This window comes from Diorhabda sublineata, chromosome 7, assembly GCF_026230105.1.
Source record: "Diorhabda sublineata isolate icDioSubl1.1 chromosome 7, icDioSubl1.1, whole genome shotgun sequence".
In the NCBI taxonomy this organism is placed as follows: Eukaryota; Metazoa; Arthropoda; class Insecta; order Coleoptera; family Chrysomelidae; genus Diorhabda; species Diorhabda sublineata.
This window is the reverse complement of record NC_079480.1, coordinates 18177896-18713530: the sequence shown is the minus strand read 5'-3', so window position 1 is coordinate 18713530 and position 535635 is coordinate 18177896. Positions and strand designations below refer to the sequence as shown.

The 535635-nt window shown below is 32.3% G+C and overlaps 15 protein-coding genes and 1 long non-coding RNA gene across 29 annotated transcripts; 6 read left to right on the top strand and 10 right to left on the bottom strand.

Moving 5' to 3' along the window:
• Positions 1-303: 303 nt before the first annotated feature.
• Positions 304-6879, top strand: LOC130446280 (uncharacterized). Its single transcript, XM_056782418.1, has 6 exons — positions 304-475; positions 3344-3449; positions 3503-3718; positions 5292-5409; positions 5499-5702; positions 6660-6879. Exons 1-6 carry the CDS (start codon positions 403-405, stop codon positions 6831-6833), a joined length of 891 nt encoding a protein of 296 aa, XP_056638396.1. The 5' UTR covers positions 304-402; the 3' UTR covers positions 6834-6879.
• Positions 6880-29123: 22244 nt separating this feature from the next.
• LOC130446727 (TBC1 domain family member 15) lies at positions 29124-37515 on the top strand. 3 transcript variants are annotated; one of them, XM_056783121.1, is made up of 6 exons: positions 29124-29732; positions 29795-30435; positions 31615-31859; positions 32287-32703; positions 32787-33101; positions 35917-37515. In XM_056783121.1, exons 2-6 carry the CDS (start codon positions 29802-29804, stop codon positions 36202-36204), a joined length of 1899 nt encoding a protein of 632 aa, XP_056639099.1. In that variant the 5' UTR covers positions 29124-29732; positions 29795-29801; the 3' UTR covers positions 36205-37515. The 3 variants fall into 3 exon arrangements, with proteins under 3 accessions (XP_056639099.1, XP_056639097.1, XP_056639098.1); XM_056783119.1 differs by having other exon boundaries at positions 29125-29334; XM_056783120.1 differs by having other exon boundaries at positions 29125-29393.
• A 1239-nt stretch (positions 37516-38754) lies between these two features.
• On the bottom strand, positions 38755-44150 carry LOC130446468 (alpha-1,3-mannosyl-glycoprotein 2-beta-N-acetylglucosaminyltransferase). The gene is made up of 8 exons (XM_056782744.1): positions 43920-44150; positions 43191-43602; positions 42934-43138; positions 42363-42591; positions 40956-41060; positions 40812-40902; positions 40593-40763; positions 38755-39090 (listed from the first exon to the last, which is right to left on the bottom strand). The coding sequence occupies exons 2-8, from the start codon at positions 43569-43571 to the stop codon at positions 38977-38979; spliced, it is 1296 nt and encodes a 431-aa protein (XP_056638722.1). The 5' UTR covers positions 43572-43602; positions 43920-44150; the 3' UTR covers positions 38755-38976.
• A 574-nt stretch (positions 44151-44724) lies between these two features.
• Positions 44725-47481, top strand: LOC130446759 (high mobility group protein 20A-like). Its single transcript, XM_056783187.1, has 4 exons — positions 44725-45213; positions 45266-45549; positions 45616-45934; positions 46401-47481. Exons 1-4 carry the CDS (start codon positions 45036-45038, stop codon positions 46541-46543), a joined length of 924 nt encoding a protein of 307 aa, XP_056639165.1. The 5' UTR covers positions 44725-45035; the 3' UTR covers positions 46544-47481.
• A 111-nt stretch (positions 47482-47592) lies between these two features.
• On the bottom strand, positions 47593-48512 carry LOC130446760 (39S ribosomal protein L30, mitochondrial). The gene is made up of 3 exons (XM_056783188.1): positions 48279-48512; positions 47975-48101; positions 47593-47924 (listed from the first exon to the last, which is right to left on the bottom strand). Exons 1-3 carry the CDS (start codon positions 48392-48394, stop codon positions 47631-47633), a joined length of 537 nt encoding a protein of 178 aa, XP_056639166.1. The 5' UTR covers positions 48395-48512; the 3' UTR covers positions 47593-47630.
• Positions 48513-52555: 4043 nt separating this feature from the next.
• LOC130446594 (probable protein phosphatase CG10417) lies at positions 52556-62253 on the bottom strand. Its single transcript, XM_056782953.1, has 7 exons — positions 62027-62253; positions 59138-59455; positions 58614-58830; positions 58186-58551; positions 56944-57222; positions 56530-56882; positions 52556-55493 (listed from the first exon to the last, which is right to left on the bottom strand). Exons 1-7 carry the CDS (start codon positions 62135-62137, stop codon positions 55305-55307), a joined length of 1833 nt encoding a protein of 610 aa, XP_056638931.1. The 5' UTR covers positions 62138-62253; the 3' UTR covers positions 52556-55304.
• A 1261-nt stretch (positions 62254-63514) lies between these two features.
• Positions 63515-70463, top strand: LOC130446771 (probable basic-leucine zipper transcription factor E). 3 transcript variants are annotated; one of them, XM_056783217.1, is made up of 3 exons: positions 63524-63812; positions 63855-64529; positions 66105-70463. In XM_056783217.1, exons 1-2 carry the CDS (start codon positions 63714-63716, stop codon positions 64521-64523), a joined length of 768 nt encoding a protein of 255 aa, XP_056639195.1. In that variant the 5' UTR covers positions 63524-63713; the 3' UTR covers positions 64524-64529; positions 66105-70463. The 3 variants fall into 3 exon arrangements, with proteins under 3 accessions (XP_056639196.1, XP_056639195.1, XP_056639194.1); XM_056783218.1 differs by lacking the exon at positions 66105-70463 and having other exon boundaries at positions 63515-63812; positions 63870-66058; XM_056783216.1 differs by lacking the exon at positions 66105-70463 and having other exon boundaries at positions 63855-66058.
• A 2657-nt stretch (positions 70464-73120) lies between these two features.
• Positions 73121-96865, bottom strand: LOC130446636 (uncharacterized). The gene is made up of 13 exons (XM_056783003.1): positions 96385-96865; positions 88998-89355; positions 85163-85307; positions 83304-83562; positions 81818-81976; positions 79631-79725; positions 78440-78574; positions 77078-77355; positions 76268-76356; positions 74927-75039; positions 73552-73761; positions 73405-73483; positions 73121-73288 (listed from the first exon to the last, which is right to left on the bottom strand). Exons 1-13 carry the CDS (start codon positions 96443-96445, stop codon positions 73179-73181), a joined length of 2091 nt encoding a protein of 696 aa, XP_056638981.1. The 5' UTR covers positions 96446-96865; the 3' UTR covers positions 73121-73178.
• A 5100-nt stretch (positions 96866-101965) lies between these two features.
• On the bottom strand, positions 101966-141241 carry LOC130447074 (RING finger protein nhl-1). Of its 6 annotated transcripts, none has more exons than XM_056783727.1 (11): positions 141017-141203; positions 138652-138717; positions 136185-136292; positions 113574-113716; positions 108957-110381; positions 107891-108666; positions 107446-107679; positions 106859-107169; positions 105614-105933; positions 104409-104549; positions 101966-102477 (listed from the first exon to the last, which is right to left on the bottom strand). In XM_056783727.1, exons 4-11 carry the CDS (start codon positions 113706-113708, stop codon positions 102046-102048), a joined length of 3774 nt encoding a protein of 1257 aa, XP_056639705.1. In that variant the 5' UTR covers positions 113709-113716; positions 136185-136292; positions 138652-138717; positions 141017-141203; the 3' UTR covers positions 101966-102045. The 6 variants fall into 6 exon arrangements, with proteins under 6 accessions (XP_056639705.1, XP_056639708.1, XP_056639704.1 ...); XM_056783730.1 differs by having other exon boundaries at positions 107975-108666; XM_056783726.1 differs by lacking the exon at positions 138652-138717 and having other exon boundaries at positions 141017-141241.
• A 2393-nt stretch (positions 141242-143634) lies between these two features.
• On the bottom strand, positions 143635-153446 carry LOC130446844 (uncharacterized). The gene is made up of 6 exons (XM_056783336.1): positions 153270-153446; positions 152608-152780; positions 151560-151687; positions 151274-151504; positions 150867-151212; positions 143635-149168 (listed from the first exon to the last, which is right to left on the bottom strand). Exons 2-6 carry the CDS (start codon positions 152728-152730, stop codon positions 148980-148982), a joined length of 1017 nt encoding a protein of 338 aa, XP_056639314.1. The 5' UTR covers positions 152731-152780; positions 153270-153446; the 3' UTR covers positions 143635-148979.
• Positions 153447-154771: 1325 nt separating this feature from the next.
• Positions 154772-161959, bottom strand: LOC130446368 (borealin). 2 transcript variants are annotated; one of them, XM_056782588.1, is made up of 6 exons: positions 161744-161959; positions 161211-161307; positions 158980-159092; positions 158093-158228; positions 155365-155561; positions 154772-155310 (listed from the first exon to the last, which is right to left on the bottom strand). In XM_056782588.1, the coding sequence occupies exons 2-6, from the start codon at positions 161305-161307 to the stop codon at positions 155032-155034; spliced, it is 822 nt and encodes a 273-aa protein (XP_056638566.1). In that variant the 5' UTR covers positions 161744-161959; the 3' UTR covers positions 154772-155031. The 2 variants fall into 2 exon arrangements, with proteins under 2 accessions (XP_056638566.1, XP_056638567.1); XM_056782589.1 differs by having other exon boundaries at positions 155365-155531; positions 161744-161957.
• Positions 161960-164359: 2400 nt separating this feature from the next.
• Positions 164360-310365, bottom strand: LOC130446659 (protein TANC2). 4 transcript variants are annotated; one of them, XM_056783031.1, is made up of 15 exons: positions 310197-310365; positions 297465-297631; positions 190889-191083; positions 190027-190181; positions 187431-187650; positions 186395-186523; positions 181739-182065; positions 179475-179699; positions 176986-178228; positions 173934-174229; positions 172587-172970; positions 170430-170696; positions 169869-170220; positions 169619-169814; positions 164360-168794 (listed from the first exon to the last, which is right to left on the bottom strand). In XM_056783031.1, the coding sequence occupies exons 1-15, from the start codon at positions 310208-310210 to the stop codon at positions 168516-168518; spliced, it is 4449 nt and encodes a 1482-aa protein (XP_056639009.1). In that variant the 5' UTR covers positions 310211-310365; the 3' UTR covers positions 164360-168515. The 4 variants fall into 4 exon arrangements, with proteins under 4 accessions (XP_056639009.1, XP_056639011.1, XP_056639010.1 ...); XM_056783033.1 differs by lacking the exons at positions 297465-297631; positions 310197-310365 and adding exons at positions 218058-218361; positions 257292-257782; XM_056783032.1 differs by lacking the exon at positions 186395-186523.
• LOC130446660 (uncharacterized) lies at positions 235971-236824 on the bottom strand. The gene is made up of 2 exons (XR_008910174.1): positions 236453-236824; positions 235971-236136 (listed from the first exon to the last, which is right to left on the bottom strand). It is a non-coding gene; the product is annotated as an uncharacterized LOC130446660 (long non-coding RNA).
• Positions 310366-324457: 14092 nt separating the features above from the next.
• LOC130446658 (odorant receptor 22c-like) lies at positions 324458-339998 on the top strand. Its single transcript, XM_056783030.1, has 7 exons — positions 324458-324525; positions 327378-327769; positions 329436-329617; positions 334695-334794; positions 334845-334934; positions 339659-339814; positions 339869-339998. The coding sequence occupies exons 1-7, from the start codon at positions 324486-324488 to the stop codon at positions 339914-339916; spliced, it is 1008 nt and encodes a 335-aa protein (XP_056639008.1). The 5' UTR covers positions 324458-324485; the 3' UTR covers positions 339917-339998.
• A 1724-nt stretch (positions 339999-341722) lies between these two features.
• Positions 341723-382406, top strand: LOC130446478 (uncharacterized). The gene is made up of 8 exons (XM_056782763.1): positions 341723-341938; positions 359241-359655; positions 363078-363238; positions 365425-365557; positions 367470-367698; positions 369822-370036; positions 373363-373486; positions 377216-382406. Exons 2-8 carry the CDS (start codon positions 359381-359383, stop codon positions 377336-377338), a joined length of 1260 nt encoding a protein of 419 aa, XP_056638741.1. The 5' UTR covers positions 341723-341938; positions 359241-359380; the 3' UTR covers positions 377339-382406.
• A 3007-nt stretch (positions 382407-385413) lies between these two features.
• Positions 385414-511533, bottom strand: LOC130446439 (serine proteinase stubble-like). Its single transcript, XM_056782707.1, has 13 exons — positions 511327-511533; positions 488245-488406; positions 410215-410322; positions 407363-407458; positions 405554-405767; positions 402328-402441; positions 400505-400813; positions 399286-399419; positions 397874-397959; positions 397712-397818; positions 394792-395089; positions 391311-391460; positions 385414-390078 (listed from the first exon to the last, which is right to left on the bottom strand). The coding sequence occupies exons 2-13, from the start codon at positions 488300-488302 to the stop codon at positions 389944-389946; spliced, it is 1809 nt and encodes a 602-aa protein (XP_056638685.1). The 5' UTR covers positions 488303-488406; positions 511327-511533; the 3' UTR covers positions 385414-389943.
• Positions 511534-535635: the final 24102 nt, after the last annotated feature.

Here is a 535635-nt window from a genome sequence, read left to right as displayed (position 1 = left end):
AATTGCTCTAGGACGCTGAGCATGTGCAGCTGCACATCTCACTCGCTGGTAGTTATAAGTAGACTAAAAAGCGAGATTACGCGATTCCGGCTGTTCTTTAAGCTCCGTAACAGATCAGTCTAACATCCAGTGCAGCCACTTGGACGACACTAAATTTTTCGCGCAATTATTCAAAAATTCCTGTTTATATTTGAACCACCCTCGTATTTTATCGAAACAACTGTATCCAAATTGAAATATATGATAAAGTAGATTTTAGTAATTTCGTAAGATTCATTATTTTTAGATACTAATATAAAAATCATATCAACCTTTCACTCTTGAGATAACATGATAACAGATTCTTGGATAATATTCTGAGTGAAATATTAAAAAAAATCAATTCGTGATCATATAAAAAATATGGGTATTAAAATCATATTTTTTTCAGTTTTTGCCTTTTTATTAATAGAAAACTGTTCAAGTATATCTCCAAGTAAGTAAAAAATTTTGTTTCTGTTTGATATATTTGATATTATTATTTACAAAACTTTTCTATTTCACTTAATAATATTTTTGGATACCAGTTTACTAATCCAGTTTCAATTCTCTCTTTTTCATAGTTTCGAAAACGAAAAGTGATTTCAGTGAAGCTACTATACATTTAGAAGTAAAGTAATCCAGATAATATTCACCTTTCTTAAATCAGATTTGACATATTCACATGGGTGTTACTATAACTTAAAACTTAAGTAACAGCCCTCGTAACACAACATAACATAACTTAAGAAAAAGATAAGAAACTTTGTGTCATCTAAAAACGTATTTTAAATATGATCGTAACTGCAAGATTGGTCAAAGTATGTTTGTTTTTTTGGTAAATTCCATGAAAGACTTGAGGTTTTTCCTCCTGATTCCAAAAATACTATACATATTACCTTTTATCCTGAGCAGTTTCTAAAAAAAAACACCAAATACCATACGATAATTATAATGTGTTAAAAATAAATTTTATTATGTTATTTCTTTGTAGGAACGTCCTTAGTTTATGTCGTTTTTTGTTTATATTATTTTCGTTTATGTTATTTTTACTTTTTCTTATATTATTTCCTTCTGTATGAACCAATATAATAATAGTTTACAGATGCTGAATGTAAAAATATTATAATATTGTTCTCTATGTAGAGTGAAAAATCTTCAAAAGATATCTTGGTTAGGTTGCCAGCTTATGTGGGATTCTTACCCACTAAACTCTCCTTCCTTCACTTCAACAAACATTATAACGAAGCCACCAGAAGATATAACTTCATCATACTGCTTGGAGTCTTCTTTATCCCATTACTAGATCTTTTTGTTTTCGAGTTATCTTTGTCACCATACCAGATAGAGTTTCTCAAACTTTTTCGCTAGCAATCTTTCTATGAACATTATTTTATAGTGGTATAAAGCTTCTGATTTCTAGTATGATTAGTTTTACGGAAAAATTGTGCTCTCAAGTATCTTCTACTTTAACACAGTAATATCAATTTGGTAAGTCTGTAATTTAAAATCAGTAAAAATGAATGAAACACCCATGATTTATCCACATCCATTCTATTCCAAATTGATCTATTAGATCCAGCTACCTTTGTATGTTATACTAGCCAATCGTCTTTGATAGCTTTCCACGGATATCCTTCTCTCCTTTGCTTTAGTAACATTATCTTCACCATATTTCAAGCTTCTTAATCTTACCAATAAGTCTATTCTAATCAAAATAAGCTGCAGATTGTATCGAATAGTTCAACTTCTTTTTTGTTTAAATATATTGACTTCTGGAATCTGAATAGAAGTTTTCGCTTCACAAAAAATGCCTCATATTTTAGATAGAAGTTTATTCGTAAACATTTTCTGGTCTATGCGGACTCCAAGATAACTTACGATACGTGTGCTTTCCGCTTCTAATGTCACCTGCTTAACCATTAGGTACCACTTACTTCAGTGTCATATAAATCAAATGCATTTTCTCTTATAATTTTCAAATGTATTACCTATTTAACCACCAAAATATAAATATAGAATAGTGGCATCATAGAAAATGTCCCGAAATTTAAATATCTGGGGTGTTGGATTACAAAAGATATAGACCCAAATATAGAAGTAAGATCACGCATCGAGCAAGCAAGGAATGTCTTGTCTAAAAATGAGACAATTGTTTACATCGGAGGCTTGGACCTCTAAGGCGCTTTGAGAGTTTCGAAATGCGGATCTTTCAGAGGATACCGAGAATTCCCTGGACCTCGTATCTGGGGCACATATATTGAAATGGTAAATACAAACTTTTGCAATTTCTGATCGAAGAGAAAATCGCTGATAAGAGGGATCAGAGATAGAAATGACTTTACTGAGGTTATCGTCAACCTCGATTAGAATAGGGCACCCAAATAAGAAGATAAATGGAGCCTGCTAATCATATATTATGGCGCTCTATAATATCCAATGTATACCGGTATTTATTTAATACAGTGTAGACCAAAAATTCTTTGGCAATATCGATTAGATTTCAAGAAATTTCTATAGGAGACAATTTTTTGCGGTTATAGGTTAAAAAGATTTACTATAGCTCTTCGTGCAGCTCTAGATCTAGTAGTAACTCTACTTTCGATGTCAATTAAACCCGGGCACGGATACTTGTGGCTTCGTTATTTTCTGCTCCATAAAACCTGCCTCCATCGGTGTTTTTATGCTATTTTCCTCTTAATTTTGGGTGATTTAAATACCTCAAATCACTTTCAAACTCAAAACACCCACTTGAACTACGCATATCAACGCAATTCAATTTTCTATACACTCGTCGCGAGCCTTGGCCAGAATGGCATTCAATATATTAACAATTCACTTTTTATTGCTTCAATGAACTCGTGGTACAGTTTTTTGAGTTTCGAGTATAAGGAAAAATCACAGGGAGCCAAATGTCAAGAATACGGCGGCTACACGAAGACTCTAGTTTCGTGTTTGGTAAATTGGTACCTAGACTTCCCCAAACACTTTTGCAACATTCTTAAAAAATTATTCTAGAACTGTAGCTGATCAGAAAAAGTTCAAAACAATAAATTTGGATTCAGCTGTTCTACCTTTCTCACTCAGTTAAGATACTCAATGTTTAAAGTGATATACGATCAGTTATATGCAACCAGTTCCACTTAACAAAAAAGTTCCCTGTTCATCATATTCTGTTGAAATTTGTGTATCTGCATCCGTTATAGTCGCAGTCCCAATTTCCAATTGTTAACATTAATTCGCTGTTTCAAAATTGCACTACAATATTTTGTCCCATAGAAAGATTTACCAAAACATGTAAAATGTTGTAAAATATTCTTTTCAGCGATACTGAATATTGCTCTTAACTACTTCATATCTAAAATAAAAGGAGCGAATATAACTATTCCAAATGTACCTATCACGATTCCAGATCCTTTTCAGGATGTAATGTAAGTTAAATAATATTTCTCAAATAAATTTTTGCTCATTTATTTCTTTCTAGAGTTGGATACATTAATTTAACGAATCTTCACGTCTATGGTTTAGACACTCTAGACGCTAAACCGTATGTTGATGGACTGACAACTGATAGAGAAGGTTTCAATAAAAATAATATAACAGTCACAGGAATCTTTGATAATATCGGTATCAATACTGATTATAATCTTGATATGGGAATATTAGATCTAATACCGTTATACGGAGCTGGTACGCTGAAGTAGGTTATTAATATGTTATAATTCTACTAACCTTGTCTTAATAAAGTTTGAAAGCTATACAGGTATACTACTTTGTTTTGCCGCCATTTTGATAAAAATTAGTGTTGACAGTTGAGAACGTACTGCAAGATCCGCTGAAAACATTACTGCTGCTCAAGAAAGTGTTCAAAACAATCCATAACTTTAATTCGATGCCGTGCTCAGGTCTTCAAAGAACAACCACAATTTTGCACAAGGATTTACATTTAAGATTCAGTTGACACAAGAGCTACTTTCTGAAAACCATTTACGCCGCCGTACACATGCCAATAGGATGTTACAGCTCGCTCTTACACGACAACCCCGATGAAAAAATCATAATGAGTGTCGAGGCACATTTTCAATTGAATTTATATATGAAGAAACAGAATGAATAGTCGGTTCTGAGCGATGGGAAACCCTCAAATTATTCATCAGTCATCTTTGCATCCATTAAAAGTGACAATCTGGTGTGCAATTTGGTCAGGATGAATCATTGGATCCAACTTCTGTCAATTGGGAGCGATATCTGGATACGATTGAAAACTTTTTAACCCCACGACTGCAAGCTTTGGACCTGATTAACATATGGTATCAACAAGACGGTACCACATCGCATACAACCAGGATTCCAATGAAATTACTACAAGACCTCTTTCAACAACAACTTATTTCATGAAATGTTGATTGGCCTCCACGGTCGCCTGATTTGCCTATTCCGGATTTATTTTTGTGGGGATATCTGAAAAGCAAGGTTTATGCAAACAAACCAGAAACGCTGGAGCAGCTCAAAGGAAATATTCGTGATGAAATTAATGAAACACCGCGTGAAATATATGAGAATGTAATGAAAAATGTACTCAAAAGGGTTCGCATTTGTGAGGCTAACACAGTCGGATATTTATCTGATATAGTATTCCATACATAATTACGGACATTAAATAAAACATTTATAAATATAAGATCCATTTTCATTAATTTAATCAAAAATTATAAACAAACAAAGTAGTATACCTTCCCAGACAGACACCTGTTACTTTCATTCATATACAAAATTTTTTTAACGGAAAATAAATATCTTATGAATTAAAAAATGTTATTCAGAACATTTTTTTATTCTCTGTTATAGCTGGAGCACTTAATAAAAGCGTATTTTTCGGTTTATAACAAATAATAAATAACTGAGGACCATACATCTTTTCGGCCATAACACTTAAACCACTGAAAAATACGTGGACACGACAAACATTTTTTGGCAACTGCTACACTGATTCTATCTGATCTACAGACACAATAGACATCGCATTCGAAAGAATAGGCGCATGCGTACTGTTTTTATAGCAGCGCTAGTCTCGTGTCCTGTTACTTTATTGCTACACCCCGTATATACTGATATATTTTTGCTAATTTTGATTAGTAATGCGTTTTTTATAGGCGATAATCTTTTTAACGTTTTTCCCTAATTTCGGTCCTTATAAATATATTTAAAATTGAACAATTTCAAAAATTAAGAAATTATTTAAATCCGTACGTAAAGATTTTTTATTTTTACAGTTTGGGCTTCAAGAAATTCGATTTTAATGTTAATACAATACTATATGATTACCTGACATTACACAATGCAAGTTTGGTCAATTTAGATGTTGGATTTGCATTCCGAGATTCCAATAAAGTAAGTTAATAGTATAAAAAAAACATCAAAATCTAAACAGGAATGAATCGATTTCAGTGTAATTCAAAGTATCTTAAATTCTATTTCAGGTATCTATAACTGGATTTTGGAAAAACGAAGAAGTTAGTTCATTTTTGACTGAGTTATTCAAACTACTAGAAATAACATTTTGCATGTGGTACAACTACTATAAAGCTTGCATAGATTGTATTTTCAGTAACATCTTGGAAATCATATTAAATTTATTTCTAAATGCGGATGCGGAGTCTGGTATAGCTTGTGATTGTTTTGAGGTAAAATAACCCCAACACCCAGTACATATTATGTTTCATTTCATTCATTCAACTCTGGGTGAGATTGATCCAGAGTTTAAACTAGGCCGTAGAACCTGCAGAGACCAGCATCGTGGTGGTTAACTAAATGAGGTGACGACTCCAGAAATGTTGAAGAAAATCTACAAAACTGTACTAGAACATCGTCGACTGCAAGTGCGCGAGCTAGCAGAAAATATTGGGCATTTCAAAAAGTGTGGTACATTACATATAAACTGAAAATTTGGGCATGAGAAAGTTGTGTGCGAAATGGGTGATCAAAATGGAACAAAACCAGCGTCGTCAAGATGTTTCCATCAATTTTTCACAAAGTTAAAGCTTAATTTTTGCGCCGGTTCATAACCATGGACGAAGCATAGGTCCATCATTTCACATTCAAAACAAAAGAACATTCAAAATAATGGACTGAAAAGAGTGAACTAATTTCAAAGAAGACAAAGACCGTTCCATCTGCAGACAAGATAATGGCGTCGGTTTTTGAGATGCGTGTGATATAATTTTCATTGACCCTCTTGAAAAAGGAAAAACTATCAACGGTGAATATTATCTGAACTTATTGCAACGTTTGAGCGAAAAAATCAAGCAAAAATGGCCGCAGCTCACAAATCAGTTATTGCAACGGCCAAAATTAAAGAATTAAAGTTTAAATTGCTAACTCATGTATCCTTTTCGCCAAATTTGGCCCCCTCGAATTATTTTCTGTTTCCAGGCTTAAAAAATAGCTGGGTGATAAAAGATTTTCCAACAATGAAAATGTGATGTCGAGAGTTAATTTGACGTAAAAAAATTAATACATTTTTTCTAAAATTTTCATCCGTCACATAAAAATAATAATTATTTTATGCTCAATATCAAATCTTAATATATGTCGAAAACAGTTTATTAATCCGACTAAACTTATTTTTGATATTTTTCTAGGAGTTTACATTTCTACAAAATCTTAATATTAAGAATTTGACATTAGCCTGGATGATTGGAGATTACGAATATATGAAAGAAGAAATAACCACTAACCAAGCTTTTAAACAACTATATGAAGAAATTTCTAATATTATCGTTGTAATAATAAAAGAAAATAATTTAAAAGTATAATAAACAGGATTATTGAATTGTATTTTATTACATGTCAATAGCCGGACGTTTTTAATGCCAAAAACTTATTAATAATGGATTTGTTTTAGTTTTTACAGAGAAGGTTCAAGTACATAAATCTAATATTTTTAGGAAAAAGGTAACACACCAAAATAAATACAGAAAAGCACAAAAAATACAAAAAAAAGATCCTAGATTTCCGAGTCAACCCAAAGAGAAAACCCCTCGACACGTTAACTTCGTATTTCATAAGTAGACACCAAGTTTCACGTCAGGGAGATGAAAGACCTTTCGGTTTAAATATTTTCTTGGAGGGGTTGGAAAGGGTTTACCGGATGCAGCGAAAACTTATAAACGTTACGTCGACGAACCAAACATATAAACATATAACCACCGTGCTAGAAAAGAGAAGACCTCCTGAATCCCCTTTAGAACTTAGGGGAGAGGATCTACGCGCCATAATACGATTAGAACCTATTGGAATGCTAGGGGGTGATAGAATGTCCTGCCTGCATCCATCCGTGGATATATCCATGATTAATATGACATGAAATAAGATTCAGGATTATTTGTATTGAAGAGTCCTTAATAAGTAATTCCTCCAAGATTTGTAGGACATGAGATAAGATTCGGAAGAGACTTATTTATATTTACCTGACGTAGCTCTCCTAAGTTATAAGAAGATATTCATACCTTTAAAGAACTAACTCCTTCTACAAACTCAATACAAGTTTGAGATTTTGTATTACTCTAATTAAGTAATAGAAGGTCTAAATTGAAACTTCTTCTTTTTCTAATTTACGAGCCAGCTCTAATCTTTTGTAAAGTGAGCTACAAAAAATTTTGGCAAATGTAAGAAAAGCAGTTTCCGTCTTTATCTAGTGTTTTAACAAACTCATAATGCCCAGTTCCACATTTAAGGGTGGAAGGATCATTTTATCACGAACTACTTATGAATCCTGGATCATATTTTTCTTTCCAGACTCCATTTTTTTTCAATGGCAGGTTTGTTTAAATCAATGCTTTTGTTTGGCTCAACTACCCCAAATACGTATAAAATAGGTGTAAACACTTTGTGACCGAGAAGAATATTCACCCTTTCTTAAATCGACACAAATTTGCCACTCATGGTGCAATATCAATTGCAGAAGACAATTATGCGATGAACAATCAATATTTCATAAATACGAACGGCACTCATACCAAATTAAGGAATGAAAAATAATTTTTGATACACCCGTATAAAATTCGGTAAACATCTAAAAAACCATCAGTCCGCGTGGACTCATCATCTTCACTGTTTACTAATGAAAACATCGAATCGTAAATATAAATACATTTCTATCGACCAAAGCTGCGGAATGCGTATGTAAGCAATTATTTCGAAATATTCCTACCAAACAGTCTGCGAAAAGCAGTGGCGTGGGTGGGTGAGATTTATTTAATTCATAAATTTCTTTAATTAAATAGAAATATGGCGTTTTTTGGACCATGGGCGAATTGCGTAGTGTAGTGAGAATAAAGACAGTATGAATTTAAAAATGACATACAAACTCAATCAGTTCAAATACACTGGCGAGCAAAAAATTGAAATCACCTTGAAATTTTCATGTTCTTTGAAATTTTACGTTTTCAGAAAGTATTCGCAAACTGTATATCATTGCATGTGCTTTTGTAAGTTGAATGTGATGCTCTATACTAAAGAAAATTACATTTTTTTTCTTAGATTTAATGGTTTATTCTGAAAAAGCAACAAATTAACATTTTGGGCAAAATTTAACATTTTGTGGTTAGGGAAGATATGGAACGAACAAAATAAAAAATCTTGACACTAATAACGTGTATTCCCTCCTTTTGCATTGATGACTGCTTGAAGTCGACGCGGCATACTTTGAATTAAGTTGCGGATCACATTCTTGGTGCTGGTGTGTGTCTGCGGATCAATCGTCTGAACGCATTCCAGACATGTTCTATGGGATTCATTTCTGAGCTGCGGGCTGGCCAGTCAAATCGCTTAATTTCTACCTCATCCAAATACTCCCTCACAATTGCAGCTGTATGTGGTCCCGCATTATCTTGCATAAAAATGCCACGTTCCTCCATAGTCATTATGAAAGGCATAATATGGTCTTCTAGCACCTCCGTAACGTACCTGTGAAAGGTTAGGAAGCCATTTTCTATGAAGACCAACTCTGTACGAGCTTGTACAGTGATTCCCGCCCAAACCATAACTGACCCCCCGCCAAATGGAAGACGCTCGTCAATGCAAACTTCAGCATATCTTTCCTCAGGTCTTCTCCACACTCGTCGATGTCAATCTGATCTAGTGAGGCAAAAACGCGACTCATCTGAGAACAATACCTAGCTCCAATCATTATCATTCTAACGAACGTGATCTCTGGCAAATGACAATCTTTTGGTCCAATGCTGGCGTTGCAACGGAGGACCTGTAGCCATTCTTCTGCATGACATATATGTGCATATGTGCCAAACCTTATCATTCACATAGTCAACTTACTTTCATGCTTGCAATAACAATAAAACATAAAATTGATTCTAATTAGTAATAAGAGTAATTTTTTCAATTCCTTATTCTAATCGTGGGAAAGTATACCCCGTGCAACATCAAAGTGTGAATTAATCCCATAAGATATTAAAATTGCCAAACAAAAAGTATCCACGTACCAAACGAAATTATAAGCGAAACATAAATCATTATTTGACATCACAAATTTCAACCCTACACATATCCCCGCTACATCCAGTCCGGCATCTTTGGCGGTCAAATTGCGCTTATAAAGCAGCGTCGGGGATATTTTTTTTAAATCTCAATTGAAAATTGTTTTCTTAGAATAAACAGAAATAATGACACATGCGTTTTAATAACAAATAACAAAAATATAATGAGATATATATATATATATATATATATATATATATATATATATATATATATATATATATATATATATAATGGAAGAATTGATGAAAGAAAAGATCAAAAAATTAATACAGATAAGACGAAGTATAAGAAATGTGACAAAAAGAGAATAGAAAGAAGAGATAAAGTGAGCGTGAAGAAATTCGAGCACCAAGAGAAGATACTAACAGCGAATTGAATGTGATAAAAAAGAAAATGGCGCATATAAAAATACGAGGAGGTACCCAAAAGTAACCGGAATAGCATTGCCATGGGTAGAGCTTTTGTAGTACTGATTTATACCGCTAGGGCGTTCCTAGCGCAACTCGTCGCCAGTTCAGTGCCGCGCGGGCCGTTTACCTGCTGTTTCATTGCTGCTTCGTTTTTTTATGAAAATTTAAGTGAACTACGTGGCGCTGTGAAATTTTGTTTTCTACTCTGTAAAAACGTTGTTGGAATGCTATGGGGAAAACTCAAGTGTATGAGTGGTTTACTCGATTTAAAAATGGCGACAAACCTCGCTCTGAACGTCCATCAATTTCCCGAATCGATGAAAATGTTGGAATACTTCGTGGAATATCTTGAAGCTCGGTTCAGCAGTTTTGATTAAAAATAACATAGTTCCGCTGTCCCACGATGCACGTTACTCGCCTGACCTGGCTTCGTGCGACTTTTTCCTGTTTCCACGTATTGAAAGGGGTATGAAGAGACGGCGATTTGAAAACATTGAAGACATCAAAAAAGAACGAGACAGGAGCTTGCAGCCATCTCTAAAGATGAGTTCAAACAATGTTTCGAATTATGGAAGCACCGCTGGGACAAATAAATAAATATTTGTAATAGAGAGAATCTTGAAGGTGATAAGGTTGTTTTGTTATTTAAAAAATAATTCCGGATATTTTTAGATGAAACAGCAGATTCACCGTTACTGCTTTGTCTACGAAATTTCCAGATGGTTAGGTCTGTTCTGTAATCTGAAGTAGATATTGAAAAACTGGTCCACAGATGTCTCAATCTCTTCGGTGATTATTTCGAAAATTGTACCAATCTTTTGGTAATAAAATTATTGTTTTATATGAACTTGTCTTTTATCTATCGGAGGTTGATAAAAAACGGACCTCGTACAATAATTTGATTCTAGTTTCTACTAAACCACACCACTGTTCTTATTGGAATTGTTCTGAAGAGCTTTCGCGCCATATTGTCTAGCGATCCATCATGAGACTGTCAGTTGTTATTGTTACTGAAATCTATATAGTAGGCCGCGATTGTTATGTGTCGTAGAATTACAGTGTGATCATGCATAATTGCCTGAGTTTAAAATCACCAGGATCAAATTGGCTTTATGTTCCGAATGAATATTTTATTTGGAAGCAGCGTCATTTAAGGTGATGCCGAGTAATCATTAAAGTCTCATTTAAGATTAGTTATATTGAAAATTCGATTTAAATAGTTCTAATCTATATTTGTTTGTCCTTTTTCATTCAACAACATATTTTTTAATGTAACCAAAAATAATTTCTTTCAAGATTAATTTCATCTTTTAAGTATGGGCAGTTCGTGAAAATTGTAGCCGATATCAATGACTTACTGTCAATCATATCAACGAGGCGGTCCCAGATATACCTAAAGCAACAAAGAAAACACAAAAATTTCTTTTTCAACGCAATCTCCTTACAGCTTTATACTCTTTACCCAACGATGTTCTCAAAATAATTAACTCCCAAGTCATTTTTTCAAGTTTGGGAACAGAAAATAATCTGCGGGGGCTAAATCTGGTGAATAGAATGCAATTCAAAGTTTAATTCATTAATTTTGGCCATTGCAATAACGGATGTGTGAGCTGGTGTATTGTCTTGATGAAACAACACTTTCTTCTTGGCCAAATGCGACTGTTTTTGCTTGATTTCTTCGCTCAAACTTTGCAATAATTCGCCGTTGATAGAATAGAAGATAATCAATGAAAATTATCCTATGCATATCCCAAAAAACCGACTCCAAGGCGTTTCCTGCAGGTGGAAATGCCTTCTATCGCCAGTATTGTACTATTTAAATACATTAAAGCAATAAGTAGCAGCGTCACTCAAAAAAATGTCATTTTTGCATCACACGGTCGCAGATCATCGTCGACTAACTTCTAAAACCCAACTAAAGTATCCTAGTTAATTCCAATATAATCCCTATAAGTCAGGTTTTATCTCCAACCAAAAGAATATTTTATTTCCACAGAATATTCATTTATACCGACAAACTTGAATGCTTTCTCTGCAAACAGGGTGGACACACTGATGATTCATGCCCCAACACAAGATCCTTCTTCCAAATCAAACAATTGTCTTGTACTGACCTTACCACTTCCAATACTTCAGTATTACTGATAAAAACTGAGTCCTCGACATTATCTCAGTATTTACTCTTTCCCTTATTTCTAAACATTAGTACATTATTCCTGATACTGTGGAACTGCGATGGATTTTATTTTCGACTAGAATCCTCCAAGAAACCAACTTCAAAATTGATCATAATCTCAGTTTGAGAAACTTTAAAGGATATAATTACATCCGTACCAACTGCTTAAGAGCCAGTGGCGATACTTCAATATTTGTATCCAGCGGCATTAACTCCCATCAACAACAAACCTCGAAGTAGTAGCTGTCACAACTTGGTGCCCCAATAAACTTACCATTTGCAGTATATACATTCCACCGGACCACCCCCTTGATGAAAAAAAGTTAACAGACCTAATTCTTCAGCTTCCCAACCATTCATCCTTGTTGGAGACAGAAAATTCATTTTAATATATCCTCAGTTTCCTTCTCTGCTATTAACCTCAGCTTATGTGACCCTAAAACTCTTTCTTACCATTTGAAATAATCATGAATCCTCTAGCGTCCTTGTAGAAAAAGCATTCTTAGAAATTGTGCATAAAAATCCTTCGAACTAACTTTCTAAACGAGTACCTCCAAAGCTGAATCCGGTGTCGGTTGAGCAGTCACTACAAACCACAAACTTATATCTTTCCAGTTACCCTCGATGTGTGATATATCCTTTAAGCTTTCAAATTTATCTCTCCTCCTCATAAACATATCGCCATATGTACTGATTCTCTTTCATCCATACAGTCAATTACAACCATTTCCACCGACCATCCAATAGTTCAAATCATTTTATCAAACTCTCATTGCTCTTGATATAACAGTATCTTTCATCTGGCATCCATTACACACTGGAATTACTGGAAACGAATATGCAGATCGTCATGCCACAAGAAATCCTCTTGAAATCCCAGTTCAGCTTGCCGGTGATCTGAAGACTAACTTTAAAAACCTTATTAAAAAATCTTAACGCGATATATGGAGCAAGAGTACTATAGAATCACATAACATCTACTTCACAAACTTTTTGAATAGAAGAAAAGCTGTGACAATAAGAAGACTTCGCATCAACCACAAATTTGTCGTCCTGTCTACCAAAGTCATCACGTTTCTGTGCCTGTCAAACACATTCTTACCAACTGCAGAAGTTATTCTACCACATACCAGCAGTTTGATATGAAAACCAACCTCAAGGAGACACTTAACTCCCGATGGAAATGAAGAAAATCATAGAGTTTCTTAAAACCATCAAGCTGTATGAGAAAATATATTAATTTACGTATTTTAATAGATTTTTTAGTCGACGTCATCTGAAAGTTGTTCGTTTTTTATTCATTTACATACCGAAAGTCGCGTTTTGAGTATTCCATGTAGTGAAAGTGACAGTTCTGTAAACTTTCGGGACGCTCTGGAGTAGACTTTAACTTCTTTAAATGTGACTCTAGCCACTTCAATGTTGACAGTTGAGTGTTGACAATTTCACTTCGATGATTTTACATAACCTTAAATTTTTAATTTTCTGAAATCATTTGTTTTATCCGAAGTTTTGTCTAAATTAATGAATAACAAAACAATAACATTTATTTCGGGTCCCTTTCAAGGCAGCTCTTTTTCTAACCTTTCAAAGAAACTGACGTTGACGCAAGAGCTTTTATCTGCATTTACAGCCTCGGTAATCATCCGGATGCTCATTCGACTATCTGCACGCACAATTTGGTTGATTTTATTCACTGTTTCCGGATTTGAAACAATCATAGGACAACCTGGACGCTGCTGATCTACATTGTTTTCTTGGCGCATACCAAAGCGCTTACACTACTTAAAAACATGCACTCGAGATAGAAAATTTTATAGCACTCAGTAATAGTGTTTTTCAATTTGACGTTTGATGTTTTTCGGTACGAGAAAAAAACACGTTCGTTTCAAACCGCTACTGTACAAATACTATAATAGTGACGGAAACTTGTTATGGGACGTGCATAGACAAGTTATTTAGATACCCAACACACTATTCGTTTTTTACCCCGCCCGTCTAGAGCGCTCTCTAGGCGTGCAGTCTCGTTATTTAATAGCCAAACCTCGTATTATTGTTTTTGTGTACGAATGACCAGTTAAACTATAATAAAAAAAATGATAATTCGTAATTATTGTAAAAAATTGACTTCACGTGAAATGAAAACGATGCAGTAAATAAAAATTTTTAAAAATAATTCTCGTAAACCGAAAATTATAATTGGCGCAATCATTCGGATTAGTGCGGTCGCGATTTTTCACGCATACTGCGATAAAAAATTCGACTACGCACTAAATCTAAGTTTCAACGAGGGACAGGACTTCAGATAGCGATAAGTGCCAAGTCTCCTTATTTTTAATCCTTTTTTATATACCTCCTTATCGAACTTTTGAGTAAGGGTAATTTATTAATTTTGAATACTTAATTTTTATGAACGTTCTTTTGATAATTTATTGAATACATTCCGTAAATTAAACTTAAAAAATAATTCATATTCTAAAAAAATGGCAACTTCAAACACAAAAACCCTAAATTGAGAACTATTTGAACCGAAAATTATAATTCAGTGATTATTCCTTAATATTTTTCCAACATTTTAATCATCATTAAATTTTTCGCATCTTTATTTATTACACAATTTTTGATTATTACAAATTTCCCTTTAATTTTATAGTTACTATATATCTACATATATCAAAAGAGTTGTTATTCGGATGACATATTGGCGTTTCGTTGTGATAAAAGCCATCAGCTCTCGTTCATACAGCAATTTTGCTTCGAATCGAAAATTAATGATGTCCTACATTTTACAAATTTTATAATTGGTGTTTTCACGCTCAACCATTGTTCCATGGGTTTCTCATTAACGTAACACTGTCCATAGCTCAATCACGAGTGCGATTAGTATTTTTACGAATATAGGTAATTGTGTTGTCTATCCGACATTCTCCTATTGTTTATGGTGTGGCGGGTAATGTACGTTAGATAATAGAAGGGTTGATTCTGTTCGATTCATAATAGATGAATAAACAATTGATCCGACATGTTTGTGATTCCTTTATCGTTATTTCGATATGCGAATAATAATCCGTATGGAAGAAAATTTTACACTGGACGACAGGGCCGAGCCGTGTCGGGGGTGCGTGGCACCTGGGCGGCACTAACACAGAGGGCGGCAAAAGGCAAAATGTCTCTAAAAAAATAACAGAGCCCCATCATGCAAAAAATATTTAGTCACAAAGCGGCGTTTTTCCGAAATTTGATTTGATATTTAAAGTGATTTTTTTTAGTTTTTGTTTTTAATAGATGCGAGGCATTTTTATTAGATGTAAACTATAAATATTGTCAATATATACGATTCAAAAACGTGAAATTATTTTTTAATAAATATTAACCCTCTCGAAGACGACACTTCTCTAAACGCGAACGCAGATTTGTGAAAATTCAATAAATTTGGGGTGATCGCTGCCATTTCCCGGCGGATATTTTCCTTTAGCTCGGATTGTTGATTTAGACTTTATGTTTGAGGTGTACCCACAAAAAAAATCAAGAGGCGTCAAGTCAGAGCTACGTGAAAGCCAACTAAATCTTGTCAAAGTGATATATGAACGTAAGTAAGTACAAACTTGTAAGGAACGGACGTGTTTTTGTGGACTGTGATTGTTTATTTTATAAGCAGTATCTTCATAACAATAATTGGAACATTTTCATTATGGGTAGAAAAAGTGAAAAAAGCTGAAAATAAAGCCCTTGTGAATGCGATAACATTTAGTAAAGGAAATATCACTAATATTTGAGGTTTCTGAAGATATGACGCATAAAAAAAGAAATTATCTCAGAAGAAGAATTAAATCCAATAAAACTGATCAATGGATATTTCTTAAGTTAACGTGTTTATTTGGTTTCGTTTTCAAGTTAAAATAATCAAAGAATTTTTTCTTGCAGAAACTCATTGTATAATGCTTGTTTTCTTTTGAATCCAGGTCCATAATAAGAGAAAATTGAATAAAATTGTATTAGATTAAGCTAAACCATATATGAAATACTCCTATATGGAAAGTTTCTATAAATGGAAGCTGTTCCGACTAAGGAAGACAGAATGATAACTCTTTCTCTATCCTCCGAGGTTCTAGCTCGGTTCTGCGCATTCTCGAGCATGCGCAGTATGGATAAAGTGTCTCGAACGAACATCAAACATCGATACCAACATGATATTTGACCTATTGAGTAGAAACTACAGAAACTTGCTAAGGAATGGTATATGTGTACAGTTTTCGATATCGAAAGCTACATGTTCGTATGACACGTATATTGAAAACCACATAATGTCATAAAAAATCATCCAACGGAATCCTTTACGAGTAGTTTCCATTTTTGAACAAACTTGATTCTTGTAAACATTCATATCAACTCACTTAAAATATAATAATTTAAAGTACTTTTAGAACCAATTTCGAGTTAATGACACGCTTTAGAATTACAAAATTATGGTTTCAAGGTAAAATTAGTAAAACAGAAAAGCAGCCTCTCGAACTTTGTCATGTAAGTCGTGGTACTGTCACCTCAACAATTACCTGAAGATGTTAGACTTAGCAGATAATGCGAAATGCATTTTGTTGCACAGAGGGTGAAACCTATAGCCACATTCTTTTGAGGAACTCCAGAGCACTACACAAGGAAGCGTATTAAATAGAAGATGAAGATCTCTGGCAATTGAAGCCATTCCAATTCCTAGACTTTTTAAAAGGAATGGGATTGATGGATCAGCTGCAAACACTGGGTTTTCCAGTATGGCAGCAATAACTGGGGACATAATAGATCCTTTAGGTCGCAGTGTATGCGAGACCCCACATCCATACATACATACGTCATTTAAGACAAATAAAGAAAGTCAACAACTAGAATGGAGATAAATATTTAGGACTATCCAAAATAATGTCATACTGAATCGGAGCGTAAGAATTTTATATGTATATAGATATTTAGGCCCATTTCTCACCAAGCCAGTCTAGTCGATTCGCGTCCAGTCAAGTCGGGCGCTTTTGAATGAATTGGAAATATTAACTTACCATTAAAACAAATAGAATGTGTAAATTTAGTTTCATACTAAGCGCGTACCGTCAAGTCCCAACGCGTCAAGACTTGCCGGTCAAAATTTTAAGAATCCATCAGTCGTGACTGTTGCACGGAGAAAATGGATATAGAAACACTAATTGGATTAGTGCAAGCGAAAGAAGCAATATACGATATAAACTATATAAACACCCAAAGCAAAGAGATCAGGATTTTATTGCTGCTGCTTGGAGAAGCATAGCTGTAGAATTGAACACAACTGGTAAGTAACTAGGTTTTTATTACAGTATATTTTCGTAAAAAAAGGTACAGATTTGTCTACAAAACGTCGAGACATTTCTCGTTTTGCCATGGTACAGAACCTTCTGGTGACATGAATACTCTGTTAATTGTTCTCGGATCTGCACTGCTCTTTGGATACTTGTAGGTCTTAAGGATTGAAGTTGAAGATCGATTGAATTTTGTTCCAAAAACTCGGTTTCCAGAATCTTTTCCTTTTGAATTTTCGAACAAAATTGTGTAATACGCAAGCACTTTAAATTGAGTTTTCCGTTAATTGTACATCAGCTTCTATATTTTGAAATATGCCAAATTTTTTTGTTGATATGCCAAAGGCACACTTTTTAGTTCGCCTTGCTCTGGACAAACGATAATTAAATATTCTGCTGGGAAAATTTAACTGTCGACGAAGCAAATTTTGACGTGACTTGACTGAACGAATGCACTGGACTGGCTTCATGAGAAATGGGCTTTAGATTTTGTTTCTTCTCTATAAATAGATTATACAGTTTTTGGAAAATTCTTGAAACGTCGTGAAACGCAATAAATACCAAAGTTCATACAATTAAAAACCTACTTTGGCTTTTCTCAATGGAAATATTCTCGAAAAAATCTCCCTTTTTAAAAGTCGTAAAATGTCGTCATAAAAAATAAACCCGCTTACTAAACTTGATAATTCTTTCCATATCGGCTTGAGTTTGAAAAGCATATATTTCTATGGTGTTATACCCATGAGTAGAAGTGAAATACGTGATATATATACGACACATAAAAAGCATATTTTTATCACATAACCTACACGGTCATGATACAATTTTATATGACATATTACGTACTAAAATCGGTTTTGCGATGTGGAAAATAGGCAATAAGTGCCTGCAATGTGTATTTACGCATTCTAACTGTGATAAATCTACTTTCATACACCAGAGCTCTTTCATCGACTACCAAGGAGTTTGCATAAAATTCTAATATTTTATTATAAACATTTGCTGGGTTCGCCGACTAAGTACAATATTATTTACATAATATTTCGATTGATCGAAAATCACACAGTTACTTTGAAAAATGGAGTAAAATTATCTATTTAAATTATTTTTCAAATCTATGGAAACCATATCAATCGATGGAGTCCATTCGTGTACTTTTTCAAGCCTTATTATCAGATTATTCAACGATTCAACTTTAATTCAGTGGTGCTCTTAAAAAGAAATAAAAACAACCAATACAATAATACTTGTAATGACTTGATAAATAACTCAACTCAAGTCGACCAATTGAATAATCTACCTACTTGTATTGTTTCAGTATTATCATTGTATAAAGAATGCTTATACAATGGTATTATTATTCATCTGGGATTCGCAAACGTGTTATGCACGCTCTTTCTATGATCTTCGATGATTCAGTCCGGCACAACGCGTAATATAGAGGTTAGATGCCGAGTGAACAATTGTTTTTTGCTACTTTCTCGCTCTTTAGGACGATTTAACTAAATAAAATTACTGGAGTTGATACTTAACTTTTTAGATATGGCAACACTGGTGTGAATATGTCAAATTTGACGTTTTTAACGGTGAACGCACTCACACGAGTACTATTTGAATTGTTTCCAGATACTTGGTCAAAATATGAAATTTTCTATGACTTTCGACGTGGCTTAAAACAACAACAATGCTCCGATCAACTCGCTTCGACTTTTACTGATGAAGTAGCAATCCGAAATTCAGTGTTTCGCTGGTATTCCAAATGTAATCGTCATCTACAGGATGTATTTCGTGAAGGTCGTCCAATGTCATACGACATACCATGAGATTGAGGCATATTTGGGCATTTATTCCACTCGAATATATTCAATACCACATAAACATTTGATTGCCAAAAAGATTTGTTCGCATTGGATAGCTCAAAATTTGACAATCGCTCAAAAACAAGCTCGTGCCAATTGGTGCAAAGAAATTCAGAAAAAATGAAATTGTGATGTTTCAAAAGACTTTTATAACACTTCCTTAGGAAGTTTGGAAGATACTTTAGCAGCATATGACAGGAAAAGAGATTGTTGTGTTAACGATAGTGGTAGCTCGTTAGCTTCAACATTGACTCTAACAGCGGGGCTTGAGCTAAAGCCGCCAAAGCAGAAGTGAAGAGCAATGCTTCGTACAGAGTCAGTCTTAGAAATATAGATAAAACTACCATCTGTCAAAGTTTGAGCATATGAGAGCTATGTAAAGCAGTGGGAGTTTCCTTGAAGGTAGCTGAGGATTTTGATTATGTTCAACCTCTTTAGGCAAATGCCAACTTATGCCAACGCTATGAAATCCGGCCTTGGCAAACCAATAATTACCCAAGCCTGCTTGAAGTCTGGGTAACTTAGCCCCGGCCATCCCATATTCACCCAAGCCTGGCTAAACTCTGGGTAACCTGACCTCGGCGATGCAAAAATCAAATGTAATCAGAAAAGCTTAAATATTAAACATACTTTTAAAAGTTACCATTGCGTAACATCCCCTTTATTTTTAATAACAACCGTAATTCTTTGAGGCATGGTGTTTATTAACTTCTGGCAGTATTCGGGAGAAGAATCATCCCAAATTTCTTTCTTTTAATTCTATGACAGTTTTAGCTGGATTTGCACGCAACTGCTTTTTCATTTCATGCCAAAGTGTTTCTATTGGTGATAAATCTGGAATACTTGAAACCCACTCTAAAAGTGGAATATTGTTGTATGAGAACCGTTTTATGGCCTTTTTTGACTTATGGCATGCTGCTTCATCTTGCTGAAAAATAAAGGCTTGTTGCCAATAATGATTTTTTTAAAATATCCAGGTACTTTTCAGTATTGACATAGGTATCCGTTTATGAAATGCAGTTTTCCCACTCCTCTTACAGATATCGAGCCCCACACCATCACAGATGCCGGAAATTTTACTCTCCGCTTCAAACAATCTGGTTGAAAAGCTTCATTTTTTCGTCGAATAACTCTACGTCGATCGTCACCCACGCAAACTTCAAAACGAGACTCATCACTCCATTGTATACAGCTCCACTGTTCAAAATTCCAATTTTTATGCTCTTTGGCGAATTTAAGTCTATTTTCTTTTAGATTTGAGTCAATAGTGGCTTTTCCTTGGCCTATATAAAGAAAATTTAAATTTATAAAAATATGCATTAAACTAAGGTTTTTACAAAATTCACCTCGTATGTCCGAAATCCTAATTTTTGAGCCTCTTTGTGATATGTGGATATTGAAACCCACCCATACGTTGATCATACGTCTGTTTTGTTGAATTATTCTTTTTAACGCTCGTTTATCTTTGTCTGACAATTTCGATTTTATAACGTACCCGTATTTAGGAACAATCGAACCATTCGCTTTGTACAAGCGAACTATATTTCGAACACTGTATTTTGACATGTTTACGCGATTTCTGAGTTCTTTTTCCCATTTTTGAATAAGTTTATTATAATTAAACAAAATTTTTTCATCAATAACTTTTCCTCTACCCATTTTAAAAATTATAATCACCTTAAAAAATCTATCTGTCACTGCCACAAAAAAACATTTTGTGAAAATATGACTTACACGGCCTACTTTATTATTTGCGTATTTTAGACCTAATGAAACACAATTTTGGAAACAATGAACCCTCGTATATGCATAAAAAATTATTATCAACAAGACCTATCTATTTCCATCATATTAAATATCATTCAAAATATTTGACAATACTCATCCAAAACCTATTTTAGACGTAAAACTAAAAGTTTAAAACATTTTACTTTAAACTACTTTTTTAGTTTAATAATTTCGAATTTTGGAGTGGACCAACTGAAATGGGACGGGGCTCGTAGATAGTTTTGTATTTTCTAAAATACCAATAACGATTTGCTTTTTTTAAAAAAAAAGGTAGTTTCCAAGATTTTATGACGGTTTCTTTCTTGAAAATGACAGTGCTCAAAAACAATTGCAGTTTGCTTTTATGAAAGGCAGTCTCTAACGACAAATGGAGGGTTGGAAAAGACAGTTTTCAAAGTTAAATGCCTTTTTGATTTTTGAAGAAGATACTTTACATATGACGGTTTGCTAATTGGAACTAATAGTTTTTAAAAGCAATGAAAGTTTGTTTTTTCAAAATACACTCTCTAATTACAAATGACGGTTGGTTTTTTAAAAAATAGTTCTCAAAACAATGGAAGTTCGTTTTTTTAAAAAATAGTTCTAAAAGCAACGGCTCTTCGTTTTTTAAAAAAATAATTCTTAAAACAATGGCAGTTCGTTTTTTCAAAATAGTCTCTATTCACAAATGACGGTTGATTTTTTAGAAAAATAATTCTCAAAACAATGGAAGTTCGTTTTTTTCAAAAATTGTTCTCAAAACAATGGCAGTTTGTTTTTGTCATTTGTGATTAGAGAAATTTGAATTTGAGTGATTTGAACAATATAAGTATTAAAAATCTATTTTTACAAGCAACCAGCCTGGCCTGGGATGCAGACCAGTCTTGGGTTTATCTAGGCATCTAGGCCTGGTCCAAGCTTGCAAACTAAGCGAGGGACATGATCCCAGAGTCCCATCAAGTCTGGGCTAATAACGGCTTCCAAGCTAGGGCCAGAGTTGTACATACTTGGTCTATACTTGGGTCTATACTGGGCCCATCGTAAAAACCTGTACGGGATACTAATTAATCTACCATTGATCATTTTAATCACATTATTTTGTACCACAAGAACTTCCGTTGATACTCCAATAAAGAGTTTTTTGTATCCTAAAAATATATTTGTTTGACTAACATTAGTTAGTCTGATAAATCTTTGAACGCAGTCCTCGTATAGTACAGGGGGACTAGGAACATTGACGATGAGGTAAAATGTGAATATAATCAGATGGAAACGATTCCGGAATACAAAGTGTAAAATAGAGGAGAGAAATACACGATCTTTGAACTAATACACATCCGTGCAGGGCCATTAATCATTCCGATCGTGAGATATATTCTCTTTTACACACCCTGCTTCTGTCAGCGTCTGTTGCGTGTCTCGTTCTGATAACGCATAACTTCTAACTGGAAGATGTCTCGGTTATTTATGCAGTCATTCCGTTAGAAAACTGATGAAAATATTCAATTATATTTGTCATCGTTTTATACGAGAGATACGCGGTCGGATAGTTCTCAATTCGTAGATTGATTGATTATAATATTTTGGTTCCATAATTCACAAACTTAAGTTTCTCGTAGGTCGTTAATAACCATAAACTGTACAGAATAATAGTTTGGACAGGCTTAAAGCAAAGTATTTGCGAATTAAACCCGATTGAACTGGTTTGGACTCGGATAAAAGGAGGTTGAATAATGGAGCTACCTGGTACACAGACACTGATCTGCTATACAAGCCATAACGGATGAAAATGTGTGCACTAGACTATTGCTGGAGTGCAAGGAAGTCCTACAAAATCCTTTAAGTTTCAGCTCGTTTGGGTGCCCGGTCACCCGGACAACGATGAGGAGGACTCACTGGCCAGATTAGGATCGACGAACTCACCGATGGGCCCAGAACCCATCTTTGCGAGTAATTTTTTTGGAGCTCCATATAGCGCAAGAACAAAGCAGACTCCTAATATGTATAATGTGACTCTTAGAACTGCGATATCTCAGGAATGGTAACTCTTAAAAAAAATCATAGAAATCATTTTTGTAGAAGATTTTAAGATCTACAGCTTTGATTAAAGGTTTTTTTTTGATAAAACTCACCGTTTTTGAGAAAAATCAAAAAAACTTCAAATGTTGACCTTTGACCCCGAATAACTTTTGAAGTACACATAGAAATTTTTAAAACTTTATTTGTAATAGTGAACTCGGTAAACCCCATTATTTTTATGTCTAAATTCACCGGCTATACTTCTAATATTAAGGTTTCCATTTTTGTGTAATTATTTAATAAATAATATTGAAAAACGACATTATTTTTGAGATTTTGAGACACCCTCTGTATATTCATACATATACATTTATCTATCAATATTATAAAGAAAAACTATAATATTTTCAAAGGGGTGCGCCGCACGTATGATCCCTATTGTATTTTAAGATAATTTAGCAAATCCCTTATATAAACGAAAAAGGAAAAAGTAAAATAGTATAAGCGATTATACTCTAAATTTTTTTCCACATTTTGGCATCTTGATTAAAACACACTAAAATAGTTTTAGATAAATTTATGAAGTCTTAGATAACATTCCATTTTTCAAAAACAAAACCACTTTTCTCGGTATTACCCCAATCCGACAAAATTGATTTCGTGTAAACTATTTTTATACTTACTTCAAGGACTAAAAAAGGTATCAAAGGGTTCGCATTCATAATAACACGACAAAAGTAAAGAATTTTACTAATTTACGTATTCTTACTAACCCCTGTTCGGTTATATGAACATTTTTTAGGATAATTATAGGATTATGCTCATAGATTATCTTCATAGCTGCTTGAGTAAAAGGAGAAATTGTAAAAAAGTAAATTTCGGAATAGCACTTCGAAATGGTTGATTACCCGCCATATTTATCAGATCTCACCCCCAACGACCATTTATTGTTTCCTAACGTTGAAGTTAAACATAGAAAATCAGTGATTAGACTTTGGACAATTACCAGAAACCATCGGGGAGTAAGGGCGATTACAGTGGAAAGTCTTGTGTGTGTAATAGAATTATGAATAATCAATGTATTTCGAAATCAATGTCCAGGTACATATGATGAAGATGTATGAGGTTTATCGAAGTTATGTGGAAGATTCTTATCAGACGTGGACGATATCGCAAACTTAAACGCATATTTTGGTTCCGAATTCTATATTTTTCCCTATTTTAGATAATACGAATATTTAAATGCATTTATGTTGGCGCCATCTATCGCGCTATAAAGAAATTATATCGCATAATAATGTAAACAGTGAGAGAGGTATGCATAAAATATAATCAAATCACGTTTAATACTACACAAAAACACATTAAAAAACAATAATAATAATAATAATAATAATAATAATAAATACTTTATAAACATATTCTTCATGCTACGTTATTTATATTGTCGCCATTTAGTGTAAAATACAGAAGCTAAAAATTAGGATACGAACGAAACAGTCTGGATTTTAGATATTCCGCGTTTTAGAAATCCGGATTTAGGATGTTCAATTGTAATTATGAAAAGGAATGTCTAATTGAAAACTTTTTCGACTAAATTCCCAAAAACAGATTTAAAGAAAGATGAATATTAGTATTTAATCAAAATAATAAAATGAATATTGCTTAGAAGATTCCCGTGAAAAAAGAATTTATCCATATTACGTTTTAAATCTTTGGCGTAAATCTACACTATTAAACTTTAGAGTAGGCTCTTTGCCCCTATCAGTAAAGTTATTAGGTAAGTCTACCCTCAGTCTCCGAAGAAACGTGGGGGCCAGACCGTGCAATTGTAGTGTTTGTGTAGTGGTAGTTTAAATAGTGTGTTTAGTATGAATATCACCAACGGTTCCACAAATTCCAACTTAACAGTGTGGATATCACAGTGACATTAAGTAATGTCAAAATATAAACATTTGAAAAATAATTATAGCAAAACGATTCATCAATTAAAATATGTAAATGTTATATTTTAATAATTCATATTAAAATAGTTATTGAATTTTAGTTTCCATCTTGAATATAAGAAAATTTCAGTTTATAATCGATAACTAATATTCGTTTTATTTACTGGAATGTGTATTTTATTATAAGTTCATAACACGTAATTCATATTTTCGCTATAGTGCTTTGAAATCGAGTAGAGATTCCAGTTATTTACACATATAAAATTTCTGGAACCGTTGGTGATATTGATACTAAACACACTACAACACACTATGCAAATACCTACAATTAAATTGTCTGGTCCTTCGAGCCGAGTATGATAACCTCGAAGGACCAGATAGTGTAATTTATTAAGTTAATAACATTTTCAAGACTGCCCCCGTATTATTTTGTACTTAATTTTTCAAGAAATGGTTTAAAGTATATTGAAAGAAAAACAACACAAATATAATCATTTATCTACGATGAAAACAGACATAAAGCTACTTATATATCATTTTTTTCAATTTATTCATTTTTTCGGCGCATTTAAGTTAAAAATCGGTTTTAAAATCGAAATTTAAACACACAAAATAGAAATCATATTATGAAACGTATTATTACTTTCGTTAACAAGAAACAATTAATTAAATCAACATTGCAAAATAAGCATGAAGCATAGAGAAAGGAAATGCTAAAGGTGGTTCCACATCTGACATAAATTGCTGTGTGGTACGTCATAACGATGCGGTGCAAAAATGTCTGCCAGAAAACGAATAATGCTCAGTCTGTACGTCAAATATCTAATTGACCACATTATTTTTATCGAAAATAACCAGTGTCATCCAGGGATAACATATTTAGTAAATGGTTTCCACCATCCACCACTCTTCAACCAACAACGTCGCTTTTAATTAGCCTTCTTTTTGGTAATGATGCAGGGCCGGATTAAGCTAGAAACTTGAGGGGGCTACAGCCCCGGGCCCCAGGTCCAAGAAGGCCCCATCATTTAGAAAAAATTCTGTATTTTTTTATGTGTTATACCACAAAACGTATTGATATTATTTTTTTTTATTTTTCCGGGTTTGGTAATGATGATAACGGCATATTTTTTATTTAAATCTAATTCAGCCATTAGGTAGTACTGAAAACACAAAAAGAAGTACAGAGCAAGAAAGACCAAACTTGGAAATCTCATCGGACACAAGTAGATTTACTTTACGAATTTATGTGACGGCAATTTAGTCCATTTCTCAGAGACCAAAAAAAAGGGTTCACCTTACAATGATTACACCTTTTAATGATTATAAAGAGTGAAATATAAGAATTGTGACTAAATCTGAGCTTGGCACTACTTTTGGTAGCCGAAAAGCCTCGAAATTTTCGGATATATTTCGATTTTTTCGCAATATCTCGAAAAAGAGTGGTTCTAGCGAAAAATAATTTCTATACAAAGTTATTGAGCATCAAATTCCCTATACTCCACTTTTTGCTCTAGGATCAATAGGGAACGAGCTGCAGCATCTCAAAGATGAACCATTTTTCTCAAAATGGTAAAAAAGCCAAGTAAGTGTGTGTGTTATTACGACCCAAGCATTCTTTGATTCTATTTGTTACTTAGATTTGTTTAATAAAACTTTTTTCCATACACACATTTTCTCACTCTCTTGTCTCCTTTATTCCTTTAGTTAGTGATTAATTTTGTGATGGGGGGGGAGCTCACAGAAAAGTTATAGATCATTCTACTTCATTTTCATAACAATAACGCCTATTTCGAATTTTCTGCTTATCCCCATAGTTTTATTTCACTGTATTGACTTTAGTCCCTAATGAAGCTTTACAACAATGCGAAAGCTGGGTGAATAGGTTGAAGTGCTTTTTCTCACATTGCATTGGATTGTGAGGGTTTCCATATGCCTACTCATTCCTCGTCAGTTATCAATTTGGGAGCTTAACCGGCATAACCTAACATAATACAACTTAACCTAACCTTTAATTTTAAAAAAATTGCTTAAATTATATTCATTTTCTTCGAAAAAATCCCGACATTCTCCTAAATAATATTTTAAGTACATTTTCAGAGATAAATTGCCGATTTTATTGTTTTTAAATACAAAATGTAAAAATAATAATGAAAATATCAGTTTTTCAAATAATTATTAGTATTTTTATAATATAACGATTATCATAGTTTGTAATTCCTCATCAATTGAGTTAAATACTTTGATGAATAGTTTAACTCAACTAAAAGCTCCTGTGTTCTCTTGTAAACGTTTAAATACAATCTACGATATTTTAATTAAAAAAAAACTATGAAAAGCTATAACTCTAATAATGTAACAAATTGCGATAACTTCCCTGGCTACTATTTTTTCGAAGCACAAGCTACCACACTAAAAGGATGCTAAGTATACAGTATGTATATTATTATGAGGCGATAGAAAAGATTCGTATTCATGAGAGTAATCGATTAGTTCTTCTCAGCGAATACCGACGATTCGGTCTCTCTTATCGGCGACCAGCAGCAGTAAAGATTCGATTTGAACGTTTAAGTCAATATTCAAACTGAATAAAAAGCAGATGGAAAACGTTCTGAAATTGTGACCCTTTCTTGACTCCTTCGGAGAGATAAATATAAAATTTCGTTAACAAACTTAATAGCCCAGTGAATAACGACGATTTCTATTATTCATCCTTGTTTAGAAAGATAGTTCTAAACAACCGCATTGTTACGAGTTATACGTGCGATTGAGGTATCTAGCGCCATCTCTTGACGAGATGTGAAACTATTATTTTTTAGGTTAGACATTTTGTCATTATCAGTCTAGAGATTTGCTATTCTTGTAGTATAAATGATAAAGAAAAGGAGAAATATTCTTTTGGGAGAAAAATCTCCAGCTGTACACGATAATTAACAATTCACAAAACCTTCACGAATGGTGCTGGTATAGAGATGGGGTATTGTATCAATGTAACACAATTGTGAATGAATTGAAGTATACCGAGTTAAAACATTTGATATACTATTCAACTAAAGAAATTAATTATTAAATATCTCCACAAAATAATGTCGTAAATATAACCTAGCCCTGATTCTAATGTGGCGCTACTCTTATTCAACGCATTTCGACGCACATTTTTCATATACGCAGATTGTTCTGCCTCTCTTTACCCTCCATACCTTCTATCAATGTCTATTTTGAAAGGTACAACCGAAATCAATTGAATAATCTAACAAATTGTCATAAGTCAGCTGATGCCCATTTGAAAATACCCGCCGTGGGGTAAACAAATGCTTTTTCCGTAAGTTATTGTGTGATTTGTCGATTTTAGATTTATTATTTTATATTTTAGATTTATTATTTCCAATTTTATTGAGAATTTTTCTCTTGAAAACGTGGCTATATCGTTTTTTTTTTCGCTACGCAGTGTTTTGTTTAGTGTATAGACTAAATAAAAATGCAAAAATATTCATTTTCCGCTGTATTAATATCACAGAAAAGTATACAGCGTGGTCAAGTGTCTGTTATGAATTTATGGCGCAGGTGTATCAAAATGATCAGATTTTCACAAAAATTATATTAAAATACATTTTTCGTCCCAAAAAGTGGTTGTTATGCTAAAAGAAATAATATCAATATTTGATGTTTATAATTTTACGTTGAATTGGTAATTATGCGTCAAGTGGCAACGCTGTTCTGTTTTTTAGAGCTGATTGATGACAGCTGATTTGGTGCTTTTGGTCTCGAAATGATCATGTTATCCGGAGTTTTGCTCACAGATTACACAGTATTTTAAAATACAGCTTATTTTAATAGTGTTATTACAGATGAAACAAAATGTTGAACGTGTTTTGAAAAGATGGCCGCAATTGATACCTCTATGTTTTTTATCTCTCTATAGGCAAACAAATATGACATTCATAATTCATTATTTGTCAATATCAAACTTGCTTTTTCTAGTAACAACGTACATATTAAAATTATACAAAATGTTGAACGAAAAAAACACAATTAATATAATCAACTTATCGTAGAAATCATTCTTATAAGTATTTGGATAAGCCGACCACTATTGAAACCTCTATGTTTTGTATCTCTCTATAGCCAAACAAATATGACATCCATGATTCATTATTTGTCAATGTCCAATTTGTTTTTTTTTAGTAACAACGTACATATATTTGTAATAATAAAATAGAATAAGATTTAAATAATTCATTTATTCTTCAACTACAATAGGTAAATAGTTTAAGTTAAAATAAATAAAACATTTCACATCGCTTTATTTCAACGTCGTCGTGAGTAATTTGTTTATATTAATATTATTACCACTAAACAATAAAAAAAAATCATTTTCTACATTAAAAGTAATTTAGTTGAAAGCAAAGTTATAATATGATTTATTAATTTAGATCGTAATTTATTTGTATAACTTCTAAATATGAAAAATCTGTCATTTATCTTGTGAAAGTTTTTATTAACAATATATTCATTATTTCGTGAAGGCATTAAATGATTTACTAAGTCTATTTGATCAAATACAATTTTTGTATTAATCTAAAAATTTTTTATATGATATTTTCTAAACAAAACTAGTATTACCAATTTTATAGGGGATACGACTATTAAAAATTTGGGTGTGTCTAAAGTACATATTCTAATTCCACATTTTAATCAATATATAATTTTTTCATTGCAGTCATAAAATGGAAGATTGCCTTGAAGATTGTGAAGAAATTTTTTCCCAAGATGGAGTATTACTTAAACAAGCACCAGCAACACACATAACATTTGTAAATACAATAGGAACTTTATATTTATCACAATCTTTAAATTCTAATAACAAGAGATTCGTTGAATGGAAACCAAACGATATTACAGTTGATTCTGATATTCAAGATCAAGAATGGGCAGTTGTGAATACAATTCAAAAGAGAACTAGAACTTTAAGTGGTAATTACCCCGCAGATTATCAGAACAGAATCAAATGTATCAAATTCAGTTTTGAAGAAATCAAGAGCTTCAGAGTTGCCAGTAAAAACCGTCAAATTTCATTTTACGACGGAAAAGCGGATTGTTTGTATATATTTGGATTTCAACATGGGAATTGTGAGATGCTCCTGTCGATTTTGAAAAGGATGTTAAAAATTAGTGTATCAAAACGGGATAAACATCTGTATATAGTTTACGACGCTAATTTCGAGTTTCAACAGTTGGATAGGTCGTTTGCAGAACTCAACATCCAACATGATTCGAGGACTTTATGGAGTGTTTTTAAAAATTTGAAAGATCATCCTTATGAAGCTACTTTTGAGGCTTTTGCAAAGGTCACAGATTATGGTAAGTCATTAAATTAGAGTGTGAAGCTACTACATATTATAAAAAATGGTAAAAGTATATTTAAAGGGGCGTTGTATGACATAGCTTAATGAGACAAGTCGATTGATACCAATAAAAAGTTACAAACTTTTTTATTCTTGATGTAAAATCACTTACAAACTATAATTCTTGTTTTTTAAGATCTAACTTACTTAATCCTTATGCCTATCTACTCTTACAGGTGTAAGAGTGGGGTTCAGTTTCTTTTCTCATGGAGTCTTCCAAAATTCTTTCCATTTCCTTCAGTCTTTTATTTGTGATAATACTTGTATAGGTTCATCCTTCTGTTCTCAATTGCTTTGTTTATTTTGACCATCCAAACTTTCTTTGGTCTTCTTATTTATCATTTTTTATGTAAAAAGTAAGCACAAAAGGTTACTAAACCCTATTACACTCAAAGGGATGCCTGCCTTGTGAAGATGCCTTTGGATATTGATCTTAAATTTCTGTAGGTTGTAATGTTCTGGAACGACGTGCCTTAATAAGTGATCCACAGGCTTGCACTTCTCCAAAGAAAGAAGTCTCGATATATTGACATTCTGGACATCTGCAGGTGTTTATGAGCCAAGTTTACCTGTCAACTAGTTCTTTAAAATATTGCTCTAGATGGGATTATGTTGGATAGCATCTACAGAGGTAATAACAGTAAAGTCAGGTCAGCAGTTTTGGGTCAAATTTATTGGGGCGGCTGATTTGAACGATAACACAAATGCCTTGGATCGAGATAACAGTATGTACGATTTTTTTACCAAGATTTGATCGCTATTTTTGTTGTTGACCGCTCTAGGGCATTTTTATCAAACCATGGATTGTTGTCTGCAAAACCCTTGATGTATTGAAGAATATAGGTGTTTAAACCTGTCTTACTTCTGAAATCTCAATTGCATACACTGAAGAGTCATTAAAATTGAGGCCAACGTTCCAAGGCCACATGAAAAATAAATCCTTGACCGAGGTCTAGGTAGATTCTTAGTTTGGATTTGCCTCATGCTTCATGTTAATGATGTTTACTATAAAAAAAATATTTTACTTGGTTTTTGTGTTTATAATTGTAGCTTCATATGCTAATACTCATGCAAAATCGAATTGATTAAAATTTATTTTATATTGGACATTATTCATTTAACTATTATTATATAGTTTACAGAAGCCCGGAACAAAGAGAAATTGATGATAATGTTAAAGAAGACTTGAACAGGAGTTTATCGGAATATGAAAACACTATGACACATTCACAGGGTGATTATGAAGTAGTAGCGAAAATACCGGACAGAAAAGATTTTCCTAGATGCGATCCTCTTTCCGTTGAGCAATGGAGGAGTCATATGAATTCAGAAGGAATAATTGAAGACGTAGATAGTGTCAAAAATCTTATATTTCGAGGGGTGAGTAATATAACTGTTTCATTTGAGGTTTTCCCTTATTCTTTTGGTTGTATCAGTATTTATTTGACTTGTTTGTGTCTCTCTAATTTTTTTACATTTTTAAATATATTTTTAGATATGTTTTATAGCGTTTTACTAGGTTAGGCTAGGGTAGTGCAAACAACTTTGATTTAAATTGGTGGTGACATATTGTTTCACCCTTTTGTATTTTTTTTATTTTAACATTGTGGAAACGTTTAATTCGTCATTTTGTCATTTACATAGTCGTTTTTTGATAAACGAAACAGGTTTCTATAATAACAAATATTAATCTTTTACTGTTTTTCCAAAGTTATAAATATCAACCCTGAGGTGAGGCGAGGGTGACGACCTCGTAATGGAAATTCAATACCCTGTGTTTTTTTGGAATTATTTTTCTATTTTTTAGGGGGTTGTACCCTGTCTACGATCGGAAGTGTGGAAGTTCCTCCTAGATTACTACCCTTGGTCTAGTACTGAAACCGAAAGACAAAAAATATTGGCTATTAAAAGCGACGAATATTACAACATGAAATTGCAATGGAAACGAATGTCAAAAGTTCAAGAGGAAAATTTTTCCGATTACAGAGAAAGGAAAAGCTTGATAGAAAAAGATGTCAATAGAACAGACAGAAATTTAGTTTATTTCGCCGGAGAAGACAATCCAAATTTGCAAACTTTAAACGATATACTCATGACCTACATAATGTACAACTTCGATTTAGGTTACGTACAAGGGATGAGCGATTTATTGAGTCCGATACTGATGCTGCTAGATAACGAAGTCGATTCCTTTTGGTGTTTTGTAGGATTCATGAACAAAGTGGTGAGTAATAAAAATATTGATTATTATCGGAATTAATAGTTCCGGTCCATTTGATCCCAATAATTTCGCTTGTTATTTTTCAGAGTCGAAATTTCGATATCGATCAAGCTGGAATGAAGGATCAGCTCAACAATCTGCATACACTCCTCGCTTTCGTCAATCCTCAATTAGCCAATTATTTAGATACTCACGATTCGGGTAACATGTTTTTCTGCTTCAGATGGTTACTAGTTTGGTTCAAACGTGAACTTAGTTTGGAGGACGTGATGAGATTTTGGGAGGTTCTGTGGACAGGTTATCCCTGCGAGAATTTCCATTTGCTTGTCGGTGTAGCTATTTTGGAAACGGAAGCGCAAAATATTTTCCAAAATAATTATGGATTTACTGAGATATTAAAAGTGAGTTTTTATTGATAAATTTCAATATATCTTGTGATTTTTAAGATAGGTACTTAATCCTTAATTTTCTCCAATTCATTTTGTTTTCTTGTTGAAATATATCTGAAGTTACAGGATCTTACTGGAATTATTATTTAATATCAATTTAAACAAAAATTTAGTACACACTGTATTATGGTTAGTTCGAGTATATATAGGGTGTTTGATTAAAAATATTGTAAAGGAACTTATTTTGTCAAAAAAATGTCGAAGTCTTAATTCAATTTTATAAACATTGATTAACTCGAAGATTCTTCGTTTTTTGGAAAAAAAATTATATATAAAACTCGAAAATGTCATAATATACAGGGTTTTGCAATTTAAAAGTACTATTCTTGATATTAAATTCATATAAATGATTTAGGACCCCCTGTATTATACTAGATTTAAATTAGTACTTTTAATGGCTTGTCTTACATCTATGAATCAACTAGAAATCAAATTTATGGAAATATATAGGGTGTTTCTATTAAAAATATCATTTTAAAGGAACTTATTTTGTTAAAAAACTTCTTAAGTCCTAATTTACGATTTAATATTAAATACATTGGAAAGGATTCGTTGTTGAAAAAGAATTTGGCCTAAAATTGTATACATAACCGAAAAAATAAAAATATACAGGGTCTTTCATTTAAATCCATCAATATTTGACACTAAATTCGAGTAAATAATTCAGGACATCCTGTACATTGTTGGATTGAAATGACTTTTGATGGTATGTCTTACATCAGATCATGTCTCTAAAATTGAAAAATGCAAAAATATATAGGGTGTTTGGTTAAAAATTATACTTTAAATGAACATGTTTTGTACAAAAAACTCCAAAGTCATAATTCATGATTTGACACTGAATATATTGAAAAGATATTTGGCCTGAAATTGTCTACATAATTCGAAAATTTAAAAATATACAGGGTTTTTCATTCAAAAAAATTGATATTTGACATTCAATTGAAATAAACAACTCGGGAAACCCTGTATAGTACTAGATAAAAGTGAATACTTTTAAAGGCTTCTATTACATCAGTGCTTCGGCTCAAAACGAAAAATTCGAAAATACACAGGGTGTTTTGGTTAAAATAATTTTCTGTATAAATTTGTTTTGGTAAAAAAGTTATAATTTATGATTTTACATTGAATGAATTGAAAATAATTTGACGTGGAGAAGAAATTTGGCCTGAATTTGTCTGCAGGATACGAAAATATGAATATACAGGGTCTTTCATTTAAAAATATCGACTTTAGTATTAAACTGAAATGAATAATTCAGAGCACCCTGTATAGTGCTAGATTGAAATGCCTATTTTTTCAATAGCTTCTATTGCATTTGTGCTTCTGCCAAAAACAAAAAAATATCCAAATACACAGTGCGTTTCTATTAAAATAATATTTTTTGAATAACTTGGAAAATATTCCTTATTGGGAAGAAATTTTGCCTAAAATTATCTACAAAATCCAAGAATAGAAAAATATACAGGGTCATTATTAAATAAAATCAATATTTGTAACTGTTTATAAACAAATAATTTATGACCCCCTGTATAACGCTTTATTGGAATTAATAGTTTTCATAGCTTATTCTGTATTATTATTAGTTATTAGTACAAAACAAAAAAATTATAAATATACGATGCTACAGGGACAAAAAATACATTTGATATGAAAGAAATTAGAAAATTTTTTTCTCGCCCTCGTAATATTATATTTCGAAATCTAGCTGTGGAATATTAAAATGCAACATCAACTTTTTGAGAAATTTTATCAAGAATCCAATAAACAAAAAGTTTATTGGACATGTAACAAAATGGAATTTTTTTTTTCTCCCACCATAGATTCTTACTTCAATTTTTATTAATGAAATATATAAAAAAAATAACTCAGATGCCAAATTGCTGGTTTGTTTTTGGCTACCACAATTTTTCAAGACTAGAAAATAAAGAAACTTTGACTATTCACAAACATTTATTTTTTCTCAATTTAAATTACTTTGACAAAATTTTTATTATCTAGACCTAAACCTCTCAACTCTTATTACTCAATACTGATCGATTTTTATCCTAATAAAATTATGTAAAAATAGTGTACTAGAACAATTAAATACTTCAAATTCCCCTATATTTTTTACAACTAATTCAATTTACAAGAGCGAAACATTGTATTTAAAATTTTTCTCTTGAAAAGTTATACAAGGTGTCTTAGAGCAAAGTTCACCTTTATATTGCTTATTGCATGAAAGAAGCTATTAGGAGCTTGGCTCTTGGGAATGTATTCAGAAACTTGACTTTGAAACCAGATGATTGAGTGCTTTCCAACGTTTTCCAACATTTTGTTTTTGGATGAAGCTTATTTGCATCTTAATGGGTACGTCAACAAGCACTGGAGTGCAACCAATCCAAAACAGAAATATCAGACATGTCAGCGTAAAAAATGATAGGCCCTTACTTTGTTGAAGATAAATGAAGACGCGCAGTTACAGTGAATTCAGAGTTTTATGTACAGATGTCTACAATACTTTAATGGTTATAATCAAAGAACATGGTTTCAGCAAAAACCTCACACACTGCCACGATTTGAAATTTTTCCTGTCCTCCAGGAGAGGTGACATAGGCTGGCTTCCACGCAATCCCGATTTAGCACCTGTGGACTTTTACCTTTGGATTTATGTCAACTATAAAATTTACGCTACCTAAAACTGTTTTATTTTTTCAAATGTGAACTTTGCTTGTACATGAATGTTTTATACCTCATATTATTAACATTTAACTTTGTTTTGTAGCACATAAACGATTTAAATGGAAATCTAGATATGGCGACTATGCTCAACAAAGCCGAAGGTATATATTACCAGATCAAAGAATCCGACCATCTCACCGACAACATTCGAATCATTCTTGGACTTCCTCTGCTCCACAGCCAGACTTCTTATAGCAGCCACGAGCAATCGCCATTCGAAGACAGCGTCATTTCAAATAATGCATCCCAACCTCGATGTTCATTGGATAACATCAGAATCAGCCCCGATGAAGTTGCTTACGAAAGATCAATAAATTCGAGCTTTTTATAGTACCGATAAATGAAGACGAAAAACGAATTTTGTTAATTGCACGTGCGAAGATTTATTTTTTTATTGGTTAAATGTATTTAAAGAAAATGTCTAGTCGTGGCAGTTTTCTTTTTGTTTTTTTTTTCCTTTTGGTTAGTGTTTATTATCTCGCAAATGTGGTTTAACCAAATATTTAATTGGTTCGGGTTTTATATATCATTAAAATTATATTGAGAGATTTTTACAAGAAGTACAACAGGTGTTAGAGATCATGGCATGTGGCCATTAAGTTGTCCAGACTTGAATCCCATAGAAATATTACTGGAGAATCTTAAAAAATGTGTGGAAATGTTCTTTTACATCTCAGGAAGATTTGTGTAGAGAATTGTAAAACGAATGGCGGAGAATATGATTACGAGATCATTAGAAAAAGAAGAGGGAAAACTTTTGACAATCCTAATATCTCAAAATTTTCACCTAATAACAAAATAATAGAATAATTGAAAGAGAAAACTACGAAAGAAAAAACATAATCAATATACTATTGGAAAAAGTTTTTTTACAATGAAACAGAAGAATAAGAACATGACAAGGTCTCCACAGTTTCCAGATTTCAATACAATAGAAATCTTTCGAAATAATCTGTGAAAAGTATTGTACTACATCCCAAGAAGGCTTGTAAAGAAAACTTTAAAACGAATGGCAAAATATAATAAAGAAAACATTCGACAAAACATTTTTTTCAAAAAAAAAAAGAACAGGTGTTTTTAACCATGACAAGTTTCTGTTTCATACGTGAAGTTTTTACGAACTGATTTGTTTTCATTGTCCAAATTTGAAAGGGTTAAGAGGGCAAAAAAAATTGGCGCTTACCTCCATGATAGTAGATACCAGCTTCTTCTTCGAGTTTCTGTTTTTCCAAATTTGTGGCTGAATGCCAAATTTAATTTTTTATGGACAAAAAAGCCCAGCTCGTAATTCTCGTTTTATTATTAGGCTCCGTCCCGTGGAGAGTGAACCACCCTGTATAATCGATTTGATAATTTTTTGTTGAAAGATTTTAATACTGATTAGTGTTATGAGCTGATAGGTGATTGATATTCACTTTATTGTATCGCACATTTTTTAATAAAAAAAACTTTTTTCAAATTTTACGGCATATCCTAATACACCAATTATTAATTTTTTTCCCTCCTATTCAATTACTTTATAGAATTTTTATTAATAATCATGAAAACCATCAAATTAAATAATTAATTATAATCAATATTTTTTAATAAACTATTTGTTAAAGTTTGTAATATCAAATATATATAAATAAATATCCCCATTGCTTTTTTTTATTTATTCTATCCCAAAAAAAAATATTTACCAAATTATATTTATAAACCGGGTGATTGAAGGAAATATTGAGAGACGTGAATCTTACAATAATAGAGAAAATATTGTAGAAACCATCAAAAAATAAATACAAGGATAGAGTGATAGCCGGAGCGGATACGATTCTGACAGCGAATATAATAAAAGAAAAAAGAAGATAAATGATTTCAAAAGAAGAAATAAAATTGATTTAACTCCGATGAAGAACAAAGAGAAAACAAGTGAAAATGGATTAGGTAAATAGGAGGAATAAATAAGCGAACAAACAGAAAAGATGTAAAGAATTCTGGAAGAAAACGAGGAAATAGAAGAAAAAACTAAAAAGTTGAAACTATAGAGAGAGAAACGATTTGATTTTGTAGGATATGAACTACAAGCAAGTAATGTAATTGGGAAATTAAATAAAAATGTTTAACAACACCCGAATTTAATCTCGTAAACTATAATTTTGGAATAATTACACTTAAAATGGCCAATTTCAACTGTAAAAGGTCAGTTTTTGAGCAATGTAACCTTATAAAGTCAAATTTTTAGCTAAATATACTCTAAAACATACAATATTTATTCAAAATATACTTATGAAAGAAAATTGTTATTTTATAAACTGTGAAAGGCTAATTTTTGTGCAGTTCTATCTTGTAAAGTCCAATTTTCATTTAATTACACTTGAAAACGGCCAATTTAAATTATGATGATCAGTTTTTGAGCAATGTAATCTTATAAAGTCCAATATTCAACTAAATATATTTAAAAACAGCCAATTTTCATTAAGAATAAACTTAAGAAAGAGAAATGTTGTCTTAAAAACATTGAAAAGTCAATTTTTGAGCAAATTAATCTGTAAAGTGCAATTTTCAACTGAATACACTTAAAAACAACCAACTTAAACATTGAAAAACCAATTTTTGTACAATGTAATATTATATATAAAGAGCAATTTTCAAAGTATATTTGAACAGCCAATTTTCACTCAAAATCTACTTAAGATAGAGAGTTATTGTCTTAGAAACTCTCAAAAGCTACTGTTTGACCAAAATATTCTTCTTGTAGAGTCCAATTTTCATTGGACATTTTCACTGAATAAACTTGGAATCAGCTAAAATACAAAATCAAATTGATAAAAAATATTACCTCTAACACCTATAGTAGAAGAGGTTGCGGGTAAGTATAAACCAAATAAAACCCACTAATAATCACAACCATAATTTTAATTTGTCTTATTTACAAGAAGGGGCAGCATTTTATGTACAAAATATGTTCAACAACTTCCGAAAAGGAGTTTCCTTTCATAAGTAAAATATCACAAGTGAGAAATAAATAAATATATATATATATATATATATATATATATATATATATATATATATATGTTTCAACTTAATAACATAAAAAAAATGTCTAAAAATCCAAAAACTAACTCCATGTAACGTCATAACCTTTCCAATTTGCTGTCGGAGCTAAATGGACCATTCTTCCTTTGTAATGGAACGTTACAATACCTTTGTAAGCTGTTCGAGGAACGCCACTCTGAAATTTAAATTTATAAATTAGAAGTTTCCGCAACTCCAATGTAAGTTTTGGAACCGTTAGTGTTATTCACACTACACCAACAAACACACCTATGTTGACTTAATTTTGAAAATAATGTTAAGAAGTATATTTTTATTTATATATATTTCTTGAATCATTTTTTATCAATTTTTTACTACATCCCTTCAAGTTACTTTGATTGAGTGTGCTAGCTCATTGAGCATCTACAACCTCTAGTACTCCATACTAGGTCTACAGGACTTTGTTTCATTATTTTTGTGTCTTGGTCTCAACAATTTCTGTAGTAGTGGATTTGGGTGACCAGGTCAAAACAAAACAAGAACAACTAAGATGGTTTGGCCATGTTAGGAGAATGGGATTAATATGCACGAACAAAAAAAAAGGAAGACCGATGAGGAGCTGATAGAATAAATTAAGATGGCGGGAAATAAACCAAAACATAGGATAGAAAAGAATGGAACCTGCTGTGGAAAAGGAAGCCGATTTAATTACTGAACAGTGTTGGTGTAGGTCAAATCAACGAAAGTCAAACACTCCAAGTGTTAGTGTAGGTAAAATAAGCGAAAGTCATACACCCTAAGTGTTAGAGTAGGTCAAATAAATAAAAGTCAAATATTCCAAGTGTTGGTATAGGTCAAATAAACCGAAAGTCAAATAGTTTAAGTATTGTTGTAGGTCAATAAACGAAAGTCAAACAGTCCAAGTGTTGGTGTAGGTCAAATGTATTCAAGCTAGGCGGTGTAGATTATAAAAACACATGATTCTTGGTGTAGTTATAAAAATGCGAGTCAAACAGTGTAACTGTTGATGTAAGTCAATTATAAGGACCTCAAATATTATGAGTGTTGGTGTAATTATAAAACTAAGGGACAGGTAGTGTAAGTATAGACCAAATAAAAGGAAGTCAAATGTGTGTGAAGTGTAAGTGTAGTACAAATAAACGGAAATCAAACAGTTTAAGTCTTAGTGTAGGTCAATTATACTGAAGTTAAGCGGTGTAGATTATCAAACAGCATGATTGTTAGTGTAGTTTTAAACGTACAGTGTGTTGTTACAGTAATAAAAATGTAAGGCAAAGTATTGGTGTAGATCAATTAAAAATACTTCAGATGTCAGTGTAGGTCATATAAACGCACCATAAACAGTATAGTTGGGAACGTTTTGGTAGTAAAAGTAAATAGTGTGTAATTTGAAAAATATTTTTCAACTTATTAATTAGTACAAATTATACACAATGTAAACCACAATATGTGATAATGTTTCTTATCTCAATTCTTAGTCTCAATAAACTTGACATTTGAACAGGAAATGATACAATTGGAGGTTTTATTTCCTTAAATACCTGAAGATAAGAGATATTATGGAGTTTTTTCAACTTTACATGATATTTAAAATAAATAATTAGTTCCTTTTACCATACAGTTGATAAATTAACAATATATATGCTGAAAATTGTTTCGGTTATCGATAATACTAACTTTAAAATCGTCCATAAGTCCCAATTTTTTCGTAATCGTTTTATATTCGTCTTTAGTTTTATAAATAACTCTAACTGGAACGTCGTATTCGACTTTATCCATCCTGAGATCTTCGTATTTCACTACCGGACTTTGGTAAACTTTTTTGACGAAATCATTATCGTAATTATCCTGAAACGATCTATTAATAAAATTATCGAAAAATTATTAGAAACTTACTTTTATTAAATAAGTAAGATTCAATTTGGTAAAAGGCACAAACTCTTCATTCAATTTGATGAATTTCAAATGTTTTTCGAAGAACATTCCGCTAAAAAAATTTAATTGAAATAAAATATGAATAACACAATTTGATACATTTACTTGGAAACTCCAGTTTTGCCGAAAGTTCTCGTTCTCGAAAGTTCTGGCCTTATACAAGATCTTCCTTTTCTTTGTAAAGGATCTCGTATCCAATCGTCCCAATAACTGGAAACAATCAAGTTCTGAATTCAGATTCAAAACTAAGTTGTAATTTTTGAAACAGTTGGTGATATTCATACTAAACACACTGTTCATACTACTACAACACCAACACTCACAATTATACCGTCTGCCACTCATTTATTCAGACACCAAACTGTTTACCATAAAATAGTGTAAGTGTGAGCGTTAGTTCTTAGCACGCGTACCAGACAGAGGAGAAATGAGTGTCAGTTATTGAAACGTACTTAAAAGAGTGAGTGTTGGTTATTAAAACGATATTCAGACAGGTTAACTGTGATTATACATTATCGAAATGAGAATCAAACAGTGTAATTGTAATTATTAGTCAACAAAACAAATCTGACAATTTAACTGTGAGTGTTGGTTATAGAAATGCACATAAAATACTGTAAATGTGAGTTTTGTTTATTGAAATGCATATTAGACAGTGTTGAGTATCGAAACACTCAGAAAATAGTGTAACTGTAAGTTTTGGTTACCAAAACGCGAATCAAATATGAAAAATATGAGTGTTCGTTATGGAAACGTACTTAAAAGCGTGTAAGTGTTGGTTATCAAAACTTAGACAGTGTAAGAGTGAGTATAAGTGATGTGAGTTATCGTATAGAAACGCACTTAAAAGAGTGTAAGTGTGAGTGTTGGTTATCGCAAATGAATATCAGACCATCTATCTGTGAGTGTTTCTTATTGAAATACGCATAAAATAGTGAAAGTGTGAGTATTTGTACAGAATATATTAACAAACAGAAGAAGGATAAATGCATCATTGTTAGATAGATAAAGAATACCATAAAGTGGTATACAGACAGTTCAAAAACAGAAAAGTACAGGGAGAGAAGAAAAATTCGCACTATTTAGAAATGCGTCCAGTTGAATATAGAAGACAGGGGGAAATAATCATATTGAATAGACGAACAGCTATTGAAGCACTCAGTATTTATGAAATCAGTTATAAAATAAACAAATATATATTTAGACACACCTAATGAACTAAACAGAAAGAAATTAGTTGCATAGAGAAATCATTTACCTTTTATATGACGTGTAAATAAAATTTGACATGTTTTTTGGAACACCATGTATATTATAATATATAATATATAATAGAGACACAAATTCTATTTTGATAAAAAATAATTAAAATTTACTATAAACTTATTGTCTGAGTAAAATTCACTTTGTGTATGCTAGTATAGAATGCATTAGACATTAATTACAAAAAAAACAATATAAAATCATAAGTATAGAGAAGTTTTGAAGAACAATATTTTGAAAAAAACTTACGCCCGTGGCCATTTTTTATAGAGATCGAGCCAAACGTTTTTGGTTAGCATCCAGCCAAGTCCGGGGAAAAAATCAGTCCGATAGACTAAATCTGGTCTTTTTATATCAACTAGACCTTCTTTGCCATTATCGTTCCAAGCCGAAATACACCACAAAGAACTATCTTTTAATAAAATAGGATACATTCCAAGAAAATATTCAAAAAAATCTGGAGCAACATCTAAATCATCTAAAAACAAAATAAATAGACAAAAAATTCATTTGAAAGCAATTTTCTATGAAACTGATTTGCATTATTGTAAAAAAATAGAAATTTGACTTTTTAAATTGTAAAACTATACATTCGAATTGTAAGTAGCTAAAATTGATATTAAGACCTCAAACTTGATGACAATTTTTTTTCTATAAGTAGATTAATATTTTGCTTGAGCACCAAAAAAAAAATATTTTTTCAGAAATGAAACCCTAATATAGAATAGTTATATATGTTATAAATTAGCTCCAATTATTATTGAATCTCATCAGGATCTCAATTGAAAAGAGTTTATTGAATATAATAAATGTTACTCACCTTCAACGATAATGACAGTACTGAAATTAAAATTGAAAAACATTTGATTCAAAGCCCAACCATAATGTCTTGCTATTTTAAAATACCCTTTGAATTTCTTTTCCTTCGGAGGAACTTGGATATCTGATTGATCTGGCTGCTGAATCAGGGAAACTTGGTTGCCATATTTTTGTATGGCAGTTTTCGTTTCTTCGTGATCGCAATCCTAAAAAAATTTTATCAAATCTACTTTTATATTTGCATACAATATTATTTACCTGGCTGACTATAATTGGAAATTGGTCTGGATCAGGTCTATATTGAATAAGACTATCTAAGCATCTAGTTACTGTAATTCTATTACAAGCAAAAACTAGTACTGGAATCTTCACATTTTGCAATTCTTTTGGCAACAATTTATTTTGGCTTTGTTCCCTCTCCTTCTTGATTTCTAATATCTTTTGAGCATCTCTTATCATAACATTATTCTTCGCGAATTCTTCTGATATGCCTTGTTCCAAAATCACAATCTGTTTATTTAACTTATTTGGTATATCATTATTATTATGGGCGGGATAATGATAATAACTTAAATATAATATCGAAGACCATATTATAAATAATAAACCTAATATTAAGGTTGTGCGTTTAATTCGCATGTTATTCTTAAAATTGACATGAGTAAGGAAACTAAAAAACAAAAATATATTTCAATGTAATAATAGTCCAAACATACTTTTAGTAATTATCAATGAAAACGTTGACGTATTTGTACATTATAAATTCTATATTAAAAAAATATATTTTAATTCCAAACGTTGATATTTATATATACTTTAACATAAACTCATTATTTAATGACGTTTAAAATAAAATAAAAGAGGCGTTTTTACTAGAACTATCAAATATCAAAAGCAGTTTTATAATTAATGAAACATTTATAATTAATAGTTGAGAATAATCGTATATTACTGGTATTATCCGTAATAAATAAATAAATTACATACCCTCTCGAACCAACTTGCACGGTTTCAAAATTCACACATGAACTCGTCACGGTGTTATTGCTACATTGTTAACTTAACTGTTTTTCATTAACTATGAATCGACACGTCAAACATGCGTTGTTATCGCCTCTGATTAATTATATTTATCTTGGTGGAAATAGAGGACTTTACAACGGAATGAGTTGGATTATTACATTCCACTACCGCATTCGTATCCTGTTACCTGTCAGAATAAAAATACGTGACTTGGTTAAGTAGCTACTGTCACAACAAATATGACAATTTTTAATGAGGTCACAAGGCAAGGTTGGTAGAGGATAGGTTGCCCCATAGTTCACACCTTAATTGGGTATGCTCTGTGGGTAACGTTAGTGCGACAGACGAAATACTCTTTTGGGCGTTCCACACCGACAAAATTTGCGAAATTTTCAAAACTACAGTAACGCAAGATTATAACCATGAGGATCTATATCATTATTTGTTGCAATATAGGATATTATAAGTAGTTTTGAAGCTTTCTTGTGACGCACCACCAAATAATTCCCTATCGCCGCAGAATATATTTTGATTTTACTTTAATGTAAATCATTTAAGCATTGCTCTAAAAAATTCAATGACTTACAAATTAAAACATAACCTCTTAAAGCTTTTACTCTATTTTTTTCTGTTTTGCCATTCGTTAATACTTATCCCAACACTCAAAACGCCTCGTAAGCCATTCCATTAGGGTACACGACTATAACGCTCTATAACTCAGTCGTGAGCACTCAGTGGAATGAACCCCAAATGTGTGGACAGACACTTCGAACTTCCTCGAAATATGGAAGTGAGTGTAGTGGATCTAATACAGATTAGAAACGTTTTAGAAGATGACTCTTGAATATAAAAATATTCGACTAATCGATCTTTTTTATGGTTGCAACAGATAGTTCTATGAGTAAACAAAGATAACTATCCTGGATACTTAGACAAGGAGATCTTCTTTTCTTGTCTAAGCCTAGATATAACTTATCTCTATCTAATATATGTAAACGTGACGTGCATAGGAAAATAGGTTAAAAAAACTTGTAAACGTCAAATTTAATATTTTTGTTCGTTAATACCAAAATAAAAACTATGGAAGATACTTCTAATATAGTTGATGAAATAAAATCAGATTCAACAGAAACGTTAAATGTTTCTTTGGAAGTCAAATCATCGGACGTATCGGAATCTTCCCAAAAACCTAAAGCGTTAAAAGCTAAAAAACGTAAGAAGCCTAAGGATAGCACAGCGCCTAGAGTTCCGCTTACAGGTAAAATCAACGTTTTTGTTATTAAGTTGTATTATAGAACGAATTTTTTTAGGTTATGTAAGATACCTAAATGATCGAAGAGAAGCTGTTAGAAGCGCAAATCCAAACTTATCATTTGCAGATATAACAAAAATGTTGGCAAGCGAATGGAGTAACCTACCTGTAGATAAAAAACAACAATACTTGAATGCAGCAGAGCAAGATAGAGAACGTTATACTAAAGAATACAATGCCTACAAACAAACAGAAGCATACAAGTTATTCACGCAGCAACAGAGTGAAAAGAAATTGAAAGAAAATAAAGAAAAGGAAGAACCTGTTAAGGTACCTAATCCAGTAAGTAAAATCAAAGGAAACTCATAACGAGATATAAATTTTATTGTTTTGATTTTTTGTTTGTAGACTTTCCATAACCAATCGACCATTCACAAAGATCTGCAAGATATGGATTTTAGTAATTTCGATATTCCAATTTTCACTGAGGAATTTCTAGAACATAACAAAACTAGGGACGCCGAATTGAGGCAACTGAGAAAAGTAAATACTGATTACGAACAACAAAATGCTATTTTATCAAAACACATAGAAAATATGAAAGTGGCTATAACGAAATTGGAAACTGAAATCATGCAACAGGAAAAAAATAATTCGTCCCTTCAACAGCATCTGAATCATTTAAGGACTACACTGACAAATGGGTTTGGAGGAGTAAAATTACCAGGTTAGTTTGAAAGTACTCGATTGAGATAGTTTAATTGAAAATTTTTTACCTTTTTTGTAAAGAGAGAGTGATGAAGGTTTGTTGGAGTTGACCCTAATAAAGGAGTTGCTTCTCTGTAGGGCTAGGGTTTTGAAGGTTGCATAGGGTTGGGCTTGCAGTCCTGGCTGGAAAGGTGGCAAAGCGAACGACCACTGGCCAGAAGAAAACAATAAGTGACCAAATACGGATTTTCTTGATTTGAGGATATAATTTCTTTTGTTTTATAAAAAATTTTTCTTTTGTTACCCCGGAGAACTGATTGATGTTTGAATATTAAAAATGTAGTGGAGCAAGTTGTCACTTCTATTCTTGGTTTTTCTGAGATATAGATTTATCATTCCCCTGTAATTTGCAACCTCAACACTCAACAAGAGAATTTGTGGTGATGGTGATATGTTGAAAAAATTTTTGACTGTTTTTTTTCCAGGTATTAAAGAAGTAGCCACTCTCCAAAACATCGATAACTACATGACCAATCTACATTCTATATTATTAGAAAATAGTAGTCATGATACCAACCTCTTACAAACAGTAAGGGACATCGTAGGGAAGCTGGAATTCAATGGATGACAGCCATGTAGGGCTTCAAAGAGAAAAAGAATTATCAAGAAATTTTCGTAATTGTATTTCTTCTAATCAAAATAGCATTTACTTAGTTTTTCCAAGTAGTCAGTGCTAGATTTAAATATATTTATTTAATTGATTAACTTTTTGGAATATATGTGTGACCCTGTGTAAATAAATTACGTCCTTATTTTTTTTCAACTGTAATTTTAAAGAATTTGTATTGAATGGTGATTCTAATGTAATAAAAAAACATTTACATGTAGCTGTCGAATTGTGAATAAAGAATTTCCACAGAGTTTATTTAATGGGTATATTGTAGAAAGAAGAAGAAATAGATACCATTTTTTTCACTTATTCTGAGGCGTTTACCACCACTTTTTGGCCTTTTTGGAAAGTGTAACACCATTCAATCACTTGAGTCTTTGAGAGGCACTCATCCCCAAAATCCACGAGCGAGATTTAAATTTGAACAATTTATTTTATATATAACAGCCATAATCTATTGTAAATGTAAATAAAAACAATATAAAGAAATTGCCGCCGTAACTGAAAAATGTAAATGGTCCTTCTGTACAAGTATCAACATAATAGAACAGGCTTCACGATCTACGTTAGTTGACGAATTCGTAATATTTTGTTACTCATATAAATATAAATTGGAATTTTAAGAATTTTTCACTTCTAATATGGTTTTTCTAAGGTGTATAATTGAAAATGTGAAATTTTCCAGTTGTGGAACGAGCTAAAATACTCAGATGTTTGTTAGAATAAATTTATCTCCTTTTTCACATAAATAAAACTTTGCTTCTAAAAAAATGAATTTTCCCATATTTTTGCCCTCAGTCCTTGTCAAAAGCTTTTTCCATGTCAATAAATATAAATAATACGTGTATCTCGGCGGATTTATAGTTGTGATGGTAAATACTTGAACTTGTACAGTTTGTATAATTTACTCTAATTTCTACTTTTGTTATATAGTATTTTTTCGTACACTTAATCAATACCACATTTTTTAATGAAAATGTTTACTATTTTCAAAAAAAGAAATGAAAGACTATAAAATGGATCAATTATATTTACATCTATAGGTTTAAGGAGAATCCCAGCCACTTAACCATTTCAATCTACTTTGTCTTCTCAATGTATCACCATCCAAACGCTTAACATCGCTTCGGAAATTATCTGATATTTCCAATTTGTTTTCATGAACAGAATTAACTTTTTTTATAATCTTCAATTCTCCATTTTCTTGAAGGTAAGTTATATCATCTTCTTTTGGGAAACCGTCAGGGAAAGTTATAGGTGTAATTTTAATCATATGTTTAATTTTCCATAACCTTTGGTTATTTTCTGGTATATTCTTAACAATCACATAAGAATTTTTCTATAAAAAATTAGTTATTTACATATTAATTGTAACAAATACATATTTACCTTTCCATCAAGTTTGAATTCCTTCAAAATATGTTTTTCCCAGTAAGGTGCTCCTTTTAGTGGTTTGATTACTTCAACTCTAAATAATTTTGTTGGTTCGTAAGGAGGATCCTCAAAATCCGGGTATCTAAAAACGTTATAAATTTTTTTTTACTTTCTACATTTTTCCAATTTTTTTGTTTTATAAACCAGTAATCAAAAAATAGGTTGAAACATCAATTTTTATTTGTTTTTTAAACTAATTTTCTATCAAAACAGATTTTTCAAGAAAATAAAAAAATTATTTGAAATGACAGGTTCTTACCTAGGATAATATTTAAAACCAGGATATTGTATTCCTTCATTATACCAAATAAATTGTCGTTTGCTTATATTTCTGCATATTATTTTAACTGGGTTAAATATTTGTAGTAAGGGCATGTTAAGTCTACCAAATTTTTTATTTAAATCTTATAACCTAAAATTTCTTACAATTTATCTCGGAACATACCTTAGTGTGTTCTGTGTTGTCAACTGTCATAATGGCTTGCCTCCAACCATGTGGCCGTGTATCCATAGAGTTATGTAGATAAGGATATGAATTCTTATTGAGACAAACACAGGTTACGTAAGTACCACAACTATGGTGCTATTAGGTTTGTTCCAACCTGCTAGTCGGGACCGTTCTTGGAACGGTTATCGGAAGCGTTTATAGATATTTTCTGCGCAATCTCCAGCTATGCACGGTTCTTGTAACAGTACTTACCATCAACCAAGTACAGAAAAGACTGTCCCTGAAACGGTTCACAAACGATACTTAAGTTGGTTGGAAAGCAAAATAGAATTTTTCGTAAAACGGTAACCGCCTGGTTGGAACACATAATCTCTATTGCACAGAATCGTCACCGTACCAAGGACGGTTTTTTGATGGGTTGGAATAAACCTATATTCATACCAAACACACGTTTACATTATCATTACATCAATACTCACAATTACACTATTACGCGTTTCGAAATACGCGTCAGACAGTGTAATAGTGCAAGCATTGTGCTCGGTAGACGGTCTTACATACGAGAGTTATAGGATGCGTTCATTTCACGGACGCGTATTTATCTCTACTTTTAAAAGTAGTTTATATTGTATCCATCCCTAGATAGCAGCGCCGCGTCGTGGCTATTTCCAATGCCATTCTGTAGAAATTGGTCGCGGTTTCAATACCTGTACATAAAACAGTGGCTCTGTGTGACCACTGAAATTTCCATTCCACTAACGTAAAAAGGACAAACGATTGAACGCACTTTCGAACGTAGTAGTCTTACAATATGGCGTCTGAGTTAACAGGTGCAGTTATAATGAATATTTCGCGTATAAATCCATGAATTCATGATTGCATTTTGGGCAAAATTAAACGAATTTTTATTGCAGCGTCAATATATGGAAAATAAAAATTAACAATAAGGTTTACTTTGGCTTTAATTACGTTAGGTTTACTTTATACTTGTGTAAGTTTATTTAAGCTTCGATTAGGTGTTAGGTTTAAATTAGCTTCAATTGGGTTAGGTTTACTTTAGCCTTGATTTGTTTCACCTTTAATTAGGTTTACTATATACTTGATTTATTTCAGCTTCAGTTAGGTTTGCTTTAGCCTTGATTTGTTTCAGCTTTAAGTTAGGTTTACTATATACTTGATTTAGGTTTCCTTAACCTTCCGTCGGGCGCAACTGATCAAATTGATACTATCGTAATAAATTATTCCCAATAAAGCGAATGCGGACATTCTCCCGTTTGCCCCCTCCAGTAGCTTGGCATCTTGAGCTCGTCTACACGTGCATTGCCGTCAATCGTCGATTTAATGTGAAGGTGTGTCGTAATCTGATAAAATATCATTTTGATATCTCGCGCCCGACCACGCTCTTTTTTATAAAGTACCAATTTTGACAAAAAAAAGCTATAGGGTAAGTTTTCGGTGGGTTTTATTATCTAATTTGATCTATAAAATTGAGCTGCATTACTTCTTTTTTAGTCAATTGATATATTGCGCCCAAATTAGTTTATTTACCATTTCTCTTTTTTTATAGAAAGCAATGTCATTGGCTCGAAAACAATTTGACCTAAATAATCCTGCTGATGTTAGAGAGATTCACAAAATATTATATGAAGATTCACAGCCCATAGAAGATTTTGAAGACTATAGCGACACCAATGCAGAAGACTACACAGAAAGCCGTCAAGGGGGACTCGTAATCAGAACAGTCAGATTCAAGCAATGAAGATGTTATGGAAAATGAAATTTATTTTACTGGGAAAGATAAAGAAAAAAAATTGCGTATCATGCCCTCATCAAGAAGCACTCGCACGAAACCACATAACATTTTGAAAAAACTTCCTGGAGTCATTGGTAATGCAAAATATTCGCGTACTCCTTTAGAATGTTGGAGCCAACTGTTATCCGATAACATTCTAGAGATTATTGTTCGTTATACTAATCAATATATAGAAAGTATAAAATCAACTTTTTCACGGGAAAGGCTTGCGAGGCAAATCGACATGATAGAATTGAAAGCTTTTGTTGGGCTTCTATTTTTGGCCTGTATTTGGAGAAGTAATCGGCAAAGTTTGGAAGACCTTTGGGGAACCTGTAATGATGGCGTGGAAAAATTTCGAATGGTCATGAGTATAAAAAGAGATAGTTTAAAATGCGATGTCTAAGATTTGATGACAGATCCACACGTGAAGAGAGAAAAATAGAAGATAAACTTGCAGCAGTACGAGAAATATTTAGCATGTTTATAGAAAACTGCCAAAGATGTTATTCGTTAGGTGAAAATGTTACAATTGAAAAATTAGAAGGCTTTAGGGGCAGGTGCGGATGCAGGCAGTATATTCACAGTAAGCCTAATAAATATGGTATTAAAATATATGCTCTTGTCGATACCCAGGTATTTGATATATATAATTTGGAGATATATGCTGGGCAGCATCCAGAGGAACGAGTAAGCAACAAGCCTGATGATGTAGTTTTTAGGCTAGCCAAACCGATTTTTGGCTCTGGTCGAAATATAACTGTTGACAATTGGTTCAGCAGCATAAGCCTTGTAGAGAAGTTAATTGAGAAAAAGCTGTCATATGTTGGTATATTAAAGAAGAATAAGAGAGAAGTACCTCCTGAATTTTTGTCTAGTAAAAATCGAGAAGTCTTTAGTAGCCTTTGTGGATTCAAAAAAGATTATTCATTGGTTTCCTATGCCAAAAAAAAGGAAAGTGCATTATTTTAGTATCCTTACACAACGACAATGAAATAGATCCTGAGACATATGATCAGAAATAAACCCGCCATGATAACATTTTATAATAGCACAAAAGGAGGAGTAGATACAACTGATAAATTGTGTGCCAGTTATAATGTAGCAAGAAATATTCGTCGTTGGCCGATGGTAGTGTTTTTCGCCATTCTAAATATGAGTGGAATTAATGCGAGATTGATTCACATTGGGAACGATTAAGCAGTCACTAGAAGAAAAGTCTTTTGGAAAAAATTAGTACTTCCGCAATTATACAGGCGAAGCCAGAATACTGTAGGTATGCCCCTCGACCTGCAACGAAAATTGCAGCCATACAGACAGGATGAACGAAACCTTCCCAATGAAGAAGGTCAAGAAGCTACAGGTACGAAAAGAAGACGATGCCAGGATTGTCAAGGACCAGCTAACAAGAGGAGGCTTGCCAAATATGACTGCATCTTGTGTGAAATTGTTACTTGTATTGTTACTGTAACGAGTGTAACACCAATTTAAGACAAAATATTAATGCTTAATAATAATGGCAATCGTTTTCTTTTGCCAATTTAAATTTCTTTTTACCAGCTTTATTTGTTATTTTCGCCTTTTATTTTTTTACCACAGAAACTAGTATATAGTTTTAAATTACATTATATTTGAAATTCCTATATTATTTTGAATAAGAACAATGAAAATTTCTTTTGAGTACCTTGTCTATAACAAAAACATGTTTCATTTTATTTAAACCCTTTTAGGTAACTTATTTTCAATAGTGATCATCCTTATATATTGCGCCCGAAGGTTAAGCTTCGATTAAATTGGGTTAATTTTAGCTCCAATTAGGTTAACTTTATACTTGATTTATTTCAACTCCAGTTAGGTTAACTTTAGCTTAGACTAGGTTAGGTTTCATTTAGGCTGGGCTTACTTTCTACTTAATTAGGTTGGCTTATTTTAGTTTTTGTTAGGTTCACTTTAACTTCGATTAGGTCGGGTTATTTTAGGTTCAGTTTTGATAAAATTATATTTTAGTAGTGTTTTTAATTATCTTGTGACCTTTTGGGACATATTCATGCTGCACAACACATGTATAATCCCCATTTCCAGATAATTTCAATTTTGACATTTTTTTTGTTATGGCGTTTAAAAATCCTTCGACGTATAAAAAAATACATTTCGAATAAACATGAGTTAACTATACGTGCCAACGAGTTCGTGAAGACTTACAGGTGAAACCCACAGAGAAATTTTTGAAAGTAGGTTAGATATTTTTGGGATAAACCTTGTATAATATTTATCGACGATATAATAAAACGTTTAGTTAAAAAATCTCGCAAATTTTAATATAAACTACATAAAAATACAGTTATATTACAAAATGAAAATTGCCACGGGTTTTTACAACTGAAGGCACCTCTAACATGGCATACGTTCAACGAATTAAGAAAAAATCAAAAGAATACAAGATATTTAATTGTTTAAACAGTGACCTAAATACATTGAAATCATACAAATCTCTTAAATGTATTGTACACAACACACAACAAGGTTTAATTTAAATTTATACTGTTCCTGTTAATAAACATAAGGATTAAAGTAAAATAATTGGATATGAAGTTTCTGTAAAGTTTAGACCATCAAACTATTGTGTGTTATAAAAAAAAACAACAAAATAAAATTCCATTTATCGACAGTGCTTAAGGCCGAAACACGCGTGACGACCGCACAGGTCTGATGGAAATCGTGCGGTGAAAAACGTACCGTATCGACAGTCAGCTTTTAAACAAATAATAATTTTTTCACAGGATTTATCGAATGGTAAATATCGCTTTTCTGCAAGATTTTACCTATCAATTTTTTGAATTTTTACGTATAAAATTTGACATGGTATATATCACAATAATTAGTTGTTAAAGAAATGTCTTAAATCACCTCGTTCCGGAGTAAGTATCAACAGCTGTCAAACAATTGTAGCTTTTTTGCAATGTCTTCAATTGAAAAACTTTTGTGATACAATGGATAACAAAAACAATTCGAAGGAAAAGAAGGATATCAAAGTCGAATATATCCGGAAAATGAGTAATAGAAAAAGACCTTCGACACAAATAGAACCTGAAGAGAGAAAAATAAAAAAACTAAACAAAGTTTTGTTCCAACTAATAGAAAATGGCAAGTTAGTTGCGTCTTCTGAAGGTGGAGACTAACAAAGAGAAGAAACTATAATCGAAACCAAGTTAGATGTGAAGAAAGAGATTAAGGATGATAATTGTAGAAAAAATATGACTAAAGCTGCTAAAATCAACAAGAAACCAGGAGGATATAACAGTTTGATGATTAATATCAATTTCCACGATAATTAACAAAAAGGAAGAATAAAAAAAATGTCAGGATGCAAATAGAGAAGATGAGATTAAAAGAAAGCAATAAAACAGATCAAAATAGGTGAAAATACTCTAATACTAAACTGCACTGGATACAAATGTGGCTTAAAAGAACGTAAATTTAGCTTAAAAAGTTAGAGGAAACTATAAATCGGGAAGAATTTTAGATCAATTAGTAAAAAAAATAGCAACTCAATAAGTTTTCATCTATTGCATATGAAGACATTCAAAGAGAAGAAATCGAGAAAGAAAAAAGGACCGTCACCAACTTCGAGATAGACGACTTAAAATTATCTTTAAAACGAAAAGAAAGAAGATGAGCTAAAGATCTTGATGATCGAAAATGACCTTGAAATAAGTTTGAATCTTTTGAAGATGACAAAGAAGACTTAAAAAGAGACTTGTAGGGAGGATAAATCGATGAAGGAAAAAGATAAAACATCAGAATTGACCATAAAACAAAGAAAAATAAGATGGGCCGAAATCTACAGTTATATGATAAAAAATTTAAGAATAAGTAGTATAAAATGAGATCTTTTAATAGATGGTGAAAAATGAGAGAACGGGTCATAGCAAAAGGCTTCCGTACAAATAGAACTTAAAGACTTGAAGGAAACTATAAATCGGGAAGGATTTTAGTTCATGTTCTCAATTAGTAAAAAAAATCAAGTCAATTAGTTTTCCTTTTTTAAAGATGAAAAGAAATCGAGGAAAAAAAGGAACTTTCAATGAAATCATTTAAGATATCATTAAAATGGAAAGAAGATGGATTTAAGATCTATATGATCCTTCTACGCAAATAGATGCATGAAGAAATTATAAAGCTGAAAGAATTTTAGTAAAAGCTATTTATTGGTATGAAAAAAAACAAGCTACTTAGATTCTCTTCTGAAGATGAAGACCAGCTGAAGATCTGAAGATAGATGAAATACAATGAATAATAGAAAAACACCTTCAACAGAAATAAAACTTAAGAGTTAGGGAAAATTATAAATCGAGAAGAATTTGGTAGAAAAAATCGAATTATTCAAATTAGGCATTTTGGAAATGACTAGGAATATCATCATACTGATTGTAAATGATCCGGAAATGGAATACTTAGTATTATCAGGAAGAAAAGATAAAAAGGAGCAGAAAATTCGAGTTATAACATTTGGAAAACACAATAAAAACAAGTAGAATGAACAAAAAGAAAATACGACTTGGCAACTATACCCAACGAATTGCTCTGAAAAAATATTTTGTTTTGCCGTCCAAACTAATTATATTGAATTTTCAAAAAATCCATCTGTAAGTGAATTATATTGAATTTTCAAAAAATCAATGGGTAAGTGAAAAGCTTAAATAAAAAAAACAAGAAAATAAACATACAATTATCAAAACAAATCAAGTATTACCCGGTGGTGTTATTTACCAAAAGATTAACGTTTATACAAAATAAAATTGAAAATATTTTTTTTCTTTTTTTTAACGGTAGCCCTATTATAAATTACCGGTGTACTCTTGAACATTGATTCGACTATTACATTTTAGTCACCTTCAGTTGACAATGGAACCGTGTTAACAGCTAAAATCATATACAAATCTTGTTTTCCGGAAAATATTCCTCCAAAACTCGATTATTCATAACAGGCTGAACTAAAAAATTTAAGTTAATTTAAAAAAAAGAAAGTGTTTCATATTATTTTTTTATGCAGTGGTTGCGGTATCTGACCTAACAGTTTCTTCAGTCTTTGCCCTTTTTGAATTATCATTGTCAGCACGAGGAGACGCAGACCTTTTCATTATGTTTGTCTTAAATTGGACTATTATTGCTGTCATATTGTCACAACCAGTACCGTCACCTAACGTGTTTGGAGCAAGACAATGATCGAACATCTGCAAATAAAATAAAATATCAAATATATACAGTAGACTCTATAATGATGACTATTTCATTGTTGTAAAGAGAGAGTATTAACGAAACCGATTTACAACCCCGTAATGCAAATTTTTTAAAGCAACAGGTTGACTGCAAACTACAAAATAACTGATCATTTACCCACAGAGGAGATTTTTTCACATAATTCAATTAAGAAATGAAACTTTTTTCAAAAAAGCCTTCATTTTCTATACTTTTTAGTGACAACTTTGTATTCAAATTAATATTTTTAATGATTTAATGCAATTAAATTAAATTGTCTTCCATAGCAATGGCTTTACTTTATCTTGCATCCAGGAAATACTATCTGTTGCTACTGGATCATTTTCAAAGCGGGTAAAGAATTTTTTGAGGATCTAAGCTACATCTAAGGTCTGTTGAGAAGTTGGTAGTCGCTCTGGATCAATTTCCTCTTGTACACTCATCTTCTTTTACATAAGCAGCATTGAGTTTACCTCTTCAGCATCTGAAGACGATAACTTGGTTATCAAAACGCACGTCAGAGAGGGTAGTTGTAGTGTGTTCATTTTGGGTTTCTATTCCCACTATGTCTTTGTTGGAGCCATTCATGTATTATTTGATATCATTGTTAATATAGTGTTTTGATCCAATTTACTTCTACAGTTTAGTTTGAGCAGTCTGCCCCAGATTTGATTACTTTCTGAGGGAGGTTTTGGTTTATTCCTTGCAATTCCTCTTCTAAACATTATCAGTAAGATTTTTTCCACTATGTTTTTCAATAATAGAGAAATGGAAGATTTATAACCACTTCTAGAACAGCCTTTTGGTAGTTCAGTCTTTGTACCTTTGAGAGATTGATTCTCTTGGTGTTCAGATCAGTTAGAGTGCCCTGAATATGATAATTGGTCTCACCATCACGGTTTTCATGCCTTCATTGGCCGATAGACTCAAATTTGATTCTATCCAACGAATTTGAGGTGTGTCGAATTTTTTGGATAAAAAAAATTTGAAAAAGAAAACATCGATACAAACCTCTTCGCATACCGTAGACAATTTTTTTTTATTTTCCAATATCATTGGCCTAACAAAATCGACAACTTCTTGACTAGACATGAAATTCCATATTCCATCGCAGGCCAAAACGAAAAATTCGTCTTCTCCGGGATTTATCGTCAAGGTTTTAATATCGGGTAAAGCTGTTATCATCTGTTCTTTATCTGATAATTCTTTACTTTGTTTGTATGCGTGATCGCCTATAGCTCTAGATAGATTGAGACCTCCGTTAACGCGACCATCCGCCGTTACTCTACCACCGGCTTTGACGATCCGTTCTCGTTCTGGTGCGTCTTCTGGTTTGTGATCAAAACTCATATCGATCGCTTTACCTGAAATATTAAAGTGAAATTATAGGAAATATTATAATAAAATTTCAACACTGATTCTTACCGTTTCTACAAACAATACATCTAGAATCGCCCGCATTAGCGACATACAATTCGTTTCCTTTCAATAGCGCCACCACCGCCGTACACCCACTATCGGATCCCGGTTCTTCTTTCATATTTTTCGTGAATTCTAAATCTTCGTCTTGGTCTTCATCGCCTTCGTCTTCTTCTTCCTCCTCTTCAGCTTCATCTCCTCCTTCACTAGATGTACCTTCTTCATCTGAGCCTTCGACTTCAATTGCTGTGTTTACTCCTTCGTCATCGTCTTCTGAAGAATCATCTAGGAGAAAATATAATTTTTGATTTATCGGTTCTCAGAAATAGAAGAAAATATAGTAAACAAATAAAACAAAAGACAACAAGCAAACATAAAAACGACCTATGTAGTAAAAAAACTAAAATAGAACAGAGTACAAAAAAAATTAAGTAATAGTATAAAAAAAATAAGAAAGAAAAAACTTCAAGAGGGATTGAGGAAAATTGCAGAAGACATTGGAAGATCTCTAATCAGACACCTGAAAAAGAAAAAGGAAGAAACAGATGAACATAAAATAATAGAGGTTATAACATTAAAAAGCGAAAAAGAGGAGAGAGATGAATAGAACAAGTCAAAACCTCGGGGAGAACAGACAAGGAATAGATACAAGAGGAACCTGAATTCTCATCAGGGTATAGAGAAAAAAAATTAACAAGAAACTTAATGGAAGTAGGAAGTACCATTAAGAGCTAAAGGGGAGAACAAAAATGGATAGAACCAATGAAGGAATTCGAGAAAAAAGAGAAAAACTCTGAAGGAACTGTAAAATAACAGACAAAAACAATAGATACAAGAGAGGATGGGAGGAAAAACATAATGGGAGTTGGAAACATCTTAACAAAATGGAAGGAAAAGAGAAAAAAATGGATTGTCCAAATAAAGGAGCTCGGGAAAAAGATAAAAAATAACGGAATAGGTATAAGAGGGATCAAAATTCTTATCAGAGACCTGAGAGGTTAAAGGAAAAAAGCAGTTCAACAAGAAACCTACGGTATTCAAATTGATCAATATAACTGAGATTTGAAACTTGTACAATATAGTTTGTTTTCTTTAAAAAAATTTGCTTCCATATACCTATTTTCATCTCCCCTTTCCAGTTGAAGACTATATTTGCAAGATACATCGAATTTATTGAAAATGTATCATAGCAAGTATCAAAAACAAAAATGTTGATAAAAAAATTATTAAATCAACATTGATACATACCATTTGGACCAACAAACGTTTTGTCTTCTTCATCTTCACTATCACTTTCTTCATCTTCAAAATTCAATAATGTCTTATACAACTGATTGGCGTTTCTTTTAGGCCTTGTGGAAAGGTTCTTTTTAATCGGACTCTTTATTGCTTTACCTTTACCTTTTTTGTCTATATCGCCGTTTTCTTGTGGAGACGGGCTCGTAACGTCGATCTTAATACCAATTTCGGTTGTCTCTCCATTCTGAATTGGCGTTACAATATCATCATTCTCTTCTTTTCCGGAACTAGTAGTAACTTCCTTTGATTCGGTATTATATGTTGAAGATACTTTGACATCCATGACTGTACCGTTCTTTTCTAACAATGAGGTTTCTAAATCAAATTGTAAATTAGTATTTGATAATCAATATAAAATATAATGTAAAAAAATTAACCTTTGGTTTCAACTGAGGGTTTAGCTTCACTACTATCGCTAATGGAACTACTTTCCGCCTGCGATGATCCTGGTTGTGGTAAGTTTGAATTGGATGAACTAGCTGAGCATCCATCATCTTGTTTGCTTTTCAAATAAGGAGATTTCGGAAACTTTTCAGCGTCCTTCTTGAGATTTTTCAATCCGGGAGTTACTAAATTTGTATATTTTTCTATCACCTAAAAGTATGTTTACAAAGAAAAAAACAAAGTTTAGAAAACGAAATAAAACAAATTGAAAATTTAAATCGACAAGGTAAAAGAAGAAAGTTGTACACCTCTACAAACTAAAGAATTCCAGCTAAGTTAAGCTAATAAAAATGTACACCGAGGATCAGATAGACTGATCAAGTTGTTACAAACAATGAATTTAAGAGGATGGTGAAGAACAGACTGGTTTGGTGGTGAATTATCTAGGAGACTAAGGCTCACACCAAGCTGTAGTGCCGATTGGTAAGTTAAGGATATATGAAACTGAAACACTTACTTGTTCAATAGGCATTGTTGCTTCTTTATACAGATTGTCTACATTTTCTTCTTCGTCGCTTGCCTCCTCTGCTTCGCGCTCGCCAACTATCTCTTTCAATATTTGTATGACTTCTGGAGTTGCTATGGTAGCATCGAATCCCAAAAAACCATCGATGAGTGCCCGCTCAATATCGCCATCTTTATAAGCCTGAGTATCTTTTATGAACTGAGGTAGTTTTTGAGAACAATATTGGGCCACTTCGTGGCCTCCGTGCCCATCATAAACAGCGAAAAATGAAGTATTTGTATCAAAGTCCAAGATATTGTTGTGTGCATCCTACAAATAATAAAAAATTTCAATGATACATTACGATTTGTTTTACATATAACATATTTTTTTACTCATTTGATGGCCTCTGCTATTGCTTACTGTCCAAATCAAATCTTCGTTTCTTGTGGAAATACTCAAAAACAAACTCATACTTAAGTTAGTCAATTTTCTCAATATGAACGGCTCATCTGTTTCAATTGATTGAATGAAAAATATTCTCAAAGATCATAGAAGAACAAACATTTGAAGGTGGTTCAAATATAAATAGAAAGTTAAATAGCTGAAATTGTTTAAAGAGATAAATTTACAGACTACGTAAAGCAGAATATTGATTAAATAGACACCTTTACAAGAAAAATGAGTAATACACTGAGAAAAATAACAGAATGGAAAGAGAAAACGAAAATGACTTACAAGTTATGTCACAAGTTGTGAATTAACTGCCCCTCGGTGTGAAGAATCCAACATAAAGCAAATTAAAATTTAAGATTTGAGAGAAAAACTTATGAACTACATAAAGTAGAAAATTGATTATATGTACACCTTTACAGGAAAAGTGAGTAATACACTGAGAAAAATAACAGAATAGAAACTAAATATAGACAGGGCAAAGAAAACACCCAAAACAAGAAGAAAATACCAGGGAAATAGAAATTAGGAAAGACAAATACATACAGTTATAAAGAAACAATTGAGTTATATTGCTGAAACAGAAAGAAACTACAAAGAAAAGATTCTCATGACAAATGTATCAAAAAACATGCTTTTTGTTATGACTACAATTGTCATAGGAATTTATGGTGACGTATATATAAGTACTTTGTACAAAAACAATATAATGCATACATTTACTGCTTCATTATTAAAACAGAAGTATCAATACACTAAATTATGAATATGTATGTATATTAAGTGATAAGATTATTAACATAAAACCAATGAATGAATAAAAATCACATCATTAGTAATATATATACAATGGTTATAAAATAAAAGGTAATAGACGGTGTCTAAATTTACGAGGAAGGAACAAAAAATAACAGAGTTATTGAAAAAATATTTGGTTCAATAGTCAAGAATTAAAATGTTTGCTTGACTTCTGCTATCAATAGGGGTAGATATTTTAAGAAGCTCAGAGACTGTTACTTAAAAATTTGAGTGATAGATTACACCAATCGCTTCAATATATGATTAATGTAGTTAACAAAACTTCCAATGATTGCTGTTACATAACAAAGTACACAAAGTACGTTGATTGTCAAAAGGTGCATGTTTATCAAGATTTTATTTACTTTTTGACCCAATTTTAAATTTTCTGGAAAGTAAAGGTCCTAATTTCAATGATCAATTTTAAACCAGACATTGCATATTTGACATGTTTGTTCAATGTTTAATGATCTCAACTTATAATTACAAGAGGACAACCTCAATTTAATAAAAACAGTGTGAAATTCCAGATTTTCTTTGTAAATTGAAATTTATGAAGGAAAACACTAAAAGTCATCTGCTGGAGTCAATGAAAAGACGTATCGTAGATATTAGATATTAGTATACCGTAACGCACACAGATTGTATTGGCTGAGTGTGTAGAAACAAATTGATTCCAACACCAATTAGCCAAAAATAGAGGTATGAGTGTAGCTCCAACTAGGTAAAAGAGTTACACAGACTTTGAGATGATTTTATTGCTTTATAGGAGCAGACTATCACCAAACTTTTTCCCAAACTCACAATTTGTTGAATGATTGCCAGTAAAGAAATATTTATTCAAAACTACTTTAACAGCAGAAAATTAGTTTAGTCTGAAATTTATATATTATATAATAGCCATGTTTTGTGATATTACTCAGTATATACTTTAAAATATCCAAAATTTACAGTTTATCTTATATTTTACATTACTATGACAACAATTTGGTCTAATAGTGAAAATTTGAGAAAAATTATAACTTTAAAATATATAAATTTATTGTTAAACAATTTGATTCAATATTTGCAATATTTCTTTGTAATTTTCAATTGGATATTTTTCATAACGTTCTACTATAGATTGGAATGTATGTTCATTCAATTTCCAATCGTACTTTCATTATAAACTTGATTCACTTTTATTCTAGTAACCAAAGTTTTAATGTTGTATTGGTTAGGAGATTGACAAGTTCAATATTTACTTAACCTGATATTTTGATGAATCCTTTTATAACAACTGATACTAAAGATTATCAATGATTACATTTTTTAAATTATCTACATGAATATATAAGGAATAATTCATCCTAATATAATTATCAAAATCAGGTTAATAAGCTAAACGAAATTAAATAATACTCATTATTATTTTAAACAAAATTTTCTACTCTATGCTAAGTTAACTCTTACATTATTTGTTGCTTAGTAATGATGTATTGTGTAGGAATTTATCAACATGTTTCACGTTCACAAAAATTATTCTTTTAAAGATTCAAACACATTATGAATTATATTTAAGCAGACAACATTAATAAGATCATAATTATTTGTGTTTTTGATGTAATAATAAACTTTATGAAGCATTATTCATTTAAACTATTCGCTTACCTCTTGAGTTACACGCCAACCTTGCATAGAACTAGCACCGCAGTTTAATTTGTCGTTTGCCTCATCTGTAGATATTTTTTCGGTTACTGGTTCCGATAAATACGAACCCATTATTTTATATCAATATAAGAACTTAACTCGTAAGATGCAATTATCTATAAACCGGCGGGTATACGACTTGTTAACTTGCGTCCATGCTGCCGCTAAAAAAGAATTTTAGGTTTCGTGACAGTTTGACAACATGACAAGAAACGTTTTGTTCTGATAATGGTGGTAAGTTCAATTTTAAGAGATAATTAATCGAAATGAAGTACAAGTAACTCAATTTTCGGTTAATGATTGATATTTTTGAATATTTAAAACAGTCTTACAATTTTTTTCACGTCAAGTTTCTACTACAATTATATTATGAACAAGTGTCGAATATCTTCATCGAGCATACTTGATGAATGGAAGGTTAAAAACAGTTAAAAACAAATGATATCATGATTGTTAACAATTTGGCATCCTTATTCTCAAAATACTATTTATCTAAAGAGGAGAACAATTTATTAACAATATTTCACAAAGTTAACACACAGAACATACCCTAAGATTGAGTATGTTCTCTCGTTATACATGTTTATCGAATTCTTTGACTCTGTTTGAAACAGTAACTCATTTATTACGACGTGTTCCATAAAAGAGGCACCAGCTAAAATAGTGGGAATTACAAAGATAATATTAAATAATCTGTTCAAATGATTTCGTTTGCGATTTTCTAAGCTGGCTGTATATATAATAATACCAAAGCTCCACAAGTTGAAAATTTTATTTATATAAACTTGTTTCTCACAATAGTTAGGAATAGTTGGAAATTTTCCAAAGCAAGCGCATATTCAAAATGTTGGTGTTCCATCTAGGAATAGCGATTCTTTCCAAAAAGATCGATTTTTAAATCGATTCGAATCGCAACCTGATAAACCGATTCATAGAAAAATCGAATTCTAAAAGATATCTTTCCAAAAAATCGAGTTTTCACGATATTCAAACTCTGCGATCTCTTATCAGTAAAATCTAGGATTTTATTGTTCTGGGAATCTGATAATAACAAGTTTGCGGGATCTGAGCAGTTCCACTCATCACTGGCGATATTGCCGGCAATTGAAAAAAGGAGCTTATAAGGAAAATATGATCTCTCGATACTTAGTGAGTTTTTTGTTCATGCTAGTAAAGTATAAGATCAAAATGTAGAGAGCTGATTTTTTACAAGCAACGGAAACTAAATACACAGTCATCTCGCCAGTTTTTAAATAATTAATCCTTTGTGGGTTCCTTCTTCGACTATATCATCTACAAAGAACTCATCCACAAAGAGTTCTTTGTAGAAGAGTCCTTTCTCATCCATGATCTTTTAAATGAATGGAATGGAAATGGTCACTACGGGCGTTAAGTGGAATCTACCCATATTTCTTGATTTAAAAAATAATTGTCACTTGTCATGTTTAAGATCGAATTGTAATTTCCTGTTTCCTTATATATCTAGTATTGTAACTACATTTTAAATAATATAAATATATGAAAATGCTTAATTTTCTGTAGTTATTTAAAATACTTGATTTGTCCTAGTATTGTGCTACGTTAATTTTTTAAAAATTTGTAGTGAAATTTTGAATATCCAGGTTGTTTCTGCTCGTCTGTTTTCAACATGGTCTCCAATCAAAAACGTATGAGATACGTTTCAGACGATGCAAGCTCTTCTGATGAAGATTCATATGAAGACTTCGATTATCAGTCAAAAAAAGAAGTAAGAACAAAATTGAAGAATGGTAGTGAGTATCGTTATCAGTATCCTAATTTTCAGAATGATATGTTCGAACAAATGTCTCAAAGAACGCGAAGAAAGCCAAGATGTATGTCAAAAAACGCTTTAATAGCAAGAGAAAACCGCTTAAAAAAGAAACTTTACGTTAATAAACTCGAAAAAGAAGTAACGAATCTTAAAAATGACAATAAAAATCTAACATCAGTTATTAATAAACAATCAAATTTAGTGATGGAATTAAAAAGAGAAATTAAATATTTGAAAAGTGTTATAGCTAATAGTGGAGACATTAAAAACTTGATAAGGAATATTCATAATACAACAGGTATGTCAGTATCCTCTTCATTGGATAAAAATTTGTCATTGAAAACTGTTTATGTTCCAAAGATACCACTCTCAGATGAAAAAAACGAAAATATTGAAGAATTTCCGAATTTGGATAATATATTAGGGGATGATATTAATTTAAATATGGGTTGGTGTGGTAATATACCAGATTTTCCTTTAACCACTCCAGATTCTGTGAGTTTAAAAGTAGTGTCTCCTTCAAATTTAGAAGCCGAGCATAATTATACGTCACAAGCAGATATTGATGATGTGGGAGTTTGTTTGCATGTTTCGAAGCACAGAGTTTCCTTGGAGTTTTGTTCAAATTGTAGTGAGAAGGCAGAAGAATCCTGGGATCATCTTTAAATAAATGTAAAATGTCTATCATTATTTACTATGTGAACATTTAGGTTTAGTTTCTAAAATGGATCAGTTTAGATAAAAATATTGCAGGAGCGACGTAGTACAGGGTGTGCCATAAAAAGTTTTGATCAGAATTAATGGCAGATAAAGATTGGTTAAACATGTGAAATTACAAAACTATAGGTTTTGAATGACTTTTTTCTCATCCCATATAGCCAGTTTCAGTGTCTGTTCTTTCTGTTTGTCTTTTCGATCAATTGTCTTGTAGGGGTTTCACCTGGAGATGTTCTGGTCAATGAGTCCCGCCTAGAAAAGGGGTTTGATTCCTTCATCATCTGGACATCTATATGTGATTCTGATTTCTTTTTTGTGTTTAAATTTTCAGTCATTGTTATTCTAACGAATAGCCGGGGAAATAAAACGACCTTAATAGCACAGTCTGGATAGTATTAGAAGACTAATTACGATTAAAGGGCCCTTAGTTTCATTGACCCACCAATCCATTTTGGTATAAAATATTGCGTACAAAATTCATCTAAAAGTTCATGTAAAATTCGAAAATAAATTGAAACAATTTAAAGTACTATTAAAAATTACTTCAACCTCTGGAAGTACGACAATTATATTTGTACTCAGCATCATCATTTAAAATTTTTAACATATCTGCATCTGCCATTACTTTTAATCAAAACTTTTTATGCCACGCCTTGTATTTAGTCTAGGAAACAAAGCACAAGGAATTTCTGAGCAGTAGGATGGATCAAGATGTAAGAAAGTGCATTAGAAACGGGAAACTTGTCAAATAAAATTGTCAACGAGAATTAATAATTTCATTTTGAATAGTGTATTTTTACTGGTTCATAAATAAACCATTTATAACTACATGGAAATATTCCCTAAAATGCATTCGCCAAATACCATATTCATGATGCTCTGTGTTCCAGGAAATTGTGTCATTTTTATAGGGACTAAACGCTCTTCTAGTTCACATCCCTCCAACTCATTTAAAGCTTATTAAAATGATATAGGTACCACATAGGTAATCGCCATCGTAATATTAGTGTTCAGCGACCTGGAAAATCCTGGATCTATATATTGTTCCAATTTCACAACGAATTTCCATGGGGCTCCAGGAGACTACTTACAAACCAGTTACACGGGGCACCAGATACCTGCAGGTCATCGCGGTCGTGATATTTATGTTCAGCAACCTTGAAAACCACCAAGTAGTAAAATTAAACTCATTTCCAGCAATATTTTCCGAGTTTTCATTTTTTAACCATTCAAAATGCAATTTTTATTTCATATTTATAATTTTTCTTCACAAAGATTCATTAGGTTTTTACAAATCGAATGTTTGTCGCATTTTGATTCGTTTTACTTCTGAGATATATTCCTAAGTTTTGTCATTTTTTGTGCTTCGTTTTTTGGATTAAATTATTAAATTAAATTTCTATTATCATATGTCGTAACTGATCTATTTATGGTTTATTATATGAAAAAAATTGTGATAAACTCTTTCCTTACACTTTATAAACCTCACATTATATCATAGTGTTACTGGTGATTTTTTTAACGTTTCAGGGCCCCGGCTGTGGATATGAGTGAGGCGGAAGGATAGCAGACTTAACCTTCTTGTCTCAATTTCTTAAGGTGGGAATATTTGTAGTATCAAACTCCTGGATGCCAAATCAATATTTGAAATTAAAGTTTCTGATATTTCACTTACTACATCTTATTTCAAAATAACAAATGTTTAAATAACGAATTAATCATATTCGGAGTTCAAAGGTACATATTTTCGTGAAAAATCTTTTATAAACGGAACATTTTTATGTTTATTTTGTTTTTCACTAGAAATAAAATATTTGAGAATTTTAAGAAAATTTTTTTAATTGATATTGAAATTAATAAAGAAGTAGGTGGGTCGAAATTGACAACAAGAGTTTGTTTGTTATCTACATGTCCCACAGTAATTGTTATCGTGAATATCTATAAAAACGCTGATTAGTATATATTTTTTTCATTTTCTTGAAATTAGTTAAGTATAAAATTTAGACAGTTTTATAAATATTTTAAATTGATAATTTCAGTTTTTTAGTTGATAATAAAAACAAATATTTAATTTTAATTTTAAAACTTTACTTACAAAAGTATGTTGCTAAGTCCGACAAGGATGTAACCAAACTTGGGCCCTTGGAATTGTTCTTCTACGTGGCTCATAATTTAAATTTCGAAATTCAATAAAAAAGTATAAATTTTTGATAAACTGTTAACCACAGCAATCAGTCAAATGCAATCTAGAGCAGAAACAAGAAAATAAATTTCGCCAAAACTAGTTCTCTCAGAATCAAACTATACAGGGGCTGTTTCAGAATAATTATTACATGCTTATTTCATTTAGGGAGCACTAATCAATGAAAAAAAATAGGAAGGCATGCTCTAAGCTTACTGTTTTTTCTTCTGAATCCATAATCCAAACATTTAATTATCGAAAACAATTCGTTCTCACATAATCCAACTGTACAGGGACTGTTTCAGAATAATTATTACCTACTTAGGGCATTCAGAAACGCTTCATTGGATAAATAAATTAGAAGCCTTTCGATTCTTTTTGTGAATCATCCTCAGGCATTCATTTATTGGAACCTGTTAGTTCTCACATAATCAAACTACAGGGGCTGTTTCAGAATAATTATTACTGCTACTTTTCTTCCTCAATAATAATCTGAACTGGTCTCATTCCCTAGTAATTTTTTCTGATACTTGTATTCCTAAGTAATAAACTGGACGTTTGGTGGTTTCACTGTCTTTCATGTTTTACTGATCATTGAATTCTGTAACTAGTAACTGAGCATTGATTTTTGTTGCATAGCCACTATAAGTTTATATTAAATTCTTGTGCCGAACGAAAGAGGATTTGAAAAATTAAATGTTGCTTTAATCCAACAAAATCTAAGTGGAAAATTGACAAATTAATATACTTTAGATATTGGTAGTCATCATATAACTGCTATTATTATTAATTAACGAAATAGAAAAAAAATTGATGAAAATTTATGACATGTTACACTTATGAAAAACAAACATTACCCCAAAGTTAGGGGAGAAATAACACAACGTTGGTTAATATATTTTCAATACAAAGGGTGTTAAAATTGTTATGGGGGTTAAAAATGATTATTGTGCGACATAAAAGTGATTCGAATATTAAGAACAAATTTTTTTTCAACGTCACTATCAATTAAACAAAATGTTCTTTAATACAAATATCGAAATGGCATTTAGGTAGTTAATTCACCACTTCTTTGTCTGAAACACTGTAGTATTATATTTGATTTAATTTCAGTCGTCAACTAAGCTCCTTGATATGGCTGAAATCATGAAAAGATAAGTATGATCAAAAAGTTGTATCGTTCCAAATAATTATTTTTTTTTTCAAATTAACATATTTATATATATCAGATCAATTTTTTATTAAAAGCATTCGGTTTTGTTTTAAATTTCAGCTCGTCGATTATTGGCGACATGGAGGTATTCAGGATTAAAGTGTAGTTATTAGGATAATATTCTAAGCAGGTATGTTGATAAACCGTGTAAGGAAAGAGTCCATACAAAATAATATTTTTTTTGTAAAATGTATTATTTTTTACAGTAGAACCTCGATAAGTTGTAAACCAACGGTAAGCGTTGAATAATTTGTTCAAATCGAGCGAGGGTTATAAGCTAGGGGGTATTTTTGTTTATTTTTTTATATAAAAGATTTTCTTTTGAACCTTGCTATGATAAAATTGTATCCCCTAAACCTGCAAACCTAATATAAACCTAAGAACTATCAGTCACTGTATAGTATATGGTCTTTTGAGCGTTTTATAAGTTTATAACCGACTCGAAGCACCAGATAGTGAATCATCATCGTCTCATAGCTTCTAGTGGAGCAAAGGGTATCTGTAAAACAATTAAATCGATTTGACCGTTTCTGTAGCATCTTTCCATGTAAACTTTATCTGTTCATCCCTATGTTCATACATACAGGTTTTCTTTTACCTGTTGTATGACCCATCCATTTCCCATTTTCTCTTCGTAATCGTTACACCCATTTTATTTTCTTCAGTTATGTTTGAAATGTTTTATTATTTTTCTTGTTTGACTAAAAAATTTTGTTTATAACTCGTTGGTATCTGAACGATTGAATTTTCTGGAACATCTTTTTATTATACAGTGGGTGATCGTTTAATAAACTATATCCATTTACCATATATGGTAATTTGATTAATTCTTCAGTAATTTTATTTTCTCTCTTTTAGGACTTTCAAGAAATAATTGATAACAATGTCGTTGTAGAGATCAGCAACCATATTGACATCAGATTGGTTTGGGTGCCATTTTAAAACCGTTCACTTCAAAAGATTTTTAATAGCATTTGTTTTCATCTTTTTCAGAAGAAAACACATTTCGTTGATCTCTTGGTGTTCTTCATTCAATATTTCATGGGGTTATTAGAATCTCATCTATAATTCCAGGGCTGTCACCCTGATCACCACCTTTTCCTTGAACGAAAGGATGGACACAGCTTTCGCCAGGCGGAAACCAACTATTGTTGATTGATTTCTGACATATAGCTTTGGGAATGTGAAATTTTTTTCTATCCATAGTCATTTTTGTGTAGAGTCGGCATGATTCAAAACAGCGCAGGAGTGTACAATTTCTTGAAACCTGCAGTAACTTCTTGATCCATTGATCATTGATCCAAGTCGTATACGGAGGTAAAATTTGCACTATCAGTCAAAGCAAATTCTCTTTGAGGTCCTTTGGGTACCCAGGTCGTTGTCCAATAGCAGCAATGCTTTCAATGGTATCATAGTATTCCTTGATGCCAACCTTCAGTCTCTGAAGATAATGACTTGGTTATCGAAACGCACGTGCGTTGGTCTAGTGGTAGTGTAGACAGTGTTCGGTAGCATACTAGCAGACTTACCACGCGTTTAATGCCAGATCTTTTAAATTTTGAGTTCTAGATTGGGTTTTCCAATTTTTCAAAAATTTCTCTGAAATCAATGATGTTTTATCATTCATCCATTTTCAGGAGGAATTGAGGACTGGTGTCGACTGTTTGAAGGTTTTCGTTAGTATTAGTTTTTGTTTCTTGTCGGAAAATGCAAAAATCTATCTAGAAATGATTGTTTTGAATAAATATTGATCCCGCCTTGAAGTTAGAGTTGTTACTCCTTCATCTATTTCATTAAAATGTAGTTACCTGTGAAAAATTCATCGTTTTAACAATAAAAGTATAATATTTTAGTTAAAATCAAAACCGCTCAATTTCTTATAGTTTCATATGAATTGATTTCGGTTTATATTGTCCTCTTTTTGTCGGCTCCTTCTGTTTTTGGTTACTCCTGTAACTTCTTTCCATTTTATCGGTTGCAGTTGGTTCTTCTTCATATTCATACAGTTCTGCCTCTTTCTTTTACCTATTTACCTTGAATGCTTGTCGGGTTATGTTTTGTGGCCGGTTTTTGTAGTTACAATACTTTTAGAGGTTATGGTTATTGAGGTTCTATTGGATATGTTCCACTTAACGTTTACAATCCGTTCTGGTAAAATATTTATGAAAAGAGAATTGGAACGCATATTTTAAGGTTAAATACAGTGATTTAGTTACCAGGTACAGTTTGTAATAAATATTTAACGTGGAAATTTAATTCAACATGATTTTCCGTGAAATTATAATTGGATTTACACTTCATCGACAGTTTCCATAAATTTTCATTATATTTTGGGACGCGATTGAGAACACTGTAGTCGCGATGACCATGGGCCTTAGGTGGGACGGTACTAAGGGTGTTATAATTATTGCGGGCGTTAAGTGGAACGTACCTCTCATATTATTGGATTTAATTATGAGGATATGCGTCGTTATATGAATATTAAAAGAATTAAATACATTTAATAGTGTTTTATTACAAATAAAACTCCATATTTAGAATATTTTCCCACATACCAAAGAAATATAACAATCTACAGTCGCGGCGCGTGGTACAACATTTTAGTTGTTCTACTCTTCCCAAATTTTTATCTTTTAGAAGTTTAGTCGTCAAATTTCCGTTGATTTTACCGGCATACATGGTTATTGTAATTTTTGCTACACGGAAGTCTTTACAACTTTACTTTTATTGTATTTGAAGAAACTTCACAATGTTTCAATTGTCAGATATTTCCTGAACAACCTAAATAGATTTAATACTTCCAGTAACTTCACCATGTCGAAGAATTTTGTAGGTGAAGAGTTTGTCACTATAATTCGAGGGACACACAGATGTAGCTGCCATTGTTAAATCCTCATGACTTTTATGAGGTACCAACTTTCAAAACACCATATGTGAAATTTCGTGACAAAAAAAATACCTTGACGTAACCATGGATTTTGTTTTGGACTCTTTAATGGTGAGCTCCACTTTACAGGATTCCTCCTCCAGCTGCTCAAAGTTTTTCTCCAGTTCACGCTTCCTTCGACTTAGTAAATCTATTCTGTTCTGTTGAGCAGAGTTCCTCTTCTATTAGTTTCGATATTTCTGTTGACTCGTTTTAGTGACAGGTTGGCTTGTCTATGTAGAAAAAAAATATTGACAATCGAGCTGTAGGTTGACAAGTAATCAAATAGCGGCTGAGATCGTTAAAAATAATGGCTTGGAGGTATGTCACTCACCGAGAAGAATGGACGAAGGAGATTTAGCCCGCAATAGTAAATAATGGATTGCCCGATGTAGGCTTCATATAATAATAGAATGTTTATCGCTTGGAGAAGATGCTATCATCTTTCAAGCTCAATTAGCTGTGATTGAATGAGAACGGGCTATTCTTAAGCGATGCCATAGACACATCACCGTTTTCTATTACTGTAGTAATTTGCTAAGACCTCGGGGTTACCATATTATCCATAACGACTGAAAAAGTGTGCTCTAGGCTTATGCATTAAAATTCTACAAGAATTGGTGTGAGTGATGGCTTCAAGATCCAGCTGTTTTTGGTACCCGGACAACCACGAGGATGTTTTCTCGGTGCCAGCAAAACCAATGGGCTGAGAACCAATTTCTTATGTAGCTATAACATCTATGAGGAATCTGCTTGCAAGACCAACTCTTGGGTGGAAATCTCGGCACGAGACCGACGGGGGCATCTTTTCCCTTTATTAATCAGAAACAAGCACTAAATTCGACTGATGACTGACCTTGTAATCAAACATGATCATTTAAGACGTTACAGTCATGTTATAGATGTCACGGACCATTCGGGTTGCCGCTGGTTTACGGATGAGGAAGAAACTGTAGACAACGTTATCGGTGTGTGCCCAGTACTCACACGTACGGGGTTCAATGGGTTCAACCTACGTTGAAGTTAAAAATTATGTAATTAGCATTTCAAAGGACATCTGCTTATGACAGTTTTAAGTGGTACACGTACAAATGTTGACAATATATGGTCAACAACAATTGACACCGTCTGAATATTGATTTCACGGAAACGATTCTATTTTATTATTTTTTAATTCAAAGATCTTTGTGACATTGACAAAAACACTTATTTGATGTGATTCAGGCCTTGTAGTATTAACAATAATGGAAAACGATTCAATACTTTTTGATATTTTCCATTCGTCCGAACATTTTATCACAAAATCACCTATCTCTGTTTTTCCGTAGACTTCCGTAGTAAAACACCTTACTTTTTTGCACTATATTGGTTACACTTATTGCATTGTCTTGCACTGCACTGTCAGAAATGACTCGACCCAGTGCAAGCAGTACAATGAACTGGGTGAACTAGTTCTACTACAAAGAAGGCTTTAGTGTACAGTTCCTGAACTGGTTCTGCCAGTGCAGCTACCAAGAGCAAACCTATTGTTTTCCAAGTCACGTGATTTTAACAACTCAGCTATTTTATTTTATTTTGCCATAGGGTTTTTATCGTTCGCGACTTCAAATATAATAATTTAATCCTGATATATAATGTGGAGTGCGTTTTATTTTGGAAATTACCACGTTATGGGTTTTTTTGATTATTACCATACCCTTAAAGTCTATTCAGTAACGTCTAATTGAGCCCTTAAGTGAAGTGTCATTTGGGACCTGACTGATTTGGTTATAAATAGATCGTCCTATTTTCTGTGGAGTCCTGATCAACCAAGAAATTGTAATATTTTGACTTTCGTAATATATCCTGTCCTGATTTTTTCTTGATAATATGGTCACTTGTAAATCAAACTCTTGTATAGAGTTGAATGCAAACGATGAATTTATGGATGAAAATGAATGACGAAGTTTATTTTTTTACCCGGAAAAATTATTTAATTAAGAATATAAATTCAAGAAGGCACGGAATAATCGAAAATTTTTAGGGTTTTTGAGTGTTGAGTGGAGGAAAGTTCGAGACTAATTAGAGGATGTAATCATACTTGAAAAGTGAAAGTTATAATAATTAGTATGTGCAGGTAGCACACATTATAATGAAGTGGTTATTTAGGGGCAGAATATTTGAATGAACGTTAGGATGCCTGCATAACCAGTACCCATTGGATATTTCAAATAAAAAAATCAATATATTATAAAAATAAATTTATTCTAATTTGAATAAGATACAGAAATATAAAATATATATTTACACCTTCCGTTTGGTCGTTTTCGTATCTTTTTCTTGTAAATTTTTTCGGATCCAAGCGGCACACTGCTTTATGTTTTCCACGTATTTATCAGTGTGTAGTATTGTTTCTAGAACAAAATTAAATTTTTCCATAAAAACGAAATTCTTAGAAACCTTTTTGTAAAAACATTACTCTGTTCAGAGATTGCTGCATAATACGATGTTAGATAGTGAAAAGACTTACCACTATCGCACGTTTCCGGTTCTCTAAGCTCGGGTTTCCTTGGATAGTTTGTTTCTACGAATCTTCTCCTAAGAAAACTCTGAAATTTTGTCGAAGAAGTTTTTACTATTTTCATTATTCATTAACAAAATAATGATAAATACTGACCCAAAACAGTTTTACTTCGTCAATATATTTGTGACAAAAAAGATTTTCTCTAAGATGGTCATTGAAGGAGAAAAATATGAGCCATTTTCCTTTTGCATTCGCCCTTACCCGTTCCATCATTCGTATCAGAATGTCGCAACTAATTTTATTTGTTCGGAACGAGTAGAATGCGTCTGAGACCACTGTTTCCGTTATTGTGCTATTCATTGCCTACAAAGGAAAATAATGATGACTCACTTCGTATCATTCTTTCCCCCACAGTCTATTCTTCTTTCTGACTTTCCTGTCTCTGTATCACGCCCCTTACCCTCTATTTCTCCGCCGTATTTTTCTTTATGTCATCCCCCTCTCTTCCTCTCCATATCTCCTTACATTTGTTTTCTCTCTTTTCGACATTTTCTACTCCCTCAACTCTTCCTACCAACCAGCCTCACCCTATTTTTCTAATACTCCTCTCGTCTATCCTTTTCCCCATCTGTTTCCTTCTTTTTCTCTTCCTTCTTTCGTTGTACACTTTTCTCCTTTTCTATCGCTATCTAACGGTTTTTATCCCTACCTCTCTTCTATTTTGTTTCTCTTTCTCCTCCCTCATACCCTCTTTTTCTGCCTTCCTTTCTATATTTCAATTATTCCCTCTTACCCCACTTCTCTACCCTCTATTTCTTTCAGCCTTTCCCTCCTTTGTCCTCTTTCTCTCTTTCCCTCCTCTTTGTTTCCCTCTCACCCCTCTCTTAACTCCTTCCTTTTTATCTCCCCCTTTCCCTTTCTATCTTCCCCTTTCGCTCTACATCTTCTCTCGATTTTTTTCGTTTATAGAGAGGTAGAGACCTCATCCCCAAATCTCCTTAAGCATTCCACTTCTCTACTTCACTGGGTCTATCCAATATATCTCCATGACTTACTTGCTCTATTTTTCAGTTTTATCTGCCAGTCCAGTCTTCTCGCCATTTTCTTAATTCAAAATAAATGTTGGTGGGTCATCGTTCATTCTTCTTTTTTCCCATCTCCCCATTTTATTGTTTTTATGGCACTTTCTCTCTTGTCCCCACCCCTTTCTCTCCTTTGATTCCTTTTCCTTTATCTTCTCATAATTTTTTAATTCCCCTTTCTCTCCTCTTTTCATTCTCTGTTTTTTATCTCACTATCTCCACCCCAGGTATTTCGTCTCGCTTGCTATCTCCCCCTTCCTCTATATATCTTCTCTGTTTTTCTCTACCTCTTCCTATCGATTCCTCTCTATCTTCCCGTGTTTTATCTCTATCTCCCCCCTCTCCCATTCTCTACTTTCACCACTTCCTCGTATTCTTTCTCCATCTCTCTCGGTATTGCTATCACTCAAATGTCAAATTTTTATATATTTTTCAATTAGACGTACCTCAAAATTATCTATTATTTTTTCCCATAAGTTTTGTGACCATATAGCTTTATATAATCCATTACCAAGAGGATTCAGTATCAACCATTTCGCATTCGGTTCTTCTATAGTCACTGAAACAGAATAAACCATGAATGTTAATAATTCAGTCTAATCAATTGCGAAAACAATGTTATCAATAAACACTCGATCCAACTCATCCTCTTCAGAAAACATCCCTTAAAATACAACCTATTCCCTCACCATCCTCATTATATCCAATGGATTCCTCGGAATTACTATAGACGTAGTTTAATAATTGCATTATCATCATAATCAATTTTCTTTTCACCTAGGCATTATTGCAATCCATCTTTTCGACTGTTTTAAGTTGAACGGATGGAAAGCATTACGATAATACGCTGCAGCAGGGATCAAACACTTCGTGATATGTTTTTACATATGTGATCTTTCTACTGTCATCCAACTATCTACTTCTTTTATTGTAAGTTCTGTAAGCAAAGTCGTCGATAACTTATCCTAACCTAACTTTTCTGAATGCTTGTGATGGTTATTTCAACACATGCATAGTCTAAATAGAAATTTTACTGATTCAACTTAAGTATTTTCGTCTTCTTTATATTTATTTCTTGTTTTTTTTTTATTAAAGGCGATTTCTTGCTTAGCAAAGGTTAAGTTGTAGTTTGTATAGGTAATATTGACATTGAGATCTGCAGGAACTATTCTGTCGAGCTCTGGAGTCCTCAAAAACTGTACTATATGGCTTCAAGGAGGTCATATCCTCTTACAAATTTCCATCCAAATTTTTTTCTTCCGCACAGAATTTACACTCGCCGATTTCTGCTAGTTACAGGTTGATATTGAATACATCCTTTACACCAACACTTACGATTACACTGTCTGACGCGCGTTTCGATAACCAAGTTATCGTCTTCAGAGACTAAAGATAATCAGGTACCTTTAGTCTCTGAAGACGATAACTTGGTTATCAAAGCGTGCGCCAGACAGTGTAATCGTGAGTGTTGGTGTAGTGGTGGTGTAAACAGTGTATTCAGTATGAATATCGCCAACGGTTCCAGGTTCCAACTTAGTACAGGTTGATGTAATTGTTTGTACCAGTTTCATGATTTATGTTTTGAATTCTTCGTTGTCACCACAGCATAAAAGAAGAAATACTGTGCAGAGAAAATTGTCATTAGATGTTTATTGTTTGTGAAAATGGCTACCCTACGAAGACTCTTTCGCAAGGAAGAGTCCTTGAGGTTGTTCCTTGTAAACTTGAATAAAGTATGTAAAATTTTTATACTTCTAATAAATAATTAAAGTGAGCATATGACTTACGTTCATTTACATTATCGTGAAACCATAATTTTTTTATTTCCTGTGAGTAATCTGTTTGGTATGTCAGAGGTATCGTCCATTTTGAAAATCTAAAAATATATTTAGAAGTGATTATTTAAACGATTGATTTGATTTGTTTAGTGGGCTGTATTTTAAGTTAGTTATGAACCTCTTTAGTAACTCATAATCTTTAGCGAGTTTATGAGCTACTTCGTTCCCCTCCACTTTGGTGTGTCATGGAATCCATCGTAGGTTAAATTTATTTTTTTCGCCTAACTCGTTTAACTATTATTGGAGATCTTAGAGTTCTAATAGTAGATTTATTTTCTACACTCTATACTCTATTTCTGTGTTTTCATCAAATATAAGCAATTGCACAAGTAAAACACGTTCGTAGGTAGGCACGGCGTTAGCACCCAATATATGCTATACCAAGCCAGCTGTGATACGTCATTGGTTGTTGAATAATTCGCGTACTTCTTGATATTACTACTCATTATCAGTGATCAAAATCCTTGTGTGTTTTTCAACTGTATTTACTTTTGATGATTGCATTTCGATTTCGTAAATCTGGGATTGCGATTTCTCAATCTCATGTAAAGGATACGTGAATCTTGGCGAATCTAATCAGATATTTTGATCGAATTATTGCTTTCAGTATTTGACAACTGTGTAAAGTTTAAATTGAATCTAACCACTCAAAGTAGGAAGAAACAAAAAAGTCAGTTGAAAACATACAGTTGAAATTAAGGAAACACGTTAAAAAAGGCAGAGAGCCATTGGCAAACGTCAAAATTAAATATTTCTCACCCTTTAGTTTCATTAAAAAATGTATCGCAAGGTTGCTGCTTCAAAACGTAGGTTGAATTGTTGACGACGTCTACTTCTACGACTGGAAATTTGCTCTGGTACAAATAACTTTTCAAAAATGATTTAAGAGGTGTTCCAGGAACTACTTCTTCTAATATCGATAGAAAATCGTTTGTAGTTGCTATAGAATAAGCATATTTTTTCATATAACGTCTAACAGTTTCTCTGAATTTTTCTTCTCCAATTTGATCTTCTAACATTAAAAGAATAGCGGAAGCCTAGAAATTATTGAGATTATTTTAAATAAAGTTTCCATAACCCCAACACTGCAATATATCAAAAAAATAAGCCCGTTACGACCTCGTAGTTAAAAAAATACCGTGCCCCTTAGTAACCGAGACATTTTTGGAAAACTTGTTTACCCCAAATATCTTTCAGAAGGCCGCGGTGTAGACAAAGGACATGTTAGCAATGACAATCCTTTGTACGAGCCCTTAATGACGTTGTTATCGACAAAAGGGTAGATGAATATCACGTTCTTCGGGGAAGATGTAATCCAATATCCGTCGAGGCATTAACCGGGGAAGCAGTTCTCTTGATGTTTTACAAGATTTGTTTCGAGAGCTAATTAGAGAAACTTTGTACTTCATTGTATGTCATGCTATTTGCTACTTTTTTAACATTTTCGTTTTGTGGGATTTTTTCTCCTCTACCTTTAGAAGAGGCAAATTATTAACCGACTAAGGGTTAATTTTACAATCTAAGGTAAAACTGAAGATTAAACAAGATTGCTCTATTTACAGGTCACAGTTGTCAAGTATGTCAAAATTGCAGTTGTATGTCAAAGCAGGCTTGTTTGCATCGGCATAGCTGGGGATTATTCCTTGATGTTACACGTAACGGAGCTTCCGTTATCATTCGTACTTATCTTTAAAATATTGAAAAAATGTGAGCAATTTGAAAAAGAAAGGTTCGAATCCTCCGGTTCAAGTTAAACCGACAAGTTTAAACTATCCCCAAACCGCCGATAAGATTTAAACCGTAGTTTGTCAGTAAACGCCATCTATATAACGTGAAATAAAAGGTATCTGTAATTTCAAATGACTACTTTATAAAAATATCCCAGCTCGAGATCTTGTCAATCATCGCGGATTCGAAAACACCCTAATAGCTAGTTTTTCTTCACTTATTGTTCTTTTCGTTCTTTGTATCTTCATCGCCGGTGGTAGTCAATTTCATTGCCGATGTTGATACTTTTGTTGCTTATAAAGCACCGGTTCTGTTCGATCTTGTAAAACAGGTTTTTGTACTTTTCACATAGTATAAACGCGATTTTAGAAAAATAATATAAAAAAATGTTACCTTATCGTATACTAACGAATTGAACATGTCTGGAATATCGGTTTGTTTTGGCAGAGACCTTATTATAGGTTTAGATTTTTCGTTAATTTCTGTTTCGAAGAAGTCATCGAAAGCGAAAGCCTTCATTTCAGCTAACTGCAAAAAATATTAAACTAGATCACATCGTAAACACACGGCGTGGTGTTTGAGAAAATACTTATACAGTAATATCAAAATTATTAGGTTCATAAGTTCATTCAATTCACTGGGGCATATCTAGGGTGAAGTTCCTTCCAATAACTTTTTATAACATGGAAAGAAATTAAGAAGTGGTAAGAGAAAATGAAACCAAACGTGTAAAATTTGTTATGAAAACTTCTGATTAGTATTATCGAAAATACCTCAAAATAGTTAGTTGACAGATCTATAAGATCTTCATTGGACCAGTGGTAAAGGAATCGAGATGCGAAAAAACGCACAAAAAATTGTTTAAACAAGTTGCTTCCACAAACATTTGAAGTTGTGGTTCACTAGAGGACGTGGAGAATCCAACGTAACACTCATGTACGATGCTTCAGATGAACTATAAGCCAAACGTGAGTAATAGTTGGGCTACGAACACAGAATTCCCGTTGATAGGGTGGCATGTCGAATTTGGGAATGATAACAATATGCTTCGATGAGTATTTGCGGGTGTGGTGGAGAACGGGACGTGGAGAATCCAAAATAACGAAATACACTCGCCGTAAAAACATCGATCGAACTAAGAGCCAAATGTGTGTAGTAGTTGGATCACGTGAACAAAATGCTCGGTAAAAGGGCAACTGGCCGAGACCAGGATACTAAATTCAACGAGTACAGGCGCCTTTTTGAAAGACCTAGGAGAATATGGGCGAATCAAGTAAGCGAAGATCTACAGACCGTGGGCCTGACACATAACAAGAGAAGTTACAAGTCTCTCTAGACTGATCGAATCCAAAGAAATCAAATCGAACAGTTATTTTAAAATCCTATCAAGAATCTTCACGTTTTTGGTACAAATATCACTTGAAATACGAGTATGGATCTTCGCTCGCCAAGACTCGTATCGAGAGTCTATAGGAGGCGCTTCGCAAGAGTGGATCGGGCATATCACTAAAAATTACATCGTTTTCAGAGACAAGCATTATATACGGTATTTTGAACGATATTTTCCAATAATTTTGAGGTTACCTGTTGTTTGTTGGTGTCGTAAGCTGATAATTTATAGCTAAAATATGTTGCAAATCCTTCATGTAACCATATATCATCCCACCAAGCAGTCGTAACTTAAAAAAATTGTGACTTTAAAAAATAAATTCCTAATTCTATTAATTAAAAATTAAAGAGAATTCGTGTGCATCAGATTATCTTTCTTTTGGAATCATTAAATGTAAATCGATATTTTGAGGTTATGTTTTATGTTCTCGCCAGCCTGACGATCTCATCCTTTATCGCTGGGGATTTGATTGACTGGCACTATATGGACCAATCAGAAATGTCGCTTAACATAACCACAAAATATTTTTCGTATTGAGATTGCATTTGTATGGTAAAAGAAAAATCTAGCCTCTGTTTTATCGACACTTTAAAGTGTGCCTAATAAATAGGGATAGAAAATAAAGGAGAGGACTACAATATTATGAAAAAATGAAATGCTGTTTTCATTGGCTAGGCGCTGGGAACGTCGAATATAAAATTTGGCAAGCTACCAGCACGAACTTGACGCGATCGCGAGTGTGAAAGTTTATTATAAGTTATTATAAGTGTATAAGAAATAATTTTTGTAGCATTCTATTGTTAGGAATTTACTCAAAAATAAAATATTAAATACACAAAAAACATCAACTTTTATTTTAGTGAAATACACAATAAATACAAAATATATCAAGCCGGAAGCGCCATGTTAACCCTAGCTCTCGAGAATAATAATCTGCTGAAGTATTTTTTTATTTCAGTCGAGATTCATGCATTCCTAAAGTAATAAATTAACTTTTTGTCTACTTATCTACTAATACAAATAGTTCTTCGTTGACTAATTTTCTAGCGTAATTAATTCTAACTCACCCACTTTAACTAGTCCGAGGAAACCATCAACAACTTTTTCTCATAAGGAAATCTCTCTAATCGACTCAAGATCTTTTTCCCAATTTCTCTAATAAAATCCTTACGATTGCAGTACAGCCTAGCCCACTAAAGGATCACATTTTGAACACTTTTTTGTGGGAAATTTTATACCCTGAGATTATATGAGTGGATTTAAACAAAATTTAATCCTTAATTTACGTATGTGAGAATTCCTATGCTTCAATTTAATCATGTCGTTCAGTTAAACATTTTCTATTCGTTTATTGACGACGCAGTATGTTTTTATAAGAAATAGTATGGGGTGCAATCAATATAAATGAATAGTTTAAAGCAGCCGTGAAATTAAGGGAGAAGAGGCAAACGGTACAGCCGTTGTTTAATCGTTTAATAGAGGAGATTTGACGCTTGCAGATCGATCGTCGTCAGGTCGTCTACTTACGTGGGATAGAGGTTACAAGGGAAAAGAAAACAAATCTAGTTCGAACCCTCACCGATTATTGGGCACCGTTGCATCTTCTAAAGATACACTATACATCGTCATTTTAAATTATTAGGTAAGATCTATAAAATTTGTCGAATAGTGCGATACGAATCAACCGAGAATAAGGCAGGACGCAAGTTGAGACGCAGTCAATAAAAAAGGTCGATTTGAACGGCAAGTCCCTTTTTGTTGCTGCGATACTGGTACTAGGGAACCCAGTGTTAACAGCTGATCTGTTAATCCCACATCTTCCAGATGGTCATGCGGATTCTCTTACAAGCTAAACCACATCCATTATTTAGTTCGGACTATTCACATCAATGGCGGAATTCTCTTTTGAGGACAAAATTTGAATCCTAAGGAGATGATGAAGACGTATTACGACAATTTTTTGTCCGAGGAATCGTTTTATCAAGGTCTCAAATCATTGAAACGATGGGTATTACTTCGAATATTAAGTGTTTCTTTTTGTATGATTATTTAATAATGAAAAAGTGAGCATTGGAAATTTATGAAATATAAAATTCCATATGGAGGAAAGTTTATGTCCCCGAATTAAACTTTAAACGTCACATTAATACAACTATTGTGTTTGTAATTTAATTTGTATAATAAATATATTTGTCCACTATCGTTTAATACATCAGGCAACCAACTTTACAATTATATAGCTCTGTGTTTTTAGGTTGGATAACCCCGATCTGATTTATTCCGTGAAAGATGAGTGACAATTGACATTCGCACCGACTTTTGTTGATATTGATATTCACACTCAAATTCTCTTTAATTTTTCTAATTTAAATAATTCGTACCCAAATTTCCGAACCAAAAGTGGCTTAACTCGTGGAAAACTACTAATTTCATTTGGGATTTCATATAAATACGTAAAGTTGTTAAAAGACCTTCTCGAAATGTTATCAGACCCCAATTTTCAGTAGCGGCACTTTCGTTTCTTTTATACTCGATCATATCTGAAACACATAAATTTTTTATGAAGAATTACACTGTAAAATAAGTCGTAATTACTATTGGAAAGTCGCGTAGAGAATGAAGAAATGCGAAATAATGTTATTCGTCTGAATAGAGTCGTACTGAATTGTACTGTAAGTACTTGTAACTTGTACTGAATTTTTTATGAAAATTTATAAAAAAAACTGCTTTGCTCGATATACTCTCAAAACAAAAAACCTGATCCTCTAAGAATGAGGGTTGTGGCGTTTGGGATTAACAACATAGCAATGAGACATGGAATTCGAAGCATGAAGAAGTAGATGAATGTAAAATGATGGATCTCGATATCACAGTGACTAGTAAAACGAAAAAAGGGCAACTGGAATGAATACTGTGATGGAGTTAAGTGAAAAAATAGGATTTAGCGAAAATAAGAGTGGGAATGTTGTTAATGACAAAATACGAGAACATTTAAAACTGGGAACCCATGAACGAGATAATTTGCAGAGAAATCGTTAAGTTAGGGATATACGGACCAACTAAAGACAGCTACTACGTTTTTGGTATCAATTGGTATTAATTGAAAACCACATTATATTAGAATATCCAACCCTAAAGTGACTCTTAAGCATTTATATTCATAATTTACGTACGCAGTTTGTTGTAAAAAATGACGGATGTTCTCGAGTGTTGGATCATTGTCCATTTGCCACGTAAATCTCCGAGCATTTCCCGACACGTGACCCTCAAAAACGTACGGATCTACGAGATCTCCCGAGTGGATATCTGCCTTCACATACACCCCAGACAGGTTTAATTCTTCTTCAATGAAGACGTGAGGATTCTGGTCGTTACAGTACACGTAGTTATGTCGATTGACGGTCGCTTCATCCGACCACAAATTGGATCGCTGGAACTGCGAATCATCCGAGGTAACATTTGCAAAATTCCAATATGCGATCGAAATCATCCTCGTGAAGTACGCGTTTCAGAATTAGCTCAGCTGCTCAACTAACACCAGCGCTACCATACCGGTCGTTCAGAAACGGCGCGTCGGCAACAGAGCCCGTTTTTGGAAATTTCTGGTAGGTCTTCCTCGCTGTTGAACGATTTGGTAGCTTCGAGTTCGGAAATTTTTGTTGTAATTCGTATTCTACGTTCGTAAGCAGATACGATGTAACAAAAAAATTTTTTTTTTGTATCGGTTATTCATTTTGAAAAAAGTTTAATCGACAAGCAATGGATGAGCAACTGTCAGGTCAACTAGTGAAATTGTTTTTGTGGTCCAAATGGTTAAAACATTTCTTCAAAATTATTGAACTATAAAACTTTTGACTGTGAACTTACCTAATTTCGGTAAAGGATAACTGATATTAGTATACTCCGAATGAAAATTCAATGCTGTTTTAGTAGCATTAAGGGCGAAAGCATTGTTTTCTTTACTGGCATTAACGGTGTATACCCTAATCGGTACCTTTCGTCCTTTATAATCTAAAATTTCTTCGTAGTATGGAAAATTGGTAAAAGCAAACGATAGGAGATACGTGGACATTTTTAAAGATGTAGCAAAATCGTAAACTACAGTGTTATTTGTTGTAAATTTATTCTGAAATATAAATTAAGGTAATTATCTAGATTAGGTTACACCCCTCCAATTTCGTGGAAATTTTACGATGTTATAAAGGAAATTTCGCTAAACAAGAATATATATATATATATATATATATATATATATATATATATATATATCATCGCGGAAATCATCCCTTCAGGTACTTTTTTGCGTTTAAAGAATCAAACAATTGTAATGATTTTTCAGTGATTGTAATATGTATGAGACCACCTCATCAAGAAAAAACCATGGAACAGTTTTCGATAACAGGAACCGCTGCTTGTGATTGGATTTCATTTTGTAGAGGTTAGGTTAGATATTACAATCACTGAAAAATCATTACAATTGTTTGATTTTTTAAACGCAAAAAAGTACCTGAAGGGATGATTTCCGCGCCCTGTATATAATCATATTCTAATTCAGCGTAACTTTCTTTATAACGTACTAAAATTTCAACGAAATTGGAGGGGTGTAACCTAATCTAGATAATGACCTAAATTAATATTAATTTGGTATAATAAAATTTCACTTATACAAGGTGTTTCGTAAGTAATTAATCTAATAGGAAATTTTACATATTTTGAGAAATTGGTTCAATTAGTATACATATTAGAGCGTTTCATTCCCGAAAAAAAATCTCATCAAGTATGAGCTCTTAATATCAATTTTATTTACTTACAATTTAAATGAAAGTTTTACCTTTTAAGATGCTGGTAAAATTAAATTTCTAATACTTTTTACAATAATATAAATCAGTTTAATGGATCTCGTGGAGAATTTTATGCATTTTGAATATCTGTGTAAAAAAATTTTACTTAAACGACTTCTATTGGTGAAAATTAAACAAAAAACTCTAAAGCGATTTCAAAACGCATAAAATTTCTCTCAAGGTCTATAAAAGTAATTTGCTTTATTGTAAAAAGTGAGTATTAGAAATCTGTAAAAATTCAGAAAAAAAACTTTTATCATTTTTAAAACACAAAAAGACTTTAAAAATGTTGGTGTCCAACTTGTAATAGACATTTAATGGTGGGGGAAAGTTATATTTTCCATCTTGTTGTGCACGAAGATTTTGACTCGAGATGAATCGAAATGTAGCCAGGACATTGAAGGGATCGAACAACACCACGTGACACAAAAACTGGTAATCCTTGTTAACCAAACATTATACTGTGGGTGAATAAATGTATTTATAAACATTGTAGTGTTTATGTTTCTCATCCAACCCCACAAGGGGTCATTTTATTCTATAATAAAACTCATCTTGTACAAAATATACAGAGTTAATTAATGTTTTATTGTCTGGAATCTACAGTTTAGAAATTGGAAATTATCTACGACACACCTTGTATTTACGTCATTATTTTCATTGTTAATATTTGTTATTGATAATAGTTCGCGTGTTCCGAATAGTTCCGTATCAGTAAATAACCAATTTAGGTTCGCTGTAATTGATTACGAACCTATTCAATAGATTGATTTACAGCGAATGATGCGAGTGACTAATTAATGATTATTTCCGAAGTTCGCGCTAAATCGGTTCTTAAACTGATTCGGAATCGAACCCGCGAACAAATCTACTTATTGTACTCACAATTTCAGGCATATTTGAGATACCTCTGTAAGTGTCGTTCGGTGAAATAAGTCGTACGTGAAAGTTTGCTTTAAATGCGGGTTCGTCGAAACATGGAAAAACCGTTCGAGCTCTTATAGGTTCCAAATCTGTTACATACACATTCCTGAAACAGAAAAAAACCAACAAAATAAACAAAGAATTGCGTATCACCCAAACGGAAAACTTTCTAAGTTCTAAAGTTTACAAGATTGGTAGTAGAAAAAAGAAAGTTTTTTGTCCGCAATTGTGCTACGGTTAAATGTTTATGTTAATTTGTAATTCGTAATGTTAACGATTATTTATGCAGCCAAAATTAAATTACAGATGAAAGAATATGAATTCCCTTTATTGGTCTTTTTTGTTATCTTCTTTTCAGTGCCGTCTTCTACCGAGTTTGGCGATTGACTTTTATAGACTCTTCTCTATTATGCGCCGCATGATTTATATTCGAGGCTTTTGGTATTTGGAATCATTCGAGTAGGTTTTTCAGTCAGGATTTTTTCTTTCTACCTAACCCTATCCTACCTGCTATCTTGCCTTCCACGATAAACCGTATGGCCTAGGTAGCACGCTTTTCTTTTACAAGCAATTCTAAATCTTTAGCCATTCTTCTCGGTACCTCCATATTGGTTACTCAATCCAAGGTATTCTTGAAATGCGTCTATACAGCTACATTTCAAAAGCTTCTAATTTTTGCATTGTTGCTACTTTTAGTGTCCACCCTTCCATAACGTAAAGCAGCTTGGAGAGTACTTAACATTTCTGGGGTACCCATGCTCAAGTTGCGGTTGCTCAAGAGCGTTCTCATTTTTATGAATGTGGATCTTGCCGTTTCAATTCTAATCTTAATATAAGCTAAATCAGGATTCCATTCATTATTTTGTATATCCCAAATATTTGAAGCGGTGTACTCTCTCAATGGGATCCGTTTCTATATGCAGATCTACATTTTGTAGTTTTCTCATACTAATCACCATAAATTTGGTTTTCTTTCTGTTGATATCAAGACCAGCTTTATCGCCTATTGTAGTTACTCTAGATCTTCGACGTTATTTGCCAATAAGACAGTATCATCCTTAGTACAAGTCGAACAGCAAAGGCGATGGAATGCAACTCTCCTAGTAATGCCTATATCCTGACTTTTCATGTCTCCATATTGGATATGTGCTGTTTGATACCAATACAGATTTTTTATAATCTTTTTGTTATACAAATGTTGATAGCTTCTGACACTATCTATGGGTGTTCCCGTATCGTTTAAACGACTGTTTTTTATCTTGATCAGTCTAAAAAGTAAAACACTATGGTGGAAATCGGTGCAATAAAATTTTTTTCATATCCAAAGCACAAGTATGTTGTTAACACACAGGGCAGTATTATTATCTAATTATCTAATTATTTAAAAAATTAAAAATTAACAGAAGTCACTAAAGTAATATTGAAAACAAAGGAAGACATATTTAATTTTTTGAAATATTGGGATTGGAAAAATCTAAGTACTGCAAAGTACAAGGACACCGTAAAGTTCCATTTTCCGGACTCAAATCAGTACTGTAAAGTCGACAGTACGAAAAAAAAAAACATTTACTGAATATAAAAAGGAATACCATGTCTAGCCTACCAAAAAATTAAACTAAGTATATTATTCAAAAGTGATTTTGCCTCAAGTTCTTCTAGGTGGATTTAGTAGCCTAATGGTTCTGTTATTGATCCCAAGGAGAACATCGAGGGTCAGGTTAGCAGCTTACTCCACAGGATAACTAACTTCGTATCGATAGAAAGCCTTGGATATGGTCTGATTGGTACGAGTACGATTCCCGTGGCGCCAAGATTTGGCTATGCCATCGAATAAATTTTTCTATATCTCGTTTCTTTGTCGATATATCGCTACTTGAAATAGAAAAACCTAACCTCACCCCACAGAGGTTTCCATTTTAAAGCGTTAAAAGCGTATTTCTTACTTAGTAATTATTGCTAAATATTTTTCTTATTTTATCAACGGTACTAAACAATTAATCGTATATTATGTAATATTAATGACTGTTCTTTTTAATATATATCGTAAATTATTTAAAAAACACCTTTTTTCGTTAACTTACAAAAATATCATTGAATTACAATCGATAAAATATGAATCTCGAACTAACGTTTGGTTGTGACTTTAAGTATAGATATCTCGAAAATCAAACGAGATATCGAAAAATTTTATTCTTCACTCGTTTTATTATGGCCTAATTAAGCTAAATTGATTGTCAAATTGCGATACCTCGACTCATCAATCCATAGAACTCTCTCACTTTTCACACGTCCAATTTTTATGTTCTTCAGTTCGCTGCAATATTCTTCACTGCCACCCATCCAAAAAGGTCAGATCTCTAGCTTCATTGCTCTGAGTTGCTGTCTCTGGACCTGCTCTTCCTTCTCATAATCAGTATTCGTAATCAGCACATTTACTTAGTCGGAGGACTCAACTTTTCAAAATGATACTCCTTTTTTTCTGTCTAGAGAGCTCAATGTATTTAGTTTTGTAACAATTCAGCCTGAGTCCAAATCTTTTTGATTCCTTTTCCAATCTATTATAGATTTTTTCCAAGTCCCTGGGGTGATAGTACAAACCTTGTGTCTAATGTGAGGTTAAAAATTAAAGTAAATAAGGGGTCCCTCTTCAGATAAGTGAACTCCCGGTTATCCGGGTCTCGATTAATCAAGCCTCCGGGTTAACCGTGCCCGTCATTTAAAAATAACAAACATAAACAAAGGTCTTAATAACGAGACGTCTACGGGGAGCCACGATGGTTATTTGTTTATACAGTAACAAGCGCGGTCGAGCCGTAGAGTACTCTACTGGAAGAAGAGGTATGGAGTAAGGCAGTTAAATATTAGTGGTGAGAAACTATTAAAAAACTCATCTGAAATCGAGGAGAAATTGTGTTCAAAGAACGATTAGCTTCCTGCCTGCCAACAAGTGATTGGTTTTACAATGAATTTGTACCTGTCACTAAAGAGTTTTTGAAAAAAAATAAGCTTCCGAGGAAAGCTGGTCCACAATTGGATAATGCGCTAATTCACCCTGATGCCCAAGAATTGGGCAGTGGTGGTATTAAGGCAATGTTTCTACCCCCTAATGTTAGCTCGCTTATACAACCTCTGGACAAAGAGGTTCTAGGATCTACCGGCGAAGGCTTCATCAGATGTTGATTACGAAGTTAGATGAAGGAATGACTGTTAAGGATGTCATTAAAAAAGTCACATTAAAAGATGTGTTGTACTGGATTATATCAGCGTGGGATGAAGTAAAAACCGACCACCGTTCAAATGTTGTGGAAAATTTTATTTGTCATAGACGGACCATGCAAAAAAGCGCCAGAACCCGAGTGAACTAGTCGAACTACCCGTTGAAGATCAAACCAACAGCGAAGACATGTTCAAATGGGGATTACCAACGAGGAAATCATCGATATGGTAATCCGTGTTAAGGGCTGTGAAGAAGATGACAGATGAAGATGTGGACGAGATAACTATCAAAATATACACCGACGGACTGAAGGCGTTCAACGCTGCTCTACTTTCATAGTGCAACAAGAAGATGTTATCTCTGAAGACGATCAAAGAGTTAAATAAAGAGTTAAATAAAGATAATAAAGATAAAGATAAATAATCTATGTTTCCACTTGCTGGATCATCAAGAAGACCAATCAATAGATAAATTCGATTACAAATTACAGTATCGAAAGAGCACAGTTTGGGTCACCTTATATACAGAGGTCGGCATAAGTTTGATAAGTTTCGCTGGATCTATTTGTAGAAAACTTACGCTTTAATTTCTTTATCCTCATAAACAGCCTTTATGAATCCATATTTCGGTGAAAATCCAATTTTTCCTTTGTAATTAAATTTAATAGAATGTTCGCCTGGTTGTATAGATGAATTGTCAAATTTCACTATGATTCTTTCATCACTTATTTCTTCGTAGATTGCTTTTATTTGATTTATAAATACTGCGGATATAGTCAACGCTCGACTATGTAAAGATATACCTTCTAATTGCTTTGTAGTTTTAACGCAAATTGTCGTTTCTCCATAAAATATTTCATTATCGATATCAGGTCTGATTGAGAGGTAATATTTTTGTGGAATTGCTTCATCGGACGATAGTCGATAATTTGATGTATCTAAAACAAAAATATATAAACGTGAATTCAAATTAGATCACATATTTTCTCGATTCTTTTAGTCTCAGTATCAGGGTAATATTGTAAAAAATACAAAATGATCATGGCCTACAATTTACATAAGAATATACCAAACCCATACTTATATCCTTCATATTTTCTGTTTTTTTACTCTCCTTGGACTCCAGAGCCTTTTTTTAGGTACAATATTATGCTATTTAATATTTTTATATTCTTATTTAACGTTGTTTTTAAATACTTTTAGAAAAGGCAAAGACGCCGCTGATATCCTAAATTATTTGCTTCTTAAGGCCAGGACAGACATATCAGAAAAGCGAGGAGGTATACATGATACGAGGAGCACTTTGCTTAAAATTTTGATTTTTACGATTCTCATCTTTATAAATACCTTTTTTCAAAATAGAATTTGGTCAAATCTAATTCATTATCAGGAGTTTGAAAAAGCGAGGAGGTATTTAAAACACCAGGAGTAATTTGTTGAAAATTATTTTTACCAAATTTTATAAGGATTAATTTTGAATATGTAATGTAGAAAATGTATACGACGTAGCATAAGTAAAACTTCTCATAACCAGCGCAGCGTCCCAACGAATTCCGTCGAATCTGTTTCTACATCAGGAACACAGCAAAGCGAGGTGGTGTACATGATACCAGGAGAAATTTGCTTGACATTATGATTTTTACGATTCTCATCTTTATAAATAAAATTACGTCAAATGTGATTTGTTATCAGGAACAAGGAACATAGAAAACCGAGGAGTTTCTAAAAATCAACAATCAAATCTAGTTGAAATAGATTTTCTATGGGGAATGTAGAAATATAGAAGACGTACCATGAGTACCTTTTTTCAAAATCGAATTTGCTCAAATCTAATTCATTATCAGAAGTTTAAAAAGCGAGGAGATATTTATAATACCAGGAGTAATTTGTTGAAAATTAATTTTTACCAAATTTTGTAACGATTAATTTTGAATACGGAATGTATAAAATGTATACGACTTAGCATAAGTAACTTATTCGTAACGAATTCCGTCGAATCTGTTTCTACATCAGTAACACAGAAAAGCGAGGAGGTATACATGATACCAGGAGCAATTTGCTTGAAATTATGATTTTTACGATTCTCATCTTTATAAATAAAATGTGATTTCGTATTAGGAACATGGAAAACCGAGGAGTTTTCACCAAATTTAGTTGAAATAAATTTTCTATAGGGAATGTAGAAATATAGAAGACGTACCATGCGTAACTCTTTTTTCAAAATAGAATATGGTCGGATCTAATTCAATACCGGGAACACAGAAAAGCAAGGATGTATACATGATACCAGTAGCAGCGAATACACAGGTACTTTACAACGAGCGAAGAGCCACGACGACAACAGTGTATAGTCACCCTTAACAAGAAGAGAATTAGTGCAGACTGTATGATATGAAAGGTGGAATTTAAGATGAAATAATTTGAAGACATCACATATATTATTTACAATTTTCAAATAATTTATTTACGTGATCATGGGATTAAATGATAAATACTGATTATTATATTGGCGTTTCGATGTCTTCAATAATATTGATAAAAAATATTAAATAGTTGAGTATGTAAAAAAGTTGTTAGTTGATATTCAATTAATAAAGTGTGAAGGTCTGGAGTTGAAAGCTATTGTTAATGAAGGGTATGATAGATCAAGTTAAAAATTTAGGAAGCCGTCATTAGAACTGATGTCACGTAGACAAAGAAAACCTTAGAATGTTCGAAAGGAAAACGCCAACAAGAATATTAGAGCTAAAGATACTAGATTGGCATGAAAATATAATAGCTAGAGAATGAGGAACTAAAAGAGGTACTGAAAATACAATTCCTATAGTTTCTGAGGTTAAAATGATAAGTAAACAAGATAAAAAATCAAATATTAAAGACATTAAACATGAGATGAATAATAGGAGAGAATGGACCAGAATAACGAAAGAAGTTGGAAGCCAAACAAATTTGTAGAATGGTGAAAGAAGACGAGCAATTCCTATGGGAGTAATAGCCATATTACAACCCAAACTATACAAATTATATTAAATTTCTTTCTTTCAATATTAGTAAAAAATTTGAGAAACAAAAAATATTTTTTATATGAAAGAATTATGCGTTAATTTTGCGGCGTAGCATATGTAAAATATACACTAATCAGTCAGTTTCGTAAATAAATTATCGACTAATTTCTAATAGGTTTGTCTAATATTAGTTATGGAAACGGTACCCTCAACGGTATTTTATAGATATACATAGAACTGACCACATCAGTAATAATTATACTGGTATGCAAGGAGATTCTCCATTAAATAAAAATCTTGTCATGAAAAGCTCGCGAAATGGTTTCTTAGGCCGGCCCTGTCCAGCTACAATTTTAGGAAGTTTAAAATTCGGCGAATTCGTGCGGCGTCTTTCACATTTCTTTTAATGGCGAAAGAGCCTTTGTATTGTATTGTATTTTTATTATAGGAGGCGGTTTATTTCCAGCATTACTTTTAAATAATTTCAAGGAAAGTCTATTTATTTATTTATTTTGTTTCTTTTTTTTTCTAGAGCTTTGTAGAATTTTATTTAGGTATATAAATGATTTGTGTAAACGCAGTTAGTTAGTTTTCACCCCACGAATAGAAAAAGTGTAAATAATAAAACGTTACAATATGATATAAGGTATATCCACTAAGTAAAATCCATTTGGTTATAAAAAACGTGTACCGGGTGGGCAACTAAGAACGGCCGTCGTCCATATCTCAGTAATGGATTATTTAACAGAAAAAAATATATAAAAAATTGACAGCGAGAAAAACGTGGAAATTATTTTCAGAATTTTGTATCCGCTACTAGAAATATTTGAAAATATGAAATTAAAAGGGCAAAATTAAAAGAAAAAAACGAGTAGCACTTTATATACAATAATCAAATTCATTAACAAATTCTGCGCATTTTTCATTCCGAAAGTCTTAGTCTATCTCTACAAGTAAGATGTGGGGGAGAGTGGGAACGTTGTTATGAAAAAATGTATGTAAGTCCGGTTCTGCTAAACCGATTTTCATAAACTTGATGCTGTTTAAAAGAGCTTTTACTCAACAATAGTCCCCAGTCAGTCACCATGCTACGCAATTATGTTTTGATTTTTTAAGTTTTGGTATAGTTGCTTAGTTTATTATTTATAGCTTGATTTTGGTACCAAACGAAAGCTTGAACTTTCTAGCTTTATAAAAAAATGGCCGTTGGAAATTTTGGCGGTCCAATTTGAAGACGGGCAACTTGAATGTACGCTGTAAGATACTCCATAAGAGTTTTCATTTGATACGAAATAAGCTAATAAGCTAGCTAGCATTCAAAATTTGAAAAATCAACAAATGGTTGCCCAATCAAGTGACTGCCTGGGAACTATAACTCCTACATCATTCTTTTCGTTTATTTGAGTACTACCTTTTCCAATAATATATGTTCTTTAACCGATCAGGTGCCTTTTTCAGCAGCTGGCTTCTCACCTAATTTTACTTATGATTTTTTTTGTATACAATGTGACGAAATACAGGCTCCTATTCCGATATCTACGGGAAAGTTCAATGCTACGTGACAAATAGTCCCAGAGCTGGCTACATAAAAAAGCATCGATTTGGTACACGACATTTGAGCTTGGAAACGGGGGACCCGTAATTAGTACATCCTCAAACGGCATTTCTTGCACTCTGTACAGGTCGGATATGAAAATGCCAGTCGGTTTTCCCTAGCGAAAAAATGGGCTGAAAAACCTTATATGTTACACGAGTGAAAAATCTTGGATCGTGGGGACCGAACCTCAAATAAAAACGCAAGAAATTTTGGAGGTCAGAGAAGCCTCGCCAGAAGCGACTGATAGTGCCGGACAATTCGTCCGAAAAATCCGATATGGTACACGAGTGAAACCTTGTGGAACGTGAGGTTGAACTCTCAACTAGTAGCGGTGTTTTGTAGGTCGGGAAACCTTCGCCAGAAATAACCGAAAATGCCGGAAAAATCATCCGAAAAACCTCATTTGGTATACGCGTTAAACTTTTTTAGTTAACTTTTGGGGTCTTAATTAAGAGTGGTGTAATAACGGAAGAAGTTTTACAGGTTGGAAAACTTCTGAAAAAATAAGGAAAATCGACGTACTTGTGAAAATGAAAACCGGATGGCATTTTCATATCCGATCTATACAGAGTGCCAAAAATGTCGTTTGGTGATGTACTAATTACGGGCTACCCGTTTCCAAGCTCAAAAGTCGTGTACCTTATCGATGCTGTTTTATGTAGCCAGCTCCCCCACTAAAAGCAAATATTTGTTTTTTATAAAACTATATCTTGTATATTTTGTCATATTTAAATTACTCCTTATATTCTTTTTCTTACCATGCAGTTTTATCAATTTATATGGTATTTAAAACGATGTGACCGTTTCTATATGAAAATTGCTAACAAAATACTAAGATGGAATATTCATACTGAGCCCACGATTGTTTACTACTACTAGACAACAATTATACCATCTCGATAACCCAATTATCGTCTTCAAAGGTCAAAGGTTGATGTTGGTGTAGTAAACATAAAACTAAATAGTCTGTATATAAGTAGCTAATGACTAAATGTTTATAGTAGTGTCTCCGTGACGAAAGTCAGTTCAGAAAAAAAAACACCTACAAGGATTTTAAGAAGTACGAGGATGGTAGTAGCAGTATCTATACAGCATCTGTTTTAAGTTTGAGGACGCCACGTAGTTTAGTATTTGTTTGGCAGCCATCAATAGTGAACGTTCTTAGTGAATTTGTAAACATGGAAAAAATTGGTTATTGTTATGTACAATACTTTTATTTAGAAGACTTTAGACAAATCAATAAAAGAGCTGTTCTAGATTCCAATTTGGGTGAGATTTATCGTTCGTTATCAACAGCAAAATATTGGATAGCAGAAGACCAACATCGCAATTGTTTCACCAACTGAGGTGTCGACTCCAGAAATGTTGAAGAAAATCCACAAAACGGTACTGGATGATTATCGACTGAAAGTGTATGAATGAAGCTGTGTGCGGAAGATGGATGCCGCGTTTGCTTACAACGGATCAAAAATAGCGTCATGAAGATGTTTCCATCGAGTGTTTAGCAATGTTTTACATAAATAAAATCTAACTAACTATATATTAATTTTCAACAGTGTAATTTGAGACCTTGATTAAAAGTGGATCGTGAAAAATTCTTCACTTCTTTCAAGCAAGAAAAGCTTATTTTATCTGAATAATTTCTCGCTGGTAGCAAAACGAAATGCTATATTAAAATATGGACAAATATTTTGCAAATTCTGTTCGCACAGGAACAAATATAAAAATTTCTAAATTCATCTCTCTTTGTATGAATAATATTTTTGGTAATTTTATACTTCTGCGGCCCCCTCGTTTTTTGGCTCCAGAAAATCGAAAAATCATCCGATTTCGATGATTTTTGTTCAAAACCTTCGTTTTCACGGCGGATTTGAGAAAAAAATATGGGAAATATCTCACCTGGAGATTTCATATAGTTTTATGACTCTAAATGTGAACATAAGCGCACTTATTTTTGGTAATTTTATACTTTCGCGGTCCCCTCGTTTTTTGGCTCTAGAAAATCGAAAAATCCTCCGATTTCCATGAATTTTTTTTTAAATCTTTGTTCTTACGGCGAATGTATGAGAGAAAATATGGGAAATATCGTACCTGGAGATTTCATATAGTTTTATGACTCTAAATGTGAACATAAGCGCACTTATTTTTGGTAATTTTATACATCTGCAGCCCCCTCGTTTTTTGGCTCTAGAAAATCGAAAAATCATCCAATTTCGATGATTTTTGATCAAAACCTTCATTTTCACGGCGGATTTGAGAAAAAAAATATGGGAAATATCTCACCTGGAGATTTCATATAGTTTTAGACTCTAAATGTGAGCATAAGCGCACTTATTTCTGGTAATTTTATACTTTCGCGGTCCCCTCGTTTTTTGGCTCTAGAAAATCGAAAAATCCTCCGATTTCGATGAATTTTTTTTTTAAATCTTCGTTCTTACGGCGAATGTATGAGAGAAAATATGAGAAATATCGTACCTGGATATTTCATATAGTTTTATGACTTTAAATGTGATTATAAACGCACTTCTTTGCATATAATCGTTCATAACTTTTATACAAAGCGTCAAACGCAATTCATATATTTTTTTTGTTAATATACACAAAAGAAGCCAAAATTTTGGAAAAAAAATTGAAAAATGTTTATTTATTCATTTTTTATCTATTACATAATAATGAAAATTTCCAAATCTTCAAATTTAACTTTTAATATTGTACACTTGATTACAATAAGTGATTTTAAGAATGTTTTTGTTCATATAACTTAATAAAAAAGGTACAAATGATTATTTATGAGAAAAGGTCAATTTTAAGAGAATTTGTTAATATTTATAATTGTAAAAATATGATAAATCTACATTTTTGTTTATACTTTTTTCAATTTTCAATAAGAGTGGCATTCACCCCTAGTGTAGAAGCATACATTGGCACCAAATCAGGTTTGTTATTTGCATTATTTTGAGCTTCTGTCAAAATTTCAAACTAATCCATGAAGGTCTTTAAAATTGTGAGATTATTTGCTTGTTTCACTGTACTAATATTATTTTTACTTCAATGTAAATAATAGTTTGAAATAATTATTTTATTGGTATAGATTATGAAACTAAATATGATTGTTCATAGATAGAATAAAAACTGTTATCATAAACTACCAAGTGACAAGAGTTCCTAATAAAATAGTCATTTTGGTTTGGAAAAAAGTTAAAAAATGTTTTCCTGATTTTTTGAGTTATCAGATTGGTGGTAGAAAATGAATATGAATGTGGTAATTCGACAGATATATTGTTCTACAGAAAATAAAATTGTTTTTTATTTTAGAAAAAAAAACGCGTGATTTTGTTTATATAATAAACAAAAAGTTTACTTACCAGATTTTGTTACACTGACATAAATACAGAAATAGATCACTATACCAAACAATTTCGTCATAATTTTATCATTAAGTCCAAATAGTTTCAAAAGAAATAACTTCCTAATTAGAGATATTTCATTATTATAAACAAATATATAAACCCACACAACCTTTCAAACCGATAGTTCAACAAGACTGAAGCCACATTATTATATATTATTATTTAAATTGTTATCTGAGGCTATCTTAAGTTAATTGTGTAATTATATTAATATTCATATCGTCGAGGCCCATTCAGAAAAACATTAAGTTTATCTAAATATTAAGTCAATAACTCGGTGCTTAGCGAGATTTTTTCTTCATCGATTCAATGGAATTTTGCTACTACACGAAATCGACGTGAATCTTTAGTTCACAAGAATTCATTCGATGAGTATTTAGTATTCAGGACCGGATTTATTTTTATTTGCTGCGTTCGTTGTTGTTTTTTCTTTTTTCATTTCGTTATTTTTATAATAAATTCCGTAGCATGCCAACCTGATACCATTTAAAATAATAATAAAAAGTTTTATGAGAAAAAAGTCCATTTAAAATTGCTAATCATAGAAATGGTGAAGGTCTTCCATCATGTGACTAATATTCATATAAATCAAATCAAAATTTCAGGACCGGATTTATTTTTATTTGTTGCGTTCGTTGTTGTTTTTTCTTTTTTCATTTCTTTATTTTTATAATAAATTCCATTGCATGCCAAACTGGTACCATTTCAAATAATAATAAAAAGTTTTATGAGAAAAAAGTCCATTTAAAATTGTTAATTATAGAAACTGCGAAGGTCTTCAATCATGTGACTAATATTCATATAAATCAAATCAAAATTTCAGGACCGGATTTATTTTTATTTGTTGCGTTCGTTGTTTTTTCTTTTCTCATCTCTTTATTTTTATAATAAATTCCGTAGCATGCCAACCTGATACCATTTAAAATAATAATAAAAAGTTTTATGAGAAAAAAGTCCATTTAAAATTGTTAATCATAGAAATGGTGAAGGTCTTCCATCATGTGACTAATATTCATATAAATCAAATCAAAATTTCAGGACCGGATTTATTTTTATTTGTTGCGTTCGTTGTTGTTTTTTCTTTTTTCATTTCTTTATTTTTATAATAAATTCCATTGCATGTCAAACTGGTACCATTTCAAATAATAATAAAAAGTTTTATGAGAAAAAAGTCCATTTAAAATTGTTAATTATAGAAACTGTGAAGGTCTTCCATCATGTGAATAATATTCATATAAATCAAATCAAAATTTCTGTAGAACTTTTGAGGGGGTTCAAGCCCCCTGCGAAATAAGCAAAATATCACCTAATATTATACCGAAAAAATACAAGGAGTGAAGAGAATTAAATTATTACATTTGAATATACATAGTAGCCCCTAGCGCAATCTTTTGACGCAACTAGGGGACGTTGCACACAGTACAGCCATCTCCAGTCGAGTAGCTGAACTATTTTGTATGGAAACTGTTCCTCGATTATTCACCTCGCACCTTGGTCTAGATGAGCGAAGTTTTGTGGAAGTTTCTGGAAGACTACTGGGCTGCTATATAAGCGTCGCGACCCGCTTACGGCGTATTGTTCCATGCGAACTCAAAATGAAAACGTGAACCCACCGATTGACTGAAAATTTCCAACAGATACTCTAGATGATTGTGCCTAAAAGGATTTTTGACGTCTCGCAAGGGGGTAAAAACATTTTTTTATATCCATATCATCACCCCCCTTATTTCTTTGTCGTCTTTGTCACCCCCCTACTAGTACCCTTTTCATCATAAAAAATTCTTATTAGTAATAGAATATAATTGAACAATAATAAATAAATTATTGATTTTTGACAAAGGCACACATGAAGATAGCAAAAAAATAAAACCTTATATTTCGACGAATATTAAGAATTTTTGTGGTCTCGCAAGGAAAGAATATAAAAAAAAATCCTATCCTAACCTAAGCAAGTATTTTCATCTACTGATATTTTTTATGAATACAAGATCTCATTAATATGAATTTAAATATTGATCTATGTAATGAAAAGTTATTTATCAAAGCAAGATAATAGTGTTTAAGTTTAAGGAAAGTGATGAAATTAAATATTTAAAACTAAAAAATAACGTAGTATTTAATACGCTTGGAACTAAATCAGTTGACGCAAAATGTTAACGAAACGATCTCTTTGATCTAGACAAGCATTCAATAACCTAGCAAAAAACTGTAAGAAAATGTGAAACAAAACGAAGGCACATATCACAAAACTTTAACAAGAAAACAAAGATATAAAACAAAGAAATTTTTACCCTACGATGAACCTCTTGACATTAGTGACAATAAACCTCCAGACGTTACGTAGAATTAGAAATAATTATTAAACAAGTGAATAGTTTGGTAAATCATGACAATATAATAAAAAATAGTATAAGAATAATGAATAGTAGTAACCCTAAGGCCTTTTTTGTGCTCGCGTTTTTTGACGCTGGTCGCGGGGTGACAAAAAACGCGACGTTTTCTAAAAGCACGTTGTTAAATGTGCGTTTTATGCATCGACCGCAATCAACCGTTCAATACCTGTATCGCGGCGTACTGAAATCCTGTCGCATTACAAAACGCGTCGCGACAGGCGTACATTAATTTCAATTGGTGCTTTTATGCAGCGCGATTATTATCATTTGTCGTTCTCATTTTGAACACTCAGTTGTGTTGATGCGTGAAGAAGTACCATGGAAAATCTGGCGTTTGAGAGATTCTTCATCAGAAGATTAGAAAAACAGGCAATTGAAAAGAGATGCCTGGAAGGAAATTAGCGAAATCATTATTCGCGAATTCAGTAAAAAAACTGAAAAGAAATAGCAGGAAATGTATTTTTTAAGTCTATTCGCTAGGGTTGCATTTTAACAACGCATTCTATATCTATTCATTTATCAGCAGTACCATCTATTAGTACAATATAAAATTGTATACATATTATATTTTGGTGTCCTGCCTTGAAACAGACCCTGCAGGACTGCTAAAATGGTCGGCGGTTTTCTTGTTGGTTCCTTTGAATATGATATAAACCTGTTAATGTTAAAGTATCCTCAAATTTGAGGCCATCCCTTACGCGAGCAAAATTGTGTAATGCCCAATACGCTTTTATAATTGCTACTGCGGTTTCCTCAGATACATTCATGGCTCGGTGGAATATACGCCGCTTGTTACTTACAATACCGAAGGAACATCTACTTTACAAGAAAATTCTCCGATAGCATCAGAGGATTCAATTATGTCCTATGCCGAATCGATATTATTATTAATTTAAACAAATTAAACAATCATTAACACTATTATTATACTTATTTTCTTAATAATGGTCTTTTGTTTGTACTTACCTCAACGTCATTGATAACATTTCCCCTGGTTCAAACGCAAATTCCCGTACCAACTCCAAAATTGTAATAAAAGTGCTTTTTATCTTTTCACATAGTTTATCAAATTAGTCTCAATTCTGAGAAGTCTTGCACCATTAATTCCCAACGTCTCTAGCGTAATCAAAAACGTAAGATCACACGGATCCATTTGTAATAACTGCCGTTGTGTGGTCCACTTGCAAAAGTTGAAACTGATGAAATTTGAAAGCGACAGGTGACAAAAAACGCTTGGATATTGTTTCATAAAATATAAAATAACGCCGCGTTACTTGTCGCCCCGCGACTAGCGACAAAAAACGCATGCATGAAAGAGGCCTAAATCATATCATAGTTCATCGCAAACGATGTTAAGTAAAACAGAAGAAAAATATATATATATATATATATATATATATATATATATATATATATATATATATATATTTATATATATATATATATATATATATATATATATATATATATTGATTCGCTATGAATCTTTTATTTTTATAATCACTTTTCGAGAAGAGTCGTCACAGGACAGAGTTTAGTCGCAGACTAACTATTTAAAAATATATTTCATTTCAAGGTCCAACTCTAGACTATATTAAGTAAAACACATGTTTTCTTGAACAAAGACCATAGTGCTTGGTTGTACCTTTGGTATATCGATAAACAGTCGTTTTTATAACTCAAGTACCTGAGGTCATAAAATCAAGCCTATACCGGCCTTTCATTCAAACTGCACCAATGTGTCCTAAATGTGTTTTCTAAAAACTTTAAAGCAATAAATTAAAATATAATATTCCCTTTAAATAAATATTTCTAAGAACCAAAAATATATAAAATAAATATTTAAAAACTAGAATTCATTTTTGCTCAGAGTCCGACATAACCTTTTCAAGAAAAAAATCAAGAAATACTTAAAATTTTCGCATTCCGTGTATACCATCAATCAATAAGTCGTATGACTGACACACAGATGGCGCTACCATTGTCAAATCCATATGACGTTTATGAAGTACCAACTTTCAAAAGACTATGTGAAATTTCATGATATTTTGATTAGTCAGGGAAAAGTCACAGCCATTTAAATGAAGCTACTTTTATTATTTTCGAAACATTGCATTCCAAATAATTTCGTGTGATACTTTATCATTGCTTTTTTACTGTACAAGCACAGCAATGGTAAAAAATGTTATCCAGACTCTGTTCCATCAAAAAGAACATTTGGTTATTGATGTGCTGAATTTAAACGTGGTCGTACAGACACCGATGATGGTCATCTAATTGATGTAGTTACTCCAGAAAATATCAAAAAAGTCCTCAAATTTGTTGTGTCAAATCGTAAATTGAAGACAGTGTATTTACAAATATGCATGTACATTTGACCATGAGAAAGCTTTTTTTAAAGTAGATGCCGCGCTTACTCATAATAGATGAAAAACAACAACGTGTTGATGATTCAGAGCAGTTTTTGGCCACGTTTACACGTAATTAATCAGATATTTTACATTGATATGTGACAATGGATGAATTCATTACTTCTCTCCGGAATCAAAACTATCATCACCTGAGTTGACTGCAGCCGGTGAACCACGTCCGAAGTCACAACAGTCAGCTCAGAAGGTTATATCTTCAGTTATTGTTCATTGACTATCCAAAGATTTAAATAACGAATGCTACATAGAGTTGTTGGGTCTTTTGAATTTCAAAATTGAGAAAAAAAGACCTCATATGTCGAAGAAAAAACAACTGTTCCATCAAGACATTACACCGATTCATAAATCGATAACAACGATCGTTAAATTGAAAGAATTACAATTCGAATTGCTTCCTCATCCAACATATAGTCCAGGTCTGGCCTCCAGTGACTACTGATCTCAAAAAAATACTTGCTGGTAAGACATTCAGATTAAATGAAGAGCAAATGCTGAAACTGAAGGCAAAAGTTAGAGAAGTGCTGGAATGATTATATTGCTCTTGAAAGAGATTAAATTGTTGAATCAAAATGATTTTTAGCGAAAACGATTGAGTGTTGAATCTCTCAACTGCTCATCTTTCTCAAAAGAACATTTTGAGATTGTTATTATGTACAAGTTGATATTGATTGGTTAAGCAGACAAATATTAATATAACCAAATAAAACATGAAAAGAAATGCAAATAGATTTATTGGCGGTTAAACACACTTTATTTTGAAAAAGTTATATCAGTTAAATCCAAAAAAACTCTTTTTAAAAAACTTGTATCCTATGATTTTCTCGATCACACACCAGAATATGTCCATTTGATGTCATGGCTACTCCTTCAAGTCCTTTAAACTCGCCTTTACTAATACCCCAACAACCAAAAGCTTTTAGAAAACTGCCATCGGGGTTGAATATTTGAATTCTGTTGTTTCCAGAATCGGCTACACATATATAACCTTGATCATCAACGGCTACTCCTCTTGGAAATTTGAATTGACCTTCTTCGGAACCTTCAGATCCAAATGACGTTAAAACTTTACCGTTAACATCGAATATTTGGATTCTGTGATTGTTTGAATCAGAAACGACGACTCTATTAGTACTTGAGACGGCGATATAATGGGGATGTTCTAGTTGACCTTCTTTGTTACCCATTGAACCGAATTTTCCTACAAATGTTCCATCCGATTGGAAAACCTTCGAAGAAAAAGAATCATTAATAACTATCTAAAAATAATGAATTTTTTGATATTCTCTTCCAATTCTACCTAGAAACTTAAACGAGTCTTCTTCGAGTTTATGGAATCAAATGGAACAAGTTGAAATTTGTCAAAAAGGTGTAAACTGATGATAGGAATGAAGCAACAGCCAATAGAAACTAGGTTAAGATGATGATAAATCAGACAAATGGCATTATACAAGTAAATAAAGTGGATAAAACACTTTATAATTTACAGAGGTGTAAGACAGGATGATTATACCTTAAACCCTTTTACAAGTAATTCGAGTGGTTCCTGATGTGTGGAGATGCTAATGGGTATTGATCTTGACCTTCTGTAGGTTGTAGTTTAATGCTTTGGTAGCTGATTCCAAGGCTCCACCACTTCTCCAAAGAAATGAGTCTCGATAAATTGAACTTCTGGGCGTCTGAGGTCTTGCAATAATTGCTCTAGGCCCAATTATGTTGGACAGCTCGGAAAAACTTTTGCCGTGGTAGTATCGGTAAAAATTTGTGAGATCGGCGATCTTTCTTTTATGCTCTAAGCTGACCAAGTTTCTAATCAACTCTGGATTGATTTATTTTCTTCTGCATTTAGTCGAGCATCCAAAGATGGACGAATCTGGGTCTTGAAGAGGATTAGAAGCTGTTGCGGAGTATATAGATTTTTGGTCTTGAAGAGATTTTCAAGATTTTGTGAAGCTGCCTTGGCTAAATTGGCCATGTGACTATGTCAAGACTTATTTCTTCTTAACCTCAACACCCAACAAGCTAATTTGCTACGTTGGTGATATTTTGTGTACAGACAGAACAAAATACTGAGCTGCAATGGCACCCTTCATTATAAAAATAGCAGACTGGGTCTTTGTTGAATTAAACTCAATCAAATTGCTTCCACCCCAGTCCAGAATGTTTTTAGGATCAGTATTGATAGTATTGATCTGTTCTGCACTGTGTACTATTGAAATAAATAACGAAGAGATGGAATAAACAATAAAAACAGATAATTTATGGAGCGTAGATAATGAAAATAATACAAAATAAATAATAACGGAATGGAAAATAATGAGAACAATTCTAATGTCAATAAATTCGGACGATAATGAATACAGGCAACGTATAAACTATCAAATACTAAGTAAAATGAACGTTTAAAGGAAAGGACAAGTACAATCCAGATCTGAGTGATTGAACAAAATCAAGCAGAATTGAAGAATGATATAAAACCTTAAAGGAAGAAAAAAAACTAAAGACAGACCTCGATGGAGAAGTGGGAAAATCAATGACAAAGATCCCTCCCAGGATAGTGGATATTGAAATGTTACAAAAAGTGTATAACAACTTGATCCTTTCTGTAGTCAGTTTTGTAAAGCCCTAGTTAAAATGATCCAAAACGTTTTGAACTATAAAATTGGTGTAGCGTAGAATTACCTCTAGGAAGTGGTTATTACAATTCTAGATTGATCTAACCTTAGCTCCATTAAATACTTTTAGGTGAAAACATTACTACCTCTGCCTTGAAGCTTAAATAAGCTTTCATTGATACTAGCAGGATTATATCAGGGGAATGAACACTCGAAGATATGGAGGTAATAAGAGAAAGTTAAAGGCCACTTGACGTAACGCAAGAAATTCCATGCAAGTCTCTGTAAACAGTAAAAGTAAACAAATTCCTAACCTCAAATTTTTACTAATACTTTGAACATAGATTAACAATGAAAATAACGAAGCTAATTTCACGAAGTCAACTATCTGTTTAGCCAAAAGTAACTAGGTTGCAGCTTGTATGCAATTCAAACGACACAAAACCATTAATGTCAAGATCTTGCATGAATTATTTAATAAATTAGTTAAATTATTTTAAATTTTAATAAATTTTAATAAATTAGTTAAACTTCTAATTGATTACCTGAACTCTATGGTTTTCCTTATCGCACACATAAATAAATCCCAGTGCATCTGTAGTAATACCCCAAGGATAATTGAAGCGGCCATCCGCACTCCCTTGGCTTCCAAATGCTCGCAAAAATCTTCCAGATGGATCAAAAACCTTCAAAAGATAATAAAGATTTAAGTTCACCTATTAAAAACGCTGTTATTTGATATTTATTGTGCATAAAAAGCAATTATGTTGTCAGTATTAACTAATTTTTATAAACCTAATTATTCAACTTAAGCTTTTGATTTTCCTCTATTTATGTCGATTTCATATTATTTTGTAGCTGTCGTTGTATCTAATAAAATAATAATACCTTAAAAAAGAAAGTTGACGAAGCGGTTAACACCGAGCGTGCAACCTTCGATAGAAAAGCGTCATGATAAAGTTGGATATAACTTCACTCAATTTGTACCTGGATATGGGTATTTTGGACAAGAGAGATTCGTCCGAAAGGCCTTACTACGATGGAGTGCAAGATGTACTGTGAACAATGGAAGATGAATACAAAGGAATTGGAATCGCACATCGGCGAACCGTCAGCAGACATTATCGTGATGAAGATGTTGAGAGAAGGCATCCACTAGAATCAAGTTTCTCAATACATTTAGGGAGTTATGCGCACCAAAGAGGCTGTCTTAGATCAGACAGAAATTTAAACAAGAGAAAAGAAGCAGGGAACCCAACCTGAAGTAATGGTTTAAACAGTCCCAGGTTGGTGATTGAAAGAAGAAGCGAAAGATACACTGAGAAAAGGACTCTTATTGAAGACGTAATCAACGGTTAAGATAAGAAAATTGTAAATTAGTTGATTAAGCGTTAAGTTCAAGAAATCTCCCTTGTTAAATCACCTGTTAAGCAACCAATGCATTCAAACAACTCCTTAAAAATCACTCTAAAGTTCAATAGCTAAGGAAACAAGCGTGAAATTTTTCGCTGAAGTAGTTTTTCACACTGGATTTTATTTTCGCGATGTTCATTGTTGAAAAAGATCAGTATAAAGAGTTAAGCCAAGTTAATAAGTTTTAATTTATCTTTCGTTTCTAAAAACGCTAACTTTGTTATGGAAACGGACGTCAGACATTGCAGTAACTAGGTGACATTAAAAACATAACCTTAAAATATGAACACTCCTGATTAATTGATTCTGATTCTGAACAACAATGCAATGCACTTACCTGTATCCTATGGTTATATCTATCAGCAATAATATATTGTCCAATACGATTAACAGCAACTCCAGCAAGACAATCGAACTCTCCTTCCTTGTTGCCATATTGACCGAATTCTTTGATGAAACGTCCGTTAGCATCGAAAACTTGTACTCTGTGATTGGAGGAATCAGCGACGACGATGGTATTGTCCGGACCGACGGCAACGCCACGCGGCCACGTGAAGCATCCGGCTTCGCTCCCCCGACTACCTATTTGAAACAGCTGCTCGCACTTTTGGAGGTACTGGCTTTTAGGGGTGGTACCTGCCACTGCTTGGGCGATACCTAAAAGATTTAAAAGTAACGTTAATACAAAACAAACATTGCTACAGTGGTTGACAACAAAAAGAGAGAACGAACTTGCGAGCTACACAATGAAGCACTAAAATGCTACAAAAGAAGAAGAGGCTCTGCTAGAACCAAACATCAAAGACAGTAGACAACTTTTTCACAATATAAGAACACAAAATACGCACAGAAGATCGTTATCGAGAATAGAAAGGAAGAAATGGGAGATTTACTTTAAACCAAGAACGAAACGACAAAGATACTAACGAAAAAGCACAAGCATATAAATAATATCTTGAAGTAATTGCGTGACTAAGGCAGAAAAAGCACCAGGGCTAGATAATATTACTTATGATTTGCCCACGGAATAGAATATGAAACAGATCAGCCGAATCCTCCAAAAGGGAGACCATAAGCTCTGCAACTGTTAAAGACCAATAACACTCCTTAAAACAATCGGATTCTAATAACTCTTAGAAGAGATTGACTAGCGGGATACATTTAACAGAGATATGAAGACTATGTAGCATTTTAAAGGTAGATCGACAATAGATGCAGTGGGAAGGGCGAAGAGGATTTTCCAATATTAGAGAGAAAGAACTCAAGGAAGATACTGGGAACTGTCAAAACTGATTGAGGATACCGGTGAAAGAGAATGATATAGTGACAGTGCTAAAAATGTAAAGGGTTAAATGGTTTGGAAATATACGAAGAAGAGCTTCGAAAGCCCTAATACGGAAGGCAGCGTGGAAGCCAGTCATAGGACGGTGAAGAGGTGACCTAAAGCAAGCTATGAAGTAATGCGGGATATTGTAGTTGTAGATGTGGAGATAGAAAGAAATGGAATAGAATAGTGAGGAAAGCGAGCAAGAAAGGCTGACAAAACGTAGTTAACGTCTATATTAGATTATATGTATCTTACCTGCTACTGCCATAGCTGCTGTAGGGGTAGTGGGGGAGCCTTGCATGTTTTTTGAATCGTCATCAGAACTTGCTAATTCGGTTGAAGATCTTAAAGGCAGTCCTAATGACAATCTTCTTGCCGCCCCAGAGCTACTTGCCGAAGGCGTACTCCCACTGGAGGTAACATCCTTGTCTTTGGCACCACTTCGATTACCGTATTTGCTTTTCAGATATCTTGCCCAGGAACTTAAAGCGGCTCCATCTTTTTCTGCAGCAGAAGCTGTAGAACGATCTGGAGAGTTATCCCTCGATTTCAAGGTGTGAGAGGAACTGTAAATAGACTAGGATGTATCGATTCCGAATAACATTTATTCGATAACTTTACTAGATCTTTACTAGACTTTATAATACCTTTTATTATCAAAAAATATCCTCAGAGGATTGATTGCTAGTCAAATACTGTTCAGTCTGGAGTTTTCGCTTGGAAAATTCACAAAAACTAACCACAACATGAAAACTACAGCTAGAATCCAGTGGTTCTTCTGAGGATATCTTCTAAAACAAACACATGCAAATGCAAGCACAAATTGTTGATTATTTATTTACCGGCTTCTTGCGAGGTCATGAGCTGATGACGAAGAGCCGTATCCTTTCGAAGCTAGATAAGCTGAAGGGTTGGAGGTGGTTGGCGAAACTGGTTCCTCGGTATCATCTTCATCGCCAAACTGTTGGCTACTTTTGCTTCTCGCTAAACGTTGTCTGCGTTCTTTTAATGCCATGTAACGAGAACGACCACTTGCTGGGTATTTACTATCGATATCATCTGCTGCTGAGCCATATCTATACAAAACATATAACAGAATAAGATTGTTGGAAAGTATACATGTTTTTTTTTTATTTTTCCAAATTCCCTCAAAGCAAATTCAAGCCCGACAAGCCAATCACCATACCTAATTATAATTTCCTCTTTGGAACGACACGAACCGGACCGATTTTAACTAAATGTACGTGTAGGTGTTGAATGAATCAATGGGATATATCGATAACTTACCTCGAGCTGTTATAGTCATCATCTTCGGGCGGTATAGCAACGGAGCTTTTGCTTTTACTTAAAAATCTACTGGTATAACCATACCTTGACGGTTCCTCCTCAGCGACAGTCGAAGTTCTGCTTCTTGTATATCTTGGAGTTTCGTCTTCTACGACGGTCGCGGTCCTGCTTCTTGTATATTTCGATGGTTCATCTTTGGTAACGCCGTACCTAGTTTTTATCGGAGATTCAGCTTCGTCCCTACTCTTTCTACGAGTACTTTCGACACTATTATCTCTTGCATTGGCGCTTCTGGCCAAAAGTGGACCTATATCAGATTTTGCTAGTTCTTTGTTATCGTTTTTTTGAGTGTCTTCGTCGGTTTCTTCTTCTTCAGTTTCGGTCTCTTCTTCTTCTTCCGAAGATGTTTCCGTTTCTTCCTCTTTTTCTTTTGGAGTTGTTGTATTTTTATTTTGTAAAAATCTACTTTGGAAAGGTTTGTTTTGGACTGGCGAAGATACTTTTTTACTTGTATTGGTCGGTTCTACTTTAGAGAGAATCTTCTTCTTTACTTCGTCTGTCGTAAATGAAGCTCCAGTATTTCGAACAGCGCTTGAAGATGTTGAAGATTCAGAAGAAGTATTCGAATCGGAGCTAGCCGATCTTGTCGATTTTTTATGGCCTGCGTCCGATGGTCGTCTAGTTGTGACTGGTACGGTAGCCTTTGTTGGCGTTTTTCTTTGGCTTTGTTGAAGAGAGCTCAAAGATTCTTCGCTTTCTTCGGCGCTGGAGGCAGCCTGAGGAAAATAGGGTGTTAGGAGCTTTGTAGATTTCTGGGAAAAATTCTTCATGCAACAACACAAAAAGGGAAATTTGAAGATAAAGTGATAGTAGATACATGCCAGTATGTGATCGAGTAATCAATAGTTCCTCATATCTTTCTTTGATGTTAATTTATTTAACAGAAGGTGGACAAGCAACACAACAATTATTATTATTTATATCAAGGATTCTATTCTAAAATTTTATTTAATCAGGTACTTGAATGTATTTAAAGAGGCTACTGTTCAAGTTCATCTAGACTCACCTCGGGGGCTGGTGTTTTCCTTTGCCTTTCTTCTGCAGCAGATCTGGCTGTCTCTGTAGTATTTTCCGTAGATGTAGTTGCCCCTTTGTTTTGTTTCTTTATTCTAGATATCTCGTCTTCTTCGCTAACTTGCCTTACGGCAGGCGGAGGCGGTCTTTTGGGTACAACTTTCGGTTGGGTTGGAGCAGGAGGTGGAGCTTCTTCTTTTTTCTTCAATTTTCCGGTCTCCCACTCCTGCATTTTTTTCATTACCCTAGGTGAGTCTGCAAGTCTAGTGATTCCACTAAGAGGACCTCTAGATGCGTCTTCCGTATCAAACGCTTTTTCTCTTTCTTTATGCTCATTGAATCTGACTCTAGAAGTTTGTTCGGTATCAGAATCGTTATCGGTTGGTTGATGTCTCCTGAATCTGCTATATTTCGATCTAGTGGGTCTACTATCGTGATCATAATCATCCCCATAATCACCCCGTCCGTATCGGCTATCGCCCGTACTTTTCGGTCTCTCTCCAAACTTTCTACCGCTTAAAACTTGATCTTCATCCCCATAACTTCGATCTCCGTAACCTCGTTCTTCCTGTTGTCTAAACTGAGACGCTAGTCTGTGATCACTCTTAGATCTCATTAATCCAGGTCCTGGTGGTTGAAGTAGACCAGAAGATTGACCGAAGTGCGATTGTGTGGGTAAGTTTAACTCTCCGAAACCAGCAACGTGAAGCACCAATTGATTAGGATCATGTGCTAAAATTAATCTAACTTTTCTACTGTAATCTGTATTTTCGTATTCAAAATTTCTGATAAACTCTACAGTCTTTAAAAATATTTCTTTAGCATCCATCAGTTCACAATCGTCCCATATATCAACATTTTCGTTCATATGCTTGTCAGCTAAATCGCAGTTACTCAAGATATTAGAAACTTCTTGTTCCAGGTTTTCTTTCAAAGTTGTTAAGCTTCTTAATTCAGTACCCAAGTACCGATCCAATTCACCTCTTAAATATTCAGTACGATCTTTTAGTGCTTTATTTAGCCTTCTATATATTTCTTCAACTTCTTCACCAACTGACAGACAATTACTTTGCATACTTTGCGCATTTTTTTCCACTAAAGTTAACGTATCTTGTAATCTATGAATTCCTCGTCTGATTTGATTGTTTATCCTGGAAATTTCCCTTCGTAGTATTTCCATGTGTGCCCCTTTACATTCTTCACATATTTTTTTATCGCAGTGGGAACAAAAGCTGCAATAAGCTTTCTCCGAACACACGTTGCATCTTTCCATTATTTGGCCGCTTGTTGGATCGGGTAATTCTCCCGTTATTTCGATGTGTAATTCTAGAAAACGTTGAAGGGTGACATTTGTCGGAAATCCTTGGACTCCGTTGTACGGTATTCTGTGCTCTGCGCGGCATTCTGGACATTTTATCTAAAAAAGAAATATTTTGTTTAGAAAAAAATTAATATCTATACTATTCAAAGTGACTATTGGAGTTGGAATAAAACTCTTACAGGAGTTTCTTTTTTATCAAACGTTTCTTTTGCATCTTCTCCAAAAAATTAGTTATTACTTTGAAGATGAAATTGATTTTCTCACCGCCGAGCTATTTTGCTACGTAGTTAGTCACTCGAGACTAAATCTGGAGGATACAGCTGATGAGGAAGCAATTTTCCTCATGGAAACTCTACATATGTCCACTCTTGCATTATCCTGGTGAAAATTAATGTTATACTTGGAAAAATACAGTATACGAGTATATTCGTAAAATTCCCCTTTGGGGTAGTCAAACGAACCAGAATAAGTTGGATAGCTTCATTTAACGTGGAAAATTTTTGCGGTGCTGCTGCGCATACGTTCTCGCAGAAAGATTTTTAGCACATAACCTACTGGGGTTATACTTAACATACAAGGGGCGTGCGTAAAATATTATACAGAGCAGAAAAACACAGAAGGTGCAGAACAGTAGGTATTAATTTCCAGTGTTGGTGATGGTTGGGGTGATTTCTTCATATATACCGGATGTAGACTAAAGAACATCTGTTTTGAGTAACGGCACGTATAGGATTGGAGCCTGCATACAGGGTGATGTTCGTAAATCCAGTATTGTGATTGGTTAGAGTGACGGTGAATAAAAAAGGCATGTATACAGGGTGATGTTCAACACCGGAAATTAACGCGCGGAAAATCTGAAAGTGAGTCCGTACGGACAGCCGCAGAGGGGGCCAAATCTCAAAAAATTGACCAAAACTATAAAAAAAGTTTTCAGTTAGGGATTTATCTATCATAAAACGGCTGAAGTGATTGTTATTGAGATAGAATCAAACGCTAATAGGACGCCAACTGGACGATCTTCCGTGTGAAAGTAGCTCCCGATGGAAGCAGTGACTCTTGGATGAGAGAAAAGGATCTTCGTTTTTAATAAAACAAATACAAATCGTAATTCAAATAAAATAAATCAATAATATTATTTTGAGTTATTAATTATGAAGACGGTTTATAGAATGAAATTATAGAGGTGTGGGAACGAAAAAATCCTCACAAAGTGTTTGTTTTAATTTAATAATTTGCACTTTACTCTACACATTTTATATAACTGAATCAGCATCTAATTGGTTCGTTTTTTCAATTTTTGTTGTTAAATGTTGCATGTTTGCTCAAAATTGTGTAATAGGCTCATTTTACCCTTAACTTTAAAAGTCAAAATGATCTGAACTCCGCACCCACCCTAGTGGTGGTTTCCACCCCTTCCGATAGTGTAAATTTTTTTCCAAAAAAACCTCAGATATCGATAGAAGGCCTAATTTTGAGAAAAAAATGTTTTTCAAAAAACCAAATACTTTTCCAAATTATAGGCAATTGAAAATTCGGGTTCACGTTTTCGTTTTTTGCAAATATCTCCAAAATTATGCATTTTAATGAAAATTTTATTATGAAAAAATTGTAGTAGGTAAAAAACTGAAGAAATCGATTTTTTATAAAGTGTTCTAAGTGCAATATTAAGCGAGATATTAAAGATCAAAGCCGTTTTTTATTTTGTCTGAAATTTAATGGATGTATTCAATGCCATTTAGCGGATAGCAGATACATTTTATGCATTCTAACGAAAGAGGGTTTTGTAGTGCTTGAATAAGCTTTAAAATGAGCATTAATGAAACTCTTTCCACGTATAATTAGTGAGTTGTAATGCAAATAGGAGGAACATCTAATGGTTTTTTCTTCAATGGGTTTCAAAAGTGCCATTTCCACCAAAATTAAAATTAATCGTATTTCGTCTATAATTAACTTTAATATAAAGAGTTTGAAGGATTTTAGCAGTTTGGCTGCTTTAGGACACTCAATTTTCAAAAAAATCACGATTTTAAGAAAAAAAATTTTTCGAATTTTTAAAAAAACCACCTTCTTTTCATAACATCTCAAAAATGATGAAAGATACGTATAAAAGTATACAGATAAAAAATGTAGGTCTTTTTCTGTCAAAAAATTTGGTTATCTGATTTTTTATGTTACACAAAAATGACGGAGATATGATTGTTTAAAACGCGTGCGGCAGCGCCATCACAGTTTCTCTCGAGCCTTCACCGTTTTAAAATAAAAGGTTTTTCACTATACATTGTAATGAAAAGTTCTACCTCTTTTAATTACCTTTAAAATGGTTTTTTATAAGCTGTGATAGCATCAAAATTGAAGGAGTTATGGTCCAAAAACTAATCGTATTTTTTTCTACTTACTAAACTTACACCCTTTAAAAATAATAGGTGGAGTTCAGATCATTCTCACTTTTGAAGTAAAGGGTAAGATGAACCTAATTCCCAAATTTCATGCAAATCGCTTCACTGTAAAAAAATTCGGAGGTTAGACCCTATTTTTCGCTTCAATGACTTCTCACCAAATGGAATATCTAATCGTTTCTACAAAAGATCCCAAAACGTCCATTGCATAATGGGAAACTGGTAACTAATGCGGAATATTTGATAACATCTACTTTAGGTTCAGTTTCTAAGTCTAAAATGGTCAAAAAATGCATCATTTAAGTCTAATTTGGCAAAAAATTGGTTTTTGACCTTCTATTTTACTGAAAATTGGCTTTTCATATTCTAATTTGGTTAAAAAAGAGCTAATTCATTTTTTATTCGATCAAAAGAAAGAATTTTTCTTTTTCGTTCTGAATTTATCAAAAACTGACCACTTCTCTTTATAAACTGGATTAATCTAGATCTAACACACTCTTTTTTATATAATTTGGGGATTACAGAATTTCAAGGTAATGTTGAAGAGTGAAATACGACTCGTCATCGATGATTATATCAAACCTTTACCGGACGAAAACTTGTCACTGAAACTCAATGTCTATTTTACTTGCTATGCTGTCTAAAAATGTGCAGATTTTTTGTCTCCACATCTAATTTCTGTTTTGACCATTAATAGAAAGTAATCGCTATTTATTTCAGGTCCTCTACTAACTTTAAATTGATGATTATTTTTCATGTTTAGTAATATATAATCAATAATTGATTTTTTGTACCCAACCTAACCAAATTCAATTAATCAAATCAATTTAGCTGACAAGTGTATATATATCAATGATAAAAAAGTTTGTACAATATTTATTAAAAGAATTACCTGTCTTCTAACGTAATCAACTAGGCCTTCCAAACAAGGTTCCATACAAAAACTATGCTGACATGGTAAAAGCTTGGGGTTTCTATAGCGGTCTAAGCAGATGGCACATGTAAGTAGTTGCTCGAATTGTTCCATATTTCAGTCTGTAATAATACAAAAAATAAACCATTAAAAAAGTTGCTTGTTAGTTTCATATATACTATAAATTTAATACTACTCCCATGACATGAGATTTTATTCATTGACTTTACTGTTTTCGAGTTAAACAAGTCCATGTTTATATACTTTGTTGACCTCACAAAAGCCTTCAATAAAGTACGACCGAGAGACGTATAGGAGATTCTAGAGAAGATAATATAGATAATAAATAACTACTTCTTATTAACGACAAAAAGAATAACGAGAAATAAAACCAGAAAGGGATTATCCAAAAAAATATAGATTATTATCGTAATACGACAAAGAAATAGCTTTAATCCTTCACTATAAGAAGATGACCTTCAGCGACTATGTGATACAAGTTAACAGAAGAAGACTCAGTAAATCATATTCAAAGATCCGATTAGATGTAAACTAGCTGTAGATAACGAGGAATTTAATAGAGGCAACAAGAACTCAAGCAATAAAAGCAGCAATCATTTGAGAGAAATAATATGGACAAACATTATGATATGTATACAAAGCAAGATGAAAATCTAGAAAATATGCATGAGACCTATTTTCAGGTACGCAACAAAAGCCGAAACATCAACAACAACAAAAATAATGAGGACGATTGAAATAAAAACACTAAGAACAATTAAGAACATATGTAAAAGCAGGCAGAAGAGAGATAATTGACGTTCTGGTGGGCTGCGGTAGAACTTGATATTTACCTAACATAACCTAACCACATCTGCGTATCGAGTAGATCTTAGAAATGCTGCTCTGGGTGACCTAGACTCTTCAGCTTTCTGATCAACTCTCATTTTAGTCGAATTTCTCTTAGAATTAGAAGCTATTAAGGGGTATAAATCTTTTTAGTTTTCAAGACGGCTTCTAGTTTTTTAAACTGTTTTAACCAAATTCCTATACTAGGACATATTACACCCAACCTTAAGTCCCAATTTGGGATCATGGTGATATTTTCTGTCAGACTGGACCACATCCGAGGTCAGATTTCTTTGTAAACACAGTTGTTTGAATCTTTGCTGCGTTGAACTAAATCCATTCCATAATGTTGGGATATTAGAGAAGAATTAGGAATGTAGGATCTTGTGAGATGGGCTGAAAAACGTAAACGAGACTGGAGATATGCCAGAAAACAGATTAGAAAAATGAGTGTAAAACCAGGAACCAAGCACGCGGGAACTACTTGGTTCATCGCCAAAAAGATAGTGAAAGGAGGAAGCTTAATCTTTGGAAATAAACAGGACAGGGTTCTATGGTAAAAACAGTCATTTTATCTATTCAGAACTAGGTTTTGCCGATTCACTGATTGATTTTCGAGCAATATGTGAATTAAATGAAGACATTTGATAAAAGCTGACTAAAATTAGCTTCGTGGTAGTGTATAATTTGAATATACTGCAAAAAACTAGTCTACTCAAATAATTTTCCCGAAGAATATATTTTAATTTATGCGAGGGCTGACCCCTATATCCCTCTGAGTAGATGCGTTATACTGGTGCGTGAAAAGACACTTTTAAGCAATTTTTTCCAGCGTTACTCGTTTATCGCGTTAGGCATACTCTAACTCAAGATTTTGCAATGAGAAAATTCTTTGCAAAAGTACGAAAAAAACCTTTTAACAGAGCAAAAACAAAATAGAATGTAAATTGTACAAAACTGTTGGGAACGTGTCATACCCTGCTCGTTATTATAGACAATAAACAGTTTATTTTTACAGTAGGATTCAAAAACGAAGCCCTAAAACCTAACCAACTGTGTAGAAAAATCGCATGAGCAAGTATAAATTAAAAACGATGGTCATCTACTTCTTTGACGGTCACGGGGTGGTATATAAATAGTTTATTTCCCCTAACCAAACAGAATTGAGTATTTTTCACTGAGTACTTTTGAGTGCTGCATCACTACAATGGAATTGCTATTTCGCGTTGAGTATGACACAGTTTTTAGTTTACAGTTAATCTATTAATCGTATCCATCTCTGCGTCTTCTTTTTCTTACCCAAAATCAAAAATGTTGTGAGAGGAGAGCATTTTGTATAATTTAATGTGAAGCCCCTGTGAAGAAGGTGTTGTCGGAGGGTCTATGCAAGGACTTCGCTATGATAGTTTTCTTTCTCTTTCTCCATATTTCTCATTTAGGCCCAGGTCCTGTTCAATTCTGTACGTTTGGCCCTCTTCTTGGATCTTTCTGAGAGCTTCAGCTCTTGTACCACCTCTTTGGTGGTCTGCCTACAGGTCTGCGTGTGTTCGGTCTCTGAGTTTTAACCCACTTTGCCCATCTGTTTTCTGGTATTCTCTCTACGTGATCCCACCAGAATCTTTTTCGTGTCCTGATCCATCTTACCACATCCTGTACGCCCAATTCTTCTCTTATGTCAACATTCCTTATTCCCCCTCCCCCCTCTAATATGTACCTTTCATACTAATGGTACATATTTTGTCACGAATAGTGTAAGCAGTGTAAGCTATTCATGAGTCACGTCAAGCATGCCAAAGTTTCCCTCAATCTCACGGGATGTCTCATGACGATTTAGCAATTGAAATTCATTTTGAAGGAAAGTGCGATCACGATTCATTTCGAAAAAAGGTCATAAAAAATCAGTACATGAAAATGTTTGCGATTTAATTTTATTTTTTGACAACATTATTGTTTTAAGTATCTGTAAATAACTCGAATAGCACTCGTATGACAACACGTTTACCATGTCAAATGTCAAACTTCAGATTTGACATATTCCCATCAGTGTTGCCATATCTCAAAGCTTAAGTAGCAGCCCTCTTATTTTTATAATTGAATAGAACATTTATTAAAAATTATATGATATGTTTTATGTGTGACAAACTGTATATTATGGAGCGAATATTTTTATTCAAAATATTTGGCACCAAAATAAATGTGTAGCATGATTTTCCAAATTATAGAAATATAATATTTAATGATGATAGCATAGCTTTGTCCATGAGTAAAATTTAAATTTAGATTTTACATATATTATGATTCTGAGTTGTTTCCAAAATTAGAATCACAACGTGTGCGTGAGCTTTCTTAGTATCCATTCTAATAATGTATTTTCAATCTATATAAAATTATATCAATAATGAAAATAATAATCTTATTTTGATCGTAATAAATTCTATCACGAATTTTAGACAAATCTATCTGTTTTTCGAATTTTTTCTCCTCAACTTATTTAGTTCAATCAGTAAATTAATTTGGAAATGTGAATAAACCGATTGTTAGATACTATTTGAAAGGAGATTGAGAAAATGTTCATCTGTCATTGCTTTTTCAATACAATATTGGCTGAAATACAGGGTGGGCCAGAAAGTTTTGCGAATTAAAAAAAATAATAATAAAAAAACTATATGTAAACAACATACAATTTTTTATTTTAGTTGAGATAAACATCTGGGAAATTCATTTCTTGGAAAGAGCATCATCCAGGCTGCAAATATTTCTCGAATCTAGATCTCAAATTGATAAAAACTCTCTGGCACCTTGCGTGGTAAATATCTACTATTTCTTCTTGGAAGTTGATCTTCAGGTGATTAAGCGTAACTGGGTTATTGAGTAGACTCTAATTTTCAGGTATCTCCACATAAAAAAATTCGGTGGTGTTAGGTCCGGACTTCTTGGCGTCCCTGCAATGTCACCTTGGAGAGATATCAGTTTCCCTGCAAACATCTGATTTGCGATCGCCAAAGAGTCATTAGAAGTATGAAATGTGGCGCCATCTTATTGAAACCGTGTCGAAAGATTATAGGCTTCAAATTATTCCAGTTTAGGAAAGAAAAAAATCCCTTAACATGTATCGTTCAGAATTTACAGTGACATATTGCCCCTGTTGATTTTGAAAGAAATGGGGTCTGATAATTCCGTGCACTGATATGATAGCCCAAACGATTACTTTCGGCGAATGCAGAAGCTTTTGATGTTTTGCACGTAGGTTATCTGCAGCCCAATAACGGCAATTCCGTCTATTGACATGACCATTTAAGTGATGATGGGCTTAGTCCGAAAAAGATGATGAATAGCTTCGAATCGCCATTTTTGTAAGAATACATGCTGCGCTTCGGTGAAGTAATCCATCACGACTAAATTTCCGAGAACCGAACTACTCATCCCCATCACCCGCGCATCTCCCTCTCATAACGTTTTAAACGCAAGAGAGTTTGTAAACTCCTTACTGCGAAAATCAATTCCAGCAAAAAAACTTCCGTAAACAATAAATTATGAGAGAAATGTCTTTTGTCACTATTCAAACTATTCTTACATTCAATAGTTTCAATTCTTTGAAATGCATCCACTAATCCATTGCTGGATACATTTGTGAACAATTTTACATTATTACTAATGTGATATCCTCTATTTGTGTGTCAATCCATATTTCAAATGAGTTGGGTGCTCATCAAATCCAAGATAGAAGGATCTCCTAGATTGCCCAACATTCTTTCTCAAAGAAGACATAAGTGGAGTGGGTTTTAGTGCATGGAAACTGTATATTTCTGTCAGTATTGGATGGCAGTGTAGGTATCAAACAAATTTCGTTTTATTTTGGATAAAGTTTATTGCAAGAAGTTTCCTCTCACAGGCCTATCTACCTTCTTCTCGTATTGTCGACACTTTGGGAAAAATTGCTGCTTAAACAGCTCAAACAAATTATAGAAAAATAAAATTTCATCAGTTCGGGTTTGAAGGAAGCCACTTTATGATCGATTTATAGAAAAGTGGATAGAAGGAAAAAATTTATCACAAGGGATTGAAACATAAAATGAAGATGTACATATCTCCAAACCCATCTGGTCGTATGGGGCTGTGCTAATCAAATTAGTCTACAAATAATTTAAATCTATGGAACATCGTGGATGTATGGTACATTCGAAATAGCCTCCGCAAACATCGCGCACGCAAAAGGTCTCTTTATTTTTTTGTAATAACTGGACATATCGCCACCGTTCAATTAAACCAACTTGGAACAGTTAATTCTGAATGATACACCAAAATTTTTTTGTCAGTAATGTTTGGAAAAATCAGGGAAATCAATCGCAGAAAATGAGTTATTCGCCACCATGAAAATGCGAGCTCTCACACATCAGTTCGAAGGAAAACGTTTGTGAACAGTCAAAACATCGAATTGGTGGATCGTCCCCCGTACAATCCTTTTTTGGCATTCAATGATTTCTTCTTTGTCTAAGATTTTCTACACCCGAAGAAGCGTTTGATGTATTCGAATCACATGTTGTGGAGGTATCTCAATCTCAATATTTTGGAAATCAGTAAAGCCATATCCAATTATAAATATTCTCAAAAATTAAGTAGCAATCCTCGTACTAAACGTGTATATAGTTAAAATTTTTAGTCGTAGCTTTACACCCAAAATTAACTACAGCAATACGTAAACAAAAGTAGGATGTTTTATTAATATTGGCAAGTCATAGACTCGTTTAAAATATGAACAAAGATTAATGTGAGCACTTTTTCAACAAAGCCATTGTCTCTAAATCATAAACGACACAAACTCTATTTTTAAATTGAGTTTCACACCAACTAACAATTTAAACAGTACGCTGTTCGTTGCCTGTAGCTCAATATTCTTTGTTAATTCCAGAATGAAACTTGATTAACTGTTGTCACTGTATTTTATGAGTAGCAGTAGATTTATTTTATGTGCAAATATATTGCACATATTTTTAAAAATAAAACAGCCAAACAAAAAATTTCTTCCAACATCAATTGCAGAAATATTGACTTAAAAAAGGTAAATAGATGAGTAAAATGTATGTGACTGTAAGTGAGTTTGGTTTAAATAGGGTACCAGACAGGAGCTGAGCCCTTTTTGTATCCCATTAGTCTATTAGAACTTCGGTAGTCTTTTATCTGACGCAAATAATTTTGTCACCTTCGAATTATCCTTGACGATTCGGTTATTGACATCCGTTTATTCTGTTTGTATTTTTTGTGTTTAGAACCACATGCTAACAGTCCATGTGGACTGATGGTTTGTTATATGCTAACTGATTTTTCATGTGGCGGGCAAAATAAAACTTTTTATGTAATTGGTTAAACCTACTAGAATGCAAGAACTTCACAAAAATTTTTTGGAACCACGGCACATTATTATGGGATGTGATTAAGATTTTGGTCTTATTGAAAAAGTCAAAAAAAAAAGATTGTCAAGCTTATGTTCTTGTGCTTTGGAGACAAGTAATAAAATGTCAATGCAAAAAGTTTAGGTTCACCACATGACCCAAACAAAGATATAGAAAAGCGTGTTATTAAATAGAGGCAAATTCAATATTTCTTTTACACAAAGCAGTCCGAGACATTTCCTTTTTTAAATTTAATTAAATTTAATTTTAAGATTTAGACTTTTCTTTTAGCAAATGCGTTTGAACAACGACCACCAGTTAGCGTACGAAGACATGTTTTTGCAGTTAAACAAAAATTGTTCAAAAATAAATTAGTTAAAGATAAATTACAAACACTATTGGGATACACATGAGATTGATTTCATTTTATATTTCGATGACGAATATTGTATATAATTTTGTAATAAAATATTAGTATAGAAAGGGTATAAGTAATTTTTAGAGTTTTGACAATTTTTTTTCATAAGCTCTTCAAACAACTTGTAATATACTCAAAATGTATCACTTTTTAAATGAGTAGTAAATTTTAAATATACATTCCAGCACTTTTCAGGAATGTTGCTTAACTTTGAATGCAAATATATCAAAATAGTTAAAATTGAACTTATTCTAAGGCACTCAATGAGCAATAATTCAAGATATTCACACAAAATGACAGAAATATTTACTGCATTTTGATTATAAGGCTGGAGAAAATAAAAGGTATCTCTTATGAGACAAAAGTGTCCAGCTATATCTTTATCTTTGAATTCGTTACCTACTTTACGTTCAGAATTAGTCAAGTGCTCAATATTTTACAATGCAAAAAATGCACAATCACTTGACAATTGGAATCAAATAGATATAATGTTTTCCCGCACTTCGCATTAATTTGAGGGCATATTTACTGGAAAATGCCTTCTACTGTGTAAATGACTTCGATTCTAATATTATTTAATTTCCGGGCATGCTCCATACTAGTTTAATTTTGCTATGGACTTATATACTAATTATTACCCATAATTTTGTTATTCGTTGTGGTTTCTTCTGTATATTGAAATTTTATTTTATTAAGTTATTTTTAATTTTGTTCTTTAGTTTTTACAAGCTTTTCTCTATAATTTTTTGACAATAAAATATTTTTCTTTCTCTCTCTCTATACGATAAATAACATTTCAAAAACTTCCCATGCGCTGGTGCAAACAAAGGGTATGGTAAGAATGTAATTAAAATCATTTTTAAGTTAACCAGTTCATTATTAAAAATTTCCAAGTCTTGTACAAAATAATGTAGTAAATATAATCTAAAAGAAACACAGTTTTTTAATAATTATAATTTCGAACCACCGTCTCTTTGAAAATATTAAATGAATAATTACTTTTATCTTACAGGGTGTATTCTTGAAAAAAAAAAATACGAGGTGGTTTAAACCGAATCATTCGATTTAGATATTCATCTATGAATCCGATAAGACAGAACTGTTAGAAAAAAGAGCCTCTGGAGTTTAACGTGGTTACCTTTGAATAGCAGCAGTTCGCTTATGTCATTTCACATCTCAATATTTGTCAAATTGACGTTTTTATAGATGTGAATTTGTTATTTCTGTCCAAACGTGAATTTCGCTTTTGATCTTCCTTCCATCCTCCAGAGTACAAGAAGATGGTATAAGCAATTTAGTTACAGTGTGTGTAAATACAAATTATTGGGTCGACCACATTTCTTTGACATTGTCTGACGTGTTTTGCGCCGATGTTTGCGTATGAGCCCTTACAGAAAATGGGCACAGATAAAGGGAGAAGTTTTATTAAAAAATAATTAATATTGAATAGTTATTTTTTAGAAGTTGTAGATAGTAGAAAAAATGTGAAAGCTAGACATAATTACTGATAAATTGATCGAGTCACTCATTGTGAATATTGGGCAATCTTCGTATTTCGATTCCAATTTGGATTTGTAAGAAGTAGCTCTACTTATATAATGACTTTTTACATTAAAATGATTATTTATTTACTAAATAACCAGTTTGAAACAATATTCTTAACATACCTCGTGGAAAAGTGTAAATTAAATGGAATCTTAATTCAATTTACACTTTGAAAATCAGTTGGGTGAAAAACTAACTTTCCATCTTATCTTATCAAGTATAAACTTATTTTTCAAAATTATGTGATTTTACATTAATAATTATAGTTATATTTAGTTGGAAAGGGTCAATATTTTAATATATTTTTTTCTTAAAATAAAATTGATAGATGTATTCTAGTAGATAGTAAAATCATTAATCGCATTTGGCAGAAAATTCTGGCTGCGAATCAGACACATAAAAATAAAAAAAAGGTCAAAGTACTTTTTAAATATGTATGTGAAATATAATTAAAGCAAATTAATATATGCAGTATCATTTTCATACATAAATTTGATGTGAAGCTGAGATGAAATATGCGGTGTTGTATTCAGATCATTGATTTCCAAAGAAAAAAATTGAGAAAAAACTAAGCTTTATTAGAAATACTGTAAAAATTGAAATTTTGCCATGAATCTTGGTACAAATGGTCTTTGCAAGAAGCCATTTGAAAAGTAGATTAAATTATCAATTGATGACAAAGATTGAAAAGGATTTACTGAAAGGAAATTCTACATCGTGTGGTAACCACTGTTAAATTGCTTGTTGAACTTGGTTTACCTTTGAGAGGTCACAGGTAGCATTATTCATTCCACATGAAGTTGAAGGGCATTTTTTCTTGTTTAGAACATTTATTGAAATATAAAGTCTACTTATCTCATCAGATCTACGATGAGATTTAAACCTTCGCAGCAAAAAACCTAAAAGAAACTTGATACACCTAAGAAACTCATAACTTTGGACTCAACAACCGTTTTATAGTCATGTAGACCACTTGACTTAAGTCATAGTATTAAGAATGGATCTAATTAATATTCAGTCTATATGCAACAAAACAGACGAGTTGTATTTGTTTTTGGAGAAATTGGAATTTCCGTAGATTTGCTATTACTGAACATTAGCTATATGCAAATGAACACGTTTTTCTTGAAAAATATTCAGTTATTAATAGATATGACAGGGGTAATTCAACTCACGTCGAAGCCCTGATTTTGTCGGCTAAGACTGTATTAAATTATGATTTGTCACTAGTAGAAAATACTTTTGCTTTTTCCATAATTTACAACAAAATAACGATTCATATATAATTTATATTTATAGACCTCCTCAAAAGAATATTAATTATTTTTTCGAGAATCTTCGAAATTTACTCGACGCTCTGTCTACTAAGAGCAGAAAAGTGAGTCATTTCAGCTTAATCTGCACGTGGATTCACCAACCCAAATTACTAAAGCACTTTTCAATTCTAGATTACATAGTTTCCGACTTTCTACCCCATAATGTGAATCACAAAGTAATTAATTCAGGTCTTCCTGACCATGAAGCATTTTTCGCTGAATGTGTAATACCTTGTAAATGAAATACAGTCAGTTAGTGAGGATTTTCTCTAAACAAAACTTCACCAAATCTCATAACTTATGTTTACCGAATGATTGGATTTATCTTTCTGCAGATATTGACTCTAAATTTTTGTTTGTTTGTATCTTACCTTGATTGTAGAAAACACTGGTACGAAGTAATGGTAAAGTTTCGAGGAATTCACCAGTTGACCTTGGTGTACCTTAAGGTAGATACAGTTTTAGGTTGAATTCATTAATGATATCACAGAATTACGAATTAATGGTAAATTCAATTTATTTGTGAATGACATCTGGAGTGGTCCAGATATACAAGCTTTACATTCTACCATGAGCAAAGATCTCATTGCTATTGAGTCTACTGATCTATTGATCTACATATAGAAGGTGTTTTTCATTTGGCGAAAAAATTATCCTCTGCTAGTTTTACCAATAAATCTGTATCTAAACAGCTTGATACTGGTATTGCTTTAAAACTTACTACTCGTTGTTCGAATCGTATCTTCCTTATGGTTTGCTTTTCTGGAGGTCCTCTTCGAATCTATCTTCAAATTACATTTGGTTTGAGCAGTAGAACGCATTGCGGATTCTATTTGAATAAATACAAAATACAAAACTCCCCCCGCTCTTTTCATTGTAGAATCTGTTTGTTTGGTTCGTAATCACTTTCACAAACTCGACTTAAAGACTCATTCATGCATACCCTACTAGAAGAAAGACTTTGGACATTATTATTAATTATTCAATTTGCTACGTTCAGAATTAAAAATTATTATCAATATTATTAAACCAACTTGATATTTTATAATATCTAAAATAGAAAAATACGATACTCTTTATGATACGCTAGATGGAAGATGTTTTGACTTCATTTCCACCGAAGCTTGATACTTGAAAGAGAATACTGAGTTTTGAATGATTTATGTTTGGATATAGCGCTGTGAAGAGGTCAGTGCTACCACGATGTCTCAAATATATCAAGAGTATATGCAGGATTATAAGTCAAGAGTCTAGGGATGAGTCCTAACATCAAGCACAGTTGGTTGGCAATAAAACTGCTAATAGTTGCAAGAGGTCGTTTCTTTCTTTGACTTGGTTTAACATATAAACACTCTAATGTTTCATAAACCAAAGTTAGTTGTGAAAAGTGTAACATCAGGTTCAGTCAAAGCTGATGCTGTTTTTGTCCTTAAAAAGTTCTCTTCCAGAGAATCATACAAAAAAACATGAAAAACAGTTAAAGAAGAAACACAAGAAGTGACTGACGTATATGTCATTATGTCGATAAGTATACCACGTATACAAAAAGAAGATGGTGAAATGAAGATGGCTGTAGAGCTGCTTGAATCAATGAAAAACTATGGAAAGTGACAAATTTCAATTTAAAGAAGAAGAAATAAATATATTAAAAAGCTGGAAAAAAATTTGATAATGAGATCCCGTCCTCAATTGAGGATGGAAATTTGCAATGAAGTTTGTGATACATTTATTCTGAACTAGAAAAAAAAAACATATTTTTAATATTTTACCGAATTTATTTGGTGTTCAAAACGATTAACTTTCAAGAAGTCACATTAAAAATCTAACCAAAAATGATTCAAATGAGTTAAAGCTCTATGGTGATATCATGAATTTCTTAGATAGAACGGACGTAAAATCTTTTTTACAATTCCAGTTTTCGAGGCTTTGATAAGAATAAAACAATCCGCACGACTTTTTTAGAATCACTTACATAAAAAGTGACTAATTGGAACAAACTGATAGGCACTTTTCCTGCTCACAAAAAAATTATTTAGCCTTTAGTTTTGACTCTACCAGAAGTGACTATTAAGAATAAGCTACAGGTTTTATGATTTTATTATAATTGAATTCAAACTGCTATTATTTTCCACGGATACTCTACTATTTTTTATAGACAATGAGAAAGTGAGAAATGTTTTGAAAGGGTCACTAGAAATTAATATTAGTACAGCTATTCAAGCTTAAAATCGACCGAAACTTCACAATTTTAAAGGCATTCATCGATCTTCTTGCAAATTTGGAATTAAGTTCATCTTACTCTCCTTTTCAAACCTGACTTGGTCGCAAAGTATGCTTTTTATTTTTACTCCAATTAATTCAAAACTAAAGAATTAAAGCAGTAATGGATTGTTTTGTATCACGACTTCAATATTTTGATATTTTACAGCTCACCTACCCTTAAAAACAACCCCTCATACAAAGATTATTTAAAAGATGTGGTAAAAAACATGAAATTTTTTTTATTTTGGATCGTAATAGGAGAATTTTTTTTCTTCAAGTATAAGAAATCTGACCCTCAATATTTTTAATAATGTAACCACCAAAAACCACCCTCAGAATGGAAAAAACTGCAAATTACTAAATGGAAGCAGTTATAGGGCATGTTCAAACATGTGAAATGATTGTTGTTTTTTTACAATGTGAGTAATATTTCTATTTTTTATGTGTAACTACCCTCTAAAAATACCCTAATAAAGTTATTTAAAAAACGGCTGAAAGTACTAAATCATTATATTTTCGATTTGAGTAGAAAAAATATATATAATTTAAATATAACAAACCTGATACAAGATACATAAGTTTTTAATTTAATTAAACCCCTTAAAACTACTCCTTATCACAGAAATTACGGAAAAATTTTTTTGAAAGCTTAAAGTAATGGATTTCGTTAAGAAAATGAATTGTTGCTTCTGATATAATGAAATATTTCCAGTATTTTTTTTTTCACATTCGAGTTACTTATTTTCGTCATAACTCGCTTAATTTTCATGCTAGACGGTTTTATAAAAACTCATTTTAAAGCTCCAAAAAAGTACTTTAAAAATGTTCATCACAATTTTTTACAAAAAATTGATCGTTTTACTGTTATTTGAGCTGAAACCTCTGCATAAATTTACGAAAAATAAAAAATTGGCTTTCAATGACTCATAAGTTGCTGAATATTATTTAAAAAAATTAATTTAAACTGACTAATTCCTTTTTTTTTAAAGTTTCAATTTTGATAAGAATAATTTTTTCCAGAAAATGAGTTTTTCATGAAAAAATGTCGAAAAACGTGGTTTCACTCCTGGTGTAGAAGCATACATTGGCACCAAATCAGGTTTGTTATTTGCATTATTTTTGAACTTCTGTCAAAATTTCAAACTAATCCATGAAGGTCTTTAAAATTGCGAGGTGATTTGCTTTACTTCACTGTACTGTATACGAAGGCTTCTTAATTTAACATTGCTGAATCAATTTAATACTACAACTAGGTTTAAAATAAAAAGATGGATAGCGAAATAAACGAAGCAAAAAATGCGCAAACATAAATTCTAACCTTATAATGTATCGCCTTCTTTATACTAAAATTGAAAACTAGTCACTGGAGTTGAAACATCACTAAATGCAAAATTAACTTTAAAGAACATAAACTTAGCTGCGAAGTATAATTTTCACGATTTCGTTCTCGCTCTTGCATTAAAAACTCATGAAGTTTAAAAATAGTAATACCGGATAATCACTAGTTGAACGTTTATTTTAAGATTCTCTACAGTGTACTGAGAGCATAGAGCATTTGTCCACCGTATATATTCCCCTCTAGCGATTTTACAAAAAAAATACTAATGCGAAATTACACGTAATTCCTCACGCTGATTTAAATACATTCAAAACCATTTTTTATCATCACAAGTGCGTAACACAAAAGGAAATTGAGGATTTTAGTCGGGAAAAACTGTTTTTAAAAACTTGCTGTAAAGTCGTCTGGACTATTCTAGATGTAACTGGGAATATTTTTCTGTCAACCATATTATCCATATACAATACGATCCATATGTATGGATGAATAACCCCATAAGAAGTAATCGAGAGGAGTCACATCGGGGGATCTAGCCGGCCATTTGATCAATCCACCCATTGGGAAAACCTCGTTTAAATAATTGATAACTGTATGTGCAAAATGCGGTGGAGCTCTGTCTTGTTGGAGGTAAATTTAGATGATTAACACCAGGAGAAAGTCTTTGTAATGTATACACTAAGAAGTTAATAAAAAATCTAGATAAAGCTCACTATGAAATGTACTTTCAAAAAAATTAGGGACAATAATTTTTGTTGGTGATATCAGTCTAAGCGTTAACTTTTTTAGGATATTGAGTATGAGTCTTATACATCCAGTGAGGATTTTCTCTTCTCCAATTTATGAACTGCAGATCTGCGTTCATTCTATCCATTATCAATTCACAGAATTCTTGTCTTCTATCAGGATCATCTCCATTCAACTCCTGAACCAACTGAACTTTGCAAGGTTGGTAATTTTTATGCAAAGCCCTCAAAATCGATGATGATGTTGATTTTCCTCAATCTCTAGAAGTACGTCTAACTGTTTTTCAACAGTAAATTGAACATTTCTACCTGGTTTTTCATTTTTCCCAACAGTAGACGTGTTGACCACCAGGGTATTTATTATTAAAACTTTCAGAAACCCCCTTTTGAGTTCTTATTACCACAACTCTTTTTAAGTCATTTTTTAATTATAGAGACAAGCTGAAACATGTTAACACAAATGTAAACTATTAGAAACTCAAAAACAAGGGAAGTAACTAAGCATAATACGCATGGCTATAAAATCATAAGGAAAATCCATATTATAGGAATAAGAAAAATAATTCACAGGACCATATACGATTACAAAGTTGTTGAGTAATAATAAGGTAGAAGTTATCGATAAAAACCACAAAAAATCAGAAGTACACATCAAATAATTAAGAAGACCTCAGAATCCGAATGACGGAGACCAAATTGAAAATCAACAAAAAAAATAATCCAAGAAGTAAACTTCAACCAATAAGTACGCAACAATTTTAGATTAAAGTCTGATCGGTGGAAGTCCTCAATCACGTGACTTGATCTCCGATTTATCAAACACATATTTTCTGCTTACTATCTTCTATCAATATAAATCAAACAACAATCATAATTAAAACGTCTATTATTTTATTCTCAGACAAATGAGTTATAATTAAATTTAATACGAGCACAAATATTATACTGACATCTTTTGGTAACTTTAAATACCTTTAAATACTTTAAAATGACAGCATCCTACTAGATTCATATCAATTGTTTATTTCGCTCTTTGACTAATATTTTAGTATCTTCGATTATTTCTAAAGTATATTTTAAATTTCTTACTTCTTAGACCTTTTGATACGTTTATGTTTCATATAATGTTTTGATAAAGAAAGGTAAAGAAAAGTCGAAATGTCAAATTTTTATTTATCTTTTAAAAATTATTGAAAAAACTTATTTTGAAACAGAAGAGACCTTAAATCAAGAACATTTAAGTATATTTTAATAGACCAGACAATATTGTTAATTTAAAAGTTGGATACCTGAAGAAATTTTCAAAATAACCCCTGACGTCATACAAAATATTGTTCGAGAATTCCAAAATCGATTATTATCAAGAAGTGAATGGTCATCATTTTGAACATTTAATTTAAGTAAAGTACATTCCAACAAGGTAGCGAACGACCCCCTTTCTTATTTAAATTGTTCCATCGAGGAGGTGTTTATAATTCAGAGGGGGTGCTAAAAATTGTCAATTTAAGAATAAAAATCGACTTATTTCAAGTTTTCTTCACATACTCTTGAATTGAATTTAATCTATAAATATGGACTGCATTTCAATCATTTATAATATTATTATACAGGGTGTCATGATCAACTTTACATACACTAATAAAAAGTGTCAAATCTCCTTCCTTAATAATATATAGGGTGATTTGTGCAAATTTGCTATAAATTTTAATTGTTTACACAGCTCATTTGATTTTAAAACTTTTCTCATGATGTACAGGGAGAGTTTGTAAGTTGTGGAGTTGTGTAAGAATTTGTTTATTAACGCGATAAACCTCCTGAAAGTTCTAAGACCTTGAAGTTGATGGAGTGGTTCTGTGGGCGAGCCTAAAAAGGACAAGAACATGGAGTGAACAAGCTAAGAAACAACTTAAAACGTTCGGTGGAGCAAAATAACGACTAATGGAAACTGGCCCAGAGTCTGGCCGAATTTAAATATACAAATATTGCATTCCAAATTTCTCTGGTCGATTTACCACACCAAAAGGTGATTTACTTTCTATCTGGCCGAATTTATCACACCAAAAGATCATTTACTTTCTATCTGGCCGAATTCACCACACCAAAAGGTCATCTACTTTCTTTCTAGCCGAATTTACCACATTAAAAGGTCATTTACTTTCTATCTCGCCGAATTTACCACACCAAAAGTTCATTTACTTTCTATCTGGCCGAATTTACCACATCAAAATGTCATTTACTTTCTATTTGGCCGAATTTACCACATCAAAATGTCATTTACTTTCTATCTGGCCGAATTTACCACACCAAAAATTCATTTACTTTCTATCTGGCCGAATTTATCACACCAATAGATCATTTACTTTCTATCGCCCTGAGTGGGATGATGTTTGAAAGGTCTCATTTTAAAGGTTATTGTTTTTCTTTATGTTTGGTGATTTAGCATTATGATTTATGATTTGTCACATTGATTCTTTTATTATTAGCATATTTTGGATTGGTTCTGTATTTATTGTTGCTAACTAATCATTAAATATGTGAATATTGACAGGACTATATAATTAACAATATGAATTTTGATATATAGAATTTAAAACGACTACGCCACTGAAGAAAAAAGATGATAAAAATACCCGTGACGAAGGTTTATTTTATATCCAGGTAAATTTAGACTAGAGTTCCTAGAGGAGACGCGAAAGTGGGGAAAATCGGGTGTGCTATTTTATATTTTGACGAGGCTAAACCCACTTGTGTGAAAATACAGTTTGTCCCTATTTTTGAAGGTTTAACAACCTTCATCGGAATGTGTCGTCCATATTTTTTGTTTTAAAATAAATACAAAGATATTTCTTCATTAATATATATGAGATATTTTAAGAAAAAATTGAGAAATCAAAATATAAAGATCTGAAATATTTTATTCGTTCACAAAACTTTTATATGAAACAGAATGTGTCTACTATGAGACCAAGAAAGAAAAAATGAATATAATATTTTATGTGTAATGATTAAACAATCATTCCACAAAAGTAACTTATATTATTTCATATTTACCTATATTTTTCTTTTTTAAACATTCGAATATATTTAAAATAACTTGCAGTGTTTGTATATCTGAATATTTATTATTAAATTCTCACTACACTGTGCAATTTCATTGTTTTGGTGGTATAAAGAACTTTATGAATTAAATGAATCTCACCAAACGACCCCACTGCTTATCGCAGACAGGAATATTTCGAAGAAATTGTGTACATACGCCTTCCGACAGCTTGATTTTAGAAGCTGACTATATGAAAAAAAAATTTTTGACTCAGCTATTGAACACGTAGGACTAAATAGTTATTATAATTTATACAAGATTTTTGCCAAATAACATGAGGGTAGATCTTATTACACTCGAGATGTTCGAGTGGTGCCTGCCGTGTGGAAATGTCGGTAGATATTGTTCTTGAGATTCTGTAGGTTGTAGTATTCGAAAAACACGTGCCTTGGTAGCTGATTCCACAGGCTTGCACTTCTCCAAAGAAAGGAGATCCGATTAAATTATGTTCTGGACGTCTGCAACTGAGATTTGTGTTCAAGAACCACGTCTGCCTTTCGAGTAGGTCTTGCAAAAACTGTTACAAAAGTTATTATATACGCTTGGGAGCTGAGCTCCAAATATGCGAGCAATTTTCCACAGATAGACGAATCTGGGCCTTGTAGAGGATTAGAAGCTGTAGCGGAGTAGTTTGATGTGAAGTTGCCTTAGCTAATTGGCTACGTGATTATGTCTGCACATACTCTCAGCCTCATCAGGGTTGAATGTTTTCAAAATCGATTTCAATTATGTTGATCTTTGGGTGTTCATTGATTATTGGAGCGGCTGATTTGTGTGTGCTATCGTCGTCGAAGTTATAGATCGGGTTTGAAGTTTGCAGACCTCAACCTTTCTGAGTTGTGCCTCTCGATAGTGACCTGCATAGATCGGACTTTGAAAAAACTGCTGAGCAAAATTGAATTTACAAAAACATAAATTGGGTAGCGTTCTCAGACAAAAGACAGAGAAGACACGAACAAATTTATTTAATCTATTGAATCGCGCTTTAAATTGTTGGGTCCAGTGATAGGCAGAGAGTCTATCTTTTTGCAATTTGATTTCAGAAGTGAACAGATAATTGAACTTGGAAAGTATCCAAAATATTGACTTAAAAATTTTACTAATACCATTGCAAGACTAAAAAGTAAGAAACTATTACTTTTATTACTTGTTATTGTTAATTTTTAAAACTTAATAAAGTGTGGTTTTTAAGAAATTTTTTTATAATAGAATTATTTCAATCGAAAGGATAGTTGACGAGTTATTATAAATTATGTAGTGCAAATAATTTATATACATTCCAGCTTTGTAGTTGGGATCGAAAAATAGTAAATCCATATAATTTTGGCCATTTATAGTTTTCTTTCTTAAATATCAAATTGAATTTCAAAAACACTCTAGTCGTAACATGATTGATGAAAAACCTGGTTTTTACTTTTATTTCTAGGATATAATGATGGACCCAAATTTCTATAGCTTATTCGCTTGGATTGTGTATGAAGACATCCAAACATGCCTTAAAAGTTTTGATGAGAACGAACTTTTAATCAACGTTTAAAAATCGCGGAACATACCTTGCAAATAGCCTTTTCATACGAGGGTTCCCAGGTGACCCAGGAATGCTCGAATTTCATTAACTCGTTTAAAAATACGTTTTATAGAGGAGTTTACAATTTACAATAACCTCCTTATTCGACTCAAATTTCTTTTCTTTTTCTAATATGGAAAAAAGAAGAAATTGCATGAATCTAAATTTGAAAAAAACGGTAGTAATTCGATCAAATTAGCAATGAAGTGAACCGGTGCGTTATCATTCCTCTTAGCTCCTTTTATCATTGTCCATCTATAGTTTTTTATTAAAAATTTCTCACTTAATCGACCGTCCATGGAAAATATTTAACTATCATAATGCACCAAAATTAATAAACCATCTTCAATTTAACTTCATTCATAATTTGTATGCAACTTGAACTTTTATAGTTTTTTTTTTATAAAAAACAGAAAAAAATTCTACATTAGTAAAGAAAATCGCTCAAAATTTTTCAGAAATCTACCTCAACAGAAATTAAATATGAAGTTTATAGAGGAGTTTCCACTAATAATTATCTGTGCGTTGGTGCCAGTTTACGAAAAAAATGTTTTTTTTAATAAATTCCAATTTCTTTGTTTTAAATGTACCTAATGAACGTATTATTGTTTTTAATCTTCATAAATTGTATAAACGAGAAAGTTGATAAAGAAATCAGTATCAGCATTAATAACAATATGAAAAAAAATCGCGACGTTTTTTAAATTTTTTCAGAATAATGAGTTTCGAAGGTTATTACCGGACTGATGGACTCACGATCTTGGACCCGAAAATATTCCTAAGGAAGAATTGATTGTAAATTAAATGGTATCTACTCCTCTTATATTGACAAGTGATGTTTTGGTTTGCCGAAAAACCCCGTGACCCTTTAATATAGTTACATCTGTCAAAAAAAGTGACCTAAGTAAAGATTGTTGGGTGTGAAATCAATTTATGGCGTCAAATAATAGGGTTCCAATCCAAAAAATTAAAATCTGAATACAGAAATCAATTCCTCGTTAAAAAATAATAGGGGCTTACATTTAACCTTTTTTTCGTACTGTCAATGACCCTAAAACAACAGTTGTCAATAATTTGGTGTTTTTCGCAGTGTGTCCACACTGGGACAATCTTCGCCTTCTTTGAAACATGAATCCATCGATTCGAGTATCCCTTGGTCTCCAAAAACACATTAAGACCGCGCTTAAACAGCGTCAAACACTGCTCTGAAGTGGTCTCATGGTTGTGCTTATTATCCGTAGTAAGCAAATCTGGCACCCATCGCACCAACAACTTTCTCGTGCTGGATATCACCCACGCAAAGTTTTAATTAAGTTCTGAATTCTTTTTCTCGATATCAAACACCTAAACAGTTTTGTATTGACTAATACTAATACTTCTTGTTACCATTTCTTCAAATTACTCTTGTACATTGTAAGGAAATTAGTAGAAAAAGAGCTGTTCCTGATATTCACTGATTTGAAATCAGTCTTTGACGCGGTCGCCGTAAGAATAATATGAACGATACTAGAAAAATAGTGGAAGGAAGAGAAGATTTGTTAACCTCAAATAAGTATTCGAATCTTAAATTATTGATTGCATACCTTTAATAAAACATAAAAAATTTTAAGCTTTTAGTGACTATTTTGATATTTTAGACTATTATACAATAAAAAAATTTGTATATCCAATTTCTAAAAAAAACATTGTTTTTGTTTTTCATATTATTATCTTGATTAATGGATATATTTGGATTATTTTATTCATAAAAACAATCTGTTGATCTTTTTTAAAAATATTTGCGTCGGTTAAGTCCCACATATGAATCGTAAAATTTGAAAATAAACATCATTCTCTAAGAATAAATTTTAAAATTACTCAAGTCGTAGCAGACTATTGCTATATTTCAAAAGCTTTCACACAATTCGTTAATGTTTTCAACAATTTTTACCACGCTTTTAATAGTTTCGTATTTTAACTTTCATAATTCTAATTTAAGTGAATATCCAAGTAGTTTCTGAAAATTCACTCAACACTTTTCAAATGACCACAAGATTCGGTGACTGAAGCAGAGCTGTCAAAAAAATTAGAAACTGAAAAACATAATTCGAAAAAATTTTAATGCATGATACGTTTTATTGTTATTATTTTGATTCTTCTTTGTTACTACAGCCTACTGTAGGTCTTTCCTAAATTTTCTTTCTGTCTAAAGCTTCCCTCTTCAGAAAACCGATTATGTCTTCTGTGTCTTCTTCTTACTACTTTATCCAGATTTTCCAATTTACCTTCCTTCTTCAAAGTTGATTTCAAATACCTTTCTAAGCATTATCTGTTCATCCATTTGCATTATACATCGCAGTCTTTGTACTCTTACAAATTCCAAGATCTGTAGTTCCTTATATTTTTTATATAGTTCCTGATTATTCCTTATTTGTCCTAATGCTAATGATCAAAGTGGAATAGGTTGTTTTCTTCTACATGTTATTATATTAGATAATTGTCTAATTCTACTTCGACAGTTATCTCTTCGTCTTCATTTTCTTCTTGTAGAATATCTATTGTCAATTTCAATTGATTCTTCATTAATATCATAAATATCATTATCTGTTGTATTTGTTTCAATATTGGAGCAATTCTGACCTTGATAATTGATGCATACTTAATCCCACTTTTTGACAACCACAATTCATTTTGCATTTACAAAAAATAGTATTAAGCAGTTTTTCTGTAGCAGGCGGGAGTAAAGTTTGAATTGACTCCAAAAATTATCTGTTAATTTCCAAACCCATCCTTCTGGGTCCAGCTCATTGCCTAGCTACACTTGAACTTGATGATACACCCGATACAAATGTCGAAAGGTAGAAGGAGATGTTGGAGACAGACAAGACAACTGTTTTATTGTTCCATGCAGATTTTTCAAATCTCAAATAACTATATTTACAATGGAATCAATTTGTTTTGGTGTACCATACATTACAGGAAGAAAACGAATTCCATTTGTAACGATGTCGTGTGAAGAAGAGTTAATCTTTGTAAATAATTCTGCGCAATCAATTAAATCATTACGTTTTTCGAACAATTTAAATACCGATAATTCACCTCTTAAAAATTGCAGATGTAGTATCTCAACCAGTTATTGCATGTAAAAATAAAACATTTTGAGTTTGAAATTTCAGATATGTAGTCAGACTTTGTGATGAATATATTATTGATTGTAATTGAGCTCCCGCAGGTTTCAAAATGTAAATAATTTTGTCATTTGGAGTCCGTGCAGTCAGTAATATCAACAAATCAACATCTTCGCCAACAACGACAGGTGTATTTGAACTTTTCCATTGTTTTATTGCTGTTTCAATTATAAGGAGATGTAAATAACACAAACCAATAGTTTCTTAGTTTCATTTATATTTAGGGATGAGTCGAGAATCGAGAATCGAAAAATTTTGGTATCGACACATCTCTATCTATATTGAACGTCCGATGGCGTGTACAGGCATTTTATTGCATATTATGTAAAATATGAATGATTAAAACGATGATATCTCACGAATGGTGAGTTGTAAGAGAAAAAACCTAACCTAACCTAACCTAACCTATTTTAGTGATAATACTTACCGTTTTCGAGAAAAATGGAAAAAACTTTAATTTTATACTTTTGACCTTGATTAAAATTTTTTGCAGAAGTAAGATCTGCCAATTTCTATCTATTTGGCTTCAAATTAACAAATTTTCAATCATATTTAACCATATATAACATTACATTTAGCTGACAGTTGCGTTTGTTATATTGTTCCAGTTATTACTTTTAACAAATGAACGTCTAGGCAGAGGTTTTGAATGATAAATTTTTCGTTTTATTTTGTTTGTTTCAGGGAATTTGCAGCGAAATCGGTTTGACCGTTCTTGAATTATAAATAATGAAACTAAGACGACTTTCTTTTATATACAAATAAATTTTTCTTGAAATTTAAACTTGAAAAGCATTTCTATGTTGTGATCGTTGTAAAGGATTTTTTTATATATTTTTATATTATATATGCACGTCAGCCAAATAAAAATAACTGATGTTACTTTTGACTTACCGTGTATTTATATCGTTAAATTGAACTAGTTGGTAGTTGGCACTGTTATCCGAGGCCCCGAAGGGCTGTAACTATCAACTATTTTCTGTTAGAAGTTCGGTTGAAAAACTGAAAAAAAATTATTTAATATTAAACATACATAATAGTTCAATCGAAATTAGCACCGTTACTATAAAGGCGACGGCACTTATTATACTTATTTTTAATGTAACGTATTTTATTAATGATTTATTTTGCTTCTTATGGAAGTGTATTCACTGAATATTTTGTTACTAATAGGTTTCATCGATTTTTTATGTTCTTAAATTGTTTATCATTCATCTACAATAAACTTTTTAATAGACGTCTTAATATAAATGAAAACTTCTACTTTTCTTACATCTAGTATTGTCGATTTTTATTCTTAAATTAACAATTTACAGTAGAAAATATTATCTCCCTCTGAATTATAAGTACCCCTCTCGAAAATTCCAAATAAGAAAGGGGGTCGCTTGGCATCTTGTTGGAAAGGGATTTTAGTCCTCTGTTTTTAAATTTGGTGCAATTGTAACTGAGAAAATTAATTTACCTACTCCACGTTCAGAATTAGTTACGGGCTCAATAGTTTACAAAGCAAACAAATGCACAATCACTCGCCAATTGGTATCAAATTGATATAATTTTTTCCCGCATTACGCAAAAATTTGAGGGCGTATTTACTGGAAAGTGCTTTCTACTCTGTAAACGACCTCTATTCTAACAATAATATGAATAATTATATATACATGGAAAGCCACCTAAAACGATGGGCTAGTATGGCAACTAAAGGTATCTGGGTGGAAATATTGATTCATAGTATTAAAATTTGGCTTAATAGAAAACATAAACAGCTACTCACAGAACACGGATGTTTCATAGCTTATGTTTACCTTTTTAAAATGTTTGGAAGTGAAATATATTGCATATCATACCTTTTTTGTATATCAGAAATGGCAGGAAAAACGTAGACCACCCAGACAATAAATCGGGAACTTGTTGCCAGATAATATCGTTCATAAAATGATAGTTAACGAGAACGTCTGGAAAACTTGATAAGGTGATGAAGATAATAAACAAAACGATCTAGTAGATTAACTAAGATAATTACAAGCGAAATGTCAAAGTAATACATACTTGAGAGAGAAATGCTTTTGTGTTAAAAAATTGTTACAATTTGTAGACAAAAGCTTGTAAAAACTAAATTGATTTCAATTGGCAAGTGATGGTGCATTTTTTTGCATTGTAAAATATTGAGCCCTTAACTAATTCTGAACGTGGAGAAGGTAAGTGAAGGTCGTGCTTTGCGGTCCTAGATTTGACTTAATAAAGGCATAATAGACTGTTGAGGAGGTGGATAAGTTATTTGCAAACTGATCTCAAATAAGGCGGCAACATGTAACCCCCATTTCAATTTTATAGATTCGACTACGTCATTAGTGGTGTTATTTAATAAAAAAAGCAGCAATGTATTTTTATATGATTATAATTCAGTTTTAAAAACGTTGAGACAGAAGATTAGAATCGCACCATGATTTGAGGGTGATTAGGTCACTAGATATGGTCTTATGAAGTGAGATCAGAGTTGTTCCAAAGAAAAACTGGTGACATATTTTACATTTACAAACAGAAGAAACAAAATAGGGCCTAGTACTGAGCCTTGGTTAGCTCCACATTCTATTAGCTTGCAAGATAACATCGTTGTATCAACCCTTAAAAGAAGTGTTCTCCTGAAACTATAATACTGCAACTTGTCGATTCATATATTATGATTAACACATTCGAAAGCCTTAGAAAAATCACAAACGATTATATACGTCACAAAGAAATGTGTATCATCTATTATAGTTTTTTCTCATTTAACGATAGCTGTAATTTTATTTGCAACTTCTAATGAATAAAACGTTAATTTTGAGAAAGCTTGTATATTTATCTACGCTATTACTTTCTATCCATAGATAAATCGTATAAAAAGTAGACTACACAATTTTGTCTACCTACGGACAGATGCCGACTTATTATGTATTTACGTAAACTAGATATTTAAATATTCACGTGGTTAATTTTTGTGATTCACTGACATATTTGTCTACATTATGCATAGAACTATTTATAAAATTACATTTTTTAAGTTACAAAATTTACAGATAAGTGAAAGATAAATAAAAATCTATTTACAAGATATTAATTAGAATTGCATATATGTTAGATGGTCGTACTTATTCTTAAAAATAGATTCGAGTTTAAAACACAAAGTCACCGCTTGATACAAACGATCTACATTCCTCTAGATAATTAAATTTTATAATTATTTGATTCCTCGGCACTTTTCATACATATTCGATATCCTTTTTATATTAAGACACAAATAAAAATAGTTAAATTCTTGTAATCGTTAATTTATAAGCAAAAAAAATTTAATAGGTAAAATTGATTAAAACATCAATCTTACATGGGGCAAAATGGAAAGCAAACGAACAAAAATCGTTTTTCTCCATAATTTCTCTTAGAAGCTAATCTGAAACAAAATATGACTCTCAGTGGCGGTGTAACAGGACCTTGAAATGCGTATTTTTTTAAAAATTGTCTCCTTAGGGCACGTTTTTACATACAGGTCTCAAAACGACCGCCAGCTCAGCGTTGTAATTGAAGGAGAGATAGTTTATGATATTAAAATAACCATCCCTAAACAGCAGTGCCGCGTTGAGGCTATTTCAAACACTTAAATCCGTACAAAATTAGAACCATAAAAATTAGTCTCGGTTTCAAGACCTGTATGTAAGACCGTGCTTTTGAGAAAATTAATTGTTGTGCTGCTCATTTGGAAATTATTCTTTTCGTCCTTTGTCTGTATAATTATGCGTATATTAGTTAGAAAAGTAGAGGAGCGTTCTGTAATGGTTTTGAAACTGTCCTACAGAACTCACGTTAATATTCTAGTACCTCGGATTAGCTATGAAATCACCACACGAAAGCAGCTGATCAAATTTGAAATGAATTTCAAACAACATCAAAATTTTATGTAGAAATTCTTGATTTCTGCAGAATTCCCAATATCCGAAGACAATTTATAACGCACAGCGTGTTACGAGTTGTTTTTACATAAAAGCAAGAGTTTTGTGATTTGTTTTCAACGGAGCTCAGATGAAAGTTGAAAGGAATAGTTGGAAATCGAAGGTTCTAATGGAGATACGAAATCGACTATTACGGTCTTTATCAAAATAATCAAGTTCTTTCATTCTTTGTTTGCAATTGATCTAATTTTTGTTTTTTGCCTCATTTTACAAGTCCCTCATTTCCACTGTTCTCAAATCTCTTCCAGACTCCTCCAACTATTTTTTCTTTGGTTTTCTCTCTCTTTTTTCCCACTTTCTTCACCTTCTAGTACTTTTTTCACCCATCAATCTTCTGTCATTTTATCTATATACTTATTCTGACATCTAACGGTCTTAATATTGTTTGTTACATTCCTATTTTAGCTGTTTGTGCTGTCTCTTCCTTTTTTCCATGTCTCTTAACAGTGGTTACGTTCCAAAAACATTTCATTGTCAGTTTGTATGCTAAAAGTAGATTTTTTTCAAAAGAAAATGAAAACCATTTGAGATATTTCAAAAACTTTATTATCGGGTTGAAGTAGATTCAAAACATTTATGAATGGAACTCGACTTCGCTCATATGGCCATCGCGGGCACGTTTGTAGCGGTTGATTCGTTGGACTTTTCCATGACTCGGCCACACATTTCGGTCGAAACGGCTGCTATTTCGCGTTCAATGTTGGCTTTGAGTTCTTCCAACGTCGTCGGTTTATTAGTATAGACCAATGGCTTGACGTAGCACCAAAGAAAAAAATCTAGAGGCATTGAATCGCACGAACGAGGCGGCCAATCGACTGGTCCATTTCTTGAGATAACACGCTCATCAAACCTTTTCTTCAATAAATCGATTGTAACGTGTGCTGTGTGGCTTGTGGCGCTGTTCCGTTGAAACCACATGCTGTGCAAGTCCATATATTCCAGTTCGTGCCGAAAATAATCGATAATCTTGGCGCGATAACTATCACCATTCAAAATATGGCCCTATGGCGCCGACCGGCATGCAAACCGCACCAAACAGTTATCTTTTGTGGATGAAGTGGTTTTTTATTAAGTACATGTGGATTTTCACCCACCCAATATCGCATATTTTATTTATTGACCAAGCCATTGAGCCAGAAATAAGATTCGTCACTGAAGATGATTTTGCGATGAAATTGATCATCTTTTCCAGAGCCCAATCGGAGAACGTACGTCGCTTCGAATGGTCCATCAGCTTCAATTCTTGAATGAGCCTGATCTTGTATGGGTGTAAAGTGAGATCCTTACGCCCAATTCTTGAGAACGCCGTGGAATTGACTGATTTGGATCCTTTGCTAAGGACGTTTCAACGTTTATAATAAATATATTTATTGCAAACCTAAGAAGTTGACAATATTTTGAGGTTGCGACCATACCGGCCCAATCTAAATGCTATAGTACTTTTCTGGGCATTTATTAAGCAAATAAAATCAGAATTTTCAAAAAAAAAATCACCATTAGAATGCCAAAATTGTTGACAATATGATTTCAATAATGAAAAAGATTTTTTTAAATTGGAAGCAATTCTCCTTGTGAAAAGTCGATTATAGTGATTTATACAAATCGAATTTAAATAACTCATGGCAGTTTATCATTACGCAAATTTTAAGGATTTAGCCTTAATGTTAAATACTTTAAATTAAAAATTAATCAGAAACTTTGAAAGATATTTTAATAACATGTACTATTTGGCAAGAAACTCACTTTTCCTTCGACACTGATTATTAAGTATGTCACTTTTCGTAATTGTGAAAAAAATTTTAAGCACTTTTTCCAAAATTAAGTTAAGCCGAAATATGCATCACTTTTTGCATGTTAAGAGTCAAGTAGCAACTAAATCACTAAGCTACAGGTAAGTTTAAAATATTTTCAACGAAAAAACGTGTAACGTGGACCACTTGCCAACTTTGCAAGTATTTAAATAGATCTGAGAGATAGATATCTGAAAAGTCTTTTCGCTCCTCTCAGTCGCACTCACTTTAATTCTCTCTATCTTTAAACTCATTCTACCAGGATAGTACAATAAATTATCATAAAATGCATCAGATATAATTTTGTAAATACAAGGGACAGCAAAAAAAATTATTACACATTTTATTATTTGAAAAGTCCCTTTCAACATATCTAACAGATTTGAAGTTCTAAATTAATTTCAATGTTTCCAATCAAAATAGTTCACATCATTAGAATACTGAGAGTTTGTTATTAGTTTGTACTATTCCTTTTTAGACGAGGATCATTTTTAAAAATTTCCAGCTCATTATTATAAGGGATTGAGGTAATTATAACTGTCTTTTCTTGCATGGGCGTAACCAGGATTCATAATAGGGGGAGGGACAAACCATGGTCATGATCCATGGGATAAAAAGAAAAGGCAAATGAAAACAAAACTTTGAGATTTTAATTAAAGTGATAACATTTTTCTTGGGTATAAACTAAATTTATCCAAAACTTTCTTCAATATGCAGTCCTGATTTTTCTTCAAAAATTTTCGATGTTCACTCATCAAACCCCATCCAGTGAGTCTATAATCACCCATTGTACTCTTGATCCAGGTTTTCACCCTTCGTAGGGTACTGAAGGATCTTTCTACAGTAGCAGTAGTGGATAGGAAAGCACTTAAATTAGCAGTGCGTGCCTTGTTGCAGGAAAAAAAAACATCTGCTAAATTCTTTTTCTTCCACATATTGTCCATAAATCTAATTCTGCAGGGACATCACCCAACTCATAAAATGCCATGAAAGATTCTACATAATTTTTGAAATCTTTTGACGACAAGTTGTGAGTGTTTGTGTAAACACACACAGTGTATTAACTATTTCAATGAGGTATTTCTTAAAAAGCTGATCTAACTCTACGTAATTTCCTGGTGTGTAATGGTCTTTGTGATCAATTTTTATATAAAAAAGTCGTTTTGACTTTCCTTCCACTGTATCTTATTGTTTTCCCTCCAAAATACGTACACATTTCTTAAATTATTAAGCTGGGGTTTTTGACTTTCCAATATGTTAGCACTACTCTTTGAGGTACCTAAATCTTTTGCTGAAATGCGCAGGACATTTGCAGAGTAGATGTTTCGATACCTCTCGCGGAATCTGTACATCTAGCAGAAGATCGACTAATAGCTTAACGTCGTTTTGAGACATCTCCAACCACATCGGTTTCTCAGATTCCTTAACTGATATGGTTATGAATCTTCTATATTGCCTTAGGCCTGGAATGTTTCTGAAAACTCCATATAATTCTTTAGCTACCCGTCAATGAGACATCTCATGAGGCCTACTGTGGCCTGATCCAAAATATGCCACTTTTCAGGTAACGATGCCTGCTTCTTCATTACTCTGGTGGTCTTATAGCCATATCAAGGATACTATATTTCTGTTAGCTTTATTCACATTTTCACGTTAACTTGGACGTTGTTTGCAATTTAAGACAAAACTTAACTTGATTCTTGCTAACTTGGACGGTGTTTGCAATTTAAGACAAAACTTAACTGGATCCTTGCTAACTTGGACGGTGTTTACAGTTTCAGACAAAACCTAACTGTGTTGACAATCAAGTTTTGTCGCAAACTTTTAAAGGCACTTAATATAATGGAGGAAAACGTTACCATTGAAGCATCAGCGGTTAGAGCGACCTTATCAAGACTGATGCCCAATATACGAGGACATAAGCAGCACAGAAGAGAAAACGCTCATCACGATATCAGTTCAGCGCATTCGATATGATTTAGAAGAACGAGGAAATTGCAGAATAGCTACCAGTAAATAGCTGAAGGAAGTGTATCTGTCGCTGAGCGAAAACGACGACGAAGATGCACACCATATCAAAACTGAGGACAGAGGAGAGTATGAAATGATAGCAAATAACGTGGGAGTAATCTGCCAAAAGAAGGCGGATCTACGTGAAAAGTGGATACAGCGTAAACACGACAGTGTCAACTACTACCTAACGCAAATATTATCTGGGCATAGTTGCTCTAGTGAATACAAGTAGAGGAATCCCCGGAAAGCTGAGCTTCTAACCAAGCAGACGAAGAAGCGGAGCATGTCTAGCATTGCACCTGAGACCACGGTCGAGGCATTGCTTAGCCCTGAAGATAAATGTAATGCAACAACAATCTTCACTACAAAAGAAGATTGGGTCATGTCAAGTATCCTTTATCTGATGGAGAGAAAAGTAGATATTGATGCCGAGTCGGTCCAGAGGATGACCGAATCATGTCGAAAGAAGACAACCGGATCTTGTAGTATGAAAAAGAAAGACGACGACAATTTCCGATGGATGATTACGATACATTCAGGTATATAATTAATACAACATTTGATATAAATAAAACTTTATTAATAATTTATTTAAAATAATCAACTAAAACACAAAAAGTGGCTGATTATGTACAAAGGCAGGAAGAGCGAACATTTTTTAAAATATTTATAAAAAAATTGACAGTCGTCGTTTTAAAATATAAAACAATTTGCATGTTATTATTGTGTCAAGTCTTAGGAAAGATAGGCTTATTCATATAAGTAAAAAGCTTCGAGTGCATGTAGAGGAGCAACTGGTAAATTACCAACAACACTACCATTACCAACCAATGAAATCGTATAATTAACAAAAAATACCTTTAAGGCGTTACTCTTTTTGGGAAGGCATTTGAGCCTGCTTAACGTTACGAGGGTAGGTGGCTTTTTAAAATGTTGTTTTCGCGTTGAAACGTCACACGACCACACCTACTTTATTAATTTCACAACTATACCCTTTCGATGCTCGTTTACATAATTTTAAGCTCGATAAAACGATTCGGAAATTCTTGATCAGCTCTGAAACCGTCTTGGTGTCGTCCACCATTCTTACGAATAGATTGTAGGATGGACAAGCGAATTTTATCAGAATGACATTACAATCTCTTCTAAAACGTCTCATCCGGACGTATTTTGTACATAGAGTTAAAGTTAGAAATAGAGATAGCAGCTTGAAAGTGGAATTGTACTAATCAGAATAGAGTAGATATAGTTAGTGGTATACCGATGTTCTTTCTCTCTCTATTAGATGTTCTGGTATACTATAATAAACTCCGTACCTCTATTTTTAATAATTATTCTATGGTGTTTTCTCGAATTGTAAGAGTGCGACAATAAAATTCTTATTCTCTTCGTGTTACCTCATCAGTGTTTTATTAACCTTTTATAGATATTTTCTTTAGTATCGTATTTCCATTCTAGAGACAGTCATATGCTAATTCCAAATCACTGAATACCAGAAACAGATGTTTTTCATTCCTTATAAATTTCCTTAATGTTTACGAGGTTGGTTTAAAGAAAGAAATGGACGATTTCTGTCAAAATTTTAAATAAATTTGATAGATTAATTTTGATCTTTTTATAAAAAAAATAATTTCCAAAATACTTCGGGAAGTGGAAACATATCAAAATAGATTCGATATTTTTGGACCAACCTCGTACTTATTGTAACTAATTAATATGAGTGGAAGTTCGATTAGTTTTGAATGATTTGAAGTTGTGAAAAATATTACCAAAAGCGCAGTTACTCCCATACTTAAGTTCCACATTTTAGTGGAACTGTGTGTTATTTTGCCTAACCCTATTTATTATCTGTAGCTTATATTCGGACCCCGATCAATAATTTTAAATAAATCAACAGTCATTTATCACTAAATCAACAATCTAATAACTGGTAGTTTCTATGAAGTCTATTTTTTGCAGTCATCAGAGCCAATGCTATCGTTTTGGGCAAACTGTTTACTTCAGTCTCTGAAGACGATAACTTGGTTATCGAAACGCGCGGCATCAGGAAGTGTAATTGTCAGGTTGGTGTAGTTGTAGTATAAACAGTGTGTTTAGAATTGGAAAATTCATAAATGAATTTTTGAAATTCCCGCCTCTTAAATAAAAGTGTATGACTACTCCTGTCATCTGTCATATATCAAAATTTGAACAAGCTCATACGAATCCCAAATTAATTTGTTAGAATTCGACATAAAAAAGACATCGACTGTATAATTAAATCTTTCACTCTTGGCCCTATTTTTTTATTGATGCTTCCAAGTTCGACCGAAAGGTATGATAAGGAAATAATACAATTATAAGATTCTTCAAAAAGTACCTGAAGTCGATATTAACATCACCAATGGCTCGCGATTTCAAGAAGAGATTGTAACTACTAATTAATTTCGATGTCATTACGTCTCATCAGAGCAGTTTAACAACCCTCATTCGAGCTTGAAACCCTCTTTAGAGAAGTTGTAATTCAATTTTCGTCGAGGTCATTAGCCAGGAAACTAGTTGTTTTTTCCTTTGAAGAACGGCAGAATACATTTTCGAAATAATGATTTTCAAAATTATTTCAGAAGTGAAAAGTAGAAATCTTTTATTTTGACACATTTTACACACCTTATTTACCATCGAAATCTATATTATCGGCGACTAACTGACCAGTGGTTCGTAGCTGGAATTTAGTGTTCGCGGGGAAATGTTTGACTACATGTACCAAACAGCGACGCTCTTTGACGTTGTCTTCAGTTCGGGTTTCAAGCTCGATCGAGGGTTGTTAAACTGCTCTGAGACGTAATGACGTCGAAACTAGTCTGCAATTACAACCTCTCCTTGCAATTGGGAGCCATTGGGGATGTTAATATCGACAAAAGGTCGATTGACATCACGCTCTTCAGAGTTGTAATTCAATATTCGTCGAGGCCTTAGCCAGGGAAGTAGTTTTCTCCTTTGAAGAACTGCAAAATACATTTTCGAAATAATGAATTTCGAAATTATTTCAGAGGTGAATAATAGTTATTTTGATACATTTGAAAAAGTTTTGACCCGTCCTGGTATGTACTATCTAATGACAGCATTTTAAAAACAATTTAAAGTGATTTTTCTATTAGAAAAAAAAAGTTATCATTATTATAACTGACATGTTTTTTATGATTCATCATTTGAAAAGAAAAATTCAAAGCTGACACATAAAACGAACTTGTAAGTGAATATTAATATAAAAGATTCCAATTTTTGAGTACGAAATATTTACATGGATATGTTTTCATTTTATTTTTAGATAATTCGACGATCATTTTTAAAAATAAACTATACATGGTGCGACAACGAAGCGTAAATAGTTTTACTATCTCGAAAACAAGATTTTTTTTGGAAAAAATACACAAATAGGTCAGTTTTTACTTCAAGAAGAATATCTGTCTATTATCGCGCGTTCTCCTTCCTCCTGTCATAACAAAATTTGCATAAAGTAATAATTGAAAAAATAATTTCCACTATCTAACTATTTATATAACTTTTAAATCTAGCACCATTTTGTGGAAACATTAGCAGCAACATAAGGAGGGAGATTCCTTGAAAAATAGTCTCAATTCATAGACAAGTGCGTGAAAAATTCATAGAAAAATGAATAAAATATGTGACAGCTATAACAGTCTAAAAAATGCAATGCAAATGCAATTATTTATGTAAAAACTAGTTAATTGGAAGTTTTTACATTAAATATCAGTTGATTAGTGATTTTTGTAGAACAAATTCCAAAAATTTATAGGATTGTCATTGTTTTTTTTAAAACGTTCAAGATAATTATCACAAATACAATAAAAATTACTCATTAAATAAAAAAATTGATCGTGCTCCGTAATTTTTCACAAAAAGTATACTTTTTGTACCGCGTAAATTGAGGAAAACATTTGTAATATATGTATACATATATATATCACAACCTTTAGCAGGTAAACGTTATTATTATTATAATATAGTTAACAAGACAATAATACTTTTAATTTCAAACGTGCAGCATTCAAAAATAAAACAAATCATACAGAGTGGATAAAAAATTGTATGAAATCGCTTTCTCGACAATATATCATCGTAGTTTTCTATAAAACCAAAAATTTGTCACAAAATCAAATGCTCATATTAATTATGTGACGGATACACAGCCATGCGCCTTTTGACGGCGCAAGTCATAACTTAATGTAGTGGAAACTATAAAAGGAGGGTGGCTCCATCTATTGTTGGGTAACTACTTTTCTAGATGTTTCAGGACCACAGAACTAGGCATAAGTTTCTACTATGTTCTAGAAGATATGCAAGAAACGATACAAGCATTCTTGGAAGTAAAGATATAAAGAGTGAAGTAAAGTATTCGTTATTAAAATGATTGTAGAGTTTGAATTGGTGTGATACAGTTTTGAGTATTGAATCAACTTTTACAGTGTTATTCATGAACCTTTAACGGAGAAACGTTATAACAATATCAAAATATAAAACTGAACTCAATTTGTCCTACCTACCAATATGAAAGGTAATGAATCAATCAACAAGTTCCTAGTTACTAATACAGGTCACCAAAAATTAAATTTCAATTTTTGTCCTCCTTATATCATCTTTCATACGATAGAGGTCAAATTTTGTTTATTTCCAATACTAAAAAAAATAACTTCATGAGAAATCAACCATGTGGGGTTTCAAATGAACAATGATTATGTTCAATGATCAGGATGTTGAAAGGAAGTGATTTTACAAAAAAAAACATTTAAACAGTCCTAAAAATGTAGTTGGAGATGACTACAGACACGACACTGAGTGAAGAAGAAGAAAATGAGCAGTAATCAGTCAGTGAAGGTATAAGCTCTGAATTTTGGAATATATATTGAACTAATTAGAGATAGATTACTACAAAAAACCTCTTCCAATGCACCATGTCACTAGATTATAGTCAAGTAGCTTCGACACCATATTCTCCAAACTTGGCACCCAGTGACTACTAGGTGTTTGCATAGTAAAAAAATGTTATAGGTGAAAAATTATTAAGAATTTATTGCTGGAATAGAAACTATTTTGAGGTTAAAGGAACAATGGTATACCAAAATGTCATAGGAAGGTTAAAGAAGTATTTGAATCATCTTTGAAAGGAAACAACTTTGATGAATAAAGAAATTTTGCTAGAAAGCTTATTTTTTTGTTTACTAAACCAGGTATTTGTTGATAGATGTGTTTTCGCGATTTGTAAAATTTTTATTTCCACTTACATCAGTCAAAAGTATTTAAAAATCGCCATTTTGTTTGGAAATTTCAACAAAATTGATATATGATCTCCCATATATTTTAAATCAAGATGAAGCTTTCTAAGGATAAAGCAATAATGCAGACCAAGAAGATAACTGATTATCCAGATAGAAGAAATAAAAAGAAAACTATGAAAATATTTACCACAAAGAGGGATAAATGGGAGGAAGAAGAGAAAAGAAAAAAATGTATCACATATTAAAAAAAGAAATATCTAATCAAAAAAATATGAAAATTGGATAATCAGAAGGAAAAATAAGACAAAAATAAAGACAATAGAAAGAAAACATCAAAACAATAGTGAAGAAAAGAATAGATATTAATAACATAACAAGAAACAATAATAGAAAAAATAAATAAGAAACAATGGAATTTTTATGAAGTGAAAGAAATTAAAGAGGCAAAAACTATAAGTAGGGGATTCAAAAAAAACACCAAATTAAGAAAATGGGGAGAGAAAACAGAAAAAAGTATAGAGGAGATAAAGTATGGTCAAAATACAGAAAAAAGAATAGGTATTGAAAGCATCCACTCCGAATGAAAACAATATACAAAGCCGGATAAAAATGTAGAACGCGCCCACGTTAGGCGTAACTTTGACTGTGTTCCAAACTGTAACTTGATATTTTAGTTCCTTGTTCGACCCAATTCTTCAATTTTCCTCTTAATTCCTCCAGACTTTTTGACTTGGCTTTATTTATCCTTTTGTACTTAACATCTTTCGGTTTCGTTACTGATCTGTGATTGGACATCACTCGGTTGTACTTCTTCACCTGAAAAACAAAAAATTCAGTACCAGTTTACCAACATGACAATTTGCTACTCTAGTTGCTTTAATGCCTGTTATTATCATTGTCAAAAAAAATTCTATACCCTAAAAAGTCGATTATCCAGGTCCAGGTCATTGTTGTGTCAATTGTGACTGTTTGAGATCATAGTTCGTTCTAATGGGAACAACTGTAGCTTTCGAATTTTAGATCCGGTATTGGTACGACGAAATTATGAGGAAAGATTTAGATTTAAGATAGTTGTAGAATTTCAATTCATGGCTCGATAGTGAGGCAACACTGAACATAACCGATTATGTCAGAGGTAACAGACAGACTAATCTAGACAGAAAAATTAGATCTGGAAGGATTCTAGAATTGATAAAGCTGACAAACCAATGGACCAAATGCATATTATGATGTACACAAACATCCCATTCAAAGTTGTAATCAATGACTGTCAATAAGAGGTCAATAAATATATTCTTCAAGCTCAAAATGCATTTCTCTGTTATATAGATGGTCTGCAAGGAGATGGGTTGGGTATTTTTGTACCAAAATGTAAGCTCTCCATACCATTAGGAATAGCACTAACTATTTTCGAGGTTAAGTTGTTATCAATAAATATATGTATAGTGTTTGAATAGAAACCTTGCTAGAAAGGTTACTGAGTACACGTGGAAACTAGAATGAGAGTACAAGCAAACTCTAAATCCATATAAACAATAAATGGAAGTGAAATTTGGATGATGAACAAAAAGGTGTGGAGTAGGATAGTGGCAGCAGAGATGAAACAACTGAGAAATATAGTAGGAAAAACGAGGATGAATAAGGAGATATAGGAATCAATAGGAAACAAAAAAATGTTTAAACTGGTACAGACATATAAAGAGAAGAACAACACAAAGCCTAATAAGAAAAGTGATAGAAGGATGAAGAAAGGGAAAAAAGATACCACAAATAAATGAATAAACTAATAGCAACAGAAATGAAGTAAATATTTGAAAAATAACAATAAAAACGAGGAGAACAGGATAAGAAATGAAGTACATATAGAAAATCTCAAGCAGGAACTGATAGGAACCGAAACAGTTGGCAGATTTTCAAACCAGTACAGTCATAAAGAAAAGTACACTACAAATTTTTTCAGAAAAGTGGCAGAATCAAAAAGACACAATAAAAGGAGGAAAGGGGGAAAATGAAAAGGACGAACAATACAACAAATATATGAGTAGAATATAGCAGCAGAAATGAAGCAAATATTTGAAAAATAACAATAAAAACGAGGAGGACAGGATAAGAAATGAAGTAAATACAGAAAATCTCAAGCAGAACCCAATCAGAACCAAAACAGTTGGCAAATTTTCAAACTGGTACAGTCACAAAGAAAGTACACTACAAACAATACAACAAATAAAAAAGTAATTATAGAAAATTTCAAGCAGGAACACCATAAAGCCAAATAAAAAAAGTGACAGAACCAAAAAGATATGAGAAATGAAGGAAAGGAAGACCCAGGAAAACTTGGCATGCTTGGGATCGGAAAGAGTGGAAAAAATTGATAAAATGAAAACTAAAATCCCAATACTCTGACGCTCGAAACGCTTCTAGAGAAAAAGAAAAAATAACCCATAAACCTTAAAAATATTTAATCCATGATTAAATCTCGATTATGTACAAAAATAAATATTATTATGAATCTACCTGATTTTTTGAATTATCTTCTGTTGTCTCGACTGGTTTCTCGTTCATATACGACCAAGAAATATTATTGGACAAAGTTTCTTCAAATGAACTACTTTCATCAACCATCCTTTTTTCCTCCAACGATTTATCCTGTATAATTTGACTTTCGATGTTGCAATTTGATTTGCCTCTATTAGCGAACGATTCCCTTCGTTTATTCGCGTCGAGTTTATTTTCTTGATCATTATCGGCATCCTCTTCAACACTGTAAACAGTTTCTAGTATCTCTGGACGACGTAAGAAACCGTTGGTTCGTCTTGTAGAAGAATACTTCAAATTTGGATCTATTGCGTCTGATATTGATCTAGAATAACAAAAAAATACAATTAAAGCGATACAATCAATTTGGGGTACGATCACATTACCGCATAACTGTAACTCCGTCCATGTTTCTAAACTTGGGAACTTGGTAAGGGTGATCACAATCGAGGTCCTCCATCACGACGGCACTGTCAGAATCATTAAGAGAATCTAAATCGGGAAAAGCGAATTCTAATTCTGTAATTTCCGATTGAGCGGGTACTTCTAGACCATTGTCCTGTAAACGATTTGATAACGTTTCGATCATTTTTTGTTGGCGCTGTATGATTGTTTCTCTGTAAAAGGATCAAGTTGAATTTATATATTTCATAGAATTATACAAATTAATACCTGATGTTTAACATCGTTGATATGTCTTTTTGTTTTCTGATCAGTCTTGACTCAAAAAGGAGAAGTTTTGAACTCAATACTTTTAATTGGTCATTTTTTTCACGTTCTATGCGAGATATCATAACTTCCTATCAATAGAAATAATCACATTAATAAATAATCATTTTTAACTTATGAGATGTAGTAATATATTTAACACAAATTATAACACTAATTTAGTGACATTTAGTCAAAGTGTAGCAATTATAATTTATTGAATTTCATTGTTATGGTCCATAATAAAGGACATTAAATTGCTCAAAATTCAAGTCCTCAAAGAAATGTAAGTTCAGAATTACATAGACACTGCTCAAAATACAAGTTCCTAATGATGTAAGTTCAGAGCTAAATCGAAACTGTTCAAAATTCAATTCAAGTCCTCAGGGGAAATGTAAGTTCAGAATTAAATAGAAACTGCTCCAAATCAAAGTCAAATCCTCAGGGAAATGTAGTACAAAAATAAATAAAAACTATTCAAAATTCATGTAAAGTCCTCAGGGAAATGTAATTTCAGAATCAAATAGAAACTGTTCAAAATTCAATTCAATTTTAATATATTTCCTTTGATGTTGCGAAAATTAAGATTTTTAATAATGCTACAGCAGTAGGTTGTGTGGAAGGCTTTTGTGACATTGATAAAGACTGCAAGACAATTTTTATTTGCAAAAGATTCATGGATTTTGGATTCTATTCATTCAACAAAATTACTACAGAACAGTAATAGAAATTATGCCAAAGAAAATTAATACTGTTATGAAATTTACAGGTGAATCTACTTTCCCATAATGCTGTATAAAAAATATTTTTTTTATTAATTTGTTCAAGATATTTTTCTTTATTATTTAGATTACTGTAGATGATAGTTAATGATTATTTAATTAAGTGGCAAAACTGTTCTTATGAATTAATTTGTGAACTATGTACTTTATATACTAATAAAATATTTGAAATAGAAGAAGTGTCATAAATATTAGATACAAAAAATAGCATTTAGAGAATTTTAACTTACTTGCATTTTAAAGGCTTTCCTCCATGCCATAATTTGTTGAGCTTGAGCTCTTGTTTTCTGCCTTAAATCTCGCACGAGCTTTTTAGCTTCCTCAAAACTGTCCACCTCTAAATTACTTGACATTTTTATGATTACTTTATATGCTTGTTATGTAAAAAAAATAAATCTTGAATCTAAAAAATATATAAATCTAATCCAGAAGATTTGTTATTATATAAATGCAACTTTTAAACATCACTACCCATTAATTACCGACAAATTAAATACATATTGGAATGTAAACATAAACAAGTACCTGTATAATATACAGAATAACTGAACTTTTTTTAGCACAAATTTATAATTAATGTGGGAATTTCTTGAAAGTATCCACTTCCTACAATTACAAGTTAACCTTTTATTATTAAAAACGATTGTCCCGTCTATTGTAAAACATTTTCAAGGCTGCCCCAACCTCTTTTTTAAAAAAATCTCGCCCATATGTTACGATTTCTTTTAAATAAAAGATACTTGTTGAAGATTAGACGAAAAATTTACATTGTTACTTTACAACACAATAAATACGAAAGTGTAATACAATTTTATTTAATCTTTAATAGAAGAATCTATAAAAAATACCGTAACCAGAAGGTGTTAAATGAAGCTTGCAATTTTTAACTTACCTAATTATGTGCAACAACTTATAGACTACTTTCAATTACCGAATTGTACCATGTTTAATTTGGATTTTGCAATAATTCATGTTATCATTTCTAATTTAAGTCTATGTAAGGATTTGTTGTTATTTAAAGGAAAGGTGAACAAAACTTGGTCAACAAATCAGCGGTAGCAACAAGAACTAATTTGACAGTTGATTTACAGTGCTGCCAAATCGTAATAACTTACTGTACGTTGTTACCACCATATATGTAATACTTCTATATGGACAATTGGTATGGGAAAAAGCGTCCCTACTTTACGGAGGCGGCAATATTCATTTTCTCTCTCGTTCGAGACACTTTATCTATACTGCGCATGCAGTCTATCAAAAAATGTGTATTAGTATTAGCTTTGAAATGTTATTGATTATTTTTTTTTGGTAAAGAAAAAATATCAAGCAAAAAGGAACCTTGAAGCCGTATAACATTGTGAAGTTCCCAATATTTTTTTTATATAGTTTTCAATATTGACAAAAATTGTATAGTGTCACGGGAGCATGTACTTTTCGAAATTGAATACTGTGCAGAAATATTTTTTTACTAAGAAGCAATGATAAATTGACATGCGAAATTGTTTTGAAAATCACAAAAGTAGCTTCACTTAAATGGCTGTCACTTTTTTCTGTTATGAAATTTGACACATGGTCTTTTGAAAGTTGGTACTTCATAGATGTCACATGGATTTGATAATAGCAGTGCCATCTGTGTACGAGTCACACGAATTAATGAGTGACATACGAGTCAAACTCACAAAATTCTTCGATATTATGAAGTTACTTCAAATGCAATGAAATTAAAGTTGTAAAAACCTCGGTTAAAACGTGAACCACTGTTCAGTGAATCGAAATTTGACAAAGACGTCAAAACTTCTACGAGGTAACAATTTTGGGAAACATTATAGAACAACTAAAATGTTTTACCAATAGTCGCGACTGTAGATACCATTCCCTATTATATTTCTGTACAGTTTCTGCGCAATAGGTCAAATATCGCGTTTCATAATTGCCATTTAGTCTAAATGTTCTTTTAATTTGATTTTTGAGGATGGTCACAGAAGTATATAGAGGAACTGAGGGCAAAAACAGAAAGGAATTGAGGGAGAAGACAAGAGATCAAGAAAGGAATATATCAAATAAAGGAAATGGGGGTTAAAACGGAAAGGAATTTATGAAGAAGGCAAAAGATAGTGGTGACTAAAGCAATACCTGTACAAATAATGAAAAACAGATTAATTAGAAAAACAAAAAACATCATTACAAACGAAGGGAGAGGAAAAGACAAAAGAAATAGATACGCCAAATAGAGGAACTGGAGAAAAAAAGAGAAAAAAACTTTAGAAAAACTGAGGATATAAACAGTGAAATAAATTGGAACAGGATAAACACGAACTAAATCATTTAACTATCTACTCCGATGGAACACAAACACTCCTCCAAGTGCAGGGATCCGTAAATAAAACCTACGAATAAAATCCATATTCTTTTATATTCAGATAATTTCGATAAAAACACATCCAACTTAATAATAACCTAAACACTGTTAAATGCTATTAAATACAATAAAATAATAATAAAGTTAAAAATTATTTTAAAAAATAATATCTCAGATGACCAAAACTTGTGATCATAATTTCACAAAAGTTGGAGAAGAATCTTAAATCAATTAGTTTTCAGGTCTTCTTCCTCCAAACAATTTGAACAACAGTCATCCGAATATATTATTACAATTATTTTAGTTGTTTAGCCGCTTTCAGTACTAAAGAAATGTTTTGACCCAAAGTGTCCAGTTGTTTTAAAATGGTTTTATCGAATTGAGGTATTTGGGACAATCTCAAACCTTCTTGGGCTCTTAAACTCAATAAAGTACCATCGTTAAGGGGTATATTAATGTTGGCCAATTCATCGGTTACTACTGGGGCAGTCATCAGGGGACTTCCTTGAAACGATAAAGCCACTTCACCAGTTTTCGGACGCCTGAGGAGTACTTGAGGCATGTTGGGTTTGCACTACAAAAATAAATACAAATTAGAACAGTTCCTTATTTTAATTGTTCAACTTACCTTGGGCGTAACTAATCCGTATGTACTGGGTAAATTTTTTTTATTAGCTGGTGTTATGAAATTATTTTTACTCTGGTTGGTTCGTGATAACGATCTTGTCTTCCTGGTACGTTTTTCTTCGTTTTTCTTTGCTTTTGATCGCGACTGGCGCGTTGAAGTCCTACCAACTGAATTTGAACTCTCTGTTGTTAAGTAGCCTATTATGACGTTAACAAAACACCAAAACCAAGTTTATATGATGTATAAATGAGGTTAGAGCAAACAAGCATAGGAGATGGACTAAGTGCACAATTAAATGAATAATTTCATGCATTAGGTGATTTATATTGGGTTTTTTAACAGTTAGGCAAAGTACATATGATCCACTAAGTAATCTGTTAGTGTGAAATCTTTTAAAAAGAGTACTGAAATAATAAATCATACAATTTTGAACACTGTTGATCTGGTAGATCCAATTTCATTGAAAAAGTTGGAGTTTATGAAACTGTTGATGATATTCATACTGAAATACCCTGTTTACAGTACCACTCCACCACGTGTTTCAATAACCAAGTTCGTCATCTTCAGAGACTACTGTTTACCTTCAGTCTTTGAAGACGGTAGCTTGGTTATTGAAACGCATATCACACAGTATCATTTTGAGTGTTAATGTAGTGGTAGTATAAACAGTGTGTTTCAATAAGGGGAGGCAGTAAATGACTACGAGATTATTAGAGATCTGCAAAATTGAATTATAGATTCTCATAATAAGAACACAGGACCCACCTACGAGAGACGATTATGAATCTATATCATCCTTAGAACTAGAAAATATCGTTTGGAAGTATCAAAAATTTCTGACTATAAGAAAATACAAGATTAATGAAAAAAAAACAAAAAAAGCAGTAATAGTTGATGGTGCAATTAATGGAAGTGGTAGTAGACGGAAAATGAGAAAAATATCAAAAAGAGAAATGGCTATATATTTATTGAATACAGTTCTTGTAATTATTTTGCTGAGAAAATGTAGAAAAAAATTAAAGATTATAGAATCTAAATTCTTCTGTATATTTTAAAAGAAAATAGTGTTTGGAGAAGAAAAGTATTGAACATTTTCACAAGAATAAGAGAAAGCGGTAATAAACTAAGTCACTAATAGCTGGTGTAATAAAATTATAAATTCATAAAGGTTAGGTTAGATTGGTACGAACAACCTCGATCTAGATTGGTCATAGTACACTCAGAGACCTGAGACAATTGTGTTACCATTTATTTACCATAGTTTGGAAACTTAGTTAACAAAAAATAGCAAAATAAGTGATAGAAAAAACAGAAAGTTTAAGAACTAGATGAACGTAAAAGTTTTTAAGTATGCTAAGAATTCCAAGACAGGAAAGAATAAGCAAATGTTATAGAGTAAAGTGGAAAAAACAAAACCTAGGTTTCTACTTGTTATAAACATTAAGGCATAAGATGAAAATTAAACATTTATCCATATTAATAAGAGAAAAAATTAAAAATGAAAACAGTCTCAAATACTAGCTACTGCTATTGAATAAATTTGTATCCTAGTTTCATTAATACTTTCTCTAAATGAAATATTTTTTCAAAACATTGTGAGTTGCAGTCACATAAAACATCGCTTACAATTTTCCCGCCAATTTTCGAATTGTCATTCGTTTTTTTACAGGCAAAGTTTCAATGGGCACCAAACTCCAAAACTATTCCTAAATGGTTCAAGAGTACCATAGGAGGGTTTCAGCCAATTTATCTCCAACTTGGCACAATAATAGTTCGATGCAAGCTAATTAAAAATTGCCATCGTCTCGAAACTCCAAAACCTCCCCAACCCCAACAAAACTATCCCTGAGGTGTGCTCGAAAGTACTCTGAAGGGGAAGACTGACCGAAAGCCCTCCTTTTGTGGGACTCTTGGACTCTTCAAGGGTGGTTTTGGGGCTTTCGTGACCACTGAGACTTTCAATAGCTTGCTTCAAACTATCATTGTGATAAGTATCAGAAAAATTAGCCAAAATCAATGTCCTTCCTCCAAGTGTACCTTCGGATACTTCAAGAGTAGTTATGACGCCATTGAGGAGGTTTTGGGGTGACTGGTCTATTGAGACTTTTAATCATTCGCTTCAAACTATCATTGTGATAAGTTTCAGATAAATCAATGCCCATCCTCCCGGAGTCCTTTTAGATACTTTACAGGTAGTTATGACGTATTGAATCGAGGAGAAATTCATTCTCTCTAGGGACGGCAAAGCGAGCAATTCTCTAACGCCTAGGTCTAAGCGGAGCTACGCTGCTCCTTTGTATATATTGTTTATTGTACCATATCGTCACTACTGTCGACCCTAAGACTAGCGCCCATACATCAACAACTATAAAGTTGTGACAAGTGTTATTTTTGAAGAGAACAGGGTTATCCCAATAACTTCTGGAATTGTTATGATTCATCAACACAGGGTTTGTGTAATCAAACAATTCCTTCAACAATTTCATTTAGATTCTTTCTAACCTTGTTCTGAAGAAAACTGGGCTTTCAAATTGACGTGTAGTTCAAAGAAATTATCTCAAATTTCAACAAATGCCCTTATCGACAAAGCAATACAAAAAATAATCCTCTTAATAATGTTGAAATCTATGATTATATATTGGTTCATAATTCCAAAAATCACCTGCAGCCCAAAATTTTGAAAGTGAATTGAAAGTGAAAAGGTTTAAATAAATTTTTGGATCCATACCTTCGTCCACAAGTGAGGAACTTCTCTTAACTGGCTTATTGTTTTTTTTAACGCTCTTGGTTTGGCTTAAAATGTCTTTTTTACTGGTTAAATTCAAACTCGGTAGGGTACTAGTTGAGGAGAGACCATTTTCTAACTAAAAGCAAACAGAAAAATTGTCAATTTTAATTATTATCCTATTTAGGCAATCAAGATGCTTCATTTATATACAAATAAGACAAGAAGGGTGATTGTATTTTTAACAATCTATGAAAGTGCCTTTACCACCAAAACCAATATAAAATTCGATATAATGAAAAACTATGATTTCATAAAAAAAAATTTAGTGATCCAACAAAAAAAATTTATTCTCAATATTTAAGTCCTAAATTTTTAAACAAGTGGAACACAATAAGTGAAACGTGAAAAAAATGATAAATTATTCTTGAATTTAACTTCAACGTTGAATAACTAAGGGGTGAATTTAATTGAAAAAACGTTAAGAAACCTTTTTTGTAGAGCATTGAATTACCTTTAAAAATTAGTATTTTGATCCGTAGAAATATTGATATTTCTGGTAGTTTAAAAAATCGAAAATTGAAAAAATAATAAGGCATGATTACAAGGAAGCAGCTTGTTTCACATTAATTTATTAAAAAAATCTTTTTTATACGAAATTTAATTTCCTATTAGAATATTTATAGTTCAAATTTTTCAGATTGATAATTGACAAGTTTTTGAGAGCGGTTTCTGTTAAAAAATCAATAGTCGTAATGATACACTCCTTAATATTATTATTAAGGACCTTTTTTATTATCATGTATGATATTTTCACAGTATCACTGAAACAAATAGTAGTGTTGGTCGTGTTTGATGATTTACTGTGGGATTTAGATAATTTTACTTACCACATCAGATACTTTTCTGTGCAACATTGGAGCAAAGTGGGTAAAGGACTGCGCACAATTTTCCTCTATAATTAACCTCGCCTTCATCTTATACTCATTTACCAATTCTGATTCTAAAAAAAATTTATTATCATAAATCTTATCAAACTAAATTAAATAAAGAAAAGCAAAACAAAGAGAAAAAAAAAAGACGTAATTAATGTCAAATTTAAAAAAAAAAGATCAAGATATTCATAGCATCTGTAGAGAAATAAGAATAAAAAATTTGACAATAAAATATACCTCGCCAAAAAAATACCGCATCAATACAATTTCTGATCATTGCAATGAGGTGAAAGGAAAAAATAATTTTAAGAAAAAAAAAAGAAGTTTATTAGGTTTGTTCCAACCTGCTAGTTTTAATTGTTCTTGGAAGCGGTAATCTCCGCCTATGCACGATTCTGGTAACAGTACTTGCTATCAATCAAGTAACGAAAAGACCGTCCCGGAAACGTTGGAACACAAAATGAATAGTTCATATAACATTAACTGGCCTGTTCGTACACGTAATCTCTATTGCGCAGAATTGTCATCGTACCAAGAACGGTTTTTTGATGGGTTGGAACAAATCTATGAAAAAAATGTGTCATATTATGAAATTTTCCGCTGTTTTTGAGAAATTGGCAACGATCACGCCTGTTTACAGAGAGAAAAAAAGCGACACTAATGCTAATTAAATGTCGTAGACTGGATGAATTGTTAGGGAACGTCATGAAAGAATTACTTTTTCCAAGTTTCCTCTGCAGAACACTATAGTAACACACACAATAAAACTATAATCCCATTCCCCCTGACAGAAAAGTCTGTATATCCTAATGGCTTACAATTAAATGAATCCTCTCTAATATACCTGGTAACATGTTTTATGAAAAACCAACACACGAACACAAGTGAAACGTTTTGAATCAAGAAGAAATTCATTCTCTCTGGGGACGGAAAAGCCAGCAGTTCTCTAACGCTTAGGTCTATGCGGAGCTACACAGCTACTTTACGCACGTGCGACTTTGTTGTTTAGTTACAAATTGCGACGCCCCCTAGAAAGCTTCTTTTTGATAAAAAACATTGGCAACAAGTGCCTCTACATGACCTAAGTTAATTTTTCAGTATAATCATCTTTCTTGAGAATTTTTCAAAGAAAAAACAATTTTATTCTGAATATAAAAAATTATAGAACACAAATAACAATAAACTAAAATCTAAATTCAAAAATTTTCCCAGGAATTTAGTCTATTAAATAAAAAAAAGTAAAATACTCGAATTGATATTTTTATTTTAAAATAACATTAACATTAGTAGAAATGTTATTTTAATATTTAGATTTCTTCACTCAAAGCCTCAATTAAACTTTTTTCATATTTTTAATGCCTTCTCTTCTATAAGTTTTGAATGAGGAATTGTTTCTCTGCTTCATATTTTGTAAACACATCATTAAACCTTTCCATTAGTTTAATGTTTAATCAACTTATAGTGTAGAGGCACGTGCTGTTTTAAATAAAAAAGGAAAAAATTCCCATTGTTTCTTCATCATTTGCTTATAACTTATTCTTCTGGTGGAAAATTTCCCCCACTGACTGGGCTATCACTACACTTCTGATATGAGTTTGTTTCCACTGATTCATTTATCCTTCAATGTTATGGCAGTAAACTAATGTTTCTTTAGATATCTTTTCACTGTTGTTCAAATGTATACTTGAGAAATCTACTTTTTCAACTGCGAAAAATATATCAACGTCATGATTATGCTGCAAGTGTAAGTTCTCTTTTCAAATTAGGTTAAATAATTTTCCTATTTTTAGAAGCTACTCAAATAGTGTTAGCTATTTCACAGGTAATTCACAGGCTGAGATCAAATGATGTTTTTATTTTTTGAACATCTTCAACACTAAGTAAATATTGATTGAGAAATTTATTGTCTTTGGCACATTTATTTAGATATATTTTCACTGGTTTATCCTTCAACTGAGAAAGTGATATGATCGAATTATTATTTTTAATGGAAATTGATTACTGAAAACACTGTTTACACCGCCACTACACCAATACTCACAATTACACTGTCTGGCGCTTGTTTCAATAACCAAGTTCTCATCTTCAGAAACTGAACTTCCTACCTTTTTAATGGTCATTTTAAAAACTAGATAACTCAATATAGTCAGCTTTCAATTGTTTATAATTGGTTTAAAAAAACTTACGTATTTCAACTAAATTAGATAGCAATAGTTGTTTATTTATTCCTTCTTCTTCCAGTTTTTTATTTGTTTTTTTGGTATTAATTTTTGTCCGTGGCATCTAAAACAAATAAGATTATTTCGAAAATGATATTTATATTCAATAACTCGAGTATGCTTATCTTTCTTAATTACTTAATTAAAGGAAGAATATAAATTAAATACATCTTTTTAAACTATGATATATATGTATAAAACTTTTCCAAAGCACTTTTAATCCGAATACTAAAGTTTTTCAACAATATAAGAGCAACAGCAAATGAGAAATTTTATTTTATATCTAACTTTTCAAGTATTCTTACTTTGAAAAGTTGTAAAGACGAAAGCTTCAATTCTATGACAGAGTTGTCATTCTAACGCGAATAATTCGATAGAAATTCACTTACAAAACAAAATCTGTAAATAGCTTGAAAACCCAATTCTGATTTTGAATACTATCAAAGTATAAACACATGATAAAAGTCGTTATTTTCAAATAAGATATTAGCTGTGCTTACCTCTCAAATTATTATTTAAATTCGTATAGGATACTTCTTAATAAATAAACAATCACAGATTTCTTTGTAATAAATCACATGAGAATTTTATTCGTCTTATTTGATTTGAATATTTGAAGAGCATCAAATTTATTGTTTAACAGCTTCGTCAATCATAAAACAAGATTGACATGAAACGTAAAACTGACATACGACAGCATATGCTAAATGGCACATATTCCAAGCTAATCAAGATGTAATGTAAAAGCTGATACCGATTTTACCCGAACACTTCGAAAGCCAACGACAATTCATTATTTTTGTATACTATTGATTTTCTTTTCATTCTTTTAGGAATAAATATAATTCTTGATTTTAGGATATACCAGAACTGCTCAAAAATGAAATGCAAAAGTTGTAGGCATTATCTATATATATAGAGAATGCCCTTCTCGGTTTATTGTTAAATTTGTTGCAAATGGCAAGTAGGAATTGGTAAAACATTCAAGAAATATGTTTTATTTATTATTTTCCATCTCCTCATCATTTGGGATTAGTTGAGATGACAATTGATAAAACACATGTGGGACATGAATTGAGGAGTAAGGACTCTTCAAATTTGACTAGGAAGATCAATAATTGCGGAAAATTTCGTTAAAGATACTACTACAGTACATGGAGCAGGATAATGTATAGAAACGCCCAAAATATTTTTATTTCTTATGCTGCTCACTGTATAAATATATTGAAAACCAGAAAAATTTACACTTGACAATTGATTTCAAACATTCTGTTTAAATTTGGCGGGCTCCGCTTACAATTGTAGCAACTTTTTGATTGGCCTGGAATGTGTGCCGTTTAGCGTATTTTTATACGACAGAGTTACCAAACGATTCAAATATAAAATTTTGTGTCTATGATTTGGAACAATAATTTTTTACATATTGGGTACTATTATCACATAAATAAAAAATGTACGATCGTACGCAACAAATAGTGTCTAATACAAAAATTAATTTTATATTGTAAAAAACATATTTTGATTATATTGCAGAATTGCAGGTGTCTCTTGATAACGGCGTAGAAATAATTTCTCTCGGCTTTAAGTTTTGAGAAACATGGAGTGGTTTTTCGAAATTTTCTTTTTTTCTATCGATTTTTCTTCTATTTTCTCTTCAAGATTTTAACTGTATTCTGTATTTTACCAGGCATAAAATGAGAATACATGCAACAATTATAGAGAAGAATAGGATAGGATACTTTTGTTATATGGATTGTCCTGAATTTCAATTCGGTGCTAGTTAATTGTAGATTTGGCTAATATTTGGCTTATGGTGATTTCTTGAAGGAGTTATTGTCAATGTTTGAATTTTGGTTAATATAAATGGTTTTCTGTGGCTGATCGGAACACTGTTTACATATTTTTTTCCATTAGTTCATATTTCGTAGGAATCGGGATTTTTTATAAAGATTTGAGATGTACTGAAATATAAGTATTACTTCGGCATTTTGAAAATTTTTGTTGATATTTTTCCGGTATAACCAAAATTTCATTTTTCGTGACTTATTCAGTAATTAATTCTTGTACATTTACTTCTATTATGTGGTAGCTCAAACTGATTATCTTCGTTGTTAAGTGCCAAATAAGGAAATGAAGAAGTCACTCAATACGTCGTGTGACACATTTTTTATCCAAAAATCGATTTTATTTATGAATGTAATCCCCTCCAAAGCGATACAATCATTCCAACGCTTTTCTAACTTCTCAAAACCGTGCTTGTAAAAGGTTTCGTCTTTTGCCTGGAAATAGGCTTCAGTTTCAGCAATTGCTCCTTCATTACAGCTGAATTTCTTACCAGCGAGCATTTTTTTGAGATTAGCGAATATCCAGTAGACACTGTGGGCAAGAACTGGACTATATGGTGGATAAGGAAGCAATTCTTTCAATTTAGCAATCGTTGCCATCGACTTGTGAATCGGTGCATTGTCTTGGTGAAACAGTGGTTTTGTCTTCGACATATGAGGCCATTTTTCCTTGATTTTTCTAATCAAACGATCCAACACTAAGGAACTCCAGAGCATTACACCTGGGTGCGTATGAAATAGAAGACGAAGATCTCTGGAAATTAAAGTCATTCCACATTCTAGAAGGAGTGGAATTGAAGGAACAGCTTTAGACATTGGGTTCTCCAGTAAAGCAACAAGAAAGGGGGACACAATAGATCCTTTGGATCACAGTGAATACGAAACCCCAAATCCATACATTTGTTTGTTTGAAATGTTTATTCAAACGAATCAGAATGTTGAGAATTTTCTGACTCTCATTTCATATTAGTAACAATAGTTAGTATCTGTGGTACACATTTTATTTGCATTTTATAACTATTGTTTTTGGGTTAGAAATAAAATAGACATAAGAGGTAGAATTTAGATCAGATGTTCCTACACTACTTTAAAACAAAGAATCGTTTCGAATCGCTCTAACTTTGGTTTGACAAAACTGTTGGGATTCTTCGTGAGAACGAACTGTTTTTTCAATATCTTTAAATCGGTAGAATAAAAATAGACCAATAACCAAGATTTTTATTGGAAAGGAATTAGATATTATTTTCTGAGGAGTTGATAATAAAACAACTATTCCATATCATTACATTTTATTTTTATAGCATTTTCAAACATTTTTTAATAGCACCTTTATATTTATAAATAAATATACGAATAAAAAAATTTTTCACACAGTTACACTGTTAAAAACTCAAAAATACTGGAAATTATTTGCCTATATATAGTAAGTATATATATAACATTGTCGGCAAGAAACAAAAGATACAAATTCAACAAAAACTACCATATAAACATAACAAATAGAATATTCTAAATATAGTAATATACCACAAAAATTTGCTTACACATTTGGCAGATTTTAAGTACATATATATTTAACTGCATATCAGGGATTCTCAAAGTGGTGTTTTTGGAGGATAACGAGGTCGAAAAGGTTTTTTTATCATATGTCATTCGCTTGGATGGGAAGTTTTAACAGTTTCTTATATATAGATAAAAAACATCTAGGTACAATATCAAAACCATGGAACAAAACATTGTAATAATGTTAGTAGAATTAACCAACAGTATAAGCGAGGAGCTTTAACAGAAGATCAACTATTTTATATCTATTTATTATATTGTATTTTTTATTTACTTATTAACTTCGCAGTGTATTACAATCTAATTATATAACCCAAACAATATTAGTAATTGGGGCTTTTCAGAAACTATGGTCTTGGATCAGCCTGTCATCTGTCACCTTTCAGCTGATTGCGTATCCTCACCCAGAACCAGGTCGTCGCGCGGCAATTTCACATTTAAAACATGAACAACAAAAACTTCTGATTTCATTACTTTTTTGGGCGTTAAATCATGATATCTATTTAGTATAAAATGTATTCTAGATGTTTAATAATTGTTTTTTTAAAGTTATTCAAAGTGTATTACAATCTAATCATATAACCCAAACAATGTTATGTAGTAATTAGGGCTTTTCGAAAGCTATGGTCCTGGGTGAGATAGATCACTTGTCGGCTGATTGCGTATCCTCACCCAGAACGAGATTTTGATCATAGAACCTCGCGCGGCAATTTCAAATTTAAAACATGAACAACAAAAGCTTCTGGTTTCATTACTTATTTGTGCGTTAATTCTTCCATGATATCTACTTAGTATAAAATGTATTCTAGATGTTCAATAATTGTTTTTGTACAGTTATCTACGATTTAACCACTCAAACGGATTTTGCACTAAAGCAACGTAATCGTTAGTACCTAATCTATCAATTACGTCGCTTATGAAATAATAGCGTTTAAGAGGAATGAATAATTTTTACATTTAAAAAACCAGAGATGAATGAAGCAACCCATTAGCTGATCGCTGGTCTATCATATGACTACAATCCGATGATTTACCCGATCAGTTTCCGAACAAAAATGAACGTGATTCGGGTTAGTTTCAGAAAAGTCCTTAGGCCTTCTGAAAAGCAATAAGTATGATAATTCAAAAGACAGGAAACATCCAGTGAAGTTCCCTTTTTAAAGTTGGTCACTACTATAGTAGCAACTGGAAATAAGATTTTGAAAATTATTTATCTATAGGAATCTGGAGTAACAGTTCATTTTGTAAAGAGTGTCTCTTGCAAGAAAAGCTCTGAGAATCCTTGCTGTAGTTGATAAAGAAAACAGAAGATTTTTTCAACAGGCATCGATTGATTTAGCTGCAAAGCAGTAAAGCTGTGAACCAATTTCAGTTGAATATGTCTTATTTTTGGAACACTAGTTACTACTATGATCCCATGATTCAGCTACAAAAGGGTTGTACAAACTAATTTGTATTGTGACTCCCTAGAGAATTTGCTATTTTCCATAGACAACCCTCAACCCCTCCTCATCTTGTAAAAACCTACATGTTTTAGTACTAAATTAACAACATATTATCAGAAAGAATTTCTTTGGTTTGTAGTGTTGATTAGAAAAATTTTGAATAAGTAATCCGGTTAACTGTCTTTTGTAGTTCAAGTTATGTCAACAAAAGTTTGTGGAGGATATTCCTATAAATAATAACATTGCGGCTGTCCAGAATGGTGGCATTTAACAAGTTAGCTGCAATTAAACATCTTATTTGTTCAGAGAATATTGTTGCAATCCATACAATACCTTGCCTACTTTATCTGTTATAGAGTCAACCATCGACTTAAAAGGACATTCCTCTATCAAAAATACATATAAATGAGACCAATCAAAAGGAGCGCAAAGTATGGAATTTGGTTATTGCCATTCCACATCCTGAAGTTTCTGAAAGGAGTGGTATTCATAGATCAGCTAAGTATCTCCATTGCTACTTCAGGAAAATTCTATATTGCAGCCAGTCTGATGAAGAAAAAACTGAATCAAAAAAACTTTCCAGATATTTATGAAAATACAAACGAAAAGAAAATTATCTACCATAAAATGAATTCATAGCAAATGTGTATAAGTTCTTTCAACTTATTTTTATCTAAAGGAAACCACGACTGTATTTAGAAGAACTAGATAATACTAGATTATAACCTACGAATGAGGAATACTTATTAAAACTCAGGACTTTACTAGACCAACTTTCTCTTATGAAAATATGAAAAAGTAAATAGGGAACTGAAGCCAGAAGTACTTTATTTCTAAAAAACTTCATTTGAAATTATCGTAATGGGTACACAATCGCACACCATATGACGGCACTAATCATAATTTAATTTAATAGAAACTACAAAAGATGGTAGATGGTTATATACTATATAGGGTAATCATCGAACATGTTCTAGATATTTCTGAAAGAGAAAGTTAACAGTATCTAGACAGAAATTTCTACAATGTTCTGGAATTATTCCAAGAGTGTATATAGGGCAGGAGTTCATAGTAGAGCATCTAGTTATAATATTGAATTGAAAATTAAAAAGTTTGAACTTCCATCTATTATTGGTTAATTATCAAACTATGTCCTAGATGTTTCTGAAAGAGGAAGTTAACAGTAACTAGACAGAAATTTCTACAATGTTCTGGAATTATTTCAAGAGTGTATATAGGGCAGGAGTCCATAGTAGAGCATCTAGTCATAATAATGAATTAAAAAGATTGAATTTCCATCTATTATTGGTTAGCCTTCAAACTATGCTCTAGATGTTTTTGAAATAAGAGGTTAACAGTAACTAGACAGAAGTTTCTACAATGTTCTGAGATGAGAGTTAATTGCATATTGAGGTGAAAAATGAGAATATTGAATGGATATCTATGTTCTAGGTGTTTTTGAAAGGAGAACTAACTTGATAGAAGTTTTTACAATATTCTGGAATTATTTTAAAAGCATATATAAAGCAGGAGCTCACAATAGAGCAATTAGGGGGTTGTTGATATTCTAAGTAACAGATACTCGCGTAATTTGAAAAACTCGCTGGCGCTCGTTTTGAACAATCTCTTTATTTTTATAATTACGTCAATAACTGTTACCAAATTTATTTTGATTTTCTGGTCTCAAATCAATCAACTATATTTAAGAATTATTATTATGTATATTTTGAAAAATATCAACCACATGTTGAAAAAAAGATATCAGGCGTTAATTGGGAGAGTAAACGAATAAATAAAAATTTGTAACAGTTCCTGTATGAATATTTTTTCGTATTTTTTCTTCAATATATTATAAAACTAGTGTGAAATAGGTCGTAGGTTTTCAATAATTTGCGATTTTATAAGTTTGAAAAATAACTTTCCGTGATACAAAAAAACTTTCTGTTGTAAAATGCAGGCCTGTGTAATTATTGTCGTTGAAGTCGTTTGGGTGAGCGTTAAAAAGAGAGTAGATCACAAATTGGTTGCCTCAAAATTATTTTGTACAATTGAAAGTAAATAAAATCGAATAAATTAAGCATGGAATGAAAAAAATTATAAAACACTAATAGATTGACTTGGATTTTGTCACAGTAAACGAAAATATTTAATAGAAAATAAATTATTTCAAGAGTGTATATACAAAAGTTACTTATAATTAAATACGAAAATATTAACAATAATTAAATAATTATTTTCAAGTCTTCTTTCACACAGTCTAAAATAAGAACTCGGAACTTTGAATATAATTTTTTTTCTTCAAATAGTTTATAAATATAAAATGTTTTCATGCTAGAATATATAATAGAATGACCTTTAATTTAAAATATATAGATTAAATTATTTTAATAACAATAATAGTAAATTAAAAGTAAATTAGCTCACTCGTGTAGAGTATCTACCGAAATTGCGACGTTCCTTCTATTTCCTAAACTTCTACTGGATACCATCCTCGTAGTTATATCTTCTAACAAATAATTTAAAATTTTAATTTCGTTCCCTTGTTGTGGTGCCCTCTTCAAGGCTTCTTTAACGTCGTGTAAGGCACTTTCGTATTTACTTTGATCCAATTTTGCTTTTGCTCTGGCATAATAAGCTTCATAAGATTCTGGTTTTAATTCAACAACAAGATTTGCTAATTCAATAGCTTCTTGGGATTCCTGCAGAAAAATAAATAATAAATGAAATGAGTTTTTGATTGAATATATGCGGACGTCAAAAAGACATCTTAATGCAATTTATTCTCAGTGGCAACAAAATAAGTGAAACAGTTTTTTTCAAATTTTTGATTCATAGCTTGTTACTGTGTATAGTATTTCTGTATCGAAGTAACTACTAATCATAGACGCCACGAAAAGAGGTTAAAGCTTCGATTTGGTCTCTTTCCATAGCGTATACATACAGGTAGCACTTGTCATATTTGTGCTTTGTGAAGAACTTTAGCAGGAAATATCCAGGTTACTAATCCCGGAGCATAAGTAAAAACTGTTGTACTGGCGTCAATGTTTCTTCACGAATGAACAAGCAAATCGATACCTGGACTTTGGCATCAAATCGAGAACGGCAAAGAGACTTTTAACAGGAACACTGACTAACGAAACAGGTAAAATTTTTTGAAATATTATAAGTATATTCAAAAAAGAACACCACAAAATCTAATATCAAAAGTGACAAAAGCAAAAAGCCATGAAATGAAGAAGATAAGAAAAAGAGTCAAAAAATTGGCAAAGGGAGAGTGAAACACTGATTAACAAAACCATTCACATTAATAGTTGAGAAATGTTTAAACAGATACTTGAAGAGAAAGCAAAGCTTAACAAAAAAAACAGAACAGAAGCGAAAGATATAAGAAGCAAGACCCAAAAGAGGTGGCTGGATCCAATAGCATAGGAAAGAGAATGAAAGAAAAAAAGACACTACAAATGAATGAAGTAGCAAAGACTGGAAAAAAAGCTCTGAAGCGCGAAATGTGAAATGTACATACCCCCAATTTCCTTTTACATCTGGAAAAGTTTAATAGGAAATTGATTTTCAATTGTTTGAAGGTTTTGTTGTGTTCATCTTGGTCTTCTATAGGGAATTTTTTAAGAGCATATTGGTAACGGTGAGCAGCTTCCTTCAGTCGACTCTTCCTATATAGTATATTACCGTCTTCCAGTAATTTATTAAGCAATATCAATCTAAAATAAAAAATAATTGGTGACACGAAATTTTTTCAATTATTTCAATCTTACAAAATATCCGGTTTCCCGTGGGCCATACTCCACGTAGCAGGTCCCAGTTTTGCTCCCTTTTTCAAAAAACAGTGTATAACTTGTACGTTTCTACATCCTATTGCTCTGTCCAACGGCCTCATACCGTTCATGTCCACATGTTCTATTGTAGCACCTCTATCGATTAAATATTGAACTAATATTTGGTTTCCATGGAAAGCTGCTAAATCCAAAGGTATCCTGCCGGATTTATCAGTATGATTGATGAAAGCACCTCTTTCTAAGAGGCATTGAGCTACTTGAACTTTACCTCTCAAGCACGCCCATCCCAATGGAGTTATGCCTTCTTTATCTTCTTTGTTTAAATCAGCACCTTAAATTTGGAAAAAGGAATATATTACATATTTTTTATAATTTAATTAAGCAATTCTGATAATGGGAAAAAATCTATCAAATGTGATGAAATGTAATAATGGAAATTTATGTGGATCCCAGTCGAGTCGTTCGTGGTTCCCCGAGGATGCATATGAACCAGTTTGGGATTCACTGCTTCAAAAGAATATTAATTGATTTGCAATTTACCTCTATCGATTAAAAGTTCGATAATTCCTAAATGACCTTCGGAAGATGCTATCATCAATGGCGATTTTCCATTCGAATCACACTGTTCGATAGCAGCATGATTCTGTATCAGTCTTTCGGCTACGGCCCAATGTCCTTCTTTAACAGCTAACAGCAACGGCGCTAATTCTTTCTTGTTCGTCATACAAACGTTGGCACCTCGGTTTATCAACACGGAACAAACACCATGGCAACCATTCAAAGCAGCTACAGTTAATGCAGTTTCACCTAAAATTACGACAACATATAAAATAGAAAATCGAATAACGTAATTTGAGAAAATAATTTCGATTTCAACCATATTTATTCTATTTCTTTGTAATTTGAGAAAATAGGTTCTATTTAAACTGTCTTTTCTTTTTTCCTAACCCACACCAATAATAATTTAACTTAAGTCACGAGAAAGTTGAAAAGTATTTAAACAAATAATTAATTTTATGCTGGTAAGTTCGTACGCTAACACATAGATGGTGCTACTAAACTAGTAGTACTAGTATGAAATCCATATTATTTTCAGATAGCCCTAAAATTTAAGTGGTTTACTAGCTCTTCTCATTTACTTCTTTAATCCTTACGTCTATGTTGAGTTGAGTTTCTTTTTTCATCTAGTATTCCTTCCAAAATTCTTTCCATTTCTTTAGGTCTTTTATTTTTGGTAGTACCTCATGTAGTTTGTTCCCTTTGTTCTCAGTCGCTTTGTTGATTTCGTCCATCCAGGTCTTCCTCTGTTTCTCGCTCTTACTGTTCTGGCTTCAGTATTCGTCCTGCAATCCTTTCGTCCTTTATCATTTTCGCATGTTCGATCATCTTAGTTGATTTTCTTTCCCGATATATTTCGTTTGTCTATTTTCTTTTTTGATGTCATGTGACTGTCTTTCTGAGCTATGTTCATCGTCTCGGTTATATCTATGTTTATGTTCATATCGTATTTTTTTCTTGTTTGGTTATACAATTCGAGATTTTGATTTTAGGTTTCTCCGTCCTCTGCAAATATCTAACATATATGTTTGATAAGCTAGTTTTTATTTCTTTTATAGATTTACCGCCGATTATTAATGGAGTTTGTTAGATTAGGCACTAAAAGTTGTAGTTCTTTCTAAAGCTCATAAGATTTGTCTTTGCTCTCTCCATCTTAAAGTACTAGTGATTCAGAAGCAATATTTGGCAAAGATTTTAAATTATTTAGTCGTACAAGAATTCAAAATTGTTGAGATATTCAGTGAGTGCCGTAAATCTTGAATCTACTTTCAACGAAATCAATAGGCACATCTACAGCTTCATAATTTTTTTTTGTGAAGCCTTTCCTCTTTAAAACTCATTGGAATATCACAATTGCTATTTTATATGGATTGCGTTATTACCTATTTTTTGTTGTTGCTATTAATGATTTTAATTAAGTTTTGGTTTATACCTCTCCATTCTAATAAGTTCTATTTATTTTGTCGAAGACTTTTTCAAAATTGATGAAACACAGGCGTAAATTACTCTTTTCTCCTATTGCTTTCTTCGGGGTTTGTCTCAGTATAAATATCGCGTCTTGTGTCAATTTATTTCCCAGTCTCCGGGAGTTCCTGGTTTCATTATGATATTTTCTAAATACATCATAGCCCTTTCCGATAATGTTTTTATCATATCATGTATCACATTATCGTGATCTGGTACCTTATCCTTTTTGGCTTCAATTATTGCCATTTGTATCTTATTCTATTTTGTCCGTTTTTGTCTCCTTTTTTTCTCACTTTCGTCTTCACTATTCCGGAGCTCTTTGAAGTATTCTCACCACCTTTCCATAATCTTGATATTGTCAGTTTTAGCCCTGTCTTGTTCTCAAACTTCAAGAGGATGTTCTATGAACAAAAATTTTGCGCCAAGAAAAATCGTACTAAAAAAAGGTACGGTTGCTATAATCGTTGTATCGTGCTCGAAGGCAACTATAGTGAATAAAAAAATCAAATTCTTTTATATAACAAGGATTTTGTCCATTCTAGCCTTCAGTCTACTTTTTATTTGTCAGCATTCGTATATTATTTAATTTCGTTAAAAATTTTACTTGCGCAATGACACGGCGCGGACAGTGTTAACTAAGTTTTTATAAAAAGTAATTCAAAAATAATTTACCTGTAATATTATCCGGAATGTCAATATTAACCTCGGCCATATCCAGCAGATATTCAACTACTTCGCTGTGACCTTGTCCTGCGGCAGCTATTAGAGCCTGTTGCGCCGCTATGGCTATTTGAACGTCGTCTTCGTTTTTAGGAATCCAATCACAAGCTAGCAGATAACCTACAACGTTGAGAAATCCGTTTCTAGCAGCATGTACTAAAGGGCTATATCCACCGGTATCTGCGTGACCCGGAGAAGCTCCAGCTGCTATTAACTGACGCACCACGTCGCAATGGCCTCTAGCGGAAGCGAGAGATAGAGCTGTGCATCCTTGACTGTTGACGAGTTCCACATCGGCTCCGAATTCGAGAAGCAATGACACCATTGGAAGGATACCTGGAAAATTTAATATACAGAAATATTTCATTTTTCGTTTTAACATTGCTTTAGTGGATAGAAAACTAAAATATTTTTTATTTAAAAGAGACAAAGCTAAATGAAAATGTTCCTATATTCTCCCACGCTTTGATCTATTGATTCATCAGCAGCGACTTTGTCTGGGGGCTATGCGGTTTCCCTCTTCTGGCTTCGAAAAATTTGCATGTGAGTACCGTAGCTTTTGTTTATGAACAGCCTCGCATTATCAGAGGAGGTATTAGGCGGTTCCCCTTACATGTCCAATGAGTAAACTAATAACCCTTCTCAGCACATATTTGCTTAATGGAAGGGCCTTTTGGAAGCAGTTGGTAGAATACCTAAAGACCAGCTGTTACTAAAAGCAAAGAAAGAACCTGGATGTTTCTGCTGATAAAGAAAATGTTCATGGGAGTTACGAAAATAGACCTTCTTAAAACTAACAAAGATTGATGTCTTTCCAGAAGCTTAACAGGCACCTTAGCGTATGTAAATATTTTGATGTTAAGTGTGAGACTTTCTCAAGTGTTGGAAGCTAGCACGTGTGATTGCTGGGTGTTCACAGATGATGTGGTCTGTAGCGGCATTCCGAATAGTCCGTCATGCATATTATACGGAGATGGCGACTTAAACGATCGTTTCTGTTTAAGAGATTAGTTACTAGTCATATTTTGCGCATCTTTAAACTGGGCAGTTGATTGGTTAAACATCTATGTGTGTCTTAGCTTGTGTCATGAAGTTGTTTCCATACATCATCAAGCTTGTCCAACTAGTTGACTGTATGATGCATTTAATAATGAAAAACCTCTCTTAATGCCGCAGAATATTCAATAATCACTTAGAAGTAAATCTCAAGGTACAGAGGAAAGAAGAATAACAACCAATTTAATAACCTTTCAATATTTTTCAGTTAACACATGAAATATTAAAATAAAAAGTTTTTACCTTCATTTGCGTATACACACAAAACTGGCGCATTGCCCAAGAGATCGGTTACGTGATTAGGAGAAGCACCGGCTAGTAGCATTAATCTGGACACTTTTACGTTCGGACAGTACATATTTCTTAAATGACATACGGCTTCTGAAACATTTTCTGAGCTATCAGCAACCCATTTTGCTTGCAAATCTCTAGAAGTTAAAGTGTTCATCGACATGTTTCGATAAACGTGAGCTTTCAGAATGTGATGACCCAATTCCAAAGTTTTTTCTGGATCCAACGGTGCTTGTACTCGGGATAATCTGTAACATCAATACTTTGGTATAATATGAATAATATTTAACAAAGACTTCAGAGTTCAGTAAAAGCAAATTACAGGTACAAGATGAATTTTATGTCGATATAAACTATTTACCCTAATATAAAATTTGCTCCTAAGGGAGCTAGCGTCTTTTACAGTTTAGTTAACCTATTTACTACAAACAACACTTCATTGGAGAAAATAGAAATATTTTTATGAGGGATATTATTTGTTTTAGGAGTGTCCCTGATATAGCAAAAATTTTTTGCTGCTTGGCTGGGATTTGGATGTGTGCTTCACACAGGCCTTTTAGGCCCATAGCATGGAAGTGGTTCCACTCTTTTCTTCTTTTTTGCTTTCGTTTTCCAGTCCTGAATTCATCTCGCTCTCTCTCTCGTAAGTCCTCCATCGCCTCTGCGTGCCATCTTTTTCTTGGTCTTTCTTTTTTCCTTGTCAGGCCTTGTTCTATGTTCATCACTTTTTTTGTTACTCTAAAATCTGGATTATTTTACCGATTTCTGCTTCTCCAAATAGATTCCTTATTTCATTATTCGTACTCCTCAGCCATAAATCTCCCTTCTTTTTACCGCCTAGTATCCTTCGCCTACGTAGCTCACTGTTGGTTTTGTTATTGTTTTGTATACAGTGCTTTTCAGATAAAAGTATCCACCTTTAATAACTTTTGTAATATTGGTATTTAGAAAAAATCCAAAAACACGTCAATTTATATTGGAAGGGGCAAGCATTATGGCTTATTTAAACTTACTGGAAAAGCCACCCCCTCACCCCTAGCAGCATCCCCTTTATTTTTTTAAATTACTTTTCATATTTTTTATGTAAAATTTGGATACTCCTCTTTGAGCTGATTTCAAAAATGTATAATACTTGTAGGTTAAAGTGGTTAGTTTATGAGATAAACAATTTTTCTTTTAAGAGCACAAATTTTACTCATTATTTACTTTCACCTTATTTGCCTGTACTAAAATGGGTTGTACAACAGTTCAAACTCTTTAATCTTTTTAACTGTGCTATTTATTATGAAGTTACAATAAGTGTTCAAAATGAGTACCATTCACTTCCATACAATGGTATAATCTATTTTGAAATGCCTCTCTGACATTGCTTAATACGGCTGGATTTAATTGTCGACATTCATTTTCTATCCTCTCTCGTAAATCATCCAGAGATTCTGTCTAGGGTGTCTAGGGGTGTTAAATCCGGTGACCTAGGTGGCCACTCCATCATCTGCCCCCTTCTACCTATCCAACGAGTGGGGAATGTTTCGTTTAAAAATTGTGGGACAGGCATAGCATAGTGTGGGGGAGCTCCGTCTACTTATGAGTTGCATGTCTTCCGTCATGTAATTCGTTAAATATTCTAGCAGCAGCTCTTGCACAATTATTATTTTGGTAGTATAAACCTACAATTTCAATTCTTTCTTGCAAAGAGTAAACCATTTCAGAGAAACAAAATAAATAATGTATCAAATTACACTATCAATAGTGACTACAAATTCTAGTTGACAATGTCAAACTTTAATAAAAAGTAGAGCTAGCGGTGAGGGGGTGGCTTTTCCAGTAAGTTTAAATAAGCCATAATGCTTGCCCCTTCCAACATAAATTGACGTGTTTTTGGATCTCAAGAGTACTTCTACAGCATCAAACAGAAATTACGTGGTAAAAAAACTTAAGCTCTGGATGTTGTTGCTTAAAATCGAAGCGATAAGTGTTGAAATGCTGGACTATCAAACGTAGAAATGATATATGAAGGGCGGCTAATATGGAGCCTTGTGGAACATCCATGAAAAAAGTGTCTGCTTAGTTTTTAGGATAATTGCTTGGACTGTCACATGGAGATTGGTGATGGCGTTTGGTTCAGTGTATATGGATCTTGAATCCCAATCGGAAATTTGCAAATTGTATGACGGTCAATGGAGAATTCTAACAATCTGTCCTTGAGTAAGCGTTCAATATGGGACGATAGGATTCAGGTTTAATAGGATGGCCAACAAAGAAAAAAAAAATATATTTATTTTTCAACGTAATCTCCTTGTGATGTGCAATAAGATCGATACTTTTTTAATAATAAGAATCGTCAATCTCCTCAAAATAGCCATTAAGTGCCGATATAACCTCTTCATTGTTGAAAAATCTTTGACCACGTAGCCATTTTTTCAAGTCTGGGTGGATGAGGTGGCAATTCAAACTTTAATTCATTAATTTTGGTCATTCCAATAACGGATATGTTAGCTGGTGCATTGTCTTGATGAAACAAGCCAAGTGCGACCATTTTTGATTGACTTTTTCGCTCAAACGTAGCAATAAGTTCGCATAATACTCGCCGTTGGTAGTTTTTCCTTTTTACAAAATAGTTAATAAAACTTATTCCACGCGCATTCCAAAAAAACCGACCTCTGTAGATGGAACGGTCTTTGCCATCTCTGGAGACGGTTCTTCCTTGTCACTCCATTGTTTGATTGTTGTTCTTTTGTTTCTGGTTTGAAGTGATGGATCCACGTTTTATCCATGGTTATGAAACAACTCTTTGTAGATTTTCTTCAACATTTCTAGAGTCGTTACCTCATTTAGTCGGCCATTGCGATGCTGGTCTTGTTTCAACTTTGCTATCCAATATTTCTCTTTTGATAACGAAGAACAGTAAGAATTATTTTTTCATGTTTCAAGTTTCACTTTGATAAAGTATGTTCAACAACATATTAGTTAACATTGAAAAAAATTGCGCAAAAAATAGATTTACCTGAAAGAAATTCCAGCATGTCCAGTTCTTAGATCGCATAAAAATTTCATAGCATCATTTTCATCTCTTCTTATCAACCACTCTCTGAACGACGAATGGAAAAACATATAAGTATTGTCCAATCTTTTCACCAAAAATCCAGACAACAATTTGAATCTCTGCAGGAATTCGTTCCAGGGCAAAAAATTATCGATCGTGAGAGCATTAACTGAATAATATATTTCCAAAATGGTTAAAGGGTATAGAGCCGCTAAGCAAACGCTAAGAATATGAGTAACTTTTTCGAAAGATCTTATAGTAGGAAATCTCAAATTGAAATGTAATAAATATATTTCAGCTAAGTTAACAGGTAGGACTTTATACCCGGACGATTTAACAACCAATTGTCCTTTTTCTAACAGATCTAAAGTCAGTTTTACGAATAAGAAAGATCCTTGACTGGCGTTAAGGAGATGTTGAGCGAATTTACTTTGACAAACGGAAGAATTCTCAGTTTTACCGCTATTTGTCGCTGTCAAATTACTTTGTATGGCTTGATTATTCTGGACTCTAAAGTTTATATATCCAATTATATCTTTTTGGATGTTATCGTTAGATTGTATATTATCCAAGGATATTCTTGTGAATGGCAACTGTTTGGTGACTTCTTCCAATTGACTTCTAACTGTAGTGATGACTTTCAACCACGAAGGGAAACTCGAGATATGTTTTAACAGGAATGTTGTTATGGTATCACCGTGATCAGGTCGATGATATTCAGCTTCGCAAAGGGCGTCTATGAGTATCACAAAGTTTTGGTTATCTATTTTCCCCAATCTCCTCAAACAAGCTAGAGGTTCGAGAATACCTCTGGTGAATGCTACATCTGGGTTCGCTATACATTCTCTTAAAGCCAAAATACTTTGAAGGTCTGATTCGTTCACTAGATGATCCCGATAGGAAGCTAGTTTAGGAGCTTGGCATAATTGAGCTGCTAAAGAATGAATAAAATCAGGTACGGAGCAAGTATTGTTATTGTCGGCTTGACAGAAGTGATAAGCTACGATACTGTTAGAGAGCTGTTTTATTTTTTCGGAAATTAAATCTATTTGGTAGTAGATACTTTGGGGACTACGAGATCTATCGGAATGATGATGGGATTCTTTTCTTCGTCCGAAGCAACTGTACTCGACCAATTGGAGGATTAGAGCTGTTTTACCGCTTCCGGCATTGCCTGTGAGTAAAACACCGGGACTGGAAGAATCTGAAAACAAAATAATGGATTTTTAATTAAATTTATAATGAATTGTAACAAACTTGAAATTAGTCAACTAGGTGAAACGGGCTTATAGGACAGCGCCTTCACTACCAAAACTTTTATAAAATTCGATAAGACCCAAAAGTCGTAAATTTATGACTAATTAGTGGAAGGGCATTGTGCAGGACTGTACTATCATATATAATATCTTATAGTTTGAAAAGAAATTTCAATTTTATAAAATCATCTCATTTTAATACAGGGTATATATGGTTTACATATTTTTATTATTGTTGGATTTGAAAATGATGAAGTTGAATTTTAAGCTTAAATATACTAAATGATACACAATATATTATGTGTCTTTGACTGCTATAATAACAAATTGGACGTTTTAATAAATTATTATTGCTGAAGTTTATTAGAAGCCAAAATGGATCTTTTATCTGGAGAAGAACGAATTAATATTTTAATTATATTAGAATATGGTGATAGGCGTACAAGTCAAGAAGAAACGTGTAATATCTTTAATAATTTATATCCTAACCGAAATTCCATAACAATATCAACTGTTAAGAAAATGTGAAGAAGTTTAAATAAACTTGTTCAGTACAAAAATATATCCAAATCAGGGCGTAAAAAAACTGCATTAACTGAAAACAAATCTTTAGATGTTTGTGTCCTGTTAGACGATCCACACTTTAGAACTAGACAAATATCCAGGGAACTTGATATTTCGCAAACATTCGTCGCGTCAATATTTGGCTACAACGAGATGGCATCCCATCTCACTATGCGTGGTGTTGATGCAATACCTAAATAATGTGTTTCCCAGAAGATGCATTGGTTGTATCGAATGGCCTCCGCGATCACCCGACATGAATGCTTTAGATTATTTCCTTTGGGATCCCTTAAAAACATGGTTTATAAAACAAATCCTGCCAATATTCAGAAATTAAAAGATTTTAAAACATATTAAAGATATTAAAAGATAGGATAGGAAATTGGCACAGGGCAATCTGCCTACAAGGCAAATTATATATTGGTCAATTTAAATTTTACATATTGCAAATCAAAAAATATTTATATTTTACGAGCTTCAAGCGAAACAGCAAACACTGTTTTTTAAAGGTATTATTTAGAATTAACATCGATTTGAACTTTTAGACTAGACTAATAATACTTATGAAAGTAATAGAAAAAAAAATGTAAATATGAATAAAGATTTTCGTATGAAAATAATGAAACTTACTTATGACATCTTCTATTTCTTTTATTAACCAGTGACGTCCGATGAACAACGGATCTGGTTCTTGAAGTGGTACTTCAAAAAATAATGGTTTGAATGTTAGTTGCGGAGGACCGTACTGCCTTAACCGTATCCTAGGATCGGCTGAAATTTTTGATATTTCCGCTTTTGTTATTCTAGCTCCTGGTTTTCGATATCGGACACTTTCATTGAGATGAGGTTGAGAAGCTATGAAAGAATTAAAATCAAAGTTATTACATCATAAAGATGCAGATTTCTATATAAAAAATAAGGTCATAACGCGAAGGTTTACGATGTAAATTAGAATGAAAAAACGACCTGTTTCTGATATTTTTTGGTTAGTTAATAAGAAATTCATGCGTTTTTCATGAACCCACTGTATATGTTACGATTTACAATAATTCATACATCTATATCAATATGACAAGTATAACATACAACCATGTCCAAAATAAGGGCGAAACAATACGATGGATCGTTGTTTCAACCACGCGACCTTTTACAGTATCTGATTTTTTATATCCTTTTCTATTAAATAATTAGTTCTTGTTAAGTATTTGGTATAAATGTTTGAAAAAACATGACAGGAAATGTTCCAATGAACATACCTTACATCTCCAAAAAAAAAAGAAAACATTTAATATTTGGATAACGGTGAGGTTTAGGTATAGGAAAGTATACATAAATTTGCTTTAATTTTCACTAGTGAATGCATTAAAATAGAAAAAACCGGGTGGTTCTATTTGAAAAATAAAGAAATTTGATATTTATAAAGTTAAAATTTCAACAGCTTTTATACACACCTTGTATAAAATGAAAAATTTTTCAACATAGATTCGAATACGTCTGACCATGCTAAAAGCAATCGAATAGAAACCATTTTCATATCTTTAAGGGTATCTACTTAAAAAAATAATTTAAAACGGTCAAATTTTTTACAAAAAAATCAATAACTCAAAAAGTATGCAAATTCTATTTTAAATAACAAAGTTACAGTCGACTCCCGGTAGAATCGAAAGTCGGCCATCTTTGAAAATATTTTAGTTAGTAAGACCCTACCCGAAAACCCAAACGTAGAAATTTTCATAATTTTACTTAAAGTATTTTGCCATATACATATAGTTTTAACTCGTCGTGGGATACCATGTATAATCTAGAATTTTGGGTTAATTAAGTATAAAACTAATCATTCACCCTATGTTAATTAATCTTCACATCTCGGAACTATCTTCCACTAGTTGGTTGGCATCAACCCGTTAGCTAATCGCATTTACCCACCGGTCCACAATTTTTTGATATCTCACTTCGTTTTCGAGATATCGATACTTAAAGTTATAATCAAACGTTAGTTCAAAATTCGCATTATTGAACAGATGGTGTACAATATTTCGTTTCAAATGAATATTTTATCACTTCAAATTCAATATGAATCTTGTAATTCAAAAACAAAAGATTTTTTATTTAATTTTTATATTATTTACCCTGATACTCCAAAATTATACTGAAAAAAACAGATTTTTATAACAAAATAAGCCATTTTTGATAACTTAACATACTATAAATACATGAATAATTTGATGTTTTTCATTGCAATTAATTTGCATCATATAATCTATTTTTAAAGACAAAATCAACCGAATAAGAAAAATGAGTGCAAAAAATCGTTCCAAATCTACCCGCTCCAAATTTATCTGCCCCCAATCTCCCCTCTCTATACTCACCCGTTCGTCGCGGTCTGTAGCTTTTGGGCAGACCAGGGTCCGGTAGACCTGGTGGGGTCGAGGGGCGAGGCCCCCGTGGGGACGAGGGGGTGAAGACTCCCATAAGAAAAAAAAATAAAACTCACGCGAAGAAAATTTTTTTTGACGATTTCGGCTATAAAAATTCACGATTTTTGAACTTTTTACACTCAAAGATCACCAGGAGAAGGTTAGGTTAGGTTGATATATACAAATATTAAATAAAAATAAATTTTTCCAATCTCAAGTATCGATATCTCGAAAACGAAGCGAGGTATCGAAAAATTTTATTCTTCATTTTCGACTTATTTTGGGTTGATTTACAAAATAATATAGTCAAATCCCGGTGCCACGGAAATCGTATTCGTGCCTCGAACAACTATGAACGTTATTCAGGTTAATTTCCGAATATTCAGATCATGATCGGTTTAACCCAATCATGGTTTCCGAAAAGTTTTTATTTTATTTAATGATAATGTGTCTACTTATATAGTATATTTTACTTACGAGTTACACTATGTCGTCTACTAAGAGGACTCGAGCTGGTGCTTTGTCCAGATAAAGAAAGAGACATCAAAGAAGCGACACTATCTGAACTTGGATTCGTCCTATGCTGGTCTTCGCTGCTTCCGGTTAAAGTTGATACCGGACTTGTATTTGCAGATAGCATCGTTGAAGCCTCATAACTAGCTAATGACGAACACGATTCATGGTTAGCTTCTTGAGTTTTCTTCGATCGTCTGGCGGAGTCACCAAGGAGTAGCCCAAGACGCATGTACATGTCGTTTTCGGAGGTTTTTTTTAAAACAGGTTTCGGATTCGATGTTTCGTCGTCTAAAATATGGAAAAGAAAATAATTATCAACAAATACCAGTTATTGTTTTATGTATATCAGAGGTTCCCAAATGAAATTTGTCAAGTAGACGCATTTAATTATTTTATTCAAAAAAATTGTTCGATGCAAACCAACTACTCATTTTCCGTATATAAATAACGTAATAAACTAATATTAACAGTGCATTTGAATTATTTGGAAGCCGCTGTTTGGTTAGATAATTAATATTTTTATTATTGAAAAAGAAGCAAAATATTTAGTTATTATTAAGATAAGTGGATGTTTAAATAGATTTTAGAAATGATATACCTTGAATAATTATTCAAAGCATAGTTCGTCCTGATTTACTACCTTCAGATCGATAATAATCTCTGGAAATAGTACAGGTAAAATAGGATTAAGTCCGAAATTAAATTGGGCGCTACTAATTTTCTAGATTCTCAGAGGTTTTCGGTAACTGAATAAGCCTAGCAACTTTTATCGGGTTTTCAAATATTTGGAACTTATAACGCGCATAACTCGAAAGCTAAGGGGAATTCGAAAAAATATGTTCGAACAAAAAATGTAGAGCAGAAAATTTTCTACAAAAAAGGTCTTCAGTAATTTTTTCGTTGGAATCACTATTTCTATGTAAATCTCGCCGGATTTCCGCTAGTGCTAATTCAACTCAATTTGTTCCAGGCGCACATTGAGACTGCTCTAATTCTTGGGAAACAACTTCGTTTTTAAAAAATGCATCATGATGGTTAAGATCTCTATCTTCTATTCGGGTTAGTTAGTATAATTTTCGACACTATCTTAATCCTCGGTTTATTATTATTTCCATATTCACAGACTTCTTAATAGCTCCTCTTTCACAAAAATATGGGTACTCATTTTGTGCTCTACAGTTTTGGCTCCGGCACTTTTTTTCGTATTCTATGCAGTTTTCAAGTTATTCGCGATTCAAAATATTTTTGAGCGTTCAATGGAGCGTTTAATGGAAATTTTAAGGTTAGGAAAAAAGTGAAACCTTTTTTGTACCGAATGTTATACTCCACATTTTTTGTCCTAGTACTTTGTTTACAAACCCTCATAGTTTTCGAGTTATTCGCGATTCAAAATATTTTTGAGCGTTCAAACCCATTTTTTAATGGAAATTTTGAGGCTAGGAAAAATGTAAACCTTTTTTGTACAGAATGTTGTGTATTCAAATTCAAAATATTTTTGAGTATATGAACCCATTTTACGGTGAAAATTTTGAGGTTATAGACCAATCTGTAGAGAATTTTGTGCTGCACATTTTTACGAGTTATTCGCGATTCAAAATATTTTTGAGTATATAAAGACATTTTAAAGAGAAAACTTTGAGGTTAGAAGTTAGAAAGAAATACTTAGGATACTTATTTGTAGAAAATTTCGTACTCTACATTTTTCGTTACGGCAGTTTTTTTCGAATTTCTTATAGTTTTCAAGTTACTCACGTTTCAAGTGAGGGAGGAACTTGTACTAATAATTAGCAGAAAAATCTGTTATTGAGTTAAGTTGAAGCTCATTGCCATGGATAATAACATATAACGTAATCAAGTTAGAAATATTGAAAAAATAGTTTAAGAGTAAATTAACATAGAAATACCATGAAGTGTGGGCATTGAACGTATATAATAAGCTCGGGAGCAGTGGAATAACATTTTTACTTACTTATGTACGGCGGTGTATGAGTTTTAAGCCTCATATAGTAAATAGAGTGCGTTCGCAAAAATATTTATGCACGCGTTAGTAACAAATCTCAAAAAGCTTTACATAAAGTTTCAACTCGCTGCTTTGAATCATTTAATCACAGTAAACTCGAACGACGCCTTAGTCAAGTTGTTTTGAAATAATCACACATTGTAGAGCTGTTATAAATTTTTGACTAAAGAGAAATTACCACCAATACAAATTCAAAACAAAATGGAGGCAGTTAACGGTGACTTTTGTTCATCATTTTCAACAATAAAAAGTTGTTTCGCTGGGGATGAGAATCATTAGAAAATGACCAATAAAACAATAAATAAGTAGAGGAAATTGTTCTAAGTGACTGATATATATATATATATATATATATATATATATATATATATATATATATATATATATATATATATATATGGACTTTACTATGTACTTTCGGGTCTTTAGAGTTTGGGTTTCTCGTATTATTGATATGGTTGATACGACGGAATCCTCATTTTCTTTCGGTATAAATACAAGTTATTAGATATATACTCATCACTTTAATAAAATAAATTAATAAATATAAATTATGAAACTTTAAAATGCTATTTTTATGTCATATTTCAGTTATCTGCTTCTTTTTTAATACTAAATTATAAACAATTTTCTGAGGGGTTCGAATAATGAAATTAGTGTTGATAGCTCTAATTAGTATAAAATTAAAGTACTTATAATTACTTCAATTATACAAAAGTAATGTTCATTGGATTGTTTTTAATTTTTAATTTTTAATTTTTTTCTGCTTAGTTCAGATCTTCTATTTAACAGAAAAAATAAAATTATTTTTAATGCAATATCACTTTGATTCTAATTCGTAAGTTTTATACGAAGAAATGCATTACTAATGCAATAATTTTCAATTAAGATTAATTTTAATTTTTAATTAAAAGAAGTAATTTTTTGATAAAGACCGAAACGTCAATTTTGTACATGTTATTTTATTATTTTATAAATTATCACAAAGAACATTAAAATATATAAGAAAGTTAATAAAAATCCTATGAAAATTCAGTTACTTAGCTATTTTCAGAAAGCAAAAACAAAAATAAAAAATTTCCATGTATATATAATCAAGAAAATTGTTAAACAAAGAGATTAGAATGAAAAATAATTTTTTCAACTATAATTATTCAAAATTCAAAAAAAAGTGAAGACCATAGTGCATTCGGACTACGTCAATAGTAGATAAAATTGATTTTTTTGTGCTACTGCTAATTGCTAGTTTTGTTAAATCAAGCCAGGCAAGCTTCAGGTTGGCAAAAGATCCAAAAAGATTCAGTATCCAGATCTACAGTTACCGCTTTCACAAATGTCTAATGGTAGCTGATGCTACAAATTCTTACTTGAATCATCTTAAACTTGAAGCAAAACAACCTGTGGAATTTGCTCAAGAATGTGAGTGAACCTTCTCTTCTCTTCTCAAATAAAATTATCATTGCATAAAATTGTGCTTTGAACTTCAAAGTATGAAGAATAGTGATAGTGGAATGGTGGTTTTTCATAGCTTCCTTGGCAATAAAAAGCTACAAATTATAAAGAGCTCATTTCTAATATGGTTGCTGATTACAGAATTTCCCTTGAAGTACTTAAGCTCAATTAGATCAGTTCAACAATAATTTCGTGTTCAGAAGAACAAAAGCTCTTTATAACCAATATGTGATGAATTTTAAATAACGTTATCAAAGACAAAGTAATGAGAAAAATTATGGTTAGGTACATTTGGTGTCTAATGCGAGAAACTTCCTACTTACACAGATTAACAATAAAATATTCATTTTTGAAGCTTCTTTGTGTTATTTTTTTATATGGAGATATTTATTGTTCTTTGTGACTAAAAGTGATTAATATATAAATTTTATAGCTTCTTATTATTCAAAATTTTGTTCAAAAATCGAGTTAACTATGAATGATACCAAAGTTTTAGTTAAGTTTAGGGCTTGTTGTGAACAATTTCTTGAAAATTAAGCTCCTCCTGTTTTGCGCTGAGATCAGTTGAACGAAGAACTGAACTTATCCACCTCCTTAAAAGTCTTATTGAGTCGCATCCTTTCTGGGATACGTGTGATGCGACTCAATTTGAGCGTATTTACAACTACAAAAGTACATTTGCCTAATTCGTAAGCACACTTCTCCAATTTCAAAAAAGTCGTTGCTATACCTTTAGGGACGTGGAGCATGACTTTTACCTACCTACTCCACGTTCAGAATTAGTTGAGGGCTCAATATTTTGGATTACAAACTCAGATGTGGGGTACTGCTTATTTTGTACTTTCACTATATTTGTATCTTATCAATTAAAACCTAATTTCAAGCAATATTTTAGGGTAAATTGTTCGAAAGATTAACTTTTTTCGTGGGAGATATCAAAATTGAAGATCCACAACAACGGATCGTACAAATTGAATACATCAAATTTGGAGATAGTTATTGACAAATGATGTAATTATAAGTACTTAGAATAAAATTAAGAAAAAATAACTGAAAATAGTGCTAAATAATATAATACTGTGTACAATAATCTGGCAAAAAGCATGCTACAAACAAAACAAAAACACAAGCAAGCTAATTCCTGCCTCTTAAAAGTTGATTAAGGCCTGTATTGGCACTTTTGGAGCCCGCATTCCACAGCGAACGTATTTTTCCTAAAATCACGCTGGGCCAATGTTTTCCTTCTGTTGACGTCGTCGATGATGTCATTCCAGCTATAGAAATTATCAATAAGTACAAGACAAAAATATTTGTAATGAATATAAATTAAAATTTGCTTTTATGACGAAATACGAGGTATTGCTATTGAATAAGAATACTGAAATGCGATTTACACTGGATAAGGATGTTTTATTTAATTTTTACTCGAAGGACTGTAAAGGCCCAATTACACGATCGGCCAAACACTCGGTGCTTCGATGCAGCGAGTAGATAATTACATTTCAACTGATCATGGCGAGAAAATTTTCTTTATAATAAACTTTCATCAACAATGATAATATTTATTTACATTCCTTGAGTTAATTTGCTTTCGATTGCTAGACAATATACCATCTAGAATGTCTAGATGACCAGATTACATCCAGTGGTGTAACCTCTAATACAAAGTCTATTGATCGATTTTTTTCATTTTTTTTGTGTTTTCTAGCCTAAGCAATTAGTAGAAAAGATTCTATAAGTAGGTAATACTTTGGGAAAATGGTTCTTTCAATTTTGTATAGCAGTCCATGCTATCACACTCTGTCAAAGGCCTGTCCTATAACAAAGAAAACAGCAGAGTCGTATTCCTCATTTTTATATTCTACAAGAAGGTATCACTAACGAAAGTTGCTTTTTTGTAAATCTACGAAACGACAAAAAAAATTCTTAATTAGGTAAGTATCGATATGAAGGTATCGTTAAAATCGATAACAATTGCTGGTTGTTATCAGCTAGACCCAATTGATTAGAGCTAGAAATTATGCATCTTACAATATCTAGTGAATAAAGTTGAAAGTATGTTATGTTGAAAAATACTTTTTCGTGACTAACAAGATTTGTACAAGTAATGGAATATTGTGAAACAGAATTAACATAATTAAAACTATATTTCATTAAAACAAAAGATCTAAAATAAGTTACCTGATACCGCTGAGTCTTGTTGTCTACTCCTACTTAATAGAGGACTCTTCAATCCTTTAGCTCCAAGGTAAAATTTTTTCCTGGCTTGGGGAGGCGTAGGACAACTTTGAGTCATAATACTTTGATCTGGCGGCCTATGTCGCAAATTGGAAGGTCGGGTCTTTGGCAACTTTTCCGGATGGCCTACTTCTATGCTGGACGTTAACAAATCATGACGGCTCTATATGAAACACAAATAAGAATGAAAATATTAGAAATATGAATAGATAAGGTCTGGTTTAACTCCAGGTTTCATACTTATAAACTTTGTAAACTAAAAGGTAATTGTGGGGTTGAAAATATGTTCAATCAAACTTAAATCTCTACATAATCACCTTGGCGATTAAGACTTTGCATACAATGTAAGCGTCAATGATTGAAAATAACTTGTAATGGTTTCTTTGAGTTTGAGTCAGTTTGGAAGCACCGCTCCCAAGCAACTGCTTCATTTCAAAGAAAAGATTATACTCGCGGTGAGAGGTCTGGACTTTATGGTGTATGTTGAAATTTCCCATATAGTCGTTGGATTACACGAACGTTGTGGGGACGAGCATTGTCGTTAATCGTTTCTTTTGAGTAGCTATTCGTTAGTGTCGCAAAGTCTTACAATATGAACCCGCATTAATCCTTGTTCCGAGTTACATAAAGTCCATAAGCAACACACCTTTTGGTCCCAAAGAACAGTTGCCATTAACTCACGTCTGTTGAAGGTTTGTTCGAATTTTGTGGGTCTTGTTGGAGAATTTATGTCACATCACCTGATATAATGGATTACAAAACATCTTCTTTATCAGCATTGCAACAGTTAAGAAACTTCTAAGCTGTATTCATTCGGCGAGTTTTGTAGTTGTCAATCAAGATCATTGTGACCTAGCGAGCGCAAACTTTACTGTAGCGCAACTGTTCAATAATTATAGAGTATAGGGCAAATCATGAAACTTCCAGAAATTATATCGCTTGGTCAACTTCCTGAACAATGTCGTCTGTAGCGACAGACTTGCGTCCTTTACTCGCTTCAATATGAACATCAATTCAATATTTAATTCACGAATACCGCAATCATTTATAAAGGTGTCTCCATGCATTCATCCGGAAAGATCGTTCTTTAAGTTTTATTTTTTGCAGCTTTAAGTTTCTTCATATTTTATTAAAAGAGCCTATGGTTGCCAAAAGACAGCCGAAGAAATAAAATTGCAACAAAGTTTGTGAAAGTTATCGTTTTGGTCAAGCTTTTGAAAGTCTTATTTATATATAATACACCACTCAATAAGTCGTGTGACTGACACACAGAGGGCGCTACCTTTCTCAAATTTATATGACGTTTATGAAGTACCAACTTTCAAATAACTATAAGTAAAATTTCATGACATTTCGATTAGTCAGCAAAAAGTGACAGACATTTTGTTATTTTCAAAACAATTTCGTGTGTACTTTACAAGCTCGGTAATGACTTTAAAATGTTATCCGGACTCTATTCCATCTAAAAAAACCATTTGTTATTGATTTGCTGAATTTAAACGTGGTCGTACAGACACCGATGATGATGAACGTCCTTGACGTCCATTTGAGGTGGTTATTCCAGAAAACATAATAAAAGTCCACAATTTTGTTATATCTAATCGTAAATTAAAATTGCGAGAGATAGCCGAGGCCTAAGACAGTGTGTTTACAATTATGCTTGAGCTTGACCATGAGAAATCTTTTTTCAAAGTGGGTGCCGCGTTTACTCACAGTCGATCAAAAACAACAACGTGTTGATGATTCGGAGCAGTGTTTGGCCATGTTTACACGTCCAAATCGTCCAATGGCACAACAGTCAGCTGAGAAGGTTATGGTTTCAGTATTTTGGGATGAGCATGGAATATTGATCATCGACTGCCTCCAAATGGAAGATACAATCAATAACGAATACTACACATAGAGTTGTTGAATTATTTGAATGCAAAAAGGAAAAAGGAAAAACGACGTCATATGTAAAAGGAAAAACGACGTCATATGTAAAAGATAAAACCATTGTTTCATCAAGACAATACACTGGGTCACAAGTCGATGGCAACGATAGTTAAATTGAACTAATAACACTTCTAATTGCTTCCTCAAGCACCGTATAATCCAGATCAGCCCCCTCAGTCATTACTGCCTATTATATTATAATCTTAAAAAAATGTTCGCGAGTAGTAACTTCGGCTGAAATGTAAGACAAATTGTTGAAACTGAAGCCTATTTTGAGGTAAAAGTTATAGAAGCATTGGAATGATTGTATTGCTCTGAAGTATATTACATTAATGATTAGAATCGATATTTAAACAAAAAATGGGTCACACGACTTACTTAGTGGTTCGATAAGTAAAAATCTTCTTTTTCTGCGAGATAACTTATTTGTATTAACCTTGTTTATTCGTTCTCTCGGTTGTTCGGGGTTTTCTAGGGTAATTGTGGCAAAAAAAAATTACGTAAGTGATTTGGGTCAAATTTCATTTTTATGAGCTTAAAATTCATAAATTAGAACATTTCCAATTAATCGAAATTAAATAATATGATTCATCTATATACTAACTTGCGAAAGTAAGTTAAAATAACCGTTAGTTTTAACTTTGGTCCTCGATTGAACTTTTTCCGCTTTTTCTAGTTGACTTGAAGGTACTTCTCCTTGGAGACTAATAACGGATCCTCTCAATGGGGCACATCCCAAATTAGGTCTCAGCGTTCCATCTGAAAATACAAAATATATTACTATGAATTTAATTTTTTTATTTACATTCTCCAAAAATAACATTATTTTAAGAATTATAACAATAAAATTTAGGTATATAAAGATGGCGCAACTTGTCATACATGGAAAGAGAATTCACCTGCGGCTAAAGAAATGTTGTCAAACAAATTGATCTCGCGTAAAAGTTATTGCATGACCTTCCCGTAGCCTATACCTATCTTCAGCTGATTTCTTTTTATTAGATTTCCTACGCGAATAAACCAAAAATAATATACATAAGAAAATTGAAAAAATTCCCTGCACTAAATGTCAACGAATTTCGACAATCTAATGGCTATTTATGAGATATTCCAGGGGCGAGATAGTAGCGATTTGAACTATATTATTATCAAGAAATAATTTTTCATTCAAATTCTTCAATTTAAATATACAGTTGCAAGAATCTAATATGTTTTCCATGACAATTCCAAAAGTGGAAACATTTATGGCTCACACTGTATTATAGTACGGGAATATTTTTTAGTTTATTCATTGATCATATTTGATTATGTGCGAAACGAACTAAAAAAATGTGAATAATACTTATTATTAAACTAAAAGAATCCAACAACTATTTACAAATTCACAATTCGTAGTCTTTATCTACTCGACGAACTTATGTGGAATTAATTTTCCAGTAATTTCGAGGTTTATTTTAAAGTCTTACCGTTTTCCGTTCTATCTCCGTTGCCCATGCAGAGTGGGCATGACTCATTGGTGAACATACAGGAATAGCATCTTTCATGGCCGCAATTGTCTATTAGTCTTCTCTTTTTGCCTTTGTCGAAAGGCATCTCGCAACTTGGACACGTGCCAGATGTGGAATTTTCGGCATCTAGAAGCCGTCTAATGGCTGCCAAATCTGTAACAATTGTTTTCAGATGAAAATAAATCGAGTGTAAAGGACTTAAATATAGTTGATTTCGCGTTATTCTGTGATAATAAATGTATCGAAACGTGTGGTAGAAAACCTCTTGTAAAGAAATTCAAAATACTCTTAATTAATTCTATAGATTGAGATTAAAGGAGAAGTGATTTGAAGTTATTCTACTATAGTTTATTTCAGAAAGGTATAGAGTAATAAAATCTCATTAGGTATGCAAAGGGACCACAAAGTGACCCAACGAATATTTAAGCCACTTTCATAGTTTTGCATTGATTAAACTGCAAAAGTACCACCCGGGTTAGGGTCAATTTACGGGTTTAGCCTATTGTTATCCATTCACAAACACTGAAAATAGTGTGCCAAAGGCGTGCCGATAGGATAATCGTAAAAGGAAAGCCGAATCTGAAATAGGGTTGAAAGTAGGCAGAGGCACTAATAGAAGGTTAAACGGTACTTGTTAAACGCTTAACGTAATTTTGTATTGTATACTACCTAAGTGATCCTTACACAATATTTTGATATTGACACTTCAGGCCAGAAAACATATTTTCTCAATTCTCTTACGCAATTACTTGAAATTTTATTATTATAAACAATACTATTTCAAGACCTACACCTATAGCCGACACTGAAATTGAGCCAGACTAGACGAAATTCCCCATTTTATTAGTCTATACCTTTCTGAAATAGACTATAGCCATGAATATTATCAGAAGAGGAGTAGAAGTTTCAAATGGGAGTAATAATAATATAAAGCATTGATTTAAAATTCCATTTTTCATTTGTTTTTTTTAATTTCTCCTTCAGAGCTGCTGATTGGTCATGGCCAGCGATTTTAGACAAATAAAGAAGTAATAGGTGCTTATTTTGTGAAATTTCCAAAAAATAAATTTGACACTCGTTGGACTAATAGCTAGTTCGGACTATACTATAATGCCAGTCATCAATGAACGAAAATTTTATCACATATGTACTCACTTTGTAAAACTATAATGAGATGTGAAACTTAGATAAGGAAACCATAGTTAAGAATTGTACAGAGTTGTACTTAATACAAGCGAAGATAATTTCAGTAAAATTGAATACAAAGATGGATTTTGTTGCTTCAATGTCTTATTTGTGACTTAAAAGCTAGATCAAAAGTTATAAAGTACTTTTTGATGAAAGGTACTCTTAGAGCTAAAAAATCTTTAGCAGAAAAAGTAATTGAGACCTTTTTTTATTTTTTCTTGTTTGTGCTACATAATATAGATACAATACAGTAAATATTTTGTAACGGTAAAACGATACTAGGAAATAACTTTTTAATTTCATAGCTATGACAATTTTCTGGGAAATTCCAGATTTTTCCCTCGCGGTCTTCATTTATAATACACATACTACACAAAAATTATTCTACATCACTAACAACACATTCATCTTCTTTAGAATCACTGTTTTTTACATCAATTACAAGCCTATCCAAAACTAATGCATGTTCTATATATTGATTTTCAATTCTTTTTACGTGATTTACGGCATTTCTCCAATTTTCGGTGCTAATGTTTTAACATTCTTTCCTAATCAGTTCAACAACGGAGGAGAAATTTTTAGGTAGAGTGTTATTAGTTCTTCAGTTCTTGCATGTCTTTTTAGTTGGAACCATATCAATTCCATTGGATTCAAAACACAATGTGGCCATTCTTCTTGGCTATCTCGTCTACAGTATATTCTATGGTAATTATTTGTGTTCCTTAAATCTCTATGTGTTGCTTCTTTGTATAATGCTCTTCGAAATATAAATCTTATTCAAATAGAAACTTATGAATGTTGCTGCTTTAGAAGGATATTTAGTGGGAATTTTACAGTTTGATTTGTCAAAAAATTCCGCCTCATTGTGACATCGTGTAGTTTAAGGAGTATATGGATTGCATCTTTTCTGGACATTCCTCTGCTACAAAGTCGCTTAAGAACAGTTAGAATCACTTTTTGAGCATCTGTTGATAGATGATGTTATCTATTTACAACTGTTTATGCTAGGCTCTAGTAGGACGTTTGCGGAATCTGCAAATCGACTTATTTATGTTTGATTTTGAAGCTACGCTGCCACTTCACAGAGCTATTGATTAAAAATAATTTGATCGTTATTACAACGCACACTTGCACAGCTCACAACTAACTACTGACTGTGAACCAGAAACCCTACGAGAAGTACCTACCTTACTGTTTATATAAAATATTTCAAATTATATGTAATACCCTATTTACTTTCATTATTTTCTCGATTGACTAACGGCTTCTATATAGGAATATTTGTATAATGTTGTTGTTTATCTATACTTTCAAATGATTCACTGATTCTGAAAATTAAATATTGTAATTGACCTGGACAAGCTGTTTACTTTTCAGTACGCAAAGATAAGATTGTCGCTACTTGATAATAGTTTGGTTAAATGAATCTTTGATTTTGAATTTAAAGGTAAAGTCAGAAATGTTGCACTTAAATGTCTTCTTTAGTTGCAAACGAATTTTAAACTGACCTAGGGGTTAAGTTCAAGCTCATACGAAGACGAAAAATTCATCAAGTTTACGTTTTAGAGCTGAGGTGCATCGTTCGTTTTGATATCGAAGCCTCAAAATTTCTTCAAAGGAATGTTAGCGACAGAATACACTCACTTCTACGTTTTATTTTGTTTCTTTTTCAAGCGATACGTATTGGAAAGGGATAGAGTATTATGAACCCTTGAAGAAGCCTTTTCTTTAGAAAACGTTACAAATCGATTATAGGACCACGTCACTTCAACAACTAAATTGCTTTAATCTTAAGGAACCTTTAGTTAGAGTGTCAGTTAGAATGGGATTATGAAACCTGTAGTAAATATCTTCGAACTAACCAAAAATCGTTTGCAAAAATTGGTATTTGTCTAGTTCAATTTTCACTTGTTTCTAAAATTGCTAATATATCTGGAAAAAGATTATATATATATATATATATATATATATATATATATATATATATATATATATCAATTTGATTTCAATTGGCAAGTGATTGTGCATTTTTTTGCATTGTGAAATATTGAGCCCTTAGCTTATTTTGAACGTGGAGTATCTAGATAGGTAAAGGTCGAGTTTCTAAGTAGATAGCCGTGCAAAGACCTTTCTGAAATTGGAGAAGCGTGTTTACGAGGCAAACGGATTCAAAGATTTTTTAGTTTTTTAAAGAAGTCCCTGCCTGCGTTTTAGTTCGAGTAAATATCTAGCCGCTTTCTTTTGTAGTTTGAATATTCGCTCAAATTGAGTTAAAGAGGTGGATAAGTTCAGTTCTTTGTTCAACTGATCTCAGCGCAAAACAGGAGGAATTGTCCACAACAAGCCTTAATAATTTTACAGATTCAATGACGTCAATGGTGGTGTTATTGAATAAAAATGGCAGCAATGTGTTTTTATATGATAAAACTTCAGTTTTAGAAACGTTGAGACAGATCAAAGTTTAAATTTTGTTATTTTAAGATAATCGTAATTGTTAATTTTTATTTGAACAGATTTGGCGCCGACTCGATGAGGCAATATCAAAACAGAAATATAAATAACCACTTGCACTGTTATTATTGTTTCTATTAAATAACTGTTACTGAAACAATGTTCAAACAACGAATATTTAAGTGGCTTCATCCGCTATTTATACAGCCGCAGTTTATGTACAATTAAATGAAGTTAACCTTGAACTTTGAACAAAGAATTTTTTAAATTAAGATAGAAAGTATTAGGACTCTTTTTTATTTCAATAAATAAGACTTTTTTGGTTAAAGGCATGTATATACGAGGCTAGGTTTCTGTAAATGTACAGGGTGACATAAAAATCTGTTAAAAATAATAAACGATATATTGATTAAGAAACAAAAATATTTATCAGTATCTAAGAAACAACGTTAAGGCTTATTTATCATTAATTGAAAATATAGTGAATTTCATAATAACTAATAGATTCAACAAAAAAAAAAAAAGAAAAAACGGTCACCATTTTTAAAAACAATGTTTTTGAATCAACTTTTACCAGATTTGTAGTTAATACTTAATATTTTTATTTTGTTCTTTCCGTCTTAATAAACATGGCTTATAAAAATGACAGAACTACATAGCAATGACAAATTAAAGTACCAAATACATAGCATGATGTGTACGTAAGTATTTTCAATAAATAATTACAATTTCAGAATTTCTCTTTATGACAAACGGTTTTCTTGGCATGTACAACGATCTAAAAATCGACATATCTCCTAAACCATAAATTTTACCGAGTAGGGCAAAGAGTACCTTTTTGTTAAAAAATGTATTGAAAATTTCATTTTTGTTATCTTTAGATTGTACAGGTTGTCCCTGTAAAAGTTATTTGTTAACCTTTGAGCATGAGCCGCCCCTGGTCTTTAGATAGTAGTGTAGAATTATTTATTCAGTGAAACATACTACGTGGGCATACATAACTACCAATTAAAAATTCATAATACCTATTCGAATGTATAATTTAAAAAAAATACTAAACTATAGTTTTAAATAAATAAAGTTTTGATTTCGCAACTTTTCTAGGTATGAGAAATTTTGGTAATTATTTAGTTTAGGTTGCATACGCCCGATTTCCTTGAAATTTTTTCTGTGTTGTATTCATATCATCTACTCACTTCTCAATATTTGCATCAAGTCTCGGAACACCCTGTATAAGCAGTTAAAATATGGACGCCTGATTTATAATTATGGTAACAGTTTTTTTTAACGTATCAATGGTTATTTTTACCGCTTTCATATATCATTTCGTAATCTATCGTTTATATCTTAAATTGCTTTATTCAATATCATAAAATCGATACGTGATTTTATGATACTTCGTTTTCTTCGGTATTAAGGTATTTACTCTTTCGGACCACAATTCCCACGTTTCTACTTGTTTCATTCTAATATTTAGTATGAAATTGAATCTTTAATCGAAAGAAACTCCCGATTGTCCAAAGATCGAGAAACGCTTTTTGTTTGAATGACTCAAGACGTTTTTACTTCATTACTATAGGAACGTCTAGACAGTGGGTTAATTATATACCTGTAGAATTTGAAATGGAATCTGAGGTTAAATTCATGGGTGTTTCTTTTTACCTGAGAAATCGGCTTCCCTTTCAATCTAGATGGAATGCAAGTAGGTAGTATCTAGTACCTTTAAATTTTTCTGATTCTTTTTATTTTTGGTGTTTTTTGTTGGCTATTGGCCCCACCGTGGTACCGTTTTGTTTTCTTATTATTACTTACCTGTTTTTATTGCCGTGATGTATAATTAGTAATTTTCTCAGAAGTACTATAAATAGCCACTGTGTTAAAATATTGAAGCATTCAGTTCTACTTGGAACTTGGAAAAAAATCATTATTATACCTCATTAACTTGCTGCAATTGAATATTAAATTATAGAACGTAAATAAACGAGTAAAATGTATCTGCTTGTAAGGGCGTTTGGTTTAAAGAGGGTACCAGACGTGAATTGAACCCTTTTTGTACCCATTCGTTTTTTTTCTGGAAAACGAAATTTCAAAGCAAAAACCCCAATGAAAAATAGTTTATTTAGAAATTATAATAAAAAAACACTTCAATTCCAACGTAAATGGTAGTTAGAATGGTCTGAACACACATAATGGGTGAATATAGAATTTAGAAAATATAGTGAAATATAAGTTCTGATTTCGCAAATTTAAATGCCTTTAACTCAGAAACGAGTGATTGCATGAGAAATGTTTTTTGTCACAGCACTATTTACACGTTATTTACTCACTCCTGAATTTTTTTAATCAATTCCCGCAACACCCTGTATATGCACATAATCCATCAAAATATTTCTCAGTAAAACCGCTATTAATTCATTCAAGGTTTCATTTGTATTCAGTTCAAAATTCGGCAAAATAATTCAATAATTTTCAAAATTAAAGGAATAAATTCTTATTCTTTTTTTTAGTACGATTTTGTTGAATCATCCTATATCATCATCATTATATCTGTATACATTTCATGTCGTTTACAAAGATATGCAAATAGAATCATCTTAATGACCGAGAAAATTCAAACGATTCTTGATGTAGTTGTAACAGAAAATAGTAAGATGGTAAAACCGTTCGTGTTAGACATCTAGTCGCCTTTTAGACTCTCACGACTGACTGCCATGGTTTCCATTCTCAGCAGAGACAACTTATTTTACAGTGGCAGCTCGATAGTGAATTACAAATATTTTATGATAGGTACAACAAACTATTTATAACCCATTTAATTGGTTTTTTATTATACACACTATATAGCGAAGTACATATATTTTCAAACAAGTTTGATTTTTACTTTTCTATGAATTCTAAACATATAGTTCGTCATATTTCATCAAGAATACACTGTAAAAATTTGTTGTGAGAATACTGTAAAACACTTTAACAGCTTTAACAGCTTGAGCTTACTCAAGACCAGCAAATCATTGGAAAAGGGGAGAGAACTACTAAAGGTCATCGCCGAAGAAAACATCCAGCGCAGCTTAGATTAATGGAAAAAACATATGAAGTATATTGAAGGGGAGCATTCGAATGTAGAATAATTTTTATTATAAACCCCTTTTCGTAGCCAGTCTCGTAAGCAATGTGAACTTTGCAGCAAGCTAGGGATGGCTCACAAACTACAAGAAAAATAATGAAGTTGTGATGCTCTTCAAATCTCGTCGAGGGTGTTTTTGAATGAAGCGTTACTGCACTAGTATTTATATCTTTATAACTGCAAGGTTTGCTTAGTTTGAAACTCTATAAACATATTATTTGAATGACATAAAGCCGTTATGACGCTATAATCAGCTTTTCGATACGATTGAAATGCGATATGTTCTAAATTTTAACGTATCTATATGGAAAGTTTCTTTAGAAAAATAAATCAGAAATGGAAACGTGGCAGTATAATCGTCAATGCCTGCCGCCACTGATTTTTCCTTTCCTCAATCACGGCACAGGTGTGGTTATAGATTACAGCCTACAACTTTTGAATTACACAATCACCTTACAGAATGTCTTTACAATAGATGAACACGGTTATTATGTAATTGTTATCTTTGTCAGATGAAAATTGTTCTTATTTATTTGAAAAATGATACATAAGGTTCATATGAGTTTATTTGAAGGAAAAATAAATTGTTAAAAATTAAATTAAAATTATTTAATAAAAAAAGTGAAAAAAAAGAAAGTTTAGTGTATGTACTTTTGTGTATTTTGAACACTAAATACTGAGCATCATCTCTTTATTCCAGGCTAAAAATTATACTCCAAATAACCTAGAGCCAGAATGAAGACAGATATCGAAGAAAAAACATGAGTTATACCTATTATGAAAGACAGAAGAATACAGAGAATTAAACAGCTGGTTTGCGCGATTGTCCAAACTTGTGGAACATTCCTAAGATCCTATATTGTACCTGACCGTCAATGGTTTTTGGTAACTAATCCCAAGCATGCCATACGGGCTTCAAATCAGTTGACTTGGGTGGAAGTTGTAGATGATGGAAACCATCTATTCAACCACTGCAGCTCGATATGGTCTAGCATTGTCATCAGTAACAATTAAGTGGATGGAATTATGACAGTATGTCGACCACCACTTGAAACCTATATAAAAGTCGAAAAGATGCAATGATGTAATGGATTTATTCATATTCGATCTCGTCTACTGTCTTACACTAATGTTGGTATTCCAATTCCAAGGCTAATATTATGCACAGAGGATAATGGTGTTTCCCGTAGAAATCGCCTGAATATAAAGTTAACAGTACAAACTTTCCTTATTGTTGAAATCGATACAGAAACATTTATAACATGGAAAAGACTCCTTCTTAGGATTTTCACCGCGCTGGCCAATTCAGAGCGGCAATTTCCACATACTATAAATACTGTCGTACGAAACTGCAGTATGTGGACGGGTATTATCCTGCATTAGGATGAAGTTCACCATTAATCTCTTCGCTCCACTACGCCAGTTTCAATAAACGACTCGTTATTTGCTTCCATTGAAATGACCGTCCAAAACTTTCAGGCATTTTTTCTACACGCCACGTTCTATTTTATGCAACACTGCGCTAATATTTTTCCTGGTTTTCCGTGAACTTGTCCTCTTCTGTCTTAAATCTTCCTCTGACTATCCAGGCACTCCTCACCTTTCTCTGAGCTCTTGTGGGGCTTGAAAAAAGACTGATTCATGATCAGGGCTCTAGCCACGTCACGCTGACTCTATCTTTATTACAATTGAGAACCGCTGGAGCTGCTTTATCACTTGTGTTCATTTCAGGTAGAATTCTTATTTGTTGATGACGGGGTTGTGTATAGGATGACGTTTGATGAAATGATAGTCGTGGTTCAGGTAGATAACCTTTCATTATGGTCAGTTATCTCTAATTAGCATTATAAATCATGCACTACAATTCTGGGGAAATGTTCAAGTTCAAGTGTAGAATATAAATTGGACTAGAAACAGTAAGAAACCAAATTGTTTTCAATATTTATTGATTGATTTATTGATCCCAGAGCTGCTTTAGATATAACAGAAAGAACAGAAATATGGGATGAGTCTGGATGACTAGGGAACTAAATAGAACTATCAGAAGCTGAATTTATTATGAATATAATAAAATTCAAAGATTATAATCAAATTAAATATTATTTATATTTGTTAAATTAAACATGGATGTCGAAACCGCGGTTATTTTATAAGTTTCTAGGCTATATTTGATATCAATTTGTAAACAAATAGAAGTATCATCAAACCATCGTTAATTGCTCATTTTAAATTAAACATATTGATATGTAAATATTTTTAGACAATCAGTATAAGTGGAATGAATGGGCAAATAACTCCACTCGTAAGTTGACTAGTTCGTGATTCGTGATCTTAGTTCCAGTGTTGAATTGAGGTCATTTTAAGAGAACGTCGACTACGCCGTACACGGTCTCTTCCTTTCTTTACTTGCATAGGCTTGAAAATATACCTCCAGTTTTTTTGCTTCTCATTTTTTCATCTCGTCCTGTTGAAGAGATTTAAACGCAGGTTTTCAGAGTGGTTCTTATATCTGTAAACTCGCATTGGTGTGGCAAATACTTTTTCGTTAAAGATAATACTACAGGGAAATGAATTTCGTTCCAAAACGTCATTTAAATAAATTAAATTGACCTCTCAAAGTTGAATCAGACTTGAACATATTGAGTATTAAATGTACTCAATATCAATAAAAAAAATAAAGAAAAATGCAAAGAAAAAAGTGTAAGAAGAAGAACGATTAACTGTAAAAATTAACTTGATTGGAGACCTTTATTAACCACAAGAAAAAGGGGAACTTGTAGAATCGGGGTGATGAAATAATGAAAAATGATGCACCGTTTCTATTCTAGGAGGACCATTTTAGGAAACCTGATTGACATCATTAAAAATCACTAGAAAAGTTACTAGATTGGAAGAGAATACAAAAAATACTAGTCTTACTAAAATTATACTATCTGAAAATAATGAACCACCAACTAAATAATAACCTAATATACACACTCTAAAATAGCGATTGGATATGATAGAAAACGATTAATAAATATAACGAAATGTAAAATTAAATATATGAAGAATTTCACGGTTGGTGACTACATTTGTGAGAAAGTTAATAAAATTTTTTCATACTGTACTGCAGGGATTCCAGAGACCCCTTTTCGTAACTGAACTGATATCTCATTTCCCCGTAATTACTTTACAATTAATTTAAAAATTCTATCTCTATTTTTTTTCTATTGATACAAAATACTTAGAAATTTAGAAACTTTGCGATTGGTTAAGTGAATGATCTTAACATTCTTTAGTCATCAAAATTTATCAAAATAAATACAATAAAACTCAGTAAATATCAAGTGTAATTGAAAATTATTAATACAAGATCAGAAGAGACCAATAATCAAGAGCTTAGAAGGTCTTAGAAATAAGAAATTAAATAAATACATAGTCATTCCTATATAATTTCTTGGAGAATTTAAACATGGTATTAAGCAACTAACCTTTTTTTAAGTATTCTTGTATTATTAGTTTTGCTTATCAAGCTTTGAGATGAATGATGAGAACTTATAGAAGTTTAAAAGTTTCAAAAATAGACGTGGACAGGCTGTAAAATCAGGTAGGTGAACATCATAAATAACCAGTCCTCCTAGTCCTGTTAATCCCTTCGAAACATTGATATAAATTAAATGATGATGTTAGAATGTGTAATACCCTCCATTAAATGTGAATGAATTCTTTGATACATGATTTTTAGTTATTGACCATAAAGAGGTTCTAAATGTAACTAATTAATTCAATATAATGGAACTTGAAATGTTATTGATTTCAATTTTTTATACTAGATACTGGGATTTCAACAAAATCTTATCAATTTGTTATAAATTAACTCGTATAATAACTTTCCTGAATTTTTCGTCATTTTCGTTAGGTGTAGAAATCCTATTTAGAAACCTTTGAAAACATAAATATTTTGTGGAAAAATTCATTATAAACTCACTGAGACATTACAGAAAAACCAAATAACAAAAATTTCAAGCTCGTACCATGATCAGTAACCAAGCCCGGATGAAGTAGTTAAAAGGTTTCCAAATTTTTCCCGTTTTTCATTTTGATATTGGAAAAAGGCGATTTCACAGAAATTGGTTTATAAATCATATAAAATAAAAATGAGGAATACATCAACATAATTTAAAATATGAATGAACCGAAAAATCGAGTATTGCCGAATACTCTGTCAATCATGGAATGAATATAAATAATGTAAAATTGTTTAGAAATGAATCAATAAATGAATTATTGGAGGCATTTTTTAGATTGTTTAGTAGTTAAGAAATTAATGAGAAATTTCTCATCCAAATAGGTCTGTTTGCAGGAATTATTTTTCGCGGGAGAAAGTTCATTCGTGGGAAAAACTTGGTTATCGAAACAGTGTGTTCAGTACAAATTTTGTAGGCTTATCATTATTGCTACTAGGTGGCATTGCCGACTAATTTGAGTTTAATCATTTTGCAATTTGAGAGTGTAAGAAGTGGAACTAAATATGTGAAAAATTGTGGACTGAAACATCGTTACTAGAGCTAGACCAACGGCGATTAGATCCTTCAATACCTTCGTTGTTATCTTCAAGTAGACTTTATTACAATAATCCTACTATATATGATCTAATTAACAATTCACAATAGATGTTTGTTAGTTAATTTATGAAGAGACCCCGAGGTATTTTAAACGTGATACGTCTGTGTAGCATTAAGTTTAATAATCTTGGAATTGATATAGTATTCTTAATGGTTTTAAACATGTTCGTACTGTCCGTTCTTGAAGCTTTTTTATAAGAAATAAGCACTTTTGTAATATATAGAGGATTGCCGTTATAAGGATGATTTATATAGTAAAATGTACAAAGAGAACGAGTTTCATGATTTGCGCTTGGTTTGGTTCAGGTTCATTTGATTCTTACTTATATATATATATATATATATATATATATATATATATATATATATATATATATATATATATATATATATATATATATATATATATATACCCAATATTTAAATTATCACGTGCGAATACCACAAAAAATACTGACAGAAAACACAAGTGTAGTTCTTTCATTTAAAATCGTAATAAATATTTTTATTGGGGCTGACTAATTTATAAAGCAAATTCATATCACCATTCTGGAAGAACATTGATATAACCACTCGTATAAAATAGGAAAATGTAAATAGATCCATTAAAAATGGCAGAAACATATTCCATACACAGAGGAACATGGACGTACTATAGTTCCACTCAAACCGGCTAGGTGATAGGAGCAGGACAGCGAGCAGGACATTACAGAATCAGAGGATAGAGATTTTATTGTCAAAAAATTGTTATAATTTGTAGACAAAAGCTTGTAAAAACTAAAAAACAAACATAAAAATAACTAAATGAAATAAAATTCAGAGTCGTTTACAGAGTAGAAGGCACTTTCCAGTAAATTTGCCTTCAAATTAATGTGAAACGCGGGAAAACATGATATCGATTTGATTTCAATTGGCAAGTGATTGTGAACTTTTTTGCATTGTAAAATATTGAGCCCTTAACCAATTCTGAATGTGGAGTAGGTATGTGTAGGGCGTGCTCAGCGTCTCTAAGTGGATAGCCGTGCAACAATCTTTCTAAAATTGGAGAAGCGTGCTTACAAATTAGAAAAATGAATTTAAAGATGAATAAGGAAGGAAAAGTCAGAATTTTCAATGTTTTGAAGTAGTTCCAGCAGTGAGTCCTGATTTTTAGTTCGAGTAAATATGTAGCCGCTTTCTTTTGTAGTTTGAATGTATACTCCAATTGAGTTAATGAGGTGGATAAGTTCAGATCTTAGCGCAAAACAGGAGGAACTTAATTTCTTAGATAAGGCGGCAATATGTAACTCTAATTTCAAAGAATTGTTCACAAAAATAATAAAACTCAACCTAATATCGGCCACACGTTCATTAGCAAAGACGGCACTACAATTTTACTCTAAATATAAAATTCTCAAACGAGAAAGAACACGGAAAGAACATCCTGTCTAACATTTTCCCGGTGTGAAACCGTCAGTAAAAAATTTATGAAAAGAATTAGATATTCGGGCTCACTTTTTTCCAGATACTCTTCTAAATATTATCGTCACATACATCGATCAAGACATACAAGAGAAATAGGAAAATTATTCGCTAGAAAGAGATGCCAAAACTGTTTAACCTGACTGACCGAGTCAGGTATTAGTATTTAAAAATCTTCACAAACCATCTATTGATCTTCTTGATATTTGATTTTCTCAAGAATCTTAGTTGAGTTATTGTAGTTTTCTTCCATATAAACTGAGTCTAGTTTTGGAGACATCAAGGAATAAGCGTAATTCTTATGAATCATATTCTATTTCAAACCATTTCGTGAACCCACGAATATAAGATTTCCCTTTTTAGTTATATATAATGAGTGAATTCTCTCTTTCGATGTCTGTACCAGGAAAATGAAATACCAGATGATAGAAGGTTTTTCTTTTTTAGCCTTGAACTTAGTAATTCGACTGCATCTTCATCTGTTGAAAGATCCAAGTCTCTGATTAGGTCATTGAGCTCGATCTGAGAAAAAAGTTGAGCTTCCTCGTCAACTGATAAATTGATCTAAATTCGTTTTGGGGAAAACGTTTCTTCTGCATCACTGGGCATTTACGAAATTAGATGACAACATTTGTACCGGTTTTTTGGTGTTTTTATTGTTTAAAAACATAACGCATAGACAAAAAATTGAATTTTATGCGCATAGCTTTTATTTAACCCCTAGAATACGATGGCATAGTTTTTTTGACTATTAATTATGTCACCACGTTTTTAAATGCGTCTCTGTCCCTAACAACATAAAACAATTCCCCGACACTGAGATGTCTCTTTGTCTTATGTAAGATGTTTTTCTTATCTTAATAATTTTCAACAGCTTTCTTTTGCTACCAATTGATCTTAGTACTTCGTCGTTGGTGATTCGGGATGCGTCTATAGAGTCACATCTCAAATGCCTCAAGTTTTTTGATCATATGAGCTTTCAAGGTCCAAGTTTCTACTCCGTACAGCAGTACTGACAACACGTAACATTCCAGATACATATTAGAGTGAGAAATCTTAATTTTAATTTAATTCGAAGCTTAAAGAATAAAATATAAAATTTAGTATTGTCAAATAATTTTTTTCGGTCTTAAAGACAACCATGAAAAGAGGCGCTTATTAAAGTAGTATTGGTAAAATAATTTCATTAAAAAATTTGTGCATAAATTGAGATTTGTGAAATAAATGAAAAATGTGGAAACTTGACATTAAAGCAAAACATATTGAATACTTGAGGAACGTAGCTCATGAGAAAATTCTCACCGTACTCTATAACGGTTCGTAAGAAATTATGTCTTGCGAGAAATTTCGAAAGCAAATAAAAAATATTTTGGAGATTATGTCTCTAGTTTATATAGCAAAAAAATTTCGCGAGGAATTTGTCGAGATTGAAATCTTATATAAAGTGTTCGGTATAAAGAGTTTTATTGTGAAGAGAACGTTAATAAAAAAGCAATATAAACTTTATAATCGACTTGAAATAACCATGTTTCGGTGAAATTACAAAAAAATTTCGGGTAATAAACCATGCAAAATTTTAAATTATCAACATAGTGAAAGTTGTTATAATATATTTTAAATATACTCAGTGATATAGAAACCAGAACGCCCAGCAAAAATTATTTTATTTCGATAATAATTGGCTTAAATATAAGGGTTTGGGAATACGAGGGTAGTACAAATATAAACTGGGACCGCATAACCTCGCTTTTTAGTGTACTTATAGTTATGAACGAGAAGGATGTACCATTGTCTATCGAGCAACGCATCTTTATGATTTCTTTGGTCAAAGATAATGGAAAATTCGAGGAAATTTATAAAATACCACTCGGGGATGAGTGCTTCTCCCAAACTTAAGTCTAAATGGCCGAGAAATGGTTGCAAATTTGCCATATGTGTGAAGCCCATATAAAAAGTGTCAGTGCTGTAAAAAACTCATTTTAGAAGACTCTACACGCTGGGAAGTTTGTACACGTCTCCTGTAGTAGTATGAAGAAAAATGAGAAAACTTATTGAACCGAATATTCAACTCAGATGAGACTCTAGTCCGGAAAGTCTTTGGAATGAAGGAAAATAGTGAAGAGGTCTGCAACTTAAACTGAAGGCTACACTCTCAACGGGGAAGGTGTTGTATACCAACCTTTGGGACAAGAAGTAATTGCGGTTGATTTTCGCACTGGAAAATAAGCTATTGACGATAATAATAACAACCTAAAAAACACAGTAAAACAATCAGCAATGTGAAATTGCGTCAACACAACGCTATACTACATACAGCTCGGATTTAGATGGAAACTTTGAACGAAATGCGTTCGGAAATACTGAAACACCCTCCTCATAGTCTTAATTTGTCACCATGTGACTATTATTTATGTGGTCCACTGAAAGAGGCACTTGGCGGACTGCGATTCGAAAATAATGCGGAGGTAGAAGGTCTTGACGAGAGATCTATACGAAAAAGGCATCCAAAAGCTTTTGAACAATAAACAAAAGTTTGTAGAGTATAAAATTGTGAAGAATTTGAGCTATTTAACTTAATAATATTTTTTTATAGTTTCTGGTATAAGGATAATCTAAAAATCTAGTTGGATCTTACGTGTACTGAAGTAAAGAATCAGATTATGTGTTTTTTTTCTATGTAATTGTATTTAAAAAACGTGGTAGCACAAATATCAAGAATAAACTTACGGTTCAATGATTATATACATTTTATTCTCTCATTATTGTATTGAAATTATTATTTTAGAATACATTTTTAAGATGTGTCCAAATTAAAACTGTGATTAAATTACATCAAACGATATTTTTACTTCGAGGTTATTTGAAACAAAATCTTCATTGTTGAGTGATATAAGATTTACTGAATCTTGATTTCATAGAGTTATTTGGATGTGGTTTTAAAGTGGATTCATCGAATTGGATTGCTCGTATTTTCTTCGGCATCATTGAATGGCTTTGAAACTTTAAAAATAATCTTTTTTTTTAATAAATAAATCGGCACGGTATAGAAAGCGTTCAAGGACAGTATTATAATAAAAAAAAAACAAGAAAATGTTGTTGCTAATGTTAGTGCAGGTGAGAATTTTAATTAATATCGTTCGGTACATTTGATTAATGTTAATTATATGTGATTGTATTAATAATAATATTCTCTATAACGTGTGCAATCGGTGTGAAGAAATCAGTGTGATATAAATTATGCAGGTAGGCAGGATTAAAAAATTGACTATATACTTTTATGTCCGTTAATAGGAACACAATCACGAAAATTAATTTGAAATGGGTTTGTAAACAAACAGAATAAATTGTTATTGGGGACGTAATGCGGTAATAGTAAATCGATTTAGTCACCACGATTTTAAACTGATATACTGTGGGATAAAGAGAAAGAAATAATCAAATAATAAGTGTATCCTTAAAGCTTACGATTACATGGACTGCTACACCTCGTATTTTCTCAAACAAATCGGTATCTTTATAACCAAGAATTTGGCACCTCAGAGCGACAAAAATTTTCCAGGGTTTCCAGTTTCTATATATTTTCAAAATATTGCGATCAAATGAAATAATTTTTCAAAACTCGGAGCAATTTCGATTTTGATCATTATTCTGACTTGTTTGAAATTTCTTCTCGATTGTTCCAAGACATTGCGAAAAATATCCTTTTTTATAAATTTTAAGAGCTTTGTTTTCAGTGGTGGTCTACTTTGTTCCGGAACAACTAGGGGTTAGAACGAATCTTTTAGAATTACTTGACAAAAATCCGTTATTGGAGTTGAGAGCGTATTTTCAAGCTATCGTAATTTTGGCGGTTATTCTAGATTGTTCAGGGATTTTTTATATATTATAACAATGTATGATGTTTGAAATAAATCTTCGGATTTTATTTCAGTTTTCTCAAAATGTTTCGTTGTCAACCATATACCTTTCTTGAACAAAGTAGAACAAACCTAGAACAACCGCCAAAATTTGGGGAAAAGCTAGAAAAAGTCATATAATAGCAATTTCTGCTAATTGCGGTGTTATTATTATATAATGTATGACGTTCAAAAGAAATCTTCGGATTTTATTTCAGTTTTTTTAAAAGGTATCGTTCTCAGCCATATACCGTTCTTTAACCAAGCAGAATAAACCCCGAACAACCGCCAAAATTTAGGAAAAAGCTAGAGAAAGTCATATAATAGCGATTTCTGCCAATTGCGGTGGCAGTCTGTTATTATTATGCAATGTATGACGATTAAAAGATATCTTCGAATTTTATTTCAGTTTTCTCAAAATGTTTCGTTCTCAGTCATATAATATTCTGAAAAAAAGGAAAGCAAACCTAGAACAACTTAGCTAAAATCTAGTAAAAACTGGAACATCTCATATATTAGCGATTATTCGAAATTTTGTGGCTGTTCAATATTAGTTAAATTATATAACCAATTTTCTCAAAAAATTTTGAAAAGCAATCTAGAAATGAGAACAAAATTGAAAAAACTCACAATTATGATCAATTGTCGATAGCTCAATAGTTAGGTGCTCAGAAATTATTTTACGTGAATTCGAAAAATCGAGAAATCGAAAGAGATAATTTTATCCTTCTAAATTTCGCATCCAAAAATATTCCTCATAGAATTACAGTGGAAACGTGCTTGAACAATAGTTTTTCATCCAATGTTTTTTTGTTCTTTTTTTTGTGTTCTGAATACACTGTTTACACTATAATTAAATAACACCAACTTGCTTTTTTACAAACAATTTATTTAGCAAACTGAGAATTTAATAATTTAAAGTTACAAATAGTTCTACTAATCTGACTAACGTACTAGACTAATATCAAATTAAATGAACTAAGAATTTAAAGTTATAAAAGGTTACATAAATCTGACTGGCGTACTAGACGGATATCAGTTGAATGAACAATATATTAGTTTCACAGGCTTCTTTATATATTAGTTCTTATCTTATACCATAATAATTATGAAATTAGATAAATATATTTATGGTTTATTATTATTGTCACATTAATAATAATTAATAATACTTCAATGGGGTTGGAGTGGAATCTATAAAACTTACAGACAGACTAAACATAGTCAAAATTTATAGCAAGATAACTTAATGAGGTTAGAGTTCATAATAATAAATAAGTAATTGATGATGATGCGCCGCTGTGAAGAGGGTTGTTTTGATTAACTTAACTCTACCACTACACCAACACTCTCAATTACATTTTCTAACGCGCGTTTCGATAACGAAGGTTCACTGTTTTCTTTAACTTCCTCCGAAGACGATCACTTGGTCATCGAAACGCGTGTTAGACGGTGTAATTGTGAGTTTTGATATAGAGGCAGTGTGAACAGTGTGTTCAGCATGAATATCATCAACGGTTCCACAAATTCTTACTTTGTGTTGTTAATTACTTTATGATCACCTAGATATCGATAATTGTTTATAATTTGTGTGTACTTCGATCAAAGACATTTTAAGTTTATTACGACTAGTTGTAATTTGTAGACCCAGCAAAATACCGGAAAATCATTTTATTTTATAATTTCTGAGTTTCTCCAAGGTTATAACGCAACAATTGCGATCAAAAACATATCCCACCGCTCAAGACCTTATCGTGGTATTCGTAGACGATAAACTCTACACTATTAATGCTAATGCTAAGTTCAGCCGAAATTTTTCGAACATTCATCCTACGGTCGTCCAAATTGGGCTTTCTACGCGGCGAAGTTGATTTCGTGAACACCGAAGAATTTTCGAACATTCAAAACATATAAGCGTTTGTCTCGGTCATATTTGAAACACCCTCGTATACATACATTTTTCAAAGAACTGGAAGCCCACGCTGAAAGATAACTTTAGTTGGCACTTATTTTAGCTTCCGTTTTTAGTGATAAAAACATTCCTAATCGAAAATAGTTTTCGTCCCTAGAGACGACAATTAAAAGCTTTATATATCAAATTGTCTGTATTTTGACATTTTCCTTGTAAATAATGTCATTAATCAATTACTTATTAACTTAAAAGGAAGTATATAGTTGTGGTCCCAAAATAACGAAACAGGCTTTCGGGAAATATGAGGAGAAACAGAAAAAAAGGACCAAATAACATTATGAATAAATAAATAAATGATTGATATCACAGTGATATAGAAAAATAACTAAAGTGGTGAAGCTAAAAAAAATTCTGCGAAGATATTGACTCTAAACCTTTATAATATCTTAGCGAAGGTTGAAATCAATGGCACTAAGAAAGCCTCATGTCGGCTTTACAGAAGGCGAGAAGGATAAAGCACGGCTCTTGCCAAAAACTTCCTTTCCCGAAAGCGGCCTTAGAAAACAATTTTGAGATAAACTGCAGCAATCCACGTATGCAACAGCGAATGAAATGGGCTTTAAACACCTTTCGACCGTTCAAGTGGTGAGAATCTTCCTAGTCCATCTATAAAGAGGACAGGAAGAAATCCTGCCATACTTGATCCGTCTCAATCGAAGCAGTCTAGAGCTGGGGTACTTGGAGAAAAACCAAATTAACCTTCACACCAAAAGTAAGAAAGAAGGACACCACACATTCCATACCTTATAGATCAATCAGCTTCATATTAGATCAAAGATTCTGAATGGGAAGCCATTTCATACTTGTCAATATGTATACCAATACGAACTGTGATTTCTAACATGATTGTGGCGAATTTTGAAGGGCTGAATGAACGCCGGAGAATCAGTTGATGGGAAAACATAATTATTTGATTGTTTAAAATCATTTAAAGACAAAAATTTATTTAAAAATGTTGAAAATACAGTGAAATTAGTTAGTAGTACGATTGGTGTTGAGAAAGTTATTAAAGAAGAGAAATGTAGCGGGTTTCAACGAGCATATTCAAATAGAAAATCGTTTGAAAGACTTCGAAATAAAGTGCATACGTTCTTCTTTAGAGAAGAAGTTCCGACAATAGACAAAGTTCTTGCCACGGTTGAAGATGATAAGGTTTATGAAATGAAAAGATAAGAAGATAAGTTCCAGTATTTGACTCAAGCAATGATTCCGAATTCAAGAGCAGCTGATTTAGTGAACAGTTACCCACCAACAAATGATAATTATGATAAAGTTTTGATAGTTTAAAAAGTCGTTTCGGTAAATATGAATTGCTAGTTGAAGTTTATGTTCGAGAATAATGAACACTAGTAATAAAAAAATGCTAACAAATTAAATGAAGAAATTTATGATGAATTGGAGGCACAATTACGTGTTCTTGAATCACTTGGGGTTACAAAAGACAAGCTGCAATGTTATATCCATTAATTGAATCGAATTTACCAGAAGAGTTAATCAGAACGTGGTAAAGGCTAGCAACTACGATCAAACGTAAGGACATCGAGGAAAGGTTAACTAAATTGACAGAATTTTTACAAGATGAAGTAGAGAACGAAGAAAGACTTAAAATGGGTGTCAGTGGATTCAATTTAAATGACGATAAACATTCAAAAGATGTGAGTAATGTTAAATTTAATAAAAAGAAAATAAAGTTGACGAATGTACCTAGTATTCCAACAGCTGCTGGATTATTGACAAAGGAAGGTAAAAATGTCAAACAGAATTTTAAAACTTATAATTGTATATTTTGTGGGAAAGAACATCGGAGTTCAAGATGTGGAAAAGCGAAACAGATGATACTTAATGATAAATGGAACATCGTTAAAGAAAAGAATAGTTGTTTCAATTATTTGATACTAGGTCACAATACTCGTACACAAGCTTTTATAATCATCTCAAATTGTCAATGGTGCTGGAAGAAACATTCAATACTATTATGCAGAGGAATACTGAATCCAGAGAGCTCATCAAGAGAAACAACCAAAGAAGATTCGAGTAAATATAATAAAGGAGCCAATTTAGCTAATTTGTCGTTAACACCAGAAGTTTGTCTTCAAACTGTACGGGTAATATTAAAAAATGGAGATGAAAAACGCATAGTACGAGCAATAATGGATAGTGGGTCTCTACGATCATAAATTTCAAAATGAGTAGCGGAAGAAATGAAGTATCAATCACATTGTACTAATCAAGTGATCCATTTACTGTTTGGTGGAACCAAAACAAAACCACAGCTGAAATCTTAATCTTAATCTGAAAGCTTAAATAATCAGTATGCTTGCAGTTTTATGGCGTTTGATCAAGATATAATTTGTCATGGTATTCCTAGTATTATTAATGGACCATGGATTCAATAATTATTAAGCAATAATATTATATTAAATGATGTCAGTTAAACTTCGATCCTATTGATATTTTGATTGGTCCAGATGTACTTGGAAAATTAATGAACATAATATTACATAACTTAGAATGTGGAATGACAGCAATTGAAACGAATTTAGGTTGGACTTTGGTTGGCGAAAAACCTACTTCAAATTATTGTGTAAATGATGCAGCATTAAATGCAACATCTATACAGTGCTTTTCAGATAAAAGTATCCACCTTTAATAACTTTTGTAATACTGGTATTTAGAAAAAATCCAAAAACACATCAATTTATGTTGGAAGGGGCAAGCATTATGGCTTATTTAAACTTACTGGAAAAGCCACCCCCTCACCCCTAGCAGCATCCCCTTTATTTTTTTAAATTACTTTTCATATTTTTTATGTAAAATTTGGATACTCCTCTTTGAGCTGATTTCAAAAATGTATAATACTTGTAGGTTAAAGTGGTTAGTTTATGAGATAAACAATTTTTCTTTTAAGATCACAAATTTTACTTATTATTTACTTTCACCTTATTTGCCTGTACTAAAATGGGTTGTACAACAGTTCAAACTCTTTAATATTTTTAACTGTGCTATTTATTCTACTTAAAAAATCCAAACAACAAAAAACTCTACTTTTTATTAAAGTTTGACATTGTCAACTAGAATTTGTAGTCACTATTGATAGTGTAATTTGATACATTATTTATTTTGTTTCTCTGAAATGGTATTCCGTAGCGATACACGAAGTAATCCTTTTTATAAAATCAATATTTTTTAGTGAGTTTCCCAAAAGTTTCTTTGGAATACCGTCAAAAACGTATTAAAACAGTGAAAAATCATTTAAACACTTGCTCCAAGTGTAGTAAATGTCATTTGTGGGTTAAGCGTGCAAAGTATGATGTTTTTTGTTTTTCTTGTTCTACATTTCGTGTGTCATCAATATTTTTCTTGGAGTTATTTATATCGATATTATTATCATCGTTGGCTTAATTACATTGATGATCAGCTTTATGGACCTCTTTTTTCTCGTATCCTTGATTCTAAATACAAAGTTTACTTGTACATGGTACATTTTGTTCAGCAGTTTCTTTACATTACACCAATAAAATATGCAGAAGAGCAGCAACATGTGCACAACGTCCTAAACTTGATCCTTTACATTCACAAGTCCCACGTAAAATTTTACCACTGTCAGAATTCATCATAACCTGGACAGAGTAGCTAGTTTTGTATGATATGATGCTTTTATTTGACTTTTCAAACAATAAATATTTTGAGACGTGATGGAATCAAAAATATCTGTAACATGAATTTACCCTAAAAATTTACAATTAATTTTAGTGGTCAGAATTTTTTTTAAATTTTTACAGAAGAATGCAGTTTACTTGTCATTAAAATTGTGATTCTAACCTCTCAACTATTAGGCCTTATTTCCACCTTGAGGACGTCCATGACATTTTACCATTGTCATAATTGAATACAATTATGAGCTTCTACCGTTGGATGCACTATTTTTAATGGCAACATAGGGGATACAACTTGTTGCCCGGCCATATTCAGAAAAAGTGCCCGAAGCTTTCATTTAAACATGGTGGGACGCGCGTGCGTTGATCAAACCAATTAAAAACCCTATTGAAACAAAATGGAAGAAATTAGCTGAACAAGAAATTTGTGAAAGATTTCGCGAAACTGTAATTATTAATAATGATAAAAGATATTAAGTATGTCTTCTACGGAAAGGAAATCATCTTCAACTCGAATCAAATGAAGAAATAGCTCAAAGGAGATTACAAATTACGACAAATAAATTGAAGAAACAAGGACTTTATGAAGAATATGATCAAGTACTGGTTGCACTGGTTAGATGAAGGTATCATTGAAAGAGTTTCAGTTGATGAAGAAAGCTCTTGGGACCATTATCTTCTCATGATCTTTTTCAGCCGTTAATTCTACCATAGCTTCACAAATTTTAGTATTCAATGCATCCAAAGATCTAACCTCTAATATTTGAAAAGCGACTTGAACATCTTCAAAAATAGGTTTCTTTTGATTTATTTCTTCGTTGAACACCGAAAAAGCTTTTGAAAATGGTGATCGTGCTGCTTTTCTGCTCCTTTTTAATTTTTAATTTGTCTAATAGTAAGTTCCTCATTTTTATAATAACCAAATCATTAATTTTCAATCCTAATCACACTTAAATAAGTCCTGTCTCGGCCGCCACAAATATTATAATTAGATTAAAAAATATTAATAATTAGTTATTTCTTAATTAATTGAACTTGATAAATACTTATATGAAATCAATCATCATCACTGAAACTAATTATTCAACAAAAAAACAAAAGACATTATTTTCTTAATTTTTAAACAGCGGGACCCTAAACATATATCGTGGTTTGAAGAATAGGTTGCCTGAGGAATATAATCGAAATGAGAAATAGAAGAAGAAATATATTTTATATAGATCCAAAATGGAACGAGGGAGGGATCTGGGATCATTACGTACGCAAATAAGATCTTAGGAGTTATTTAGAACAGCCAAAGCTCAAATGAATTGAACAACAATACGAGTGTTGCTACTCAAGATTTGAGATAGTCAAATAAAAAGATTTAGCTACTCCGGAGAATCAGGCAATCATTTGCTTGGAAGTGCTTCGAACAACTTTTGTTGGATTTGTCTTAAAAGAACCACTGTAGTCGATTGTTGATTCATGATTTGTTGCCTGTCACGATCTTAAAAATGTCTTTCTCATTCATTGAACCGTTCGATAGGAGCTTCTTTTCAGCGGTTGTCAAATTATAAGGTATCAAACGCGAATAAATCTTTTTGACAGTCAAATGTTCATGCAATATTTTAGTTCAGTTCAGTTCAGTGAACGAATCTTCAAATATGCCTCAAATTCACGGTATGTCACATGACGATCTTGCAGTCAAGTTTTTGCACTGCATCGATGTTTTCTGGCAGCAGATTTTGGACTAATTTCACGAAATTCATCCTGAAACAAAGTGCGTCCACCATAGAATTCGGAAAATTCGGTGCTTCGTCACCAAAAATGCCGTTGGTTTTACCCACGTCGAAAAAATTATGTATGACAACAGGATCATCATTAACAATGTCAAACTTTATAATGTCAATGTCAGATTTAATACATTCATATCAGTGTTGACATATCTCAGAATTTAAGTACCAGCCTTCGTGCGACCAGTAGTTACAATCTGAAGAAAGCATAAGTTTTAACAAAGACAGAAGAAACAAAACTGCTTCTATGGAAAAAAAGTGGAAAATACAAATAAATGAAAAACTTTGAGGCAGAAAAACTAAGCAAGACCTAAGGATCTGTACAAATACACATTAGTAACAAGTTTCAAAAAAGTTCAAAGATAGTTTTGAGAGGATGTCGGAAAAAAATATGCAAAAGACAAGAGAAAGAAATAAAACAAGTACAGGGAGGCCAAAAAAATTGGTTGGATGCAATGTTAAAACAGAGAGAAAGAACCCAATTTGAGATCGTGGCAACTCAACAACTCTTCACTAAACTTTGAGAAACATTGTCTAGTATCTATAAATATTATTGAAATCATTTTATCACTGTTCGTTGAGATTACCGCATTTGAGTATTAATTATAGATCGAATTATATATTATAAAATTAGTCCCTCCATATTTCTTTTTGATATAAGATATTGGCGAGACAAATACAAAATTTTCAAAAAGAAAATATTTCTAGTCATATAATATTTCTACAATGAAAATTAAAAAAAAACACTTCATCATAAATATATTATGAGAACTGATATATCCAAGAATATATTTCTGCATTATGCAGTATCAATATAAAGTTTTTTAGAACGACTAGTACGTCGATAAGATATAATAATATTCGAGATTATAGACCGTTAAAAGCAGCAATAAAATCGGATATGCATAAAAAGTATGAATGTGAACGAGGCAGTATAAATATGACAATTTAATAACTTACAATGGGCAATATCTTTCAATCACGATACAATAATTTTATAGTTACCATAAGAATTGATCTGACATTACGGATTTTAAATTTTTCCATTCTAATTGCGTTTATGATGCGATGCCATCGGGAAACAAAAATATCTGTCCTGTAAGTGAAACTTTGAGGTTAGGAGCATGGAGACTTCATCTGTTGAATAAGGTGGGTGGTCAAACAATTCGAAGTAGAATTCACGAATTTTAGCCAAGGGTACCACTGAACTAAGATAAGGTGCGTTATTTTGATGTAAAAGTACTTTGTGGTCATCACAGTGTGCTGAATCATTACCGATACTCTTATCACCCTCTTATGGGGGTGCTAAAATGGAAAAAACGTATTTTTGCAGGGCATTCTCTAAAAACGTGCAATTTATCAGTTTTAGGCTATAAATATGAATAACAGAAAAAAATTCCTTGCAACGATGTCAACCCCTTGGTGTGACACATCCTCCCTTCCCAAATCGATAAAATATCTTTCTTGGGGGTGTTTTCTAGAGATATATGAGATTATCGCTCTAGCGTAATGAATATAATCAAAATTGTTAAAAATAGTAAGTAAAACATATTAGCACTGATTTCAGATATAAATACGAATGAAAACTCGAGAAATGTCGTTATTGAGTTTTGAAAGTCCAGTTACGTGAATCGATTTCATAAATAAATTTAGATAAACTTGTATAAATCAAAAGTAGAGACCGGATCTAACGGATAAGAAATGGGTAGAACAATATATTTATTTAATCATCGAACTCATCGTCAGTATCTGCAACTTCGCTTTCATATTACATTGCTTAATAATTCTTTTGGGTGTATTGAATATATATGAATTGTATACTTTCCCCCGGATAAGATGCAATGCGAGTAAACGTCGAAGGAGTTATGTTTTCAGCTACTACAAGATTGACTGAATTTTATTTAAAATCCCTGCAAGTGTGCGCATTTTTACAAAGCCTCTCAAAAAGAGTAGATATTCCCCTCCAGATTCCATTTTGATTTATGTTAACACGTGTGCTTATTCCTGAGATATCGACATTTGAAGTTATCAGCGAATTTTTCGAAAATAATCGTATTTGAAACCAGCATTACTGGTACCGTCTAAATGCTATGGAATTTAATAATTAACTACTGCTCAACTCTTGATATCACTTGCTACAAAGATAGAGACAAGATTCCAGTGATCTCGAGCATTATTTAACGCAATTGGAAATATTTTTGTATTGAGAGCTTAAGCTGCAATTTTGCTGCTGCTCACTTTGCCTATGAGAGATAATATTATGTCAATATAAAGCTGAAATATTTATCTTTAGAATGACGTCAGATATGTCAAAATCTAACATTTCTATCGGGAGTTATGGATTTTTATTCCCCGCGCTGTTTGAAAAAATGCAGCTTACCTCACGACATGCAGATCGCGGAATGGCTCACCTTCAACAATTTTTTTCAGGAATACGGTGCAATTTGGGGAAATTGTTGTAGGATCTTTTTTTTTTGTAAAATTTTGTGCCCTTTCTGAATCTAAAGTTTTTTTTTGATAAGACGCGTATTTTGGGAGGTCTCACCACTATAAGGGGGTGATAATATTCTTCATGTGCACGTTACGACCTACAATTTAAAAAAAAAGTATCGCAGTAGCAATTTAAATTGAAATTCTTAGCCCTTTTTACTGGCCTATTTACAGTGCGGAATGACACACCAGTTTTGCATATTTTTTTCATTCGTTTTTGACGCGCTACTCACGTTACTTTATAGCCAAACCTCGTACATATATCGCTCGTTGCGATTCTTCATATATAGAATCAAATTTCTGTTTGGTGGGTAGTTTGTAAACTCGATAATGTAAATTCAATAAAAAGGTGTTGTTCTTATTTTAAATGCGCCGCAAAATGAAGAAAAATTATTTAAAATATTTATTTTTCGATTTTTTATGACCAAATATAGGTTGTAACCCACGTCCAAACAATTACCAAACTCTGTAGTATAGGAGATTTTTGTTTATTTTTAATATACTCACCTAAATCAGAAAGACTAATTCCGCTACCTAGCAGTCGAGGTGTATTCATATTCTTCTAGATAATAACCATCTGTCTCTTTTCTTACATGTTGAAGTTGTTGCTCTCTTTAGGTAAGCACCTTCAGGCCACTGAACTTATCCGCCACATACCGTCTCTGATATATGATTCTACCTACTTTATGGCACTTATAAGTAATTTCCTCTTTTCAATTTAAATAGATGATGTTTCCTTTCTTTTGTATACCTTCACTAACATAAAGACAGAAATGCCGAACTAAAGTGGGATTATTCGTTTTACCTAGAACTGTAAGCAAAAAAAGCCGAGGTCAGTTTTCGGGTGATGGTTTTGATAAATGGATCCCAGTTGAAAAAGTTCATTATATATAAATTAAACAATGTTTATATTATGGGGATTTTTGTGAATCAAATGTGCAACGTGAGGTCAATCTCTCACTTCAGTGAGATTTTTAATTATCAGTAGTTTATGTGATAAATGGAAAGATATCTAATAAGTTTATGAATCAAGATTATTGACAGGTACGTCGCATCAAAAGAATATGAAAGACGTCTTCCTGAATGACAATTACCTAATCATCTGACATTCCTTGAGCGTTTAACTACATGATATGAAACAATTTCCTTCAGTAATTTAGAAATATCATGACAGAATACATGCGGATGTAATAGAAAAAGTATGAAGATTAACACATAATTGAGGTTATAAAAATAATCGTCTTCATAAACAACCTATTCCTACTTGAAAGACTATAAAAAGTATCAAAGGGTTCCGATTCCAAAACTGTTATACCGCACTTTAGTGAGGGTCTAGAGAACACTGAAGATGACTAGCGCCCAGGTTGCCCTGTGACTGTTTCAACTCCGGAAACAGTGACCAAAATCAATCAAATTGCGCGTGCAAATCGTTGAATGAGCATCCGGATGATTGCAGAGGCTGTAAAGGACGATAAAGAAACGGTTAGAAAAAATTTTACATAAGACAAAAGTCTGTGAGAAACTGGTACCAGAAAATCTGAGTAAAAGCTCTTGCGTCAACGGATCTGCTCAGATTTCCTTAAAAGGTTAGAAAAAAATCTGCTTTCCAAGAGAACCGATTTGAGTCGATGGAAGCGGTAAAGCAAAAAACGACAGAGCACCTAAAGGCACTCACCAAAGAAGACTTCCAGTACTGCTTCGCTCAATGGAAAAAAAACGTTTGGAAAGTTGTACGGGAGGGGAGAAGGCTGCTGATTTAAGCGTTTAAGCGATGATGTCGAGTGTAGACAAGAGTAGTGGAGATGAGGATCACTAAATTTTGGAAGTGAGTATTTGCCATCGAAGAGTGAAAGCGACAACAGAGAAAAACAGGTGCCCCAAAAAAGGGCAATATTGAATTTGAAGAAATAGGCCAGGTATTCAAGCATTTCCCCTGCGAATTATTTAATGCTACACCGATTTATTTGAAATTTTGATAGTTGATAGGAGTGTGTTCAAAAAGTTTTTTCACCAGATCAATAGTTTTTGAGTTATTCCCAATTGAAAAGTACGATTTTTCGTCAAAAACCGCATAATCAATAGTTTTTTACGTATAACTCTGTAATGATGCATTTTATCGAAAAAAGTTTAATGACTAAAAATGAAGCTTATAAAAAAAAATTAAGCTTTATTTTAAGATCTTAATATTTTACCTAAAGAAAGTTATAGAGGATAGCTTTTGTTTTACGTAATTGAGGATTTAACCTCAAATAACGGGAGAATGGTACATTTTTTAACAAAAAGTCATGGAATAATTTTTAAAGAGATGTAGAAGACCTTTCAAATGACCACTGATAAAAATTGTTTCGAGTGAAATTTCAGTGAGATATGATGTAAAATAGTTGAAGCTAAAAAAATTGCACTAAAACTGATGCCATTTCATTAAAAATCAACATTAAACTTATTTGGATGTTATTTACGAAATCTGAAAGGTTGGCTGATTGGAAATGCATAATTTTAAAAAAATGAGCATTAAATAATACTTTCTTTTTCATTTAAAAAAATTTTTTTTTCCTCATTTTTTCTCTATAAGAGTAACAAAAACAAATAAACATACATAGGCTTGTAGCTCTGAAAATTACCTTCAAAATGGTTTTGGTAGGATGTGATATATCCAAAATTAATGGAGTTATAAAAAAATAAGAATTTGATATACGTGTATATATATATATATTAGTATAAAGCAGCTAGAAATAAAGAAATCAAAACATTAACAGAAACAGTAGATTTTTTTTTAATTTTTTATCGAAGGATTGTTTCTTAAGAGTTGATAAGGTATAGACAATTAAAAATTACTTCAAGTAGATACAAGAAACTTTAGGAAAAGAATGCAAAATCTAAAAGTTGGCAGTCATTAGATTTATTTTTATTTCATTCTCTGCAAAGGGGTATTTTTAAGGGTTAAATAATGAAAAGTAATAACCAATTAAATTTTATTAAAATGCTATGAATTTTTCACAGTAAAAATGGGATTGTAATGTTTTAAATAATTAAAAGATTTTTCCCATATTATTTTCATCAGAAGGGTTTTTAAGGGGCGATACTTGAAAATATATAAATTTTCTATTATACAATATGTTAAGATATTTATTCTGCATAAACGGAAAACATTTGAATTGAAAAAAAGTAGGAAAAACTATAATTTGGTATTTTTCGATAAGTGGTGGTTTTCAGGAAAATCAGAGCTGCATAAAAGAATTCGGAGGTTTGACACTATTTTGAGCTTGAATGCCTGCACTAAAAGTCCGATTATTACAGTGGATTTTAATTATTAATTCGAGATATCTAATGAACGGAAAATGCGGGAAAAGAAGAAGAAAGGTGTTGGAATGTTTGCAAGAAGATTTCTCTGTTGTATATTTTAAATGTTAAATGCTTCGTGTATTAACTAAGTAAGGAAAAAGGCCCACGCAATAAATTTAAAACAATAAAATGATAATTGACAATAATTGTTTATTATAAAGTGAAGTCAATAAACAAAAAGAGAAGCATATTTTGAGAACAAACAAAATTATTCTACAAATGTAGGGAAAGCATTGGAATAATTACATCTTGATTAATAAAATGACATTTGTCTTAACAACTAGTTTTTTGTATAGTAGACCAAGAATTACTGATTAATGAGAAATATTTCGGCATCAAATATATCGAAATTATTCGTAAAAATGAGGAAATATCAGTATTTCAACAAAAATATTTAATCCACAAAATATATGGTTATTTTTATACAAAAATAGATACACTTAAAGTAAAACTTTTACGGCGCCTACCGACGTATTTGAATCATCGTCTTTTTGTTTTATTACACATACGATAATTATTGACATATTTCATCAGATATACCACAGATAAAAACAATCATCGATGACATTATATGTTTGATTAGTCTCGAACAATTCCTTGAACAACTGTACAAAAGAAGATGCATTTAATCAAACAAATTTATCTCGGCTTTTAAATAATATGAAATATGATAATGTCCTGTTTTTATTCTTGTTGGTTACTCAGCAGATTCTTTAGAATGATTATACGCTTTCTTTATTTTTTCAATGTATCTGTCATGTTAGCTTATTTATGACATGTTGTCAGAGTTTTCGGTTTAATCTTCCATAAATAAAATATGAAAATTGTTATTATTCTTAATAGGCTTTTGTTTCTTAGAATTTAATGTATGAATATGAAATAATTTCTCATACAATTCAAAATTTATTTGAACAATAATATTTTACAAAAAATAAGAACTCGATATATCTCCCGTTACACATGTTCACCAATTCCTGAATGTGAGAACTGATGGAGGTGAGGTGAATGCTAGAGAAGATGTGGGGATGTGAGAATTCCAATGGTCTGGACTTGTTTTGTAATCGGAAAAATGTCAGTTTTCATATGTAAAAATTCAATACCGATCTTGGAAACATTATGGAAAAGGGTGGGATCAATCTGATTGAGTTTAATGTAGCAACGACATAGGCTACTACTTTTACAAAGAAGCTTGACACAGGTCACGATTTCGTCCTGTCTGGATATAAAATATCACCATCACCACAAATTCACTTGTTGGGTATTGAGATTTGTCCTAGCACACTCACGTGGCCGATTTAACCAAGGCAGCTTCACAAAACCTTTAAGACCAAAAGGCTTTATACTTCGTAATAGCTTCTAATCCTCTACAAGGTCCAGGTTCTCTGCTGAAATTATTTTTTTGAGTAAGTGACCTCTGGAGGTACGAAGGGGATCCCCAAGCAAATGGGCAGTCGGTACTAATTCGAATATGAACCGAAATTTCAAATAAACTATGAAAATATTAGCTACAATAAAAGCAATCATTTCGATCGGAATTTGGTGAAGTTTGGTTTAGGAATCTGAATTTTGATACTAGAAGGAATTTAATTTGAGAGAAAAAAGGTTTTTTGGTAATTTTCAAATACGATTTTTAACTGACTGACTCAAAAACTGATAATTTTAATCAAGAAGTTTTTTATCTTCTACACTAAAGATAATATTAATTGCTTAAAAGCAGTTGAATAATTAATATATAATTTGAAATAAGTGGATAAATGTTTTGGATCAAGAAAAGTGGGGTCTTGCTTATTAATATTAATCATTAAATTTATTATGACTATTAATACGAGCTCTTAAGCAAATGATAAACAAAGCGGACCATTAGAAACTAATTCGTTATTTAAAACAAGAGAAAAGTTCACTGATCTACAAATCAAAACAAATATAATGGATCTAATAAATATTCAGAAAAATATTTATAAAAAACTCAATCCACTTTCTCCTCGTTTTATAGGTTGCTTCTATTTGCTTATTATCTGAAGAGTTTTTAAATGCTAACGAAATTTCAGGTAGCAAGAAAGTTGAACTTTATGTGAATCTTTTCTAAAAAATTCGACATGGTTTTTTATTGAATATATTTAAATATTTTTAGAATTGTGTTACGAATGTGAAATTTTATTTTAAAAAAAGTAGTTAAAGCTTTGAAAACTCAACCAATAAGTAATAATGATATGTTAAATATTAAATGGTAATATCAGTAGTAATTCTAACTGAACTTTAGTCAATCCTATACTTCAAAGTATAATTTGACAGCTGTCTTACTATTAGTTTCTGAGTTATATAGTATTTTGAGTGAAGTAATTTTTGTTAGTTTGACAAAATGGATGAAAACGAATTTCGTGTGTTAATAAAGCATTACATTTTGGAAAAGAATACAATTAAAACTAATGCTTGGCTAGATAAACATAAATAGAACTCTGCTCTAGGAACATCAACCTTTGAGAAGTGGTTTGCTAGGCTGGGGGGAGACGAAAACTGACCACGATGCATGTGGTGGATGCCTAAAAGAGGCTTTCACCAACCAAAACACAAAATACTTTTGGATAACCGTGAGGATATCAATGGAACATGTTGGACAGTGAGAGAATATTTGTTCTATTCGGAGTCGCTTTAGGTTGAGTCTACAATCAACATAAAACAACAACGAATATGATATACTCAGTAAAGGCTCCGTTATCTTGGAGCACGACATCATCCGATTTAAAAAAGTTGAATCGCATTAGAATTCGACATCATCAGATCATTTTGAGATGTCGCCTATTCATATTTGTATACATGTATATGAGGTCTCAATGTTTTTTCATGTATTGAGTTTCTCCAGTTTTAGGCTGTTACATTTTTAACTTCCGTATCTATCATGTATTCTCTCACCGAATTAGGAACTATGGTAGGATGCATTATCAATCAGAATACAGCTACTCGGTGGTATATTCGGCTAATTTATTTTGAAAACCACCGCGGTTTTATCCAGGTGATAATCCAGGCTAGAAACCTAAATATTCTTGGCTGCTTATTTACAATAGTAATGGTGTGCTCTGAGGTAACGCTGAGGCACATACTATTTGCGATCGAATTCAAACAAATAGACATTTTGCGATAGAGTGCAACACCATGAAAAGAGCTAGCGCCGCTTGGTAAACCTAACCTAACCTAACTTTGTTAAGATGAAAAATATTGAGTAAAGGTTGGATTTGCTGAAAACGGTTGGATTTTGCCCTAGTGTCGCATTCTATCGCACTTTTCACTTTTGATCTGACGCACTTTCTGTTTCGATGGTGTTGAATTCTATCGCAAAATGTGTTCCAGCATTTTGGAACACACAGAGAATTATCGTAAATAACGCTACATTAACGGCGTCGCAAAATGATTTAGTGTCATCGCATTCTATCACAAAACGATCGCAATTAAAAATTTAAAAATCGATGTAGTCCAATCACTGCGATACCATCGTAGTGGTTTTCAAAATAAATTAATGCCGAATAGCTGTATTGTGATGGTTAATGCATCCTACCATAGTTTCTAATTTGGTGAAAGTTGTCAAGCACCTATAGTCCACAAAACAGTCAAAAGCATGCAATAATTTTTTCAAAAATTAATGTTAAAAATTCAATTTCAGAAATCCACAGTTAATTTTCTTCTATTTGAAAGTTCAAAGATCAATGTTGCATTTAGAACATTACATCATTTGAAATGATAAGTTTAGCAACGAAAATTTTTTGTGATACTTCAACAATTTAATATTGATTTATCAGAAAAATTTAAAAGTAGGGTTTAAAGATCAAACAATAACTTGACATAAATAACAAAAATACCAAAAAACTCAGTGGAATGAAAAAATATTTTATTTCAAAATACACGGTGATTGATTAGTGAGATAAAATTCAGTGTCTCCTTTGTCCTTTGAGATATCAATTTGAAATTATAAGGGTTTGTAGCTGTTAATAGTCTTCACATTTTGAAATTATTTACAATCTTACTGGGTGTTCCAGAATACTATGACATATCAAAGTTACATTTTTTTAAATAAAGTTTAATATTTTATTCTATATTTGGAATTAACTTGTCATTGCAATTACAATAGAGTTGTGATGTGTTCTATGGGGTATTTGAAAAGTTATAACTAATTTTTAATAAAAATCTTAAAAATTTCAATACCCTGTACAATGTAAGAGAAATTCAAAAATAAAGATCTGCTGCAGCCAAAACATTCGAATAGTAATAAAAATTTTGGAAAATGATTTATTTCGTTATCTTCATTGAATCTGATACAGGGTAAATCGAAAGACTAATACATTATTTTCTCTGTTTTTTTCGAATGAATCAACCTGTATTTTATGTAAGCATCGAAAAGTACTACCAACATATTTCTATTTTTATCAACAATTTCCTATAACTAAAATGATTAATTCTTGGGATATTTTGAGGTTTGTGTGACATGTGAAAAAAAAAAAAGCCGTGAGCAGCAGAGCTCCATCACGAAAGTCGAATTTTTCGTCGAATGAAGAATTTAACTAATACACAAACAAATCTTTCCATAAAATGAATTTCTTGGAAATGATATCAATTCTCAATCTTATTTCTTTATATGGAAAATTTGCTATTCTTCAATAACTTTTCATTTCACAAGTTAACTCTCTCTCTCGAATGAAAATTCATAATTTCAATAGACCCAGTGGTCTCAAACCCTCTTGTTCAGTTTCAATTGACAACAAAGAAAAAATTGTCATAATGACAAGAAATTTCGAAAAAGGGAAGTAAAAAAAATCACGCTAGCAACGATCATACTCGTATTATTCATTAAATAGGAGGCGGTCCAGTTCAACAATTACAACGATTAAAATGATTTCGGGCGTTTTGTGCTAGAAGAACTGACGAAGAAAACTTTGAACTTGAGAAAGACAATTCTTCAACATCACCCCTACTTGCATGCGAAGTTCGAACCCTCTAGTTAAACTTTTTCTGGCCAAAAAATAAGAAAATATAACAAAAATGACCATAAAATGGAGAGGGGTGGAGATGGAAAGTTTCGACCTTAGACAGGAAATCATCTCGCAACTAATTGAACCTATATGTGAAATTTCATTTTTCAGTCGCTTTTCGTTTGACCTGCAGAGGTGAGCAAAGGTCAAAAACCACTTTTTTTGCACTGCGACCTCTCGAAATATTCATTTGTTTTTAACCCAACTCTAATAACATCAATCCGCCGCCAAAAAAGCCATGTATGCTAATTTTGAACCAAATCGGACCCATAGCAATTGCTCGAGAGACGAAAATAAGAAGAAATAGTCTAATTTTTCCTTGAAAAATTCGACTAAAAATTGGGACTTCGTATACATTAATTCATATATAACTAGTTACGATTCCGTAAAAAACTATAAGGAAAATACCAGGTCCCAAATTTACGATTTTTGAGTCTTATCGATTTTTATCGATTTATATAGGTTTCGGTAGTAAAGGCACTCTTTTAGATTGTCTTCAGAAATATATTTTATTTTTTATAGTTAACTAGCTAACCCGACATACGTTGTCCTGTCTTAACCATGAATATTGAATTCGAATTGGTTTTGGAATCGATCGATAAAGCTGTTTAAAAGTTATTCCAAAAAAACCACATATAAATAATTTTTTTTCGTATTTTTTTTACATTTCTCAAGATCTACCGGTCCGAATCGGTCCAAATTGTATTCAAAATCTAATATCGTCAAGCCCTTTGTTTATAAACAAATCTGGAGTGAACATAGGTCATAGGATCCATATGTCGCGGACTTTTGAGGTATGTTGCTGGGAAAATAGTTATTTTACCTACATTTTGCGCATTTCCATCAGCATCGCTGGCATCTGGTAGATAAATATATTCTTCAGAATAGGTTTGCCTGGTTCAATCTGATAAATATCAATCGCTTAGTGTCACGTATATCCACAGCATATTGGTGTAAGAGATGCCGACATTTTAAGATGTGATTGTCCTCATTTCTCAACCAAAACCATCAGTCTGTATGAATAATAGTTCATTGAACTAACTTTTTTGTCAGTTTCGGAACCTGTAAGTGGATTTATCCTCTTCACATTGCCAAAGTAAGACAGGACACGCTGCAACTACGTTTTCTAAATTTTCACCTACGACGACAATAGCAAATTCATCAATTAAAACGTCTCGCGTGCTTTTGTGCTGGCATTTTATCTGCTTTAATGATAATTTCGTAATTATCAGAATAATGCAACCAATTGCATAACGGTGATCGTCTTGCTGCATCGCCCATAAAATAAATTTGCAAGAATTTGTAGTCACTATTCGGCGTTGGTAAGAAGAAACCTGTTAAATGATATATTTGACTCTGAATTTTGAAAGTTGGCAGAAAAATCTTTTGTTGCACCAAATGACGTCATTTTAAACAATTATTATATGGCTGAAAATGTTTGAAATCTGGCTTATTTCCAGTAACCAATGAGTGTAATAGTTTTGGAGGCGGTACCAATAGCGTTAATTTGATTTGACCGCTAGCGGTTCATGAGCTTCATTTTTAAACTTAAATGTCTTATAATATTGGTATAAAATGGTCATTGGTTCAACGATTTGCTGTGAACTGTATTTGATTTCTACGTTATAATTGAATGCAGCTCGATAGAGGTTGAACGCAACTTTTCTAAGTTGTTGATTTCAATTCCGTTCAACTTCATTCGGACCTTCGTTTGTTCGTCTAATTGCTGGCATTTTCAAAAACGAAAATTCAACTGTAAATTATAGAAAATCATTGTATTCTTCTTTATAACTGATTTATCGCTTGATATGTTTCAAATTTATCAAAACTTCATATTAAATTGAACTTTTAACTCTCTGATAATATTTGCAGCAAGCATTTTGGCAATTCTATGTCAAACGTCATAATGTTACATTGAAAAGTTTATATTGTCCAAAGCACTAAGGTTAGATTAGTATTCATAGATTTTCTAATTTTTCTCGCCATGTTTTAGATTTTTTCTTTCATAAGAACCTTCTCCTGATAATTACCAACACAACAACAAAATTTTTGTATATATATATAGGTTTTCAAAAATACTGTACTTCACTGATCCCTAATCCCACTTTTCCAGCAAACGGCCTTACCTTCTTTGAATCACCTTGTACATTTTGTTATAAGAAGTGCATTATAAAATGAACTGCAATTACGCATAAAAGCAGTTTGTGTTTTTATCTCGGTTACATAGAATGTCGCCATGTTAGAAAAGTATCTGAAATTGATGTACTTTTCCGTACAGAAGACATTCCAGAAACTAATTTCGAATGACAAGGTATCTTTTTCAGAAGAAGTTGAAATGAGAGTAGAACTAGTTTACTCAATCCATTAGTACATAGTACAATAAATCATACCCGTATAATTACTAGGGAAAATATGGTGAACCTTTTTATTTACTTACAAGAAGCTTCCGTTCCACAAAGAAGAATTCATCGCGTTACTTTAGTCCAGTCATCTTAGGTAGATTTAGGCAAGAATTTCGGAAAATCGAGATATCCAGCTAGTCGTTTAAACTTGTTCATTTGACATCCTAAAGCTCCTCTCAAAACTCGCATATGATTCGATGTGAGTAACTTTAAAAATCGGGAGTCAAAAGTAAAAAAAAAATCGATTTTTTGCACATTTTTTATAAATAACTCGTTTCCTATGGGTTTTAAGCTATTTGTATTTATTATCAATATTGTAGAGTATCAAATTCTCTACAATTTTTGTTTCAAAAATTTTTTCATACAGTGAATCGTTTCTGAGATAGACGGCAGACCGCGCGGTTAGAACCCCGTTTGAAATCAACTGGTAGTCCCGATCAAAATAATCTCTTATAAGTTTAAAAATTATTGCTAAATATATGTAAAGAAATAGTATTTATTTAGTTTTCATACCGTTTACTTTATTTATCTGTAGGTTATGAGAAAGAAAGAGTTGAGGATATAAGCAATTAATGTCGTTTCTTTGTTTTTTAGGTGAGATTTAGTTATGTAATATAAAACAGTTTATTAATATCACTTATGTAATGCATTTGTCATAAAAATAAAATCTTTGTATTTTTTAGAGCAGCACATGCGTTTATTTCAATTAATTTAAAAATGGTCTTCTAAATATAATTAAGAATAATTTTTATTTCTTAACCACAATTACATTATATTTGAATATTTTTGCTTAATTATTTATTTCAAAATATAAATTTATTTAATAGCACTTACCTACCGTGTAGAAAGAAAATTTTTAATCATATTACAATTCAAATCTTATAGTAATTATTCTTAAATATATAAAAAATAATAGGAAAGAAATAGAAATGTAATTAATGTTTATTAAAAAATCTCATTCGATACATTTGTGATTGTTAAAAAAAAAAAAAAATAAAAATAATTATAAGGACAATAAGTTCTATTTTCATTTTCTTCCTCGTCGTCGTATTCCCGCTGAACTGAACAGTTTTCTTCTTCAAATGCTGCTGCAAGTTCGTCCAAATTATTATTATTTTGACCGGGATTACGGTACAGTTGATTTGAAATGGAATTCTAACCGTGCCCTCTATCTCAGAAACGATTCACCACGTGAACATTTTTTTTAATAAAAGTTGTCGAAAATTTAATGCTCTACGATATTGATAATAAATTTAAATAGCGTAAAACGAGTTATTTGCATAAAATATGCAAGAAATAGATTTTTATGACTTTTGACACCCGATTTTTAAAGTTGCTCACAACGAATTAAATGTGAGTTTTGAGAGGAGTTTTAGGATATCAAATGAACAAGTTTAATCGACTTTATAGCTGGGTATCTCGAATTTCTTAAGTGAACTACGTTAACTGACTGGACTATTTGTGAAGAGTACACAATTAAAAAATTCCCGCTGCCAAGCTTCCACTAATAAGAATCTATTTAAAATTCTTAAAGGGAAATAAAACAGTAATAATAGTATTTATTTGAATACTTCTTGAGAATATTTTTAATCTCAAGCTACTTTGATTACATGACGCTTATTAAAAAAAATGGGATTGCAGTCATCACGATAATCGTAGGCAACACTGGTTATAGTATCCATTACCTTTTAAGGCTGGCGCCGGTCTAGATATGGAATCTATTGCTATAATATTATTGGTTAGATAAGATTTTGTTTTTAATTTCAATACGTTATCTTTAGAGAATTCTACAATGTTCTTGTTTATATAATTTTACCCCTCTATGATAACTTATTTATCGCAGCAGCCTGCTGGGTTCAGTAGCTTCTTTGCGTCCGGGAAACTATATGCTACTGTGATTAAATTGTTTAGTAAGTTCCACAATTTAGGATTATTAACTATTCCTCGTAAATATTATGAAAGTCTGGTGTTTAGGGACACTATTTTTTTTTTTTTTGGTTGTTTGTGAGATCCACATCAAAATATGGATATGGTCTATCTATTACTGATGCAGAAATTGCGGCTGAAGTTGAAAAATTAATGAATGGTAGCGATGATGATGATAATTCAATAAATGATTCTGAGAATAGTAATGATTTAGAAGATAATAAATATATAAAAGAAATATAATTCATTTTATTCCAGTGCTGAAGGGTGCAGCTGAGAATCTGATGCATCCTAAAGAATTTTTTTCTCATTTTATAAATGATGTCATAGTTGAAAAAATAATTGAATTTACGAATAAAGAAATTTCGCGTTAAGCAGCCAAATACAAAAGAAAAGATTCAACGACTTCAGAAACATCTAATGAAAAAATTCTGGCTCTTTTGATTGATTAATTTTTACAGCTACTAAGAAAAACAATCATATGAATGCCCAGCAGTTATTTGACTGCAATATTTCAGGATGTTTGTACCGGACAAAAATAAGTAGCTCTCGTTTTCGGTTTCTCTTAAATTGTTTACGGTTTGACAACAAACTTACTCGTACAGAAAGATTACAAAACGATCCATTTGCGCCAGTTAGAAAAATTTGGGATATTTTGATATCTAATTGCAAAACTTCATACACACCAACATCCTACATTACAATTGATGAAGAATTGTTAGGTTTCCATAGTAGATGTGCATTCAGAATGCACCTAACAATCCGTCTAAGTATGAACTGGAAGCTTGTAATGACTTGTGATTTCTCAAAAAAATATATTTAGGAAAGATAACTGATCACCTTTAGCTAATTACTTTGTGAAACATTTAACACTGTTAAAAACAAAAGGCAGATACCTCCGGAAATATTGAACGCAAAAAATCGAAAACCTGGTACATCAATCTTTTGTTTTGACAAAAGTAAAACGCTTGTCTATGCCGAAGAGGAATGAATTGGTGCTGCTACTGTTCACTACGCATGAAGGTGCAGTGTTAAATCCAACAACAAATAAACCAGAGATTATAACGCTACCAAATAGGGTGTTGACACATTTGACCAATTATGTTCAAATATGAACTGCAATAGGAAGACTAGACGCTGGCCTGCGGACACAGCGAAAATAAATAACAGAATTTGCAGAAACTAACAAAATACCTCAAGAAGAATGGGAAAGATGTCTGACAGAATCATTTAAAGGAAATGACAACCATAAACATACTAATATACCACAAATAATAGAAGAATTAAATATCGGTCAGTAAGAAGTACAAAAAGCCCTTGAAGCTCTGAAAAATAGGAAGGGCAGGACGGTATACCAAACGAGCTACTAGGATACGGAGGAGCAGCTTAAGCCTGGACCTATACTGGACCCATCGTAAAATTCTATATGAGTTTCCGCTAAAGCGACTGCACCAAAATAATGTTGTGGCAGTTCCTGATCCAGCAAATATGTTTTTAGCAAGATAGAGCATCGCCCGATCACCTGGCACAATACCTGAACCAAATTTTGCCAAATCGCTGGATAGGAAGTCGCGGAACGATTTAATGGCCTGCACTATCCTCTGATCTGACACCGTTAGACTTATTTTTGTGAAAATATGTTAAAAGTATAGTGTACAAACTGAATCCTGCTTGTGATTCGATCATTCACGTTTGAGATGTCAAGTTGTCTAGAAGACAGTTCTATACCAGATTAGCACGTTGCCAAGTCGTTCGCGGCGAACATTTTGAACATCATTAACAAGTATATTGGTTTCTTACATTATTAAGAAATAATTAGTATCACTTATTAGGTTTTATTAGGTGAATTTGTAAATAAAATAATTTTTTTAATGTTATTTTTTGTTATAAATCTATAAACAATGAATCTTTAAACGATTGGAGATAGGTATAGGAGAATGTTCATGAATTATGTATGTCTAAAATTTTCTAAAAAATCTATATAAAGGGGATTGCAATGAAAAATAAGGAAGTTGCTATTGGCCCCTGTCACATGATACATCCAGTTTATTTTATTTTTTTGATAGTAATGCCTGTTTAAATATACAAATCGACTGGTCAGAGCGATTTTGCCAACATGTCCTCATTTATTTATTAATTAATTCCATTTGTCTGTTCCACATTGTATAATACAAATATTGAGACACGGCTCCTTTGTAATAATCAGACGGTTTTTTATCTTTGGTAACACTTTGATTTCTTACAAGGGCTACTAAGAATAGAAAGTAGTAATTTTTTTACTTTTGTCGTGGGAATGGATATTTTTAGTGGTTCTTTAAAAAACGCCCCGGTATATCAGCAGTTCTTTAAATGATTTTGACAGTCGTTCAAGTATGAATAGGACAACAACTTTTTATACAAGCTAAACGGCTAGATAAATTGATTGTTTATAAAACATGGATTTTTAGTCTCTAAAATTGCGGTTTTTCGTTATAGTAAAATAAATATTTTTTTTGATAGAAAATTCAATAAGGTAAAAAATATTTATTGCTTCATGGCCATCTTCACACAAAAACTCATATAATCCACACACTGTCATGTTCGTGACATACTGAAATAACTACGGATCAACAAAAATATCGAGAACCTTCAAGTGCTAATCATGAAGAGAGGAAGTAGTATATATTAAATCGAAAAGAAAAGAAGTTAGAGGATGTGTCAGAAATATTTCATGTAGGTGCTTAGCTTCGTCCCACTTATGTTAATTAAATAAAAAAATCCACTTTTTTATTGTGTGGGCGTATGAATAGTCACTAAATATTGACGATTCATTAAACACAATTAATTTATATACAATATGTCTACGAATACGTGAAACGACACTTCTAAAAGATAAAAAACTACTTTTGTTAGAAAAAACTATTTATTTCTGTTTGCTAGAATTTGCTCTTAAAGTAGTTTTGCCCAGGATATTCTCGTTTGCGAGAGTCTCGTCTCGTCTCGTCTCGCTTTCGAGTCGAGACTTAAAACGGTACTTTAAATTTTTCTTACATGTTATTGAAACATATTTTTTAAAGCCTCATAGAAACGTTATTACGAAATGTATATCTAGTATACTAGTACTACTAGTATACTAGAATGATTGCTTCTGACAAAAAAATTTGGTGATTTGATTTTAATAGTTATTCTAAAATTGCAAGTCAGCACAATAATTTTGGTTATCGCAATAAGTTACGATAATCATTTTTAAAAATAGGATCATAAATTTTATGAATTTAACAAAATATAACAAACCATTTAGGCAAAGACATTTTTACGAAAAAGACGACGTCGTAACGCCCTTTGTTTACCTTAAACATCGAAATTATTCCTTCAGAAAATAGACTGTCCAGAATTTCTAGATCTTCTATGAATACACTGGGGAATCCAGAGCAATCGCACTTGACATATCGAAGGCTTTCGACAGGATTTGGAGTGACAACATTATTAATAAATTAAGATCGTGCGTTTTATCGTCCTCACTTATCGACTGGCTAGTAGCTTTCTGAAAGACCGATCCAACCAGGTAGCTACCGATGGACACACTTCAGAAAGGTTCGAAGTGAACGCTAGGTTCCCCAGAGATGCATCTTGTTATCTACTTTCTTTTTCCTGTAGACCAAAGATTTAATCGACAAAATAACAAGCACAATATAAATAAACAATAAACTCGGTTACTATCCTATCTTACAAACATTCTTACTGAAGAAAGCACTGAATTTAATCCTATCTGGACATAAAATATCACAATCATCGCAAATTATCTTGTTGGATGTTGAGGTTGGGATATCTCCTGGCATAGCTTCGTGACCAATTCAGCCAAGGCAGTTTCACACAAACTTGGTGTCCTTTATAAGACCTCGCAACAGATTCTAATCCTCTACAAGGCCAAATTTCGTGTATCTTTAGAATATTGCTCGCATATCTTGAGCTCTGCTACCAAGCATACCCTGAAGATACTCGACTCAATACAGTTCGACTTATAATTGATCAGAAACTTGAGCAGCTTAGAGCATAGAAGAAAGATCATCGAGCTGTCTAGCATAATCCCGCCTAAAGCAGTTTTGTAAGATCTACTCGACAGGGAGACGTGGTTCATGAACACCGAGTTCGCCTGCAGAACTTCAATTTATAGGGTCTCCTGTTTTTTGGAGAAGTGGGAGCCTGTGAAATCAATATATACGGGCATCTTCACACGGCAGGTACCCCTCGAATCACTGGATGAAAAGGTTTACTTGTTTTGTATATAAACAAACATACTCCTCGGGTTGCCAGGTTGTTCCATACTTTTATCTACTTTCCAGTTACTAAAATCAGAGTTTCACTAGTTATGCTTAGTTTTTTCGTATTAAATAGGAATTTACGCGAACACATAACAAAGCACGAATTGTTGACTATTAGTCTTATATAATCAAAAATAGCAGCCACGAAAGAAAATATATATACATAACTATCATATAAAACTATAAAAGTTGTATCTAATATGTTTATACGTATTTGACTTGACCATAAATTGTTCTTTAATGTGTAATTATATACCCAGTGATCTAGAAGATGTCGTTCATTTTCCACCCTGTATTCCCGATTAGTTTTTATTTACATTAATCACCGGAGTCTGCATAAAACCATCTACCAGGTTAGAGCGACGCACTTCGGTGCTCGCCATGGCGGAAACTCACGAATTGCAGTTTGAATTAGTTGATCACCCTTCGCATTCACTAGATCTGGCCCCCAGTGACTTTTTCCTAATTCGTAACCTGAAAATTCCACTTACAGGAAAGATTTGTTCATCATACGAGGACATTATCGCATATTTAAACGTCTATTTTGAAACTGAATAGAAACCATACCTCAAAAAAGAGACTCATAGAATTGAACGAGATCTTTTTACCTAATATGTGATGTCTTTCAATTCCCTTTTGTATCTTCTAATTCAACTTAGCACAAAGAGATAAAAATAAATGTATTTTTTTTATCGGCAACGATCGTTTTTGTGGTTGTTTTCATCAACACTGCAAAATTTATGTCCGCGTTACGGTACGATTATTTTTAAATTATTTCATTTCCTGTCGTTACCTCCTGTAACTTTTGTACTTTTTCCCACACGCTGACAACATCTGCGGGCCATAATATAATGGTACTAGTTTATAGAATGTCATTAACTCGCACATAGACGAGCGGTAATTTTAGTAGTTTACAAACAACACCAAATTAAAAGAAAGAAATACTTTTAATTCGACTTTTCAAATGCCAGACGAATTTTCAACACGCAGAGGAAATGATACTTGTAATTTCAATACGAAATGATACAATAAAAGTAAAAGTACGACCAATCAACATTTAATTACATTTTTTGAATAATATTTTTTTTTCTACAGTCGTAAAGTTGACAAATGGCAAGGATTGTTACTTTACGTCTTATAGCAAAAAAAAGGAATCAATAAATGAACATCAAGTGATTAGATAATACTATACTATACAGGGTGTTCCGCAAAAAAACTTATACAGAGCAGAGGTGTATAAGGAAGGGGGTAAGTTACCTCTATACGAAGTTGCATCTCTAAGGAGTTGAACGCCCTAAGATTTCTTTGGTACCCTTTAACTTAAAAATACCAAATTTGCTACACCATATGATACTATTAAAGGGGTCATCCCATGTGACAGCCTGCTTTTTAGGGATTTGTTAGGATCATTTTTTCTACGACCAGTAAATAGATAGAGCTTTAAGTTTATTATCATTTCTTAACATATATTTCGACAGTATAAATTTAAATTTTAAGCTAAAAATAATGTGTGGGACTTGAGTTACAACGTTCTGAACATCCCCGCCTCGAAAAAATGAGCTCGCACTTCCTCCACGATTCCGGCTAATTGGCTTATCTGAAACAAAAAAAAACGGCGTTTTAACCTGTAAACCTAAATGCACGAAATGGACTATTATCAAATGAAGATTCAAAAAATTGGACTTTTGGTAGACATTTGCAATAAAATTTGCCAATTTTGCGTTTTTTGCCATGAAAAAAATCGTAATTTTGGAAATTTTCGATTGATAATAGTTCATTTCATGCTTTTATATAAGTTAAGTGTGTCCTAAAAATTTCAAGTCATTCGGTCAGGAAGGTTTGAAAAACACAGTTTTGAGAAAAACGCGTTTAAAGTTTCAAGTCCATTTAAAACTATGAAAATCTCAACTTACCCTCATACGGCGATGCCTGGTCCATAGAGTACCCGTTCCTCTTGAAATTTCTGTATAAGCCTGTAGAAACTTGTCTAAACTTGTATAAATGTATATATGTATAAAAGGGGGGCCAGATATAAAGTCGACGGTACATAATAGGCCCCGACCCCAACTGCTAACTCAGCGCTCCGAACAGCTCTTTCTTCTACCTGCTGTATCTTTAAAACGACTTCGAATTTTCAAAAATCAATTCACTACTGTATCCTAGACATGTTAAGAAAGCAATTTAAGCAAAAAAATCGATTTTGTGGGCCCATCACATGGGATGACCCCCTATAAGTATTGGTAGAAGGCGATAGAGCTATTCTGGGTTATTTGGGTTGATATAACCTAAAAATTTCACAGATTTTTATCTGTTAGTTGATTACGAAATTTTTTTTTCATATCATGGATAATTCAATTCTAAAACTCTTCATAAGTCTTTATTGGTTTATCAAAAAAATGTCAAAAACCATAAAGAACAGCATTCACAGTAAACTCTTAAACGCATATTTTAAAGATGATTTTAATCATGGAAGAAAGAAGTTTGTTCTACAAGTTTCTAATCCAAGAAATGAACGATATTAGAAATTTGAATTAAGTCACAGAAATTCTTCAATTTAATCAGTCATTTGAGAAACACCTCATGTCCATTTTTGGCCAAAATGAGTTAGATAGATTAAAATTTTGGTGAAGAACATTTAAACTGATATGAAGTTCTACAATTTGTTGAACTCAATACACGAAACTTTTGACTGGTAAAAAACCACCAATTGGTTTACCAAATCGGTGCCTACCCGGAAAAATGAGTATCTATAAAAATAAAATTAATTTAAACGATCGACATTCACTTTTCATTTAGGTTATTTAAACAACTCGCGTCATCTTATCTCCTAATTTGTTTTAATCTGTTCCTCATAATTGATTTTGTCGTCCTTGAACCGATACAGCGAATGATTTAATGGGTAATTCACTATCTTATCAATAGAAATAGATCATTTTGAATAGAAAATTGATTTACGTTGCGTAAATATTTAGACGTAACATCAGATGTGAAATTCTCGAAATGGAAATCAACCTTTCAGAGGGTGGTTTGACGGACATTCCCAAACAGTCATTACTATTATGACATTGGAGCTCAGAGTTATAAGCTGCTCTCCAAATTGATTTACACACACATGCATATGCTGAACGTAAGAGGTCCAAAATAGAGAAGGAGAGCTTTGTTGTCGGTGATCACATGTGGCATGTGACGAAAAGTAGCATCGGTTTATCGATTGAACACTCTAAGAATTGACAGCGTATTCCGCAGTATTGGAGGACACATTATGCGTTATATCAGGAATGCTGTCCATTAGAGTGTGGAAGGAAGAAGATCCCTCTATTGGCAGAGAATATTGACCACACTGACCCCGACAGAGCTCAGGAGAAACGAGATGAGAAATAGCTTTGATCGATGATAAATCTTATGGGACACCTCAACCAAGGGAAGATCATCTTACCACCAACTTATCCCGCGGTTAGATATTTGGCTTAACCGGATCCATAGAGAGGTTAATTCCTTATCCAAATGATCTCCGGACATGGATGTTTTAGGGAATACGTTTACAGGTGGGAACATGAAGATTCCCCGGAGTGTCCAACCGGTGCAGAAGTTAATTAAAGTGGACAGCCGAAAGAGCTCCGTGCTGAAGAGAAAAAAAGAGGAGTATTGAAATAGCGATAATGATAATTGCTAGATCTCTCTCTGAGTGGTTGTGCCTTATGGCGGTTCCGCAGGGGAAACATGGGCCAGAGATAGAGGAGGTTTTTAGTCGGTATGGGAAAGCCTTTCGAGTCCGACATACCAGGTGTCGAACAGCTACTCCTAACGATACGTAGACCGTACCATTTTAATGGCATTTCCATCCATCCAACACGGTGTTTCCATCCCATTTGCTTCTACAATTTACCCTCGAGGTGAATCCCAGATTTGTTGACATTCTGAGAGAAGTCTTGCAATGTTGATCGACGTATGAACGAGAATGCTCCATTGAAAATTGTTAGAGGTAGTGTATTGACAACGATGACATGGATTAACACTATTACAGAAGTCAACATTTCTCTCTTCATTAGTTTTGAGTTGGTCTCCCCGAACGGAAAGTTTCGCAATTTAAACTTGTCGAGAGAAACAATATTAAGCATGTTTACGTGGCGGTAGAGCACAACGTCTTCATGTTAGCAATATGGAGTGTGTAGAGCAAGAGTTACGCAGCATAATGATAACTGATCCTACTTTTACCTGCAAATCTAGGTTCATAACGGTTTCGATTGATTTGAAGGAAAACAACTATCCGGAATTGCTCGTTGCCCAGCCAATTACGGTTATTGAACTGTAGCGCTTTATCAGGGAAAACACGCTGAATGAACCTCTCTTTTGAGTCTGCGATGTGTGATAAATCTGTTCCAGGTGTCCTCTGCGACTATCATTTCCAATGTCTAACAACTGCTTCGCAAACACATTTGGAGTTTCATCTTGTTGCAAAAATACTCTCATGTCAGCAGTAAAGTGTCACTATCACAAAGGATCATCAAGTGAATAAAGTTCTCGCGCGCGAAGTGATAAACTGCACTCTCATACATAGAAGGATGCACTCTTCGTCTGAGGTATCGTTCAGTAATTTAACTCGTGACAAAACTTTATATTATATAATATATATTATTCAGTAGTCTGCATAGAGTTGGTTGTCAAATGTCATATATTATAGTTGCTTTTAGAAATTTAATTTGTAACAAAACTTAAAATTTATCAATCTACATATAGTTGGGTGTCAAATGTTAAGATTATATGCAGAAATTTAATTTGTGACAAAACATTAAATTCCGAGCATTTTCATATTTATTCACTTTTAAACCTTTTCTGAATTTTTACAAATAATTCAAAACCAAAAAAAGCCAAATCGGTCCAGCTGTTCTCGATTTTTAGCGAGACTAATGAACAGATAATCGATTAATTGATATGGCATCTAGTTTTCTCTACAAACGAACATTGTTTATTTTTTTATTTGACCTTAATGTTTTCGAAAAAAATCATTGACATACTACTTTTCTATTGAAATAATTACCTTCCACTACATTTTAAAAAATTATAGTTTTCAACATAATGAATACATTTTATAAAATAGAAGAAAGTTCTTTCCAAATAATAAATTTAATAGCGCGCTTGAGGCAACTTAAACATAGATCTCAGATGTTTTATTTTAATACTAACGAAACATTTTGAAAGCATTAATGAACATTAACTTTCAACAACAAGAATCGAGGAACTATACGGAGAAATGAGAGAAAAATACAAGAAAAAAACATAAAACACACAATCAAACGCAAAAAAAAACAAAAGAGCCAGAAACTAAGAAAATACAAGAAACCAAAAAGTAAAAAAAAAGAATTTCTTCCAAGATCCTAGGTTTTCCTAGTCAACCCATCGACACGGTAACTCATAGCATTTCATAAGCAAGTGCCGAGTTATTCATCGGGGACAGCTTTAAAGAAGGCGAAGGACTAGATCCGATTAGATCTTTTTGCCACATAAGGTTGGAAAGGGTTTACCGGAGGCAGCGAAAAAACACACACGTATTAAGACGTTTAGACCAAGAGCACAAGAGTGTGTAGCTAACAAGTTAACTCTTGTCTTGCCGAAGTGACACCATCATCGGTGTCTGTACTGTAACACTTTTGAAGCCATTTCTGAACTTCTGCAGTATTTTTTTTCAAGAATCAATGATAAATTAACACAAGAAATTGTTTTGAAAATAACAAAAGTAACTTCACTTAAGTGCCTGTCACTTTTTTCTGACTAATCAAAACATCATGAAATTTGACAAAGTCAGATATTTCTCCGTTAAAACTTCGTACCTTCGCGTCAACTGTTATCTCGGCAATAAATAGCTCAACCATCTGCAAGCAATCTTGCTAAAAAGAGAGTAACGACTCGATATTGTGGACCAGAACTTTACTGTGGCCTCATGACAAGTCACATCAACAACGAACTGAAGAGATAATGAATATATTGCATAATTGCAGTATGACCATGCGGGTATACTAAAGGACAAGGATCTGGAAGAGGTTCTAACCTTCATTATCAGTTATTTCCCATACTGATTAAATCTTCCAATTTCTTAATATAGATGGGTCCAAGACACAATTGGAAGATGGATTGAAACAACGGGCTGAGAACGGAGGAGAATTTGATGTTCGGCCCTTCAGCCACAATCTTTCAAGCAAAAATGTATGTACCTCCAGCGTGGTATAAGACTATATAGAGCTGTTTTAGCAGCTATCGATGACAAGCTTGTCAATGACCTTCAACACTCCGGTGTCTAGGGAAACGAAAAGTGATGTCACTAGCATGCGACAAACTAAAACCTTCTTCAGAGGACCAAGTTAACAGTGGATGTATAATCATTTGTACTCTAATATATGAATTGCCATGACAAAATTATTGAGTTGCTGATTGCCCGTCTCAATAGGTATCAAATTCCAATTTAATATTATCTGCAATGGAATTTAATTACTAAATATGCTAATATGTAATATGAATAATTATTAATAATCAAGGAAAGAAAGTGATTATTTTATAAATAGATTTAAACTAAATTGTAAATGTTTCTAGTTGTTATTATTAAATATATTATTTATATTACTTGAAGTGGGTAGAAGTAAAAATTGAAACCGTTTAACGCGAAATTAACTTTGATAATAGTCAATTACATAAACTTTTAAATTAAAACGTTTCGAGAATTCTAATTACAAGCAATAAACTGCTTAAGAATCAATAACTCGTAAGTAACAATTCTATTGTTCTTTTTTACACCAATCGCTCGTTTACAGTGTTGTATTTGTAATAATATATTTCTTCTCACGATGCCATTACGACCGTGATTAATTGATGACATCGACGAAATCACTAGACCTATTAACGTCAAGCACAACCAGATATTGAGGAGTATTATAACCTTTAGAAAATATACAGAATGAACTGGAAATTATAGGAAAGGCGATTTTTTGATGTTTGTAACATTCAAATACAATTTTATCATATAAAAGTATGATGATTAACTGGAAAATCTTGAACTTTCCAACCACGTTTGCATAATGTACGATGGCGGTTTTTTTTCAATCTCCGATAGACTATAAATAATCGATAAGTTCATATAAAACAATAATTTTATAACCAAGAGATTGGTACACTTTTCGAAATAATCACCGAAAAGATTGAGACATTCGTCATATCTGTCATTCAAGTAGAGTACAAAACATAACCTGAAACTCCGTAGACAAAGCAGAAATTATTAATCTGCGGTTTTCTTTAATCATTCTCTCGTTGATCCAGGTCATCTGAAAAGCCTGACTTCCATACTTCGTCCCCTTCATCATGCACATCATTACGGCCGTCTTTAAACTTTAAACGCCCAACACCATCACTCATGAAGTTCTCCTCATATACACTACGACACATAATCGCGTTCAGCTTGTAGAAAACGAATCACACTTGGTGGATGCATCAATAATGGTGGACATGTTTACGTGGCTGTAGCACAACGCCGACTGACACTTGTATGGCAATAATGGTGTATGTAGTGTGAGAGTATCGCATTCGCCTACAAGGCATGCCCGCTTACTTCTGCCCGCGTAGCGTCTTCTCTGGGCGATCGAAAGTCGAAAAAAAAAAACGCCCCACGTAGATTCTGTGGAACGAATTCATAATCAACCGCATTACTGTAATCGAAGAAAACGATGAGCATCACTTTGCTTTTCGTGTTTTTTCCGGGCTTGGTTCATTTTTAGAAGACTATGTGCCAATATTGGTTTTTCGACGTCGTATTCATAAACCCACTTCTCGGCACCAATAATGATGCGTTTGATGAATGTAGGATCCTCAGCTAAGTGCTTAATCTCAAATATGTCTTTGCAAAAGACTCAGATCTTTCTACGCTGTTGGTATGCCCGCTTTCTTCTGCCCGCGTAGCGTCTGCACGGAGCGATCGAAAGTCGAAAAAAAAAACGCCCCACGTAGATTCTGTGGAACGAATTGAAAAAAAAACGGCCCTCGTATATATATTACCATGAGCAAATGATTGAAGAAATTTTTCAGGCTTCCCCGACTTTGCTCATTTTAATATTAATAAATTAACTTTAATTAAGTGACTATAAAGAAGCAATCGCGGGTGCGTATTTTATCCACTGATCGCGCAGTTTAAAATCTGCATAATTTCATAACTTAGGGTTGAAAACATAATTGGAAGTGGTCACAATGTTGTATTGGTTAGCGTTTTAAGCTACTATAATGTGTATCTCGTTTTTTACAATTTTTATACTCTTAAAATTCTTATAAATTAATTACGGTTCTTTTTAACAGATAATATTTAAAAGGTTTACCGCATCTCATTTTAAAGCTTAAACTTTAACGTTCAAAATGAGCTACTTTAAATTTTTCTACTCATGTAGGAGCCAAGTAATAACCGATAAATTGAGAAAAGCGTAAAATTTGCAATAATTTGCATTATATTGACGATAAAATTTTATATATTGATTTTTTGCAAAAACCTGTAGGGACCTTTTTAAGATTGATTGCATTTTTGGTATTTGGTTGAAAATAATTAAAAACCTGCGTATTTTGAAATTTCCACAAAAAGCATTTTGAGTTACGGATGGTTAGATTAGGTTAGATTGGGTTAGGTTAGGTTAAGTTAGGAGACTTTGACTTGACGAGAAAGTTTAACTGTTTGTTACATTATTGTTAACTAGTTGATAATTTTTCTTCTTTTATTTACGGTAATAAACATTTCAAGCTAAATAAAGTGATTCAAGATACAGACTTTATACCTGGAAATGTGCGCTCGAACCACTGTGAGCTCGATACACGCAATCAAGGATTTGTTAGGTCTACGAGGTAACTCTCATGCTAAAACTCTCATATTGACCCATAAAAAGTTTCACTTCAAAAATGTAACAGACCTTGAACATTCACCATATTCCCCTGATTTGGCTATACGGGATTTCTTGTTATTCTTCAACTTAAAGAAACATTTACAAAATCTACGTTTCACGACATGAAATAGATGAAGCAATTCATCAATTTCAAACGATCAGAGTATTTTAAGTTGTGGTAACTTAGGTTTAAAAAAGTGCATTGAACATAAATAACATCCTAAAAAGACTGGTAGTTGTCAAAATGTATAGCGTAACCCTCGTATCCACAATGGATTATATCATCAGTTTTATTTGTAGATGTCTCGTTTGATATTTTTTCCTTGAAACTTATTTACGATAACATAAGATCTATTTATACAACGTATATATATATACAAACAATGCGGTATGTATTTCGTTAAATTCTCATCATGATAGTAATTTTATGGTTCTTGCTTTTGCAAAAAAATAAAAAAATACATATTTAGTTACAAATAAAACAACGGATACACGTATTGTTTAATGTATAAACAGTTCGATCCGGTTTTTTATATAAATATGAAAGTTAATTAGACAGCTGCTCAAACAACGGTTTGCAGTTCATTGGAAATACATACACGGTCTGTGGTTTAAAATAAAATTGATAGTTCAAATAGTATTTTTTCATGTTAGTGATATTACTTTTTTTAATGTCAACACTATTACTATTAAGGCTATTTTTATAAAATGTGGATCAATTTCGGGAAAATCAAAAGTTAAGTTATATAAATAAATTATAAATCGTATTAATCTTAGAAACTTTGATTTTTAAGATTTTAATTTGTAGAGAATTTTTTATGCGGCCGAAAGTTTAAATGTTATTTTACGAAAACTGTTTTACCTCTGCAAATCCCCAAGGATTGTAGGCCCGCAAAAAAATTTCCTCTAACAGATTTTCCGAAAAATGGATGAATAAAAAGTTACAGAAACTCGAAATACGCTGTTTTCAATCTTCCTCGTTTTTCGTTAATAACTGTTATTTTCTATATTACGAAAAAAAGTCAAGAGAAAAAATTTGTAGAGTATCGAATTTTTTATGCGGCCGAAAGTCTAAATGTTATTTTACGAAATTGTTTTATCTCTGGGCGGATTTTCTCTGAAGATTGCAGGGCCACAAACTTTCTAAGCCCACAATCTAGGTTTTAAGCGTCCCATACTACAAAAAAAACGATTTTCAATGCTTTTTTTCTTAATATATTACGTACTGAATGGTACTTTTACCTTTAATTCGCTGTAAAATAAACGTTATTGAGAAAATTATGGATGAAATGTGTTCGTCTTGAAACGCGAAAAAATTTCCGATTTTTCCGAAAAGTGGATGATTTAAAAGTTACAGCAACTCGAAAAACGCTGTTTCTCAATTTTTATCGTTTTTGTTAATAACTTTGTTATTTGCTATTTCACGAAAATAAGTCAAGAGAGCAAATTTGTAGAGAATCGAATTTTTTATGTGGCCGAAAGTTTCAGTGTTATTTTGTAAAAACTGTTTTACCTCTGGGCAGTTTTCCCCAATGATTGCAGGCCCATAAACTTTTCAAGCCCACAATCTCGGTTTTAAGCGTTCCATATCATCCCCTGTGCATCAAAAAATAAAAAGGGATATTTTTTCTAAATTTGATTTGTGTGACTTTGACCTTGAATATATTAAACACTTAACTTTTAAGACAACATTGGTTGTTAACAAAACAAAAGGTTCATTCCGTTAATTATCGATAATGGTTTATATGATTATTTACTTTTATACAAAGTTAAAATCCATTCAATACTTTGTTTTGGTTTATTTATAGATGTATAACTGAAGTTAATTGCCTTTGATAACTCTTGCTTCTAAGAATTTATGTAATTAATCTACTTTTATTGCTTATTGAAACACTTGCATAACTTTTATAGTATATATATTAAATCACGTCCTATCTCTTTTAAAGATGGAATTTTATTTATATGGTAATCTAATGATTAATAATAGTGAAGAAGTAATGAAGTTCATGTTTTTCTCTTAGATGTATTCACTACTTACCATCTATATGAGAAATTTATGAAAAATAAGAAATGAATTCATAAATATACGTATAAATAATTATATAAGTCACTGTTTGACTATTGCAAAATCGTGACTGACATAAAACAGTGTAAATAATAGAACTGTAAACTCATAAAATATTTTTTTTTCCTCATTCCGTAATAAATACACAGGTTAATATATGTTATGTAACGAGTAATCAATTCCCCTCATAGAATAAATACTTCATTAATTCTTAATGTGTTGCTTGATTACACTATTCAACAAAAGAAAATATTTCTTATAATTGCAAATAACGAATCAAAAAACTGAGTAAGCACAAATACTTATTCATTTTAATATACAGCTAACAATAGACATTTTTAACACATATTAGCTTTAATTACATATACGAGGTTTGTTTCTTAACTGAGTATGAAAGAATAAAATTACGAATTTGAATTGTATATCAAGCTATAAGAGATATATTTTGAGATGCCATTAACTAAAGGAATTAGAGCTGGTAAGCACATTCTTCATGTAGTAAGCACTTTTTTTTGTATTATTTTTTTGTTTTGTCGTGCAAACAGAACTAAATATATTACAACACTCAATAAGTCTTGCGACTGACACACAGATGGCGCTGCCATTGTCAAATCCATATGACGTTTATGGAGTACCAGCTTTCAAAAGACTATGTGTCAAATTTCATTACATTTCGATTAGTGAAAAAAAAGAGACAGTCATTTAAGTGATGCTACTTTTGTTATTTTCAAAAAATTTCCGTGTGTTGATTTAATATTACTTCTTGATGAAAAAAAATACTGTAAAAGCTCAGAAATGGCTTCAAAAGTATTATCCGTCGAAAAGAACCTTTCTTTATTGGTTTGCTGAATTTAAACGTGGTCGTACAGACACCGATGATAGTTAACTTTCTGGTCGTCCAATTGATGTGGTTACTCCAGAAAACATTATAAAGTTCACAAATTGGTTATATCTAATGGTAAAGTGGAATTGCGTCAGATAACTAAGGCCGTGAAGATATCAGAAGGTAGTGTGATCAAAATTATGCATGAACATTTTACCAAGAGAAGGCTTTTTTCAAAGTGTGTGCCACGTTTAATCACAGTCAAAAACAACAACATGCTGGAATTCAGACCCATGTTAGTACGTAATTAATCAGATGTTTTAAGTCGATATGTGACAATGGATGACAAATGGATTCATTACCTCACTCCAGAATAAAAATGATCATCATCTGAGTGGATTGCAGCCGGTGAAACACGTCCAAAGGCGCAACAGTCAGCTAGGGAGGTTATGGCTTCAGTATTTGGAATACTGTTCTTCGACCATCTCCAAATGGGAGAGACAATCAAAAGCAATACTACATAGAATTGTTGGATCGCTTGATTGCAAAAATCAAGGAAAAACGGTCTTATATGTCGAAGAAAAAACCACTGTTGCACCAAGACAATGCACCGACTCACAATTCGATGACAACGATAGTTAAATTGAACGAATTACACTTCGAATTGCTTCCCCATCTACCGTATAGTCTAGATCTGAGCTAAAGTGACTACTGGCTATTCGCTGATCTAAAAACATGCTCGCTGGTAAGAAATTCAGCTCAAATGAAGAAGCACTTGCTAAAACTGGAGCCTATTTTAAGACTAAAGAGAAACCCTTCTAAAATACAAAATGAAGTGATTGTATTGCTTTTGAAGGAGATTACACAAAATCGATTTTTGGAAAACAATGTGTTTTTCTTAGTTAGTCACACGACTTATTAAGTGATAAGTTATACATTTCAGATCTATAAGGCTGAACTAAATATATTTTAGTCCATATGCAACTAAGCTTTCAGACAATTAATAAAAAATAGAACACTTGTGTTTGCTTTGTGCTCAAATAACGGAAATAATCTAGACATAAGTTGCAACTGTTGCATTCACGTTTGAAAATTAAGTTTATTAAACATTAGTCAATACTTTTTGAGGTTGCAAGTCTTAGCTGAATGTTATAAGGAAAAACTTACAGCTTCAGGTAGAGATGACCTACGACGATTGGTTCGATAATAATCAAATGTGTATAAATTAATGATAAAATTTTTTAAAAAACTTGGAACGTTATTTAAACACACAAATCTTGTTTCATGACTAAAAATAGTTTATGTTGATCTTTATTCTAATCGAAATAGAGGTACAAAACATAAAGAATCAGATTTATCGAAAAATTGGGGACCAGAATTTGATTAGGGTAGTAAAGACTAGAACAATATTAACGGAATTTAACTACACCCCATTGAATACAAAGTGAAGTTATTGATCTATTTTTAAAGTTGTACTACAATTTACTACACAGCAATTTTACTATACAAAGAAGACAAAAAAAATCTAGTGGAATTCGTCTTTTAATCAAACATGAAAATATCAATTCCATGTTGATATATTTATGTTATATGGCAATAAAACTTATGTAAGACTGGATTTAAACAGCAAATAAGATAAGGAATAAATCAGTATAAATTCAAGTTTGGCATCACATAGCTGCGAACATAACTCATTTAGATCTGTGATGTGTGAATTTATGTGAGCTTGGAGGTATATTCAATTTACACAAAGATGAAGACGTGAAACATCTAACGTATATTGAATTCATTGTTTGGCGCAGATTCCTTGGATTACTGATAGTTGACGGCTTAAAAATAAATTGAACCCGTTCAAATTCTCGGAATGAATCATTATCGTTTGAAGTTGAATGAACTGGGAATGGTTGAATATATGAATTAGACACCTTATTTAGTCGGTTTTGTTTGGAAAATGATACCAATTACTACGAATAGATTAAATTCCAAGGTTAGACCTTATTTGGTGACATAATATTTATAAATAATTGCGCAGATTATTTTGCACACAAAGGATATATACTATAATTTTTTCGAGCCTCTTTTAGGAACAGAAAAAATTAAATAGTGAATCATGGTGTTGACATGAATTATATATGTGATCTGATCTAATTGATATAATTTATCAAAGTTTTAACAGTCAAGTGGAATTAATTCGTTAATAAATAAAAGAGGGCGTGTTGGTAAAAATGTTTGGACACGTCAATTTGTATTTTTAAATGCACATCTTTTGAAAAAAATATTATATAGTAACCAATACATTGTATACTATTTATTTTTTTATTTTTAGGAAAATTCTAGACATAATTCATGTATAATATCCTATACCACACACAAACACACGCGCGCGTTAGACATCCCACAGGGCCTCACCGTATTTTGCGTCTTCTAGGTTCTATGGAAGATTCCTGGAGGTCTTCTCTTCTTATTATTGGTTACTAACCTCAACTTATAGATTATAGATCCAATTGTCTTCTCGATGTCCCGTATTTTCTGTTTTGCTTGTAATACTTGATGAGATTTAATTCCTTGTTAAGGTGAATTACCAGCTCTAAAGTAGCTTTTCTACCCTGGCGTCCGTTATGTTCAATATTTGTTGCTGTCCTGTTTCCGTATAATTCTTCGCTTTAACGTGTTCGCTGGAAGTGAGGCTTTCGTCTTATGTCACGCCTGGTTGTTTGGCTTTGTTTGTCCACTGTATTTCTTCGTCGTTAATTTTTGTGATCTGGCCGTGGTTCGTGGAGATGGCTTTGCTCTTCTCGCTTCTATTTTACATGTTTTACACTATTCGTCTATCCCGTTTGAGGTGTTTTGGACAATTTTTCACTTTCACGCACTTTACTATTTCAGTATCGTCCACATATAGCATATGGAGTTCTGTGATTTTGGTATGTCCCTCGTGTATATATTTTACGAAATCGGCGATAAAATACCGCTCCTTTCCTTGAGATAGGTGTTTGGGAGTTTTATGAGAGGTTTCGTGAACTCTGCCTATTTCGTCTTGTAAAACAAGCCCCCATGCCACACTCGGTAGTAGGCTTTGCTTATGTAGAGGAAATTGCTCATGAGGATTCTTCCTCTTCCTCTTTGCTGTTCGGTGCTGTGGTTTCTTCTAAAGCCGAATTGTTCTACTGGTAATGTCTTTAGAACTATTGTTTGTTCGTTCAGAATCCTGCAATTTTGCTCAGGGTAGATAGCAAACTTATCGGTCAGTAATTTTCCGGATAGGTGAGTTTTCCCAACATGATGATATCTGATCTCGAAGGAAATTATTTCGACTTCAACAAGCCGTTTATGACTTTCGACAGGTATGCTATACCTTTGGCATTTTTTAAGCGCTCTTTTGGAATTGTTCTGTTGGTAATGCCTACGTTCAGATTCCTGCAATTTTGCTCAGGATAGATAGCAAACTTTCGGTCTGGGTTTTCTCAGCATGATAATATCTGATCTCGAAGGGAGTTATTTTATCTTCAACAAGCCGTTTAAGATTATCGACAGGTATACTATACCTTCGGCATTTTTTCAGCGCTCTTTTCGAAATTCCACCAGAATTCTAAAATTTCTCAATTTTCATCGTCTAGGTTTTCTTCTGTTATGTCTTAATATTCATTTAGTGTAAACTGAATTTTCATAGTGTTTTTCAGCGCATTTTTCTCTTATTTTTCAATGTACTCCATGCCGTTTCTGTGTACTTGCGACATGTCCTACACTTATCTTCTTTCGGAAATATTAAATGTTTTTAGATTTATTATAAAAAATTTAGTTGAAGTAACGTTCGAATTTTCAATAAAAAAGATAATTGGAAAAATTTTTTTTCAACGTAATACATTTACACATTTGGGCCATTAAGTTACCAGTTTCTTGGGGATGTGGCAGAAGAAAAAATTTTGCGCAACAATAATAGATTCATGAGCAAGCGCATATTGGTGATGAAACAAGACTGTTTTCTTCATCGAATGCTGTCTTCCTTTCTTCAGCATCAAAAAGAGTTAACGAATCAGTTCAATATTGACAACTTATTATTATTATTATTATTATTATAATTATTATTATTATTATTATTATTATTATATCACATGAAGTGAGGTTATTAACTTAACCTTCCAGCGAGCTCGCCCTCTTTTACGACTCTTTTGTACTGAGTACAACACAAGTTTATTTTATTTAAAACCTTCATGTGAATGTTTATTTTTACATTTAATTTTGCTAAAATAGATGATTTACTCTTACCTGTATTTTTCACAATGGATTAACTAAATTATACCCAAAAATTAGCTCCTAGTGCTCGTTTTATTGTAGTTTTATTTCTACTTTGTTAAGTTAATATTTTAATTAAAACAATGAATGTATAGAATGGTAATTTCTTGTATATATAAACTATTAGATGATACTTATGGATGATAATTGTTATTAAGTATCGAAAACAAGTTTTATTTGAACAACATAAAAATATTAACACATAACTTAATCGTCAATATGTCAATATTTTCACTTTCACGATTGTTTATGATTAAACCACTCCTGTTTTTTTTCTGCTTTCTTTTCTATTTTGAAAACCGAAACAAAATACTTGTAGCACTTAGTAAACAGCGTGCCCGCCGAAAGGTTAACTCGGTTTTCAGAAAAGGATAACAGTTATACAACTATATTTCAAAAGTTTACCTGTTGAAAATATCTTCAATAAAGTGAACAATAGTTCACCTTTTACTGTCTCCTTTCAAAGAAATCGGTATTTTTGTCCATTTTATGGTTTGTTGTTGAAGCGTGATTTCAATATCGCCTCAACTGTTACGAAACTAGTCATTCTAGTTAATTGAATGTATTTATTCTGTACGAGGATATGTTTGAAGACGACACGTTGTTTAGTATTTATTTTAGAGCCATCAATAGTGAAAATTTTCAGTGAATTTGTAAAAAAATTATCATAGTTATATGAGACAATACTTTTATTTGAAAGGCGTTAGCTCAACTAATATAAAAGCTGACCAAATTATTTGACGACTACAGATATTTTGAAGAAAATTCACCAAGCGGTACTAGGTGACCGTCGACTGAAAGTGCGCGAGCTATCAGACGTAATAGGCATTTCAAAAAGTTGTGGTACATCGAATATTAACTGAAAATTTGAACATGAGAAAGCTGTGTATAAGATGGGTGCTGTGTTTGCTCACAATGTAACAAAAACAGCGTCTTGAAGATGTTTCCATCGAGTGTTTGGCAATGTTTCACAGAAATAAAGCCTAATTTTTGCTTCGTTTCATAACTATCCTTTATTGCAATGAATTAAAGTTTGAATTGTTACCGCGTGCACCCCAATCGCCGAATTTAGCCACCTCGGATTATTTTATGTTCCCAGGAGTGAAAAAATGGTTCGGTATTTAATGAAGAGATGGCTATTTTGAGGAGATTTTTATCATAAAAAGGGTATCAAACTTATTGAAAATCGCTGCAAAAAGTGTATGGAGCTAGATACCATCACCTAAGCGATTGTAATTTGGAAATCTACTAGACAATGATAAAGAATTATTAAATTGATATCGATCTTATCAAATTTTATTTGAAATTAGTAACAAGTGTGTCAAAAAATTTGAATAATTTTATATATAGGACGTTTATTGATCTTTCCTACCCTGAGCTGTATAGAATATTGGAAAAAGGTTTGGAGTGATTAGAAGCACTGTGTATTAAAAAATTTCATAGCTGTATCATATGATCTATAAGTACCTACTTGAAATAAATGTGATGACTTTGAACAACGCTACAGGGAAACCAAAAATTTTAAATAGAACTTCATGTGAAAGAAAGACTTCCAAGAGAAGTAGGTACGTTCCTTATCAGAAAAGAATTCCAGGCACTAGATAAAGTTCTAGTCACGGTTCGAGATGATGAGGATTACCCTGAACTGAGTCGAAGTACACCATGGAATTTTTTAAAAGAAGTTTTCTCTGGAAAAATCATTCTAAAAAGTCTATTTCGATAAAAAGAAATCATATTATAGAATGGAAAAAAAATTTTCTAAATATTATAAAAGGAATGAGAAATCAAAGAAGAAATATTTTATTAAGAAAAAACGTGTATCAATGAAACATATAGGGTGTTCCACGACTTGATACAAAAAAACGGAGTGATATGAAAAAAAATTCTCGTACGACTCCTTGTTTCTGAGTTATACGCCTTTAAAGTTGCAGAAACTGAAAATGATTTAATTAATTATTAAACCGTCTCGTGTGAAACCAGCTTCATCAAGCTGTATTTTTCCAACAAATGTATTATAAACTCGTTGTTTATCTTGAAACAAGAAAATTAATTGACATTTGCATCTAATGCATTTTGGTCTAAAGCTCTAAAACTTTTTTTTGGTAGGCCACTTTCTGAAATATTATTCCATAGAAAATAATGGAAACTAATTTAATTAATTTATGAAGACAAACTTGTTTCCAGTAAGCTTTCATGAACCTGAAAAAAAGTTTTACATTCGGGTATAATTCTGCCGGAAAACGTTCATTATACAACCTTTTGGCTTCTGACTAGTTGCCCGATATATAATACATCAAATGTATGGTCACTTAAGGTAAATTCTACCATACCGAAATTTTAAATATGATATGATAATTACTAATCACTTTTAAGTTTTTCCTCATGCTAGTAATTTGATATTCGATAGTATATGGTAGAAATGTTTATTTATTTATTCATTAGTTCCCCAAGAAATCTTTGATTGTGTTCTAATACAAGTATTTTCAATAAATAATTACAATTTATTATTATTATTATTATATTATTATATTATTTCAGAATGTCTCTTTATGGTTAACGGTTTCCTTGGCATGTAAAACGATGTAAAACTCTACATATCTCCTAAACCATAAATTTCATCGAGTTAACAAAGAGTACCTTTTTGTTAAAAAATCGATTCAAATACAGTTCTGCTATCTTTAGATTGTACAGGTTGTCATTGTAAAAGTTACGGATTATTAACCATAGGGCATGAGCCGACTCTGGCCATCTGAATTATTTATTCCGATCCACCAACAGGAAAGAAGCGCAGACTCTAACAAGTATGAATCTATTGGAGTGTGGCTACATTAAAGCCCAAATTCCAAAGAATCATTTCTCATTATCGAAATGGAACATATCAAAAACTGAATATGGGATAATAGTTATTATATTGTTATGGCATATAAAAATTAGTTGACACCGAGAAATTCATTCACATTTTCAACTTTTGAATGTACGTGTACATTTTTAATTAGACGGAAATTCATGTATTCACGTGGAGTGTCATTCTAGACTCTTTCAAAAATAGGAAACCACATTCTTCGAGTGTACATATCTTCAACCAAATCGAGACTAGTGCGGGTTATTAAGCTGGCACTAAAATGTATACACATGTTCTACAGAAACTATCGTTGTACAACATTAAGTAGCTTCTTTGAATAATTCAGACTAGGGGTGCCCAGTGAGTGGAAACTAGTTTTTAAGGCGACAAAAAATATCTATTAATGGTTCTTAATGCGCGAAGAATTCAAAAGAGTTTATAATTAATCATATGTTATATTTTGAATAATAAATACGATAATTCATATTGTGATATAAAAGTGTGGGATTTTCTGAATTTTCTGATTCTTAACTGAAAAGGCAACACTGCTAATGTCAGCAAACGTCTGTCACTCATCTCCCTTTGTGTCATTTAGTTTATGTTTAATATCCGGCGAATTAAGGAGGATATGAAAGAGCTCTATCAAGATAGCAGCTTCAAATTAGCAAAAATCATTTAAAAAATATGCAAAAGTTGTAGCTTTTTTATTGCTATTTAGTTGCTGAAACCGCGATTTTGTCGTTCGCGAAAAACCGCAATTACTGCTAAATTCATATAAAGCCAGTATAAAATTTTAATATATCAATGAATATTGAGTAAACTGGTGAACCACAATTTGTTGCTGCAGGAATTTTTTTATACATTGAATAATGTTCAAATGCCTAAAAAATAAGCAACAAAATCGATTTTTTAATATGGTCCTTTTGAAATAATTTTTAAATGGCTCTACTAATTGATTTCAAAAAACCACGTCGATCGCCGCCAGTCGGGTCGAAATTAATTGATTTGTTTGTGAGTTATCGTTGAAGAAAGAAAACCGAAAATTTTCATTAGCTGCGGTAAGAGAATTGAAAATTTTCAAAAATCGAGAAGTTATTGGTTCACCCCGTTTTTCGAAGATCGAGTTTCCTTCAGATCTTCACGTTTTGAGGTCCTTGAAAGCTTCCCTGAATATTTTCGCGATGATGTACGTATGTCTGTCTGTATGTATGTGTGTGTGTGTGTATGTGTGTATGTGACCCTCTTAGAACTTTTGATTGGCTCGACCGATTCCATCGAGGTTGGAGCCCTTCGACACGTCTTGATCAAACATAGATTTTTAATTTGAACTGATGCGGACCAGTAGATTTCAATAAATCTATAAATCATAAATAAAATCAATAAATAAACTACAATTTTTTTTTTCAAATGTAGTTTTTTTGAAATAACTTTTAAACGGATTTATCGATCGATTCCAAAAACTATTCAGCTCTTAACATCAAAAAACCACGTCGATTGCCGCCAATCAGGTAAAAAAAAATGGTTTACACGTTCGAGAGATATCGTGAACGAAAGAAAACCGAAAAAAGGGTTTTTACTACATAACTTTTTTTCGGATCGGCCTATGGGGACAATTCTCTATCTCGTGCGCGTGTTTTTGAGTGGTGTAAACGCTTTAGTGATGGCCGAGAGAGCAAATCAAAATTGAAGGAAATGATGATCGTTTCTTCTGACGTTAAGGGTATTGTGATGACTGAATGGGTTCCAGAGGGTCAGAGTGTCACCCAGATTTACAATTTTGGCGACACTCCGAGAACTAGTACGTAAAAAACGGTCCGATTTTGCACCAGGACAACGCACCTCCCCATAACGCGCTATCTGTGAAGCATTATTTGGCCAGTAAGCGCACTCCAGTGCTCGAATACACGCCTTACTAACCAGATATGACACGTGCGTTTCTTTTTGTTCCCGAAGATATAATCTGCTTTCAAGGAGACTTCCAGCACTGCTTCTATGAATGAAAAAAATGTATTGACAGGTGTGTGGTGAGGGGAAGGAAGTTTACTGAAGGGGAGCATTCTAATGTAGAATAATAATAAAATCCTTGTTCGTAACAGGTCTCGTTATTTAATAGTCAGACCTCGTATATTCACAGAAAATAAAATATTTTAACACTGAATAAAGCATAAAATAACAGTAGACAAGGATCTTTTCTAATACTCTATCATATTTAAGCAATTTTTATTTTGTGGAAAACTATCAATAATTAGAAAAATGTTAGAAAACCAATGTAATTTCGACAATGCGTTATTATGTAATATGTGAGAAAAACCTGAAACAAGTAGATTTTTATTCTTAAATTGACAAATTACCGTATGAAAATATTATCCCCCTCCAGAAAATCGAAAAATCATCTGATTTCGATGAATTTTTTGTAAAACCTTCGTTTTTACGGCGGATTTACGAAAATACGAAAAAAGTTATGGGACTAAAAAAATGGAAACTTATATTGGTTGATAACTTTTCTCCAAATAAGCAAATGGAATTGTTATATTTTTTGTCATATTCTACACAAAAAAACGAATAAATTGAAAAACAAATTATACCAAAAAATTGATATATTATGTTTTTACAATTAATTTTTCCTAAAATTGACCTTTTCTCACATATAATCGTTTGTACCTTTTTCATTAAATAATAATTAAAGTTATATGAACAAAAACATTCTTCAAATAACTTATTGTAATCAAATGTACAATATTAGAAGTTAACTTTCAGAAATTGAAAATTTTCACTATTAAAAAGATGGTATCCTACTAAGGTTGACTGTTAAGTTTGATGTTTGAATAAACAAGCATTTTTCAATTTTTTTATTATTATAATTATAAACTGCAGATGACGCTTTTTAAAAAAGTTATGAACGAGTATATGTGGAGAAGTCCGTTTATGATCACATTTAAAGTCATAAAACTGTATGAAATCTCCAGGTGAGATATTTCCCATATTTTCTCTCATAAATCCGTCGTAAAAACGAAGATCATCGAAATCGAATGATTTTTCTATTTTCTAGAGTCATACGAAAGTATAACATTTTAAATTTGATGCAATTATACATGGGAAAAATTGATATCTAAATTTAAATTTTTTCTGCTCCAATATCTACAGTTCTGTTTATTAACCGTTTCGTTTAAATGAAACGTCGCTTAATCATAAAAAATTTGTTATGAACTGGAAATCTGCGTTTATTCTGTATTATGTGACATTATTATATTAATTCTACTTTTGTGATAGAGACATTATCAAAATTTCACATCTTAAAATTAATTTCCTCAGTTATGATTGCATCAAATTTAAAAATACAGGACTAAAATCCCTTTCCAACAAGGTGCCATACGAACCCCCTAATTTAAAATGTTCGAGGGGTCGCTTATATTTTAGAGGGAGTTCAGGAGATGATATTTTCATACTGTAAATTGTCAATTTAATTGTCAGGATTTTTACACGTACTACATAAAAACGATAAAATTTATTCCATATATATGGACCGTACTCTATAATTGAATAGATACTTTGATAATTGAATTTAGATGCACATTTGTGACAATAACTGTCAACATTCTGTATGTATACAAACGGGTATTGATGATTTATTACTGGTTTACTGATATTAGCCCGCGGGGAACGGTAAATATTATCTGAGAGACCCTGTACGATTATCGATAATATATTTCTACTCTCGTCTACCATTAACCGGAGAGTTAAAAACCTTTATCAACTGGCGACCCACTTTCTATATATCTCTCGCATTTAAATACAAATGTAATAAATTTAATACTTGCTTACTTACTGTTCCAATTAAAATCCAGTTTTGCAAAAACACTTTTTACACTTTTTCACATCAGAGTTAAGAGTTAAGACAGTTGGATTTCGTTTTATCACTATTCACCAATACAGTTACCAATAACAACATTCAATTAACTAAAAATATTATATTTTAATATTATTGTAAGTCAAATCTATTTCACTTAAACCAACACAATCCGCGAAATTACAATTTTTCACTAAATCCTTAAATATGTGCGAATAACTTCCTAGAAAAATCGACGTTAAAAGTCTCGAAGTTTATTTTCGAATAAATATTACGTCCGAGTCGACTTAAGTCAAACAAGTGTTACTCACAAACCGAGTTTTTCAAGTTAACTGAGAATACACTGGTACAAACAAGTCTCCGAGTCTCGAACTATAAGAGAGAATTGCGGGTCGCTTGTAGGGACTGTGCTCTCTGTAGCAGATAAACTTCCACTTGACGACTAGACGACAAGGATGAATAGATATAAACTTTTGCAGAATGATAAAGGATGAATTGCGGGCAATAGATTTCGATAAAGTATAGAGTAAAGCACGAGATTTGAGAATTGTAAGAAGAGAAGAACGTCTACGGAAATCGACGATGTGAGTCAACTGTACTTATCTCAGTGTTGCCGTATTTTACTAAAATTCTTCAAATCAAAGAAGTAGAAAAAAATATTGATTGTCTTATAAATGATTTATCTTTAATTTTTTTCGATGAAAATAATTCATTAAATGGAAATTAAGTAATTATGAATACAGATCTAATACATACTTAGATACATAGGTAGATCAAGTTTATTAAAATCTATTTAATCACCAGCTGATCCAGCAAACGTTGTTTTGCCTTATAAATTATATTTTTTAGTTGTATAACTAACTAACTACAAGTATGTAGGGATGTATTTATAATCGAAAACGTTTTAGACAATGGAAATATGCTTTATTTAAGTTATTAAAGTATTCTTTAATGATGTAACGAATATATTTCAAATTAAACTTCTTGATAGCTATCTTGTAAACATCCAAAATGATGAGGAACCAAATTTGTATCAACAGCGCTAAGACATGCCCAAGTGCAGACGCCTACATCGATCATGAACTACTCACAGCCAATGTAAAAGTAAGACTTAGAAAAGTTCAAAGAACAGCAATATCAAGAAAAATTTAACGACTCAATTGCAAATGATTTTTCCGAAGCAGCAGCGGCGAATTTCGACACTGCCTGGAATAAAATTAAATCTACGATTCGGACTGCCGCGGATGTAATAGCGAAAAAACCATGGATGCCCAAGAAATAATTAATCTTATAGAGGAAAAGCGTTTCTCTTAGAACTACAGCTCACAAAAAAATGTATATACAATTAAAGAAACAAGTAGGACACTGCATAAGAAAGGCCGAAGAAAGATGGATGGAAGAGAGCTGTCGGGAAATGGAAAAATTGAACAATTTTAATCTACATAAAAAACCGAAGGAATTAACTTGAAATATAATATAATCTATTCTCACACTGAATGGAAAACAAAAAGAATGGGTGCAAAAATCCAAGTATCTTGGTTCAGTCATAAACGCTCAAATATCAAGTACTTCCTCAATATTTGCAAACAGAAATCTAAACCTCCACGTCAGAATAGAATTCATGGAATGTTATGTGTGGTTAGTACTGCTGTAGAAAGTGGAAACCTGGACCTTGAAAGCTCAAATGATCAAAAACTTGAAGCATTTGGAATGTGGATCTATAGACGTATCCTGAAGATACGCTGGATTAACAGAATCACCAACGACGAAGTACTGAGATACATTGGTCACAAAAGAAAGCTGTTGACAATTATTAAGAACAGAAAAACATCTTACATAGGACACGTCGTGCAATGCCAAATACCTACTGCTACAGAGCATATAATGCAGGGCACAGTATAGGGAACGACAAATCTCAGCTACGGAGAATTGTTTAATGTTTCGAGGGACAAAGACGCATTAAAAAACATTGGTCGTCAACCTTCATTGAGAAGACGGCATGAGAAGAAGAAGAATTATAGGAGAACATACCACATATAGTTGTCCAATAACCACTTTGGCATTTATCTACAAGCCTATATAGACATAAAGAAGTGATCTGTAAGGTTTTGCTCCAAAATCTAACATTAATTTTGAAATCCCAATCGAAAATACTCAATTATCTAGCAGATGCTCCACGGTATAGATCAAATCACACAATTTACGTGGATCTGCGAGTGCTTATAGTCGAAGAAGTTGGATCATCAAACATCATGAAACCTCTTATTCAAACCCACTACTAGAGTAATTGCTAAGACCACGAAACGTACAAAAATTTGTAAACCTCATTTATACATTATAGATTATTTAACACTCGCGAGCAAATTAACTCATGGCATGTAAGTAAATATTCTGATTGTTAATAAAAGTTTGTCGTAAAAAAATTTAATCAAAGAAACCAATGGGTCGGATTCTATGAAATAATAAACCGGTTTTTTTTCTAAACTGAACTGTGTTATTGCTTTTATAAAACTCACCTTGGTATAAGAGGGTTGCTACTTAAGTTTTGAAGCAAACAAATAAAACTAAATATTTATAATTGGATATAACTTTATAGTTTTTCAAAATATTATTAATCGAGACTTTTGTATCCCTTTGAACCGATTGTCGACGCATTTTTTCAATTCAGATTGAGATACCTTCAAAACATGTGATTTGAACGCATCAACCGCTTCTTCAGTCGATGTTTCGACTGTTCAAAATCGTTTTTGTTTGAACTGATATGTGAGAGCTCGTATTGTCGTGGTGAAGAATGATTTATCTTCTGTGATTGCTTTTTCTAACTTTTTCGAACACTTCTTGACAACCAAATGTTGGTGTACCATTCAGAACTAACCGTTCTACGTCTCTTCAATGGAATGGTGGTGACAGTCCCAGTTATTCCGAAAAAATAAGCGACCATATGCTTTGAAGTACTTTTGTTGTGTTTGGCTCGTTTGAAAAACCCATACAGTCGTTTGTTAAGTTTTGGGTCAAATCTTAACTTACAAATCTTCTTTACGTGCCTATGTTCATGTATGTAATGCCCTAGTATGCCTCAATCTCCTGTCAATATCAGGTTAAGCACGGCATCGATGTTATCTGGTGCAACAGATGATTTTGATGACATTCACGAAATTCATACTGTAGCGGAGTGCGAACACGATTGAATCTGGAAAATACGGTGGCCCAAGATGGTGCTTCGCCACGAAAAGTCCAAGCGAGTTGATCGGCACACTGCTGTTGTTTTAATCCACGACAAAAGTCATGAAAAAGAGATGAATGTTTTAAGGATCTGTAAACATCTCAAATAGCAGTCGTATGCAAGTACGATGACCATTAAAAATGTCAAATTTTATGATGGCAAAGTCAGATTTGACATATTCAAATCAATGTTGCCATATCTCAAAATTAAGTATCAGTTTTGAAGTCAGGATTCTTTTATACTTTTTACATTTCTTTAAGTAAGAATAAATGAAGTGAACTTTTTGATTAATAAAGGTTATTAGGAGAAAAATTATATAGTATTTGCATCACAAAAGTTACGATAACCATGTATGGTCTAACTTTTTTCAAAATTATTTCTTGTTAACGTATTGAAAGAAACGTGAGCGTTCACCAGCTGACTATTGCAAATTGATTTTATAACGGAAAGATAGTTTGGCAACGTCGCATTCTGTTGAATTCTATCTTATGTAAACGGACGTATTTAAAACCATATGAAACAATTTATTATCAATAAAAATAAATAGATTATTAATAACAACAAAGTCAACGAACTTTTTATATAAAATAATTATGATCTAACTTTGAATTTCTATTATTTTTCTATTCCATAATAACGGTTTTTATCGTCAACTAGTTATCATAATTTTGAAAATATTTATTTTTTTTACAAAAGTGTTGTTTCTATAAGCTTGACCTGGATTACTAAAGGTGAATCTGCTTATTTGAAAAGTGCAGAGATCACATAGTTTCGCAGAGCGTGAAAAGTTCAAAACGGGTTTGGCGAGCTTAATATTTCCTGTTTAAAACCTATCTAACATTAACTAAAAAATCATGTTATTATAAATTGAGAATTCAATTCAGGTCTATACTGATAGAGATTTCTATTAAACATAAAAACATATTGTATATAAAAATTCAAATGATTATTACAGCATCCACTAAAATAATTTGAGGATTCTATCCAATATTGAAGTTCAGTTAGTTCCAAAGGAAGAATTAATTACTATGCTGCATGCAAATGGAATTTGTCCAACATTTTGTGGTGCTTTCATATTAGTTTACAACTTATTTAATCTTTTTTGTTTGTCAAACGCATAAACAAATAATGGAGACCGCACAAGATCGGGTAACCAGCTTCGGTGGAATCGATCCTACAAGCTTACAACAGTGGCAAAGGTAATGCAAGGCGAGGGAATAAAAAAGAAAGAATTTCATTAGAAGTTAAATAAGACAAAGAAGAGGAAAAAGCAGAAATCTAAAGTTTGGTAAATGTGACGGTTTTTTTTGTTTTTGTTTTTTCGAACCAATTTCTAGAAAGACCATTTTATTTGTTCGATTATTTACTTTCTAGAATTACTAGAGAACTTTCTTTCTGATCTAAATTCGTGCTTGTTTAGCAACAGTATGAAATTTAATGTCATAGTAAACGAAATATTAAAATGTGGGTATAAAGTGTGAATAAATTGATCACAAAGTAATAAATAGTTTAAGTAATCAAGTAATAGATTACAGTGTAAATAACATAAGCCTACTATTAATAGATGTAGAGCTGAACTCATATAGATACTTTAAAGACAAAGAAAATTCATGAAAAAGCGTGGAAAAAAAGAAACATTGAAACATAAATACAACAAACCAAAATCACCAAAAAAGTTACAGATGAAGAGATTATACTTAATAAGAAAATATTTGGAAAAGCTCTGTCACTATTTAAAGAAACTGATGCAAGGGACTCAGCACGAATAACGGAAAAAATTGGCATAGCACAAGTTTTTGCCTCCAGTTTTCAACTTTCTGGCTGCAATCAGTTGAAAGTTGAAAGACCGCCTGTATAGAGTCCTTAAGAATAAAATGCACTCTACAAGGGAGATAATGATAATAAGTAGAAGTCTGGGAGCCAAGGAAGACGAGATAATTACCAATATGGAGTGATTTTACAAGATATAAAAGTAGTGTTCAAACAACGCGTATTTCGTTGCAATGGAAAACGGTAGATGTTGTTCGGAGGTGACCAAAACTCTTATAAACCAATGTGTCTGTTGAATACCATTAGCAAACTATTCGAATATCATACACAAGGGACATGAGGTTAGGTTAGGAATGGTTCGTTTAGATTACGTTCGTTCAGGTTAGATTTTGTAACAAATAGAAAACATACTAGTGGAATACAGAGATGAAGAGCACGCACAATAAGTATGACAGACTGAGGTGAAATAAACCAAGAGAAAAGAGCGAAATCAAACTGGATATAGAGTAACAATGTAGACTTTATAAGAATTACCAAAAGAGAAAACTGCAATACGGAGATGGTACACAAGCCATGGTAAAAGAGTTGTTCATGACCACACTCAACAAAGCTGAGGATAGAGTACCTATGATGGAGGAACCGATACCTTTCACTAACGGCGAGCTACAAAAGATGATAAGGGTGCTATGAAAAATGGAAATGCTCCAGTAGCGGATGGCAAAACAGTAAAGGCAATTAAATAGTCTAAGATCATTCCAGATGAGATTTTATAAACGATGAAGCAACTACTGAAGACGCAAGTCTTTCTAATAAAGTGGAAGCAAGATCGATGGATGTACATAGTAGATCGAAATGGTATTCTTCATAACTATTATAGATTTAGTAAGGAATAAACCTTTCATATGACTAAAATACTACTTAGTATTCGTTTCTTCTTTTTTCTTTTGACAAGACAAAAATTGAAATGAACTGGTGCTTTTAGAAAACTTAATGGAATATAAACGAAAATTCCAGTCTGGGACTAATGCTGTTCAACAGTTGATTTCAGAAATCACTGATGTATGATGTTAAATTGTAATGATGGAAGTATGATCTATTTCCAGGATTGGAGTTATCCTATAAATACCATTACTTGAAACTGTAGGTTATTAACTGTTTCTACGTAGAATATTTCTACAATAAAGGATTGTCAATAAATTTGTGGAAAAATCGAAAGAAGTATAGTTTTAATACTTCAATAGTGAAATTTACATACGAATATTATGATGAAAGCCCTTGAAGATTTATTGTGGGGTTAGGCAAATGAAACATAATATGCGTGTTGAAACGCGTGGGTTGTGTAAATCATATTTTTTTAATACTTCCTGAGGAGCAGTGATATGCAAGTAGGTACTTATATAAAAATAGATATCAAGCAAGATGTTCTTGAGACTCGATGATTTAAGAATTTATCTAGTAATAAATCAAGTTGATAGTAGATAAGCGTCTTCGAAATAGGTGTTCTGATAACGTCTAATGGAAAATAAGTTTACTTACTGAATACTGAATTACCGATAAGTTTAAAGAATTTAGGATAGAAATTTATATGAAGATATAGACACGAGATTTATTGATTATAATGAGTTAATGGTTTTGATATTATACAGAAAAAGAAAAATCAAGCAAACTGAAAACCAAAATTACATCGATCGATTTGATAAATATTACATCACTCAGTAAGTTATGTGACTTAACACTGATGGCGCTGCCATTGTCCAATCCATATGACGATTATGAAGTATCAACTTAAAAAAAATATGTATAAAATTTTATAACATATCGATTAGTCATAATTACACAATTGTTGAGTTAGGAGTGTTAATTCATTATCACTTCTTGATGAAAAAAAATACTGCTGTACTCAGCAATGGCTTCAAAAGGATTATCCGAATTTTGTTCCATCGAAAAGAACCATTTTTTATTGGTTTGCCTAAATTAAACATGGTCGTACTGACACCGATGAACGTTCTGGTCGTCCAATTGAGGTGGTTACTCTAGAAAACATCAAAAGTGCCGCATTTTCACGCAGTCACAAAACTTAGAATTGAGTTCAAGTGCAGCCAAAGACGTATTAAAGGATCTGGCTGAAAACGCAAAATCGGTAGCATTGAATCTTCTTCCTGTGAAATCGAAAGAGAGATACGAAAAGAAACATAACGTTTTCGAAACATAATTTCAATGACTCTCCCTCAAAATCTATTTTCCTCCCCACGTTGAAAATGACGGTTTCTAGTCAGGTATTGGGAAACAACAGTTTATTTTCGAAATTCTAATTTGAATTCATTTTTTTATATCATTCACTTTTATATCATGTTCGAAAATTGGACAAACTACGCGTTTATCTTCATCATAACTTTTTTATTTGTCGAAAATCGACATTTCCTTAAGTTTGGGAATAGTAAGTAATCTGAATCAACACCAATATATAACCAGCCAAGATTCATTCATTCCTATTAGTTAACAAATGTTTGCCTTAAAAAAAGGCAGGTACATTCATTATTCATCTAATTTTTACTTTAATTTTACTGGTGAAACAATAAATCAATTTTAGTGAAGACAATAACAGTTTTGACAGGTTATTGGCCCCATTTAGTGAATCGATAAACTTCCCTACTGTCAACAATAACACGCTATCGATATCTTATGTAATTAATTAATTAAAATAGTATTGAAATTCCACTACCATATTTAGATTTTCCGTTGAACGTTCCACATGACATTCGTTTACATTTTTTAATAATAGATAAAACAACTACTGAATGACCTTAATTGAAACGATTGATCTCTGATGATATTGATTTCACGAACAATTATGCATGCAATTATAATTTCCTTGACATTTATTGTAATTTTGTCATGTTTCTGAAGATAAATAGACTAGAAGTGGTTTCTAATATTCCATTATATAATTCAGTCATTGATCATTATGATTTATATACATTTTTTATTGATAATATTGATTATATGTAATGATTTTTTCATAACATTTTTCTACGTATTGGGTTTTTCACCATTGAAATGTTTTCTCTAAAAGTGGCATGAAATTTTAACGAAATTATTCCAGAAAATGTAGATTATAAATTTTTTCACACATTTGTGGTTTTTTCTGAGGGTACAAATAGTAAATTTAAGGCGGGGGAAACATTTCCATTATTTTGGACATTAGATGGTACAACTTATATATGATAAATCAATGAAACCTAATCTAACCAAACCTAACCAATTCTAAATAATTACCATCTTGGTTAGATTAGGTTAGGTTTTTTTGCCTGGAGTCCCAATTCTAAATAATTGGCATAGATTGTTTGTAGAGTAGTTTTGTATACCTATACCTAGAAAATGTTTTGGTGCATGACAACTTATTGTCTTACTAGCAAAAATATTCTCCCAAAGGATGATACTTTTGTGGGGCTTTGTCCCAAGATGTTAGCACTAGTTGTTCGAGAATTCTTTTTAAAATCTCGACCATTTTGAAAAATGTTCATTTTTGAACGCCTACACAACTAGAAACTACATACGAAGACTCTATACCATTATTTATGACGAAAAGAGTTTAAGAAGCTGAATTTAAAAATTGTCGTGATTGCTTGATAGACGTCGAGCCTTTGGGACGGCCAGAAACTGTAACCATATCAAAAAATTTCATCAAATGGTAAAGGACCACTATCGAATTGAGATCGAAAAGAGATAGAAGACGTATATCAAAACAATGCATTTCGTCGGTGAAACCAGAAATGTTTGTAAATCCATTTTTTCTTAAAATTTGGATTAGGCTGTCCTTTGTTACTGAATTGTGTAGTTAAATGAGGTTAAACCAAGGCACTATGCGGCACGAAGTTTTTTTCAACATCTACTGTTTGTTTTCTTATTAATTTATAAGTAAACTACGAAGTTTGAAAATGTACTTTTGGATCATATACTAAATAATTAATATATCCGTATAACATCCGTATTTTTCATTTATTCATATTAATAAAAAGAAGAGTGATCTCAAGTATATTATGACAGAAAAGTAAAATCCAATGTAGCAGACCAAACAAGAGTTATATCGAATTCATTTACTAAGTATCAAAGTTTCAAGAACCGTTTTTCACAAGAAATTTCAAAAATGAATCCTTCATTATTTTGTCTTAGAAAGGACCAATGCGAAACATGTGTTACCTCTAAATAAATAAATATTGACGAGGTGCGATATCCTCGACGTGAATTAACCCTACAGTAGTGTGCCGATCAACTCGTTTGGACTTTTCGTGGCGAATAACCATCTCGAACCATCATTTTTGCTAGTTTTCCTCATTCAATCGTGGTCGCATTCGCTACAGGATGAATTTCGTGAAGGTTGTTGTCCAAAATCGGCTGTTGTGTCAGGAAACATTGATGCTGTGTGTAAACTGATATTGAAATGTCATGGTACATACTGTGAGGTTCAAGCATACTTAAGATTAGTTCTACTCGCATACATTCAATATCGCTTGAGCATTTGGCTGTCAAAAATATTTATTCGCGTTGGATACCGCATAATTTGATTATCGCTCAATATAAGAATGTGATATCATGGATCTATGTATATGAACCCGAAACTAAATGTATCTATCATTAAAGACGAAGAAAAAACTGGACATGTCACCACCGTTCCATCAGAACAATGTAGAACGATCAATTCTGTATGGTACACCAGCATTTTTTCGAAAAAATCAGCAGTCGCGGAAGACCAATCATTCTCGACCACGATAGTGCGAGATCTTACACATAATTCCAAACAAAAACATTTTTTAATAGTCAAAATATCAAATTGACGGGTCATACGCGGTACAGTCTTTGTTTGTCATCAATAATTTCAAAACTTAGTAGCAGACCTCGTAATTTTTACATTTATTTAATTATTATATCTAAATCAGTTCTTTTTATGTTTAATCAGCATTTTGAAATATGGTCCAGTTTAGATGTACAAATATTGCATCTCAAATTTTTCTAGCCGAATTTAACTTCAGAAAATCATCTAAATGAAATTACTACCGCTTAATTTTTTTTACAAATCTCTAAAAATATTTTTCAAAAACAAAAAAAATAGACAAACGTTCGAATTGCAATTATTTTATTAAATTCGTGATGCAATCTCCCAAATTATCTTTGATTAAACTTAACAATGTATTTGTTAAACTTGACGTCACCTATCAGCTTATTATAATATCGATATTATGTCATTTTACCGTATAAGTTTTCGTTTTCTTTATATTTGTTTTTTACATATGACGATCCTCTTTAAGTAGGTCAGCAAGTTTGTCACACTTTTTTTTGCAATATGTTGTAATATTTAGCCAATACGTAGATTCCTCGGAATCTGATTCATCACTAAAACTGTTTCACTTTCAGTTGTAGCGCCCACTCTACACATCCGCTGCTTGTTTAAACTTGAATTGTACATACGGGTGTAATAAGAGATTAAGTTAGTCATAAATTTTTCACTATTCTTTCTGGTAGGTGTTAAAATTAGTATAAAAAAATGGTGAAAACAAAAAAATCCAAAGATTAATAAGAAGGGAAATGGAAAATGTTTACAAATATGTTTAATACTTAAGAAAACAAAACGAGAGTACTACCATATATATAGAAGATAAAGAAGAAAACTTTGTAGGTGACGAAGAAGAAAAAATTAGAAAATGGGAAGAATATGTCGAAGAAATACTGAAGGTCGAAAATGATATAAATGAAAATGTTGAAGTCCCGTGGATAATTGAGCATCAAAAGAACAACTAAAAGAGATTACAGAAGAAGATGAAGAAATTATAGAGGAATAACCTTGCTAGACGCCACATATGAAATTTTCGCATCAATTTTGAAAAGCAGAAAAATAGCTGGTTTCTATAACATACTATTTAACAATGGATAGTTCATCTCGCGAACAACAAATCGATTGAACTCGTAAAAATATGGGTTAGTGTGCGTGGTGTCACCGATTAAGTAAACAAACAACTTTTTTTCTATAACATATAAAAATCCAGTTGAAACGTTGGCGTTCAAATGTACCGTTAAAAAGTTAGTTTATTAGCCATCGAAGCCCACCATTACGGTCTATGCTTCTATCATTGAACGAATCTACAAACTTCAAATTGAAATAACCTCTAAGTATGTACATGTTTGCTAGTCGAATGTAAAAGCGAGGAATGAACTGAGAGTGGGTTGCTGACTTCCCTTTTGCGTGTTCATTTGCATCCGAACCAAAGACGTACGTTAATTTTTGATAAAAAATTGTTTCGAGTTTAATTGCTGCTACTGCTTTCTATAAAATATTGTATGAATTCACGTCAGGGACAGTGTAGTCAACAAAAATTTTTATGTCTATATTATTCGAAGTTTTTGGTTCCTGTATTTTATAATAAACTGATAAATGGAATTTGTATTAAACATTATCAAATAATATGAGTTGTTCTCCTTTAATTTCCTTATAAGTTGCACTTCACATTGAACAATCATCTGCAAAAAACGGTATTTGTCATATCTTGTACGTGTCCAAAATACTCCAAATTTTGTTTTTTTACTATAAAAAATGACACCCTTCTCTTTCCCTAATATCTGCATGACTTCCATGTTGGTAATGTGCTGAATTTATTAGAGTAATCTCGGTTGGGATCCAAGCCTCTACACCGTATGACAAATCTGAAAATATGTAGAAATATCTCTGTTGGTATATAGTTTTTCCTTCTTCAATTGCCTTATCAGTTGCAAACGTTGACTATGAACACGACATTTTTTACCCTGATAATGCGTTTCTAAGTAGATTAATAGATGACACTCCAAACCGCTGGAGTAGATTGTGCAACCATGGATGCCGTCTTCTACCTGGTCCCCTCTTTTTATACACTTCACCTTAATCAATCATCTGTAAAATACGGTATTAGTAATATCTTAGTACGTGACCAAAATACTAAAAATTCCGTTTTTTTTTTAATATAAAAACGACCTCCTTTTCTTTCCTTAGTTACTCTTACCTTAGGTATGACTTCCACGTTGATGATGTGCTCAATTTATTTGAAGTAACCTCGGTTGGGATACAAGCCTCTACACCATATAACAAAACTGACAATACGTAGCACCTGACTGGTCTTTATTTGAGTGGTGAAGAAATATCTCCATTGGTAAATAGTTTCTTCATGTACCTCGACCTCCTTACTATCCGTGATCCTATTTCTGATGCCTGTTCCCATCCCCCGTTTACTGTGTGTTTATCGTTAGACGCACTGAGGGATGTTGACTTTTGCTGATAAATATATGTTTTGGTTTTAGATATATTCGAGGAGAGTTAATAATCTTCAAATGCTTACGTATATTTTTTACATAATAATTTGTAGCTCTTTATTATTATTTGCCATAATTACCATGTCGTTGACAAATATAGTGTTGTTGATTGCTTCTCCGTTGATTTGAATGCCATCTGATAGCTCTGCTATCTATTTTATAAAGATGACTTTAATAATTATCAAAGTTTGCAGAAATATAATTCTTATGAATATTTTGAAATTAACAATAACCAGAATGATTACTTGCCTTTGAAAGTTAATGTCAATCAGAGAAAAAAGCAGATTCTCTAATTTAAAAATCTATATGTCCAGGATCATGGTACAAAATCAACTTGCATATCCAATAAAATCATTTCATCCACATTTGACTCTATCTCGTCGCATTTGCAAATTATTTTTATAAATAATGGAAATAAAAATCGAGGGAATAAGCACATGAATAGAACACAGCAAAAAATGTTGGCATGACCCGACGAAGTGTGTACGAGAAACTTACATAATATATAAATAAGCAGCTATCACAAGAAGAAGACGATAAAGAAAGCAGATGAAATAAAAGACGAAATAACGAAACTAAAACATTTAAATCTACAAGGGATGATAAAATAAAGGCAGAGATATTTGGGACAAGAATTCCAGGGACATCAAAAAGATAGATATGTATAATAAAATATTATAAGCTTTGTATACTGCTATTAACATATCATTGTGTGAAAAATGTTCAATCAAAATCAGTTTGTATCTAACAGATCATAATTGGCGAGGCACCATAAAGATTGGAACACGAAACAGTTGAACAAAATATATTTCAGTGATGTTTCGTCTCGATGTCTACCTAGATGGCAATGACAGTTCATCCATATTGTGCGAAACGAGAAACGAAATTTTAGGCATCTCAATGGTTGTTACTTATCTTGGAAAATGCTTTGGAAAGGATCTCCGATCATCAGTTGCTTGTTGTATGTTATAAACAGCATTAACATGGATTGAGTCGTAAACAGCCTTGACCTATCCCCTATTATAAAATGATTAGCATAACATCAAAAAAGACATCCATGTATCTTTTAATAGATCAGGACGTAAAAATGAGAGCCAGGATTCGATAAGTATGGCATTGATTCACGATAAAAAATTAAAGAGCTCGCAACATATACTATAATCACCAGAAGTACCTTCAAAACTACTAGAAAAAGGAAGTGGATAATGACGTTCCAAACTATGAGTTTTAAGAAGTTATCCAAAGACAAAAAGTGGACAACAACGTAATTTAAATAACAGCATTTTTAAAGGCATTTAATAGGCATTTAAGCTTTTGTTTAATAATCACTCACAAAAAAATAACTACTGCACTATAGAGCGAGCTGTTAGGAATTGGTCCTTTGTTCCTATTAAAACTTTTTTTACATTTAGAAATTTTAATGCTTCAAAAACCATTCAATAATTTCTTATTGGAAACATTTTTTAACAATTTTACGTTAATTGATTTTTTGGCACGTTCATATCTTAAGTGGGCTATGTGCTCTTTAAACCCAACAATAACGAATCTCTTAGTTTGCCCAATATACCTCCCGCCATAATCACCACAGCAAATTTCATTCACACCATTTTTTTTCCAATTTGGTATTTTATCCTTAGGATTATCCAATAATCCTAATTTAAAACCCATTCTGATATTCCTTCCAATCCCTTGGTATCAACAGGATTGAAAGGTACCAGAGCAAATTGATATGATATTAGATAAGTGCTTAGAGATTAATCTTAATGCATTGTTTAGTAAATAGTAAATAGTTTAGTGAAAATCTTCTCATTCCAAACACGGCACACATTTCAAAATGACAATATTTATATTGATTCTGGTATATTTTCGCGGATTGAACAAGTATCGTTATCATCGTGAAAAAAAAGTGGAAGCAATGGCTAAACGCTTGGTTTCATGCATGTTTGTCAGTATTTGTGGTAAAATAAAGTAAACGTTTTGTCACAATAACCTACAAACCACTTGTGAGATTATTTTGACTCTCGAACCATTTCATCACTAATTATGTTTTCGCTGTACTCTACACAGAAATCACGATGAATATGCCTTTAGCATAAAGAAAAACTGATAACAGGCCGACGGAAATGTGCGAAATCTGACTACAACGACGCAGACGCGAAATTTCTTGACGGTACTTTTGATCTTTTTTGTCATATTTCTTCGGGAATTAATTGGCGTTTATCGAAAAATTACATTGTATTGTATTTTTGGTTTAAATTGGGGTTTTGGGTTGATAAAGAATAATCTTGACCCTGATACATTATTTCATTAATAATAGTAATTACGTAGTTAAATCCTTTGTTGATTCCTGGGGGCACTACATTGGTGTTAAGAACTGGTTCCTATTTCACGCCGAGACATACAGACTACGAAACGCCTACATACGCAGCTTTTCTCAATGAAAATAACGCTTCGATGGGCGTTAAATAATTTCTTTCTCGTATGCTGAAATACAATTTACCGATTAACTGTCTTTTACGTCCGCAATAATTTTTTGATTTGTGAATGAGAGAAGCTGAATCAACGGATAAATATTAATAGGCTAGTACCTTTAGAACATATGATTTAAGAAAAAAATAATTTATCTGGTACGTGAGTTTTTAAAGTTTTAATAATCTGTATTTAAATACGAATTAAAGACATAATTTGAAAGTAGAAATGAATACATTAATAATAAAATATAAGTATTGCTAGATTCGATTTCCATAGAGAAATTATATTTATAATAACACCTGAAAACCTTATTTTTATGTTTTTTAGGTTGCTGAATCCACCATTCATTCACATTTTATAGTTACATTTATGAAATCAAGCAACATTTTTAGAATTTAACAGCTTCTTTATAGTTAAAATAAAAGTGAAAAAATAGAACTAATACCGATTCCATACCTATCTAGGGGTATTTAATGAACGAAGATGATGTTGGTAGTACTGCTGAAACACATGCTAAACAACTGATGTTTAGTTTCTTTTCAACCTAACATCAGTTTCACGTTTCCGTTTCCTGTATGTACATATGCTCAGTGCAATTCGTAATAGCGGTTGTAAAAACTCTGCTGGCAATATTTGTTATATTTGTGGTGAGTTTGTTATTAAAAAACACCAAATACACATTACAGACTCTATAAAAAAAGGTTTATCTAGCATACTTTGGAGCTAAATTTGGAGATCAGGATAAATATTGGGCGTCGCATAAGATTTGTTATGTATGTGTTAACCTTAGATCACAAATTTGCTGTTCCTATGATATGGAGGGAACCAAGAAATCATTCCGTTGAGTGTTACTTTTGCAGTGTTTGCAGTTACTGGTCATAATTCTAACAACAAGAAGGTAATAAGTTACCCTAACCTTCCGTCCGCTATCCGACCAGTTGGGCACGTTGTAGATTTGCCGGTCCCTGAATCACCAGAGGACTTAAATTCTATTGTAACAGAAGAATTATCTTATGTTCACTCGGAGTTAGACGAACACGAAGAAGAATTTCAATGTATTACAGAAAATGTAAAGCCTAAATTGTTTACTCAGGTCGAGATTAACGACTTAGTTAGGGATCTGGGCTTAACGAAAGAAAAAGCTGAACTGCTTGGCTGTAGGCTAAAATAAATGAACTTGTTGGCGGCTGGAACTAGCGTTCATGTGTATAGGAAGAGAGAACAGCAATTTTCAAAGTATTTTGAACAAGAGGGTGATTTGGTGTACTGCTCAGACGTTCCTGGTCTAATGAGCGAATAGGAAGTAACGTGCATGCTTCTTGGTAAGCAAGGTGGTTTTACCAAGTTTCTATGTTTCCTGTGTGAATGGGACAGTAGAGCTAGTAATCAAAATTGGTGCAAAAAGAACTGGCTTGTTAGAGGCTCTTTAAAGCCTGTTAAAAAGAAAGACGTCTTTACCGGACCTGATATTAGAAAAATGATGTTTGACGTTAACTTTGAATCCACATTGACATTAAATGAAAAAGAAGCATGGGTATCCTTCAAGGAAGTGGTCACCTAGTTCTTGGGAAATGAAAAAGTCCCAGAATATAAGTCTATTGTTGTCAACATGATAAAAAAGTTTGAAGAGTTACGATGTTTGATGAGCCTGAAAGTTAACTTTCTGAACAGTAACCTCGATTACTTCCCGGACAATTTGGGAAGTTCACCAAGCGAATCATTGCAGCGGAAAAAGTTACACAAGAAGTTTCAAAGAAAAAAGGGAAAGAAAATATAGACAAATTCCAGTTGACAAATAAACCCTGTATTATCACACTACATTAGTATACTGTGAATACAAACCATTTTTATGATTTCCCTATATACCGTATAGGGGTATTAAATTATAATAAAAACATATTGCTTGGAAACTATGGGTGATACAAAGAAACTAAGGCCAGATTTAGATTCGGTATTTTTGTTGGCATGTGTAATTTAAGAAGCCCAGACACTATTCAATTTTTTATCGATAGAATAAGCCCCCAATAATCAACTGAGTGCAAAAATTCATAAATAATTTTGAAGGTCAAAAGACCTGTCTTCTAAATAAAAGTTTTACTATTTATTTTACTCTATTTGATCTTTGAGGTTCGTTCCAACGCATCAAAAAACCGTCCTTGATACGGTGACGATTCTGCGCAATGGAGATCACGTCTTTCAACCGGGCGGTTGTGAACCGTTTCAGGGACGGTCTCTTCAATACTTGGTTGATAGCAAGTACTGTTACAAGAACCGTGTATAGCCGGTGATTGCGCGGAAATATCTATAAACGCTTCCAATAACCGTTCCAAGAACGATCCAGACTAGCAGGTTGGAACAAACCTTTGGTATATTGTGATGGATCCACTGATACAAAAGAGAGGCAAAACACCTCTGTGAAGATTGTAGAAGTCGAAAGCTTTCTTATACCTAACTGGTTGTTACAACGTTTTGTGTTCGCTGAGTTGTTAACAACTCTTTGGTCATCTATAATTATTTACAATTCTGATATTTTTTAATGAAGAAACCATTTGGGGACTGTGCTGTTAAATTTGTTGATATTTTTCACAAAGAATATCCTGGTTAACGTTAATCTTTATATTTTGATAATTTTTCACATCAATGAAGTTGATATGTGAACTTAGTCAATGGTCAAATGAATGAATGAATATGGTATCAAGATTTTTGTTTAAAATCAAAATGAACATAGATTCATTTGTTGTTTCGTTTAAACGTTACCAATGCTAGTCAGTTAGCTCGCTTTTATGGGTTATGAAACAGAAAAACTCTATTTTCTTGATATCTACCTTAGAAATATGGAAGTGAGGGAATTGAAAGAACTTCTGGATACAAATCCAAAAGAACCCACTTAAAAATCCGCCAATAGAAGCGAAGAGAATACTCCAAGTGTAAAAATCAAACCACTAAAGCGTGTGGGATTTTTATAGTTTTATAGTTTCCAAACAAGTTTAGATGAATTTCATAAATTGTGATGACTATTGAATTATTTAATACCAAAATTCTACTAAAACTACACTATGTTTCCTCTATTTCCATAAGAGCCTCAGTTCTTTTGAACAATGATATATCATAATTGATCAACAAAAATCATTTACATAGTTCTGGGCTTTAATGGGTTAACCAAGTATATTTGAAACAGGCATGGGAGTTATCCCGTCAAGCTTTTCAAAATGTACCTGTATCTGCTGATAAATTCTTATGCTTATCACAATCACATTTTGTTTGGATGCAAAATTCCTCAATACAACTATAATTTTTTCACCCCGGCAATTCCAACTAATCTTGTTTGGAAATCCCAAGTGACTTTTCCTTGATAGTCTCCAAAACACAAACACAGGCAGTTTTCAACGCACGCGTTTCTTAATTTAGTTTTTTGATTTGTGTATATTGTTTTGTTTCCTATTAATCACCATCTTCGACCCTAAGACTAGCGCTCATAACCTTCGTCACTTACCTTTTAATCATATATAACCGTCATATTTTATATCTATTGGGGAATTTCATCAAGGATATTAAAACTAATATTTAGGTAGAATCATTAAAAAATTATATGGCTGATGAACTTCTTTCTTCGCCATTTTTTGACTCACTGCGTCGACATATTGTATTTCAAAAACAAATATTCAATGATATTTGGATATACATATATATCCGTTTTTAGAAAAATATTCACAACGACTCTCATATACGAGTGGTAAATAGAAACTAAACGTCCAAATTGCTGGTATTACTTATAGCTACGAACTCGTTCACGATATGGAGCGTGAAGCAGGTCCTGTTGTAATAAGTTAATAGAAGCTGAAATTTGGTACAAATTGCTAAAAACGTTTATAAATCGACAAACCTTCATCTAGTTTTGTTAATGACAAAGGAATTCTAGAGTTTCATGTAAATCGTGTTTTGAGAATACCAACCAAATGAATAATGTCAAGTAACTAGTCATGTGTGTTAGTTTTTATTTGAGAAAATGTGAGAAAAGTCTAGAGACCAAAGATTTTGTTTTGTAACTCAACAATTTTGTATGTCCAAATCGTCTATCAAAATTTATGTGTTTAAGTGTTTAAATTTATATTTTCTCTAATCATTTATTATCAAATGACTGATATTATTTTACAACGGTTTTTGACAATTTACATGAAATATGTGTTTTCGATAAGCAAATGTGTCCATAGATCTGGTTCAATTGTTTCAAAACTACACAATTCAAGTGAGTCAGGCAAAGTTGATAGCAATAAAAATAAAGTGCTCATGATTGATTGGATAAAAATCTTACCGGACAGCACATTTACATTCTCATTGATAGCCAAACGTCCTTGAGGCACTGAGGGTTATTACGTGGAATTGTAAACAAACTCGAAAAGTACTAGCTAATAGAAATAATATAACGCTAATATAGTTACCAGTTCAGCAAGAAAAGAACGGGAAACGACTCCATATTGTGAAATGAATGAATGGCTTAAGGACTCTGACTGAAAAGACTTTTCAAGCAAAAATATAAATCCAGAAGATTTCGGAAATCGAAATGACGAATTAAGCTTGTGATCGATCTTCTGACAGGTAACTGCCACCATGAGACGATAGACACAAAAGAAGAAGAGACATTCAGATTTTGCGAGCAAACCATAGGGACAGCACAGCATTTACTCCAAGGGTCGTGCTAGCACTATGGAAAGTGGGTCAAAAAACTTCTTAAAAAAACTCTTTTGGAAGGAGTTTTAGAACAATGAGGTCCAGAGTCTTTGAAGCCAAAACAACCGCCAAAATTAAAAGAATAAATACTAACTTAATTAGAAGGATTAGGTTTTTCATTTTAATTACATAAGTAACTTATTTACAGTATGTTGTGGCCGTTTTATAGAATCAATTTCTATAGAGACCTTTTTGTTTAGTTACATTCTAAAATCCGAATTATCGAGAAATCAGTTTTCTATGAATAAGCGCAAGCTAATCAGCTTTTCAGTCAGTGAATAATGTCATTCCTGGATAGATAAGTAAACGGTTTGCATAGATAAATTATTATCTTGAGAATTAGATAAATGTTCAGTAATAAATCTTAGTGTATAGTTTAGTGAATAGCTAAGTGTCTTAGTGTAAGTGTATAAATAAATTAAGAGAGTAAGCAAGAGACATTGTGTATAAATTCACCTTAGTGTTAGAAAACAGTTAAAAAAAATGAGAAAAAGATTATATTGATCAGCTTGAAGTCGCAAACGAGGCAACACTCGTTAAATTATATTTTTGTGAAATCATCTAGGAATAAATTAATAAATTCCGTTCTAATTTTATCTAGAACATTTTTATTTATTTCGTAACAAAGCTGAATAGGTGTTCAATTGGCGGTACAATGAAATGGAAAGCTGCTTTTTATAGAAATATCAAAGGACAGTAATTTAGAAGAAAATGAATCAATAATTGAATGGAATACAAGAATCATAATGTAGGAGCACCGGTTTAAATAACAATTCGTATCAAGTAAATGTGACGCAAAGCACTGGGTTTTGCCCGAGTCGGTACAAGCTCATAGGTGGTACTTCCATTCTAATATCTACCTTGGTACTTCCGTTATGTAGATGTAAGTAGACAACAATAATGTGTGTTAAATCACAAGGTGGTTATTTGTCACGAATTTTTTTACTGTGCCGCGTTTTTATTATGAGGTTTTAAACAAGTTCAGCGGTTGCGTAAAATTAGTGGGTTGATATTTAAGTCGTACTGCGAATTTTTTTTTTAACCTTAAAATCGACTAAGTTGTAATAATTTAATATGCAGAGGCGGTTTTTGTCAGTGCCCTAGGTACTATCCCTGGAATTCGTTTGATCTTTCCTTCTCTATCATTTTATTTATATTGTTTCTTTTGCATAATTTCTAGGAAGGTCTATTTATTCACTTATTTGTTTTGTTTCTCTATTTTTCTAGAACTTTTGGGTCAAAATAGAGGATGTCTATTATTCGTCTCTGAAATAATTTCGAAATTCAATATTTCGAAAATGTATTCTGCTGTTCTTCAAAGGAGAAAACAACTAATTTCCTGGCTAATGCCTCGACGAATATTGAATTACAGCTCCTCTGAAGATCGTGATGTAAATCAACCTTTTTGTCGATATTAACATCCCCAATTGCAAGGAGAGGTTGTAACGACTGACTAGTTTCGACGTTATTACGTCTCATCAGAGCAATTTAACACCCATCATTCGGGCTCGAGACCTTAACTGAAGAGGTCAAAGAGCGTTGCTATTTGGTACATGTAGTCAAACATTTCCCAGCGAACACTAAATAGCGCCATCCACAATTCTAGCGGTCTGGTAGGCGCCGATAATATAGATTTCGCTGGTAAATGAGGTGTGTAAAATGTATCAGAATAAAGGATTTATACAATTCACCTCTAAAATAATTTCGAAAATGTTAATATCGACAAAAAGGTCGATTTAAATCATGTTCTGCAGAGGGGTTGTAATTCAATATTCGTCGAGGCATTAGCCAGGAAAGTAGTTGTTTTTTTTCCTTTGAAGAACGGCGGAATACATTTTCGAAATTATTTCCGAGGTGAATAGTAGAAATCCTTTATTTTGATACATTTATGAATATAGTACATACAGAAAATAATAATTTGAATTTTCATAACTATACGTAAGCTAATACAAGTTTTCGGTTTCTTATAATCATAATATGTACAGTAGTAGTAGAAAAAGGTTTGGACTGATCAAAAGCCCGATATTACCGAAATATTACACAACCCAATGACTTCAGAAGAAATGGCAAACAAAAGAAGAAATATATTTTATTCACATGAAACATGGATCAATGAGATATTTTAGCAAGATGGATCCACCAACACTTGAGGGGAACAGATATAGTACACATCTGCAGCTCAAATGGTTTTATTAAATGTGGTGACTTTTGAATCTACTAGAATACTATAAACTTGCACTGGAATGTACAATTCCAATAATCAATTCGATCTAGTTTACTGGGATAACGCTCTATTATTACTTCAACCTCGAGTGCCTCTGAAATGGTGTGAACTGCAAATTCAGTGCTTAATTATAGGTTCAACAGTATACAACCATTTTTTTGTTTGTAGATCTATATAGGTAATTTCTAACTTCGTTGATTATTGTTTCCAAAGTATAGTTGAGCCTTCTCATCCGCTTTTTTCTTTTTAGTTCTTTTTCTACTACATCAGCTGCTTATTTTAATAGTAATAATTGGGCAAGTTTAGAACAATTTCTTTCTTGAAAGTATTGTTACCACCAATATTACAGCTTTTGATTGACCGGAATATAGTGAAAGAATGTGCAGTGGACTGGATTATCTGGCTAACTGAAGATTTTGAGTCTCATAGCGTGAACGAACCAAGGAGACTTCTATATAGACTTCTATATGGAAGTGGAAAGCTGGAAAAATTTTTTGTGAGTGAGGCTCGAGCAATTAAATATTAATTTTGGTAATTTTTCGGCTTCTACGATCGACGTTCAATCCGACTTCTATTCTTCTGGAAGATTGATCAGAACCATTGATGTTCAGAGCAAAATCTAAAGTTAAAATTTGCTGGAAGGTTTCGCGGTTAATATTTAGTTCGTTTGCTATTATTGTAAAATAATAAGCGTTAACCGACGATCTCGATGGATAAAGATGCGTAAACATTTTTGTGTCTATGACCCCTAAAAATTGGATAAGAACGCATTGTTCCAGATTTTGTTAACCATTTTTGTGACGGGCATCACTAACAAACATGTATAAAAAACACAGAGATAATTAATTATCAGGCGCTGCTGCAAACTTAACAATTTACGACTAGCTTTGATATATGTCTTTAAGGACTATATTTTGAAATTATCTCTAACAACACAGTGTGCTCCATAACTTAGTTACACACATTTGGTTAATTAGTTCTTAATAAATTATATCCATAGTGTCGTTTCGCTGCTTTTAATTTCAACACACCAAATTGAACAAGTAATCTGACAAAAAGTTTCTCAACAGTTGCTAGTTAATGTTTGTTATGAATTGTTTTTAACAATCAAATCAAAGTAGCTTTTAAATACGAGAGCTGCTACTTTTTGAGATTTGGCCTTACTTACATGAATTTTTCAAACTTGACATTGCTATCATAAAGTTTTACATTTTTGATGGTGAGGTTTTTCTGTGACTTTTGACGTGGGTTAAACCAATAACAGTGTGTCTATCTACTCGCTTCGACTTTTGGTAATGAAGCACCATCTGGAGCAACCGTGTTTCGCTCGATTTCCAAATTAAATCGTGGTAACACTTCGCTATAAGATGAATTTCTTGAAGTTTGTTCAAAATTGTCTGTTGTGTCAGAAAACATCGATGTGTGCCTAAACTGATTTCTCAATATCGTCATGTAACATACCGTGAGATTGAGGCATACTTGGGCATTAGATCTACTTGCATAGATCCAATATTGCTTGAACATTTGGCTGTAAAAGATTTGTTCACGATGGATATCACATAATTTGAAAATTGCTCAAAAAGCTCGTGTCGATTGGTGCTATGGAATGTTGAAAAAATTCAATAGCTTTGCTTCAAAAACGTATAGAGGTTTTTGAGGGTGCTGAATCATGGATTTATGCATATGAGTTCTTTAGAAATGAGACAAATCTAACAAAATTTGTTTGCACACGAAGTATATCGAAGCAAATGTTTGCCTGTTTTTCCCAAATAACTGGACATGTCGCTACCGTTCTATTAGGGCAACGTAGAATCGTACAACAGCGTTTATTTGCCATAAGTGTTCAGGGAAACCAATCGAAGAAGACATATAATTCATCACACATCAGTTCAAACAAAAACATTTTTGAACAATCCAAATATCGAATTGATAGGTCATCCGCCGTACAGTCCTTATTTAGCACCCAATGATTAATTTCTTATTCTCGCAGATCAAAAATAAATTGCAAGTTCAACATATTACTACACCTGAAGAAGAAGATGCTGCATTCAAATCTGAGTTAACATTAGTAAAGAATATTTTGGAAAACAATAAATCCATATAATTATAAATTTTTGTTTTCTTTTGTATATTTTAAAACTTAAGTAGCAACCTTCGTATTTTGACATTCTGCGAGAAAGCGATAATTTTTTGAAAATATATTATCCAGTGCACATTATGTAGAAGAAAGTTAAAAATCTATTGTTGTAGTTGTCGGTGAATAAGTCAGTTATTATAATTCAGTTTTGCGGGTAATTTTTCACTTGATTGCTCTTACATGGGAACTACTTTCACTGTGGTTGTTACAGCGGAACGTTTTCTTTGGATAACAGATGTATATCTGAAATTTAAGATAACGCCGGAAATGTAATGGTATTAATGAAATAATGCTATTATATTAGTTCTATTTTTACTTGGAGGGGCAAAAAATACGGTAAAAGTAGTAGAAAAGAACAAAAGACTCTTCCCAGGCCCGCCGCTAACTGTTTTATCATACGACTACTTAGAGTTTTTTCAAAAAAGAATAATTGACGTTCTATTCAAATCTAAAGAGACAGAGAGAGAGGTTGGGTTAGATTAGTTCAGTTTACGTTAGGTTAGGTTAGTTTAGTTTAGGTTATGTTAGTTTAGTCTAGTTTAGGTTAGGTTAGTTTAGTTTAGGTTAGGTTAGGTTATCAAGCTCAATTGTGGCGGGCTCAACCATAGAGCCCAGGACTGTAAGGCTGTAGCGAAATGTATGGCCTTCAAAATAGAAGGGCATAGGATGGACACCATGAGGTGTCCAGAATATAGGAAATTAGTCCTTGGGAACAAGGACTAAAGAGGTCTAAATCAATAAAATGGACAAAAGGTCCTTTTACAACCTCTTTGTCCAGGATCTAGACCCAAAAAGAAGAAATCCAGATTTTAATATGTTAGTAATCGTCGCTGTCGCTCCAAGGTTCCAGCAATATACACCGGAGGCTTATTTTAGAATGTTGTCGTCGGTTGATCCCTATACTCTCAACACGACGACAACAAAGGTTTTTATTTATTTTTTATTTATATATTTATTTTATATTTATTTTATATTTATTTATTTATTTATTTATTTATTTCTTTTTATTTTATTTTAATCTAGATTTTGGACGAGCTTATCCCGACCTGTATTACAAAATCCCAACTAGGATACCTACGGTTATTCATAAGATTAATATCAAAATAAATTTCCCATATGATAGCCCGGGGTCACGTATCTTGCTGCACAGCGTGGTGAAAATGTGGGCCTGATACAAGCAAAATGGCTAACGATAAAAAATAGGCAAAAACCAGATAAACGTACTGCAAGTGAACTTGGGGAGGTCCAAGATAGCGCATGATATCGCCTTTGACGAAGCAAACAAACATCACATCGACGTTATGATAATATCCGAGCCAAACAAAAACATTGCAAAAAAAGGATGGCTCGTTGATAAGAATGCAGGAGTGGCGATAGCCATCATAAATAAAAATTTGGAAATAGACAAGACGCTTCGAGGTGATAACTGCGTATAAATAGAAACCAAGGGCACCATTATGACGGCCGTTTATATCTCACCGAATATCAGCGACAGAGAATACCAAAAGGCCATAGATAAAACATTTGAAATGGCTACCAAAAACAACGGGAGACGACTATCCATAATGGCCGGAGATATAAACGCGAAATCCGCAATATGGAGATCTCCTATATCTGATATAAAAGGACAAATGGTAGAGGAGTGGTTGGCCCAAACAGGATGGGTAGCAATCAACAACGGCCATCACACCTTTGAAAGAGGTAACTCTAAAACACATATAGATGTTACTCTCTGTCATACCAGTCATTATAATAAGATCACCAGCTGGTGTACAGAATATGTCAACCCCTATACACACCATGGACATATTCGATATCAGATAAAAACGAAAGGAGCAATAAAAAAGATGAGCCCTAATAACAGGAAAAGGACTTACTTGGACACCGAAAAGTACGTAGAAATACTAAAAAAAAGTAATGGAACATACGAGGAAATACTGAAGGCATATAAAGATGCCTCCAGTAATAACGACGCTAACACCTCGATGCAACCATTCTGGTGGAATCCTGAAATCGAGAATGCCAGAAATGAATATAATAAACAAAGACGTAGATACACCCAAGAAAAACTCCCACAGTTAAAACAAAAGTGGGAAGACGGTATGAAGGAACAATGCAAATTACTAAAAAGACTAATTATGCAAGCCAAAAAGAGATGTTGGGACGACCTCATGGAAGACCTTGAAAACGACATATGGGGCCAGGGTTACAGGATAGTGACGGGCAAGATGGCTAATAGAACACAAGGCCAACTCATCGCGAAAAGGAGAAAAAATATCCCCCGCACCCTCTTCCCGACAACAAGAGGGAAAATGACAAACAATGACGACGATGACGAACCCGCACTACATGAGGTACCAAATAGTTTCACCAGTGACGAGCCTGCCTAACGAAGTTCTAAAAATCGCGGTAAAAACTAAACCGTTGCAAGTACTAAACTACCTAAACAAACTTTTGAAGCAACAACGGTTTCCCGACTGCTGGAAAACAGCCAGAGTCGTTCTACTTCCGAAGGAGGGTAAAGACCCAAACGAGGCAGGCAGCTATCGCCCTATATGCCTGATCAACTCTTTCGGAAAATTACTAGAACGTATGATTACAAATAGATTGGCTGAGGAGATCGAGAATAAGAACCTCCTATCTCCGCACCAGCATGGCTTCCGACCCAAAAGATCAACGGTGTCGGCAATAAACGAACTAAAAGAAATGGTAGGTAAAACCAGCCACAAATGGGGTGTACTTGTGGCTGTTGATATAAAAAATGCCTTCAATACCGCGAAATGGCATAAAATAGTCATGGCTTGTAAAGATAACGAAATTAGGCCCTACCTAACGATCTACATAAAGAACTACCTGAGTGACAGGAGGGTGACCTCCGGCATCATTTCACATAGGTGCACGATGGGTGTTCCACAGGGCTCCGTCCTTGGACCGGTTCTGTGGAACATTATGTACAACGGTATCCTAGTGTTGGACTATGGCCCAAAAGTTTCCACTATCGCGTATGCTGATGACCTCGTCTTCTACATCGTAGGAGACAAAGAAAATGAGGTCAGGAATAGAGCAGAGAATACAGTAGCTCTAGCGGTCCGTTGGATAACAAGAAACGCTCCTCAAAAAACGGAGATACTGACGGTGAAGGGACCACGGAAAACAAATGGTCCCTTCAAAATGGTAGTGGAAAGACAAAGAGTCGAGGCCAAAAAGAAAATAAAATATCTGGGAGTAAGAATAACAAAAAACCTCAACCTGGAACATATGAAATACACGGTCGAAAAAGCCGATAAAAAGATCTCACAACTACGGAGACTGATGCCGAATGTGGGAGGGCCTGGTTATTGCAAGCGCAGGGTTCTGTGCCAAGTAATGCACAGCGTCCTTCTGTATGCGGCGCCAGCCTGGCGCGAAGCCATGAAGATACAATCATACAAGGAAAGATTAATGGCCGCGCAAAGAAAAGGCTTACTGATGGTCGCCGCTGCCTATAGGACCGTATCGGCCGAGGCAGTCCAGGTTATAGCAGGTTTCCCACCGATTGATCTCATGATATCAGAGAGATGTTTTCTATATAAAATAGGAGGCAGGTTAGCCGGTAATAGACGAATGACAAGAGAAAGAACATATAAAAAGTGGCAGGAGAGGTGGGATAGTCTGGAGACGAAGGCCCAGTGGACAAAAACATTGATTAAAGACATAAGAAGCTGGGTCATGTGTAAACACAGAACCACTTCTTACTACATCACGCAGGTTCTGACGGGGCATGGTTCGTTCGGAACCTTCACTAAAAGAATCCGTAAAACCGAGGATGACACATGTAAAACATGTGGGCAAAGGGACGACCCGGCCCATGTCCTCTACGAATGTGCGAGATGGGGTGAGGAGAGAACCAGACTAAAAGAACAACTAGGATGTGACTTGCCTACGGCAACCGAGATCATAGGGAAAATGTTGGAGGATAAAGCAACCTGGAACGCGGTAACGACGTACATGACCGTAGTAATGAACAGAAAGGAAAAAGAGGATAGAAACTCTCAGAGATAGTAATAGAATAAGGAAAGGATTTTCAAAGGGGATGTGCTCTGATGTAATGACAACTCACAGCATTGCACCCGCCCGCTGTGAGGACGGCATTAGTATCCACCCTACCTTGGGGGCAAAAAAAAGGTTATCAAGCCAAACGAGTATGGTACTGGCAAGAACAATGCTGGAGGACGCCAAGCAAGTAAAAGAAAACAGGCAGCAGGTAACCATCTCATTATTATTGTTTGCAGTTACGGTATGAATAGCTGCAATGAAAATGAAACCAAATAGTAAAACATACAGAAGACTCCAAAGACAGACCGTTCTAGAGATATGCTGTTCATATAGAACCGCATAAACAAAAGCAGCAAGAAGATAGAAAGGAGCTTCATGCCGCTGCAAACCAAGAGAAAAATTGCGACTGAAAAGAAGCCTAAATACAGACAATACATATATAGCAGGAATGCTTGAACGGAAATTAAAGTAAATAAAATAGATGGGCAAGAACACTAATACTAGATTTAGAAAGTTGGGCAAGCAAAAAGAATGGGAACTTAAATTTTCATATTACCCAATTTCTCACAGGCAAGGACAGCAATCGTTTCTTCACGTACAAAATTGATAAAATGAAAGATGATATATGCATGTAATGTGGAGAAGTGGATTTGCACAACATATAATATTCTAATGACCAAATTGGGAACAAGATAGAGAACTGCCACAAGAATCATCAACATCAGACCTAAAGAGGAAGACAATACGAAAAAAGGGAAGAAATAGGCAAATTAAGGAAATTATCATGCAACAGTAGACAAGAAACTGGAGATCAAAATCATTAATCGGAAAAAGCTGTGAATACATGCTACCTATAATAATACGGGAAGAGTTCCAGGTGGGATACGGGATATTAAGAGGGGAAAAGGTTTAGCCTCAAGAGGACGTTAACCCGACACATCCCCTGCTAGTCGAACATCTTGCGGGGGAATTTGATAACAGATTTTCTATTCCTAAACTCTTGTCATCTTTTTTTTGCATTTCATTTTTATAAATATTCACAATAATTTGTTTTCCGCTAGCGTTAAAATCAACAAATTCATCATCTCCGTGTCAGACATATTTAAGAAAATTACGCAACAGACAAATATAAACAATCTCATTGCAGTACGATGATGCCGTCCCTGTAATATACCTGATGTGAATGCCCTCAGTTGCGATGCGGCGCTCGCTCCTCTCACACGAATTTTATTTGTGGTATATTTTGGCACCACTGATTTGAACCAATAACGATGTCGTGTCGCATTTCACTCGGGATATTCACGTACTGATCACACACTGATCATTCTTTTGGTTTATTATTTTTCTTCGATAAATAGACGCAAGTAGATCATAAAGTGAGTAATTAGTAGACATAATATTTTCGGTTATTATGTGTACATTTTTAGCGTCTTGTCATAATCGAAATTTCTGAGTCTTTTTCGAAAATAGTGTGCAATTAAATTCTTCATCTAGTTCTTCACCCATTTACTTGGACTTTCAAGAAGCACTATGAATTATTTATATTTGAGGTGTCAACAAACATTTATATTTGAAGTGTCAATTTAGAACTATTAGGATCATATATTAAGTTACACTATGGGTCCTTTTTATACTCCATCAACGTATCGTCTCGGATTACCTAATTTCTGTCTTATATTAATGTGTGAAGAATCATAAATATACCTATTCAGTCTAGTTATTATTGTACTCGTTAAAATTTATTATAAACTAACCGTTCCCTGATGGAAACTAACATCGTAGTTCAGCGATTCCATGTGTCCCTTAGACACTTGAAGTTTCATTAACTTATCAAATTACTCACCCTTATTTTTGTATTACTTTGGCTATAACGACCATAAATCTAATTAACTATATTGTATACAATAGGATTGGTATTTAAGAGGGCATATACTCGCATAATGTGTCCAACGAGTATGGTAGTCAGATTATTGAAACCACTTTACCAATTTATATTTTATATTTTGTGAGATGTGCTTTTTCCAAAATTTGCCAGGTATATGAGTTTTACGTTGTTGAGGAATCTTTTGTAGTTCTTCAAGTAAGAATCGATACCAATTTGTATTTAGTGTTTATTATTATAACGTGACTACTTTTTATTTATTTATCGTTGTCAGTTATGTAGTTTACTTCGAGGACGCTCAACTATAACAACTTTCACGAAATTAATTCATTCACATTCCGAAAAAATTGATTCGAATCTTTATAAAGCTTTAAGGTTGAATATCATATTCGATAATGATTTAGGTTTGTATCCAAATTGATATAATAAACAATGGGAATTAATAGATTGTAGATTATTCTGATATCTTATTGTTGTTGGTGAAAGCTACCCATTACTTTGTTTATTTCACATTTATTAGTTACTTACCAAATAAATTATTGCTAGAAAATGATGGATCAGTTGAATAATCATTATAGTTTTAAGAAATCTCTTTGTGAAAGTATTGTTTCCAAAATTGTAACATAGAGAAGAGAAATTTGAATCAGTAAGAAATTATAACCCGGGTTTCAGGTAGATTATTAAACAGCGTTTGCGAATCCTAACCCAAAACGAGATTTAGAACACAGTTTCCGAAAATTGCGTTCATTTTTGGTGGAAGCATCATTTAAAACATAATCTACAAGAACTTTTGTTTTCTATTATTTTTCTGTACGTAAATTCTTCCATGATATTAATTAAAACATTTTTATTAGCTGCACATGTATGGTAGCTTGCTTGTTTATTTACAACTCTCCTTTGGACTAAGAGCAAGTGACTCATTACTGTTAGTATATCCCAGCACATTAAGTCGAAGAAAAATTTTATTTTTACCAATAAATCGAATTGAAAAGTAGAAAGTAAATATAGTTTACGAAAAATAAAAAAAAACACATTTTTCAAGCGAACTAAATATTTTTTTGTTTTAAGCAAAAATGAATGAAAAATATTAATATTATTATGAAAACAGCATGGTGTATTTTGTTTAATATTTTTCATTCAATATTGTTTCAAGCTTTCTTCCCGTTTTTTAAGTATATTTGATTTTTTGTTGTATAATGGATTCTGGATGATAATTTTTATTAACGATTTACCCTTTCAAAATAAACTTCAATACCATTAGCATTGAAGTTTAGTGCAGACTATTTTAATGCTGAAACGTCTATTAAGGGAAATGAATAAGTTCAAAAAACCATAGACAATGATTGAACCCGTCAGCTGATTGCATTCACCGTCATCTGGCGGCAAGAATGGACATGATCATCAGTAACACGAAATTTCCTGAAAGTTCATGAAGTAACTTAAACTTTATCATAAAAAATACTAATCATATCGACTATACACTGATTTTACGAACAAAACATAAATAATGATTGTGGAAACAGAAAGACGAACGAAATTTAATGAGGAAACGTTATATTAAATAGAAACAAAAATGAATAATACGCGGGTCTTTTATATCACGAAGAAATTAAAAATTTTGTAAAAGGATGAAAAAATATCTAACAAAATCTAGTAAAGAAAGCGGGGCAAATCTTGGGAATAAAAGAAAAAGGATCAAGAAAAGATTTCAACCCCAACGAGGGATGGCATAGAAAACGATCAACTAATAATAATAACATAAAACAAGACACATTTAAGGTAAAATTTAATAAGATCAATTAAAAATAAAAAGAAGAGGTAGGAAAGGAAAACTGATTCAAATAGATCTGGAAAGAGCATTTTCAACAATTGTTTGAGGAAAATACAGATGGTATTGATGAATCTGAAAAATGTATAAGAATTAACAAGGGAACCAATAAAATAAAAGTTATAATAAGAGATTATATAGAGTGATAAGAAAAAAAATGGAGAGACTAAAAGACGCCAGAGGAATGGAAAAATAAACAAATTGTTACACTCCACAAAAAATTAAATTAAAAACAGTACCAAATCTACAAAAGAATTGCGCTTCTAAATGTAGCTCTCAAACAATAACAAAGCGACGCATGGCGTTTGAAGTAAAATTTTTTTAAAAATATTAAGCAGGTTACAAATCAAAACTGATATTTGAGCACAAAATTTTTTTGCCTGCTGTTTTCTTAGATGACGATTTCGTTAAATAATTAAATAGGTAACAATGAATTTATCTTTTACTCCTCCTGAAAGAGGAAGAGAGTCATAGCAGTACAAGATACTGAAGAACTATTGACGGAAAAATCAAAAGGTTTGTACCTTAGAACCCATGTGTTGCTTGCTTACTTTCAACAATATTTAAAATACAAAAATACTTCCAGTTTGTAGTTGCATTATTCTAATTCTAATCCCAACCTAACCCAACCTAACCTAACCTAACCTAAGCTAACCTTACCTAATCAAAGTTATTAAGTACTCTGAAAAGGCAAAATGCCAATTACAAGCCTAAGTATAATATCTTCTACAAGAGGATATGTCTCATACGACTTCACCTTTTTGAGTAACTTATATTTGAGCATACTTTCTAAATTATAAATTCGAAAATTATGAATTTTCAATGGATGATTACGAATGTCCATGTTTTTATTAATAAAAGTCGGTGCTTGTCGTGAGGTTGTTGCTTTCCGATGTGATAATATTGTCATTAATATTAGAAAATGGCTCATCACAGAAATTTGAGATAATTGACCCTCAAGGGATACAAAAAATTGAATTATTTATAACAATTATATCTACTGTAAATCTATATTGGCCAAAACCCAAATGCCATCACTTGTTTGGAGGTTTTAAGCAGGTAAATAATATGAAAATATGAGTGTACATATCATATATTCATTATAATTATACAACTGTTATTTCAAACGGAAATACTCAAGATATAAGTTGGAAAATATTCCATTGATTATAAGTGTGAATCAATTATCATACTTTACTTCATGTTAATATGTTTATCACCTGGGGTTCGGTAAATTTGAACTATATCTAAGAAAGACATGTGATGAAATCCCGGAGCAGATTTCGACCTCTTATTGTCAATAATAATATCATAATAATGAGTTTTAAAAACAATTGTCTTAATTATGTATCAATCACCCTGTGTTATATAAAAAAAAACAAATATAGAAAGCTTATAATTATAACTTAACATACATGTCAACGTTTTTTAAGACGAAAATAACAAAATGAACATTTTCCGATAATTAATTATTTCTTATTTACTTTCGAAATTGTACTAAATTACTCAGTTTGCAGTTAGAACTATAATTTAAAGAGCTACGATGAGAATGTAGGATTTATATACTCAAGTTATCGGTTTTTTCTTTGTCAACAGAATTAAACTTGAACTTTCTTATAAACTAGGGACCTAGATAGATATAATTATAAACAATTTTCATTATTTCAACAAATAATACGAGATAAGAAAATTAAACATAGTAATTTATATGGTGGAATGATTTCTTTTTTATCATGCTAATATCATGGATAAATAGAAAATATTTTAATTTATGTTCAGCACATTATTAAATTCTTCTTCATTTTATAGGTAATAATAGGCCTCTACATTCCTAGCTCTGTTGAAATGTTAATGGTACAGTCATTTTAGGTAAATTTAGAAAAGATTTTGGTAATACGAGATATACTTTAGGTATAAACTTTTATTTTGACATCCCGAAACTGTTCTCAAAATTCACATATAATTCGATATGAGCAACTACAACAATCGGAGGAAATAATCGATTTTTTGCACATTTTTTGCAAATATCTCGTTTCGTAACAGTCTTACACTATTTGTATTTGTTCTATACTAGTTTTGAGATAAATAAAAGAAAACAAATATTTTGGATATGGCTTTATTGTTTTTTAAAGTACTTTCCATTAAAATCAGTTTTGCATGAGATTCAGCTAATTGTCCATTCCGATTGAGGTACCTCCAAGACATGTGATTCAGGTACAGAAAAACGGAACGAAATTGCGTGTCAAACAAAAGAAGTATGGCAGATGACCCATAAATTCGATGTTTTGACTGTTCAAAAACATTTTTGATTGATTTTTGTGAGAGCTCACTTTGTCGTAGTGGAAAATGATCCGTCTTCTGTAATTGGTTTCCCTGATTTTTTCGAACATATCTGTCAAATATTTGCTTCCAAGTGCTTCATGCCCGAAAAACTTTTGTTGGATTTCACCAATACAGTCTATTGTTGTTTAGTTTAATATTCATAGATCCATGATTTTGAAGCACCAGGATTGATTATTTTCGGCATTTCATTGCACCAGTCGACACGAACTTTTATTTTAACGATTATTAAATTATGGGATATTTTTCATGCAATATTGAATGTATGTAAGTGAAACTAATGTCCAAGTATGACAGTATGTCACATAACGAACTTGCAGAATTAGTTTACGTAAAGCATCGATGTTATCTAGTAAAAGAGTCGATTTTGAACAACCTTCACGAAATTCATTTTGCAGCGAAGTAAGACCATGATTGAATTCGGAAAACCAGTAATTCACCGTGGCTGTAGATGATGCATCATCATCAAAAATCGAAGCGAGTTGATCAACACACTGCTTTTGGTTTAATACACGTCTAAAGCCATAGAAAATGTTCAAAGTTTAATTCCATTTATGGACCAATATAAATATTTCAAAATTTGTAAGTAGCTTAATGATATATTTGCTAAAAAGGCACCTCTAGCTTTACTATTAAATGACGAATATCGTCGGCTAAGAATGTAAATCTGCTAACTCACTTTAACCCTAATTTAGAGGAGAAAAATAAAACTTAACAGCAGCTCGTTGCAATCGCAGCTACACATTAACGGACAAATGCTCCTGCCAAGCAGTACCCTAAAATACATAGGGTACCTTGTGCAAGTAAACACAAATGCTAACGCTCACGTAGCTAAACAAATACAAAAATCTAAGATTGCAGTGGGCAGACTTAACCCTCTCATTTATAAACACAATAAACTAACCACACAAAACAAATTTTTATTATACAAACAAATCATTAGACCCATTTTAACATATGCAGCCCCAGTCTACTACACAAGAACCGAACAAAATTTCCGCACCCTTCAGGTGGTACAAAACAAATGCTTCCGTATGGCTATTGAATATTCATGGTACCCAAAACTTCCTATAACCTCGTGGTTACATGACATATCCGACATACCCACTGTCAAAGACTCAAAGCCGCAAATCACGCAGGAGATATCCACGACAGTGGGTTTAGGCTTATGCATGGTTCACTAATCACATAGTTTGGTTGTAAAATTCCAAATTTTACTAATACCGAAATCATCGTAAGTCAAACTTCCTTCTCGAAAATTCCCGATTGATTTTTGAAACCCAGTTTTTCAGCTGCTTTTCAGGGATACACAACTATATATTAGGGATAGATTCATTGTACAGGAACCATAACAGTCTGGAAGTACACACGACATCTATGGATCTCCAGAACAACGGCCAACATACTTATTGTTAATCTTTTAGATGTAATGTAAATAGAGAATTGTAACAGAAAATAAAGACATTTTTATTAATAAAATTTAATGAATTAAGAGTAATGCAATTTTAGGTTAAAACCAAAAATATAGTTGGTGTATTTTTGGATATTCTACATTATTAGAAACTAATTACTTAGTAAGTTTTTATCGTTTATAAGTTATAAGTGTTTTTATGACCAAGCTGGTTTTTTGGGAGCAATCGCAATAATTTTAATTATTTAGTTAATCAGCCTATTTATTTCTTATAATCATCACAGTAACATATTTGGTAAATCATTTATCAAACTAATCAGTATTTTAATAAAAAAAAACAACATAAATCTCTTGAATCCTCTTTTCATAAAATAGTTAAAAATCACTATTATTCGTTTTTCCCTTAATACTAATTAATTATTTATTATCAACACTTTTTTAATCATGAGGTAAGATATCATAGTAAGAGCGGTAATCTTCAAGTGGGGTATTTTTTGAGTATTGTAGGTGTTTGAACTTTCTCGCGGTAATATTTGGCTTGCTACTGTATAAATTTTGTAAAGTAGTAAAAGGTACAGGCGTCACCAATGAGGATTTTCCTTGTTTCATCTGGGAATCTAAGTTTGTCACCTTATCATTTCCTGTAGATCAACCAGGGCGAATGATTTTATAAACTTTTCAAAGAATTGGTAGTTTAGATATTTCACTTCATAAAGACGCATTTTTTTCGTTGCAGATCTACAGATGGATATATACTCTTTTGGAACATGAATATCTTTGTTTTTTAAGGCCCTCTCTATGGTCTAATGCCTAGAGTCCGCCTCCATTTGCTCTATCACGATATTTTTATTCATAGCTGTAGTGTGTAAAGCGTTTTGCTCTCTACTAAATCCATCCAAATACTGGCAAATTCTTCGGAATTTGTGCCTTCTTCACTTTCATTCCATAGATAACAGACACCGTTTTTATTTTTTAAATTGAAGAATGCTTATTTTGGATTTAGGAGTCATCAATACATCTCTGTAGGTCTACTGTGAAAACAATATTTTCTTTATCCTTTTCCGCTCTTACTTCTTCTTTTTTAGTTTGATACTCTATGTAATCTACTTCAGGTAATTTTTCAACTTTATATAGAGCACACCTCTCACATTGATTTTTTTTAGGGATGAATAATCATAAGTTTTTGTTATCAAATTCCTCATTGAAGATAGTATAGTACCTACGTTTTGTTGTTCACACCAATTTTTTGCGTAAAAGTCATAAACACCTTTTTTTATGTCCATTCTTGTAAAAGGTATTTTTTTCATTTGATGTTCGGCATAATGTGACTACGTGACAAGTAATAAGTCCTAAACATTTAGTAACTCTTGACGTTCTTTTGCAAAATGCCTTGAAGTAGTTGTTTTTTGTCTTTGCATCGTATGAAAACATTGCTCTTCCATTTCAAGACCGTCCATCTCCCAATGCTAAGAGTATGAAGAAACATTGTTCTACAAACTAGTCGTTGATCTTGATTTTTAGATAATAGATTTCAACTTCAAATTCTTGAATCAGTAGGATTATTATACCGAAAACATATTTTTATTGGACGAAAAGGTTATATCGCCGAAGACACAATACACAAAATGACCTCAATCATGGAGTTAGCAGCGCAATTTGAATTATATGGATTTGGCTGTTTTAAGTATCACACTTTTTTTGCCTATTTAACAATTAAAGTGAGTTAAGCTGGTTTTACACGTCCATGTGCTTTGTTTTTCTCTTGCGGATGGTATAAAAATGTCATTTTGTACCAAAAAAAGGAGTTAGATATTTTAATTTTTAATAACTATTTATAATATAATATTTATTCGATTTAAGTAATTTTATTTCAAGAAATCTATTAAAAAATTACTTGACTGGTAAATTTAGTTGTGGCATTCATTCAGACAATTTTTGATCGCCCTGGGTGCATTGCACTTGTGTTTTAGGGGTTCAAAATCCCCTAAATTTTTTTTGCTTTATACATTTCTATACAAAAACTGTCCTAACAATATTATTATCCATTTTTATTACAAATTGGTAAAAAAACTATTAAATATAGAAAGAGTCGATTTCTATTTTCCACGGGTTATTATTTTTCGCCCTAGTAAATAAGGTTCTTTTTATCACATACCTTTTTGCAACGCTCTGTATAATTCATCGCTTTTTATGGAAATCGTAATCTAAGTGGCTTTTAATAACTATTAAAATGGAGGTTTAATTGATTAAGACATAGATTATTATTTATAGAAAATGCAGTTAATGTTCAGACTAGTTAATATAGAGACAAGCGTCGTTTCGAGGTCTAGTGCAGTGAACTGATGATTTACCATCTTATTTCTTTTACCTTCTTTTTTATAATTATACGTAAAGAGTAAAACTGGATATCCCGTTGGCCTTATATGGCCTGGCAGCCAGCATTGTGTCATGCACACGTTGTCTAGTCGTCGAGTTTCTTCTCTCACTCGTAACAACTGAACTGAAATAGAATTGCATACAAGATTACCTGTATCTATACAGGTGATTCGTACATTCTTAGAATCAATGTACATACTTGGATTAATTTTATCAACTAGAGCTTAAGTTATAGGCAACCAATAAAGCAGACGCGTATAATACTGGTTGTCTACTTCAACATAAAATTGTGTATTATAAAAATAATGTGTAAAATAATAATATTCTATATTAAAATGCTCAATTTTTCAATATAGAATTATATACAGGTTGTTTCAAACAACGTATCTAAGTTTGTTTGGTAAATATTTTCATAAGGCTATCCGTATTCAAGATAAAGGATGATGAAGAAAAAAATGTAAACACATTTTTGATGATTTTGTCGCTGGTAATTTTCACTTCTTAGACCTTTTATATGTTTTTTGTCATAATTTGTTTTAATTTTATGTCTCCTTACTATGAAAATCAGTTCAAAATAACTTGTCAAAGTTGACGTTTGGAGCTGCTTAGCTCTATATCAAAATTTGACTTGACAATGACAATTTACGTAATTATATTAATCAATAGATCACTTACATCAGAAATATTAGAATAAAAATAAAAACGGAAATTTGTTTTAACCAGAAAAACAAATTTTTCTTATTTTTTACATCTCAAAATATGTACGAAAATGGTCTCAGACGTACCTGGCCTTAGAGATAGCGATTGTTGATTGAAAATTACCACCTGCTAGAATGTACACAATCTATACAGCATATGTTCCAAGTTTGAAGACGTTGTTTGGCAGACATTAATAGTGAACGTTTTCAGTAAATTTGTAAACATGGACAAAATTGGTTATAGTTATGTGACATAATGATTTAATTTGAAAGTCCTCAGCCCAACCAATATAAAAGCTGAACTAGATTCTTTTACTCTATTTTTACAATATTACACTCTCCACAGTCTAATATTGGGTAGAAGAATTTGAACAAGACCGGACGACCTGCGAAGACCAGCATCTCATTGATCGACCAAATGAGGGTCGACTCCAGAAATTTGTAAAAAAAATCCACAAAGCGGTACCTGGATAATTGTCGACTCAAAATGAGCTAGTAGACATATTAGGCGTTTCAAAAAGTGCTGTACATCGCATATTAACTCAAAATTTGAACATGAGAAAACTGTGTATAAGATGGGTACCGAGTTTGCTCACAATTAAACAAAAACAGTGTCGAGAATATGTTTCCATCGTGTTTGGCAATGTTTCACAGAACTAAAACCAAATTTTTGCGCCGTTTCATAATCATAGGTGAAAAGTGGATCCATTACCTTCACATACTAACAAAAAGAACAATAAAAACCATGGAATGAAATGGAGAACCGGCTTCAAAGAAGGCAAAGACCGTTCCATCTACAGTCAAAGTCATGGCATAATTTTCATTGACTAATTTGAAGAAGGAAAAACTATCAACGGCGAGTATTATGAAAGTTTATGGCAACCATGGCATGAAGAAATCAAGCAAAAACGGCTGCATTTGGCCAAGAAAAAATGTTTTTTCATCAAGACGATGTATCAGTTTACACATTACACAGTTACACATATACGTTGTTACAATGACCAAAATGAATGAACTAAAGTTTGAATTACTAACTCATGCGCCAGATTTAGCTCCCTCCGATAATTTTTTGTTCCCAATCTTGAAAAAATGGCTCGGTGGCATTTTCCAACGATGATTCTTTCCATAAAAAAGTGTATAAAACTTATTGACCATCACTGAAGAAAGTGTATGGAGTTAATTATATATATTTTTCTCCAAAATTTTCGTAACTTTTCTGTTGGGCTAGGTACTTCTGGAACCATCCTCATAACAGTTGACAATCAAATTATTCGTAATGAAATATGTTGTTTATTTTGATATTCATGATGTAGGATCCTTTGATAAACATTATTACGTAAATTGTAAATGTCAAGTCATATTTTGAAAAAGACTTAAGTAGGTCAAAACGTTAATTTTCACACATTATTTCAAACTGATTTTCATAGAAAAAAAAAACCTAAAATCAATTACTGGTTAAATATCTGATGTCGATATTTTTGGATGGATATAAAAACTAGAATTTGATATCAAATTCGTGTTTTATATATTCAAACAAAACATTATATAAAGCTCTTCTCCTACTAAGTAGTTTTTTTTGTAATTTGATATTTTACGAAAGGAAAACTATAAACATATAGGCTATTTGAAACCGCATTTTCATCGTGGCAGATTTATTTCTTGTCCACTTCACACATATATTTGGAACTCTTACCTTTATTCCATGTGATTTCTTGTTCTGCAATAATTGTGTCATCATCTGACCATAAAATCTCTTCGGTAGATGCAGCTAAACTTTCACATTCCGAAAACATATCGAAATCTATACTTTTTCGAAAATGTATTTGGTTGGAATCCATAGTTTTGTGAAAATCCATAGCCCTGTAAAAAAAGAACTTTAATAATTCCACTACCAATGGAAAATCTCTATTGTGATATGAAGATACATGAAGATCCATTGTGAAACACATTAGAAACTTACTAACTTGCAAGTTCCAGAACCGTTGGTGACATTAATACTGAAACTATTCATACTACCAATACTCAAAATTACACTGTCATAAGCACGTTTCGAAAATCAAGTTATCTTCTTCAGAAACTGAAGGTAAACTGAATACCTTTAGTCTCTGAAGATGATAACTTGGTTATCGAAACACGCGTCAGACAGTGTAATTGTTATTGGTAGTGTAGTGTTAGTTTAAACAGTGTATCCAGTAACAGAAACGTGAACAAAATAATGTCTTAAATCTATTACTAACTCTTTTAGACCGATTTTCAGAATTTGTTTTCGTACGAGTGCTATTTGAGTTGTTTACAGAAAACTAAACATTTCTCTTGGTCTAAAAATGGAAATAAAATTAATTTATTGCGATGCTTTTCTATATTTGACAATTGCTCTAAAAAAAGCGCTCCAAAAGACATGTAAAGGATCATGAAAGACGACGAATCATGGATCTATGCATATGATCCGAAAACTTAACACAACAATCGACTGTATGGTTCTTTCAAGATTGGTTAAATTCAAGAAAAGTTGTTTGTTCCGAATAACTTGACATAGAATGGTCAATTCTGAGTAGTACACCAGCATTTGTTTACCAGAAACGTGCAAAGAAATCAATGAAACCAATGGCGGATGACGAATCATTCTCCACCATGACAAAGCAAGCGACCTCTCATACATCAGTTAAAACAACTTTTGAACAGTGAAAACAATCAAAAATAAATAGGGTCGACATCTGAAGAAACCGTTGATGAGTTAAAATCACACATTTTGGAAACGAGTGAATAAATGTCAAACGGGTCCGTTCCTCCTTGTTCGCTTTGCGCATGTGCTGCGCCTCGATGGGTACTTTTGAAATAGTATTTGTTCATTGGTAGAATATTATTACCGATGGATTCATTTCATGTCAATAAAATGTTCATTCAAACTGTAAAACGTTTTCACGAAATTGAAATTTACTCGACAAAAGTTGAAATTGAGCTTTGTTCTAATCTATTTTTTGCATATTATTCAGTTTGATTTTGATATTAATTAATAATAACATCCTTCGATTACAAGAAACTTTAGAAAATTGGATTTGAATTAGTTGGTGATTAGTTTTATTTCATTAAACTTTTGATACCAAAAATTGATAAAATTTGGATGGACTTTCGTTCTAGTCACTATTTTTTCTAAAATTAATTCAGATTGTTTTAACACATTGACAACATTCCCTTACAATAAATTGGATTTATATTCATTTGTTAGTTTTGAGATTATAATGTAAAGTATTAAATGAAAAGATTTGAGTATATTACTTTTTTTTATTTCAGATTGTATAAATTGTTACAACAAATAACTTCTCCTTAATGTTACTATTCTTCCAGACTATCATTAAAATAGTAAAGCCATTGAATGAAAATTTACATACAAAAATATTCCAATACTAAATATTTTCACATAACACAACATTAACCAAGAAAATAGATTTAAAAAATGTGTATTCATTAATTAGATATTGAATTTGTAATCGTATGTACATAGAAATCTGTAATACATAGAAAAGTGGGTATAACTTTTAACTCAGGACAATTAAATAATCTAGTCTTCAATTCCTCTTCATTATTACTTTCCATAATAAATCATTCAGATTTCAGTTCTTCTTTATTATATCTGTCCATAATCTACTTTGAGGTTATAAAAAATGATATTTTAGTAGTAGTATGATACGTATATGTAAATTACGGGCAAGGAGGAACGGACCAGTTTAACATTTATTCACTCGTTTTTGGAATGAAAAGAATTCCATAAATGATTCAAACGCATGCAAAAGATTATTTTGAAAAACAATAAATCCAAATCCAATTATATATATTTGATTTTATTTATCATATCAAAACTTAAGTAGCAACCCTCGTATTATATGTTTTTTAGAATATATAAACATCACTAGAACAAGTACAATTAGTTTCTGGGAAAGAATATTGAATAACAAAATCTCTTTCCAACTTTATCGACCGACAAAACTCATTGGAGAACCTTCACTAAGGAAGACACTCCAATTTGTATTTGTTCATATCATATAGACGTTCAAGTTGAAACTAATTTCATCTATATGAGACGTCTGAATATTTGACTAAGGAAATACGGATTTAGAACTAAGATTCTAATTTTTATTTATTTTTACGCTCGACTTCCTCTATTGTTATCCGTTCTTGATGATTGTTAGAGTTCGATCGAAAAAAATAAATTATTTCAGATGGAAGTGGTGCGGTATTTCTCTCTCTGTACTGGGTGTTGTCTCCAATAATAAACATAAGCTACAAGAAATCGAATACGTTAAACCGGATGAGAAAGAGATAAATAGGTAGAAAACATCTGCGGGGGCGCAATCACCTCAACTAAGAACATGTCATTCTCCCCTTGGGTTAACGCTCGAAACTAATTTAGTGACGCGGAAAATTTTAAGTTATTTTTAGTTACATTTGCGTTTTTTTTGCCGAAACTTTGCTATCTAAATGAGATAGTATCGAATTCATAGATAACAAACTTATTTTTATATAAAAATATTATCAATAACACGAGATCACCCGTTAAAAATATTCTAGGTAATATTGAAATTGTCATAATCTGAGAAAGAAAATATATTGAATTCAGTACAAAATTAAAAATAGTTATTTCAACTTCCGGCCCTCATTCCTCCACCAATTTCTTTTGGAAAATCCGTGGTAGTTGATGTTAAATCTTAGACTTAAAGCCTCTATTTCATTATTTGTACCCTGTTTAGTCTAGTTGGTATATAATGACAACCGATAGAAAAAAAGAAAGATTGAAATGATTGGTAGAGGTTGAGAAGGATTCACGGAAGGAGTACAAAATGGATACAGAAAAGAAATGAGCACAAAGTAATGAGCATATACAATGATGACCAGAGAATGAGAATCGATCCCTCTGGTTAAATAGATTTATAAAGATCGACGCAACCTTATTTGAGTTGGTAGAGGCCGTTTGACATGCAATACAACATGCAATGCAATTCAAGACGCAATATTTCTTGCAACATTATCGATTTGATGTCATTTTTATTGCATACAAGCTGCAATTCTTGGGAAAAGTGGAATTCAAATGGAATATTTTGAAACAATTACATGTAGTTTTTTGCACGTTGTCTTGCACCATGTCAAGCTGCCTTTAGTCGTACGTACCTATATGTAATTCATGTCGTCCTAGGTCACAAAAAAAAGTGATTATGAGTTTGGCTCATATATCTAGCCAACTATCATATCCTGAACTATTCAAAAAGCAAAAATGCGTTAAAAGAAAATGTTGAATAACATAAACAAGAAACGGGTGAACACATTGTAACTTGCTATTCGGCTTGTTACGTTTTTCTTCAAACATTTTGAATATTCCTTTGTGTATTGTGGCATAGTAGTCACTTCGGATTTATTCAACCTAAATTTTGAGTTTATGAAGAAATTAATTTGTTATCGACCTCCCACTCCATTCGAGAAATTAATAATTTCAAATAAAAGTTGCTGGTAAGTTTTTCTTCGCTTTTTTTATTGTGCGTATAAAAATTTCATTATCTTTCCTTTTGTTTTAAGCAAACATTGTATGATAATTTTCATATAAAGTCGAATTTTTTATTTATTTGGGAACAGAACGAATATAATAGAACAGATTCCTGTTTGGTTATATTTTAAAGAATGTTTTTTCGTATGTTAGAGAGTAAGCTGCTTTTTATTCAAATCTGTTTTACCTACTTGTTCCTTCTTCCGTAATTTCCATCTATGTTCCCGTTTCTTTCCTCATTATATTTTTTTCCCGCACTACAGCTGCTAGGTTGGGAGTTTCCACAACAACCACCAGAATACAAACTCAACCTAAACTCTAATATCTGGGAATCCAGTTAGAACTGCAAAAATGGCGGATTTCCATAAATAAGTTCCAGCTTTCTCTTCAATATATAGACATGTCTGAGTTGTTTTTAATTTAAAACTGCTTTCGTTCGTTGTGCTCTTTTGGATACGTAGTTTATGCGAATTTATTATTTTCTCAATAAATTTCTTTGTTGCTGAAAATTTTTTTATTGTTCTTAGCATTCAATTTAGAAAAATCGTTGCTAGCTCTTTTAGATTGTTAAATTTTTGTTTTAATCCAATCATGAGGAGTTTTGCAGCTTTTCGCTCCATGTGAGTACCAGTGTTTATATAATTTAACTGAGGCCGAACACTCCTTTCTGAGGAAGAGTCTCCTCCAAGCGATTTAAGGTTACAACATACCAAAATCAATTAATGAACAAAACAGAAACTTAATATTGAAATACCTTACCTTACCTTATAGAATTTTCTCAACTACTTTCAAATTATTTTAATCATGATACATAATATATTATCGATATCTAAAAACAGAAGAAGTAATATCATATATCAAGTCCTTTATAATGATTATCATGGGATTTACATAGGACAGACCTGTCAGTATTTAGATAAAGATTAAAAGGTCATCAATACGATAACAAAACAAACCTACATTAACAAACCATGGTATATTGAAAAAATACATTTATAAATAAAAAATTCAAAATCTTGAAACGGAATAAAATTTCTAGAAATTGTTCACTTTCATTAGAGTGTACATATGAGTGAAAATTCATAGTTCTATTATTTTATAAATTTCAATGCAACTAGAAAAATATTTTTTATGAATAAAACAGATTTTTATGTTTATATTAATATTGTAGGTGATCTATTGATTAATATAGGTATGCAAATGTCAATGTCAACTAATTAAAGAGTCTAAACGTCTATTATTAATTGTTTTTTAAAACTAATTTTTATCTAAAAGGGACCATATTCTTTAATCCACATTTTTTCATTATTTTTTCCCAGAATTGAAGCTCATTTTTCCAAAATGGATGCTATTTTTGAGAAGTGATGGAATAGAAATGTGATTTTGTCTATGATTTATTATTTCAAAAGTTCACAAACCTTCGGGAGATATTAAAAAAAAGAAACATAACGACGATTGTAAGACTACTAAGAAATTTCGTGATTGAATTATCTTCGACAGATTGCGATTACCAAGGCGAATACGAACAAAACGAGGAGTTTAGGTGCGAGACGCATTCCCTTAATTTACTTCTAATATCCTGGCTTCTCTCTTGTAAAAGCTTCCACATAATTCAATTTTGATACTAAAGTCTTCTTTCTCGATTGGGTGGTATAAAGCTTGCTTCAGACTGGAAAATTATATTTTACTTCCATTATAGAATGTAATTGACTTGTAATCACTTCTATAGGACAATAAATAATAATGAAAATCGAAAAAATACGACAAGGGGTTACTTACCATGGAAAACGAGAACTTTCCTGGCAATATTTTTGATTTGAGTTCCTTGAGAAATATACTTTATAACCACTCAGAAAAGTGAATAAGAAAAGTATTTTTGACGGTCACACGAAGCTGTTACTTAAGAGAAAGTAAATATGTCATTAAGCACTGACAAACAAATAACTGAGTGTATCTATCAAACTCAAGGATCAAAAATAGCTCAACATCGACCAAATACGTTCTAAGATTGTGGTCTGGAGTACTGTGAAGATTTTTCATGCGATTATGTTTATTATTTAATATTTTGAATCTGTTACATTAAAATCAACGCTTTATTCGAGTCGTGCTATATAAATTTTTCTCAATAAATTTGGGAAGTAAAGATAGAAAAAACAGGAAAAATATGTTGTTCTGTGTATTTGACATATTTTTTTTATAGGAAATTATAAAAGATTTCGTAAGTAATCATATATTATTGTAAGTTGAACTTTAACTGCGAATAACTTTTAACCCAGAGTTGACTTGGCGAAAAATTATTTTAGACTCTATCTGTAGACCGTTTAATTTCCTACAAAAGTAAACACATTGAAATTAAAAAAAAGAAAATAAATTTTTCATGGGAAATCAAAAATCATGAGCGGTACTTCTACTACATATTGATATTTCTTCAATATCTTATTTCTTAGACCTTTTGATATATTAATATATCTAAACGTTCTTAATTTTAGGTATATTCTGTTTTAAAATTAGTTTTTTTGATAATTTTTAAAAGAAAGATAAATTTTGACGTTTCGAGTTTTCTTCAAGTCTTTATCAGAATATCAAATAAATTACAGTATATATAGGACATATTAACAAAATTTTGACAAAAAAAATTATTTTATGTAAAAGATAAAAATACAAAGTACAAAAGCTGTAATATTTACAACTTTGCTATTCGACTTTTTTTATAAGACTCATGGTATCGACAAAAATCGGGAAAAAACGTTTTTACGGAACATCCGTTTTACATCCGTAAATCAGTTTTTCTTCGATTTTTATAATATTCACCTCCATTTCCAATATATTTAATCCTAATATGATTTTTTTGTTTAAAAAATCACCAAAATAAAGAAAAAACGACTTCCAAATAGTCAGAATTAACGATAAAAATTTTAAAATATAATTAATTTTCCATTCAAAACTAACAATCAATTCGTAAAAAATAGAAATATATACGATGGACAAATAAAAAAAATCACAACCACAAGATAATTTTGTGTTAGTTTTACTTCAATCACCCCGCGTAGAGAGAACCCTATCAAATTCGTTCTTGTAAATTTTCTTTTTTTTTCCAAAAACGTCATATCATATTTTGATAAAGACTTAAAGAAAAGCTCGAAACGTCAAAATTTACCTAATTTTGAAACAGAAGAGATCTAAAATCAAGAACATTTAGATACCTACATTAATATTGATATGATGAGCTCAAACTTTACCAGAATTTTTTTTCGTCATCTTGATCGATGAAAGTTTTATTTTTGGTCCACACCAATATATAAATTTCTTTAATTCCTTATTTCTTAGACTGAAATTAATCGAAACAGAAAATTATAAAAATTTTGTTATACTGATTTTAAACCAGAAGAGACCTAAAACATGACGATTTAGTAACATATATAAGTTTTGAAAATAGATGGAGCACCATCTAAGATTTCATCTTAATTGCCAATAACTCCCCGAAGCGCTCAAAAAACAAATAAATGAAGCTATAGCTAGTGCAGCTAAATCTAAGTAAATGTACAATGAACTGGTAGGTAGACAGTACATCCTAATAAATAATACTTAATTATATATAAATAAATAAAATTGTAGAAGACTGTGCCAACTGATACACAGTTCCGGATCACTACTACCAGAAATTAAACGAAAAATAAAATTATCATGGTATGCATATGGGAGAAATTAATTATTATTCAAATCTAGAATGTCTCTTTATTCAAAGAAAAGAGTTTGACCAATGCACATTACCAGTCATGACATACGGATGCGAGACTTGCACATTCAAGACCGAAATTACTAAGAAACTCCAGGTTGCACATGAACATGAATAGATTAGAATGCAAACGATAAATGATCAAATCCCTCAAATGGCAATGGGCAGGACACTTGGTTGGAAGGACTAATATTAGATGGACCACAAAAATTACAACACGAGACATAAAAAAACTCAGGAGAAGATCTAACCTGAGATGGGACCATGATATAAAGAAACTAGCGGGAACAATTTGGGCCAGACCAACGATAGACATCAAATGAAGGACCAATACATGAATATGCATATGATAATGCTAGCTAGAAGTTTCATCATGAGGTTATATATGAGGTGTCACATTTAAAAAAAATGTTTGCTCTATAACTTAGTTATGAACAACCCACTATATATTGTTCTATTTTCCAGATTACGAAAATGATTTGGATAATTTCATAATTACGTAGTTATTGATCGTTTTCACTGTATATTCGTGCTAAATAATTATTTTTTTGTTTTTATCGCGAACATATTGCGGAAAAAAACAACTAAACTAAAAGGTGTTCTAAAAATACCAATCTATATAAATCCACTTTCAACTTCAGAACATCGAGAGGGAAATGTTTAGCTTGTTGAATAAGATTACAGGAAAAAACTAATTTCATTAATAGTTTTAATCCCATAAAGATGAAACTGTTTCAGTGCTTGAAATAATTAAACAATACAGAAACGAAAACACAAATTAACGTTGAAAGCTTATTGATTACTTGTAGATACAAATAGAAATGTTTGGGAAAAACACGATTCTCTCTTTACAACAGATTCGAGTAGAGGTAGATTGAATAGCTCTTGAAAAGAACCATGTATTTCGAACGTTGCTTAGAAAAAAAAAACAAAATATTATTAAAGTAGATCAAATGATATATGAGGTAGAAACAAAATAATTTCAGTAAAAACAAAATCTCTAGTTAAAAATCACAAAACTTCAATTCATTTTTTTTGAAGTAATGCTCATAATTAATAATAAACTTATTTTGACGTTGAATAACTAAAGTACCAGCCGAAGACGAAGTCAATGTCACCAGAGCCTTTCCTCAGGTCAAATAAAGGGTGTTTTGAAAAGAATAATCCAATTTAGAAAAATCGTTGCTAGCTTTTGAGTTTTATATTGTTGCCATCAGAAAACAGCGGCGATCGTCTGCGGACGGCGGTTTATGAGTCCTTGGTTTCATATATTAGATACAGTGTGTTCACTAAAATATATATGCACGCAGTAGTGACAAGTCTCAACAAGTTTTAAAGAAAGTTTCTGCTTGCTGTTGGAATCCATTTAATCACAGTCTAAGATGTTGGAGACTAGAATGACTACTTCAGAAAACATTAAATTAGTGAAATAAATTATTCAAGGTGAACAAAAACAAAAGAAATTGCAGCACAGATTCGTATTTCCATAATAAGTTTTTTAAGGATCCTACATTTAAATATGACAAAAATCAGTACAAAAGCATGTTATAATCTATTTTTAGAGCTTAGCCACGAGGACCAAGGATCTGATCAACTATAATCGCTGATGAAGGTATGGTCTCCTATTGTGATTTGTCTGCTATAAGATTTCCTATCAAGTAGAAAGGAGACCGTTAAAAAGCGGAAGTGACGAGAAGCAATAAAAAAGTGATAGCTGTAATATCTTTGAAATGTGATGGTATCCTTTTGATTGATTTTTTAAAATATAATTAGAATCATGAACCAATTCAATTGCGTGAAAAATTTATCGTATTCTTGCTCCATAACAATGCTGTAGTTCACAATGGTTCGCTTTCCAAGGCTACTAGACAAGAATATGGCTTCACAGAGATTCAACACCCTACTTATAGTCCTGATCTGGCCTTGACCGAAAAATTTTTGTTCGAAAAGATGTAGGACGAGTTAAGTGATATTAGATTTAACAGCGACGTTGAAATTAAACAAGCGGCGTATGCTCTAAATGTGCATCATCAAAAAACTTGATACAAAAATGCAACAACTATTTCATTCTTACAATTCATTTCGTTTTAACCCATTTTAAGCTTGATTATTTCCTGGGCTAGTAGGTAGTATAATAGTAATACTGAATACGCTGAATACATCAATATACTAAGAATCACAATTACACTATCTGACGCGCGTTTCGATAACCAAGATATCGTCTTAAGAGACTGAAGGTAAACAGTTTACATCCAGTTTCTGAAGACGATAACTTGGTTATCGAAACGCGCGTCAGACAGTATAATAGTGAGTGTTGGTATAGTGATAATGATGATAGAATGAATATCACCAACTGTTTCAGAAATTCTAGCTTAGTAATCGCAAAAGTCTGTGGAAATAAAGGAAGAATATTTTTAGAAATAACCACAGTTTTGTTCTGGTCTATTTTTTAAGGTTAAGAACTCATGGATTTCATCGTCCAGGTCAGTCGTTGTGAAAATGGTGCCTGTACAATAGAAAACGTTTTTTATGATATGCTTTGCTAGATATAAATGGTGATTGATTAGTGTGATGAAGTTCAGTGCCTCCTTCATCTTTTCAGATATCAATTTGAAAATTTGAGGGTTTATAGCCATTATTGGTTTTCACATTATAATTTTTTTTAAATCGAACACCCAAGATTTTATTGCAAATTTGTTGTTGTGACGTAATCTACAGGGTATTTAAAAAATTATAACGAATATTTCATAAAAATAGTAATAAGTTCAATACCCTGTATAATGTAAGAAATATTCAAGAATGAAAATCTGTTGCGACCAAAGCATTCAAATAGTAGTGAAAATTCTGGGTGTATCTATTACATTATTTTTTCGTTTTTTTTTTAAATGAATTTTCCTATATATCAAATTATTAGTTCTTGAGATATTTAGATTTATGAACAACGATTAAATGCGAGTTGGTTATAATTTATTTGTCATTTACTGACACTTTATCATTGCTTTAAGTTTGGTAGAGGTTGAATTGCGAATACAAAAAACGAGAATACATACACATCATGATTATCAGAATGTTCGAAATGACCTCCAAGATATCTATGGATGTTTGAAAGCGTTTTCTCATTTTCTTTGTTATCTATTTCTTCATCTTCTTTGAAAATGACTTCCGGGTCACTTCATCCATTCATTCTCTTCTCATTATTAGATCTACTACTATTAGTTTGCATTTTTTGTTATTTAATTCCATTCCCGCTTCATTCACTGTCTTTATCCATGTATCTACATTTTCTTTCACTTTCTTATTATATGTTACTAGTGCTACATCATCTGAATGTTTTTATCATCCTATTCATCACTAGTATAATTGATGATGATGAATGAAAGCAAAGTCTAAGAGCTTGATATGTTATAAGATCAATGACCGTTTTATTAGGATGAAACGACTCACGTATTTAGGTGTGTGACATTATATTTTATATATTAATCCAGCGAAAAAAGTAAAGATAAGAATTGGTATGATGGAGTATGTAGAAATATGCTAGAAAAGGTAAGTCAGGCAAGGGTCAGGTTAATGAACCGAAATACAGATGACAACCGAAGTATATATGGTGAAGCAAGAAACAACAAAAAGTAGAATGTCGAAAAAGAAAATACATGGAGAAACTTCAAGCAATGAAAGAAAAGTATTTGGATTAAGAAATGAGAAATATTCACCAGGTGATTGGAAAAGCACAAAGTAGAACTCTGTAGGGCACTTCAGAGATAGAGAGGAAGCAATCATAAAATGAAAAATATGAGCCGAATATTTCGATAAATTATTGAATGACAACAACAGGCGGGATGATGGAAGTGAGAAGAAAGAATGTTTTTACAAAAACACGTGAAGTATGACATATAAAGAAGAATAAGGGAGGAGGAGAGAAAGGTATTGTCAATGTTACATCATATTTTGATAAAGACGAAATAGATGAAAACGTCAACTTTCATGTGTGTTCTTAAAACAATTTTTCATCAAGAGAGACTTTTATAATGTATCAAAAGAAAAGCTATTTTCATAAAAATCGATACTTATGATTCCAAATGAAACGTGTTTATGTGGTGATTGGTATATATTAAAATTATTGCGTTTGCTACAGATATTTTCATAATAATCGTTTTTTATTCTCTCAATAGACTGGATCCTTTCATAGGCAACAGACCGAAGACGATTTATTTCCTTAGCAACATTGATAAATCGTCATATTAATGCCGTTCAAGTGCAACGACAGCTCCGTGAGGTGCGAGAAGTAACTATTAGTCAGTGGACAGTAAGACGAAGACTGCCGGAAAATAACCTGACCCCTAAAACGCCTGAGATTGGTCCAAAACATCGGGAAGCACGGTAGTCTATTGCACAGTATCATCTGAATTCGACTTTAAAACAATGGGAATCTGATCTGTTCTCAGATGAGACCAGAATATGCCTTCATGGTAGCTACCGAAGACCAAGAGAGCGATTTGCAGATTACTGCATTGAAGAACGGAGTGCTTATGTGGTTTTGACGAAGAGGCCTAACGGCTGATTGATATATCAAGGAGATTTTAGCAATTCATGTGATACCTTACATCAAATATATTGTAGACGAATTTACCTGTATGCATGATAATGCAAGGCTGTTAAGGTGCAAGGCACTTAAAGAGTGGCCATGATACAGTCCTGACCTAATTCCGATAGAACATTCGTGGAATGAGCTAAAAAGAATAATTCGAGCTAGACTTTTCACCCGAACATTGATTCCACATTCCATTGTTGCAGTAGAAGAAGTTAAGCATAAGAAGTCGAAATAACTTTTCATAAATTTATACTGATGAATAAAAATGGTTGAAGTCAAATGTTTATAGTGGGATGATTTCTATAAACGCAAATTTAGATATTTTTTATGGTGGAAGCATTAAAAAATTGCGGTGAAAGCATTAGTACGTCTCTGATTTGGATAAGAATTTATAAATAACACATTTTGAGTTAACAATGTACTATTTTTGAATAACTATAATAAGCAATATATAAGACAGACTTAGTTATAAATAGGTTGGAAATCCATAAGCTGGGAATACAGTTATACTAAAATGACCTTAATGAGTCAAATTACTAAAATTTAAACAATTCATATAGTTACTTACCTCCTATTAACCATAAAACGACACAATTAACAATTTAAAAGTACAATAAATAATTATTTTCACTATTATACACGATAATCGTTGATGTCATTACGATTTTTCGGAAAATTGTTTATATTTATTAACGTCACTTAAATGATTTTCGAGTTTACCGACCTACCCTGATGTGGGCTGGAAGACCCTAAAGCAGACAGGAGACTGAAGTTTCACGGCCCCCTATACGAGATAATTTTAACATTTCGTTCATTCGGGATATTTTTAGCATGGGAAGTAACCATTTTTTTTAGTCTTCTTTCCTTTCTCGCTCGTGCTTTTCGTTTGTTTTTCATTTTTCACGTGCAAGGACGTTGCCCCGAGTGGGGTCGAAGGAGAATTTTTTCCGAAAACTTAAGCAGGGGTTGATGAGATGCTATCACGTGCGAGGTTCAAAAAGTTTATTCCATGTGTTCAAATCTCTCACATCTGTATAGGGTGCATTAAGTGTTGAAGAGATAAAAGTAAATAAGAAATTAATATACTAAAGTAATAAATTTATTCTGGTATATCTGATAGTGAAAATTTCTAAAAAAAAATGTGTTGACGTTGAAAAACGAGGCATTTATAAACTTGATAAAAATTATGCAGCCATGTCCAGTAAATGACAATTTTGGCATTTTATTATTCTTGGCATTCCAGGAAGAAACTGAACATCTAGGAGTTGTATAAACTAAATAATGAACAAAATATCTCTCACGTAAAAATTAATACAATAAACAAAGCTGCAGAATGTTGAGAATATGGTGTAGATACAGAGCAACCCTGTAGACAGTCTTCAAAACATCAGCATCATAAACAGCAGAAATAAAAGCGGCAATGAACTATCACGAGGTACTTTCCAGGATTTTTGGCACCCAAGTGAGCCTCTACAGGGTTCTACATCTGGACACTATGAAGTGTTCAGAACGATTTTAGCAAGTATCAATGACGGAAAACGAAAACATTGCAAAGAGTGTATCTGGAATCTGATTTGCCAGTGCCATTCTTTAGTGGAAAGCGGAATCACATGCTGCGAGATGGCACATATTTAAAACCAATTAAAAAAGGGAAGGGTGGTTAGGTGGTTGACTGAGTTCCGAAGTTTCCATCACTGAAACCAACAGAATTATGCTCAGCTTGTTTGTCACACAAGCATAAGACTATTATAGGTATCAACATAAAAAAATGTCAAAAAATTAATATAATCATCAAACTTTATAATTGTATTAGTCAACCAACCAATCTTGTTTTTTAAAAGTAATAACTGAACGCTGAAATCTCACTAAATGAACCTTGAAAACAAAAGTAGGAGAAGCACTAAGAAACTGTAAATTCCAGCATTCCCAGGTTTTCCAGGATGTTCTACAGACTCCAGGTGTTTCAGGTTGTATAATACACCCATATACTAATAGAAGCATATACTTTAAAATAATCCATAAACATCCACTATCGGCATCACAGGAGTCCAAGAGAGAACTTCATATCAAGGAGGGGATAAAGTTAAGTAATTATATAATTAATACATGGGCCGCAATGCCACCCCTGGCTAATTGGAAATAATAGAATTTAGAGGATTCCAGGAAAACTAATAAAAACATATAAATACAGACTACTATTGTAAATTCATACTTTTGTAACGAAAGCAATCAATCTCTGCAATATTCATGGATGTCCAGAAGGAATTCGAACAGGTCTAGCACACCGGACTTGTAAGGAAGCTTCTTTCTACTTCATCCCACAATAAAATTGATATATTCATATCTGCTCAATCGCTACAGTGTCAAGGTCAGTTATTACCTATCCGAAACATTAGGCGTTCCACGAGGCTCCATACTAGCCCCCCTTCTATAAATCATTTATACGTATGATACCCCAGTCCCTTGTTACCCGACGGAAATTTGCTTCCTTCCCAGACGGTCATGTTCTCAACGTTGGATCTCAAGATCTCCTAAATCAATTCTCGTATTAATACAAGTCATCATATTCTTGTATTTTGACCGACTTCTATCTCAAAATTTCCATTTGAAGCTTTGACGAGAGAGGCTCCAAATCCGCAGAGACGTCATCTATCTGGGAGTGAGATTAACTCACACTCCCAATTGGTAAGGCGATCTGAAAGATTATCTCGACTAACTAGTACGAAAGCGAGTCTGTCTCATCAAGGCACTTGGCGAAAAATTTGGTCGAACCCACCCCCTTACCTGACTCCATATATATAAAACCTACGTCCGTCTAACAATCGAATTTAAAGCAATTACCTACTGCACTTTATCCAACTATCTAATGAAAAACTCTTGTTTTGTGAACAGTCCATTCTCAGGTACTTCCAATACAAGAGCCGATTCAGCCCCAGTAATAACGTTTATCCCTATTCTAAACCCACTAAATAAACTCCAATGTGATTCTTTCCATCGAATCAAACAACTCCGCTGCCAAAGAAACTCCTTTCACCCCCTGGATCCCAATAGAGGGCCCTTCGCCTCGAAGCTCAAGAGAAAACTCTCCTATACGCCCATTCGGCTGCTAGCAACAGCATACGAGGAGCTCCCTGAGAATTACCTGAGTATCATAGATAATTATTCCATTGCCATTAGTTAAAACCTTGTCCAATCACACCTCTTCTATCGTCAGGTTTACAAGTTTTCTGTAATTCCCTGTAACCTGGCGCCTCCAGCTAAATGGCCGACGAATAATGCAGCCGCAGCTGTACCCGCCCCCCAATTACCCGATTTCCTATCAAATAAAGAACAAAAGAAACAAGCAAAAAATGTGAAAAATAAAAAAAATAGAAAAAACCTCATAATGAATCCCCAAACCTAGAAAGGTCCTTTTATTGGGCTGGAGCTTTCTATTATTCACTTCTTTCTTTAAACTCCGTTTGATCGTTCGTTTTTTCTTTCCCAGCCCGAAGCAGCAAACAAATAACAACGACCCCAATCCTATATCAGGGCCAATTCCAATGAAGTTTCATTACCACAAAAATTTCCTCATCCCACCCAAAATATAACCAACGATACTGTAATTGCATCAGTATTATTTTTTTCATTTCGACTCAACAGAATGTTGATCAACTTTCCAGATTTATGCTATTTTTCTTATTTCATGTGTCCAAAACATCACAACTTTTAATTTTCTACTTTTTTAATGATTTGCTCATGTCTAATTGTATCGTTTCTTATTTTATCTCGTCCCTTCACTCCCGATAATTTTATCAGAATCTTCATTTCACACGTTGTTCTTTTTTGTTTCAATTTTTTTCTGCATCCAGGATTTGTAACCAAAATCAGCTTTAGTAGTAGTACTGACACGTAAATTTCCATTTTGGTATGTTTTTGTATCTTTTTCGTTGAAAAATATTCTATGCAGTACTACATGCGTGGACTGTCTGACTCTACTGTCTTCCTCTTCATCAATTCTTCCTTCTGGTCTTACAATTGTCTTTAAATTATTCAGCTTGATATTTTGGGAATTTCTCTCTCTCCTATGTTAATCTCCACTCCTTAGATCTCAGTCTGTTGAATCCTATGTGTGTTTTCTTCTCTTCTTTGTTCACTCATTCAGTTATTTCTTCCATGATTTTCATTTGTATGATATTAGAATGATTATCTTAATGTCACGAATAGTTTTTAATCTGATTTTATAGATTTTCTTAACATTTTATCTTGTGTTGTGAGTTCATTTCTAATTGAGCTCAATAATTCAACGAAAGATGCGTGCGAAAGGTGAATAAACCGTACCAGGTAATACTGAAATGGTTAATAGACGCATCTTGGGAGATTTACTAAATTACAAAGATGAAAATCACTAAATTGGAATTAAGAAGAGACATCGTCATAAGATATCTGACAAGATGCAAATGTGAAATTTATGTGTCCAACAGCTCCATCTTCGAATAGATCATACCGAATTTTGGAAGACATTCGCTACAACAGATCTGATCATTTACTTGGAGAAGTGGAAAATAAGAAAATAAATTGCTCGTTGGTCAAAGATTTTCCAGCAAGAGGTGATGTCAGCAGTTAATGGCTATTTTGAGGAGCTTGACGATTCTAATTATAAAAAGGGGATCGAACTTATGGAGCATCACCGGAAAATAGTGTATGGGGCTGAAAGGAAGAAAAGTTTAAAAATTTTTTGTTTCCTTTATCTTGTTGGTCCAGGTACTTCTAGGACTAACCTCGTATTTCGATATTTTAGTAAGCTTTCTTCTCATATTTAGAAACTCTGATTGTCCGATTCAAAAACTGATATGTTTTTTAGAATCTTTGTCGACGAATACATGATATCTGATTATTTTTAACACACTCTTAATACAAACCCATATTTTCCATATTTTCAATATTTTGGCACAAAACCGGAAAATTTTCGAAATATTTTTGTCATCTCTGTGTATAAAATTGAATAAATTCTAAACTATGAGAGTTATCATGGTATTTATGGCATCAATCTATTGAGAAAACCTCAATCTCAGTCTATAGTTACATTGCAATTCTACATTCTCAAACATTCGTGTATTATACAGGGTGAAAGTTGAGACAAACCCACATAAAAATTCATATTGTCTACAAAGTAGAAAGGGATTATACAAAAATCGAAAGAGGGACATAGGTACTATCATAAAAAAATATACCCTCTTTTCTTATATTACTGATTATACAAGGCGAGTTGTAAAGCTTTGAATTTGAGCTTTTGGAATTTTGACATTTTGAAAATGGAGAAAAAACTTTTGTCTCCGATTATCACCAAATTTGACACATGAGGGTTGAATGATATGGGGATTCCAAAAAAGTTGTCAGTTTTCTGGAAAAAAAATGTGACGAGAGGAAAATTCGGGATTGTCCATGAACATTGGATTTTCGGAAAAACCACATTCAACCGATTCAAAAACTGATATATGTGGAAAATGTAATGTTGGATTGTGTTTGGAAAGAAATATTCAGTTTAATACAAAAAAAAATATTATAACAAATATAAATAAATGTTTCACAAATAAAATACAAAACTGCTTATTTCTTGCCGATTTCAACCCTGTAAATTATCGTCACCCCAAAAGTTAGAATGTAACATATATTTCATACCCCCATTAATCACTAACACGTAGTAAAATTTATTCAACACTATTGATTCAAGAAATGTGAAGAAATTTCTAATTTTTGGTAGGTGGGTTAAAGTGGTCTTCTTCTGTCATTCTTTATCTTTTATTCGTTTCATCAGAATCATTCACTTTATTGTACAAACTTTTTGTATTCCTTTTTTCTCTAACAATATTATCCATCCACTCACTTTTTTTTTAACCAGCTTTTTGGTTTCTCTTGTAATACTCTCTAAATACAACTGCTACGCCTATGTATGCCAGGAAGGCTGCGTAAGACGATAGGAATCTAAGCATTTGGAGATCATGCCTCGAGTGACTTTGATTACTTCAAACGTGACAAATGACAAAGGTAATTGTTCAGTTGGCAGCTGATTTTCAGATTGATACAAAAAAATAGGTTCCAGCAGTTCTCGAAGAACAAACAATCTTTTAAAAAAACACGCGTCTCGAGGGGAAATTATTTGGAAATAGATAAGCGGAAAAAAATGAATGCTAATTAAAACGAATCTTTTTTATATCAAATTTTATTCAATAGTTTTGGAAAACTGGAAGTTTTATTAAAAGGGCCGGTAGAGAGAAGTTGTAGTTAATCAAATCTACAAGGTATTTTTTGTAAATTAATAAACATTCCAAGATAAAGGCTTATGGTACCAGACAAAAAGTAAATATTGAGAACATCGCTTGGACAAGTCGCTCATGTGCGTGCAAAGGGAGACAAGTCCGAAAAAGTGTATGAGTTGTGAGCGCTACCTTTCTCATGTCAATTCGTTTCTCCAATAAAAAATCTGTTTTGTGTCTAATTAAAAGGAGATTATTATTATTATTAGTGATGAAGAATTATAGTGAAGAAAGTTTAAACTGTACACCAGAAGATGTTGTTGTATTGGCAACTGCAGCGACTATGAATCTTCTCCCTGAGAAATACAGGGAACAGTATTTGAAGGAATATTCTTTTATGGAATGGCATACTTAAAAAGGCATAAACAGCTTCACAGAAAGAGTTTTACTAGCTTTCTTGAAACTAAATCCAAAATTTGGAAGTCTTCAACACTTTGGTCGTCTTAATCAAAAATTAAAGGCACCCTAATGGTAAATAACGATGTGGTCATCAGTAAATACTTGAAACTCAATGACAATGATATAGAATCAAACGCTTTCCATAATTCACAAAGTGGACAAAGAAATTCAGTGTTAATAAATCAATTAACCAGATTATATGATTAATTTTAAATAAAAACAGTTTAAATAAATTTTTTGTTGTTACCTCGTACGGTATATATTCCCCAAAGTAAAACATTTCTAACTTTTATCAAGGAAAGAGCATAATGGTGGTAAAGGAAATGTGGAAAAGCGGAAATTGAAGTCTGCAAGCACTAACATGCCGGCAGACACCAAAGGAAAGGAAAAGGAGAAGCGGTCCTGTGGAAAGCCTCGATGAAAAATATATGAGAAAATCAGCAGTGTGCGAGGTGATTGTTTCAAGCTTTTGAAATTGAAATAAAAAGTATTGGAACTGTAAAGACAGACAGTGTGTTCAAGTGTCGTAATTTTATCTCTAGAATGTTGGTTGAAATAATGAAAAAGAAAAAAGTATTATTCCTACTGGAAAAAGTTGGACTGATGGGGATGCTTTAATATATTAAGAAACTTTTGCAAAATGTTTTCGAATGATTGTGATGAAAATATCCTGAGAGAAAAACGAAACGAGAACATATTTTCAACGAATAACACTAGTTTATACATTTTTTACGGGTATGGTCTCACAAATATCCAGCCTGATCTAAATATGGCAGTAGTTGCGTGAATTAAAAAGTACACAATCTATATAGCATATATTTTAAAGATGAAGACGCCACGTTGTTTAGTTTTTGTATGGCAGCCAACAATAGTGAACGTTTTCAGTGAATTTGTAAACAAAGAAAAAATTGGTCATCATTGCGAAGACCAACTTCGTTGTTGTCGACCAAATGAGGTGACAACTCCAGAAATGTTGAAGAACATCCACAAAACGGTAATGGATGATCTTCAACTTTTAATTCTCGAGATAGCAGACATAGTAGGCATATTATATATATATATATATATATATATATATATATATATATATATATATATATATATATATATATATATATATATATATATATATATATAATTAACACAAGGTTTCATCGGAGAAGAAAGTAGAACAGGGTTGATAATTTTTGGAAGCAAAAAAAATAATAGTAGGATGAAATTCATTGGAAAAGGAGGATAAAATAATAGAAATGGAAGAAAAAGTAATTTACGGGCGATCTGTGGTTGGAAAGGAAAAGGAGTTGAGTTTTAAGGATAAAATCGGTTTATTTGGATTTCCGTCGTACAAATACTATGGTGAAAAGACAAATAGCAATGGTGTAGATAATAAAATGATCTACTTTTGTTTTCACTTTTTTCACATAATCTCAAAATTGATTTGAAAAATTTGTTTTTGGTTTTTTAATTTCTTTCACAAAAAATTACTTCTTCATATCTCAAATACACTGTGATATATTTGGTTTGGAATAAAAATTTGAGATATGAGATTTCTTTTGACTTAATTAAGAAAAAACATCTTAATTTTAATGACAAACTCTCCGTTCAAATTATTACGTTTTTTTATAAGTCGGTGGGATTTCTCTTCGTGGAAATCTCTACTTTCTGTGAAAAGCATAGTAAATTTTCTTAGAAAAAGCAAATAAAAAACGAAATTAGTCACATCCGAAATGTTTTTCAATCATTTTTACAATTTTTAGTTATTTATTAAAAGTTTATACTCTACACGAAAAACGTGAGATTCCATTTTACATTGAAAAACATATGTGGGTATAAAATTTTTATAAAAAACTGAAAATTGTACTTAATGATTAAAATAACTTTTCGGGTGCGATTTTTTCTCTACTTTATGAGGAAATTTACCATGGTGATGATAAAATTTTTCTACGCCATCAGAAAATAGAGATTTTCAATTGAAAATTTTTTTGATACTAAGTCAACATAAAATGAAAAAATAAATATTTCAAATCAAATAAATTACAGTGTGTTTGGGACAAAAAAAGGTATATTCTCAACAAATTTTTCATGAATGAAATGTGCTTGTAAGATATAAAAATAAAAAACCCAGAACTTGGTTATTTAAATTTTCACATAAATTTTGTGTTATGTAAAAAAATTGTGAACACAAAAGTTGTAGATATTCCACAACTTCTCTGTGTCACTCTTTTCCATTGGACTTCTAGTTTTGCCGAGAAGGAGATAAACCGTTTTTACCCTCAAAAACTCAACCTTTTCCTTTCCTAACCTCATATCGCCCGTAAATTATTTTTCCTTTCATTTGTATTATACTATTCTTCTTTTCCAATGAGTTTTATCCTACTACTATAGTACTATAGTACTTTTATACTACTATATATATATATATATATATATATATATATATATATATATATATATATATATATATGCGGTACATCGCATATTAACTGAAAATTTGGATATGAGAAAGCTGTGCGCAAGATAGGTGCTGTGTTTGCTCACATTGGAACAAAAACAGTGACGAGAAGATGTTTCCATCGTGTATTTGGAAATGAAAGATGTTTCTATCGAGTGTGAAGAGGTAATGTCGGCAGTTAATGGCTATTCTGGGGAGCCTGACGATTCTTGTGTTTTCTTTGTTGAGCCGGGTACTTTTGGAACCAACCTCCTAAACTAAAAAAAAGATTACTAATGTGTCAACCCAATTTTAGTATATTTCTATATAAAAAAATTATTTGTGACATTCACAATATCAACTTCACAGTGAATGAAATAACTCAATTCAGCGATTGAATCAATAATTTCATGAAATGTCTCATTAATGGTATTTGGGTCATTGTTAATTGAATTAAACTCTAAGTTCACCTAGTATTCGTTTATTGTTTTAACATTACGTTTTAAAAGCCAGGAGGAACGTTCAAATTGTCATTGCGGGTTCGACTTTGGTCCAACCGTTCCAGATCAGAGACAAGAAAAATTAATATGTTAGTTGCGATAAAACACACTAAGCGCCCCTAAAAAATCAGGGTTTGGGTAGGGAAAGATCTACGGCTATCATTTAACAGCAGAGGAATATAACGAACATGGCTATACTTTCGGACCTAATTATGGCTTTTTCGGGTTCAAATAATAAGAAAATCTTGGTTCTCAATATTGGGTATTCCACCTCCACATTATGGTGTCAGGTTCAAGTGTTTCTAGAGAACCACTTCAAAGAAAGGATGGATTGAAAGACGTGGATGAATAGAGATAATAAGACGGGTCTACGTCAGATGTATAGATAATTTAGAAGATATTTTGGAACGATTTAGACATGAGATAACTTCTGCAGCTGATCGGAAATTAAATAAATCATGTGTTACATAATCTTTGTAGATTCGGGTCGATAATTTTTAAAATTGTTAAAAAAATGGTAGTAGTATGGGAAAATGATTTACCGAGGATTCAGGGTGACGAAATATAGGGGGGGGGGTTTAAGAGTGAAAAATGGTTTATCTTGATTTGCGATAAAACTAGTTAAATAGCAAAAGTTATTTTTTGTACGAAATTTGGTGAGAACTTACGTTTAATAACCCAATCTATTTTTTTTATTTATGATATAAATTTTTTCACCTAATTATTTGAAAAGCTCCCTTATTTTCAATAGAAAGGTCACCACAAAATATTGGCTATTTGAAAAAGTTTATTAGTTCATTTACAATTTTTAACTATTTCTCAAAATTTTATTCCATAATTACTCAAAAAACATGTTGATTAAAAAATCTTCCAGATTTGAGGTTTCTATTTTTTTTGAATTTTTTGCGAAAACTATTTTTTCATACCATCATAAAGTGGAGATTCCAAAGAACAAAAATGTCCACAGATTGCTTTTAAGGTTCCAATATTAAGTAAAAAAGGTGAAAAAATGATTATATTAAATTAAAAACATTACAGTGTTTTTGGACATGAAGACGTAAGTTTTTCATAAAATAAAAATGAAGAAGCAAATATTTGGTTATTTGATATCTTCACATTAATTTTGAGGGTACGTGAGAGAAGTGTATGTACAAAAAACTCCCCCCCCCCTATCACTTCCCCACCTTAAACGGCCTGGAAATTATTTTTCCTTCCATTTTTGTTACATCAATCAAAAAGTGAGAAAGAAAATAATGGTAGTAGGATAAAACTCATTGGATAAGAAGAATAGTATAATACAAATGAAAGGAAAAATAATTTATGGGCGATATGAGGTTAGGAAAGGAAAAGGTTGAGTTTTTAAGGGTAAAAACGGTTTATCTCCTTCTCGGCAAAACTAGAAGTCCAATGGAAAAGAGTGACACAGAGAAGTTGTGGAATATCTACAACTTTTGTGTTCACAATTTTTTTACATAACACAAAATTTATGTGAAAATTTAAATAACCAAGTTCTGGGTTTTTTATTTTTATATCTTACAAGCACATTTCATTCATGAAAAATTTGTTGAGAATATACCTTTTTTTGTCCCAAACACACTGTAATTTATTTGATTTGAAATATTTATTTTTTCATTTTATGTTGACTTAGTATCAAAAAAATTTTCAATTGAAAATCTCTATTTTCTGATGGCGTAGAAAAATTTTATCATCACCATGGTAAATTTCCTCATAAAGTAGAGAAAAAATCGCACCCGAAAAGTTATTTTAATCATTAAGTACAATTTTCAGTTTTTTATAAAAATTTTATACCCACATATGTTTTTCAATGTAAAATGGAATCTCACATTTTTCGTGTAGAGTATAAACTTTTAATAAATAACTAAAAATTGTAAAAATGATTGAAAAACATTTCGGATGTGACTAATTTCGTTTTTTATTTGCTTTTTCTAAGAAAATTTACTATGCTTTTCACAGAAAGTAGAGATTTCCACGAAGAGAAATCCCACCGACTTATAAAAAAACGTAATAATTTGAACGGAGAGTTTGTCATTAAAATTAAGATGTTTTTTCTTAATTAAGTCAAAAGAAATCTCATATCTCAAATTTTTATTCCAAACCAAATATATCACAGTGTATTTGAGATATGAAGAAGTAATTTTTTGTGAAAGAAATTAAAAAACCAAAAACAAATTTTTCAAATCAATTTTGAGATTATGTGAAAAAAGTGAAAACAAAAGTAGATCATTTTATTATCTACACCATTGCTATTTGTCTTTTCACCATAGTATTTGTACGACGGAAATCCAAATAAACCGATTTTATCCTTAAAACTCAACTCCTTTTCCTTTCCAACCACAGATCGCCCGTAAATTACTTTTTCTTCCATTTCTATTATTTTATCCTCCTTTTCCAATGAATTTCATCCTACTATTATTTTTTTTGCTTCCAAAAATTATCAACCCTGTTCTACTTTCTTCTCCGATGAAACCTTGTGTTAATTATAAACTGATTACTCATCATAAAACAATTCCATTGATAGAAATAATAATTGTTGATGAAGTTTGAACAATTACATCCAGCATAAATTCCTGAAGATGTTCCACGTTGCAGCTAATCAGAAACTTAGATAGTTGATTCCACAATTTAATTAGACCTTTCAAATATGTTGGAAGAACGTGAACAATTTAATATTCTATTCGAAATTCCAATTTTGTTAATCAAACTGTCTTCAATATACGTTACTTATAACGAGGTAGATCTCCAGCAACTGTGACGTTCTATTTTTGTAATATTGCCCATTGCATTAGCTAGAAGAGTTTCTATTGAAACACCGACTTGTATAGCTTCTAAAACGTGTATTTTCTAAGCTTTATATCTATTTTATACATCAATATAATTAGAATTTGTAACAGTAAACATATATAGTTGTACAAAAAATGTTATTTGTTGTTGTTAAAAACACTAATTTCACCCATTTAATACAAAAATACATAATTTCCTTCTCGATATCTTTCATTTTTACGAAAGGATTAGGTATCTTCTAGCTCCCGGTCTATGATGTTTCCTCTGAATCTTTTATTCTTTTCAAAAAGTTCAAGAGACTATTCACATCAACGTACTTTGTCGTGTTTTTTATATAAATACTATAAACCTTTATAAGGCTCATTTTATGTTCTTCCAGTGGGTTGTTCCTTTAGAAAATTGTTTGTTTATGAAACGGTTCTTTGAAAAATAAAAAGGCGAGCAGTTAAGATTAATAGTTCGGTTAAGGGGAGTTTGTGCATGTTTTTGAATGAATCAGATGGTAATTATTAGACCTGTCTTTTGTTTTAAATATTAATAAATCAATTTTTTGAAGTATACTAAGTCTAATCGTTTCTCACACCAAATGTTGAGGTGATTAGTTTGTAAAAATTTCACCTACCACCGTTAATTTAACCTTCCGTTATGTGGGCGTTCCTGCAAGATGCCGGCGCTTTCAACCCCTCGACTTATGGTAGTTAATAAACGTTTTTATGAATTGGCAGAAAAACTTGAGTGGAACATATAACACTGATGTGATTATGTCAAATCTGAGGTCTGATCAAATCGCTTCGTATAAATATTTGAAAGTCAAAAAGATTTATTTCCATTGAATACCGCATCTTATTACCGAAGATTAACAATAAATTGCGAGGTCAACATTTTTTTACACTTGAAGAAACGGTTGATGCGTTCAAATGACATGTTTTGGAGGTTCCTCGATCTGAATGGAAAACATAAAACTGTGTGGGGAGGCATTGCTGGTGAATATGTAATGGAACCATATTTTTAAGGTACATTTAAATGCTGGGAAGTAATTAGATTCTTTAGTAAACCAATTATCTTCTCAATTGGAAGTATTCCCACTTAGTACCCGTCAAAGGATGTGGTTTTTGCATGATGGTGCACCTGGTCCAGCTAATCACTTATAATTGGATAAATAATTGAACTATCTTCTGGATGATGGATTGGATGAAATGGTCCAGTACAGAGACCACCATGGTCACAGATTTCAATCTGAGGCACATTAAGAATGAAGTGTACAGAAATCTTCCACAACAAGAGATGACATGAAACAGAGAATAAGGAATGAAGTTTCGAATGATTCTAAAGAAATTATTTGTAGTTTTTGATTGTTTCCTTTCTGTAATTTATTTAGAATATACTTTTCTTTCTTTGTTCTTGATATTCAACAAGTATAGTACCAAAGAGCAATGTTGAATCGTCAGTATTTGACAAATCATAGCCAACTGACAATTAATTGCTGAATATTAGATATTTTTATAAAATCACTTCACAGAAAAATGAAAATATCTCCAGAAATAATAATTTTAGGTATAGGGATTGTTAGATAAAATAAAAGTGTGTTGGTAGAACTTTTTGATACTCAGAAAATACAGGGAAAACCCTAGAAAATAATGTATTAGTATTTTGATTCACCTTGTATCAGATTCAATGAAATTCTGAATTCCTACTACTATTCGAATGCTTTGACAGCAATGGATATTTATTCGTGAATTTCTCTTACATTATACAGAGTATTTAACTTGTTACGATTTTTATGGAATATGATTTTTTCGATTATATCAATCAATTTGTAAAAAAATGTTACTTGATATTGTACAGCATTCTGGAAAGATTGTGAATAATTTTGAACTGTGGAGACTAATAATGGCTATAATTTCTTAAATTTTTATAAATTGATATTTCAATGGAAAAAGGAGGCGCTGAAATTTATCAAACTAATCAATCATCCTGTATGTATACCGATGTTTTTTTTTTAAACTTATCAAGAATTCACAATTACTTCTGTCTAAGCGTAATTGTTTCTGTTTTGTTCCAATGTCTGACTTCACTTTTCTCTTCATGAATAATATAGATCCAAATTGCATTCAAGTTTGCAAATACACACGATTTGCAAAATCCTCTTTTACTGAAAACTGCTTATTTGCAATCGAATTACCTAAAAAATTCACTAGTTTGTATAATATAAGTTTCAACCTTTAATATTTTAATACAATAGTGACCAGTTAAACAGCCAAGAAGTCACAATGACAAGAATCGTAAAGAATAATAAATTGGTGTGTATGTCTTCAACGTTGAGTCTACTTAGATTATATTGCGTTGCTCCCGATGAGGATGCAATGTTCAATCCCTCAATTTTTTTCTATTTCAGATTCGCTATCATATCTATTCTTGGTTCCGTACCAATGATAGGTAGTTTTACTCATATGGTACACACAATAATGAGTAAGTATAGAACTTTTCTATTATTTGGGGTTGATTACTTGATTTGATAAATGTAAATATTCTAAAAACATCAACAGGTAGCTGAGATTTGAGCTAAGCATGAGGTTTGAGGCTCATACAAATTTGGTTCTTTTGGTTCTTGTGGATAGAGGATCCACCCATCAGAATGAATATGTGGTACGTGCGAGGTCATGCTTGCCCGTATGAATTCGTCAGCTCCAAGTTTCTCTCCCTACAACAACAATATTTAAAGAAACGGTTTCGTTTCGAGGATGGCCTCGATTATCGAACAATTTTCCTTTACAGAGCTGTGTTTTGGGTAATTCTTTTGGGGTGCTGGTCTTTCATCAATGTGTGGGTCTGCCATCTATAGCAAGGTAAATGGGGTCTAGAATATTGACGGATGATCAAATCAGTATAGTTATCTGGAACAAACCACTTTTTTGGAGAGTTAGTCACTTGACTGTAAAGCGGATACAACTACGGATGTTTTATTCCCAGTAGTCGGCAATTTGGTTGATGAAATATCTCTGCAGGTGACAGGCGAATAGCAGTAGCACATCGAATTCAGAAATTGGAATAAGGTTAACCTATTTGGTGGAATCGTTGAGGAAAACTAGAAAATTTTCTGGAAATACTTCAGTTGCTACTACCCATACCGATAATGGCGTCTAGTAGACCAAGATGTGAGGAGGTGGATTTTAGAAAAGATAATTGCTTGATTCAATAATGAATCATATATTTCTATGTTACTAGCGATGTTACTGGGACTTAATTAGCATTTGTTTTGACAGAACCTGAGATTGACTACTCGCAAGACAATAATCTTTTGAGCGAGTGATGAGTTGCAGTATGCGTTTCCTTTCTATTCGAATATTGCTCCCAATTTAGTCCGGAGTAGTATTCAGATCGGCCAACCAATTGAAAATTAAGTCTCACTTTCCATCGACCACACCGATTGGAGCATTGAGTCGGGAGCTATTAGGATCAAATGTCGAAAGAACGAATCTTTAGTGTGCAAGCAATGAATGCGATATCATCCCCATAAAACTCTATAGTGGCATATCCCATAGGATATTAATTCCTATGGGATTATAGGATATTGCTTCGAAATAAGCTCTGCATGCCATACTTAGTCAAAAGCTTCCTGAACATCCATGAAAACGGCAGCTAAGCATCGTTACCAATTCATTGCGCTCGGGTTATGATTATCCGAAGATCCGTTGTGGCGTTGTTGCCAATCAAGTCTTTACCCATGACGCTGATGAGCGATATGAGATGGTAAAATTCAGGCTTCATGGAGCTTTTGTCGAGACTTGAAATTGAAATCGTGTTATGAAACATTCGTGGAATAAGTTGGAGAGTTGGAAAGGCATCTTCTAGAAGGTTTTCCAATGTCTATATTTTGTTCTCACTTAATAAGGTGATTATGTAGAGCTATGAATTATATTTTTGGTTGAAGTGTCGATGATAAAGTTTTCAAGGAAATTGAGTTTTTCATTTCATGTAAAGATTTCGGGAATACGGGACATCCGTAACAGGAATTCGACAAGGTGACAATGTGAGCCCAATATTGTTGAATTAAATTATGAAAAATATTAATAATAGCGTAAAAGAAATTTCTGGAGGACACAAGATAGGATTATGATCAATAAAGATATTATTCTAAGCCGACTACGCAATTTTGATATCCAATAACGAGGAAGATCTGCAGCGTTTACTATATCGGTTCCAAACAACAGCCGAAAACCTTGATATGCAGATATCTGTAAAAAAACAGAATCAATGGTGAACTAGCTATGAACTGCAACCCAATTCACTGGTGTATGCAATGTAATGAGATGATTAGATCACAAGTGCCAAAAACTTACAAAAAGATAAAACAAATATATTGCCATCGATAGTAAAGTCCGCATGTACAAAACAAACCGTAAAACTTATACTTACATATGCAGGAGAAACTCGAGTGAACACAACCAAACGAAGAACATGATAATAGCAGCAGGGATGAAAATGTTAACAACATTCGGAGGAGTGAGCCTTGCAGATCAAATGAGAAGCAATGCCAAAAGAGAAGAAAAGAAAACAGGACATAGTACGATTCACAAGATCAGGATTTTTTGAAGATACCACATCGATAAAATGATGGGACTTCCCTAGAGCACGAAAACAGGACATGTACTTCTTAAGAGGCTGAATATAGAAGAAACAAAAAAAATTAGAATAGAGACTAAAGGTACTTTTAAAACGATATTACAAGCATTGATAAAAATAGGTTGAAATGTGTTAATTTATATTAGTCTTAAGAAAAAGAAGAAGTTTACTGTATAGTATTGAAGATGACGACTTCATCTTCGGATGTCAGGTATTTTTGACCATGCAGCTCAATGTGCGACTATTCTCTTTTTGATCATGTAAGATTGTTGCCAAATCGCAACACCTTGTTTATAGTGCAAGCCGATTGTCTGGCCTCTTCACTTTCTCTGTTTGTTAGTACTGATTTAGAGAATTCCAACCATTCCATTTCTAGTTCTATTGCTTAAACGTATAGCCTATCATGAATCCAATTGAAAATCAATGGCACACTCTGAGGCGATATGAGTTGGACTAACTTTATGTTCAGAAATTCACGAAATTAAACACAAAAAATTTCAAGAATAACCTCTCGACCACAAATTGAAAGAATCTGAAGTCTAGATTAAAAGTACAATGATATGATGAGATATTTTTTATAAGGGTAGGGAATGAGCTCTCCTTTTATACAAGGGGTGTCAAATTAAAAACGTACCACCCTCGATTTGCCAGTTTATATTGCCTTGTTGGAAAGCATATGATCAAAATATTTTTTTCAGGTGGAGAATACAATCGTGTGGCTGGAGACATAACATACATTTCTTCATATTTAACAAGTTATATTGCGGTTTGGGCATTCATCATTAAATTGAACCGTGTTGCCGAGATACATATTTTTTTGGCGGATATTGAAACATTCGGAAAACCTCAAGATTTTGATCGTAATAATAACAATTTCAATAAATACTCAAAAATAAACTACGTCTTCGTGGAATTTATGGTGTGGACTTCAGTTTCTGGTTCGAATATATTCCAAACCAAGAATTGCCAAGAGGAAAATTTGAAATTTAATTTGACGGAAGTTTGTGGGCTAGCTACATATACGTGGTTACCATTTGATATTGATTATAGTCCCGTGAAAGAGATCTATTTAATGTTTCAAATATTTGGAGTAAGTTTAATGTCACTTGATCTCTAGGTAGTTTTTTATTTGTGTCTATCGTATGTTAATGTCAAAAATCTACCTGCGCAGTTGCTCTCTTGGTCACTCTTTATTTAGTGCTCTCTAGATGATGTTTTATTTCAGCAGCAATGGAAAACTATGATAACCAAACACGGCACTAACAAACTGATTCACTAGAAATTTCCCTTTAGTTATATTCCAGTGATGAACACAGGCATTGTTAAAGGAAACTTGGAAAATACTAAATGAGCTGACAAACAGACAGAAGAAGATAAGTAATCAGAAGATAAGATTGTAGATGATACTAAAGTAGCAAGAATTCAATACGTATTTCTCGAGCATTGGACCCAAACTTGCAACAAATACTAAAAAACCTGAAAATTCTTATTTCAAGAAGAAGAAAGACAACAAATTATGAATCAGTGGAAGATGACAGACTTAAGAGAAATCAAGGAACTGAAAAATAAAGCTGCACCAGGAGTCGACTAGATATCAAAGGAAGATGAATGAAGAATGAAATATGAAATAAAATAGTACAACTAACCAATGAAATACTGATAAGTGACAAATTTCCAGAAGAACTGAAAGTAACAGAAATAATATACTATACACAAAAAGGATATCAAGGATGATGTCTTGAATTACAGACCAATTTGCTTACTAAGTACATTTTAAAAAATAGTAGAGCAGGTGATCAAAGCAAGACTGGTGACTTGTGTCCAGAGCAGTTTTGGATTTGATAGAAAGCAGTATGGATTTCAGAAAGGAAATAACACACTCAGTACCACCGTAGACTTACTTGAATACATTAGCAACGAAATGATAAAAATAAGTATGTGGCTGCAGTGTATATAGATTTACAGAAAATTTTTGATACAGTGGACATAGAGCTGGTGCTGAAAAAGCTAAACAAAATGGGACTTCAGGAAACTGTACCGTAATAGGTGGAACTGAAAGTCAAAAGAAAAACTTTAGTGTCGGAGTGGCCCATGGATCGGTACTTGAACCACTGCAATACCTACTCTATGTTCACAGTCTACAGTTAGTAAATCTCAAATCAAAGTATTACATGTTTGCAGATGACACTGTAATTGTTACATCTGGATATACAAAAGAAGAACTTGAAACATCTATAAACAAAGATCTAAAATTATACTTTAAGTGGCTTAAATATAAATAAAACTGAGTACATTTTAATAAAACATAACCAGAAGAAAGGCTGTCATTTTAAATTAGTATTAGAAGATGTTGAGCTTAAGAAGACCAATGTATATAACGAACATTCACCGATAGTTTTAACATAGAAAATGAATGGATATAAAATTGACATATTTGCCAGTAATAGGAAAACAGAGCAGGCACGAGGAAATAAACGACAATGAATAAAGTTATGATTAATTCTGCAACGTAGATGGGATTCGTCATAGACTGTACCAACTAAGAACACAAAGAAATCCACAAAGGAACATGTTTAGCTCTAAACAGGAAATATTCTAATCAAATTGATCGAGATATAGGAATATTTTTTCCAAATTGTATCCAAATCGTGAATTATTATATAGAGTATACTATTAGATTTACTAAGATTATCAATGTTTTATCAATTGAATGATATGAAGTGATAGGCCGTAATAATTTTTGTTTTCATTCATAGGTTCATCTTTTATACGTAGTATGTGGATTTATGGCTTGGCAGGTATTCGAAATTACACAACACATAATAATTAGGATGAGAGATGTCAAATACGTGATGTTCAAAGCCTTAAACCAAGAAGATCCTTTGAAAAGAAAAAATCAGTTACATTTTGCGATTAGATACCATAATGCTCTTTTCGGGTAAGATTTTTTTCATCTTTGTACAAAATTAGAAAAAAAAATCGTATGGATTTAAATAGATTGTGGCATATATTTGCACAGACGTTCAGAGATATTCACTAGAATTTCAGCCACATTGGGTGCTTAGTTTCAATTCGAAAAAAAGTCACGAGAATTTTACTCCAGCTTTTTTGGTTTGGCTCAGAAACAGAAGGTCGTAGTGTTAGTTTCTTTTATGTATCGTGATAGCTACATCAACGAGGCAACAAGAGAAAAAAGGAAATCAAACATCATTACTGACTATAATGCAACAAAAGGATGTGTCGATGATTGGTCCAACTATGAAGCTATTACAACGTTGGCAGAAGAACCAAAAGATGGCCTCTAGTAATATTTTTTCACTTTCTAAATGTTCCCACATACAACGGTTTTGTATTTTATAAACATAAACGACTTGCAAATGGTGAAAAGGAAGAAAAAGCTATGTCTTAAGCATCGTTAAAGCAGATCAACGATAAGAAAGAGAATTCAATTAGGTATATTTGGAAGATGATCACCCACTAAGGTACAAAAAGTTGGTGTTCAACAACAAACATTAAGCTCTAGAGCAAGGAAAATATGTCATCTTTATCCAGGATCGTGTGACAGCAAATACAATCAGAGATGTTCGGTGTGTGATAATTCAATTTGCAAAAATCTTTTGCTAATAATGTGCACATCGAGATCAACGATAACTGCTGAAAATCTTGAGATTTTTTATGTGTGCTCTAATTCGATTTTAATTTGTAAATAATTTTTATTTTTTATTGAACTTTTGTAGGCATACATTTTACTTGTGTTGACTAGAATAAACCTTCTTAGTCTTTCAATGTGATTTCAATTGAAGTATTATTTTTATCGTACGTTCTGTTAAACTTTGTATATTTTTTTAATTATAATTCATCATAATGTACATAAATTATGTTTAAAATACATTATTCTACAAGTTTGTGATAATAAACCGTTTTTATTGAACTCTGAATTAGATGCCGGGCATATTTCTTAAGTAATTTTTTTCTCGCAACTACATAAGGGGGACGTTATTTTGGTTTATTTCGCACAAAAATTAGAAGAAAAATTTTAGCATAATGTGTGTTTACTTTCAGGTAACAACAATGATTAGATTAGGGGGTGCGTGTAGACAATTGATTATATAAACGACAAGCTACTAAAAATATTAGATTAGAAAACAAACATCGGAAGAACATTTGTTGTAAATGGGCAAAACAAATTATATTTGTCGATATTTGCTATATTTGTCTTTGCGGCTATTCAATACTCCACACAACATATTATTCATACATCAAAAAATATTAAATAAAAATACATCATCAACATATTGGAATTCAGTTTTGGAAATTTGGAGCTAAATATTACAGAATTTTTCAGGCTACAAAATCCTAAAAATGACACAGGTCATTGCCTACAATGAACTGTCATTGCCTGCACCGAACTTCAACAACGTTATTTGCTGATAATGGTGGAGATACTATTTTAGAGCGATATGGTAACTGGAAGTCTACCAATGTCGCTGAAGGATAGATAATTCACCCACAAATTAAATCAAAATTGCCAAGACTATACAAAATTTCTCTCAAGAAAACAATCTAAATGATGAAGTATCCGCTTCATCTTCATGCTCTGACAATAACAAGCATTTCAATATACCAATAATTTCAAATAATTTGAGCTCAATTCAAGATTTCAATATAATCTATTAGTGCTTTTCAGATAAAAGTATCCACCTTTAATAACTTTTGTAATACTGGTATTTAGAAAAAATCCAAAAACACGTCAATTTATGTTGGAAGGGGCAAGCATTATGGCTTATTTAAACTTACTGGAAAAGCCACCCCCTCACCCCTAGCAGCATCCCTTTTATTTTTTTAAATTACTTTTCATATTTTTTATGTAAAATTTGGATACTCCTCTTTGAGCTGATTTCAAAAATGTATAATACTTGTAGGTTAAAGTGGTTAGTTTATGAGATAAACAATTTTTCTTTTAAGAGCACAAATTTTACTTATTATTTACTTTCACCTTATTTGCCTGTACTAAAATGAGTTGTACAACAGTTCAAACTCTTTAATCTTTTTAACTGTGCTATTTATTATGAAGTTACAATAAGTGTTCAAAATGAGTACCATTCACTTCCATACAATGGTATAATCTATTTTGAAATGCCTCTCTGACATTGCTTAATACGGCTGGATTTAATTGTCGACATTCATTTTCTATCCTCTCTCGTAAATCATCCAGAGATTCTGGTTGGGTAGCATAAACTTTTGTTTTTAAATACCCCCATAAAAAGAAGTCTAGGGGTGTTAATCCGGTGACCTAGGTGGCCACTCCATCATCTGCCCCCTTCTACCTATCCAACGAGCGGGGAATGTTTCGTTTAAAAATTGTCGGACAGGCATAGCATAGTGTGGGGGAGCTCCGTCTTGTTGAAATACCAGTAAATCTTCGGAAAGGTTATCATCATTTTTTATTATTGTTGTAATACGTGGGTCAACCCCTTCCCTGAGTAACTCAAGATATGATTCACCATTTAAATTTCCGTTGATGAAGAAAGGTCCGACAATGTGGTCACCTAGGATACCACACCAAACGTTTAACTTTTGGGGATGTTGTGTATGGAATTCACGCATAATATGTGGATCACTTTCAGCCCAATATCTACAATTATGCCTACTTACTAAGCCATTTAATGACCATGATCATTCATCAGAAAAGCAAATATTGTTTAACAATTGTGGATTGTTATTGATAATTTGCGTCATTGATTCGCAAAACTCTAGACGACGATCAAAATCATCTTCATTCAGCTCGTGCACCAACTTAACTTTGTATGGGTGGTACTTGAATTTATGTAGAACTCGGAAAACTGTAGAAGATGAAACACCGATCGCTCTACTTATTGTTGACAACGATTGGGGTTGTTGAGCCTCTAAGCTGACTTGCCCTAAAATTGCCACTTGGATTGCTTCGTTATTTACGAGTCCCTCTCGCTTATGCACTTTATTGCAAACAGACCCTGTTGTGGTAAATTTCTCCATCAGTTGAATTACATACTTATGAGTTGCATGTCTTCCGTCATGTAATTCGTTAAATATTCTAGCAGCAGCTCTTGCACAATTATTATTTTGGTAGTATAAACCTACAATTTCAATTCTTTCTTGCAAAGAGTAAACCATTTCAGAGAAACAAAATAAATAATGTATCAAATTACACTATCAATAGTGACTACAAATTCTAGTTGACAATGTCAAACTTTAATAAGAAGTAGAGTTTTTTGTTGTTTGGATTTTTTAAGTAGAATAAATAGCACAGTTAAAAAGATTAAAGAGTTTGAACTGTTGTACAACCCATTTTAGTACAGGCAAATAAGGTGAAAGTAAATAATAAGTAAAATTTGTGCTCTTAAAAGAAAAATTGTTTATCTCATAAACTAACCACTTTAACCTACAAGTACTGTACAATTTTGAAATTATCTCAAAGAGGAGTATCCAAATTTTACATAAAAAATATGAAAAGTAATTTAAAAAAATAAAGGGGATGCTGCTAGGGGTGAGGGGGTGGCTTTTCCAGTAAGTTTAAATAAGCCATAATGCTTGCCCCTTCCAACATAAATTGACGTGTTTTTGGATTTTTTCTAAATACCAGTATTACAAAAGTTATTAAAGGTGGATACTTTTATCTGAAAAGCACTGTATAAAATTATCGTGTCGCCGTGTTTGTAATTGAACTCCTCCGAATGGGCTTCACCAATTCTCATAAAATTATGTGTGCATATTGGGTAGGTCTGAGAATCGAACACTATCTATTTTTCATCCCCCTAAATGTTAAGGATAGTCCACCAATAATTTTTTTTTATGCCACAGCATTACAACAAACATAAAACTCTATACGATATCTTTTATTTGATAATTATAAACTTTTATTTTTTTTCATGACTTAGAATAAAAAATATTATATTACTCCGAATTTTTCACCTCTATAAGATCAAGCCCTATTTTTCCATTATGATTTTTTTATTTTTATCCACAGATCCGCAATAGGATTACAAGAGGGCAATCAAATATAATAATTATATTACGATAAATTCTTATTTATAATTTCAATTTCCTTTTTATATTGGTCGTAGCAGTGACTGTTATACGTATCATTTTGATTTTTATGTGCTGTTATATTAATTTTACTCTCATCATAAATTTATCATCAAGCTCCAGTGCAAAAATTATTTATTAATAACTAAAAAGACAGTTTTCACTAAACCACTAAACACAAGCTATGAGCTCCTGCTAACAATGGCCATTGTCGTATCTGTACATATTGTACTTAACATTTTTTGTAAATAGTTTTAAATAAAAACAGTAACGTGTACGTGTATTATAGTTAAAGGTAAGTCAAATAATGAGCAAAAGAATACAATATTGAATCACTATTCCTCACAAATAAATATTTTAGGTTGATTTATTTATAGGTTATATGTACATTCAGCAATGCCAATAAGACATAAAAGGACCAATTTGAGTCGTCGAACTATCAATTAGAACGGAGAGATTCATAGTAAACAGAAGTAGAGGAATTGACCATCAAGTTCTTCGAGCATTTACATCAGATTTATTTCTTCGACTAGCATTCCAGTAGGAACCTTATATAGAATATTGGGCTCATTTCAAAGTGGTTTTTTAACAAGTATATGTGGCATATTATCGCCCAATTGATAGTAAAAATATGAATAAGTATTTTTGGTGCCTACACAGCTATTAAGAATTTTAATTTGTAATATATTCGTTACTTTAATAAAGAATACTTTATATAAGCAAAAATTAAAATATAAGAACTAAAATGTTCCTAATTTTGTTCTATAAATAAATAATATAGAGAAATGTGCTTTATATTAATGTTAATAATGAATCGAAATGGGTGTCGAAAAAATAATGTACTCACCACTACTGGAAACGGTTTTTTCGGACCTAGTGTCTTGAAGACTTTTTACGTAAATTACTATTCTATTTAAACTTTTTATTGCAAAAAATGTTATTATTTTCAGCTTGGTAGACAGAGTTAATGAAATCTTTGGTCCTTTCATGTTTACGCATATGGTTGTAACATCAATTATAATGGGGACAGGCATATACATGTTTTTACATGTAAGTATATTCCATTAATACAAGTCTTGAAGTTATCAGTTATTTTTCAGTCTAATTCGTTATCAAGCATGTTTGTATTTATTGGATGGCTTTGGGGATTGTGTATGGTTTGCTTCAGCGGTCAACGTCTACAAAATGAGGTGAAACTCTACATCATATAATTTACTTATTCAGAGATCATTCATACAGGTTATCTTGTCATTTTTTGAGTGTGATTATCATAAAATTGAGCATAAACAACAATTTCCTTCGGATAATAAAAGAAAATTATTTATAAAAGTTGTATGGAGCAATCTGATTGAAAGTAAAATAATGTATTACAAGATTTTGTAGAGAGCATTGATATTGACATTCAATAAAATCCTCTTAGGTCTCAAGTGAATAATTCAAAAAAAGTAAATGAAAATTATTGAACGAATTAAGTACCAAAAGTAGACAGAATAAATATGGAATTAATAAAGAATGAAGTGAAATACTAGTCTAAAACATATAGATAATGACAATGAACAAGATAATGATTAATTCAATGTCTTTTAAATTATAATAGATAATACATAATAGATAATTAGTGATGAGGATTTACACGAGTCAACATTTGATGCAAATGATATTATCAATTGAATAATCAAAAAATATCATAAAAAAGAGGAAATGTTATTGATCGACCTCCAGTAAGACCTTATTGACCTTCAATTAGTATTCAATCGAGAGAAGTGAATCATCGACATGAGTGGATTAACATGGGCTAGAAATTAGATTGGATAAGATTAATAGCAATAATTTGGAATTTGTCAGAAGTGAATATAATTTCAGTTAAAGACGAAACAGACTACAAGAGGTATAAACAGAATAACACCGTTCAATTTACCCTAATTATGGGAAAATTGAACGGAAAGAATTTAAAAGCGATTGGAGGTCAAAATCAAAAGTCAAAAAATGATGACATGGTGTTGGTTGAAGAAAAAAAATCTAAAACAAACAATACCGGAAACAACAACAACAGAAGTTGAAAAGATGGAATTAAAAATAAACAACAATGAAACCATGTGAGTTAGGAAACAATGTGCAGAGATTCAATAATAATTTGTTGATTAATAAAACAAGTTTTCAATGATAGTATAAAAGCTAGCAACGTTTTTGGGAAAGAATTAAAAATTCGGTCAAAAAAAGCCTATTCGTGTCACGAAAAACGAAAGGAGAATAGAATTACGATAGTAAATGCACCGGACCTAACCTAACTTAACCTAACCTAACCTAACCTAACTTCCATTTCAATAGAAATAGAAATAAATGAAAAGCAATTTTATTCCACAAAAATAAAGTTACTTTCCTCATCCGCTTCCATTGGAGGTAGATCATTCTTTCCAGGATACAAAAATTTTACATCTACAATGATTGCATCGATGGATCATCGGTTGCGCCGTTCAGAGCAATTCACGAAGATGCAGGTCCAAGTTATCTCTAATTGCCCCCCTCGATATTCTTCTTCTCATGTGCTGGATTCAATATTTTAGGTGTAGGACCCTGTTTCAACAAAGTGCTCTTGATGGTTCGATATTTCTGCTTTTACTTACCTGCTCACGAAATGACCGCGATTTTCGACCTTGCGAGGTCGCGGGAATTTCAAAAATATCGTCGTCTCCTGTAAAATTTCATTGGCGTTTTTCGTTTAGCCGAGAGTTTGAAGTAGATCAGTTTTTAGACATGCTATCTCTCTCACTTTCCAGATCGTCCTGAGGTCTACCTGGCGATAGTTCTTGCATCCATCAAATTCTTTTGACGTGAATCTATTATTGCCAGATATTTTTATTGTTTTTTAAACTGAGCCAAACGTTACTTTTGTTCAAAAAAATATTTTAGTACGGTTGAAATGATGTTATTTCAGTATTTGAAGACCCAAAATTAATTTACCAAGCAATAAGTCTATCGTTGAACCACATAAATCTGAAAGTGGAATTGAATGGTCATGTTGAAACAGTACAGACAGTCACGTGTTATTTCGCACAAGCGAAATAGACTACAGCAGCTTTTTATAGTCAAGATTGCATCAGTTTATCAGCTCTGGTGTATACGTTCCTGTTATTTTCAAAGTTTTAACTAAATTAAGTTACAATGGCTAGTCAAAAATTGAAAAGTGATGCTTATAAAGACAGAAATTGTAAGATAATAAGCGCCAATCAAAGATATTAAACAATCGTCCACATAAATTTGAAACTGAACTTGAAAATATATATTTGGAATAAGCTCTTGTTAATTTTTTTCTTGTCCATTAGGCTGATGATGACATGGCTCCTATCATTAGTAATGAAATAGTTTATGTAAACTTCAACAATTGCTATTCATACCGATTTGAGAGTAATAGTAGTAGCTAATTATGGAATAATATTTCACATATGACAAATAAAATTTAATGTAGAAGTTGTGATACGCTGCTCAGACACAAATATTCTGATAATACTTCTTGGTACCATGGATCATTTGAATGCATCACTGAAACTCTGGATAAATTTGAGTGTGGGAAATCAAGAGCAATTTATAAGAGTCAATCATGTTCAAAAAACTTTCTCTACAGAGCTTTCACACCCGAACTTTTCTTCGGAAAGGTAAAGTGCGACCTTTCAAACAAGTAGGGCAATCAGAAAAGCATCAGTCAATCTTTCAAAATATCATAACAGATGAAGGAAAATCTTTGTATAAGACATTTAAGATATGAGGAAAGTTTTTTTTATATCTTCGATGTTCGATTCCATATGTTTTCAAACACTTTCTGAACTAAAAAATCAGATGATAATTTGAAAAAAATTTATTTTGACCCATCAAGCCTACCACCATATAATTGTACCAACATTTACTAGGAGCTCGTTACATCACTAATTTTTAGGGAAATTTTCATTCAAAACATCTAACATATCTATCACCTCAAGCATCCGGCTGGACCGTAAATGACGATAAATATGATTTTATTTGGTTTGTTGGAGAATTGTTATTATTATAGGTAAACAATAGAATAATAATTTATGAAATTTTTCATTTTCTTACAGATAATAAATTATTTAGAGACGATAACAGTACAAAAGACGATGATGACGATGAAAATGATAGCGGTGATAATGATTATTAAGATGCCTTCGTTTCTGGGATAAAATTATTGATTCAATTTTTTGTTTATTTTCATACTTGCAATTGATCATTATCTTAATGTACGATATATTAGAATATTTTGAAATTTTTTTTAATCCAAAATAAGCGTTTGGTATGGTGTAAACAACAATAAAAATATTTAGCAATAATAGATTAATGTCGCAAAAATAATGAAGAAAAAATAAAACCTTTTAAAATTATTTTAACAAGTTATATTTCACTGGTAGCCCTCATTTATACATCAAAATCAAATGTTACACAAAAATAATTTTTTGAAATACGTTGAGATACTGCGGGGTAGCATCTGTGGTAAAACGTTCACGGGAAACCCTGTTTTCAGCGTTATTTCGATATTATAAATGAGGTTTGTAAATGCAAAACTGGCCTCGTCCATCACAAGAAGAAAAAACCGAGAAAACCGTTTAAAATTGTTATTCTGATACATTTTATTATGTAAATTGGGAAATATAATTAGCAAGTAAACATTCAGTGTGATATAAAATAAACGAGAAAAACACATTCAAACAAAACAAACGAGTTCGGATAGAGAAAGTTTTGCAATATTAACATGAATAAGGCAAGTTGTGGAACAGCAATTTTCGCAAAGATGAAAGTATATATTTGAATGAACAAAAATTACAGATACGTTATATTTATTCTGGTTAAACCCGGAAAACTATAATTACTTCTTTATAAAAATGATTATGTTCTGAAAATCATCAGATTGAATTTCTTCTCTTTCTAAAAATAGATTTCCGGCACTTATCTTCGTTGGTGCAACTCCTGTTTACACAAGTACGTTTTATGTAGCTATTCTTATGAAATCTTGTCAAATCTTTTAGTTTTTGGGTCCATTCAAAAAAAAAGGTTAATACTAACCGTCTGTCCATCTGTCTGTAATAGCGATATTTCCTTATATGAAGCATAGCTGAAGATGTGCCAAAAACAAAAAAATTTTAAATATTATTAGAAAAAATTTGATTAAATTAACCAAAATGTGATCTTATTGGTCAAATAACCTCAATTGATATGAATTGATATCAATTGATGTCAATAGATATTTCATATCATTTTATTACCCAAATAATATGAGATTTGTCAAGAAAAAACAGGGAAAAAATTATTGAATGAATGGAATTTTTGATATTTTCTTGTTCAGCTCTTCATGGAAACTTCCTTTTATAAATTATTAATATTTACGAAGTGTCTTTCGCGCCGGGGGTATGACTATTTTTTACTTGTTTTTGGATTAAAAGCAACTTTTTCAATAATATGATCTAATTTTGTATGTCTGTGAGTCTTTTGAAATGGAAATGGCTGTATACATTTGCTGTATAAACTTTAATACATATAAATACTTTCTAAATCTAAAAATATACTTATCCAACCTCAATAATTGTAATAATGCTTTACTGGAAGAGCTCAAGATTTTGATAAACATGTTCGCATGATCTTCATCTTGATAAAACCAAACTTAATATATTTAAATTGAATTTTTCTTTCCGCATGTATGGAAATTCAAGATTTTAGGTTTGAGCATTTTGAATATAGAAACTATGGATTTATCAAGACGATATAGTATATAGCTATATATAGTAGCGTTTTGGCTTTATTCAAAATTGCACCTGGTCAACTCTTTGTTAAAACGTTGCTGACTCCTTTTCTAGCATCTATAATAGTAGTCTCAATATTTTAGATTTTGAATAAAATGTATCAATTTCAGTCATCAGAATTGGCAGTCGCAGTTTACGACTTACCATGGTATGATTGTGACCAAGAATTGAAAAAAGATGTTTTGTTTGTCTTGCATAGATGTCAAGAATTTCAAGTATTGAACGCTGAAGCATTCGGAATTATGGATAACGAAATGTTTTTGGGGGTAATTTATGAAACAGGCATTGTAAAGTTTTTATAATATTTCAAAATTTTTCAGGTTCTGAAACTCACTTACTCATACATAACTTTATTAGGCAATGTATAAGGAATCTAATTACAAAACTATGGAATTTATTAGAAAAATTTAGCTAATCGTTGTTGTCGTCAATAAATATTGTAATTATGATGATTATGAGTAAATTTTTTGTTAATTCCATACCTACACTAGTCTTTCCTATATCTTGTCTTCGTCTTCCAGTCTCAAACTCCTCTCCTCATTAGATCTCGTTGTGTCTTCGCATAGCATCTCTTTCGTATTCCTGCCATATTTATATCAATAATTACCTTTGCTGTTTTGAGTTTTAGTCTTCTGGGCAGTTTTACTAATGTCTTTTTCATCGTACAGATTCTTTATTTCCTAGTACTTCCTTCTTCTACATATGTCTGCCTACTTTTTTCCTTCTAATATCCTCCTATGTCTTCTTTCGTTTTATTTAGTATCCACGTTTCACCGACATAAAGTAATTTTGGTCTAATGATTGTCTAATATAGATATAGCTTAGTTTTTGATATATGCTCTTGATTTATTAGTATCTTGTTTATTGTTCCTGCCTGTTCGCTTCTTTGAATTAATCTTGCTTCGATGTTTTCTTCCTCATCGTCATTGTATTTAATAAGGGTTTCAAGGTAGACGTTGATTCGTTAAATTGTAGTGACATTTTGTGAACACTAGTTGTGGGACCTAATGCATTTATTTTGCTCTAAAGTTATTATACCTAAAACATTAGTAGGTACAACTCTGAAAATTTTTGACTCTTTAAAATGTGAAATTCTGGTAGTATATTTTCCCAAGTTTACATAATTTTTCTATGAGTTACTTCATTTATTCCAGAGTTAAAGGTATTGGTGATAATTATTATTCAATTATTAGTTTATTGCTTTTCATTTTGTGGAAAAAAAGCAAAAAACGGCAGAGCTCCTAAAGACCTGTACCGAAGAAGACTTCCAGCACTGCTTCGATCAATGGAAAAAACGTTTGGAATGGTGTGTGGCGAGGGGAGGGAAGTATATTGAATGAGAGCATTCAAATGTGGAATACTTTTTCGTATCCAGTCTCGTCATTTAATAGCCAGACCTCGTGTAAAACAAATCTTAGTTATATCGTTAGAAATATAAATCAGTGAACAAAGTATGAATTAAATAAAGTCCTTACCACAATAACAAATCAAAGATTATATTGATCTAATCTAATCGATATAAAATTCATCTTCTGCTATTGCAGGCCTTGTTTGTAGTGCCTGTATGCTACAGAAATTGTTTTAGACTCTAATTCAAAGTAATAATCACCAAGCAACAACAAGCACTGATGTTTTTTAAACATGGATTCATATAAATCTGTTTTCTTATGGTTTTCTGTAAAACTTATGTGCTGTTTGTTCATATTTTGTAGTAGCATATCCAGCTTCTAAATTAGGCATCTGTTTTTGATAAGACACTCTAAAATTCATGATAATTTTCTTCAGAATGTTTCTTTATACCGAATGGTTTACTTGGCATGTACAATGCAACGATCTATAAATTTTCTAAAACATACATTTTATCGAATTTAACAAAGATTACCTTTTAGCCGATTGGAAAATTCATTTCTGCTATCTTATGATTGTACAGGTTGTCGCTGTAAAAGCTAAAAATTCATAATATTCAAATTTAGAAAATATACTTAAATATAAGCTCTACTCACTCTAATATTGCGAATTTCAATAAGAACATTATGCATAATCCTCTAAATAAAATTCATGATATGCTTTCTTGTGTATCTGGCCTAAAAAAACAACTCCAGAAGCTACAAAATTACGCGCCAGCGCCTGGAGTCTTTTTAAAAGTGTTTTTGATTTTCCGTTGAACTTCATGTGTAGTTGTGATTTCGCCGCCGTTGAATGACGGCGCATCAACGCTGTTCGACTTAAAGCGACGTTTCTCATAAATACTCTCAGAATTAATTTCGCGATTTCGTGAATTCGTTTTCATTTGGATCTATTTGGTTTTGACAAATTTGATTTTGGGAAGTTTTAAGCTGTGAATTTGATCAAACTTTTTTGTGGTAATTTGAAAAGAAAACATATTGAAGGTATATAGATATTGCTCATTATCTCTTAAAAAAAGTTATCTAAGTATATCGGATTAAAAAATTCTCGTAGTAGTGGTCACGCATGTTCACAACAGCTATCAGCAGCTTTCAAAATTTTTAAATCATATCGTATGAAAATTATCCTTGATGTTAATGGTGTATTTCCTTAAAGTAATGTTGATAGGTACTCGGTGAGTATGTAAAGAGTTATTGTAGGTAAATAGAATGATCCACTAAAGATATCATACATGTAGAGTGGTCAATACGTACGAAGAAAGGTCGTTTATAAATAATAAAACTGTAATAGTTTTTCAGGATATTTCTTTATAAGAACACTAAAGCTTCTTCTATACATCTATGAAAATATGATACGTCTGAGTTAAAATGTACGTACATCGCTTGCTTAATTCCGATGTCACTGTTGAATATTTTACTTTTTAACTCAGCCTTCAGCTTTGCGAACAGAAAATAGTCAGACAGGACCAGGTCAGGACTATATGTTGGGTGTTAAATGGGTCTTTTAAGTAACCAGCGCACCGACTAAAAATAAAATAAATTGCAGCATAAACCGTCATTTCCACAACAAGTGTTCTTTGTGTCCCATTTAGATAAATACTTCATAGTATTTCAAATATCATTAGAGATATAGACGTGCCGCTTTCACGACCCTGTATTAATTTTTTATAAAACTTTCAAAGTCACAAACAGAAATATTCCAACTACTTTTGCTCCTGAAATACAAGGCGAAAACAAAAATGCTTTTGGAGATGTTATTATTTCTCAGATTCTGTATAATTCAATAAATTTTAGCTCCAAAAATCAGAAAAATCCATATTTATGTTTGTTTACTTAATAGTACGCCATAAATTCTCGTCGTCCATTTTGTCTTTTACATACACCACATACAGTTTTAATTTGCCTTAAGGCATTTAAAATCATAAACAATTACCTTTGTAAGTTTCTGAATGCTTCTTAGGCTGAGGCTCAGAGTTCATCTATATTATTAGGCGATTTGTATAAATCTCATTTTTTAAGTATAACCATACAAAGAAGTCTATAATACTCAAGTAGGTGACCTAGGGGGCCATCTGATTGGCTCGTGTGTGCCAATCCAGCGTCTACGAAAATGAGCTCTTAAATATTCTTTAACTACCCATGAATTATGAGCAGGCGCTTTATCTTGCAGGAAATATATTTAATATCTATGTGCTTAAAGTATGTCCACTCCTCTTAAGCTACCCTCAAAAATTGTATATAACCGCCCAATATCGCTGGAAACGCAAATATATTAAACTATATTAAAAAATAACTACAATTAAAAACTGTCTCCATAGAGAATAAAATTTTAAGGCAACCGTCGTCACGTAGTTTTGCAGACTTTCAAGTTTTTTATGTGCGAAAATATGGATCTGTTAAAAAATAACAGATTTTCTGCTTTTCTGCTTTTCTATATTCACTCATTCACCTTAATTCGACGGATTATGTTGAAATATTCCCTTTTTAACAAATGGAAGACAGATATCACGATTTCCATTATTCCGAAGTCCGGATAACAGCATTATTCGAATCGTTGGAGATGTAAAGATCTCCTTCAATGTCAGTGATATGTCAGAATTTCAAAAGAGAAAGTATCAAAAATCCGTTAATCCTCCACTGGAGAATGAATGAGGAAATAATTATTTTTTTATATCAGCGTAGATTGCGATATGAAGTACTACCTTTCAAAAGAATATGTGTTTCGATTAGACAGAAAAAAGTTACTGTCATTTAAATGAAGCTACTTTTGTTATTTTTAAAACAATTGATTCTAAACAATTTCGTGTGTTAATTTATCATTGCTTCTCGATAAAAAAATACTTTACAAGCTCATCAATGGCTTCAAAAGTGTTATCCGAACTCTGCTCCATCGGAAAGAACCATTTGTTAATTAGTTTGCTGAATATAAACGTGGTCCTACAGACACCGATGATGGTGAACATTTTGGTCGTCCAATGAAGGTTGTTCATCGACTGTTTCTCATTGGGTTATTAAAGAATAGTATTTCATACAGTTGTATTTTTTTCATATCATCAACGATGATCTTTAGGCTGTTTGTGTCCACGCTGTCTTATTATGGTATTTCATTTGTAGACAAAGCCATAAATAAAAAAAAATAATCCAAATAATAGCGAAAGAAACATCGATGAATATAGGGATAGATCACTAGTATCATATTCTTCTATAGGTGCTATGTTAATTCTGGAAGTTGTAAATCATCAACGTAATTTGAATTTTGATTATCACTGCTTTAATTAATTGATTGTTATGATAATTATAATTGATTACGTAAACCTATGTCATTCTACCCTTCAGGGTGTGAGGCGCATGGGGAGTTGAGCTAAGATTTAGTTTCACTTCTTCACACTATTCTTCATTATTTTCAACTCCATCGCTTTTCGTCTAATTCCATTCCATTAATGCTTTTTCTCTTCTATTTTTCCCTTAACTTTCCTATTATATGTTTCTCTTGGTCTGCTGCTATTTTCTGCTATTGCTACGTAAGGTTTGAGACAAGTGAAATCAAATATTTATAATTGAGAACTTGGCTTCATTGTTTTAAAAAAAGATCAATAATCTGCATGTGTTTGATACAATTCCGTTTGAGGTTCCTCCAAAACAGTGATTTGAACGTTGACCTGGAATTTTTTTTTTGATCTACGAAAATGAAAAAAAAATCATTGGGTGCAAAACAAGGACTGTCCGGCGGATGAGCCATCAAATCGATGTTTTGACTGAGAATCCGCATGGTCATGGTGCAGAATGATTCGTGTACTGCGATTGGTTGCCCCGATTTATTCAAACACTTCTGGCAAACAAATGTTGTTGAACTGATCGTTTTACGTTGCTCTAATTGAAAGGTGGCGACATGTCAAATTATTTCTGAAAAATAGGCGATTATTTTCTTCGAAGTGCTTAGTATGCAAACAATTTTTGTTAGATTTGGCTCCTCGATTGTTGCTTAGTTTTAAATAATGATGCGTTGCGCTACAGACACTGATAAATCCTTCTCGCTCTCGGTTGCGCTTTCTAACAGATCAGTCTAATATCCAGTGCAAAAATTTTTCCGCGTTTATTCAAAACTTCAGATTCATATTTGAACCACCTTCGTATATGAGTGAGAAAAAAGAAGTTTCCTGTTAAATCATAGTATATAGAACATTCTGATGAAAACCTAGTTCATATGTATATGATTGTTATGGTTATGAAAGGGCCTTTGTGAAAATATTGAGTTTTTGTGATATTTTTCAAGACGATTAACAGAATTAAGAATTTTCAGAAACTGTTTTTGATACTTTCAAACAATTCCATAAACAATTAAATATTCTAAGTTGCATCTAATGTTCTTCGTGTTCTAGCTACAAAAGAAAGTTATAGAACCTCCAGTGGGGGGGTCGCGAACCTTTCTAATCTTGTACACTATATTTTCGGCAATTCAATTGAAAATTTACTATTCTTGCTAGAAATTAATCTATATCTGGAATAGTTTTATCTAAACACTTCTTCCAATAAAATTATCAAGTTCACTTTTTCAGTTTATAGATTCACATTCAACCTACTAGATTTATATCGATGCAGCTCCTAGCATTCTCCAAAAACGAACAATTTTCGAAAAAAATTAAGGTTTTGCTGTTCATGACATTGAAAAGTCCACAAAAAAGCGAATGAGTGCGTGACTATTAAGGAAATTCATGTTTCCACTTTGTCATTTACCTTTCACTGATTTATACAAATTGAACAAAGAAATGGAACATTAGAGGATTGTACAATTGTTTGTTATTATGCCTTCTCCTTCACGCCAGATAGCCCGAAGAATTAAACAAAATATTCCTGTTTTGTTTTTTTCTACCAAGCCTCAACTATATTTATGAAATTTTCTCGTTGTAATTTTTTAAATTTTTTATTTCTGTTTGTCATATTCATTTCGTATCAAGAACGTCCCTCTTGTTGATACTTAGTTTGAATTATATTATAATTCTAACTTTATTTAAAAATATTGTAAACTGCACTAACATAACTTTTAATATACATTGAAATGTCTACACCATTTTGTTTTCTCAAATTTAATATGACAATTCCTTGAAGTTATTAAAAGTTTTGAACTCACACCGTGCGAAATGCGAGTTGTTAAAAGTTTCCAAGTAAAGTTTTCATCGTTTCTGTTGAAGGTCTTTAGCATTTAATATAAAATGTAGAAGTATCTGTAACGGTTGAGGTATAAGCGATTCCAGCTTTTGGTATCATACTTTTAGAAAGTTATTTATATGCGCATCTCGAGGATATTCTCAGGAGATTGATTATCAATATTACTGGACACGATTAATTTAACTCTCCTTGATTAGTACCTCATTGTTTAACGCTTTTGGATTTGGTCCAACAATAAATAATTTTCAGGAATAGCTACTTTTACGAAAATATATAATATATATTATATATATGGAATTATATAAATATATATTATATATTTATATAATTCCATTATATCAAAACAAATCGATTTTTATTCCAATTTACTATTAATTTTAGCTAGTATCTAGGGACGTGTAAATAAAAATTTCTGTACAAAAAATAGAGCAAAATCTTTTATTCTATAACAATATTCTTTATGTGATATAGGACGTCGTACTTATAAGGATCCATATTATAGGGAGATCAAAGTGAAGTTCTCGTTATTTAAGACACACTTTGCAGCTTGTGAATCTTTTCCCTCACCTTCGCAAGACACTTTGACGTCTATATAATATTCTTCCGGTAACTAATAGCAGATGTCTCATGGATTCTAACAAAATATAATCTTCGAACTTTTTTTTCAAGCTTCCTTCATGTAAACGTCTTTCTGGCGATATATCAATGCTTCAATGTTTGCTAATTCATTTTTCTACTGATTACTTTTGATTCTTCTACCGTCAAAAGCAAACTGTTATAGAAAACGGTCATCAATTTGAGTTCGAGCAAATACCAGCATTCAGCTCACTTATTGTGAGCCTGGGCTGAGATTAAATTGCGTGAAATATTTTTAATTGCTTTTGAGTTTAGAAAAAGAGATTACACAGAGCTTAACGATGAGCATCATCCTTATTATAGACAGACTTTAAGACATGTTTTTATATTTTTTTGTTTCAACTAATTTTCAAAATGTTACTTGCTAAAGACTGATCAAGTCTTCAGTGACTTCCTACCTCTTTTCAGAGGTTTGTATCCTCCACCATTTGATTCAAATATTGGTATTTTCTGTATACCTATTCACCCAGAGTGATGTCCTCCTCTCTGACAAAATCCAACACCTATAGTTTTATCTATATATACAGGGAGCATATATTATTATTTTCCTTGTTGCTTGATCTCCGTGTTTTGATTTTTGGTGAGCTATTCATAGAGATATGTGAAATCTCTATCTAAATCATCGTCTCCTATTGTGACGTTCTACAAAATTATATTCATCTTCAGTGTTACCGTTTACCACAAACATTCATACGATCTCTCATTATTAGGCCAAGACACTAACTCATAAAATCATTATATCTCTGGAACTTTTACTTTTTCTAAATTTAGATGCATCGCTAAAGAGCGGCAAGTTTGATAACTATACAAAGTGCTCCAGTCATTTACTAACCCCCGATTTAATTGAATCAAGTTTCAGAAGACCCTGTATACCTTCCTTTGACACAGAATCTCCCTCCCCCTCACGAATAATTTGAAAAAACTATTGGAACATGAAGGAAGAACCAGCTAAAAGAATCTCTACCTACACGATACTTGACGTTATAAATATCAAAATTGCTGTTTCTATAGTTGATATGTAGTTCGAGAAGATACCAAACAAAAAAGTTTCAAGCACAGACTATATCAATCAGTTGATAAATAGACAAGTTCATTGGCAACAGGTTTTTGACTACCAGATTAGAAGAAATAAATTTTCCAATTACTATCACCAACTATCGGTTATTGTAGAATTTTCCAATGTGTTTGTGATTAGAGAAAGGAAAATATCTCACTGTATATGAAAAACTGTAACTGGAAGGTCGTAATGCCAAACGATCCCTTCTCGCTCACGGCTATCAATCAAAGGACCAGCGTACAACGCCATTAGAGATTCAGTTGTATGATAATTGAATAATTAATTAATAAATCGATTTTACAACAATGCAGATATATAAGATGAGACTGGACTACATGCCCAACTATTATGTTTAAATTGGATGAATAACAGTATACAATTTCATATCTACATACTGGACTATGAGTTTTTTTTACTGTATAAACAGTATAAGAACTGAAAATAATGGTGGATTTATACGATGTTTACCTTTTGAGAACAATAAATTTTCTCCAGTGTGAAGAAATATCCGTGCACTATGGACTCAGACAGTTTAAGAACAATATAAAATCTGTTCTCTTATAAGGGGCCGAAATATAACAAAAACATGTACTACACATATTCACCGATGTCTTTGAATTGAATGTAAAATTTTTTGGCCAAAAATCTGAAACATAACTCAAGAACAGAAAATAGACTTAACGATGAGGAATCGAAAATGGAAATGGATAGCAGCAAACATAGCCAGACAATCAATTAATTGTAATACAACTAGCAGAAGAAAAACGGTAGACATACATCTAGGTACATGAAAAAAAGCTACAGAAATAGCCCGAGATAGAGAAAGATGGAGAGCCGTCGTTAACAAATTTGGACGGAACCCACAGAAAGACTCATGAGGATAACGGCATTTTATCACAGCTGCTGATACACTGACAGGTATCCTTGCTCCACTGGAAGGAATTTGAAAATGATGACGATGATAAAGAGAAGTTTCGGATATTTACATTTTTTTGGATAGCTTCTTAATTCAAAACTTGTAAGAAGTCCACATTCATTCCAATAAACAATTACCAAATATCTAGTGGAGAAAATTATTAAAAAATACAAGGTGATTGATTGGTGTGCTTCCTTTCTCTTTTGAAATATCAATTTGGAAATTTGAGGGATTATAGCCAACATCAGTTTCCACATTTTAGAAGTATGAAAAATCTCACAGAGTGTCCCATGTCAAAGTTATATTTTTTAAAATGAAACAACTTAAATTATATTACTGTTCCATTAGAGCAACGTATAAGGGTCAATTCTGGATGATACACCAGCATTTGTTTGCCAGAAATGTTCGTGAATTCTGGAAAATCAATCGCAGAAAACGAATCATTTTCCAGTACGTCAATGCGAGCTCTCACACGTCAGTTCAAACAGAAACGTTTTTGTACAGTCAAAACATCGAATTGTTGAGTCAATCTCAATCGGGATGGAAAATATGCGTCGACAATTGTTCCAAACGCATGGCAGAAGTCTGAATGGAGAATATTTTGAAAAACAATAGAGCCATATCCAATTATAAATATTTGTTTTCATTTTTCGTAATCTCAAAACTATGAATGAATCAGAATTATTATATCTGATAGAAAATAGGGGTGAAAATACTTGAGAAAAAAAATTTAAAATTTTGTTTCCACACCTAAAAAATATGCCTAAAAAAACTATACTATATATGTTGTAGACCTGAAAATATAATTAGAGAACTAAAAACAGGTTTTAAAATCCTAGAAGCCATGTGTAACCTAGAATTCAAGAAATAATACTGTTAGAAATGTTTATATGTTCATGGTAAGGTATAGACAAAATGAAAACTTAAATACTATAAAATTTATAGTGTAAGTGATATAATGAGTATTTGAGTAGAAATTCTTCAGTCTAAAAATCGCAGCTAGTTCTACAGTGCAGAAAGCTTCAATTCCTGGAAATAATGAAATACAATAACCAAAGTCACAGTAAATGACTAATCTAGAACAGGCACTGCGGCAGATACTAGGAAAACGGATTACAATAGAGAAAAGCATAAGTGATCTGGAGGGGATCAATAGCAAAGCAAAAAAATATTTAAGGAATAATGGAATGTCAACTAACTGATGATACAACATCAAGAAGAGTTGCAAGCATTGGACATACATTTTACCACACAAGCGTATACAAAATTGAGATATGGAAGATATCATACCATCCATCCTGAAAATGTAGCTAATGGTGGGAATGCTATAATAATTAGATAAAATCTCCTGGATCAGGTAGAGATAAAATTTAAAACTGATAAAACTCAAACCAAATCTGAAATTATCAATACCAAAAACCAAAAGTTTCTGAAAAGTAGAGGAAAATAATTTTTATGTGCGAAGATGTGTATCAAAAGGCAAGTCTACCTACTGGTCTACTGACCTATAAAAATTCATGATTTGATGGGCAGGTTCTTATTGAATCATATGCAAATTGACGAAGGGTAAAGCACGAACTCGGATCATTCAATAATTGTCGTTAGTGAAAGTATTAAAGAAAAATAGAACAGACTAGAATTGATAAATGAACTAACATACTGTCATAGTTTTAAGATGCAGAGATCGAAGCAATCGTGAAACGAATAAAATATTTATTATTATTAGAACAAGACCTAAACTAACCAATTATCCAAGAGAAATCAAAAACTCAATCTGAGGAAAGGAAAAACCGATGAGAAAATCTAGAGCCCTTATTGACAATATAATAAAAACGAAAGTCTGATAGATTCGTTAAACATCAAGTTCACTTTCTAGCCAAATGAAATGGACGATAATATTGACCAAGGAATACCAGAATGAGAAGAAGAGATTTAGCTGAAGATATTATGAAAGTGATTTGAGAAAATTTAGATCCTAGAAACGCTTCCGGAATTGATCTCATTCCCGATGAAGTACTAAGACGACTATCAAGAAAAACAATAGTTAAACTAACACATGTAATCACTGTAATGTTTTTCTTATTTATTCAACTATTTCTATCGGTGTGATAAATTTATACACTGTATTCCACTTATTTAATTTATTTAAATATGTAGACTAGATTAAACTAACTTATATAAAAATTTACTTCACTATGACTATTAATTATAAACTGACTAACTCGTTTATATATACTAAACAAAGTTCTCAAAAATTGTAGAAAATAAACCTGCTTGACGGCCTGTCTTTTGGACTTGTCGTAACTCTAGGAAAAGTGAGCTTCGTTCCATGTAATCAGTTTGGGTTCAGAAAAAGCCAATTTACTATCGATGAGGTTCACCAAATCACCATTGTCACAAAAAAATCGCTGAAAATTCTGATGCACAATATTCGATGAAGTTTGGTATGTATTTGCCTATACACTTATCTATATTTTATAATCCTACATCTAAGACAGGCTCTTCAGAATTTACCAAGAAGTGCCACTGGGTGGTGTGTTGGAATCTCTACTATAGCTCTTGTACTCGAATGACCTACCTTAATTATAAAATAAAACTCTAGCTACCTTTGAAGACGATACTAGAGGTATCAGTAGGAAATAGCGATGGAGAAGTGATAGCTGTCAATTAATAAAATAGGCAAATGGACGAAAAAGTGGAGGATAAAAATAAATGAATTCGAATCAATACGTAAACTTTACCAATAGAGCTCAACAACATACACCTAACAATATAAAAAGAAATCCCATACACAAATACAGCAAAGTATTGAGGTATAACTCTCAATTGCTAACTTCACTGGAAAGCTCATATTTAGAAAAATGGGAACCACTTCAAATTGAATAGGATCACCCTCTGTGAATTCAATTAACTTATTCTTTATAAACATACTCTTAAATCTATTTGGTCGTATGGTATTCAACTATGAGGCTGTGCTAGTCAACGTAATCTAAAATTCATCCAAAGATTCCAGAATAAAGAGATAGGAAAAGCATCTTGGTACACTCGAAGCAACTCTCTCCACAAGGATCTAATATAGATACCAATTACCAAACTATATATAGTGATATTTGCCACCATTCATTAACTACGACTTAATAATCATATTGATGCTGAGCTCCTTGACACTTCAGGAGTAGTGATAAGACTGAAGGGGATCAAACCTTTCTAGTTTGTAGGCTGTGTTTGTTAATAACAGGTAATATATATGTTGAGGTGTCGTCAATTAGTGTACGAAACGTATAAGAAATCTAAGAATGCTGTTGAGTAAGATCTTAGTTAGTTAACTTAGCCTTCCTTAGCTGGGTAATCATTTAAGTGAACTTTGTGACGTGAAGTTGTTGATTGATCTTAAGATTAAATTGAAATGTTAATATAATACCGCGCAAGGGTGATTGTTATAGATATAAAAATGGAGGTCTTGTGAAAGAGAAGTTAATAAAATAAAACCAATAATGGATAACTAGTAAACTAATTAACTAATTTAAGCTTATTTAAAGAGAGTATTTGACCTTTTCTGGTTCTCTGATTTTCTGGTTATTAATAATAAGCCGAGAAAATAACGAATAAACAAATCACTGTCACACATAACAAGATTTTGATTAATTAATTAGTAGAAATTTATGAATAGATAACAGAGAATAACAAAAATCAAATTTTGATGTCTTCGTAAAAAAATTCACTCTAATCCAATTCTCTTAACTATGCTCTAACAGACTTGAATGAGTTATATTCGATTACTCTAAAAAGATGATGAGAAAGTGAACGAGAATAACCTAACGAACTGATCAATTATCTAATTTAGTTATATAACAATAAATAAACAACAAGATTCTACTGACATGAATATATATATATATATATATATATATATATATATATATATATATATATATATATATATATATACGAGTAATTTTGTTATCGATAGACCAAATTTTTAGTTGCTCATGTCAAACCCTACAACAAAATCATATGTTCTATCTGCTACCCTTATAGTATACAAAAGTTTGACCTTTTCCTTAACTGATCCCTATTAGTTGATTGATATGACTACAAAATGAGTATGGGACCTCTCATTCACCATACTCAGTTTTGTTCTCCATTATTTACTTAATTTAGTTTCTACCTTACTTAATGTCTTCTTCCGATTTGCAATCACATAATATTGAAAGGAACTTTCAATTTGTATGAGGCTCAAAAAATGTGGGGAAAAGCAGACATTTTACTCACCACCACAATACATTATTAATCTAGGGGCATAAAGGACGTAAACTCACGCTTCGGTCAAAAGTATATTATCTATTTGCGATTTTTCACTTACGTTACTTAATTAGTGTTTGTGATTCCACTAAGGCACAGTAGTATCCTGGTTTTGCATGCAGAAAATAGAACAAATGGGGAAATACTTTATAAAAGTTAATCAAAATACGAAAATTCAAGCTTCCTAACACATATTCGTTCAATTGCAGCAGTCTATATTTTTACTTTAAAGTGGTTTGTTACCCAAAAAAGCTACTCAGAATCTTTAGAGCCAAATGGTTCATTCATCTCCGAAATTCAGGTTTCTTAAATATCGCTTAGTTTATTTTCGGCATGATTCATTATCCTCAAGTTTAAATTAAAATCCAATGAATATTGTCCTAAGTACTTACCACGCCTTTTACATTCAATTTCAAACGAATATGTTGATATGTTGCTGGTTTACCATGAATATTTTCCACAACATCGTCGAATAGCATAGATTCAAATGTATTATGCTTCATTCTTTCCAGTGCACAAGTCGGTTTTCACGAGTAGAAAGCTTGTGTACCTCTTCTTCGTGAGTATATCAGTTATCGATTCTTTCCAACGTCTACTTTTTAATCGGTTTATTTGTTGAAAGTGCAAAGAATCAACAGGTTTAATTTTTCTCCACATAGGCAGAGCTATCGATCTAATGTGGTACGAAGGGTTGATTGAGATGAAGAATATAAGTTTCAGGTGAAGGTGGTGAACGAGAAATCCGAGAAGATGAAGGCTATTCGAGAAGCTGGAGATACATCTGTGACTATTTGAGCTCTGCAAATAGTCAAAATCTACCAAATTGTGTGGAATGAACATCCAAATGATTGCCGAGGCTGTAAAGGCCGATAAAGAAACGGCTAGAAAAATTTTACACTAGGAATTATTCATGACAAAAGACTGTACGAAGTTGGTACCAAAAAATCTGACCTCTGACCAAAAGCTCTTACGTCAACGGGACTGTACAGATTTTCTTGAAAGGTTAGAAAGGTTGGAAAAAGAACTGCTTCGAAAAGGACCTGATTTGAGTCAATGGAAGCGGTAAAACAAAAAACGACAGAGCTCTTAAAAGCACTCACCAAAGAAGACTTCCAGCACTGCTTTGATTAATGGAAAAAACGTATGGAAAAGTGTGTGGTGGTGTATTTAATGACGACAGAACCACCGCAACGACATACAAGGGTATATACACATCAGAGCTAATCCTTCAGGAAAGGAAGAACCTCCCGGAATCTCCCACACAACTAGTGGAAGAGGAAGAAGACTACGCACGAAAAACTTGATGATAAAGACTTGTCGAAATGATAAGTAGAATGTCCTATCCGTGGACTTTGTTCGAGGGTGAATGCCTAGCATTCTCTTTGCTTAAGGCATGCACTACGAGGTCATAATAATGTATAAAAGCGTGAGGCCGCAGGAGGCGGATTTTTTTTTCGGCAATGTGGGTCCAATTTTCGCCTGAATATCGTTTAAAATGGTTAAGGAAACAAACATACCCCTCTATAAAAATATGATTTATTCGAAATTAAAACCCATTCTTCTAATTTTTTCCATAAAACTTAATAATAACATGGTTATAAAACTCTTCCTTTTGTTTCAGTGAGAATAGTATGCTTTTCTTTATTGCGTACGTAAATTTTGATCCGATTCAATACCAAGAAACTTCTTTCGTTAGAAGGCGGAAGTAGAGAGTCATGATTACATTACAGTTTATATATTCCAGGCGTCTTCTCCTAGTTCCTCTAAATGCTCGGCAATCTTATTAGGTTTGAGGATTTTAGTTTTATATATAGTACATTCAATTCTGACTCAAGACGGACAAAATCAAATGCTTTGAATAAACTAATTTCAGTTTAGCAGATTGTCAGGAAAACACTTCACTAAATTTTGATTGTTCCATAAGATGTAAGGAATTTAATCCCTTTAGATCTTGGAACCTGTCGAACAATCTATTACCTCAAAAAATAATTTTCGATATGAGACTTTTAATTCATTGTCATCGTGGTTCTTACTCCGCTTTCGCCCTAAAATCTCGACTTTTCCTATTTATTTTTATTTATTAAATGATGGTACGTTTACAGGAGAAATACATTTACATTTGCCTGAATTCGAATTACTTCAATTTATGGAAAATATTTTGAATACAATGATACGGGACGTCGTACTTCACGTCATAAAGCAAGAGCTTATCGATATTTTTCCCAACGGATGTTGTTTGACCTCCCTATTTGCCATATATACACTCATCAAATTATTTTTAATTGCTTTATCTGGATGAATTGATTCAACAAATAGACAATATGTTATACTAGATAATCACAAAAACGCTTGCATAGAACTTATAGTGAATCATTTAAAAAATTGCCATAAGTTTTGTTATCAATCCAAAAATTTCGTTATTAAAATTGTAATTACTCCATGAGATTCTAACTTTTTAATTAGAAAAAATACGTGAAGTGTGATATCGTTTCATTTCAAATAGAATAACAAACAATCTTTGAAGACAATATACAATGAATATTTGAGTATGGCTTTAAAATTTTTCATGTTATGAAGAAGACATCACTATCCAAAGCAGTTTTTTTCCATTTCTCTCATCATCTTGTCTCATAAGCGAGATATCTATTTTACTAATGTTACTTCTATATTTTTTTGTCTTATATAATATAATGAGTCAATTGATGAATGAAAAAAAAGCTTTTGAATTTGATTCATGGTCTTTATACCGAGAGGAAACAAATTTAATTCAGATGATTGAAATCTATTTGCAAACTGTAGAACCACAAACTAAATTCAACTCACATTAGACAACTCTATTAAACTGCTTTAAATATGTGAGGGGAAAATAGGGATATGAGATTCGATGCCGATCAGAAGACGAACACAATGGTTGTGTATTCAATTCAGTTTACATCGAAATGTGGGAACTGATAAATCTCCGGTAAACATACACAATTAAAATTTTGCATAGTGCGGCTATTTCATTGAAAAACACTGTGTACGATACTCGTTACTGTAGTTTTTATTTCCTTAGAAATGAGCCGTTTGCGATCAGAACTCACTTTTAGGCAGTGATTCGTTAAGTTTATACAAATAGGAAGCTGTGAACATTGCAAGGAGGATATATGACAATTAATTCTTATCACAATTTTGTGTGGTGCTGCAATTTCATTAAAAAAACTGTATGATGCTCCTCACTGAAGTTTGTATGTCTTCAGAAATATTTTGCGACCAGTATTAACTTTTGATGAATTAAAACTGTGTGTATAACTTTCTTGACAGACCTTTGCTTTTTCGCCATAATGCGTATTGTATGTCTTGGTGAATCTTCTTCAATCCAAACACTCTCCTAGCTCCAGCTCTCCTATCGGGTAGAAGTGTCATAAAATGATGAGCATACTCTATCACTTGTTACTATATTATAAAGAATACGATGTCCGCTATTATTATATATTGACTGCAGTCAGTTTTCAGGAAACTTTCCTCTATCATAGAAGGTTTTAAAAGAGGGTGTACAAAATATCAAGAAACTGATTTTGCGTTTCGCACACTGATTTCTATATTTCATCCTGTATGTTGTCAGGACCTGGTTTTTTGTCGTGTTTTAAGGACCTTACGGCTGTTCTCAGATCTTGGAATTGAAGGCACATCGTCGTGGGTGTACTTGTACGTTAATCATCAACAAGTTGTTATGCGGAAGTCTTCCACATCTTTATAAGCTTTGAGCTTTCGAGTATAAGGTTTCCATCGGCTTACAATAAGACGCGCTGGACTTTTAACAGTGTAAACACTTTAAATAACATATTCGCCATCTCACTCCACGCATATTGATTTATTTCTAATACACATATGCAATGAAATGCAATGCGGATCAATGTAATAGCATTTGTGCTTTGAATGGGAAAATTATAGTTTTCTACTTCATTGCGCATCATACGTTCCAATAGTTCTAAAAAAAATTGAGTTATGGGAAAAAATGTAACTCAATTTCGTATATTCATTGGTATTTTGTGTGAAATATATAAAAATTCACAAACAAAATTATCATCATACTAATCAACATTTTTAATCGTTTTCTCCTGCATTGAAAAATATCCGCCATTGTTAGAAAGCTGTGCTGAAAAGCTTACCACTAAACATACGAATCTGCAAATCCAACTCTCATTAGTCCAGCTGCTAGAGATCTTCGTCTTCTATTTCATATGCTTCCTGGGGTAGTGCTCCGGGTTCCCAGTATTTACTAATCTCCTAATCCCACTCTCCTTAGAAAGTCCAGCTGCTGGAGATCGTCTCTATTTCAATCGGTCCCAGGTGTAGTGCTCTGCAGTTTCGTAGTGTTTCACATGAATGTAGATAGAGGATTCGTAACAAAATCATCACTTTATTATAATAATTGACGACTTACCCTCCAAAATAAGCGTCTATGAATGCGATAACGTCTTAGTATGTTGAAAATATCTTTCCTGCAATTGAAGCTTGAAGTTAAGAAACTGGAGGCGAGATCTGATCAATATGGTGGATGTTCAACTAATTCGAAATGCAATGTTCGTAGCCATATACACAAAGGATGTACCAGTGACTGTTACGCAATGCATATTTATTCGTTTCTTGGTCAAATTTATGGAAAATTACTTGATAATTTTGGATATTGAAGCCTCTACTAGACTCAAGTGTATGAATGGTGTTCCGCTTTCCAGAAATACTGAGAAGTGGTGGCAGACTTGCTACTTGAGGCTTACACAAGTGATAACAACGAAGAATTCGCTATCTGCGAACGTGTTATTGAGCAAGTAATTCATGAACGGCTCTGTTACCGCAAAATCTGAACCAGTTGGGTGCCAAGACTTCTAAATTTTGAACAGAAATTCACACGCGTCTCCAGCAGGAGTATGAGGAAAAAGGAGAAAATTTATTGGACCGCATATTCACCACAGACGAGATTTGGTATTCCGGAGAGTAAACGCCCGTTTATGGAGTGGAGGAAGAAGACGAAGGCGCGCCAGGTGAAGCAAAATTAAATTGCGAGGAAGGTGTCGTATACAGGTTGCGACATAGCTGAAAGACAACGCTAGACCGCATACAGCTCGGCTCACGATAAGAAACACGTTAAACGAATAAGTTTGGGGAACACTCCTCATAGTACCGATTTGTCGCCATGTGATTTATTTGGTCCGTTGGAAGAGGCACTTGGCTGACTGCGATTCTAATGCAATGCGCAGGTAGAATCCTTCCTGCACGAATTGCTATGTGACAATTCGAGAGATTTTTACAAAAAAAGGGATACTAAAGCTTCCGGACAGATGAGGAAAGTGTGTTGATTGTGACTGGAATCATTTCTCTGTCATAGATGGTGTTTCGAAATACAGTCCAGTCTCGATATAACAAATCGGAGGGGAACAAGAAAATATTCGTTATATCGAGTAATTCGTTGAACTGAGGTTTGTTATGTTGATGTTAGGTTGGTCTAAAATTCGTTATAAAGAGGTAAAAAGTAGTTTTATTAACCTCAATATTGAGTTATCATATCCAAAGCGCAATCCAATTTCGTGATGGATTGGATTATCAATAAACTGATTTTCTGATTCGCACATCAATATTTCACCCTGTATGTTGTCAGGATCCGGTTTTTTGTGTCACTCCAAGGACCTTATAGCTGCCTTTACCTCGGATCTTAGAATTGAAGGCCCAATGAAGTCATCTTCGTGTGTATTCACTTGTACATTCATCTTCAATAAGTTGTTCAGTGGAAGTCAAGCACATCTTTATATGCTGTGAGCTTTCGGGTATTAGTCCATTTGGTTTTTTCTTAATTGTTAATTCCGTATAAAAGTTAGAAGGAAGATTGACTGTTTTCTAAGGTAGATTTTGAAACAAATATTTGGAATTATCATTTTATTTTTTTCTCAATATTTCAAAAAATCACTGAGGATGCCTTTACCAGTTTTTCTTAAAATTTTTAAGTATTATGCAAAAAAATATAGCTTGTGAAATTCTAAATATTTGTTTTCGATAGAAATAAATTCTACAAAAAGATTTTTAAAACCCTTGCTTTCAATTATGACTCATTGAAAATTTTATTTGAAAAATAATTCAAACTATGAAAGAGATTCGCCTCTCTTGAGTGCGAGAAAGATTTGTCATAAAATTATTCGAAACTTTGATTTACTGATGGAAATTCTTTTTTCCAGCCAAAGAAAAAAAATGAACTCACCAATTCTTATATTCCAAACGACGTAGAAAACCAATAACAGGAATGCTTTAAATTTCAAATCTAACTTCTTAAACTCTGGACGAGAGGAAGACAAACAAATAAAAAGAGTCGATAGAAATGCCTCCAACAAAACTCATCCCATCGATTGTTTTAACTCTCACGAGCTGCACAGTTTTTTGTTCTCCGTTAGATACGACTGAAAGTACGCAGAGAGAAGTGAGTATCGAGGAGCATGCTACCTCTTGTGAAATAGTTTTCCGAGGTAACACTTTTCTACGAGAGAATGACTTTTTAAGAAGATCCAGAGAAGAGCAAATGATGACCTACTTTCGCGTTGTAAATACTTATAAGGGAGCGGATGCTATCGACGATTTGATTGCGAATAATATGGGGTAAGCCGTTTTTTAATCTGATACCCGAAAATTAATATTACCAGGTTGCTAGACTCAATCATACAATGAAATATAGCCAGATCTGTAGCTGAATCTACAATAACTTGTTACCTAATGCAAACATTGTTTTATCTTTATCACATATAGTGTTTTTTATCATTTTTTGAATACCTATTGATGAGCGAGATGAATTCATTTTATTCCGGTCTATCTACCTTCAATATTTTAAAAACACTAAATTCGTGACTCGAGTTTTTGTTTCTAGCATCTATAGTTAATATAATAAAGACTTTTGTACGAATATGCCATTGGAAGATACACGGATGGCTCTAAAACAGCAGACAGAATTGCAATTGGAAATGTGTTCAGTTAAATCTACAAAGGAATTATCGCAAACTGGAGATAATTATCCTGTCCGATAGTCAAGTAGCTATTGGAGCTCTAAACTCCAATATCATGAAATGACATAAGTTGAATTGCTTGGGGAGAAGAAAAATCTGCTGGGTTAAAGTAGTGACACAAAAACCCTTCACAATACCAGCTATAGAACAATATAGAAATCCTTGGGAAAAATGGGCATAGAACCAATTATTGGAAAAATCTACAAGGGTTGAGACAGGCAAAGAGTTTCTTGGGAACCTCTAGCCAGAGAGGATCAGATAAATGTATCAGCTTAAATAAAAGGTAATCTACGAATACTAAAAGGAGTCTTGTCGGGGCACCGTCGCCTCTATGCAGACTTGAAGACGCTATATTTAGCAGATAATGCAGCGTGTGAATCCTGTTACGCAGAGATGGAAACCTCTATCCACATTCTCTCAAAGTGTGAGACATTCGGAACTTTTTGAGAGGAGTGGGATTATTAGATCAGCTGTAAATACTAGGATCATCAGTATCGTAGCAAAATAGGAGGACACAATAGATCTTTGAGGTCGTTGTATATGTACATGGTACATGCCAACAGTTGTCGCCAATTCACCCGAATGTACATAAATTGATGTTATTCTACCTAAATCGACGTCAATAAATATTAAAAGAGATCAATAGACATGAATTAACAATCAGCTTCAATAGAAAGTAGATGTAAATTCGCCTCAAAATACATCAGAAGACATCAGTCAACATGAAGTGACAATAGATATTAATTGCCTTCGATGGATTGTTAATCGACAAGATCTGACAAAAGTAGACGCCAATTCACCGGAATATACATGAATTGATGTTATTCTACCTAAATCAACGTCAATAAACATTAAAAGAGATCAATAGTCATCAGCTTCAATAGACAGTAGATGCAAATTCACCTCAAAATACATCAGAAGACATCAGTCAACATGAAATGACAATCGATATTAATCGCCTTCGATTGATTGTTAATTGACAAGATCTGACAAAAGTAGACGCTAATTCACCGGAATATAAATGAATTGATGTTATTCTACCTAAATCAACGTCAATAAACATTAAAAGAGATCAATAGACATCAGCTTCAATAGACAGTAGATGCAAATTTACCTCAAAATACATCAGAAGACAACAGTCAACATGAAATGACAATCGATATTAATCGCCTTGAATGGATTGTTAATCGACAAGATCTGACAAAAGTAGACAACAATTCACCGGAATATACATGAAGTGACGTGAATCGACCCCAAGAGACTTCAGAAGACATCAGTCAACATGAAGTAACAATCGACCTCAATCGATAAATTGTTAGTGGACAAGATACCCATATATAAATACAAACTTCGTCGACTTATTCTAGCGCGTGATAAATTGAGTCTGAGTCTAGTGAATTCATTTACCTTGGCAAAAATATTGGTCTTTGATTTGCGACAAAAACATGTAAAATGTACAATGAGCAAATGGATAAAATAAATAATTTCACTCAAAAATAATATAATTCTATCGATATTCACTCAACTAAACTAAGTCAGTGTAATTCGTGAGGCAGATAACACAGAAGATGATTATCAGCCTTCTCTGGATGCGAAGGTATTGGATAAGTGTCATGTTTCTTTTTTAACTGACTTCATTTGAAGGTTACAGCCCATAACTTTAATTTGTGTATACCATGGAGCATTGTCAATAAATCTAAGTAATTTTGATTGACAACTTCCTAGAATTATCATATGTGTAAGTTGCATGCAATGTTCCATAACTTCAGAAGGGTTTCGGTGTGATTTTTTGTAGTATTAGCTTGTATAATGTTAGTTGGGGTCTTATACTTATTATCCGGTTTATTTCACTGAGTTTCTGATATTAAAATCACAGTAGGACAGGCCCCTGTGTTCAAAGTACCTGCATTAGTTTCATTATAAGCTTTGTTTTACCTTTTCGAAATTTACCTTTCGAAATTTCGAAATAAACATGATAAAATTAAAAATTATAGGTGACTGACGATTTTGAAGTTCGAAATAAGTTGATTGTAAACAGCTTATCTCAATAAATTTTGAGGCAAACTCAATTTTGCGAAATTCTTGAGCCGGGCTTCTGTACCTTCTACAAGAATCGTTTCACTTATCCACAGTGTATCATCATTCTCAAAAGGCACAATTTTCTGTTTAGAAAGAGTGTTATTGGTAAAATAACCTTTCATAGCCTAAAAAATCGATCTTTCTAGGGTATCAATCTCTAAATACCAGACAATTGGATCTATCCAGAAATTCACAAACAAAAAAAGAGTTTCTCTAAAATGTTAGTCAAATATTATTGAGTGTGGGACGAACATTTATACAAAATTTATACCTGGAATAGCAAATAGAAAAATCAATGAGGGAATCTCAGAGATCTTCAGTTTTTGTTTATAAGGACGCTAACAATGTACTCAGGAAAATCTGTCACTTACAAATTTATATTTATCAGAAAAGGACGGCTTTCAAGACTCATGAGAGTAGGTGATTCTGTAATAAAATTATGTAACTTATAATTTAGTTGGGATATTTTTCAATAATTTGATGTTCAATTTTTTCATTGCATTATTTAGAAAGTAATGACCATATTATATATATATATATATATATATATATATATATATATATATATATATATATATATAAAGTTACATATAAAATATTTAGGCGTCGGTTATTTACAATGGAAACAATGTTGACTTGATACAATGTGATATTAGAAAATTTCAGGGAGGGCGAGTAATTTATTAATAGTCGCAACTCATAATTGGTTATAAAAACCCTTATTATTGACTCATCAAAAAAAGAAAGTTAAACCTTCATGAAATTTTAATAACATCTTTGGAATAAAAGCATTCATAAAGTTTTTGTAGAATCACATTTCTAACATAAAAAAATAATTTCTATGAATATATCATCTCTTTTAGATCGCTGTTAGACATAAAATAAATTTTCATGAAAGCTTTTCTTCATGACGTTATCAAAAAGTAATTTTCTCGATTCTAGCTGTATAAATGTGACTCTACCGCGTTTGGATAACTACAAAAGCAACCTTAAGATTCCAAAAGAGTATATAATTTTCTGTAATTTGGAAAATGGAGAGGTGAACGCTGTCGTTATAGTGGAATGGACAGAAAATAATGATCTTCGAGTTTGGAGTGCCTTGGGTAAGAATAAATCATTTATTAGTTTGTCGTCCACATATAAAGAAAAATAAATTCATTTCTTTTTAATATAAGACTATTTTGAGTGTAAATTTTCGTATGATTGGCTAAAGCTCGTTGTTTTCAATAAAAGTTCTGGGAATTGACAAAAAAATTGTCAAAAATTTGGGAGTAACCAAGTAAAATATTGCTCTCATTGTTAAAAAATTTCAGTTATAGGCTTTCAAAACTGCTGAATCAGAATTTATTCTTAAGTATATTTTCCAAAATATACATTTAAACAATATGAATTTTCAATGGATGATTTGGTATGTTCATGTAGTGGATTTGACGGAATAAATAATTCTACACTACTATTTGAAGACCAGGGACGGCTTATGCCCAATGGTTAACCATACAAACTTTTACAGGGAGAACATGAACAAGTTAAAGATGGGGAAAAGAATTTTTCTATTGACTTTTTAATAGATACGTACTCTTCGTTTTTTTGGGAAATCATAAAAAAACATAACAGAAGAGACCTAAAATCAAGACAATTTAGAAACATAAATATATTAGTGAATATACGCAGCACATGTCTAGTATGTAGTCGATATATAGATTTCGTTTCAAGGGACTAAACTCCATGGAATAACTACACCAGATTTTGTAGAGGACAGTCCAGTACGCATCATATCCCATATATGTACTCACAGTGGCAACAGCAAATCATCACCGTCAGATGGATGGAGAGCCTCAATACTTTGACTTGAGTCCTGTGCATATGCCTTTAAACGACAAACCTAATATTACGTTATTCTTCATGTCCGCCAGTCTCCTAGTGCCACAGTTAACGATAAGTTGAACGTTGAAAGTGGTATAGAAGCACTAATGGTGTAGAATTGGAGCAAATAACTAAAAGCGGCGATATTGAATATTCACCTCTTTATTCGCGAGGAAAATAACCACTTAGTCTACCACTAAGTAGGCCATACAAACTTTTCTCCTCATCATATAAAAGAAGTCTTTTCCTTGCTGATTGATAACATGCTTGGGTTCAACCTATACCAAAAAAAGGATAAACAAACAGTTCTCGAAAACTATCGTCCAGTTGCTTCAGTCCCAGCCATTGCCACGGTCATGGAGAAATTCATTAAGCAGTTAAGTCTGTCAACATCACCAGCGACCATCAATACGGCTTTCGTAAACATATATAGACCTGGGATCACCTAGTATATGTCACCAATGTATGAACTAAAGCTATAGAGAAATATGAATAATTCTGAGCAATCGCACTGGACATGTCGAAGGCATTTGACAGGGTTTGGCATTCCAATCTTCTAAATAAATTAAGATCGTACGGTTTGAGGTTATCACTGGTTTTCCCTATGAATGCATCTTGTCATCGACTATCTTTTTCCAGTACATCAATGAACTACTCAACAAAACTGGAAACTCGATATAAAGCTTCGTCGATAATAGCACACTGGTGCCGACGTTCTACTCAGCCGCCACAGAAATAAAGTCTGCTAACACCCAAGGCAGCAATACATCATCACTATCAATACTGTGGTGGAATCGATCTGATTGAGTTTCAGAGACCCAGGTTGCTGCACATAAAATATCAATATAACTTCAAATTTGGTTGTTGGGTGTTGAGTTTGGGAGTAAAACATCCTAGCATAGTCAGGTGGTCGAATAAATTAAGGCAGCCTAATAAAAACTTGTCCTCTTTAAGACTAAAGAGCTATAAACTTCACAACAGCTAATCCTCTACAATGCCCAGATTTGTCCATATTTGGAGTACTGCACGCACATTTGGAGCTCGGCTCCCAAATTTACCAGAAACTTGAAGAACTCAGAGAATAGAAGAAATGTCATTAGCCTGACTCTATTTTACCGATACTACCACAGCTGATGCTCTAGCTTAATCCTATTCAAAGCAGTATCTGCAAAAACTACTCGACAGGTAGCCATGGCCCATGATACAGAAGTTCAAGATCAATATCCATAAGCATCTCCGTATGCCAGGCACCTCTATAACTACTCGAGTGTAATAGAGGTTTTACGTGAAAAAATTTCATATTAATTAGTCTAACTTCCTCATTTTTCACACATTGCGGTATCGTAAACAACACACGAAATTGAATAGAATGAATATGATCTTCTCCAGAAAGTTTATCATATTTTTCATGTGATAACTATTTTAGGTTGGAGTAGCTGGGGAGAATGGTTATCCTGTAGTGTCAGCTGTGGCGGAGGTATCCAACAAAGGTCGAGGCGTTGCAGAAGAAAAAATTGTCATGGATTTAATGTAGAACAACGTCATTGCAATATTTTCAGGTAGGCCTTACTATATACGAGAGATGTCTGAAAATTTTCCGACCACAAATATGTTAGCATTTAACAATATAAATTGATGGTGTATTTTCGGGGATCTTCCATGGAATTTACAAGATCAGGCCCACTGACTTCTAACATGAGAGATTCTCATCAGACGAGGACGTAAACGTATATTTTGAGGAGATAGTCGGCAACTATTATGGGTCTTGGTGGATATGAAACAATCTATGAACAATACTAACTAATAAACAGAGCTTGAAACAATCAATTTTAAATAGGCTTGCTCGAAATGATCCCGTCCTATACTGGAATCGAATAATATTTTTAATTTTGCCAGTGAAGAAAAACTTTTTCCTGAAGATACCAAATGTATTGAAATGGTGCACATTATACGAAATCCTAGGTCGATATGAAATTATACGAAACGAACTGTAAGTTCAATTGGAAGTTTGCTTCTTTTTCTTTATTAGGTCGGAACATTTTCAAACAACTTTCGAATGTTTACTTGAATTAAATATTGTTATTAAGGACTAAATTGTGTTTTTCGTAAATTATGTACTATTATGATTGTTCAACCATTATTTCACTTAAACGTATGCTATTCAATGTAAGTTTGAAAGCTTCCTCGCAGGTTTGCTGATATAACAGAACATATTAATTAGGAAACTTGTCTCTCAACTTCCTTGACAAGAGATAAACTCACAGACCTACGTTCAAGCAGGGAAACGAACTTTATTGAGCCTTAAATTAGTGAAGACAATATTCAATATGTTCGAAAGTTTTCGAAGCTCGAGTAAAACCAATTTTCTTGGCATTTAACAAAATGTCATATTAGGTTAGTTATAACTATACATTTGCCTAGTATTTTTATGCGTAAATGTATAAAGAATTTATTTTCAATAAAATCTCAAAGAAATATTTCAGTAGTTCAATTAAAGTAACAAATTCCGAGCATTGGACTAAAACGAACCCGTTCGAAAAGAGGAATGGATCAGTAGATCTGTCCACGTGACAGATCATTTGCGCATGCTGATTATATTTGCTCGGTGCCTTACCATTCCTGCATTGTGTGAAGATTTTTGACAAATAATTTATCCACTACATATTACACACGAATTTGAACATAGAATAGTTGACACCAAAAGTTCTCACTAATGAGTAAAATCAAATGCTGACAGTTTGATCTATGACAGAAGACTGTGAACGAAGCTAAGAGTAGAAAAAAATGGATAAGGAGCCTTTACTAGAAGGTCTCGGCTTCCTGCTGTTGACACAGCGAACGATATCAGATAGTTTAGATCTTGGACCACAATAACGCAATGGTACATTCCGATAGACTGTACAGAATCTCATTGTTTACCTTTGCAACTTTTTCTATTTTTCAATATGAAGGTAAACCTTAACACCTTCATAATGTTAACTGTGCCATCCTGCCACGAATAAACCCTTTTCCATCTACTTTGGCAAGATAAGAATCAACCCGAGTGGTTCTTTGCCTTCTCTTTAGCTTCTTTAACAGTCCTGGATGTGTAACTACTTATGAATTATGGTGTTAACGTGTTCTCTTTTGGGTTAAGAACATACTTAATGTTTTTATGGAAACAAGTAGTTTATTATTAGTATTATAAAGAAATATATTCAAAGATATTTATTATATAATATATTCAACAGATTCTGCTCTAAATTGATTCAAATACGATGAGTTTTCGACGGATTTATTGAAAAATTAATTAAACATTAACTCACGTATAAAATAATGAGAATGTTCGAAATTTTCATTGTACTCCAAATAAAATCCCTCTCAATTATCTGAATTGAGTAAATGATCGGAAATGGGGATCGAGTCGTGGATCTATTTATTATCTCTCCATCTCCTTTCAGCCCATTTCTTAGTGTTGTTTGTTTGTTCCAGTTGCGAGAACATCATCAACCCGCTATCCAAGGATAGAAATGGCAGAGAAGGACATAAATCTTTTCACCCTCCTATGGAAAAATGGGAAAGGGTTCCCGACCGACTGTCTGCCTGGCGTTTACATCCAGATTCTTACATTTGGCTGCCCGCCAAGGAAATTTTTCAACAAAATGGAAATCAAGCTTTCCCGAAAGACTTTTCGGTTTTACTCACCGTCAGGATAATTAATGTAAGCATTAGTATGTTACTAGGTTATACAACAAAAACATATTTGATGATTAGAAAATTTGATGTAACTCGTTAAGAGATAATGTCGTAAAAGGAGTATCAAGTGAGTATTATCATCAAAGTAGAAAGTGTATTGACTGCTCAATTTTCTACTATGCCATCGTGTTAAAAAATTCCTTTCTCAACTCCCCGACAGGCGACTCTTCCTCCTTAGAATTCGGCCTCAGTTAAAGTCTGCAATTCTATGCAATAAATTTTGAGCTTTTTTAAATCTATGTATCTTAAAAATGGAAGATTATACATTAGTTCAAAGTTTGCATTTGCGTACCAATAGCTTATGCAACCTATTTGAGCTGCACCCTTTTCGAAACCGGGAATTGAAAAAAGTTTCAATTGATATGACGTTGAAGTACTTGAAGTCCCATACAAAATGCTCATCTAAAAAAGTTTCTAGTTTGAAAATTGGGCGGGTTATTGCCGAAAAACCAACTGCTGTTTTATTAAAAATTTTAGTGTCATGTGACTGACATTAATCCATATGACGTTTATGACGTTCCAACTTTCAAAAAACTATGTGTCAAATATCATGACATTTCTATTAGTCAGGAAAAAGTGACAGCCATTTAAGTGAAGCTCTTTTGTAGAATGGATTCAAAATAATTTATCATTAGCTCTTGAAGAAAAAAATACTGTACAACTCAGCAATTGCTTCAAAAATGTTATCCGGACTCTGCTCAATCGCTAAGAATTATTTGTTATTAGTTTGCTAAATTTAAACGTGGTCTTACAGACACTTTCCGTTATTATCGCTGATTGTTGCTGCGAACGCTCGTCGTCATTTAAGGTGATACGGCAACTTATGAACTCAGCTACCTAAAATATTACAATCTCAGGTGATAGTGCAGATCAAATATTTGATTAAAGATTGAAAAAACATTGTAATAGCATACTATCTGCTATCCAATTTATTTATATGTATTAAATCTTTATATAATTTTGAACAAACGACTATAATACCAAATCACATTATCACTTATTGAAACTAAAGCTAAAAATAATTATATTCACCAGCTCTAGTGAAAGGTCTATCACACCACCTGAAGCAATTACTCTACCAGAAGATGGCCGACGCATATTTGGTAAAACATGTGACTGGTATACATGACTGATTTATTCTTAAAGGCAACTTAAACGTGATTATGTCGTGGCAGTACCGTATGAGAAATTTATAAAGAAATCTTGCAAAAGAACGTCAAAGGTTCTTATAGAAGCTGAAAGGATATATAACCGAATTCAAAAAAATTTCAAATAAATCTGAGACATGTGAAAATTGTAGAAAAATAAATACTTATCTAAATATTCAATTGAAAATTGGCCAAAATTTCAAATTTTCAAACCCATAAGAAAACGATTTTGAATGGTTTTAGTTGTGACGTCATAGGTTAAATTGAACAGTTTTCTGCTTGATGATCACAAGGTTATCGTTGCTGGAAACGTGAAGTGTGCTGTTATAATACATTTATACATAACCACTTTAGAAATTCAAAGGATAATAAACTTAATCACTATGAAATATTAAGATGAGTTGAATTTTAATCTTACTCAAAATGATCCTAGTAATAAAAATAATTACATCAAAACGACCTATATTTCCAAAGCTTTTTTGTTGTATATTCCAATTTCTTGACATCATAAAAAAAACTTTATCAGGTGTTTTAGTCGTGGTGTTTTCACATCCTGATATTAAAAACGATTTTTCAAAATTTTTAATAATTTTTGAATTTATGAATATTGATCAAGGGATTAAAATTATAATAAACGTTGTATATAAACTATTTTATTCTCAAACGATGAAAAAATTTCATTTCGAAGTATAATTTTTTAGATAAAGTGATTTTGTTCAAGGAAAGTAATTGAATTGATTCAATTAATTACATGAGTGTGTCTACCGACTTATAAAGATATTTCTCGACAGAAAATTTCCTCTTCCTTTATGGTCCCTTTAATCCAACGTCAATATTTCCCACTGTTTATGAACACAACGTCTAGAATATCTCCCTCAAGTTGTATTCACACTGTAGAAAATAACTATTTACGTCAAATTCAATTTTTTTTTCTCGACAGTGCTCTTTAGGAACGATCTTCAGTGTGCGTAGCCGCAGTCGACAGGACACTTATCTGTCCTTAGAACTGACGTCACAGACGACGTCGTTGGATTCTGTGGAATCGGAAAAATCTGGAGAATTGAAGTTGATCCACGCGTCGTCGTTGAACGGCACCGACGTCGTCAGAATTCCTGCGAATCTCGACGACGGTCATTGGCACCAACTAGCTTTGAGGTTAGTATCACAACAATGAAGAATTATAGTCAGATTCAGATGAATAAGTTCATCGAACTATACGATAAAAGTAAATACGATATGTTGGAGAAAATCTATGGAGAAAAAAAATTTAACATTCAAAACTTGAAATGGGATTATTAATTAATAATAATTAAATTAATATCAAATATTTTTTTTATACAGGGTATGACGATAAACTTAAGTTAGTAGAGAATAAAAGACTGAATTGGAAGAACGAGTAGAAAAGCAGCCGAGCGACCACTTAAAATATGAAATGAATGAATATGAAAATGGGACAAGTATCATGGAAATTTGGTTATGAATACATTATGAATAGTTAATAATTAACACACTTTACCTTCTATAATTTGTAATAAGTTTATTAGAATTGAAAAATTACTTAAGTATCCAAATTTTAATAAGCTTGCTTTCCTTTTCGTGATTTGTTTTTGTCTTTCAAAAACTATTCCGAACCAAAGTTTTGAGCAGCTCCAAACATTTTATAATCATTTTTTTACAGTTTCTCAATTTATTATGTGAGATAAAGTTCAATTGAGCTATACAAGGTATCCCACGACGAATTAAAACTGTCTGTATATGGCAAAATAATTATAGTAAAATAATTATTTCTACGTTTAGAATTTCGCAATTGCGATCTTTTAAACCAAAAAAATTTTCAAAGATATCCACTTTCGGTTCTACGGGAAATCGAATGTGACTTTGTTATTTTAAATAGAATACCCTGTATATTGATACAATTTTCAAATCTACGTAACATTTAAGTATACTTTTGTCTAAAAACTTTATCATTATTTATTTTCTTTTATTTACTTTATTATTATTTATTTTATCATTATAGATTCCAAATCCAAGAATGAATTAATAAACAGAGTACTCTATTTAAAATAACAAAGTCGACCATCTTTGAAAATGTAGAAGTTTTCATGATATTATTATGAGTATTTTGACATATACAGATAGTTTTAACTCGTCGTGGGACACCCTGTATAGTTCATCTTTCTTTCACTGCATCGAGCTATGAGTTAAAATTGAAATAAAATATGAATGATTTGATTACTTATCAAAATGATAACCACAACAACAACTGATTGAGCTAGTAAATTGATAACAAAAGGTTGAGTGAAAATATCGATGACAAACCCACTTCTCCTTCTTGATCTTTTTATATTTACCCTCTGAGATGAGTCATTTCATTTTCTAAAAAAGATTTCTAAGGACAAATACGACTTTTATTGTTCGAACTTTTTGCTATAAGAAAATCAGCGAAAAAATAACTTTATTGTTCAAAATTTTTTCCATTATGTCTCAGGACATCGAATCAAAACCAATGTTCAAGATTTTAACATTTATTTATTTAGTAGTAGAATATTATAAAACCGAAACAAAATTTTTGTTGTTTAGGTTAAAACACCACAATATTAGCGTTGATATTGGAGGGAAAATAAAAACAGTGTACGTTTTTCGCATTGTTCGTCGTCGACTTTTATCTTCTCTTTTTGTACATAGGATTTTTTTTTGCTGTCGTGGTTGTTTTGTCTCGAGTTGTTTGGAATTGGAGGGACTCAAAATAAATACGCATTAGGACGGATTTATATGTCTAGGGCTCTAATGGTATAGCAAGTAATGAGCTTCTTTAATAAAGGATAAACTTGAGAAGGAATCTGCCTCAAAAAGTTCAGTCTTTGGAATTTCAAAGATGTTTTTTTCAATAATAATTCATATGTTCATAAATCTCCAGTACTATCTTGTTATATATACAATGTGGCGCATAATTATTTATGCTATCAATCGATGATAACTGCTAAGAGGAAAATGAGCATACTACTGAGCCTAACGAACGAGTTCATAAGGAAGCTTACTATACACTAAAAAACACTCCAATTAGCTTTCTAGATGTCTCCATTTAACAGCCAGTTCAACACTTGAAAGTAAAATCATTTGAAATGAGCCTTTAGAGATGACTCTAGTTTATTAGAATAGATGATGCCTGAAAATTACTTGTACTTCTGCTCTATCTCTATTTCAGGAAATCTGTCCATTTTTCCTCGCCACCATGTTCAGTTAAGTCTTAGGTCATAACTCTATCTCTTTCTCCGTACTGCTTATTTGGTAATATCCATCTCCTATTCATTCCCTATCCTATTCATTAATGTCTTCCCAATTATTCTCTTCTTATCACTTGAATTTCCACTGTCTCCACTAGTTTTCTCGTCATTATTGACTTGTTGATGCATATTGTTATATCGACTTGATTCTTTTGTTTCCTCATCCTGAAACTTCTACACTCTAATTATTTTGTAATCAACGACTCCCTTGAGGCGCGTTGGTATTTTTTTCGTTGTCAAGTATTGTTTGTGTATCCTTACAATTTCTCAATCTATGATGGTATAAAAATTAACTTCGCTCGATCAATTTCCTCGTCTAATACTACCATGAAATATTATTATTGATTTTGAGGTTAGTTTTGTTTGTCTTATATTTACTATGAATTATTCTAATTAAGTGGCCAATGGATGGATGAATGGATGGATCTCATTGTGATCAAGGAAAAGGGGCAGGTCGGAACCAAAAAGAATAGAAAATAATAACGAAAGCATCCAAAACAAACGACAAACTATAAAGAAAACGAAAATTAGAAAACGAGGAGTTATCCCCCTCATAAAAAAGGATTTAAAGCGTCCAAGGGATAGCCAGAATCCACATGGGATTGAGAGGCTTGATGATGATGATGGTGATGTGGCGAGTGAATATTTGGATATTCATATGCAATCGTGATACCACCTAAGCTAGAACTTTCTTAATTGTTTAACTGATTCACAGCATTTTTCATAACAATTTTTGTTATTTCCATTACTTCTAAATTAACAATTTCATTTTAATGCCTCTGTTGGATTCTGACTGAATCCAAGCAGTTCATGTATTTTTATACGTACCACCACAGTAGTTCATCTAGGTCATTAATCCTTCATACTTATCAAGAACCTTTCCTAATGGATATTATTTGTTTGTTTGACCAAAGCTGTTATGAAGGTGCTTAACGATTTTTTATTTTTTTGTTTATTTGATGTTCAAGTTTCGTGGTTGATCATTTTATTCAAATTTTGATTCTATTAAATTTTATTGACCTATATTTACAGAGCTGAAGAAAGAGAGACAATAAAAACATCCGTTTCTTTACGAACGTGTATAAATTTTTACAAACATCATTTAGAAGGTTCAGAAATTTGATCATTTATTCCGAACACATCCACATGCGTTTTCCATTTGTAAAACCAACATAATCTCCTTTTTTTGTTTTCCAGTATTCGAAACGAAAGCGTTATAGAAGTTTACGTGGATTGTGTTTGGTTGAAAACCGAAATTTTAAGATTCCACTCACTTCATCTGCCGGACGATTCCGATCTCATAATAGGATATTTATTTACGGTAAGTCCATCTTTTAGATTACAGTTTTCTCGGCTACACTATAAAAAAGTATTTCAGATAGTTTTTACTGCTTAAGGGGCAAAAACATTCCATCCCTTTGTGTTTAATATTAGATCAACTCCATTAAATGGTTTCACAGAAAAAATTGGACGGAAGATTTGAATTTGAAATATGCAGCTAAAAGAAAATAAATCGTTGTTTCTATGTACAGATCGACCAACATAGCTTTGCCTCTTGATTGAATGCAGTACCTGAATCAACGTCGAATCAAATTTGGTTGACGATAACGATAAAACAGTAGAGGATAGGAATCCAACATCCTTATTCATTCAAGTAGAATATAATTAAATGAATTATGCATAATATGATAATCACTAGAGAGTATTAATTGCAGATGGATTAATAGTAACAACACATAGTGTTATCCTTTCTACCTGAATGAATGTTCTATATTGGAATCCTAGTCAAAATTCATTTAAATAAAAGTTGAGGGTTAAAAGATATCGGATTAAGAGCAAATATTTGAGGAAAATGAATAAACTTTAAATTGATGATTATTTAATAATTAAATGATTATATAACAATTTTTGAGAATTTTTTGAGTACTACTACCTATAGATTATAATACGACTTTTCGTCCACTGTTGACAATTCTCAGATTGGTTTTCGTCAGGTAGTTCTTCGATTCCGAATAGATTACAATCTTCATCTTCCTGTTCTGATTCAGTGTCGCTATCCTCATCATTTAAATCAATAACCAGATCATCTACGATAATGTCTATTATGGGTTCATTCGTCATGAAATCGTCCTCAAATTTCTTCGCTCTTATGCTCTGGTTACATTTTTATTTGCAACATAGTCTTTGAGTAATCCAAACCGATTCGATTGGATTAAAATCTGTATGATATGATGGTAATCGCACAACGTTATGATTTGCTGCTAGAAAAAGTTGATCTTTTTCATACCGCTTATATTTTGGCTTATAGTTCTTTATAAGGGCAAATAATTCAGGTTTTAGCAACGTTTTATTGAATGATATTTGTATTTTGTCGATTTGTTTATTATGATAAGGTGCATTATCGATAACCACAACGCTCTTTGGTGGCAAATTTGGAATCAAATGTTCTGACACCAATTTCTTATAAATATCAAAATTCATCTCATTATGATAATGACCTGTATTGCAATTTGATTTCCATCTTTTATATAAGCACTAGACCATCGTCGGTATTATCACTCCACCCTTTTTGGTGCGTACATGTATCATGAATATAAGTTTCATCCATGTAAATAATAGGTCGACCCTCTTCTCTGTAGGTCGGCATTTTTTTAAAAATTCTATTCTCAGTAGTCGAATGGGTTGGCGCTCCATTAATATTTTTCTTTTCGTTTCCACCTTTCTCCATTGAAATCTAAGTTTATGAATGTTTTTTCTCAAAGACTGTTTGCAACCCTGATAGTCCACATGGCGAATGATATTTCTATGAATTACCCTGAGCGTAGGAATTTTTTTTTCTGTGATATGGAAATTAACTATGCCCCTACGTAAAATAGCCAAATCAGCATCATCCATTGTGAGGTTTGAATGTTTCACTCTCTTTTTATATGGAGTTGAAAACGTTTCCTGTTTACCTTCTTCTATTTTTTTTCACCTCTTATTTAATTTTCCTTACGGTTCTTACGCATATACCTGTAGCATCTGCTACTCGTTCTTGAACCTTCAATGATAAAAAATAATTATTAGTACATTTTCACTTATTTCTACCATTACTTCTTACCTTCGCAAGAGGAATCCTTATTCCATCTGCCGTTGCTTCTGCCTGCATAAATCTTAAAACATTGTTGACATTTTATCTGCTTTGTCCACTCAGAAAATTGTTTTTCACTTTACTGTTCAAAGGCATTTTCAAAGTAACGAGCACAGAACTATCACAACAGTTCACTAAACAATTTCTGCACTGAATGTACTAACCGGTGTTGACTGCACGAGATCCTCGAAATTAATGAGCTCTACCCCTCTCCGCCGACTAGTCTACTGCGCATCCAATTCTCAGAGGCAAAGCTATGTTGGTCGATCTGTACTTTTAGTACTGTTAATGAATCGAGAAAAGGTACTGAAATGGGGACTCGAGTTGACTAAAGGATGTGGTTAATCTATGGATACAAGAGATTATTGGCATATCAAATGAACGGATTTCCCATATTTCAAGACGTTTTCAGAAGAATTTTCATTATACGAGGCTGTTGTTGTATATGTGGAGGAAACTTCGTTACAAAATGAAAATGATTATTAAGTCTTAGGTCAGACGATCCTCGTATTTATGATTAATTTCACTATTTCTACAAGTTTAGATGATTTGTCATCGGTTAATATGGTATGAAAAAATTTGGAGCTAATAATATCCCACATATGAGTAATGCCTTAACGGATAATATTATTGAGGGAAGTTTCTATTTCTTTCATGTAAACGACATGATATTAGAATCGTTTGATATCATAAAAAAACGTAAAAATAAGATCTGAATGTTGGATTATCTCAGAAATATACCAATTGGAGTTATAGTTACATTGAAATTAGATTTGCATAAATAATTTTTAAATAAACTCAAACATCCTCGGTATAAAATCGACAAAAAAAGAAAGCTTATATTTTAGTACGTTAGCGAGTTTAAATTTAATCTGTGGATCGAATTCAATGTTTTTATTGGTTTCCTCATGTCTTCTTTTTTAAATTTAAATTAAGCCGAACAAAAATGTAGGCTGAAATTTGTTTTACTACCCTTATTGGCATAATCGATAGTATTTTTTTGCCAGAATGGTTTCAGTCGGGTTTCTTGACTGTTTGATTTGCGTACTTTACAAAGCAACCCTAAAATCAATTGAATAAATATTCATCTATTCTACTGCTTTGGTAGGTCTGCTTTCGAATTATCTCCTATCTTGAAAATATTACACACAAAACTGTTGATATGAAAATGTGAATAGACATTTTTCAATCAAAATATATTTAAAATAATGATTAGAAATTAAGAAAGCATCAGCTGGATGTAATGAATTTCCAAATTCCACCTTCAAGTTCACTAGGTATTTGATTTTCAATTAGTCAACGTTTATCACACCAATTAATCACCCTGTATATTAAAAGATGCACGAATCGTTTGTCTTTCGCATTTTTTATTATTATGCTGGATGTAATTGGAATAGCGGGAAATGTTTATATGGACGAATCTATATGTGGAGTGGAATTCTTGAAACAAGAGAAAAGACGCTTGTGAATCTAGTAGGACTGATAATGTCTTAAAGCCATAGAAGAGAGAGTTTGGAATTACGAAACAAATCAAAACAACAATGAAGTGATTTCTACCTGAACCACAAGCACAACAAAGTACAAGAAGTGAAGACTGTTGAGCTCCCACCAGAAATGTACAATTTGTGCCAATACAAGAAAAAAGGAGAATGCAAAAACAAATCTACACTATACACAAAAAATATTTGTAAGAAACATCAAGAAATCGAAAGGATATGTCATTTTTCATCAAAAATTTCATAAGTGTTTTTGTATTGAACTGTTAATTTCGTATCATTCCCAAAAACCAATTCCTTCACAACCAGACCTGATTATCGTCTTTCATATTTTTATATAAAATGTACAATCTGTTCCTTTATTAGGGAATCATCCAATTTTTGAGAATTTCACTGTCTAGTATGATTCTTACTATACTTTCAGGGAGATTTGGAGCAGCTATCAATATTACCAGATCCGAAGGCAGCTAAACTCCAATGCGAAGACATCAGAATTCCTATAACTGATTTTCAAGAAATATTCAACAGATTCAGCAGCAAAAATTGAAAATATCTAACAAGTATATTGTAATTTCTATAATATTATCAGTTGTCATTTATTATAACTGTTATAGATTTTATTTTATATGATTTAAATATGATTTAAATTCATTTTCAATTTGGTTTAACAATTATTAAATGTTAACAAATACATCAACTGAATTTCAATGTAAAAAATTTGATAGTAGGGGTGAATAATTTTATAAATTCTCTAAATTTTTTATAAAGAATCTAAATTGTTTGAGACAATATTATATTCGTGATCATTAACTGCACTAACATCATTTTCAACTGAACAAGAGAAAAAGCAAGTAAGAGGGTGAAATATACAAAGCAGTATAAGAAAATATGTTATGCTACATATCAAGTATGTATTTATTAAAAACAAACAAAGAAGACAAAGGGAAATGAGAGGCATACATGTCAATTACTATCAATGACTAAATTTTGTGTCTGAGAAGTGATTTAAAAATTCCCAACTTTATGTTATACTGCCAAGTGATACATAAAAACCTTCTTAACTAAGTTGGAAATCCTAGAAAATATTTGTAGATATTCATATTAAACACGATGTGGTTACCACCACTACAACAATTTTCACAATTACAGTCTGACGAGCGTTTCGATAACCAAGTTATCGTCTTCAGAAACTTGGTTTATCTTCAGTCTCTGACGACGATAACTTGATCATCTTCTTGTTTGTACATAAGTCGCAAAATATAGTTGTCATAAAATTACGGCAGATGGTGTAAACTAAAAATTATATGTCGTAGAGGAATCAAAGTGTTCTAATTCCATAGTTGTTTTTTTGTTTGTAGAAACGATACAATGAAAACAAGTGAGAGAAGATTTATACGAGACGTGTTTCTTCTATGAACTAAATAGTGTTTTTTCATAGTCTTCATTCTCATTTCGTATCGCTTCTCATACGAATTTCGTGAAGTAACGAACTTTTGTCAACAAAACCTTTTAACGCAATGGGGGAGAGGTGAATATCTGCTTTAATTTAACAGAAGGAAGGAAAAATATACTAAGGCAACAGTTTTCTTCAGAAAACAAGCACGTGACGGGAAGAGCTAAAAAATCTCATAAAATTGAATAAGGAAATCAGAAGTTCTTCCACAGTAATATGACAATAACATTATATTTAATATTTTTAGATCCATTGCATCTATTCTTTATCAGTTGCAAACTAAGACATTAAAAATGATTAACAAAAGTGTTTCGGACTCAGGATTTTCTCCTTCCTTTCAAACGTTTCTTTCGAACGTTGTTCATTTGAATTGTTATAATAGGCTTGGTAGGGCCTTAAAAATTTCAGATTTGAATTCATTCTAGCTCTTAGGCCCACTCTTTTGAAACTGCCAGTCATATAGCTTTGTGTTTCGTTGAAGATTGCAGATACAACTAAAGTTTTCTCATGTGATATCACTTTCTCAGTATTACTATTCCAAACCTCCAACTGTTTAAATGACACTATTTTCACTTCAAGGAAAAACAAACCTCCACATTATGTATGCAAGTGTTTTCACAATGCTGCAGGGTTTTCAAATTCCAAAATTTTTGTTTCTATCGATGGGATTACATTAGTTTGGAGTGACATAGACAGATGAATCCAAAACGGACCTATTGGCTATGGAAGGAATAAAGCAAAAGTTAATAAAGTACACATTTGCCTAGAAATTGCAGTGGCCTCATTGAAATTGCATTTAATGAGCTGGCTAGATAATCAGCGGTGCAGATACTCGAGATTCCTCTGCATAGGAAACTCACGAGCAATAAAATCGTCGACCACCTTGAACAAACGTGAAACTAATGGATATACTACAAATATAACAAATATTCATGATTGCATATGAATTTTTTATTTTAAAAATATTCTTATGCTCAATACAATTCAGTTGTATGAAAACGTTGATTTCGCAATTATTTTTGATTTACGGGAATAAGAAGTCATTGGGTGTCAGACAAGGACTATACGGCGGATGACTCATCAATTCAATGTTTTTATTGTTCAAAAACGTTTTTGTTTGAACTGATATGTAAGGAATTGATAATGATTCATCTTCTGAGATTGATTTTCGACGCTGCTACTCTAATCGATCAGTGGCTACAAGTCCGGTTATTCCTAAAGCACAGGCGACCATTTCCTTCGAAGTGCTTCGTGCGCGAACAACTTTTGTTGGATTCGGCTCGTCATGGAAAACCCATACAGTTAATTGATGATAGTTTCGGGCTCCTATGCATTGACCCATGATTCGTTGCGTGTTACGACTTCGTTACGACTTCATGGACGTTTTTTGAAGCAATGCGATAGAATTTTCCAATTTTTTGTATTAGTCGACACGAGCTTTTTTGACCGATTTTTAAATTATGCAGTATCCAACGAGAACAAATATTTTTGTCAGCCTCAATCTACTAGTATGTGACGATCTTGCAATATTAATTTACGCACAGCTTGGATGTATTCTGACATAGCAGCCAATTTGGGGCGACCTTCATGAAATTCATCCTGTAATGAAGTGCGACCACGATTTAATTGGGAAATGTATCGAAACATGATGTTTCAATAGTATATATGACAACATTCTTAAGACTTTCACCGTTAAAATTGTCAAACTTTATGATGACAATGTGAGATTCGACATATTCAGTGCTGCTGTATTTCAAAACTTCAGTAATATATTGGTCACTGTTTCTGCTTAAGAAAAATTTGGGATATTATTGAAGTATTTAACTGTACGAACAGCGATATCGATATTTTATTACTAGAAATGAGGCACTACTTCCAATATTTTTGAAGAATAATTATTATTTTATTTTAACAGAAAAACAGTATTTATTTTAGAAAATAACAGTTGACTAGATACTGAAGTTGCCACGATAGGCAATTCGTTCAAAATTAAATTATGATAATTAGGATAATAACCTCTTCATGTCATCCCACATATACAACGTATTCATTTTTGTAGAAGTAACATTATTATGGCCTATTTCTGTTTAGTCAAAAGGAGGCGAGCAAAAACTCAGTTTCGTTTTGCGCGCCTTTGAATTTCATAGCAACCGAAACACCAAATAGAAAAATCTACGCATGTGATTGAGAGAGATATATATTTATGTGTGTTCATAAAGAACGATGTTACATGGATATTTCAGAAGAAATAGTAGCGAATAATTTTGGGAGATATTAGGAAACGTGAGGATGTCGATCTTGAAGAAGTAATGACATTTCTAAAAAGTGCATATGACTGAGCAGTTGCGGCTGAAGTTCATCAGCAATAGATAAAAAGATGTAAGTTGTTGCATGTGGATATTTACGACGAGTCATGCTTAGATGGAACAGGTTAGAGGTGAAAATGAAAGGGTTGTTATTTCACGAAGAATAGTTCCAAAGTAGGAGGTAGGTAGGTAGGAAAGGTTGTGCTCACCCTTTGAAATTGTTGTAGTATACAAGTTATCGAATAATGCTGTTATTTTCAGTGAGTTTGGGTTCTTCGTTGAGGAATGATGAAGTCCAAAGTTGACAAAATGTTCAGTTTATTGATTATAGTTTCAAAATGTACCTGTTCATTTTTCACAAAAAATCAGTATCTAACTTTCACAATTTCAATAAGAGAAATATTCAAGACTTCATACGAAAGAAACTTATTTGTTTGTTTACAATTCTTACAATTCTGTGGAAGAAAATCAATAAACAAAGGTTTGGCATGTGGCCACCAGATTTGAATACAAAAATAAAGTTTTATTTGATACGAAATGAACATACCTTTTGAATCGTTTGACAATACTTATTTTGATTAAAAAAACATTTCTTGAGATTACAAACTGGAGCACGTTTCATGTCGCGTGAACATATCAAAAAGTGCTTATCGTCTGCCAACTAACTAAATGAAAAATTAACATGAACATGTTTACCAACTTTGACTCTGTATAAACCAAAATAATGTGATGTTATGATAGGGTCAAGATTGGGATAGGTCGGGTCAGCTGTCAATTTGATCAATTCTCAACAGATAATATGAAATTGTTATGGCTGTGTTTGAAAAAATTGGAAACGAGTTAAGAAGAGAACAAAGAAAATTTGATAGATTAAATTCAAAAATAACAGAAAATTATGTAAACGTTGAATCGATAAAATGTTTTGAAATAATTCTTCATTATTTGTACAAAAATGATAGATTTTCCATAATTTTCTCATATATCCATTATTTTCAATTGTATATTATAAGAAATTTAGATAAACACAACATTATATATACAGGGTGCTTCTATATCCACGCGACAAAATTTAGGAGGTGATGATAAAATTAGGTTTTTATTTTTTTCCTAGAATTTCAGTTAGAAACTTGAAATTCTGCACTCACAAACGACGTACTACGGGTATTTTTTCAATATTTCTGTTACGTTATTATAAATTGAAATTCTTGTTTTATCTAAGAATATTTTTTATTCCTGAATTTTTTTCTAAGACCAATTAACGCCATAATTTATAATATTTCCAATAAATTGAGTGGAAAACAGATTTAACATGTAATACGATTCATAATAAATACTGGAAATAAAGACCTCTAGCTAACATATATGTACGTAGCTTACGTTTCATGGATTGCTGTACACGTTTATAAAGAAAAAAAGAAATTTCAGTCACCACATTCTAAGGGTTATATCCCGCAAAGGAATATGCTGAAAAAAATTTGTTATAGGAAGAACATCTTAGTTCAATTCGAGCAATTACCTCTTGAATATTGTGCATGAATTTAAAAACACTCTGGATAAGTTGAACATTATTTATTTCTAATATAAAATATTTTAGTTCTCACACAAATAATTACGACAATAAATGAAATATTATTGGGACGAATGATTAATGATGTGCTGGAAAGGTTTGAAAAAATAGTCACGATTTTAATTAACAAAAAAAATACTTTCCGAGCCACGTATCTTTATAAATTGCGATAGTCATGGGTATATTATAGTAAAATAATAGTTATACAAATATTTTGTAATGGTTTAAGAAATAGATTATTGTATAATAAATTATATGTAACTTTTAACAATTGAAATATAATTTTATCTTCTTTTATTCGTATTTTTCCCAACTCATACCGACTATTCAGTTTTTGGTTCTTCCAATAATAAACAGAATAACAGGATTTGTTCATAGAATGTCTTTAATTTTAAAAAAAATTGATGGAGCTATGTATATATGTATACACATCTACATATTTATACTTTCAGTTTAAAATATAATAATCAACGGCTATAGAAAAAGATTTCAATTATAAAATATATTAAGAGAAAACTAGGGACTTATTATCCATAAAAAATATTTAAAACAAAAATACTTTGGTACAGACACTTGTACAAGAAGATGATGATTCATGTTGCGTGTTTGTTTTTCTCCTTCCTTTGAGTCTTCCCTCCATCGAATCTTTTTTTAATTTGCTTAGTATTGGTTGTTATATTTGTTTAAAATATTCGACTGGGATTCAAAAGAACAGAAAGAGTATAAAAACTGAAATCGAATCGCCAGCAGAGAATATGACTGAATAGTGTATGTAAAAGTATATATCCTGCTCACGAAAGTTTGCATCATATGAGAAAATTTTTTATTGTTATTATTACGAGAAGTTGTCCTTCATGAAGCATAGTCTAGAAACTGAAATACAACCATGAGATATTACTTTTCAGTTGTATAAGGAGTACGTTAAAAAAATATTATTTTTACTCAAGAGGAAAGTACTTTTATTGATTATTATATCGGGAGTTGTTATCAGTAGTAATAACCCAAGAACATTGATAATTCTCGAGCAGATTTTGAAAGTTTGTTGCCTGAAAATAGAGCGACGCTTATAAGCAACAAGCTTATGTGTAGAGTTATTTGGATAGGAATTTGTTTGCTTATTATAGAAAATAATACATAGTAGAAATAATAAATTTGAAGTTACAATTAACAAAAGAACAATTAGAAAAGTTAAAGAAGATCCAGACCTGTTAGTCTTTATAATTGATAAAGCTGAATTGCAAGCTGTTAATAATTTGATCATAAGGCTCTTTGTCTATTCAATTCAATATTCAAGTAGGGTTTTATCGAGTTGACACTAGGGTGACTCATAATTTTTATAAAAAAATACATTGTATACCACTTTTCGCCAAAATCTCAGTTGATCTATCGAAGTGATTAGTAATTTTTTTTCTTTGGTATTCCAGCCATTCGCTTCGGTAGACAATTTTGTCCAATTCTGGATTCTATTTCTTCCAATAATCATATTATAATACCATAAGATATTATTGTCAGTAAACGAAAATAATCAATTAATTATCGTGCAAAATGGAAACGTGATTAATAAATTTGATAACTCGAAGTAGCTTTTTAAAAATATTTATTATTACAAGTTATAAAATGTTACTGAACTGAAAGCGAGTTCAACACTGTCTTTTATATTATTTCTCTTGAGAACACCGGCGACTTTACTGGTGTTTCTGAAAAGGCTGCTCCGGGGAAATGGAATGGATGACGAGATAATTCGTTTTATACTTGTATCAAAACCGTTTGCTAAGAACGGAAATGATACCAAGCAAAAAACACGTTTCTCAGTACATACTACTACAAAATTAACTGAATCCAAAATTTTCCTGTAGCAAGAAATTTCAGAAAATATTTGAGCATAAGTTTTTTTCCTAACTAAACTGGTTTTCTAAAGGTGCCTGAAGCAAGAACATTCTTGAACATTCATAAATCCATGAAGAGAACTGAAGTTTTTGTGAACTCAGTGATAAATAATAACAAGGAAGAACTAAACAACGAATATAAAGAATAAAATCACCACAAATTTACTAAAATTTACTTTTATTTGAAGTGTAGATTCAATTTCAAGGTTTGTTTCCTTTTTCAGGGATCTGAATGCAGTTTTCGTCGCATAGAATCGCGGGTAGCTCGCGATTGTGGAAATACAACACTTTTGAGTAGTTCTTCTTATATTGCAAGGCTAAAATGTGTAAAATTTTTAAGTATGCACTTAGACCGTGAGTTAACTTGGAGAATACACATCAATTATATAGCCCTCGATTGCGAAACGAGGTTGAATGTTTTGTAGGTGGTAGCTCACCAGAAATGGAGAGCTGACAGAACAACTTCAATATTGTTATAGAAATCTCTTATCTTATCAGTATTGAACTATGGTTCTATATATATATATATATATATATATATATATATATATATATATATATGAATCCGAAACTTAACCACAATCGGCTGTATGGATCTTTCAAGATGAGTCGGATCCAACAAAAGCTGTTCGCGCTCGAAGCACTTCTTCCGAATAACTGGACATGTCACCATCGTTTTATTATGTCTTATCTGAATGGTACACCAGTATTTGTCTGCCATGTGTTAAAAAAAGTCAGTATAACTAATTGTAGAAGAAAAATCATTTTCCCCCATGACAAAGCGAGCACTGACATATCAGTTCAAACGAAAACGTTTTTGAACAGTAAAAACATGGAATTGATGCATCATCCGCCATGCAGTCCTTGTTTGGCACTCAATTTCAATTGGAATGGGAAAAATGGAAAAATTCACAGCGGTACTGAATGATCATCTACTGAAAGTATCTCGTATGACGTGATATTAGTTTTAGTTACAACGCCCATTGAAAGATTACCTCGTAGTCATGTTAATGGAATGGAAAATAAATGGAAATATTTGAAGGAAAACATAATTTATTAGATACTACTAATTCACTAGTTTTAACATTTTCTTATATAGAAATAATTTATTCAACTCGTTGCAGTACAATAAATATCATAGTTTACACATTTTCCACGTCATAATTGAAAATTTAGTGAAAGTAAGCAAAAATAACGAGCATTTAAATATAAGCTTACAGATTTTACAAATAAAAAGTGAGAAATTGAGAAAACATTTTTGGATTTTGGATTTTACAATTCGTATTTCATGTTATATGTACATAATATCAACTTTATGATGTACCACCCTATATATTTCGAGAATACGCAAAGCAACGTTACACTTAGTTTTAAGGAATAATCACTATCCAATTATACGAAACTTTTAGTGTGGACAGTCACAAACAGTGAAATATTAAATAATGGAGATAGGCGTCAACTAATGCCTTATTAAAATAAAATGATTTGGTAATAATAAAGCAGATGCTCGCATCTTGCGGGAAAATTTGTGAAACATGTGAACAAATTTTTAATACTATTTCAATTTTTGAATCAGTTTCTTGTAGCTCAGGAGTTATGATTCTTCTTCTTCTTTTAAATTTTGTTAATTTCTTTCTTTATCCTAACTTTTCAACCAGAAATATTGTCTGATCTATCAAAATATACTTGTGAGAAGTTAATCGAAAAATCTAGATAAACCTCACCATTAACTGTGCCTATAAATAAATAAGAATTTTCTCTTTTCCAATATCTAATTATGTTTGTTAATTGTTCCTTTTAAATGAAACGTTGCTTCATCAGAAAAAACTATTTTTTTATGAACTACAAATCTGTCCAAAATCAATTCTTGCCTTCTGTCAGGATCATCTTCATTTAACTCCTGAACCAACTGAACTTTGTAAGGGTGGTTTTTCACTTAATGCAAAACTCTCAAATCAGAAGATTTACTCAAATGTGGTCATACAAAATGTAGAATGAGAATTCCAGAATCGCCTCGGCTATTATCAAGAAGTGAATGGTGGTCATTTTGAACATTTAATTTAAGTGTAAAGTAGATTCCAGCAAGGTGCCACACAACCCCCTTTTTTATTTAAAATGTTCCATCGAGGGGGTGATTATAATTTAGATGATGATATTTTGATACTGTGAATTGTCGATTCAAGAATAAAAATCGACATGTTTCAGTACATTGCCACGCCAAAATTGAACTTATTCCATACATATAGATCGCATTATCGATTTATATATTGTCGAACCATCTGATTATCGTTTCACTTCTAATTTCACAATTCTTTGTTAAGTTCTTTATCTTCATCATTATTTGAATTATAATAAAATTTACCATAATTTTCAGCCCTGATAAAGATCAAATAATAGATCAAAACTTTCCCATTTGAACCGAAACCATTTGAAATTATAAAGTTATTAATATTTCACTGTGAAAAAGTTGATGTTCAACGTTTTCAATTCTATCGTAAATAAATGACATATAACTTTTTATTTTCCCGAATTTTCGATTGATATTGAAATATAGAGTAAATAATAGTTTTTCCAATTGACACTTTGTATTTAAATTAGAATATATACATCGGAAAAAATATTCTAATAAGTATTTTGATTATTGAAGCTGTTATATTTATAAGATAAATTAAATAAATATCACAAATTAATTTATAGTTATAACTAGGATAATTGTATTGATACAATTTCATAAATTATCATTAATTTTTACATTTTTACAATCTTGCATACAATGCAATGTACCAAGTGTTCCAGTAAGAATGACTTTCGAAGATATAACAAAAACTTAGAAATTGTTTTTAATTTCGTACGCTAGAGGATGTAATTGAATCAAAAAATCTAGAACTCTAATTCACTTAACTTCATGTCGATCTAAATTTGTTCAGAATACAATACTGTATTTTCAAAATTATTTATTTCTGATGAATATAAGTGACTATCGATTACAGAAAAATTTGAGGTTAATTCTTCTAGCCTCTTAAGTTCTTTGTATTTATTCAATCCTGTTCTTATGATTTCCCATGTCTATATGATCCCAGGCTTTTCTTATTTTACTTTTTCATTGTAAAGATGATATTTTTTTCTGTTTTGTGCCTGAATCTATTATTTGATTGAATGCATGCTGAAATTATTGAAAAATGGGATGATTCCTTGTATTATGCCCCGTAATAGGTATGTTTTTGTGAAATTCAGTTTTTATTCACCCTCTCTAATGGTAGGTATACAAATTTCAGAACAATTACCAGGCTTTTTGAGACGCCACATTTGTTATAATTTTTTTTACTGAAAAAGATTTTTAATAAATGTTAATGAATCAATCTTAGTAGAATAACCAGAATTAATTTTACATTTTTAATATGAACATATAAATCTAGTTGCAGATGTGAATTGTGAAATAAATCTTTATATTTTTCACGAGGCTAGTTCTTTAGGACTTATGAATAATAAGTACCGTGAAGAAGCTTCAATAGTATACATACAAGGTGTGGCTATTAAGTAACGAGACAGAAAGAGTTCGCAGGCGCCAAAGGTAAGCTTCTGTCAGGTGTTCAGCATGAAGCTTATTATTTCGTGCGGCAAATTCAACATGAAAATTGTACGGAAAGGGTGTGCAAAACTTAAAATCCTCACATTTGTGAGCTCCCAAAAATATATTTATCAAATGTGACAGCTTAAGTCACTCCTTGACTTTTGGAAACGTCACAAGTTTCAAAGAATAATTTATTAATTACTGCAAAAACTGTCAATTATCTCATTATTTTAATCCAATAGTATTTTGAAATTTATAAACATTAAAAACAACACTATTCAATACACAGTTATTTAAAGGAAATGTATTTTCTGGGTGATTATTCTCTGGAACATCTTGTCTGATGTTAATTTCATTTAAAGCTGTCATATCTATATGTATGCCAAGGGCTTGGGCCAGAATGTTATCTGAATTTCTTCTTTTATTTTCTATATAACTATATAACCCTTGGCTACAGTGTTGGATTTCCATCCTCCATGTGCTTCATTTCCAGAATGTCTTCTCCTGAGTCTTCTGAGAGATGCTGAGGAACGTCTGAAACAATATCCCGTGTACCCCTTAACATGAGATAGACCCAGGTAATGAGCAATCTTTTCTGGTAATTTTTCAATGGTATTTATGTATTGTATGCCATTTCATTATAATAAAGCACAGAAAATCTGTAGTGCTTCACAGCAGAAAGTCTTATATTTCTATACTTTTTGAGGAGGTCAACAAGATTGACACCAGCTATATTTCCAACAGTGACCACAAATTCGCGAATAACGTGTGTTTTGCGTTCTGGAATTGTAAATTTTATAACGGTGCTTTCATCAGATAAGTCTTCTTCCTATAGGAATGTCAATTCAGCCTTCCAGGCTTCCGCAATCTCCCAATTATCATTGCGATCTAAGGAACAGATTTATTTAATTTATTTAATAATGAATTATGAACATATCCCAAATTGAGTCGTAGTTTCTTCATTTTTCAGGTATTAAACAACCCACTGCAGCATTTGCAGACTATCTATTCAAATTGAATGTCTGATTTACTATTTGAAGAAATTTCGAGTGATTACTTCTGACTTGTTTTGAATTATTTTGGGAAATCGTTTTTTGCTTCCGTAGAATACTTCCAACACCATTTAATTCAACATTAATATTTTCATTGTAATTGAAGATTTTAATAAATATTACAAAAGCGTCGAGTTTGATAAAATTTTATACGTAATATGCTAAACTCGCTGGCTCTTGTTGTGGTTTGTCTGTCCGATTAAAATCACTCAGACTTGCATTGAAAGGAACAAGATTTGAATTTGTTGAAGCTGTGAAAGAAAAAACGAAGCGCGACTTAAAGGAACTGACAGAAAAATACTTCCTACAATTTCGAAGAAGATTCGTATGGAGCGATGTGGGGATAGAGAAAGGGTATATATTAAAGGAAATAATGAATAAAATCGAATGTTTTATATCACCAGTCTCGTTATTTAATAACTAAACGTCGTATTCTTACTAGAGTCTGCTCATACTCTGAGGTGTTGATACCAACAGTAACAACTTAGCTTTGATCCCGTTTCGGCTTTAGTATGATCATTTTTGCAGTGTACATGGATCTTGAACAACGCATCAAAATTCAGTCTTCTTCAAAGTTCGTAAGAAATCATTCCTAATATTGAGGAGACTAGTCAAAAGAGAGAATCTATTCCGTTGAAAGCTTTCCAGAAATACCTTCAGTCATGGAATAAATATCAATGCAATGCTATGTTAATTTATAACTCCAGCGGACGATAAAACTATCAATTGGTCCAATTTCATTTATTTACTTCACTATCATACTAAATTAGTGCATCATTCATACAAACTTCATTATTTGTTTATACTGGAAAGATCCGTACTTTGTTCCCAAGTAAGTTTATTTATTTTATAATTAAAGATATTGAAATAAACGGCGTGTTTCTTTTTATGGGTGACATAATTGCTAAACAATATTCATGCCATCAATACCCATGAAAAACCAGATGATTCAGCTGATAAACTCTTCAAAATAAAACCTTTTCGATTCCATTTGAAAGAGGAGTCCAGGACTTAGACTTAGGTGTGTATATAGTATTCCAAAGATACTGAGCTCTGGATTATTAGAATTTGACAAAATTAGTATCTTTGATGATGATAATATATTACAGATACATTGTATTTGACATTAAAGTGAGAGGGAATTCGCATTTCATATATTAGGTCACCAATTGACGATTATTATCAATTTTCTATTTGTTGCTTGTCTTCTGCATTACCAAACCCACGCTTTACATATAGTAAAAAGTAAACTTGGTGGTCGATTCGAGAAAGGCTACAAGTCGTATAGTATTTTTATAATTGATAGAGTTCATATCGTTAAGTAACTATTTTCAGAATCCATGGAACAAACTTGGATATTCTTGTACATACTCCGGGAAGGTTAGCTTCGGCGCATCCAATTCCCCATGAAATGATCCCTGCTAGAAAGTAACGTCCGTCTTTTCCTTTCACCTGAAAATTACATTGAAATAAATTTCAAAAGAAAACTGGACAGGTACAATAAAACATGTTCTATTCAAACATCACTTATAAATTCGAATATAAGAAATATTTATGTGGGAAATGATTAAAAACTGTGGTTGAAACTAATGAAACGTTAAATACAACAAGTTTTGTAGAAGGACTTTTCAGAAACTATAACCCAGGTTGGGGTAAATCAGCTGATTGCAGATTCTTTTCGAACATGATCTCTATCTTCCGAGGTTCCAGCTCCATTCTGCGCATTCTCAAGCATGAGCAGTATAGATAAAGTGTCTCGAACAAGAGATAAAATGAATATTATCGACGTTTTTTCCTATTATCTCAATATTTTCCACAGAATTTTAATACCCATAAGCTATTATCATGTTGAAATGTCAAAAATAATGAAAATTGCAAACCTCAGTAACCTATCAATTACGCCGCTCTTGAGAATTAATAGTATACCTACAGCTATTTATGGGAAATAAATAATTTTTCACGTTTAAAACACCAAAGAAAAATGATGATACAATCTGCTGATCGTATTTACTCACTGGTCTACTAGGATAGAAATCATTTGACTACGACCTGATTAACTCGATCAGTTTCCGACCAGCAATGAACTTAATCTAGATTAATTCTGTTAGTTTCGAACATTTTCGGAAAATCCTAGAGAAACTGTGAGTACTGATTATGAAAAGTTTTTTGAAACAATTGACCTCGTCTCTTGGACAAGTAGAAAACGCCATGCGTATTCAAGATAAAAGGCGTTGAAGAAAAAAAATGGAACCTATACAAATTTTTACGATTTTCTGTAAATACTGACTCTATAAAAATGTCTTGGGAACTTGTACAAAGGCGTTTGAAATAATATCGAGAAAAACGCTTTAGGTGGCGTGTCTGTAAGTTTTGAAGGTCTTACTTTACTAACTTTCATCGCCAACGCACGAAAATTCTTTGGCGTTTACGAAATCACGAAATTTATCCTGTAGCGAAGTGTGAACACGATTGAATGGTTCAAATATTTTTAAACAACTTAGGTAATACACATTCAAAGTATTAGAAATGTTAAAGTTCATGATAACAATGACAGATTGGACATATTCAAATCAGTTTTCTCATATTTCGAAACTAAATTAGTAACCTTCGCATAGTAGACGTAGATTGTTCAAGTTCTAATAGTCAGTTGTTTTTACCACTAATTGCATAATTCAAATACTTACTTGCAAAGGACCTCCTGAATCTCCTTGACAAGAATCCTGCCCTCCTCCTTCGTATCCAGCACAGAGAAATATATCAGGAATAAATTCGTGTCGACCAGCCCTTAGGAACATACTCTTGCAGCGATCATTGCTAACTATAGGTACTTGAACCTACAAGAAGTAGTAAATTATTGTTAATAAAGTGTCTCTTTGCCATTAGTGAAAAGTGTTTTAAAGGTATTATTGGATTCATTGAATAGATATCAAAATTGCAAACATGTGCCCTAAATTGCATTTTTGAGGAATAAAACTTTTCAAAAGAAGTTAATAAAAGTAGGCCTAAAGCTGTCCAGGAAAAACTGTAACTGCTGTTAAAAATTTATGCAAAGTTTTGACAAAAATTGAACATTTTCTTGTGAAACTTAACTACTATGAGAGCTGCTGCTCAATTTTTATGTTCGATGTTTTCTGGCAAAACATCAGATTCATCACCAAAAGTCGAAGCGAGTTGATCGGCACCTTGTTGATTTGATTCAGGTAGAAAGTCATAGAAAATTTTTGTACAATTCCATTTTTTGGCAGAGATAAATGTTGTGTGAACAACTTAAATAGCACTTGTATGAGAACACGATCTGAGTACATTCTCCATTAAAAACGTCAAATCTTATACTAATGTTAGATATGACATATTCACAGTGTTCCTATATCTCAAAACTTGAAAGGCAACCCTCGTACTATCATTTCATTTTTATAAAGTAACGCTAGTATCAGAATGTTTTGAGAATGATTATTACCGTATCCCAATTTTAACTCATTCCTAAAAAATATATTCAGAAAACCTAAAAAAACTGAAAACATGAAGATAAAGAGTTTTAGTTTCACCACCCCACCAGTTATACAGGTGCAGCATAATTCTTCATTCACGACATTGGTAACATCTAGAGAAATAGAGGACATCTTACACAAATTCAAAATTGGCAAAGCATCAGGAGACGACGCAATCCCAGTGAACACACTAAAAGAGTTAGTCTCATCCTTGCAGATCTTGTAAACCTTAGCTTTGAGACAGGAGAGGACAAACCTCTGCCAAGAATCGTTTCATGAAATACCTCAGTAGAATTGGCTATCTTCACAGCTCGCAGTATGGTTTTCGTCCAAGAAGCAGTACTACAACAGCAACTATTGACCTGCTTACCAGAATCCAAGAATAGCTACAATAATCAAAATAGCCCAAAAAGGTATGTGGAATACCTCAGGACTCGACAATAGGATCAAAACTGTGTTCCTGGTTTATATAAATTCCTTGGCACTTCAGATGATACGTTACTAACAGCTGAAGAAACAAAAAGGTGTATCTGCAACTAGTTTCAGGTTGGCTTGACTAACCTGGGATAATTTAGTTTTGGATCAATCCCTCTAGCAACAACTAAGCTGGTTAAGTATCTTATATACTACAAACTTTCTTGGGGAGCACATCTAGACAGCATCTGTAGGAAGATAGCACCGGCAGTTGGAATGTTTAGGAGAGCCTCCACCATTTTGTCTTCCAAACACTTATTAATATTATACTACTCATTTATCCATTCCTACCTCTCATACCTGACACTAGTGTGTAGGAATGCTGCTGCCACAAATTTCATCCATTAAATGTTCTGCAAAACACAGCTATCAAACGAGTCTTTGGTTTGCCTCATCTTCACCCTTCATCGGGCTTATACCTCCGAAACGGAATTTTAAATGTAAAATCTGTATATATACAGCAAGCAGTCAACTTCATACAGAGATTTCAAAGGAGAGACGTACACTCCACAATCTCCTTTAATGTGGCTAGGGATATTCACCATCACAGTGTCAAATTAGCAAACTATCTACTATATGCTAACAAGTTATGGATATTTTTGTTTTTGTTCGAACAATAAAGGATTTATTATTATTATTATTATTATTATTATTATTATTATTAATTATTATTATTATTATTAATTATTATTATTATTATTAATTATTATTATTAATTATTATTATTATTATTATTATTATTATTATTATTATTTATATTATTTAACTATCCCGGATACAAAGTATCAGAAGGTTTAGGTTCGCTTCCCATAATGAACTTGCGCATTGTGTGGCAAGTAGTCAGTATAACAGCCTTCTGGATGTCGGCGAAGGTGTTTTTTGGTAATCTCAGTTTGGCGATGCTATCGTGCAGAGTTTTAGGCACGACGCCAGTTGCTGACATAATAACTGGGACTATTTCCACATTTTCGCTGTGCCACATCTGTTCAATCTCCATTGCGAGATCCGCGTATTTGGCCAGTTTCTCCTGGTGTTTGAGAAGAACGTTATGAGTATTCGGTATAGCTACATCGACAAGAAGGACTGAATTGACTCTTCTATTAACCACCACGATGTCAGGTCTGTTATTCGTCACCTGTCTATCGTAGTATGGTCTAAAATTGTCATTTTCGAGCACCTTCTGCGGCTGATACTTGTAATACGGTGTATACATATTGAGAAGACCGAAGTTATTGGCGAGTTTCTGGTGGGTTATGTTGCACACTTGGTTATGTCGGTGTAGATAGTCAGTATTAGCAAACACAGTACAAGCAGATGTTATATGTTGGATGGTCTCTGATGTTTGTTAGTACTTTCTGCATTTTTCAGATTGAGTGTTCGGATCCTTAATAATATTTTTCTTGTAGTTATTGGTGTGAATAACTTGATACTGGATAGCTATCATGAAGCCTTCAGTCTCTGGAAACAGAGACTTCCGATTTAATATGAAAGAATTCAGGTAGTTTTATTACCTGTCGAGTGTGAAGGTTGATAAGGTCGATCAAGATTATTATTATTATTATTATTATTATTATTATTATTATTATTATTATTATTATTATTATTATTATTATTATTATTATTATTATTATCATTATTATTATTATTATTATTATTATTATTATTATTATTGAGATGAATGCGATATGAGAAAAGGATGAGCGAGTAAAGAACAAAAAAAAAGAATATGCAAAGCCAGAACAATAAGAACCAGATGTAGAGGAAGATCAAGAAAGACAAAGCTACTGAGAATAGGAGGAAGAAACTACTCGAGGTACTACCACAAACAAAACATTGAAGAAACGGGAAGAATTCTGGAGAAAATGAAATTGAAAACAACTCAACCTCATATCTTAGGTCATTAAGGTTAGGTACCTTAGGATTAAGTGTTAAAGATGACATTTGGTTTAGTTAAAGAAGTTGTCCAAAACAAATGGATTTGAAAAAGGGAACCAATAAAGTGCCAGCTAGTTTTCTATATATTTGTTACTACTAATATGTAAAACATGAAATATATTTTAGGTTATTTTAGAGCAATTTTGTAATTTCAATCGACTTATACAGTAGACGTGAATCATTTGAAAACAGTTTTTCGTAAATATAGTTAACTCACTTTATAAAAACACTGTATGATTGATTCATATTAATAATCTGGTGTAATTACCTCTTGTAACACTGATGGTAAGGTACCGCCTTCACTGAGTCTACCCCATCCGGTTACTGTAGCATTTTCTCCAATCAAAAGATCATTAGAAGCTGGTAGACATATAGGAGATATATGCGGCAAGAATTCCAATGATTTATCAACTTGGATAAGAGCAAGGTCGTACTCGTAAGTGAAATAGTTGTATTTGGGATGTACTATTTTTTGCGATACTCCCCTTTCTACATAGGGATGTTGCTCCTGAACGCTGGAAAAATCGTATTCTCCAACTCTTATTCTGATTTGCGATGTCAGTAAGCTGAAAATATGGAAATAGTTTTATTATTTATAGCATATTCCAATCGAACCAATCATAATTGTTCTTTGAAGAATCTAGCGTCAAAATTTGAATATGTATATGGAAACGGTTGCAATTTGCTAGAACGTCTAAATTGGGAAGAATAGGTGATAAGTACAATCTTCTTTTAATGCGTTGTTTCCTTGCGTCGATTAGTATCAAATTATAGCTCAAATTCTAGCACATTGACACACCTTAGGAATAGTCCAATTATATACAAACGTACTCCTTACATCTGCTCACGATGTACTCTCTTCTTATTTCAAAAAGCGCGGGAAATGAATCGTGATACTCATTACCCCCTCCCCAAACCTAAAGTTATTGTTTTTCACCATCCAAACACCTAAAAGGTGATTTCCGCCTGATACATTGAGGAGAACGTCTCAATATCCATCTGGAGGCCAATTATTTAGGAATACAATTCACTCACGTCTTTAATTAGACAGTCGACCTATAGACTGTCGACTATACTCTAAAAAAACTACTGAGGCTAGTCGGGGATTGGGTCATTGTCGGAAGACAAATTTGGATTCCACTCCTCTATCCCAGTTCATACATATAAAACATACGTACGTTGAATAATATAATGAAAACCCTATCAATAATTTTAAAATCTTCTCGCAAGTAGTCAATGAGAACCTACCAACATTGCTACTAATACAATCCTAGCAACACCGTTGATGTCAAAATAGACATAACCCAATTGCTAAACCGTCTAAAATAGATTAGATAACGCATTAGTGAAAAACACCTTCCTAATCCACTCGACTTTTCCTTAAAGGCCAAGAGAAAACTTCCTTATCTCTTATCGGCTAGTAACTACACTTTATAAAGATCTTTCAAACCCACTCGTCTTCGATTTCCCTTTGACTTCATGTGTTCGTTCGTCACCCAGTTGTACAGCTGTACACCATCCATAATTGCTTTGTTTTGTCAAGCCTCTCAATTTATTTCTACTAGCGACATATAGCAAGCACTTACATCGATCCAGTGTCATCCCAAGAGAAAAGAATCCGTATCATCACCAGAACAATCACCTGAACCTTAGCCTTGCAGGAAAAATTTTGTTCTACATACCCAAGACAAAATCAAATCTGGAAGTTTGGAAATAAGGATTTTTTCGTTATAATATCAAGTACGTTATAATACGAGTATAAATTTTTTATGTAATGGCGAGATCGCAAAAAAGTTTAAACTGAAAGTGCTTATATTCTTCAAGTTTATTTTGTAAAAATGCGAAATATGAAATATTCCACGTTATGGAAACAGTTCTCAATGCTAGAGAATTGTTTAGCTATAAAAAGAATTGTTGGAAACCAAAAATATCCAAAAGCGATTGCTTTTTTGAAGCGTCTAGTTGTGGGCTCTATAACAAAAAAGTTCAGGGTGTCAATAAAAGAAGAAGTAACCACATTTTTGTGCGAAGCTTCAAATACCAAATGTAATTTTAGTGTTTCTGGTCTTTGGTGTATGTAATAGAGATAATTGGAGGCGTTTAATTTATACGATGTGAAAGAGAATGAGCGATATATTGTTGTTTTTTCCAAATAGAAAATATCAAGAAGTTTTCCTATTGCCAATGATCGATTTAAAGCATCCTTCACGACGCCGACGGGCTGAATCGATATGTATATGGGAAAGTACTGCCATGCAAGCAAATTTTCAGAATACTAGTCCCGGTACTTTCCCATATATATATATATATATATCGATTCAGCTCGTCGAAACCAGAATTTTATCATAAATATGCAGATCTACGGCGTGAAAATATCAACAGCAGAAGATTATTTGATGCATACCGAAACCTAAGGTTTTATGCTCAACATGTTGGGTGCTAAACCATCAGCGCTATTTCGAAAATTGTTACAAAATACTTGAAACTGAGAAATCTCGAAAAAGTTACCGGACAGGTAGAGGCGTTCTTCGGTAACCATGTTGGCTGACAGCGTTACTGATTTGTCCACTCTGAAAAGATTTTGAGGATTGCTTTCTTTCAACGTAGCAGACGGATACATAGAAGAATCGAAACATCTGCGAAACATCAACATCTTTAGTTATAAAGAATGAAATACCGAAAGGTCTAAACTTCTTCAATAATACAAATTGTAGGTATTGTTTTTTTATGCTACGTTGAGTAGTTTTATTTTTAAAAACAAATTCTACATTATAAAAATGACAAACGAGGATTCATTAGAGTAGAAAGAAAACGATAGAGTTTGAGATAATCAAGGCATGAGAATAGTCATCGTGTGCAAAGAAAAAAGAAATCGATTCAAGCATAATATTACAGCTCAATATTGAACTGAAATATTGAATAAGCCATAAGTCGCAATATCGCCTCCTATTACCATCCATACTGATATTCTTATCCAATGGTCTTTTCAGGAAAAGTGACTGAAAAATTAATTAGCGATGTTAGCGATGATTGAGGAGAAAAATGAATTTTTCAATATTCACGGATAATTACTCATGGTGTTTGTTGAAGAATTGTTACCACAAACAAGCTAATAGAATAACGTCAATACAAAATAACACAAATCATACTTTAATGTGTGAGTAGTTGATATATCATATCATACTTACTCATCTACACAGTGTCCAGCAGTTGCCATCCAATTTTCATTCAAGATTGCTCCACCGCATCGATGTGTACTAGAGAATCCAAAAAACGATGTTCTCCTCACGGAAACCTGAATAATGAATTTATAGAATTTGAAAATACCTGTGAATATGATTAGAACTTACCTGCCAAGGCCATTTTCCAAAAGGAGCATTTTTTCCACCCACTATCCTTGTTTGAGCTTTGGTAAACATCTGAGGAACGCCACAAGCTAAAAAATATTTGGAATTGAAAAAAATTAGAATATTAAATTCATAAGGTTGCTCAAATTTGTTTTATCTTAATATAAGGACCGTGTTATTGCTAAAAAGAAAAGATAATACATTGTTCATTCGAACAGGAATCGAAGCAACAACGTGAATACTATAACATTTCTTTGACTTAAAATGAAAGCCACGAAATGAAAAATTTTGAAGGATCTACATCTAATAAAAAATCTTACATGTACAACAATCTAATTGCCAAAAAATTTTTATCGAATAAAGAAATTTTATGGGTGTCAAATCCTCAAATTTATAGTTATCCATTACTTTATATCTCTAAAAGTGATACAAATCTCTAACAGCATCATAAAATATAATTGAAGTAAATTTCATGCCAGAAGCTACGCCTTTTAAAAGTCGAATATCATTTTCAACACTGATTTGAAGCAACGTTATTAGGTCAGGAGAATAGGGTGCTGGTTTTTTTTGAGTAGTTACTACCTAATCTAACCTAACCTAACCACTGTTTGTTTTCTCAGTACCCATAATATTAATTTACTTGGAATTAAAACACTCAAGCCTACGGGCTATTATTTAATGTTTCATTTTTAACAAGAGGCTAGCGGAAAACGACATGCAATGAACTGCTTTTGTGGTAACGAATGTCAACAACGAACTATACGAACACCACCACGAAATACATTAGATGCAGTTGATGCTGATCTCATAATTAGCATACCAAAATATCACTACAATTAAACATATCAAAGAAACTATTGAAATTAGAAGATTATCCAGCAAGATTGGCCTTCGCTCATTGGTTTCTAAATAAACAAAGTACTGTTTACTTATGAAGCTGATTTCACACGAGATATTTGACAGATCAAAATGCTCTTGGTACAACTCAAATACAATTTTGTGTAGACAGGAATAGTGGGTAATAATTCAAAAGGTCCATGTTCTTTTGATAAGAACCTGAATGATCAGCGATACTTAGAATGTCTCCAAAATGGTATCTCACCCATGTTATATGTAGGCATGTGGTTCATGCACGATGGAGACAGTCTCCACTTATTAAATGATGGGGAAAAACATCTTAATAACATTTTTCCTAGAAGGTGATTTGGTCGGAAAGGTCCACTTGTATGGCCACCATGTTAGTAGATTTGTTTTTTTGGTGATAAGAAAAGAAATGAAGTAGTAAACAGTGTCTTCTCAAAGAGAAATAGGTGGAAATATTGAAGCATTTTCTATGATAACCACAAAACTAATGCATTAAGTATAGGTAACGAAGAAGCCGTATTAACTATACCGGAATCCCACTATTTACTTACAAATATCGTCGTTTGCTGCCGAAGTTGTTGATATAGAAAGTCCATTTGAACTTGTTGGAGAAGGCAAAATAGTAGTTGGAGTTTTGTTTGGTAATTTCGGATAAGATAGTTCAGGTCTACCAGTTTCTGTTGGCCTGTAAAAAACAATATAATGCAAAAATAAATTAATTCTTAGGAGTTTAAATGTAAAAAAATTGATATTTTGATCAATTACATGCTGAAAACTGTCTATTCCAGTAATCTGACAATTTAAGATTGACGTAAAGAAAAGGGAGATTACAAAAAAAAAACGATTCTACAGCGTGCCGATTTTTTTGAACGAAATTATTTTAAATATCGAAAAATATATAATCTGACGATTTTCACAAGCCGTTGATCAACTTTAATACGTGCAGTTGCGTGATGCCTATATCCTCCACTCCACATTTCTATATTTCAATCACTCGTTCTCAATTTATTACTCTCTCAAACTCTCGTTTCTGTTGTCATGACGTGTTAAAAGTATTTTTATTTTGTTCGAGGAGTATAAAAATAAGCCTAGAGAGCTTTTTAATCATATCCGATATCAAAATAAAATCTTACTTTTAACACTACCTTCATAAATAACTATTTTCTCTATTCCACTTAAAAACTTACAACTTTTTATTTGCATGCCATTTCCTGAGTTTTTCAATTAATTACGTTTAATGATTTGAAATAATAATATTAGGCGGAACCATGTAGATAATTGTCAAATTAGGAGACAGTCTTGAACCTTATTTATCTTAAACTGTCGTGAGTTCTTGAAAATGGTGGATTTTTGATTATAATAATGTACGCGAGTTTGGGTCACATGAAAACCGTCAGATAATTGGAACAGAGCTTCTTTAAGGTTAATTCAACCACCTATTAGAAAATCTGACGGGCTCATCAATTTTTTTATATTTTCATTCCAAACCATCCGTATTATGAGAGCGATTAGATTAACATACATTTATTATTAGAAATACTTGATACTTAACTTAAGTATGTCCATGCGACAGTTTTTTTTCATATATTTGAACATTTATTACCGCTCCCCCCACCGATGAGAAACTATACTTTACAAAACACTTTTTTCTTCTTATCATCTAAGCGTTGCAACCCAATAGGCCTTTATGGCACTCGAGTAAATCCCCTGCGTAGGCTCCCCTACCTTGTCTTATTACGTACAAGAATAAAAAAATTTGTTAATTATTACCTTTTAGTGGTAGTAGGCTTCGTAGGCTTCATTGAATACTTGGTGAAATATTTATCTGCCGCGCTTTGTACCGGCTTCTTTGTCGGTCGATTCTTGGTTTTAGTGGGTTTTTTCTGTCTAGTCACTACTCCAAACTCCGTTGTAGACTGCCAGTTTTGTAAACTATTCGTTTCTATTTGCGGATCCTTAGAACTGTGGTTTGATGTTATGAAAGCGGGCTCGGTTGTCATTTGCCATCCAGGTTTCGTGTAGATGAGGTTGGCAGTCAACGTGAAATCATCATTTGTGTTCATCGGTCGAATACTGTGCCTGAGAATAAGTTCTAAGAGGATAAATGGGTTCTGAAATTAACTTTTAACGTGTTGGAACCAACAAAATTTTAGTATGATAACGATATGTTTTCCGAGATATCTATTACAAAGATGATAGTCTATAATATGTATCTATAATATTTATCATTGGATATCGCTTTTTTGTTTTTCAAAATATCCTCCATTAAAATCAACACATTTTGTATGGGTTTGAACCAGTTACCGAAACATTTAGTCCTTTTGATTGATGTATCTCCAAAACGTGTGAGTTGAACGCATCAACCGTTTGCTTCGAATGTAGAATATGTAGAAAAAAGTTGATTTCACAATTTATTTTCGATCTGCGGGAATAAGAAGAAATCATTGGGTGTCAAACAAGAACTGTACAGTGTATGATCTATCAATTCGATTTTTTGATTGTTCAAAACGAGAATGATTTGATTCCGCGACTGGTTTCCCTGTACGTTTGCTTCGAAGTGCTTCGTGCTCGATCAAGTTTTATTTTAGATTTGGCTCGTCTGGAAAGACCCATACAATCGATTGTTTCTGAGTGTTGGGTTCATATGCCTAGATCAATGATTCGTCTTCTGAAGCACCGCGACTGAATATTTTAAGCATTTCTTTGCACCAATCAACACTAGGTTTTTGTTGAAAGATTGTTAAATTATACCAACGTGAACAAATCTTTTTGACAGCCAAATATTCATACAATATTGAATGTTTTTGAGTGGAACTAACGCCCTATCATACCTCAATCTCACGGTATGTCACATGACAATTTTACAATATCAGTTTGCGCACAGCATCCATGTGCTTTGGCACATTAGGTGGTTTTAGAAAGCCGTCACGAATTCCATACTGTATCGGAATGTAACCACGACTAAATTCATCAAAAGTTGAAGTCATAGAAAATGTCTATATCTTGCCAACAAGTGTTTCTTTTCCCCCGAAGAATCTTTTATCCATGAACAAAAATTATTCCAACATAAAATGAAGACGTGAATATTTTCCAATTTAGAATCTAGATGTTGGACAGCTATGAAAAGGGTATTAGTACCCGGTTTATTAATCCTTTTATGTCTTTTAGTAACAAGTATTACTTTTTCTCAATGACTCTTTCTTTTCTCAATTTAGCTCTGTATATTCATCTCAAGACTTAAGATCTAGAATTTTTGAATATATTTAACTTTATAGATTAAGTAAGCGGTTTTTTTCGCTCTAAAATTTATGTAATTTCATTCTTATTCTTATTTGCGTTGATTATATGGTCTATAATACAATCAAACATCGATAATACAATACAATCAAAGTTGATGTTTATCATTTAGTAGCATTGAGTAAATATTAGATAGAGTGTGATAAGTCCCAGATCGATCTTAAAATACTGAAATCTATCGGATCGGAAAAATTGTAAATGGGAAATAATCCATAGATAAACGATAAATAATATAAGTTTGTCTCATTGAATTACGCATATTCGATACCGATAAATAGTTTACTAAACAATCTTACCTAGGAGGAGGTGTAGATATTCTCCAAGAGAATTCAGATCGATCAGTAGAAGTAGGTAAAGTTGGATTACGAGTAGCTGCTGATGATCTCGTTGAGTTATTGGCCAGTTGGTGGCTGTAAATTATCCTTATTAAAATTTGCCTCTATCGGCATACGTTTCACATAGTTTTAAGTCAGCAACAGATAAGAAATTGATTAATGACTTCTAAATGGTCACAAATTCGAGATACATAGAAATATTTTTCGTAAAAACAGTTGAAAATTAGTTAGATATCGAAAATAGTGACAATATAGTAGAAACTATCACTAACTAAATAAAAGGAATGACTAATAGTATAAGCGGATAAAAGTGTAACAGTGAAAATAATAAAAGATAAAAAGAAAAGGATAGTCCAGACAACATTTTTAAAAGAAGAAAGTTAATAAGCGGAACACCAATAAAGAACAAATAGAAAACAGAAGAAGTATAAAAGGATAAAGTAAAAGACGTAGATTTGATGGAAGAAATTAAACAAATAATAGAACAAAAAAGAGGAAATGGTAAAAATTCTAAAGAAAAACGAGGAATTGAAAAAAGAACTTAAACATATGAAAAAAATGGTTGATTTAACTTGTGAGATTTCAATTATTTCAGCATAAAAAATCATTTCTAATTTAAAATGCTCACATTTATTCAATATAATTTAAAAAAAAAATAACGCTTCGCCCAACAACTGCACATGTTTGTTCTGAAAATACTTCTGTTCAACCGACGCGGTGCAACGGCCTTTAATTTAATCACGTAGATCGAAGGTTCGAATCCGATTTGTGAACAATTTTATTTTAAAAATAGCTTCTAAATTATTACGTCACGATAAGCCATTTTTCTGTGACGTCATAACTTCTTGTCGAAGTCTCCAGAAGCTTGACCACTTCTTCACCGTACGAAACTAAAAACTCTATGGCTACTGTCCATCTGCACTAGAGCTCTAATCGTATTAACTACTTGCAAAATGTGAAAAAATAGAAGAAGAAAATAACAGAGAAAAATAGTGGAGCTGAGAGTCGATAAAATGAGGAACGACATAATTAGACGCGAATTAAATGTGGTGAGTGCATTTGAGATGGTTTGGACACATAGTGAGTGAAGGAAGACTGAACAGTTGAAGTGATATGGGAAACAAAAAGAGAAGAACTAGAAGAAAATGGAATGAAGGAATAGCAAGGAAACTGACAAAAAAAAACAGGTCTGAACTAGAGACGGGCTAAATGAGAAACTTGAGATAGAATTAAATAGAGAAGATATATCAAATTTGTTTGTTATGGGATAATTTTTCTTAAAACGAACTTAATAAATATTTATAGAGTGGACAATAGAATAAATGATGAATAAACATTCATTTATCCAAATGAGGCACTTCGGTTGCTTGTGAAATGTCCTCGTAAAAATCGATATTTTTCTAGCATCTCTGTTATCAGATATGAGGGTAAAATTAGCAGCCCTTTCCTTGTTTATTATAATTTTTTTTGAGATTCAGTTCCAGCCCATGAAAATATTTTTTAGAATGTCTATTCATACAAAAACATACTTTAAATTTTTTTCCTGTCAGTAAATTTGGAAAAAATTAAAAACATCTTCCTTCTTTTCCATACCCAATACTAAGCCTAATATTTTTATTATGTCTCTTTATTTGAATCAGTTTCTATAGCATGATCCAGATTCTTCTCGAAGCTGTGGCGGAGAACCCAAGTGCTAGAATGTGGACGATGCTTTCGTGTCCCGTCGCTTTCACTTTGGCATCACTTCCATTCGGTTTTTCGGGTCCGAATCAACAGATGGTAGGAAGCGAGACGAAGCAATAAACCACACTCTCGGGCTCGCTCATTTCTCTGTTGACTACTCCATGGATATAAACGTAAAAAATTAGAATATTAGCCCTTCAGTTGTAAAGTGACTAGATCTGGTACCAGTAGTATCAATCTTCTACTTTAATATTTAGAGATTTTCATTTACACATAATCATTAAAATGCACTTTATTATAAAATGAAAACAAAATAGAAGTGAGATTAAAAAGTGAATATTTGGAAAATAAAAAATGTTATCTGCAAAGAAAAAACTTTAGAAATTTCTTTCTTTTTAGCTTGAAAAGGAGAACGAATTTTGGTAAAAAAATATAAATAGAGACCTGGTTCTTCAATTTTTTTTACAACAGAGTGTTTGATTTTAAGTCGGAGGATTTCCAGCATTTATTTCTAAAATTTCAAGAAATCTTCAACGGATTGCCCTGGAAATCTTTTGCTAGTGAGTTCTTCTTTGAACATGATCCACCTAAAGTGCCAATCCTAAGTCCAGTAATTTAAATCCAGAAATGTTTTTCTTAGTTTTTGCCTTATAAATAATCTATGAATTAATTCTAGCGACGTTAATTGTACTATAAAATATAACCATTGAGGAGCATTGCTCACGAAGATTATCGATACTCAACTTCTACACCCTCTTTATTTTGGTTATAATCGATAATTATATCTAATTCACCTGTTTCGGCATTCCAGAAATTATCTTTAAGGTTGGTAGTAGATAGAAGGAGAACTCTAGTGTGTTAAAACCAAACATGCTGATTTTTTCAGTTTTTTTTTGTTCTATCATTACTGGGGTTATTTGACGCTCATTTTTTCGCAATGTCCCAATCATAATACGATGAGTATTCGGAAAACGATCTGCAACGTCAATACTAGTGAAAGAATTTTCTGTTGTCACATTTCTATCTGTCCTGTCCCAAATTGAATCGTTGCACCAGAGCAATATTTTACGTATTGAGCTTGTATAGATCTTCAGGTTGTTATCCCAGATAAACCTCCAGATTTAATGTATAAAATAGCTTCGCATCAACGAGAGCATGATTCCCTAAAAGGACATTTGCCAAGGAAGGCTTCTAATTTCTCATCTATGGTGTCCTCGTGTCCTCGTGTCCACCTTGTCTCTCCGCTGCTTGACTGTGTTTTAGACGAGAAGAAGAAGAAGAGAAAATAATTCGAATTACGTGTTAAATCGTATAAGTAAAGAAATGAATACAAATAGGTACTGGTTGAGGATTGCAATAAATTAATGGTATTCGAGGAAGAGAAAAGCTTCAATTAAATATATTTCTAGTAAAAACGTCGATTTTGTACAATGTGTGATATTAAATTTGCACAAAATCATAGATTCCATCAATTTCTTATCTACTGCATTGAACAATGTCTTACCTGTTTGGCTTAGGTCTACTAGTACTAATATAATGACTTAGCGGTTTGGTTGGTTTATTATAGTTATTACTATGACTACTATGACTAGAGCTTGGATGAGTGTAAAGAATTTGTGGACGGTTAGGTTGGTTTGGTAGCTGTGACGGAATCACCGTATTCTGAGTGGAATTGTGTGCACAACAAGAACCAAACATGAACGTGTCCACGCACATACCTGAAAATAATCGATAAAAAAGATAATTTCCCATACAATTACAGTTGGAGATTGAATACCAAATTACCTGTTAATATTTTATTAAAGTAAATATCCGGTATAAAAAAGAGTAAGTAACCCTAGACAGTTTTATAGGTTCCATGGGCCAAATTTCATGTTATAATCCCAAAAAGTATAAAATAGTGGACTTGGTTCGAATTTATTCGGAAGACTTTTAGGAAGATAATGAACCAACTCCAAGCGGTATTTATTGCTAATACACCTCATTCTTATATCTACTTGAAGGTGAAATCATAAACAGTAAAATGAAATATTATTTCTTAGTTGAGAGGAGAAAATGAAAAACTGAAAAACCCATCATCAGTGTCATTTCCTTCAGTTGCTTCTTGTCCTGGGTTTGATTTCCTGAAAAGTTTCTGGAGTATCCATACAGTCTACTAGGTTTGCACTTTCACAGGTCTTCCTGGCCTACATTTTTACTGGTTTTATTCGAAAGGTCCAAACCTTCCACCCCTTCTTCAAACCTTAAATACTTTATCTTGGGCCAATTGCATTTTTTTAACGTAAGTGTCCTTTTGCCAACTTGTGAGTGAATCTTCAAGGGTTCTTGTGTTCGAAAACTTTCTCCATTATGCGAAATTCATTAACGTTGGAAAGAAATGAGTTTCACTAGCATAAGGCTAGTTCTTATATTCCTATTTCGCTTAGTTGATGTCTCAGAAAACAGAACAACATGTGTGAATGTTTTGACTTCTTCATAACTTCAGAACTCCTTCCACCAGTAGTCTCATCCGAGACGTGTATATAGGCAGTGTTGTTATTAAAACAATGAATATCAAAGACAAAAAGATTTCTCTTAAACGAGGGTTGCTATTCAAGTTTCACGGAATGGCAACACTGATGACTTTCGACTAACAGCAGGGTACCGATCAACTCGGTTCGACTTTTGTGATGAGGCATTCTCTCGAGTCATCGTGTTTCGCTGGTTTCCCGAATTCAATCGTGGTCTCACTTCGTTATATGATGAAAAATAGTAAAGGTTCGACAAAATTGAGATAGAGGCATATTTGGGCAATAATTTCCCTCGCATCCATTCAATATTGCATGAACAGTTTAATATCGGTACTTCACCTGTTTTTCCGAACTTACATATCATTTATTTGCTAGAAATGACCGAAAAATTCTGGGAAACTGATTGCAGTTGACAAATCATTCTTTATCATAACGATGCGAGCTCTCACACGTCGAATTTCTTCTCAGTCTCACAGATCGAAAATAATTGCCGGGTCAACGTTTTAGAGGTATCTCAATTGGAATTTGAAAAAGTACATGCGAAAGTGTTTTGATTTCAATGAAAAATATTTTGAAAAGCAATATAACCATATCCAATGATAAATATTTGTTTTTATTTGTCCGTCTCAAAATTTAGAAGCAACCCTCCTAGTACAGAGTATTGGAACCAGAAAAAAAATTAGGAGAAAATGGGCATGTGCCGGAAAATGTACGGAAAAACTTAGGACAAAAAATTATATTGTGAGATACTCGTCAGATATTCAACGACTAGAACAAATATGACAAGAAAAACTTGGACTCACCTATATGGTAACCATCAGTGTTTATGCATTCATAAACAAACATGCAAGTACCTTCCTGGCCATCTACCCAACAAGGTTTTGGATTGATTTGGTATGCTGAAAAAAAAATTTATTTGAATGAAAAAATCATGAAAGTTACTTATTACATTTGATACAGATATTTTTCTGTCCTGCAATCAGTACCTATACTGTAAATGTAAATGTACATTGTCCACTACGTTAAGCAAGTTAATTGTTGTTCACAAAATCCAAAAATTCTCCCTTGACTTTATTCCCATGATTGAAAAATTTTTTTGTGTATAAATGTATGTATAAACGGTTTTTCATGTATCAGCTTTCTAATACTTATGTATACATCGTCAGGGACTGAAATTATGGTCATGACTTGACTTGATAAGTCCAATGGTTTAGCTTTTTTCAACACTAGAACTCCATGACTATTGCACTAACCTCAACACCGCGAGGAATCAATTGACTCTGTACTTCACTTACCTATAAGATCTAAACGACCTCCTCCTTCGTTAGTTTAAATTATTTTGATTATTTTGAGCAATTTCAGTCATTTCGGTAAGGTGTTACATAGTAAAAAAGAGGGGCGGAGTTGAATTTTACTCCAATTCATTTTACAAAATTAGTCATCTTGCATCTCTTACTGTGAAATTACCTTTAACACAAAAGGGAAATCGTTTAAAACTATGAGTAAAAAGAAACTTTTTAGAAATTGAAACAAAGTAGAACACATAGTAATCGATGGAAATCATCTTTGGCGTAACTATGCATGTACGTTCAAGTACATCCAGTCTTATTTGAATCAAGCTTTGCTTCTAAAGCCGAAGTATAAAATTAAAGGTCCAAAAAATTACTTCGTATAACTTTATCAACACTATAAACTGAGGAAAGTACACAAAGGAACAACTAGACTAAAACTCTAGAGCAAACTACGACAACACACTATGTTACACGTCATCTCTTGAGACTTTGATCATTTATCTTTCGTTTTCTTACCTTTGTCAATTTTAATTTGATATCTAGTGCTACCTTGAATGTTAGGTCCAGCAGGCGGCAAAACAACTACCGATACTTGCGTACGTACAGAACCTTGAGGTGTTCTGCGGCTTTTGTAAAATAATTTATACAAACAATTTGTACAAACAATCATAGCCAAATCTAAAACGTTATAAAAACACATGGATAGACCATCGTCGCGTTCCATCGCGCACACCATTATTTGACCAATTGCGTCGACTCCAGTCGTAGTCTGATTGTACTCGATAGATCCGGAAAATTTTCATCCTGGGGAACGGCTACACTGGTATGTATGGAGCTAAAAGCTTTTTTTTAGAAGATGCAAGAAAAGCATCATTTTTTTTGTGAAGAACACTTAAATAAAGCTCACATATTTGTCACATAGTTGGTAGTCTTTTAGTTTATTACACCAATATGGTGTAGACCCATTTGGGTTGCCAATCACGTGACAAATGAATGTGAGGTTAAGGCCATAATCTACCTTAGATATAGTATGGAAATAGAATAATCCTAAGAGTATTTAGCGTTTCAATTGGTTATTTTACTTGTGCGATATGGCACTTTTGATTCCATGTATTCTATATAACAAAAACAGTATGTAAAAGGGGCAGAATCACATATATAGAAATGAGGGTACAGGTGCCCCAATATAGTCACTTTCCGGAACATATAGATCCCATGTCATTAATAAAGACAACAAGAGTTTCCAAAGTATGTACAAAACATAGGAAAAGGTGTGAAACTACGTTTTTCGAATTTAGTCACACTTTTTCTATTAACACGTTCTTAATTTATTTACACACTAAACAATACACTTAACTACAATAATTTACTTATAAATATCACTTCAATAATTTCTGCCATTACTTCTACTAATTCGTTATTTTCACTACGACTATCTATTTAAAACTAATTGCGTTTACACAAATCATTTATGTACATAAATAAAATTCTATAAAGTTCCAGAACAAATAAAAGAAGTGAATAGACTTTCCTAGAAATTATTTAGAAGAACTACTGTAAATAAATCACGTGCGATAATAAAAAGTTCTAGAAGGATACATCAAAGGGGCTTCCGTCATTTATAAAAAGTGTGAAATTTGCCGAATTTTAAAATTCCATTGAAGCTGGACAGAATCGGCTTATGGACTCATTTCGTGTTGTTTTCTAAGATATCATACAGTTGAAGACTAATTTTTATTAAATTAAGTCTTAACTATATTATTGGTACCTAAACATTGTTTAGTTGAATGGCTCAGCGCTAGATCGTTTTTCTTGTTTACTATTCGCTCGATTTGCAACTATCACGTAGAACAAAGGGTTGATTATGAAGTTTCGCTTCACGATAAATATCAAATTAAAGTTTATTCTCATTTTTATTCATTTCTTCGGTTTTTTCTCATGTTTCTATATTTTTTCAAAAATGAACTATGTAGGGTTCATGAATATTGTGGTTATTTCTCGTTGGTACACTGTGTATAGTCATGGTATGTTTAACAGCAAATTGCGGTTCCGTTAACACCCCGTATAACACATTAATTTTAAGTGTTTATAAAGACAGAAAAAGTTTCAGTTGATTGTCATCTTTTATACCGAGTTTCTTAATTGAATTGTTCACTTCCTCAGTTACGGCACATCTTGTGTCATAAAATCGTTTTATAAACACTAGTGCATCGAAATGATTCTCTTTACAGGCAATTTAGATGACAAACATAAAATAATATAAAAAATTATATAACTGAATAATTATTTCCGGTTATTGTCTTCGCAATATTGCATCATTTTTATATGCTTCCTAAAAATTATTACTCTGTTCAAAATCGTACCTTGATCTTTTCTTTTTGAAGAATAAGCGGCACTGGATGATGTAGGCAGCCATTCAGATACTAACACCAGGACCAGAAATACCATACGAAGACTACACCATGTTGTATCTGTAACAACAAAAATAAAATTATGACACTGAATATTTCGATGAGAAGGCTGAGTTGAATTCAAGTTGATTATTCTATGAAAATTTACATGTTAGAACGATTTTTGCAAAGAAAGGCTCTAGACTGCGTGGTAAGATGATTCATTTAACTGAGCTTGTCAAACAAAAATTTCTCAAAATCGACGAAATTCGACCAAAAAAAAAATTTTTCCCATTGAAAATTCATATTATGTCATCGAATTCAACTGCAACATTTACTGGTTCCAATGGTTAACCATAGATGGCGTCAGCCATAACGTTATCGATTATAGTTTGAGCTAGAGTTTGTTAAAAAATCTTTCGTTTTGTTATGATCTTCACACGTGATAGTTGGACTAGTTTTATTCATCTCTTTGTGATATTTGTTTGTTCTAGCATTGTCTACAGTTTGCTAAAAGGTACCTTGTCATGTGCTTCTTACAGATCTGTATATAATAGATGTTTTTGTTGTCCTATTGCAGTCTTTTTTTCGATCATTTGTGTAACACAATATATGTAAACAACTGTAGATCTGCTGGCCATGAAACCAGCTTGTTCTTTCGTCTGGAGGTCCTTGTATTATTTTTCACTGTAATGCCTCCACAGTTTTCCCATTAGTGCTTTTGTCAACATAATGAAGATTTTCTATTCTCTTGGTATATCCTAGTCTTTGATACATTCTGGAACAGTTTTCTCATACTATCATGTAGTATCTTTGTTCCTGCTTTAATTAGTTTGTCTGATCCAGAGGGTTTCCCGGGTACCTACATACTTTTTCCATTCCCATTTGACTGAACTTCAATTAATTCTGAGCTATATTTATTCCGGTACTCTTATCTAGGTTGAATTCAGGTCTGTTTTCAGTTAATAGACTATTGTTCTCAATTTTATATTAGTAGTTCTTTTGTTCTATTTGATCTCATTGTTTCTAAACATTTTCAGTTTTCTGGAACCAATAATGTTGAAAATGGATGACTCTTCATCACCACGTAATGTTTCTTAGTATTTCAACTCGATTATTCTGCTATAGCTTTCTAGTATTCTTAGATTTATTAATAAACACTTTGTACTTTCAATCTATTTCAATATATATTACTTTATATTTTTTAAGCTATGGATTAGAATACTACTCCTAAATTGAACGCGAGAAATTCTCCTTTAGAAAGCTGTTAGAGCCACATTCTCGAAGATTGGCCATCACACCACAACTAACAGTGCATTGAGGTGGATGGCTACTGATGTTGATGTTCAAATGTTCAAAACCAGAAAATTCACAATTTTGATGAAATGAAAATCTATTTCATTTGACATCGATTTTTTTTTCTTTTTTATTGTGTCTTTCCATATTTCCCGATCTTCAAACTGGTTTAGGGAAAAGTGAAGGGGTTGGTGTGCGATTTGTTTGATTTGATCAAACAATTTCATAGAAATCGTCCTCTACTTCTTTTCCCCTTCACTTCTTCTCTTACCATAAGCCTCTATGTTGTCATCTCATCCTCTACTCTAGCTGCAAGACAAAATTTTCTTCACGCATAATGATGATGGTCTGATAATTAGACTTAATCAGTATGAATTCTTCGTCATTCAGGTGATTCTAAACCCTGTAGCACCAAATTTCAAATGAATCAATATATTTACGGTTTTTAGCTCTAAGTATCTACTATACTGAGCGGTATAAGAAGATTGTGAAGATCAACCTTCAAACCAGAATAATTTTAATGTTTTTATTGATATACAATATATCCATATTTTAGTAAGTTTCATCATCACCCTTTTGACAAAGGCTATTCTCCTCTTCATTTCATCAACAAATCCACTCATATTGCTTATTATTAACCCCAGATATGTAAAGCTGTTTACCCTTTCGAGATCTTCAAGCAGATGTTTCAGTACAGTAGGTTTATCCACTATCATCAGTTTTGTTTTTTCCTTTTCCCGTTACATTCTGTTTAGGAGATTCATTTCCTCTTACGTTGCAGCAAATATGGTGCATAGCGTAAGCTGCTTATTCGATCTCTTCCGACAAGAAATCGACCTTCCCATTCATCTAGAAAGTTCCTCATTACAAATATTGTAGCTGAAAATACACCCTTGTCTCAAACGTCCTTGTAGGTGAAAGTGTCGACTTACCATTCCTTGTTTCCAAGTAAAGATGTGGATCGTTCATTTGATCAAGATCTTTCCACAAATCACAATAAGAAATTTCATATGATATGGCAACACTCCTGAAATATATAATAGTATAGTATAATGTCGGCAATTTGACCACGTTTTGTTGTAGACCAAGAGCAATTTTTTCCCTCTCCATTAACCTGCATTCAACTTCAGCATTTATTGTTTCCATGGGTGAAGTATCAAAGATTTCACACTTTGATGCACGTCAACCAACTCTACGTAGCTTTCTTTGAATATAATAGTCAGCATCAATACACTTTTTGTTTCGAAATTTTCACATGACCATTTGAAATTGAGTTTACCATTGAGGATTCAACACCAATATTTTCCTGAATAGCTTGATTGGTGCATATTGGATCTACTCGATAAAAAGTCTCACTTCTCACAGATTTACAACAGTAAATGAAGAAAAGATCATATTAATCCGTGCCTCATCAGTAAGCGATACCTGGCCTATTTAAAAATTCTTATATAGGATCGTGTTTTTAGAGCCAATTTTCACTTGCTCCATATAAATACTGCAATCGTAAATTGAACAAAAATTCAACTGAATATACAAGGTTTGTTACTTGGATATGGCTTCATTGTTTTCCAAATTACTCTCCATTGAGATCAGTAGATTTTTGCATCAATCACTTCTTCAGGTGCATAAAAACTTTAACTCCCAATGTATTTTCAATCTTCGGCAATAAGAAAAAATAATTGGATGCCAAACAGTGGATGACCCATAAATTTGATGTTTTATATGATGTTAAAACGATAATGATTCGGTTCTGCGACTGGTTTCCCTGATCATTCCCTTCGGAGTGCTTCGAGCTCGATCAATTTTTGTTGGATTTGGCTCATCTTGAAAGATCTATACTATCGATTCTTGTTTGGTTCCGATTTCATATGCATGGATTCATTTCGCGATCTTTTTTGAAGCACTGCGATTGTAGCGAAACACGCTTTTGGTTTAATCCAAGTCGAAAGTCATAGAAAGTCATCACACGAAAATTCAATTTTTTTACCAATATGAATGTTTCAGGTATCTGTAAACAACTCGAACAGCACTTGTATGACAGCACGTTTACCTTTAAAAATGTTAAACTTTATGAGAGCAATCATATTCACATCAGTGATGTCATATCTCAAAACTTGAGTAGCAGCCCTCGTAGAACATATTAATTGACGTTAAGAATCAATTTCCATTGACAAGAATGAGTGTTTAGCCTAGATAATTACGAGATGTATCCATGTAGAAGCAATTTGTTAAGTGGTACTAGTCTCGGCCGACGATAGCATACTACGCAGTATTTACTATCTTGTGATCTAACATTGCGTGCGCTCTAATTAGCTACAAACAGCTAACTCGTGGATATCATGGATACTAATCAGGGTAATTCATTCATCTCTTTAAAGTGAAGCATCACTGATTAAAAGAATCGTTAAGATTAATTTGTGAAAGGTTGATACAAGTGTATTATGGAAATTGCGATAGTAAATGGGTCAGTTTAATTGAAAAAGTGATAAAGACTGGATTTATGAACGTATCACAATTTTACGAGTATTATGAACTGCTCGTAAATTGTCAAATTCCTGCATATCTTCTATCTAATAACCTTTTTCTGACAAAAAAAGAAGTTATGAGAAGTGTTCGACAAAAATATTGGGACAAATCGCAGGTGGGACATAATTATCGCCTCTATACACTTAACTGAAGACACTAAGAAATAAAATATTATAAATCCCATACCATGTTTGAATTGTCCCAAAAATTATATAGGAATAACTATACAATACTTGGAGAACAGAATAAGTGGTCATAAATACACCAAGAATGCATCAGCTGCTCTAGACAAACATGAAAACGACGAACATTATGAATTTGACTTGTCGTTCTTCAAAAGAGAAAACAACTACTTTCTTGGCTAATACAACGAAGAATATTGATGTCAAAGAACGTGATGTCATTGACAATCCGTTGAAATTAGCATCCCTAATGACTTGCAATTATAAGGAAAGGGTTCCAACCACTAGCTAGTTTCGACGTTGTTGCGTCTCTTCAGATTGGCGTAACGTCCTCTCGTTCGGGATTTCTAATCCGAACTGAAGACTCAGCCAGCCGGCGTTGCTACTTGATTCATGTAGTTGTACATTCCGCAGTAGTCATTTTCACTTCAAACTGCGAACAATTGGTCAAGTAGATCTCTAGCCCTAGACACCGATACGTTAATTAATTATTGGGTGATGTATAAGGTATGCTCATTAATTAAGAAACATAATATCTATTTACACCTTTTAATTCGAATTGCCGATCCTCAAAGGAGGAAACAACTACTTTCTTGGTTAATACAACGAAGAATATTGAAGTTAAAGAACGCGATATCATCGACAGTCCGCCGAAATGGCATCCCTAATGGCTAAACACTACAAGGAGAGGGTTCTAATCACAGATTAGTTTCGACGTTGTTGCATCTCTTCAGATTGGCGTAACGACCTTTCGTTTGGGGTCTCTACTCCGAACTGAAGACTCAATCAGCCGGCGCTGTAACTTGATTCATGTAGTTAAACATTCCGCTGTGGACATTTTCACTTCAAATTGCGAACAATTAGTCAAGTACTACCCGTAGACAGGGATATGTTAATTAATTATTGAGTGATATATGAGTAATGCTAAGTAATTAAGAAACATAATATCTATTAACACCTATTATTTGCTGTTCCTCAAAGGAGAATACAACGAAGAATATTAATGTCAAATAACGTGATGTCATTGACAATCCGCTGCGATGCCGAAAAATTATCAATTTAAAACACGAATTTTCCTCTAGGATGAAAAATGAATAACCAGAACTTGTCGCCAAGTGAGGTCGATTAAAGCGTGAAGTTTTGTTGTGTGTCTAGCGTAATTATGAAGGTTTAAGGAAGTTCGCAATCATTTCAGGAAAATGTTAAATCTCATACAGATCTTGCCCAGCTAGACTGTTGTTTATTTAGTTGATAAAATTCTTGCGTGTGAAAAAATTTGAAGCCAAAGAAGATGTTGAAAATGCAGCGCTATAATTTTTGCATGTAAGCCCAGAGAATAGTTGGTTGAAACCATAAAATTGATCGGCTATACTTCGAATATCAAGGCTTAATTCAATTAAACAAAGTGAATGTTAAAAACAAACATTATTTATGGGACACACTTTATATTGGGTGTATAATGTACATAACAACAAATTATTATTATTTGAGATTTATTTAACATTAAGGTGTGGTGTAAATACAGTAGTAATAATAACAATAGTCGACTGCAAACATTAATAAAATCTACGTTTTCCTAACGAGAGAGATCTTGTTTACTTTTTAAAAAGGTAATTTACCTACTGACCTCTTTCATATCAGACTTCTTACACTCGTAATGTCATATTCGAGTGAAAAATTGTTGGAAAAACTAGAAAAATATATTTACTTTTACTTTTGCTTGTTTATAGTTATTCACGCACTAATTAGAATCCTATCCATAGTCTTCAACATAAGTAGGATCATATTAAAAGTTTCCAGAATCTTCAACGGGCATAATCAAAGGCATCCTCGACGTCAAATGGATAAAGCAAATTGATTGGATAAGAAGATAGTTATGTGAATATCTGTAAACACAATAGCTCTTACTAATATGAAGGTTGAGGTAGCCTGATCCTTCTTCGGGTGAATATATAACGGCGCACGAGTACGTTGTGGTTCCTGTGTCGTAGTCAGAATCTACTCTCCTTGAAGTTGTTCTTGGGTTGCTGATTGCTGCTGGAACGGCAATTGAATCATAACTCTAAGGAGTAGAGTGTTGAGGATGATCTTGAGGAATACCACACACTATTAGAGATCTGTGGAATATTTGAGAATGAAACGCGTAGTTGCCAATTTGGTTCCTCGGTTGCTCGGAAACATTTGAGAAAAGATCGAGCTGGAATATATCGTGCTTGAAACTTCTCCAGATTTTCTGTGATAGGTCATTACTGGTGACTACTTATGACGACCCAAAATCAAAGCAGCAGTCAATCATTGGAATACACCATCGTCAATTTGTCCGAGCCCAGTTTAATAAAATATAAAAACAATATTTAATTGCTCTTATGCTGTCAATAGTGTACAGAGATTGTTACCATGAATCAGAGCTTCAATGAAACCTTTCAGAAGAGTTAAGAAGGTTACAATTATATAATAAGACCCAATCTGTGTTTTTTTCCTCAATAAAATGGACCTGCGCACACAGTCATCTCCGTTCAACTATGTTGGATGAAAAATAGTATGGTTGTCCCATACAACTTATTGGCCAGCTTGGGTTTCGTTTGACTTTTTCTAATTCTCACGTATGAAAAGTAGTTTGGAAGAACATTGAGAGGCCAAGAAAAGAAATGAGGAAGTTTTCCTGTTTTCAACAGTGGAAGCACCGATAGGATGAATGTAGGAGAGTATTTTGAAATTTTCCTACGCAATTCTGGTTATGTTTGAATGTAAAATCAAAAATTTGGAGACGTGTTTCGATATTTCATCGTCCTCAGAAGCTAAAGGTAAAATGTTCAGTTCTCTATGGACTGAAAATACAGTTCAATACATTTTATTCCTTCCATGTAGTATTTTATTCACAAGTGATATAACATCTTCATCAGGGCCAATTAAGTTCTTGACATAAGTATTCATTTAGTGTGACACCTATGAGAAGAAAAAATAATGGAAGTAGTAAAAGAGAACAAATCAAAACAACCACCTCGAGAAAAATGGATTTGGGACACCTTGTAGATTCCATTTCTCTACTGAGATTACGAAGCACGCGACGATGACGTTATAATTCATAACAATTTATCTTCTTCATGTTGAATTACTATTTAAAAATAATGTTAAGTGTAAAGATAATTAACATTTACACATTTAAAAATAGCCACGTTAATGTTCGATGCCGTTACATTCTAGGAAGTCATGAAACTAAAATAATTGAACATGAGTTGTATTATTAAGAAAGAGCGAAACTTTCTTTTCGAAAAGTATCCGATTTTCTATAAAAATTATAGCTTCATCAGTTTAGTAATTAGTATATAAAATGAACTGAACTGGATCTAGTTATTAGAATAAATTTCAGTAGAAACAAAAAGTGACGTGTTGACTAAGCTTTCGTATTTTCTTTAAAATGACATTACATTCTCACTAGGTGTTGAGTAATCATTAGCTAACACTTATACTGTCCATCGTAGTTCCAGCTGACGAAGAGGTTAAACAAAATTGGTATCGATACACGAAAAACTTCAATACAGCATTCACCGATGACAATTGCCGATAGCTAAACCTAAATTATGTTTATACAAATTAGTATCTGATCAAAAAAAGGCTAATTCTCGGCGTATTTCCATCAAACACGACGATCTCCGGCCATTTTTGTCCAATCCTGCGGTTTGTGAAGTCGCGGATCAATTGTTCTAAGTCTAAGATTCTATTGAAATAGAAAATCCAATCAGATATATTATTGGAGTAATAATGAACCGTCTGGAAGATAAACAGTATATTGGTTAGGTTAGGTTGAGTTACGATCTGAAATCTCCGGTATGGATCAGATTTTAGTTGCTATCGACATCCGAGCCCGACATATCCAGGAAAAAAACCAGTTGCTGTCAATATCTAAAATCACTTTCCAAACTTGATCAAGCTCAGTCATTGCAGAATGCAGTATCCCTCATAGAACGATGCCATCTCCGAATTTACTACTTTAGAGAAATTCAAAATATCATGACTGTTTATGAAAAAGGTGCGTCCATACAAGCAAAAGGAGAATAGTGTAAGGACGACTGAAAAACATCGCAGAAGCTGAATTACCGAAACATATCGTCGGTCTCGTGCCGAAACCATGAATTCGCAAAATTGGTTTTGACCTAAGTGCATCGTAAGTTTTAAAATGACCCATATCACCCAAGTTAAGGTCAATTCAATTATTCAAGGACAATAAGTTCTCTGTCATATTTTACCTACGAATTTGACAGCATATTTTGCTTTGAGAATAATTATTTCAAATATCTGAATGAAGACTATTTCATGAACGCCTCCGTGGTTTTCACATTACAAAAATCTGAATAAATTGAATTGTATGTGTTGTTTAGTGTTGTAAAGTTTCAAGTAGAACTTTTGTATTTAATTTTACAAATCTTTACTTCTGGAAAGTACCAGAACAAAAAGGATTTTGCAAATAGCTAACAACTCTGGGATTATTTGGGAAGACAATAATTTTGATAAACATAATCTGGTCAAATACACAATATTAATATTTATTTTTGTCATTCGGTACACTGTTATTTACTTAGAATATAAGGAAATGGCTGAACTTGGAAGAATAAAGATAGAAGAAAAGAAGAAAATAATTAGCTCATTAGTCCAGGAATGACGACAAAAAAATTGAAATTGAAAATACGGAAGTTCTATCTTTCAATTTTAACCTACAAACATTCCTTGCAACACCGAAAGACCCAGCACAGCGGGTCAAATTTTTTAATTGAGAAAATTAGCCATCCATAATTTGAAAATTTACAACTTAGGCAAATAAGATATTCTTTGTTATGTTTAGGAGGAAACTCAAGAAAAAAGAGGTTGTGGCGGCTAAAAATGTGGCTTAAAATTCTCTCAACTCATCATACTCTGAATCAAATAGATCATAATATTTAAAACTGGTTACACAGAAAGTAGAAGCGAAATACAATTTTTGTTCAAAATCAATTACATATATGAAGATTTCAAGGTAATACATTGTTCCAAAAAAAGGAAAGTTACAAAAATGTCCTATAACGATCAGCTGCCTATTTCCAATGCAAAGTTTGAAGATCTTCAAAAAATTTCTTTAGATTTACTGTAACTACTACAGATCTTTGAAATGTAGTGAAAAAATATGGGTCCGTTTACCAGAGCCTAATGCGTAGTATAAGAGTTTATTTTCTCCTTTTATTTTTATTAGATAAATTTGTAAAAGCCAGTTGTTATCTTTGTCTTGTGTCCAACGAAACTACATTTGATTGTAATCTTTGAACCGGAAAAATACCAAAAACGCTTTTTTCCAGAAAAAAGAGAATATAGCCTTAATTGTTTTAGGCAATTTAAAAAGGGCATTACGAATTATACTTATAGCACAAAATATTTGAAATTAACTAAAAACCTTATTATCCTTGTTATTACAAGTTTAAGAAGCATTTATCTCAAAAATTTAGTGTTTTGCACATTCATGGGACCCACGATATGATCGGTTTTCCACTGTCGAGGGTTTCCCATAACAAGGGTTATAAGAGGCAAGCTAGATTATCTAGATTATCAAATTCCTGAAGAGTCTTTTTGTGAAACGAGGCTGTAAAGCCTATTTTTTGCAATACTTATCATAATATTCCTTCAATTTCTTAAATTTTCGAATATTTTTATGATTCTAAATCGTCGTTTTTTATGTTTAAAGACAGGTGAAAATATGACGTTTCGATCTTTGATCTTGATGCGCTCTTTATCAAAATATTTTGTAATCAAAGTAAAAAATAATTTCAAATCAGAAGAGGCCTAAAATCAAGACAATTTGAAAATATCCCCTTTTATATATAAATTCAACATATGAATCAAAAGGTCGAAAAACTTTTGAGGAACATAAATACTTATCATGACCCGATATTAATGTAATTTATAAACTCTATAATAACAATCTGTTTCAATTGCGTATAAATTGTACTCTGTACCATCTTAGGCCTAACAGAATATCTAAATATCTATCTATGTATCTATATATATATATATATATATATATATATATATATATATATATATATATATATATATATAGACATTATTTCTATTGTTCTAGCATTTATTTACATAAGAGGCATCTCAAAAAGTACGGTATATCTCATATTAACTGTAAATTTGGACATAAATAAGCCGTGCGTTTGTTCATAGTGGAACCAAATAGAATCGTGAAGATGTTTCATAATCATGGATGAAATGTAGGTCCATAACATCAAAAAAACAATCAAAACAATGGACTGAAAGACCCAGCTCCAAAGAAGGCAAAGACCGTTCCATCTGCAGGCAAGGATATGGCGTCGGTTTTTTGGGATGCGCGTGGGATAATTTTTATTCACTATCTTGAAGAAGAAAAAACTATCAACGGCGAGTATTTGGCGAATGTAAAGCAACGGTTGAGCGAAGAAATCGACAAGAAAGTGTTGTTTCACCAAGACAATGCACCAACTAACACACCAGTTACTGCAATGTCCAAAATTAATGATTCAGAAATTGAATTACTACCTCATGCACCTTATTCACCAGATTTAGTTCTCTCGTATTATTTTCTGTTCCCAGACTTGAAATAATGTCTCGGTGTTCAAAGATTTTCTAACAATGAAGAGGTGATGTCTGCAGTTAATGGCTATTTTAAGGAGCTTGACGATTTTTATTATAAAAAATGGTATTGAGATTATTGAACATCGACATCGCCGGAAAAAGTGTATTGAGCCAGGTACTTCAAGAACCATCTTCGTAATCTTGGCTCAGACCAGTAGACGATAAGAATTGAAATGCACGAAAATAGATTCACGATCACAATCATACATAAAATCTGATATAATGCAGTACTTTATTATAAGTAACAGAATATTGTATCGACTTCCAAAAATGTTGTACGGTTTACTAAATTCATACATCAATTACTGTTGAAATAGTAGACCAAGTTAAAGCCCCAGGCAAACACATGTTTGTTTTTGCGAGTGGATCGATCTTGGTTGTTCGACAAATTTTTCTCGCTGAACAATTGCCACTTGTCAATTTTTGAGAACACTTTGATTGATTGAACGCTGTCAGTTTTAGTACATCCCACTTTTTATTACCTTAATTATAACTCAATGTGGGGTATTGTTTCTGTTTCGGAAAGGAGTAGATTGAAACGTCATAATTTGAGTATAAAATGTTTTAATTTAAGGTTATTTTCATTACTTCAAAAAAAACTTGTTTCGGTAGATCATCTATAAGCTAATTGTGGATTCCAATTAGTTTTAATATCTCCTGTAAGTATTTTGAATGAATAATTACAATTTATGTTATTTTTCTTGAGAATGTCTCTTTATGACGAACGGTTTTCTTGACATGTACAACGATCTAAGAATTTACATATCTCCTAAACCATAAATTTAATCGAATTGAACAAAGAGAAACTTTTTGTTAGAACAAAAAGATTCTATTACTATCTTTAGATTGCACAAGTTGTTCCTGTGAAAGTTCATAATTCATAATTCATAATGTTGGAATGTAAAATTTTCAGAATCGACAGGTCGTATTAGAAAATTTTCTGTACGTCACAGCATTATTCTTACGCATCTATTCATACTCCAATTTTTTGCATCAAGTTCCTGAACACCCTGTAGTTATTGCCGTTTAATATTTTATTCATTTGATCCAACCCATTCACCTGCAAGTCTCGTATCTCAGGAACAGATCGAAAGTTTATGTTGAACACAAATCAGGTTGATATTTGGATCGAAAAGAAAAAGTAAGAATAAAATGTATCGAATTATTATACGATTCATTAAACTCCACGCCTCTCTACTCTTAATTTTATTCTCAATTTCGATTATACACTCACTTTTATTAATTATCATAGATAATCGAATTTGTGTTCATATCCTTGGGGGACGTTTCTCGATTTGGATGATGGTTATCTTAATTCGTTTAATAAAATGGGTGCCGCAAAATTTACTTTACGCATAATAAAAAAAATCTATAAAATTTTTCAAATGTTCAAAGATTTTCCATCATGAATTATTCTTTAATAGAAAAGTTTTATGATGAATCTAGTTAACACAATTTTTCGAAAAGTCTTAAAATTCTCCGGTAGTTTCGGTAATTTGGTTGCGATTCATCACTGTAACCTCTTATCAAAATACTCATTATATTTTATTATTTCCTGTTCGGTGAACATAATATTAATTTTTGAAGTACTCAATTATAATAAAGATGAGAACTAATTTATGATATTTTAGGATAGTTAATGCCAAAAAACTTTTGAGAATATTGACATGTAATGACAGTTCTTACTTTTGTTAATTGAATGATATTGAAACTTTATCGACAATTTCAAACAGTTGAGATAACGCGGAAAAGATCCCACTTACCTGCAAAACTACAGACCGACAAGTTTGCTACCTGCCACGAGTAATTTCGCATTGATACTGAGGATTTTGAACGAACAAACAATAGTTCTGAAGACATTACCAGCAGAACAGTTCGGCTTTAGGAGAAACCACAGCATCAAACAGCAAATCTTGAGACTAGTAAAATATACTACTCAAGGTTTAAACCAGAAAGAATCAACAGGGGTAACCTTCCTAGATATAAACAAAGGATTTGCTTCAGCTTCAGAAGATTATAGAGGAAGGATAAACTGAACTGGTCATAAAACTTCTGAGCGCGTACCTCAAAAACAGGAAGTTTCAGGTGAAGATTGCAAATGAAAAATTGGAGGTCGAATGTACTAGCAATAAGGTGTATGAAAGTGAAAACATCACGAAAGGACTTTAAAACGCTGAAAACGAGATAGACAAAAGGTGTAAAACATGAAAAATAAAAGTTAACTACAAGCTTAGCCGTTCTTTACAAAAAAAAAGAAGCCACCGACCCGACTGGAACATAAAAATCAACGACGAAGATATCCAGTGGGCCAAATACTAGATGTGAAGTTGAATCAAGGTCTTACTTTCAACAAACACGTAAAAATATTAGATAGGTTTAGTGGGTTAAATTAGGTTATTAATAAAAAATAAATACAAAAAACACGAGAAAAAAATAGAAAAAGATCAAAAAAATATTTTCGCTCGTCCCAAGCAAGTGCTAAGTTATACATCGTGGACAACTGTAGAGAACCAGAAGGATCACTCGGATCTTTTCTTATCGTGAAATTTGCAAAAGGTTTTCTCGAGGTATCGAAAACACACAAATACACATATATTAACCCTCTAACGGTAAGGTGAATTTTCCTAACATAAACGGTAAGGTGGGGTTGGATCAGACCCCACACATATATTTCCAATTCACTAGTGACCCCCTTGCTTCCCCACGTGTACCAGGGAGATGAGTAATAATATTTTACGCTGAAATTTTGAATGGATGGATTTGTTGGTCTATATTGTCTCGAAGACTTCACCTAGCTAAGAATTTCTCTCGTCGTCTACATCTGACTAAAAATTATGAGAAGTTTTCTGAATCGATATTGTCGCCATCCTCTGACTCAGCCTCCTGTTGGATAAACTCTTTGCATATCTCTTCGGGAGTTCTAAGGAGTTGATGCGCCAAGATATTAGAAAAGAAAAAAAACTTAGAATATAAACATCAATTTGGGGTTGAATCCTCCGCACAAAAGAAACTGATAAGTCTAGCTTAAATAGTAAGGTGGGACTGGATCCAACCCAAGCGCGGATAGAGAGGGTAGTTGAAGGTCACTCACTAGACTCACGTGGCCTCCTCGGCGTTGTTGGGACGACTGTCTGGTAGGGTAGCTGGGAACCACAGCGCTCTCAGAAAAGGAAGTGGGGAGTTATAAACAAAACAAACTTGCTGGGGACGGATCCAGCCACAACTTACCGTTAGAGGGTTAAGATGTAAAGGCAACCTAGAAGACAAGAGTGTATAGCCAAAGAGCTCAGTAAAAAGGAAAGAGTCTAGGCGCTAAACTGTGACGCGAACGAGGATGAGTTCAGTCAAAATGACAGAGGGCGATGGAATGTTCTTCTTCACATCCAACCGTGGATTTATCTGGGGTGGATGCCTAGAGGAACTGGACAATTATTCTGTTCACGTAACCTAACTGCAAAATTAATAAGAAATGATTTCCCTGGCTTGATAGCTGTCACATGTGAATTTCATAGCAGCAAAACACCGAGTAGCCTGGATTTAGGGTTGAAAAAGTGAATATCATATCTTTGAATAAATCTTCTTGCTCGTGATTGAGGTTTACTAAATGAGACAGATGTTCAATATTTTCTAAGTAAGTCCTAATATGACCAGATTGAGTAAAAAAGGAACACAGATTGTATAGTTTCTCTTCTATTTTATGATACCTTCTTTAGGAACTTAAAAATCTAATCTTTACTGTTCATTTATTCTCCCACGAATTTCCATGTAGCTAATTTTTTACGTAAATTTGTACCTCGAAAATATTTTCGGATCGGTTTTATTGAATATCGCTGGGAAAAGTTTATGGAGATAAAAAAATATTACGTTGAAAAATAAATATATTTTTTTTTCAAAACTTTTCTGTTTTCTTTGCTGGGCCAAATCAGGGAAGAAGAAAAAATTACTTTGCTGCGTAAGAACAAAGAAGAAAAAGAACAAAGCAAAAAAATAGTTTAGAATAAGGAAATGTATTTTTTGATTTTACTTCGAATTTGAAAACATGTAGAAACTAACTGTTCTCACAAAATGTCACTGAATGAAATATTATTGAATTTTCTATAAAAATGTATCCACCCTTTTCGTGACATTTTGTTATGGCCCTTGCCACCAAAACCGTCTACTAAGGGCTTCATTTGTTAAAAACATTTTGGAAAAGAATGTTTGAGGTAAAAAGTTATATATATAACTTGATTAAGAATTCAATTAATTTCAAAGTTACCTGAAAACCTGATATCTGATACCTGAAATGGAAAGGTAAGTTAATTTCTACGGTAACTTTTTCAAAAACAAAGATTGGAAAAATAAATTGGATATTTTGAGAACTACAAGAAATAGCAAGAAATCTTTTCTTCCGTGAAAAAAGTTTTTGGTATTCAGAGTACAATCAAGAAAAGCATTTTATTATTTTTTACCTTTTGCTACCCATTTTCTGGCAAACAATTTTCATTTTTTCGAATACTCATTATCATGAAAATCTGTGATGTTTCGAAGCGTGTTTGTTAACTCAAAATCTTACTGTACTATGATAATATTTCAATAACAGTTTCTATTGAAGAAAACTATGAAAACTACGGTCGAACATAATGAGGGTGTATATGAAAAATACCGAAGCTAATTAACATAGAAATCGCTTTTATCTAAATGAACATCTTCAGTTAACTTGAGCATGCAGTGAAATAAACAAAAGAATAATTGTTAATGTAAATGTTAACGATTTATGCGATAAACACGCACGGATGGTGATTTTTCAGTTTATCAACGATTTAAATGTAAATGGAGCAAGTATTAAATTCAAAAACCAAATGAAAATGACATACAAAGCTGATTACCATGTAAAATCTACAAGATATTATATTCCCTAAAAATACGAGGTGCTTACTTTTGATCGTTTATCAAAGGAAGAAAAAGTCTTGACTTCAATTCATGTATGATATTACCTTCAGAAATACAAGAAGTCGAAAATTGATTATCTTTTCTGATCACTAATAAACAAGTACACCCTCCACATATCTTGGAAAATACTAACATCAAAGAACCTTAGAACCCAACATAATCTGGTTTGATTATGTTATGTTGTTTTGATCAAACTGTTTACATTAACAAAATACGATATTTTTAGTAACAGCGCATTACAGATTACACAGCGCAAATTACTGAAATATTTGCTAGTGACGCCTATGTTCTATGACGAGAATATATGAAGGTAGGCTCAAGACTTTTGGGACAAAGCTTGTACTAGTATTTTCATGTACAAGTATAATAAATATTTAGTTTAAATTTATCTCATTTCTTAAGAACATTTATTACATACATATGTTAATCATCCATCATTGTCTTGTATGGAAATTTTAATCTTTCAAGTTTTGCTGTTGATCAAAAATCTCCTCCTCATATGGAACGTTGGAGAAGTGTTGCCAAACTAGTACACTTTCACAACAGGCGCGTCTTTTATACTAATCGACTTCACATACTCAAATACCGACTCAAGACATTATTTATACTACCGAGTATTATTTTTCAATAGCCCATAAATCACAGCATCACATCGATAAAAGATGTTTATGGTAGATACCTTCCATATCAGTTGATACGGGTGTATAAATAACACAGTGGTGGAGATGAACAAGGTTCATGAATTTAAGCAATCGAATTGTTTGAAAGGAAATTAATTACCGTTATATGGTGCTTGTTGATTGTCGTCAGCAGTTCAAAAAGACTTTATTCAACTGGAGACAAATATTCCGCTTATAATTCATATTATAAAATATGTTCAACCTAAATAAGACTACTCAGACCAATATGAAAATATGAAAGCTATTTTGTTATATGGAGGCGAAACTTGGAAACATAATGAAAATATATTTCACAAAGTATATATATATATATATATATATATATATATATATATATATATATATATATATATATATATATTGCTTTATTGTTCATACCCCAAAAATTATTCGTGTATCTGATTTCTTCGATTTAATCATCAAGTGAATACTCGTGCCATTGCTGTATCTAAAGTAATTGACAAAGAATATGTGCGGCAGATTTTAACATGCGAAAAAAGAGTGCAAGACGGGTACTGAAAATCCTCACACTTGAACATCAAAAATATTTTTTTTATACTTTGAAAGCGTTTGACTTTGACTCAATTTCATCAGAAAAGAAGACGGAAAGAACAAGAAAACATGTGATAAATTTGTTCTGTTAAAGCTGTAAAAGAAAAAGCGGTGCGCGTCCTGGAGGAACTGGCTTTCTGTACTGTTTAGAACAATGGCAGGGGGTATATGTTGAAGCTGATAATGAATACTTATACATCATATACATAAAATATTTTATATCACCAGTCTTGTTTGTTAAAAGCCACATCTCGTAGACGTTACGATCATAAAACGAAAGTGAAGAGTGGTAGGTCATATAATACGGAAACCAAGAACAAACATAATCAGAGAAGCATTCATTATGATGCAACAGGTGAAAGATAAAGACGCAGACCTGTACGAAAATGTGGAAGAACTATCGAGAAAGAAATGCAACAGATAAACTTAACAGTGGAAGATTTTATAGAAACAGCTAAAATTCGAAGGAAGTGGACAGATTCGTCCCATGAGTATAATAATCTTATCGTTTTACCATAGCTGCTGAAACATTGACAGGTGCCCTTTGCATCACTGGAAGCTATATGACGATGATGATGATTATATCAATAAATTTGATTATATTTTCATTTCACCTATTTAAATCAATAAATTGTAATATTTTGTACATATTTCACACTGAAAATTCTGATTCTAAGATAGGAGGATTTGAACCAAAGTACTTCTGGTTCACATAAAAAGTACCAGAGAGTAGAAAACTTTTACGAATATGACTCCACCAGTTGGATTGACTATAGGAAGTGTAAAATTTCTCTTTGTTCATTCCGGTTCTTTCGGTAATTTAAAAAAAAAATTGTACATCAATATACACATTGTATTTCAACAGATATCTGGAATATCACAATTGTAAAGTTAACGAGGAAATATTGAAAAATTCTTAGCTTACTATAGAACCAAACACAATTTCAATATCAAAATATTTCATTACTCAACATATTCTTCTTTTAATTGGATACATTTATTACAGCGAACCTGCAACGTTTCTAGACCTACCAAAAAAAATGTTTCTTCTTGCTCTGCAAACCAGACCTCCACAGCTTTTATTACCTCCTCGTTGGAAGAAAATTTACGACCTTTCCAACTTTTATTCAGATGAGGAAAGAGATGATAGTCGGATGGAGCCAAATCTGGTGAATAAGGGGGTGTTCTAGTAATTTGGATAGCTTTCCGGGTCTTATTTCTTCAATTTTTTCCCGTAGAGTAGTGAGTAATATCGAATAGTAATCTCCAGTTATTGTTCTACCCTTATCCAAAAATCAATCATGGCAATCTCAAACAACTGAAACAAGAACTGAAACAAGAACTTTTCCAGAAGTTTTTTGGAGACGAAACTTCTTATGTCTTGGTGAATAATAAACATACGAGAAAATGTATATGGCGTATTTTCCAACATAGGTTTGTCTATAGACTTTATTAGTTATTTTGATTATTGAAATCAATCAGCAGCAGAAAAATCGTACTCAAACCCTGAAAAATCACTAATAGTATGAATTTAAGTTTATTCTGTTTTCAATGAACAACATTTTTTGAAACTAAATTCATATTCAGGTACACAGATTTTGCCGTTAAAAAAGTTAAAAAAATCGAGGTGTTCAGTAAATCGATAGTTATACTTCTTATCCTTTTTATTTTATTAGCGTTTAGTTGCACCTCTGCTATTTAATAGTGATTGTTCAGGTAATTTAACAACTGAATAAAACATATTATATGGAAAAAACTTGAAGAAACAAAAATTTAAACATGTTTTTTCCTACTGATAACATTGATAAGACGGATAGAAGGGAATTTCTGAACCGTCGTTGAGGTGTATGAACTCCTTTCGCTGCCAAATTAATTATTGTACGGTGGTGATATACAGGGTGAGAGAAAAAAAGGAAAAATCTACATTAGCAATGATTTGACTGAATAAGAGGAAAGAATACAAGAAGATCGAATAACCAATTTCACACTAGGACAATAAGTGCAATCGACCTAACTTTGATACAATTACCAGGCGGAGAAGACGCAGACATTTTCAGGAATCGAAAAGGGTTTTTTTGCATTACTGTATCCGATGCTCGGGTTCGGATTCTTAACATCATAGTTCGTCGGTCAGGATCCGTTTAAGACCAGACAATATTTATTAACAGTGCTTTGAAAAAGGAGTTCGAGGAAGGACATCTTTCAATGGATGACAGCGAATATAGCATTCGCACCTTATAACAAAATTGGAGAACGTGAATACAAATGCTGAAAATTAATACAATGAATCTATTATAAAAACAAGGAACATCGTGGAAATAAATATTTTGTATCAATTATGCACAACACATTTTGGGAAAGGACAGAGTATTGTCAACCTCCTTTTAACGTTTTAAAGAAGCTTTTATACTTGAGAAACCGTTACAAAACGACTTAGCAATTAAGTAAAAGGGCTCTTTAATCTAAAGGAACCTTTAGCTAGAGTTCCAGTAGGGTGATATTATAAAATCTGCCGTTAATATGTTAACACCAAAATATCAGACTATTACTTTTCATTAGGGACGAGTTAACATCTTTCAAAACGACCGCAATATATAAAAGGTAGCTAACACTTCTGTGACAGTAACATCCTGTAACTAACTGTGCTCAGTTGATTACCTTTCCAGTTGATTGACTATTTCTTTATTAGTATATTTTATGACAAGCACACAATTATAACTGGCTTATTTCATCCGTTTTTACAAATAATTAAGGATCTTGGTGAATCTTGTTAGTGAGCATATTTGATTGTCGTACGTTGACACTTGTCTATTAGGGAGTTGAAGTGAACGTAAGCTCATTTTTTGTGCTTATTAATTCAGGAGATTCAAGGTAAAAGGGAGGATTGCAAGAACACAAATTAAGGTCTCCCAATAACTCGAATTCGTAGTGCAGACCATGAGTTCATGGCTAACAGGTCATAGATGAGAAAACTGTTATTATTTTCCAGTATATTCTCCTTTCATTTCCACACGCTTTTTAAAACGTATCTGTTAAATATTCCAACCCTAGATCTTTAGCTTCATTACCAAAAAAATAGTCGAACAAGGAGAGATCAGGGCTCTATGTTGAGTATTTAATATCTTTGAAGCCAAATTCGTGTACAGTGGTTTTGGACAGCAGTTTGAACTGAAGCATTATCATGAAGCAAACGCACACTTGGCCTTATTTTTCTGCGACTTTTTTCGATAATTATTGAAAGCAACTGCCTTAGTAAGTCGGAGTAATTTGCAGCGTTAACGCTTGTATTCGATTCCTTGAGTCAATCCAAAAAAACTCTCGCAGTTACACATTTTTTTGATACCTTAAAAAACATTTTTTTCGTATCCGATACCACTCTTTTAGTTGTCCGATTATAGTTCCATCACCTGTTACAATTAATTGGATCACAACTTCCTGGCCCTCGTGGCAATGCGCTCTAACAACGTTTTACTCGACGCTGCTGCTTTAGCACTGCGCTGAGAATGCGAAGGACCCACATTTCACTCATTTTTGACATATTTGTAGGATCCTTAGAATATTTTTTTTTAAATAATGCTGGTCTAAGCTGCAATTTCTTTTGTTTTCGAGTGCCGATTACTTCTTCCACTACTTTAATGTTTTCTGTAGTAGTCATCATCACAAGTCTTTCGCAAGTAGGTAATCTTCTAATGATTCTCGTCACCAGTGAAGCAACTTGAAACATTTTTTTTTTATTTTTGAGCATGATACGCACAAGTCAACGTAAACAGCTTACAATCTGTTTGATTTGAGTTGATGTTAATACTGTAGTCAAAAATTAAAATTGATAAATTTCCAAACAGTCAATGGATTACGTGTTATAGATTAACTGAACTGAATTTATGATTCAATAATGCAAAAATTAATAGGAAAGTGAAATGTCTGATACGCATTTCGATAACTTCTAGTCTTCAGAGACTAAAGGTTTATCACCATGATAACTTGGTAGTCCCAACAAGCTGTACACCAAGATTCAAATTGCTGCTTCCATCTATTCCATTGTAGTAGAGTCAGTTAAGTTATTCTAAAAAATATCTCAAATTGAACACTAACATTCAACTTGCTGCTTCGAATTGTTCCATTGTAGTAGAGACAGTTAAGTTGTTTTGAAAAATGTCTTAAATTGAACACCAAGATTCAACTTGCTGCTTTGATCTATTTCATTGTAGTAGAGTCAGTTAAGTTATTTTAAAAAATGTCTTTAATTGAGCTATTGAATTTTTGACTGAAGAAGTATTAACATCAACTCAAATCAAACAGATTGTAAGCTGTTTACATTGACTTGTGCCTATGATGCTCAAAAATAAAAAATTGGTTCAAGTTGTTTTACTGTGGATGAGAATCATTAGAATATGACCCACTTGTGGGAAATCTTGTGATGGTGACTAACTAGAGAAAACATTAAAGGAATAAGGAATAAGTAATCGGCTCCTAAAAACAACAAAACAACAGAAATTGCAGTTCACACCGGCATTATTTAAATAAAATATTCTAAGGATCCTACATAAGCATTCAAATAGTGGGTGCTTGGCATTCTAAGCACAGTGCTAAGGCAGAGTCTAGTGAAATGTTGCACAGTGCTAAGGCAGAGTCTAGTGAAATGTTGGTAGGGCTTTGCCACGAGAACCAAGAAAGTGTAAATCAATTAATTATAACGGGTGATGAAACTATGATCCAACAACTAAAAGAGATTCCATGGAGTTTTATCGCAAACGAAGCAAAGGTCACTTAAGTATCAAAAACAGTAATTTCTACAATATTTTGGAAGTACGAGGTAATCTGTTGGATTTACATAAGGAATTAAATACAACAGTTAACAGTAACAGTATAATTGTGAGTTTTAGTGTAGTGGTGGTGTGAACAGTGAGAAGTATGAATATCACCCACAGCTCTAGAAATTCCAACGTAATATTAATACATGATTAAGTTAACCTTTGTCCATATTGTACAGTATGGAATGCACTTAATCAAATTGTCTTCATTCATGCACCTCGTGATATAATTTTTTTATTATCAAGCTTAGAAACACCTGATCGTGTCACGTACTACTGACCATAACAAAAACGTGATTTTTTTTATCGTCATGGTGAAAACAAAACGAAACGGGAACTGAATTCGTCCAATCATCCTTGAAATTATTGGCATAAGAATTGAATCAACTCTAAATTTATTATTATTTAGTTCTCTTATCACCAAGAACATCCGACTGTGTGAATTTTTCCGTGAATACTTTGCTGATGAGATCTTTAGGTTCAACTGAGTGCTTTATATGCTCATTTTTGTGTTCGATCAAGACAACTATGTTTGAGGCTGCTAAAACTTCTGTTATTGTAGAGGGATTGGCAATATCACCTATTTTTCTAACAACGTGGCTGTTATTCCAAAATAAGCAAGTTCTACCGCAATTTCATATCTTGCAGTGACCAAAATCAAAAATCGATTTCTACCAGAGAAGAAAATCTGTCATTTGTTCATTTGACATTTGTAATTTATTTGAATAGCTTGCAAAGTATTTTCTATTTAATTTTCATTTTTATTGTCGATTTTCCAATGTTTTCAATAGTTACTTCGCTATTAGGAATTGAGAAAAGCACAATGAATCATACACTATGAAAATCTCTCAATCCGTTGTTGAGTTATGACTATATGTAAACATCCTACTTTATTTTTTATATTCAAGATGTAAATCAATGCCTACGCTACTGTTTCTTGTTGTTAGAGAACGTGCTTTACTCCATTTAAGCCATAAACAGTAAATGTTTGTTATGAGTTATAGAAAAGTAGAACAAATATCGTTCTTTTCTTCTGGTTTCAGGAAAGTGTGAATTGGTTAAATGTACATACTCTTCGTTATTTTCCGTAACATAAAACAATTTCACATCATTTGTATGTCACCAATGGTATTTTCGCAAATATATCCATTGTTCAGATGTGTGTGGGTAAAACAACAATAAGAACAGGATATAGGTACCAAACTAAATAAAAAATTCAGAGAATGTCTAAAAAGATCGATCATTGTATCAACAAATCCCACGTAAATTGATGATTTGTTGCTTTTATAGATTGAAATTTTTATCTCTCAAGGATTAGCATAACTGAACTAAAGAGTAATTTCTAGAATAGATTTTTAAAAAAAGTATACTCCGGATATTTCCAAAAACTTGTTTTTCTGTATATAAAAAAAGTTTTTATACCAAATTTCAGTCAGTTAAACTACATTTTGCTTATTGCTACTGGCTCCAAAGGGATTTTAGTCCTTTGTTCAGCAATATAAAGTTTTTTTAATTTGTGTCGCATAATATTTAGAAATTATTTTTATTAAACAATTAAATTAAATGTTCAACAAAGCGAACACTATTCACTTCTTGCAATAACTGAAGCGATTTTTGTACATTCCGTACTACCGCAGGGGTTATTTTGTTAATTTCTTCTGTTATCCTAACTTTCACATCAGGGGTCTGAGAAACTAATAGATCAATGTCAGAATCATTCTCCCAAATCATTCTCTACAAATTGATAAATTATCAAATTAATATAATTCTTTGAATAAAACGAGGGGGTCATGTTGGAGCAAAGGCATGATTAAATTAAGGAAATAACACATTTCTCTTTTGCAGGAACGTAAGTACATTTATTTCCAAGATCTTCAAAATGTATAGTCGACAGACGCATTTATTTCAGTATTATTGCCTTGCTCATTCTACTGAAAAAATCATTGATTGGCTAGATAATACGTTCGGTGATAGATGCTTGGATCTGCTAGATTCTCGAAAATTCCAATAATGGATATTTTTGTATTTGGAAAGGTGAAATAAATAGTTCATTAATAACACATTCTCAATAATAATCAAATATTAAAATCAGAATAACTCGCTTTCGATCAATTACTAGTAAGCAAGTAATTGCTAAGTAGTGAATAGTAAGCCATGTGTTAAATATTTATTACTATAATCATAGTTGAAAACTGATCTAGAAATTTGGTGTTTGTTCAAAACAACTTATGGAGTTTTCTGGAAATTTCCGAAAGAAAACTTGTAAACTTAGATCATAATTGGAGCTTTAGGGATACTCTTACAGAAAATGCAGCTCTTTCAAGCTGTTCCCTACCAGGAGCAGTATTCGAAGAGCAGTTCGCACTATATGACAGGATTTGTATACATATCCATGGATTTTTCACCACTATAATGTGGCGTCACATAATTATATCATCGATCAACCACCATAATCATTAGATTTGGCTCCACGTATATTCTATCTTTTACCGAAACTGAGAAAACGGTTCGGGAAATGGGCCATTGAAGCCATAAGAAGATGCTCAATCACTGCTCTCAAGTGGGCATTGGCTGATATATCGTGTCCCGATACCTGGCTGGCTGTACCCGGGTATCCGAGTGTTTTCAAATCCCGGTAATATTTAAAGTAAAACTTTAGGTATTCTTTGAAAATAGTTCATTTTTGACGTTCTTAAGAACTAAAAAGCATCTTTAATTATATTGAAAACCGTGTGATCCGTTATCAGTGGAGAAGATAAACAGAAAAGAGATTATTTATATGTGATACAAGATCCGAAGAATTCGTTCTCATTTGTCAAATGACTTTTATTCTACACTGAAAAAAAAGTCATAGATCGAAGACATATCATTCAAATCGTCTGACTGACACACAGACGCATTACAATTAGTTAGAAAAAAGTGACAGTCATTTAAGTGATGCTACTGTTGTTATTTTCACAAAATTTTCGTGTGTTTATTTATGATTGCTTCTTGATGAAAAAAATAATACTGTAAAAACTGAGCAATAGTTTCAAACGTATTATCAAGACTTCGCTCCATCGAAAAGAACCATTTGTTAATTGGTTTGCTGAATATAAATGTGGTCGTACAGATACATATGATGGTGAACGTTCTGGTAGTCCAAATGAGGTGGTTATTCCAGAAAACATTAGAAAACTCCTCAAATTGATTATATCCAATCATAAATTGAAATTGCGTGAAATAGCTGAGGCCAGAAAGCAGTGTGTTTATAATTATGCATGAACATTTGACCATGAGAAAGTGTTTACTCAAAGTCGATTAAAAATAACATGTTGGGCCATGTTTACAAGTCATAGAGCCGATTTTTTGTATCCATTCGTAACAATGGATGAAACATGGATCCATCGCTTCACTCCAGAATTAAAACAATAATCATCTGAGTGGACTGTAGTCGGTGAACCACGCCCGAGCGTCCAAATGCACAACAGTCAGCTTGGAAGATTATGACTTCAGTATTTTGGGATGTGCGTAGAATATTTTTCATCGACTATCGCCAAAAGAGAGAGACAATAAATATAGTTGTTGGATCGTTTAGATACAGAAATTAAGGAAAAACTAACTCATATGTAGAAGGAAAAACACTGTTTCACCAAGACAATGCACCGATTCAGAAGTCGATGGAAACGATTGTTAAATTGAACATTTCGACTTGCTTCCTCATCCAGATCTGGCCCGTAGTGACTACTGGCCATTCGCTGACTCAAAACAAATGTTCACCAGTAAGAAATTTGGTTCAAATCAGGAAGCAGAAAATGGAGCCTATTTTGAGGCAGAAGACAAATCCTTCTACAAGCGCGGCATTGAGAATTTAGAGAAGCTTTGGAGTGATTTCATTGTTTCTGAAGGAGATTGTATAGATAAATAAAATCAATTCATCACAAACAAATGTGTTTTTCTTAGTTAATCCCAGGTCAGCAATCATAATTGCGTATACTGAAGATCTACCGGGGGTACGTTTGTTTTAAAATTATTATGTTCAAGACAAAGACAATTCAAGAAATGTTGAAAATATTAAGCTGCACGAAATTACTCTCACTTCCTTCGAAAGGCAGTTAAATGAAGTCTTTATCAACAATGCTACTAAACAGTATCCACTTTCATCCTTGTCAACAAAAAAGAATGATTTGAAAAAACAATTTCAGGTAATTATTTGCTTTATTTTATTAACATAATTATTCTAGTTGACCAACTTCTACAGATATCAAAGAAATTTTTTCTTTTGCCGAGAGGTTCGTTATAAAACCCAAAAAAATAACATTGATTGACCTCTTTGATAGTTTTAATTTCGTTCAATGAATATAAAAATTAAGTTGGTTTTGGTTATTTATAAGCAGTTTTCTTATATATAAATTTTTAAATAAACTTTACAACCATATAATGTGAGGTTGTATCAATAATTCAAATCAAATTCAAATCAAATCATAAACAATAATTTTATCAATACTCAGATCTGCCCAGATATTACAACACATTATAACAGTTGTTCAACCAACAGGTCGCTGGATAATTAATAAGATTACTCGTAAGCCATGATTAAATATATAACAAAACCTTGCAACTAAAAATTCGATTAAGTAAAGTCAAGGAACCTCATATTTTGTATATATATTTATATATATATATATATATATATATATATATATATATATATATATATATATATATACAGTGCTTTTCAGATAAAAGTATCCACCTTTAATAACTTTTGTAATACTGGTATTTAGAAAAAATCCAAAAACACGTCAATTTATGTTGGAAGGGGCAAGCATTATGGCTTATTTAAACTTACTGGAAAAGCCACCCCCTCACCCCTAGCAGCATCCCCTTTATTTTTTTAAATTACTTGTCATATTTTTTATGTAAAATTTGGATACTCCTCTTTGAGCTGATTTCAAAAATGTATAACACTTGTAGGTTAAAGTGGTTAGTTTATGAGATAAACAATTTTTCTTTTAAGAGCACAAATTTTACTTATTATTTACTTTCACCTTATTTGCCTGTACTAAAATGGGTTGTACAACAGTTCAAACTCTTTAATCTTTTTAACTGTGCTATTTATTCTACTTAAAAAATCCAAACAACAAAAACTCTACTTTTTATGGTTTACTCTTTGCAAGAAAGAATTGAAATTGTAGGTTTATACTACCAAAATAATAATTGTGCAAGTGCTGCTGCTAGAATATTTAACGAATTACATGACGGAAGACATGCAACTCATAAGTATGTAATTCAACTGATGAGAAATTTACCACAACAGGGTCTGTTTGCAATAAAGTGCATAAGCGAGAGGGGCTCGTAAATAACGAAGCAATCCAAGTGGCAATTTTAGGGCAAGTCAGCTTAGAGGCTCAACAACCCCAATCGTTGTCAACAATAAGTAGAGCGATCGGTGTTTCATCTTCTACAGTTTTCCGAGTTCTACATAAATTCAAGTACCACCCATACAAAGTTAAGTTGGCGCACGAGTTGAATGAAGATGATTTTGAACGTCGTCTAGAGTTTTGCAAATCAATGACGCAAATTATCAATAACAATCAACAATTGTTAAACAATATTTACTTTCTGATGAATGCTCATGGTCATTAAATGGCTTAGTAAGTAGGCATAATTGTAGATATTGGGCTAAAAGTGATCTACATATTATGCGTGAATTCCCTATATATATATATATATATATATATATATATATATATATATATCAATCAGCAGATAACCCTTTTATTGGCTTGGTGAATAGATTTATTTCAATTCCATATTCATTAACAGATAATCTGTTAACTAATTACTAATACCGATTATTTACTGGAAAAATTTGAATGATGGTTTATATATATACGTGGTTTTATTAATGTATACATCTACGCTCAATTTCTTTAAGCAAAAAGTGGAATGATTTGTTATGAGTCGTAATGCAATAACAAGTAATCGCCAACGTTTATCTACGCATATATGCAAATAACAAGCTGTAAACAAGAAACAGAGTGTCAAAGTAGTATTAATATCAATTATTCTTTGATGATGTTAAGACAAGTCAAGAGAAATCTTTATAACTGAATAAAATAAACTTTTTCATTTTTATTTGAAATAATTTTATATTGATTATAAGTTCGTTATAACAGAAGTTAGATATCTGATTGGAGAATTATAATTCAATGTAATGTTTCTTTCTTCACAAATTTTGGACTGTTTAATTCACCGATTTATTCGCAAACGATAATTTAGGCATCACTAGCTATATGAAGCATAGAGATAAACAGAAAACATAAAAATTGGAAATTGGTACAAGGAATTAGAATTGATGATACGGACAAATAATGAATAAATACTCAATGTATAAAACTATGTTAATAATAGTGAATCTAAAGAAAATGTAGCAGAAAAAGACGACTTGGGTTGTGATAATATGATACTTATTGTGTACGTATTAGGCGCTTTGATTATTGCTTTTGTTTTCAAAAATGTTCTCTTAAGAATTCGCTGCTCTTGTACTCCAATCAGTTTACAAGCCCCTATTTTCTTTCCACATTAGATTTATGCGAGAAATAGTAAAACTCACTGTCATTTGTGAGGAAACATTTGTTTCAGTGTAGATACTAATCAGCCTTGTTTCGTCTATAATAGTTTATAATTATCTCCTTCAACTTCGTTTTTTTCGGAATTTTCCCTTATGAGTTCAACGTTCTTGTTCTCCTCAGTTCATTTACATTTTAGTTCCCTATCCTATCATTTCAGAGCTGCTCACCATCTTAGAATTCATCGTCCCGTGATCTGACATTCTTTGGACGTGATCATACCATGCTTATAGTTCCCTTATTTAACTATCAATTTTTTCAAAATTTTTGCAGATTTACAAATTCGATTGCTCTAGTTTGTTTTGAGTTGTTGTTGTCATTGATCATACTGAATACACTGTTTATGCCACAACTTCAACAACATTCACAATTACACTGTCTGACGCGCGTTTCGATAACCCGGTTATTCTTCAGATACTCAAACTGAAATTTCTCATCAATAAATCTTCTCCCGCGAAGATTAATTCCCAGCGGGAATCTTTATCTTTATTCCTTGACTAGTAAACTATAGAGTGGGCTGTAAGGAATTTGCCCTGTGTCCCTATTTGAGCTACTCTTACATTAGGCAATTGTATTGCTTTCAAATGCATCTAACAATTCATTATTGGATATTTTTTGAAATATTTTACATTATTAATATTTATGTCATGATTATGACTGGAAGCGTGATCGCTAATACTCGATTTTCCAGTCCGTTCTTATTTTAAATGAGCTTTGTGCTCTTTAAACTTGTCAATAACGAATCTCTTAGTCTGTCCAATATACCAATAATTCTTAGAATCATGCATGAACCGAATATCAAGGTAATTCTGAACTTCTGAACAGTCAATTATTTGCACTGAGGAGAGTTATGTCATTTGTATAATTTCAAAGTTTGTTGTTGATAAAGTTGTTATTACCTTTTCCTATCACTTAGAAAAGTGGATAGTAAAAAAGTTATTACCTGATTATTTTAAATATTAAGCTGAAAACGATGAGTTCAGACAATAAATAGTAGGTATAATTATTATGCACCCTTTCAGAAATAAGACAGGTAGACGATACCCTACAGAATTTATTGTCAAGAAAATAAACCCAGATATAAAATTGCAAGATTAACATAGTAGTAAGAACATCAAGTCAATGTTTACAGAAAATTTACTTTGGCATATTTTAGCACTAAATATGATTATTGAATCTATACTGCATGATCTGGAATCAATATAAATTTCAAATTACGTTGTGCGTTTGTTGAAAGTCAATCAGAAATATGATTCTACTCGAAGAATCTAATAATTTCGTGAATATAGCTTTCAATGAGAAATATTTGACGATCTTTAAGACTTTAAGAACTTTAAGACATTGATTTAGTTAGTGAACCAAACTTTTCCACAAGTTTAGATTTTACACGTCTCCAATCTAACTTAGTATCAAATACTAAAATCAAATAGTACGAGTTATATATTCAAGTTTTTCTGTTAAATTCAGTGAACAGCCAATAACACCAACGGTTAACGTAATAATAAAAGTAGAAACGTACGTTCAGAATCTGATGTCGGACGTTTTTTTGATAGTTTCAATTTCGTTCAATGAACATAAAATTAAGTTTGTTTTGGTTATTTATAACCAGTTTTTCCTATAAATTAATTTCGGACAAAAAAACTTAACTTAACGAAAAACTTTACAATCATATCATGTGAGGTTTTATCAATCAATATATTATCAATGCTCAGGTCTGCCCAAGTATCAAAACAAATAATGACAATTGTTGAATCAGCAGGTCGTTGCAAAATTAATAAAGTTACTCGAAAGCCATGATTAACCAAAAACGTGTAATTGTGGTCAATTAAACCACACGTTTTGTTGGAAAGGTGAAGCTAAAATATATAACAAAACCTTGCAACTAAAAATTCGATCAAGTAATGTCAAGGCACCTCATATTTTGTATATATATCAGAATCTCAACTTTTATTTTACACGTTTTCAATCCGAGTCACTTAGTATCAAATTCTAAAACTGTGTAGTTAGTAGTATATTCAATCATTTCTGCTAAATTCAGTGAACAACCCATCACATCAAGGGTTAATTTAATAATAAAAGTAGAAACGTACGTCAGAATCTGATCTCGCACGTTTCTCTCACAAAGTCATAATAATGATAATCTAAGATTATATCTGTAGTTAAGATCGTTTATGCTTGCTAAAAGATATATCTGTTGAATAGCTCCAGGCTACAAGTTAGTCTTTTAGTTTGAAAACCAGTAGCTAGTTACGTGATATCGCAAATTTAATAAATGCTTTAGATTTGGTACACAACACGTGTAATTGGCTTGTATAATGAATTAAATTTATAAACCACCTATTTTATAAAAGGTTTTATTACGATTTATAGTCGAGTTAAATTTTTTTCATTCGGTGCTCTAGATAGGTCTTTCTGCATAAATAGTTAGTGAAAATTATTCAATTTTTGTATAACTATCGTTAAAGGACATTTATAAAGTAACGTGTCACAATTATTTTGTTGTGTAACCATGAAAAAAAAATTGACGTTTCTGCATATCTATTGATGTGTGAATGTTAAATATTTTCCACGTATTTTCACATTTTTACAATAATTCAGGAATAAACATGGAATATTACATTTTGAAGGATTCATGTTCAACACGTTGAGCCCCAAACAAAATTGATAAACTTTTCCTTGTGCCCAAAGCGGTCCAATGGGCCGAACACAAAAAACATCAAATCGTTTCAAATCATCAAATTTTTTATCCTTTGAACGATTATTTATGCTTTTATGTGAAATGCACCAAAATGTGTTTTGAAAAATATTGTACGAGATCAAAAATATTGCTTTTGGGTGAGATAATTTTTACTTATCTGCTGTTTATTTTGTGTGGAACTATTTTGAAATATTCGTGAAAGTGATTCATTTATAAATAAGCTCTTTCTCAAGTGTTTGGTAAGACTAGTTCCATTTATAATCTATCGTTATTTTTCGTAATCATTACAACAGATGTCATCCCTTCTTCACACTCCACGCTTTTACTTCAATTGGTTTTTTTAGTATTGCAACTTCACGCATGAGAAAATTATTATTTTTTTATATATCAATAAAAACAAAATTCATCAAAAATATAGGACCGCTTTAGGCTGTAGGTTTAGTTGGGCCGCATCAGGGCTCAACATGTTATCAGAGTTAATTGGGGATCTCCTTGAAAAAACGTTGTTTTTTAATAGAATATGCGACTTACGCACGTGGCTAGTAATTTGGTTTCGCCTGAAAATTAAACAGTAAGTTGTGCAACAGGAACAGGAAAATAGTATGTGACAAAAAAAGGACAAGGAAAACCTGGAAAACAAGGATCATTGCTGTGGAAAAACAGCAAGTGAAAAGTGAACACAAATGTAATAAAATTTTAATTCGAGCTTCTTAGCTATAACTTAGAATGCTAATCCTGCCACTCACAAAGTTTTTCTACAACGTGGGGGTCTAAAATGTGATAGAATATTTTGTTGAATTTATATGTATAAATTCACTGCCATAAATTTTTTATAAATTATACTGAAATACGCTGGTATGCCTAATGAAATGAACAGTTGAAATTTTTCTGATAATTTATTATAATAATACCAAGAAGTGAATTTTAAAATATGACTCGTTCCTATCATCACAAAATAACAGCGATAATACTTTGGTTAACGTATTTGGAAATCGAATCAATAAATCCAAGCATTATTTAAGTTAATTTTAAACTCTTAAGCCTATTCATATCAGATGAACATAAATTTTTCTAATAACAAGTTTTTTTAATACGGTATACAAGAAAAGATGAACTTGAATTAGTGGAAGCTCTTTTCTTGAGGTGTGCGTGCGTGGAATATAAATGAAGTTAGTTGGAGAAATATAAAACTTTTCTATTAAAAATTATTTCAATACATTAGCTAACGAGACTTCGCACCCAGCAAAAACTGAAAACACATCTTCCTCCCAGCGTCATTATATAGGTGTTGTGCAGTCATCTTTCAGTTATATAGTTAAAAAATATTGTTTTTCAGTAAAAGAAAATTACTGGAAAGTCTCCTAAATGCTAATTATATGATGCTATAAACCACTTGGGCGATTTGGAAACACTTACTAATGGATACGTTCACAAACCACGAGAATCGTATGAATTGAAAATGAAGGGGCTACAGGTTTATGTATCTGATCGAAACACCCTCATTCCATAAACGCTTTTCCAAATCAACAAAGAAATAAGACATTTCCATTTTTTAACATATTTTTCTTACATATTTCCGATTGATGAAAATCTCTCTTCTGCAAGTCAAAATTTAAGGCTAGGAAATAGTTACAGAAGACCAGATTTGGTGAATAGGGTGGTTGGTCAACTAATTTGGAGTTTATTTCGTGAATTTGAGTCTTGGCTATCATCGGAGTATGATCAGTATGACCAACTGTAATCTAGTATCATCTGACGAACTTCGATAATATTGCTAGTTGTCACTGTTTTTGGCATTCCCAAACGTTAAATGTAAGTCTAGCTCAAATGGCTACGTTTAATCAATTCTACGGTTATAAACGATGTTGCAGTCTCTGTATATAATATCTCAAGTTTTATTTGCGAAGGCGCATTGTCTTTCAAAAACAAATATTTACTAATACCTCCTTAACCAGTTTCTCAATTCTCAGAAAAATTTCCACAACGAATCACTTTATGATGAGTCATCAATGTTGTTATTGAGTTAAGTTTGTTTTGGTTGAGAAAAAATATAAATTCTTCACTGAATGTCGTTTTGAGGTCTGATTTCGTAGCAGGTGCAAGATTGCTAGTCCGAGCTGTTCTCTCAAGTTCATTCCATGAATTTAAGTCCATGCTACGCTCTGACCAATCCATATCGTCAATCTCATCATCCTGTAAATACTGCTGTACGGAATGTGCATTAGGAAGTTTGAATGTCACTAAGTTTTAAACCAACTAGGTTTCTTTCCATTGAAATGCCTGTCAGGAACCTTCTTGAAAAGCCAAATATTTCTTCAGGTCTTCAGTAGACGTGTTCTCTGGCAAATCATAGACAAGCTGCTCAGTGGGCTGGGCTTAATTTGGAACTGATAACTGGCCTTTTTAGATTTTTGCTTCTTATGACTGTACAGCCACTTGTTGTCACTCCTCGCTTTCTTTACTGAGCTCTTGTTGGACTTGAACACCAGCAAGTGCCCGATTTCTGAGCGATGTGCTAACAATGAATCGGTCATGTCACTCGGATATGCACCTTGTTCTTCGATGAAAGATACCAGTCTCTTGGTAACAATGGTTAATCCTGGAAACACTCGACTGATATGTGATCAGAGCACTAGCTACTTCTCGCTAACTCCTTGTCGCAATAGGGTGACCGCTTGAGCAGCTTTATCACTATGTTCTGGTAGAATTTTTGGTTTCTGTTAATGGAGATGTAAATCGGTTGACGTTCGATAGCTAACTCATAGCTATGGGTCCTTCTATGAGGATCAGTTACCCTTAATTGTGAACAAGCATAAAAAGGGTGGGTACCGATTACCAACATATTGTTGATCTGTGAAAGCGAAAAGCATCATAATATTTTATATTTTTATCAAGTTAATATCATTTGCTCCAAGATTTTACTAAAAAAAATTTTTTTGTCAGTAAGAGATTACAGGGGTGTCGTATTTACCAACTTACGTCTCATATGACGTTTTCAAGGATTGAAAAATAACAAATGAGATAAAATATTAGATTCTAAATTGACAAGTAATCGTAATGAAGTTTTACATTTCTTTTCAAAGAAAAGTAGAAACAGAGTAAAAACATTCTTCGCAATCATTATTATAATATAATAATTCAATAATTAATGATAATTGATTACTACATAATACACATTCTATAGTAGATAATAAGCATTCTACTAACGGTTTCGTCGGTCTTATAAAAACATTTGATATCACTGGAGTCTAATATTTGTTATTTTTATCTTCGAAATTAATTAAAAAAAATAACAGACTTTCAATTTAAGTGCTCTTGAATGTATTCAAAAATTTTAAATGGTTCCTTATCTCAATACTCAAAAACCTTAGCGACAAGCCGTTTTAAAACGTCAGGGAAAGTTAATAAGCACCATCTAAGAGCACATATCTTGGTATGATCAAAGAGTACCGTGTTAACCTTTCGGCCGTTCACTTCCTTACAACACACCTATTTCAAGGACGATCAACCGGACGAATATAGTGTCCTAATTTTACTTTTAACGATACATGACAACTCAACATGAAACAATAGCGCATCGATCTCCGATGAAATCTCTATGATGGGTAGGTAGTACCGAACAGGATCGTACTTCATTTGGTGATAGCGTTATGGTTTGGAATGATTCGTAGGTGTCACGGAGTATTGTTTCGAATGATGATTTATTATGCAGCGCTTTTCAATAACTAATAATATGTATAAATAGGAGGGTGTGGAATTAACTTATAGTATCATTCGTGAAATAAGTTTCTAGGTCATGAACTGGATCTATAGGTCATACATTGAATGATGTACTTGATGCTATTTATAGAGGGGGTCTCAGAAATAACGTCGCTTTCGAATACTCACTCTGTTTCTTGATAGAATGCCTCAATATTAAAAGTATAATCGATCGAATTCTATGGTTTTAACCTAACGTTCAGCAAGATATTGAGACCTCAATAGCACAATTCTTAAGGATAAGATGAAAAATATTATTGCACTGCAACGCTATCCGGCTGTTTCAAACTTTTTTTGGTAATAATGTCTCAACAATACCCAAATTTCATTTTTTCGCAATCAATACTATTTATTATAAAAAAGTACTGTCACGCCAATAAACAAAAACTGTTCATAGGCTAGTCTTAACGACAGTTGCTGTTTAGATATGAGAAATAATGTATCTTGTTAATGTTGATCCCCCAACCACATAACTCGTCTTATCATTTTAGAGTTACTTGGGTCATTATTACCCCAGATTAGATAATAATTTATTCGATTGTTTGTTATTATTTTCATTTCTTAATGATTTTGATATTTTTATTACTGTTTAGATAAAAATGTACAGCTACGAAAACTAACAGAAAAGGTTCAAAGCTTTGTAAGATGGTTACAAAGTGATGAGGAACCTGTTGGCTCCAGTGATTCTGAAGAGAAAAACTTTGTACACCACAGTCCACATGAATCTGAGTCTGAGCAAGTATATTCTAGAAGACTTAGATTATATGACAAGAAAGCTAGTAGAGGAATACAGGAAATGAGGTCTTTTAGTAAATTTGAGTATGTGTATGTGTATTGGAGGAAAACAACAAAATTTAATACTTGAACAAACACAACATAGAATAGTAGCGAAGTCTGGCCGCTGAAAGAAAAAAACAGTGAAAATGCTTGAAGCCACAGAAATGGATTATTGGAGACGCGCGGCAGGAATATCAAGACGTGAAGAAATAAGAAACGAGAGAATCAGGGAGATCATGAAAGTGCAGCATACGATTACAGAAGACATTAGGGTGAGTCAGTTAAGATGGTACGGACATGTCCAAAGAATGCCTGAAGACCGCATACCCAAACAAATTTTAAATTGGACACCACGAGGAAGAAGAAAGAGAGGAAGACCAAGATTAAGCTGGAGGTAGGGATATTCGAGAAAGAGGATTGGAAGAAGATCTTTTAGAAGATCGAGAAAGATGTAAACTGGGAATCGGAAGACGGCGAAAAACGTTCTAATCCGATTGATATATATTTATGAATTTGTCTGTGATGTATAAAACAAGCCGAAGAATTCTATTAGATTTATGGAAAAAAACGGTCTAGGTATTGAAATATCTAGAAGAGTGATTAGTCTACAGAGATTTAAAATTATATTAGCCTAGCTAAGAATGCATAATGCGGAAAACAAAGAACTAAAAAGGCAAATTGTACAGGATCTTGAGCTCTCAACGTTTAGCTCAGAAATGTACACACTTTGGTAGGAAGACGTCGTAAGCTAATGCTTCAAAAATAAGCAGTTGCATGAAAACTTCTAACGATTTTGTTTTTCCTATATTTATTTGCATAGTTTTGTTAATAAGTAAACGATTTTTCAAAATTTTTATCCCATCAAGATTTTCATGCATCTATTTTTAAAGAATTGTCGTTTTTGTGCTTCAGAATCAATCACATTAAAAATGTTTTGTTATTTATTCTTATGGAAGAAGTGAATGATAATATTTTCTTTGTAAAATTGTCTTATTGAAAAATAAGATGTTAAATTTAACGATTAGGGAAGGTATTGAATAATGATCGCCGAATGAATTTAGACCAGAAGGAAAACATTTGTAATCAGACCATATTACCTGGACTATATAATATGTGATGAACGTCCAATAGGAGCGATTTTTATTATAAACATAACTGGATAGTTTTTCGTTACTTATAGACATGGTTTTCGTTGAATATTCTACATGTGAATCCCATTCTGTTTTTTATAGCTTAACCATCGACCAGCTCCAAACTTATACCGTAGACTATCAAAATTCAGAATATTTGTCGAGGTCGTACCTACCTGCTACTAGTACTCGTAGCCAATAGTTCCGTTAACGATACTTCTTCCGTTCTTGAAAGCTCACAACGGCCTCGACATTGGTACTTGAGGATGGAGCATGTTGTAGTTTATATTTATAAGAATTTGATCTTGTTTCAAGTCATAATAACTTGTAGATTGGATGATTTAACAGTAATTCGTCGTAGGTGTGGTAGAGAACATTAATAAGATTGGGGTACTCAATCTGATGCAATTGCGAGTTGAGTAAATATTTGAGTTTTATAATCGTTTCAAAAACCACGTAACTGTAAAACTAATTGTAGCTTAGAGTTGACTATAATCAATATATAAACAAATAATGTTGTTATATACATATGAAGAAAATTTTGTGGTGATTATTTGGTGCTTTCACATTTTAATCATTCTCGTTTCCAGTACCCTCTACCTTTTAAATACCAACAACTGATGTATTTGAGTCTGTCCGATTGCATATTAAATTAACTCACTACTTTAATTAACGTTTCATTTCAAAAAAGCAATTCTCCCAGTTGCCTTAAGTCTGCTACATTCATACCTCTGCATTATGGAGATAAAAATTAAGCATAGAATCATCGCCCAATTACACTCCTTTCCAGGTTATTCAAGATTATAGAAAGATTAATCAAAAAGAGGTTTTTATCATTTCTGTTTAAAAATAAAATATTCACTACACATCAATTTAGGTTAGGTTAGGTTAGGTTTTTAAGTATCACCGCAACAACATTTTGTGAATTTTCGATTGTGGTAATCATAATATTTTAATCAACAAATTGCCGTACTACGGTTTCAGGGGAACACCTCTCGCATGTTTTATGTCAACCTTATCAACAGAAAGTAGCTTGTAAGGATTGAAACAACGATGTTATCTTGTAAGCCAATAGAATATGGAGTGTCTCAAGGCACTGATCGCACGGCACTTTATAGAACCATTTCTAGTAACCTAATCATCCTTAAATCATGGTGTGATTCTAAATTTCTCTCTCAACGCTTCTAAAACTAAACTTATATAAAAATATACCGCTTCCTTTTTTAGTAAATAACACCATCATTGATGTAAAATTCTTAAAACTCCACGTTTAGAATTAGTTAAGGGCTCAATATTTTACAATGCAAAAAAAGGGACAACCACTCGCCAAATGGTATCAAATCTATATCCTTTGTCCCGCATTACGTAATAATTTGAGAGCGTATTTACTGAAAGTTGCCTTCTACTCTATCAACTCATATTCTAATAATAATATTAAATTCCGGACAGCATACTGGTTTAATTCTTGCTATGGATTTATATAATGATTACCCATAACTTTGTTACTCAATGTGGTTTTTATCTGTATATTGAAATTTTGTTATATTTGCATATTTATTTAGTTGTTTTTATGTTTGGTTTTCAGTTTTTTCAAGCTTTTGTCTACGAATTATAAGAATTTTTGGACAATAAAGCATTTCTCTCTCTCTCAATTTGTTTTATACTTTTTTCTTATATTTGTCTTCTTCTTTTTATTTCCGGGTACCACATTTGAGCTTCAGCTACAATTTTTTTCACATCCCACTTCCTGTCTCGGAAGCTTCGATGTTACAATTTCTGACGATTCTGCACGGTGAATCCTTGTTACTCTATTGTATATACGAATTTAGGATATCTGTTTCCCAGTCCTGCTGCAAAAATTGATCTCGAAATGCCCAATTACGTGCACGACAGAATTAACGTGTTGATTACGAGGTTATACTGAAAAATTCTTAGCCTACTATAGGACCAAAAAAAAATTCAATGTCAATATAAATTATTACTCAACATATTCTCCTCTTAATTAGATACATTTATTACAGCGAACCTTCAACGTCTCTAGACCTTTCAAAAAAAAATGTTTCTTCTTGCTCTGCAAATCACACCTCCACAGCTTTTATTGCCTCCTCGTTGGAAGAAAATTTACGACCTTTTAAACCTTTTTTTAGTTGAGAAAGAGATGATAGTCGGACGGAGCCAAATCTGGTGAATAAGGGGGGTGCTCTAGTAATTCAAACCCTAAATCACGAATTTTTTGCGTAGCAATAAGAGTTTTGTGTGCAGGAGCGTTGTCCTGCAAAAATAAAACACCCTTTGATAGCTTTCCGCGTCTTTTCTCTGTAATTTTTTCCCGTAAAGTGGTCAGTAATGTCGAATGGCCTTTCCGATCGATCATCATCTTCGATGGAAAATTTACCTCCTTTGAAGCTTGCAGTCCAATTTTTCACGGTCGCATACGAAGGACATTGATCACCAAGGATATTAAGTATATCTTCGTAAATCTGCTTACCTCTTAACCTTTTTAAATACCTTGATGATGGCTCGATACTCCAATTTTTCGATGGTCACAATTTCGGTGGACATCTTTTTTTTAATTCATTAAGCAGCACTGGTTTACTTTTTTGACGTCAAATTTCACACTTACACTTCTAATAATTTATTGTTCGTTGCTATGGTAACGCAATATTTTGTTTATGCATGGAACTGGTCTAGACTAACTAGATATCAATAGATCCTTGTATAGATGAAAGATCACTAATAGTATGAATTATTTCAGTTTATTCTGTTTTCAATGAACAACATTTTTTGGAACTATATTCATATTCTGGTACACAGATTTTGACGTTAAAAAAATCGACGTGTTCAGTAAATCGATCGTGATACTTCTTATCCTTATTATTTTATTAGCATTTAGTTGCACCTCCGCTATTTAATAGTGATTGCTCAGGTAATTTATGCGACTTGTCTACAATTCTTTCCGACAAAATACGGACCAATAACAAAAGAGCAAACCAGCCATTTACTTTTGCACTATGTAAAGGAACTTATTGAATCTCATCTAGTTTGGCAAAACGTCGAACTCGATTCGTGTAATGGCACACATAGCCCGATGATTTTGCTCCCTCTGAGAACCACGTATTTTTCAAAAATTCAAGATTTGAATACTGTAAAGTACAGCAGTGAATGCCGAAAAACTTACGAGAGGCACGAAGTTAAAATGAGAGAAGTATTCGGATTACAAAGAGGGTGATATCCGCTTGGTGAATTAGCACGGTGAATAAACAAAGTACTAATTCTGTACCCCAGAATAAGTACTCGAATATACTTGCTTGAGGGACCGTACTAATCCCTGCTACCAACATCTAGTAACGCGCATTGACGAGCGTGGTTACTTAACATTCACTCCTGTATTTGCCAAAGTGTAGGAATTCTGACGCAATATTACTCTCGACTGTGATAATCTCGAGGATGTAATAGCTGATGTACCTGAAGATAATGCTTTCAGCTCCTTCAGGATTCTTTGCAGGGAGATTTTTTTAAGCCAAAATGAACCGCTGTTCCTGTCTGGCTGGCTTTCGGATTGTTTAAGACTAGCTCAAAAACATTTTCTTGTTATTGTTGCTGTTAATTGCACTGGGACTCCCCGAGTTTCCTTTACGTTGGCGCATGACACGTATTTCTGAACTTTGATTACACACTTATCGCGGTACTGAATTGTACTTGCTATCATTGTTAACAATTAGGCCCTACTAATTAACTGGTCAAAGTTTACTTGTCGAGTCTATATATAAGTATCCGAGGAAATCGGATGTTCTAATTCTTATATTGAGTAGTGCAAGACCCTTTAAAGATTAAGTGTGTACAACTATTTTAGGAATTTGTAATATTAACAATAATGAATTCACCTGTATATTATATGAAGATATCTGTCTGGAAACTAATAACAAATAGATTGAACACGTATTTTATTGACAGCTTACAAGAATTGATACGTTGTGCTAAAAAAGGAAATTAAATTTTATACGGCCATTATGGATCGATCGTTGTATAGCACTGCATCTGCTCTTATTACAAAAATAATAGTTTTATTACCTAATAATAGTATCTACAGTTTGTTCACGGATAGAATATTTATATTGAATACAATGTTAAATTTGCGTTACGAAAATGATTACATAACAGAGAAAGACTATTCCAAATCATGTTGTCTCTTCATAAAACTTCAGTTGATAAAGAAGATACTTTTCCGAAACTAAATTTAACTTTGGTTTATTCCAACCAGCTTCTGTACTCGGAAGGTATATGTAATTTTTTTATTTGTTGATCGAACTTTCCCAGTGAAGTTTTGGTCTGCATTATATTTCAATTAAGATGAAATGGGGATTCATAAGCCATTCCGAAGGTTGCCATTTACATTTCTAATTATATCATGAACCCAATAACTAAATTTTGGATTCGCCCATCGGAATTTTCCCGTGAGCGTCGTGCAAATTGCGAAAAATTGTCAATTTTTTCATTTTCTTTCTTTTCCAGTATCAAATTTTGCATTATATTTCAAGATGAAATGGGGATTCATAAACCATTCCGAAGGTTGCTATGTAGATTTCTGATTATATCAGGAATCCAGTAACACAATTATCAATTCGGCCATCGGAGTTTTTCCCTTAACATCATGAAAATTGTAAAAAATTGTGATTTTTTCTATTTTCTGAGTTTATAGCGCAAACTTAGAGGATATTCAGAAAAAAAGTTGAAATCGGAATTGTAAATCATTAATTTAGGGGAAGGTCAGGCAAAGTGGATACCTAAAGGTATTTAAGGTTGTAGCAGAAAAGGTATACAATACAAAAACAAAATAATTATCACAAATCAGTCTTTATTTATTGCTCTTGCAAATACGTAGACCAGTTAACATTAATATTTAAACAATAATCAACTGCAATTAAAATTAAAAAAAGTACGAAAGTATTCGCTTTGCCCGGTATCCCGGGTAAAGTGAACACAGTACTTGGGCAAAGTGAATACCCATATTCAATCTCTGAAATAACTTTAATAAACTGAAAAAAAAACATAACTTGACCATAAAATTAGAAAATTAAGATTGGCAATTATCACAGGTATATCCTTGAGTGCCATCAAAAGCAGAACAATCTTCGTGACACCATTGTTGACAAATGTCACATTTAATCCAGTTTTCAATTGGTTTACCGTCTTCTTCAATATATAGTTCACCGCAAAAAAAATATAAAATATCCTTAAATTCTTCCATTTTCTTTGGCTGCTTAACCTTTTTAGCAGTTCTTTTGTCTTTCTTCTCTGTATTAGTCTTCTTTGTATTAGTCTTCTTAGGAACATTTTTTGACTTATCATTCAGTCTTTTAGTAATATTCTTAACTTTATTTTTGTCATATTTCTGCTTTTGATCTTCCTTGATCGGGGTACTGGTTAATATTTCCGATTTTTGTAATTTCCGTTTACGCGTGGTCATTGGTTTGGCAGGATTTGGAATAGGTCTTAACATCAATGGATTGCAGTGGGAGGCTGAGCATCCCGGTTTCGGATCAGGTGAGTTGTCACGGCTAGTATTTAGTCGAATATTTACTTCAGTTTCCGGCAGCACTGCGTCACCTTTCTGAGTAGCTATATCTGGTCCAAAAGCAGAGACAATTCGCGAACATCCAGGTTCTGGTTCAGGTGTACACCCGTCGCTACGAATCTTTTCAGGCGTGTTAACAATGAGCGCAACAAAGTCTTGAAACTCACAAGATAGTGATATTTTTTTTTTCTTCTTCTTCTGGCTCTAGGTTGTCACTCCACCTCTTTCGTGATCGACCTCTACTACGTGTTCCAATTGGATATCTATCTCTTACTGTTTGGAATACTATAAAACTACTCATTTATTGATGTTATCTAGGGTTGTTTCGTTTTTGATTTTTCTGGTCTTGTTTCTGGTCTTGTTTCTGATGTATAGTTTCGCCATATTACGTTTTGAAGACCTCCGCCACCTTATTTGCTCTGGGTATTAATCCTCTTACGTATCCATATATCAAGGTACTTGAATTTCATTCCCTGTTATACTATTTAACCTTTCTGTTCTAATTTGCATCTAATTCTTCAATTTTGTTATGTATATGGTTTTGTCAGTCGATATATTGTAGTATTTTTCTGTCAGATAAGAGGCACTCAATAATCTTTGAAGATCAGATTCTTTTGTTGTTGTTTTAAAAATCTTCCATGTGCTAATAAAGCACCACCTTAATTTGCTTCCTTCCAACAGACACTTTTCGATATACTTGATGGTTTACCTTACACTCCAAAGTTGAGAGATCATGACTGAACTTTCAGCTGTTTTGTACGCTTAGTTTTTGGTGGACAATCAAGTATCAAACAGTCAACAGCAACTTCATTGTGAAAATTAACTCTACTTGACTTTGTTAACGATTTAGAATTTTTTTCTAAATTCCGTGTTGTTTTCGAGGTAAACCTAAGGCCCAATGGCAAAATACACATAAAATTACAATTTCCATATTTATGTTTTATTAAAAATCATTGATTTATTCCATAGAAATAAATTTTAAGTCGATCTTTTTTACAATTAGAAAGTCATTACAATGGAAAGCGAATAGTTTTCCGTGATGTTAGAATATCAGAATAAAAACAATTACCTCATTCAATTCAGTTAGAAATCTTAATTGTAATGTCCTAATTAATTAACCTTTGTTTCAGTCAACAACATATCTTTTATCGTAAAATCTAGATAAGCTTCCTCATATTTGGAATTACATCTAAAAAACACGGTTCGGACATTCTTTGGATACCCATTCAAGATTTTGTCCATTTAAGAAACAATCGGATTTATACGTGCAGATACGAAAGACAAATAAGCAAGTTACAGGAACGGTTTAAGTGTACAATCGAACAACATTAATTTGTTTTAATCTAAAATATTTTGCACTGGTCGATATATAAAGAATTGTTTTACATGTTACATATTTTTGAATTCACAAACGAATGTGTATTATTGTAATATTTTAACCGTTCACTTTGTATCTATTCCAAATTTCACGTTCACATTGTATATTGTTGTAACAATAATTTTACATGATTATTTAGAATTTATACCATAAATCTCCTGTATTAAACCGCAAATTAGTTCTTAAGTGCGAAGTGCAGTCCTGTTATATTCTCGGCTATGTTTCCAACACTGATCACGTGCTCTATGCCTGAAAATGTTTTGATTTACTATTTTTCTTCGATAAAAAGACGTTATAAAACACATACTAATTATGCAGGTTAAGCAGTTTTTATCTATAAATATGAAAATGTATTGTAAGAAGAGAATACATAGAAGTAAAAAGTTAAGTTAAAGTCTTTAGTAGTGAATCTGATATTAAGCTCGTACTTTATAATTCTTCATGTTCAAATAAATTTGTGTTTTTGAAAATAAACTTTCAAAAACCAAGAACGTAATTGAAACAGTTTATTTGCGATCAGAACTCTAGTGAGAGAAAGTGAAAATAAATCAAGAACATTCTTGGGGACACCGTTTGAGGCTAATCTAGATTTATCGACGAATTATATCTGGAAGGACAACATTTGACGTTTATTTTTGCCAGCCTATTGGTTAATAGATTAACAGTTTTGATGCAAATTTAGGTATCACAGAAAGTAATTCTAATAATTTGGAAAATAAAAAAAAAACATGAAATGATGGAAGTCCAAGTGAATTATATGATTTCATTAAAGTTACTACAACATTACTAAATTATTATTATAGATATAGATCGCCCGGTAATGAGAATTACTAACAAAACCAAATGTTGCAAGATATAGTATTCAAAATTACGGGTAGAGTTGAAGAAATAATTCTAAATTACGGATATAATAATTGGAAGGAATTAAGAACAATTTTGACTGAAAATTTCGGTGAACAGAGAAAATGATCTCACTCGAGATTTAGTTAATTTGAGGCAAAATCCTATTGAGCAGCCTATGTCTAGAAATTTTGTATATAATTTGTAATCTTATTGATTTTCATAATAATGACCCTTTCATTATGCAAAATAAAAGAAAATTTTTCCAACAAGAAGCGTCGACTACATTTCTAGCAGGTCTTAGAAAAACTCTTGGACTCAACAATTGAGCTATGCGACCCACTTCTCTAGTTACGGCTATGCAATATATACAGGAAGAAAATGGATCTAATAAAAAACTCTAATTCCATCTAAAACATCAGCCACATACCTCTTTTATATCATTCCAACTTTCTTAGGGCCACAGTTGCATCCTTTTTAGCACAGGCCAATCCCTTAAGGTCCAATTAATATAAATCCAGGATTATTAACCCCTCAATAATATTTTTCAAAGCAACAAGCGAACAATGCAAGCGAATTGAAAGTAAAATCTTCCTGAACCAACAAGTACATTTCCAATTAACCGTCAAATTTTCTCGAAGAAATTGGTCATTGGAAGAACTTTTACAATGATTATCAACAATTCGATAAAAATGCTAGAATAAAACAGATAAAAATCAATTCAACTTAATTCATTCACGCACACGTTAACGAAAGAAAAACAAGTAAAGCAGATGAAACTGTACCGATTGGAAAAGAAAATTTAAGCGAAGAAATAGAGAATAATGAATATATAGAGATGGGTAGTGATACGAAAAGAAACTTAGCATTATTTGAAAAAGGGAAGCTAAACGTAGAATACAGTATACAGTATTAGATGGAATAAAAAAAAATGAAAATGATACTGAAAATGAAGATAAAAAAATACAAATGAGTTACATACAAAAATAATTGAAATAAATAGAGATATAACAATTGAAAACTTGAGTTTAATGAAACTTCAACTACAGAATCAAAATAATAATTAATATGTCACGACGAATAGAGGGTATGTCTTCTACAAGAAGTAGCAATTCGTTTCCTGAAAAGTCTAAATCGGAAAATGTAGAAGGACAATACGGTCAATTTTTTAGCATACTTAGAAGAAAAATAAAAAATAGGGAGCTCATCAACTGCATAGAGCAAATTTTCAATATTCAAGTCAACCGCCCTTAATACTATAGACAATCAATAAGACACAAAAACATGTGTTCAATTTTCTTTAAATGTATCAATGTTTTATCAATAGGGTTTCATATATAGAATTTTTCAATTGACATTATGCTTACTAATTGATGATAATAGTAATTAATAATCATGATCATCTCCGAAGACGAAGATAACTTACAAAGGCTACTGTATAGGTTTGAATATATAGCGAAAGCTTTTAACATTGTCGTTAGTTGTCTAAACCGAAGGGACTATAGGAAAAGATGTAAACTCACTATATACGCTCAGAATGTAGAATAAGTGATTCCATTCAAATATATAGGAGCGAACATAACAAGTAATAGAAATCAAATGAATGAAGTAAAAACAACAAAAACGTCATCAATATCAGGGTACTTAAGAGATGTAATTTGGGAGAAGAAATATATGACTACCAGGAGCAAAATCAGAATATACAAGACCTGTGTGAGACATACGCGATAGAGATCACAGCAGAGAACATCACAACTGAGAGCTGAGATCAATAGCGGGACACACATTGTTTGATTACATGAGAAAGGAATGATGAAATAAGGTTGACATGTGACTTCCAGGATATAGTGAGATGGGCGAGAAATCGGCAAAGGGAATGGAAAGACCACGTGGACAGAATGTCAAATGACCGGTTGGCAAAGAAGGCAAAGGTCGATCACCAACAATATAGTATGAAAGCCGGTCTTCGTCATCATAGCTATAACTAGGCAACCATTGATGCAAACACAAGACGAAGTCCTAACGTACGTTGAAGACGAAGAAGAAGAAGTAATTAATAACTTTATCAATACTATATATCAGCATCGGTTATAACTTCATAATGTTCAAATCAAAATATTCCGAAAACGGTACATAATATCGAAATTTACCAAGAGTACATTTTTGGTGTAAAATCAAATGATGTTTAGTTCATTTGAATTTTTGCTTAATAAATCTAGTATTTAAAGAGTTATGTTCAATATTACTTTGTACGAACCTTGTAACTAGCGCCCTCTATGAGAATCAGATATAAAAACAAATTCATTGGATGTATGAGCTTCCAAAACTCATTCGTATAAAATTCCAATAGAATGTTGCCAATAGTTTTGCGGCTAAATCGTGAAAAATGTGTAAAAATTATTTTTCCTCTCAACGCTCTTTATGCTACGCAATACGAAAATTTTTTACTGAGCATACCCCAAATATTTTTTAGTTTTCTATCTATCCTAGAAACTGGAACACATTTTATTGAAGCACCCTGTATATTAACGTTAAAGTTCCGTTTTCTCTGTACTTTTAGAAGATCGAACACATTTATCGCAATTTCTATACATCATTAAAAGTTTCACAAACAATTTCAATTTCTTTACAACACTTTTACCTTTTAAATGATTCCAACGACCATATTTATGTAGTTTCTTTTTCCCGAAGTCCTCATTTCATTCACTTTTTTCACGGTACGAATTATATCAGTTCTCATTTTTCTAATCGATCTTTAATTGATTCGGAGTACAGATAATTATTTATAAAAGTTATTAATAATGTGGTCATCCACATGACTAATATTGCCGATTTTTAATCTACCCAGAGAAAGGAAGACTTAAATTTAATTACATTTGAATTAATTCAATTTAAGATAAAAAGTAATGCGAAATAAATACAGTATGAAAAAAACGTTTTTGGAGCACGTCAAACTAAGAATATTTTTTTAAATAAGTTAAAAATAATATTGGATGAAAAATATTAGTATTAGAGTGAAAAGAACGTCAAAATGTCGTGCCTTCTTTTTTGGCTATAATATTAACTAAAATTATTCACTCATTATTATTTAAAGCTCATTTAATAGTTATTTATGTGTAAAAACGAGGCTGTTAGGCCGACTTTGACTATACGTCGAGTGCAATAAAGACTTTTTGCATGAGTTGCATACCATATTTTTCCTATGATCACAAAAAAATGTTTTATTTAGGTGTAGAAAAATAAAGAGCTTAATTTGAGTGAAAAATATAAAATAATTGATTACCACTATCGGTTGACATTGAGAAAGTTGGTAACTAGTAAATAGAATAATTTTTTTTTATTTAATATACATAACCCCGCATCAACTACCGAGGATTATTAGCAGGGGAGACATTCAAAACATAGTAGTGTAATTTATAATAATACATCTAAATGTTCTTAATTTTAGGTCTCTTCTGTTTTAAAATTAGTTTTTTTAATAATTTTTGAGAGATAAAATTAAAATATTAAAATGCAATTAAAAATGCCACAACAATTCCCCATGCCTTTTTACATTAAAACGACTGTTTACATCAATAATTTGACTAAAAGTTTTTTATAACGCTGAGCAAACTCTGTTATGATTTTTGGTTAGTTACGTTCTGCATTCATTGTTATATTAACAGTACATACAATTACTTATCAGTTGTGAAATTCATTCATCAGAAGATAAATAAAGTATCTTTCAATACAAAATCGCGTAGTTATTATGAATATTATATACATGACCTAACTTCACACCGGAATTTCATGTAATGCCTGGGCATTTCATAGAATGCCTGAATTAGATGATTTTCCAACCAACCAAAGTGGTGAAGGTTTAATATCTTTACTTATATTTACAACTTTTTCATCAGAGCACCACTGTTTAAAACGATTTCAACATTATTTCATATAGTTTCGTTGATTTACTGGGTAATAAGTTTAATGGAGTTTAATCAACTATTTTTCCAATAATATTACTCATTTTTGAACTTTGTTCAATTGTAAAGATTCTTGACTGACATTTCTATATATGCGGAGTTGTATTATCCAAATAATAGTAGTCGGGATGGTGTGTGTTTGAGGCATTTATGTTAGGCCCATTTCGGGGACTTGACGGGACGCGCTAAGTATGAAACCAGATTTCCAATTCAAAAGCGCATGGACTAGACTGCCTTGGTGCGAAATGGGCCTTAATGTTTATAAATTGTAAAAATATTGCATTTCAGAAAAAAAATGCATTATTTAGTAATTTCTTTATCCAGTACATAATAAATATGAATAATAATAAATTCCGCACCTCCTTTTAGCTCATTACAATTTCGCACTAGTGAAATAAAGATCCATTTTTTCCACTAATCCAGTAATAAAGACTTGTATCTTCATCAAACATTTTTAGACTATATTGAATTTTTTTAGTTTTGTAAGCCTATTGATTTATTGGTTATAGAGATATTTCAAAAAAGCTCAGCTCATATCACGAATCTTTATTAAGTTTAAGATAGACGAAAAAATGAGACATTGAGCCAGTTGAAGAACAAGGTTACTTTCAATTCCCGATGGACGGGGGCTTCAAGGCGAAACTCTTACTACAGTTATTGAAAGTTACAGGTGGATTTTTCATTACTGCCACACTACCAGTAGTACTTCCTCGTGTAGTTTTACTTGTAATATCGTTAATACTTTGTATGGTATATATTAAACTGGTCAATTACCTGTACAACTTTCCTTCCTCGTAGTAACTTTTTATTTTTTACGTTAAACTTCAGGGTTGATTTCGATAAATACATTCGATGACAATCAAAGAACGTACTATGTTATTCCACCAGCATATAATAGTAGAATTAGCTGTTATTCGTGAAGACGGTATTTATCAGACTCGCCGTAGGCGAAAATTGTAAATCATTTTAGTTAATACCAGCCATTATGTACAAGTAGAATACTATACTTTGTCCACGACATACAATAAATCTAACTAGAGATTCTAAAATAATCTCATTCTACGAATTTACTTATAATTAAATTGTAAATATTTAACATAATCAGAATTACAATGAATTCGTGACGTTCATACTCACTAGCATGTCTACAACTTCGATTATAGTACAAGTTTTGAAGTCTTTTGTGAAAAAATAATTAATATATATATATAAAGAAAACATGTGTGAAGCTTCAATATTATCAGATAATTATTTGTAAAGGTGCTTGTGGTATTTCAATTTCCAATGTCTAATATATATAATTTAACAATATTTATGATTATCATATTGTTATTGAAAATTATGTAATTCGATGTATGGAAAAAAATTATTCTTTTCCAATAATTCACTATTCATCGGCGAATTTGAATTTCGAATGCCGATTTCTTATGTGAAAATGAGGCGAATCGGTTGAGTTAGCACTGCATAGAGTAGTGAGTGTGGTTCTGATTGGAAATAGAATAATTTACTCTAGGAAATTTCTTCAATTTATATAGGGCTTTTAACCCGGAATCTTTCGCGTTATTCCGTGTTCTGTTAGAATGAGAAATTCAGAATATATTACAATCTTAATTAGAGAATATTATAAATATAAAATTGAATATATATATATATATATATATATATATATATATATATATTTCTTCAATTTCTTGATATATCAATACATCTAAATGTTCTTGATTTTAGGTCCCTCCAGTTTTAAAATTAGATTTTTTAATAATATTTGGAAGAAAGATAAAATTTGACACTTCGACTTTTCTTTTGATAGAGCCTTAAAACAGAAGGAACCTAAAATCAAGAATATTTAGATGCATTAATAAATAAATTACTTCAATTTCTTATTTCTTAGACCTTTTGATTTGTTTATGTTTCTAAATCTTCTCAATTTTAGGTTTTTTCTGTTACAAAATTAGTTTTTCAAACGGACGTAGTTAAGCAGAAATCGTTCAGCCCACAATTGATAAATTTTGATAATTTGTACTTAAAATTTATTGATACGCCCTTTAAACCTAAAATAATTAAATTAAATGTCACATTTTCTTGCTGCTGTAATGTATTATAACATTATAATATAAATTATTATAATTTACTTCAAATTCCAAATATTTTGGAATAATTTACAAATTTGTTGGTTAGACGGTTTTACAGAAAAATATTAAGTAAGTAAACATTTTGGCAAAAGATGGTTATGTGGGTTGGCACGTTTCAGGTAAATAAAAAAAGGGAATTTTTGACATATTTTTTTGTACCAAATCGAAACACAAATCCAAGAAAATATCTTTTGAGGTACTAAAAAACTATTTTGAGAGAAGAAACCAGAATTTAAAGGCCATCTGACTCTATATCGAAGTCTAACTAATTATTGAATCCATCAATATCTTCTATGATTCTTGGATAACTCGTAAAATTCGTGTAAAAGGGCTTTTCATCGTCTGGTATAGAATGCAAGTAGCTTTCAATGTGTAAACATCGAATTCACCCACGAGGATTGGATTCTTTCCCAAAAATTAAACATTATAAAAGTTATGCGTAAAATTGTAAGGAAGAAAACGTTCAACCCTCTTGGACGATTGCAACTAAATTATTTCCTAGACGATGAATATATAAGTGTTCGAAATGTCGAAAAATATATTATAATTAGTACATTTTGGTTTCGTAGTACGTGTTTCATTGCCACGTTCCCAATAAGGAACCGCTCTCTCTCTCTCTCTCTCTCTCTCTCTCTCTCTATATATATATATATATATATATATATATATATATATATATATATATATATATATATATACATACAAGGCTATACATTCTATTAAGAATTTCAAATGTTCAAATTGAGCTCTTTTCACCCTGTATTTTTTGTGGGTGTTCGGCCCACATTTTATCCTTATTCAATTACAGCTTATCACATATTTTTGCAGCTTCGATTATTTTTATTCATTTTTCTCTATCCTGCTTCCGTTTGTTCTAGTCACGTACTCCCAGATTCTGCATATCTTGCACAATCTGATCTTCACGTCTATTTTTTGGTCTAGCGGGCAATCTTTTCTCGCTCGGTTTTCATTTTGTGATTTTCCTTTTATCCTGCCGTTTATCCATTCTTTTAATGTGTTCGTATCATTGTATTCTTTTTGCTGTAATTGTATTCACCTTTCCTCAGTTTCCAATATATATTCTTAATTCCATAGTACATAAGTCCTCTATACTCATTATTGCCAACTTTCACTGGTCCATAAATTTTCCTAATCATTCCAAATACTTAAAGGTCTCGACTGAGATGAGGTCATTAATATTCACTGTTTCTTGTTTGCGAAATACCTTCTTTCTTTCTCTTTTTCCTGCCTCTTTTACAATTTTCTCTAATGCGTTCTCTAGATTCTTTCGGTCTCTTGCGAATAGAGTTAAAATCATCAGCGTATGCTATTACTTGTATTTATTGTATTTGATTTATCAATGACACTTCCATCGATATTACATTCACTTATTATACCTTCAACTGCAATGTTAAACAATACCTTTAAGAGTCCGTCACTCTGCTTTAACCCAGCATTTATTCCAATTCCCCAGTCCGTTTTTTGTTATTACCCTCAATCGTATCAACTTTTGAGGTACTTATAGTTTTTCCATGTCCTTTATAATCGTTCTCATTTTCAAACTGTCGAATGCTTGTTTGTCGAATGCATTTGCATATTAATGTTGTGCTCATAGCCACTTCATCACTTCATCACTTATTTTATAGTGTATGAGGCATCTACTGTTGATTTTCCTTGTCTAAAACCTTTTTAATATCCTTCTTTTCCTGGTTCCACTACCTTTTTCAGTCTATCATTTATTAATGTTGTTAGTATTTTGTATACGGTCTTAAGCAAACTAATACCTCTAAAATTACTACATATGTTGATATTTCCTTGCTTCAATATTGATATCAATCCAGTAGGCCTTTCACTTGGTATTGCTTCTGTTTCCCATACTTTCTATAATCTTGAATATTTTCCACCTTAGTTTATCTCCTCCATATTTTATAGTTCATTCACTATTTCGTCTGGTCCTCTGATTCTATTGTGATTCAGTTTGTTTATTACGTTATTACATTCCGGCGGTTTTTATTCATTTTCTAGTATGTTACCATTGTCACTAATATCTTCTTCCTCGTATTCACTGTCTTCTTTGGTTAATAATTCATCGAAATACTGATTTTATTATCTTTCACGAATATTTGTTGTATTTCGTTTTCTATTTTGTTTCTTTATATGTTGATATAATTTTACACTATTTTTTGCCATTTTCCATGCTATCATTTAGCCATTTTATTCTTTTTCTCTTAATTATCTTTGTGCTCTCTTTTCTTATTTTTCTATATATATTATAATCATCTTATTTCATAGCTTGTAGCAATTTCAACCTAATTTCTTTTTTCTTTTCAATTTTTTTTATACATTTCATGTCAAAGCAATCGTTTTTTTTTTCTGATAGCTTTTGTACCAATGACTTTCTGCGTTGCATTTATAACACTTTTCTCAATCTCTTCCCATTGCTCATCAACAGTATCTTTTTTCTACTTTTTTGTAGTTGCTTTTCTAATTCTTTCCTGTAGTCTTCCTCCCTTGTTTACAGTGTCTGTAGATTATACTTTTTATCTCCTTGTTCACTATATTTACCATTCCTAATTTAATTTTAATTATTACTAAGTGATGATAAGTTTCCATATCTGTTCCTTTGTATGATCTTACATCTTGTATCATTTTTGATCTCCTTTTTGATATTAAGACGTGACCTATTTGGTTTTCCTTGATACTTCCTGGTACCGTACGTGTAATTTTATGTTCTTTCTTATGTTTAAAGCTAGTGCAACTAATATACATGTTGAATTCCTCGACTAGACTACATATTCGCCTTCCATTACTTCGTATAGAGTGTGTTTTCCTGCCACACTTCTTAAGTAGTCTTCTTTCCCTAAGTTTGCATTCATATTTGCAATAATTCATAATGTATCATGTCTTTTTACGTCCTCGATTACCTTAACCAGGTTTTCATAGAATTCATCTTTGACTTCATCTTTTGCTTCTTCTGTTGGAGCGTAAATATTAATTATTGTTATGTTTGCTATATTATTTTTACTCTTAACTTTGATATTCTGCCACTTATAACTACATATTCTAGCACATTTCGATTTATTCTTTGTTGATCATACCGATCATACTGTACTGTTCCTTTCTTGTTCATCTTCCCCGCCATAAAATAAAGAATATTTCTCCTTATTTATTTGTAATTCTCCCTTGAATCGTATTTCTTGGAGTGCCAATATTTCTATTTTGTATTCCAACATTTTTTTTACAATTTTTTCCATTTTTCCCATTGTCAGTATTGTCCTGATATTCCATGATGCTATTCTCACTGCATCCTTCCATTTGTTTTTCTTGCTTTTACCTTTAGCCATTATCCATTCCATTGCGTTGTCGACTTCCAATATATCAATGTTCTTTTCTTTAATTACTAGTTTTTTTATTTCTTCTCTTCCTAAATAGTAATGAAATGATGAAAAAAAAATCAGAATATGAAATTCTACAATGTGCTTCTATACCTATTAACAAAAACAAATATATAGGCATTTATTCTGTGGCATTCGTCACATAGTGACTAGAACAGTTGGCACAACTCTGATGTGGGAATCTATTCTATCTTAGAGGACGATACTTGTATCGTGGTTTAGTTTGTGACTGCGTTTGTTGTAGTACTATGGGATTTACGATGTCGCGAGTGATTACATTGTTTATCTTTGACGTAATGGAATGCTCAGTGTTGGAATTATGATTCTTTTCTGTAGTTAAGGTCTAGCAACTTCTTAATTTGCTGCATAGATTATTTGTGAATAGATAATAGCAATGTGTAAAATATTGTGAAAGGCCATTTCCAGCTCCACCTTTTGTATGATAGTAGATAATAATTATGGTCACGGTAATAAAAGAGTATTGATATATTCAAGACGTACGTCATTATAACATAGTATGGGTGTTGGATCAAGTCCATTATCTTGAATGTCCACTATTACCTGAGCCATTTGTTATCTGCATCCACCCTCTATCATCTGTCATATACTAAGATACCATTTATTTCCAATTATCTATAATCTATATGGACAGTTTCTATAAGTGGAAGCTGTTCCGACTAAGGAAGACAGAATGATAATGAGTTCTCTATCCTCCGAGGTTCCAGCTCGGTTTTACTCATTCTCAAGCATACGCAGGTAAAGATAAAGTGTCATAAACGAGAGAGAAAATTAATATTGTCGACGTAGGGACGTTTTTTCCCATACCAACTGTCCAAATAGAGTATTACATATATGAACTGATCACTAATAATAGATGGCTCAGTTAAAATTGGAATTCAACGTCACTTTCGTTATAAAAGTGGTTTTGTGAATCTGCTAGAATATATAAGATTGAAAATAAATTGTAGTACCGGAAATTGATCGAAAGCTTAACATAGAATGTGAAAATGTAGTTGAGATTAAAGATATTGGAATGATAGCCTTGGACAAGTCAAGACCCCCAAGTGGTTGTACCACTGGCGAATGAAGGAGAATCAGATGATGAGAGGAAATATATCATATGTGCATGAGTTTCGATAAACCATCAACTCATGATAAGATGGAGATTATGAAAAAGTCGCTCAAATGATAGTAAAAAGTAGAAGAATAATTTTTAACAGTGAAATATAATTGGAAAAAAATTATTCATGTCTTCATGATGTAGCAGATTCTATGAGCTTGAATAAAAAAGTTCGAATTGAGATCCATCGCCCTATTTCGTCAACATTTTAAGATATTACAAAAATATGTTAACTTGGATTATAGGAGGGGCGATGATGCTAGGCAAACATATCAAGCACCTTGACCTAAAGATCTACTGTACAGATGCTTACTGGCGACAATTTCTCAATAAATCTCAATCTCTTCGTGGTTATTTTGTCCATTAGTGTTGAGGGCAAAATCATTTATCGATGTACATAACGTTCGTTTTCCTGACACAACCAAAAAAACTAATCATTATTTATGACCACACCTCACTTCCGTAAAAATGGTTTCAAGAGTTTAGTATATGAGTGAATCTTCTTATAGTTATGAATTAACATACATTGCTAAATTAATTATAGCTTCGAAGATTATTGACTACAGAACACCCAATTTACAGTCGATTTTTATTTATTTTATAATTTGATTTCATTGGTTACTTCCTTCTAGATAACGAATGCGAGTGTTTAATATGGTAATATAATTACTATTATGAGTGGGTATTATTAACTTGATGACATGATTTGATTTCAAGTACACAGCGATTATGATCGATAAGAAATAAGTTGACACAAGTGAGCAGATGGATTCTAGTTCTTCATCAAAGTAAATTGAAAATTTATATAAAACGTTTGATTGTTGATAAAATATTTTTTAAAATCTTTAGATAAAAACACCTTGTTTTCACCTGTTTTTCGAATCTCTGTCCGGTCAAATTAGACCAAAAAATAAGAGTGAAGCTACATAAATTCCCGTTAACTGAAAATCAGTAGATTGTTTAAAATACAATTGAAAATAAAATTTGAATGTTCCACATTATTTCCGTGTATGGAAAAATTTTTATTCAAGGTCAAAAGTCAAAAAAATTAGTTTTTCGCAATTATCAGCAAAACGGTAAGTTTTATCATGAAAATACTTCAGACAAAAATTGTAGACCATGAAATTGTTCACAAAAAACATATCAATCCTTTTTTCGAGCTACTGTTTCTGAGATATAGCGATTCAAAAAGTTGTAATGTGTTTCCAACTTTTTGAATCAAACGTTTTATATAAATTTTCACGTTACATTGATAAAGAACTAGAATTCATCTGCTCACTTATGTTGCTGAAAATTGCGAAAAACTCATTTTTTGATCTTTGACCTTGAATAAAATTTTTTCCTTACATGGAAATGATGGAGAACATACTGATATTCAACTTGATGGGAATTTATGTAACTTGGAATGTCCAAATTGACCGAATATATTGTACAATTTGTATTATTGCAGTCGTTCATTTCCTTCGGTATTTCATTTTTTAAAACCAAAAATGTTGAAGCAGACGGTTCGCAGATGTTTTGATTTTCCTGGAATGTTGTAGATCTCGTATTTTGCAAGTGAGAAGGATTCAACAATAATTATTTTTCTTTGCATGGATTCTTCTATGTATCTAACTTAACGTTAAAAGGTTTTTTCAGAGTAGTACTGGTAAATTCTTCGGATTATTCAGATTCAGGTATTTTGCAACAAGTTTTAAAGAGAGAGCTGATGGTATGGCATCAACATCTTGGGCATAACACCTACGGTTTCGGCATACAACAAATAATCTTCATAATGTTCATATTTTCAGACTGTACATCTGGATATCTACAGTTAGGGCTCGAATATACATCCCTCATTGGTAATGGTAAAACTTCTTGACATATGATTACTCAAACGTATTAAATCTTTCTACGGCCAAAAATCACAAATACTGAAATCTGAAGCTTCGCATAAAAATTTCACCTCTCCTAAAGTTAGTTTCCTGGATTTTTTTGGTGAAAACCCCCCTGCTAAATGATTCAAAAAAGCAATCGGTTTTTGGATATTTTGTCTTGCCAGCAATTTCTTTTATAACCCATGAGCTCTTTAGCATTGATAACCGACTCTATAACGTGGAAAATTTCATATTTTTTGGCTTTTTATTAGAAAATAAACTGAAACAATATTATCAATTAGTCTTAACTTCCTAGAGATCTCGCCATTAAAAAATTAAAAAATTGATACTCGTGTTCATACTTGACCTGGATTTCGCTGGTTATAAATCATCACTAGCTATAATATATTTATAGAAATATCAGTATTTTTTTTGTAGTATATTTTTTTGTAACTAAGCCGGTAATAAATATATGGGAAAATCACGTTTAGTACTATTACGATGTATTATAATAAACTTTTTTGCGTTGTTTTAAGATGAGTATAATAAAAAGAATCGTTCATTAGACATCCAGAAATAAATTTTCTCTTACTTTCATGGGCTCTCGTCAAGCATGCTCAGGAAAATCCTCATTTTAAGATTCCCAATGAAATATTTTAATGCATGATGATACCAAGCCGTTTGAGTGTAAACGACTTCAGTTTCCGATCCGTCTTGCACTTGTCATAACCATCAACATATCACAAGGCCAATTTTCGAAAGCTCGTTTCGAATTTAAAAAATTCATGTTTATACCATGGTCAATCTCATGTGACATTTTCACGGGTCGGAAGACCACCTGCGTTATTTGTTCTGCGTCTATTAATAGAACAGAAAATGTAGTCTATCAGTAATCAATGAAAAGTACAACCTATGCACCAAAATACCTGGCCAAAAAAGAATCATTGAAATAATTGATTTTTCATTATACTTATGAATAATTGAAGTTAATCAAATTCAAAGTTTGCTTATATGAGGCGGAACAAAGTACGCCAGATTAGATAATTAACTATAAGGGCAGTATGATTTACTATGAGGAAGATATGTTGATAGACATAGAACCCAGTAAACTATTGACAGTTTCACCAAAACTATGATTTTTGCTTTTTGAAACTAGCCGAATCGTTTCATCATGGACGTAATATCCCTCAGGCTATCATTTAGTGACCTATAGCACGAGGGCCTTTTTTTTCAACCTCCGATCGCTACGTGCAGACGCTAAATGGGAAGAAGAAAGTGGGTACACGCTGTAAGCGACTGCGAAGCTCTAGCACTACACACTCCACCATTTTTGACATTTAGGTGTCAGTTGGCGTTGTGCTACAGCCACGTAGACATTTTCGACAATATTGATGCTTCCGCCAGGTCTGATTCGTTTTTTACCAGAGATTTTCTACTAAGAGATTAACCTCATAATATGAAAGTGATTTTTAAATAACCAGATTAGAATTATTCAGATTATTTCTTATGAATACTGCTAGAAGAAAAAGCTGTTGTTGAACCTGTTTGCAGATCAAATTGAAAAGAAGAATTATCTGAACAATGCGTAATTGGCTAATGACGATTGTTACGAATAATTATAAAACGAAGAAATGAATATTGTATATCGAAATACAATGATTTTTTTCTATTCCTATTCATCAAGTAGTTACAAAATAATAAATTCAATTATTGTGTAAAAAAAACTACATTAGCTTGTCATTATTTACACGCCATGTTTTTATTACATACTCACGACATTTAGAAATACCTTTAAAAAACAATAAAATTGGCGTTTCCTTGATGCGTGCGGAAAAATATGACCAGAAATTCTTCGGAAATTTGGTTACACTTTTTTAACACAAAACAATGACAAGTTGAGTGCTATGAACTCATTAATGTTAAATATTTGTTTTGACATTATGCAATATATTATAATCGTTTCACTTTCTAGTGATTTAGTTAATATGAAACATTAGACAGATCTCATTCAGTTGCTGAATTATATTACGTGAAATGAGATAATTCGTAACAAATATACAATGTGTCCCTAAATAGGTAAAACGACTCTTCGGATGAACACTCTTTATTCCAATTTTATTTTTTAAAGATTGAGCCTGGTTTAACACACTATTTATGAAAAACAATTGAGTATACTTGGGAGAATACTTAGAAACAGAGCTGAAGAGCAAATACAAGGAAAAATAAAGAGAGAGAACAGGCAGGTTCACAGCAGAAAGGTTGACATTAGATCCCATCTACACAATTCAAAACCTAGTAGAAAAAAAAAATAAAAATGTACACCTAACATTTATCAACCTAAAAATGGCCTATGATCTGTATACGAGAAATTAAGTAAGCTATATAAACGCCACCAACTGTTTTGTAGCAACTGAATGACTTCTTCAGAAGGGCTGCAGATCGCATATTCTGTTAAAAATTTTCATGGAAGACAACCTAAGATATTGGAAAAAAGTGTAAGGAAATAAGAATTCTAGTCAGAAATAAACATCAATACACATTAACTTTTGAGGACGACCAAGTAGTCATAGCAAAGGATGAATAGGATCTGGGTTATATGCTTAAGAAGTTGAAGGAGAAATATTAAGAAGTAAGACTTAAAATAAACAATATATAAAATATAAATATATATATATATATATATATATATATATATATATATATATATATATATGTTGTTTCTTGTTCCTTTGGATTTTCTTACGATTTGAAAATGTACAGCTCCATCTAAATAATCAAGCTCACTAAGACAAATTCTAGAAAACTTTCCAATTACACTGAGGCAATAAAATGTTCAGTTTCTTCGTAATTTATACCAGTTATTCGATACGATAGATTTCCGTTTTAATGACCATATGTTTTTACGGTGAAAAAATCATTTATTGGACATTATCCATAAATGAAACTTTCTATTGAATGATGATGAACCTTTCAAATTATTTTACAACCTTTTTAATGTAACGTAAATGTATTTGTCATTGTTTTTAAGAGTGACTAACGTAGGTAGAGAATAATTTTGACACAATCCATTTTCTATAGAAACGCGATAATAAAGACCTATATACTTTAATAAGTGAAGTTATGATAATTATTCTGAACATTTTGAAAGTAAAACTGAAAAACCTATTTCTGATAAATCATTTTCTTACACGAAAGATACAATGACAAAATATATACTGAAAAGAAAATTCGTTTCCAAAATTGCAGAAAATTCTAGGAAAAGAACGTGGATTGAAAATGTGAAATGAGAAGTTGAGCCAAAGGGATTTGTACGATCCCGGTGATATCTCTGTACAATTTACCCCAAAACATGCATGCTTGTAATCCGGTCAAATTAGACCAAAAAATAAGAGTAAAGCTACATAAATTCCCATCAAGCTAAAAATCAATTAAACTGCTATAAATGCAATTGAAAATAAAATAAACGGTGAGTTTTATCATAAAAATACATTCAACAAAAATTGTAGATCATAAAATTATCTACAAAAATTGTATCTATACTTTTTTTCTTACGAATCACTGTTTCTGAGATATAACGATTCAAAAAGTTGTAAAAGTTAGATTTACTGTCGTCTTTAATTACTATGATTGCTGCACGAGAAATACCAAAACTACAGATCAACATCGTCGAACTTTAGCAGCATCTTCGTCAATTGATAATTTATTTGATGAACTTATGATAAGGCGAGTTTACACGGTGCGAGCTAACGGATCAGTTGAGACGGCAAGTAACTGTATGCCAGCTATTGTTACCGTTTAAATGGATCCGCCGAGCTACTGTCTCTTCAAGGATGGGCAGATACTGAATGCGAGTAACTCCAAAATTTTTTGATTTAACTGGCCACTTGCCTTCCCCCACGAGACATTTAGCCAGTAGCTCGCATCCTATTCGTTTAATTTGAACGGCGAGTACAGTACCTTGCTAGACAGTAGACGCGACGCGACGGCGCGTTCGCCGAACTTCTTAAAATGGCGGAACGTTGGCGCAAGCTCACTGCCTCGCAGAATTTTGATACCGTACAGCTACTTAACTAGGTGTAAACGGGTGAGCAACTGCATATTTTGGTCCCCACTCGCCAAGTACAGCTACTGTTTACTGACCAGCCCAGCAACTGGCACTGTGTAAACTCCCCTATAGTTCCAACCAGTTAATAGAAATTTGTTACAAATACTCGGTTTATTTCATTGTTGTAAGAAAAGTTTACTGCTGAAAATATATTTGTGAAACCATTAAATACGACAACTTTTACAATTTTTGTAGAAAAAAGTATTTACACGTTTTTTATAGATAGTTTTATGATCTAAAACTTTTGTCTGAGATATTTTCATGACAAAACTTTTTGTTGAAAATTGCGAAAAACTAATTTTTTTTGATTTCGACCTTGAATAAAATTGTTTCCATACACAGAAATGATGGGGAAAATTCAAATTCGATGTTCAATTGAATTTCAAGTCTTCTTTAACTCGAAGATTTTACAGCTACAGCGAAGAAATTATTGATCAGAGCCTTCAATCTTCTATGGAGAACTTTGAACCAAATGTATTTATTGATGCAAAAAGACGCAATCTCTCTGATGATGATGTTTAATACTTAATTTTGGAATTGGTTAGTTTGCTGTTTGTTTACGTGTTAATAAAATTCTAATCTAGTTAAAGACATACTTACTGCATCATAAAACACACGTTTTTCGGACCACCACGTACTAACGATTTATAGGTATCTGTCATTCAACTCCTATCGAATTTGAACAAATTGCATTATTTTCCAATAAATTTGACAACTATTGATAGCAGGTTACCTCATGATTTAAAAAAAAATGTAAAAAGTTACCTAAGCATCATTTATTTATAGGAAAATCATCACTGCAAGCAAAGCCGATCTAAATAACTTTATTGAGGTGAGATATATATGGAATAATCTAATTTTGGAAGTGCTACTAGTAAATTGAGAGAAAAGTTCATTAGTAAAGTGATATACCACTAGACTAATTACCTGATATTTAGGCCCATTTCCTAACCAAGCCAGTCCAGTCCAGTCCATTCGTGTCTAGTCAAGTTTTGTTCAGTCAAGTCACGTCAAAATTTGCTTTCGCACTGAATATGTTGCTTGTTAGTGTTGTGAAGAATTTGTGACAAGATGGATGCTCTTCTGCAAGCCATAATTTTACTCCGATTATACAGAAGAAGATGAAGAAAAGACGAAATTTCTGTTGGGTTCATCCCATACATTTAAGAAGACCAGTGTTCTGTTCTGTAAACCACCTCTTTCCAGATCTATTCAGTGACCCCAAAAAATTTTATAACTATTTGAGCCCAGATTTGTTTCTTCAACTAAGAAGCAGCAATGAAATGCCGATCTCTATGCTTTGGGTGTTTAGGATCGTATATTGCTTCTTTCGCTTGCACTAATCCAATTAGTGCTTCTATATCCATTTTCTCCGTGCAACAGTCACGACTGATAGATTCTTAAAATTTTCGACCTGATAAGTCGCAATAAGTCTTGGCAAGTCTTGACGCGTTGGGACTTGACGACACGCGCTTAGTATGAAACCAGATTTACACATTCTCTTTGTTTTAATGGTAAGTTATTATTTCCAATTCAAAAGCCGACTTGACTGGATGCGAATGGACTTGACTGGCTTGGTGCGAATGGGCCTTAGTCAGTTAGTGATTATACTGAGATCGAAAGGCTATTCAATCAAACGATATTCAATAGCGTCCTGCAATCAGTAAAGATTGTAGAAACCGAACTCAAATATAACCTATGTTATCACAGCTGATCAACTGATGAAATATTAACTATCATTTGTTATCTTGGAGGAATATTTTTGGCTGACACATAATCGCTTGAAAAAAAGTTGCTCCGAAATAAATTTATTAATATAACCCGCAGGTAAAAATGAGTATATAATCTAGCCATCAAATATGAAAAATCATTAAATTTAACTGCCTTTCTATAAGCATTCAACATCTGTCATATATTATTCCAAAACTCTCGTCCGTAATCAAATTATACAGAGTGGCACGTCGCTTTGTGTATTAGTTACCGCAAGATAGTAATATGATGACTGGAAACCGCTAGATTCTACAGAATTTTAAGAATATTTTATGACTTTTGGGTATAAGTTTTGGAGAAATATTTAATATTTAGAATAGCTCCAAGTTATTGTAATCGAAAGTCAAATGGTTTCTTGTAACAAGCAGTCTAATTATATATACCAGAAGGAGACGAATAAAAAAAAAACAGAAAAGAGCAAAACGTGCTTAGTAAAATTCCTAGCAGCATATACAAATCTGGTTTATTATGGATATTATGAAAATCCGCATTTCGTAAACCTGAATTGGATATTATATTAAAAATATACGAAATATAATAAAATATGTTTGATTTGAATATTTTTCCATTTATAATTCCATTATATGAAACCATGAGGAAAGTCTTCTATTGTCATATCGTTCAAGATGTGTACCACAAATTTACAAAGGAGACAAATTTTGTTCTTCTTGATGTGTCCAGTATGTAGTTCAACATTGGAATGATAAACTTTGCTCTCGAAGTACTTATTTTTTCCTCATTCTATCAAGAAGTTCAGTAAAAACATGTCATTTTTTAGTTTAACCTTCAATCTCATCAATATTATCAAAATCAGTGCTTTGAACTTCTATTTGCTCATTGAAATTTCTCCGAATTGATGTTTATTTCTAACTTTTAAGTGAAAAAACATAATTCTACACATATTATTATCCTTTTAAACAAGTTTGGGTCTATCAAAATTCTATTTAAAGTGTGTAAGACCTAAATAATAATTTTAAAAGTTTTACGAAAAAATACGAATCATATTGAAATAAGTGAATTTCGATCTTGATCAGAATATTTGATTTTGAATTTATCCACGAAATTTTCTTCATTTGGAAATAAAATGGAAGCTTTCTATCGTAATCCTTCAGGACTTGAATCTTGTTCTTTTTGATGTTGATTTCACACATACAGAATAAAATTTAAAACCAAAAGTTATGGGAAACTTCCAAGTGTACAAAAGTGTGAAAAAATAATAAACCTAAAAAATATACAAAATCCTGTATATTTTTGTACAACAGGGTCTTGTTACTGCAAAATGTACTTATTGAAAGTATAATTTTTAACATTTTACACTTATAAACCGAAATTTGTATTATATTGAAATTCCAGCTGAAATTGAACGTTCTATTTTCAACATTTCATACTTATAAACCGAAATTTATTCCATATTAGGAATTCCAAATGAGATTGAAAGTACAAGTTTTAAAATTTCAAACTTATAAACCGAAATTTGTTCCATATTAGGACTTACAAATGAGATTGAAAGTACAATTTTTAACATTTCATACTTATAAACCGAAATTTATTTTATATTAGGACTTCCAGATGAGATTGAAAGAAACCTAACCTAACTAAAATTCTTTTATTTAGAAAAACTTCAAGATGATGTGTTTATTGTAAGAACAAACATTTTTTCCAAGAAGCTATACTTAACTGAACTGCGACGTTAAAATCTTAAAATTGATCAAAGAGTGACAAAAATCCTAAATTAACGTTCACTACTTTAGATTATTATAGTTATGTTAAATCCTTAAATTTAAATTGTCATTCAGTTTTGGTGGAATTATTTTTCAAAAACATCAAAAATTCTCTGGGCATAATACACTTAACAAGAGTAATAATTAGAAGATGAGTTTCAACAAATATTACGTTAACTGTTGACGAGTCATTTACCTTTTAAGTAACCACTTCTGCAAAGCCTTCAGATATATTTTGACAATATTTCTTATTCGTAAAACGGTATGTTATTGTGAATTCAGTGGCGTCAATTTTTATGAAAATTAGGAGGAACAACCAATAGCGGGGTATGATCATACAAAATATAATGTTTGATGAAAGGGTTAAATATTAAAATGAGGGAGAAAATAGCACAGATGAACTTCTAAAAACAGGTGAAGCGGTATTACTAAAGAAAGTCTATGAACAAATTAGGAAAACAAGGAGAAAAGTACGTCCAACGAATATTTGGAGAAATGGTATAATCTACCCAATAAACATAAAAGGATATAGGACAAATAGTGGCTATTATAGAGGAAACTTTTCATTAATTGTTCACAATACGATAATTCAACTATGTCACCGTGATCCATAAAATCGCCTGTTTGGGCATCTACCTATGGACTAGATTGAAAGTTATTATTGAAAAAATTCCTCCAAAAACAAAAAATCGGCATAATTTTAGATACTGGTCAGGTAACAATCCTCGTTGAATGCGTGAATCCCACACCCAATATACGGAAAAACTGAATATATGGGGTGAAATAATAAGCGAAAAAATAATTGGTGTCTTCTTCATTGAGGGTAACTTAGATGGTCCGACGTATTTAGATTTATTGGAAAATATTATACCTGAGTTGGCTCGGATATTTCTTGATCCAAGTAAGTATTTTCAATGGCATTTAAAAAAAAAACTTCATAATTAGGAATTTTGAGACAATAACATTAACAAACGACAATATTTGACTACAACAAGATAAGTTGGAAGACACAACAAGACACAAACACTTGAAGATTTGTCTTTAGTTGTCTTCTGCGTCAGCGTTTCGTTAAACTTTTTACAATTTACTGATAATAGACCTTGTAAAGAGATTTGTATCAGCACATAAATTGTTGAAGAATATTCAATTCAATAGTAGCCATCTAAGTGTACAATATTTTTTGTAGCTTCAGTGGAGGTAGGAAATATTGCAAGAAAAATAATTGGTATATCTTTTGGATTTCTAAAACACAAAATATATAGAGTGATATATTTGAATTAACAAAGTTCATTATTTTTCCGAAAAAAGGAAAAATCTTAAAACAATGTGAATATCACCATAATACCGGCCTTATCACAATACCGTTGTAAATAAAAATTTATAAAAATCGTACAAGCCGTTTCCGAGATAATTGAGGCTTTCCATATATAAAACTCACTTCCAGTTTAAAGTTTCTTTCATAATTTTTATGTTTATCGATATACAAATTATAGCATTAATCTGTTGACTTAAATTCACCTGATACTGTTTATACCCGCTTCATTAGAAATAGGAATCGACAATACCAGAAATATACACTGTAAAAGTTTTTGGTAAAATTACCATTGTTTCACGAAACTTATGATGGCTAATATTACTAATTAGTGTGTGTGTAAATTCAAATTATATTACAAATACACTACAAATTATTGGTAATTTTATATTTTCGCTTTCCCTTTTTTTTGGCTCTATAAAATCGGAGAATTATCCAATTTCGATGATTTTTTTAAATCTTTGTTTTTACGGCGGATTCACGAAAAAAATTATGGAAATAAAAAAAATTAAAACTTATACTGGTTTCGGGGCTTTAAGTATTTATAAAAATGCACTCATCACGATAACTTTTTTCCAAATAAACAAATGAAGTTGTTATATTTTTTCTCATAATCTACACAAAAAACGAACAAATTGAGAAAACAATTATATAAAAATGTTGATTTATCATGTTTCACAATTAAAAATAATAATAATTTCCCTTAAAAATTGGCTTTTTCTCTCATATAATCGTGTGTACCTATTTTATTAAGTAATAATTAAAGTTATATGAATAAAAACGTTTTTAAAATCACTTATTGTGATCAATTGTATAATATTGAAAGTTAACTTTGAAAAATTGAGAATTTTCACCATTAAAAAAATGGTATCTAACTAAGGTTGACTCTTAAAGATGAAGAATGAATAGACAAACATTTTTCAATATTTTTTTTTCCAAAATGTTCATGTTTTGTGTAGATTAGTAAAAAAATATATATGAAACGCGTTTGATGCTTTGTAAAAAATTAATGAACGATTATTTGCGAAGAAGTGCGTTTATGATCACATTTATAGTCATAAAACTATATGAAATTTCCAGGTGAGATATTTCCCATATTTCTTTGCATAAAAATTCATCGAAATCGGATGATTTTTCGATTTTCCAAAGTCAAAAAAGAAGGGACCGAAAGTATGAAATTACCAAATTATTTTGTTTGACAAACTGAGCTCAAGTTAATTGAATGATGAAGTTACAGCACTGCAAAGTAAATTTCCTCTTCAATTGAATATACAAATTTAAAATTTAAAAAATAGTAATTAAAAAATGATAATTTTCTAGTACCCCTCAGTGAATTATATGAACCGTTTTTTGATTTTTTAAATCGGAAATTAATTATTTTGTTTAGAAACTTTACTAAATTGTTGTGCCTCGAATCTTCCTACAAATTTTTGGTAAAATGACTAATGAAACTTTTAACAGTGTACTGTATCATTTAAATGCATTATCCACCTAATATCACACAAAAATTATAATTTTATTACTAATAAAATCTCCCCGTCACTGGCTCTTAAAGTCGATCGTATAATTCAACTAAATAATTTCAATTTAGTTCAATTTCTTTGGTTGTTCACTGGAATTCACATCTTGTATGAAATATATCAATAATTAAAACACGTAAAACAAAACTTTGGATTCACTTTATAGCTGATTTTTCATTCTGTTCGTCTGCCGAGTAATCACTTTCTACTTACACTTTTCTGAATTATTGAAAAGACAAAAAAGAAATTATGCAAGAGTACTTATTCATGGTAAGTAATATTTCATTCTATGAATGCTTAAGTACCCTTCGAAAACAATTAAAATCGGATTGGATTAGACGTTTATAAGTTTACAATTATCTGAAGATCGATGGAAACCAATGAAAATGTAGATTGCGCAACAAGAATCAAATAGAATTTCGACAATTTCATCAAAAATAATGAACAAAATTTTTCATTTAAATGGCCAGTTTGCAACCCGTGATTTTATAAAAAGGATATTTACACAGTTTACCAATCTATAGAATTGCTTCTGTCACTTTTATTACTATATTTTGTAGTGCTCGTACTAGTTCATACATCTTCCAATTATTCTGCTTCCCATTGGGTCTTATTCGATATTTCCTATAATTATCTCATATTTTACCATCCAACTTTGTTTCCTCTGATATTTTATTTTAGTTGGTCAATCAATGCTGCTGTTTTCGTCATTGTGACTATTTGTTCATTATCCAAGTTCCATTTCCACTGTTCTCCATCTTCTATGTAAATGACTCCCAGGTAATCAGATGTGCTCTTACTATGGTATTTATTCATTTTTCAGCTTTTTCCCATTCTATTAAATGTATCTACTACTCTTATTATATCGTCTGCGTAAATCAATCGGTCTATTCTCAGTTATAGGTTTCTGCAGCAAATTATAACCTCCAGTTTATAGTTCTCTTATTTTATTCGTCTCATCATAATATCCATGACTATCATGAACAAAAGAACTGAGACTGTCTCCGTGTCTCACTTTCATCCGCATCTTAATTCTCTCGATCCTCTTCCGTATATTTGAACTTTTCATTTTACGAAAACAGCAACAAAATAAAAAACAGCTCCTTTTTATACTTTATAAAAAAATCAGTGATTCGCAGATGCCACCAAGTGACTCGCCGATGCCTACAAGTGACTCGACGATGCTTCATGTCAACTTGCCGATGCTTCAAGGCAACTTGCCGATGCCTCAAGGTGACTCGCTGTCTCTGTCAGGAACTTTCCCCAAGTCTATTGTTGCTGTCGTTGATGTGATGTGATTTGTGATTTGAAATTTGCAAATCAATATGTTTCGTTTTCATATATTGATATTAATTGAAATAATTAGCCAGGATATTCCAATACTTTCTGTTAGCTGAGAAACTATTCAATTCAATCCTTAGTTGATTCTATTACAAGTGGAGTTCTTCATGATTTCCTAGACTGTTTGCTAGGTTTCTTTGAAATTACTCACTGATTAAGCAACATAAAGGTTATCAGTGTTCGATGAAAATTAAGAGATAATTGTTTTCAAAAGTTTATTTAGAATTGTTTAATCAAATTTATAATTAAAGAGCTGACCCGGTGAACTCTGTTCCGCCTTAAAGGTAATAAATAAGCCAATTTTCAATGTCTCCCCCAAATGACGTCATTTGGAAACAACCATTGTATTTATGATTGTTTGCAACAAAGTGGCGTGATTTTTGTGTTTCGCCATAAAGCAATGAATACAATGGCAATTTCACTTTACCACTAAGACAGCATAATCCTGGCGTTTCTCCGGAAAACTTCAATACACCACAATACTCGCAAGCAACGTCCATTTGCCCAATGCAAACGCTAGGATGCAAGCTGTAATCAGTGCTGCAATCGTATCGAAGCTGTGCTCGATTCAAATCCGCACTTGAATCTCTTGTTCTGCGTCGTAAATTATCTATTTGTTGACCTCTTTTGTTCGCTCGACGATTTTGTATTGTCAAACGAGCCGTTTCACGGGCTGCCTCACTTTGCTCTTGTGATTGAGAAGCACTAAGTCGAGCCATACTTATGCGGCGCTGTTCACATGCAATTTCTTGTTGTTTTTCAGTCCTTTCACGGCTTTGTCGGAAAAGATTCAATCGTCTTGGTCACGGCATTAATTAAACTTCACTTCACTTCATTCAAATATTCATTTGAAAACTCAAATTTTCAACCATTTATCCATAGACAAAATTACTTAGTTGTTTTAGATGCGCGTTTTGTTATTCCAAGTCTGATGTGTTTTTGTTTTACCACCTTTTATAGTGCACTTCACTTTTTATTTAAATAGGCAATGGCTCCATCATTACATTATGACTAATTTATTTAATAGAAATGTTATTTATTAAAAGAAATAATTTTAATATTGATTTCTTACAAAAATCAAATTGTCATCCATACGTCCATTACATAGCTGTCATTTACGTTTTGTTATTCCAAGTTTGATTCTTTTTTGTTATACCACGTTTTATAGTGACTGATGTTTTATGTCAAGTCACATGGGAACGCTGTCGAACGGAATAAAAAGTATCCTATGTCCGTCTCCTGGCTCTAAGCTCACCAATTTTCAGCCATATCGGTACAACCGTTCTTGAGTTAATAAATAGTGTAACTAACATGGTTTTGGACCATGCAGAATATTTTTTCAAGAATAACTTTTTTCATGAAACCACTAATAAAAAAGTTTTCCATATGCCACCAACTTAAGTATTTTTGTGTTTATTACTTAAGTTAAAATAACATACGTACTCGAAAAACTAATAAATTTAGTTGTGTGTATCTGTTCAATTGAACTTTGAGTAATTGGCTTGACTAAATATTTTATGTACTATTTAAAAAAATTAATGACATTAATTAGTAGAAATTAAAATTAGAAATAAGAAGTAACCACATTGTGGTTACTTCTTATTTCTAATTTCTTACAAAAGTATTAATATTCACTTTTAATGGTTCTAAATGTTCTTGATTTTAGATCTCTTCTGTTTTGAAACTAGCCTTTTAATATGCCGAAAGACCGATAAAAACTTGACGTTTAGGCACAACTTCAGACTGTAGTCGAATCGTCAATTTTCTATCGGTCTTTCAGGGATTATCGAAAAGAATAGTTTTAAAACAGAAGAGACCTAAAATCAAGAGCATTTTGAAGCATTGATATATCAAAAGATCTAAGAAATAAGGGATTAAAAAAATTTATACCGGTATGGATAACCTATCTTAACATTGAATTTACATATGGAACTGAAGCCAAACAGAATCTGAAAAATTACGAAAAGACTGAATTTGGGTCGAAACGTCAAATTTTTTAACGGTCTTTCAGGGATTATTAAAAAGACTAGTTTTAAAACAAGAGATCTAAAATCCAGAACATTTAGAAACATAAACATATCAAAAGGTCTAAGAAAGAAGATATAAAAGAAATTTATACCAGCACTTTTATCTACTATAGTGTGTGCTACCATGTATTTTTAAACAAACTCTAAATTTCGAAGAGATACTTGTCGATTTCTAACAGGTTATTTGGTACGTTTTTTGCATGAACTACATAAAAATATTGGCAGGTGAAAATATATTCAACCAAACCATTAATTAGCTTATAAAAATAATAATACTGTCAAAAATAATGATTCCTGTTGGCGTCAAATTTCGTATAACCGGAAATTTACCTACGTCCCCTTGACCTTGTTTTATCGGTAAATTGATATCACACCCATTTTACTTGTTGAGAGAACCGCAACAAATTGGAATCTTCACCTTCGCTTTCAATGAACCAATTGTAATTTCATTTTCAAGTAAATGTTTTTTTTTAATCATCAAAATACATTGATAACACATTTTACTTTATCAACAATATTTTAACAATATAACGGGACAAGTTTTATTATTGTTGTCATTTTATGTTGTCATCCCAAGGAAACTTGGATACTTATAGAAATTCATTATAATAATACACAGGGTGACTCATGAGGAATGTCAATTTTCATATGTAAAAATTACTACGCCTTAATTTGAATATGTCGTAACTTGTTGAATCTTGACTGAAAAAGACAATTGCGTCACTTTTGAATGAACTTGATTAATCTCAAGAATTGAATTAACAAAATTCTTTAAAGTGGAATATATAAAAATTCCTATTTATTTAGAAATAAATGCTCATTAAGTATTTATGAAATATGATCTTACGTTTTAATTTTAAGAGTCACCTGGATTTTTCTAAATGTAACTCGAGTACGTTTTTATAATAAATTAAATGGAGTGCGATAAATATGAAATTCGCTTATTTTTAAACAATTATTGAAAAAAAAAATTAAATCCACGTCAGCAACAAGGAAAATATGTGGAATAGAAGGGGACGACTCATTTGAAGAGCGAAGGGCCCAACGCTCATTCCACCAGCATGAGATATAAAGGTAGCAAGGGATGTGAGAAGAGACTAACCTAGTACCAGTACTGACCGATTATCACACTTCTTTTGATCTCTTAGAGATAACATACATCTTCATTTAAAATTTTCAAGTACGATCTATAGATGATCGTTTATTACTTGTTATTTGAAATCTATTTTTCAAAACAACCTAAACATGGAAAATTAGTAGTTAGACAAAGGACAATTACCAGAAATAGACAGATTAAAATCGAAGAACTTGGTGATATAGATCTCCTACTAAATCCAGCATTTGATCCCAACCTTCCTCTGTCAGATTACTATCTATTCTGATACACAGTGAAGTTACTGCTTGTAAAAAATATTGATTCAAAGTAAGTTTAAAATACAGTAGGACAATTCTTTGCATCTAAGCCCAATGAATGAATTTACCAAAGTTGCTAGAAACTTGTCATATTTATATTTCCACTTCCTTTTAAAAATACTGAATGGAAATCTGATGGTGAAATCTTGGGCGTTATTCATTGTCTTCAGTTATAATTTTCTGGTACTTATTTGGCGATGTCCCCACAAACTTCTAAGAAATGACCTCGATCTACATCGACATCTACATAAAAAATGACAATCTAAGATTGAAATACGTAGAAACTTCATAACTTTTCGATTTTTATAATAATTTTTTGCTCAATATTGTTTACGCGTATCTAAAAAATTTTATATTAGTCTTTTTAATTGGTTTTAATAATATTTTATTACTAGTTATCTTTAATCTTATTTTTCCAAGACAACCTTTTATTTTTTTTTTTTTCGTGACAATTTGTCATGATTTTGGGTCTCTTTTCTTTGAAAACCAGTTCAAAATAGTATGTAAAAAAATATTTTGATAAAGACCGAATTATGTCGATACGTAAAATTTTTTACATACTGTTTAAAGTTATTCTCATGGAAAAGACAGAAATCATCATATTATTTTAATTGGACCTCATCATTTTTCAAAATTATATTTATATTATACTTTATATTATACTACATATTTATGTACATTTTGAACGCCTTAGACTAATAACTCATTCTAGGGATTGCGTTGTACTTTTGAGTTAAATACTCTATTACTTTTCGGAAACATTTCTAAAAACTTCTACAGAAATCAATTCAAAACTGAGAGTCTACAGTCTACTCTCCCTATTTAATATTCAGTTTCCTCCGAGGGTACATATCTCATCAGTTTTTGTTAGCTCAACATAATGATAGCTGAGCAATTGCTTGATTCAATTTCAGCTTATCAGTGCTCCTGTTATTTGAAACGTGTTTTCTTGGTTCTTGAATTGCTTTGCTAAAATCTTTTTTTGGAGAATACTTGAGACAAAAAAAATTTTCGGAAAGGTGGAAAAATAATTATCATGGATCTCAACAAAACAGAAAAGAAAAGCTATATATATGGAAACTTCAAATCCCCTTGAGGATACTAGGGGGAAAAAAGAGGGAGAATTAGGGCTGTAAAGGCTGAATAACGGAAAACAGAATTCATTTCGAAGAGCAGATTTTAGAGCAGCAAAAAAGGATGGACAAAGAAGTAAACCGAACAAGGATGAAATAAATAGCAAGGAAAAGATGGAAGTGATGAGAAACCTAAAAGAGGCAATTCGGGACTGGAAAACGAAAGGAGAAAATGGGGCTGAATGGAAGGGAATCACTTCCAAGCTATGGAACTAAAACAACTGTAAAGCTCAGGTCTCAGGTCAATTTTAATGTTAAGTGATTTTAACACATTTTCCAATCTATATACCTATCTATTTTCTATTATTGGAAGGTGTTTAAAAAAGAAACTTTTTTTGGATCATACGATTTTAACTTAGTCTAAATTGTCATAACAAAAATGCAATTCGTTTAATCAATTTTATCAGTATGTTTGGGATAATTTCTTCTTTTCATATAATTTTAACAACCTCTTATTTCGATCGCAAGTGGTGTATCCGTTATTCAAAATAAGTGGTTTAATATTTTAAACGGACCTCGTTAATGGAAATAATGATGTATTTTTTTAATTAGCAGAATATTCACGATGAATATGATGACAAGATTATAAAAGACCATTAGTTTTAATTATCAGTTCGACGTATTCTACATCATAAAATGAATTTACGGAGAAAGGAGTTATTGTGCAAATCGATAGTCCTAAATTTCTCACGATTCTTCGAAGGTCAATATCTTCCGTCTGTTCTTCTGAATTTTTCTGATAGAAAGTGAATCTCTCATTTCAACAATTCGTCATAGTTACTTTTGAAATATCATTGTCAACTTTATTATTCAATAAAATATTTAAAAAATGTTTCAACTTTTTATAATATTCGTTAGATGAGGAAAGGTGATATAAATTATTAATTCAATAAAAAATGAGTTTCACATTAAAGGCTACAAGTATTCATTCATTCAAAAATCCTGAAACTTCTCTTGAATAATTTTTATGACAGCTACTTCAATTTTATTCATTATTTCGTCAAAATCTGTTGGTAATAGAGATTCTTGCGAAGTTAAAACCTGCGCTACTATCGGGTACAGTGACTTCCACCAATCGCATTATATCATAAAAGTAAAACGTATTATCTTCTAGTAATACCTTTAGTAAATTATACCAAAGAAAGAACAATAGATTTTGCAGTACCATCTACAGTTACTTCATCAAAAAAAGAAGTTCTATAAACCAAACGCCGGGGAACGATTCTAAAAACATCCAATTCTATCAATTTTCTGAGACGTTATAAGCCCAACGAGTCTATTCCGTACTTCATTGTCATTGGCACAAGAAGCATGGTCTGTAGACTTTAGAGCCTGGAACAACTGTGATCTATAAAGACGTAGATGTGAACATTGTCATGAATTTCACTTTCACAAAATCACGACTAGCCTTCCGACATGATTTCGTTGGACTACGCGTTCAATGCTATTCTCTCTAACTCTTGATAATCCCGTACTAATTTTTTTACATTGACAGCCAGTAACCTCAAATTAACTATTGATACCATCTGAGTTTGTTATGTGAGTCAATTCTTGAATTTAGGACAATTCACCATAAACAGTAGAGGATTCTCCTGAAATTGCTTAGGCTTGTACTTTGGGATATAGGGAATAAAGAGGTCTGAATATAGATTGACTTAGTAACATCTCTACTGTTAAGCTTTACCTTACGTTCATTGGATGCTGTTGAGGAGCATTATTTGGATCCTCTCGACCATAAATACGTGTATCTTAAATCTAGTCGTACACCTTGGCAGCCGGCGCAATGATTATAATCTACAGAAACTCGACGTCCAATAAACCTCTTCTTAAACATTAGAAGATTTCATGTCCGACAATAATCTCAAGTACTCTCTTCAGTAAAAGGACTTAGTTTTCTTTAATGCTTACACAGCTGCCGATTGGCTCCCGCAGTTCCTTTCAAAATCAATTTGGCGCCCAAGGAGATAAGAATATTCACGAAAATACCTTTTTCAGCAACTTCGTAATGCACTGCTGATAACTTTCGGCAATTCTTCAATCCAAGGTCGGTCAATAGTTAAAGAAACAGGCTTTTTTAGAATAACAAATAGTCTATGGATAAGCATTAATAAGATGAGATATAATTTGGCATATTTGGACAATGACATGAAGGTTGAACTGGTTTTCATCAATTATTGTGTTCGAGTATATATCAAATTATATTCAAAACTTCCGTATTTTTTTCATTAAATTAATAAAATGTGTTGCAGATTGTAGAGGTTGTCTAAAATTATGATTGGCTCAAATCGTTTTCATAAAACTCATGCACACACAACACACTGTCCGCTCTCGAGAAACGCTCCATAACGGCTTAACCCCAAAAGTCAGGCTACCGATTTACATACATCCGGCGCCCCTGCGAATAGCTGCGATCGAGCAATAAGGACTTTTCTTGTATAAATACAAAACTTGCAGCTATTTTAGCGAACAAAATCTAGGGACGAGCTGCTTGTAAATAAAATGACGAAGGGGGACACAAGATCTGAAAATCAAACTAGCAAAGACCAAATTTATGATATTCAGCAAGCACCTCCACAATGTCACAACTCTAGAACTTAAAAGTGACAATATTGAATTAATCCAACATTGAAATGTCATCATAAACATCATAAACCAAAGAAGATCTGCTAATGTATCGTGTAAAAGAGACATTTATGAATAATAACAGGAATCCTATCGAAGCACTGTCGCCTCTATAGATACCTTAAGGCGTTAGATTTAGCAGATAATGAGGAGTGCAGATTTTATTGCACACACCCCTTCATTTACATTCTGTCACAGTGTGATACAATACGGATCTCTGGAGCTCTACCCCAGGGAGCATATGAAATAGAAAACTAACATCTCTAGATAGAAGAAAGGGGGACACAATAAATCCTTAGCAGTGTTTATGATACCCCAATGTCTACATACATACCTAAATACATACAAAGCAAGATAGAAGTGAAGAGAGTAACAGTCATGGTCCAGAAATATTTGATATTTGAGATCAGCTTTTGCTATGGTGATTGCCAACGTTAAAAAAACCGGACAATGTACATGAAGAAAAAAAAATGGAAAGGGCTTTATGAAGCGAACAAATTTCACCTCAATCATTTGAAAAGAAGGTTTCAGAAAATTTTGATAATCATCTAGTTTGTGGAGAATTTTCTCGAAAATGCGACTATAGAATAACGGGAAATCGAAACAATATGATAATCAGCCTTCTTAAGTGTGAAAATTTTCGAATATGAATTTTGGTTTGAATTATCAACAAGATTCAAGTAACTGAAGGGCAGAATTTTGAATATGAAACGAATTCTTCATTTCAATATATTCCTGCAGATCTAATAATAAATAGTAGTGAAGAAAGCCCAAATTTTGATGGATCTTATCAGTTACTAGCTTTCCAAAATTATATAAAAAAACTAAATCACATCGTATTTAAGTGGAGACATTATATTTATGTAGCTCACATCGTGGAAAAAGTTTTAAAACTTTATCTTCCTTCTTCCGGTTGTAGCATACACAATTTTTGAAATATCATCAATAACCTCCTTCTTTGAATCACTCCGTATGCTCCAAATCAAATTTTTTCTTCTGTTGAATAACTGTGTAAAATACTTTCCAAATTATCATGATTAAATTTATATTACAGTCAATTTGAAAGATGCAAAACACATCAAAGATTCACAACTAAACAAAGTTTCATTATTTTTTTCTGTCCGTCACTTATGCATCACGCTACCATGAGTTTCTAGACCATAACAGGACAAGATGTGTATTTACAAAAAAAAACTCATTAACTTCAATCTTCGTTAGTTTATTTTTGGCCATTGATATATTATACATAAATAACTATTGCTTATATACCGGAAAATTGAAATGTTACATTTCTGCCGTCGTATTTGAAATATCTTCATTTCATTATTCATTTTATACGTGATGATATTAGAGAAAAATCACAATAAGGAAATGTGTTATTAAAGAAAAATTTTCAATACAGAAACCAATATAACTAACTAAAATAGTTATGAAAAGACTGTTATACGTACATAAGTTTTTTTAAAAAGGAAACTTGGATACTTATAAGACCTTATGATTAATTTAACATCAAATGGAAACGGATTTTGAATGTGCTTACAAGCTAAGCTTGAACTAGAATTGTATCAGCAAGAAGTTAACGACAATTTCCAAAGCTCTGAAAGCACTCTTCCAGCAAGTAAGATATGTAAGATCTGCCCAATTATCATCGACTTGCAAAAAGTTTTCAACTTAAATTACCTTAACTACAGTTCTATGTATCACAGCCGTCAACTGTCCAGTTATAACCAGGCGATTTTGCTCCACACTTAAAAATCCAGCCAGTGTGTATGAACCGATAACTGTCCCCGGTCAATTAACAAACTGTATGCTTTTATTTCCCAACATCTTTATGGTGAGCCATGGCAGCTTGGTTATAATCGAACACATATTCCTCATTTCTAGGCATTCATTTTCTCTGCCAGATAGGGCAAAAGGTAACTAACTAAACACTGTAGAGGATATTCGAAGCGAGAGCTAGGCACCCATTCCATGCGTGGAACATGGGAGAAGATGGAGCATTCATTGACTTTGATAAAGTATCATACACGTAGATTCACGCGTTTAAATTATGCATCACCAAATCATCTCGTCTGCTTTCACCAAAAAAAAATTCAGGTATTGTTTATTATAAAAATGAAGATTTTTTCTTGCGGTTTCCAACCAAAAAAAAAAAACTAGAACTGAATATTTTACTTACCTCTAACTAATTGTTCCAATGTTCTGTTATCCAATCTTCTATCCGATCCCATGTTCATCCTAACAAAGATTATCTTAGAAATAAAAGGGTATCTTCACCTCATATTCGTTATTCTTTGCCCCTCCAAAAATAAAGTCACATTCATATCAGGTCAGCTACTGTCTGAAACAATTAATTCAATGAGGACTTGTTCAATAGAAACTACAGTGTAGAGGGCACTTTTTTCTCTCTTTAAATTCTTGAAAAATGGGGGAGAAGATGTTACATAATTGATTTGAATTGGAAAATGATTGTACATTTTTTTACATTGTAAAATACTGAGCCTATCTTTGAATGTGGAGAAGATAAAATACGAGGGTTATTTTGTATTTTTATATGACAAAACTTCAGTTTTAGAAACGTTGAGACACATGCTTTAAAGATGATAAGGTGACATCAGATTTGTTCCAAGAGGAACTAGTATCGTCCGCAAAGAGACAGATTTTACTACTTATGTCTAGATAGGCAAGGTCTTTGATAAATGGAAAAAATAAAATAGTACTAAACCTTGAAGTACAACCCATATTCTATTGGTTCACAGAAAGTTATAGCAATGAAGGTATGGTTGCTTAAGCTGTAGTAAATTTTATTTATTTATGGATGGGTACTTAGAATTTTATATTTAAACAGGAATTATTAAGATTCTCAATGATCGTAGATAACGTAGGAAAGACTGCTATTAGAAGATACTTCGATTCTCATCCTTCAGGTATAATTACTGCTGTTTTAAGGCAATTTTGAAACGAAATGTTCATTAAAGAGGTATGGTGATTTGATATGTGTTCCGGCAGACTCACATTTATTTTAAACGCCAAAAACGTGGCCAGAAGTCCAAAAAAAGTTTCTATTTAGAATTTAGTCATGGAATAGTTGTAGTCGTATGTCTATAGTATGAAAAGAACTATAGCGTGGAGCGGGGGTCTTTATCTGTGTTTGTTTGATCGCGCAGCGCAAGCCACCAAATGCAGATATATTAACTGTGTGAAATGGATTCTTCTCCCTAAAGTTTGTGCAAATGGGATATGTGATTAGGTTTACAGAAAAGTGAATTAGTTAAATTCTTGTCAACAGTTGAAGCTTTTTTTTCTATTTGTTTGTTGGCATGTTGTAGATAACATATTTGAAAATTAGGTGCGAAAACTTTGGGTTTTTCACTACTTTTTGTAAGACAAGTGATAAAATGTGCTTATTTGAATTGACTATGTAATTCATTGGGACTGTTTGTAACATTTGCAATTATCAACGTTCCGCCATTTGCAAATTAACAATATTTCACATACTGACGACGGATTCGTAATCAGAGACCTCCAAAAACCCCCGCATATCAAATTTCAATAGAAAATTATGAGTTTTTAACAATTTTTGGCCACCAATATGTTTTTTTTAAACTGTTGATGGTTTCGTTATCAGCTACCGTGAAAACCCATGTATATCAAATTCCAATAAAAAATTATGATTTTTTAACATCGTTGGCCGTCATTTTGTTTTTTGAATTATTGTTGACGGATTCGTAATTAGCGACATAAATAACCTTCTTATATCGAGCTTAATAGGAAAATAATGATTTTTCAACACTGCGAGTTATCAGTTTGGAAGCTCCATTATGTTTTTTTGAAGAACAGTAGACGTTTCCGACGTCTAAGAACCCCACTATACCAAATCTCAATAAATTATCTCAATTTCTTATACTTTCGGCTATGTTTTCGGCTTTAGAAACAATTTTAATCCTACCGATCCAGAAAAGGATTTATTTTTGATGTTAATAGTTGTACTACGAAGCTTTGCTAAAATTTCACGCATAAAGGTAGTCACGCACGGCGTTTTGCACGTGTTGCACCCCGTGTCGTTTAACTATATATTATTTATTTTAACTCGATTTTTACCTGAGATGGATGCAGCTCAGTTAATTGTGATCGCGCAGAAGTATATAATCTGAGGAACCCTCAATACTCAAATCGAAAACGCAGCGACAATATTTGGGAAAATATAGGAAGGAGGATGAACCATTCCAGTAAGTAACGATGCATTTATTTCAATGATTTCGTTCATTTTATTTATAGAGAATGAATTGAAGTAGTATATGTTATCAGATTAAGATCTTAAGGTTATTTTTAGATGACTTGTCACTTGTCATGCGAAAGTATTGAAAAAATCTGGAGTCATCATCAATCAGATCAGGTAATAATATGTGATATTCTCCATACTCCTGTATGAACCCAAATTGAGGGCTTTCTTCTTTTATCAGCAAGCAAGAAACTATCATAATTTCTTTAGTATCCTTACTGTACATTTCACAAAAATCAAAATTTTCATCGTAAACGAAGTCAAAAAGCAAACGCACGAGCCTTCCACACTGACTGGATGCTACTCAAACTCACGACTGGCGAGAGAGCTCGGAATCGGTATGTTGTGGAGCTTACGTACCTGTATGCGCAGCTTTCGAAATAAATCCGATCCGTTCGTTGTGAACGCTCTGTCCGATAACAACAAGTGCGTAGAGATAATGCTTAACGAAGATGCCTCATTTCTTATATCAACCCCAATAGACCATGTTTCTTTTGCAACATTACGAAAATTGGAAAGTCTCTCTGCTATTATAATAAATATATTCGGCAGCTTTTATTGTCTTATGATAAATTTTTCTGTATAGTTTCACGTAATTTCTGAAGAAGACATTATCCGAGAATTTCCTTAGGTGAGATAAGGCTTCCATGTTATTTGTAGATATACGTAAACCTTTAGTGAATGAAGATTTATTTCGCTTATTTTTAATTCGCCTTACGGAAAAGAATTGCATCCCAGACTAGTTAGTGTTTCTATCAATCTAGTAAATTCAAAGTCGACAACACCAAAGAGAATGTCCCAGTTATAAAACATCGGTGCTCGCATTTTGGAAAATATTTTCCTGAAAAAATACGGTATAGTTTCCAGAAGCATATTTTGGATATCATCGAAAATTTTGTTTATACTGCTTCATGATCGGATAGAGATAGAGATAGAGGGTCGATGGGTTTTGGATCATACGATGACACGACATAGTATGGTTTAAGTCAGGGGTCGGCAACCTGTTTGTCCTTAAGGGCGCAATATTGAATTTGAAAATCACCGAGGGCACATAATTCACAGATAATCAACAGGTATAAATTGGCATTAAAAAAAACAGATTTTTTATAAATTTATTTTGTTGGTGTCATACATATTGATACATATAATTCAGTATGAAACTTGATGGTCCATATTTTCCGCTAATTTCTTATAATTGGGGATATATTCAGAGTTCCCGTACTTATTTTTATCGACTGAGCTCCAGAACATTTTATCATTACTATGCGTTTTTAAAATAGTTTATTATTTCTAATTCTAGGTCTTCGATATTATGTACCTCGAAATAAACTGGAACTATTTCAAGGACATTATCTTCAGTAACATTGAATGGATTTATGAAAAATCTTAGAACGGGTTCTAATGCTGCAAAATTTTCAAATCTAGAAAAAAACTCTTCTATTAGCTTATCTTTAATTTCTAAATATGATATAGCAGTAAACTTTTTATTATTCAAATTTAAAATCTCAACAGTATATTCTATATTTGGGAAATGTAATAATGATTTTTTCAATAGATGGGATTTCAACAATACTAACTTGCATTTGAATGTATTTACTGCACTAATCATGTCATCGATATGCTGATTTTTCCCTTGTATTTTTAAATTTAATTCATTCAACTTTTCCGTTATATATGTCAGAAATACGTTATTTTCTAATTGCTGGTAAAATTCGCCTCTTGATGCAATGAATTCCTTTATTTGTGGCAAAAGCATGATAAACCGCTCGAGTATGTTACCTCTGCTCATCCACTTCACTTCAGTCTGTAAAAGAAGATCTGTGAACTGAACGTCCTCATCTTCTAAAAGTAATTTAACTGTGTTGGAAAGCTACCGATCTTATGAAATTAATAATTTTTGTTAATATCGTAAATACTTGGTGAAAACCGATTGTTTTTGCGCATAACATTTCCTGATGTATGAGGCATTGAAGAGAAATAAATTTTGGAAAAATGGAATCCTGTCCATATAAGGCAGAAATTCCTTTTTCGTACCAGTCATCGCTGGTGCCCCGTCTATTGTAATTGACGATAACTTTTGTACAGGGTATATCTGTTATATACTTTTTAAAAGTAGAAAATATATCTTCCCCTCTGATGCTTTCGTTTAACGGCAGAATTTCAAGGAATTTTTCTTTTGTTGTAAAATCAGAAAATACCATCTTTACGAAAACTATTAAATGTGATATATTTGTCACGTCTGTCTATTCATTCATCTGTAGCAAAAAGAAAATACAGGCTCCTTCACGACGAGCTGAATCGATATGAATATGGGAAAGTACTGCGACTAGTGTTTTGAAAATTTACTTGCTTTGCAATAATTTTAGTTTTCTGAAACTTCCGGTTATACCGGAAGTGGACCTAAACTTCGTTAATTTAAATGGAATGCTATGGTTTTTATTAAATTTTTAGAATATTCACAGAATTTCAATATAATGTTATACAATGCATTGTATGGTTAAAGTCCACCATTTTCTAATCTAATTATATTTATAGGTTTAAATGGGTCATGTCTAATATTTTTGGGATTTCAGTTTTTTCAAGTTCAAAAACCGTTAATTTAAGATAATATGAATTTACTAACATCCGCTTAATTTAAAGCGTAGAATCCAATGGTAAAGAGAAAAATGAGGATTGCCATTTGAAAACACTGAGTTTTCGAAGTTTGTAGATAGCGAAATTCGGCATCATTCTCTGAATACCCTATATAAATTTTTGTCAAGGTTTTCACAGATTTTAAAATCTGTAAGTGTTATTTAACTAATTCCAAAAATATTAGACTTAACTCACTTAAATTGAGAAATATAATTTTTTGGAGGGCTGCATGTGTCCAAAAATTTCGAAAATGTGATATAATTAAAAAATGGTGGACTTTAGGCATACTATGCTTTATATAAAGTTATATTGAAATTTTGCGTAGATTCCAAAATTTGATAAAAACTATAGCTTTCCGTTTAAAATGACGAAGTTTCGGTATAACCGGAAGTTTCAGAAAACTGAAATTATTTTAGCTCAAACTGGTATTTCGGTAAACCCATATAAACAAATTTTTAGAACACTAGTCCCAGTACTTTGCCATATACATATCGATTCAGCTCATCGTGAAGGACCCTGTATAATTTTCCATATCATTTGCCTCCAAATTCTCCGCAATTACTTCCATTCTTCTAGTAACAGCTCTTGCTGATAATTGCAATGTGTTTATAGTTGAAACTATTTCCTTTTTATTTTTAAATTTTTCAAAAAGTAAATCACCAGTTTCTAACATAGCTTCTTTCTCCATCTGTAATTGGATTTTTATTCTTAGCTAGCAAATGCGATATTTTATTTGACGCGATCGTTTCTGATTTATGTAGTTGCAGTGGTTTAGTATAAAAAACTTTTCTAGTTAGTTATTGATGGTTTTAAAGAAATATATTTTTTTCTTCTAATTTCAGAGTTCATTGGATAGTCACTATCAAAATTGGTATGAACGGTCTTAACATGTCGTTCGATATTAGTTTTCTTGGGAATCGGAGCACTATTATTACACAACAAACAAATGCACTTCCCTTTGTAATCAACGAAATAATATATGTAGATGTTCCCATTCATCGTGAAAATGATATGTTCTTTTTCTTTTACATTTATCCATGAAGGGTTTTGAAAGAAAAATATTATTTGGGATTACTTGGTAGTTTTAAATGCACGGTCTACGCGTGGTCTATTCGAAATACGATGACACGCTGACAAAAAATACTTGCGTACTATTAGATACGCTCAATGTTAGCAAACTGCTAATGTATCGCTCTGGCTATCATACATTCATATTAGTCCAGCGAGAGTGCATTGAAAATCGATGGGGGGCTCTATGGCGCCAGTGGGCGCCGCGTTGCCTACCCCTGTTTTAAGTTATTGTGGTTGGTGAGATAATATTAACACATAATATTAATTCGCTTTTAAGAGGCAAGGACTCAAGTTAACTCAGTAGTTCATGAAAAAATGTATGCACGTCAACGGTGTTCTGTAAATACAAACAATTTATAAGTTATTGAGCTAGTTACTTCGGAAAAGCCGTTGTTCATGGACATTATAATAGTACCTCCACGATAAAGATTATAAAATCAAGCTAATATGGTAGATGATAGGCTAGTTGTCACAGTTTTTGAATGATTCGCTTAACAGAATTGTGCGATCATAAAATAATGGTGTAGAGTCTTTAACACAATATCTAATCTAATTCCTCTTTTCGTTTATTAGGTGCATTATTTTTCAAAAATAAATACACAATGACAGGTCGATAATCATACGATGATCAAACATGAAATAAGCGTTCAAAATGGCTTAAATTCTAATCAGAATTTCTCAATGTATGCAGCAATATAGTTCCCTGTTTATATTGATAATCGTTGAAATATTGAGGTCGAAAATCTTTCAAAAAATCGGCTCTATATTGCGAGTAACAACCAACAAGAAATCTAAAGGAATGATTCTATGAAATTAAGGCTAAAAAGTACTTTTCTTTATTTATAAATTAATTATATACCTGTTATTTATACGAGTCGAAATATTTGATCTTTATTAACATACTGGTCAGCTCGAGGCTATTAAACAGAATGTATATATCATCAACTTTTCTATAATATTTAAATTATAATAGAGAAAATCACAATTAAAAAATAAGAACTAGTTCCGAAGACAGTTAACTAGCCACAAAAATTATAGAAGTAGTTTCCGTAGCAAGTTAGTATACCGATTGTTCCAGGATGGGAAAAATTCGGTTATGTCGTAAAATTAATATTGAGACATGGAAAAAAATTTCTTATACGACCTCCCGTTTCTTAGTGTGTTTGACGAGTTAAATAATTCTACACTACACATCAAAAATTAATAACATTCGAATGTATAATTTAGAAAATATACTTAAGTAAAAGTACTGATTTCCGGACACTCTGTATATGTTGATAGGAAATTTCAAATAGATGTCAATTTATTTTGAGAATGAAGAATGTATATAATATGTAAAATAATTAGATATATCGAAAAAACGGAAGTTATCAATGTTCTGTTTAGAGCAATTGGAATATACAAATTTATAGAACGACTCATATTTTGACCTTAGTGATTTCAAAAGGCAAAGAAAGTCATAAGCGTGCAGCAAACAATATTTCAGTTTAACGTGCCTCGACAGCGCTGCTCAACAAAAACAATCATATGAGTTAAATAAAGGAATAATAAAATAAAGGAATGTTACAAAATCTATTACAATACGTAAATTATTTATATTTTGTCATGAAATTTGGTGAATTTAAGAAACTTCATGATTTTCTTTATTTCCGTCGTACAGTTAGGTGTTTCCTTGAGGTTGGTTTTCATGGTAGAGTATTCTTTTCAGTCGGTGAGGATGTTCTTAACAAACATAGAAACGTGACAACTTTGGTAGACAGGACGACTTTCTGATAACATCAAATAGCCGTGAGTAAGTTTTGTGCGGTTAATGCGAAGTCTTCTTATTGTCACAGCTTCTCTCCTATTCAAAAAGTTTCGGTAAAGGTGAGAAGTAGATGGATGGATGTTATGTAATGCTGTAATACTCTTGCTTCATATATAGCGCCAAAATTTTTGAATGAGATTTTTGAAGTTAGTTTTCAGATCAATTGCAAGCTGAACTGGAATTTCAGGATTCCTTGTGGCATGGCGATCTGCATATTCGTTTCTAGCAATTCCAGTGTGCGATGGAAGCCAGATGAGAGAGACTGTTATATCAAGAGCAACGAGAGTTTGGTAGATGTCGTTAATGTTTTCGACAATTGGATGGTCGGTGAATGTGGTTTTAATTGACTGTATAGATGAAAGAGAGTTGGCGATATGTTTATAAGGAGGAGAGATACATTTGGAAGCTCGAAGGATACTGTAAAGTTCACACTGTAAACATTAGACCGGAAAGAACTTATGAGTTCGTGGTTTGTAGTGATTACGCAACTGACACCGGATTCAGTTTTGGAGGCATCCGTAAAGAGAATTAGGTTGAAGGATTTTTTATGCACAATTTCTAAGAATGCTTTCTCTACAAGGACGCTAGGGAATTCGTGTTTATTGTAGATGTTTAGTGAGGTATCTACTTTGGGAATATTTTTGATCCAAGGGGGGGGGGGAAGAAGACAAAGAAAGTGGAAAGGTCAAAGATATAGAAAAATCGAAAAAACCTTAAATTTTGACTTCTGGAACCGAATAACACAATTAGTATCTTTATTTGTGAATCCTAAACCTCCTTCAATATTTGACTCTCTAGGAATTTTTTTACGCCTCAACTCATTCAATTTAATCTATTATATAATTATTATAATCAAATCCTGTGCTCAAATTTCAGCAATTTCGATGTTAATTACGATATAACCTGTATATGATATTATTAATACCTCCATATGTGCTCCACACCTGCGATATAACGTGCTACTTAAGAATCGTACCAAAACAAGTATGGGCGATTTCACTCTTATATATTATCGATTTTTCATTATATCTTCTGAATTGAGTTCGTTTTTTTAATACATATTTCCAATCGCTCATAAAAAGCTAGTTTTCAAATGAAACCAATCGATGAACAAGCACTAACAATAGCGGTATGTTTTTATCTATATAGACACTTTCGTTAAATGGATATATTAACGAACATTAAGGTAGGTTTTGAACATGATATTGGTAGATAATTACGATAATTTTTCGATGGCTATTAACAATTTCTCATATATATATATATATATATATATATATATATATATATATATATATATATATATATAGATGTGAGTTGTGCAGTTCATTAAATAGCTTTCTCCGAGAAAGACATTGAACCGGTATTTTTACCAATTATCTTGTAATCTGTATCTGTAACAAATTTTTATTATGCTTTCTTCTTCTCTTTTTACACAACAAAAACCTGGTTTAATCAGTCATTTCTGAAAAATGATCGTTCAACTTCATTATGAAGAAATTACAGTTTGTATATCTATAATTATTTGATAATTTATCTAATTATATTATTTTATTTAAGTTTTTATTACATGCAGTAAAACTTCTACGTTTAATATTCATTTATAAAAATTGAAAAGCATAAAAGTCACATTTCCTACCTAATTTAATTGTACAAGAAAAACATTTAGTTTCAGCTCCAGATATACGTTAATTAACTCTATTGGAGACTAGCTGACCCGGCAGACTCCTTCTGACTCAATCGATGAATAAGAAACCTGAAGTTTTGTGTAAAGTAAACTTGAAACAAATAAAAGGAATACTTTTTTTATTATAACAAATAAAAAATAGTGCTCGGTATGAATGAAGTTTTATTATTATTTTCGATTAATTACACATGAAGTTGCTAATTTACAAAACAGAATTTTCCTGAAATACTGGCTATTTATAAGGTTTCAATTTGATATTGACAGACTCATACAGTTATTATACAGTCTGTTAATTTAAAGCTGACGGTTTTCCGACGCGACATATAATTATCAATCCGCGAAACAGGAAAACTCAACTTGCCTTGCTATTTATTTATAGTCATTACAAAGGTCAGACTTACCGGAAATTTTAAGCGTTTAATGGTAAATCCGTTGGAATTATCGAAATTCCTTTTATGATTGTTGCCTCAATGACGTTATTCATGATCTTTTTCACAGCCAATCTTGTTCCATTGCATTGTAGATGTTGATTAATGCTATGCAGCATGATGGTAATCCAGGCAATTCCAGTGAATTTAAAAACTCCGGAAATCTTAAATGAGTCAAAATATGCGCAAACAATGTCCATTGCCCAAATGCGAACGCAGTTATCGTATTGAAACACTATTCATTTCAAATCACTACTCCATAAATTTTTTCTTGTGAGTAGAAAATCATCTTGTTGATGTCTGAGGTCTGCTCAACGATTTCGGATTTCAATCTAACTAGTTTTACGAGCTACCTCGCTTTGCTTCTGTGAATGAGAAGCACGCAGCCGAGCCATGCCAACTCGGCACTCTTCACGTGCAATTTCTTGTTCTTTTCCATTCCCAATGTTTCGAAACCTAGTTATTGCATCAAGGCTTTATCGAGAAAGATTTGATAGTCTTGGTCGCGAAACAGTTAATGAAAATAATGGTTAGTAGAAACTCGAATTAGGTCAAATTCAAAACGTTATCGTCAATTACGTTTTGATATACCACCTCTTATGTCACGACCCATGAAAATGGGTAGAAAAGTATCCTATGTGCCTCCTCCTAGTTCTAAGCTATATCATCCCCAGGTTCTTGAGTAAAACTAAAAAGACTTTCTCTGAACTTATATGAATGTTTAAGGAAGAGAATTTCCTACTTTGTCGTTAAATATAAATGATATATACTTGAGTGAGAATATGCATTTATATAAAGTTTAAATTGGTCTCTAATAAAATCGCACCCATAACTTTTCTCCATCGCATAATTGTTTCTATTGAAAAGATATTAGTATCCATTAATACTATGATTAAAATTATAGGTAAAATGTTTTTATAATAAGGCGTAATGAAATCCATCGATTTTCTACTACTAGAAAATGATTGAAAAGAGAAATTATTGATAATATATCCTATTAAAATGAAAGATTTATTAGTTATTATATTGCCTAGTCTACCAAGAAATTTCTGATATTGACAATGTTACATAGGTAATTAGCGTAACGTTGAAATTGAATTAATAGTTCGTAAATACCGTGATTTCTGTTTTTAATAATACATTTGTTTCGAAAATATAAATCATTTCACATATTTTTTAACGGCACATTTTTTTGGTGGCACATAACGTAACACGACAACACAGCAAGTACAAGAAGCCCAATCAATGCTGGTTCTAAATGAATCTTGCAAGATTTACAGTGCCGTAGTTAACAAACCGAAAATATTTAATTGTTAGTGATATATGGGGATGATACGAGAAGTATATGGGGCAACAAAGGAAATTCTGGAAAAACATATATTTATTATTTTTCAATGTACTCTCCTTTCAATTCCATAAACATTTCCCAGCGATGTTCTATAAGTTCATAGTCATATTTTCAAGTCTCGGAAAAGAAAATAGTCCGAATGATCTAAATTTGGTTAATAGGATGCATGATGCAAGATAGTCAATGGAAATTATCCCAAGCGCTTCCCAAAAAACCGACGCCATTACCTTTCCTGCAAATGGAACGGTATTTGCCTTCTTTGGAGCCGGTCTCCCATTTCAATCCATTATTTTCAATGTTTTTTTATTTTAAATGTGAAGTGATGGACCTACGATTCATACACGGTAATGAAACGTCGTAAAAATTGGACACATCTCCTCGACGGTGTTTTTGTTCCATTGTGAGAAAATTTTCGGTTAATATGCGATATACCGCGCTTTTTGAAATACCTACTATATTTTCTAGCTCACACACTTTCACTCGACGATTATCCAGTACTGCTTTGTGGATTTTTCCCACCATTTCTGGAGTCGTCACCTCATTTGGTCAACGTATAGTACCACATAACGATATTATCAAATTCACTGAAAACCTCAACTATTGATAATTGCCAGATAAATACTAAACAACGTGGCGACTTCAAACTTGAAATATATGCTGTATAGATACTGTGATTTTCAAGCAGCTACCGCCATCTCTACATCAGGCTAGGTACTTCTGGAACCATCCTCGTAAAGGAATTTGATTACATGATAGCATATGTCTTTTGACGGTTAGAATTCAATAGTTGCATCCTACGTATTTTAGATCTTTTCTTCCAAAATTTGATTCAAGTTTACTACCACGTATTTCCAATATTGTGAGACCCAGCAATGTCCCAATTTTTCTCATTCTACATCTAACATTTTGTGATGTGACAACATATGATTTTTCAGGCAGCAACTGCTCTGGTACGAATATGTGATGAGAATAAAGCCAGAAGAGATGGTCTAAGAAAGCATTGTTGATAGATAGAAAAGTGTAACACACGAAATGCAGGATGCTTCAAAGAAAGCTTTAAGACCCCCGCTGTATAAGTTTATGATTTTTCAAATATGCGAATATTTTTTATCAATATTCGAATAAGTTTGGTCCGTATATATAAGATATAATGTAATCACTTCTTTGGTTACATTTGTGTACTTATTTTTTAGCTCCTTTTGCTCTCTGTCCAATTTTCAAGCGCGTATCGCGCAGTATGTCGAATGGTTCTTAGTCTGCATAATAGATGATAACACTATTATATCCTGTTACTGGCACGATAACTTTTTCTATGTCGTTATTTTTATCATATGTTCGCAGTCGACGATAATCATCACTTTGTTTTTTCTTCACTTTGTTTTCTTTTCACTTTGTTTTTTCTGCTTTAATTTAGGCTGCTTTGCGTCTTCTACAAAAGTCCAGTATTTACAGTAGAGAATCTTGCTGACATATTATTTACTGACATCGCTCTGCATATGAGTTCCCTTAGAAGTAGCCATGGGGCGGCAGCATATGAAAAGACGATACGGAATACTATAAAATAGTACCTGCAAATTAGGCGATTTTGCGATAAAACCTTAAATAAAATTGAGCGGTTTTGATTTTCTAGGTACTGGGAGGTTTTGAGATACTGAATAAGTTTAGTAACTTAACAAAAACACAAATAACTCGAAAACTATGAAGAATTCGAAAAACATAGAATACAAATCTCAAAATTTTCACTCTAATATGAGTTTCTTTACACAAAATATTTTTAATCGTTAATAACTCGAAACCTACGAGGAATTCGAGAAGAAGTTTTAGAGCAAAAAATATACAGCATAATATAATAATCTACAGATTGGTTTTCAAGCATTTTTCATAACCTCAAAATGGGTTCATGTACTCAAAAACATTTTGAATTGTAGATAACTCAAAACCTAAGTGGATTTCGACACAAACTGCCGGGACAAACAATGTGGAGTACAACATTTTTTCCTAACTTCAAAATTTTCATTATAAAATAAGTTAGAACACTTAAAAATATTTTGAATCGCGAATACCTCGAAAACTACGTGTGCCAAGACTGTGAATATTGGAATAATAATCAACCGAGAACGAAGATAGTGTTCGTGTTCGCGTTTTTTGAAAGTTGCCAATACACCTCTTCATCTCGTCGAAAATTATGCTAACTTACCCAAGTAGAAAATACAAATCTTATCCGTCATGATGAATTTTGATTTCTTGAAGACTAAGTAAAACAAACAAAAGTTGGAGCAGTGCCTATGTGCACATGGAATGTAAATTGGCTGGAATTCGCACTGGCGAAAATTCACGAGCAGATACTTCGGCGTTAAAGGAGATTTACTCAGAAATAGTGGTTCCAACGAAAAAATTACTGTTTTGTAGAAAATTTTGTGTTCTACATTCTTATCCAAGACGTTTTTTTTTTCGAATTCCTCTTAGTTTTAGAGTTATTCGCGTTTCATAACTGTTTTAGAAACAAATTTCGAAAACCCGTTTCCGTGATTTTGATGAGGGTGCTAGGTTTATTCAGTAACCGAAAATCTCTGAGAATATAGAAAATCAGAGGCGCCCAATTTAATTTCCGGTTAAATCCCATTCTACCTGAACACAAAAAACGATACAGAATACGAGGAAAACAGCATTCACCCCACAGTGAAATTGCTGTAGAAGAATCGAGAAGCAGCAGCCAAATGTTATCTCGCGGGAATTGCAGATGTGTCGCCTACCGGACATTCTTAAACGTAAAATTATTAATCCCAAATTAATATTTACAAAATATTGAATAGAAAGTAAGCAAAAATTAATGAACTTCATGTGAATTGTTCTTTATTCATCAATGATCGTTGACTGATTTTACAGTATATTTTTTTAATAATAATAATTCATCCGTTACTCAATAAATCATAATTGTAGAGAATCTTTCAACCACGCTACTGGTCTGACATTTCGTACATTCAAAACAATATCATTTGCTTCATCATTTCCTCCCACAACGAAATATTGCGTCTGATAAATTGATTCGTTTGAAAAACTGCCAAGTATAAATGAAATGTTACGTTCGAAAAGATTGTTATATATTTATTTACCAGTTAGATGTTTGTTTTTCAAAACTATTATGCTAACTCATCAAACAGCAGGCGCGATAGCGAGATTAGATGTAGTGGTCGTTGACCGAAGGTGACTACTGAAATTCATAATTGATTTGGTTACATGATAAACAATCAACAGAGTTGAAAATAATTTGTTATTAATAAAAGAACTCAGAGTCATGCTAGAGATAAAATCATTATCTGATCATAATTTGAATCGAAGTAATATTTAAATCTTCATCAAAATACTGATAATACAGTTTGAGTTTTATGTGTGGAACCCCTCAATTATCTCGGAAATGCCTTGTATGATTATTTATAAATTTTTGTGTACAACGGTCTTGGGATACGGCCAACATTATTACATTGTTGCCAGATCTTTCCTTTTCCTGTATATTTTTCACTACAATAACAAATTTGATGTTTCAATAGATAATTATTGTTGGAGTTTATTAAAAGTCACAATGGATTGTTTATCTGGAAAAGAATTGATGTTTTAATGATATTAACCGAAATCCCATAACAAGATCTACTATCAGTAAATTAGTAAAAAAGTTGAACGAAACTGCTTCAGTAAACAAATCTTTAGATGATTTTGTCCTGCTAGAAGACAATCCACACTTGAGTACTAGCTCCATACATAGAACTTACTCTGTATATATATACATAGATGAAGTTATACAAGGTGTTTCGCATAAAAACTGACAAGCAGAGGTGTATAGGGAAGCCCAAAATAATACGATTGGGGACAATTTACCTCTATACCAAGTTGCGTCCCTCGAACCATTCTGGGGGGTTAATTAGGCGTAACCTAACCTTGAAATTTCCCATTTTTTTTATCTATCAGTTGATTTAAAAACTCTTTCCACTTTCCCTTCCACTTACCGTTAGCATTAAACAGCTGCATAAAGTGTACCAAATTGGTATTTTTGAATTGAAGGGTTGCGAAGGAAATATTTCCAATTTGTTTGGAATTACTTTTAGGCCCTATTACTTCTTAGGCATGCAACTTGGTACAGAGGTAACTAGCCTCAAATGGTCATATTTTGGGCTACCCTCATCTGTTATGGAATTTTATAAAAGTAAAGTAAACATTCTGAATTTAAAGTTCTTAGATTGGTCCACCTTCAGTAATTGAAACTGTCCTCATAATTATCTTATTACTGCTACCAGATGGCTTCTAAATTAAAATATAATATTAAAAACAATGAGAACAATGCAATAAATCAATCTTGTAACAAATCAAGCAATTGAAGACTTAGATAACTAATTTAGTAAAAATGTCTTCCATCATGTGATGGATAGGATATTGGTTACAATTTCTGCAATTGAAATATTTCGTATTGCCTGTTGTATTATTTTAATCAAATCAAGTCGTGGGTCTATTGGTGAAAACGAGACGTTTTATTTGGCCCCACAAATGATAATCCAAGCAAGTTAGGCCTGGAGATCTTGGTGGTCAAACAGATAAACTTCCACGTTCTATATATATCAGGGTAGATTTGACTAAAAAAACATATGTGGAACAGTGTGCCGGGCAACTTTCATGCTGTAAGAACATATCAGTACGAATTGCTGAGGATATGTTTTCTGAAAGAAGAAGTCTAAATATTTTTCTCCATTAACCCATCATACATTAACACATCAACGACCTGATCGTAGATATCCTGCATCCGATGGGGAGTGTTAGATTTGTTTCATGGTTTCTCTAATGATTTGTTCTCAGGTTCACATTTAGATAACGCCATCTAGTGGCAATAATAGGATTATTATAAGTACAGTTTAAATTACTGTAGGTAAATATATACAGCCCCTAGCATTTACGCTACTAATTAAATAGCTTTGAATTTATATATTTTGCGTTGCTGTACAAAAGTTCTGTAAAACTTCTAAGCAGAGCCGGACTCAATTTTTTTTCCAAAACTTGGTATAACTAAATCATTTTATCGAATATTGTTGAAGGTAGTTGGTATAGAACAGTGTTTTCAATTTTACACAATTCTCGTGAACTTCTCTATTTTTTTTGGATTAAATATATTCAAATGTATCAATACTTGCGGGTGATCTGGGGTCGAGAAAGGGATGGAAAAGTGGGAGAGTTTTTGAGAATATGAAACGGCTTATCTCGATTTCCGGCGAAACTACAACTTCTATGAGAAAAATTCAAAGACAAAGTTGTAGGATATAAAAAGATCTACAACTTTTGTATCCATATTTTTTTCATACAACATCAAAATTTGTGTGAAAAATTGAAATAACCAAGTTTTTGGTTTTTTATTTTTAAATTTTACTAAAAACACCTTTTTTACACTAAATTTCATATAAACTTATCTTTTTATGTACCAAATACACTGTAATTAATTTGATTCGAAATATTAATTTTTTAACCCTTTATTGATTTGATGTTGAAACAATACCAGATGCTTGTGACTCAAAAAGGTATGTTTTCATGAAATTGTGAAAAAAAAATATTTTCTGTAAACAAGGAAATTAAATTTCAATTTTTTTCATAAATTTTGAGCTTATGTGAAAAAAGTGTGACAATAAAAGTTGTAGATCTTTTTTTTACCTACAACTTAGCTTTTCGACGTTTTTCCATAGGATTTGTAGTTTCGCCGAAAAACGAGATAAGCCATTTCTTATTTTTAAAAACTCACCCCCTTTCCCTTTCCGACCTCAGATCTCCCGTGAATTATTCTATTTTTATCATCTCCTTTTCGATAAGTTTCATCTTACTATTATTTTTATTTTCATAATTTTTAGAGGCTTCACTCTTGTCTATTGTCTTTATATATAATTTGTTACAAGAAATAACTTTCTTTATAATATATATATATATATATATATATATATATATATATATATAAATAAATAAATATATATAAATCAGTATCTTTATCAACGAAATTGTTCACTTTTGCTGATAATCTTACGAGAATACTTCCACGTAGTTATATTTTATTTATTTCTTCTTTTCCTTTACATGATCACGTTTTATAAGTAACATTGAATAAATTTGAATATCTAATTATTCATTCATCACTTAAATTGATGTTTTCAACTATTTAAAGTTGTTGACAAAAATTACATTATGCATTTAAATTTAATCAAATTCATAAATGTTCCCCATTAACTACGTAATTTATTGTAGTTTATCATTTTTCTTTGATAACATTTTACAGCGTTTACATAAATTATTGAAAAGAGATAGTAGATAGTTTTTTTCAATTCAATGAACCATAGGATGATTAATGAATGTGTATATATTACAGAAAGAATCTTCCAACACAAGGTAAATCTTGAGGAGCTTTACATACTTTTACCACACGTACCCTAAGCCGTCAACACACGAAAATTTTCTAATTATGATGAAACAATCTCCACTTACAAAGCTTACGGCTTTCAAAGTGGACGGTGTCATTTTCCATTTGGTGACAGTTTCTATCATCGAAATAAGGAAGGTTAATCATCTTTTTTTTTGACTAAACCACTTTTTGTTTAGTGACGATTTTGACTTAACACAATTCTTATATTTAAATATAAATATTATTGTTAATGATTTTACAATATTCACTATAGTATACACTGATATTATCTTTTCAGTTGTTAATTTCTTTATTGGTCTAGAGGCAAAGAGAGGAGGTAGAATTCTGCTGCTCGCCATCGCAAACGAACGTGGTGGTAGATTTACCAGAAGTATATCGATTTTATTATTATTTAATACGGTTTTAGAAGTGATTATCCAAAAACATAAATTAAAAAGCGATGGGACAATCTTCAATAACGAATGCGAATATCTAGCTTTCGCAGATAACGTAGCGTTGATAGCAAAATCCAAGAAGCACTTAAAGGAAATTGGAAGAGGAAGCTAAAAATTTCGGACTAGAAATAAATTAAGAGAAGACAAAATATATGATCATGAGAGATACAAAGAGAGAAACAAAAGATTACTTGTCCTTTAGTACAACCAGACACAAAGAGTACAATTTTGAAAGAGTTTCCAACTTTGTGTATCTAGTAGAATAGAAGACAAGAGAGTAGAAGAATTATAACTGAAAGACAGAATAACTAAAAGAACACAAAAATTTGGAAGTATTGGATTACTGGTAAAGTCAAAATACGTGTCCAGAAAAACAAAAATAAGAATATATAAAACGGTAGTAGGACCCACCGAAACATATGCATGTAATACATGGATATTGAAAAGGCAGATAAACTCCTGTTGGAAAGATGGGAGAGGAAGATACTACGAGGAATCTACTACTACTACTACTACTACTTCTGTGTGTGCTACGAGGAGTACACATAGAAGAGGGCTGGAGGAGAAGAAGTAATAAAGAATTAAAGGAATTTTATGAAGAAGCTACAATAAGCTCGTTTATTAAAGGACAGAGAGTGAGATGGTTGAGACATGTTGATAGACTACATAGAGATCGGGTGTCAAAATTAGTTCTGTAAATAAGACCAATAGGGAAAAAGAGAAGCGGGCGACCAAGAAAGAGACGGTATGGCTATCTAATGGAAGACCTAAAAATTAATAATGTTTAGAGTTGGATAGAAAAAGCTGCGAACAGGAAGGAATAGAGAAATATTTTGTGGAATATGCAAAATAGAGGATATTAATAAGGTTTTAAGGACGATTCCATAAAAATCTCGCGTTTCATTCAGTGACTCGTTAGAAGTTCACAGTTCATGTGTACCAGATATTGTAGACAATTGACAAGGTAAAAGAAAATCCCCATGCTATTTGAGAATCTCGTTTCCAGTTAAGGTTTTCTGTGTTAATTTGTGGATTGGTAATTGGCTAATAAAAACGTTGTTTTATCCGAGGAGTGTATTTTTAGCATAATTAGGCATCCCCCTACTGTTTAGGTAGTGAGACAACATCTAAATAATGTGGATAGGATTTGAAGGCTCTATTCGTGTTCTTCAAGATACCCTGATTCCAATTCCGTTGATTACCGTATTTGAGGATGATTGAAGGGACTAGTTTATACAGTGGATATATTTAACCGACATTTTTGATAAGATATAGTAGTTCAATTAATTATTATAGATATAAAACATATATATATATATATATATATATATATATATATATATATATATATATATATATATATATATATATATACGAATCTCTGAAAAATCAAATGAGTTATGTAAACACTGTACTCAATTGAAATTTATGATCAATATCACAATTCCCCTGTAAACTAATGAAGAAAGTGAGAATCTCTCAGCGCATGTGCAAATATATTTTCCAGCTTATATCGATAAGTGCTGACATCTCTAGGTTTAGGTAGACACTTATAAATAATTAACAGGTATTATTTTCGAACACAACCAATTTTTACATTTGACGTAAGACAAAATATTATATATCTATCTACGAATTTCTTAGTTCTTAGATATTTTGATAATTTTATGTTTACCTGAAATCAAGACAACTTAGAAACCTATCTATGTATACGGGGTTCTCCGGGATTCCATGTAAAAAAATCAGAAATTAGTAGATGAATTAAAAATAATGCTGTGAAAATATTCTCTTATCACCCATTGTTTTTGAGTTATATATGTCCATGTACCTAGTATGTAATTTTAATATAGTAAAAATGTATTTTCAATCGATTTTTCATCAAAAAGATACTCTTTGGTTATCTTGATCAAATTTATGGTTTGGGAGATATGATTCCTAGATCGTTGTGCATGTCAAGAGAACCGCCTTAAAGAGACATTCTGAAGAAAATTATCATTATTCATCGAAAATACTTACAGAAGATATTGAAATACAAACGAACATTTTTTATTGAATTGCACACTGTCGAACATCGTGTTACTTACACAAAGAAAAAATTGGAATGTCAAAATTTAGTTTGGTTAACCTACAACTTATCAAATAAAAACAAAAAGAACTATAATGAATATTAAAAGTGGGCACTTCCGGAGTCTACGGAGGATCTCTATCTCTAAATTTGGAAAAGAATTTCAAGATTCTGTCTTATAGCGTCACAATTGAAGTTTATTCTATCATTCATTTCGTTCCTTAAGGGACATAGGTGGGAAATCATTTTGGAAAAGTTCCAAGTTTGGTTGATATTCAGGTGATTATAAAAAAACTATTATCCACTATTCCTGTCCACACTTTAGCATAGAATCGATGTTGAATCTATGTTTATAAATTGTACCGAAATTAATGAAGCCATCTCTTGTGACAATAGCTTCATCAGTAAACAATACTTATCCAACAACACGAAATGTTTAATTGTATTTTAATACCTCCTGTAAGTATTTTCAATGAACAATCACAATTTTTGATCATTTTCTGCAGAATGTTTCTTTATAGAGAACGTTTCCTTGGCTTATACAACGATCTAAAAATCTACAAATCTAAACAATGAATTTCATCGAATTCACACAGTCGTATCTCAGTGATGTTTGTTTTTTGCTCTGATTTGGATTTTATATATGGAATATTTACACTTATTATTGAATTACCCTATATACAAAGAATTCGAGAAGATATACCATTCTACATATATTGTAAAACCTTTGAAATTTTCAATATTCGTTTCTCAAGTATTTCAATTCAGTAGTTAATTATAATTTTTTCACACACTTTCACACTTTGTGATGATCACGTTCATGTTTACAAAACGCATAGTAAATAAACTAAGTCGTTATTGACCTTAATTACTGTTTGAAATAAAAATTATCGGCGGAATCGATTGTTCCTGCAAAAATCCGTGGAAAGTGAATTTAAAAAATTGAATATATTGGTCATGTTAATTACTATCTCATGACATTACTTGGGGAGAATTTGTGTCGATTTTCAGAAAATGTGATTGTCCTAATGTGACTTATTACGGTCTAGTTTGTACCCCCTTCGGTTTAACCCGGTAGAATAGTTAATAAAAGAAGTCCAACTACTTTTAATCATCATTCAATCACTGTCACCAAAAATGTTCAATGTTTAGTTGTTTGGTAGAATATTTTTGTTTATGAAAAGTTCAAAATGTATAAGAATAATTCGAGCTTGTCTACATCAATGTAAAAAGTTCTATAAATTCCATAGTAAATCATCAAGTTTTCTTCCTTTCGATTTGGTAAATATGTTGTTGGTGACAAAACATATGGGGACATAACTAAAGTCAATAAGCAAGATGATTCGAAAAAATCCCATTATTCTTAGACAGTACAACTTGTAATTTGAGAAATTTGAAACGGAAACCGCGAAATTGATAAAGGTATAGAAATGTCAAATTTGAGCCGCTTTAAAAATGCTCTAGTTACCTCGGTAGAGATTGAAATGGGCTTTTCAAATAATAAAAACATTGTTAGATGGAAGGTGAATTGGAATTTCTGGAACCGTTCGTGATATTTATACTGAACCTGAAGGTAAACTGTTTACCTTCAGTCTCTGAAGACGATAACTTGGTTATCGAAACGCGCGTCAGACAGTGTATTCCTGATAATGAACTTGACTTTTTTGAGTAGAAAACGTTTCGGGAGTTAAAGCAAATATTTTTTCTCCACTTATAAGAATTAAAATCTTAGTAAGAGAATATTTGTTTCAAAAAAATTGTACCTAGATGAAACTATTGAAAAAATACCATAACCTATATTGTTATACGATATTAGTTCTTGAAAGAAAGTTTGCTTAGAGGGATTTGAAGTTTTCTTCAAAATTAATTATTTGTATAGAGAATACATAATACAATTTTTGGACTACTTGAAATATACTTTGAATAATTAATTGATTAATAAAAATTAAAAAAAACTTTCTGAATTTCTACAATATTTGTTTCAAATACGCATTATACGCAAAACTATGTGCATTCCTTTTGAAAGAAATTAAACTTTTCGATTAATTCGGATAAATAATCATTCAAGTGAATGTTCTTTTTTTTTTCAATCCACGCTCACAAGACACACACAAAATGACAAAAAAATGAACTTTATTCGCTAATTTCCTCGAAATATCGTCAAACGAACTCAAGTGTTTTTGCGTTTAATTTTTCGATTTTTCATTCATTCGGAGTGCGAATGATTGATGCCGAATGCCGAAATCCATCATCGTTCGATTGGTTCAGTAATAAAATCATTTATTACTTTTGATTCCTTTAATGCCTAGACGTTTCATTATTAATGAAAGATGCTGAATGAAAGACAGACATGAATAAAAAGTGCATCGTCTGAGTCAAAGTATCTGAAGTTAAGAATAAAGGCGAAAAAAACTCCTCAGCATTCAGTAGACATTTTCACAAACCTTTTTCAAATGTTTCTTGTCGCACAATTGAAATGGTCATATGTTTTCACATATAGTAACTTGGTTTTGATTCCTCAGATATATCTGAAGAAGTTAACCACCATTATCATAATTCTAATCCATCTTATTAAAAATAATTAGAAATTACCAAATCTTTCTGAATATTAGTCTAAATATTAGAATGAACATTGTGGGCTTCTCATTCCGAAGAACTATTCCATAAGATTATTATATTATATTGAAACATAAAAAAAGCTTACTTATTAAGAGTGTTAAATTTCGTAAATTTTCTATTTAAAATAATGTAAATATTGATAATTTAATATTCGTCATAACTTGTCTTGACCTCACATTTTAAAATCTGATATTGTTTTTATTTTGGAACATAATACAACAGTTGAAAAAAATTGTATTTCATCGTGTATTTATCTCTGGAATAATCATTAACCGCGCAGTATTATCAGAAGTATTTTCAATCTTTCCGGAAATTAATTAGAAATATTAAAAATGATTCCCATCTCATCGATCAATATGAAAATTCACACCATACCTAATTGAGTTTAACAAATGTTGTTGCATTACTCTTCCCAAATTTCAATAAATAATTCCATAAACTTACTTTTATAAACTCTGAAAATATAATTACAGCAACAACATAAATTTCCTTAAAACCACAATCTCTCACACTAATAATTAAAATAGTCTGAAACCGAACGCGATATGAAAAGGATCCAAAAACCGCTCGATGGACTCCAGTAGACGGTGCGCCGCTAACTTAACTTCTTTTTCTCTCATGTGTTTTACAACCGACAATCGACTACTGACTAACTGGTATATTTGAAGCAGTGCCGCTTACGATGATGAGAGAATGGCACAGATCGGTTGCAGGAGACTGGTCTTGGTCGATTCTATTCGAGGCATCACCACCGCCAACGCTAGACAACTGGGTCAATGGAAAAACTCTCTCTCTCTAGGTGATTCCAGACACCCTTGACTGGTGTGTATGTGCCGTATGACTCGTTTTTGCTTCCAATTTCTTTCCTGCATAGTCAAGGTCGTTTCTATAAATTCATCACCCTTAATTTACTTATTAAAACTAAAAGTTTCAATTGAAGTCTCTGGGTGAATATTTTCAAGTATAATATTATACACTATTTTAGAATAATTATTAACACGCTTTTATTAAATTCGCGTGTATGTTTGCTAGATTATTCATAACCCATAATAACTTTTGACCCACTTAAATAGTTTGATTTTATTTCAACATAGCTTGTCAAGTTAAGATAATAATTTGAATTACTTTACAGAAACGAATTTGGTACACAAAGCGCTGCCTTTACAGTCGATAAGGCATCAATTATTATTGAGTTAAATATGAAATTGAATAGTTTGTAATTCTTTTTCATGAAAACTACAAACATTTTCATTAATTTCCACCTATGTAAACGATAGATAAGTTAGTAACTACGACTACACGATATACTGGATTGTATCAATCTGATATTCTGAGGTAGTTCACATTAAATTTAAATTAAATAAAGAGAATTCATTGGCTTTCGTATCAAAGATTCATATCATCTGAATTGGACGTTAAAACAATGCTGTTTTAAATAGCGGAGGTGGTTCCTGGATAATCTGGGGTGCAATTTCTATAGCAGCGCGGACTGATCTTGTGTTTATTCGTAAGAGCGACCTTGGAGACGAATTCACCTTTGTGTATGACAATGCAAGACCTCAAAACCACCAGATTCTTGCAAGATTACATTGTAGAAATCGGTTTTCGGGATTCCATTCATAGAATGGAATAAAAAGAAGAGTTCGAGCTTGAATTCCAACCACAAACTCGATCCCAAAGCTTATTATTGCAGTAGAAAAAACTAACTTGACTATATCTACGCCTAATTGTAATTTACTTTATGAATTAATTTCACTATGTTAAACATAGGAGTCGAAATAAGTTTATATAAATTTATATTAACCACGTTAATCTTGCTTTTGGTCTTGGTCTTGCATTAAAAAAAAAGTGGTCTGAGGGATCATATTGGTCTTGCACGTAGACCTATACTCAAAATTTGGTCACTATTGGCCAGAAAAAGGACGCTTCTGCCCTGTCCCACATCAAAGGCTGTGCCCCAATATTCAGGGCTGAGGGATAAACTATAGAAAACCAATCTTCTCTTCACCAGAAATCATACGACAGGCGCACGCCACTGATTTTATAATAACGGAAAACGTTAATTTTGTATATGCGCTGTATTTGGAGATCACTTAGGACTAATCTAGTATCATTACGCGGACACTAGATTGAAGCATGACTTTTGTACCCTGTTAAATCGTGACAATATTGTCAATATGAATTTTTTAAACCTCAGCTGGTGTTAACTAACGATGGTTAGACCTCTTTTGGCGAACGGAGCCATCGTGTACCAAAGAGCATGTCTTAGTAGCACAAGATCTTTGTGTACGACTCCAAATATGGCTGTTAAAGTCGTACCGGATATTTGGACCTAACGATATGATCATGAAATCATGAGGACAGCATAAAGGGTAGATATTCTCTACATATCGGATGCTGCAGCAACTAGATATGCAATAATTTGGACACATGCTGTAGTTGTTTTTATAAGCATTTTACAACAATTAATAATAGGGGCTTGAAAATACATATCAATGTCAAAGAAGATTGTACTAAAAAATCTAGACCCACAGCACTGAATAATGGATTCACCAGGTAAAAGGATGGCTCCAGGATGAACACTTCAAAATAGCCGAATTTCCTCCACTTTGGGAACATGCTATCTTCTTCACAGTAGTTCAGACAGCAGAGCTGCAATAAAAGCCGCTGAACTGGTGCTACCTAAACTTCCCTTTTAGAATCCAATGAGAACTGCTGATATAAGGTCTACCTTGGTTGAGTATCTGGTGAATCAAGAGAAGACGATACTGATTAGCTCGCTAGACTGACATCACCAGAAACAACAATGGGCTGAGAACCCATTCAAAGTAGTCTGATCATTAGATGAACTCTGCTGAGATAATTTGATAGACCTGGAATGAGGCAAGTAAATAAATGTATCACGAACGATTCGGGACTCCGTTGGTGTATTGAAGAGGATGATCCTGCTGACCACATTATCGGTAAGTGCTCAGCAGGTTCCAGCATTAATTTAGATTGTCTGATTAGCTCTCAAATTATACCAACCTGTGGTAGTTTCAAGTGAAACAAGACAGGTCTTTAAGAAAACCAAAATGGCAATGGTTTTTGACAACCCACTAACCTAACTATGAAGCTTCGATGTTCTACAGACAAATAATATACGGACACTGAGTTAAACTTTCTTTACAGTAATCTTCAAAAGTTTTCTGACCTTTCAATAAAATATAATGAGGAAAATGGGATACGCTTTCACCAGAATATAAAGTAATGGGGAGATAAATCAAAGAAGGTGGAATCATTACATTATGGCATTGCAATGTAAGTGGAAAATAATCAGAACAAATATCTCATGGTTTTTAATAGTTTCATGAGTTATGATCATTAATAAGTCCAGAATTTATCTTATGTCAACAGAACTACTTTTGAGCAATGTTACTATTTGTATAAAATAAAGACGTTTACAGATGAAGTTACAACTAGAGTAATATAATCAGAACTTTCACGAATCCGTCAAGATTATGAGGAGTAATATAAATACTATACAATTAAATAAAATTTTAGTATACCTAAATCAGCGAAAGTTGCCGATGAACGGTCACTCGGCGAAATGGAAAGAGTACTTTGTCCATTAAATCATATACCATTAGGTAAATAGACTAAATAAATTCTACACGAGACGCGGTGTCGATTCTTTGATATAAAACAGTGGCGTAACACAAATTGATCCACTATACACTTAACTATTTCCAAATCCCAGAGGCGAATTAAAATGAATCGTCTATTTTTTACTCTTATTGGCTAAAACTCTTAAAAGAAATTCAAAAGTATACACAATTTACAATATAACAAAACTTAGCTCGGACTGAGTTATGTAATTTTAGTTTGGTTAATTATATGCAAAATATTATTGATTCGACATCAAATATTCCACTGAATGTTTTGTCTTCGATTTTTTCACTTTAATAAATTAGCAAAATCAACATTAGATATAATATACTGTTGCCGAATTAATACTGACAGCATCCGAAATAATTTGTTCATTATAATGCGAAGAGCTTCTGATAGTATGTTAACTCCAAGAGGTTCACAGGCCTTATAGATCTTGGTCGCCTATTGTCCAGTTGATTGTCATTGGAAACTGGAAACCAGATGCTGTTGTTCAGTGGCGTAGCGTGCTTTGGAGAGGCCCTGTATCAAAATTAGTTGGGGGGCCTTAATGAAGGGTGAAATTTTCTCACAAAAGCAAAATATTTATTGATTATAAGTTATCGCGTCCTCCTAGAAATTGAGCTATCCAAGCAATTCAAATTAAATGTACAGTTTTCTTGCCCTTTTTTCGGCAATTGATTTATTAAATCATCTATAGCTGAAAACGATTATAGTTTTCCTGACATTTCTGCCTCTTTAGACAATAGTGACAAGTCTGATAGCCGTTCCTGTCCCATTGTAGTCCTTAGGTAATTTTTTATCAGTTTTTTTTTATCTCTAATAAAGCGTCGTTCTTTCAAGACCATCTAAAAGGTCATACCTTCTTAAGGGTAATTTTATATTTTACAGATGAATCGTTATTCAACATTGCCTAGCGCTTTATACTATTGCTAAAAAAAGTATATATTTTTTCGAAATTATCGAAAAAAGTCGACACTTCAATAACATGTTTCGCAGCATCATTTAACATCAAATTTAACAAGTTGAGCCCCAACCAAAACTGATAAACTTTTCCTTGGGTCCAAATTATTTTTCTGTTTTTACATTCTATATGAGGTGTGGATACTAGAAAAAATGAAGTAACAATTTATTTGAAATAAAAATTGCGATAAAAATTATCTGGGTCCGATAAAATTTTACTACTGTAAGCATTTTTATATTTTAATTCGAATTTCGCGCTCTAGAAAGGGAATTTTTTTTTAATTTATTCTGGCCATCCAACAAAGAAGTTCACACTACTAAATATTTCCCGAGTGGTCCTATACAAAAAACAACATTTTTTGCACTTTTTGTGCGAAATAAATCTAGTCATTATATTTCTTTGAAGTGACACCTACAGTTGCAAAATGTATAACGTATATCTTAAGAAATATTATATTAGATCAAAAATATGGGTGAGGTCATATTTACATATTTGCTACGTTTATTTTGTGTAGAAACATTTAGAAATATGTGTTACGTATTTATACCAGAGCTCTTTCTCAAGGGTTAGTGGGACTAGTTTGATTTATGATCCATCCAAATTTTGGATACTCCTGACAACAACATATTTTGTCCCTTGGACCCTGGAGAAGATTTCAAATAAAATACGCCGAGTGGTCCATAGGACATAGGCTATTAGGAACGTTCAGTTGTGGGCGTATGGAACGCACTGGGGCTCAACGTGTGTGCAGCATAGTGAACAATATCGGCAATTGGAGCATGCTCTTTTATAAGGGCTTGTAATCCTCCATACACACCCCACATAACATGTGCTCCATCATAACCCTGTCCTTTACATTTAGACAAATCAATTCCATATTCTTGAATCGTATTTAAAATTTGAGTTTTAAGTCCTTCTGCACTGGAATCGTATACTATTATAAACCCCAAAAGGACTCACAGATTTTTAATTCTTCAGGAACATTATCATCATTTTCTGTTATCGAGATATATTGAAAAACTACAGAAAGTTGGTCAATTTTTGACAAGTTTTATGTTGTATCCAGAAACATTTCACTAATTTTTGTTTACACACGTTAGGGGCCTCTGTAACCCGGGGTCCCCGTATCATTGATACGGCGGTAGCTACGTCCCTGCTGTTGTTGGAACATTTTTTGTACAAATGGTTAAGGTCGTTGAAAATAAATTAATTGTTTTAGGACTGGAAATTTGTTTGTGAATCGTCCTTGAATTGAAGTTTGAGGTGAATAATCACCGTTTTGTAAATATCAGATGTTGCTTTCTTCTTAACTAATTATATTACATCGCGATTGCTAAGTTATAAGATCTTATTGCCATTATGTATATTTTGTAAATATCTATTGCGTCCCCCTTTCTTGCTGCGATACTGGAGAACCCAATGTTCACAGCTGATCCATTAATCCCACTCGTTTTAAAATCTTCGTTTTCTATTTCAAGCGCTTGCAGATGTAGCGTCCTCACGCGTTTGTTGAGACGACAGTACCTCGATAGAACCCCTGTTCTTACTTAAGTTGATGTAACAGATATATCCGATATGCCGTTATACTTGAGACTGAAGGTTCTCGTAAGCCTACTAGGAATGTAGTTAGCTCCTATTGCCTGAAGAATTCCATTTTCTTCTTCTTCTTCTTCTTCCTGCTGTGTATAGGCATCATTGCCTGTTTTTCTTCACGTCATTGCCTCTGCTCAGTTACCTGGGAGGTTATCACTCCATCTTTTCCTCGGTCTTCCAAGGCTTCTTTGTCTTGCTGGTGATTTGTCCCTTGATATTCTCACAATTCGTTCTTCCGTCATGCGGTCAATGTGCTCATTCCATTTTATCTTTCTATCCAGTACCCAGTCATTGAAGAATTCCATTTTGCTTTTTTTTATTTCTGGGTTTAGAATGTTAACTTCAATGTAGTTGGCGATACAATTTAGAAGTCACATTACTTTCTAAATAATTAAAATTATAGAGGTGATTATTGTGGCCCAGGTCGAGGGTTTACTCAATCTCTAGTGAGAGAATTTTTGTTTTTTTTTTATCCAAATTCGGAATTAAGATAAAAAATTTTGTTCTGAATATCCACTGGATGATTTTGGTTATTATAAATGGTTCAGTGGTTAAATTCTTTCATCAAAATAAGGGATGATGCTTAAATTTTTCATGTCGAATATAATCATTGTAATGTTATCTTAATAGTTGAAGTTACTTAGTGCATTTTTAAATTTTAAGTCAAATTTCGCGCTCTTGAAAGGGAATTTTGAGAGGATAGGTCGGTAGCATCGATCGAGACTTGCGTCAGATAGATGTAAGCACATTAAAAATAAAGTTCATTTCATCCAAGAAAGAAGTTTATATTAGATAATTCCATAATTTCCAATCTTCTCCACTTATGTTGAAATCTACTATGCTTGGTAGCGTTTCGTTCATTTTAAGTTCTAAGTCAGAAGATTCTAAGGCAAAGGAGTCTGGCATAAATAAAATGGCTTACAAGATACAGGTGATGCTAAGGTACATTCCTGAATGTTCTTTCGAGATGAACTATCTTGACTGTTACCCCTGGAGCTAGTGTTTTCAGTTATAGTGGATGAAGGCTTGAAAACGACGAGGATCTCTAAAGAGTCTTCCAGTATCCTACTGACTGCGCCAAATATGAATCGTCTCTTACAAACTTACTTTGTTGTAAGCACTGAGACTGTAGTCAGACTGAGTTCTATAATTTTGGTTTGGTTAATTTATATAGAAAAAAATGACGACTTGGCATCGAATGTTCTATTGAAAGTATTGCCTATCTACAGTTTTCTCATTCTGCTGCATTAACAATATCAGCTTTTGACATAATCTGTATCCTAACCTAACCAAATATCATCCTAATATTAATTTTTATTCTCTTGAGCATAATTCATATTATTTGATAAACCTTATATAGGGGCCACAAAATTTGATATCTAGTGGTTATACTCAAAGTTTTAAATCATGCAAAACATGTTATGGATAATGTGACAACGTACAATATTTGGTACGCCTATGAAGTCACGAGCTCTTTTATATACATAATTTAATAAGTGAATACCACAAGTTACTCTTAATTAAGGATTTGTATAAACAGTTATTAATTATATAGAGGCGATATGCTACTTTGTTTTATTTTCTTTCCATTTTATTAACAACAATTAAAACATATTACCCCCTTTCTGAAATATAAATTTCCTCATAATAATATACTAACATTGATCTAATTATGTTCTTGATTATTATTTGCAATGTTGTAGTCAGAAAGTGGAGGAAAATATTACTTTAGTTATTTTAAAATGATTGTCCGATCTAAGTAGATATTTTAAATAACAAAAATTTACTGTCATCCGTTTTCAAGATAAAGGATAATTAAAATATTTGTTTGAACTACTAGCAACATTGTGATGAAATTTCATATGAAAATATTTTGTAAGCTGATATATCACATGAGTTTATAGAGGGCACTAGTTACACAGTGCGTTCCAAGTAGTATTGAACATTCTTAAGGTTGAATTAATTGAAATTTTAGATTAACTTTAACATAGACATCATTCAATTTTAAACCCAATATATGTTCGTAAGTAAATGTACGTATATGTATTTGAAAATTATGTTATAATCGCTACTGGTTGTAGAGAAACAACAAAACTTTTAATTAAGCTAAAAATCACAATAAGAGATCAATTAAAGTACAAAAGTCCTTCGTTTTAACGAAACTCTTTAATCTTCTGAACGGCTAAGAATTATCTAAGAGATTATTAGAGTGTCATTGTTTTTTCCAATTGACTATAGTTTTTATTTAAGATACGAGCAAACCGTGTGGTCCAAAAGATTCAAATCGCATAACCAAGTTTCTGCATCTTCACCAATCCATCGATTTGGAACACGGTTATCGAAAATCATAAGATATTTATTCCTATACAAACATTTTGCTATCGACGTAAAGCTCATAAAAGAAAAATGACCCACATTGGAAAACTAGTACCTAATACTGTCTGTACGATTCGGGAATAATAGTGCAGTCACTTTAGGGTTTCACCTCAGAATTTGAGATAATAAGCTGGAAACTCGTATACAGCTTCATTTTGACGTTTTAAAAGTTGTCTCAAAAGTCTCATATTATCTCGTATATATTATCTCGTAAAGTCACGAAAATCGGTTTTTGCAATTATCTCCGTTATTATGGTTCCAATCACTTCAACACTTATTATAAAAATTGAAGATAAAAAAATTTGCCATAACTTTTGTTGCAACTTTTTTTCTGTACGCTCAAGCTGTTTCGAGATAGAGAGCGGAGAGCACCCAGTTACCGAATCATTCAAATATTATCAACAATAAATAATTTGTATTACTTATCACTTAATACATTGTATTGAATGATGTTTCATTTAATTAATTTTATTCGATAATACATTGTAAATGGATAGATTGATAGATAGATAAATTGTAAATAGAAATGAATCAAGTAAATATAATTTAAATTAATTTTTATTTGGTAGCTGTTCTTTGTTACAACTAAAATTAAAATTAAATGTAGATTTAAAATCTTAACAAATATGATATTCAAAAATATCAATTTTCATCTCCTGGGAAATTGAAAATTTCAATTTCATCTCCATCATCTTCGTTTACCTGTATGATTGTCTCCAAACCTTTTAAAATTTCTAGATCAAATGCAGTCTTCCTCGGGACCGTCTTGCAATACAAGGGCATTGAGACAAGCTTGCCCATTGCATTGTCAACAAGCTAAGCTGTATTGCAAGCCCGATTTTCTGCATCCTCAGCGCAAATCAAAACCATTCTTAAAATTACAAAACATTGTATCAAGTAATTCTTTTGGAGCTGGTGTTAATAGTGTAGTTATTGGCTGCAGAAACTCATTTTGGAGTAACCAACCCCATTCTTGAGGTTCTAAATCATGTCCTAACCATTTATTAATTGGGTAATAAACACGATTTATGTGTTGATGAGCTGCTGCACTTGTTGGTGGGAGATTAGATAGCTGGACAAGTTATGTAGATTTAATCCTTAATCTGTGAATTTCACAAGAAAATTTAAGAAAATGAAATGCCAAAAGAAAGAAATCACCAATAACTCGCTAGGAAGAATTTTGAAAATGAAGGAAAGGTCACGAGTCGAAGAGAAAAATTTGGCGACAGATAGAGAGGACTGGAAACTTCTTATGAGTATAATTAGTTAAATATTAAAAATAACACCTCTACACCCAATAGGGTAGAAAGAGAATAAATTAGGTATACAGGGTGTGTGTAGGATAGATAGAAACCTGAAAAATATTTGGGATTTGCTCAGTAAAAATTGTTCGTAACGTTATTCGCATTCAAGACTGTCTGACTCTCGTAGAGGGCGCTAGTACACGGTTCTTACCATACCGTTTTGACATGGAGATTCTCATCACACGAGTAGTGTGCATTATGGGAATTAAACAAGTTAAAAAAGGGGTTCTTTTGTTTGCTTTTTTAGTTCAACAACTTCAAAAATTAGGAACTAACAGTTTGATATATATATATATATATATATATATATATATATATATATATATATATATATATATATATATATATATATGTACTAGCATTTCACTTTCCCACTCTCCCTATTGAAAGTAATAAATCATAATATCAATTCACAACCCAGATATTATATGATCCAGTGTATGAACCCCTTTAGAGAGACGAGAGGGGTCGCGTTAAAAAAAGTAGGTGATCGCTTGTTAAGTAGAACATATAAAAATTCATCGTAAAAATTCTTAACTGACTGGTAATTAGTTTTATTCTTGTGAGTGTATATATACATAACCATTGGTGAATGTCCGATGTGAAATACGAAGATTTTTATTGGTAAAACGTTCACGTTCTGTTGTTAATTCTTCGAATAATATACCAGGCACATTTTTTTCTTAATGATACGGACATCAGCAGATTCGGACTCAACTATATAATTCATGAATTTGTTTGGATATAGTTTCGGGCTCTACCAAAATTATTTATAAACATCAAAACATCAAAATAGTTGAGCACTTTTGATTAGTTTTAGAGACTATGACACGTACCAGTTGGGGAACTAAGAACGACTGTGGTTCATACGTCAGGAACGGATTAAATTTAAAAAATTGTGGCATCCAGAAACACGTTGAAATTAGATTCAGAATTTCTGGGAGGTAAACTACAAAATTCTCGATTTTGAGGTTAATGATGTATCTGCATTATCGAAATGTATATGAGTATTCTTGAGTGGATAGTTGTCGTATCGGTACAGCTAATGATACAGTTAAACTCTAGTAACTTGAGTTACAACTTATACCCCTATCAAATACTGAATGTGAAGGAGATGCAAGTGTTTTAAGGCAGTTTACCCCCTGAGAAAAAAGACAACACTGTCAAAAGCTGACATGTGTCTAGAAGGTAACAGTTATATCAGGTATTGCTACTAGTTTTCTTGTTTATATGTTTTTAGGTGTTTCTGTTTTGTTTTACAAATATTTTTTTAATCTTTTATTTATGATTCGATTAATATTTGCAACTAAGCAGCTAAGTTATTGATTTCAAAATGAGCGAAAAAGCCACTGCGTAATGTGGGATGAAACAGTGGGTGCTTGTGGTGGTTGTGAATTGGATCGTGTATTTTTAAATAGGCACAAGAAAATTTAGATGCTGAAATATTGGAGCTGACAGTTTAATTAGATAATTGTGCAGGTCAAAATCAAAATTAAATCAAAATTTTATGATAGTGTCGCATACGTGTGGATTTTGGGAACAATAGAATTGATTACTCACAAATATTTATTAAAAGGACATACCCATATGGTAATCAATGATTGAGAGGGCCAAAAAGCTGGTTGGTCAGACACAAAAGATGATGACAAGGAACTAGCAACAGTTTGTTCGCTAGTGCCGATTCAAAGATTTGATAGTCTAACACAAATAGAGAGAAGTTTTTAATAAGTGAAGCAGTAGAAATGCAACTTAGATCATCTGAACCAAATAAATTTTTCTATTAAACCAACTTCTAAGAAGAATATAAAATTGTGGACCACCACACCTACAGAACTACCAAAGCCTAGGCCCTTGGAATATAAACAAAAATAAATTTGATATGGGTTCCTTCTTGTTTCAACCTTCTCTATAAAAACACCAGCTTAATCAAGATTATTACTAATACAATATTATTCTTAACAGTGAGGATTTTTTATATTTTTGTATGTACCAGGAGTCCCAATAAGAATGGCTCTCGGCCATATCTCAGGAACCGTTACATGTTCCTATTCAAATTGGTCAGTATAAGTCCTTCGTTCTCACCAATCTACTTATTTTTCATCAGTTAATTATTACAATATAACTTTCAATATAATAATTTTTAATTATCACACTAACCCAGTTATTTATTTATATTTATTTCAATATATTCCATCTTCTAACTCTAGATAGCTCCGTTCGAAACAGACCTGGAAGTCATTTTCTGTCAGGTCCCATGCGGTTCAGAGTTAATTTACTTTACGCTCGATCTTACATGCTCTTATTTAAATTGGTCAGTTGCAGTCCTTCGTTCTCACCAAACGACTTATTTTTTATTAGTTAATAACTACAATATAACTTTCATATCATTTAAACACCTTGTACTGGGTAGTAGATTGTAGATTGTTTGAAGTATGAGCTTTACATATAGACAACCCTATCTAGCTGTAATAATTGATATTAGATTTAATTTACTTCATTATCTAATAAAATTTTATGTTTCTATTCAAATCACAGTATCCAAAATTCATGAAACAACGTCCTCTAGCATTCACATTGTTAAATTAATTGCTCAAAATCTTTATATTTAGACTTTCATGCACTTTTTTAAAACGAGTTTTCCAATCTTCCATAATTAGACTTAGACTTATTAACGGTTTTTAATGATAATTAGGGGTCAGCTTTTTGTTATATTCCTTGATATATTATTCCAACTAAATAGTAAAGAATATTACCATATGAATTCTTCCACCCAATTTGAAGGGGAGCAGTTACGAATTTTCATCTCTAACAATTTTATACTGCCTCAAAAAAAATTTTGAATGTCCAAACTGCTCAAATTCTGGAACAAGTTTATAAAAACTCATTTTATTATAAAAAAACTGTTTATTGAACTGTTCCGGGTGTCCCAATAAGAATGGATCTCGGCCAAATTTTGGGAATCGTTTATAGTACAGCTTCGGGGAAAAAAAATTATGAGAAAAGTGACCTCGAGAAAAACCTGGAAATTATTTCAAAAATTATAAAATTAATAATTCACAAATCTTGCCCAATTAAGATGATTATACTATTCTTCAAAAAATTCAGCGTATATTTGATTTTACCAGTTTTAATCTATCCCTTAAAATAAGAGGTGGGGGGAAGCAGGACCTTTATTATGAAAAAACACCCGTAAGTCCAGTTCTACTCCACCTATCTATGCTAACTTAGTCTTTTTAAAGAGAGTTACTTTCTACCAATGTAAATTATATAATTATAATTTCGAGACAACCTAATGAGTAACGTATACGCTGGAAGGCGCTATTTATTTATTTTTTTTAAATCTAGCTATCCTTGAAAAATGTTAGATGGAAACATTCAGTTTTAATTAAGGAATATAAAAGTAGACCAAATTAGCAACAGAATAGCGAAAACCGCATGTCGACATCTTTTTCATACTACGAGATATCCTAAGAAATGTGAAAATTTTAAGCATTTTCCTTTAAACATAAATTACTCCGGAGTGGATGAACGGATTTTAACATTTTTTTGGCTCCTCAAAATTGTCTTTCCTTATTCTATTAATAATAGTTCCAATTATTAGGTCGATATTGCTTATGCTGTGACCGGGAAATTGCGTTATGGGAGTTAAAATGGAAATATAACTTAAGGTACCTCGCTAGTGACGACCTAAATGTTCAAATTGTCGCCCATCATTTTTGATATAAGCGTGTATTCTTTGAAGAGTAGATTGAATAGCAGTCTCAATTTCTGGTCTCGAAATACTCTGAATGGCGTTATGTTATGTTTTCTCTAGTAGTGGGTCTTATTGCACAATCAAGGTCTTTAATCCGGCCCCAGAGATTGAGATCTAAGACGGTTAAGTCTGTTGACCTGGCTGGCTAAAAAAATAGGCCTCCACGTCCTATCCACCTATCAGGGTATCTAAAAATTCTCTAAGTTGTCTGGAGAAATACGCAGGACAACCATCGTGCTGAAACAACATGGACCTACGAATTGCTAGTGATATATCTTCTAGAAGAAGTGGTAATTAATCCCTTATTTAATTATCTGACCATCTACAATACCACACCATACATTCACCGACCATCGCCCCTGATGCTGTACTTCTTCCATCCAGTGTGGATTATTCTGTGACCAATAGTGCATATTATGCCGGTTAACCGTACCATCACTACTAAATGTAGCTTCCTCTGACCACAAAATACGTAACAGTAATTGAGGTTCGTCATATACCATATGTAATAACCAGTTACAATAATCCAACCTTCTGTCGTAATCACGATCAACCAATTGTTGATGCAGTACTATATGATATGGATGAAATCTAAAAGAAATATAGTCCTATTAAATATTTTTCCGGAATGATAAATAAATTATTATGTTAACATATAACCATGCCCACAAATAATATTATGCGGTTATTAAAAAACATACCTTTTCACATCATAATTTACTTGTGTCCTGTCAAAATACGTTGAACGGTGGTTATGCTCATTCCCTCTAATACTTGAATGGGGGTTAAATTGCATATATGCCAAAACATTTATTGTGTTTTCCTTTGAACGACCTCTGCCGCGTCTTCTAAATACAGGAAAATTTACATTTCTAGTCGTTTTTAAACGGTTTATGAGTCGACGAAAAACTCTGCTACCGGGATGAAGACTTTAGGGATATAGTATGGCATATACCCTAGCCGCAACAGTTGCATTTCTCATACATTCAAATTAAATGTCTATCACATCAAATGCTTCTTCGTTTGTAAGAATCATCTATAGATATAACTTTAGAGTAAATTTTATATGGAATTCAATACACACAAATCGCAATGACACGTAAATGAACAAATTATTATGTTTATTAATTTGACACAAGACATATGTTTTTGTTTTGTTTTTTTCATCGCCCACTACTTGCTTTTATATAATTCCGTTCTAACTTCCATAATGCAGCTTCCCGGTGACAGCATAAGTAATATTGACATAATAATTGGAACTATTACTAATACAACGAGGAAAGACAATTTTGAGGAGTCAAAAAATGTTAAAATCCGTTCAGTCAACCCGGAGTAATTTATGTTTAAAGGAAAATGCTTAAAATTTACATATTTCTCAGGATATCTCGTAATACGAAAAAGATATCGACATTTCGCTATTCTGTGGTTAATTTGGTCTACTTTTATATTCCTTAATTAAAACTGCATGTTTCCATTCAACATTATTCAAGGATAGATAGATTTAAAAAAAATTAATAAATAGCGCCCTCTAGCGTATACGTTACTCATTAGGTTGTTTCGAAATTACAACTCTTTTATTGGTAGATAGGAGCTCTCTTCAAAAAGACTAAGTTTGCATAGATAGGTTAAGTAGAACTGAACTTACAGGCGTTTTTTCTCCCCCACCTCTTATTTGAAGAGATAGACTAAAACTTGGGAAGTCAAATATACCCTGAATTTCTTGAAGAATACGATAATCATAGTTTAAGTGAATCTTAATTAGGCAAAATTTGTAAATTATAAATTTTATAATTTTTGGTACATATTTAATTTCGCCCTTTGGCGGTGGCTCTACAACTCTGTAAAAATTTCCAGGTTTTTTTCGGGGTCACATTTGTCATACATTTTTTCTCGAAGCTGTATTATAAGCAGTTCCCGAGATATAGCCGAGATCCATTTTTATTAGTGCACCCGGTACAGTTCAATAAACAGTTTTTTTATAATAAAATGAGGTTTTATAACCTTGTTCCATAATTTAAGCAGTTACGACATTTAAAATTTTATTTGAGGCAATATAAAATTGTTAGAGATGAAAATTCGTAACTGCTCCTCCTCAAATTGGGTGGAAGAAATCATATGGTAATATTCTTTACTATTTAGTTGGAATAATATATCAAGGAATATTACAACAAGCTGACCCCTAATTATCATTGAAAACCGTGAACAAGATTAAATCTAATTATGGATGATTGAGAACCTCGTTTTAAAAAAATGCCTGTAAGTCCGGTTCTGCTTAGCCGATTTTCATAAACTTGATTTTAGAAGAGCTGATGAACAGCAGTACTAAATATAAAGATTTTGAGCAATCAATTTAGTAATGTGAATGCTAGAGGACACTGTTTCATGAATTTTGGATACTGTGATTTGAATAGAAACATAAAATTTTATTAGGTAACGAAGTAAATTAAATGTAATATCAATTATTACAGCTAGATAGTGTTGTCTATATGTAAAGCTCATATTTCAAACAATCTGCAATCTACTACCCAGTACAAGGTGTTTTAATGATATGAAAGTTATATTGTAGCTATTGACTAATAAATAATAAGTCGTTTGGTGAGAACTGAGGACTTCAACTGACCAATTTCAATAAGAGCATGTAAGATCGAGCGAATCTTTTGACAGCGTAGTAAATTAACATTGAACCGCATGGGATCTGACAGAAAAAGAGTTCCAGGTCTATTTCGAACAAAGGAACATTCGCATGGAGCGATCTAGAGTTAGAAGATGGTATATATTGAAGGTTATAATGAATAAATATAGATAAATAATACCAAAACTCTTTCATTATATTCTGTTCAGACCTAGTAAACAGCTTACACGTGTTAATTTGCCTCAAAACGTGTTATTTTTTCTTTTATATCAGTGAATGTAGAGAATATTTTATATCCATCGTTAACTATTTATGTGGTGTTAGCACCACAAAGTTGATAATTTTAAAGCTATTTGCATTTGAACTTGGTGTTTAGAATATATAATCTTATTTTATTTTTACCATTTCGATACTCACCAGCTGGCGCCACTGTAGCGTAAGGTTCTAGCTTTAAAGTTTATTATCACGGTCGTGAAACAAAGTTATATCTTGATAATCTCATTGTAGTTCAAAATCCATTATTACCACAGTGGAGTAGATTATGATAAGAGAAAGAAATTAATAATCCTCTTAATAATTGGGAAAAGCAATAGTTTCAAAATACTTTAAGTATAAGCAAAAAATATTTGAGTGATCATAAACACTCTGTATGCCAGTGAGAAGGAGCATTTTATACAAGCACTTTGAACTTCTTCACGTATTCCATGCATTATTCTCAATGGAGCACTCTGTATTTCCAAATAAAAAATAATGGAAATTAATGGACGTGCCTCAAGTGCAAAATGTACACCAAACAGTAACAAGATAAGGATGCATTTGTTTTCTGACAATCATATGTGAGTTTTCAGTACTTAAAAAGTGGTAATTTTGGAGATTAACAAACCTATGAAGGTGAAAATTCATTCAACAAACTCTCTTTGCTCTGTGTTTTAGTCAGGCTTCAGATATTGTTCCAATTGAATTTTCTAAGTATGAAGACGTAGATCTTTAGTATATTTTCACAGTAGAAATCTTCTATCCTCATGCATTGCTTTCATATCAACATTATAACGACCCGTGTATTTGTAATAACGGAATTAAAACACTATTCCAAACATATTTTGTATGAAATGATCAAACTACGGCCGCGAAGCTTTCATCATTTTTGAAATATTGTTCAATAATAAAGACACGTTGCTATATTGTGCTTCATGTTTACTAACCCTAAACTGTCAGCTGTCGATTTGTTTTTTTGGGATTGTCAACACTTACTGTATAAATGGCGGCAAATTTAAATCTTGCGTTAATTTCGGGCACTTCAGACTCCAATTTTACTAACCCTAAACTGTCAGCTGTCGATTTGTTTTTTTGGGGTTGTCAACACTTATTGTATAAATGGCGGCAAATTTAAATCTTTTATAAGCATGAATTGGATTGTAGCGAATTTATTCGAGCCAATCAAATATTTCTTCACAAAAAGTATATTAATATAAGTAGATCAGTCGTTTTTATATCGTTATAACCCGAAGTAATTAAAATCAACGAGAACTAACTATATAAATTCATGAATGATTAAAAACTGTTGTCTCTCGTGTGGTCATATGTTTAGAAACTTTTTTCACATAAATCCATATTTAAACATATATAAATATTAAAGCAACCCAAATCCTCAACAATACCCCTCTCGCCAAACAAGTACGGATTGAAAAACTTCAATTATTCCAATTGATGCATCCTATAAACAGGGTAGGAGTTAGAATATTTCTACAAATAAAGCATCACAATAGATATTTAGCCGAAGTTTTACGAAATTGCATGTTAGATTTCACATTTTAACGTCACTGGAAAAATGTTAGGCTGCTGATATGTTTAAAACTCTCCTCTGTACTCACCGATGACATGGTCTGCCATTGGATAGACATGGAGATGTCAGTTTAGATTACTCTGTCCAGTTGAAAGGTTCCTTACCTTAACCATCACCTATTTATGATCTATTCAAATGAAGAAGTTATAAGCCAAGCAGAAAACCCATTTAAGTGTCTCAGCTTGTATTATATCACAGACTATCTAACAAATAAATTCCTTGTCAGCGATGAGGTAGTATAGACATTCGACCCACAGATGGTTTTGTTGATTGGTAACCGGAATTGGTAACTCTGGTCTTGGTTTCCTTCATCCGAGTAACTGGGCACTCAAAGAAGATTAATGTTGGCAGTCATCGTTAACTAGTTCATGTATGAGTGATTCTTTTCGCTCAAGCCCTGCTGTCTGTGAAGATTGAAATTACTATTTGTAGTGCGCAAAATTCCTTCACAGCGAATACTCCGGCTTAAAAGACTATGGCCATCACTGCCAACCTATATGATGAGAATCATTTGCAACCTGCGACCAGATTTTCGTATGGTCAGTTACTACAGCTTAAAATTCATTGAAGATGCATGCATGCAATTTTGCATTTACAAATATTCAATAATTAATTGCAGTAGTTACGTACAGAAAAACTCAAATTGACAGCCAATGTTTTTTGCATTTTTTTTGTGTTGTGATCTCTATGATGACTAATTGTACAAATCTGGTTCAAATATTATAGCAACTGGGTCTCATAGTAATGTTTTTACTGTCTTCACTACCGTCGCATGGAGATAATACCTTCAAAGAGTAAGACATAAGGCACGGAGTGCTTTATAAAACTGTTGCATAAAGGTAGAAGGAACATGGGGACCTAGCTGGGTATCTCAGCATTCTAAAGGAATGTAAGGTGCCCATAGATATGATCACAGACACCAGGTCCTCTAAACTTTGCCTAAGCAAAAACTATAAAATTATAATAATAAGTCGATAGCAATCAACAAATTTAGAATTTGCTCTCCCACGAGGCTGATTAGTATTTTATAGTCAAGTAGAGACCAGAATATATGGGCCAGCAACCTCGCTATCCCAATGGGCAATGCAAAGATATTCATCCTATCTTATATCAAAGTAACCCTCCAAGCACTTGACTCTATAAAATTGAGTCAAAACTAACTATAGCTGAGCTATTTGAGCTCAATGGAAGCAAACACCAAAGTTACTATTATGTGTATAACCGGTACACGGCAATGAACAAGCTGATTATCTGGAGGAAAAAGGCCTTCAATTCCTTTTATAGGACCACAATCTTTTATCGGTTTCTCAAAAATCCATCAAGTCCTAAAGAAGTGGGAAAATGGAAACAAATCAGAAACATGGAATAAGACCCCAGGTCTGAAATAATTTCCTATTCCACTAATTGGTCTGGAAAGGTCCTTTCATTCAATAGAGACGAGTTTAGGAGAGTTACTGCTACGCTCATTGGACATGGTTAGATGCACCATACCACCATCTGAAATACATCAGAGAAACTCGCGACAGCTCTTGTCTTGTCTTCTTTTGTTCACGTATTGAGGCACAGTAGTCCCTTTTCATTTATTTATTAAAGCATTCGAATTTTTGAAAATTTGATATCAACCTACCACTTCATTCGAGAAATTCAATAAAACCTCGGAATGTACTCAAATTTTTCCTCTATCTATCTACACTAGACATAACAAAAATATAAATTTGTGGTAGTTTTATTCTTTATATTCGATGGTAAGTTTTTCTTTGCTTTTTATTGTGATCATTAACATTTTAGTTATCTTTATGGATTTCCTTTTGACTTAAGTAAATTTCATATGATAATTTTCATATAAATCGGTATTTTCTATTTATTTGGGGAACAGAACGAATAGAATAGGACAGACTCTTGTTTGGTTTTCTTTTAAAGAAATATAAATTCAGTTTTTTCATATATTAGAGCATAAGCTCCCTTTTATTCAAATCTGTTCTTCCTACTCGTTCCATCTTCAATCTGTGTTTTATTTTAACGTCGTTTGCTAAACAGCTGGTGGTACTTTAACTGAGACCGAATTTCTGAGGAATAATCTCCGTCCGGGGAATTTAAGGTTATAACCTTCTCTAAATCACGCTGAAAACTTCTAAGGACATATCAGACAGTTATTTTAAGAAAGTCTGTAGTGGTAGCTAATGACATCATGGTTGGGATTGTGTTTATGATATGCTTTAAGCGGAATAAAAAACTTTGTCATCAAACATTAATACAGATTATCTACTAATATATCAAAGCCACAAATATGAATTTTGATCAATGAAAAACTTAATTTATTTCGTCGTAAACTCATTACTTTGTAATATATGTAGTTAGGAATTTTACCAGATTAAGATCGTTTTCAAAATTGCTTGCACTTGTTTGACGTTCGAAGGTCAAATTCTCAAATGAACGCAAACATATATGCAACCACGAATACTAAAGCTTGTTTGGGTAGTCAATCTCACAGGAAAATTTTTATACTTATACCAATAGAAATCCAACAACTAAATTATATCATTTCATTGGAATGTAATACTGTTTATTTGTACTGATTAACTAATAGGATTATTAACTTGTATGTAGGTAGGTACGTTTTTTACGTATTAACTAATCATTGGGCTGAAATGTGCGGTATAGTCTTTGTTTGGCACCTAATTATTTCGTCTTATTACCGTAGATCAAAAATAAATTGTGAAGTCAACATTTTTTTGCAATCGGAATGGAAAAAATGCTTCAATAATTGGCTCTAACACATGAAAAAGTTTATACAAAAATAAAGCGACATCCAATTATAAATATTTGTTTTCGGTTATTGTTCAAAGCTTAAGTAATAAGCCTAGTACTACATCTTTTTGTTATTAAATATAACATTTAGCTTTTTTCTTATATCCGGGATTTTACTAAATTTAAAATTATGTTGCAGTGATGTTTCAACATAAATTAGTTGGTCAACTCTCTGAATTTAATTTTTTGAATATTCTACTTGATAAAAACCATCTCATAAAATGAGATTGTTTATTAATTCAATTCGCATTCCTTCCATGTTGTTATAAGAAAAAAATTCCTTCTTAAAGGATTGTTCAAATCATTAGGATCTGAGATGACATCAGTGAATTATAATTTTTTTCCACAATTGCCAGATTTCTCAACCTGTACCATAGAAAAACATACAACAAAACTGAGGAAGTTTGACTGTTTCTGGTCATTTTCGTGAAGAGTATCTAAGTTAACTAAGGTCTAATATACTGGTTTCGAAACAGAGACCAATTTCTATAGAGCGACGTGATTCTCATGTTTCACGGATTTCGAGTTTTGAAATAGTCATGGAGCGACGCAGCTTTCTAGAGATGGAGGTGGGTGAGGTATTTTTTCAATTTTTCCATCTCTTCATCACAACGCTGACCTGGAGAACACAGAGTGAGTTAACTAAACGCCCATTGAAAAGAACAACACTTTGACACCAATGACTTCATTGAGTGTACCATGAAGTATTAAAAAAAGCAATAAAAATGATGCTTAATATGAAACTAGCAAAAAACAATTTATTTTTAAATATAATTGAGAATCGAAAGTTTTTTGACTTCTTCCCCTTGGGAATCGAATCTACTCTTCTTATTTATCTTAAATAAACATTCAAGTGAACCTCGTAACTAGTAGAAATTAGAACAAATTGAATTGAGTACTTTTTAATGACAAATCATTAATTTAAAGTGAATTGGCACCCTAATAATATTGCTAAGAAAACAAATCCTAATTAAATATAGAAATAAACTATTCTGCGCAATAAATTACGTTAAGAGAATGATTTGAAGGAGTGTTACAACGAGAGAGTGAAATAATCTGGAATATTCTGTTTGTTGCTTAAAATATTTCTGGAAGTATTAAGACAAACGACGCTTTTTGTCCCAAAAATAGAACGATGCGGACGACGAGCTGTGTTGCCATATATTTTTATTCATCATCTAATCATACAAGTTTTGATATCACTAAAACCGCAGAAAAAATTTGATAAATATGTCTTGTGTGGTTGAAAATAATCATAATTGTAGCAATATGAGATATTAGAAAACTTTATATTATATCAATATACGACTGTTTTCCCTAAAGTACCTGGCGTGACGGAGAGATGGCGGAAGTTGCTCTAAAAATTACACTGTACACAATCAATACAGCATATGCTGGAGGTTTGAAGTATTTGTTTGGAAGCCTTCAATATTGAACGTTTCTAGTGAATTTGTAAACATGGACAAAATTGTTCATTGTCATGTGATACGATACTTTTATTTGAAAGGCCTAAACCCAACCAATATAAAAGCTAAACTAGATTGTACGTATATTGTGAGACTGCTCCTTCTTTATCAACTTAACGCGTTGATGAACACGCCTGTTATAGCCGTCCTGCTCACAGGAACACGCCTGCTGCAGCCGTCATATTTTTATAGTCTTTAGGGGTCAGACCTGTTATAACAGGCGTACATGCTTAAAGTATATGAGACCCATGATAGGCGTCCCACCAGGCAAGTCGTATTATTTGTTGTAGCCTTTCATATCCTCTAAATAAAATATTCTTCTGGAACGATTATAACCTACATTAATTCGCATTGGACCTTAACATTACGTGTTAGGATGGACAATTATTACAATAGCGTGAATCTTGCAAATAGACTGCAAAATCAAACTTATATGACTGAAACATTGCGCTCTAAGTATTGTAATTGTTCTCACAACGGGTCATCACCCAGTATTACTAGATAGTCAATCTACATGGTCAAGCAAAAACAAAGCTCATTAAAGTTGTTGAATATAACAAATTTGTCAGGAATAGATAGATCCGACCAAATAATTTCATATTATTCGTCTCCTCGAAAAACGATATTCTGGTACAAGAAGGTGATTTTTCACTTTTTGGACATATCAGTTTGGAACAGCTATTTTATTTTACATTTTACACCAGCTCATGAGACAGTAACAGAATTATAAAAGAATCTATGATATGCCAAAGTAAGCCTGCTCTCTGTGCAGTTCCATGTTTCAAATTGGCATTTTGGTATAAATAACTAATTCCAAATTTGTTGGAAGTATTATAATCAATTAATGAGCTCAAATCGTTTAGTCCGTTCGTGTTTATCTATGAGTGCAATAAGCGCTGCGTTCTACCCCAAATAAAAGCTTCACCTGATTTAAGAGACTGTAAAAACAGTTCACATATCTGTTCAATTCTATTTATTTGTGGAAGCAATATGTAATGCCTCAAAACATGTAACAAACATACTTTAAAAAATAACATTGAAACGTAAGTGACAAGATGGGACCGGAACCGAAAACCAGCATCGTAGTGGTCGACCAAATGAGGTGACGATTCCAGAAATGTTCAAGAAAATCCACAAAACTGTACTAGATGATCGTCTACCAAAAGTGCGCGAGCTATCAAACATAGTAAGCATTCAAATAAGTGCGGTACATCGCATATTAACATATTAACGAAAATTTGGACATGAGAAAGCTGTGTGCAAGATGGGAGATATTTCCATCAATTGTTTCTCAAAAATAAAGCCGAATTTATGCGCTGGATAAAACTTGGAACCATCACTCCATATCTAAAACAAAAGAATAATGAAAACAGTGGACTGAAAAGGAAGAACCAGCTCCGAAGAATGCAAAGACCGTTCCATTTACAGGCAAGGTCCTGGCGTCGTTTTTTTTTTTGGGGGGGGGGGGGGGGGTGCGCATGAAATAGTTCTCATTGATTGTCTCGAAAAAAGAAAAACTATCAACGGCGATTATAATGCGAACTCATTGCAAAGTTTGAGCGAACAAATCAAGTAGACAGAAACAACGCATTTGGATAAGAAGATCAAGGCAATGCACCAGCTCACACATCAGTTATTGCAATGGCTAAAATTATTGAATTGAAGTTTGAATTGCTACCTCATGCTGCTTATTCGCCAGATCTAGACCCTCAACCAGGGATTATTTTCTCGTACCAAACTTTATATTGAGATTACAGATATCATACAAAAACAATGGATTCAATCCATCTATTTGATAAAACATGAAGGAACTAGTTTAATAAATTACACAACGATAATATTTCTGAGAAAAAATAATTGTAAATTTTGGAAATAATATCAAAAAAATCACCTTGCTATCTTTATTTACGTAAGCCCAAATTTCTATTTCATGAACTAGAGGCTACATAGCCTCTCCCCGAGATATTTCCACCAATTGTGCTAAGATGGCCAAACGTAGCTAAGGTGGCCCGCGGAATAGTTAACAAATAATTAAGAAGTTGTCTAAGGTGTTCGCTTTGCTTGGACTTCGCCCTAATCAACTTATTTATAATAAGTTAATACTGTTGATGTTTCATATATTGCTATTTCTGAATTTGGTGTTTCTGGACTACTATTTTCTTGTTTCTCAAATTTTTACTAAGGGCCACGATTTGAATAGATAAACTCGAAGGAGATGGTATTAGTTTATGGTTATAAATTTTGTTATAAATCCTTCAGCAAACGTCGATGGCTCCTAATTATCAACCAACATAAATGAAATATATTGCAATGGAATTGAAAGTACCCTATGTTGAAACAGTTTATATTTTGTACTATTTCTTTC

Coding starts and splice junctions, on each gene's coding strand:
- LOC130446280 (XM_056782418.1), top strand. CDS start 403: ATGGGTATTAAAATCATATTTTTTTCAGTTTTTGCCTTTTTATTAATA. Junction 3,450..3,502: donor GATCCTTTTCAGGATGTAAT/GTAAGTTAAATA, acceptor ATTTCTTTCTAG/AGTTGGATACATTAATTTAA. Junction 3,719..5,291: donor TACGGAGCTGGTACGCTGAA/GTAGGTTATTAA, acceptor TTATTTTTACAG/TTTGGGCTTCAAGAAATTCG.
- LOC130446727 (XM_056783121.1), top strand. CDS start 29,802: ATGGAAGATTGCCTTGAAGATTGTGAAGAAATTTTTTCCCAAGATGGA. Junction 30,436..31,614: donor TGCAAAGGTCACAGATTATG/GTAAGTCATTAA, acceptor ATTATTATATAG/TTTACAGAAGCCCGGAACAA. Junction 33,102..35,916: donor GATTTACTGAGATATTAAAA/GTGAGTTTTTAT, acceptor TTTGTTTTGTAG/CACATAAACGATTTAAATGG.
- LOC130446468 (XM_056782744.1), bottom strand. CDS start 43,571: ATGCGAATTAAACGCACAACCTTAATATTAGGTTTATTATTTATAATA. Junction 43,139..43,190: donor TTCCAATTATAGTCAGCCAG/GTAAATAATATT, acceptor AAATTTTTTTAG/GATTGCGATCACGAAGAAAC. Junction 40,903..40,955: donor GGCAAAACTGGAGTTTCCAA/GTAAATGTATCA, acceptor AAATTTTTTTAG/CGGAATGTTCTTCGAAAAAC.
- LOC130446759 (XM_056783187.1), top strand. CDS start 45,036: ATGGAAGATACTTCTAATATAGTTGATGAAATAAAATCAGATTCAACA. Junction 45,214..45,265: donor GCCTAGAGTTCCGCTTACAG/GTAAAATCAACG, acceptor GAATTTTTTTAG/GTTATGTAAGATACCTAAAT. Junction 45,550..45,615: donor CTGTTAAGGTACCTAATCCA/GTAAGTAAAATC, acceptor TTTTGTTTGTAG/ACTTTCCATAACCAATCGAC.
- LOC130446760 (XM_056783188.1), bottom strand. CDS start 48,394: ATGCCCTTACTACAAATATTTAACCCAGTTAAAATAATATGCAGAAAT. Junction 48,102..48,278: donor GGTTTTAAATATTATCCTAG/GTAAGAACCTGT, acceptor TAACGTTTTTAG/ATACCCGGATTTTGAGGATC. Junction 47,925..47,974: donor AATTCAAACTTGATGGAAAG/GTAAATATGTAT, acceptor AATTTTTTATAG/AAAAATTCTTATGTGATTGT.
- LOC130446594 (XM_056782953.1), bottom strand. CDS start 62,137: ATGGGTTCGTATTTATCGGAACCAGTAACCGAAAAAATATCTACAGAT. Junction 58,831..59,137: donor CAACAATGCCTATTGAACAA/GTAAGTGTTTCA, acceptor ACATACTTTTAG/GTGATAGAAAAATATACAAA. Junction 56,883..56,943: donor ATGTATTGTTTGTAGAAACG/GTAAGAATCAGT, acceptor TTAATATTTCAG/GTAAAGCGATCGATATGAGT.
- LOC130446771 (XM_056783217.1), top strand. CDS start 63,714: ATGGTCTCCAATCAAAAACGTATGAGATACGTTTCAGACGATGCAAGC. Junction 63,813..63,854: donor ATTATCAGTCAAAAAAAGAA/GTAAGAACAAAA, acceptor TATCGTTATCAG/TATCCTAATTTTCAGAATGA.
- LOC130446636 (XM_056783003.1), bottom strand. CDS start 96,445: ATGACGAAATTGTTTGGTATAGTGATCTATTTCTGTATTTATGTCAGT. Junction 89,356..96,384: donor TGTCAGTGTAACAAAATCTG/GTAAGTAAACTT, acceptor TTTTTGTTTTAG/ATACATCAAATTATCGACTA. Junction 73,289..73,404: donor ACCGGAAACGTGCGATAGTG/GTAAGTCTTTTC, acceptor ATTTTGTTCTAG/AAACAATACTACACACTGAT.
- LOC130447074 (XM_056783726.1), bottom strand. CDS start 113,708: ATGGAACAATTCGAGCAACTACTTACATGTGCCATCTGCTTAGACCGC. Junction 108,667..108,956: donor GGAAAACACCAGCCCCCGAG/GTGAGTCTAGAT, acceptor TATTTTCCTCAG/GCTGCCTCCAGCGCCGAAGA. Junction 107,680..107,890: donor GATGACTATAACAGCTCGAG/GTAAGTTATCGA, acceptor TGTTTTGTATAG/ATATGGCTCAGCAGCAGATG.
- LOC130446844 (XM_056783336.1), bottom strand. CDS start 152,730: ATGTCAAGTAATTTAGAGGTGGACAGTTTTGAGGAAGCTAAAAAGCTC. Junction 151,688..152,607: donor GGAAAGCCTTTAAAATGCAA/GTAAGTTAAAAT, acceptor TTCTATTGATAG/GAAGTTATGATATCTCGCAT. Junction 149,169..150,866: donor AAGATAATTCAAAAAATCAG/GTAGATTCATAA, acceptor TTTGTTTTTCAG/GTGAAGAAGTACAACCGAGT.
- LOC130446368 (XM_056782588.1), bottom strand. CDS start 161,307: ATGCCACGGACAAAAATTAATACCAAAAAAACAAATAAAAAACTGGAA. Junction 158,229..158,979: donor ACAGAAAAGTATCTGATGTG/GTAAGTAAAATT, acceptor GTTTGCTTTTAG/TTAGAAAATGGTCTCTCCTC. Junction 155,562..158,092: donor TTCCTCACTTGTGGACGAAG/GTATGGATCCAA, acceptor ACGTCATAATAG/GCTACTTAACAACAGAGAGT.
- LOC130446659 (XM_056783031.1), bottom strand. Junction 191,084..297,464: donor AGAAATCACATGGAATAAAG/GTAAGAGTTCCA, acceptor CAATTGTTACAG/ATTTGGCAGCCATTAGACGG. Junction 186,524..187,430: donor ACAAGACTCAGCGGTATCAG/GTAACTTATTTT, acceptor TAATTTCTATAG/CTGGAATGACATCATCGACG.
- LOC130446658 (XM_056783030.1), top strand. CDS start 324,486: ATGATAGGTAGTTTTACTCATATGGTACACACAATAATGA. Junction 327,770..329,435: donor TAATGTTTCAAATATTTGGA/GTAAGTTTAATG, acceptor TTTCATTCATAG/GTTCATCTTTTATACGTAGT. Junction 339,815..339,868: donor ATAACGAAATGTTTTTGGGG/GTAATTTATGAA, acceptor AAAATTTTTCAG/GTTCTGAAACTCACTTACTC.
- LOC130446478 (XM_056782763.1), top strand. CDS start 359,381: ATGCCTCCAACAAAACTCATCCCATCGATTGTTTTAACTCTCACGAGC. Junction 359,656..363,077: donor TTGATTGCGAATAATATGGG/GTAAGCCGTTTT, acceptor TCTCGATTCTAG/CTGTATAAATGTGACTCTAC. Junction 370,037..373,362: donor TGGCACCAACTAGCTTTGAG/GTTAGTATCACA, acceptor TTTGTTTTCCAG/TATTCGAAACGAAAGCGTTA.
- LOC130446439 (XM_056782707.1), bottom strand. CDS start 488,302: ATGAACATGGGATCGGATAGAAGATTGGATAACAGAACATTGGAACAA. Junction 407,459..410,214: donor TTCAAAAAGAAAAGATCAAG/GTACGATTTTGA, acceptor TTTTTTTTTCAG/CATACCAAATCAATCCAAAA. Junction 395,090..397,711: donor GCTGGACACTGTGTAGATGA/GTAAGTATGATA, acceptor CCATATTTTCAG/CTTACTGACATCGCAAATCA.